Source organism: Diabrotica undecimpunctata, chromosome 2, assembly GCF_040954645.1.
Source record: "Diabrotica undecimpunctata isolate CICGRU chromosome 2, icDiaUnde3, whole genome shotgun sequence".
Taxonomy (NCBI): domain Eukaryota; kingdom Metazoa; phylum Arthropoda; class Insecta; order Coleoptera; family Chrysomelidae; genus Diabrotica; species Diabrotica undecimpunctata.
Genome location: NC_092804.1, coordinates 144,030,505 through 144,481,950, shown reverse-complemented (window position 1 = coordinate 144,481,950; position 451,446 = coordinate 144,030,505). Strand labels below are relative to the sequence as shown.

Here is a 451,446-nt window from a genome sequence, read left to right as displayed (position 1 = left end):
TTCCACTTCCACTTATATTTGTTTTATCATCAATCATTTATATTTTCTATACCTGTACAATATTTTAGGACTTATAGAATTGATTGTTATAATTCACTTGTATAATATATACCTAATATCCATTTAGATGTTGTCAAACAAGTATATGAATAATAGATAGGTATCCCAATTTTTTATATTTTAAATCCATTTTCATACTTACTATAACTTCTAGTGAATTAGAATTTCAATTGTGCATTTTGTAGGCCGGTCATCACTCCTGGGCAGGAGTATAAGCTGTCCATTAATATAACTCTTCTGATCCGTTTTTTTTTTCTTTATTATCTTGTCCTCTGTTATATTAATATATCTTCGATTTTTTTGGTCTAAGAATTTCTCTAAGGATCTTCCTATCTATCATTCTTAGCTTCTCTTCGTCTCTATTAGTCAGACACATTGTCTCTACTGCGTAGGTTAGGACAGTTCTGATTGCTGTAGTTCTGTTATGTATTTTCATTTAGGTGTTTCTGTTGATAGGTCTGTCTTTTAGTATTTTTTGTTATTTCCAATATGCTCTATTACCTGCTTTTACTCATTCAGTTAAGACTTACAGGGGATGAAGTAAAAATTCAAATTCATAATGAATTGCTGAAGAAAATCAAAAGGCTATTAAAAATGAGCGATGCTATGCCGGCGTTCAAACTACAAACAATATTTTATTTTTTAGCTACTGTGAGTAACTTGCCTCAAACTAGACTATATGAAAATAGCCCGCATGGTTTAGTGATCACCATAGAAAAAATAGAATAGAGTTCTATTGATTGTCTTGACTCGATGAAAATTAATGTATTCAAACTAACTGATTTTAATTCATGAATTTTGTCAATTGGCAACAAGGCGTTTAGGCAAGTGTATTATGGCGATGTAAAAGCACTTTTCAATTTAATAGATGAGGCTGCTAACTTTTATTTTGTTATGCACACACATTGAAAGGGCCTATCTTTTGAAGTTATACTTCTATATGCACGGTCGGCGTTGGAAATTTGCATGAGAGTGAATCTGTGAAACCATTACATATATAAGATAATGAGTAAGAGAGAGACAGAAGATATATTTTCTCTCTCTTCCTCTCTCGAGAATAAAAATGTTCCTTTTGTATATTTAATATATATATATATATATATATATATATATATATATATATATATATATATATATATATATATATATATAATATTATATATAATATAATATGTATTAATATTATTATTCATGTGATATGTTTTGTATTATTTAAAATTAAACGTTTATAATTATTTTAGGCTTTTGTATTTCAAAATAATCACTGTTTTACCGAGAACTGTCAATTTTGCAATCCGTAAGTGTCATGTCTAATTGGCAAATCCTTTACGTGTTTGGTTCATACGCTAGTGTTGTGAGTTCGAATCCCGATTATGAATTTTATCCTGCGACATAATCCGAGTTGTTGGTTTTTTATTGTTATCTTCGTAAAGTAAGTTATGTATATTGGCAGTTTTAAATACTTATGAATATTACATTTTAATTTATATTGTATTATTATATTAAATTATGTTGTAATTTTTATATTAATAATAAAATGAATACATTAATAACAAATGAATTTTACTGCAGAGTATGTGTAAATTTTTTTTTGCATTCAACTTCTTTTATACATATATAAAAATAAAAATATATATTTTCATTAAAATATCGATACAATCCTTCATTTACTATACTCCTATTACAGGTCAAATGTTTATATACAGCAAACGATGCACCATATACCTATATAACTAATTCTTTTTCTCTTTCTGCTCTCTTACCTATAGCATTACATATGTAATGATTGTGCAGATTGACTCCTATATAAATTTTTAACGGCGAACGCGTGTATAGAAGTATAACTTCTACCGGCAGTCCCATTGGACTGCCACACCCGTTTTTTTTTAAGTTCTCCACCTCCCTTGTATGGTTGGATTTTGGAACGTATTCTTCAGTCTCTAGTGGTGATGTTATCTTCCTCTCGTTGCTTATTGTCTAGCAGCGGCAGCTTCTTTGATTTCCAGTTTTCTTTGTGACCTCAAATATTTTGGTTTTATCCTATTTTAAGGTTAGTTGGTAGTATCTACACTTTTGGGAGAGTACAGTACAGAGTGACCCCAAAAACATTTAGTACCTATCCACTTGTACAAGCTAATACTGGGTTCCTCAATTCTGGAATGAATATCAATAATAAATGTACAATAAGCCAAATTACGACCAGTTTTATAACAATCGGTTTGCTTTGATTTTCAATTTTTGGTATTTAATTATTTGTTTATTTGAAGTTTTCTTGATTAATTTGGTGTAATCTTCTTAAAGGGTATCATTTTCATCTTTCAGCAAATTTTTATGGTAGACGATTCTGGTCCAGTCATATATACATAATGTACAGCTTTATAATCTAATAAGAGAATTATTGTGATTACTGGTTGAATTTATTTTGTTCTTTTGTTACTCTTTTTGGACTTAACTGATATTTCCACTTCCTCCTGTTCTTCTAGTCAACATAACCAACAACATAAATTTAGTGTAATTTTTTACATTTCATATAATATAGTTCAGCGTGGTACCTAGTCACTGAAAAATTTGATGTCTTCTTTTGTTTTTGTACTATTTGGGCGGTAAGTGTCATCCCCATGGTTGCTCAATCGTTTTAAGTTTGATACTAAGTTTTTGCAAAAAAAAATATGTATTATTTTCCTTTTCTAAGAAGTCAACATAGATGCCCAATGAGAATAAAGTGTAACCATAATCTTTTTCGCCATAATCAATCCCACTAACAATTTTTTTACTGGTTTAATGATAAAGCACATTTGTCTGTTACTTATTGTTTATATCTGTCAATATTGTTACTTATTGTTTCATGTTATTATAATTGTTAATATAATTTTTTCTGTTAAATTAATAAACTAATTTCTTAAAAAGCAACTTTATATATTATTTATTATTAAATACTGTAATATACATTAAATATAAAGTTAACAAAAAAGATGGATTGCATTTATTTTTTACTTCTGAATCTTCCAGAAACTTTTAACAGTGTTACCAATACCGACTGAGTGGTGATTATAATACAAAAGTCCTCCTAAAGTGGAAATTGAAAGTAAGTACAACAAAGCAAGAGTAACTTTTGGTAGAACAGGTCCAACGACGATTGGTCTTACATAATCCACCACACAAGCTTCCAATCCCCTAAAAAATGAAAACATTATGATATATAAAATAAGTTCAGTTCTAAGACCTAAATTAAAACAAAAACATTTATTGTTCTGAAGCTATTTTCTTGTGGCATTTTAAATTAATTTATATTTAAATGGGAATAAGCCACAATTAAAGGTTAAAATACTTTTATTGACGTTCTCAAAATACAAACATTAGTAAAAAAAAAACATAAAAACATTTATGATCAGTAACTCCAATTTGAGCATTGGATTACCGAAAATCATTTGTAACTAATCTATCCTGGTATTATTCCACATTGAATGGAGGTGTTGTTAATTATTATGTAACACAATCTTATGGGAGAGTGCTAAAGTTCAGCATAATTTGTGTGGAAATCATCATATTGCATTATCAGATGTCTCTAATAAACAGTGTCTCAGTGATAGCAAAGTTTTGCATACTTTGTGTTTAATTTGTATTAAATTCTGTATATTCTTGCTCAAATACGCTAGATGTATTAGAGATGGTGATAATTTAAATGAATGCAAGTAAAAATCAAGATGTTTTACATTTTTATTATTAACCAATTTATACATATACCATCTACAGAGGTAGAGATTCTTTATAAACCTATTCCTATAATGAGTGGTTATATTGGTTAAATAAGGACTTACAGTTCTACATATCCAAACTTGAAAGATATGAGTATATTCCTGTTAAGAGGTGAAAATTGTACATTTAAAAAAGTCAATTGCCAACTGTATGATTTTAAGAGATTTGCTGGTTCTATAGTTTTAAGAGTTATTAAAGCTGAGAATGTAACAGATCATTGTGCTAAATGTTAAAGACTCAGATTGTAATTGAAAAATGAGAGTGAAGGCTACTAAAGAAGATATTTGTGCCAGTGTGAATGGATTTAATAACAAAAACAAAGTTCTAACCTTAGAAATGATTTAAAAGAACATGAAGAAATGCCCTGATTATGAATAAATCTCTTGATCACCATCTTGATACATGTTTTAATAGAATTTGCAGAGGCACAATAATATAATAAAGTCCATCAACCTACAGATATAAAGAAAAACAGTAAGATGTAATTTTGAAGATCGCTTAAAAATATTATAATGGATTAAGTTCTTATGGTCAAAAAGTATGAAAATAGAAAAAGTTGACAAATATGTAAGGACATTAAGTGGACTAGACTCTTAATTTAATTTTCTGACTACCTAATTAAATTGTTCAAGTTATCAAAAAAATCATTAAAATACAAGTTCTTTTTTTATAGTCAGACACTGCTAAGTTTTAGATTTACAATAAGATATGTTAGTTATAAGTATAAGTTAAAACAGTTTCTTAGTTGAATGTAAAATTACTAATGTCAACAAGTTAAGCTGACTAAAGTTTATTGACAAGTTTTAAGTTATATAGCTTGGTTTGTTGTAAGCTATTTGTTTTTTCGCCAATGGCACCAAATATTTAATCTATTAATTTGAATGCATTCACAATTTTGTCACATTTAAAATTACACATAAAATTCAGTAATAGTTAAAAAAAGAAACTCTCTTAGGAAATCTATTATTTTAAATTCTAAAAAAATAGGCAGTGATATGTTCAACTTAATGCAACTTTATTTGACAGCCATTATGATATATAATGAGGCTTGATAGACAACAAAAAATGCTGCCTAAGTGCTCCTTGTTGTAGACGCAAAATAATTATAATGATTCTACATGATTGTCTGTAGATATATAATACAAGATATACTGATTAATACAATACATTCATATTCCCATTGGCCAATTATGTCAAGTGGTCGATAAACCTGGCAAATTAGAAAGAAATGTAGGGACTGTTTTGCATCAGTTTTCTCTGTCACGCTGGGGGAACGGGCTGCTATTTATGGAACCTCTGAGGGAACCTTAAATGAGTTTGTACTTAATATATTCTTTTATTGGCCACAAGTATAAAGCACTCCTCAACTGACTGACTATCTAAGAAGGAACATAATATATGGAAATAACTGGATGAACTAAAAAGGAATTTTTGCAATTAATTAAAGTACTCATCATTTTTTCTTTTAGAGGAACATTAGAACTTAATTCAAAGTTGTTCAGAAGTATTTGAGAAAAAAGTTCTTATCAAACATCTAGATCTACTACCAGATTTTAGTAAAAATGAAAACTTTCAGTTATAAAAAGTACTTGACTAAACTACAAAGAGTAAGATTAAACTTTGAAGACAAATTTACCTAACATCAAGAAACAATTTCTTCAAAATAACGTCAATATAAATCAAAATTAATAACCCTGTAATATATAATACAGTAGGTATGTTTTAAAACATTCCAAGGTAACCTCATAAATAAAAAAATAATTACCAGTGGAAATGAGCTACAGTGGCAATGGCAAAAATGTCATTTAAAGCAGTATTGGGGGTTATAAAGACTAGTGGGGTAATACCCAAAAGGGTAATTGTTACAGCTTTTTCTATTGGCCACAACTTGCTATGATCAGCAGACATATTCCTTTTCACATAACTAGCCAAATTAATTCTCGGTAAAATGTTCACATTTTTATTGGCTCCACTAATAAGTTGTGTGAATGACTTCCTTGAGTTTAAGGTGACGGCACTTTTGAAAATATTTGGAGATGCTAAAAGGAATAAAATTATGTAATAAAAACTGGTTTTATTTGTACTTCATGAATAACATACCTTGAATTCTAGTCGAATTTCTCAAAATTATTGCCAAAGCCATGGTAGATTATTCTGATGTGATTTTGTTACGTTTAAAATTTAAAAATAATGAGTGTAATTTAAAATGTATTAATGATAAAATGTTTTTATAAGGTTTTAAAAATCCATCACAAAACTCTGTTCCTACGTTGACCTTCCCTGTTCTTATTTTAGAATACACTGACATTTGACATACAGTATATAAGTAAAAAGTATACATATATTGTACTGATAAAAAGAGACACTAATCTTAAAAACAAAATCTATGCAGTGTAACTGTGAGTTAACGAATAAACATAGCTACGACCAGTGGCAGCTAGTGATATTGAGTTTGAAGGGGGCGCAACGACTAATGAAAAAGCTTTTTTTACGCAAATTTGATGCGATTGTATTCAATAGCACAGAACAAATAACAATATAATATGGACTTGATGATAGTAACTTGAGTTGCTATCATCAAGTTATCGTAGACACTTCGTCTCAGGACCAGCAACTTCATGTGGAATCGTACGTTGCCATGTTATCATATCCACTGGTAACTTTAACATCCTAAAATATGACTAAATAAAATTGTAACATATAACTTTTCTTTTAACGGGTTTGTACCCAGATGTTTAGTGGCTCAAAACATGTACAAATAGACATGATTAAATATGGATTCCGAAAACGTTTTGTCTTCATAACATAGCCCGTTTGGGGTTTTTTTAAATTATATACCTTTTATAAAGGATTTTAACAATTTTTTTTTAATTAGATGAAGTATATACTTCATCCGTTTTACTCCTTCAATTTACTTACCGTTGCACGTCATCCGCGCATCGAGCAAAATCGTTTCTTTGCTCGATCCATCCGCGTCATACCCCGTGAGGTCACATGATACCAACACGAAATATTTAGGCGGTAGGTGTGTTCTTTTTTTTTAGAATCACTTTGCCGAGTACACTAGCATTGCAGCCACTAGACATATTTTATTATATACGCGTAGAAATAATATTTAAAGATTTCTATTAATGTCAACTTAAATAAATACACAATATGTTTCATTTAATTTGTATAAATGCAGCGTTTTTATGAAGAAAATATGTTTGGAACACACTGTAACTGTAATCGAACGAAGATGATATTTTGGCATAAATTGGTAACACTTATTTGACAGTTGCGGCATAGTATGGTGTTTACACTTTTTGTACTTTATTATTTTTAAGTTTAAAGTGAATACCTTTTGTTTTATATTTTTACCTATTTAATAAAATCTGTTCTTTTTAGAACAAAATTAGTGTGTTCTATTTCAAAAATATCACATAAGAATTTAAATAGTCGTTGTAATGAGATGGTAGCTCTTTTGCAATAATTATGTGACCTATTTAATTTAAAATGGATTCAGGATTTTTTTATACTTTGACAACTATGTCAATTTCGATCTCTGTCAATGATAATGACGTACAACGGTAAGTAAATTAGATGGACTGTACATAACTTTACAATGTTAAGGTGGTTGGAGTGCTAAATGGTGAGAGCAATGACAGTAACCAGCATATCTGTCACCAGGATGCAGGATATGTCATGACTTGCGTTTGCATTTTTGACATTTGAAAATACGAATACGATTTGACAGACCTAATTTGTAATTGCAAGTGTTTTCATTTTTCAATATATTAAATTAAAATAAATTATGGCTACTCTTGAAGATGTTTCTATTTGGGAAGATGGAGAGGAAGCATTAGGTGAAGAAGTTTTAAGAATGTCAACTGATGAAATAGTTAGTCGTACACGTTTACTAGACAATGAAATCAAAATAATGAAGAGTGAAGTTATGAGAATCAACCATGAATTACAAGCTCAGAATGAGAAAATAAAGGAGAATACTGAGAAAATTAAAGTGAATAAAACCTTACCATACTTGGTGTCTAATGTAATAGAACTCTTAGATGTGGATCCCCAAGAGGAAGAGGAAGATGGTGCTGTTGTTGATTTGGACTCACAAAGAAAAGGAAAATGTGCCGTTGTTAAAACTTCCACAAGGCAAACTTACTTTTTACCAGTGATAGGTAAATTAAATCTTTATTTAGTAAATATAAAAAGTACATTTCATTATTTAAAAATTATTTTCTTGTGGCATTTGCTAATTTTGACTTAACTTTATTAGACATTTGGTAAAAGATTTTTCGTAATTTTTAATTTATTAAATTAATTGGACAATAATTAGTTGAGGCAATTAATTAAATTAATATTTTAATAACTAAACAAATAGTTCCCAAAACTGATTAAAACTTGTCTTGACAATTTTGTCTTCGTCTCACATGGAGACCAAAACATTTAATAAAGTAGTTTTAGTTTGACAATTCTAGACAATTATTTCCTTTCTATAGTAATTACATAAATTTAAATTAACCAAAAATAAAAACTGATAATTACATAAACAAATATGTTACAGGTCTGGTTGATGAGGAGAAGTTAAAGCCAGGTGATTTGGTAGGAGTAAATAAAGATTCATACCTTATTTTGGAAACATTACCTGCTGAATATGATGCCAGAGTTAAAGCTATGGAAGTAGATGAAAGACCAACTGAACAGTATTCAGACATTGGAGGTCTAGATAAACAAATTCAAGAATTAATTGAAGCTGTTGTTTTACCTATGACTCACAAAGATAAATTTGTTAATTTGGGTATACATCCACCAAAAGGTTAGATATATTATTTTTAATCTTAAAATAATCTCTTGAATTAGACTAGGTTTGAAAAACAAAGAATACCTACTTGAATGAAAACAAATTTTTGCTATTAGCTCAAGACTTTCATGATAAGTTATAAGTAATTATGCATTTGTACTTTTTTTCAGATACTCCTAAGTACCTAGTTTACCTCTTTATTCTATCTTGTTGCATGCTAGCATATTTCTTTTGGTTTTATATATCTTTATTTTTTTCAGGTGTTTTGCTGTATGGTCCTCCTGGTACAGGAAAGACTCTATTGGCCAGAGCCTGTGCTGCACAAACCAAATCTACATTTTTGAAATTGGCTGGTCCTCAACTTGTTCAAATGTTCATTGGAGATGGTGCCAAACTTGTCAGAGATGCTTTTGCTCTTGCCAAAGAGAAGGCACCAGCTATAATATTCATTGATGAATTAGATGCTATAGGTACAAAGAGATTTGATTCTGAGAAAGCTGGAGACAGAGAAGTCCAACGTACTATGTTAGAACTTCTTAATCAATTGGATGGATTCAGTTCAACAGCTGATATCAAGGTAAAAATTTTTTGGTATTTTTTTATCAATTATTTATATTTATAAAAAGTCCTTACAATAATAATATGAATTTGAGTATATTGATTCTTTGTAAAGAAAATGAAGCTAACTTAACAACATACACAATGTAGAGTTGTGAGTATGACCAGTTTATACCACTATTATGGAAAAAAGAAAATATACCTACACATACACAGAGAATAAAAGCAAAAATCTACAAATTATTTTGCCACAAAATCTAGCTCATTATGCATTACTGCTTAAAAACCTGGATAAGAACAATCACATCAGTTAGGGAATATGATATCAATAATTTAACACAAAATTTAAACAAAAGTCACTGATTGAGTTGATAATTGCCATTATGCAGGTGAAGTATAATAATAATAAAATAAAAACAAATATATAGAAGAAAAATCTATAAAACTTAATTATTTCAAAATCTAATCAAAAAACTAATTAAAAATTTAGAAAAGGGAATTGTTAAAAACAATTTTAAAGCAAAACACATATATTTATAATATGGGCACAAAACATTCAAAACTAGAGGGAAATAAACATTTTTTTGTCCATTATGTATTATAAAAATTGATTATTTTTTCCACAATGATAAAAAGCTATTTAAAATTTTATATTTAATTTTTAAAAATGTTTAATTTGTAATTAATATTTATATTTCTTTTCATTGTTTTGTTGAGGATAGGTAGAGATATCATTTTTAAACAAACAAAACATGTAGTAATTTTATTATATACACACAATCATAATTATACAATTTTGCTTTACAGGTTATAGCTGCTACTAATCGTGTAGATATATTGGATCCTGCCCTACTCCGTTCTGGTAGATTAGATCGTAAAATAGAATTCCCTCATCCCAATGAAGAAGCAAGAGCTAGAATCATGCAAATTCATTCAAGAAAAATGACAGTCAATCCTGATGTCAACTTTGAGGAATTAGCAAGATCAACAGATGACTTCAATGGAGCTCAATGTAAAGCAGTTTGCGTTGAGGCAGGTATGATAGCCCTAAGAAGGAGTGCTACAGCTGTAACTCATGAAGATTATATGGATGCAATTATGGAAGTTCAAGCTAAGAAGAAGGCAAATCTTAATTATTATGCTTAATTTTTTTTAGTTTTTTTATAAAGATAATACATATTTATAAGTATTTTGTGTTTGATTGTTTCAAATTTAAAAATTTTTATTCTCTTCCATTTATTTTAATAAATATATGAAGCAAAATATCCTGTGCAAAATGTCAAACACAAATATTGTAAATTCGCCCCTACGAATAACAACAAAAGAAGTGGAAGATGTATGTAGATCATTAAAAAATAATAAAGCATTGGGTACAGGTGTCAGGTCCCTGTAGAGTTAATAAAATACAGTACACCAAACTATATATAAGTTTGGCCAAACTTTTCCATAATTGCATTAATAGAATGTCCCAGAGGAATAGAAGACATCCTTAATATCCATTATACAAAAAAAAAGAAGATGTGACACTCCACGAGTGACCAAGAAGGGGAGCATAGCTTTTATTTTAATTTATTTTATTTTATTTTCAACAGGCTGCCACCCAATAATATTAACAATGTATACAATAAAACAAAAAATATAAATATGATCTTAATCACATAATTTAGTTTTACATATCAAAATGATGACTACTTATTCCACAGCCACTCAAATAAACACATGCCTGAGATCTGAAATGAATTTGGCCTTCGGTGCCAAAAATCTAGATCTGGGTGAATATTTGACCATCTTAGTGCTCGAGATAAAAAATTATTATATGCATAGTTGGTTCTGTGAAGAGGAATATAAAAAGTTTGGTTTAATCATGTACTACAGGGAGGTAAATGCAGACCAACCTGCTCAAGTAGCTGAGGACATGAGACTGTAGAATTAGTTATGCCATAAAGCATCTTTAATTAATCATTGGTCATACAATGAGAGAATACTAAGTTGGGTTTCAATTTGATTATAATTTACTTGATTTAATTCAAAAGGTATACCCTGTTTATATGCTACATATTTCAAGAACTTGTGTTGAACTGTCTCAATTTTGTTTCTTGCTATTTCCTCTACCAGACTCTTATACTCTTCTAGTGTGATAATAGAGGAAATAAGTATAGGTAGCCACTATTGTGACGGTTCAGTTTATATTCCTAACATAAACTGCTAAGGCTCCCTGGGCCGAAATCTTTTTGTTAGGCTCGGACACGTCCAAAAGATCCCCCTTTGATTTCTGTCAATATGTTGACAGGAATTAATGGCGATTGTAATTTACAATGTGTAACACTTTTTTCGTAACATCAGGATATTTTAAATATTTTTAACGAGATATTATCGGTGAATTATGCAGTGGATAGATATGAATTGTGGAATTTGAGAATCATCTCTTAAAAGCCCAGTAAGACACTACGTTTTTACTCAGCATTGCCGGAACTCCATCAGTTATAATGCTTAAAAGTTTATTAAGAGGCACATCAAAAGTTTCCTTATGAAATTTAATGCATTTTTAATATCGACACGGTGGGTTGAATTTTGAAGTTGCGCTAAATCTAATAATTGTCTCTTTTACCAACAAAGTCAGGTGAAACAAAACATATGGAAACTGTTAATTGCGAAATATCTGTTATATCTATCGATTCGTCAAGGACTAAGTTAAATGCTATAGATACAGATCTTCAAATCCTTTTTTAAATCATCTTCAAGAGATATATTAATTGCACTTATGCGTCGTTCGGTTGTGTTTTTCGAGATAGGGATTTGTAAAATAGCTTTATGCAATACTGCAACATTTGGATCAAAATCTTAAGTACACCTTCCAAGTTGTTTTTAATAAACGCCCCTCTCCAAAGGAGCATTTTGCATGAGCAATATTCCAGGCAAAAACAAAACTGGCTTCTGCCACATTATTAGTTTGATTGCTAAAGGTCTCAAAATGTTTATGCGGTTTATTCAAATTTGATATTAATTTATCTGATCTTAAATTGAAATTTGGTGAATACTAATTAGAAAACTGAGAATGATTGGTTGCATAATAACGAAAATTGCTAGCTTTATAATTTTTGACCTAGAATTACAAATAACATGTTTTTCCGTTATTGTCAATAAAAATTAAATTCTTCTCCCACTCATTAAAACTTTTCTTACTACTATTTTTTTTTCTCTGTCGTCATATTTTTAAAAGAACTAGAAGTAAACAATGAAATTTAGAAAATACAATTTATTATATTCTCTTTTATCAAATAAAAAATAACAGATTCTTTAGTCTTTAATTGATCAAATATTTCATCTAATAACATTTAATTGATAAAAAATAATTAAATTTATTAAAAATTTAAATTCTTTTTATAAAAATATTCATTTATATTTTAATTTATTTTTCTTTCTAAGGGAGTCTTTATTTTATAAGTATTTTCATCTGTATTAGAACTTCAAATAAGACTAAAGTTTTGTTTTATTAAAACAATGACAACACATGTTACATACAGCAAAACAAATTATAGTTAACTTACCAAAAACTCAATTATATCCGCAGCAAGAGTGAATCAAATCAGTCTGGGTCGGTCGATTACTGACTTTTATGTTGCGCCACTGTTTACGTTCGTTCGCGAAGTTTTCAACGCATGATATTCTTGGGCGTAAATGGAATTTGTTACAACGTTGCATTTAGTCTTTCATATTTGTTGTCAGTAATTTAAAATACATTTTGAAACACACGGAATGGTAATATCGAATGGTATTTTTGCCAGGGAGATCCTTTCGAAAAGGTTCCGGCGCCGTTTTCATATTTAACTCTGCTTCAAGTACTTAGTGTCGATGCACACATTACATGTCTCCTGAGAAGGGTTGCCAACCGAGAGTTTTTCATCTGGGTTTCTTTTCTTACATTATTCTGTTTAAGAAATTATAAAAACGTAAATCGTAACACCCTATATCTACGAAAAATTTGGAAAAAAACATTTTTTAATAAAATGACCAATTTTTTGGTAGGTATATATAATGGGCTGTTCAATAAGTTTTGCAGTTGGATAAAAAAGATACTGTTTTATGGTTTGAAATACGAATGACATTCGAATGTATGAATTTCATCCCTGAAGTGAGAATCTGGAAAGGCTGCAAAATATGCTTCCCCAGCTGTTATGGCCTCTTCGCCTTCAATGCAACAGTAGAAAGGTGGGTTGCTGAATTTAAACGTGGTCGTACAAGCTTTGAAGAAAATCCAAGTCAATAACGTCTAAAAACAGCCCAACACAAGCAATCGTAGAAAAAATACAGGTTATCGTATTGGAAAATCGTCGAGTGACAAAGAGATTTAGTAGAAACTCTAAGCATCTCATTGGACGGTATAAGCAATATTTTGATTGCAGTATTGAGTTTCAGAAGACAATGGGTACCGCATTCATTAACAATAGAACAAAAACACATTCGAATGCAACTTTCTCAGCAACATTTAGAAATTTTTCGAAAGGTTAAAGTGGATTTTGTGCATCGATTCATCATTATAGATGAGACTTAGGTCTATCATCATGATTTTGAATCAAAACAAGATGTTAGAGGCTGGTGTGAACCTGATACTTCGGCTCCGAAACGAGTTCATGTCCAGAAATCGGCTAAGAAGGTGTAAGCATCAGTTTTTGTGATGAGAAAGGCATCTTGTTTGTGATTTATTTGTAAACTGGCAAAACAATAAATTCTGAACATTATTGTAACCTTTTAGATCAGCTGAAGGAAAAAATTCGTGAAAAAGACCCGGTTTGCAAAAAAAATCCTTTTTCATCAGGATAATGCACCGTATCATATGAGCATTTTGAAAATGGCTAAAATCCATGAATTACAGTTCGAATTGTTAAAACATCCACCGTAGTCACCAGTTTTAGCTTTTAGCGACTTTCATCTGTTTCAATACCCAAAAAATTCATACGTGAAAAGCTTTTTTATCAAATGTTTAGGTCATAACAAATGTGGAAGTATATTATGCAGCCCTTCCAGGTTCTCACTTCAGGGATGGAATTCATACATTGGAACCTCGTTGGAACAAGTGTATTGATGTTCAAGGAGACTATTCTAAATAATAAACTGTACATTATAATAGCCTATTATACATACCAGAAAATTGGCCATATTATTAAGAAATGTTTTTTGGAAGCATAGCTTTCTTATCGCGGGCTACAGATGGAATGCATTGATGCATTCATAAAAAAGAAACGCAATAAAACGAGAGATTGTGCTACCCCACATTATGTGGAGTAGTAAACGCAATTCCATGCGTAAATAATTATTAAAATGATCATTTTAATTAAGAAAATAAAATCGAATCGAATGTAATCGATTGGAATAAATTGGAATGGAATCGACCCCTACTTCACTCCCGGAGTACCAAATCCCGTTTTTTTCTTTAAAATTTCTCGAAAAGATAGGGTATTACAATTTACTTTTTCATAATTTCTTAAACAGAATAATTTAAGAAATCAAACCCAGGTGAAAATCTCTCGGTGGCAGACCATTTTGGTTGGCGACCCTTCCCATGACCCGTGACCAACCCAGAAGGACCGACGGCTTAACGTGCCCTCCGAAACAAAGTGAACGGCTTGAATAATTTTTTGAAATGAAAATGTCGTTGTTGGTGGCGAGATTCGAACTCGTGCGCTCTGGACTATCAAGCCGGTATGTTGCCACAGCTAAGGTCGTCCACATTTAACCGGAATGATAATTTTTTAAAACATAGTAACACAAAATGAAAAGGAACTCGGGTACATTTATCGAGAGCCACAAATAATACTTCAAAAACCGCATGCAGCTCACAAGCCATAGTTGTTTACGTTAGGGTTTTTGCTGATTATCATCGTTTTCGTTTTTTCGATATTAAGACTCAATTATTTTGAAATTTCTGCTAGTTTCTCCTATTCGGTTTCTGATAAAATTAGATATAATAAATAAAAAAAAAATCTTTAAATATTTTCTAGTTTAACAATACTTTATTTCACATACAATAAAATAACAATCAAAAGTTAAGTATTTACACATGTAAACAAAACAGTCTGAATTTTAAAGTAATAATTAATAAAATATGATGGCTATAACAAAAAATTAATTATCTTAGAGACAGAGACACCAAATAAATCATGTATAAGCCAAAAATATTATTATCATTGGTTACACGGGCTATACCATTTATGTATACATTGCCTATACCATTTATGTATACTTGAAAAAAATTTTAGGCGAACAGAGAGGAAGAAAAATTGTAATGGGGGCTTCTTCCATACAGGAAATAAAATACTTGTGCCTACTGACGAATATACACTTACAGTTTGCATATATGCATATAAAAATCAATTGCAGATCAAGATATTCTTACTTATAATGAAACGTCAAAAGCCTTATCGATATAAATATAAATCTAAGACACATTCTTACAAAATTGAAGTACTAAAAATCGGTATTATAGGCTACATTTGGAATTAAAACCAATCAAGGAAACCAAATTGACGGTATCTATGACATCTAAAATAACTTATCTTGATGTGATAGGTTTTTAATGGATTTTAAAGTAATGTACGAATGAAATCACAACAGTCACCGCCTTGAGATCATTTCCTAAAACAGAATAATTTTCTCCCATTTATAATATAAATTACACATATTCGGAGTGCTTTCTTGTGTACTTATTTGCACATACTTTGTTCACCATGTTTGTACGTGTTTGTTTAATATTAACTGATTTAGTTTCCTTCTTTTACTTTTACTGTATTTTTCCTGTTATGTGGATTTTATTTGATTGTTCAAATTTATACTTTTAATATGTTCTTAAAGTATTCAATATATTTCTTTTATTTATTTCATGTTTATTATTTGTATATAAATTAACTCATAAACATTATTCTAAATATTTATTTGTAAAGATTTTACTGATAATAATATTCAACATTTTTAGAAAATGATCTATAAGCAATATATACACGATATTTGAATTACTTATTCATTCTAATATTTACAAAATAAATATAAAAATATCACGACCTACATGGCTTCTTTAGGTTGGATCTTTAAACAGCCACCTGAGGCCTTCTAAAATACACAATTGCTGCTAACATGACAGTCAAGGTTGTTATTAAATATAAATCCCAATTGGATCCAACCGTTGCGTTGAAATCTAGCAAATGATGCAATGGGCCCTGTAACAAAAACTGTAAAAACAAAAGGCAAAGATAAATATAAATATTGAAACCACAAAATATAAATATTGATGGTTAATTTGGTTGCATTGATAGTTGATATTAAGATAAACATAGTATCTCTTCTAATTGCTTTCTAACGCTCTAATTGCTGCTTAGGATTGAGTTGGGTCCATTTAATATACTTCTAAGGTCCAGCACCCACGACGCAACTGTTTTAAAACAACGGTTAAAAACTAGTTTCATCTGCTATCAGTTTACAACCTAAATAAAACATGTCTCGGAGCGACTTATTTTGACTCATTTGGGTTATAATTTAATGTTAAATGTATTATAATATTTAAACATTTTAAAATAGTCATTCAGTTTTTCTGAAACAAAAAAAAAACAATGTTTTGTTCACAATATATTTCTCGGCTATCATTAGAACTGTGAACGAATGACATGGTCAGATTTTTCTTCAAATTTTTAATGTGAAAAAGTTATTCGTTATTCTGAAGGATCAATAGATTATTTTTTTGTAATAGCCTCTTCATTTTTACTTCACTTTTACTTTTATGCTGCCGAGATCACAAAACCGTTGGAAGCCCAATCGATGTCAGACCGTAGTTTTAAAACAGATACGACATGGGCGCTGGACCTTAGTATAGTGATCAGAGATTGTTCAACCCTTTCACCGACACGTCGGTCCCAACCATTGAAGAGTTTTCGTCGTCGATGGACCAGAAGTGCGGTGATGGGCAAAGTACGGCCTCGGGCCAACTCCGGTAATCGGAGTATGTTTATAAAGCAAAACACTGCTCAAAAGGTTTCTCACTGGCTAGATATTATATTGTGGCATATAAAATGGTTAAAAATAACAAACCCTACTCGAAAGGAGAATTTGTAAAAGATTGTACAGTGAGTATGAGTAAAATTGTATATCTTGAAAAAATTAAAGAGTGAGCCTGTCAGTTTGTCGCGAAAAACCGTAAAAACGTGAATTGATGCCATTTCATCAAACTTGTCGACTCAATTTAATCAGCGTGTAGAAAACTTTGAATATTTCATTAATCTTCATTAGAGGCGTTGACGACGAATTTAATATTACTGAAGAGCAAGCTTGTTTGCAATTAATAAGCGGAAAAACGACGGGGCAAATAATTTATAACGAATTTTCCAAAGGTCTTCAAAACTTAAATGCGCCTATTTCAAAATTATGCAATATAACTACAGATGGAGCCACAAATATGGTTAGAAAAAATGCGGGATTTTCAGGTATTTTTCGAAACCAGAATCCTAATCACGATGTATTTTTACATTGTATAATTCACCAGGACGTTCTTTGTAAAAGTGCAATAGATATTACCCATATACTTAATGTGGTTTTAAAACTAATTAATACGATTCGATCTCGGGGCTTGGTACATCGACAATTCCAAGAATTTCTGATTTAAGTCGACGCAGATTATTCTGACCTTCTTTATCACACGAAAGCAAGATGGTTAAATTGTGGATATGCATTTGAACGGGTTTGGAATTTAAAAGAGGAAATACAAGATTTCTTAAAGAATAAAATAGACAAATGGTATGATTTCCAAATCATCGAAGACAAAGATTGGCGCACCGATTTTGGATTTTTTACCTATTTGCTCGAACACCATAACAAATTAAATAAAAAATTGCAAGGAAAGAACCAATTTATAGATGAGACTTGGGGTTGTCTGAAATCATTTAAAACTTTTTCTGTGTTATAACTGCATGGCAAATAACGATTTAAGTCACTTTCCGCGTTTAAAATCCATATCACCAGTGAATGAGAACAAACTAAAAGAATTCAGTCAGGCATTAAAAAAACTTCACACGGAATTTGAAACTAGGTTTCAAGATTTTAAGAACATTCAATAATTGCTAGATGTTTTCTCGATGCCGTTTAATGTAGATCCGGAAAATGAAACTGCAGAATAGCAGTTGGAAATTATTGGAATGAAGTGCAGTATCCATTTAAACAATTATTGTTCTTGAATTCCACAAAACTAGATTTTTATAGAGCACTGCCGAAAGCTGAATTCCCAAAGATAATTGCTCACGCCCAGATTTTTATGAAGATGTTTGAGTCGTCTTATGTGTGAGAACATACTTTTTCGGCCATGAAATTATGGAAAAACTTAATCAGAAACCAATTGACTGATGAACACCTTTTAGCACTGCTGAAAGTTGCTTCGTCACAGCTGGAACTTGCTTTCGAAAATAATATGGAAAATCAAAAACAATTCTAGATGTCTCACACGCATACCATGGCAGGGCCTTGGAATAAAATTTAAATGAATTATTATTTAAGGTAAAAGGTAATTACATTTGTGTATAATGCACTGCAATACACAGCATGAAACACAAGTGTGTAATGCTGTAATGTTTTTATATTATGATTAAAAGCTTTAACACAAAATGCATTTGTTCTATAATTCTGGCCCTCCTCTAGAATGTCTTAAACTTTGTGCCCCCCCCCCCCCATTAAAAATGTGTGACCACCACTGGATAAACTGTCTTAGCCGGCGCTGTTTAAATCACTACTGGTCTTGTAGTACAAGATCTCACTGCAGGATCACTACAGTCATAACGTAGTTCATCAAACTCACATTTTTACATACATTTAAAATTAGGAGAATACATTGATAATATCCACAAGGAAACAAAGTTCCTGTATTTGGCTGTATACCATATATTAAAAAATTTTGAATAAAATCCTTTATAAAAAGGTATATAAAAAACCCAGTTGGGCTATGTTGCATTGACAAAACGTTTTCGGAATAAATATTCCATCATCAGTGTCCTAAAATAGTATTTAACCACTTAATTAAAAAGAACATGAAAAGATTTAAGTTTTTTCATGTTCTTTTTAATTAAGTGGTTAAATACTATTTTAGGACACTGATGATGGAATATTTATTCCGAAAACGTTTTGTCAATGCAACATAGCCCAACTGGGTTTTTTATGTACCTTTTTATAAAGGATTTTATTCAAAAACATTGATAATAGGTTGCCAGTCAAAAAGTGGCCGCAAATATTTTTAATTCAATTAATTAAAATACGCTGCTCATGACGTGTATGCATGTTTTTTTATATCAAATTAAAGCTAATTTTTTTCTTAATATGATGATATAAAGATTAATAGAGAAAGTAAAATAGAGTTAGCGCGAAATACCACTGAGACAAGTGATAATAGGTATATTATTATATATCTATCGACGCATACTTTAAAAACTCATACAACTGACAATCAAAACCAGTAGCGCTAGCTGTATTTTATTTTATGTTTAATACCTCACGTTTTTAACAGCTGGCAACCCTAATTTTCGATCATTTTTTCTTAGACAAACTTATACCGTCATATTAAGAAAAAAATTAGCTTTAATTTGATATAAAAAAATGCATACACGTCATGAGTAGCTATTTTATTTAAAAAATAAATGAACGAAATAAACTGTTTGGCAAAAATTAATTACTATTCATTGAATTAAAAATACCACCCACTTTTTGTCTCGAAACCTATTATCAATGTATTCTCCTAATTTTAAATCCATTTTAAATGTATGTACAAATGTGAGTTTGATTAACTACGTTTTTTTATATGGCTTCGGCAGTTTGCCATACAGCCAGTTACATGATCTTTTAATCTCATTAGGCGCAGTAAAAAGTTTTTGAATTATTTGCAATCGAATAGACTAAAATAGATAAATTTAAAGTTGGGGAAATCAGTACACCAATTAATAAAAAGAAGAGAAAAAATATATATACATACACATATACAGTCCATCTAATTTACTTACCGTTGCACGTCATTATCATTGACAGAGATCGAAGTTGACATAGTTGCCAAAGTATAAAAAAATTCTGAATCCATTTTAAATCAAATAGGTCACATAATTATTGCAAAAGTGGATTATACAACAAAACAAATTAATATTTAATGTAAATAAATAGAAACAAAACAAGAGTTAAAAAATAATGTTGTTAAAAACAATTTGAGCCGCTTGTATGCGTCGTATAAAGATGTAAAATGGAATACTTAAACAAAAACAACACTTTTTCATTACTTATTAACATTAGTCAACACCGCAACTGTCAAATAAGTGTTACCAATTTATGCCAAAATATCACCTTCGTTCGATTACAGTTACAGTGTGTTCCGAACAAATGTTCTTCATAAAAACGCTTTATAATGTATTTATACAAATTAAATGAAACATATTATTGTCTATTTCTTTAAGTTAACATTAATAGAAATCTTTAAATATTATTTCTATGCGTATACAATAAAATATGTCTAGTCGCTGTAATGCCAGTGTACTTGGTAAAATGATTCTAAAAAAGAACACACCTATCGCCTAAATATTTCGTGTTGGTATCATGTGACCTCACGAGCTATGACGCGGATGACGTGCAACGGTAGTGAAATTTCCATGTGAGCTTGTGATCCAGTATAATGCAGTTGAAGGTGATTTTCTTCCAACATAAATTAAAGTTGGAAAAATATCCTTTTAAGATCATCCAATATGCAGATGATTTCAGCATATACTGTGAAACAAAGAAGAGAGATGAAGCTTTTGGATTTTTAATGAATACTTACAACGTTGTAGAAATATGGTTGGTTGGATTAACTACGTTATGAACGTAGTGATCCTGCAGTGGGATCTTAGGCTACTAAGACATGACTTGACGTGACCGACGATTTAAATTATATCAAAAACATAAACGGAAACAATATTGCATAAATGGGTTTAGAATAAACAAAATTGAATTAAACCTATAAAAAATAAGAACTCGAACATCAATATTTATTTTTATTAACTGATTTTTCACTTAATAGTAGTTTGTGTATAACACATACTTATTATCTGTTGCAGATAGTCGTGCTGACAATTATGTAGCTAATTAAATAAATGAAGCACCAATTACAGAGTTTACCATAACATTCCACTTCTGCTTAAATTTTTGAAATGCTTTTATAACGAAGATATTATGAATTTGTTGTTACAATCAACCAACAGACATTGTCTAGAGCAACATAAATTGACTAGAGCATCTAGACCACATATAAAGTAGAATAGAACAAGTGTTTGGAAAAATGTGGATCTAAAAAACCCCAAAAATATTTTGCGTCTATGTACATTGCAGGAAAAAATAAACTTAAAAATCTGTGAGAAAAGCTTTCTCGTATAATCTCTTATACCGTCACCCACATTTTCCGTTACAGCGGGATAGAAAAATAATATGATTGTGATGTTATATCTTATATTACATAAATTATTACACTTACCTCTTCAATACTTTCGAAACTAAACAGCACGTTAAGCTTAATTAGAGCTAGTGCAACTGGAACTTTGGCATCAGGACTGAGCTCTGCAGCTCTATCGTAATAACGTTTGGCCAAATGCATATCCCGTACCATTCCTAAACCTTGTTCATGCATATACCCCAAATTGAAAGTTGCCTGGGCGTTGTGTTGTTGATCCGAAGCTAAACGGTAATGTATAGCTGCTGTTTCATAATCTATTGATGTTCCCAGGCCGTAGTAGTAGTAATCTCCAAGTTTAACCTAAAAATCAGTATTAACGTTTGTAAAAGTTAAAAAGTGCTTTAGATAAAATTAGCTATCTTTAATTGAATTTCAGAACAATTAAAGAGGGTTGAAAATGGAAAAAGACATATTTTATTTATTACGATTTTTAACGACTTATGGAAGAAATCTATGGCAAATGGCATGTATAGTGAAGTGAAGGAAATGATGTATTTTCGCCTAGAGTTATCAGACTTCCCTGGCAGGTGGAACGATCAGAAAGTATGTATTCATCTTGTGGCGAATTTGTAAAGTCTTAGTTACTGCTAAGTGTTATTTGCTAATCAGACTTGCGCCCACCGTTGTGTCACTGCCACGATTTTCTTAAAGATATCGATAAAATAGGTCATTTTAAAATACGAGTGACAAAACTTCATCACAATTGGAGTTTTCTATACCTAGTTATAAAGTTTTAAATATATATTTTTTGGTTTTTATTACACTACATAAATATATTTAACAATTACTCACTTGCGCAGCAGAATATCCCTGTGATGCAGCTCTGCTCCAATATAAGAGTGCTCTAACTAGAGCTTCTGGTGTTGACAACATAGGAATTTCATTTCTATCTAACAAAAATGCTGCATTACTTTGAGCTACTTCGTAGCCCAATTCAGCGAGTAAGGCGTATTGAACAAATGCCTCATTATAACGTCCATTTCTGTAATCTGAGTGAGCCTGAAAATACAGCGAAATAAACAATCTAAATAAAAAGTACAAAATACATTGTTCTTGAACTTTAAAAGGGGTTAATGGCTTTTATGAAAAGGTGCTTTATAATAATAGGCACTAACATTGGAAGAAACATTAAACTACATTTTAGTTGAACATTAATTTTTCACATTACTACTTAACTACACTAACCTAAATAATAGCTTTCGAAATGTGGCTCTACCGTAGAATGCGCATAACGTAGATAGCACACTGCACCAATAGTCTCATTATAACTATCAATCAAAGTATATTAAGATGATTTGGACGGGATGATAGTTTAAGGTAATGTAGCTGGTAAAAGATCTAAAGGTAGAAGGCAGAAGCAAAATAGAATACTTAAGAAAGAGATGAATAGTATAATGGGAGAGAATCGCATAATGTAAACATATCCTTTCGAGCGACAAAGGACAGGAAGAAATAAAGGTCTTTATTGTTCTTTAATCATACCTTCAAAACCGTCAAAACTTGAAAGTGCAAGTGAAGCTGCCCAATTTCCCAACCCAGAGCTAGATCTACAGCGATGATGTAAGAGTCTAATATATACAAAACAGAATATTTAATAAATCTTTTTGAATTTTAGCATACAGGACGATCTTAACAAACTGCTCTCAAAGTGGTCGGAAGACAAAAAGATAGCAGCAGCGACTTTCCTAGACGTGGAAGCAAACTTAAAAGAGTGTCTCCTTCTAGTCCATGACAGAGGTGGTTTAAAAGATAAACGGATCTTCATAAATGAATTTAAAAAGAAGGTTTCAACGAATAGAACCAGTGTGTCATCTTTAGGCGAAGTCGCCATCGAAGCGATGGAAGTATGGCTTTGCCCTACGGATGCCATAGACACAGAAAAAAGGCCAAATTGTCTTAATAAAAGAGCCATAGAAGTAGAAAAAAGGCCAAATTGTCTTAACAAAAGAGATGACGCCACACGGTTACCTTCTATATGGAGACCTCTCATAAAGAAAATATCGTCCCCTCCATCCTCGAATCAAAATTCCACTGTCGGAAACGTTCGCGCCAACTTCCGCGCCAATCCTTACCCTAACCCCTACCTAGGCCACGTCACCATCGACGGTATAAATGTACCGTCCCCTGTGTAATAAATAATGCTTCACTTTTCGTCTTGTATGCTAGATTTATTTCAAACACACTAGATACTCATAATTTAGTTTATTAGTTATCTAAGTACAATACTAGATAGTACTCAGTTGACTTTGACTAACTTAGACCGTTCTCTTGATTCTTCATTCTTAACAACATTGATAATAATACTAATCCCGTGATTTCCAGCTATTTACCTCCCGTGCGCTTGTTGATATATTATTGTTTTTACTTGTTTAGTTTGTACACATTATTTAAGAAGCTTTTGATTACATTGCAAATTTCACTAGGTCAGAGCGCGTTCCAGTTACACCGATATTTTCAAAACAAATAATATATTTTGGCAAATGTGTGTCACGTTATTAAAAAGATTACTTGAATCTGATGCTTAATTAAATCCCGTTACATCCCTATCCCTCAGAAGAAAAATTTTCTGAGTGCTGTTCGTTTTCAATCAATTACAGGAGCTGGTTTTACTCTTCCCCTCCGAAAGAAGAAAATTTTTCGTGTCATCATCAACTGATTACTGTACATATATACATTAATTACATTCAGTATTTACATATACATATTTATAGAATTATATACAAATTTTTGGTACATATTTCCTTATATCTAAAAAAATTTAGTAACCTAACCTAACCTAACCTCAGCATATTATAAGGTTACCCAAATTGTTCCCTTATAATATGCTATCTGGTATCCTTCATTATGCCTTACTGGTATATTAATTTAATATTTTACGTACGTTTTTTCTTACCTTACGTTAAATCATTTAGATTATATTACCTTATATTACCACCTATTATGTGGTTGATTACATATTATATCTTACCCCCTATTATGTGCACATAATATTTACAATAACCTTTACATATTTTAAATAATAAATAAAAATTTATAATAATAAAATCTTATATTAATTCTTGCATTAATTCTTGGTACCAAGTAATAGTTCTGTTTTCACTTTTCATATATACACTATTAATAACTTTGACATCTCACAATAAAGTTTTGTCGTTTTATTCATTTATTCATTTATCCCTATTTCTTTTGTTTAACTACTACTATACAGTCTAACATTTTTCTTTTTGTTATACACATTTTAAATAAAAATATTGTACGAACTTAAAACTATATTTACACATTATATTCATTTAGATATATTTTTGTATATTATTTGCATTCAAAAGTACATGTATATATTACGAGTATATTCATTGACTCTAATTGTAGCAAAGTATTGTTTCCTTAATTATTCTAGCTATAAACTTTGTGCCTTGGTCTGCTATTATTTTTCTGGGTACTCCATACCTCAAGATAAATTTTTCTACCAATGATTTGGCTACTGTTTTGGCTTATTTTATTTTTTATTACATATTCTTCTACGTAGTTGCTTAATTCGCATTGTACGTCAATATATCTGTTTCCATTTTCATCCATGTACATTTTCATGGGTTCCTTGTTTATGATTTAGTGCTTATGCCTTTGGCAGTCGTCGCATCTCTTCACATTTCACATATTTCTCAACATTTCTTCGTAATTCGTTCCACAAATAGTATTAACTTATATTTCTGTATTTAACATATCCTATTTATTCTTCCATATCCTTCCTGTAACATGTGGAAGTCATTAATTATAACTATTCTTGATCTGCTTATCTTGTACTATATTATGTATTGATTGTATTATGTTTATCTTGTACTATACAAGCTTTTATACTTTCCTTAAAAAAATTATTATTTTCTCTTCGTATTTCATTAAAAATTGGTTGATTCTTTTTTCATCTTGTTTTATTCTCATTTTCTTTATAATCTTCTGCACTCACATTTGTGAGCCAAAATCTCACCAAGTCTCTCCGAAGGTCTTGATATTTCCTCTTGCATCGTAAATAAAATTTTAAATATACGGATCTTAATAATAAAATATTTAACCTGGTCAGTTATATTTTAATTATTTCAAGTTTATGGACATGCTTACTACGTACATTCAAACTATATCAAATATCATACTACGATCCTGGCAGGATCGCCATGTAATAAATAATGCTTCACTTTTCGTCTTGTATGCTAGATTTATTTAAAACACACTAGATACTCATAATTTAGTTTATTAGTTATCTAAGTACAATACTAGATAGTACTCAGTTGACTTTGACTAACTTAGACCGTTCTCTTGATTCTTCATTCTTAACAACATTGATAATAATACTAATCCCGTGATTTCCAGCTATTTACCTCCCGTGCGCTTGTTGATATATTATTGTTTTTACTTGTTTAGTTTGTACACATTATTTAATAAGCTTTTGATTACATTGCAAATTTCACTAGGTCAGAGCGCGTTCCAGTTACACCGATATTTTCAAAACAAATAATATATTTTGGCAAATGTGTGTCACGTTATTAAAAAGATTACTTGAATCTGATGCTTAATTAAATCCCGTTACACCTGTTCCCAGTTGCAGTAGTGAAGTTAACAGTGATCAGCGCAGTAGTGTCTGGTGACTCGAGAGACTGAGACCTCGGAAGCCCTGAAGAGGATATCAGAGAGGATGTCGAAAGCTATTGAGGTTAATAGCTATTGAAGACTATTGAGTTTAATATTAATTACTCTAATAGGTTAATGCGAGTGAATAATAAAAGTAGAAGGCAACCGTATATACGTATTTCTGACTATTGGTCGTCTTCAGTACGGTGCAGCCAAATTAGAAACGGAGCAGGTAACAAATTGGTCGCAATGCGACCAATTTGTGGCATCAGAGTTAGAAGACCCTGATGGTTTCCAGGGCAACAACCTACAAGGAAAAATCATCGATTAAACTCGCAACTTAGAAAATAAAATAGATGTAGGTGGAAGGCAACCGAAAGTACGTATTTCTGACGTCGTCATCAGTACGGTGCAGTCAAGTTAGAAGAGGAACAAATTAACTTGGGAAAGGATCTACAGGAGAAATGCGACCAATTGTGGCAGTACTGTCAGAAGTCCCTGCAGTCCAGCCTATATTTACTAATAAGATCTACGGTAAATATTGAAAAAATAAGTCAATTTATATTGATTAATCATTATATTATTACTATAGTTATCGAGACTAAACCACAACTTTATTTGAAAATACGTCATAGTTGACGTTTCGATTGCTACATCGAAAATCATTCTCAAAATTCAAAATCAATTATTTTGATTTCTGTTACTAAACCACCTTCTGAATTGAAATCAAAACGTCAAAAATCAAATATTTGCGTTCAAATCAAAAAACAGTTTAATTCAGATAATGTCTTTATTAAGAATTATAATTGTTAATAATTATACATTTATTGCATAATTATTAACAATTATATATTTTAAAGTACAGATCTTTAAAAAATTCTTTCGAGCTGCATTCCTGAGACAACTTTATTGATGGATAGATTGATTAAATGAAATAACTATTATATTATAATGTAATTTACTTACTATATTATATTATATAATAATTTAAAAAACTAGAGAAAGCTATTTTCAAGATGATGATAATGAAATTGTAAGGAATAAAATTTAAAAAAAGTATGAATATGCAAGATACATAACATATTATTCAAAAGTTAAAATAGCAAATTATTTCATACTAACCTGCATTAAGGTCTCTCCCCATCTGCCTCTTTCTGCGACATTTTTAAACAACTCGACAGCAGTTGCGCATGATCTTAACATGCCTGTTCCTTGTGCGTGCATCTGTCCTAGATTGTAATAAGCTAGAACATGGCCCGATTGTGAAGCCAACGAAAAATATTTGTTTGCTGCTTTAAAATCTTGTTTCACGCCCAATCCACCTAAAATTAAAAGTAATTATTAAAAGAAATCGACACATTTGTACTTTTAAATTCTTTCATATTTATGTATATTGTTCAAATGATATTTTAAAAGGAAGAAATACATGCAAAGTAATATCGGAATTCCTTAATAATCATGAAAACTTATATAAAAAGCGGACGCCTTTTAAGGTGAATAAATAGTTTCCGGATCTCTTTCACTACTTCATAATCATAAGATTTATTTTCCTTTGTGCTTGTACAATTTAACTAAAAACCCAATTGTTTTGAATTGGTTTCTGTTATGAAGTTTTTTATTTTAAATTTAAACCTAACCTAACCTTATCAAAACTATAAACACAAACTGTTCCTGGATCTTTCAATGTAAGTTTCCATGATTATTAAGAAGTTTCGGCAACACATAGAATATATTTTTCATTTTAAAAGTAGAATTTAAATAATATAAATAAATATTATGAAAGAAATAAAAATAGACCCAGTAATTCATCAGAATCATTTGTAGTACGAAACACATTTGCTGAAACGGTATGATACAGAAATCATTAAGTTATAAATTGTTTTTATATCATATGATTAAAACTGGAGAACTAAGTTACTTTTGTAAAATTAAACTTACCAAAATACATATTCCCCAGCTGCAACTGTCCATCTACCCAACCTTGTTCAGCAGCTTGCAAAAAATATTGATGTGCCTTTGTATAATCCCTTTCAACGCCTTTTCCATACAAATACATTAAGCCCAATCCACTCAATCCAACTGGATTATTCAAATCCGAAGCTTTTTTAAAGTATTTGAAAGCAGTATCGTTATTAGCAGGAATTTCGTCACTACCATCTAAATATATCTAAAAAAAAAATTGAAACATGATCAGTTATAAGAAGTCATTAAGAACATTCATTAACAATTGCAATTTTTAGCTCTGACAAAAACTATATTTATACTAAAATCTTAATAATGGTGATGCATTTTTGAACAAATTTTTAAAGGCTTTGCGCTCTAAACATTGATACGAGTGATGCTTCCAATTCCATACATAGGTATATTATTCATTTTCGATGATGTACGGAGTAACAACGTAGCATTGACGACCAGAATTCACTAGAATATCATAACCTTTTAAGCGGGTTTTAAAGTGCATAAGTGCTGTTCTCGAATTTAAAAAAAAATGGAAAAAGAGCAATATCGGTTGGCGATTCGTGTATTTTGGTGAGTATGGTGACCCTTCTCATTCGATGGCGATCTTCAAAATTGGTTTAATGAGTTTCAACGTGGTCGCACCTCGGTTTTTGATGAGCAACGCCTAGGTACCCCCAAAACGGCTAACACGAAAGGTAATGTAACAAAAATCCACGATCTCGTATTGACAGATCGCCGATCGAAGGTGCGCGAGATAGCTGAGAAGTAGACATTTCAAAAAACCGCGTGGTTCATATCCTGCATGAAATTTTGTCGGTGCGATTTGTGCCGCGTTTGCTCAGTCCGGACAACAAGTGCAATCTTGACACCACTTGAGAGCAGTATTCGAAGGAGTTTTTGGGTCTTTTTGTGACCCCCAAAGAAACATGGATGCACTGGTACACACCAGAGATCAAGAAATAGTTGAAACAGTGTACTTCATCCGCGGAACGCGCTCTTAAAGGTGATGGTCATCGTTTTTTGGGATTCATAAAGTGTGATCTACATCGACTATCTGGAGAAGGGCAAAACGGTCACAGGGTTCTACATATGTCCAATTTCTGGACTTATTCAACGCCGAATTGTAGAAAACTGGCTTCATTTTATAAAGAAAATAGGACTCTTTCACAATGATATCGCATCCGCTCATAGCTCTGCTGTTGCAACGTCCAAATTGGTCAAATTGGGCTACAAACTATTGCCCCGTCCACCAAATTTTCCAGATTTGACCTTATGCGACTTATTTTTCTTTCCAAACTTGAAAAAGTCACTTGACAGGGGTCGAATGAGGAGGTCATCGCTACCTCCGACTTTGTAGATCTCGAGTATGAGTTAAAGTCGTTCGAGCATCCAGTGGCGGATCTAGACAATTGCCTGGGGGGACTTTCAATGAAATATCAACCGAAAGTACACAAAAGACATAAATAATAGGTTTTCTTCAATTTTGGACCTTGTTGGGGGGAAGGGATGGTCCCAATTTTCATTGACGTTTGTACCAAGGTAGGTGTATGTTTTTACTCGTTCTATTGATTGACGATTCATGCTCATTCTTCCAATTTATTGTTTCTTCTTAGAGATCATCATACATTTTGTTTTCTTAATGTTTAGTGAAAGTCCATATCTCTGACTTATTTCTGTGATCCTATTCATTAACTCCCGAAGGGCTTCATAACTGTAAGCGAATACCACCGTAACATTCGCGTATCTGATGTTATTTTCTCCTTTTCTCTTTACCAATTTTCGCATTCAAGTCACCCATAAGTTATATCTTATTTTTAATTCGTTTAGGTGAATTTATCAACAACTCATAGAATTGCTCTACTTGTTCTTTTGGTTTATCGCTATTTGGGGTATAAACTTGTAAAATATTTAATTTGACCGGAGTAGTATTCAGTTGGATTATTGTTAATCTTTCAGAAATAGGTATAACATTTGTAACATATTGACGGAATTGAGGAGATACAATTACTCCAACCCCATACATATGTTGACCGTCGTCATTTCCTGAGTGGTATATCATATTGTTGTCAATAATACAACCACCACTATTTGACCACCTCGGTTACAACCATTGATTACTATGTTCGGTTACATCGCTTACCACCAACAATTCTAATATGAATTTTGATATTCATCCACTATCACCCTATTATTATGTACTATGTAGACTCCTACCATCGTTACTTACTTTTCCTAAATATGCCATAGCCAAAGCATTGCCAGCATTAGCGGCTTGAGTAAAGTAGTGAAGGGCCTTTTGATAATCCAGCTCTACACCTCTACCTCCCTGGTAATGAAGCTGTCCCAAACCAACCTGAAATTAAAAAGTGTTATTTAAAAAATGCGTTGAGGTTTAATTAAATTATACATCAATTATTAATCTTCTTTTACCATTGTTTTTTTAATAAATAAATCAAAAACTCAACCATAACAAAATTATTACACGAAAATTGCAGAGTAAACTGTAAACAACAAGGTACCTTTCGGTAAATTGTATTGTCTTAGAAGGTTCGGCAGCCACAATGATAAAACCGAGATATTCGTAATTATTGAAACATATTTTGCATTTTCTTCAAAATCATATTTTTTACTTGTGCCACTTGTACCATTAAGAGTACGATATAAACAAATATAAATTTTATATATTTATAAAATAAAATAAATAAATAAAAACATAAATAATTTATTAAATTAATAAATTTCTGGGTAGTTCAACTAATGTACCTGTTACTGTTCATAGTGATATATTATTAAAAATGGTGGAAGAGTAACATTTTATAAGATAATTAGAAATGGGAAATAATATTCTTATTTCCCACTATTTCAGATTATTATGATTATGCGGATAATTACGACAATGACGGAGATACTACTGGCAATAAAAATAATGTTCACAACTAATTTAGTTTTTTGAACATGTTAAATTAAAAGATCATAATATATTTTCGTTTTAACCCTTTACCGCATGAATTTTTGTTTTTTATCAAAAATTAATTCTGAGATAAGAATTTTAATTATATTTTCAAGTAAAAATATTGAGAAAAATATAGCTACGAGGAAAACTTTATTGACAAAAAATTTTTTGTTGCCAAATATGGAACATCATGCAACAATATAATATTAAAGTCAAACTAGTTTCAAGCTACAGTATACACTATGCAGTATTAAAACTGCAAGTAACAGTTTCTTTCTATATTAAGACACAACGGTATTGTGTATTTTATCCACACTATATATGTTTTCCCTGTACAGCCTGGAAATTTGCATCTTGACCTTGTGCTCTCATCCCAATAGGGAAAATGATCGAATCCATCTTTACGGATGTCTTCTTGGGATATTTCTTTAGTGGGTCCCTTTTTTGTTTATACTCGTACATTTTCTGAAGGCATTCTGAATATCAATGAAATGAAAAATATTCGTAAATAATATTTCTTCAACCTGATTTTTATACGATAAAATCTAACATGGAATCAAGGAGATTTACACCTCCCATGTAGTTGTTGAAGATAAGAACACTGTTAGGACAAGGTATCATTTTATTTGAACTTTCTTGTTTGAAAAATCTTCTTTTTTCTCCCTTTGGTTCACTTCCAGCATATGTGGACATTATAGTAACGATTTTATTATCAAACAGGGCACTACACTAACATCCACATTGTCTATATTGGCTTTTTTCTCTGCCATATGACCTCTACCGCGCTTCTTCATTTCTTTCTCAGATGGCATCAAAACCCCAGGATCACGATTTAGTCTTACTGTTCCCAAACGTAAAATGCCCTCTTTGGTCAAATATATCATAAGAGGTATGCTGGTGAACCAATTGTCAAAAAAAACCTGTCAATGTTGATGTTTTGGTATCGATACTGCTAATTTGACAACCACGTTGTCCAACCAGCAAACAAATCAAAGTTATAGCTGAATTCCGAAATACCACTCAGCATAAAGTTTTTGAAGCCCCATTTATGTGGATTTTTTGGGTTATACTGCTTTAGCTGGCTTCGCGCTTTTGTTGGTATAATCTGTTCGTCTACAGCTAGAAATTTTTCTTTCGGAATCATGAGCAGCCGTTCTTTGATTTGGCTCAGAACAGGCTTGATTTTGAATAATCTGTCCAGGCCATTTTCAATCATGTTATCATTGTTATTGAAATGCAAGAAACGCTTTATTTCTTCGAATATGTTAAACCTAATGACCTCGCTAACTGCTCGGTGATCAATATTGGCATTCCAATATTGTCTTGTTGATGGAAGTTGAATAACGACATGTAAATAGTAATTCCTAAAAATTGTTCTATTCCGTATTTTTTTTTATATTAGCTGGTTTATCTGGACGTTGTTGCACTGCGTATAAATTTGATTGTTCTGTGATATGCTCTATAAGACTATTAGGAAAGAGAAACTTAAAAAATTGGACCAGAGTTTCTAATTGTAAAATCGAGGAAGGTAAATTTTCAGAACCAGTAAATTTTGTATCATTTTTTGATCTTCTCAGATTATCTTTCATCCAATTATGAGATTCCTTTCTTTTATATGGCAGTCTTTCAGACAAAGAGGTCTCATCATCTGAGGAATCTGAGGATGCGGCAGGAATGACATTTTCCTTAACATTGCTTGGTAAATCTTCACGCTCCTTATTGTCACTATCTTGACACAATATCATCTCATTTGTGCCATCTTTATCGGAGACATCTGATTCTTCACTATTACTATCTGGTATACGAACTGCACTCATTGTACCGTTCGCGTCATAAAAAACTGATACAACTCTTATAACCGAAAATCGTGTTTTTTAAGTTGTGTAAGTTGATATTGTCACATGTGTCATTCTAATTTCTATGGCAACGTTGCCAGTTCAACCAAAATATTATATCAAACCAGCTAAAAGCAGTGCTGTGCGACAGACAGCAAGTTTTTAGTATACTAAAAACTAAAACAATATCGAGCATTCTAGATCAGTCAGTCACATTTATTTAAACATGCATCCTAAAAAGTTCTGTTATTAATTTTGTAATTTTATATCATCTCAATTAAGTAGCCATTTGAGTTGTGGGATAGTAGAATAAGTAAAACAACCTGGAAAAATAAAAAATTTAATTTGAAATTAATACGAAATAAACTTTTACAGTGAACAAGTGTGGTTGTTCTCAACCCTCTCTCTGGTTATTAAATTTATTAGATACGGTTTTTTGTTAAAAATAATATCTATCTAAAAACTTTATATATTTTTGACGTTATTTTTGTCTTTAGATTTAGTGCAATTCCGTTATCTGTGATGGCAACAACGAATTGATTCACAAACCATTGTGTCCAGTCTGAACACAGGTTTACATCGGAAAAAAAAGTGTACCAGTTTTATATGACGGGAAGTGTACCATAAAAGAGTTATGGATGCATATCCACAAAAACAATTAATGAGGCCATAACTTTAGAGAGTACCTACCATATATAGCACAAACCCTTTTCGGGGTGTTCGAGAGACTTTCAACATTCATAATTTTTAGTACTCACCTGAGAAGATATCTAATAACACAATACAGTGAATTTCAATTATTTCTCGCCGTAGAAAAACATTTTTACCATGCAAAATGACCTTAAACTTCGAACACTGTTTCACGTGGTTCAGAATTTCAACAAGAATGAACTTGAAACTGCGCCCGGCTGCCTATCTCGCCGTCAGAACTATGCCGCATAGCTCGCGTACACTATTAGTGCATACCAGATATGGGCTGCCATACAGTTACGACAAAAATTGAGTTAAAACTTAAAACAATTTTGTTTGGTTTGTGCCATTTATGGCTAATAATGCGGTAAAGGGTTAATATTTACTTGATTGAGCGTACTTATTAATATACTGTAACGAAATAGCCCATCTCCGATACGTCATAATTCTTAGAAAGATGAATCTAGAAAACGTAAGAATCGGCATGTCAATACCGCCCGTCTTCGATGGTTCTTTCGGCGAGACAATTAGAGGTGGGACAACGCCAGAATATTCTCGAACCTAGTAACTTTGTTATATATATGTAACGATGATTGAAGTTAGTCAGTTGTTAAGATACTACCGAACTGTAAAGTTATAAATAAATATATGTATATAAATTCGAACCGCTCGTTTTATTTAATCACGCTACAATACACTGAGAAATACTAAATAAATTACAAAGTAATTATATCCAAATAAAAATAAATGTAATATAAATATACCTGTGCCTGAACATCTCCTTTCTCTGCCAAAAGCTGGTAATATTCAATAAGATCGTTGTCAAGAATTCCAGAAGCAAAACCATTTTCTAATTCATCGAAAAGTCTTATTCGTTGTATAGCAGAACCACCACCAAACGATACGCCTTGACTAACTAAAAAATATTATATTTTAATTTTAGTTGGGGTGAATCAAAATTAAATCAAGTCAGAAAACAAACTGTGTAACCTCCATTTTCTTATGAGATCGCAGATACCAAGGATGTTTCAACCGTTCACCCTCGCGACCTATTATCGCGGTTTACAGCGATGTCGATGCCAGAACAAAATAGTTTGTTTTACATCGCGATGGATCTGTTGATCGCGCGGCAAATTACAAGTTTATTGGTGATTTTCAAACCACATGACATTCGCTGGAGATACCGATGGTATGTATTTATTCATTTCTTGTTGTAATCAGGTTGCAACAAGTTTTGGTTGTTTTGTTAGTGTTTAGTAATTTTATAAATAAAAATGAAGGATGAGCTGATATATTTGGTGTTTAATGTTCCCGCTTTATGGAATAAATGCCATAAATAATATAATAGGCATGTTCTAACAAGGGTGTGGTAGAAAATAGAGTGACAGGTATCTATTATTAGGTATACAGTATACAAACTATTTCATTTAAATATTAAACATTTTTCATTTTTTTTTACAAAAATGGTACCTATGTACCTAATAACTTAAAATTTACGCAATTATTTATTAGTGAGTTAGTGAAAACAACTAATTGTAATAAATGAACATAATGATTCTAAGCGTACTCGACAATAATTTTAATTTTTTTAATCTTACTATTGACCATTCAAAGGATTGACAGCAAAAACAAAGGATTGACATTTATTAGTTGAAGGATTTTAAGTATGTTCTAGATTGATATGAGGTACATGTTTCTGGGATTAGCGGAAGTTCTAAAACATTCAGAATATGTTATTTTTTCTCGATGATGGTGTTGTGTAGTATGCAGATTGCTTTAATGATAATGTCCGCAGTTTTTTCGCCTGTTTCAATAACACAACTCAGAATTCTCCATTTTGCAAATAATATTCCAAATGTAAATTCTACAGTTTTTCGAGCTTGAGATAATCGCTTATTAAAATTTTCTTGTGATGGGTTTAACGTTTTTCCTGGATAGGGCTTCAATAAGTTCTCTTTTAGGGGATAAGCTTCATCAGCAATAAAAACCTGGGGTAGGTTATAGTTAAAATTAGATAGTTTTTTCTCTTTTGGAATTCCTAATTTATTATTTTCTAACAATTTAGAAAATTTTGAAGCCTGGAATGTTCCTCTGTCACTTTGCTTTCCATAGTCACCAACGTCAATAGAAATAAATCTATAATGGTCATCAACTAGCCCTTGTAAAATTATAGAGAAGTAATGTTTGTAGTTAAAAAACGTAGAAACTGAGTGAGAAAGACACTTTATTCGAAAATGCTTTCCATTCAATGCCCCAATGCAGTTTGGAAAATCCAAAAGTCTATTATATTCTTCAGATATCTTTAAAAAATCGACCGTCACAAAAGTTACAATTGTTGTTAAATTTGTTTTTGTTGATGATTTTTCTAAAACTGTAGAGGTTCGAGAACATTTTTTAGGATTCTGCGAAGTTAGCAACACTACTGGTCAAGGTTTAACTGATTTCATATTAAATTTTTTAAAGGAATCTGATATTAATATTGCCGATATGCGAGGCCAGGGTTATGACAATGGTGCCAATATGAAAGGCAAACACAATGGCCTACAAAAAAAATCTTAGATATTAATCCCAGAGCCTTTTTTGTCCCTTGTGCGGCACACAGCCTTAATTTAGTCGTGAATGATGAAGCAAAAAGCTCGCTTGAAGTTTTCAATTTTTTCAGTATTATTCAGGAACTATGTCTTTTTTTTCGGCATCAACATATCGATGAAATATTCTTTTAAAAGAAGTGCCTAGGTTAACGCTAAAACAGCTCTCTGATATTCAGTGGGAGAGTCGAATTGATGCCGTAAAGACTCTTGGAAAAAGTTTATGATGCACTGTTCGCCCTTTATAATGATAGTATTAAGTTAATGAAAAATAAAAACTATACTTACCTTTGTCTGCTACCTGGCGATAAAAATCCAGTGCTTTCTCACAACTCGCAGGTACTGTAATACCTGACCAATATCTGTATGCCAGAGCCATTTGAGCATAGTGATTACCACCTATAGCACCAAAAGTGTAATGAATTAAAGCTTTTGGCTGACTTACATTCACTGCTAAACCAGTAGCATAGAGAAACCCTGCAAACAAAAATATAATAAAAATAAATATATTGGCATATCCATAAATACTCTCATTTTAAAGGTTTTTAAGGGAATATCAAATTATAAGAAACATTTTATATACTCAAAACTTATACCTAAGCCTGCATGTCCATCTGCTTTACCCATTGCTGCCAATTCAGAAAACATTTCTTTAGCCACATATATATCCTGTTCCATAGGAACCCCAAAAAGTTTGGCCCAAGCTAACATCCCTTTAGCCTCAGGATTTCCTTTATTAGATGCTTCCATGAACATTTGAAAAATCTCGTCTTTGTCTGGTTTGGTTTTATAAAGCAACTCTTGAGCAGTTTGATATAGTTTTTTAGCTTCAAGTTCTTCATCTGTTAAAATCTCTTCTTCTGAAGCACTTGCAGGAATTGGTGGTACTTCAATTGGTTCATCAAAAGCTGTATTTTCTTGTAGGCTATTGACAATATCCAGGTGTTGAACCATTTTTTGTATAACCTTAGCTTGATCTAACATGAACAAGTCAACTGCTTCGGATATTTCACTATCAATGTTATCACCTTAAAAAAATATTGTAAATTAGTACTATGTCCATAATTTAAAAAGGAAAGGATTATATCAAATATTAAAAAATTATTTGCTATCGTTAATAAGAATTAACTACAATTTCAGTTTAAAACATATTTATTCTCACGTTTCAATTTTCATTTAAGTAATCATTCTCAAAATAAATTTTGAATATGTCACAAGAAAATAGCTTTACAAAATATCAAAAATTTATATATCAAAGGAAAAAATACAACTTGTCAAACAAACATATTTACATATATGGGTAATTTGTCAGTCTAATTTTTTTCATTTAAGAAGTTACTATGTACATCTTAGTATTTTTACTAAAGTAAGAAAACAAAAATTAATTAACAACAAAAACAAATCTTATTTGCAAACATCAAATGTTTACTAAATATTATGTTGATGTTAATTTTTATAGAATATGTTAGATCCTTTGTATCTACTGATTGCTAGATATACTATAATCTTCCTTTATGAATTAAAATAATACAATAAATATTTTATTATTTTCAATACTTTTAATTTTTTACTATTTGTATAAAATAGATATAATTTATCTAACCAAAGAATGAATTTCACAGACTAGAAATGTTTTTCAAACATCCCATACATTATTTTTAACTAACCTAGCTAGAGACATGATAATACCATATTATCTATTTCAACTTTTGAGACTTTTGAAACTTTGACAAATAAAAGCGCACAATTGATGCAGTGATTTAGTAATATTTAAATAGCTCAAAATGGTGAATATTTTGGAACTTTAAGTGGAAGTTTAAGTAACTTAATAAGATATCCTTGTCAATCCTAGAATACCAACATTTCTTCAAAATTCATCATCAAAAATCAGCTCTGATGTGTTCATTGTTATACATAGGCCTCCTCTAGATATTTCCATCTATTTCTGTTCTGTGTCTCTGCTATCCAATTGGTCTTCTGAGGTTGTCAGTCCATTCCGTTGTGAGATCTTCTCTGGCTTCGCTTGTCTGCCTGTGGTCTCCATTCAATCAATTTTATTGTCCACCTGTCTCCTTTGATTCTTGCAACTTGTCCTGCCCATCTCAATTTTTGCCTTGTAATATGGTCGATAATATCTTCCACTTCTTCGTTTCTTAGTCTATTTCTCCAGATTATTCCAAGCACTGATCTCGCATTTTATGTTGTGTCCATCTTAATTTTCCACTGATGTTTTTGTGAGAGTTAATGTTACTGCTCCATATCTGAGGTCTGGTAGAACACGAACACACTGATTGAAAGCTTTCGTTTGTAAATGGATTGGGACATTCTCTCATTTTTATGAATGCAGGCCAATCTAAACTTCATCTTCTTCAACATATGTAAACACTAATTAAAGTTATATTTAACATACTGACTCATTTGGGTGTACTATTTTCTTTTTATTTCAAATATAATTAAAATAAAATAGTTTTTACTAGAGATGTGTAGTTCACCATCGAAATAGTTCAAATGAACGATTCTTTAAACTGAACTAATTGAACTAGTTCATTAATTTTCATAGAACTAGTTCACTGCGAACGATTTGCATTATAAATTGTGTCTCAACTTTTAAAGAAGAAAATAATGAATGAATGAGATCATATATTTATTATTTTGTGAATGGGATGGACTGACCGACTGACTAGTTTAAAAAAGAAGTGCCGATTAGTCTCAGATAACAGATCATAATTCTTATGAACGTGACAATAACATAAACAGTTTTATCTTAATATCATAATGGTTCGGATCTTATGCCATGCCCATGCACTGGCTTGAACGTTGACATGCTGTACTGTTTCTCGTATTGTAATTTTGAAATAACAATTTTAAGTTGTGGTTAAAATGATTGATGCATCTACATAAAATATAATTTTATGTAAAAGTGAGAATGAAAATGTGTTATTTAATGTTCCTAAAAAATTCACTGATTTTTTTTGTAAGGTTCTTTTAGAAATAACCTAATATAGATACCTATGAATATACGTAAATATAAAAATAAATCATACGTGAACCATATTTATATTTAAAACGGTTAATAAAAAACAAATCTTAATAATTTTTTGCAAATAAAAAAAATGTTATTTGCAAAACATTTGAGAAATAAATTTAAAACATTTAAACCTAAACATACGATCGAAAGAAATGGTTCCGAACGCGAACTACTTGTACGGTAGTGAAAGAGTGAAAGACTGACTGAAAACCGAAGAAAACGCGCGGCCGGCGCCGAGCTTGTGTGATGATAAGACGAGACATCTGGCAACCAATTATGTTAGGGTTGGATTTCGATTTCGGTCCTACAAATAGTTCTTTCGCGAACTAGTTCATTTTTGTGAAATAGTTCGCTTGAACTAGTTCGTCTAAAAGAACTAATAAGCACACCTCTAGTTTTTACTAGGTTTGAAATGGAGAACTGTCTATAATAACCAAAAGGCACATTTAAAATAATTGCCCCAGTTTCAACTTCGGATTTCATTATATAGTTCATACTATAAATAATGAAAAAAAAACCAGATCTTACTATAAAAGTAAAAATTTGTTTATTTTTGCAATTGATTAGTATATCTTTGATGATTGATATTATATTATATATAATAATTGTAATACAATAAAACTGATTTTACTGTAATACAATAAAACTGACAAATTTAGATTGAAAAACTGTAATAGAATAAAACTGACAACAAATTAAGCTTAGCACTTATTTCACCAAACACTGTCAAAATAGAAATACTACCTTCCTGTTTTGAGTAAATTAATAAAAACAGTATAACTCACAAACAATGTTAGATACACTTTTTTTGACCACTGATTCCTGATTGGCAGGTAAAAATATATCTACAAACATATCTTCATTAACGTCCTGTTATACATTTTTTTACTTCTAGTGAAAGTTTTTGTTGACTTCAAGTTTATTATTGATTTTTTTATATGTAGAATTACAAATTAGACATTCTCATTATATAAAAAGTTTCCTTATTAGACCAAAAAATTTCGATCCACAACTTTGCTTGCAAAATAACAATTCAAACAGAAAAATTGTTATAATATAGCTCCTTTTAATACTGTTTAGCCATCTGACTTGATTAATTATTTCCATATGTCTGTACCATATGAGTTGCTAGGTTATTATTCTGTAGCTAATCTATTCTCTATTAGTCGCATCTGTAATCAAATGTTTTGATAATCTGCCTACTCTTTAAGCAATTTCATTTCTACTGTTTTTATTTTCATATCAGAAAAAATAGATATGTAAACCACAATGGAAACATGAACCTATGTAACAAAAGATAAGAAAATATATGTATTAATAAAACCAAAAATGAGAAGACATTTACATTTCTCATTTCTTTTTTCAAAAATAATAGAAATTCACTGGAGATATCTTCAGGAAAAATTAATCCAGATGGAGATGGATTAATATAATTGTACATTGGACCCTACAGCTAATACTCATTCAAACTGGACTATGAAACAAGGCCCTATGATAATGGAAAACAGATTAAACAAGAGAAGCCCTACATTAAAAGATTGCTGTTTAAGCTTAAGTAATTAGATAAAAAGACCTACTTTCATAATATTCTACTTAAGTACTTTTACTGGTACTTAAGTTGTTTTTGAACAGACATTGAAAGTTAGATATGTTTCTAAAATTCACATATTTCATGTACCATCTTTTTTTATTTTTCTCAGATTTTTGTTTCCAAACCAAATATACCTTTTTGTCTTTCCCGTTCATTAGTAAGATCAGGAGCTGGTTCTATTCGTATTGCAGTTGCTCCGTCACGCTCTTCAATGGAGGCGATAAATTCCCGTTTCTTTGGAATCCCATTTTCGTTTTTACTGTCTTTACTCTTTTTTTCGGATACCTCCGAAGGGCCCTGTAATGTTTCATCGGAAAACTCACAACAAATTAGCATTAAAAATAGCAACAACAGAAATTTATACTGCACTTTATTCATTGTAATTTTCTTAAGTTCGAAGAATAAATTTATACCGATATTCTTTAACTTTTTATTCAAAAGTAATCACTTAAAACACTCCAACTCATCTCATCAAAACATTTTGATCAAGTTTTCACTGACAGTGACGTTGACATATTTACCCATTTTGACAAGACATTTATTTTACTTCTAAACTTCATTAGATATTACATTAATTGTTATCCTTTTCTTTTTCATTACTATCGGGTATACGTGTCTGAGTTAAAATAATTTATTATTCATCAAACTGTACAAAAGAACAAAATAAATATGAATTGTGGAGGTTTGTGATAGGTAGATTTAGAACGATTTTAAATTTAACCACATTGACGTATAAATTTAATTGAAGATGGAATTATATGATAATTATTCATTGATATAATAAATACAGATAACGACATTGTTTTGTTGACCATAGGAATTAAGATTTATTGCAATCCCACCTCTAGAGTATATTTATTATACTTAATGCTCTAAAACTAATTTTTTGGTTATTTTTAGCCTTAATAGCAATACAAATAAATAAGTAAATAAGTAATATGCTTTATTGTCACTGAAAATTGTACAAATTTTATGGGCAAAGCTTATAACAATAAGACAAGAAAGAAGAAAAAAAAATCAGAATAAGAATCGTTTGTACTTTTAAATAAAAAAAAAACAATAAAATTTTTCCAAACATAAAAAATACTACCTAATTAAGAACCTACAAACTTCGGAAAATGTATCTACAAAAAATAAATTAGCAAAGCAGATTAATGAATTAAGGGCGCAAGTATTTCACCTCCTTGTGCTAAACAGTAATCAAATCTGTCACACAGATTTCTCATCATATTTTAGAGTAGGGCTGGTGTAATGCTTGAACAGAAATGTAGGGCAAAAGTATTTTTGCCCTAAATCGACTAGGATTGTGACCCTTTCAAACTGATACCTATGAGATACTTTCAAACTGAGAAAATCCCAAAAAAAGAAATCGTTAGGCGCTAAGTCACAGGATCTAGCGGGCCATTTAATTGTACCACGTGTACTTATCAGTCGATCAGGAAACGTTTGATTGAGGAAGCCAATAGTTGCTCTAGAGTTGTGAGCCGAACACCCATCCTGTTGGAAATAAACCTCCTGAAAATTAACGGGAACTGTACACAAAATTCCATCCGCCTAAAGTTATCTTTCGGAAACAGTTATTGTGTTGATTGTATCTTAAAACAGTGATACTCATTCCTTTTTAAAACTCACTGGACAGTTCGAGCATTCACGTTAACTTCCCTAGCAATTTGTACACTATTGTAGGGTTCACTAGCTTCCACAAAAGCACAAATATCAATATCCCTGTTTTGACGCTCCTCATCGACAGGTCTAACACGTGGTTCATCACCGTCATGATACTTTTTACAACTGTTTAAACATCCCGAAGTTTGAAAATGTTTAATGGTATTCTTAACTGTTATGGTAACTTAACTTGGTGAGAGTTTATTTTCGAAGACAACAATAAATAAATCAATTACTTCGCGTATCGAATGACCCTGAAAGTACCATGTTACAAGTTGCACTTTTTTTGGACGGTATACGACGTAATAGTCATTTTATTAATTATTTGTTTATTCTTTCAGAACTTCGTTTGAAATTTTTAATGTCAATGTGACAATTACGACAATTCGTACCCATGATACAAGATATGCTCACTTGCCGTTCTAATTTTAATCGACTTTGCGCATGACGTCATAGCGAGACAAAGCCAGGGGACTTGTATGTATCTTATTTTAACGATGCATCATATGGCAACGTTGTTCCATTACTGTAATAGACAACTTCGAAACTTAAACGGTAAGTATACATATATCGATGCCGTATCTAGCACTAAGAAGTCATAACTGGTTACTTTCTGTGAAATCGTGGTTTGAAAATTAATAAATAATTTGTAAAATTAATTAAAGAAATATATGAATCTACGATTTGATTGTGTGTATTACAAACAAAATAAATATTGCTACAATACATAAATTAAATATAAAAGGCCGGTAAAATGTTAAGAATTTGAACCATAAAGGAAAAGCGGGTCATACTTGAGACTTTATGAATATCATTTAGACATTTATTTTACAATCTTTGTGATTTTTTTGAATCTCTTGCGGATATTGTAATTGTCTTTATTATTTTTATTTAGAATTCGTATTTTAAAATACACTTTACATCTAAAACAAGTAATTTTATATCTTCGCTAACATGTACATATTTTGCAGCTTCTATTAAGTTTTTTAAATAATTTTTTGTTAGTTTTAATGGGTCGCCAATATGTTCCAGTTCACTACATTTAGTTACAAATTCCAGTGTTGGTTTGAGTAAACCACCCTCAGTAACGTGGTTTACCCAAGTAAACGATTTATCGTTAGCGTCCGGAATATATCCAAGTATTTCTTTTTTTTTTGTAACTTAAATGCAATTAAACCGACTAAATTTTCCAATCCATCCCATTCCAGGTCTTTTATATTCGAATTAATAAAATCTTGATGACTGTCAATTAAATCTTCAGGGTTAATTTCTGTATCAACACTAGGAAGGTTTAGCGAGGAAAAGATCTCTTCAGTGACAATTTCATAATTAATTAAACTATTAGTAGTAATATTCCATTGTTTGTCAGGCAATCTCAATAGTTTTTTTTTTAAACAATAGTCAGCTTCTGTAAAATGTTTTGATCATATTCTCGCGGTTTCTACATTAAATTTGTCTCGCTGACAACACTTAAAGTCTCATACTTTACGCATTTGTTTGTCTCTAGGAAACACAAAAAACGACACTTCGAAAAAGTTTTACTTTTTTTTATTATAATTGTTTAAACAATCCACCACTGCCCAATACATTATGGCAACCAAATAATTAGTCTTCTTTATAAAGTAGCTACAGGTAGTCGAGAGGAAGTTGCGTACGATAAATAAATTAGGTGACATTAACACAGTAAACTGAATGTTTTCACCAAAAAATTTATATAACAATATAATATACAAAGTCTTTACTACATCAATGAATAAATAAAAATATCATTCACTACGTTTTGAAGCACACAGGATAGCAACAGATAAAGCATTTAACTTGGCATCATTAAAGTTGTCTCGGGCTTACGTCACAGGTGTGCGAGAGAGATGCAAGAACATGCGCGATGACTTATCTTGTTAGTTAAGTATCATGATTCGTACCTAATGTGAAATGAATAACATGTCACAGCGATTGTCATTGTGTTGTATGGTCAATAATATGTCACAGAATAATAAACAATCAGAATGCCACTCTGCTTAAAAAAATAAGTACGCGCATCCCGTTAGCGCAGACCATCGGACGGAATCAGCCATATTTTAGTCGGAACCAGTGCTGTTCAGTGACATTTTATCTGGTGTGCATAGACAAATTAACCCGGTTTAATTTATTTATGGCAACTACAGACATAACATGCATTATTTTATTCATACTTTTAGTTAAAGAATAGATTAAATTATTTCAAATGTACTAAATTATTAATCTCTAAAAATTTAAAGTAATTAGCGATAAACTTATAGAAAAATCGGTAAGATAGTTTGGAAACAAATTCAGATTTCTGCTTTAATCTGAACCTTCTAAAATTGCAAGGTATAACAGACGTTAATAAAGATGTTAATAGAGACATGGGGAATCTAAAATTTGCATTCCACGACATGTCTATCAACTAAGCAGAAATCCTTAACGAATTTGTTTCTTGTACTCATACAGAGTAGATCCGAATAAAATGAAAAAGACAGCAAAGATTTGATTTCACGTACAAAGCGTCTATGTATCTGTTGATACGTATTTCGACTTAAGTCTCATCAGAACAGTTATTCATAGGCATTCTCAACGTGAAAAAACTGTTCTGATGAGACTTATTAAGTCGAAATACGTATCAACAGATACATAGACGATTTGTACGTGAAATCAAATCTTTGCTGTCTTTTTCATTTTATTCGGATCTACTCTGTATGAGTACAAGAAACAAATTCGTTAAGGATTTCTGCTTAGTTGATAGACATGTCGTGGAATGCAAATTTTAGATTCCCCATGTCTCTATTAACATCTTTATCAACGTCTGTTATACCTTGCAATTTTAGAAGGTTCAGATTAAAGCAGAAATCTGAATTTGTTTCGAAACTATCTTACCGATTTTTCTATCAGATGTCGCTATTGCGTCCATAACGAAGCCATTTTATTGTTGCTTCTTAAAAGACAGAAAAGATTTATTTTTCACGTTGAGAACGCCTATGAATAACTGTTCTGATGAGACTTATTAAGTCGAAATACGTATCAACAGATACATAGACGCTTTGTACGTGAAATCAAATCTTTGCTGTCTTTTTCATTTTATAGAAATATTTTTACTGTATCAGTTTACTGCGGAACTATAGTGGCAAATACCTTCTTTTCATGTAGCGATCATATTTTTTCAAATTTCACTTTTTTAGTTCCTACATGTGTACTTGATAATGTTAACTATAACTCAACAACAAAAATGGTTTTGTAACCATTTACTTTGGACGAATTAGATAGAATTAACAAGCTGAAAAATACCAGATCTTGGGGATTTGGTATATCAACATTCCAGGGTTTATAACAATTTTTTTTATAATACATATTTAATATAATGGCAATATATTTTCTGCATTCATTTTTTTTCTTGTGGTTAATATTTATATTTGGTTTTACATTTTAGGTTTTACTTTAAGCAAATTAATCAATCAAGTCATTTGAAAACACATTTGAGAGTTCATACTGGAGAAAAACTTTACCCAGGAGAAAAGCAGTTTACTGTAGTAACTGATTAAAAAGAGTTTTGAGGGTGTTTGTGAAAGTCCTTGCGGTTAATTAAACAGACGGCATCCGAAAAAAATTCTGAAGAGAACATGATCACGTCTATTACATGCTCACATGAGCGAACCTTTGGCAAATTCTATTTTGTAATGAGAGAGAGAGAGTCGACAAAGCAACATTGCAATGAATGCTTGGCTACCATGAGCTAGTTATCAATACGGGAACTTTTCTGAAGGTTCTTTGTGAAGTTAAATGCCAAAAAAGGAAAGTTAAGCGCCACTAATCAGCAATAGGAGACTGTGCGTAGATGCAGGTGTGTTTGTCCTTACACTTCGTCCTACAGTCGGAATATTAAAAATTTTACTCAACTCGTATCTATCGCATCACTGACAAGTTCTCTAGTTTTTTCTGAACATAAATTCAAGACGGCTAAATTTCGTAAATCAGCTGTCATAGGCAAGTTATCGGCACCCAAAATACGTTGTTGTAATTGTTTAAATAGACTTGTTAAAACGTTCTTCGCGAAATTTTCATTTGTCCCAGATTTCTGGGTGGCCCTTCAAAAAGTATAGAAAAGTGAACCTATTTCTCTAAGGACAAAACTTGTTCCCCAAGGGGAAAACGAGCGACCTATGACTGGTGCGCGGAACAAAGGCATCAGGACGAGGTGTAAGGACAAACACACTTGCATCTTCGCACGGAGACTTAACAAAGGAGTATTCATTATATTTGTTAGCCGATGCATTGCTTCCCAATTTGATCTTTTATTTTTAATTTAATTTTTTTGCGGGCAATACATAAAAACGTACAAGTTTAATTATTATTTAATTGAAAATACACAGAAAGATAAGTCTAATACACATTTAAGAGCAGTAGCGCACCTAGAATTTTCCTGGGTGGGGAGGGGGGATTTGGTTTGGCACCGAAATTTTTTTATGATGCTACCTCCATTTGGAGTCCTTCTTAAAATTTGTGAGTGACGGTGTCGGAATAGGGCGCTGGAGGGGGTTTTAACCCCCAAAACCCCCCGGGTGCGCTACTGCTTAAGGGGTTACATAGGTCTTCAAGGAACAAAAAACAGCTTTTTTCAAATAAATGTATTTTAAAAACCAAAAATCTATTTATTTAAAATTTAAACACAGATAAGTTTAGCATTAGAATAAGTTGCAAAAATATTTTCAGCTAACAATATTAAAATTGTCGATTTTTTTCTGCAGTTTTCCTCATTTCCCCTTTTTTTTGCGGTGGGCAGAATATTTCGGTGCAGGTTCAACAAACATTCGAAAATTTTCTTCTAGTTTATACCCTTGATTCGTGATTGAATGAAGGAATAAAATTGGATTCGTTCTCGAGAAATCGTGCCTACCGCACAGAAAAACGCATTTAAAGTTTTTTTTACCGCGATTTAATGAATTAAAGTTATTTTTTAGCGACTTAAATCCAGTTGTTGATTCCAGGTCCATAGTTCGTTCGCTTCATTCGCAATACCTAGAGCACCCTTTTGGTATTGTCGACGGATTATTCTGTCCTCTCTAGTCTCTAGTAGTAGCGTAGCATCCGCAGTTCTTTGCTCGGCGATGAGTACGCGGTTTCTATCTTCGATCTGCGCGTACTCGTGGTACGTGGACCAAGTTTCACTCCCATACCGTACAACCATGGTACAATAAATACATATACCATGCCGTACAATATTATCAGTAAGGTGGAAGCTCCTTGATTAAACATACAAACAGCAGTGAATATAGCAATTTCGACTATTTTTGAGCCAGTTGGTAGTATTTTTCAAAAAAGTAAACTTTTGCGTCTTCATCATTTAAACCTTCGTTATACTAGATTATTAAATTTTCAGGTTTTCTAGTATTAAAAGTTACTCTTACTAGATAGGAACTTACAGGTTAAAGTTAAATTAATAGGTACCTAAATTAATTTTATAGATTATCTTTTGTTTCAATAAATGTAGCGTATAATTTGTAAAAAAAGTTTGGGAAAAGAAGCAAAAAATCAAAGTGAAACAAAATTTTATTTAAAGTACAAAAATTCCAAAGTTGTTTCTAAATTCGTTGCTTAGCCAGTGTTGTGCACTATTTTGTATCGGAACGGAATAAACACAATAATCGCAAGGATTGAATAAAATCCGGCGACCTTGCTTTCCAAGCAACTGCACAGCCTCTTCCAATCGAGTGGTCTTCGTATTTATTATTAAGAAAGTCTCTTATATTCCTGCTAAAGTGGGCCGGACATCCGTCATGTGGAAACCATAAGTTTTGCCGAATATTTAAAGGCACATCATCTAACGAATCAGCTAAAACATTTTGCAGGAAATGTAAGTAATCAGCACCATGTAAATGAGCAGGCAATTACGCAAGCCCAAGTAGATAATGCTAAACCTATGCTGATGCTTAAATTCTTGAACGATGTGGGGATTGTCATAAACGTACGGATAATTTTGTGCATTATGTACATTAAAAATTCCATTTTTTGTGAATGTAGATTTGTCGCAAAACAAAATGTATCTGAAAAATCTTCATGATGATTTTTCTGATTTTGTGACCATCTAGATTGTAGGGAATTCTTCACGAGCGGGAAAAATCTCCTTGTAGCAGTGTTGCTGATTGAAATTGTGAGGTACATGGCAGATAGTCTTCGAACGATAATTTCTGGATTTTCCTCAACTTTCATTAAAATAACATTTTCATGTGCTGCTGATACATTATCATATCGCCCTGTTTCATTATTTTTTGGGACCACTGAAACTAAGTATTTCTCTTAATCGTTGATGAAGTGCTGTAGATGTTGAGTGAGTGAAATCACGATTGGAAAATTTTTCAGGGTATCTACGTTGTGCTGCTCGAGCGTTAAGCCTCATTTCGCCATAAACTAAAACATCGCGTATTCTGCATTAGTAAAAACCATTTTTGTTGAATTTAAATTGTTATATTTGAATGCCACAAAGTAAAAAACTAAAAGGTAAACTTCGCGAACTGACCACAATTTGACAATGAAAAACGTAAGTTATACTTCTGTTGACAGGTCCACGGCCAACTACAAACCATGGTCTGTGCTGCCAACTAGTAAAAAAAAAAATTAATCTAACTTTCATGACGAAAAAACGAAAAATTTTTAAATCGATTTTTGTAGAAAAAAATGTAAATATCATATCAACTTAGAGTAAGAGTAACTTTTAGTACTAGAAAAGTACTTTCTAGTACCTACCTGAAAATTTAATAATCTATAGTCGGTTCACAATTTGTTGATAGCTCACTACAAGTTTAACCTTAATTAGAAAACTGAAATACAGAGAGGATAGGTAATACGATATAATAGTAAAAACCAACCTAAAACTGACGGTTTAAGACGTTTTCGACTAACCCACCTTACATCTGAAGGAATACAATACCTTATAATCCTATTACGGGGGTATTTTGAATGGTTAGAGATGAACGACCAGTGTCGTAGAGTATATGATTGAAACATTTATTTGAACTAAATAAATATATTTTTTAAATTGTACTTATGTAAATTGTATTTTTTAATAAAACTTATTTATTTTATTCAAAAATAAAAAGTTTCTTGCCATTTGTAAAAGATACATTTATTTAATTAAGGAAAAAGACGCCAAATGTCGCCTAGCAAAATTTCCAATGTGTTTTAAATGTATCCATTATTTTCGAATCCGAAAAAAACTAATAAATATTTTTGAAAAATTTAAACGCAGAATGAAAGATTACATTATTACCCAGGGCAGAAAGTCCCTGAAAACTTCTACAATGTTTATTTTAATATGTTATGTAACAGGGGTGAAAATAAAAGAGAAAATATAGTATAATTTTTAATTGAAAATATTGCAAAAGAAACTTTTTATTTATTCTAAAAAATATTTCATTCTGTCTTTAAATTTTTCAAAAATGCTTTTTAGTTTTCTCAGGATTTGAAAAAAAAATGGATACATTTAAAACACATTGAACATTTTGACAGGCGACATTTTGCTCCTTTTCCCTTTAATACCTTACGATTACAACTACTATTACTTACCTTATATAATTACGATTAGAAAACTATTCAAATTCAAAATAAATAGGATCAACTTCGGAATCCGAGTCGTCTTGAGGGTTAATAATTAGGTTAATAATCTCTACGGTCGCATCAATTATGTTATCAAGATCCCACATTTTTTGTTCTTCTTCTATTACATGTCTTACTGCATTTTTCCAGTTTTGTTTTGTAATATGTTATAAAGACTCGTATAACAATTCACGTACAGCTTGTATTTTATATGACGTATTTTTTCTAGCCACATAACTTTTCATTTGTGCCCAAATGAGTTTAATTGGATTTATTTCGCAGTGGTAGGGTGGAAGTCTAAAGACTGTGATGTTTCGCCTTTCCGCCATTTTGTCAACTACGTATTTCTTGAACTTAGATTTGTGTTGCCGGGCAATTTTTAAAATTTCTGCTTTTACCATTCTATCTTCGTAAGGCAGTTACTTATTCCGCAGCCAGTCAAGAATATCCTGTTTCTTCCACGCATTCGTTAGAAGTCTTTCTACTAGTCGTGAATGATAAGGTGCATTATCTAATATTGTGCATTGAATTTGGTGGTATGTGCTCAAAATACTCTTCGAAAACATCAGCTGTCATCTCCTCGTGATAGTCTTTTGTGCTTTTGGAATGAAATTCCAACAAACCATGATAACAAATCCTTTTTCACTGACAATGTGAGAAATTATTAATCTACTGCCTTTACCAGAAGGTGGGGAGATACCAGTAGACCAACCTTCCATAAAGGCTTGCCTGGAGCTTAATATATTTTTATCTGACCAAATTTTTTTTAGAGTATGACCTTGGTTTACCCACGTTTCATCCTGGTAGAAGATGGGCCTTTCTTCAGCCCGGAATTTTCGTATGAATCTTAGATAATTTCTTCTCCAACATCATCTTCTCCTCCCGGTCAATCAAAAGTGATTTTCGGTCTGATTTCTCCCACCGGAAATTTAATTCTTTTAAAACTTGCCACAATTTAGTTCGTCCGATATGAGGCAAATCCGGGTCGTCTCTAACTTCTTGTAAAATTTTGTTTAGGTTTGGTATTTCTTTTTTGAAAAAAAATCCATGAATTTTCCTTCGAATACCATTTTTGGCAAATTCATCAATTTCAATAGGCTTTTTCCCTCTCTTTAAGTGTTCGTTTGTGTTTGGGTTAGCTATACCGTGTTTTTTTATTTCTGATAGGAACCTATATAAAGTTGCTTCTCCTACGCCAGTCATATTGGCACAACTTTCGACTATGTTGCGAACAGTGTTTGTGGGATTCTGAGAAACCAGAGCATCGTGAACATTCAGGACAATAGTCTTCTCTCTTGGTGAATAGACAGACTTACTGACTGTACGCAACAGTACCGGTGTAAAACGTGATGATGAAGCCATCACAAACAATCCAACAAAACGAGCACGAGCGAAAGGTACGTATATGTTCGTAGGTATATGGAATAAAAAATCACTCACGTACTGCATATAATTCGCAAAAGAAATATTCGAGACGCTAATTACTGCCGTAGACGCGGAAACACCGACGAGCTGTAAATTACATGCGATCAAAAACGTACTAAACAAAAAAATTTTTTTCGTTCGTAATAACTTCACCCTTTCAAGTTAAGTTTCGAATATAATTATATTATTAAAAATCTGGGGAATTCCATCTTAATTATCTTGCAACGAATAGTACCTTCGGGTATGAATTCCAGGTTTTCTAGTAAGGTGATTAAACGCGAAGATTAGTATTGAAATATCCAAAGAGATAAGGTATTCTTATTTACAAAATTGTTAATGGTTAAATTCTTATTTTTATTAATATACCTAATATAATAACCAACATTAGTCGTGAAAGTTTTAATTGTTTTTTTGCTAAATATATTAGTATTAAAATATTATCAATATTATATATAACAGTATTAAAACATTATATTATTATTTAATGAATAAACACCTTAGGAACGCCTATGATTTACGACCGTTTTATGAGTTTGAGGCATATTTCGTGCTCTCAACAATTTGTGAACGAAGAATAGTGTCACGAATTCTTAAAAGGTAAATACAAAAAAGTTAGGCGTTAAAATAACCGTTGACCTACCCAAAACGGATGCCTATGATCGGTATTAGAAATTCGCAATTGATGAAATCGATTCAACTCTAGAGGATAAGTAATCTTACCTACATATTCTATGCGTTTTTTTTTAATTTATTATTATTGTGTTTAATCAATAGTTTTCATTACGTTATAAAATATTTTCTATAATTAGGAAATTTAAAAATGTTGTTCGATGCATTAAAACTTCTAACATTTACGCTGCGCTTTTATTTTTGTTATCTAAAATTTAATTTTCTTATCAATGTAATTATTGAAGCCACGTATTGCTCGTTTAGACGCACCTTCATACAAATATAATTTACTGACATATTTTAGGGTACCTAATATAATCTCATTGAATAATTAGTAAAATACATAATTTTCTATAATTTTAGAGATACGTTTCGAACTGTATATAAATATTGTGCCGATTTTAGAAGTATATAATTTATTTAAATTGCCCGCTTTTTCAGAGCTTCTTTTAATCTCAATAAAGCTACGTTTCCTTTGATAGAAAATATTAACTGACTGGGTATAATAAAAAGGTATCAACCAATGCACAAGCGGCGCGGCGTTCAGGTTAATTAAAAGGTGTACTCGTACTCTGCTATCTTAGAAGTAGAGATGGCATGATGGCAATTAACTTGTAACAATCGATTAATATTTTCTTTGAATCATTACATGAATTAATCCGATAAAAAATCGATTTATTGTTAAATTCATTGATGGACTACCTGAAAATGTCGTTAATAAGTATTCAAAACAAGATATAAATAATAGAAAGGCTTTTTAAACTAAGGAAAAACTACTACATAAATGATGAAATAACTAAATGTAAAGTGAAAATTTGGCAGTTACGTTCAAAAAGTTAAGGGAGCCTGTTCGTAAAATATAAAACCACAGGAAAGAGTTTATATATTTTTTAAGAGCAATATATTGATGGAAGTCATCATCTTTCTCGGCCGTAACTCATTTATTATTGTCACTAAGAGGTTGCTTGCGCTGTTCTTTCTTTTCACGGACTAAGAACCTTAATTAAAAATCATAAAAGGTGAGATAGGATTATCATTTCCTTTGTACGATCACATATTTTAAGCTATTTCCCACAGAACAAAATTTCCTGTGTTTCTTTTCGTGTGTGCAAAATTACAAAATTTTCGCGTTGCGGTAAACAAAATATTTCTTGTTTTTTATGCCATTTCAGAAATAAGGTTCTGAACATAATTAATGTAAAAAAATGGCAAAAATATAAATTTCAAATCACTTATTTTCTATGTACAAATTTTATATAATTCATATATTCATTTTTAATATTTTTACGATTAATCGAAAACTTAAAAACGAATCATTACAATCGTTTCTTTAGTTGCCAACTCTATTATAAGTAGGAGTTGCTTTTAGAATCGATGACTGTACCGACGTCCGACAGTTGAATGGTACCAAAACAAAACAAATCGTGCCGTACCTATTTCTCCTACTCTCTAGTAGTTTCGTTTCATTAATCGTGTAATCTGTGAAAGCGCGATGCTGTTTGTTGTGATAAGAGTGACAAAACGATAGCGAAATTGATAAGAAACTGATACTGATGTTTACTTATTACCGGAATTTTGTGTAAACAAATCAAATCCCAACAGACGCTTCTGATAAAATAATTACAGGTAATCTGAATTTGCAGCAAGCATTGGTAGGGTATCTCTGGGCGTGTACATATTTAAAAATATTGTAATGACAACTATTATTCTACTGTTCTCATTTTAATCTTCTTTACTTAATATTTTATCATATTATGCCTTTTATGGTAAATTAAAAAAAAAACAATTTTTTATTTTGAAATTTTTAGTAATTATTTAAATCATTCAATGATTGTTTCATGAGTCACTGCTTCTAATTATTATTACACACAGTCACCTTTATGTTTACAAAAATTTAATCTCAATTGAGTGAAAAAGTTACTGTATTAACAGCCCTGTTCTATTTTAAGAAAAGGGACAAATATCTATAAATAGTTCTAAAATCAACTAAAGGGGAGCCAGTAAGTTTGGTATTTACCTTTTTAAAAGAAAAGGAATTGGAAACGCCCAAAATTTAATTACTTAACCCTATTGAAATCAAAATTATTAATTTTTTTATTCTCTGAAATAACATGTTACATACTTCATGAGAATTTCGATAGTGTTTAACACATTGTTTCAATCCATTTAATTTTGACACAATAGAACTTTTTTAACTATGAATCAACCTACTTCTTATAATCTCCATGTTATTAAAAAAATCACCACAGAAATCAAACAAAGGTCTTGGAAGAATACTTCCTAAACTCCAATTTGGATTTAGAAAATATAATATACCTGTTGTACCCATAATTTAAAAAATGGGTACATATCTAACTAACAACCAAATGCCTGTATTGGTTTGGACCATACAATCTATCAAAAATATCTGATTCATGTCTTCTGAGTTAACATAATCATCTTAATCAATTAGGGTATTAATGTACAATAAGCTGATTGACAGCAGTATGACCAGTTTAGAACAGATCGCTTCCAGGAAAAAAATTAGATTTCAAAAAGAAAAAATGTAAATAAAAATATAGACAAGAATTAAAATTTGAAAAACATGTAATCCGATTTATCTGTACTCTTCTGTGACTGTGACATTGCACATATTCTAGTACAAGTCCGTAAAATTGCGTTTTTTCCTACAACTGTTAAAGGGCCTAAAATTAAATTTGTTAAAATTCACCCAGATGCACCAAAGGCCGGATTCATTTCTGGTCTCGGGCATGTGTTTATTTGAGTGGCTGTGGAATAGGTAATCATCCTTTTGATGTGTAAAACTAAATAACTTGATTAAGTTTGTGATATTTATACTTATATTTTGTTGCTTTATTGTATACATTGTAAACATTGATAATCTTATTGGGCAGCAGCCCATTGAAAATAAATACTTAAATAAATAAAATGTGATCACCTAATGAACAAAGTTTGAAAGTATTTATTTTACAGAGCCCAGACATGAAAACATTAACTACTTGGAAATAACAATTACAAGTGCTTTTATAACAGTAATAGTAATGGTATATAACAGCACTACAGGCCATAGAGGCCCTTGGTTAGTAGTAATGATAACAGCAATAAATGTTTAAATGTTTGGAAATGTGTATATATTGTATGTTAAGGCAACTTTGCTTTTGAATTTTACACCAAAATATTGGGCTATGTAACACAAGAGGTAGCAATTTTCAGTTTTTTGACCAAAGTGTGGCTACTAAAGGGTTAAAAGAATTTAATAAACTGATAATAATGCTTGGAACATTTAAATTAGAAGTATTAAGTAATTGTACCAGTTCTTGGAATGAAGTATTATCATAATCCCATTCAAGACAAGTTTACCCAAGATTGAAAATGCATAAAATAAATTTTAATTTTGCTGTTAATATAATAAAAACCATTCATGGTTTAAAATATATTATCCATATATATGGATGTATGGATATATTATCCATCTTTGTTTTCCAAATATTTATTTTACCTATGATATTAACATGACATATGAAGAATATCCTTGCAAGAGTATTATCATTACAATTTTTACATTGCTATTTTTAAATGACAACACTGTTTTTCATGACTTCTTGAAAACCACTGATATCTTGTTATGCACTAGTGCTTTTCTTTGCTTCAACAATTTTGTGGCTATAGTAGAAAAGATTCTCTGAACTTCACTTAGCTTATCCTTTATAATTTTGTGGTTTTTAATTTAACCATAAATTTAAGTAATATTAAAAGCCAAATAAACTCTTATCATTGGGATGGTGGTTTTTAGTTTAAATAACATTTCAATTTAAATTAAGTCTGTAAGTAGGCCTAAAGAAAGTCTCCAACTAAGCATAGGCGATGCTGGAGAGTGTAGTGCAGGGGTATCAAACTCAAAAGCTAACTTGGGCCAAATAAACAATACTTAACTTTGGGTGGGCCACAATAAAAATCAATGTTCATTTAAACAAATATATTTTTGAAGTTATACTACTATAGGCGCGCACGACGTTGGAAGTTTGCACGGGAGTGAATCAGTGAAATCATTACATATGTAAGATATGAGTAAGAGAGAGACAGAAGATATATTTTCTCTCTTTATCACTCGAGAATAAAAATGTTCCTTTTGTATATTATATTTAATATTATATATATTACATATATAATATCATGTATATAATATAATATATATTAATATTATTATTTATATGATATGTCTTGTATTATTTATTAAATGTTCATAATTATTTTATTATTAGATTTCAAAATAATAATTACAATAAATCACTGTATGACCGAGAACTGTCAATTTTGAAATATTTTAGTGTCATGTCTAATTGGCAAATTTCTTACGTGTTTGGTTCATATGCTGGTATATGTGAGTTCGAATCCCAATATGAATTTCCTTTTTTATTTTTGAAATATTTAAAAACCTCACGTTATTCTTATTAAATATATGTAAAATACAAAAAAATGCTAACTTTTAAAATAAAATGAAAATTTACAACAAAATCCGAGTTGTTGGTTTTTTATTTTTATCTTCCACAAACATTTTTTCAATTTATACTTCTATACGCGCGTTCCACATTGGAAATTTGTACGGGAGTGAATCGTCAAAATCATTATATATGTAAGATATAGGTAAGAGAGAGACAGACGATATATTTTCTCTCTCGAGAATAAAAATATTCCTTTTGTAAATATATTTAATATTTATTAATATTATTATTTTTTTATTAATATTATTATCATTGTAAATTAAACATATGCGTAAGTAAGTTATGTATATTCTCATTTGTAAATACTTATGAATATTGCATTTTAATTTAATTTGTATTGTATTATTATATTGAATTATGTTGCAATGTATTGTATTGTATTTTTATATTATTAACAAAATAAACAATGAATTTTACTGCAGAGTATGTGTAAAAATTTTTTTTTGCATTCAACTCCTTTTATACATATATGAAAATAAAAATATATATTTTCATTAAAATATTGATTCAATCCTTCATTTACTATACTCCTATTACAGGTCAAATGTTTATATACAGCAAACGATGCACCATATACCTATATACCTAATTCTGTTTCTCTTTCTGCTCTCTCTTACCTATAGCATTACATATGTAATGATTGTGCAGATTGACTCCCATATAAATTTGTAATGCCGAACGCGTGTATAGAAGTATAACTTCTACCGGCAGTCCCACTGGACTGCCACACCCATTTTTTTTAATAGTACATTGTAATAAACATATGTAAAGCTAAATTATTGTTTACATTCTGATACTTGACATCTTTTCTCTGCTATAACTTTGCTTTTTTTGCTTTGTTTGATGATGGACTTGGTCTCATACTTTGCTGATTTAGATGATTCCATCTGTAAAATCGATCAACTTTACCAATCAATTACAAGTTTACCTTCCTCATGTCCTCTTACCACAAAAGTCTTATCTACCTAATGCAACAAACACAATGTATTTTTGTTATAATATCTGCTAATTATAGCATAATTATTGCCTCTTGAGAAGTAAACAATATTTCTCAAGAGGCTATAAACAAGGTTCAATAGTCATTTATTCAATGTTGCAAATTATGCCTATTAAACCTTCCCTATTGGGAATTAGCTCATTGAAAATTATTTAAAAATTATATCAGTAAAGTTGACATATCCATTAAGGCTGAATTCATATCAAGACTATAATTTATTTCTAATTTATTACGAAAAGAAAAAATATTGCTGCAGCTGTTTCCGAGAAACAATGGGTATGCTAACTTTATGGTAAAGTTAGCATAGCTTATTGTAAATATGATGCTATGGCGTAGCCATACCAATATATCTCGGCAAGGTAAAGGGCTACAGGGCATATCTTGGCGACATATTTTATTGCTAATTATTGCTGTTGATTGGTACATTGACTAATCGTCAAAAACTACCCTCAGAAAAATCGAGATATCAGCCAAAAAAGATGACACTAGAAAAGGGAACCGTAAGGAATGAATTGCTAATTTATTGCTGAAGTTTTACGCCAAGAACAAATTATTGCTGCAACTGTCTTAGCGAAACAATGTTTATGCTAATTTTTTGGTAAAAATATGTAGCTGTAGCTATTGTAGCAATGACAAGGGATACAGTTCCCATCTTTTGGTGTTAATTGGTACATTGATCAACTCTCAAAAACTACCACGTGCGCTAGGGCAAAAGTCATGAGAATCGTGACCATCCACAAGAAACCACGGGCCATATTTGTTAAGATTTTGTTTAAATACTTAACTCTTTCCAACAAATTTCAAAAATTAACTTTTTCGTCCGGGACAAAGTTATTTCAGTCATTCTGAACAAAAAAGGTCCTTAGTAACTTTTCCCCAAGTTGATCGTTGTCAAGTTATAATAAGCAGTTAAAATTTTGAAAAAAGCGAAATTGGTCATTTTCAAAGCTCTGAAACTCGGTAAAAAAACATTATTTTTGAAGTTAAAATGTACTTAAAGTAAAGTTTAAATATGCATGTACAAGATTCTGATATGTTTTTCAAAATTATTTTATTCTAAAACCCTTGTTTTAATTGTTAACATTGCGTGCTCGACGCGTACCACTACCACCACCATTATATTGTGTCTCTTGCACTAACACCGAATATACATGTATTATATATACCTGGTAAATTTCTAGCAGGCGGCGCTTGAACTTATCAATTAGATTCTTTTATTTGTTATATCTTTTTATTATTTTTAAACTTTTACTAACAAAAAATCTTTCAAAAATCTGTATTTAATACCACTTCTTAATATATAAGTGAAAATGTTACATTTTAAAGCAAATTTAATGAATAAGCAATGATTTACTTTTAATGTCTGAAGTTTATTTATTGGTAATTATATAAACATATTGATAAAAAATATTCATTAGTCTGTCATCTTTACCTTAAACATAGAATATTTATATTCACATCAGTCTAAATTACATACTCAAAAAGGTACATAATCGACTGTTTTTTTTTGCAATTACATGCTTTTTGTTTTTCAATTTATATGGCAATTACAAGCTCTTACCAAATTGTGATTATGATATATGATTTTGTCTAGGGTTATCAAGTAAGTAATAATTCACAGTGTAGATACTGATGGTGTAGGTATTATTTGTGTTGTGCAGTTTTGAAATTTCTTCAAATCACACAGTTGTCAAGGAATATTTTCTTAACATTCATAACCAGAATCCAAGAATTTTACTTTGTTACTTTGCAGCTGAAAGTCTTTCACCAACAATTTGTAAAATATTATCAGGAAATTAGCAATTAATTCCTAGCAGTTGACTTTTCTGGTAACGATATCTCGATTTTTCGATCAGTAGCCATTAATTAACAATAAAATATGCCGCCAAGATGGGCCTTGTAACGCTTTTCATTGCCGAGATATAGCTTGGTTATGCTAGCTTTACCGTAAAATTAGCATACCCACTATTTCTCGGAAACGGCTACAGTAATAAATTTTTGAAGTGAATATGCTAATTTTACCATCATCTAAAAATTCTCTCATTTACGATGACGTAATTATATTAGTGTGTATCACCCTGTATAATAATTTTTTGTGTAAATTTAAAAAAATTAAAATTAGAAATCGACTTACTTTAGTGACATATTGTATAATATTTTAAAAAGAAATTTTTGGGAATGTTCTCTGTATGTAGGGAGAAGTTTGACTTTCGACTTTGTCCAATAGTCACAAATCATGGGAATTTTCTAAGAAGTACAACGGTAGTTGTAAATAAGTTTTTTCAATATAAATCATAAATTCCTAAGATTACCTGCAATCATGGTATTTACTACTTGCTTATTACCTGTAAAACCCAAATGTACAAGGACAATCCTATTATGTAGACAGCAAAACCTTCTATGGCACACAAAGTATATTCATAGAGTTTATTTAATTTTGAAGGTGCATTTGTGATAAAAGTTATGGAACCATTTTATAAAAAATCATTGACAAAAATATGTACAAATTTTTATTCGTCCGCCATATTTTTGCAAAATTACTGAAGTCTTATTAACATTAACGAGGGAACTTAGAGAATAATGCTTTAAATAAAGTTTAAAAAAAAAATAAAGTAAAAACTGAAACTGAAAAAAAATGTTAGTGATTTATGTTTTATTTTGAACAAATATTATAATTATAATAAACAAATAAAAGAATTTATAAAAAAAGAAGGTTGCTATACACGGCAACCGAGTCCTTACTATCTATCTTCTTTTTCTTCTTCTTCAGTCTTAAGTAATCCAACTTTGGACATAGGCCTCCCCCAAATCAATTAAGTGTTTTCAATCAAATCAATCCCAAATCAATCCTTCTTAATGTCATCAGTCCATCTCATTTGTGATCTTCCTCTGCTTCTCTTTCCTAACCATGGTCTCCATTGTTGTATTTCATGGTTCAATTGTATTTCTACTTTTAAAAGATCTACTTTTTCCGAAGCTTGAAATAGTTGCGTCATCATGGTCTGTAGTTCTTCGAAACTTGTAGCGAATATTACAATGTCATCAGCGTATCTCAAATGACACAGTTTTCTTCCATTAACATTTATTCCTTTATCTGCTCAGTTAATGTCTTTGAACACATCTTCCAGTCCAAGTGTGAATAGCTTTGGTGAGATAACATCTCCCCGACGAACTCCTCTGTTGATTGGTATAGCTTTGGTTTTTGCATCTATTTGTATTTTCATTGTAGCTTTCTTGCAAATGTTATGTATGAGCATTGTGTATCGGCAGTCTATCCTGCAGTTGTTCGTAGCTCTCTCTATTACCCAAAGTTCTATGGTATCGAATACCTTTTCATAATCAACGAAGCCAATGTATAAGTTTAAGTGATATTCATTGGCTTTCTCTATTAGCGTTCTGCTGCTCTACCGGTGGATAGCTATCGAGCTTCGACCTTAACCTGTTAGTTATTACTCTCATAAACAGTTTGTAAATTTGGGACAGCAGGGAGATTGGCCTATATTTCTTCAGATCTCCCCTGACTCCTTTTTTGAAGAAAAGTATTGTAAAACTTTTATTCCAATCATCTGGGACTACTCCTCTGTGAAGACATTCGTTGAAAAAATTTTTCAATTCTTCGAGAATAATTTCACTCCCCTCCTTCAACATTCCATGTGGGCCCGGAGCCTTATTGTTCTTTTAGTTGTGCCATAGCTTGTTTCATTTCGCAGGATTCTATGTTAGGGAGTATTTCTGAGTTGATATTCGTTATCCTTCTCTTAAAATCTTCCTTTGCAGTGTTATTTGAGTTCTTGTTTGAGGAATGTAAATCACGGTAAAATGTTTGAGTAACTCTTAGGATTTCGTTCTTTTCTCTTATTTTTTTTCCATCTTTATCCTTCAATGAGATTATTATAGGCTTTCCTAAGTTTGATCTTAAGCATTTCAGGCCTCGGTTCTTTTCTATTATTTTTCTAGCTTGTTTTCATTGTAAATCCTTAAATCTTCCATTACTACCTTCTTTATTTGTTTATTCAATTCTTTGAAACCATCGGTGTTTCGCTTTCGTTCGCGTATAAATGTGCGTCTCTTTTCCATCAACCGTTTTGTTCTATCACTTATTCTGTCTTCTTTATTTTTCGTTTTCTTTACAACAGTCAGTCCTGTTTTCAAGAGCTTTCATTGCATTTCTTTATTAATTGTGTTCATGTCGGAATATTCTTGTTGATAATGTTCTACAAATTCTTTTCTTAAGACTTCTCTGCACTCATCTCCCTTCTGTCGCATTTTAGTTTGATCTACCTGATTACAATAATTATGTGGCCTGATTCTACTGGTTTTCGTCTGTTTAATAAGAATCCTTGCTCTTAAAAGGCGATGATCGCTGCCAGTTGTGAATCGATTGAGAGCAGTTATGTCTTCAAAAATGTCTTTGTTCCCACACAAGAAGTAATCGATCTCGTTTTTCGTCTTTTTATCGGGAGATATCCACGTCCATTTTCGGTTTGCTAGTTTCTTGAAGTGTGTGTTCATCTTTCATGGTTTATTATAATAAAAATAAATTACTAAAAATATGAATAAGAATAAAAACTATAAATTATTTTATGTGAAATTGCATATTGCACGTTATGCATAAGCCAATGTTACATGTAGAGCACATAGTTCTCATGATAGATTTGCAGGTTTTATTGGCACATTTCCTTTTTTATTATCTGGAGTAGATATCAGAAAATGTCTTACATTATCATATCTAATACCACCATTAATTTTACTATCAGTGTTAGATGATAAGCTTCATGATGGTCGACCTAAACTTCTAGATGTATCTCGAAACTTAGGAGAACCTACTTTTACAATATCACGTCTAAATTGTAGCTGGGTACAGTTGTGGCCAGACTGTTTGTAAATAATCCACACATTTTGTAGAGCTACATCAATAATCCAAAAAAACACACCATTACCATTTTTTACCCCTTATACTTATTCTATAACTGGCTATATTTTCGTCCATGAGATCTGCCCCTTCCATTGCTAAATTGTATATACCGACAACATGTGGTCTAAGAATTAAAATATTTTTCTTTTTTGGAAAACCTTTTACTTTTAAACACTTATTCAATTTTCTTTGTCAAGAGCAGAGTCATGTTCAGCGCAATCCAATTTTTTCATCTGGGTTTTATTTTTCAGAGGACAGTTTCTTGGGAAATGATTTTCCCTTATTGTTACAGTTTTCGTAACCTTTATCTTTTAAAAATTTTAGTAAAGATAAACTAGTGAATAAATTATCAAAATACGTTCAGTAACGAAGGTGTTTCTTATGTGGGGGTAAGTCAGTTAGCATCGATACAAGTGATGCGGCAGCCTTACCAAATATTTTTTGATATTCTTCATTGGAGTTCAGAATTATTATTCCCTTGGTCCATATTGAAATTGAGCAAATAACCAGATTTTGTATTTATACTCCAGACTTTGTACCCAAAGCGGATGGGTTTTCCCCCTTATAAATTGTTTACAAGAGTGTTTACCGAAATATTTTATCATCGACTCATCGTAATTTAGCTTACTTTCTGGAATAAAGTGATCTAAATTTTTTTTTGCAGCTTTTCTATTATAGGTCGCCTCTTCGACATCGTATCTGGTTTTTTCCAGCTTACTATTATCAGCGCAGTGAAGAAAACGAAAAATCTATCTTCTCACATCAATTCTGAAACACATTTATTTATCATGTCAGATTTCATATCCCAATAGTATTTTTTGCCAGGTAATTCGTTATGTTATCTTCATATGTTATATATTCGTTATATCCAGTTATGATCAAAATTATTAAAAACACATTTTATTTCGTTGATCGTAATTTGGGGATCTGCTCATGTTTTAAAAATGTGCATATATCGTAGATTCTGTAACCAGTAGTTCATTAAACCAGCAAAATCAAAATTATTTTTAAAAAAGTTCAAAGGGCGTGCAGTTACTGTATACTTCATACTACAATGGTTCCATTTAGCAATCATAGTCTTTTAAGGGTTAAGAATATTATGAATTTTTAATCGTGTCAAGTTGTCATATGAAGTTTCCATTATTTTTTTCACATCATGTACATGTTATCCAAGAATATCTATTATTGCACGCATCTGTTTGTTTATGTCCAACAAATGCAGTAATTAAAATGTTTACGAAGTTATTTTACAGGTATATGTGTAGCGCTATACGTCATTAAATCTCTGAAAAAATGTTACGAAACACGGAAAGCGAAGTTGTTAGATTTTATTGCATCAGAGACAGAAAAGGAAATACTCGAAGAATAAAACAACTGCAGTGGCTCCGAACACTCGTAGATGCAACTGATGACTGGCTTGGTGGAACAGAAGAAAGAATTTGAGAGGCGGTTCTCGTTTTTACATTAGAATATATGAAAAAACCATTTAACTTGACAATACCGATAGAAAACGATGTTTTCTTGGGTTTGATATGACGGAAGACCATTTAAATCAATGAACTTGATGTTAAACACCTCCCAAAGATATTCGTGTCTTCTTCATCAAGTAAAAGCAGGAAGTAGATTAATTGGAGGCAACAAAATGTAGAGTTTGATACAGTATGACAGGCATGAAAACTGAAACAAAAAACACAAAAACAGTATTTGAGACGTGTGTGAACAACGTTTGTAAGAAACTAGTCTCTACATGTTTTCAATGTGAAAGTGAGCAGCAGATTGAAGTTGGTTAATTTATTTAAAATTATAAACAATAGTGGGCGTATACGAGTGTTACATGAGTCAACACCACTGATCAACTGATTTTCTTATTTGGTCCAACTTTTCAAAAGAAGTTGTTATATTACATGCACTTGATTTTTTTATGGATCAAAATGTTCCACGCTTCTGTTGAAATATTGGGTGTTTTATTATTTTATTTCATAATATATTCTCGTCTTATAATCTTTTTACGTGAATAAGTTCCATTGAGTTATATAATTTGACTAAAGAACGAAAAAAGACAAAGAATTTCGGCACTGAAAATATTAGAGGTGGGACAATAAGCAATGGATTAGTGAAAAATGTCAGGATTGAGGAGAATAGAAATGAAGAAAAAGATGTGATTAAATTTAAAAAGATTTTTAGGAGAGATTTTAAAAGATTGTCCTTCTCAATTCTCCAAATAATACTGAAAATAAAAATATTTATCTTTAGAGTTGCTGAAATACGTAGAAACAAAAAAATATAGTTTAAAGGGGAAATTCCCAATGGTTAGGTGTATACCATAGTTTAAAAAACGTACAATGAAGTAAAAACTTCTTTTTGTATAATTATATAAAATTTGTATCCAAATTTTTTAAAAATTACCGAAAATGGATTTATAAATTTTCAGATCGTTTTCGATCCTATCGGATCATCATTTCTGAAAAACGTCTATAAACTAGTTGGAACTATTCACATAATGAGGTCAGATGACCCTTAAATTATATAATTTGAGTAACGAACATTATAATTATTAAGAAACTAGGTCGATGATAAAGTATTACATTTTTTTAAGGGAACGTACAGTTTCCAAGCTCGAAAAAGGGGACCTTAAGCCCTGAGAGGTAACAATCAAATAAAAAATGTATCTATACGTATAATAGTTGACATCAGAGCTGAATTTTGCTGAGAATGTAAATTTTGGGACCCTAAAAAAGTTTGTCACTTCGATCTCCGGCTTTCCCCCAAAACCGGGGGACGGAAAAACGGAAAATATTCGATTTACCAAGAATCTGTACGCCATAGAAAAAAATATTAAAAAAGAAGAAATGTAGCATTAACCGTTCTCTCAGAAACAAATGTCTAATCAAACGCTGTCAGTCAGTTAAATAACGGTAAAATATCAATTCGATGGTAAAAATTTGATATCTTTATATTAGAGTGTCCTATCGGCAAAAATTAAAATGGCTTTTAAAGGGGGAGAGTATACATTTTTTGCATTTTGCCGCAAATTAAGTCAGTTTCTATAAAGCTGTTAATAAATAAACGTTGCGCGATTTTTGCCATTTTTTTTTTCGCGATTCTAGTGAGATCAATACAATTTATTACTCCCATTGACCGGGTACTATGGAATTTAAATTTTTAGAGCCTAATCTTTAAAACCTATAGAATGAATTTCGATATTGAGTTTTGGCAATAAATATGAGGCATTCGAAATATGACTAAAAAACGCTGAAATTAAACTTTCACATTACAAACGATCTAAAATATTTAAAATTCATTATTTTTGATTGCACAACTACGTTTTTCAAAGTACGTTTTTTAGACAAATTTCAAATGCCTCATATTAGTTACGAAAATTCAAAATCGAAATTTTATGTTATAAGGTTTCAAGATTAGGCTTTAACAATGGAAATTCCACAGTGACCGGTCAATGGAAGTGATAAATTTTATTGATCTCACAAAAATCGTAAAAAATGGCAAAAATTGCGCAACGTTTATGTATTTACTAGCTTTATAGAAACTGACTTCATTTGGGGAACAATGCAAACATTGTATATGACAGTTGCACTCTCTACCTTTAAAACCCATTTTAATTTTTGCCGATATAAACCTAATCAAAAGATATCGAATTTTTACTGTCGAATTTATACAAATTTTGTTTAAAAAATTGATTTCGCATGCGTAATTGACATCGTCGGTCGCTTCAAGCGTTGTTTCTGAGAGAACGGTTCATTCTACACAAACAGTTCTAATTAACATTTTTGTTAAAAATTATCTCAGCTACATTATTTTTTGTTTGAAACATTTTTTTCTAGATTCTTAATAAATAGATCTTTTCCGTCCCTCCCCCCTACTAAGGTTTTTTTTAGGGGAAAGCCAGGAGGTAAGGGTAGCAAACTTTTTTGCATCTTTTTGGGGTTCCAAAAATGACATTCTCAGGAAAATTCAGCTTGTACGTATGATTTTTAGAGGTCAAATCTCTGATGACTAGACTAATACTAGAAGGCGGCAAAAAGTTTGTATGTCCGTCTATTATTTTATTAGTATTATTTCTCAAAGAAAATCAATATATTATGTATTACATTATCCAAATATATTCATACATTCAGAAAGCGTATTTATTTACAGATATTTAATTGGTTGATATTAAGAAAACGTGTCACTAACCAATCGAACTGTACGAATATTCGGGTCAAAATTGTCGTTTCGTGAGCCGAAGATGTCTTAATTCAACCTAGATGTTTAATGTCAAAATCGTCTGTGATGTGAAGTCGTCCAGGAAGATTTGTGCGATTTTGTTAATATTTAGTTTGAGTTCGAAATCTTGTTTTGCATGCATAATGAGGACATCTTCATAGATTGCTTTGTTCCAATTCTAAAAATCTCTAGATGCCCGGTCAGGTTTCCGAGTTTTAGGTGTTGAACTGCTGTTATCCTAAAGGCACTTTCTAGAACGATCCTTCTTATTCCCTGCGTGCAAGTACTTGGAGGGGATACGAGAAACGAACGTGCTCGTGAAGCGCGAAACCTTACATTTTTATTAGCACATTTCATAATTAAGCACAGTTCATTGAAGAAAATGGAATTTCGCAAATGTTGTGTTATAAATTGTACAAATACAACAATAAATATTCGAAAAATTTAAGTTCTATTCATTTCCAAATTATAAGCAAAAATTAATGCAAAGAGAAAAATGGATTTCTAATATAAATTACAATAATTATTGTATTAAATAAGCAAATTAAAGTCATTTTATTTGCAGTTTACTAAAAACTTCGCTGATCTATGACACTAGATGTCGCTCTTCCGAACTGTTTACCTTTTAATAACCTCTATCTTTAATGTTCAAATGATGAAATCTAAACGAAAAAAAATATATTTACCCATTTTTACAATTAAAAATCCATTAAAATTTTTTCTAAGTTAAATATTGATATAAATTACTTACAATAATTATTGTATTAAATATACAAGTTTAGGTCATTTTATTGGCAGTTTACGTACGAGTAATGTACTAAAAGTGCTAATAATTTCTCTGATCTATGACACTAGGTGTCGCTCTTCCGAACTTACACATCGCGAATACCCGTGAATCGTGCCAATTCAGGTTCCTTATGCAACTCTATAATAGTATGTACGACTATATTATAAATAACTTGACATGTTATGATATTGAATAAACTTACAAAACATTAAGTTATACTATGATTTTTATACATCTTTTAATAACAAAAAGCAAACGTTTAGACCATTAAGATTATGAGATAAAACAATAAAAACATTTCAGAAGGGTGGTGCCAGTCATGGAAACACTCATGAACATGAAAACATTAATTATAAGATCAGACCTTAGTCTGAAGCTTAGAATCCGAATGATCAGATGTTACGTTTTCTTTGTTTTTACTCTATGGCCGTGAAAGTTGGACAATGTGCTCTGAAACAGAAAAAAATACATGCTTTTTAGATGTATATATACAGATTGATAATTCCATGTATACAAAAATTAACAACCATGAGGTACTTCGATGCATGAGTAACAAAAAGAACTGCTAAGCATGGTCAAAGAGAGGAAAATACAATACTTTACTCCGAATTATTTTACATGGTAAAATACAGGGCACAAGATCATTAGGAAGACGCCAGAAGTCATGGCTGAGGATTGGTTTGACCGCTCATCCTCAGAAATCTTTCGTGCAGCAGTTGCCAAAGCTAGAATTGCCATTTTCATTACCAACCTGAGAAAGGAGACATGCATATGTGAATAATTATTTTTTCATTTTGCTTACTATATTTCTACTATAGTCTCAGCGAATAAATTGGCTCATCTAAGTCATATCTCTTTTTGTAAGAATCTAAGAAACGTCAAACTTTCTAGGTAAATTTTTTTGGACGTAACACCCCTCGCGTAACTGTCTATATATTTAAAATATGCAGATTAGTAGATCGTTCACCTCCGGGTGAACAGGACATTCATTCTTAAAATAAAAGGTGGCACAGACAGTTTATTATTGCTACTAAAATCAGCAGTGCAAAATGTTTGTGAGGAAATATCAGAAACGACCTATATTTCCAAACAGAAGTGTTAATGACTGCTTTATTATTTTTAACTACTAGACTTTGTGAAACACCGCTAATTACAGTGTGTTTTTATAAGAGTTCAATCTTTTAACATTTAGCGTTTGATTAGTGTGGAAAGTTAGTTGCTGAGTTATTACTGAAAGCGAAATAATCCATTTCAAAATATTAGTCTTATGACCAGACGGTCAGCTGATTAGCCTCTTGTTTATCTAAAACTGTGTGTTAAAATATTAGAAATGGATATTATGGAGTTAAATAGAAAATTATATAATTTTAAACTAGTTACTATTTCAGTCCTATAATAATTCAGGGTGATTATTTGGACGTTCTAATTAAGCGTTTTAGAGAAGAAACTTGATATAACTAGTGTCTGAAAATTTAGGATATGGGGTTTTTGGATATAACCCCAATTATTCTAAAATATTTATAGTCTCCTACCACTTTTGGTTATATCGAAAGTTAACTGAAACTTTCTTATTTTAAAAACCTGCCTGAGTATGCTAGCAGCGACATCTATACAAAGCAACAAGAAGTCGGAAGACTTCTCTTCGATAGCGAATTAGGTGAACCGCAAATTCAAGCTCCTTACTGAAGGCTATTGAACGATGCTAGGAATAACCTTTTATTCCGACATGCATCTACAGTTCACCCTTCAAAACACTATTTTTTTCACTCTTTACGTAAGATATAAAATTACAGTTATTGTTGCTATATCGGCCAAATACTAGACTGTATTCATTTCAGTTTGAACTTCCACACAAGTGTTCCTGATGAGAGTTGAATAACTCGAAACACGTGTAGAGGAATTCGAATTAAAATGAAATGATATCTTTTACTTTCATTTTAACGTCTTTTCTCTACGTAAAGAGAGAAAAAGATATTGTTTTGAATGGTGAACTGTAGATGCATGTCGGAGTAAAAGTTTATTCCTAGCATTGTTCAATAGCCTACGGTAAGAAGCTTTGAATTTGCGGTTCACCTAATAATATAATAATATTGTCTTTATTCCTCTTGATTTAAGAATTTTGTCGAATTTGTCAGTGATACCTTGGATGTAAGGAAGAAAAGCTTTCGTATGATGAGGATCTGAGTCTTTGGGTTGAGATTGAGTGGGAGATTGATGTCTGTGGATGCTCCTATTGATGCGATTTTCGCGGTAATTGTTTTGGATGAGGGCTTGTTTTAAACTAAAGAGCTCAGTGGAATGCAAGTAACCATTGGTATGGGTGGGTTTTCGATAAACGAGAGTGATAAAAACCTTGGTATTGGTTTTTCTTTATGATAACGTCGAGAAACGGTAGGGATGAATCAGTTTCCACTTCCGTCGTGAACTGGATACTAGAATGTATACCATTCAGATGGGTTTGAAAAGACACGAAAGCATCCCTGCCATGGGGCCAAATGACGAATGTATCGTCAACATATCGTAGCCAACATGTGAATTTAAGCATTGATGTGAATAGTGCTGGGGTCTCGAAGTCTTCCATAAAGATATTGGCCATTACAGGAGATAGTGGGGAGCCCATTGGGGAACCATTTATTTTTGCCTGTAGAATTGATTTTGGAAGATGAAATAAGTTTTGGACATACAATGTTTAATGATAGATAAGTGGTCTTGCTGGATAAGTATTTAGTTTTCAGGATGTTTAGAGTTTCGTCTATAGGAATGTTTGTAAAGAGTTAAACGATATCGAAACATTAGAATGTCTGACGGTGAGATAGTGTATTCGAAATACATCGAAGTTCGATGAATTGAAAAAAATTTTTGACGAAGGATGAAGCATTTTCGGCGAGAGGTTGTAGAGTTTTGGCCAATGGTTGTGTATGACAGTTGTATGCACTGACAATGGGACGTAAAGGAACATCAGGTTTGTAAATTTTGGGTAGGATATATATTCGAGGTGTTCTGGAAGACTTTTCAAGAGGAATTAGAGATTGTTTTATGTCAACAGGAAGAGAGGTTTTATTGATAATGGCTTTTGTTGTTTTCTCCAGATAGGTTGTTGGATTATTAGGAATTGGTCTGTAGTCTGGAGTATTAATGAGATTTGAGAAGTTCTTTCAGGGCTTTTTTCTCGGATTGGCTAATGTTCGGAGTAGGAGGCTTTGAGTTTCTAAGAACTATAGCGATGTCTTTTCTAGTTATTTCAGCATCTTCGGAAGGTAAACTGGAGATGACTTCTTCAGTTTGACAGATGACTGTCTCAATTGGAATGTGACTTGGAGTAACAGAGTAATTGAAACCTTTTGCTAGAGCTTGAGTGGCATGGTCGAAATTGGAGTATCAGAAAAGTTGTGAACCATTGCAGTGGGTCTCAACGTTGTGGTTTTTGGAATTTGTTCGGCAATTAGATGCGCTAATTTGCGCTTCTGAGTTTCAGTCTTAGATTCGAAAGTGTTTAGTGCTGTCTGTGTGTTGATACGGTCGAAACTGTCCCATAATATAGGATGTACATTGAAAGAATGAATAGATGACGAGAGATTAAAAATACTGATATTTGTGACATCTTGTTTTCGTCTAGTGGAATGAATCGCTTCACGAAGAAGCGCAAAACTGGTCTGGGAGATAGAAGAATAATAACTATGGGGTTTGAGTTTTAGAAATTTGGGAATGACTTTATGCTCTTGACAAGCTTTAAGGAATGTTATAAAAATAATACTACCGCAGAGATAAACCGCAGAATTTGCACGGCCAACAGATGCTATTTTGGGCTCAATCTCCTCCTTAAATCCGCAATTATATCGAGAAATACAAAAATAAAACTCTACAAAACAATAATACGCCCAGTCCTAACATGGTTGAGAGACCTGGACTCTAACAAAAAATAATGAAAATATGTTAGGATGTTTCGAAAGAAAAGTACTAAGGCGAATTTATGTATATAAATTACTGGTATATAGAATATACCACGAACCTGATATCGTAAAACATATTAAGATAGGTCGTCTGAGGTGGATAGGGCATGTAATGCGGATGGAACAAAATCAACCAACTAGAAAAACGCTCCTTGATAGACCCATTGGTCAGAGAAGAAGAGGAAGACCTAGAACAAGGTTCCTTGATAACATCGATGAATACATGAGAAATATGGGAATACGTGCTTGGCAGAGAAAGGCGAAGCAGCAGTTTGCTATATGCTGGTAAAATTCCTCCCCGTAGAGGCTAATAAAATGTTCCGAAAGGTTTCCGCGGTTAGTACAATTGAACCTAGAGCTAATATTAATACTATTACAGGAATTAATTTTAAACGGTCTTCCGGGTTGTACCGCGTCGAATATCATTGCGCCGAGCTTTCGACATCTTCTTCGATGTCTTCTTCAAGGCTTCCGAGGTCTCAGTCTCCTGAGCCCCCAGACACTACTACACTGATCACTAACCAATGCATTACTGGTGCTAGGAAAAGGGGACGGTTCATTTATACCGTCGATGGTGACGTAGTTTGGGTGGAGGTTGGCGTGGGGGTTTGCGCGGGGATTGACGCGTGGGGATTAATTCCTGTAATAGCTATCTTATTATTCGAAGATAGCAACTGTAAAGCAAGAAGATACACTTATAAAATAAAATGTTGCAGAATAACATAGAAAATTAAGTTTGTTTGAAAATCAAACGGATCTAATTTTAAAAAATAAGAATTGACATCGTAGTGAAGCAGTACTATCTTTTCAGTTATCTGTTGCAATTTAAAATAAGGACAATTAAATTGTTGGTATTTATAGTACTTGAAAATTACGGTTTACATATATATCGTAACAAATTTCATTGTTTTTCGTCATTCAAACCATTGTTTGTAAAATTTTACATCATTATCATAAACTTGTATAAATGGAGGACATACTTATTTCGAATACGGTGTACGGTGTAGCTGTCGCCACCCCTTATTTGCAATGGGGTCAGGAAACCGCAGAAAATCGACCCCATATTTTTTGTTTAAGTTTTTATTTGTAGGTATTCTTTTGTCTTAGATTACTGTTCATATCTATTTCTCGTAGTACTGCGATTGGCTTACATTATTGATCGCGGAATAATGAATTAAAATATTTTACACTAATACATATATGGGAGCAATCGCATCTGTAGGGAAGTTTTTATTAGATGAGGAATTTTATTAATAAAAAATATAGAAAAAATAAAACGACAGAGAACAATCAAATTAAATGTTGGATTGATGAATTGTTTGTAAACGTAGAACAAATTTAAATAGGTAAAGTAAAAAGAAAAAGACTTAAATTGGTTTTATTATAATCTGGACGACCGATTTACAATAACGGTACAAGACGATAATTTGGAAGTAAGTACTCTATTTGCTAAGTCTGGTGCTGGTGGAGGGACCAAATTACAGCATGTGTAATATGTAAAGACAGTGAAATAAATTTCAAAAAACATCTCGTATTCAAACAGTTTTTATATTGATGGAGACAATATACTGGTATGCTTTACAGAAACTAAGAAGCAACTTGACCAATTCTTATCATCTTACATTAATTCACTCCATATACATATTGAATATACAATAGAAATAGAAGAAAAATCAATAAATATTTAGAAGGCTACCATAAACAACACACATTAACAGGCTACCATACATTAACAGAAGTTCTCTTTGTCAAAAATAACTTCGCAATATAATTGAATATCATTAAGCAAATAACAGTGAACAATGGGTACACCGAACAAACAATAACAAAATTTTAAACCAAAAACTGCATAAGAAAACCGTAGAAAAACCAGACAAACAATCCAGTACATCTTGCCCTATTAAATATACAGGCAAGATATAGACAAAATATGAATAACTTAAGCAAATTTATTAAAAATAAAAGCCAAAAAAAGCGCTTACACAATGGTGTATGCAAACTTACATGTGGTGACTGCCCAAAAACTTACATCGGTCAAACTGGTAGAACCTTTAACAAACCTATAGCAGAACACTAAAAGCCTTTCAGTAATAGATAACCAGATTCTAAGAAAGCACTTCACCTTATAGATCATAATCATTCGTTTAATAACCAATTTCAAGTTATCCATATTCAAAATAAAGGCTTTAAGCTATCTTTATGGGAACCTATGGAAATTAATAAATTAAAAAATACAGATATAGTTCTGAATGATCAACTTGATCAAAGAATCGATTGCGATTTACAAAATACCTCTATAGCGACTGTCTGGGCAAGTACAGTTGTAATAATAATCACTCTCCGGGATAAACAAATTGAATAACTTACAAATTATTTGATCGATCCGTTTGAAATTTAGCACACTTTAATAACTCATTAACAGTCACATGTTTGAGAAGTTATATTATATATGTCATTATGCAAAAAAAGAAAGTTATTAACATTTATAAAATACGTAAAAATAAGGGTTTTTTGAAATTATCTCGGCCAATTCTTAATCTATTTTAATTTTGAAACTCTCAATATTAAAGAACATTTTATGATCTACAACTTTTATTTTTCTCTAAAATGTATAAGAAACGTTTACTCCTTTTACCCTATGGTGGCCGATATGTAATTAAGATATGATCAGTGGGCCTCAAACAGTGGGGCGTTAATATTTAATTCCGATCGCTTATAAAGTAAAAATATTTAATTTCCTGTATTTTATATTCAGTAATAATATTGGATTTTACTGTATCAAAGACAAATAAAATGAATATAATATGTATATACAGAGCGTGTTAAAAGAAGTGGGACAGAATATTTCGAATACTCGAAATTATTTGTCGACATCAAATGTTCATCAAGGTCTCTATAAGTCTCTATTTTGCTTAGAGTGAAAATTATACGAATGGTTTTGCATGCAGTTAAATTGGAAAATACTTGCCAAGTTGCTGGTATGTCCAAGTTTGAATAAAATACATCCAAGACTTTACTTTCTGCAGACACTGTATTAAATATGACCTTGAAACAAATTGGCACTAAATCACTTCCGAGTTTTCAGCAAATCAAAATGTTTAAACACGTGTAGTCCAGTAATTAATACCAAAGGATATTGAGAGTATGCAGTCCAGTAATTAGACCGAAGGTACTTTATCGTTCAACTAAAACACACCACAAAGTCCAAATTGAATTCCCGAAACACTTTCTTGTTACTTCTTTTTAGCAAACGATTTGTCCTATTCACTGTCTGATATTTCACTATTAGAGTCGTCACTATCTGAATTGTCTATCCGAATAACGCTAACTCGCTCGGTTTGAAAAGACTGAACGATTATGTCTTCCGTATGTCTAATACAATTTTTCCATTGTTCTGCCTTTATTTGTTCTAGCGATTCTTTCCATAAACTAAGAACGCTAGCGTCATCTGTTGTTTTGGATGCATGTTTATCATAAAAATTTTTGGCTATACCCCAAACTAACTCAATTGCATTATAGTGGCAATAGTAGAGCTGAAATCGAATAATTTTATGGCCATATTTAATAGCCATTTGGTCAGTAACAAATTTCTTTTGAATTTTGTGCTTTCAATGTAAATATATAAATAAAAATATGTCACTGTGATAAATTTTCTTTTCTGTCAACCACAACTTTATTTCTTCTTTTGTCCAGCTGCTTGAAGGAAATCTCTCTTCTACTCTTGGGTGGTAGGATGCATTATCCAACACTATTATGGATGGTCGCTCCAATTTTTTTAAAAAATTTTTTTCAAACCATTCTTCAAAAATATTTGCATTCATATTTCCATGGTAATCACCTGTATACTTTGTGGACGAAAAAATTAAACTAGCGTCAGGAATAAAACCCTTATTTCCAGCATGAATTATAATGTATCGTTTAGAAGAATAACATTTCGTGGTGCCATCTTGCCAGGATGATTTTGACATATTTCCTTTAGCGAAAATCCAAGTTTCATCTAAAATACAACTTGCCTCGGACTATCAGACGTTTTATTGTTCATGTATTTTCTTAAAAAATGCCACCGTTTTGAAACAACATTAGAGAGTTCACACAATATTTGTTTAGTATTTGACTTTTTATATCAAAAACCTAAATGTTTCAGCACACTCCACAAACTTGTTAAATATCACACAGTTCCTTGTCTTTTATTTTTGTAACACAGCACTAAATGTTACATGTTCTTTGGCTTTATATATATATATATATATATATATATATATATATATATATATATATATATATATATATATATATTTTTAATTGCAAGTTTAATTGAATTGTACTAATATACTGCAAGCATCGCATGTGCGTTTCTGAACTGCCATAACAGATATCAATGGACCCATATTATTTTTTTCTAAATTGAAATAATTTTCAACTTTTAGAACTAAACGCCGTTCTTCTGGAGATAACACTCTACGTTTCAACTGTATTTTATTTTCTTCCAAATTACTCATTTTGCTTTAAAGTACCGCTTCACTACACTACTATAAAAAATAGGTACTTATATACAACTACTACACCCTAAAAAGGATGAGGGTTGTACAACAGACGAAAAAATCGAACACAAATTATTTAACAGCCAATGCTAAACAAGCATAAACACTGCATTGATTTTGTTTTAAATAAGATTTTTGCTGATTATGTATTTCGTTAAATTATTAAATTGACACCAATACAACCCACGACCATCAATTAATTTTTAACGATAAACAGAAGAGAAATGTGATGACGTTTGTATTTGATCTACTTTGTCGATGACAGTGTCATTAACAGAAAAATATTTTTAAACGGCATGAATAATTTTTCAATGATTGTATGGATTTAAGATGTACATTATTAAACAAATTTTTAAAGTGTGTATAAAGGAGATTACAGAAGAAACAATTAAGGTGGTATGGGCATGTTCAACGGATGCCAGCATCAAGACTCCCCAAAAAAGTAATAGAATGGCAACCGATAGGTCGACGGAAAGGAGGAAGACCCAGATTAGAATGGCAACACGGCGTAAACAAGTCCATGAGCGAAAGAAATTTAACAACAAACGACTGCGGAGATAGGAAGAGATGGTGTTTAGGTATCGGACAACGTCGAAAGACGTTCTAAACCGATGTATATATATAAAGGAGATTACAATTATTATGACACATGGTATTTACTCCTTATTTTTCAAATAATATGTTCTTGTAAAGGCGTAACTTTGATTATTGGGTAAACCTACATTATACGATACCTCAGAAGAAATTTAAAAAAATTACCATGTAATAAATTCACCGTTTAAATAAATATTCCGTACTCGTAAGATTGCAATAAAATATTAAAACCAATAAACGATAACTTGTCGAGCAGTGCTGATTGAAACAATAAAGCAGTAAAATGTTATTCATAAAGGTAGTGTAAAATATATCGCCGCTTATCTGGTCCGCTAGTAATAAAATTACCAGCATTTAATTGCAAAGCGGTCTTTTTAGGTAAAAAATATTTATAGCCAAAAACTATTTTTTTTTAATTTTTATGGTTTAATAAAAAACAAAGCAAAATTAGCGGAACGTCTTTACATAATTTAGGCAAGGCAAAAAGATCGGGTTAGTTCGGAAAAATATTTCCATGAGATTTTTTTGCATAATCATGCAATTCATGAGATACACCAAAATAAGGTTCAAGAGGTCGCCCAGGCGAAAAGTTGTTCAAATTTTTTTTTAACAATTTTTTTTAAATAAATTGTAACAATAAATTTTTTCGATCCACAAAAATTTTTTTTTGAACAAAATGGGTCTTTGTTAATTATTTTATTAATTATTTAAACCACAAGAAAAAATATTTTTGAAATCTCTCACTTATACAAGCCGCAGCCCGAGCGACCGTCCTGTCATAAGCTCTTCATTAACGATTAAATTACAATGTTTTAGAAATAAATAAGCCCAAAATACTTATCGGGTAATGATAGAACAAGGTTTGAACTTGAATTTAGGTCCTTGGTAAGTTCAAAAATAATATTTTTTGAGTTGTGTTTTTGAGCCTTGAAAATCGTAATTTTGCGTTTTTTTCAGTTTTAAATTATTTATAACTCAAAAACGATCAAGTTTACAGAAAAGTTGCAACAGACCTATTTTGTTGAGAATACTCCAAGAAATTAAAAAACAAAATGCCAGGTATAAGACAAAGAACCGACTCACAAGAGCGTTATGAATGTGGTAAAAATTCATGGTCATAGTCATTTATAGTCTTCGAATTACTTTCTCACCCGCCTTATTCTCCTGATTTGGTCCCCTCCGATTATTATGTGTTCCTAAATCTGAAGAGATGGTTTGTAAAATAAAATTCAGCTCGAATAACGAAATCGTATAATTTGGACGGCATGAAGAAGTTGGAAAATCGCTGGAATCGTTATCCTGAGGTAAATAATGAATAAAATAAAAGAATCTTCTGGAAAATATCTTTTTTATTTAAAAGGAGGTTACTTATTAGACCACCTACGTCGAAGACTAATATTTATAGATTTTAATTGTTTTTGCAAGGATCTTAAATCTTATAGTCCGAATGTCCTATATACACTGACGTTTCCGGTTAAAGGTCAAATTTTGATTGAACAATACTACTTTGAAAAGGTCTAATAAAAACCACGCCACGGACCTTTTATAATAGTGGCTCCTTTGAAATGTTATCAGTGATCATAATTGAACAAATTTTATTTTATCTTTACAAGTTTTATTAAATATAAATCCATAAGTAAGTCAGTGATCCAAATGTGTCGATGACTCCGGAGAACTATTATGTTAGTTATCGAGAAATATTTCAGGAAATTGACTTTTTACGATTATTCTTTTCAAAATTTACCGAATATTTCACAAACATGCATGATAAAAAGAACAAATTATAAGCTGTTTACAATTTTAATAATTTGATAACGAATGCGGTAATAAATATGATAGTCTAGAAAACAACCTCAAGAAAAATGTGTTGAATATAACATACCTATTTACAACTTGTATATCGATTTCAAACAGGCGTTTGATGGAGTAGATCGACAAAAGATGTTAAAGCAACTATCTATGTTAGGGATACCCAATAAGTTGGTTAAACTTATACGAATGACTCTGGAGGGTTCCAAAGCTATGGTGAGAATAGATGGAGATATGACGCAGGCCTTTGATATTGAAAATGGAGTTAGACAAGGGGATGCCTTATCAACAACACTTTTTAATCTAACTTTAGAAGCTGTTGTTAGAAAACTGGATATAAACGGCTGTATTAATACAAGATCTATGCAAATATGCGCATATGCGGATGATGTTGCCATAATAAGCCGCAACAAAAGTGTATTAAGCGAAAAAGTTATAGAACTGAAACGAGAAGCTGCTACGTTTGGTCTATATATAAATGAAAACAAAACAAAATATATGGAGTGCACAAAATCGAATGAACATGAGAATCTGAAGGTAGACAACCATACCTACAAATATGCCTCCACTTTTCCCTACCTAGGCTCAATAATAAATGACAACAACATCAGTCAAGAAATACAAGCACGGATTCTTAGCGGTAATAAGTGCTTTTATGCATACAAAGACTTAATGAAAAGTAAGTTACTGAATCGTGAGTCTAAGCTGAGAATCTACAAAACAGTAATTAGACCAGTGGTCACATATGGATGTGAAACGTGGACCCTCTCAACCACTGATGAAAATCAACTGAGAATATTTGAGCGCAAAATCCTAAGGAAGATATTTGGACCAACCCAATGCAGCGATAGTTCGTGGAGAATTAAAATGAACCACGAGCTGGATGAACTAATGCAGAGCGCAGATATTGTCAGATTTGTAAAGTCACAAAGGCTAAACTGGCTTGGTCACCTAGAAAGAATGCCAGATAATCGAGCTGTAAAAGTAGTCCAGAGATGGAAGCCCCAAGGAAACAGAACAAGAGGAAGGCCCCGTAAAAGATGGATAGACGACGTAGAGAGGGATCTTAAAACCATGAACATCAGGCAGTGGCGAAGGAAAGTATCCGACAGGGCAGAATGGAAGAACATTGTTAAGCAGGCCAAGACTCACAAAGGGTTGTAGCGTCATTGGAAGAAGAAGAAGAAGACTTATACAATAAAAACAGTGAAACCAAAGTACTACTTTACATAGGTACGGTCAATGATTAAGAAAATCATTAAACACAATAGAAAACAAGAATAATAAATTCTGTAACAAGGTTAGAAGGAAAAATTCGATTATAAGTAGAAGATTCCGAACGCGAGCATTCTAACTGAGTAACAAACGGTGATTTTTTCACGATCAGAAATGGCGAATGAAAAACAATAACATTGAAGAATATGGACACGATGGAACATAGTCAATTTATAGAAATACTAGAGAGTATTGGTATCTAAATGATAAACAGTAAAATGGTCAGGTAAAGCAGATAATCTGCAAATTATGGACTGAAATTTGAGGTTTTAAAAAATCACCACCATCATTTTTTCGTGTATTTCTACATTATAGAGTTATCATAAAAATTCACTGGATGAAATATATTAACGTTTAATAAGTAGGGTAGACCGGGGCTAGTTGTGTAACTTCAGATAAAATCTGTACCATATGTGAATAAGTCGATAAATCAAAAATATAAACTTTTCAGTAACATTTTAAAAGTTTTGAAGAATAAAAAATTTAAGTTTAATTTCGTTTTCATAGAAATTGGTGGTTAATCAGGCAACGAATGACGTACATAATTGTGAGCTGTGTATATCACTTACGCTTAAAAAAATCTAACTTACCCACTTATTCACGCCAAATTTCTGCGTTCTTATTGAGTTACCGACTTATTGTACTTACTGTACATAAATTCCAGGACAAAAAATTAAACAGTTTTTTATACTTTATTTCTTTATAACACGCAACATCAACTTTAATTGGAAAAGGAAACTAAAAAACTATCTGAGTTCTTCGTTTAGACGTCTGAAAAGACGTCTAAACTATGTTTATATTTTACTATCCCAATATTACTACTATATTGGAACCACTGCACTGGCTGCCACAGGAACTTTTCTCCATTGGTGATAACTTTTTTAACGATTAATGCTCCTTTTCCTAGACCGCTGAAATCCAAGAATTCTTCATGTTTCATTACTCTTCAAAAACTTGTGATTTATAACTTTTAGATTTGGTAGTTTTGTGAAAGCGAAAGTGAACATGAAAGCGACTTTCTGATTCTTACTTGGCCTCCGCAAGTATCTGCGTAGAATTACCTCTTCCATATCATGATGTTCCGATAAAAGGCGGTAAATATAAGAAGCTATCTGATTGTCACCTCTTCCAGCAGTTGATTCGTCCCACATGAAACATGTAACTTCATTTGTTGCTAAATCGTGAACGGTAAGGTTAAACGTTCACATTTGTCGCTTATAAAAGACAGTGTTCGCTGTTAAAAAGGGGGTTGGAAGGCACTGGTAAAGATCAAAAGTGTATGCTCTTTTTTTATCGTTTGAAGACGCAACCTCCTTATCCACCTGTTTTGCCTTGTAAGCATCGTCTGCGAGCTGATGGTGTTTATCCTTCTCTTGTCTCAAATTATCTTTCTCCTCTCCTTCCTCAAGAACTTTTAATTTTGTTTCGAAAATATCACATTTAGAACAAGTATCCTGTCTAGGTTTTTTAAATGCAAATACCTAATAGTCGTTAAAATACCGGCTCGCCTGTTAACTGCATAAACTTAAAACTAAAAATGACGGACTAGTCTTGAATATCTAGTTACTCCCTATTCAAATGTAAAACCCCCTACTACTTTGTTATGTTGATAAACAGGTAATTGAAGATACCAAGAAAAATAAAGCAAAATACAATGTGCCCAAGTGGGTATTTCTACATACCTAGTTATTCACTGACTGAATATTATGTACACGGATTGTCAAGTCAATATACATTATTTCAAACAAATATTTAAAACTCTTTAATATTTGACAAGTCGATATACCGGTTCTAATACCAAATAAATCGTCAAATCCAAATATTCACGAGCTCCTATCAAGTAAACTCTTGCAAATTTAAATTATTCATTTATTCACCTGACGAAATTGAAAGAAAACTATTTCAAGATTAAGATATCTTGTTTTTACGAAAATTTGACTTATCCACTTATTCACGGATGGTACAGAAATAATTTTTAACATTTTTTTTCGTAATTTTTGGGGCTATTAAATTACTTTAGGTACTATTTTTAACTGGGAATCATTATTTGGGCACTTTAGCAAGTTTTAAGCAATACCTTATAGTATGTAAATAGTTTGACAAATGTGTACATATTGTCACAATTTGCCCCAATATGGGATAAGTTGTGACGAGCTTGGGGCAGGTTGTGACAGCAAACGTTTTTAAATATAATAAACTTTAGTTGGAGAATAATAACAAAGTTTCCATAATAAATTCATTTTATCTTTTTGTCTTGTTATTATTTTGTCTTTAAAAAGACAAAACTTAATCGCTATCGTCAATTTGTGCTGATATTACTTCTAGTTCTGACTAGCATTTTATACAATCTCAGTCTTCTCCTAACCTAGACTCTTTATACGGCCCCATACAAACTAATCAAAAATAATCTTTTTCTTCTTTTGAACTGTCTTCTTTTTTACTTGTTCCAGCCTCTTTCTTTTTAGCCTTTTTTCTTAGGCAATAGTTTTCAGTAGTAGTCAAATATATTTTTTTTTCATCCTCTTTGCACTTTGATGTTCCCTTCCTCCTTAACTCTGAACGCTAGTCAAAATTGCAGATGTTAAGCTCTTGCGTTTTATATTTTTTCGAGGACCAGCTTTTGGCAGAGGTCTTATATCGATAGGGCTGACAGGAAGAACTTCAACATGGGATGATCTCGGTAGGTTGGTCTGCGATGATCCTGGTTGATATGGTCCTGGTTGGTTGGTATGGGGAGGTCCTGATTAGTTGGCATAATACTACGGTTCAGATTCATCTAGATGCTGAGACTCTTTAAATTGCTCAGCACTGGCTTCCTGACTACCAACTCCAATGTCAATAGACCTATTCAAAGGTCGGTCGAAGAACACAGAGAATCTTTTTCATTAAAAATGTTTCTATTGAATTCCCATATTCCTGTAGAACGAAATCCTGTCTGTATATTTATTGGTGTTACTGCTTTAGGTAATGGTGTATTCACCATACTTGGGATGTCATAAATTGAGACTGTGTTGCCAGGATGAGATTTTATCCATCCACACATGGATAAAAACTTCTTAAATGGACCAAAAACGGAAACGTCTAGTGGTTGAAGTATATTTGTTGTGTGAAGAGGGAACAACAATAACGTAATAAAATATCTTACAAGAAACTTAGTTGGAAAAAATTATGAAGTTTGTTTCGATAACTATTTTAATTCTGTTGCATTATAACGCGACTTGATAAAAGACAAAATCGACGCATGTGGAACAGCTCGAAAAGATAGAAAAGATTTTCCAAATGAACTTAAAACAGATAAAAAAAATGAAAAGGGGTGACTCAAACTGGAGAATGATGGATAAAAAACCCATTCATTTTCTAAGAAATTTTCACAAACCTGAAGAAAATGTCGCTGTGAAGAGGAAAGAAAAGGATGAGACATCAGTAGAAATTAATTGCAAACAATTTTGGTACAAGATTACAACAAATATATGGGCTTCGTAGATAAGTCTTATATGTTAGTATCTTGCTACGAATTGGATAGAAAATCCAAAAAGTGGTGGCATAGATTATTTTTCCATTTTCTTGACCTAACATTACTAAACTCATATATAATTTTGAAACAATCAACAACTGGTACGAGAATTTAAAATTGCTGTGGCCGCCGGTTTGATTGGAGCAGACCCAAAATGCCAAAAAATTTGGAAGAAGAACCATGGACAAACCAATCACCCGTAACAGGTTCAAAAAACAAGTTCCTCTAGAAATAAGAACTGACTAAGCAGTCCATATGCCTCAGCATGGAATCAAAGTACGTTGTACTTACTGCAGTACCAAGGCAACTCCTCATCGTACAAGATGGCACTGTAGGTACTACATGTAAAGTAGGTTTATGTCTATCTGAAAAAAAAATTGTTTCATTCCATTTCACGCTAAATATTTTTTTCGTTTGTGGCCTAGTAGTTCCACATGGTACCACCTTTTCTTCTAATAATTATAAAAATATAATGTAAAAAACCTTTGATTTGTCTATCTTTTGCCCTAATATGTCCTAAAAACAAATTATTCACCATTTAATATAAACAAAAAAAGTCCGTCCATAAAGGGTTAATGTCGTAACATAGCTGCGGCTCTTGGTTTATTAATGTGTATTTGAATTAAACTTCTGTATTTTAATTATATGAATGATATGAAGCCGCCAAAACATATTTATAACCAAAGAATAGATGGAGTGAGAAGGAGAGGCAGACCCAGAGCACGATTTAAGGATCAGGTAGAGAAAGACTGAGAAAGTCTAGACTAGAGAAAGAAGAGATTGAGAATGTTGGGAGTACGAAACTGGAAAGCCAAGGCGAAGAATAGGAGAGAATGGACACTTATCCTTGAGCAGGCCAAGACCCTCCATGGGTTGTGGAGCCAATGATGATGATGATGATGATTTTAATTAAACTGAATAAAACTGTATCCTCTTTTGTGATTAGCACATCCAGAAAAAGAAGTGAATTAATTATCTTTTTCCATGGTGAATTTGATTGAATATTCTTTAGTGTTGATGTCCATCAGAAATTTATTCAATGCTTCTGGTTAGTGAGACCAAATAGAGAACACATCATCTACATATCTCCACCATACTGTGGGTTGTTTGTTTTGTTCGTGCACAATGTTTGTTTTGTTCGAATTCCTGCATGAAAATATCTGCTAATAATGGAGAAGATATTCTCATAGGCTTATAGGCTTCCCACCTTCTATTTATCATAGATATGTATTCAAGAGTGCGGTGTAATATACATCTAAAATGCATAAGACTCGATGCATTCTGTTTAAAAGTTTGTATTCCAACACTATTCGTGATAAACATGGATAACTAGTCTGCCTTTTGTTTTAATATTGTTTCTATCATACCACTATCTGATGAGCTGCTAGTAAAGCGAAACATGCCATAGCGTTGCCAAAACACAAACATAAATCCTGCGATAAAAATGGCGGGAAAGTTGTGTCTTTCAAATAAAAAATTCTTCACTAGTTCGCAAAGAAGCGAACAGTAAAAAATACAGAAGGGGCACTTGTTTTACTATTAGTGTTTATAGTGCATTTCAAGTGCGCATTTGTACCGTTAGCATTAGAGTTATTTCAAATACCGTTTATATGTTGATGCGTCTGAGTAATTTTAAATATTTATAAGCTTAAAATCGGTACTTTTGTAAACCTATTTTACAGTATTTAACAATCATTTAATATTTAATTTGAAAAAGTAAGAATTTCTCTTCAATTTGGTGTTTTTAGAATTTATGTAGATCTATTAGTTTACAGATAATAACGTAGATAAAAGCTTTTTGGGATAAACAATTTCAATTTTGTAATAACTGTTAGTGAAACTTCTTGAAATTTTTATAGCTAAATTAATGTGATATTGTCCCTATTTACACGCGAAATTAAAGTTTCTTTTTTAGAAAAGTTATTAATAGTTTTCAAGAAATCGAATTTACAAGCTATAACATATTTTTATCACTAAATTTATCAAAAGCAATTGCTAGATATCTGTATTAAAGAGTTTTACGAAAAAGGCTTTTTATTTTAATTCAAGGTTAGTTCGAATTAGTATAGTGTTTCAGACTCCGTAAATCACAGCTTCTGATAAAAGCTGAAACCTTAAAGTTTTTGTTTCCCTGTACCAAAACCAACAACGTTTACTTTTCTATCATCTTATTCTGAATATTATTTTAAATTGTAGGTTAGGTCAATAAGGTTTTAAACGCTTAAATTTTAAAACAGGAAGTTCTGTTTTTGTTTTACATTGTATTTACAAATCAGTCAGTTATTTTCGAAACACTATTCAATACTCGATTGGTGTTACAAAATGCATTTGTATTTAGATTAGAATGAAATGAGTACACAAATAAAATTTTTTTTGTGAACGTTATCAACAGAAATAATTACAGTAATGTTTATAGCGTAGTTGCGGATAACAGAATGAATGTTTATTTAAAAATTTCATGTACAAAACGCATTTGGTAGAAATTAATAGTAACAATATAATAGTTTGGTCCAGTATAATAAAAGCAACTAAAAGTAATGAACTAATGGGATTTCAAGCAATAAAGCCAAATACCAAAATGAATTCTTAAAAATATGCAGATAAATGCAGTGATTTTAAGTAATTAGCAACTGTTCCAAACAGCCCAGTCTGGTTATGCAAAAATCATCGATTTCACGGCAAAATTTTTCGCAGATATCTGAAACTTTTGAGACATAGGGGGGTTATTAGATGACGAATAGATGAAAAAATACTCGTATTTTTACCTTGCGTTTTATTTAAACAATAATTTATGGTCACAATTTGATTTGTTGCATGTAAGTTTTTTTCGCTCATATTTTACATAAACAACATATCAAGAATATCTTTATTTTCCCGTTTTTTAAATTAAAATTGATAAATAATTTACGGAGATATTTGCAAAAAAGCAGTTGTTTTGCACTAATTTACAAATTTTAATAATTTTTTTATTAACAAAATAAAATTTTATTACCGTCTTTTAAATTTGTGCGAAATTTCCCACCCTCCCCCCCATCGGTCAAATAGTTTAAAAGTTATTTAATTTATTTATCTCTGAGGCAAAATATTTAAACTATTGAACTTGCCCTAAAAATGATGCTAGACACACTTAACAAATTTCATAGTATTCTTTAAGACTTAACTATCTCAGAAATTAAATGCATATTGCTTTTTCATCGAAATTATTTACAAAATAAACGTTTGAAAACGGGGTATGTTTTTACTTATAAACAATTGTAATAACTTCTATATTTTTCAAGCAACAGACTTGTTCGTACAACCATTGGATAGCTGGTAAAAAAACTCACATTAAAAAAAAACCTATGACCAATAGGAACGAAGTTAGGGACTATTTTAAAAAAAAATCATATCTCCATTGTTTATAAACATTAAGAAGTAAAATTTGCACAAATTTCGAATGAAAATCTAAGCTTTATCATCATGATCATTATCAGTGGTGCTACAGCTCTAGTTGAGCCTTGACCTTCCCCAGTCTATTTCGCCAGTCGTTTCTGTTCATCGCCAACCGTTGCCAATTTGCGGCGCCGATTTTCCTTGCGTCCTCGTCCACACCGTCCCTCCATCTCAGTCGTGGTCTGCCTCTACTCCTATTTCCCACTGGGACCGATAATAGACTTCGTCTGGGTGGGTAATTTTCATTTGCTCTTGACACATGTCCAGCCCATCTAAGCCTACCTATTTTTATGAAGGATATTACATCTCTATCATTTACTATTTTTTTATACTTCTCGTACAATTCGAAATTATATCGCCTTCTCCAAATACCATTCTCACAGAATGCGCCCATTATTCTTCTTAGTATCTTCCTTTCGAAGACGAGCAGAAGATTTGCGTCTGTTTTGGAGATGGTCCATGTTTCTGACCCATATGTCAGCACTGGTAGGATGAGTGTTCTATATATTATTAGTTTGGTTTTCTGGCTTAAATTTCTGTTTTTTAGCTGCTTGCTTAGTCCAAAATAACATTTGTTTGCTAGCAGTACCCTCCGTTTTACTTCTTCAGATGTGTCATTATCGTTTGTTATGAGAGAACCCAAATATGTAAACTTATTTACTACCTCAAAGCTTTATATTGACACTTATAGCTATAAAATTCATCCAATTTTTCGAAACTTACAGCCCTTCGAAACGAAAGTACTTTCGAAAGATCGACATAGGAAAGTGGAGGGGATAATTCAAATTGAAACACGAAGGAAAAATTTACATTATCTCGGCTTCCATTGCAGCTAGAAGCCTCTTTTTTTTTAATCTGGGGTAGCTCGTCGAAATATCAATAACTACATAGTTTTCACTGGCCGGGAAATATGGGAAACCACGGAAAAATTGAGTCCATTTGAAATTCACCGTAAAACTTACTTTTTTTTTTAATTTGGCTGGAATAGTCTGTCGCAGTATTATTAATGATGACATAATTTTCACCCCCCGGAATTCTCAGAAAATCAACATATATTTTTTTTTTCATTTTATATCAGTGATGTAATAATACTTATATATTTTATAAATTAAATTTCAGGTAATTTTTTACACATTATATTATATTTCTTATATTAATTATAATTATTTATATATGTTTATATATGTGTTATATATGTTTATATATGTGTATAGGTATATGTAGGTACAGTACGAGGACGGTAAACACATTTATTTATGTTTTTAGATCTAAATATCTCCAAAGATCACATAGTATACCATCCTCGTGTCCCTACATTTTATATGTATTCATGTGAATAGGAGAAAGGTCATCTATATAATAGAAAACTGGTAATATATCTTAGTATGCGTAAAAAAGGCGGGATGAGTAGCAGCTGCCACGTTCCAAAATTTCGTCAAAATAGTCCCTAACTTCGTTCCTATTGGTCATAGAAGGTTTTTTTTTAATGTGAGTTTTTTTTACCAGGTATCCAATGGTTGTACGAACAAGTCTGTAGCTTGAAAAATATAGAAGTTTTTACAATTGTTTATAAGTAAAAACATACCCCTTTTTCCAACGTTTATTTTGTAAATAATTTCGATGACAACGCAATATGCATTTAATTTCAGAGATAGTTTAAGTCTTAAAGAATACTATGAAATTTGTTAAATGTGTCTAGCATCAATAATAGAGCAAGTTCAATAGTTTAAATATTTAGCTTCAGGGATAAATAAATTAAATAACTTTTAAAGTATTTGACCGATCGGGGGGAAATTTTGCACAAATTTAAAAGACGATAATTCCTCGATGTTCAAATGTATTAATAACATTTTATTTTGTTATAACATCGAATATTTGTAGATGTAATAAAATATTATGTAAATAGTAATTATGAATTTAATACTAAATAGTAATTATAGCTATTATTCCAAGAAGAATGCTATTCACTAGTCCTAGGCCCCACTCAGTAGCCTGTAGAACGTTCTAACCAAATAACTGTTTAAGAATTGTAGTTATTATATCATCTTGTCTATCTATGCGAATTCATGAAAATTTACAAATTTATTTTTTGTTGCAGGTTTTATGAAGATGAAATTAAAAATACTTTTGGCGATATGTCTAGTCATAAATTACGTAAAAGCACAACAAGTTAATGTACCAGAAAACCCGTATACTCAATATGACGCAAATGGAGTATCATCGACGACGAGTAGATACGGAGATTTGAATCCTTATAGTCAAGATCCTGATAATCCGTACAATCAAAATAATCCCCAAGATTCTCTTGATCCGTATGGAAACAGAGATCCGTATGGAGATGTTGGAAATAGGGGACAAGGCGGTACTTTCAATAGAGGACGAAACGATTTTAACAACAGAGGAAATGATTACGCACCCTATGGTCCTAATCAGTATGGAAATACTGCCGGTGGGAATTATAACGATTTCTTCGAAAGTGATCGACGACCTTTTAATGCTCATACAACTATAATCAGAGAAGCGTAAGTTTCAAATTTTATTTCATTTAAATACCTACGTTATTTATTCTTAAACTGAGATCATGGGTTTTGATTTTTGAGTTTATGGATTTCATTTTCAAAATTGTTTGGAAAATTTATCTTTATAGATAAAAATCTCGTGTCACAATGTTTGTTCACGCTAATATCCGAAACCACTGAACTGATTCCAATGAAATTTTGTGAAAATGTATTGTTTGATCCAACTTAAGTGATAGGATATTTTTTATCTCGATGAATGAACTTTTTTTTTTAATTCTAAATTAAACATGTTTTATTAAACTCCACGTCTACAGTTGTACGTAATTTAATTTATATATAAAAACGGGACCGATTTGGTTAATTTTGATTTTGAAATATTTTTAGAAGTCCAAGCAAGGTTTAAAAAGTGAGAAAATATGATGAAGTTGTAAGGAAAATGGTAAAAACTATAATTTTAATTTCCCATACAAATAGCTACATTATACTTCTTTGGATTGATTTAACTAAAACCGTGGCCTATCTTTACTTTGCACGCGAATGACTTTGTTGGCTATCTTTTTGTTGTTTTAAATCCGTTAACTTTTAATATTTTATTATTGAAGCGAATAATTAAAATAAGATTAAATAAAATAAAGTAAAATAAAATTACGTAAAATTAAAATAAAATAAAATACAATAAAATAAAACAAAATTAAGAAACTTAAATTAAATTAAAACAAAATAGAATAAATAAGTAAAATAAAGTAAGTTTATTAGCAATATTCACCAACATTTATTTTGGCAATCGCCGTAGTTATTGCAAAACTTTTGATACCAAAATAAAGAGTAATAATCTAGATAATATTTATGCATAATATTTTTAGTTGCATTTTCCAAATAGATTATCGTGTTTAAAACTTTAAATCTCCACTGCTTGTACCTGTGGACACACCGTTACTTGTACCTCTAGACGTGTTCAAAGGTACACGAGCGTTTTCGGTGTGAGTAATTTGTGTAAGAAATTTGTGGCGAAGAAATGGAATATAAGTAAATACACGTTACACAATTATATGAAAAAGCAACATAATTTGGTTACTAGTATTAATGGTAACATAGTTTCGCCACCAAACTACTGTTTTCATAAAGTATTTAGTGTTGCAGAAGAGAACTGTTTGATTATCTTGAAAAAGCTGCCTATCTTCATTTGGGACTTACTAAAATCCGAACTAGAAAATTGGAATTTAATTATGCCATAGTCTTGGGTAAAAGAATACCAGACTCTTGGCAAGACAAACAAATTGCAGTCCCAGAATGGCTAGTTCACTATAGAACTAGATGCCCGGCATTATCTCTAAGGAAACCGGAGGCAACAGGTTTAGCCAGAAGCTCTAATTTTAATAAAAACGATGTTGAGCAATTCTTTAATAACTACACTGATGTTATAAAGACGTATCAATTTGGCCCTGAACGTATATATATATATATAACTTGGATGAAACTTTAAATTTTACAGTACACAAACCATCTAAAATATTAGCGGCTAAGACCATTAAAAAACTTATGAGTTTAACCTTCGCAGAAACAGGAATTAATGTTACAATGATGGCTTGCATAAATGCAGCAGGTCAAACTATCTCACCATTATTTGTATTTCCTTGTGTTCACTATTAAGACCACTTGACAAATGGAGGTCCACCTGGATGAATTGGGGTAGCAAATCCTTCAGGATAGTCGACAGCAAAGATTTTTCTGCAATTTTTGGAACACATAATATATTATACTAAACCTACCCAGGATAAGCCGATACTGATTATCATGGATAATCATGATACGCATATTTCAATAGACATAATTGATAAAGCCAAAAATTCCGGTGTAGTTTTATTAATAATTCATTTATTAATAATTCATTTGCGTACATTAAATATATATATAAAACAAAACTTTTTTACCACAAAACTGCAGAAGACTGGATGATTGGAAACCAATAGGTATTTATGATGTTGCAGGAATTGCAGGAAAAGCATATCTTCAAGCATTCACACCAAAAAATATTGTAAAAAGTTTAGAGGATACAGATTTATGGCCATTTAACACCAATATTTTTACAGAAGGATAATATTTGCAATCGTATATCACAAATCGATCGGAGACAACAATGGCTGATTAATCTACTTCATCTAGCGCTCCTGGTGACCCAACTTCCAATTCTTTGACTTTAATCCCAGCTGAACATTTATCTACCCCGTCTACTTCCGTTTCTATTCCTGTTCCGTCCACTTCTTTTCAAGCTGATGATCCAACTTCAGAGTATTTAGCTGCACTACAGAGTGAATATACATCACCTGTAACCGATCTGCCTCTCAATGTATCCAAAAGCGCCAGCTAGAAAAGTTTTACAAGGCAGAGGAATACGTAAGAAAGGAAAAACTAGAATTTTAACCAGTTCACCAGAAAAACTTGCTGTTATGTCGGAACTGCTAAACAGAAGTAAAAAATCAACGCCAAGATAAAAAGGACCTAAGGAAAAAGTAAAAAAGAAGCTGATTAATCTTCCTCCTATATCCTGTGACACGTCTGATGAAATGGATTCTGATAATATGGTTAAAGAGCATGATTTTCCTGCGTTTCAATCAGAAATAAATCTTCACATAGTAGTCTTTTTCTTCAAGTGCCATCTCCGCGGCGGAGGTCGGCAATCATCATAGCTATTCGGACTTTTGAGACGGCTGCTCTGAAAAGTTCATTTGATGTACATCCGTACCAATCTCTCAGGTTGCGCAGCCATGACATCCTACGCCTCCCTATGCTACTACATAGTAGTAGGAGACTTTATTTTGGTTAAAAGTTTGCTTTAAAAAGTTAGTTAAACATTACGTAGCTAAGTGCTGAAAACGATTGATAATAGTACTAGTTATATTGTAAAATTTTATGAGAAAACGCAACAAAACTTTAATTTCATAGAAGGAAAAGAAGAACCATATGCAGTCGATTTTCAAGATATAGTGCTTAAATTACCACTGCCTCAAAGCGTGGGAGAATCAAAAAGGTGTAGGTATCTCTCATATTAAATTCAACATATATTTTGACAATTATAATATTCTTTCATTATTTGTAAACCATGTAAATATTGTTTCAGAACCTATTTTGTTGTTGCATCTAAAATGGTCAGACCAGGACAACTCTACAGGGTCTCCGCGACTGTACTCAAAGAAACACAACCTATAACAGTCAGAGCTTCTATACAAAGAAACGGAGTTGAGATGTCTTCAGATCACAAAAAGGTTAAAGAGGGTATTCCCGAAACCCTATTAATGAGGGTAAGAATATTTTTATATCCATCACGTTTAAAATCATATTATCTATTAACCCATTAACGCCGGCCGTACTTATTTGAGGACGCCTATAAAAATAAACATTCTATTGTATTTTAAAATGTTTTGGGCTATTAGTCACATTTTCCCTTATCGAGATAAATAGCTTGTCAGTATCTGGCTTCAGTTCGATTTAAAAACAACCAGATGGGATTATACAGTGCTTCGTATTACACGAGTTTCAAAAGAGGTGTAGTTGCAGAATAAAAAACATTTTTTCATCAAGAAAAAAATTATATTTTATAAGTTTTATACTGGAAATTAAAAGTTCACGGACTATTCTAAATGTAAGTATTCACCATAACAAATTTATTTTATATTTGGTAGTATTTAACAGCCACTATATTTTACCATCCCTAAACGAGGACGTTAAGCACAAATATGCCTAATTCGTGGATTTGCTTCTTTTCAGATCACTATGGATCCTACAATATGTTGTGGCTCTAAAACCTTCCAAAAATTGGAACAAGCGTTGGAAGAAGCTAATAATGAGGAAAATGAACAACTGGAGAGTATTGATTTGTGTGTTCTGCCATCAAATTTTGAATGAACTGACAGATAATGAAGAACATGATGATGATATTGTAGAAGATCCGAATTACATTCCAAATGAAATTCCTGGAACTATAGAAACCTCTTAAGTCTCATGATAAACCAGAAGATGTAAGAACTTCTGATGAAGTTTCGGGTGGACAATCAAAGGAATATGCTAATTTTTTAAAACCAAGTGGGTAAAAACCGATTTTAGATTTACTACTACAACAGTAAATATATCATTTGAAGAGGAGAAGAAAAACATTGAAGAAGATTTAAGGAATTTATCACCAATTCAAATTTTTGAAAAATTACTTACTGAAGAAATTATTAAATACATTTGTGATCAGTCAATTTTATACGCACGGCAAAAAAATAATCACTCTTTTACAATATCTCCAAACGAAATGAAAACTTTTTTGCAATATTATATCTATCTGGGTATAACAGATTACCACGACAGAGGTTATACTGGTCATTAGATAAGGACATAGGAGTTTCCTGTGTTTACAACGCTATGATCAGAGACAGGTACTTAGAAATAAAAAAGTTTGTTCGTCTAGCAGATAATGGCAAAATAGGCGATTCTAAAGATCGTATGTACAAAATTAGACCCTTAGCAGATACAATTATAGAAAAATTCTGCCAGTGGGGATGTTTCCATAAAGATATATCCACAGACGAATCCATGGTGAAATATTTCGGCCATAACCCAGCAAAACAATTTATTAGAGGGAAGCCAGTCAGATTTGGATATAAGAATTTGATGATAACTGGTTCCACTTGATATTGTTATGGTTTTGACGTTTATTGTGGAAAAAAACCAAATGATACTGAAGATACTAAAGGAATACCATTTGGAGCTAAAGTAGTAATTAATCTTTTGAAATACCTGCCCGAACTATTTAGAAATGAAATTGTTTTCGATAATTATTTCACGACATATCAACTAATGACATACCTGAAACAAAAAATAAAGGCCACAGAAACTGTAAGAGAAAATCGTGTGCCAAAAAAGGCCAGTACTGGAGTCTAATGTGATGGATCATTTAGAATTCCTTCGTCATATAGTACGTAGTTATTTGAGAGATGGTGTCACTTCAAGGACACAAAGAAAACGAAAAGCTGGTTCCAGTATTGAAGTCACCGAAGGTTTTCAGTTTCCGGGAAAACTGGAAAAACAGTTAAAGTGTTGTGTGTGTCATATGAAGGCAACGTGGGCATGCAAAAAGTGTGAAAAATGAAAAAAATGTGTATTGAAAAAGGATGTTTTGAAAAATACCATACAAATACCTAACGTCCCCATTTGAGGACGCCCTTGTATTTCAAAATGTTTTTGAAAAAAATATATTTTTTTTGAATATATGTAATAAATGTAACCCAAACATCACAATTTTTTACCGTTTACCATTTTTTCCACGCTAGTTTCTTTTTAGGCGTTAATGGGTTAATAACACAACAAAGCATTCTAATTAAATATGGTATTATCATCATATTAAAAGAGCTAAATATGGCGCCTATGGGTTAACAATCTGACAGTTTGTTCTTATTAGGTAGTTGCTGTTTTTATTATCCTCATTTATGTTGTAATATAAACAGTAAATAATTGTTAAAATTTTAAAGTTGTTTTTATTAAATTTTTGCTTGTTGTATATGGGTATGGTTGATTCCATTTAGTTTCTGGTACATTACTGCAATAATTGTTTTTATTTCGAATCCATTTTTAATTTCCTTCCATTTTATTTATGTCTCCACGTTGTATTTTTTTACGACCTCTAGTTTTGGTCACAATTACTTGCGTCGACATGGTTTTTTCATACAGTACCTTATAGTGGTCCGCTGTTGTCCAAGCTTCTTCATCATATTACTTCTTGTGGAGCATAGAACTCTTTCGCGTTTCTGTCACGGTAATTCATGGTACTTGTAGATACTGATAAATCTAATATTTATGTCCTGTCTGTATGGTACATTGTGCTAATATTTCAAGATTTCTCTTTCTATCTCTATCTGTATCTCGTTCTTCATTTGTTTATTGGTCCTTCTCCTTTCCTAACATGTTGAACTTTAATACGTCTTTTCCATAACCTCTTGACTTTAATGTATTTTTTCGTCTTACCTCATACAAAGCACTAATTGTGTCTGGCACTTAGTCGTGACAAGTTTGTACCAAATCCTGTCCTTACATTAAACTCAACCAAGAAGTCCTGCGCTCTAGATTAAAGCCAGCAACTTTCTTATGGAGGCTTCAAGGATTTTTTCTGGTTGGCTGGCCAGATTTACAAAGGGTGCCGGTTCCAATTTAAGTATATAGTATTCCCCTAATTGTTGCCCCTGTAACCTTTTATCTGGGTTCATGAGTTCCCCTGTGCTCTCCTGTGTAGAAGTGATTGTCGCAAGCTTTAGTTCGTTAATGTCTACAGCCTTCGTAGATTTCTTTCCATTTTAATTTTATATCGAACTCCTTTTCACCTCTAACACTAAAATGTAAACTAAAATGGGACTGCCCTCTTGATAATCCTGAGCTTGTAGCCCAGGATTATCAAGCGGGCAGCCTTACCTTCAGATGATCACTGTTTCTGGAAAGAACACAAGCCCACATTTGCATTTAGGCAGTTCTTCAGCCGCTTCAACAACTTTACGCGCCGTTTTTTCTTCAAGAAACTTCTTTTTGATATTAAAAGCACACATTAACTCCATCACACTTTCCATCATACACTGACGGTGGGAAAGAGCGACTTTGTTAAAAGCGTTTAAATAAAAAAGGTTGTTACCAGTACGGATCGATTTATCTAGTCCATCTTCACCATCTTTTGGGAGAAAATTGCAGTTGTACTCTTTTTAGAATTATCTTGTCGAAAATACTTCTGATATGCACAGTCTGCTTGGCAGTGTGCCTCGCATCAGGTCTCCCGATGTTCGTATGTTACGGGACTGGTAACTATTCCTTAGTGTACTGGATATCCTTTTTGGTGGAAATAATTTAGTTAGCTTTTGAGTTGTTGTAGAGTCCCCTGATTTTTATGGAAGAAATAAAGGTCGCTATCTACAGAGCCTCCAATCTAGGTATAAAACGTAATATGAAAGATGGTGCGCCCTGGTGCCTTCAGAAGACAGTTAATTTTAGATACGTACCTTCCATTTAGGCATTAGCACGGTATAATACGCCCTTACCCCGCGTATTGCAATTTTCTTGGTCCCTTGTTAGCAGTCTGTCTAGCTCAGGCCCCATGATAATTTTAATATGAAAAAGCATGATAAAGAATTTAGGGTTTACTGCGTAATATTAATATTTGGTTTTCTGAGCGTGCAGATCCATTTTCATTTACTTCTTGTAAATATTTTGTTTATCATAGCAAGCTTATCTCATATAATTCGTCCATTTTAAAATTAATTTAAAAATTCGAATTTTTCTCGATTGGCAAACTACATTACTATTTATAAGATGTTCTTTTTTTTTGCGCATTTGGGAAAACAGGACAAATAAACGTTTTATTAAAAGGAAGGTCTAAAAGACGAGAAAATATCTTTCAGGTCTTCAAAAGATTAATCATACGATTGATATCCTTTAATTAAAATTTTATGTAATTATACTTTAAGACATACATACAAATTTTTTTTTAGGTTCCAAGTACAAGTGCTCCTGGAGAATACAAATTGAGAGTGGAAGGTTTATATGATGATGTGTTAGGAGGTGCTCAGTTTGTTAACGAAACAGTATTAACATTTTCTCAAAGATCCATGACCATATTTATACAATTAGATAAACCAGTTTACATGCAGGGCGAAACAGGTAATGTTTTTGTTAACTTTGATTTTTGTTCACAGTAATTTTTTCGTGGTACTTTAAGATTGTAAGAATTTTATATTACTTGTGCCCTGTATTATTTGTTAACAATATCTTTATTTTAGTTCATTTTCGAACTATACCCATCAATACGGAATTAAAAGCATTCGATGACGCTGTAGATGTTTATATGTTGGATCCAAATGGATACATCATGAAGAGGTGGCTGTCCAGGCAGTCGAACTTAGGAACAGTTAGTTTGGATTACCAACTTTCCGACCAACCCGTATTTGGCGAATGGAAAATTAGGGTCATCGCTCAAGGACAAGTTGAAGAATCTATTTTTTTGGTAGAGGAGTATTATCAAACGAGATTTGAGGTATATTTATTAATTTTTTTGTTAATTTTATTTTTTATTTTTGTTTATTATTACAGGTCAATATTACAATGCCAGGATTCTTTTTGAATACAGAACCCTTCATTTATGGAATTATCATGGCAAATTACACTAGTGGTGCTCCAGTGCGGGGAAATTTAACCCTAAAAGCCACCGTTAGACACATTAAACCAATAGATCCGAATCAAAACTTACGAAAGCATAGAGTCAGGCCGAGCGACCGTTACAATAATCAAAACCAGTATCAATATGATCGTAATAGACCATACGATATCAACAATCAGCCATATGAGCCTATTTATGATAATTTTGATGAGCAAGGTAATAACTACAATAGACCTATTATGGAAAAATATTTTGTGTTTGATGAGGAAATGCCGTTCTGGATAAAACCTCCTGTCAACTATTACGAGCCTATTCCTACTATGAAGTTTGTAAGTATTTACATTTTCTTATTATTTTTAATCAAAAGTTTGATATTTATGTTTGTGTGGTCATTGGTAAACACAGATATCCACAATGGCTCACATATTATGATTATTTGTTACGATTTTTCTTAATACCGTATTGAAATGTACCTGTCAAATACTTATCTACGCTAGGAGTGCTCACCATTATAACAACATAAAGAATTAAAAAAAATATATTTATAATCCCTTTCCGGTTACATCACCGAACGTTTTCGGACTAAAAAGCCTATCATCAGTGTTTTGTTACTTGGTGCACATGAGTAAAACTGGGTAAAAACCCTTTAGATGGTACAAAATTTAATATGTCTTACATTTTATTTAAAATTATTTTGTGATATTTGAATATTTCTAAGATAACCTACATAGCAACGTAAGACTCCAAATAGAGGTTGCTGCTGACCCTCAGACTAGACCAGATCGTATTAAAAAATTCAGTAAGGACGTTTAACGTGATTTTCTTCAAAGAATAATGTCATCGATTTCATTTGATTTTTTACTATGTTATCGTCTCTATCCTGTGGTGACTTCCATGTATACACTCGAAGTGGTACTTTATAAAAGCTGTTTGTTACTACTACTTCTGTTTCTTGGACAAATTCAACTAGTATTTTACCTCTCTCATTACGCTGTTCGATCTGTTTTCTCTAATGAGATCCTCACATCTTCCTCTTCCAATCTTGTATATCTCCTATTATAATTATTATTACTTCATGTTTCTTGATGTTCGTCCATAATTGCTCTGCTTGTGCGTAGAATTCCTCGATTTCTTTATCTTCGCTTTTTTATGTTGAATATATTTGTCATCATTACTCTCTCTAGTGAAATGTAATGAGCTGGTTTCTCTTTGCCTTCTCCATCACAGAAACATAACCATTCAAATTCAAGCAACCAACTTGCTATGCGATCCTAAATGTCCTCGAATGGGGATAAGTGGAAATTCTAACCACAAGTGCACCATCACAGATAGATCGAGAAGTACCTACGGCTTCGTACGGTGACCCGTAAGTAAGAAGAAAATGTAGGATACGCGAAAGTGGAGGATTTTTTTGAATTCAATACCATAGACATCGAGCCCAAGGTAGAGTCCAGACACCAATAAATGGGATGAAACCATCTACTTGCGAGGAACTGCAATTATGGCTGAAAGGAGGATACGAGCTTATCTTTACATTTCAATGGGTAAAATAAAACATTCATAAATAGCGAAAACAAATCATTAGTAGTACCAAGCCTCAGAGACTTATATAATCTTGGAGCATCTTCTTGTAGTTCCTTCCCCTATCGGAGGTTGGCTATCATCACAGCTATCCGTACCTTATTGACGGCTGCTCTAAAAAGATCTACTGAGCTGCAACTATACCACTCTCTTAGGTTTCTCAGCCAGGAAATTCTTCGTCTTCCTATGGATCTTTTACCCTTGATTTTACCTTGCATTATGAGCCTTAATATCTCATATTTCGCACCTCTGGTAATGTGGCCTAAATATTCCAGCTTTCTTGTTTTGATGTGCTTTATGACCTCGCAATCCTTTTGTAACCTTCTTAACACTTCTGCGTTTGTAACTCGTTGAGTCCATGGTATTTTCAAAATCCTTCTATAGCACGACATCTCAAATGATTCCAACTTCTTTATATTATCCACTTTTAGTGTCCAGCTTTCCATTCCATACAACAAAGTCAAAGAGAACACGTAGCATCTTAAGGCTCTTATCCTCAGATCCAGAGGAAGGTCTCGATTGACAAACATTGTTTTCATTTTTATAAATGCTTGTCTTGCAATTTCAATGCGTGTCCTTATTTCTCTACCTTGGTCATATGGATATTTGTAGTTATTCACTCTTTCTACTTGTTTTCCCTCGATATCTAGCCTTCCTACTGTATGTTGCTTAGAAATAATCATGAACTTGGTTTTCGTAACGTTCATTTGTAGTCCATATTTGATACTGACTTGATGTAATTTATTTACTAAGCGTTGCAATGCTTCTAGACTGTCTATGGAGCATGAGGTGTGCCATAGAACCGGTAAGGTCTCTACAGGTACCAAGTGATGAATGGAACTAATGTATAGGAAATAAGTCAATACTCACAATCTTAAGTAGTTTTTATTGTTGTTAAATTTGGGCTACCGGTTTCAAGGCTTACAATATATGCCCCATCCTTGAAACCGTTAGCCCAATTTAACAACAATTTAAACTACTTAAGATTGTGAGTATTAACTCATTTCCTATAAATTATGGACTCAGATTGGCAATCTTTTCATCATTTGAATAATAGAAGTCGACTGACGTTGACTCGAAACTATAGTCGAAATAAATACAAGTTATATTATTATTGTGGTTTGGAAGAGAGTTTTTGATAAAAACAATATAAAAATCGTATGTCCTGCATAATTATACCTTGTGGCATTTAATAAATGATCGGTATTGAATATTTTGTTTTGTTAACAAAAATATATATCATTTTAATCACAATCACATACCAGCACAAATAGTATCTCGGGTAAGGTTAGAAGAAGAAAGAGGTAACAAATATGAAGTGCATGAGAGGTCATTTAAAAATATTGGTTATGCTTCTAGTTAATATGATAGTTCGCTAAAAGTTGTTCAGCAAGAATTTGACAGATATATAGATAAGTTTTAATGGAATACATAATTTCACCTTTTTTGACTTTATTCATGTTGATATTTTTTCAAATATTATTAATTTTTAAAGAAATCATGACGAAGAACTTTAATTTAACTGACTAAAACGAAGTCTTTTACACATTTAAGATAAATAAATTAATCGTTTTTTAGTTCGAAGGAGTTTATGAATTCAAATATCCAATTCAAGAATTGTTACATTATGTCCCAACGCTGGAAGGTGTAGAAGTAGTGATCACTGCTACAGTTGGTGATAGATTTTTGGATGAAGTAATAGAAGGTTTCTCAACTGCTAGGATTTTCAACTCCAGTATTAAACTACAGTTTTTGGGTGGATCTCCACAAGTTTTCAAACCAGGGATGCCCATAACTACCTATGTAAGTATTATTTATATTTATTGATAAACATCTCTTCATTTAGTATATTATTTTGGCATATTACTGGGGCCACTCAGTTTATCTTTGAGGTCTACAGTTAGTTTTTTTCATACGTTTATTTCCGTTCCGTTCAGTTTTAACGACAAGACTACCAAAGAGAATTGAAATACTATTATAAAAATAATACATTAATCAACCATGGGAGATTATCGTCTATGCTTCGGCTAGCTCAGTATCTCAAGTGTGAATTCGTCTTGTCTTAAAGTAGGAATTAAACCATGAATCCTTAGCTGATAGCAAATAAAACAATTACTTAACTAATCATATTTATTAAAAATAAGAAATAATCAACCCTGCCAATGCTTTACAATAAATAAATTTGGCGATATTTATGACATCGATGGGTGATTGTGTGGCCTCCTAATTAGATGGTTAGGCCCTCCTGAAAGCTGCAGATAGGTCCTTCAGATCATGTTATTTCATATTATTCCATCCAATATTCAGAAATTTCCCATAAAATCTCCAATACAGTCTTCTATACAGCCAATAAGTTCTCCAATAATACCAATAAAGTGATAATACAGCCTTCTTCTTCTTCAAGTGCCATCTTCGTTCCGAAGGTTGGCGATCATCAGGGCTATACGTATTTTCGAAACTGCTGACCGAAACAATTCGTTGCTGGTACAGCTATACCATTCCCGTAGATTCTTTAGCCAGGAGTTTCGTCTTCTTCCTATGGACCTTTTTCCTGCTATTTTCCCTTGCATAATTATTCGAAGCAGTTCATATCTTTCGCTTCTTGTAATGTGTCCCAAGAATTGCAGTTTTCGTTTTTTGATCGTAAATATGACTTCCTTTTCTTTATTCATTCTTAACAAGACCTCGACATTTGTGACTCTCTCGGTCCATGATATTCTCAGGATTCTGCGATACATCCACAGTTCAAATGCCTCTAATTTTTTGGTATCAATCTTTTTCAACGTCCATGACTCCATTCCGTAGAACAGCACAGAAAGTACGTAACATCTCATCAGGCAAAGTTTCATTTCAAGGCTCAAATTTCTTCCGCAGAACACTCTTCATTTTAGTGAATATGGATCTGGCTTTTTCTATTCTTATTTTGATTTCTGCTGAGCTATCGTTGTCTTCATTTATAAAAGGACATTTTGTGTTGATTTCGATATTACCATAAATTTAGTTTTCTTTATGTTCAAAGATAGTCATATTCTTCGCTGCAGTCTGCTATCTTATTCACCAATGTCTGTAGCTCTTCAAGTGTTTCTGCGATCAGAACGGTGTCCTCGGCAAATCTCAGATTGTTTAATCTAACACCATTTATTTTAATACCTACGGATTGCTCAGAGTGTTCTATTCATTACGTCTTCGGAATAGAGATTAAACAGGGTTGGTGACAGTATACACCCTTGTCTCACACCTCGCTTTATTTCAATTTCTTCAGTAGTATTATTCTCTACTCTCACTACTGCTTTCTGATTGTAGTACATATTTGCTATTAGTCGGATGTCACGTTTATCTAAATTCTTTTCTGTCAGGAGTCTGATTAGGTGATCATGCCGCACTTTATCAAAGGCCTTGTTGTAATCTATGAAACACATGAATACATCTTGATTTATGTCAAGACATCTTTGAGACATAACGTTCAGTGCAAACAACGCCTCTCTTGTTCCAAGTCCATTTCGGAATCCAAACTGGGTATTATTGATGTCCATTTCTAGTTTTCTGTGTACTCTAGAGTGTATTATCTTATCTTAGTTAAATTTTGTTACGATTCCTACTGCACAAAATTGAAAAACGTGGCTTCGAAAGAAGTAAGGTTATGAATATTGAAAATGCTGTCAGAATTATAGAATATAGATTACAATGAAAGTACTCACCCCAAGAGAATTCTGCAGACCATAAAATGAACCTTATAATAATTCCTACCTTTTTTTATAAATTTTGATTATTCACAAAAAATAATCCCACCACGTTTAGAAAAGTTGATTGACAGAAAGTAGGGAAACTAAAATGAAGTTTGCACACATGACATAGGACGTATGCCTATGATGAAATTAGCTTTTCTGTCAACATAGAACAGAATATTTAGTCTACCGGACAGAGAGAGAGAAGGCAAATATTTATTCTACCGGAAAGAAAGAGAAATAGCCAATATTTATTCTGCCGGACAGAAATAGAGACAGGGCGAATATTTATTCTACGGGACAGAAAGAGAAAGAAAAGAAAGATAGTGGGAGCCAACTACTTTTTTAATAAAAAATAGTAAAAAAGAATCTAAAGATAAAGGAATTAATATATTAATAAAGAAATTAAAATAAAATAATTATTTAAATATAAATTAATAAAGATGTGACGTTTATAACGTTACACAGTACATTCATCTTGTTTTTTCTCTTTGTATCGGTGTTTCGACAAATGCCAATTATTTATTCTTTCGTTTCAGATTTTTTTTAAATATTATCGAAATATTGTATTCTTATCGTTTTATTTCGTATCGTATCAATATCTAATGCTATGGTTGGCTCTCATTCTTTATTGTTTATCCTTTCTTTAGTACTTCTGTCCTAATGTATAAGGATCTTTGTCTCACATTTCTCCACAAGATGTATCTAATGTCTGTCGATCATTTTAATTATTGTTGTTTTTACTTCTCAATGCGTATCAAGACTTCTTAAATTTTTTATCAAATTTTAAATTGTCCGTTACACTTTTCTTTGTGTCTGAAGTTTTCGTACTTTATTTATGAAAAATTTTATATTAAATGCTAGTATATACGTAAAGCTATAAAAATATCGTATGTATATTTTAATGCATTTCTATTATTTTAGATTACTGCTTCATATCATGACGGTTCACCTCTATCAAAACAAATTCTTGAAAATAGCGTAGTGGAGATTAGCACATCTGTAGATTCCAGAGGAGGAGGAAGACGAGATGTTCCTATTGATACTCTTTACCAATCTGATGATCATCCTGGTGTCTGGGAATATAAATTAGACCTTAAAAGAGATTTAGGAGTTAGTGGACCAAAAGCGTATGAAGAACTAAGTCAATTAAGTAAGAACATATTTAGTTTTTAACATACCTATAAAATATAAAAACAAATATGAAATAATTAGTACAATGCATATCTTATTATAGGAAAATTTGATGTTTTCTATTTTATGTAATATTTGTGGTGAAAGAGGTTCTGAAACGGACACCAGCCTTTTCACCAATGTGTCTTTGGCTATCTACCTACAAGATCGAAGCCGAGTGAGTTGCCTGTCAATTTGGTCACCACTAACAATACAAAACAAACCGATAAATATTTTTGTACCATTTTGCATGTTTCATTGCTGGTTTGAATAACAATATGAACAGTATGCGCTTTTGAATCCTAATTCAGCAGTTACTTTTATAAATGTATATAATACTCGTATATGTCGGATTTTTGCTCTTGTATAAATATATTATTTGATTTATGAATACTTGGCCATTAGATTTTATTGTTTATACACTCGCGATCATAAATTCCGAGTCACCTTAAAAATCACCGTTATTTCATTTTTAACGAGCTTTATCGTAAATAATAATAACACAAATACAAACTAATGCATGTTTCTGAGAATTGTTGTCGGCTTAGAGATTTCCTTTGTAACAAAGAATTCCAATAATGCCGATTTCGCGGAAAACTATACACTTCCCAAAATGAACGGTACCTGTAACTGCCGCTTGTGTTAAATGTCTCATTTGTGCTTAGACTTTCTGTTCAAACGCAACAAACAAACGTTTATTATTGCCACCATTAGTGTTTATAGAGCTATTATTAGCGTTTTTTTGCCAAAAATGCCTGTTGTTGAAACGGCACGAATTGTTGCACTTGTGGAAGACGGTCACACTCAACGGCAGGTTGCAAGAACTGTTGGCGTAAGCCTTTCTATGGTTCAACGAGTGCTTCAACGCTTTCAGGAGACGGGTTTGCTAACCAGACGACCTGGCTCTAGACGAAGAAGAACGACCACGGCACGAGATGACCGTTTCCTTGTGTTTCAGGCTTTACGAAACCGGACCTCAACTGCGGTTATGCATCGAAATCGTCTACAGGAAGTACGAAATTGCAATGTTAGCGTTGCAACAGTCAGAAGACTTCGTTCTTCTGGACTATCTTCTCGGGTAATGGCTACAGGACCGCCACTTCGCCGTGCGCATCTAGTTGCACGACTAGCTGTTGCTCGACAATACGCGCATTGGAGAATTAATGATTATAGCAAAGTGTTATTCTCAAATGAATCCCGTTTCTTCCTAACTGGATCCGATGGACGTGTAAGAGTTTGGAGGAGAACCAGTGAACGATTTTCACAAGCTTGCATTGCTCCAAGAATGCCTTTTATTGGAGGCTCGCTCATGGCTTGGAGAGGTGTATCTTCCTACTTTCGCACAGAATTATCCTTCTTCGAAAATGGGTCCTTAACTGCACGAAGGTACATTACGGAGATTCTGGAAGAACATGTTAAGCCCACCATGGCAGGTCTTGGAGAAGACGCCGTTTTTATGCAGGACAAAGGGCGTCCGCACGTTGCCAGGGTCAGTATGCAATACTTGGACGAGGTTGGAATTACGAGGTTACCCTGGCCAGCTAGGTCTCCGGACCTGAATCCCATCGAAAATATCTCGGACGATTTGAAAAAACGTATTCAAACCCATACACCTCCTCCTAACAACGCACAGGAGCTTAAGGATCTTGAGTGGAGCCTTGTGACTGGCTCCCTATCTTCGAGAGTTGGAAATCTTTTGATTCCAAGCCTTACTTCAAAGGACTTGTGAATGGATGTATCTCCATAGGTTTGGTTCTTCAGTGACCGTTGAAGGATAAGGATTGTTAATATGAGCAAATATTGCTCCAGAGAAATAAAAGCACTTTAAGTTTATCGACTTATAATTAACTATTTTTAGAGTAATGAGGTTCAAAACGACCGTAGCTGACAATACAATATCAAATAATTCTTTCTTTATCACACGTAAAATAGAAAACCGTATTTATGAGAAAAATAAAAAATGCCCGATTTCGGCGTAGAGAAATATTTTATATATGAATTGAGAGTGTTGCCTCAAGGGCGTGTGAGTGAGAACTAACTAATAAAATAAAATTTGGTGCGTAAAAGTGTAGATTACCCCTCTTGTATTTAGGTGTGAAAACTATTTAAGAGGCTGTGGCGCCGTTAAGTCGGCTAGCAAACTTGATATTAGTGAATATTTTACTTATTCTACACTAAGAAAAGTGTAAAGAACTATATTTTTATTTTGTGTTTTAAAATGATATGTTCATTTCTGGAACATAGACTGCCCGCGTTGAAGTATTTACTTCAAAACGAAAGAAAGAGTGATTTGAGAAAGTAAGCAAACTTAAATGTAATTTAAGAAATAACTATTCCTAAACTAGAGTAATACATATAAATGTGACAAAATTTAAAATTTTAATTTTCTACTTTGTCCACAGGAAGAGGACAGAGTTTTGTAATGGGTCTGTTAAAATATCCATCTCTAGTCTTTATTTTAACACTACGGACCTTATCGTCCTTACCAGTAAACAATTCAACAATTCTTGCCAATGGCCAGTGTAGGGGTGGAACTTTATCTTCCTTTAATAGAACTAAGTCGTTAACTTCAAGATTCTTCTGTGGTGTTAACCACTTGGGGCGATTCTGAAGTTGATTAAGGTAATCAATTTTCCAGCGTTTGGCAAATGATTGCTGAATCTTCATGTAGTTTTGCCAAATTGTTAATTTATTGTCAGGTATTTCCGTCACTGTCTCTTCAGGAAATGACGTAATTGGTTTTCCTATTAGGAAATGTCCTGGAGACAATGTGTTAAAGTCATTTGGATTATTTGACATAGCACAAAGAGGGCGTGAGTTTAGTACTGCTTCTATTTGTGCGAGAACTGTGCTAAAGGCTTCAAAAGTTAAAGTGGTATTGCCTAAAAGCCTTAAAATGTGATATTTGGCACTTTTTATGGCTGCCTCCCAAATTCCACCATGATGCGGAGAATGGGCTACAATAAATTTCCATTGGATTTCAGAAGAGGAGAGAAATTTGAATATGGACTCAGAGGTTTCCTTTTGTTTAAGAAATAGTGCAACTTCCCTCAACTGATTTCTAGCTCCTAGAAAATTAGTGGCGTTATCTGAGTAGATAATTTGTGGACAGCCTCTCCTACTGATGAATCTTTTTAAAGCAAGTAAGAAACTTTCGGTGGAGAGACCTGTGACTAATTCGATGTGCACTGCACGAGTAACCATACATACGAACAACGCTATGTAGGATTTTATTTTTGGAGCCTTTCTTAAATTGGAGCCTTTTATAAGAAATGGACCACCAAAGTCTAGACCAACATTGGTAAATGGAGGGGAGAAACATGAACGTTCCCGTGGTAAATCAGCCATTAACTGTGTGGCTGTCTTTGCTTTAAATTTAAAACAATCGTGACATTTATTAATTATCCTTTTAGTTTCTTTGAGACCATTTAGACACCAATATCTTAAACGAAAATTGGAAAGAGTATTTTGAGGGCCTGCATGACATAATCTTATATGTTCTCTATGCAGCATTAATTTTACTATGTGATTATGAGAGGGTAGAAGTAATGGGTACTTCTGTTCATATGGGACGTCTGAGTACCTTAGACGACCATCTACACGAATCATTTGCTGATTATCTATGAATGGGTTGAGTTTTAAAATTGTTCTATTTGAAATTATCTCCTTATTTTTAAGGCAAGAAAATTCTCGAAAAAAGTGTGCCTTTTGCAAAAGTTTTATTATTAAATTTTCAGCATTTTTTAATTCTGAAACAGAGAAGGGTCCAACATATTTTTCATTTGGAAACTTGAAATTGTGAATGTACCTGAGAATAAGTGTGATACTGCGTTGTAGTTTTGAGAAGTTTGAAAATTTGAGAGATAAATTTTCAATGAAACTTATTGAACTTTCTTGTGCTAGATGAACTATTTTCTTTTCCTCGGGTATTTTACTTACATTTGGTTTTGAATCATAAGAAGTTAAATCTAAGTCATAATTAAGTAGAAATGAGGGACCTTGAAACCAAAATTTTGAGTTTAGAAGTTCAGGAGCAGACATGCCTCTTGACGCAATATCTGCGGGGTTTTGTTTTGACTTTATATATCGCCACTTAAATTGTGGGTTTCCTTGTATTTCAGAAACTCTATTTGCAACAAACTGTGACCATCTCGAGCTATGTGAGCCTAACCAAGCAAGTACGATTTCTGAGTCCGTCCAGCAGTTTATTGAGTCTATTTGAGTTAATTTATTATTTAGAATTTCAACTATTCTTTTAGTGAGTTTGCTGCATAAAACAGCACCCATAAGTTCTAACTTAGGTAAAGTTAATGTTTTTATTGGAGCTACCCTACTTTTAGAGGTGATGAGTGTGGAAGAGACATTCCTTGAGCTATAAGTAACTCTAATATATATGCAGCTGGCGTATGCCTTTTCACTAGCGTCGGAAAATGCGTGTATTTGTATAGTACATATATAATTTTCAATAAAAAAAGGTCTGTGAATTTTTAAATGTTTTAGTGCTGAAATATGTTTGAGAAAATTTAACCATTCATTTAAGAGTGTAGAGTCTAAACTTTCATTCCACTGAATTTTTGAAAGCCAAATTTTTTGCATTATTATTTTTGCAGTTACTATTACAGGATTAATTAATCCCTTGGGGTCGAAAAAACTTGCAATTATCGAGAGCACTTGTCTCTTAGTGTAGGAATCTTTTATTTCGATTTCTGGTACTGAAATAGAGAAACTATCTAATTTAGAGTCCCAACAAAGACCTAATATTTTATTGGAATGATTTTCTGGAGATATGACATACGTGGAGTCAGTTGAAAATTGTGAAATATTTTCTAAAAATTGTGGTGAATTTGAACACCATTTGTGAAGAGATATGCCTGCCTTTTGTAGCAGTGCAGTGATTTGCTCATGCGCAAGTGTGAGTGTTTCAATACTATTTGTACCATATAATATGTCATCAATATAGCAAAAATTAATGAGCATATCATGAGCGAGAGGATATTCTTCCTTATGCATGTTTGCGAGTTCAATTAAACATCGTGTGCTAAGGAAGGTAGCTGGTTTCGTTCCATAGGTAACCGTTTCCAATTGTATACATTTTAACGGCTCCGAGGGAGAGTTGCGCCACAAAATATTTAATAAGAAAGTTTGGTTGGGGTTTATTCTGATTTGTCTAAACATCTTTTTTATATCAGATGTGAATACATAGTTGAAGAGTCTAAAGTTGACTAAAGTGTCAAATAGTTCTGGTTGTGTGGTATAACCCTTTAACATAATATCATTAAGGCTAAAACCAGAAGTGGTTTTCATGGATGCGTCAAAAACTACGCGCAAACGAGTTGTGAGAGAAGTGTCTTTTTCTACACTGTGGTGAGGCAAGAAATATTTGTTTTCTGAGTGTACATTCTGCAGAGACAACGGAACATATTTTGCATGTCCTAATTCAACATACTCATCTATAAAAGATTTATATTGTTTGTAAAGAGAATCATTTTTTGAGAATTTGTTTTCCAAATTTAGAAATCGCCTTCGCGCCATTTGGAAAGAGTCGCCCAATTTATTATTTTCATTAGGCGTGCATAGGGGTAAATCTACTTGGAACTGTCCATTCGGTAGGATTTGTGTTGTGGCTTTAAATATTTTCTCAGCCTTTTCATCATCAGGACTTAAATGCTTTATTTCGGGAACTTCTTCAATGTCCCAAAACCTTTGGAGAAGATTATTTATATTTTCTTCTTCAGTGTGAGATTGAACAAATAAAGAAATATGATTCGAGTGAGAATAGTTACAGTTTGAGTGAGAGTGCATCTTTTTCTTAGATGAAACTTGTGGAGATAAGTTACCGAACATGACATATCCTAAATGAGTGTTTTGAAGCACTGGAAGACCTGCTCCAATATGAATTAAACCATCCTTTAATAGATCACAGTAAATTTCTGCACCTAATAAGAGATCGATTCTCCCTGGGGAGGAGTAAGAGGGATCACTGAGCTTTATGCCATCTGGTATTTTTATTTTGCTACGATCTAGAGGTACCTGAGGTATTTTACACGTAATATTATCCAAAACTGCACATGATACTTCAAATTTCATATCATTGTTTTTATATGGGAAAAATTCAATGTTTACCATTTCATTTGAGATGGAACAATTTTGAGAGATTGTGGAAATTTGTAATCTTTTATTAGTGGTAGAGTAATTTAGTTTATTTACTAAATCTTTTGTTGCAAAGCTCGATTGAGATCCATTATCGAGAAGACATCTTGCGTGTACAGGTTGTCCACTTTTAGAGTAAATTGTTACCAGCGCTGTGGCTAGCAAAACTTCGTTTTTTGGATTGAAAGTGGAGAGAGAAGAGATGCAAGATGAATTTTGACTTTGTGTGTCTGAGAGTAGACAATATTCATTTGTCTGAGTGCTTAAGTGAGTAGAAGTGTTTGGTGATTCATTATATGAATGTGGAGAATTAATTCTTTGAGTAACTTGGGCATTATTACTCCTTTGAGGAACATGAAAATGACTTTGAGAGATATGTGGTGCACTATGGCGAGTTTGTGAATCACCCTGTATACTTGCGGACGATTGAGAGGTTTGTGGTGCATTAAAGCGTGATTGTTGCCTATTGGCGTGACTGTGATTACCATCATGTGAATTTGAAGCACTTTGATTGCTTCGAGTGGGAGAGAATAAATTATTTTCATGAGTGTGAGAAAAATTATTTTCTTCATGCAGAAGTGTATTGTGCTTTTTATTGCAAATTTTACATTTTTTAGAGATGCATTTATCAGTAAAATGCTTAGTGCCAAAACAGTTTCTGCAAAGCTGTGCTTGCTTTACAAAATTAAACCTTTCTCGAGAATTTGTGTCTTTAAATAAGTTACACTGATATATTTTATGACCAGTTTGTTTACAAAATATGCAATTTTCATAGCTAGATTTATTATTATTTATAGTGGAAATATGAGCAGTTTTTTGAGTGACTTTATTATTAAACTTTGACTGAGTTTCAGTGTAATTAAGTTTCTCTAAAACATCACATCTTTTTTCTAGAAATTCAAAAAATTGTTTGAGTGTTGGAACATTCTTAGAACCTACTTCATATTCAAAAGCCTTGTGAGAAGCAAAATCTATTTTTTCTAAAAATATTTCTATTAAAAGGAGGTCCCAATGTTCAATTGGAACTTCGAGATTACTAAGAGCTTGAAGCGTTTGCTTTGTGTGTACAAGAAAATCTCTTAGTACCTGAGGAGTGCATTTAACTAGAGATTGAGACTTTAACAGCTTTTTTATAAGAGTACTAATCACTCGTGATTTGTCATCATATCTTTCTTTTAGGGTTTTTATAGCGATAGCAAAATTTGCATCTAATACTTCGATACTGCTAATTAAGTTTAAAGGTTCTCCTTTGAGGAAGGATTTTAAATATATAAACCTTTGTACATTATTTAAACTTGAATTGTTTGTGATCAGAGTTTCAAATAGTTGAAAAAATTCATTGAATTCTGAGAAATTGCCGGTAAAGGTTTTCATGCTAATTTCAGGCAGTCTCGCACTGGAAACAGCATTATTATTTGAGCTAGGTACTTTATTTTGTGTTAAATTTAATTCTATTATTTTTCTTTGCAAACCTTTGAGTGTGTTGAAGTATTTTTCTTCAACATTTGCTCGATCAGCTGATTGTTGGTCGCTGTCATCAGTCTGTTCGATTTCTAATTGAATTTGTTCGTATTGTGTGAAAAAATTAAAAAGTTTTTCTTTCCTATTTTCAAAATCAAGTATTTCGTTTTCTGTGTCTTTATTGGCTATAAACCATTCTGAGATACGTGTAATTGATGCTTTAAGTGATTTGCGCTTTTTCTTTAAAGCTTCCATTTTTTATTTAAAGTGAATTTATTTGCAAATATATGCTGAGCGAGAAATAAGAGTGAATTATTTTGTTTAGTGTAAATGTCTTTTTTAACTAAGACGCGATTTTAATTTTAATAGAGTATTTTTACTAGAGTGATAAACAAATATTATTCGTGAGAGCGGGCTGTGAGACAATCTGTATAATAAACAATTGTCAGCTATCTTTAGCGATATTGAGAAGAAAGATCTGTTGTCAAATCAAAGCCATTAGTTAATATAAATATTAATAAACAAATAAAAGTCGAGACAAATATCTACCAAATATAAATGTGTGCATGCAGTGACTATAGAAATATATAGAAAGAGTTTTAACCTCACCAAATGTTTTTCAAGTATCCAATTTAATTACCGCTGTCGCTTACCAGCACATAACGCACTTTTCACAAAACACACGTGTCTAATCTTGAACGAAGGTCAACTTGTGCAATCTTTCTTCTAGGGACGAGAAACCATTATTCTTTCTTCCTGTTGCTCTCCGGCGTGTGTAATCCTTTTCTTTCTTCAGTCCTGTTTCATCAAATAATCTGTGCTCGATAGGACCACGAATGAGTGGGAGCCTTGTAACTGGCTCCCTATATGAGAGGGGTTGAAATCTTTTGATTCCAAGCCTTACTTCAAAGGACTTGTGAATGGATGTATCTCCATAGGTTTGGTTCTTCAGTGACCGTTGAAGGATAAGGATTGTTAATATGAGCAAATATTGCTCCAGAGAAATAAAAGCACTTTAAGTTTATCGACTTATAATTAACTATTTTTAGAGTAATGAGGTTCAAAACGACCGTAGCTGACAATACAATATCAAATAATTCTTTCTTTATCACACGTAAAATAGAAAACCGTATTTATGAGAAAAATAAAAAATGCCCGATTTCGGCGTAGAGAAATATTTTATATATGAATTGAGAGTGTTGCCTCAAGGGCGTGTGAGTGAGAACTAACTAATAAAATAAAATTTGGTGCGTAAAAGTGTAGATTACCCCTCTTGTATTTAGGTGTGAAAACTATTTAAGAGGCTGTGGCGCCGTTAAGTCGGCTAGCAAACTTGATATTAGTGAATATTTTACTTATTCTACACTAAGAAAAGTGTAAAGAACTATATTTTTATTTTGTGTTTTAAAATGATATGTTCATTTCTGGAACAGATCTGTTAGTGAGAGAGTGGAATAACATACCATAACATGTAATCCGGAGAAAAATTGAGAGTATGTCCCGTCGTCTGCAAGAGGCTATTAGAGCAAGAGGAGGCAATACACGATATTAATAATTGAAATTACACTGATGTTTTACCACGTTCTGTACCATATTCAGTTATACTGTCGATGGTGACGTTTGGATCGAGGTTGGCGTGGGGGTTGGAGCGGGGTTTGGCGCGCACATTTTTGACGGCGGGATTTTGATTGGAGGGTAGTGCGGACGATATTTTCGTTATTAGAGGTCTCCATATCGAAGGTAACCGGATACCGTCATCTCTTTTATTGAGACAATTTGGCCTTTCCAATTTCTATGGCTTCGTGGATAATTTTTGTTTTATAGAAGCGGATTGGGTTTATGTTCTGGAGTTTTCAAAATCAATTTTGTGACCTGTATGAAGATGGTGTTGATCATTTGGAATGTTGTCTTTACTGATCGGACAAGAGATGAAAGTTTTTGCACAAGGAATTTCACAAACTCCGTGTTGTTTATTTGGAATACTGTCTTTGTTTGATCTGACAAGAGGAAGAGGTTTTGGTTGGGGGGTAAATATTGTCTTTATTCCTCTTGATTTAAGAATTTTGTCGATTTTGTCAGTGATACCTTTGATGTAACGAAGAAAAGCTTTCGTATGATGAAGGTCTGAGTCTTTGGGTTGAGATTGAGTAGGAGATTGAAAGACTAATCAATCTCAAACACAATAATACGAACAAGGATCGCTTTAAATGGTAAGAGAAGACCGGGAAGAAGACGCATTTCCTGGCTTCAAAATTTACGAAAGTGGTATAACACGACTACCACTGAACTGTTCCGCGCTGCAATAAATAAAGTAAAGATAGCCGTGATGATCGCCAACATCCGGAACGAATAGACACTTTAAGAAGAAGAAGAAGAATCGCTTTAAAAAATTGACTTTTGAGTACTTACATCGATTTGCTTCAATATTGCCCTTCATGCTCTTAAGGCTTTGTTAACTACAATATCTTTAAAAAAATGATAACACTTACTTTTCTTATGATCTTTATGGAGCCCATTGGATAAACATTGCTACAATATAAATATTAATACTGATTCCATCTTATTCAAAAACGATATAGCTATTCCAGTTATAAAAAGAATTCAGTACGAGTATATTCAAGACCCATTTTAAAAATCTTTTATTTTTTAAAGGTGCAGTCAAAATGCAAGCCGTATTTAAAGATGGCTACAGTGGGCAGCGGGCTACTGCAGAGTTGCTTATGTTAGCGCATTATAGTCACACTGATCAGCATATAAAAGTTATTACCAGCACTGTTGATCCTAGAGTAAGTACATTTATATATTACGTACATATATATTTAATTTATTTCTATATATAATATCTATATGTATTTAAAAAACTAATGTTATAAGTCATACTGACTACTATTCATTTTTGTAGTAGCACGAAGTTTCATGTATTACACTCACGGAGCACTTGCATTTTTAAAATAAAAAATTAAAATTGTTCTGAAGCTATTTTCTTGTGGCATTTTAAAGTAATTACTATTTAAATGGGAATAAGCCACAATTAAAGGTTAAAGTACGTTTATTGACGTTTCAATTTCCACTTCGGAAATCGTTCTCAAAATACAATAAAAAGTATTTTGAGAACGATTTCCGAAGTGGAAATTGAAACGTCAATAAACGTACTTTAACCTTTAATTGTGGCTTATTCCCATTTAAATAGTAATTACTTTAAAAAAATAAAATTTTAATTTTCTTTAAACTTTTATTATTATAATAACGTAAACACAAACGAAACAAACTGTTTTAAGTAATTTATAATAAAAATTTAACTTTTGAACAAAGAAAACAGTTTCAGTAGGTAACAATTTAAAAATTAAAAAAAAACGTAAGTAAATATTGTAACAAAATGACGCTCAATTAATAAAAACTTAAAGCATGTGCCCGGACAAACTGATTTTAATAATGAATGTTTCCTCCACGTGCTCGAACACGACTTCGTATCCTTCGCCCAAGCATATCCCAAATATATTCGATTGGGTTTGCGTCTGGACTCAATGCTGGCCCAATCCATTACAGGAATGTTGTGTTCATTTAAAAACCGTTGAGTGATTCTCGCACTGTTAGGCTTGGTATTATCATGCATCAGAAAAAGTCATTTCCAACAAAACCAGCATAAGGCACAACAAAATCTTGGAGAAGATATGGATAATGACATATCGACATGTAACATTAGAAAACGCATGATATAAATAAATCAAATTTTACATGATCACTTAAGTACTAAAAAAATATGTTATGTATTTGTATGAAATGGAAAATCAAGATATACCGGCAAAACGAATTAGATTAGAAAAATGACTATGGATGGATCCCGGACTACAATAACAACATAAGAAACATGTTGGTTCTTCTGGGCCTTTTTACTTGTGCTGCGATCAGAAATCTCCCCAGAATAACGCTGGTAAAATTGAAATGTTATATTTACAAAACTTATTCTTTTTTTATTTGCAACATCGAAGTTTCTTAAATATATTGATTAGTATTTGTTATTTATTGTTCTAGGTTGGAGAATACATGATTTTCCACATCAGAAGTAACTTTTTCGTTGAAAAATTCAGTTACCTTATTATTTCCAAGGGAATCGTATTAGTAACCGGAGATCAAGATATGGATGATTATGTCAGCACAATGGCCATAGCCTTAAGTGCTGAAATGGCTCCAGTCGCAACCATTGTTGTATGGCATATTGGTCATAGTGGAGATTTAACAGTAGATAGTTTAACTTTCCCTGTCAATGGACTTAGCAGAAATAAGGTAAGTGTTTATTAGCCAATGCTTGATATTATTGTACTATGCTGTCTTACTTAGTCAGAAGTTATTATTTCTTAATTTTTCATTGCTTTTGATTATAATGTTTATCATCAATCATCATCATCATTCTGGCTTTACAACCCTGCATGGGTCCTAGCCTCCTCAAGAATTTCTCTCCAGTCGTCCCTCTCTATCGCCTTCCTCCGTCAAGCACGTATTCTCCTATAGTTCGAAGTTGTATCATTTTCTCCATACTCCATTGTCATTCACTGCTCCATAGATTCGCCTTAGTACTTTTCTTTCGAAACATCCTAACATGTTTTCATTATTTTTTGTTAGAGACCAGGTCTCTGAACCATATGTTAGGACTGGGCGGATTATTGTTTTGTAGAGTTTTATTTTTGTATTTTTCGATGTAATTGTGGATTTAAGGAGGAGATTGAGCCCATAATAGCATTTGTTGGCAGTGCAAATTCTGCGGTTTATCTCTGCTGCCTGTAGTAGTATTATTTTCAGTGTTAAGGAGCGCTCCCAGGTATACAAATTCGTTAACTGCTTCGATGATGTCGTTTTCTATAACAAGTGGTCGTAGGATTTGCGGTTGCATGCTTATTTTCATATACTTTGTTTTGTTGGTGTTTATTATTAAACCCATTTCTGTAGCTGATTCTTTTTAATACTACATACGCCACTCGTACAGCGTTTTCCGTTCTCCAAACAATATTGATATCATCAGCATAGGCAAGGATTTGCACTGATTTATTATATATTGAACCAATGATTGTGGTTTGTGACATACGTGTTACTTTTTCCAAAGCCAGATTAGCTTCTATTGGATTAATAAACCTAGTCAGAATTAATGCTTCTAAAGTTGAAAAAACTTGCAAACTATAGATATTAATATGTTACAATCTAATTACTTTGTCTATATGATTTTTAATGAATTTGTCCTTTGTTCCGTAAATTTCTAACCATTAAAACTAATTTGGTAGATAGCTAATTAACTTTATCCGACAATATTTGAACTTTAAATAACATATTATTTTTCAGTTTAAAGTATTCATCAACAATAAGAAGGCTAGAACTGGACACAAGGTAGAAGTAGCAATTTATGGCGAACCCGGATCTTATGTCGGGCTGTCAGGTATAGATCGAGCTTTCTACACTATGCAAGCAGGAAATGAATTAACTTACGCCAAAGTTATATCGAAAATGTCTACTTTTGATGAACAGACAAATGGTACACACAAACATATTTGGTCTTCTCATGAAGGTGAGTATAAAAACAAGATAAATATATTGTCCACTACTTTTTTATTCTGTAATTATAAATTAATGATAATTCAAATAAAATTAATAGTTTTTAGCATCTACCAGAATAGATCTCCAATTAATACCAATTCGAAGTTATAAAAATGATTAATATTCTTTTTAAATATTGTCATATTTACATTGATACCTTGTGTTCCCGGTTTATAGGTCGCATCTGAAATTATCTCTTCTTCACTTTTCGTCTGCGACTACAGTAGAAGATGGTGTCGCAACATTCGTTGCTGCTGCTTATAAACCGGGAAAAGTGTATCATTACAAAGCATCTGCCTTATTTATATAGATTTCTAATATTTATATAAGTCTTACAATGATTTTTCATAATCATGGTAACCTGCAGGGAAAAAGCTCATTGAGAATAAATGCACGTAACTTAATTTTCATCGTACGTCATATTAGGATTTGGATTTAAAAAAAACCGTGGGTGCAAATTTAAAACAAATTTATTGACAACAGTTTGAAAGAAATTCAACACATTTAAAGATGATCCTAAATATTACCTGTATGATTATATAGTCAATTTTCTAACTTGTGCTGTCATTGTGAACGATTATGGCGAACAAACCCCAATACCATAATAAATGATGTGACGACTTAAAACCAAAGCAATTGTATTTCACATGGGTAGAAAGTTAAGCCTTCAATCCCATACCTTGAATTAGTTTTTCCTTGAATACATGCCCCAAAAGTTACCTATTTGTTCACAACTTCCCGCCAAAACGTTTCAGCGCCCTCTATGTGTGTGGCACGAGCGAAATCAGTAGCTCTTCACGAACTCTAGTTGTAATAGCATGCTTCCACGAACTCTATTTCGAGCTAGTGCTTTGATTTTAAACCAGGATTTTCCCATTTCTTTCCATTCGTCCAGTATTGTACTTTTCCAAGTTTTCTTAGGTCTGCTTACATTCCCTCGGCCTAGAGGATTCCAATCCTGCGCTACCTGGCAATGTCATCTGGGGGGTCTACGGAGTGTGTGGCCCAATCATTTTAATTTTCTTTGTCTTATTTGCTTTATGATATTTTCTTGGTGGTTTGGTTCCATAAATTTTCATTAGAGATTCCTTAGGCCCAAATATACGAAGGATTTTTCGTAGCGCTCTATTGATTTTTTTATATCTCCTTTATTCAGCAATTTGTCAATAATTACTAAAATTACAATGAAAATAAGCGTATTTGGTGGCAAAGATATGAGTTGTACAGGTTACTTCATTAACGACTCTGTTTTATAGTGCGTAGCTATTGCTAACTACATGAGGTTACCTCTTTACAATATGTATGATACGGACAGGGAAAAGTTTACATTATATCTAATTACTTAAACTTAATAACGTCTATTTATACAACTGTGTAACCCAGTTTTTGGCAAAAACGAGGTTACACAGCCCCTTCAGTCTCCGTACACTGCCGACATAGCGTCCTGTGACTTTTTCGTATTTCCAAAAATTGAAAAACAACGTCTTAATGGCATATATACGATTTTATGCGAAGAAACATATGAAGAGATAGAATACTTACAGAAAAAACACGATGACAGATTTCTCCGTAAGAAAATAAAGGGATTAACTAGAAATAGAAATAATATACAGTGTAGCACATTTTTTTATCCATTTCAAATAGGCCTACCAATAATAATTACAGTAAAAATCATATATACTAAAATTACATAACAAACACTAGACGATCTCTCCGGACTAGTAACACCAGTTCGGAGTTTTACGTCGCCATGAAGTGAATCTGTTTAAAACTTGAACATCCTTTAAAATTATCAGCTACAATGTAATATTATAGAACCAAGTTAATAATATATAAATAGTTTTCACACATGTATTTAGTGGCTTTAAACATGTATACCTAGTAGCAGCACTGGAGATGGAATATACACTCCGAAAACGTTCTGTGATGTAGCCCGAAAGGGTGCTTTTAAATAAATATACCTTTTATAAATGATTTTTTAATTAAAATTTTTTCATACATATTTCCTCGAATAATGGTATGAGCTGGATATCAATTCAGCTCGTGTCATCAATCAAAGAATTGTTACGAACAAGTCTAATACTTTTGGGAAAATATAAAGGATGTAAATATATCATAGTTTTGGAGAAGGGTTTATCAAAAACCATAAATAGTATGACACATGTGAGTTATCAAGAGTATAGCAGATTTTATAGCTCATATTAAAAATGAATATAGATCCTATTTAGAATATTAGTAAGACCATACATGAAGAAGAGTCAATGTCTAGACTAGCTTTCGGTGAATTTAACGCCAAATTAAGACACTATAGGTGTGGTGACACCCATGAATGGATGACATTGATGAACTATTTAGAAGAAAACCTTTTTTGACAATGCATTTATCTTTATAGACCCTAGCTCTCACTGTACTCATACATGAACTGATTCAATTCATTCGTGAATTACAAGTCTGAACCGCATACCCACTTGGATTATACAATGCTGGGTTTGAAAAAATTCTGGCTGGAGTACGGAGCGAATAATAAACCTACTCTACTAAGTCTTCCATTCTGGTGAACCATCAAGCCGACTAATTTTTAATAATCCGATTTTGTTTTTGTATTTTTTCAGTAAACACTGTTTTTCCTTTCTAGGTTTTCCCGATGAAATCGTTCACTTCCCAAGTAGTACATTTGGTATCGATGCTAATAGAACTTTCGAATATGCTGGATTGGTAGTTTTTAGTGATTTTGCATTACCTAGGAGACGTAGCCTTTGTAATATTACTAACGGATACGGAGAATGTCTTAATGGCCAGTGTTATAGATTACAGAAAAGATGCGACTTTTACAGAGATTGTGAAGATGGTACGGATGAGTCTGGATGTAAGTATAACTAAAATTTAAAAAAAACTTTTTTACAATACAAATTTAAACCCATTTTTCTTTTTTAGGTAATTATGATAATGGAACAGAATTACAGTTGTTTAGGAAATTTAGGTTCAATCGAATTCAGCGTCAGTACGAAAATGTATGGGTTTGGAAAGATGTAAATATCGGTCCACATGGACGATATATTTTTAATATACCAGTACCACCAAGGCCAGTCCATTGGATGATATCAGCTTTTTCTATGAGCCCGTCGCTAGGTTTTGGAATGATTTCCAAAGCTATTGAAGTAAGTGCCTAACGTATTAATATATATTTTAACAAAGTATATGGTATATACAAAACCAAAACATTATTAACAAATTTATTTCATAATTTTTATTCCCAAAGCAAATGTTAACAATTAAATTGATTTCGAATAATATCAATGTATTTATATTAATTTTACTCATATTTTTTATGATTTATGTTTTTTATGAAGTATAATAATTACTGACCAGAATAAACGTTTAAAACTATTTTCTTCGCATTGTAAGAAAGATGACAATGTTTATCTTTGTCGACTTTCTGATTCTTGGAACTTTTTCGAAAAAAATTTTATCAATATTCTCTAACTCGCATAGTTTATAAAAAAAATACATTAACTTCAAAACCGAACTAAAGTTTACAGAACAAATAATATAAATTTCATTCTGCCCACTTTTTGAGATAATACTATAAGTATTGTATAAACTTTTAGCTTCCCCCTTCCCTTTTTAATTGTTTATAGTTTAACAGTATCCGTTTTTGACCATTATTATGGTACCATAAAGGATTTTAATTTTAATTTAATTTTGTTTTATGTAATAAAATAAATATTTTGGATTCTAAAGCGTCTCTTGACCGCGAACCACAATTATAAAAGGCACACATAACCGCGGAGAGGAATGTAAGGGAACGGAAATTATGAAAAGAATATTAACTAAGTGTCCGCGCACTACTGCGGATCTGAACTAGCCGGAATTGACAGTAACGTTACAGATTCACTTGGATTGCAGAGTTAATTTTTCTGTTGTACCGTTTAAATAGCTTTCGTAACTTCGTGGAATGCCCTCGAATATGGAATGCCTCGTGAAATGCTTTTAGTTAAGTAAGCTAGGCGTGAGAGATGTGGTTACTCATATCAGAGAACAACCGAACACAGAGAAGCGACAGTCCTTTGAAGTTACGTGGCCAAGCCGCCAATGACAGCTAACAACCAGAAAATTAATAGTCAGTGGGCATATCACACAATATAAATTCTTAAGAGCGTAGGCGCAAAATTTCGGGCCAATGTTTTTTAAATGCATTCATTTTTTTCGAATCCTGAAAAAACTAATAAGTATTTTTGAAAAATTTAAACGCAGAATGAAAGACTACATTATTGCTGAGGGCCGAAAGTTCCTGACAACTTCTATAATGTTTATTTTAATAAGTTACAGGGGTGAAAAAAAAAGAGAAAATTTAGTGTGATTTTTAATTTCAAATATCTCATTCAAAAAAACTTTTTGTTTATTCTAAGGGACTTTTGGCCCTCGGTAATAATGTAATCTTTCATTTTGTGTTTAAATTTTTCAAAAATATTTGTTAGTTTTCTCAGGATTCAAAAAAAATTATTGTATTTAAAAAGCATTGGCCCGAAATTTTGCGCCTACGCTCTTAAGCGAAACAAAGAAATTACTAAAAATCTTAAAATTGCAACAGAACAAGACTTCAAAATTGCAAAAACATGGTTGCAAATCAACAAACTTACATTAAATTATGAAAAAACTAAATAGGTACTCATCTACTTTTTGCTATATACAAAAGTTGTCTGCCAATTTTTAATTCGTTAAATATAAATAACAAAGATCATTGAAGGTACTGCCTCATGCGCCAATGTTTTGCTTCTATTTCCTTTTACAATAACATTATCTTCAAAATGCAGTTCACAAATCCTATAATTATTATAAAGTGAATCCATTTTGAATAACAAATCTTCTCGTCTGCAAGCTTCTATCCACACTTTGGCACTACAAATTTTTAACAGAACAAATTTTAAACAAAGAACTTTTTCTGTATTTATAAATAATACTTTATTACTTACAACTATAAGAGTATAAGTATATTCGAAGTATATTGTAAGTAATGAAATATTTAACTTTTGTCAATATCTAATCTTAATAAATTTACAGTTTTCTCCTGACTAAGTCACAAAAATGTCACTAAATATTGAGATATGCAACAAATAAAGTTTTAATATTTTTTATTTGTAATTCCCATTTAAAACTCCTAAATATTTTATGTACTTCGATCCATATATTTGATCTTTTTTATTTATATTCAACGAATTAAAAATTGGCAGAAAACTTTTGTATATAGCAAAAAGTAGATGAGTACCTATTTAGTTTTTTCATAATTTAATGTAAGTTTGTTTATTTGCAACCATGTTTTTCAATTTTGAAGTCTTGTTCTGTTGTAATTTTAAGATTTTCCCAATTATCGGTCTAATTATGTTTGCAACAATTTTTAGTTTGAGCATTTTAGTAATTTCTTTGTTTCGTTTAAGAGCGTAGGCGCAAAATTTCGGGCCAATGCGAAATTTTGCGCCTACTTTACATTTTTTGGAATCCTGAGAAAACTAACAAATATTTTTGAAAAATTTAAACACAGAATGAAAGATTACATTATTACCGAGGGCCGAAAGTCCCTTAGAATAAACAAAAAGTTTTATTGAATGAGATATTTGAAATTAAAAATCATACTAAATTTTCTCTTTTTTTTTTCACCCCTGTAACTTATTAAAATAAACATTATAGAAGTTTTCGGAGACTTTTGGCCCTGAGTAATAATGTGGTCTTTCATTCTGCGTTTAAATTTTTCAAAAATACTTATTAGTTTTTTCAGGATTCGAAAAAAATGAATACATTTAAAAAACATTTGCCCGAAATTTTGCGCCTACGCTCTTAAATCAAATATTCTCGTGTATAAAACCCTCTATATATTTTTATTTCCTAAAAATACTATATCCGTATTGTTGTCTTCGAGCGCGCTGACACCAGGCCACCATATGTTGATTTTTTTACCTGAGCCTTCGGAGACTTGCGTTTTTCAATAAAAGAAATAGCACTGACACCAAATTTAATGTTTTCATTTTGAACTATTCCTTGGCAGACCAAAGTTTATTTTTTATAGCTCGGACAGACACGTTGGCGTCGGCTTACTGTTCGAAAGTCAAACCAATACTATTATGTAATAACTAATAATAATTACAAAGCAATAGTAATTACCTGTTATTATTCTTAGGAAATCTAAATAAACTTATTCCTTTTCCTGTCACAGATGAACATCCGCGAATCGCACAAATATATCCAGACATTTTAAATATAAATTAAACTTTTAACTATAACTATAAACTTATATATTTAACTATAACTATAAACTATAACTATAACCTTTTAACTATAAATACATTATATAAATGGTCAAATGCACTTGTTGTGTCGACTATTTACCATAGACGCCTACGGACTATCGAAAACAACCAGAATTAAAGAATAAGAACGTGTTTTTGACAGTTAAACAACCAGAATCGGGCATGCGTATACAAAAATGGTACACGCTTTTGGACCGTTATGTCGCTTCTATGTGTGTCCGGTTATTCTATGCTCATATAGGAATGAAATTTCCTGGGGAATCACACGCTAATGTTCAAAGATTCGAAATTTCCGATCCATTTCGTTCCACTATAATCTGCGGCCTGTTTCATTTGACAATTCGGCTTCCACATCGGAAGTTTTCAAAATATACATTTTTTTTAATATTATTTATTTATTTTAGTACGTGGGAGTGTTACCATTCTTCATAAATGTCGAAATGCCAAATACATGCATGCAAGGAGAACAGATCGGTATTCGTGTAACTGTATTTAACTACATGACAGAATTCATGGAAGCTACAGTGGTGTTGAATGGATCGCCCGATTATAAATTTGTACATGTAGAAGAAAATGGTATAGTTAGAGCTTACAATCCAAGAACATCCTTTGGAGAACATCAATTTTTCATATTTATCAAGGTAAGTACTCTATGCATCTATTATACAGTAAATATATAAACGAAATGTTATTAAAAATGATCTTGTCTCTTAGATTTCATATTTCAATAATAATAAAAATAAAATTGGGAACAGGCAAATTGGAAATAACAAAATGAAAGAATAAAAAATTGTGTGTTTTGAAATAATGTTTGGAATAAAAATATAGACTTAAAACGAATAAATAAAAACGAATAAACAAGAAATAAACAAAAGACGACTGGAGAAGATGTTAGTAAGATATAAAATGAAGAGTTAAGATGATGTCCAACTAAGATCTTGTCTAAAATTTCAGATTTGAATATTTATTTTATCAAACTTTGCAACGTAAAGAAGATCTTTTTAAAGAAGGATTAGATCGACAAGCATTTAAAATTAAAATACAATACATACATTCAAAGATATTAAATTATTTAAAAATAACACATTATAAAATTTTTGACATACCATTTACATTTTTATTACTTAGGAAACCTAATCCACAGCATTTTAAAATATTACAGTTTTTCTCAAGAAAAGTGTAAATATTTCAAAAACTAATAACGTTAGGCCTATAAAACCTTATATAAACTCTTAATATTTTTAAAAATGCTTTAATATACAGACTGTTCCATTAAAAAAACACAACTGTGGTTAATTCGGTTGTTCTGACTGACCCTGTATAATCGAAAATAATTTGACATTATAGACGTCTTTGATATACATCAGTTTTGTTTGAAACATTTTTTTATATACTCCATAATTTAGCCGTAATCAAAGAAAGCCAGAGGTTTGGCTCACCCTTTATATGAAAACTTGTAGCTTCACAGAAAGTATAACTCTCCTGAAAGAAATCTCCTGGTTCGCTGTATAAAATACAATCCGAAACTTTTAATATCTCTGAATTTTTATGGCTGTGAACTGACAGATGACATGTGAGAAAGTTTCCTTTGTAATTAAAGAAGTTGCAATAGCTGGGCACTTATATGCGAGATATATAATATAAAATGCTGCAGGTAAAACCAATGGTAATAGCTACTATCTGATTCCTTCAGATACTTATATACCAAGAACGGGATAATTGGACTATAACAAAGTGATAACCTAGGTTTCAGTGCATTCGAGGACCCACCTTCGTTGAACTGTCATTTATTTGCCAAAGATTCCCAGTGAGATGTCTTTCCCAACGTCTAAGTCCACAAAACTGCTGTTACAATCTAGACTAACAAAAATTTATAGCTTCACAAAAAGTCACAACTTTCCTGAAAGAAATCTCCTTGACCTGGTTCTGTATAACCGCCAATCCGTAACCTTTAACGTCTCTGATTTTTTCAGTGCAGTGAAAAATATAATATATTCAGTGTAGGAAGGAATACATACTCGAAAAAAGTATGCTCAAAAAACTGTTTAAATGTTACCTAAGCGAACTATTGTATGTAAAAACTTTAAAGAATATAATAGCAGCAATAGTTGCCAACAATCTTCCCGAAGGCAGATTTTTAAGAAGATGATATATTAAGTGTAAGGAAAAGGAGCTATATGTCTTCATAACTTCTGCATAAGCTGCCTTACTGTATTGGTTCCGCAGTCGAGATCTTCTGGATCATATATTTTTGTCTCGTATACATTTGACCATGTTAAGACTATAATCTTCCAGAGTTCACCAGCTCTCTATGGCATCCCTTAGAGAACGCTTCTCCCCCTGTCCCAGGGGCTCTATGATGTTATAACTCGAAATTGAGGAGCGTAGTAGTCGTAGCCCAAATCATACCGTATGATCAATAAGTTGTGGTCTCTCTGGTGATTTAGTGATTGAGAATGGTGATGTGCATGTCTGTATGTGTATTTTGTGTTTTAAGTATATGTGTTCTATACACCAATAGAACATTCCCTATTGGCCAGTGGGACGCATCGTGTTGGGGATAAGAACTTTCCTACCCAGTCTGTCCTGCTTGGTGTACTGGCGAGCATGGACTCACACTCTCAGACCGGCGAGGAGGGCAAATCCTTATAAAGAAACTAATAAACAGTACGGGTATGACTCTTCAACAACCTGCCGAACCTCGGCAAGCGAGAGGTGAAAAGTGTCACGCCGTGACTGAGCACTGTTGGTGAATGAATCATGGTGCTAATATTGAACCGGAAGAGGTCCTTAAACTTCCAATAAGGAAGCTATATATGGAAGGTATTCATAGGCATTTCAAGCACAAGATTTCTTAGTAAAATTTAATGGAAGTACATGGTGCATAACAATTATTGTTTTACGATAGTGTCAGAAACTTGTATGTAGTGTCTTGCATGAAAATTGAGGAAAAACAGAAAAAGAAAATGTATATATTTAAATAATGATATTTATGTATAAATAGTGTTTGCTTTTGTTAATATTTATTGTTTTTAGGAACAAGATGCTGCTGTTGTCTACATACCAATCGTGCCTACAAGACTTGGCGATATTGATGTCACAATTCACGCTTCTGCCCTTATTGGCAAAGACCAAATAACTAGAAGAATTCATGTAGAAGTACGTCTGAGTATAATTCATAAAAAATATGATAATGTCATACATATATTCAATTTTACTTTTTTTCTATTTTTGTAATAAACATAAATCAATTGACAAGTAACTGTACATATTTTTAATACTAATTATTTTTTCAGTCTGATGGTTTACCTCAATACAGACATCAATCTATGTTACTTGACCTTAGTAACAGAGCCTATGCTTTCCAATACATGCACGTGAATATTACAGAAACTCCTGTGATTCCGTATGAATACGATCGTTACTATGTATATGGATCTAACAAAGCTAGATTATCTGTTGTGGGTGATGTAGTCGGAGCTGTATTTCCAACTATGCCGATAAATGCTACTTCCTTATTGCATTTACCAATGGTAAGTAATAAATGCTAATTTTTTTTGTTAACAATTTAACACACTTGCATTTGTTGTTTTGGGAGTATTTCTACTCTATACTTTTAAGAAGTTCATAGAATCTAATAACTCATGTGTAAACTCATCTTTCGCTAATAATTTGTGTAAATTTTAACAGTTATTTGATATTCCTCAAGGCAAAATCAAAGACTCTCCCATCATTTTTGAATTCTTTCTTTAACTTTTGACAAAAAATCTTTTTTCTTTTTTTTTCATATGAAGCGCCGTTTTTGTGCAAAAAAAACATCTAAACGCGTATTTTTCATTTTTTTAATACATTCTTAATAATTATCTAATACAATATCATTAAACCAGAACGATAACAGAAAGTACCACTAATATAATTATAAAAGGTGCAAAGCTACAAAAAAGGTCTGTACAAAAAAGATACAAAATGATCTCTCTGAAACGTGACACAAGATTCAAATCTAACCTCATTGGTTGTCGTATTCGTGCAAATATTCCTAGTGTATTTCTTGTTTACTTATATGTAAAAGTGGTTTCAGTTAAATTGACTGAAACTTTGCAGAGAGGTAGCTTTGGTCATGCTGATCAAAAGTTTTCAGTACCCCAAGACTCATATTAATTGTTTCAGCTATACAGAGTTATACAGTTTCAAAGTGTCGGTTTTTAGTCCATTTTTCAAAATCATCAATTTGGTACGTTTCCATTTAATATACGACATCTATGTCCATTTAATATACGACATCTGAAAATATGAATCTTAATAAACACGAATATGGTATCGGAATGACATTTCTTAATATTTGTCTCAAAAAAAGTTCCACTTCTACCACTGTCCCCTACATCGTTTTGGCTTTTCTCTGTTTAAATGATTTACTTGTCCATCATAATTGTCATAAGTTTAAATGCTTTAAAGAGGGAAAACCAAGACTATATATTTTGAGACTGACTAGCTCGTTAATTATGTTGGAAAATGCCAAGATACTTTTTGTTTGGAAACAGCTCATCTACAGAGCATTTTTTGCTTGGAGGATTGGTCATACTTCTAGTCACATAAGTGAAATTATCATCTGGGACATGAACGTCACATTCATTCTCTTAAATATCTACTCTAATTTAACAGCAAAAGAAAAGTAAGTTAAATAGACGAATAGAAACAAAAAAGGAAAACAAGCTTCTCCGTTAGATTTTTTAATTAACTAAATTTCTTATCATTTATCCACAATTATTTTGATATTATTACACATTCAGAAACATGTCCAACCTTACAATTTACTGTAAATACTGAATTTACTGAAATATTTAGTAAATCTACGAAATATACCTACTGGGGAAAATTGCTTTTCTATCATGTAAATTTTATAACATAATATTCGCTATTTTTCAGGATTGTGGCGAACAAAATATATTCTCTTTTGCTGTGAACATGTACACAATTTTATATATGAGATACACACAAATTAGAAATAGGAGTATATCTCGAGATGCTTTTCACTACATGAATATCGGTTATCAAAGGCAGTTGTCTTTCATGAAACCCGATGGATCCTTCAGTACTTTTAGAAGCGATTGGTAAGTCAATATTTTAGTTTGTATTAAACCAAACATGATATTTAATTCTTTAGTGTTACTGACAAAGTGATCTTTATATTACAATAGTCCTTATATTACAATGGAGTAAAACCTAGTCATAGCTGAAGCTCAAGATATGTCTGAATTAGCCGATCGTTTTCGGCGTATCCTCCAATTTATAAGTGGCTAGTTCTCGGTATAATAATAAATCATTAAGGTCACTAACATAAAAAATAAAAGTGTATATATACACTGCGCTGCAAAATTAAGGCATATTTTTACATTTAGTAGAAAAGTAAGGGGCTCTTATGTTTGGGAGCATTCATTTAGAATCCTAAAGGGATTTCAAAATGATTTTTTTATATACTATTATTAAACTTAGCATTATATTGAAAAACAGAAATAATGAAGAGACGCAAATATTTTTAAAAAAATTAATTAACAAAAAAACAAACTATCGTTTCTAATAACGGTTATTAACCACATCTAGCATTAATAATGTCCTAACACCTCATTGGCATACTTGAAATTAATCTTCTAATTTGGCTCCACATTTCTACTAACCTTATTGTCAATTAATTTAATGGTTATAGAGCTCTTACTTTGCCTCCCCATATTATTCCACAAATGCTCGATGGGATCTGATGCTTGATGGCCAATCTATTGTGATCATTTCTACCTCCGAAGATTATTTTACAATACTCTTGCGATGGGTGGACGAACATTGCCATGCACTAATTGAAAATCGCCTACAAAAAAGTGCGTACGGTATAGCATAAGATTCTAGGGTATCAGTAATATACATGAGTTGTCTAACCTACACTACCGTTTTTTAGAGAATTTTAAAGATAATAAATACAACGTATTTTTTAGGAACCAATCCTATTCTTCTGTTTGGCTTACCTCTTATGTTGCCAGAGTATTCCAAGAGGCGAGTTTTTACGAATGGGAAAATTATATATACATTGATCCAGCCGTCATCGCCAAATCTGTAGAATGGGTATTAAAACACCAGAACGAAGATGGAGCCTTTTGGGAAGAAGATTGGTTACCGGATAGAAAGTATAATTCTACCCTCAATTTTGATAATGATCCAATTCGATACAGAAACATCACTCTTACTGCGCATGTTCTTATTATGTTGGAGTCAGTAAAGGATTTGACAAGTAAGTTTATGTTATTTTATTTTTAATTGTTTAAGTATCTCCCTAGATTTAATTCTCTACATACAGTGCGTTAAGTATTAAATTATAAATAAATCGGGGAGGGGACGCGGCGGGGCGTATTGGGGCGCCTAAGGGCTTTGCGTTAGCGTCAGAACCGGAGCTTCGACTCTGCTGCTTAACACTTCGTCGTCCCGCTTTCTGTTGCCGTTTAAGGTCAATTCAAACTCGCATGCTTTTGTCTCTGTCGCACAATCTGATTTTTCTTTATTCACACTATTGCGAAGGGTATTTTCCACTTGCAACTACTTCTGGATTTGTCTTCGGTGAATACCGTATTTTCTTGCAGTAGCTCTTTGATTTCCCTTGCCACCTGCACCATTTCTATATGAATCTAACACTTGCAATTTAAAATGAGGAGCGAGTATCATACGTGATCCAATGCCTTTACCTTCGCTTCTACAGTTGGTAGTTGGCCGAACTAAACACTCACGCCATCGAGAGGAATTTGAGGTGAATTTAACAGAGTGTTTACACAGTCTAACGCGCATTTCGTAGCTAGATTCATTTACACGGAGGCTTCGACATCCGTTTATGAAACAAGTTTCCTAACATAGTTGCCAAGTATAAATACATTTTGCCTACTTTAAATTTATTACATATTCAAGTACTAACATTAAATTCTCAGATTATAAAAAACTTTGTTATTATTACTTTAATATAGATAAATAATGTAAAATTGGTGAAATAAACAAGTAATCTGCAATGTTATTTGTTGGAATGTGCGGTCACACCAGACATTCTGTCGCCAAGCCTGCTAGGCCAGACAATGCGTCTCTGTTTCCCTTTCTTTTCATTCATTAACAGAATAGATAGTAGAGGATGTTTTTCAGCCACTTTATTCATTTATTCAACCACTCTTTCACGAAAATCATTTTCTGGTCTCCAGTGGTCTTCACATGATCCACTTTTTTTGTTTTTTTCCTAAGATCACGTAATGTAGTACCAAAGAATATAGTCGCATATAGAAGGACAATTCAAATGGGCGGTTTGGTCACGGTTGTGGCTGCATAAACTCAAACCGTGGCCGTCGGCTTAAAACTATCATTAAAGATGTAGTTAGGGGGAAGTCGGAAAGGAGTACGAACGGAGCAATTTATTTAACTTTTGCATCTACATGTAATCAAATTTCGATGCCATTGATTTACAAACTGTCTTTTTTTTAATATATTAAATTGTTAAATTTTTAATTTTAAAACTTATATACTTAGATTATTTACAATATTCAAAGTATTTATTTTTTTTATTACATGTAATAAAATTTTATTACTTTGAATTAAAAATAGGTTTGTTCCAACACTACGAAAAACCGTCACATAACTTTTTATTATACTGTTTTCGTGCCCAAAACATTTTTAAAAAATTTCAAAATTTTTCAACCAAAAATTTAATTTTCTCAGAACTTTTCATCAAACTTTTTAGACAATTTTGACTTCTGTCCTTTAATTCGCAAGATTGTCATTCCACCAGGGTACTTTCCCGTTGAAATTCCTCACAGCGCTTAAAGACAGCTATCTTTAAGCTCTGACATGACCATGAAAATGTACGACGGCCATGTCTACATTCAATGTATGTCTTATCGTCCCTTTAATCCTACCTAAACAATATTCCAGATCTGCTTGATATGCTTCCCAATTTGTTTTACGAGGATTACGATAAGTTTCCTTGATATGCTCATTGCCTGTCTCGATGGTCTGAACAAGACACGTCATCTAAAGCATGCCATTTTTTAATAGTTTGGTATTTGTACTGCCCCAGGTCAGATGTTAAGCATTCATATCATAGCCAATGATTAATTGCAGTTCATTTTTCATGCAATCTCTCACTAACTGTTCCAACTCCCTTGATGGTTGTTCGGGATCATCATATGTGAGGTATGCTGATCTGGGAACTATCTCCTTCATTACTCCTTCTTCTATAACCCTTATCTTTACTGTCGTTCAGTCTGTGGAACAGAGATCATAACCAGTTTTCTGTGTAAGGTCTTGATTTTGCCTCTTTAGGCGGGACCTGATAGTTTCTTCATTAAGTTTTTTCTCGGGAACGCGGTGAGGACCATGGAGCTCTTGGGCATATTATTTGGAACAATTATATTTTAGTTTACTCCCTCCCACAGGCCCTCAATAGTCTTCACCACTTCAGTCGTCCATTTTTTTGTATACTCGTTAACACAGTTCACCCACAGGGTCCCTTCGCTAAGCGATGTTTTATGGAACTGCAAAAGTTCATTTTGACCTCAGATAGGAGCCCCATCAAGTGCTTGCTCCAGTTTGTTAATGATCAAATTTGCTTGAGCCCGATCTAGTTGAGTATCAGGATGATGTCTGTGTGCTACCACTATTCTGAATACTTTTGTCAGGGTGCTTTATGACCTAGTCTGCTCGTTAGAGCCTCTTGGTTTCTTAGCAACTCTGTTAAGAGAGTGATGGTATTCTTCCGCAGTCTCTTTTTATCATCGGGTGTTGCTGATTTGGATTTCTTGGGATTTGCTATGGTCTATGTCCCAGCAGCCATTTTTGCCTTTTTCGTATCTTTCTTTGTTGAGCTCTAGTGAGGCGTTATTTGAGACTTACTTATTTATTTTTTTAATTTAAAAATCCGAAATTATACTTCACAATTTCGAATTTTCAAAATGTAAAAAATAATTATTTGGTGTATGTGCTAAAAAGCAATTCTAGCGTACTAACAAGATCAGGAATTGTTTTTTTATCCTTACAATTTTTTGAGCTTTCTCTCCCGGTGATTGACTTTTAATTAATTTTATTTATAGTTTATAAGAAGAGAATTTTAATTATATTATTTGTAGATTTGTACCAATTTCAGTTAAAAATTTGAATCATAATATTTTTTCTAAAAAGATTCATTTATTAAAAGTTATAATAATATTATTTTCTTAAAAAAATGTTATAAAACGCAAAAATTTAATGCTATTCTAGGACCACGCGGCATCTACATATAAAAATATCTAAAGTTCTTATCACTCTTTCTTATTTTAGAAGCAGTGATAGCGCTGACATGACCGCTCCCTAGTGGTACAAATAAGGATCTAAAATCATGATCAACTTCTATTGTTTTGTGTTCAACCTTTGTCGACGCTTAAAAATAACAGTGAAACATCCTTCTATATGCGTCTATATTCTTTGGTAGTACTCCCAACTACATATTCTTTTACCAGTTTGCATGTTTTCTCCACCTGCGAAGTTTTGAGGTTAAACCCTTTGTCCCGATGGAGCGAACATGCGTTGTATGGTATACGAAGGGACGAGGAAGGCACAGCCGGAGGGTGCCGGATTATTGGACGTGTCACTTTACTGAAATATTGTTTTTTTTTATTAAACAATTACTTGAATAAATAAAAAATGTATACGTCTTTTTTTATTCATGTAGAAAACTTTCAATATAATAAATATTGTGCAGCAAGCCAAGTCCAACAGATATTTAGTAGAAAAAAAGTTTAAATAAAGAATTAATACACTAGATCAATGGTGTCCAACATAATTGTGTGGATGGTCAGGTTTAGTATTTTTGTAAACTGAGCGGGCCTAAAGAAATACCATTTATTTTAATAATAATATCCGTAATGGAAATACAATTGAATTTTCCATAATGGATGATTTATTAAAATAGAAAGCGTCAGTTTTACAAATTATTTTACTTAGCGTAGTTAAAACCTAATGAGATAACTGGCATCTTTTTTAAAACATCTGTTCTCTCAGAAGATTTCAGATCTCTTCCAAGTCCTCTTCTCTGATATCTGTTTATACCTTCTGTTTAGCGTTTTAATTATTTTACCGTTTAATATTTGTTTTCTGAGGAAAGCACTACATAAACATTTCGACATTCAAATAGGAGACCGGTATCAAATTCAATCGATTGGTGCAAGAAGATGTTACAGTTCAGTCTTTTGTGAATGAGATTCGTTCTTTCGCGACTTTTAGCATTTCGGTCCAAAAACGGTTTATTTTATTTAACGAACCATTTGTGGTTTTTTTATAAAATACATATATTTTAAACTCTTTGATCATAATTAACACTTTCTTCCTAAAATTGCTTTGATTTTAAAATAAATCAAATAATCAACAAAAAATAAATAAACAATCTCTCAATTTATTATTATTTTTTTTTTCAGGTGGCCTTAGTTCTAAAGTAGCTATAGCAGCAAAGAAAGCAATAATGTGGTTAGAAAGAAACATGGAACTGATAAACGAAAGAGGTTCAGCTTTCGAAGTTGCAATAGTCGCTTATGCTCTTATGAAAAGTAAAGCTGCTAGTGCTGAAATAGCTTTTATCGAACTTTCTAGTCGACGACGTTCTGAAGGTGGTCTATTATATTGGGGTCGAAAAACAGTTCCCCAGCCTCCGCATAAAGTTGAAAATCAAAAGCCATTCTCGCTTCCTAGATTGCCTTACGAATACGATTCAGAGAATATTGAAGCAACTGCATATGGTCTTATGGTATATGTAGCCAGACATGAACAAGAAGTCTTGGTAGATAACATTGTTCGATGGTTGAACACTCAAAGGTATGGTTATATCTAATATAAATATATTTTCATAACATATTTTTATTTTTTGATTAAAAAGTTTTCTGAAAAATACTAATCAAGGATTTAAAAAAAACGGTAAAATATGTTCAAATGATAGGTTTAATAACTTATTACTTAGTAATTAATTAACTACAAACACAATTTAAATTAAACTTGAAGGTCCACATTTTTCAATGATACACAATTTGGTGTATCATTGAAATGATGGTGTTATTGTCCATCTTTTGAAATATTCGTCGTCGCAACTATAGTTCATTTTTTACTTCTAAACTATTACAGTAAACGTCGATACTTAATATTGCGCAAAAATCTTCAATTTGACGAGCCTGGTGTACATTTGGGGGGCTATCATATTCGTTCTAATAATGTAACGTGAAGTATTTTATTATTATATATTATATTAGTTGGGATTCTGCGCAAGTGTTCTTCAGTGTAGTTTACAACATTTTATTTCGACCGCTCTTTGGAAGATCTATATATGGATAATCGACTTTCCACTCAGCCGTGGTTTTATAAATGATCTAAATTGCGACATTTTGACGTCTAAAGAAATTTACAAATTCACAGTTTGGCAACCGTCTAACATTGTAAATTGTACCTACACAATTTTTTGAATATTCAGTTGGTACACCTTATATTAAAGTTTGACAATCACCAAAAGGTTGTCTCTAATGGCGACTAGATGCGAAGTTAGGGATGTTTCAAAAATTCATAAACTTTGGAAATACGCATGCCCGAAAAGAAATGAATCCTAACAACATTAACTATTTTAATTTCATAATGAATTAATATAAAGTATTAAAAACGACTTCTTCTTCTGCTTTATAAGTAATTCTGCTTTTTCATTAGCGGATTAATACCTTTATGGAAGGTTGTCACTCCATCTTTTGCGCGGTCGTCCGATACTTCTGCCGATTGATGACTTATCACTTGCTATTTTGACGACACGGGTCTCTTCCATTCTGCTTATGTGGTTATTCCATTCTTTTTTTCTATTTTGTGTCCATTCCTTTATACACTGTACATTATATTTTCTTCTAATGTCTTCACTTCTCTTTCGATCTATCAACATATTTCCTGTAATTCTTCTCAGTACTCTCATCTCTGCCATTTCCAGTAGCCTTTGCGTTGTGGCGGTGTTGGGTCTTGTTTCTGAGGTATATGGCATTATTAGTCTTACACTTATTAGTCTTACACTAACTTTATAAATTCTCGACTTCATCTCAGTGTTAATGTGTCTGTTTCGCCATATAGTGTCATTAAGGCATCCTGCCAGTCTATTTGCTTTTTGTATTTGATCTCTCACTTCTTTGTCCAGGTCTACCTAGCTAGACAGTGTAATTCCCAGGTATTTTATTTCCATTACTTGTTCAATACTGATGCCATCAACTTTTGGTTCTTTGCTGACTACTATTGTTATAATTTTCTGAGACGAGCTTGTCATATTAAATTATTTTGCTCTTATGTTAAATCTGTGGACCAGTCTTTGCAGACTATCTTTATCTTGGGCTATCAATCTTGCGTCATCTGCGTAACACAGTATTTTTATTTCTTTGTTTCCCATTCTGTATCCTCTTCGTTTGTTAACGCTTTTGATGATTTCATCTACGATCACATTGAAGAGCATGGGGCTCAATGATGGGGCCCTTGTTTTATTCCGCTGCCTATTTCTATAGGTTCTGTAAGTTGTCCATCTATTCTGACTTCCATTTTGTTGTTTTGGTAGATGATTTCGATAGTTTTTATAATATTTAGGGGAACTTCTCTATTAGACAGAAGATGAATTACAAGGATATTAGGTTAATCAGACACAGAAATGCTGGTCTATTATACTGTAGTGATTTCTCAGTAATTTGCTTTATAACGAATATTGCATCTGTACACGATCTTCCACTTAAAAAATCCTGCTGCTCATCTGCTAAACGTATCCTCTGATTTATTAGCATTTGTAAAATTTTATTTGTTAAGCGTAGTATTTAACAAGTTTTTACCTCTGTAGTTTTCTGGCTGTTTTTATCTCCTTTTTTGAATAGTAGAATTACTTCGCTCGTTCTCCATTCTTCCGGTATTTTATTGTGTTTTATAATGTTATTAATTAATGTTGTTAATTGTTCTGTCATTGCTGCTTCTGTCATTAAAAACGACTGTTAGAAGAAAAACAATAAATAGTCCAACTATTTTAGTAACGCAAAAACTTGTTGGACTCTCTCTCTCTCTCTCTCTCTTGCTATGAGAATGCACTGCAGACAAATAAATGTTTACAGTACTTTCGGATTTTATGGTTTTTCGGTTTCGTTCTTAGAATGGCGTCACTAAATGAATGAGTCCGATTCATGAAACTTTGTAAAACCAATATTTAGGATTAATTATCAGACAATGAATTTTTACCGAAATTTTTTTTACATACGTTATGTTTTTTTTTATCAGACTATGGAAGACTATCAGAATGTGGTAGAATATTTAACATAAGTATCTTCTAAAAGATGTGTGGACATTAGATTGTCTAGCAGGCTAACGTCCCTTTTGTAGCGGTGTCAAAACACAATCCGGCAACGGATGTACTAATTGTAATATAACATTAGGGCGGGCGTGGGGAACAGAAACTAAGTAGATTTTTGCTAAATAAATCACCCATTCTATACTCTTTTTTTTTCTTAATTCCTTTTAAAAATCCCAAATATATTACTACTTCCATCTTTTAATTTATTAACGGACGTTGTACTGTCTATATCAAGCATTCAAATTGCTTGTATTGTCTGCCAAAAAATGCCAACATATTAAAAACGGAGACAATTCCACAATGACGATAATATCATAACCATCATCATCTTTGACTCTGGAATAAGAGATTAAATGAGGTGTGATAAGGTTTGATTAGATTAGGTTAGGTTAATATAAGTAAAAGTATATACATTTTCTTTGAATTATACATTTCGTCAATTAATTTTGCAGTTTAAGACCAGGCGTAATTTCTTCAGAAAGATATTTGCCATATCGCTTGAAATGTATATAATTTTTGGTAATTTGAAATGAACATCATGTATTTTTACATAGTTTATAATACTAATTTTATATGTAATTATATTTTATAAGAATGATATTTTCTTTTAAGGTTAACCGATGGAGGGTGGGCTTCTACCTCAGATACTGCGAATGCCATGAAGGCTCTTATAGAATATACCTCAGCTCAACGTATTCGTGATATATCGAGTCTTTCTGTAACTGTAGAGGCCACTGCACTTCCTGGACAAACACAGACGTTATATGTTAATGATAAAAACTGGGCAAATCTGCAGTATCTTGATATTCCCAACGCATGGGGTACCGTCAAAGTACAAGCTAAAGGAACGGGTTATGCTATATTGCAAATGTCTGTGCAATACAATGTTGATATAGCAAGATTCCAAACTAAACCACCCGTACCAGCATTTGATCTTTGGACTAAGCAGTATTTCTATGGAAGAAATCAGTCTCACATAACATTTGTGAGTTGTCAAAGGTATGTATATTCTCATTTTAATAATATTACTAATAAAAAACGGATACGTCATCAAATATTGTTTTGTTGTATTTAATTGTAATTTAATTATAATCTTCCTCTTCATTCTTGATATTAGCTAAATTCTCTGTTTTATCTTCATGCACCTGGCCCCTCCAAGATTAGGTGATCACACCACCGCTCAGCTTAATTTGCAATACCAAGTTGTTTTCCAGCTATTCAAGGAAGTATCTTAATTTCTGTTGTTTCCAGTAGTATTTTGGTTTTTGACGTTTCTGATATATATTTTACGGTAATGCAAAAAGTTTTGATAGCTTTTAGTTGCTTTTTAGATTCTTGGTTTCATATTAGTACTAATGCTTTTGTTTCGCGATACTATGTCGTTTAAGATATTCTTCCATTGATGATGCTCTTACTGTTCATCCTCTTGCTTACACCTCAACATTACCAAAACCTGCTAATTCTTTACCTAAATATTTGAATTTTCTATAAGGGTAGAGAAAGATGTGTGAAACTACCATTGAGTATCCATCCAAAAGCTTTTTATTACTCACAAGTTTCATAGTCTAAAAAACAAGGTATAGTGAAACAAAACAGATAAAATAATCTTTTGTTTGTAGGTGGAATCATCTAAACGAATCGGAAAGATCTGGCATGGCAGTTCTCGATGTGACCATCCCAACTGGATACATTATACAGCAGCAAGATTTAGACGCTTACATTTTATCTTCAAGAGTGAGAAATTTACAACGAGCAAGATTTTTCGAAAGAAAAGTATTGTTTTACTTTGATTATGTGAGTTACATGAAAACCTTGAAGTTTGTATGAGATTATATCAAATTTTATTTTTACAGCTTGACTACCATGAAACCTGTATCAATTTTACTGTTGAAAGATGGTATCCTGTGGCCAATATGTCAAGATATTTACCTATAAGGGTATACGATTATTATGCTCCAGGTATGTTAAACATTCGTTTTTCATAATTTAATTAACATTATAAATTTTTTTCTCGCGTACTTTTACAATTCTTATTTTCGTTTTATATTTATATTGTTTTCATTTTTTCATTTTCATTTTATATTGTATTCATATTTCATATAGTTTTGTATTTTGAGAACAATTTCCGAAGTGGAAATTGAAACGTCAAAATAAACTTAAAAAGTTAAAGTTAAATTGTGGCTTATTCTCAATAAAAATTGTAAATTGCAGAATATTATGCTCAAGCTGGACCAGCAGAATAACGAATAAATTAGTCCTAAAAATGAAAAAAAAAAATCCAATATAAATAGGAAAAACGCCTTAGGTCGTCCGCACATGAAGATACTAAAAAGAAACTAAACTAGTTGGTAACTAGAATTACCAACTGTTTACTAACTGTGACTCGCACACTACGCTACTGAAAATTAATAGAAACGAGTCACTTCTTGCCTGTACGAGTAGCTTTGTTATAGGGTATTTAAATATTAACCTTTATATTATATTATTGAGTGTTATTATCGCGTTAAAAATGTCTAGTGACTCAAGTGATGAAGATATTATTCAATAGAAGACGTAAAATGCAGAAAAAAAGTAGGTATTGGGTTCATCCCTACATTGCAAACAATATAAATTACAGAGCCTTTGTTGCTGCAAAAGAATTACGCGTGTAAACGTTAAAAATATCACAACAAACTAGAAACTAGTCCCCAAGCGACCTGCACGTCCAGTCTGCTGTCGACTGATCACTGATGCATTAGAGACTGGTTACGTTACTAACTAGTAGCGCTGTATGCGGATACTCATTAAAATACATGGACAGTAACCAATAATAAGCAACTGATTGGTAACCAAAGTTACCAACTTGTTTCTTTTTAGTAGCTTCATGTGCGGACGGCCTTACTTGTTACTTAAAAAGAAGCATTAATGATATGACCACCTGCAATTAACAGAAGGAAATTATATATATATATATATATATATATATATATATATATATATATATATATATATATATATATATATATATACAGTATACTCCCTCTATAACGAACACGGTTATTACGATGTTTCGTTTATAACGAGATACATTAGATGTCCCGTTAAATTTCTATTGAATTATAACCGTCTATAGCGAGGCAAATTTGGTTATAACGAGAGAAAATAAGATCCAAAAACGTGTTTTTTACGTTTTTAGTCCGGTCGTGGCTATAAATAAATACCTTTTCAAACAGCCCCTCAATAAACTTAACTGCAGCCCGCAATAAACTTCTTTACAATGAATAAATACAACTGTTTCACATCTTTAGAAAATATATGATAGAATGATACTGGACCATTTAAAGCAGTTAAAAATAACAGAGTTCTTAAAATTGCAGAAGCAATAGTTTATGTTATCCTTGAAAATACGATTTATACATTATGTAGTTGGAAAAAAATATAAGTACAGCTTTTTTGTTTTAACGTATATCATTGATAATAAAAGTAAACAACTCTTTTATGTTTTAATATATTTCATTGACAATAAAAGTAAATAACTTTTTTTCAAACACGCCATTCAAACAATATTTATTAGCATCTTATATTGCTCCGAATGGCTTCACTATAGGAAGTTAATGGTTTAGAAAACTACAGATTCATATGTATGCACAGTATTATGATTGTTTGATATAACGAGATCGGCTTATAACGAGGTAATTAGTCTGTAATTTCAGTTCTCGTTATAGAGGGAGTCTACTGTATATATATATATATATATATATATATATATATATATATATATATTTACACATAGTATTTACAAAAACAGTTTTAATAAAAACTATCTATAACATAAATTAATCATGGGCTAAAATCTGATTATAATCTGAAAATACATTAAATTACATGTAACATAAAACACATCAATTTGTTTATCACGAAAAAAATCGATATTTTTAAAAATTTAGTTGTTATTTCAAATGTCTAGCTATCAACAATTTGCTTGTGGTCTGGGAGAAAGTAATGTGTTTAATGTTTTTATGGCATTTAGTCCAGAGACAGTTACAAAATATTAATAATAAATTTTATTTTATAAATTTGTCTCTTTTGTCGTTTATAGCATATAGCAGTGTTGTATGTGTATTACTTGGTATATTTCTTTTTTTTTTTGTGTTTTGTTCTACTTTTGGAATTTTTGTTTGCTCAAAATTGATCGTGTGATATTGTTTTTCATGTTTGGTAAGGGCTGTCGTATTCCTTTTCATATTTATGTGAGGTTTATCTAGAATATAGGTGTTGACTTGTTTGACCAATATAAACTCCTTGACAGTCTCTACATGGAATTTCATATACTGTGTGGTTTTTTTTTGATGATAAGGGAGATTTACTTTAAAGTTTGCCAAAATATTTATTTGTGTAGGTACCTTTACATGCTATTTGTATATTATGTTTAGCAAATAAATATTTAAATTGTTCAGAAAGACCTTTTATGTATGGTAAGGTTAAATAGGTACATGGATTGGGTTTATTATTTGCAGCATTGGTAGTTTTATTCTAATATCCATGAATTCTAGATTTAAAGATTTTGTGTATAAGATGGTTAGGATAATTGTTTTTTAACAGTGCTTGTTTTGGTTTTTTCATTGCCTGTTCTCTGTATTCTATATTTGACAATTGTATCGCTCTATCAGCAAGACCGATTACTACCGATTTTTTTGTGAAATGGGATGATGCGAATTAAAATTGGTATATCTTACAGACCAAGTGTTTTTAGTGTACCATTCAGTGCGAATTATTTTATTCTTTTTCTGTAGTGTAAGGTCAAGAAGCCTGATTTTACAATTGTTTTCCACTTCAGACGTAAATTGTAGTTTTTGATTATTACTATTAAATTTTTCTGGTACATATTTTAGTTGATCAGATGGTACAGGCAATATGCAGTCATCTACATATCTGTAATAAAATGGCAATATAAATTTTAGTGAAGTAATCACAGACTCTTCGAGAAAATAAAGAATAGACCAAGAAGGACGGAAATACTATAATCTATCAATTTATGTCAGAGATGAACTTGTAATAATCGCCGGCCTCAAAAGAGATGGCGAACTTGTCGCTGGATTGTATGTTAATTCTGTCACACCGATATAGGAGAAAGAAGTAAAAAATATATTCTATCTATAACTGCTTCACATATATTTGGTCCATAAACTTTTGTAGATATTATATTTTAAAACTTTATATTTTTTGTTTCGTGAAAATTTTGTAAAAATCAAATGCCAATTGGGTTTGCCTTAATTTGAAAAGAAAATAACATTGTATTACTATATGTATATTTATGCATTTATTTTTCAGAACGATTCAACGAAACTATCTTCGATGCCTTATCATCCTACGTCCTGGATATATGCCAAGTCTGCGGTAGCAGTCAATGTCCATATTGTGACATTTACAACACAGCAACGTTTGTATATGTATCACAAATTCTTGTAGCATTTGCTATGTTATTGACAATAAGGAATCTCATTTAAATCCAAAATTTATTTGTAAAGTTGTAAATAGTTTTGTTTGAACTTTGTGTAGTATAAAAGTATAGTGCCTATGTAAAAAGATCTGAAGATATTGTGAGTTGAGGTAGGTTATATACACCTAAATACGCTCTCTGTAGGAGTATAGTCATTCAAAAATAAAATATTAACATGGATAGAATGGTTTACACATATAATGTCTGAAAATTTTTTTAATTCCTGTATTATAATTTGGAAACAAAGTAGTTGCAATGCTGTTCATATACAGCTTTTGATCTAACATTAGCCACTAAAATAGAATAGAAAATAAAATATTTGTCAATTATTTATAATGTTTCTAATTAATTCTAACTGTTAATATTTCATTACGTATTGTAATACATCTTATTTTTTAATGACTATAAAATTTATAAAATAAGATCAAATAATTCAAAAGTTTTCAGGGCTTCTAAATATTTTATTTCGGAATCTATTTTAAACTCAAGCGTTTGGAACAAAAATAATTAATATTTTTTAAATTGATGTTATTCCTTTTTTTAATTGTTTATAGTAATATTTCGTTATGTATAAACGTACTAGTAGGTACTACACCAATACACATAATAACATTTCTGTTGACTGCATTTAATTTACAAGAATGTTCAACACGATCACAGTTTTATATTGACATAATATGTCATAATGACATATGAAATAAGTAAAAAATTGATGTTTTTTATGGTTCGAGGATATTAATTATCAACACGTTAAGCAAACTTCAAACAATATAAATAAAAACGAGACTGATAATACTATTATAAATTAATATTTTAACTTTTTACTGTCTATATATATACCTGCTTATTTAAATATCACCCTCATCCCAGAGCGGATATAATACTAGTTGTGGCCCACATAAACCCCGCGATTCTCTGTTCAAACCACCTGTAAATGGTAGTGATTGGATATTATTTGCGACTGCTGTTATTTTCTTAATATAAATATTAGTGGAATATAAATGTTATAATAATTTTTAAGATACTTGTATTGTTTCATTCTGAACCGCTTACCATTCATACACGCTGCAATAAAATTTATATAAATGTTTACATAATTGATAGAAACATATTTTTTCTTTGTGTCAACAAATGTGTTTGCCGAACTTCGTCAAACCTTTGGCTAAGATCCACAAATGTTATTATGTTTGTATTTAAAAAGTTCATTTAATAAAAATATGCAATGTTTTTGTTCCAGAATGTTTTGCTATATTCAGTTGGAAATTCCGCCCACATGTAAAAGCATCAAAAAATCAAAATGAAATTCAAAACTTAGATTTACTTAATATGATATACAGACTGTAATTTACTTAAAAACTTTTTTACATAAAATAGAGGACATAACTACGAAGAAATATTTTTGAGGCAGCCCTTGAAATCTTTGTTGTAGACATAATATTGTTGAACTTAAACTGAAAATTTTAATACTTTATTTTATAATTAAGTGTGTGAATGTTCATAGGTTAATAAGTTCAGTGAAAATCTTGTGGACGATTTTTTAAGCATTTGGAACCCTCTTATGGTCCATGAGATTCATGCAGCTCTACAAAACCTCTACTATGCGTAAGAATCGTCTTTAATATAGATTTTTTAAGAACGCATTTCGCATCATATCATACCTAAGATATAAGATATAGTTTGTTTTTAAAGTTTGATAAAAACTTTCAATTTACAATTTTTCATTATTAAGGTACTTTTACTTAACTTTGTGTTCATAATTCTACGCAAAACTTTCAATTATCGTATTAGTACAAATAAATTTGCAGCATCTACACCGCCCGCTGTATGTTTAGACATATAGTTTACTAGATACTCGCTAATAGACTAACTTGATCAACTCATTTAGTAAGTGATATATTGTTATTATTTTAAGGAATTAATATTGTTGTCGAGCTCTTCTCTTGAATTATAATTGCAACTCATCGAATTCGATTGAAAGAAAAAATCGTTTTAATTGAATTTTCTTAACCTCGAGAGAGAACCAAAAATTTGGCATGATTTTTTAATTGGCGTAAAGTATGATATGACATATGCCATTATTTGGCTCTTTTTATATCACATTTAGTGTTGGAGCGTGGAACTAACATTGTGTTTATCCACAGTACCATAGGTTGAGTTATATCCAATAGTAATACAGTAGAGAACAACAGTTCAGTAGGAACCTGTGTTGCACGTTCAAGAATTGCTTGTAAATCCTCGATAACCACCTAGTTGACGTTGATGTCACGGGAGAAATTAATTATCTGATAATCTCGGTTCAAAAACCTAACTATTCAAATGCGTTTCTTAGCCTAGTATGAATTAAAGATATTATTTAAAGGTTAAATAAATGTCGCCATTTACGACATAGTAGAATTAAATTAACTGCTTGAGGTGATAAAAAATTAATCTCAGGAGAAATATGAATTACAGCAAACTTCATTTCGATTTGCTTGACTCCTCTGACCGGCGAAACGATCGAACACTCAACATTGATTCAGTGGCGTATCTGCGAGAGATGTTAGTTAATGTTAACTGCTATTCAGATACACTTGCATCTATTTATTTAGCCAATTCAATCAAACTATTTATTTAGCCAATGCCGATAAGGGTCGTTTTAAAATTTCCGCGACAACGCTTCACCATACTTGGGAGTTTATTGTACGTATAGTCCATTAATTGGAATTTTTTCCGATAAAATATCACCATAATCATTTCTAAGCTCCATGTAACATGTAAACTAGCAATAAAAATCACAACAGGAACAAGCTATGGAAACAAATTAGGAGGGGGTGTTTTTGACATTGTTTGTACCACCAAGATATTTACCGTTTGGAATATCTTTGACAAATTTTTCGAATTTAATTCTAAAGTTTCCGCCCACGAATTTTTATGAGAAAGTCCAGAAAGTTTTGTATTAGAAATCGATACTAGTTTTAACAGCTGAGCTAAAGATTATGATATTGACCATGCGGAGACACGGTTGAAAACAAGTAAAATACATATATTAAATAATAGAAATGAGGACATTGCGACAGGAAAGTTAAAAAATATAAATGAATGTACCAAAAGAAGAAAAAATAGAATACCGGCCTTATTTTAAGAATTGGGTGTGATGAATATTTTTAGAGAATAGAAAAGTCATATATGTAAAGAAAAAAATATATGGATTGTTAGCAGATGGTCACTAAGATATTAATTACTTATTAGTTGTAAATTTAACAATATTCCTTAACTGATCAGATCAATGTTCACAAGTTAGTTTATTATTTACACAGATGCTGTTTTAGTCTCAAAAAATACCGTCCATTAGCCATTACCACTAACGTAGTTAGTGCTTTAGGAGTAGTAAAAAATTTAATATATCGTAAATTAAATTATAATACGAACTTGTTGTGGATTGGATGTCGATAACGACCAGTGAAAAGGGAACAATGTTGTAGACTTATTTTTTTTTATACAATTATGAAATGAACTAGAATATCTATAAGATTTGATTTTGAGATTAGTTTTTATTCTTTTGTATTTTCAAATATTTGTATAACTATATAACCCAAATCTATCTTTTTGTTCACTTTTGGTCAGAGTATAATAAAGGTTTATGTTTTCATTATTTTTGTTGGTACAGTTCTTATTCATTATCTCGTAATTTTCAAATTGATATTCAATTTTTTATGAAAGTTTAGAAACTTTCGTACTGATAATCCCAGTTTTTATATCCCATATATAAATAGTGGTTTAAAAAAATGACATATTTGTGTTTAATGTTTATGCGCGTCATTTTTTTTTTCACTTTTATCAGTATACCATAATTAAGAATATTGTGTATTTGAATATCTGGAAACTTTGTACTTTTAAAAAAACTTATTTAATAATTTAGTAAGCAAGCCAATAATTTCATCACTTGACTCAAATAATGTTTTAGAAACACTTTTTTTATCAATCATCTTCTTTGGCTTTTTAACTTTTTTTACCGGTTTTATTTTAATCCCCTGGCAAAGCGTTTTTGTGAATTTTGAATAGTTTCTTTCTTCAAAAAGCCGTGTCCCTACTTTTCCTGGATCTGCCTTTGGGTATGGTCGAAATATATTTCGGGAAAGTTCCTGGGATGAAATGAACTGATTATTTTCTTTCTTGTACTGGGTTCGGGTTCACGTTGACTATACTCGTTGACAGAATACTTCATTACTATTCTACAAAAGTAGCATGATAAAATTTACATTGATACTTGCTCTAAGATTTGTTTAGTATTAATTTTCTCTTAGTAAGGGCTTCTTTCGCCTAAAGTTCATTCGCATTTATAAAATCCTGGTAGTATCAATTATATTTATTTTATGTCTTTTATGCCATCTATGAGAAAAAATTGGCAGTTATAACCTAACATAATATTTTCTTTACATTTCTGTGCATTTAAATTACGTTAACTGCGTAATTAAATATTAAGTTAATAAATAGTATTTTTTGCTTGGACAGTTGTTATTCAGCCAGTCTCGTTCAACAGCAGCTTTATTAAATAATTTAAATATGTTAATGAGTGAAACATGGTTAATATAATAATAATATAATTTCGTACTTAGCTGATGTACATAATATGTTAATAAATACTATATTATAATTTAGTTATTCAAATATATCATCTGAAATACGTAGTGTACGGTAATTGTTAGTATAGTTCCATGTACGTATATAATATGTATGTATGAAAATTAGCTCTATAGGCGATGATTACTTGTGAATTTCGACAAAAAACTTCGATAACTATAGACTGTTCTAAGTTGCCCACCACAAAATTGTATCTCTGGATTCCAAACTTTTTTCCAAGGGGACCAAGTTATTAAATATTATTACCTTTGAATATTCCCATTGCTTATCGAATCATCTGCCTCCATTCTTTCTTGATTATTGCTTTCTTTTCTTGTTTGTGATGTCACCTCTTTAAATTTTCCTTAGTTTCAGTTTTCCACCTTTTTCTTTGTCGGTCTCTCCTTTGTTTTTCTCTTATAAAATTAGTGAAGTATTACAGTAACCTTTCGTTTGCAAATCTTATGTATATGTCCCAACCATGCTAATATTTTATTACGCTTTTTATGGTAAGCTATTGAGAGAGCTCCTTTAGGTCTCTAAGAATATAAGCATGTATTTTCAGCCATTTTTTTCTTTTTCGCTGCTGTTGGGGTTTCATTTTCAGGTTTTTGAACATATTTATTGGATCCATCGAACTTTTATATTGTCATTTTGTACTTTTTACTATAAGATAATTTTCTTGCGTAAAATCTGTCCACTCAGAAAGTTTTTTCATTAAGGTTTTTATTATTTGAGGCTTTTGTACTTCCTTTGATAGACAAACCTTGTTCTATTGATAATCACTCCCCTTTTGATATTGATGTATCTAATTAAATGGTTGTTATAGTTAACATAAACGACATAATATATCAAATTTATGCATTAAAATCAATTTTATTTTAATTAAAGTAACTGAAATAACTTATTCAAAAGTGATATGATATTCTACTTCATTTCAGATAGATTTACATTTTATATTCTCTTATATAAACATGTAATACTCCTTTTTATTTCCGGTTGGTTTCACAAGACATCCATGTGTATTTTTTTGTTTTTTTTATATTCCTTTAGTTTATATAAGTATACCTACAAGTTTAAGCTTCATTCTTGTTAAGCATTTACTTGCCCCTTACGTTTTTTTTAAGTTACTTGAGAAAATTAGATTTTGCAAAAAATATTTTAGATACATTATTGTTAAATTAACGATGACATAAACGAAGTAATTATTGACTAATACTATGATTTATATCAATTAATGTTGAATGAAGCTTGACAAACACAAAATAGTTGTTTTTATACTTGCACTAAAGTAATTAGTTTAGAACAAAGATAGAAGACTTGAATATTATTTTGATTTAGAACCTTATCCTGACGCTTAAATATAATCAATATTAGTTTATAAATCTGATTGGACTAGCAGTTGGTATAACTGTTATTGAATTTGAATCTTAGGTTGTAATTTTTTTTGGCAGTTATTTTATTTTGTGAACAACTAGCTGTTGGCAGTGAGAAGAAACGACCCCCTAGAAGATATATTTAATAATACTACTTATTGCTCTTATAATAATTTATATTATATTAGAGATTATATAAATTCAGAAAATATTTGTACATGGTGTTGATTTTTTTAATAAATTCTTGAAATTTGTTTTTTTTTTAATATCTTTATGGTTACGATAAGATAATGATTTGTGGCCTTTCATTGGCGAATCTAAGGAAGTTTTCAAATGATCAAAAACAGGGGCCTACAAACTGCATGGCTTAAAAGTTTACTGTTGAGGATAACACAGACCATACCTATTAGATAGTGAGTGTATTTCTGATGCTTTAATAATAACATTAAGGATGCCACAAAGATTTCACGCCTGTTTTTGCTATTTGTCAATGATATAATTGAATCACTAGATATTCCCAAGTATGTAATCTTCGTAGTCGATTCTGATTTTTAAAGTAACTTCAGGTGGGAGTAATGCTTTTGAACTTCAAAATTAAAATATCCTGGGCAAATGAAAAAAAGGTAATAACAAGGCCACGATGAACACTAGCGGGAGTTCGTTAAATATAAATTTTAAGATTTTTCTCAGATTAAGGTTGATCTGCACCCTCAAAAGACAAGCTACACATTCAAAAAATTTGAGAAGATATATGTGATCATGATATTTTGACAAATTTTGAGCAAACTGCATGTTTTCGTTTTCGAAAACACTAAAAAAAAACTACTTTTTTCCAAGTATAAAGCGGGAAAACTAAACATACAATTTTGTTAATTTTCTTACAGCATAAAGAGGAGAAATAAATAAATAACAAATCAATGTATGACAAAAAAATAATGGGATTTTTGTTTTAAATTCGGCAAAATATGTTTATACGAGACGAAAACCTCGAATTCCTTGGGAAAAATATTCCCATGAGATTTTTTGCATAATCACTTTCATCAAATACCGCAGAATAATGTTCAAGGGGTCGTTTATACAAAAAGTGGTCCTAATTAAACAGATTTCTATAAATCCATTTTTAGGTTATGATAAGGGCCTCAAACAACTAAAAACAATGTTTTTAAATTAACTAAGCCCAAACTAAAGTATCAGAAACTGATAGAACAAGGTTTGGTGAATTCAAAAAAAATAATCAAAAATTTTTGAGCCTATAATCATCATTTTTCGTTTTTTTTTCAGTTTTAAATTGTTTATAAGTTGAAAACGATCAACTTTAGAGAAAAATTACAATTAACCTTTTTTATTCAGATTGATCCAAAAAATAATAGAATATTAAAAACGATTGTTCACAAAAAAAATTAAAACATTAAAGCTATTTCAGTAACGCAAAAACTAGTTCGTTTTTGCCTCGCTACAAGCGGCTTACCACGATCGGCGATATTGCTCGCACCCACGCACCGTGGGAAATATCTCTTCCGTGGTATCACAGGTACGTCTGTGCTGGTGCGTCGTATCTATCGAGAGTCGGTAACATCAAATGTGCGGTACATGCCCGTGCGACGCGATCCGAGTTTTAACAGACGACAAATGCAAGTCAGAAGTTGTTCATTCGCTGACGGGAGCAGTTGTTTGTAGTATTGTCAAAACTAACTGTGGGCATATAATTTCGGCATCCACGATGAAGTCACAGAAACAGGACACGTGTATGTCTGGCCTAAAAATGTCGTATCCCGAGGAGATAGCTTCATGCTTATTAAACCATCTTGAGGCGCACTTATCTGACCCAACCGAATATCTGATTTTGTATAGCGATGCTTGTGGAGGCCAGAATCGGAATATAAAGCTGGCTTTAATGTTAAGCAATTACATTCAAAAGTGTAAATCGTCACTCAAGTTATAGAACAAAGATTTTTTGTATCCGGACATAGTTTTAATACATGCGATCAAGATTTTGGGTTGATTGAAAAGGAGAGAAAAAACTATGATCGAATTTTTGATCTCGATGATTGGGTTTCCATAATTCAATGACCAAAAAAAGAAATCCAAAATTCCAGGTCAAAAGAATGAACTCACTAGAGTTTTTTTGGAGAAAGTCCCTTGAGAATAAGATAGCAAATAGAAAAGTTACTATAATTGGCGAAAACTTTGAATGACTTAAAATTCAACAGATAAGGTATCTTAAAAACGAACCAAAAAAAATGTATGTAAAATATACAGCACAGGACATGGGTTTGTTTCATGAGGTTGATTTAAGCAAGAAAATCAAAGGCCGCCGATCATCATCTACTGTAATGTTCAACCTATATGTTCTGTATCCAAATGGGAGAGCAGTAACAAAAGAAAAGAAAAAGGATTTAATGGTCTTACTTAAGTTTATTCCGCCTGAGTTCCACAGCTTTTATTCTGGATTGAAAGATAGTGCCGATGCATTAGATGAGGGCTTAGAAGAAGCAAATATATATGAAAATTAAAAATACGCACTAGAATAAGTTTTGAGCTAATAAGTTGGAGATTTGTTTTCTGTTTATCTTAATTTTTGTTCTGGACAATTTACTTGTTTTAGTTTTCTTTATGGCAGATGTGCCTAAACATAGCTTAACACACAAATTTCTCTAGGAATATATTTTCTTGTAAATGTTATTTTAAACATTAGCTTTTCCTTAAAAAAAAAGTGTTACATTTTTTTATCACAAAAACTCCACTTTGTGGGTTAGTCACCTTTGCCTCTGAGCCACTCATGTCAGTGTTACCGTACCATATTTCCAAGAAGTTGGGATTGAATTTGTTCAAATAGATTTGGTTAGTACATATGCTATTGGAGCCGCTAAACTATCTGCACAATTATGATATAATACTGGTGAAATATTTTCTGATCCAGGAGATACAGTAGTCTTTAAAAAACCTAATACCTCTTTAACCTGTTAACCGGGGATTTCCCTTTCTAATTACGCAACATGTAACGAGCGCGTACTCTTGCACTAGGACGTGTCAATACGTCACGCCCAAAGAACATCATTTAAAAATTACTTTTTTTTTATATGTACTTAAAATAGATTAAAAACTATGAAATATATATACTTTATCGTTTATTTATATTTATGAAATACAATGGAAAAAACAAAATGTCAAATAAATACAAAAATATGCCAGATACCAGCAATAAATTTTATTATATTTACAGGCAAGTATAATTAATATAATTATTACTCGTATATGATTTAGATACACAGTAAAAATATAAAAAAACTAAAAATTCAAAACTCAATTTCCGTGTGATATATTTTAAAACAATTGTTGATACATAATGCTACACTACAATCTGGACAGCAGTAAGTAAATTCTTTTCTAGCATCTTTTTTGTAACAAACTCGGCATTTCCTGGATTCAGTTTTTCCTGTATCGTTTTTCATTTGCTCTGGAAAATGTCTTTCCACTAAGCGCGATGGTTTAGGTGTAGAGCTGCTTGTTGATGACTTTGGGTGGGTGTTCACAATATTGTTATCAACTGATATCTCTACACACTCTATCAAAAAGTGTAATCGATCTAAATGACCTTTATCCTTTTTGTTTCTCATAGAAAAAGTTTTTTTATAAAACTTTTATCCTATTACGAGCAGCCGTGTAGGCCACCATAATTCCATCTCCCAAATCTACGCCGCCCATTTTCTTATTATAATCCAGGACAATGTTAGGTTTTAAAACCATAAGTTTGCCTTTGAATCTTACGATATGTTAATTTTTTTCCAATTTTTTTGATTTTATTTCACTGGGAATTCCGACTCCGTTTATTCTCATTGTTCCAACAATGTCTGTATTTTGACACAAGAGTTCAGCCAAATGAATTGAAGTATAGACATTATCTAAGTAAATTATATACCCTTTATTCAGTAAATCATGTGTTAACTCACAAATAATTTTTGATGATTGTTTTTCATGTGAGTAGTTCGAACCATAGTTTTTGTCCTTTCCTGTATATAAAATAATATTTTGTACGTATCGAGATTGGCTTTCACTCAAAATGAATAACTTCATGTCAAATCTAGCTAGTTTCGTTGCTATATATTGTTTTCAGGATAAATTCCCTTCCCAGAATAAAAGAGATTCGTTTACACATATGTCTCGTTCACAAACATAAAATGTTTTAAACTTTTCAGACAAGTCATTGATGATTGGATCATATAAGTTTAAAACTGAAGCTGTATAACCTTGACAATATCAATAATACCAAAGAATATTAAGCGTCTATATTCTTTGATAATACCAAAGAATATAGACGCTTCTACAGTAGACTCCCTCTATAACGAGAACTGAAATGGCAGACTAATTACCTCGTTATAAGCGGATCTCGTTATATCCAACAACAATAATATTGTGCATACGTATGAATATGTAGTTTTCTAAAACATTAACTTTCTATAGTGAAGCCATTCGGAGCAATATAAGATGCTAATAAATATTGTTTGAATGGCGTTTTTAAAACAAAATTGTTTACTTTTATTGTCAATGAAATGCATTAAAACAAAAAAGAGTTGTTTACTCTTACTGTCAATGATATACGTTAAAACAAAAATCTGTATTCTGTAAATATGTATAAAGCGTATAAAGTTATTTTGTCATTTTTGACTGCTTTAAATTGTCCAGTATTCTATCTATTATATTTTCTAAAGATGTGAAACAGTTTTATGCTTCTTCATTTGCGTTTTGTCCTTGGATAAAGTTTCTGACAACCTTTAAAACACTTTCCACATCTTGTCTATTAGGACCCATATTATTAGGTGTGAATGGTCAACCCAATACACTTGTGAATCATAAATTTTACATTTCCGACTAAGAATCATAAATTGTAAGAAGTTTATTGCGGGCGGCCCGCAGTTAAAAAGGGTATTTATTTATAGCTACGGCCGGGCCAAAACGTAAAAAACACGTTTTTCAATCTTATTTTCTCTCGTTATAAGCAAATTTACCTCGCTATAAAGGGTTATAGTTCAATAGGAATTTCACGTGACATCTAATATACCTCGTTATAAGCGAAACCTCGTAATAACCGTGTTCGTTATTAAGGGAGTATACTGTATATTCTTTTCTATATTCTAAGCGGCTATATTCTTTGATAATACGTTGTGTTAAAGATTAGTTTGAAAAAATAAATTGTAAAATGGAACATTGGGATTATCTCCAATAAGAGGAGTTTGAACTGGCCATTTTAAATCGTTAAAATTAAAATCTCTACAAATGATTAAATTTTTGCTTCACTGCTACATTTTTCAGTAAATTCACATATTGATTTGATATAGTAAAAGAAATCTTTGGATTATAGATGACAAGAAGGTGCATAACAACTTCATTAAGAAAGGTAATTTTAAACATAAGAGATTCGATACCTTCCAGATTATGGCCTACAGTACTTATCTTTTTTTAAAGAAGCCATTATAAAAGCAAACATATACTCTGCCGCTGGTCCATCTAACCGATATTTATGATAAATGGATTTTGTTATAGCAAAAATGTGAGTATCGAAAAAAGAAGAAGTAAATGACAAAAAGTCAGCAAACTTAACATGCCAAGAAGCGATATGATTCAAAGAAACTAAATGTGTCCCTAATATATATGTCCATGAATCAAATGTGATTCAAGGATGCCTAGATAATATTAAAATAGACTCCAGGTATACGAGGGTGGATTAATATAAAACTAGCCTTTGATAGAAAAAACAAGTTTTTTGGAATTAAATCGATTTATTTCTCAACTAGTCCCCTTTTAGCTCGATACACTTAGTAAGACGATGTACCAATTTTTTTATCCCATCCGAATAGTACTTTTGCTCGAGCTCTTCAAAATAGGCCGATGTTTCATCGACGACTTCATCTTTTGTTGCGAAACGGCGTCCTCCGAGCCCTTTTTTTAGGTTTGGAAACAGGAAAAAATCGCTGGCGGCAATATCTGGGGAATACAGTAGGTGTTCAACCAATTCATAGACCAATTTGTGTAATTTTGCTATGGCGACGGCCGATTGGTAAGCCGGTGCATTGTCTTGGTGAAAGAGCACTGTTTTGCGTTACAAACTGGGGCGTATTCGGCGCAATTCGGCATCGTATCGATCCAATAATGCTTTGTTGTACTCACCATTGATTGTTTTTCCTTTTTACAAGTAGTCGATGTGTGGATGATGCCCTTCGCATCCTAGAAAACAGTCGCCATCACTTTGCCGGCCGAATGTTCACTCTGCCTTCTTCTGCGACCCTTCGCCGCGTTTGCGCCACTCTTTCGACTGTTCTTTGGTTTCCGGTGTGTAATAATGCACCCAGGTTTCATCAACGGTGATAAATCGGCGAAAAATATTCTTCGGATCGCGCCGTATCATTGCCAAATGCGTCTCCGAAGTGATCACAAGTTTTTGCATTTGATCGATTGTTGGAATGATGTTGTCTACGCGTTCGTAGGAAATGTTTAGGACCTCTATTAACTCGCGGAGCTTAATTCGACGATCTGCCTTAATCATGTCATGGACTTTGTTGATCATTTCCGGCAAGGTGACTTCATTTGGCCTCCCGGGACGCTCATCATCAAAAACACTCGTACGACCACGAACAAATTCAGCTTTCCAAAATTTTACTGTTGCTAACGAAGGTGCAACCTCACCATAAACTTCGTCCAGGTCGGCTTTGATTTGCACATTCGTTTTATTCTTTTTGTGGAGGAACTTAATCACCAAACGATACTCAACTTTTTCCATTTCTCCGAAAACACAAAATTTGCTTGGTTTTGACGGCTGTAAAAACCAAATTTTTTAAAGCTTTTAAAACTTAAAATTTTGACAGACGTCATGTCATGAATGGCAAATGTCAACACCGAAACCAATTCGGATCAAGTAGCGCCATGTATCAAAGGCTAGTTTAATATCAATCTATTCTCGTATGTTACCATTGGGACAGCGAAGTTGTTAATATACTTTATTGTTAGTATATTTTTCTAGTTCCTCTCGCACTTTATTCAAATATAAAAATAGGACAAAATTAAAATTTGACCTGAGGTACTCCTCAAATGAATAGAAGGCACCTGCAAGAAGATATATTCTAACTACTCTCTTAAATTGATTCAAATCAAGAATATTGACAGGTAGTGGATACAGTTATAAAATTTTATTTCAAGGTACCTGGTTCCGCTGCTAGACATTTCAAGTCAATTGAAATCTGGCATAAGAGCATCACAATTTCTAGTTTGATAAGTTGTAACGATGAGTCCAAGCCATCACCGTTAAACCAGCGTGCGCGCGAACCAACCCATGAAGTAGGAATGTATCGACAGTAGAAAGGGCAAAACTAATTACCAAGCTCCGCTATATAAACCGCAACATTTCCTCATAGAGACAGAATCGACAGGTTTTGACTGAAGATTCTTTTCTTCCCTACTCCGGCTTGTGGACGTGTTGAGTTCACAAGTTGTTCCGTCCCATACCGCCGTTACTCGAAGAGCGTGTTGAGCTCTTCACTACCCGTACTCTGAAGCAGTCGTGTTGAGACTGTCGAGGAGTGTCCTATTAACCCGAATCACTTAAGGGACGTGTTGAGTTCCTTTCCTTTCTTTGTACCTATCGTCCGCTGTTATTAAATCGATACAACGTTCCCGTAAAATTTCAAATACACACTCGCTTGCCGATAAGACTAATTTCATATGACAAGGTCAAACTTAATTTGAATAAATAGGCCAGGTACTGAGAAGACTAAACCAAATTGTAAATATGTACATAAGATTTTTGTCAATTTAATTTAAGGAAGACAATAAAGTTTTATTTTTATTTTGAACTCTGTCTCTGACTGTCTAAAAGCTACCCGGATAGTGACTCCCACGAGAGGACATCACAAAGTATGTTATTCTAGATCTATATTTTGATAAACATGAGACAAGCACTGTGTGAGAACTTTCAGGTTTTTAAGAGACTGCCTACAACCCTCTCGATAATCCTGTCCAGTGATTATACTAATACATTTTCTCTGCTAAGATGGCATAAGTTAGTTGCAAGTGAAAGGTTTACATATTTATGATAATATTGCTATAATGTCAATTATATCTTACTCTTACATTTAAAATTCAAAATCATGGTAAGATGACATAATATATCAATTAAAAATAAAAACAGAAACATCAAAGCCCAATCTATTGTATAATTGCCTTCGAGTGTTCGATAACATTTCGGGTGTTATGCTTTGAAAGACCTGAATGGTTCTTTCACGTAATTCGTTTAAATTGCCGGCACGTTCATGTTCATGTCGGTAAATTTGTTGCTTCACATAATCCCATACGAAAAAGTCCAAAGGTGTAAGATCAGGAGAGCGAGATGGTCCGTCTTGCTGCAACCAAATTTCATCCATATTAATAGGTAATGCTCGAATTATATTATTTCTCAGGAGATCTAGGTATTTACGACGACACAAAGTACCTCCAATGAAAAAAGGGCCAATTACGTTGTCACCTAAAATACCAGCCCAGACGTTGACTTTTTGACGGTACTTATTGTATTTTGTAAGGAACACTTATGTGCCTATTTTCTGTAGAGTGCCCTACGGTAACAGATGGATTGTGATGGCCAGTTAAAGAAAAAGACGACTCATCTGTAAACAAGATTTTTTTCATGAAATCTTCGTCACGATTAGTGCGTTCCATCCAAAAAACACCTACAGTCGTTCATAATCAGCAAGGAAAATTTCCTGAGTTTTTGGGATTTGTAGCAATGGTACTTGTTTTTTTTTAATATTTTGTACAGTTCTAGCACTAATACTATTTTCTCTTGAGATTAGGGTGCTGTTACAAGGAAAATTGATTTCAGCTAGACTAGCAGTATATAATTATTTTGATAACTACTGTCTACGACGGGAATAGATTTTGTTTCGATTCAGGGTAGTGGCTATACCGCTCTGAGGAGACCTAAAGAGGTCGAAATACGTATAAGCGGCTTGCCGCTGCTCTGTATCGAAACAAAAATCTAGTACCGTCATTATGTTTTATTTCTTTACTCCGTTTGGAGTACCAGAAATTGAATTCACTACGAATTATGACCATGATGAACGGCATGTGGAATGCAATTTTAGATTCCCTTGCCGAGTAATTTATCAAGCTGTTTGCTTTGCAAGTTTTAGAAAGCACAGTGGTAAAAATTTGAATTCGATTTCGCAAGGTAGAAATCGAATGATTTCTCTTCTTTTCATAAATTTGTTAAAAAATGAAGACAAACTATTTTTGTTATTATTTATGCACATCAAAATCGCCGAGAGGACAAAGTAATCAAAGAATAATTAAATGGTAATTGGACAATTTATTTGGAAAATATTGAAATTCAACAAATCTGGATGCTGCTTAACAATAAATTGTGAATAGCACTACCGGTCGTGGTATACAAAAGGATTAAAAAATTGAAAAAAATAATTAAATAAAAATTTTGCATACAAAACATTGCTTTTGCATACAGTTTAGCAGCTCTTCCCTTTCTGGAACACTAATCCTAGCTGTTGTACACATCTTTTTAGCATATTCCAAACATGCTCAATGGGATTCAAGTCAGGGGATTGAGCAGGCCAGGGCAATACCTGAATATTGTTCTGCTCTAAAAATGTTCTCACGGTTTTCTCCGAATTGTGCAGAATATGGACTAACAATAGGTTCAAGAATATGATCTTGATATTTATTTGCTGTTAAAAATCTTCTAATGCTAATAAAAATGCTTCAATATGAACGAGATCAGTTTGAAAATCCAGCTCTAACCATCAAAATTCCTCCTTGATGTCTGTCAACTTCTTGAATGGTTTACAAGCAAGGTGCATTGTCAGATGCTCGCCACGATCTTTGTGAAACATGTCATAAACCAAACCAGGATTCATGAGTGAAAAGAATGTTTGCCCATTCTTGTTCTTGCCAAATTTGATGTTCTTCAGCCCATTCTAATCTTCTTATGCAATTCCCACAGGATAATACTGAAACTCTAATGGGACATCTACTGTGAAGATTACCCTAATGCAACCTATTCCTGACAGTTTGAGCAGAAACATTAATGCCATAAATGTTTTGAAGCTTACTTCTTAGCTAGGCAGCAGTAACATTGGGGTTCCTTAATGCCTGAAGGAAAACAAACTTGTCATTTACTGGTTGTGTTGCTCTTGTTGGACCAGTGTGCCCTTTTCTGACATCACCAGGTTCTTGAAAACGCTGCCATAACTGTCCTACAGTACTTTTGGTGGAATGCACACTTCTGCCATGTCACAGATATTCATACCACTCTGTATTATACCAATAGGTTGTAGCTGTGTTTCACGATCAAGATGATTTCTGTGCATATTAATTTAGTTAAAACCACAATAACAACAAATTCTAACCACACTGCAGCAAAAATTGTACTGAATATACTTTTAAGTTGAATAGATAAACTTAAAAAAATTACCTTTTTTTAAGATCAGCAAACACAAACCTATATAGTAAATTGAGATAAGATATGTCCAACTAATAATAAACAAATTTAATTTTAACAGGAAAATATTGCTTCTTGAAAGTAAACAACTTTCATTTCTTGTGCACCTAGACCATTTTGATGTGTGTATATGAGAATAATCCACAAGCTGTCACCAAAGAAATATAAGATTTACACCTTGTAATTTTAAATTTGAAAAATTTGTGTAATTATTTTAATAACAGCTGCCAATCTGGTGGTTGAAGCATCAAAAGGAATATGTTGTAGAGAACTGTGGGTAATTAACATAATAATAACAAAAATAGCATGCACACTGAACATACTTTCAGAACAAAAGCAATAAGAATAAACTAACTTAGTTAAATGAACAAACTAACATACGAAAATAATAAACAAAAGAATACACTAGCTTATACTTAAATTTGACTAAACTAAAAATTGTTCTGATACACATATTAAAAATTCCACGAATTGGTCTTTATTTTTCATCCGTTCCCTCCACATAAATTCTTGGAGGTACGATAGAAATGAATCTATGGAAGTTCTACACCGTCTACTGAGCTTCTTCTTGGCACGCATCCAAACGTTTTCAATGGTTTGGGTATGAGTACTTTTATCATGTGGATTTACGAAGTTATTCTCACGAACAGTTCGGTGCTCATACACCCCTCCACCCAGGAGATCAATGTTTCTATACGCTTCCCATCCATCAGTAACAATTACTGTTCCTGGTAGAATAGTTCTAAAAAGAATATTACTTTATTATATGACTAAATATTTGTAATATTAACATACCTTGATATAATGGGCAACAGGGTCTCTTTGTTCCGTGCTTGCACTGGTGTAAGCAACACTTTTCCAGTATTTCTTTCTACTCCCCCAAAAACCCATTGCACTTTCCTGTACTGGAATTCGTTAAGTTCCACTGTGAGTGATTCTCCGTTCTCATTGAATCCCCCTAGTTCTACGGGATGTTGCTCAAAATATTTGGTGCAAACTCTACGGCACAAATTTAACCAATCGCTAACAGTATTAGACGTGGTAGGCAGCAATGCTTCTCTGCAGATTAGTTTCTGTGGGAAGTCATTTGCAAATCCATAAATTATTATTATGATTTGGGAAATGGCCAGATGGCTTCCTGCAAAGACCGATCCATGGCGTATAGATGTGGACTTCGAACACCCTTTACATTTCCACATATATTGGTCTATGCAGCCAGTACGTTTAACAAATGTCTTACTTAGATTGCACATGTTACAGAATACACTATTTTTAATTAAATTACGCATTGCGCACCACACTATACAATCATATACATTCATAACTAAAGGTGCAAACAAACTAAGGTTCCAAAATTCTTCCCGCATTTGGTCACAAGTTAATTTGCTTTCGGGAACAACAATAAAGGTAGTCATTGCAATTATTTTGTTATCAAACAATACAAACAAGCGTCTATATAAACTATATTCCATGCAAATCGCAGCAAACAGTAAACACTTTGCTTCTTTGACTGTGGACTATGTTTTTGTGTTAACCACGTGTTGTTGTTGTGTTGACTACTACAGTATGTACCACCCACAGATAAGTGTGGAATACGACAGGTGGGGAGAGTGAGTTGCATGGGCCCAGCCGTTCATAATGGCTGCGGCGCTACTAGACACGTTAAGCATGACGTTAAGTGTGGGTATGGCATGGCACAAGCAGACACAAGAACGGTTGAGTCTGTGTTATCTGTGTTTAGTGTCCTTGGGTATGACATGACGGTTGAGGTTGAGTCATGATGGTTGAGTCACTTGAGTGGTTGAGTTTCACGGTTCGTAGACTTGTTGCCTCTTCCGACTGGGGTGGGGATGCTTGAGCTATGTCACCACAGTACACAAGAATACAAAACCAATTTATTATCACAGTTTGTTCGTGGTAATAATCTTTCAGTTTATTATTTGCTTTATTATTTATCGTTTCTTAAATATCTCAGTTTACTTTATATTTCTGTATTTGAAATTTTGGTGTTGTTTTCTATAAAAACTTATTTTGAATTATCGAAGAAACGTTATTTATTGTAGTTGTACATCGTACCTATTGTCTTCGTATCGTTTTATAAGGTAGGTTAAAACTTTAAAATTTCATTGTGTATTAACGTAATAATAATGTTGATGAAATTTTAGAATGCCAGGCACAGGTTGTAGTGTGAAGGAAAGATATTAAAAAAATGGAAAAAATAGTTATGTAATTCGGTAATTCATTCAATATAAAGTAGACTTTACATTACATGATTTTATCATATGACAATATCATATGAGATTTGTTATGATTCCTCGTTTCTATGATGTTTTAAAAAATCGTGTTTACACTGCATGATAAGTTATGACTTATGATATGAGTGACAATGAGTGAGGTTTTCTTGATTTTTCTTTTTGTTTATGGTCATAGAGATATTAGACACAGTATAGGTATCAACTATTAGATTTTTAAACCATTATAATGGAAAATAAATCGTTGATTGCAATGACTTCCCAACTTTTAATAACACGCCGGCAACAACTGCATACAGATTACAGCAGTAAGAAGAAAAATATCAGACGCCTTTGGGCTTGCAGGTGGCTCTTACGAAGAAATCGTGGACAGGGTATATCAAATTTAGTGTTGATATTATACCAAATTAAAAATAATTAATAAAGAAACTAACTTTTAATACTAAAAGTATGACTAAGAAGACTATAAAACACTAAACTAAGAATAAAATAAACTAAATAAATAATAAAAGAAAAATACGATACAATAGCACACATTAGATAATAGGTTCAATATCAATGCAACAAACAAAAAATAAATAAATAATAAAGAATGTTGTCTCTTGGTAAGGGAATGTCGCTGAATTGACATAAGAATAAGGCGGGATATTTAAATATGTTGGTGTTACCCGTATTATTACCGAAAATCATATGATTTTATCATGCGGAATAGGTACCGTCCTATTCTCCTGTGACAAGCTATGACGAGCCGCATGACAGTGCTTATGACAAAATCATATGACAAATCACACAGTGTAAACATGTAAATTTTACTTTATGATCAAATCATATGACAAATCACATGATAAATCATGTAGTGTAAAGTGTGTATTAATCCAGTATTGATGGAAATTTAGTATATTCGACAAATTTTCAGTGTAAAATGGAGATTGAAGTCCTAGATTTACGTAAATCCTGCATTAACATTGGATAAACGTTAACAACCGGTGATTAATATTTTAAGTACCAAACTGCCTATATATCAACAGTTTTCCATAATTAGGTAATATAATCCACTAGACATCTTTATTTCATAACTATCTTTACTATTTTCCACACATCAAAGACATAAAAACGACGATTAACAATTAATGTTACGATTCACATTACTGTACTCTCGTGACGTAATTTCGGGCTTAATGTTCATTGGTTAGTCGGAAGAGGCAACCGTAGTAAGTCTACGAACCGTGGTTGAGTTTACCGAAAGTACACACTGATATCACAGTTTAACCACAAATTCTTTTTTATACTATGCTGATATGCACACTGATTATAGCCGTAAATGTCAAACATGGAACAAAAAATTTCGGACAGTATTTGCATGTTTTCAAAGGAGTAGTGATGCGCAATGATAACACCTCTAGCCACTCCTACTCAATTCCTATCCTCACCTCCAAGAAGTGTGACTTAATCACACGGGTGGACCCTGAAAACCTGAGCAACCCTACCGGAGATTGGGTAACCAACCCCAGTGGAAAGTAGGGTCAGGGCCGACGAGGAAGGGAGAAATGGTCCTCCGAAAAGGGTGTTAGGCATAACGCTAACAACCCTATCCTAGAAAACACATGTTACGAATGTTCAAGGAATGAAAACCGGACTGATCCAACGACGACGACTGCGCGAGAAAAAGGTACATGATTTAAGAATCGCGACATGGAACATCCGATCCCTATACAGATCGGGAGCCCTCCAAAATCTGCTCCGTGAACTGAATAGATATAACAGCTCTGCAAGATATGAGATGGACCGGGAGTGGCACCATTGACAAAAGACACCACATTATATTCTATAGTTGCGACGCTAAAGACCACGCACTAGGTACTGGCTTTATTGTAAATAAAAAGGTTAAGCACCTCGTACGAGACTTTCGTGCTATGAACCCTAGAATGTGCATCCTGAGACGAAGGGGAACATTCTTTAATTACAGCATCTTAAATGTGCATGCCCCTACAGAGGAAAAGGAAGACGATGTCAAAGAAAAATTCTATGAAGAACTAGAAGCTGCATACCATTCATGCCCAAAGAATGACATTAAAATTATTTATGGTGATCTCAACGCAAAAATAGGAAAAGAACTACAATACCTACCAACTATAGGTAAGCACAGCCTTCATGAGGTATCAAATGACAATGGCATCAGACTAATAAATCTAGCAACTTCCCTTAACATGGTCATTGACAGCACATGCTTCCAGCGAAAAATATTCATAAGGGAACGTGGAGATCTCCAGATGGGGTTACAGTAAACATGATCGATCATGTTATTATTGACTCAAGACATAACTCAGACGGAATAAACGTATGCAGCAGAAGAGGGGCAAATGCAGACTCGGATCACTATCTAGTGGAAAGTAGAATAAGAGCCAGAATCTCAAACATTAAAAAAGAAAAGGGATCCAAAATTGAAAAATATGAAATAAAAAACTTAGCAGACAACAGCAAAAAGGCAAAATACAAAGAATATATAAAAGTAAGGCTAGAAAACAGACAAAAGCACGAGGATATAAACAGAGAATGGGAAGCGTGTAAAAACATCATACAAGACGCGGCCAAAGAGATCCTGGGTCTACAAAAAAAGCCCAAATCAACTGAAGGACAGTGGTTCGATGAAGACTGTCGCAACATAACAGAGAGGAAAAATAATGCATATCAACGACTACAACAACGACATAGAACACGAAAGGCAGAGGAGGAATATATAATGCTAAGGAGGGAAGAGAAGAAAATACATTGCAGAAAGAAAAGAGAACACATAGAAAAAGAACTACAAGAAATGGAAGAACTAAATAAACCATCAGAAACCAGAAAATTCTACCAAAAAATTAACAAAAGTAGAAAAGAATTTAAACCAAGAACAATGATGTGTAGAGGCAAAGAAGGAGATATAGTAACTCAACAGAGTGAAATACTACAAAGATGGACAGAATTCTTCAAAAAAAAGTTTGAAAAAAACGAAGATCCACTATATGATGGAATTATACTGGATCAAACGGATACCAGAGAAACAACCCCACCTTCAGTGGCTGAAATGCAAGAAGCAGTTACCAGACTGAAAAACAAGTCACCTGGATTAGACAATATTAGTGCAGAATTAATAAAGGAAGGTGGAGACTGCAAGAAGCAGTTACCAGACTGAAAAACAACAAGTCACCTGGATTAGACAATATTAGCGCAGAATTAATAAAGGAAGGTGGAGACTCCTTATTGAATGCGATACACGAACTAATAGTGAACATATGGAATAATAACTGTCACAAGACTGGAATACCGGAGTAATTATTCCACTACATAAAAAGGGAGATCAGCTTCAATGTAAAAACTACCGGGCAATAACGCTACTGACTGTGGCATATAAAATACTGTCAAATATTGTGTATGATCGATTGAGACCATATGCGGAACAAATAGTTGGGGGATATCAATGTGGTTTCCGCAGGCAGAAGTCCACAATAGATCATATCTTCATCTTGAGGCAAATCTTGGAAAAGACTAGTGAATTAAATATAGACACACATCATCTTTTCATTGACTTTGAGAGTGCCTATGATAGCATCCATCGAGAATTTCTGATTCATGCACTGAAAGAGTTTAACATCCCAACTCAACTCATTGATATCATAAAAGAAACACTTAAAGTACAAAGCAAAATTCGAATTCAAAACGAACTAACAGATACAATTCATGTGAGAACGGGCCTACGACAGGGAGATGCCCTATCCTGTATTCTATTCAACATCACATTAGAGAAAATAATTAGGGAGTCAAAAGTCAACACCAGAGGAACAATAATAACAAAAAGTGTACAAATATTGGCATTTGCAGAAATGTTGATATCATATCAGAAGCGAAAGAGAGATGATAGAAGCATTTAATGCGATAGAAAGAGCGGCACAAAACAGTGGCCTAAACATTAATGAAATAAAAACCAAATACATGAAGGCCAGTAAATCGACAGGCCAAAGAAACCTACAGAATCTGACAATAGGAGACTATAACATCGAAAGCGTGAAAAATTTTACATACCTAGGTTCACTAGTTACCGCAGATAACAATGTCAGTGAAGAAGTTAAGAGAAGAATACATATCGCTAATAAAACATATAATGGACTAATTAAACATCTAAGATCTAACAACATCACAAGAAAAACCAAATGCAAAATATACAAGACCCTGATAAAACCGGTCCTTGTATATGGATCAGAGACATGGACACTATCGAAAAGCGATGAAAACCTATTAGGCACATTTGAACGAAAAATCCTTAGACACATATATAAGGGGGTAAAGGAAAATGACATATGGCGCAGAAGATATAACTTTGAACTGTACACAGCATACAATGAACCCGAGATCATAACATCCATAAAGATCGGACGTCTGCGCTGGATGGGCCATGTTGAACGAATGTTGGAGACTGAAACACCAAAACATATTATGAGGCAAACACCAGTAGGAAGAAGGTCAAAGGGAAGACCCAAACTTAGATACATGGAACAAGTGGAACAAGATCTGAAAACACTTAAGATTACCAGCTGGAAAAACAAACCAAGGAACAGAACAGAATGGCGGAAAATCCTAGAACAAGCTAGGACCCAGAAAGGGTTGTCGAGGTACTGATGATGATGATGATGATGATGATTTGCATGTTTTAAATAAGATTGGTTTTTCTAATATATTATTTATCTATGTATTGGTTCATGCGTTGTTGAGTTATGCGCTTACCAACACATTTTGCGATTCATTTTTATATTATAGATTGTTATATGTTAGTATATATATGTTAATTACATCTACGTCTATGCATATCCCCCGTAAATAAGACAACCAAAACACCAAGGAAAGATTAAAAATTTAAGTATAATTTCTAAAATATGCTTTTCTGTTATGACAAGTGACAAAAACTGTCAGCAAATAGGGTTTTGATATACGTTATACGTCTGTTGTCTGTTCTATGCTTCTATGTTCTATATCTATATATCTATTCTTTAATGATAAACAATCATTAATGTAGCGTGTAACATTATTTAAATTATAAATAAGATTGGGTCATGTAGTTAGTTAAAAACTGGGCTATATATTGGTAAGTGGTTACTATTTATTTATTTATTCAAAATTATAGTTTTTCATTTATTTGTTTACCTCCTAAATATATTGAAATAATTAATTGTAGTTTTATTAATTATTGTTTAATATTTTTAGATAATAGTAACAATGCGATTAAAAAAGGCTGTGGTTGTCTTTGGCTCTCTAATATTGACAGCAGTGTTATTAATGATAATATCTGCAAATTATTTGTCTATGTTTCCCAATAAAAAATCAACAATTGTTGAAGATTTTGCCGAGGTAGGTAAACATCTAAACATATACATATTTCTCTGTAAATATACCTATATTGTGGGAAACACAAATTAGTAACACTTTCATTCAAAATTTTATTCAATATTAATATTCATGTAAATTAATGATTATATTGTTAACTCAAATAGATATTAATATTAAGTAACATATGGATCACATTGGTTTATAGTTTATTTAAAAATGAGGAATGAGATACTAAGAGATATCCTTTTTTAATTAAAATACTACAAATTAGGATAATTAAGTTACTCTCATCCAAGTCTCTCTTTTGTTTTTGTTAATACATTTTTAGTTTCTGTTTTTTTGTTAACAGATTTTAAACTTTTTAATTAGATGTTAAAATACTTATGTATTCTTTGGTGCTGTTGAATTTCTAATGTCGCACATTTGATTTCTGCATCTGTTGAATATTTTACTGTCTATAAAGCCACTTATCTATAAAATATGTCAAAATATAATGTAAATTATATTGTAAGATTAAAAAACTCTATTTACAAAACAAATGATTTCTCTGGTTTAAAAATTTAGTGGAAAACCCACAAATTTGTTGATAAGCATTGATAAAAGATTTTAGTGACATTTTAACTGCTTGAATTTATGCTTACTATGATTTTAATTTACAATAATACAAGTTTTTTTAATTAATAATATATACTAGACTAGATTATCAGTAGAATATATATATATATATATATATATATATATATATATATATATATATATATATATATATATATATATATATGAGCAATAAATAAAAAATACAGAAAACGACATTGTTTTGTTGACCATAGGAAATAAGATTTATTGCAATCCCATCTCTAGAGTATATTTATTATAATGCTCTAAAACTAATTTTGTGGTTATTTTTTAGCCTTAATAACAATACAAATAAATAAGTAAGTAAATAAGTAATATGCTTCATTGTCACTGAAAATTGTACAAATTTTATGGACAAATCTTATAACAATAAGACAAGAAAGAAGAAAAAAATCAGAATGAGAATCATTTATACTTTTAAATAAAAAAAAAACAATAAAATTCTTCCAAACTTAAACATAAAAAATACTACCTAATTAAGAACCTACAAACTTTGTAAAATGTCATCATTCAATCTTCGCTTATCCACTGCTGGACATAGGTCTCCCTCATAATTTTCCATCTATTTCGATCTTGTGCCTCTTGCATCCAATTCCTATGACAACATTTTAGATTGTCTTGTAAAATGTACCTAACATAAAATAAAAATTCGGAAAGCAGATTAATGAATTAAGAATAATACTGAGGTGCTTATTTTTCCGAGAATAATACCCTGTTTCTGACAGATCCCTGGTCCCTGTTTTGACCCTCCTTATCAACAGGTCTAAGGTGTGGTTCATTACCTTCATGACACTTTTTACAACTGTTTGACAACTGAATGACCTTGAAAGTACCATGTTACAAGTTGCACTTTTTCTTGGATGGTATACAACATAATAGGCATTTTATTAATTATTTGTTTATTCTTTCGGAACTTCTTTTGAAATTTTTAATGTCAATGTGGCAATTCGTATCTACTGTGAAATGAATATAGAGGTGGAAACATGTAACATTTCACAGCGATTGCCATTGTGTTGCATGGTGAATAAAAGAATGTCGTGATCTGTATATGTTTTCCTGTAGTGTTTTCAACTACATTTCAGTTAAGTTGTTTTAATATTGTTATTTTATGCCCAAAAATGCTTACATGTTTGTTTTGCTAATAGAACAATATCCTGTTCCTTATGTTATAGATGATGTTATATCTTGTATCTTTACATTGCATAATAATTAAAAGTTTTTCAGGTATATAAACATTAATTTTGTCAGATTTAAAACTATAAATCCGTATATTTGTTTAATGTAGTCATCTAGATATGAAAAGGTTATTGCTTCTAACACTTTTATTGCAGTTTGGAATAAAAACAAATCAATGGTGTTTATTGTATATATAAAAAATTCTTTGATTTGTATAATCATATACATAGTCTCTGGAATTAAGAAGGGATTGGCCAGATGTGATTTTTTATATAAAGTGTTACACAATTGGACATATTGCCCAAGTAGTTTGAGAAGAAAATAAATTTTAATCTTTCATCATATAACAGTAGCATATTTAACACATTCACTGCCAGTGTAAAATTTGAATGGACCCTCGGGTGCTGTTAGCATATATTTTTAGTATTTTAGCTTCTTTTGTATAATAGTTTTTTAATTGAATAGTATCTAGTTGATAATTGAGGTATAACTATCAAATTATGTTCCAATTCCCCTATAGTAATTGGTGTCCACTCCGTTATTCTAGATTCCTCTTTTCCAGCAGAACTTGAGAAAATTTCTTCAGCGTACCTATTTGTTTCATCAACAAGTGGAAAAAATGTGTCATCTGCCAAAAGATTAAAATAATCTATCGGATTATTGCCTAAAGGTTGAACTAATAATCCACAATTTATCAGTATCTTCATGGTTAGTATGCTGTGATTCACAATCTGAATCCGTCAAATCTATTAAATCTTCTTAAGGCTTCTTCAATTCGAATTCTGTTCTTCTTTTTTTAACGCCAGATGGACCAGGGTTATTGCCAGAACCCATAATTAAATACTTTTAATTACTTACAAAACAAAATCCTAACTTTCGAACCGATATGAAATTTGAGACACAATAAACCTTCTCCCAGTACCGATGAAGTCTGATAGCTATAAAGCAAGTGCCGACTACTTAAAAACATCGTTATCTGCAAACATGTACACCACGCACGTATGGTGTGGTCGGCACAGGGCGTATATAGCCGAGCACGCCACAGTGGCGTGACCGGCAGTGAATGAGTTAAAAGACAATGCTGTGGTTCTGAAAAGAACTATTTTAATACATATACAACATCCATAGCGATAATATTTTAAGATCAATATCATTCCTGAATTCACAATCCAATTCAGAATCTTACTCATTTGATTGTAATCAATGGCTAAGTGAGATATGTGACTGGCATCAATTATTTTTGCTTCTCCTAGTATTCATTTATAATATTTTCTGCATGCCTTACATATTTCTTCGACTTTTATGGTGTAACCTTAAATTTTACCACAATTATTATCTAAGAACTATAGTACTCTTGAATTACATGTTGTAATGCTTCTTTATAAATACTTAATACAATACTCTCCTTTACACCTGCAGAAGTTATGTTAGCATCATAATCATAATGTCTTTTAGAAACAGACCAAACATTCTCGATTGGTTTAAGCTGGCAATGATATGGATACAATCTCAACACTAGTTACCATGTTGAAGTGTCAGTACATCTAATCTGTAACCTTAAACAAATATAACCTCATTATTTATTAAATATGTCTTAATACGTACTTGAAAACTTTATCTGGTAAATGTTTCTTTACAATCTCCATTAATTCAAGTTTCATCATGGTTTTTGAAAAATCTATATTCCTCTCTTTTAACAATTCTATTAAGGGGCTACATAGGTATTGTAATTTCAAAAACCGATTTATTTTTTTTTTTCCTGTTATGTGCTCTCTACTCTTCTTTATAGTTTGGAAACGTGGACACTATAACAAGTGAATATAAATAAGTTGGATACCTTTGAATTTTGATGTTACAGAAGAATGCTATAAATCTTGTGGATTCAAAGAGTGTCAAATATGTGAAAGTAACTAAAAGGATTGAAAATGACACATAAATAATATTAACTATCAAAAGATGAAAATTTGAGTACTTAGGACATCTGAAAATTCGAGGAAAGTGAAAACAATATGATAATGTGAAATGTGGGAAAACGAAGAATCGCCTGGCTAAAAAACCTGAAGGAATGGTTTGAAAAGAATGGTGCAGTAGTATTTAGAGCGGTGGTGAACAAGGTGCGCATAGCCATGATGATTTCCAACCTTTGATATATGATGGAACTTGAAGAAGAAGAAACATGTTTTTTGCAAATGTTTCAATGAATTTCAATTGAACTTTCTCTAGTTACATGAGTGCTCAAGGTGTTGTTGGAGCAGGTATATGATGCCTAACAACTTTTTAGCAGGCTCCATATATGCTCAATAAGATTTAAATCAGGCCTTTGAGCAGGTCAGTCTGGAGAGATTCGAACGTAGTTATGAGGATCGAATCGGTTTGTAATGCCCCTTTGTCCGCTTCTTGTCGACCGACGATGATAAATATAATAAAACGTTGAAGTTGTGGAGAAAAAATGCTGGTTTTATTGACAGCTACTACAAATTACACTATATGATGATGTTAAGGTAACTATCTATAATAGACTGCGCTTACATGAGCTCAAATCCCCAATTTATAATCTCACAAATAATTCACACCTCAGCACAGAGGTTATTGCTTCTATCATACTAACAAATTTTGAACTATTAGCTTATATTACAATTTAATCTAGGCCGTAATTGCAACACTTAGGAAGTTCAATTAGAAAATATATTATTCGGCAATTTATTTAATTGTAGGTAAATGAACTAATTATTAAAACATTATACGATATGTTTTCACAATGTTTCAATTATACACGGTGAAACTATAAAATATTAAGAAGTTAAGAATAATGTGAGATTACAAATTAAGGGATTAATTTGTGATTGAACACAGTCTATTTTTGGAATACCAACCTCTTCAAGGTACTCCGTTACTATCCTTGCCGTGTGTGGTCTTGCAATATCCTGTATTAGCAGGAATTCATTGCTAATAAAGCATAGGGCATCATATGAGGTAAGATTTCCGTTATGTACCTTACTGCTATTAGCGCACCTCTGTCGACACCACGAGATCTGTATGCGCATCAAAAGAAATCACTGCCCAAAACATTACTGAACCACCACCAAAAGCAACCCGTGATGCCTGTGTGCAACCAGTGAAACGTTCTCCAGCCTGTCTTTACACCTTACTTTGTCTGTCTTTACCTTAAATGGACATTCTACACTCATCCGTAAACAATACCTGTCAAACCTTGTTCCCTTAATCTTCGCCGAACAGTAGAAATGCTGATTGCTGCTTCTTGAGCTTGCTGTAAATGGCCTTGGAGTATTCTAGCGGTTTGGGTCCGATTCCGTACAGCAAGAATGACGACACGATCTTTCATAGCGTTTTTTGTTCTTTTTGGGCCCGTACCAGGTCGTCGTAGGTGAGATCCTGTCACAATAAATCGTTGCTGGGTCCTTTGTACTTGAACTTGTCTTTAACGTTATCCACTTTTAAGTAACGTAACGATTTCGACCGATTCTTGAAAATTCTCCATGGTTCTTAAAGTGAGATTATTTCACACTAAGTCGGCTACTGTAAAACTGAGATGCGTTTAAAACTTATAAGAACTATTTACAAAATCATACATTTCTCAAAACGATCGCTTCCTCGAAAATTGATCAAGTTGTAAACAACCTTTTCTCAAACCACTCTTCTTGTGTTTTATAGGTTTTAGTTCTAAGAATATCCTCAATCCAGTTATAGGGTTGGCTTGCTTTCATAACAACCCATTTAACTTTAATAACCTAAAGGGCCCTATTCACATGCGGATCTGTCTGGCGGATATGTCCGAAGGACAGATCCGTTGTTAGCTATATACAAGCAGATCTGTCTTCAGACAAATTCGTTGGTGCTACACATTCACGGTCATTCACGGACAAATCTCTCAGTTTTACTGGTTCCCGCGTTGTGTGTTATCTGTTTTCTACTGTGCTATGAATAAAATAATTGGAGAATATATAGTTTTATTTGATGATAGGCATATATGATAGATGATCTGCATATGGGCTAATTTCTTGGCATTTTCCAACTAATTCTTCATATGCGTTTTTTCGCAATTGCCCGTTACAATATTCTTTACCTTTAAACATTCCACAAGCATGGTTTCAACGTATACAATAAAATAAAACTTTCCCAAAATACTTTATTATCCTCGAATGCCATTTTAATCTAAAATAAATACACATTTACTACCGTGGTTGGAATACAATAGATCCGCATGTGAATAGGGCCCTTAGACACATTAAAAATAAAATATTAATTTAATTTACAAAAAAAAATAAATGCTTAATTTTGTAGCAAAAAAAAATAATTTCGAAAATATTTTAAATTTTTGGGGTGTCCCGTATTCTATGACGTGGAGTGTATATCACTTAGTTAAATACGACATAAGTAGAAATACTTTCACTAACAAGTTAAGTAATAAAAAATGCTTACAAATAGGTGATTCATTTCCGTATAATTTTATTATATTAATGATATCGTTGCCATTCTATCTCAAGGATGTTTACCTAATCCCGACAATAAATTGTGATTATCTAGGCACTCAAAAAAACAAGTACTAAATTGGTAGTATAATTAATATGATTCAATTTAAAATAGAGTATTCTCAGCCTATTGCTAAGAAATGAAAACACGTCCTACCATTCGCATTGAAAACGGATTTCCGTGACATACTTCTGAATAATCATCCGATCTCGATGAAATTTTCACAACCGATAGGAAATACCCAAAAAATTTAATAAATTAAAATATATATATTTAGGGATTCTACAGTATTCACTGCCTTCCCTCGCTCAACCGTTTCCATCTCTCTCTGTTGTTCCATTCTCCATCGTTTAGTCCTCTCTTACTCATGGCGTCGTCTACTTCGTTCCTCCAGGATTTTCGGGGTCGTCCTCTTTTCCTCCTTCCTATGGGGCTCCATTCGGTTATTCTTTTTATCCATCTGCTGTCGCTAGCTCTTCTTACATGTCCATACCACTTTAGTCTTTTTTGTTCTATATATGTTAGTATGTCTGTTTCTATTGATGTTCTTTGCTTTATTTCGTCATTACTTCTCCTATCCATTCTTGTTACTCTGCAGCATCTTCGCAGGCATTCCATCTCTGTTGCTATTATCTTACTGCTGTTTTTCTTGTTTATGATCCAATTTTCGGCCCCATATGTCATAATACTTCTCACTAATGTTTTATAAATCTGCGTTTTTGTCTTCATATTTAGGTGTCTATCCCACCATACTGAGTTAAGTTGTCGGATTGCTGTTCTTGTTTGTCCTAATCTTTGTGTAATTTCTTCCTCTGTTGTTGCCTTTTTCGTGATTATGAACCCCAGGTATTTGAATTTATCCTTTCCTCTGATTGTTACGTTGTCATCAATCTGTAGATCTTCTATGTCTACTTCACTTGTAGATAGGTACTCTGTTTTCGCGAGGTTAATATCTAGGCCAGCCTTGGTATATTCTTCTTGTAGTTTCTTCATCATGTAGCTGAGGTCGTCTTGGTCTTGTGCAATCACTACTTGATCGTCTGCAAAACTTAACGTATATAGGTATTCGTTCCGTACCGGTACTCCCATGCCTTCGCATTTTATTTTCCATGTAGTCAAGGCTTTCTCTAAGTATATTTTGAATAGGGTTGGAGATGTGGAACAACCCTGCAGGAGCCCTTTTGTTGTGGTAAAGTCTCCTATGATTCTTGTTTCCATTTTAATGGACACTTTATTTTCTTTATACAGAGCTTTTGTAGCTTCTATGAGTTCCGTCTGTATTTCTAATTTGTACATTGCCTCCCATAGTTCTGACCTTGGTACAGAGTCATACGCCTTTCTCAGATCCACAAATGCCAAGTGTATATCTCTATTTTTTGCTTTTTTCTTTTCCAACAGTTGTTCCAGTGTGTATATGTGGTCTATGCATGATCTTCCTGCCGTGAAGCCTGCCTGATCCTCCCCGATTTTGCCTTTTATCGCTTGCTCTATTTTTTCTCGCAGTATCTTCCCATATAATCTTCCTATTGATGATATTACGCTTATTCCTCTGTAGTTTTCGCATCGTTTTCTATCTCCTTTCTTAAATATAGATGTCATATATGCCGCCGTCCATTCCTTTGGGAGCTGTTCTCCATAAATTAAAATACAATATATAAAATTGTAGTTGGTGACAAGAAGGCACTGGAGAGAAGCGTGTGACAAGCTGGATGAGGATATCATTGGTGAAGGATATAGGATCGCAATGAAAAATGCGTACCCCCCTCTATAAAATGCTACTAGACAAAAAGCTTGAGGTAACCGATAGGTTTTTTCCGTCCGTCAGATGTCATGGAGTGTGGAGTGACGAGGGAGCTGAGCCGGTCGTACCGTTTACTATGGATGAATTAGTCGAGTAGATGCACTCAATACTCGTATGTCCCCCGGACTAGATACCAAACTGGATACCGTCCGAACCGTTAAAATCTATATTTTTTTTATAGGAAGCGTAGAGCCTGGGTGGCTTTTGGAGCACATGTATGCATTGCTTGAAGCACAGACATTTCCTGAGGCTTGAAGGACATTAAGGTTGGTACTGCTTCCCAAAACTGGGGAGAATTATCGCCCGATATGTCTCCTCCCATGCATCGGGAAGCTGTACTACGAGAGGATGCTGCGAGGATTGACAACACGATTGAGAGATCAGGAGGTCTATCCCCGAGACAGTTCGGATTATGCAAGGGGAAGAGCACAATTGACGCAATTTTGAGTGTAATCGATGCATTGCATAACATTGGGGACGAACAGCGCTGGGCGGCCCTGCTGCTCTTCGATGTTAGAAATGCATTCAATACTCTGCAGTGGAAGGAGGTGATGCGGGCATTGGAGAAGAGAGAGTGTTCTAACTATCTGATGAACGTGATGACGGAATATCTTTCCGAGAGAAAGATCATGGTTGAGAAAGGCACGCTCGTTGACGTAACGTCTGGAGTCCTATAGAGATCGGTCTCGAGTCCGACGCTATGGAACCTGGCATATGACGGGATCATGAACTGCGAATATGGAGAAGGTATAACCCCCTTCGCGTTTGCGGATGATCTCGCTGTGGTTGTTCTATGATAAGGTTGTTAAATAAATAAACGTTGCGCAATTTTTGTCATTTTTTACGATTCTCATGAGATCAATAAAATGTATCATTTCCATAATAAAATGAAATTATTATTTTGAGTTTTGGCAATAAATATGTGGAATTTGAAATATACCTAAAAAACTTTCACATTACAAACGATCTCACGTCACAGGAAATGCTTGCACGAAGACAGTTGTTTGTGCAAAACTTAATGTGGGCGCTGGTTTAATATTTAATTTAAAATACCGAAAAATGCAATATGTGCTTGTGAATAAATTAATAATTGATTGAAAAGAATAAAGAAACTCGCCCGAAAGGTCGGTCGGCGTCTACACTCAACCGGGAACGTTTACAGTCCGCTGTTTCGTTTCGGTCTCTCGACGTTGAATTTGCTATTCGTTGTTTATAGGGCTAAAAAACCTTTAGCCGGTGGTTCCGTCCAAGGCACTTTGAAGTAATGGGTGTGCCACCATAAATTCAAGCTTTGTATTGTGTATGAAAACGCTCTTTTGAAAAGCCATATTTTAGATACACTTTTAAGAAATTGGATATTTTAAAGCGTTTTGTGACTTTAACAGGCAATTAAAGACAAGGGTATTTCCTTGAACTTGAAAACACGAGAATTTGTAGAGGAGAATTTAAAAATAGTTAAAACATATAACTAAATCAGATATTATGTTAAAAATAATTAATAGGGATAAGAAGGAATATGTAAAATGAAATATTTAAATAAAAACTAAATACTTTCCCAAACAGCGGTATTGAGTGGAATTTGTAGCTGAAGTTGTGTAGTTTTGAAAAACGTCCTTGTGCAATCGAAAACTCAAAATCAAAACTTCATGCTATAGGTTTTGAAGATTGGGCTCTAACAATGGAAATTCCCTAGTGACAGGTCAATGGAAGTGATTACATTTTATTGATCTCAAGAGAATCGTAAAAAATGGATATTATCGTGCAACGTTTATTTATTTAACACATTTATATAAGTCTTTTTATTCAAATTCATGCCTCTTATTTGGCTACTTGAAGGCAATTATTTTATCAATATATTATTTTATTATAAATAACAGAGCCCGGCGTAGAGATCTGCGTACGGTTCTGTGACTACCACTTGGACCTGTTTGTATCGCCAAGCACAAGGCGTGAAATCCGGCAATAGTGCATTCCTATATTAGCCGTACTGCACTCTCGGTGTGACATTTACTATAGAAACTGAATTCATTTGCGGCAAAATGTAAAAAGTTGCATACAAAAGATGCACTCTTCACGTTTAAAACGCATTGTGATTTTTGTCGATAGGACACTCTGATCAAAAGATATAGAATTTTTACTGTTTAGTTGATACAAATTTTATTTAAAATTGATTTCGCGTAATTGACATTCAAAATCGCCGGTTGTTTCAAGCGTTTTTTCTAAGGGAACGGTTCATTCTACGTAAAAAGTGCTAATTAATATTTTTGTTTAAAATTATTTCAGCTACATTTTCTATTTGAACAATTTTTTTCTACGGCGTACAGAATTGGTCTTATTTTGTGTTGGTGGCTGGTTGCTTTTGGTATTGAGGAAGTTAATAAGTGACGCAATAAAATTTGATAAAGAAGTAATAGCCGAAGAAGGTAACAAATATATATTACTGATTATAAAAATGGTTTTGTCAGATCATAAAAAATGAAAAAATAAAAGAGTACCTTCTATAATTTTTTATGTAGAGGGAAGGTATATTGTCTAGTTTTGGAAATTTAATTTTATTCTTTGGTTTTTGTCCTGTACACAGAAAACGTTTATTACAACATCCTTCAATCTTCGTAATGGTATCATATTCTTTAACTTGAACTATCATGCTTTATTATCAATGAATGCTAAAGTTTACTTATTTTTTATCGTTATCTGTAAAGAAAATAACTAAGATTATATTTCCACGGAACTGCAGGTAGCAGAAATAGTCAAAATTAAACAACACAATTGGACAACTCTGGGAAAACTGAAGACAACCACAGTAATAAAATTATACTCCTGAATTTAAAATACACTAGTCTTTTTATTATTAACAACTGTATAAATTAAATTGTGTCAAATTTATTTAAACAACACCACTTTAAAATCTCGCTAAACCATTGGATAATGGTTAATAGTTATTTTACCAACAAGTGTATTAATAAGGGCGATTAACAATTGAGATATTTTAACGCGTGAGCAAAGCGGGCGCGTTAATGTTCGAGATTGTTAATCGCCATTTTAATTCAAGAGTTGACCGTCGACCGTACTTTTCAGAAATAAAGATATCTTAGTTTAAATATTTATTTACTTAACGATAAACAATTTTTTCAGCTTTCATTGACTTTATTCAAAATTTCCTTAGTGGTAGTTTTATTATAGTAAACATTAATATTCGAAATGGTGCAATTACTGAAATTAAAGGAAGATATTGATAAATGATTATCTGCTGTATAGCATTTTGACAAATTTATATTTAAGTCTTCTTGGACCTCTGTAAATTCTGTGATAGAAGAAGAAATTCTGGTGGAGTTAAATTAAACTCTTCGTCAATATCCATCCTTTGATTTTTCAAATACACAGAATTTTAAACAATAAAGTAAATAATGACATACAATGACACTAATGACAGATAGTACTAACAGCGGCTACTTCATTTTAAATTAATTTTTTAGTGGGAATATAAATAGGTATATGTTTGGTTGCTTACACCACAGGTCACTGCCAATCACAGAGCGTTTAATTAATTTATGCAAGCAATGTACGAGTATGTGGTGTTGCCTATAATAAAATCGTTCATTAATAGAAAATCATTCATTAATAGGGGTCATTAATCAATGATTTTGAGGGCGTTAAAATTGATCATAAATGGACGGTCGACGGAAAATTAATATTTACTAAAATTTCGTAATATATTCTTGGGTATATTATCCATCGGGTATATTATCTTCGGATTATCCAGGATAATCCGAAGCCCGAATCAGTTCCAACTTCCCAAGATTTGTCCATCTTTAAGTTCTATGGTCACCCCAGACCAAGTTGCAGCTTGTGTGGGACACATTTGTGTGTTGTTTGCGTGTTTTGATACAATTCCAATCCCAAAAACTTTCTTAAAGGAAATACTTCAGCCAGTTATACCAGGTACTTTTTATAAAATTATTCACAGTAAAAATATACAATTTTTCATTAATAAAAAATTTTTTTTCAAAATTAAAAAATTATAAATAAATAAAATTATAAGTTTTATCGATTAGCTAATTGTCATATTAGTTTCTTTTAAATGCAATTAATTTTAAAATTTAATTAATATTTCAAAACGGTTTGATATTTGATTTCGACATAATAATATGTCAGTCAGTATTATCTTTTTCGGACATTTGGTACAACACCATACATTTTAATTGTTTTGTTTAAAGGTAAGCTCCGTTGAAGAATCTAGATATTTTCATTTTAATAAGAATTTAAATTCCTATAAGTGTCCCCAACGTCTGGAGCTTGTTACGATCCAGCTCTCCAACCAAAACAAGAGTGGCCGTTCACAAACGTTTCGCTTTGTTTGCTTACCCTATCTGCAACCCAGTAATTGCTCAGTTCCCACTTTCAACCCCATATAAGTGATATAGTGAAGTCGTTTTACCCTGTCGTATTTCGGATTAACGTCCGAAAAATAATTTATGACTCTAGTTACAGCCACTCTGTTATGCTTTCCCTTTTCTACCTGCTTTGTGGTACCGAACCTCCTACTGGTCGGCTGTAGTACTTGAGGATAAATCAGCGCTACCAAAACAATTTTTTTATAAATCGTGAAAAAACGCAAATTGAATGCTTTGTGATGATAATTTATTGAGAAAACTTTTATATATCTCCGAGTGAGCGTCGAATTGTGTTGAAAGTGGAAAATTATTTTACTTTAGAAAAAATCAACATGGGACCAATTACATCAGTACCTGGCAAGGTATTAAAATCTCAATCAGAAATATTATTTATGACATGTATAAAGCAAAAGAACATGTTACAAGAAAGACACTTATTCAAAAAATAAAGGACAGAGAACTTTGTGATATGGGTTTGACCAGTTTATCAAAAGTATTAAAAGCTATGGGTTTTAGATACAAAAAAACCAATAATCGTAAAGTGTTGTGCGAGCTGTCCAATGTTGTTGGAAAAAGGTGGAAATTTATAAGAAACTATTTAAAAAACAAGAATTCCGAATTTGCCAGACAATTTGTGTTTCTTGACGAAACATGGATTTTTGCGAAAGGAAATAATACCAAATCATCCTGGCAAGATGATTCTACCAAATGCTATTCGAGTACTAGTGCAAGTAACGGCAAAAGATATATTATATTGCATGCAGGAAATACGGAAGGTTTTATACCCAATGCTAGTCTTATATTTTCTTCGACAAAAAAACTGATGATTACCACGGAAATATGGACGCCGATATTTTTGAACATTGGTTTGAGGAAAAATTATTAAAAAAACTGGAAAATCCGTCATTAATAGTCTTAGACAATGCTTCGTATCACACCAGAGAGGAGGAAAAGTTTCCCACAAGCAGCTGGAAAAAAGAAGACTTAAGAAAGTGGCTGTCGGAGAAAAATATAGAACACGAACATCTAGTTTTAAAAGCTGAATTATTAAATAAGTACAAAGAACACATTACTGAGAAAAAAATTGTCGTTGACCAAATGGCACTAAAATATGGTCATGAGGTTCTAAGACTACCACCATATCACTGCCAGTACAATAAAATTGAATTGGTGTGGGGCATCACTAAAAACTACTATGATAAACATGCATATAAGACCACCGACGAAGCCAGCGTTTTACAACTCTGGCAAGATGCACTAAACCAAGTCAATGAGGAACAATGGCGGAAATGTATTGATCATACTGAAAAAAAAATTTTAGAGTCATATGAAATAGAACAAGTTATTGATGAAATAATACCTTTAATTATTCGTAATGATGAAGATTCAGATGAATAGGATAGCAAGTCAGATAGTGATGATACCTGTCCATAGATTAAGACGTAGATAGAAAAAATAACACAAAAGGGTACCAACCACCAAAAAAAAAAAACAAAAAAAATAAAACAAAAACCGCATGCAGGAGAGAGCCGGAGGCACGCCGCTCTTGAATGCAAGCACCAAAAAAATTAGATTAGCAAGTAAGGTAGATTAAGGACATGACTGGGTATTAGACGACGGATGAAAGGATTCGATGCTTGCTCGCTCTCGACTGCACTTGGTGCAGAAAAGGGAAAGCAAGTATCGGCACACACAACCATCATTAGATCGCCGAACAATTGCTTTGACCGGTAGTGATAAAGCCAAATCGGCTAACCTACCACTTAAATGTAAATACACGGAAATCTCCCATTGCCTGACGGGGGATACCGCGAAATAGTCGAGACCTGGCTCCAAAGACCAGGGAACGGAGGAAAGCCGGGGCTGGTTGTACCGCAGGAGGACAACCTACCTCGGTAGGTTTGGGAAGGTGTGTGTGGGAAGTAGGAATAAGTCTTTGTTTTATATAGATATATATTTTTATATATATATATATATTTATAAAATATATAAAAATAAAAATATAATACAAAATTTTGAACACCCAGTAATAACATTGGCAAGTTTTTTTATGCTTAAATAAAAATAGAGTTTAGTACACGCTGAAAAAAAAATTTTGTTTTTTCAGCATAAATATTAACCACAATATTAATTTTTGAAGTTGCATGTGTAATATGAAAAATTTTTCAAAAACTTTAAATATCTCAAAAACGGCTATTTTTTCGAGAATGGTATCCCAATAAAAATCGATCCAGAATTTTACGTATATTCTAAAAAAATAACAAAAAGCACAGTTTCTATTTAAAATAAGAAACTTAATGGCGACTTCCGGTACAACCGGAAGTGCTAGAAGAATGCAAATATTTAAAAAATGAAGAATGCTTTGCATAACCCATTATTCCAAGTTTGCAGAAACCAGTGACGACCAGAACTTTGAAAACTTTTAACCAACATGTTGCGTGAATGACCCTGTATATTTCATACTCAATGTTTATCAATTTACATTATGATATTCAATTATTATAAAACATAATACAAAGTTATTTTATTAAAAAGATTCCTAATGTCGTATTATCAAATTAAGAAAACCGTATTAATTTGAGAACCGCTGACTACCTGAGGCAAATCTGAACAGACACTTTTATTAGTTATGCGACAGGCTAAAACGATCCTACTTTAGGCAAGTGCAATATAGTGGTAGGCAAATTATATATCATTACAATATTTGAAAATTATTGTATTTTTATATATTTAGTTCAGTTGTACCCTACTATTCAATATAGTAAATTGTAATATGTTAAAAGTATCTCTTGAGAATATATTATGAATAGTGGTTAACAGATTATAAAAAGTATTGTACCTTTCTTTCTTCTTTACTTCGACTTGGTGCAGACAGGTATTCTATTTAAATAAATGCTTTCATCATTCTAAAAGTCACAATAAATTGATTAACATTTCTACTAACTACAGTTAATTTTTAGTGTGTAATGAATGCTAGATTTTCTTGTTTTATCAAATAAAAAAAAATAAAATTACCACTTTTTCTGTTTCTTTAGCTATGTTACAATTATTTAAGTTATTTGAAATTATCTTCGGTGTCTAAAAACCGTTTCCACTAATTACATGTAATTTCCACTAATTTTTACCTCTTGTTCAAGCTCTTGCTCTTTACTAAATTCAGCATAATTTTTTGTACAATCATTACTTAATCACTATTTTCTTTTTAAAACAATATTATTATTTTTTGATTATATTTCCAAATATATCTTTATTCCAAACAAACAACAATCAATAATATCAATATCCAATAATAAAACCATTGGTACTACTCAAATAATGACACTTGATGTCAAAGAAACTTACCAAGAGAATATCCAAGATATTCACAAATTTATTGACACAGAAATTGATGAATAAATTCATGAATTTCTTCGTGAATTTATTGTTGGTGTAAAGCCCGCATTAGCGAAGACAATTTTAACGGGCGTGCATGATTTGGACGCTAAATTTAAAATTCGACACTGAAAAATAAAATTACCTGTTTCTGCATACATGATTTGGACGCTGGGTGTAATTGAAATGTAAATGGAAAGTCAGGTAATAAAATTCTAGAGATTAAGCTTGATAAGGTTTATTTGTCACTTTGAAATAAATACGACATACATTTTACGAAATGGAATCGATCGATACAGTTAGTTTGATACTCATGTATCCTATTTCTAACGAACATAATTTTTTTTCTACTCTTTGGATCTCTAAGTCTATTACTTTCACTATTACAGACACTATTAATTTTAATGTAAGTTTCAGTTTGAAATTTTTTTAAAACATTAATAAAATGGAAAATATTGCTATATATAATATTTGGATGAGCATGGTAAAAATTATCATTAAAACGCGAGTGGAACGATTCACAAGCATTAGTTGTTAATTGTAAACTCTCACTCATCGCAGCCCACATCTCCGACGGAAATGTTGCGTGGTCGCCAATGTAGTTGTCCAATAAGTAGTCGGAAAACTTTCCAATTTTTGAATCCTTTGGTTGAATAGCCATAAAATCATATATGAAAGATTCTTCGACTTTTGAGGGAGGTAAAAATGGCAGCCCAAAAATATATTTCAGCCATTTAGATATTTCACTGTCTGCCAATTTATATTCCCGAATTAAGCCACAACCACCGATATTACGATACCAAGCTTGCATAAGATGAAAACGGCACCCTTTAATGTGCACATTTGGAAAACGCGCAGCATTGTGGATAGCAATTTCAAAATCGGAGAAAATAATTTTTGGATTGAATTTTAGACCAATTACTTCACGTTTGCGTTTCAAAACATTAAATAGTTTTATATAGGTTTGTTCCGATTTGTCGGGAAGTAAACAATAACACAATGGTATATAATGTCCATTGATAAATACATGTATGGTAAAAAATTGCTTGAAATATTAAGCACAGTAACTAAATGTACCGTCCATATAAATCGTTTCACTACCGCACAGAAAACGCATGTTAGTGTTACCCGAGAAGATGATAATGTTAGAACTTAGTTCAACCGCAAATATAAAATTCTCGTCTTTAAGTGTTTTGATATTCATAATATTTACCGCAGCAATAGTTTCTTCTTTACTTTTGGGAAGTTTCGGTTGGGCCATTTGCCGTTCACTGTATATTTGATTTCGTATTAAATTAACGTCTTTAACAGACATGTGGCTCAAGCAATCTACATTTTCTGTCAACGCACTATGTATGATTTTGGACGGCCTTTCGGTCAAATTATCCTTAGCCTTCCTTTTGGCACTGCTACGCACAATCTGTCTATTAAGCGTCTTGATATCACACTCGTGATTATGTTCTAGATTACTTCGGATCACTAACTTTTCTGGCCCTTTCGTGAATATCTTCGCTTTACACGACCGTTTTACGCACCTCCAATACGTTTCTCCCGATTTTAGTACTTTATCTTGAGAAAAAGTAAAACTGTTCACTTTGAGCAAAATTTTACCACGATTACTTACTAACGTTGAAATTTCCATGTTCACTTTTCACTATTCTCTGACAAACTAATAACTATAATATAGTAACTAAGTAAATTTCAATGACCATCATTAAATCCTAATTATATCTAATATCTGGTACCTGCGATAATCCTTCCGGCAGCGTCCAAAACAAGGGTACTTTTAAGACCCTCAGGTACTTCAGCGTCGAAAACATGCCCGCCCATTTTAACTTGTTTAGTGAAACAATTACGTTTATGGACATAACAATGAATAAATGTCTCTCGCTTGAGCAATGTTCCAAAACCATAAGTATTGTTATATTCTCCTTTATTTTCTTTTTTCTTATTGATTATTCGTTTCGGTTTTGTGGAATATAATTTATTATACTCATTGAGTATTTAGTAAAAAGGTAATGATGAATCAAATTGATAATATATCCAAACGATTATTAACTGTAATTTAAGAAATGTAAGTTTTCATCTCTTATACGTTTTAGAAATTGAACTGGGCTATACATGTTTTGGTTGATATGGATACTCTATTCACTGAACTCAGTCCCAACTGTTAAATTTAGTATAGTTGGTTCGCTCAGCTTTGGAATATTTTGACAGATTCATTGTTGGAAACATACAACACCAAAATTACTATTTTACCTCTCACTATTAATAGCTCAATCGAATCGAATTTTTTCGCTTTCGATTCGATTGAACTTTTTAGGCGCGCTGCTAACAAAGTCGCAGTGGCCATGATGATTTCCAATCTCCGTTAGGAGTGGCACGAGAAGAAGATTAATAGCTCAAATAAACATACTGTTGCAGCTTTTTTTCATTGAAAAAAGTAGAATAATGATGAATACTGGGAGAGGATATTTATTAATTTTCATTACAAATACTAATTTCCATTTATAATTTTTACTCTACAATAATTTTTTGTTTTACTCATAGATTAAAATAAAATAGATGAAAACATTAAAGCTGGATATTGCTACTGTGAAGCCTTTCCTTTGCCTCAGGAATTAGTTCGTGGATTTCGTTTAAACTACCTTCCAGTCGCTCGGCTGGACATTTTTGGTTGGTGTGGACTGTTTGTTCAGCATAATTGCATTTGTAACATAGATGGCTGTCTGTAATAGCCCATTGGATAAGTGATTTATTGCATACTCCATGACCTACTCTGTTTCGGTTCAGATTACACCATTCTCTTCACGGATGAGAGAAGCTGTTGGGTTTGACTGTGGTATTTTCTATCAGCTGTATGTTGTTAGCTTCTTCATTCCATTCGCATATCCAGTGAACATCGACTGTGAAATTATTGTTTTTAAGATTGTTAGCTGTTCTTGTTGGCGGGGTTAGAGTTTTCTGTCGCAATTGGCTCTGATTCAGCTTTAACTGATAGTCGGTATTTATTGGCAGTGATGAATTCCTTTGACATTTCTTGTATTGAGCTTTAAGAGTAGCTAACCGTCGTGTTTTGGGTGGTGCTTAAAACCTGAAGCCACTAAGTTGGCTTGCTCTATGTGGTCTTCGTAATATATTTGATGTGATTTAATTGGGCATGTGGAACGTTAGTATGGGGACTGTTTAGCCAGACTGGAGCGCAATATTTGAATTAGAATGTAATTATCTATCTATTTCTGAGGTTATTTTGAATGAATAAATTTCCATTCTCGAGACAGGGTGGCATTTAATACCAGAGTAGAAGCACATAAACTATTCAGTAAGTGGACTACTGCCTATTTTTTAATTTTAACAATACTGTTTTAGAACAAATGGTTACACTTTGAATCTAAAATGAAACAATTGGAAGAAGACCTGCATAAACACCATGACGCAGTTGACGAAATGAAAGAAATGATGAAAAATTTGATGCCGACCAATACAACTGTTTATCCATTAAAACAAATAGTGCCTTTTAATAGATCTCGAAAAGAAATTGTAGAATCTGAATTTATATTTGACAAAACTTGTTCTTTTAAAATTGATATGGTACCCCAAATGGATATACAGATGTTAGATGTATATAATATTCTTAATTTTGACAATGTGGATGGAGGAGTATGGAAACAAGGATGGCGGATTGATGTAGATGAAAAAGAATGGAACAAACATAATAAATTAAAGGTAAGTTTTTATTATTGACATTATTATATATATATATATATATATATATATACATCGTCTTCTCTTCTGCCGTTATGTAAGTCCTATTCGGCATGCTTTTCCAGAAAAGCCTTGTTTCGTCACTTGCTGGGGGATGTATCCTTTGGTTTCTATCAATTCTGAAAATGTGAATGCTGGTCCTTTTCCTTTTCTGATTCAGCATATCACCGTAAATCATTCGTGCCTTCTCACATATGATGCTTCGTGTTAAGTTTCCTCCTTGAAGCTGCTTCTCTGTTACCCACGCCATCAGTAGTTTCTCCATTTTTTAATGGAGAGAGGGCCGGAACCTCTCCATTTGCATGGAGAAATTCTTTTAAGGCCCTTAGCTGGCGTTATACCCTGTACCAACTCCTTCTGTTTAAGCACAGTACATATAATTGATGTGCTGCGCCCGTACATCCTCACCAGTTCAGTTACCCGCACACCTGATTTCACGTTTTAACTTTATTGGCGTTATCTTCTTCAAAAAGCAAAAAAAAACGAACCCAACCTATTAAATATGCTTCGAAAACGAGAGAAATAAGCACATAGACGGAGATCTAGTCTGAGGGGGGAGGGGGGTGGGGAACTGTTGGATGCTGCACAAGACCACAACATGCGGGGCGCATATTGAAGTCGTGTGAAGCGGTGTAGTATGCTTTTCCTCGTATCTTAAATCTTGCTCTAATCTCAAAACAAAATATCGCTCGCTTAGCGGCTCGTATCTCAAAACACTCGTATATCAAGGTACCACTGTAATGTCGAAAAATTTGAAAGAATTTTTCAGCATAACGAAAATGTTTCTCGAACTCAGGAAATTATATGCCAAGCTCCCAAATTCAATCCATCTTATTTGAAGTTATTAGTAATTTTGATTAAATTTAATATATAATATAATATTTTTATAGGAAGCTAAAACTGTATTATAATTATGCAAATCCGTTAATGATATTGTGCTCCGACTGTGCGCATTTGTAGATCGTCAGCGATCGTCAATTAAACAGTCAATACAAAATTAAATTCCAAAGGACGTTGACACAAAATATCTTTAAAATTAGTTTATATTACATTCAACAATGTAAACGTTTTTACCGATTTGTTCGCCGCGCGTATTGAAATTTTTATATTTGCGAAAACAATTAGACATAATTAGCCCCTTTATTTTTCCAAACATGTTACTATTGGTAAAATGGTTGGTTGGTTATCTGTAATGTACTTTTTTACATTTACATAAACGTGCAATGAACTATAAAAATATTTGTTAACGGTCCCATACAGTGTTTAACAATAACATGTTAAATGTAATACCTATACAGTGAGGTTCTAAAGTATTGAATACTTTAGAATCGTTCGACTGTATTTCGGTTTAATAATACAAAAATTCATATCAAATAGCGAATAAACTAGTGAAAACACTAGAAGGAACACCGGAGGAAAGATATATAAGACTTAAAGAGTATCTGTACGCTATTGCTATGGAAGCATTAGCGGAAGAGGAGGTAACAAACATAAGGGATCTAAAATCGTATTGGTGGACATGTGAGAAAATATAATCAGAGGGAAAAGATAAAGTTATGGAAAATGGCTTAATACAAGCACACCAAAGGATAGAAAAATAGGCCAGATACAATTATGAAACAAAAAAGTAGTAAAAAGGCTACAAACTAATTCTGGGAAAAAAAATGTAGTGAAATTGATAGACTCGTCGGAAACTCAAAGCCAAGAGTTGCTTAGAAAACAATTAAAATCTGACAAAAACGAGGTTTTGACGATTGACCCGATTTAAATGTTACGTCAAGCGCCCAGGGAGCAACTACGATCTGAAACCGATTGCACTCACATCTATTTTGTTAGCGTCGCCAGTGTAAATACAATTCCTACACAGTGTAAATATTGCTTCGTTGGAAAAGCATATCTTGTTAACGAAGTTCTCGGCAGTTACAATTTTATGCATCATTACCTCACTAAACTGTAATCTACGGTCGTAATCATCTTCATTTCATTTTTGCATTAACAGGATTTTGTAGGGTTTAAATAAATTCTTACTACAAGCAAGTCTAAAGAATGACCTATATCATTTATTTGTGCAGCACTGCGTGAGGATGGTTGTTGAAACTCATACATCCTCACTGTTGCTCTTTGATGAAACTTTGCATTAAATCTTAAGTTTTATTGTAATTTATAACATTTTTTGTTCTACCTGTTCGAATGCGGTCTTTTGTTCGTCCAGTTTCTTCAAAACGATTTTCAATTTTTTGTACCGTCGCCTTATGGGTAGGAGAATGGGTTGGGAAAGTCTTGTTGAACAAGTTGGCTACTTCACTACAAGATCTCTTTAGATCGCCCTAGTCCCTCGTCATTAAAACAGTAATTATCTCTTTTTATTTAAAATTTTCAATAAAAATGTCTAGCCATTGTTAGTTTTACGAATTAATGTCTTCTTCTTCTTTTTATATAGACATGACTCTGTCTCTTTTTCAATGTGCCTCCAGTAAGTTGTCATTCCATCGTTTTAGTGGTCTTCCTACTAATCGTCTGCATATTGGGGAACCGTCTCTTGCCGTCTTTACTACTCTATTTGTTGTCATTCGGCTTATATGATCGTTCCATTCTACTCTTCTATTTCTTACCCAGTTTTTGATGTTCTCCACCTTGCATCTGTCGTATATCTGTACTTCTAGCTCTATCCCATAGTGCCTTACCATCAATGTTTCTAAGTGTTTTCATCTCTGCTATTTCTAACATCCTTTTTGCCCTCTCTGGGTCAGGTCTTGTTTCTGCCGCGTATGTCAGACTGTTTTGTAAATTCCACCTTTCATTGCTTTCCCGATATTTCTATTTCTCCATATTGTTTCATTTAGGCAGCCTGTGGCTCTGTTTGCTCTATTCACTTGATCTTCCACTTCGGTTTCGAGCTTTCCGTAGCTAGATAATTTGATGCCTAGATATTTAAACTCGCATCACTTGTTCTATTATCTGGCTTTCCAGCTCCAATTTACATCTTAGTAAATTTGCTGTTGTAACTATGCATTTTGTCTTTTTTGGGGAAATTAACATGTTAAATTTTCTGGCGGTTATATTAAATTCGTGCAGCATACGTTGTAAATCATCTTCACTTTGAGAGAGTAGTATATTGTCGTCTGCATAGCAGATTATTTTAAGTTGTTTTTCTCCCATTTGGTATCCTTTTTTAGTTCTTACTTTTGTTATTATTTCATCCATAATCAGGTTGAACAATAGAGGCTTTGGGAATCTCCCTGTCTTATCCCATTCCCAGCTTCAATAGGTTCTAACTAAAGTATTCGTTTCATTTCTGATTCGTTTATAGTGGTTATATGCCTGTTGTGTTTGTTGTGTTGTGTATTGTAAATAGGCTTTCTTCTTTTCTTCACATTTTGTCTTCACTTCCTCTTCCTCAACTTTTTTGAGTTTTTCCCAGCTTTCGTCGATGTTATCGTTTTCTAATATTTCATTCTCAGCGATCTTCTCCGATATTATTTTTCTGTATGAGTATTCCGTGGATTCCGTATTTAGTCCTTCGAGTTTGATTTTTGTTTGTGTTGGCGCCGCTCTCTTGGGTGTGAGGTATTTCAGGATGAATCTTATTTTACGTAATACTAGGCTATGGTCGCTACCTACATCTGCTGAGTTGAGGCATCTTACGTCGATTATTTTTGATGGATGTATATCTCTGTTGGTTATAATATAATCTATCATAGATCTTTGTCCACGGGTGTTATTAAATGTATATTTGTGTTGGTCTTTGCGGTCAAAAAATGTGTTGTTTATTCTTAGTTCGTTATTCGTGCAGAAGTTGATAATCAGTTCTCCATTTTCGTTTTTAACATTCTCATGTTTTTGTTTGATGCCGGGTATTACTTGATTGCCTATTCGAACGTTAAAATCCCCCAATATTATCATCTTTCCTCTGACTTGATCTACTACTCGTAATTGGTCGTAAAACGCTTCCCTTGTTATTTGAGGCTTGTTATTTTTTGGGCCGTATACTCCGATGATGTTCAGGTCTTCCTTCTCCATTCTTATCTTTGCTGTTACTATTCTTTCTGATATGTATTGACACTCTTTGATGTGATTTTGGTACCTTTGGTGTATTAGTAAGGCTACACCTTCTTTGGCCCTGTTTTCTTTTCTACTCCACTTGTAGATTAGTATGTATTCACCTAATTTTGATTGACCTTTTCCTTCCTTTTTTGTTTCCTGTAGAGCACAAATGTCTATTTCTTTCTCTTTCAGCACTTAAGTTATTTCTTGGTCCCTTGAGTTGAGTGATCTGATATTCCAAGTAGTAATTCTTATCTGGAGTTTGGATGTTTTTCGCTTGTCCTTATTTCTTGTCGTAGTTGTCTTCATAGTATCAATCCAGTTCCGAGGCTGTACATTGTTTCTTTGAGCAGTATTTGTTTTTACGATTGGTATGTTGCTAACCTTGCCAATCACCCTCCACATTTTATCCGGGCTTGGGACCGGCTGTGGTAACCGCAGAGCTACTCAATCCACCCCGCAATCACACCAGGCAGTGTTACGAATTAATGTCAAAATTACATAATTCCATATTTACTGAATTACTTCAAAACTATTTGGCACTGAGAAGTTTTATTTGTTTAGCACCTTCGTAAATAGATAAAATACCAAGTGTTACATATGGTTGAACTCGTATTGAAGTGAGGATTCCAATAATAATACAATATTGAGAGTGTATAAGAGTGTTGTATTTAAAAAATCAAAGTGACCAAAGTAAAATGTATCGCACAGTATGGTGTATACTATCTTTAGAAAAATTCTCACCTAATTTCCTCAACGTATATAGTTTTCTAATAGTAATAACAGGAAAAATAAAACATTTTAGGTGTTCGTTGTTCCACATTCCCACAACGATCCAGGTTGGATCAAAACGTTAGAGGAGTACTATGTAACTCAAACAAAACATATCTTGGATAATATGTTAACTAAGTTGCCTGAGGATCCTAGAAGAAAATTTATTTGGGCTGAAATATCTTATTTTTCGATGTGGTGGGACGAGTTAAATGAAGATAGCCGAGAGATTGTAAAAAGGTAAAACATTTAAATCTTTATTATATTTATTTTTGGCTAGAAAATGTTCAATATTCGTTATTAATATAATATTTAAATAAATCATACGTTAATTAATAATACAGAGTATTACATTATATTTATGTTTATTAAAAAATATTTTAAATTTAAAGATAACAACGGTAATAACTATAAGTAAAAAACCAATACTAAACGCTCAACTTACAATCAACCAACAGAATATCGAAAGAGTCGAGCAATATACATATCTAGGCACCAATTTAAATAGCCAATGGGACCATTCAACAGAAATTAAACAACGAATAATAAAAGCAAAAGCAGCATTCGTTAGAATGAGAACCATTTTCAACAGTCGAGACATATCATTAAAAACAAAATGCCGTCTATTGAACTGCTACATATTCACATCTATGAATCGGCTCGAAGCTTTCGAAATGTGGTGTTATAGGCGCATCTTACGTATATCCTGGGTTGACAGAGTTACTAATGTGGAGGTCCCGCGTAGAATGGGGAAAGAATGTGAAATTCTCATGACCAAAACTAAAAAGTTGGAATATCTAGGACATGTAATGAGAAATCAAGAACGTTACGGCCTTCTCCAGCTGATTCTCCAAGGGAAGGTAAATGGTAAGAGAGGACCGGGAAGAAGACGCATTTCCTGGCTTCAAAATTTACGAAAGTGGTATAACACGACTACCACTGAACTATTCCGCGCTGCAATAAACAAAGTAAAGATAGCCGTGATGATCGCCAACATCCGGAACGGATAGGCACTTTAAGAAGAAGAATAATTATAACGGTATATAATAATAATAACGGTAGCAACTAAATGCAATAAAAAAAAAATAACAAAACATTGAAAACTCTCATTCCACGTCACAAATGGTTTAGCCCTATGACACGCATAACTGCTGTTTTGAAATACCGCCACGAACAAATACTAATCTCCAAAATTAACGCACCACTTCAAATGGACCATGATTTTGAAACTATATTTCTTCCGAACCCTTAATTGGATTTCGATGATTTTTTTTCACATTGTAGGTATATTTTTAATTAATTACTATATTATTGTTTTTTGAGAAATGTCAACGTTTTACCTATATACGGGGTGTAAAAATAAAGTTGGGTTTTTCATCTAATTTTGCAACACCCTGTGGAATGTATTAGAAACAAACGCTACATCTTATTAATATTTCGAGATAGCTTTACCATTTCTCAACAATTTCGTAATAAAATCATCTGAATATCTCTATTATCAAAAAAGAAAATTACGTTTAAAGTATTACGTGATTATCAACTCCCAAAATTAACGCACCACCTTAACTGTACCATAATTTTTAAACTATTTTTCTTTTGAATCCTTAGTTGAATTTTTATGATTTTTTTTCGCATTGCAGATCTATTTCTAAGTAATTACTGTATTAATATTTTCTGGGAAATGTCAACGTTTTACCACTATACGGGGTGTAAAAATAAAATTGTTTTTTCATCTTATTTTGCAACACCCTGTGGAATTTATTACAAGCAAACGTTACATCTTATTAATATTTCGCGATAGGTTCATTTTTGTCAACATTTTCGTAAAAAAAATCATCGATATCTTTATTATCAAAAAAGAAAATTATGTTCAAAGCATAACGTGTTTTTATTGAATTTTAAAACTCAATAATGCTAGCAGTTAGTTGGCTATTTGACAGGATAGTTTTAGACTGTCAATATTGTTTACAATTGAACAAATTGTTTTAATGTATTGCGTATGTTAGTTAGTTGATATGGACCGTATTTAAAGAAATCTGAACCGAGATGAATATGTGCAGGCAATTACTTTAGCTGATATAGGGTTAAGCTATCGTGAAATAGGCTTGAGCTTAAGAGTATCTCATATTACAATATCACGAGTCATTTAACGTTTTTGATAAAGAAACTACTATACGAGACAGCGTGGAAAAGAAAAAGGAAGACTCACAATACCACGCCAAGATCAGTTTATCAGGCTTTGTGCTATAAGAGAACGTTTTGTCACAATGAGACATTTACAAATACAAGTGACAGATGTTCATAATATTCAAATTAGTAGAAACTATACAAATGCGTCTCGCTGAACAAGATCTGCATGTAAGGATACCAGCTTTAAACGTAAATCATCGTAGAAGTAGATTATAATTTGCCTGAGAGCACCTTGACTGGAATGTTGATGACTGGAAGCACGTGTTGTTCACTGATAAATCGAAGTATTGCTTATATAGCTAAGATAGACATGTGAGAGTTATTCGACGGCCAAGAGAACGCTACGCACAGTGCAACATACGACCTATATATTCTATGGAGGATCTACAATGGTTTGGGAAGGAATATCTTTTACAGCGCGAACAGTCCTTGTTGCTTTACGAAGAGGTTCTTGAAGAAGAGGAACAAGTGAAAGGTATATTACAGACATTTTGTCTAACCATGTAGTTCCATTTGCTCCTTACATAGTAAATAATTTTCTTTTAATGCGTGATAATGCTCGACCCGATTTTGTTGCACGTGTGGTCCGTGATTATTTGGACGTGGCTAGAATACAATCCATGAACTGACCATCCTGCAGCCCTGATCTAAATCCCATAGAGAATTTGTGGGATATTATTGATCGTCAACTCAGGAGCCGACAACCACCATCTGTCTTTCTTGACGACATAGAAGTTATGGTGAGAGAAGTTTGGGATGCAATCGATCAAGACCAAATACGCCGCTTCATTTTAAGTATGCCTTGTCGCTCTGAAGAAGTACTTAGATGTAGAGATGAAACTAATCGCTATTAAGTGTTTTTGGGAAAAGGAATTGTTAAAGATTATTTAGGTTATGTTTTCTTAAGATTTAGTTGTATTAAATGTCAACAAAGTTTATGTAAACTTTGCGACTTACAAACTTTGCGAGTTGGTGTTTTGGATAACTCGATTTGAGTAGTCACACCTTCGGTTATATTTGCAACTGCAGCAACAATGGGTTCTTCGGCATCGCTATTTGAATCACTAGAGTCTTCTCCGCAAATAGGTGGTACATATTGCCATATTCCTGCCTGAATCATATCCATAGCAATCTAAGTCTTCACATCCAAGAGACTTGTCAGTTTCTTCATTTTCATCGTCAGTAGGGTCTATACTCTCTATAGTTTCACTGAAACCCTGTACGTCTCTCTTTTGAACTGTGCTAAAATAATGAAATTTGTTTGAAAATTCCTTACAATAGAAAATAAATAAAGAAAAACTTACTCTAAATCTTTTAGGTTTTTATTTTCAGAATCGGAATTCGCATTAGCTAATTTAAAATCCATTACAAATAAAATAAGAGTGGACCTAAAAGTCACAAAAGTTACCAAAACATTTTTCTGTAAAGATAAAAACTAACCTCACTTTTTTATTTTTTGTTATTTAAAGTTTCAATTACTCCTTATTTTAGAAATATAGATTAATTAAATTGTTCGGAAACCTTATCAACACACAATGTGAGCTATTACTCAGTACATGGTTCAAGTACACACAAGTTTATAGTTTCCCGTTATTTTAATAGTTTATACATCTATCTGTTATAACAATTACATGGTTCTTATTAGTTTGAGCATAAGAATTCTAAAACAATATAAATACTTTTCGCACAAAAATAAATGGCAAATGTTTCGATGGAGATTTTCGAAGAATGTATTATTGGAGCATTTTTCTTAATCGAAATTTGAATGCAAAATGTTACTTAAAACTACTCGAAGATCACATATTTTCACCCCTTTAATTGATACTTCCAAAGAAAAATGGCATGATTCAAAATGGTCGACTGAATGTCCTAATGATTTGGGACTATCTAAATAGTTTTTTTTTTAGAGAAAAACGATAACTAGCCTAAATCACACAGTACATTGGCTAGCTAATGATTTCCCATCCAGGAATCATTTAAATAACATGATATATATGAATAAACATTATTCCAAACTATGCAAGTGAAAAAAGTTCAATTTCCAACGATACCGACCACTAAAATTATGTAATTAGCAAAGCTTTAAATAAATATGAAAGCATTTCTTCTTTTCTGGATGCCCTCTGTTCTATACCGGACGTTCTACAGATAATTTAATTAGTAGATCTTTATTGCCTATTATAAAACAGATCTGTTATATATAAGCACTTCGTCAAAATCCTTTGGATTTTTTATTTTGCTATGATATACCCAGGACTCTTGTGTCAAGGCAACATGAATTCCAGCCCCCACCACCTCTACCGCAACAGTTCTGCGGAACTGTCTTATCGTACTGAAGGTTTGCATCCAGGACGCTAATTGAGAACTATTTGGAGCAGTGACAGAGTCACTTATTTTTGAGTGTTCATTTGGACCACATCTTTTTGAGTCGTTCTAGTTGCAGCACAAATCTCACCTTATGAGTTAATCGTAGTTTGGCTGACTGGTTATTTGCCGATTGAGCGTGGTGTAGGTGTGTTTGTGTATTTTTTGTTTGGGTATTTGTGTGCACGTGTGAGTACGTGTCACACCCGTCCTATAGTTCTGTATACCCTTAGGACGTTCCCTTTTAGTGATGGAAATGTGGCGTGTCGGGCACGAAGAACTTTCCTTTCCCGGCCGTATGCGTGGAATACTGGAGAGCTCAGACCCCAGTCTTAGGCCGGCGCGAAATCTACAGCGTTAGTATGTTCTTCTCTCGAGAATGAGGAAAAATAAATTGTCAACATTTTGTATATATTTATCACGATATTAACGAAATGCTGTTAGCACAAACTTGGCAGAACTCAGTATCCCATATATTCACAGATGACTGTGATATTAACTAGCAAAATAAGGGAGACCCGCGAACGTTTTCGAAGATGTACGTGTACGAAACTCTTTCTTAACACTTCACCCTCCTAAATCGGTTCAACAAGATATGGACAGAAATTTGAAGTAACAAGTTATAAATGACCAGGCAAGAAAAATAATTTATTTGAATACTTTAAAAATTGAAGAAATTTCTAGCCACCAAAGACAAATAGGATGAAACGTTGCAGATGAAAATGGAGATTTCATATGTGATACTCTTATAAATCAAACTTATAAGATAAAAACAGTATATAGGAGCCTTTCATGAACACCACCACAAGCAACACAGCATAACAGAAGCGGACAGAATTCGGAACCACGAATCAAAACAGAGAAGGTGGGAAATGCCATTAAATTTAAAAACAAAACAGGAAAATCCGTCGGTCCAGATAAAATAGAACTAATGGAATATCAGCCTTGCTGATATTTCACTTGTTGTGTCACCCGTAATAGCAGAACATAAACCCAAACTGTGGCTTAGGTACGGTGACAACACCTTTATTATCTGGACACATGGAAAAGAAAAACTTAAGACATTTCTCCAACACATCAACAATATCCACTCCAAAATACCGTTTACCATGGAACGGTAGAATAACCAACAACTTCCATGCTTAGATGTGTTTATTATGAAGACGGAAGCATAGGATATACAGTATACCGAAAACCAACCCATACTGGAACTACTTACACGTTGATTCACACCATGGTCCTGCTCAATTAAATTTGGTAATCAAAACCTTAATCACAAGATCTCAAAAACTGACAGATGAAGACCATAAGAACTGGGAACTGCACAAAGATAAAACAGCTTTGATAAAAAATGGCTTCTTCACTTCTACGATTAAAAAGGCATAAAAAAAGGAGAGAAAAGAGAAGACGTCATCTCTAGCGCAACATGTCATAAACATAGAATATAAAATAAATTTGAATGAAACAGCGATGCTAGCTAACATTGAAAATAAAATCAAACGTGTAATCAGGGAAGCAATAGAAATTCAAAAATATCCAAAAAATTCAAATACAATAGATGATGCCCAAAGACTCCCATCTGCTTGGAAACCAACAAAAAAAACGTAGAAATAAATTGGTGAATAAGATCTCGCCGAATCGTATGCGCATAGGACCAATCACAAAAAGCGCAGCAAGATTTAGATATTATTATTATTTGTTAGTCTTTGTGGTTATTCCTAAGTATAAATACCGAGGGGATGTTAGAAATTTTGGAAAAGTTACATAGTGTGGTAGCGCCGTAAATTTATAATAGATAAGTCAGGACTAGGAAGCAATAGAAATTCAAAAATATCCAAAAAATTCAAATACAATAGATGATGCCCAAAGACTCCCATCTGCTTGGAAACCAACAAAAAAAACGTAGAAATAAATTGGTGAATAAGATCTCGCCGAATCGTATGCGCATAGGACCAATCACAAAAAGCGCAGCAAGGTTTAGATATTATTATTATTTGTTAGTCTTTGTGGTTATTCCTAAGTATAAATACCGAGGGGATGTTAGAAATTTTGGAAAAGTTACATAGTGTGGTAGCGCCGTAAATTTATAATAGATAAGTCAGGATTATATCTGGCAACTATGTCTAAAATCGGGTTTGAAAGTAGTCTACTAGTCTATCCATCTTTGCCTAGTTTTACCTAGCCCTTTTCTAATGCTTCAGAATATTACCTTTAATATTTTTATCTTTTTCAGCTTGCTGATGAAAAATCAATTAGAAATAGTAACCGGTGGTTGGGTAATGAATGACGAAGCCAACTCACATTGGCAGTCGATTGTGACGCAACTCATGGATGGTCATCAGTGGTTAAGACAGAATTTGAATTATACTCCTGTCAGTCATTGGGCTATCGACCCATTTGGATTGAGTTTAACCCAGCCTTATTTACTTAAAGAGATGGGACTTAAAAACATGTTGATACAAAGAGTGCATTATTCCATCAAAAAAGAGTTTGCAAGTAAAAAACATTTGGAGTTTAGGTGGCGACAACTATGGGGTATGTAATTTTAAATTGGTTTCTATTATACAGTTCTTAAATAGCTTGTTAATGTAGATACAAATGGAAAATAAGACAGTATCCGAATATATATTAGAGATTGACGAATTGTAACTTCTGTCTCTCTCCAATGGCGCTACATCCCAAATCGAGCCTTGGCCTCCTCCAAACTGTGGTCTTTTCAACCTTGCGGGTCTCGCGTCGATTTTCTCCAGATTCTCACTTCTAGCAAATTTTGCACGTAGACAGTCACTTCATCCTCCCACCTTTTCCGTGGTCTTCTTTTTGGTCTTGTACCCTGCATTTTACTATCTAGGGCTTTTTTCGGCCATCTTTCGGACTCCATTCTCACTAGATGACCAGCCCATCGAAGTCTCTGAATTTTAACGAATTCTGAGATCGGTGCCTCTTTGAACAGTTAGTAGAGTTCATGGTTGTACGTAGATCTCCATATTCCGTTTCCGTTAATAGGTCCAAATATCTTCCTTAGGACTTTTCTTTCGAAGACTCCCAGCTTTCCCATAACATACAATTGGTATGATAATAGTTTTGTAGATCTTGATTTTAGATCTCTAGTGTGTGTTTTTGGAGCAGAACACATGGGCAAGTGAACAGTAAGCTTTATTACTATTCTTCTTTGAATTGCTGGTTCTTCTGTTCCATCCCTTCTTAATGCATCTCCCAGATATGTGAAACTTTCTACAGTTTCAATATCGTCCTCTAATTCAACTGTGCGTCTGTTTCCCCTAGTTCTTGCCTGTGTTTACTTTTTTGTCTTTTGAATAATTATTTCTAGTCCGGTCTCTTTTGCCTCTGTTTTCAATTGAGAATATATTTCTGCCGCCTCTTCTGTTCTGCGATACATAATGCTGATGTCATCGGCAATCTATATCGATGTATTTGTTAGGAGATTATCTCTCCCTACATTCAGCTCTTATCACATATTCGAGAGTCAAGTTGAATAGTGTCGGTGTCAGCCCGTCTCCTGGCTTTAATCGTTTGACTATTGAAAAGTTCTCAGTGAGCTCATTTTGTACTCTGACAGTTGCTGCCACAATTCCATTGTTGCTTTTACTAGTCGGATGTATTTTTGGGGGATGTTAAAGCTATGCAGTATTTTATATAACTTGTGTCTATCAATTGAGTCTAAGCATGTTTAAAATCTATGCATATGTTGTGGACATCAATGTCGTATTTCCACGATTTGTTTAGAATTAGTTTTACTGTGAATAACTGATCAGTTGTAGTTCTTCCTTATCGGAAACCGGTTTGATATTCCCCGACAATATTTTCTGTTAATTGTTGGATTCGTATGTTTAGTAGTATGTAAGTAAAAACTGTGTACGCTGTACATAAGAGCCTTTTTTATATATTGAGTATGTAATCCCGGTTTTCCAGTCGCTAGGGATCGTTTCTAGTCTTGAATGTAAACAGGACTGGTATAAACTACTGTAACTTAGTCCTCGAGATCCTGATTTTATATTTCTATAATTGCTGGTACCATTCTTTGTTCCTGCTTGCGTGGTTTCAATCTAGATCGTGTTCATCTAGTTCTACGTCTTTTACTATTTCGAATAAATTTTCATATTTTTTTTTGTAAATCAACCCAGTATGAGTATAACCTTTTTTAAACCTCTAAATATATCACCATAATTACAGTTCTTCAACTGCCTTACGAGTACCTGTTCTTATTCTAATACTAGGAATCCTAAGAAATCACTTAGCTTCTATTTGTATCACCTCTTGTAAATCTGAATAAAAATTAGTTGTATAAATAACTTTGCAGAATGATTTATCAGGTGGTCGTAAAATTTATATAAAAACTTATTTCTGATGATCTGATATGATCTAGCCAAGATCACTCTGGTGAAGATGACCAAAATATAGAGATATTCCAAAATTTCAAAAAACCCAAACATGAGATTGGTCAACTCCTTAATATTTGCAGTACTGACATATGGATGCGAATCTTGAACACTAAAGAAATCAGAAAGAGAAAGATAGATGACACTGAAATGTTCTGCTGGAAAATAATGTTGCCTATTACAAGGACAGACCATCAAACACATAATTCCATTCCAAGAAAAGTAAAGATCAGTAAGAGATTCTCTAGCAAAATCCAACTGTAACAATTAAAATATTTTGGGCATGTCCTGAGGTCAGATATATACAAAAAAGGAGAGACATCATCATTCAAGGAAAGGTAGAAGGTCGAATGTAAGGTAATAGAAATGACCAGAGACAGATGTTATGGAGACAGCCCATACAAGATATCAGGATGACCACTACATTCCTTCCTCTTCCTCTTCTTTTTATGTAGACATTACTCTGTCTGTTTTTCAATGTGCCTCCAGTAAGTTGTCATTCCATCGTTTTCGTGGTCTTCCTACTGATCGTCTTTCTATTGGGGAATCGTCTCTTGCTGTCTTTACTACTCTATTTGTTGTCATTCGGTTTATATGATCGTTCTATTCTACTCTTCTATTTCTTACCCAGTTCTTGATGTTCTCCACCTTGCATCTACGTCGTATATCTGTACATCTAGCTCTGTCCCATAGTGTCTTACCATCAATTTTTTCAAGTGTTTTCATCTCTGCTGTTTCTAACATCCTTTTTGTCCTGTCTGTGTCAGGTCGTGTTTCTGCCGCGTATGTCATTATTGGTCTGATGACTGTTTTGTCTTTCTGCCTTTCATTTCTTTCCCGATATTTTTATTTTTCCATATTGTTTCATTCAGGCAGCCTGCGGCTCTATTTGCTCTATTCACTTGATCTTCCACTTGAGTTTCGAGCTTTCCGTAGCTAGATAATGTGATAAATAGATATTTAAACTCCATCACGTGTTCTACTATTTAACCCTCCAGCTCCAACTTACATCTTAGTAGATTTACTGTTATATATGATGTTAAATTTTCTTGCGGTTATATTAAATTAGTGCAGCATATGTTGCAAATAATCTTCATTTTGAGAAATTAGCATTGCGTCGTTTGTATAGCAGATTATTTTAAGTAGTCTTTCTCCCATTTGGTATCCTTTTTTAGTTCTTACTTTTTTTATTATTTCATCCATAATCAGGTTGAACAATAGAGGACTCAGAGATTCTCCCTGTTTTATTCCATTGTCAGCTTCAATAAGGTCGGTTAGTTCTTCTTTTACTTTTACCTTTATTGTGTTGCTTTGGTGAATATTTTCGATCGTTTTGATTATCCCTAGAGGCATCTCTCTTGCGTACAATAAGTGAATAACGGATACATTCCTTCCAGGGGGTCAGAACTGAAGAGGAAGAGATATATATGAAAATAAAAAAATGATTATTTTGAATTTATTAAATATTTTCAGTCGTATCAGACCATCATCATCATCATCAATTTAGATAGCAGGGGAACAATATTTAATAGATCAGTCTCATAGATCAATTTCAATAGAACAGATGAATCCGCTCTATCCATTTTTGAAAGAAAGGTGCTACGCAAGATATTCGGAGCGGTCTGTGAGAACGGAATATGGAGGCGTAGATATAACTTTGAACTGCAGAATATCTACAAGCATACGTTTGGTGGTAAAGATATTACCACTATAATTAAGCGAAACCGCCTGCAGTGGGCAGGACATGTAGCCCGGATCCCTGAGTCAAACATGATAAAAAAGATTCTAACAGCGCAACCCGTGGGAATGAGAAGACGGGGTAGACCAAAGCTGAGGTGGATCGACGGGGTAACACAAGATGCCGAGAAGATCGGAGTCGGCAACTGGAAAATGCAAGCGGGGGACAGAATAGAATGGCGTAGAAAGCTTGAGAAGGTTGAGGCCCTCTAAGGGCTGTAGCACCAAGATGATGATGATGATCAGACCATCATCAGTGAGATATAAAAAACAAGTAATTCTACTTAAATTAATAACAAACGGGTAAAATTTTGACTGTTAAATAAACATTTGTGATAATCACTTACTTAATAAAAGCATGCTTGTAGTCACATAATGTATAGGTCAGGTATAAAAACCTTAACTTCACATTTTAACACGTTGTCAACATATGTGTCATGATACTTGAATTCGAGTTGTTTTTCCTTTTAGATAGCACCGGCAGTACAGAAATTTTAACACATATGATGCCTTTTTATTCTTATGACATACCACACACATGTGGACCGGACCCGAAAATTTGTTGCCAGTTTGACTTTAAACGACTGCCAAATCATGGCCTCTATTGTCCTTGGAAAGTAGCACCTCAAGTCATTACGGAGAGGAATATTGCAGAAAGGTAAGTTATAAACTTTAAACTTAAAACTTGCTTGATTTAATGTATAAAAAAATAAAAGGACCACATAAAAATAAAGCTAAGAAAAATTTTTATTATTTATTTAATATTTTTATAGATTTTAATAAAATTGAAAAAGTTTACATGTTGTATAACGGTCACGGACTCTACCAATTGTTTACTGTATCCTTTAATATCATTTATATTAAATAAGTAAATTTAAACTATAAACAAATTGTAAGAACACAGTACAGATATTTCTGAACTAATATATTTATGATTAATGTATGTACAATTATAGAAATGCAAATTACTGAAATATAAGAATCGCAATATCCTATAAAATTTATCTTGTCAAAGGTAAAAGTAAGTGCAAAACTTACATACATTGTAAATTACCTCAGAAACAAAACAATTGGTTTGATAAAAAATATTTTTTAGAAATTGTGAATCTAGTTCTACAAAATGTTGTCTAATACATATTTCACAATAATGTTCCCTTTTTATGGCCTTAATTAAATGTTTGTTGATCTAGATTATGATCTACAGGAAACAAGACTCCATTTTCTATGGTAATGTTATGAAATACTGATGTTGCTACTACATAGTCACATTCTACACAGCTACATTCATAGTCACTTCCAAATTTAATCTCATTCCATTTTTAAAAATTGGGAGTCATCGTTTCCATACCTATTGCCTTTCCACAACATTTCTAGTTTGTATGGGAGATTCATTATAAAGATTATCTGCTTCCATTCTAGTATCTTGTCTAGCCGTGTCATCAAATATGATTTCAAACTGTAACCACACTGACCAACTATAAAAAATAGTACAAACCTAACAAGATCTCTAGCTTCAACTCATTGTATGCCACTATTATTAAATGTTGTTTGATCATGTACAGGACCCAGCCATTTTTTAACAATATTTATGCATAAATTCTTTTTCTGAACGATATATTTCTGCATTTGCACCACCATAAGAATCAATTTGTATTAAAGTACAAATAACTGCAGCTATGCAGTTGGAAATCATAGAATGGCATAAAACTCTTCTTCAACTTGGACCATTTCATCATTTGTTTGATACATTTTCAATTCTTGAAGCTGTTGCCCTCGATATACCCATATAGTCAGCTACTGATTTTGCATTTTTCCATAAGCAAAAAATATTAATGTTAAAAGCTTCTCCCTAAAAATAGGTGCTGATTAGTATTTTCTCTATATACATTAGAATATTCATCTTGGTTAGTTTGACTTTTTAATGATTTTTTATCCACCAATGTTAAAGTAATGAAAATTTTTATTATATCTTAATGATATTATTTACTCTTTGTCGCGAAGTTTTAATAAAGGTTCGATCTGTTTAAATAAAGAATTAACTGTATCTTTTGGTAAAGGAATCTTTTAAAGAATTATAAATTATCATAATATTCATCATTCAGGAATAAAGAAGTTCATATTAGATTAGATTAGAAGTATCATATTAATTTGAAAAAATATTAACATTTTAAACAAAAGAAGATACTCAGAATTTTGAGAATATAATGTATAGCTACATTACAGATTGACAGATTTCTACCATTATTTAAGTTAAAGTTGGGTCGTAGTAGGTATTATGAAATTGAAATGTATACTTAAAGTGGACTTTTAATTTATTTAATGTTCTCTTTAAATTGATTATGATATCGGGTGTTATTAAACAGACGATGATTTTATATTGTTATTAATTGGGTGGGATGATATTTATGACTTTTGACATTTATGATGCATTTTGACGTTCGAGAATCGTTAGGAATCGAATTTTAGTATCAATCTTTTATTTTTCTGTTTGTTTTATTGACAGATATACTTTTAATTCGAGAGTAGTGAATCGATGTGCAGACCTGTTATTCTATGACGCTACTCATGACGACGCCATCTTGTGGCGCAGTATTTAACTATAGAGAAAAAAGTAAAATACGACCAGTATAGAAGCTTCGCTTCAAAAAACTCACCAAGAAGCGGTATACACAATGCAAGTGGAAAATATTTAGTGCAATAAATTGCATTAGCACAAAGTAGTGTCTATTTTCTGTTTAAATTTCATGGCGCTGCATAGCTGAAGTACTCTAGAGAAATGCGAAATTTGTCTTCGGTTCTAGCTCTACCTGATGCGTTCTCGACAAAGATCGACTTTTAGAGGGAAAAGAGAGGCGTTCATGCTTTCTAGCTCATATTATGCCACCGTCTATAAAATGAATTACAGAAAATTTTTTCTGAAAGATGGAGTTATTTTTGTATATACACATTTTGTGAATGTTTCTAATTTTGTTATGCGGCCTTTATTTTGGAAAATTTCCTATATTTCCGGAGACGAAGGGTAACTACTGAAATGCAGGCACCAAAACCGCGAGGATCGAAAAAGGTCGAGCAAATGACCGCGTTAGCTCGACGCGTTTTGCGCAAACTTTAAAAAGCATTTAAGGGTCTGTTGAAGCAAGGCCTTGAATCAAAATAGTTTCGATAGTATGCGATAAAACCTATCCGAAAGTCATAAATATAAATGTAGTATGTAGACAATTTTACTATATGAATGTTTAATTAGTTATATATTAAAATGATTTATAATTAAGATGAAATGTGATCTCAATTATTTTGTTTGTACAATTTCTTCCATTTTTAGAGCAGAGCTTCTATTGGATCAGTATAGAAAGAAATCGAAACTGTTTAAGACTAATGTAGTTCTGGCTTCTTTAGGAGACGACTTCAGATATGATCATCCAACGGAATGGGACGTGCAGTTCGAAAATTATCAAAAATTATTTGAGTACATGAACGGAAATGCTAAATTAAATGTACAGGTAAGTGTATACACAATAAGCGAAAATAAAACGGAGCATATACAATAAATGTATTCGGGCTCGACTCCGCTTCAGGCAGTTGGCCAACAAAAGGTTTTCAAATAATTATATTATAAAAATCAAATACTCAAGTGGACTGCTGGATTCTAAACTATTTCGACGCAAATAGGTTGCCTCTCCCACCACGTGTCACACATCTCATTTCAGTGGAGAGCACATAGCGATATCGGTAGCGATAGTCAGTCATCATTTAAAATCAATGAGATGTGGATGAACTTAAACGCGAATTTTTTTGCGTATTATCTATTAGCTTCAAGCTGAAGGTAACAACGTTAAGATAGGGTACAAAAAACTAACTGTGGATGGCATAAAATGGGATTGGGCCGGAAATGGTACTTTCAAACGAGATAATTCAAGAAATATGGACACAAAAACGGCATATAGTAGTGGAAAAAGTAAAAGACGACCCAGTATACCGACTGATCTTAGCGATGAACAGGAAAATGAGTTTGAAAATAAATAGCAAAACAAAAAATAAGAATATGTACCTAAATATTGCGACATGGAATGTACGAAGAGGGAGCAATTAATTAACCTAATAGAAGAACTTAAAAAATATAAAATACACATCATAGCAATACAAGTGGAGGCGATAATAGGAATTTTGGAGTGGGTTTTGATGAGGCAATGAGATGGCAATGATAAATGAGAGATGCAATAATGAAAAGGCATAAACGGAAAAAGAAAGTACAACGTAAATTTAATTTTGAAAAACTGCGAAAATTGGAGGTAGTGCAGAATTATCAAAAATATATACAAGAAACCTACGCCAAACAAGATAGTGCTACTGTGAATAACATACAACAAAAGTTCTTGAAAATGACAAACACTATAAAGGAAGCAACGTTGCAGAACATACCAAAAACAAAAAGATTTAGAAAAAACCACTGGTTCGATGACGAATGTAGAACAGAGTTAAAAAAAGATTTGATTTGAGATTAAAAAGTTTGCGATCGCAAAAACAAGCATATAAAGGTGGAAAGAATATTTCGAAGAGATACCAAATGAGGGAGTGACTACTGAAGAAAATTATAATGTTCCTAAACCTCTAAACCTCGAATCTATTAAACAAAGATACTCTTGTATTTCTGAGTTGATTGGGCGTAATGTTGGCACGATGCTGGAAAATTTTCGCCCTTAACACCATTAAATTTTCTTCATTTTCAAAATTGTGCCGATAAATATTTGATTTAAGAAACCCCAAAAAAAAAGAAATCATTTGGGGACAAATCGGCTGATCTTGGAGGCCACTTGATTGTACTTTGTTGCAATTATGCGGCTGGGAAATGTTCTTTGGAGAAATTCGGTAACTGCTCTGGTATTATGACTGTGACATCCGTCATGCTGGTACCAAATATGTAACATTGTGTTGTATTGTAACAGTTCGAGGGATTTAGTGCCGTTGGAGTTGATCTCAATAAAAAGGGGCCTTTTACATAGTCACCCGAAATCCCCTACCAAACATTTTTTCCCCAAAACCAAAGTTTTGTGGGTATTGTGTAAGCATAGGAATACTTAGATGCTTATTTTCCCGATACCAATATCGAACAATGGATGGATTATGTTTCCTGTGAAGAGAAAATTTCGTTTCGTCAAAATGTTGTTCAAAGATTATTACATTTGTGACAGTTTTGAATACTCCCACATTTCCGAAATGTTTGAATTATTTGGTCAACTGTGGGACTTAAAGGAACCGTTCTATTCTCAAAAGCAACAACGAATAAAATCTACTATAGTATTTTTCATATAAAAATGCGTGCACGTCATTCAAGATTTACGTCGTCAGAACCCCACAGCGTTGCCAAAACATCAGAATAGTTAGTAAGTGAGGAATTTTAAAATGTCAACTATTTGTCAAACTATTATATTAACAGTAAATACACTTAGTTTTAAGATTACTGCAACACACTAAAATACATAAAACATTTTAATACAAAATTATACATTTTAAATTTTAAACTTACCACTTTTAGAGCATTAATAGTAAAAATGTCCCGCCATTATTTCTTGTTTAAAATAATCTATCTTATGTGAAAGCTTATCAACTTTCTACAGACTATTTAGTTGTTTGGCATAGCACAATCACAATACACAACAATAATTAGTTTTTAAAGCTATTAATCTAAATTTAATATGTATTTATAAACACAATATATTAATATAATAATATATTATGATCAAATTGTATAAGAAATCAAAACATAAACAAAATTCTTACTCTAAAAAAACGGCAACCCTTTAAAACAATTTTGCCACACGCTGAACTGTCAAAAAATTTGAAGTATTCCTGTATCAGTTGCGTAAAATTGTCTAATATATTTAAATAAAAATTATTATTTTGTGGAATATTAGACTTAAAGAGTTATTTCATAAAATTTATATTATTAATAATAACAAATGTTTTTGGTTATTTAATCAATATAATTCTAAAATTCCCAATATAATGATGATTACATTTTTCTGATTATTATACCATGTTGACGCCTATGAAAGATCGAGCAGTTCCGTATGGGTTTCGTATTATTAGCTGTGTTAGGAAAATTTGAACTCTAAGTTTGACGTTCTGGAAATTTTAAATATAAGTGACGTCACTTTATATAAATTGTGACGTGCACGCATTTTTATATGAAAAATACTATATTTCTTAATTTAAGTGACCTCCAAAATACCAAGTTAAAAATGTCTATCTCTTCTTTAACTGTATACATCTTAATGTATTTACGAAATTGTTTTATTTTCATACATTACAGACTTACCTAACAACCTACTCAGTGAACTGCGTAGTCTGGACTGAGAGTGAGACGCGACGCAATGTTGTCAACTCCATTGAAAGCTATTATAGTACGAGTTGGGAGATTATTACAGTACAATAAAAAAATATAGTACAAGAAGAATTTCCTCGTCTGATATATTAGAATCTTCGGACTTTTTTTTGTACATGTCCATTGTCGATTGTGTACATCCAGATACATTTGCTTTGACGGCTCAAATATTATGCATGTACTATTTTTTTTCTTTTAGACATTGAGATGAAAGTATTGATAAGCTAACGTTAATAATATTGGTAATTAATCTATTTATTTGTTTTGTTTTAATTAAATTAACGTTCGTAATGATGCTTGAGACCTGTGAGATTTTTTCATTTGTTTATGTTTTGCACTAGTTTCGTGAAGTTGCAATGCCTTTAGTGACCTAGAAAAAACTTTTCAGTACGCCTTTGTTTTGGAATTTTTATCACTACAAACCCATTTAAAAGTTGATTCCTATTATTTGCCATATTTTTATATTCTCTTGATACAAATATTCTTTTTTGGAGGGAGAGATGGACTCTGGCCTGTTCAGAATCGCTTTCATGCATTATTAGTTACGCGAATTCTACAAGTAAAAAAATACTTGCTGTTAAGTATACATATTAATAAAACAAAAGTTGTAATTATCGTACAAATGCTAATTATCGTGCGTTTGGCATCATTGACGCGACGTTCGAAGTTAAACAGCCGAGCTCAGCTTGACAAATGAAAATTTCGGTTCCTTTCGGCTGGCCTCACAAAAGGATTTAAACGATATTTTTCTACATGTCGAACTTATCGTTTCTATAATTTATGGTGTTATGGTCTAAGCACAATATTAGAACCAATAAAAACACGAATTTAATGAAGATATAATTTGTAAAATAAACCAGCAAAGAGCAAAATGGATAGAACATAAATATATGGATGATAGAAGGATCAACTATAGTATTTTCAATATTAGAAAGGGCACCGGGTGGCAAAAACATGGAAATTGCCGAGAAACATAATTGGGAATATTAAATAAGAAAAAAAAAACACTTATTATCATATATCTAGAGCTCATAATTCGAATGATCAGATCTAACGTTTTCTCTATTTTGCTGTATGGCTGTGAAAGTTGGTCAATGGACTCTACTTGGGCGCATAAGTAAACAAAAAGAATTACTCAACATAATTAAAGAGAGAGAAAATACTTAGGTCATGTGTTGAGAGGTGAAAGATATGAATTACTCCAAATCATATTGGAAGGTAAAGTTCAGGGCAAAAGATCAGTAGGAAGACGCCAGAACTCGTGGCTGAAAGACCTGAGGAGATGGTTTGACCGCTCATCCACAGAAATCTTTCGTGCAGCAGTTTCCAAAGCTACAATTGCCATTTGGATCGCCAACCTTCGAAAGGAGACGACGCAATAAGAAAAAGAGAACTTTAAAAGCAACGTAATTCTTGTTCTAATGTTCTAGCTAATGTTCATTCTAATGTTTAGCCACTCATGTAAAGACAATTTTGCTGTAATAAACCAATAAACCAAATGTAGTAATGGCAAATTCAGTTAATTTCTGAAAGTTTGTATTTTATTTTGAAAACAGTTAAATTAAAATCTAGCGGTGAAGAATTTTTAACAACTAGTTTATAGCCCAACCCTAGGATAACTGTGATAACGGTCATAATAGTGGCGTCCCAAAAAAATAGTTTGTAGAGTTGTCAACCAGTCAACGTATTGCAACGATGAGCTGTAAATTTTTGGCATACTACTGCAAAAATTTGTTTTCATAACTTCAATACCCCACTACTTTTAACTACATACAACTTTATCACCTCCAGGAAATAAAAACTATCACATTCTAATTCATAAATTTTATTTATTTATTAATAACGTTATTTTCTTAAATATATTACAGGCTCAGTTCGGAACGTTGACAGACTATTTTAATGAACTCCGAAAACAAAAATATAAAGATTTTCCTACTTTTTCTGGCGATTTCTTCACCTATGCGGATCGTGATGATCATTATTGGAGCGGCTATTATACCTCTAGACCGTTCTATAAGAGAATGGACAGAACGGTACTATCCTATGTAAAGTAAGTAAAAAAAAACTATTAGGTCAGTTTCATAACTTGATGGATTATGGAGATAACGATATTAAGTTGTATAACCACTGTTTTGAGTCAATTGTTTGAGTTTAATCTCCAAAAAATAATTATTTTAATTAAATAGATTATACAATCGTACTGATATGAGGATACTTGACACTCAATGACATTTGAGGGATTGACAAAAATGTTTACGGTGTTGTGTAATTATTGTTGTGTATTGTGCTCAAAAAATGCCAAAACAACTCGACAGTCGTTGCAAAGGGCTAGTTTCTTCGTTAATAGATTACTTTGAACAAGAACGAAATAATGATGGTGGTACTGGAGTAGTTATTAAAGAACCCAGTGCAATATTAGTGCGCAATGCTTCATAACATAGCATGTTATTACATAAAACGCCAAATTTAAGCTCAACTAAAGCTGAAATACAAGAATGGTTAACTAAAAAGAAAATAAACATGTTTAAATGTGATCTGAAAATAGTGTAACAGTAAGTGTTTTACATATGTAAAATGCAATAATCATGTAAAATTTTGTACATATAAATGAAAATAATTATTTTTTAGAAATAAACCACCTTGTGTGTATACGAGACACCATTTAGCTGAGCAATGGACACAAAGTGCTATGTCTTTCTCTATATAATTGCATATTTAACCCTATTGAACTAATTTGGGCATTTCCAAACAATATTTCTTCTTCTTCTTATCGCACCGTCTCCTTTCGAAGCTTGGCGATCCAAATGGCAATTGTAGCTTTGGAAAATGCTTCACGAAAGATTTCTGTGATGAGTGGTCAAACCATCTCCCCAGGTCTTTCAGACACGAGTTCTGGCGTCTTCCAACTGATCTTTTGCCCTGCACTTTACCTTCCCTGCTTGGATTATTAATCTTGATTCCACCTTGAACCTCGTCTAATGCTTTTCTGAATATAGATTCCGAATACAAATTAAATACTAGCGGTGATAAGACGCAACCTTGTCGCACTTCTCGTCGGATTTGTATTTCGGATGTTGTGTGCTCTATTGCAATTGCTGCTGTTTGGTGCCAATATAGTTCTGAGATAATTCGCAAGTCTTGTTGGTCAATTCCAGATGTTCTCAGAATTTCGATCATCTTTTGATGGTTAATACAGTCAAATGCGTTTCGATAATCAATAAAACATGCATATACATCTACATTCATGTCTCTGCATCGTTGTGTTAACACATTTAAGTCAAAAAGAGCTTCTTGTGTTCCCCATTCATTTCGAAATCCGAATTGAGTGTCACTCATCTGAAACTCACACTTCTTATAAATTCGTGTTTAAATGATTCTGAGAAAAGTTTTAAGGACATGAGACATCATGCTTAATATTCGATAGTGTCATATATCTTATTGAATAGTGCTGTTATTAAGTCGAGGCTTTTACTTTCGTTGTCTGCAATTAATTTGAGTATTTCGTCATTGATATTATCTGGACCGGTTACTTTTCCGTTCTTCTGAGCTTTTACTGCATAAATAACTTCTTCTTTTGATATTTTTGGACTTTTTTCATTTATTCGATCATCCGTGGATGGTGGAGAACAAGGTCTATCATGGTCAAAAAGTGTCTGAATGTATTCTTTCCATCTCTCCAGTTTGTCTTCTGTACCTATAATTATCTCGTTATTATTATTTCTTAATATTGTTTCTTGTCTCTTTCTATGTCTACCTGTTATTTCTTTCACTTTTTTATGGGCTTTAATAGTGTCGTATCTTTCCTGAAGTTGTTCAATTTCTAGGCATTTGGTTGTCATTCAGTTTTCTTTAGCCTCTCTGCATTTTTCCTTGTATTCTATTGGGTTTGTTTTGTGTTTTCGTCTTACGTCCATGAGGTACATGATCTCTTGCATTATCCGTTCTTGTTTTCTGTTGTTTTTCGTGAACCCGATGTCATCTTCTTGTATCTTTGCTATTTTCGTTTTTAGAGCAGTCCATGTTACTTCAATGTCTGCCTGTACAAAGTTCTTTAGCGTTTATATTTCTTTCTCAACCTTGATACTTATTTCATTTTTCTTTTCAGGGTTCTTCAGTTGTGAGAGGTCTGTTTTTCTTGGCACTTTTTCTCTTTTGACTTTAAGAAACCTTTTTAGTCTAAAATCCATTATAACTGGATTGTGATCGCTATGAACAATATTACAATAGGCATATTGGCAGAGATAGTAATACAGAAAAAGCTTGTTTGAATATGAGGTCTGAAACACTCCTCAAATACAGAAGAATTTAGCAACAAAAACATTGTGAAGAAAATAATATAATGGTACGAAATAAAAAGAATATTCGATAGACTGATATTGATTGAAGTTATAACGATAACTAAATGCGGTTGTTTGTTTTTTTAATATACCATCCTTTTTCATTATAGATACGTCTTGCTCAGTCTTTCTTTTTTACCTTTTTTTATTTTGAGACAAACCACGAAGTCTTCAAGCCCCAACTCTTTGGGTACCGTGGATATCAGTAAATATAGGTATGGCCAATTTGAAACTAGTGTATTGAAATTTACTGATAATGATCATCTTTATTAGTGTTATTTATTCTTTAATTTCCGCTGTCACTTATCTACATATTTTTTATATTATTATTATAATTGTAAAATTTTTTATATTAAATGTATATTTGTATATTATGTGTGGGTTTTCTTTCCCTTGTGGATATACTTGGATAATTCCATAATTGAAGAATTAGTTTTCACATTTCTATTATAGTTGAAATAACTTGAGAAATGGTAGGTTATATCTCGAGCTTAACTATTAACTTTTGGCGCACTTCCTTTGGTGTTCTCTTTAGTTTCTTTTGAAGGCCTTTTTCGGGATGCAATTCGGTTAATAAAGATGACTATTTTTGGTAGTACTAAATAGTACTAACAACTTAGAGTAGGTGTAGAATCTGTTCAAATTTATTTAAAATTCCAACAGGCGTATCAATTTCAAATAATATATTCTTCTAATTTATTTGTTTGAATAAGGCATCGAATTCTAGTGAAAGCAGTATCATACATATTTATGATAAAATCTTTGTACAGTTTTCCCAAACAGTACACTAAAGCTAAGGAGCTTGAAATATATTATGAGATGAATATAAAGTAAAATGTAAATTGAGATGATAAAGGGTAGTAAGGAAAAATCAAATGACACGAACACAAATAAAGAAACAACAAACAAATTTAGTGTAACAATGACACATTTTTATTATTTTTTAAATGTTTTTAATCGTTTCAGGGCAGCTCAAATTATTCATACATTAGCATACTTAAGCGGTAAACCAGGAGCATCTTGGATTGTTGATACAAAGCTCGGTTTAGAAAATATGATAACTTCCGCTCGAAATGCCCTTTCTTTATTTCAACATCATGATGGAATTACAGGAACTGCTAAGAATCATGTTGTTATTGATTATGCAAAGAAGTAAGTTCTTGTTAAATCATATTTTATGTGGTATCAAACTAGCAGAAGGAACAATAAATATAAAGTTACTAATGTAAAGCATTAAAATATCCACAAGGAAAAAGTTAATTTCCTGTAATCGGCTTTAAAAAATCCTTAATAAAAGATATTTGTATAAATATACCTTTTATAAGAGATTTTTCAATACAAATTTTTATCAAAATATTATTTTTGTAAAATTATACAGTACGTTAGGTTTTAAATTAGTTGTACACCCTATAAATGGCAACCTTACGCGCCATCGTCTGTCTACGAACCTCCGTTGACCCGTCGCCAATAATTTGTCATTATACCGCGGTTGTTTAAAGCAATACCAGCATAGATTTTTAATTTATTTTTGTAAACAAAATGTCTGTTTATACGCCTACAGAAAAGGTTCAAATAATAAAATGGTTTTATGGTAGTAATTCTGGACAACAGTGTGTAGATATATTTTCTGTGTGTTTGAGGTGAGACCAATTCCTTGTTAAAATTTTGACAATTGCCGCAAAAATTGCAGAAAATGTCACGCTCAAGAAGTGTCACCAGAAAAATTTGAGGAGAGGGAATACCGGGATACACAAATTTGTGCAACAGTCGAGGTGCATTCAAAACGTTCAAGTAGAAGCGTGGCTAGAGAGTTTGATGTTCGAAACTGATGTACTGTAACGAAAGTATAGAAAAAGTACGGTTACAAGAATTTTAAATATTCTACTAAACTATAACTAAACTAAACTATAAAACTCTAATAACGAAGGCTAATGATGAACCAAATTTTATTAAAAACATTTTATTCACTGATCAATCTTCTGTTTCGTTAGTAGGGAGACACAATCCTTCCATTACGAGCTATTAGGCACGAGAAAACCAGCACAGAAGTGTTGTTTACCGAACTCAACGTTCTCAAAAAGTTAACGTCTGGACTGGCATTTTAGGAGACCACATAATAGGTCCATTTTTTATTGAAGGCAACTTGAATAGTAGAGTATACCTCGATTTATTACAGACTCATGTTCTTCTCGCTATTCTCAATCTTCCTGCTGTAAATCTGGATAATGTTTGATTTCATTAAGACGGCTGTTCATTCACAATGCTCGAATAATTAAGGAGTACTTAAGCAATCTCCTCTCTTTCCGAGAGGAAATGCAACATGCCCTCAAAAATATGAAAAATAATAGAGCTCCGGGGGAAGATGGTGTAGTCATTGAGACAATTAAACTAGGAGGTCCACTTTTGATGTCCCTAATCCAAATACTTTTTAATCTATGTCTGCATAGTGAAAACATTCCAAGAATTCGGTTACAATCCTCCTCTACAAAAAAGGGGATAAATCAGATCTCGAAAACTATAGGCCAATTAGTTTGCTTAACCACCTATACAAGCTCTTTACTCGAATACTGACAAACAGATTAGAAACAAAACTCGATTTCTATCAATCAGAAGAACAGGTAGAATTTCGAGCGGGACACGGAACAAACGACCATTTGCAATGCCTTAAAACTCTAGTTGAAAAGTCTATCGAATATAACAGACCCCCTTGCTCTTATCTTTGTCGACTTCCACACAAAGCATTTGACACGGTCGAAACAGTTGCTATCTTAAAAGCACTATCAGAATGCAGAATAGATCACAGGTATGCAAACATTATTGGAAATCTATACGAAAATTCGACAACAACCGTTAACCCCCATTGCATGACTGAGAAGATAAAAATTGGCAGAGGGGTGCGGCAGGGAGATACCTTGTCGCCAAAACTATTTATAGCAGTTATGGAGTACGCATTTAAACGGCTAGAGTGGGAATCAAAGGGTATTAGCATCGATGGAAAGATATTCAATCATCTCAGATATGCCGATGATATTGTTCTCATAACAGAGAACTTAGAAGAAGCCAGAGTTATGCTACAACTACAGCAAGTAACCCAGCAAGTCGGTTTAAAAATAAACTATGGAAAAACAAAAATGATGACCAATCTCGTCCCCAATGAGCTAATAGAAATCGAAAAGTCGCCCATAGAACTTGTGGAAAAATATGTGTATTTGGGTCACGAAATAAGGTTAACGCGAGATAACCAAACATGCGAGCTACTCAGAAGAATAAGTCTGGGTTGGGCTGCATTCGGAAAAATGAGAGACGTATTTAAAACAAATATACCGATCCATTTAAAAAGAAAAGCTTTTAACCAGTTCGTTCTACCAGTTCTCACATACGGAGCAGAAACCTTAACTCTCACAAAAACATCAGCCGAAAAATTGAGAAGGACACAACGAAAGATGGAAAGATCAATGCTTGGAATAAGCTTAAGAAATAGAATAAGAAACGAGGAAGTTCGTAGACGAACCGGAGTGGAAGACATTATCGAACATATTACAAGGCAAAAATGGAGATGGGCAGGACATGTTGCAAGAATGAAAGACGACAGTTGGACAAAAAAATTGCTTGAGTGGAGACCACGGGCTGACAAGCGAAGCCGAGGAAGACCCCCAACGCGATGGACCGACGACCTCAAAAGAATCGTGACCAATTGGATAGCAGAGGCGCAGAACAGAAGCAGATGGAAAAGTCTAGAGGAGGCCAATGTTCAACAATGGACAACTCAGGGCTGATTGATGACTTAAACAATACTTTCACGAATCGAGTTATTAGTGGAACAGGCGATATTAAGTGGCCTGCGCGATCTCCATATCGTACATCCATGGACTTCTTTAGGGACATTTAAAAAGCATCGTCTACGATCATCCCGAGGCTATAGCCCAAAATTGTGATGAATTAAAAAACCGAATAAGAGAAGTCTCCAATTCTGTTACAGCAGAAATTCTTTCATCTCGCCACAGAAGTTTTAATGACAGGTTGGGATACTGTTCAGCCGTAGAAGGTCAAATATTTGTTCATAATTTGGTCAAATAAAATTTTTCCACATTATTAGAAACCGATACAAATTCACCGCCTTATAAAGTTAAGTGTATTTTTATCGAGTTTATGTTATAAGAAATGAACCGAGCATACGTAATAAAAACAAAATTCGACGGACGGAGGTGTGTATCCCATGCATTGTTATGTGTTCTACATGGTTTTCTCGTTTTCTGTCTAGGTGTCGTTCGGGATCGGAGAATTACAATTAAGTAGATCGGAGAGGTAATGTTGCCGATTTTAGCGCTGTATGTTGTGTGCAATTAAACGAATTATTTACTATAAATTGGCTATAAATTTGCTTTTTTCAAAATAATAGTAGGCTCTGACCGTCTTGGCCCTCAACCACGAAAACCATTCGACGACGATGGCTTTCTTCGATTTTTTTTAAAGTATAATATAAACATTAATAATAAGTATAATATACATTATTTCATTTAACGTTCTTTGCAAGTCATCAATTAAAAATATTACGTCATCGATATTTTGCTTCTATTAAAATATAATATATAGTGTTCTAATATTATATAATGTTTTTACACCACCACAGTACAACCACCTGCTTATAAATTCTCAAACAAAAGTTTAAAAATATTTTAATTATTTTGCAACTAATCAAAATTATTTTTATCTAAGGTCTGCTTAGAGCCTATCGCTACGGACCAGTAACCGTCGTTAACAGTTTACGTTGAAATAAAGTGAATCGACTTAAAATTTTAACATCCTACAAAATTATCATCAACCATGCAATATAATACCATGCCATATTTAGTGGCTTTAAACATGTGCACCGAGTAGCAGCACTGAAGATTGAATATTTATTGCGAAAACCTTCTGTGATTTAGTCCGAAAGGGCTCTTTTAGATAAATATACCTTTTATAAAGGATTTTGTAATAAAAAATTTTGTGATATATATTATACAGAGTCGCCTACAGAAAATCAACTTTTTCCTTCCTGATTTCTTATACCAATTAGGATTCGTTTAATCGAAATAGAAAGACTCAACTTTACAATTAATAAACAAGAATTTTTATAGAATTTAGAAATAAGTGAAAATTTATTGTTTTTTAGAATGAAATCGGCAATACGATCATGCCAAAATGTAATTCAATTATGTACTCACATTCTGTTAAATGGGTATGATGCTGAAGTACCGAAGAAAGAGTTTCCTCGTTATAACATTGACGATTTTACTCATTCCCAGGAAGAACATCACCAAATTATTATTGGCTTTCCAGAATTGCGACAGAAAAAGATGGTTATATACAATACCTTAACTTTTACTAGGCGTGAAGTCGTAACTTTTCATATATCTACACCTTTTATCGAAGTAAGTATGTTTGAGTAACATTCGAGTTTTATTCAGTATATTATATTAAAACGGTTTTCATAGCGTAATATGGCTTTCCGTTCCTAATCGCCAGCCCTTTCTATTTTGGCAGTCTTCTTCCGTAAGACTTCGCCTTGGCGATGCTCTTGTTGCGGGTCTTCTTCGTTTCTGTGTCTCTGTGTCTAATATTTTTTGGGAATTCCGCTTTTTTCCATTCTTCTGACGTGTACGTACCATACAAGTTGCTGTTTTTATATGCCTTCTAATATATTCCTTTTTACTCCCATTTGTCTTCTAATATCGTCATTTCTTATATGTTCTTGCGGCTCTCCTCCTAAAGTCATCATCCTATCACTTATCTTCCTTTTATTATACGTTTTTTTATATTTTGTTCCTTTCAATTTACTATTTTTACTGGGAATAAGCCACAATTTTACTTTAAAATGAGTTTATTTTTGACGTTTGAAAATAGCTTCAGAGCAATATTTCTTGTTCGTATCACGTTAAATAAAGAATTAAATATAAAATAAGGTAATAAAATTACTTAATAACAAAAACACTCAGTAACACTCACAAAAAAGGATTGAATAAGATTCACGTGACTCAAAGGGCTATGGAGTGCCACTGAGATACCGAATCCCAAACGAAGAAATACGTAGTAGAACAAAAACAACAGACGCCATCGAAAAAATCGCGTCGTTAAAACGGAATTTGGCAGCACACGTCGCCACATTATAAGACAAACGATGGACAAAACGTATTCTGGAGTGTATACCAAGACAAGCAGCACTACGGAGCAGAGGACGCCCACCAACCAGATGGACTGACGACCTAAAGAGTATTAGCAGTAACCAGATGCAAGCCGCACAATACAGACAGATGGAAAGAGCTGAGGGAGACGGCTGAGAAAGAAGCATTTAGTTTTCGTGAATTTACAGTATCAGATAAATTTTAAATTTCGTGTAGCTAATTGAGAAACCTTTTTTTAATGTTCAAAATGCCTAGAGTGCGCAGATTTTGCCGGCTGTTCCAGCTAAGAGACTTTGAGAGGGATCAGGTTGCGTGAAGCTGGTCTATCGATAAGAGAACTTTCTAAGAGGACCAACAGATCCTTGCACAGTATACTGCAGTGTGAACGAGCGTACAGCGATATCAGCAACCTGTGTAACATCCAAGATGTTATAAAATGATCTAGACTACTCTAGTATGAAAGTTGCATATCGGAATCCCAACTTAAGCTACAACTTAAAAAAAACAAGACATTGTCTTAAATAACAATAAGAAGAAGAATATATAAAAAGGGTTTATGCTAGTTTGTTGATACTAGTACTTTCTACAGGGTGTTTCAAAAAAAGGTAACCCCGTCTCTAGGGTACGTTTGCTTAGTAAAAAATTTTTGTAACGCCATCCGTTTTCAAGATACAGGGCGTTGAAGAAAAAAAAATTTTACGCATTTTTTACGATTTTGCCGAAACTACTGGCAACATTGTAATGAAATTTTATACGAATATGTTTTGGAAGCAGATACATCCCATGAATTTGTTTTTATATCTGATTCTCATAGAGGGCGCTAGTTACACGGATCGTACTAAGTATTAGTCAATATAACTTTTTTAAGAGTATAATTATTAATCAAAATTTCAAGTAAACTTAAACATCATTCAATTTTACACGAAAAAGGTACTCTTGGTAAAACTCGATACTGTGTACCGTTTTCGGAATATTTTGATTTGAAAATTGTGAAGTAATAATTAATGCTGGTAGTAATGATAAAGTTCTAATAGGTATACCTCTATTTTCTCCAAGTGTGCCATGGAAATCTGACGTTTATTGATTGTTATGACGATAAATCAACAATAATTAGAGTTTTGAAACCTTGTTATTTGTAAAATCAAATCAAAATGTACTCAAATGTTGAATACACTGACATGTTATTAACCTTAGGCGAATGTTTTGGATGTTCTAGTGCAGCTGTGACACGTTATGCAGAAAAGTTTCCTAGAAGAAACTTACCAAGTAAAAAAACATTTAGAGCCGTTGAACGATGTTGTCGAGAAACTGGGAATGTGAGACGAAATAAAATAAATTCTGGTAGACCAAGAACAACAAGAACAATTAATAAAGAAAATAATATTTTAAATTTACTTGATCAAGGCCTTGATTCTATTTCATTTCGATGTCGAAATTTAAAAGCGACTACGCCATGACAGTCGCAATCGCTAACGATTCTCATTCATTTCGATTGTAGTTAAAACTGGGGATATTTACTTTATCATTTTGACACTGCTGAAAATTTGGGTTGGCCCTGTTGTTTATTGGCTGCACTACGCTTGTTGAATGTTTGTTTTGTTTACGTTACGTGAACGTCTTTTTTTTGTTGTTTGAGTTGTTAAATCATAAATAGTGGCCATTCTCAATTATATTTTGAATTGAAAGAAAAGATGGCAAGAAAAAAAAAGGCGATGTGGGAGATCCTTAAGTTATAACCACTAAGATTTGACTTAGTGGTTATATTCTAATATATTTTTAAATTTACTGCAGCTTAGTAATACTAACCCTAAACATTTTGGGTATCCTAGAGGCATAAACACTTTCTTCCAAATATGGTTCTAATACCTCTAATTAAATAATTTGCAGCTTGTTTATTTAGCCGGAATTGCTGTCTAAATTGAGCATCACTTAGTGAAAAAGAATTTTGAGTATCCCGTAACATTCTTCTTATCCTCCGTTATGAGCGTCGGATATCTATCCTCTCTAATTCCTCCAAAACTAGCAAATGTCCGTAAAACACAGCCATATTAATACTTTTTGCCTCGGTTTTCCTTGCAAGGATCAAAACACCCCTACCTAAAATGAACCTAAGTTCACTTCTCCCAGTCCAGTCAGTCATGTCAGATTAATTTCGACTCGAAATGAAATTTCAACCACTTTCTTGAAGTTGAAATTATTTTCGATAAGTCGAAAATTAGTGACGTCGTTTGGTTAGTTCAGCTGAAATCCACAAGGTTCGCAAAGTCGCATTTCGACGTCGCCATATTAATTTCGACATGTTTTGAGTCGAAATCTCAATTAGAATCAGGGCCCAAGATCCAACAGTTAGCGTAAGGAATATAGCAAGACAAACAAATACTTCTTCTTCAAGTACTTGGTGGATACTGAAAGAACAGCAATTACATCCTTATCATTACAGACAAGTCCAAGAGCTCTTGCCAGATGATCTACCGGAGTCAAAAGGGTATCACATTACCAATAGGTACTCATTTAAAGTTAATGTTTGGGCAGCAACTTTAGGTAACAAATTAATAGGTTATCATATTCTACCTGGAAATTTAAATGATGATATGTAACTTGATTTTTTAAACAATTCCTTATTCGAGATATTAGAAGATTTAACGCTAAACGAGCGAAGATCTTTATTTTTTATGCACGATGGAGCTCCACCACACTTTGATAGAAGGTGTCGTAATTGGTTGAGTAATCATTTCCCGAATCGATGGATTGGTAGAGGTGCAGAAGCTCCGATTCATTGGCCTCCTCGGTCATGCGATTTTAACCCTTTGGACTATGCAGTTTGGTCGCATATTAAGAAAAAAGTCTATGCTACAGAGGTAAATTCACGCCAAGAATTGGAAGAAAGATTTCAACGTCAATTTAATGACATCATGGCTGATCCCCTACCGTTTAGAAGGTTAATGGAATCTTTAGAAAAAAGAATAGACTTGTGTATTCGCGAAAACGGACGGCATTTTGAACACTTACTGTTATTGAATTTAATTTTATGTTCTTAGTCATTAATTTAATTTTCTTCTTGTGAGTTTTGTTTAATTACTAACTATTTTATACCAGCATCAATTATTACTTCATAATTTTCAAATCAAAATATTCCGAAAACGGTACACAGTATCGAGTTTTACCAAGAGTACCTTTTTCGTGTAAAATTGAATGATGTTTAAGTTTACTTGAAATTTTGATTAATAATTATACTCTTAAAAAAGTTATATTGACTAATACTTAGTACGATCCGTGTAACTAGCGCCCTCTATGAGAATCAGATATAAAAACAAATTCATGGGATGTATCAGCTTCCAAAACATATTCGTATAAAATTTCATTACAATGTTGCCAGTAGTTTCGGCAAAATCGTAAAAAATGCGTAAAATTTTTTTTTCTTCAACGCCCTGTATCTTGAAAACGGATGGCGTTACAAAAATTTTTTACGAAGCAAACCCCAATTATTTTTCAGTTTTTTACCTACCCTAGAGACGGGGTTACCTTTGTTTGAAACACCCTGTATATGGTGATTGTTTTTTTAAATAGCATACGAATTCTCCATTATAAGGTCAACTTTTTTGTAGCTACTTGATTTTGAAGGAAAGAAGGTGACGTGCCAAGTTTCTCCTATATTTGAATATGGACCATCAATGTCACAAACTAAGTATCAATTGTCATTCATTGCTGAGGTACCAGCCTTAAGTCTTATTGGATATACTGTAAATGCTGTATTACAAGAAGACGTTCCAAGGTATGTATGTTATTATTTATGAAGTTTTTCAAATCCTTTCTGTGCTATTCAAATTTACACGTGTATCTTTCGGGTTTTAATCACCCAAATATGATCTATAATACAAAACAAGTATGTTTTTTTTTGAAAAATATTTTATTTATATAAAAAAAACTAAAAATCAATATATTTCAGTATAAGAACCTTTACAAAATCACTCTGTTACACAATTTTGATAAACCGGTTTTACCTGCTTGTTACACAGATGTTTATTATATATTAAACAAGAAAAAAATTGTATTGTTGTCATTGCTTGATAAACAAAATTTGCATCCTGTACATTTTGAAGTTTTGGAGGTTAATTTCATGTTTGTTTTTTTAACTGTCGTACTCTTATCTTCCAGTTAGATATGTTTATGAGTCCACATATAATTTTGTCATTTTTAATTCTTTTCAAAACAGTATTATTGATGTTTGTACGTTTGTTATGATTAAAATATGGATTCACAGCAGTTGAAATGCATGTTATATAAAATATCATTGGCAAGTATAAAAGGTAATTTAAATTACTCAAGGTAACTAAAATTGACTTGATGGATTATGCAAAAAACGGGAGGTGATGGCGTGGTTCAAATACATACTCGATTCGCAGATCCTAGACCGAGCTGTCTACTAAATTTAGTTATTATTTTTTTGTCACGTTGGTGAAATTTTTACCGACTGGAAGTGGCTAGAAATTACTGTATAACCGAGCACACGTGTTTATAGCCTATATTAATTGTAACTTAAAGTAAAAAAATATTCACATGAAGTTGTTTATTAACAAAATAAAACTGCATAAATTTTATAGTCGGTTATAGCTTAGTATTTGCAAATTGAAGTTTTTAAGAAAAATTAATTAATATCCACTACCATTATTCATTTTTATTATTCTTTTTTTTTGCAATTAAAGAAGTCTGCAATAGTAAGTTTATTGCAGCTATAATAGTGTGAAGTAGGAATTTTTATGTTATATGTTTGCGACAATCTGTCAAAATATTTCCAAGATAATGAACCGTATATAATAGATAATGACTGTGTAAAACCGGGTGTGTAAAATAATAAGTCGACCCACCTAACATTAATATGATGGACAGTATCTGAATGGACTGAGTGACAATAAATAGATCATAACAATGCTGTTAAAAAGCATTGAAGCAAGAAATCTTTCCTTTTCATAGCGTAGTTATGTAGGATGAGTGTATTTTCTCCTTAGATGGAGTGAGAGTCCGTATGGGTTACATCTGGAAGAAAGAACACCACACCAGAAGAATTTCTTCCCCGCTTAAGGGAACATACAGATCCCCTCTCGAAAAAATGGACCTGCTCCAACGAGTCGTAATCGGACATCTGTATATTCCCCTAAAAATTAAATCCTTTAACATTGACCTAATGTCATAATAATTATAAAATTTATTATTTTAATTATGTAATTAAGGGACATTTGACCTCGTTATGTGGCCAGTTTCTACTACCATGTAGACGTTTTTCACTGAGGATGGTTCGATAGGTCTGAAAAATCTGATAGGTCTGATATTTTTAAAATTTTTGATAAATTTATACCATTTTACGCACAAGTTTTTACTTCACAGTAAGTTTTTTAAAACTATGGTATACTCGTATATCCTCTAACAATCGAATTATTTATACTTTTTAGACAATAAATCAAACATATTTTAAGTTGTAATTGTATTTTGTTATTTTCAACTCTTTATAATAGATTGATATACGTCCCATTCACCATGAATATGAGCTAGTAAGAGAATTATTCAACAATGGTCCAGTCACAAGAAGACTAGATAGAACCTGACCCCAAGACCAACTTCAAAACTAAACCAAAATAGAATAAGTATTGGATGTCTCTCCTTCACTCCTAAAGCCTATAACAGATTTACGTAATACTCTGTAATGATGTAGATTGCAAATAAACATAAATAATTATAAAAAAAAATATATTAATATGAATTATTTAATCTTTTACAGTGAAACAGTTCTTTCAAAAGTTACAATATTAAACCACTATGGTGATGTAAAAGCTCCCAATGGTTTCCTCCCAGAAATATCATCCAGATCTAGAGAATTTACTTTACAAAATAAAAGAGTAACTGCCTCTTTCAGTGAGTTAGGTTTACTAAAAGCATTAAAACTGGGAAAGAAAACAGTACCTGTACATTTAGATTTTGCAAAGTAAGTATCGATTCTATATCTGAAATAATATGCAAGTATACAAAAATAAGAATCTCCAAGAGACAAAAATTGGCGCCGGGGCAAGAAACTCTTATAATATTTCTCCATATTTACCACATATTTGTTCCTTCCTACATATTAAAATGTGTAGCTTTATTTTAGCTATTTTTAAATGTACGAGTATTAACTAACTTGTAATCTTCCATCGAATATTTTATAGGGTTTTGACAAAGTTTTTATATAATAAATTTTAGAATGTTATAGAGACAGTATATATTATGAAAGTGGAAATCGGATTGCAAAATAATTAGGGTGAAATGGGTTTGGGGTAACTGTGGCACTCATGAATGTTTTTTTAAATTAACAAGATATTATAAAGTTTACAGTTGTTTGTTTAATCTCTCTGCTAGTACCTAGTGACACATTCTTGAGATATTCAACTACCAAAACAAAAATTCAGCAACTAAAAGCCTGATGGTCTAGTTTTTATTTAGGTAAATTGCGTCGTAGTTGAGTTAAATTTCAAAAACCCGGTTTAGTACAGAGCATTGCTAATTTTCAATACTTACTTCTGAAAGTAAACTTGAGGCGCCATCTAGCACTCGGTAACCGGAGTGTGAGAAGAATAGTTTGGTAATTGAGAAGAGGTCCACAATTACCCTGATATGACACGTGATCGGTGCAAATGTGGACGGCGATACCGAGGCAACTGTGGTTCCAAGAATTTCTAGGTTAGTTTGTTTACATCTTATTCATTGGGTGCAAAAATGCTAAGAAAATATATTAAAGAGACTAGCAAGCGTGATATCGGAAGTAGGTATTCACAAGAAGCATTAGAATTGGCAATAAGAGATGTGAAATCGGGAAAATCTTCACTAAAGAAGGATGCAATGTAGCATGGCGTACCGAAATCGACACTTGGATTAAAAGTGAATGGGTGAAAAGGTAGACCAGCGGCAGGACATGCACAAGGCAATAACAAAATTAGGTAACTACTAGATTTTACTTTAAAAAAATGAAATGCTACTTAAACATGTGTGTGGAGGTGATAAAACTGCCCCTTCTAAAGAAGATGAAGATATTTTGGCTTCTCGGATAATAACTATGAGTAAGTGGGGGTTTGGACTTTCTCGTAAAGAACTACTCAACACTGTACAGTTATATGTTCAGCAAAATAATCTGCAAACACCATTTAAAGAGAGGAAACCTGGTGAAGATTAATTTCTGAATTTTTCAAAACGTAACCGATTTTCTATTAAGAAACCTTGGATAATTGAAGCATCACGTGTAAGACAACAAAGTGACCCATTTGTTGTTTACGATTTCTTTGATCAACTGGAAACTATTCTGAATAATTTCGAACTCCACCAATACCCTGCTAGGATATGGAATGCAGATGAAACGGCTTTTAATTATGACAGCTTTGGATGTGTTGTGTAAAATTGCAGCCTTTGAATGTGCCCGTCTTTCAAGGGGCTCAAGTCCTCATTGGATGCTTTTTTAACATCTTGTCAGCGCAAAAATTTAGGAAAACAACTAACAAAATGCGAATTTTCCAACCTTTTGGAAAAAGCTTGGCGCAGTATTCGAGAACCCGTTCAGGTGAATGGCTTTAGAAAAACAGGTATTTTTCATCTAAATCGAGATTCCATTTGCAAAGAAAAGTTTAATCCCGAAAAGTTAAAACGATATTATGAAGAGAAAAACATTCCTGACACTATCACTGACGAGCAAAGTTCTACACGTAAGCAAATTCCGATTCCATGTACAACCTCTTGCAGCTCTACTAAAGAAAGCCGGAATTGCATTGCATCAACTTCCGATGCATCCGGGAAGAACGTTCTACTAGCAACAGTGAAACCTTCTCCGAAGCTAGAACAAAGGAAGAGGAAAAAATAGATGTTGCTGAGGTGATCACAACTAAAACCTATTCAAAACACCTATATATATATATATATATATATATATATATATATATATATATATATATATATATATATATATAGAGCTCTATATATATATATATATATATATATATATATATATATATATATCTATATATATCTATATATATATATATATATATATATATATATATATATATATATATATATATATATAAGGTTCTTGAACTCCTAAGTGGAGCATAGAGCTTCAGTGAAAACGCGCCATCGGGTTCTATTTTGCGCTAAGGCCTTCACCTCATTCCAAGACTTTCCTTGGCCTCTTATCTCGTCCATGATGGATCTTCTCCAAGTTTGTACTGGGCGACCTCTTTTTCTTTTCCCTTGGGGATTCCACTCTAGGGCAGTCTTTGCGATACTGCAACTATTTTTTCGGAGTGTGTGACCGATCCAACCCCACTTTCTGGACTTAATTTCATTTTGTACCCTCTTTTGTTCGGTCAGGTGTAGCAGATCGTCGTTTCTGATGGTGTTAGGCCAGAATATACGAACAATTCTTCGTAGACATTTGTTAACAAAGACCTGCAGTTTGTCTGTGAGGGTGTTTGTCACTTTCCAGGTTTCACATCCGTAGAGTAGAACAGACATGACATTTGATCGGAATATTCGGATCTTTGTCCTTGTAGTATACTCGCCAGATCTCCAAACAGGGTTGAGCGTGCTGAAAGCTTGTTGAGCTTTTCGTATCCTCATACGAATATCGTCTTCTGTACCTCCGTTTTCTGTTATGACACTTCCAAGATGCGTAAAGTTTTCCACATTTTCAATCTGCATATTGTCGATAGTAAATAGCGTGTTGTTCCTTGCATTTATTCTCATGGACTTGGTTTTACTAATATTGATTTTCAAACCTATTTTATTGGCTTCAGTGGAAAGTGTTTCCAATTGGTAAACCCGATCTTAGAACCTTTGACCTAATAGACAGATATCGTCCGCGTATTCTAGATCGCTTAGGCGTGTGGTTAACGTCCATTGTATCCCTCTTGTGTCGGAGTCTAGTTTGGAGAGAACATAGTCTATAGCTATGTTAAAAAGAAACGGAGAAAGCACGCATCCCTGTCTAACTCCAGTAAGTACGTTGAATTCGTCACTGTTGATCCCATTGTGTATCACGCTGCATTTCGCATCAGTATATAGTGACTTTATAATAGAAATTATTTTTTGCGGGATGTTTCTTAGCTCTAAAATTTTCCATAGAGCAGCGTGAGACAAGCTATCAAAGGCACGTTCAAAATCAACAAAAACCATGTATAGGGGTGTGTTCCATTCAACCGATTGTTCCATTATTACCCTCACAGTATTAATGTGGTCTATGCAGGAGGATTCTGGCCTAAAGCCTGCTTGATTAGCTCGAAACTCAACCTTGTTTGTTATTCTTTTCAGTATGATGGTCGCTAAAATTTTATTTATGACAGTAAGCAAGGTTATTCCTCTCCAATTTTTGCACAGTGTGAGGTTGCCTTTTTTTGGAAGCTTTTGAAAGCGGGCTTTTCCAGCCCGCTGGAATGTGGTTTGTTTCCCACACCTCTCGGATTATGGGGAGCAAAAGTTCAGCAGTTACCTACAGTAACTGCTGAACACCAGCAAAAAACACAGCAAAACACCTACAGTTATCAAAACTTAAGACAAAACCTTCGAAGCATACATTCAAGAAACAATCAAAGTTAAGTAGTGACGATGAAAATTCCGAAAAAGTTGTTTATGCAGAGAGTAATGACTCATCTGAAGCTCCAAATGACAATATGGAACCTCAAGTTCAAGAATCCACTGACGATAATATAATACCAGGAAAATACATTATACATAATACTAATTCGATTGGACTAATATTGCAAATTATTGCAGTGAAAAAAGTCGTGATAATCAAAAGTTTGAAACGATGCATAGGAAATATCTTCAAATTTCGTGAGAAAAACGAGCTTCTCTTGTTCGCTTATGATAAGATATTAGGAATACTCTTCTTCTTAGAGTGCCGCCTCCCTACGGAGGTTAGCAATCATAACGGCTGTTTTTATTTTTCAACTTGCTGCTCTAAACAAATCAATCGATCTGCATTGATACCAATCACGTAAATTCTTCAACCATGAGTTCTGCCTTCGGCCAACAGATCTTCTTTGAATCTTTTCCTGTATTATGAGTCTCAAAATTTCATATTTTGGTCCCCTCATCACGTGGCCTAGGTATTCCAGTTTTCTGGTTTGTATTGTGGTGATTAGTTCTGTTTCTTTACCAACCCTCTCCAGTACTTCTTTATTTGTAATTCTATCAGTCCATGATATTTTTAATACTCTGTGATATAACCAGAATTCGAAAGCCTCGATTCTTTTTAAATTGCATTTTTTTAATGTCCAAGTCTCAGCTCCATATAATAATATTGAAAATATATAACAGCGAATAGTACGTAGTCTGATCTCCAAATTTAGATTTTTGCACGTTAGGAGTGGCTTCATTAGTATAAATGCTGATCTGGCAATCTCTATTCGTATGTTTATTTCTGCAGTATGATCATTGGTTTCATTGATCAAAGTTCCCAAGTACTGATATCTTTCTATTTGTTCTATCACGTTACCATTGATTGTCAATAGGTGATGTATATTTTGTGGTGTTTTTGTAATTAGCATGTACTTCGTTTTTTAGCGTTTATAGTCCTATCTCAGTACTATTCATACTTAAGCTTTAGATAAGAAGTTGTAGATCTTCTATACTCGTTGCTATGATCACAGTGTCGTGTGCATATCGTAAGTTGTTAATTAATTTAAGGTAACTCCCGCTTTGATATTATTGAGCGTGTTTTGCAAAATTTCGTCAGAATATAAGTTAAACAAAAGTGGCGATAAAACACATCCCTGTCTAACTCCTCTACAAATCTCCATTTCTTCTGAGTGTTGCCCATCAATTTGAACTATGGCACTTTGGTTCCAATATTATGTTTGCACTATCTTTATGATTTTACTGTCAATGCGCTTGTTCATAAGTATTGATATTAGTTTTTCATGTCTTACTTTATCGAAAGCTTTTTCGTAGTCAACAAAGCACAAGTGTAGATCAACGTTTGCATCCAGACATCGCTGAATCAATATGTTGATGGCAAAAAGTCCTTCTCGAGTACCCATTCCATTTCGGAACCCGAACTGCGTCTCGCTAATATCCTCCTCTAGCCTTTCGTATATTCTCTTATGTATTACTTTCAGCAGTACTTTTAAAGTATGACTTATGAGGCTCAGTGTTCGATAATCAGAGCACTCTTAGGAATACTGGAAGACTCAAAATCAGAAGATGAAAACATCGTTACGTTTTGTGAGGATTTAAGGAGATCTGTTTCATGATATTTAATAAAAACTTTCGTTTCTGCATTTTTAAAGTGGCTTTTATTTTAAACTACAGTTACACTTTTCAACATAATAAACTACAAAGTGAAGTTTACCAAGCAGAGCACAGTCTCCCGTCAGGGTCCTAAATTACCGGGTAACTGTGGACCCTTACATGTGAAAGAAGAATGTTAATACACTTCTCTCTCTTAATTCATTTTTCAATTTCTATTGAAGAGAACATACTTAGCTAAGAAGAAGAACATATTACTAATACATATCTACAAACAAAAAAAAAGTGATTTGAAACTAACTTCATAAATAGCTGCAAAATAAAACTTTTTATATTCCGTCCAGAAATACTCCACTTCACCCTACTTTTACCATTTAGCAATGCAACGATTGATAAAACTAATTTATTCTGCAGAAATACGTGATCAAAATGTCCTATAAAAATATGGATGCTTGCGTTGAGCGGATATCTTTTATACAGTATGGTGGAAATGAAAGGAATAAATTCATTATTTCGTAAACCGGAGACTTTAAGGAAAAATCCTGAAACCCGTCGATTTTTATTTTTAATAAGCTATTCGTAAGAATACATTTTTGAAGGGGGGTATTGTAATACATCATTTGAAAGGTCTTTTAAATACCTATTCAGCTATATCAATATGTCTAAGTAATTAAAGTTTGTAATTGTTTAAAAAAATAATTAAATTTTTATTATTACAATAAAATATTTATTAAGTATTATTCAATAAATACAACGAAACCTAAATTAAGTGCTCAAATTGTTTACCTTCAGCTAAAATACAATGAGAAAGGCGTGCCGCGAACTCTTCTCTAAGATTCTGTAAAACTTCCGGAGTTATTTGAACAACCTCGTTACGTATTCTTTCTTTCAGTTCATTAATATTTTGTGGTCTATTTTGATACACCTTACTTTTTAAATATCCCCATAAAAAGAAATCAAGAGGAGTCAAATCAGGTGACCTAGGCGGCCATTCTATTGTTCCTCTTCGACCTATCCACCGATTTGGAAAGACGTTGTTTAAGTAGTTGCGTACCAAGACAGCATAGTGTGGAGGCGCACCATCTTGCTGTAGCCATAAATCATTTCTGTTTGGAAACAACCGGTTCAATTCTGGAAGCAAGAAATTTTGAAGAAATTCTAAATATCGAGGACCTGTTAAGTTTTCTTCGAAAAAGTATGGTCCAATACACCTATTATCTATTATTCCCACCCAAACATTAATTTTCTCTGGGTATTGAGTACGTTACTCTTGCATCCAGTGTGGATTTTCCGTAGCCCAGTACCGATAAGTTTGACGATTGACATGACCGTTTAGTAGAAATGTAGCTTCATCAGAGAAAATAATCTTTTTTAAAAACATCGGATCTCTGTTATTTCGTTCTATTATGTCACAAAATTCAATTCGTCTATCAAAATCATCTTCCATAAGTTCTTGTACTAAACTTACTTTGTAGGGATGCCACTTTTCCTTCTTTAGCTGTTTAAGAACTGTTGAATGGTCCATGTCATTATCTAATGCTACTTGCAGTGAACTGTTATGAGGATTATCTTGAAAAGCTAACAGAACGTCTACTTGTTGGTTTTCAGATATTGGTTTTCTACTACCTTTAGGAAGGTCTTTAACATGACCCGTTTCTCTAAATTTTTTCTCAATTTTGCTTACGGGGGTATTTATTATTAAATAACGCACATACTTCTTTCTGCGTACGTGTTTTATCTCCATAACCAATCATTATGAGAATTTCAATTCTTTGCGTTTCAGTTAGCTTCATGTTCAAAGATACAAAGACTTTTTGAATACGTTTACTACAATAATACTATTAATCACTTGACAGAAAGATAATTAAGTTTGAATGTCCAACTATCAATGTTCATATTGATTAGGTAACTAGTTTTTTTAAAAAGGTAAAAAGTAGATAAAAAAGACATTTCATTACCAGTGATGGCCTTTATAAAATTTATTTTTGGGTGTCAATAATACATCATATCAATACTTAATAAATATTTATTGTAATAATAAATATTTAATAATTTTTTTAAACAATTACAAACATCAAATACTCAGACATATTGATATGGCTGAATAGGTACTTAAAAGACCTTTCAAATGATGTATTACAATACCCCCCTTTCTGTTAAAAAATTTTAGCAATGACGTCATTACGCTCACATAGATGACGTCAAAAATAAAAATGTATTCTTACGAATAGCTTATTTAAAAATAAAAATCGACGGGTTTCAGGATTTTTCCTTAAAGTCTCCGGTTTAGGAAATAACGAATTTATTCCTTTCATTTCCACCATACTGTATATAATTCTCTCTTAAACGCCTAGAAAAATTACATATTTCTTTATTTAGTACCATGTTGTTTAAATCAGTATATAATTGAACATTTTTTAATATATTCTCGAATTCATCTTTCTTACAATCATGTTTATTGTAGGTATGGTGTTGGTGTTAGACTTAATTCTGAAAGAAGTGGAGCATACTTGTTTTTACCGGACGGCGATGCTGTTCCTTTGGAAATAGAAAATGTGGTTGTAAATATAATCGAAGGTCCTTTATTTTCATCTGTTTTGGTTCAGTTGCCTTATATTCAACATTCTGCTGTTATATATAATACACAAGGTATTCAACAATTTCCAATGATACCCCTAAAGTTGTATCCCTACTTTAAATATTTTTATATGAAATATAAATAATTAATAATCATTATATTAAATATTAACTTTCAGGAGTATACAAATAATTGAATTTGAAGATATTTTAAAGAAAATATCTTCAAAAAAGTTTAAAAGGAAAAAAATAAAATTATATTAAACTAAGGATAGTACTTTAATAGGCTCATTTTGATCATACGAAATTAATGCGTCACAGTTATCTTATTATGTTATAATGTTAATTAGCAATCAATAATTGAAAATTTATTATGATAAGGCTTTAACGAAGTCTTTGAAATTAATCACATTTGAGTCAAACTAAAATTTAAACTGATTTATTTAATACTATCCCCCATGCCGTAAACTGTAATACCTGACAAAAAAAAACCTATACTAAAATGTATTTTTGCAAAAGTTTTCGATTTGACAATAGAAGTGTTAAAAAAAATTATTTTCCAAACTGTTAAAAGCCATTCTTTTTCTTTATCTATCTCCACATTACTGGAAAGTTAGCACAAGCCATGTACCTCTGGCTTGTGCTATTCTTAGTAATGTTCTTAGTTCTCCCTTTTCTTTCAGTCTCTCTACATTATGAGAAGAAGATCAAATTTCTCTATCGGTTTCCATAATTTTTAACAAGTTTTCACTTGTTCTGTGTTCTGTACAAGGAATCGTTAGCAGTTTTAATGGTATTCTAATTTAGCCTTATGTTGTTTGTTTGGGTTTATATGATGTTTAGCCTTATGGTCAAGATTGTTATCCACAATATTTGGTTCGAAATCTAATTCTTTGCAAAAATTACCAACAAGAACGCTAGCTACCTCAGTAAGTTTCTGAAAACCATTGTTTTTTTTTAATTATTATTTCAATAGCTTGATATTTTTCTTCAGATTTAGTTTTGTCGTTTTTGTCTAAATGTGACGCAGTTCTGACAAGTTGATTTATCTGAAATTTCTTTTCGCAACCTGTAATAGATTTTTTGATATAAATAACTACAGTTAGAACCGATTTCTTTATAATCGTAAACTAATGGCATCAATAGAAGAAATTCCATTCAACTAACTACACTAAATTTTAAAACGTACCTCTACACTATGTTATCCTCATCGGGACGATCAAAAGAAACGTTGACAGTTGAAGTATATGCATTATATGATATGGCTTTAACGATTATTCACAACAAAGTATGCGAGCAAGAGTGGGGTTGCGCAGGGGGGTGATGACTGGGATAGGGGGCGCAACGTGCGTGCGATGGATATTAAGATCATCGGTCATCGGTGCAACATCGCGATGCAACGCACATTTTCAAACGAAAGAGCGACAATATCGCGGCAAAGTTTAACAGTTCTACTTAGACTGTGATTGCTTGAACTGAATCTCCGGATTCCGCTTACAAAAAAAAACAATGAAATAAAAACTTACTTGCGCGGGTCGCACCTTAGTGGCTGGTTGCCGACCCAGGTTTAAACCGATATTTTTCCAATATAGGTGTAATATTTGAAGTGAAGATAAAGTTTTTAATAACTCTTCTAATTTTTGACATCTGGCCAGAAAGTAAAAATTGACTACAGTATCGGTATCCTAGAGAATTATCAGTATAGGTAGTTAAACTACGAGATGCGGCAATTTAATTCTTAAATAATCTACAAAAAGAACAGTATAATTACTTTGTTATTCGTTGTGATATAGGTTAACATACTATTGTGATTAGGTACTCAATTTATTCGACATTAAATAGCAAAGATAAGACAAGAATTTTAAATGTTCATGTATTTTATATTTTTAGGTGCTGACGGTTTGGGAATAGAACTTCATAACTTAGTAGATATCACGAAAACGAATAATTTCGAAATAGTGATGCGGCTATCAACAAATCTTAATAATACAGACGAGTTTTTCACCGATGATAATGGTTTACAGGTAACCGTTTCTCTGTTATTAAAATTTGGTTTATTTCTTTATAATAAATTAAAGGAATAAGTTAAAGACATATATTTGTGCACTACATAGAGTAAGAGAGACCAAATTAAGGTTTTAAATAATTACATAATGTAAATTTTTATTATAAATAATAAACCAATTTGATGTATGTAATTATTAGTTTTGTAAAGCAAAGTAATCTGTTTTCTTTTTCAAAACAAACGCTTTTTTATGTAGATATATTATCAAAATACATAAGTTTAAATACTTAAAATAAATTGATGAAATTTCCTTTTAGAGATCACATAGAAACACTAAAAATTATTGTAATGAATCAAGCAAGTTTAAAATAGTGCTACATTGTATATCAACCATACGTTCTTACTAATATATTTCTTGTAGATTTTAAAACGAAGACGATTTAAGAAACTTCCACTGCAAGCTAATTATTATCCAATACCAACAATGGCCTACATTGAAGATGAATATACTAGACTCACAGTCACTACTAGCACCCCCTTAGGTTGTAGCTCTTTATCACCTGGTCAGATTGAAGTTATGTTAGACCGTAGATTAAATCAAGACGACAATCTAGGATTAGGCCAAGGAGTAATGGATAATGCTCCTACTAGGCATATTTTTAGACTACTTCTAGAACAGAAAAATAGTAACTGCCAAGTAAGTTCAGTAAAATAGTATAATTATTAGTTTGTGCTTTTGTAAAGTAGTTACGAAGATTATATTAACGTATAATTGTTTTTTACTGGTTCGGTAAGAAGTTCATAATGCCATCTTAATCCCGTACGTAAATTTGCCTTTCAACATCATTGGTGGGGTTTCTGCTTATTATGAGTCAAAGCTTTCATTAAAACTATTCCACATTTCCTCCTTCTCCGGATATCTGAAGGATGGACTCTTCTCCATCCGTAATTCCAATATATATTATATCATTCTTTAGGTTGTCCAGGTAACTTGGTCCTTTCGGCAAAAAACTTATCAATAATGTACTTTTGATAGCAATAACTATGGAAGAACTAAGAATAATGAAAAAACATCATCAGAAAAAGGACTGAAAATTAATTTAAAAAAATAATGACTAATACAGAAGACATATCAGTAATTACCATAGGCGGAACAAACATGGAACACGTTCAAGAATACATTTACTTAGGAGGGGTGGGCGGTAGTTGGAAGACTTTCATTTACTATAAAAAAATACCTTTAAAATTAAGAATAGTGTCCTCAAGGTGAGCGTTTGTCAATCTTGATTCATATTTGTTCTTAAAAAAATTCAATTTTGGAAACGAAGTTTCACAAATAAATGTGAAGCTAAACATAGTAGCAAGGTAAATAGTCAATTTCTTACAGTTTTCATATTTCTCTGGAATATGTTTACTCTGAAATTCTTGAATAGATATAGTCTTATGCATTTGAACGAAATGTCTTCCTGCAAGTCTATAATCTCCATTTGGAGCAAGGAATAATCTCCTGCTGGACCAAATGCAAAAGGTGCTCTTAAGAATGCCGACAACTTTTCTACCTCTGCAAAGTTTTCAAATCTTTCTGCGAATTCCTTTTTAAGACCTTCCATGAAATCTAAAAATATTGGAACGTATATTTCTGATTCAGAATTATTCTTGTGTTCAAGAGTTGCTGTAAAGTTAATTAGTTATTGACTTGCAATGTCTTTTTCAAAAATATTGAGTTTGCGACGGAACGAAACACAGTTTGTATCAGATCATCTATTAATTTCTTATTACCTTGTAGTTCGGTATTGATCATATTTAAGTATTGCAAAATGTCTTTCAGGAAAGCCACAACCCACATACTTCTTTCGTCTGCCAGGAACTCCAAATGCCTTATTGCTTCTTGGGTATTCAATTTTTCTAAGAAGTTATTTTTTGTTTTATTTGCCAAAAACGGTCAATCACTTGACCTTTACTTAGCCAACGAACATGGTTGTATTAAAGTAAGTCAGAATGCATTGAATTACACTCAGAAAAACTTTGAACTGCCTGTACTGAAGAGCAGAATAACACCTCATAAAATTAATCAACTTGATCAAGTTGTTCATTACCTCTTTCAGAGTGTCACTAAATTTCCAACATAGGGCTGCCTGTGAATTGCGCAATAATAAGAGTGTAGCCCAACATTCTTTTTTTATTCGCTTTACAAGCCCCTTTTTGCCGACCATAGCTGAGGCCGGCAGCTATGATCGGCTAGTTGATTTTGCCATGAACTCATCAAAAGTCTGAAATAAATCTTCTCCACCAGTCTGGCCATTAAACGGCAAGACTGCAAGCAATTCTTCCCTAAATATTTTATTTTCAATATAAAATGTTACGAAAATAGACATTTTGTTCGTCGTCAACAATATCACATGATTCATCAAGTGCTGTGACGTTTTACAAAAGTTCGAGTAAAGCCCTTTTATTGTCTCCAGCTAATATTTCGGTTCTTCTTGCATTTTACTGACAATGGAATACCTTGCATACATTAGCATAATTTATTTAACTATCTTGGAGTCAGAAGATGGCTTCTGGTGTTTATTGAGCGTCCGACACACACGCAAAACTGCGTCTGCAGATTTTTTTACTCGCGCATACTTCGAAGTAGTATGGACGTGCTTTTTTATAGGAAGCTATATATGTCTTAAGATTTTCTTGGCGAGCTCCGCTTCCCAGAGAAAACTTTTGCTAAAACTGTTGATGGGTCGTTTCACAATGTCTCTTTAAATTAGTACTTTTAATATGAGCGACAGTTTTATTGCATACTAGGCAAACTGAAACAGCGCAGATCTGTCAGGAAGCGTAAAACAATACTGTTTAGTGCTTTCATTCAAGAACTTCCCATTTTCACTCTCAACTTAACGCTTTTTACGATCACAAGGACCGACAACCACTAAAACACTCACTTGCTCTCAGCTCTACTACCTAACTACGACTGGCTGGCTAATGTCGGCGAGGTGGCAGTGTTGCCAACTCTACGTGTGGATGCCCAATCGAAGCGGAGGCGGTATTGCCAACTCTACGGTGGCAATCAAATGTAGGATAAGACTTTTAAAAATTATATTTAAAATTTATGTGATTGTAATATTAAAATATTTTTGACGGTTGAGTTTTCGACCTTTTGTGGTCCGGAGTTGTACCGCGGTCCGCCAGTTGCCGACCGTTGCGCTAGTGTGTAATAATTTTGATTCTGTTCTTTTTTAGATTTAATTTAATTAGATTTACAAATGGTTTTGCAATAATAGAAAAATAATTTACATAATAAGCCATGATTGTTTCCTATTCATTGAATTTTTGGAAAAACGCCATAGACCAAAATTAGAACTTATATTGTAATAGTAATTTTTACTAAATGGCTTTTAATTTACAGTATGTTGTTACACTTTCATAATATCAAAAGTATACATTAATTTTACCCTGACAGTGAGGATGTTAATGTTTCCATATGTTTTATTTCACCGAAGAAAGCATTACCTATATATTGACTATTATTTTTTTAAATATGTTTAGACAACTGCAAAAACGCATCCAGCAGGTTTTCCAACTTTGACAGCATACATGGCATCGCAATCTTTGTTAAACCCAATGATTAGGCTTCTCCAAGCGAATGATGACGATACAGTATCAAAAAGTTATTACGTTCCTATGGAAGACTTCGGTGTAGATTATGCTATGCCTTTACTTAAGTCTAATGTAACAACACCCAGAGGCAGCTCAGATATTGGAATAGTGTTACATAGACAATTCTTGGATCTTTGTTTTGGTGACAGAGAGTTATTAGAACAATTTCCGTTGAGTGATGGACGGGTATGCATATTGTTAAGTAATAATGTTAGATTTTTATTACATTTAGATTGTTTTTTACTTTATTTTTTTTACTTTTTACAAAATACAATTAAAATCTTTATAATTAATACATAATTTTTAACCACACAATTATTTGCAGGTTTCTATTGATGGACTCGTTCCCGCAAGCAGACTAAAGAATATATCGCAAGCATCTCTATCATTCCTACAGCTAAATCGTGATGTAAAAGTAGAAAATCCAATTAATATATGTCCGATGGAAATGAAAGCGTTTGTTGTGTGAAATGAATAATTGTGTGTTTGATTAGTCAATTTTTTTATTGTTGCAATATAGTATTGAGATTAATAGAAAACTGAAATTTTCTACGCGTCGTAAAGCATATATATTTTTTGATTATGGTTGTTTGTGTTTTTTCAGAAATTTTATTTTTACAAATACCTGAATTAGCGACACTAATTTTAACAGTTAAATGTAGTGATACTTTTTTTATTCACAAAACAATATGTTATGTATTAAGAGATTTTCAAATGTCCGTGTTTTTTGTTAAAATTTGACTACATTTATGCGCACCTTTACTACAATTTTTTTTATTTGTAGCGTCATTAATGTTTTTAAACTATTTTGTCCCATTTGTCGATTTTATTCGATTTGTACTTACATCCAGTGGTGAGAGTTGTACATAAAAAATGTAATTAAATACATGTTGTAGATGTACATACAGGGTTGAAAAAACAAGAAGTGCAGCTACAGCAGATATACTTTACAACGCAGGAATTCTTGAATATTCTATGATACATACCATAGTTAATAGACAGAGAGCTGGTAGACGTTTTTTAGAAATTATCTGTAAATTTTTATTTTTATTATAAAAAAACCTAATTTTAAGCAAGTTGAAATTTAGACAGAATAATATTTAGAAATAAAAAAAGCAAGTCCGAGAGAGTTCGCTATGAGTAGGCTGAAGTGTGAGAGAGATCATGTCGACCGGCTTAATTGAAGCGTAGTGCGGAACGATCGGCTTTCGTAAGACAACACAACTTAAAGTAAGCGTGTAACTTGATAAAAAAAATACTGAGGCACGTATTTGGATATAAGTGTTATTCTGATCATTGATTGATGCATTAATATAAACAATATATAGTAAAATAATTATTTTTGTTGGAAAAATCTTACGGAAGAGCTGTACGGTGTTATCTATCCATCAAAAACTTTCACCCATGTATAGTGACACTATATTTAACTAAAAAAGGTTATTACACATCATGTTCAATAGTTCCTCATTGTTGTCCACACTTTTTGTAAGTCACGTGGTTTTGAGAAACAGCGTATATCCTCAGCTATCTGCCTACTCATAGTAATATCCCTTACTATTTGAGATCACCTTATGGATTAGAGGTCGCTCACTCACTGGATGGAGAGTTTAAGTGCAGAAAGTAAGTGGCAAGATATTCTCTTAATCCATGAAAGTAGCTCAAGATAGAAACCGATGACATTAGATAGTTGCTCGTACGGTAGAAAGTCACAACCCCCCAGAAATGAGGAAACGACTAAAGAGAGAGAATTTAACATTAAAAAACTCTTACTACCGTATAAAGCCATGTACTAATGTGACCTGTCTTTTTAAAAATTTGTTTTTTTTTTATTTACAAATATTATTTTATACAAATCTTAATTCAAACCGTTTGACCAAAATTTATGTCCGATAAAATTATCAGGTTTACTAATTTTATATTTTGTTGAATGCTTAATTAAAATATATTAAAATTTAAATTCTATTATAACTTTTCTGCAATCTGTCCGTCTATAGGCGGAATCTGGTCGACAAGAACCTGCTGTTGTATGGGCTCCTTCGTAAATGGCGTACCGTGACGCGGTGGCTGATGTAAAATAAGCTCTCTATTTCTTTCTCTCTACCCTCTTAGATTTAAAAGGATAACATTCAATCCGATGTTGGGTAATATGTGATTTATGTTAAACGTGAATTTATGTAAAAATCAAATCGTATCTTGTTTTTACCGACCATTCCAAACTTTTGTGAGTTTAAGCACTATCGTATCTAATATGATCATGCCATGACCATTTGCTATGATCATATATTGGTAGTATAACTTATTAACTGTATTTATGAATGGGAAATTTATTACTAGAAACTAAATAATCAACTCTTTAATGTATTTGGTTTTTTGGTTAACATTTTTCTCACATTTTTTTTACTACCCATCTATGGAAATAACAATTTGCATATTGTGCTCTAGTTACATTTCATTTAGAGTTTTATCCGAATTTATCCCAAGTTCTTCTATATAAATTTTTATAAATGTTTTTGGAATCTGATAAAAATATTCAGAAAACATATGAATACCTATATTACTTCTCACCACTGGATAATAAATTATAAAAAATTTTATTAATTGTGATTTATAAATGTATTATATAATAACAAAGTAATTTACTTTTGAAAACCAGTTAACAACAACAAAACAGAGATTATATTCTTTTGTGTGTTATGACAGAAGCTGAAAATTTGTATATCTATATTTACAATTGAAGGAAATCTTTTCGCTGATTTAAAAAATTATTTATTAATATATAGTATGTAGATTATTAGTACAATCATTAAGTAGATACGTGCATTATAAAAACGTATAACATAATATAAAAAATATAAGTATTGTAATTTAAAACTAAGGATAACAAAATGTTAGTCGAAAACGTCATCTGAAAATGGAAAAGGATTTATTACATCCTTCGCAGATGTCTTTGATGGGGAGTTTCTTCGATAGTTAACATCTTTTTAGACTTTAAAATATTGTGATGGAGGATGGTTTTTTTTTCTTTTTATTTAAATGAAAACTTGTTAGATAAATGGCATGGCATCTATGGTAATCTTAATTCCCGTTCCATAACGGGGAATACATTATTTTGTCTTTCAAACTTTGTGATATCCGTAAAACTACTTTCCAGTGTACATTCGGTTTGTTTTAAGAAATTTTTTCCTCGAAAGATTACGACATTTTTTGTGTTTTGTATAAGCCCTTAACACATTTAATGATACACTGATTAAGTGGAGAAACTACCACAATTGTGTTAGTTGGAATAAACACCACTTAAACGTTTTCATTCTTGCAGATGAAATGAGAATGGCCATAGGCACTATTATTAATTATTAACAAAGCTTCCACGCCTTGCACATACAGTGTAGGTAAAACTTTATGGTCGGTATGGTAAAATTTAACAGGATATCTAACGCAGATATAAAATCATATTTTCAGCGAACAGACAAAGATAACAATCATATTTCCCCTTGGTCTCCCCTCCATATTTCTTATTGCTGCCCATTGCCCAATAGTAAGACGATTAGTTCCGATTAGTTTCGATTAGTTCCGATCTGAGATCTCTGGTTCCGATCCTAAGAAACTAGAGGTGAGTCGTTGACATTTTTATCGGAACCGTTTTTCGTAAACTGTAACTAGTTGATTGTTTATCAGTAGTTTCAAATAAACCAGTACACAAAAAACATATTGGCTATTATATTGAAAGAAACTAACGAAGGATATATTTATTATAACTTAAAAAATAAATTAAACAATACAAATAGTACTTACATTTACATGACACATTATTAAATCGCGAATCGTCTAAATTGACATTTAAAAACATACGTTTTTCCACTTTTCTTGTTGTTTCTTCTTTTGTTTAAAATTAAACCAGATTTTGAACATGTGTTCACAATGAATAGATTTTGTTACAATACTACAATATTTTATGAATATAGTGGTTAAGTTAGGATATACATGGCGATGGTTTTTCCACCACTGTAATGGACAGTTCCAATCACCATTCGAATTTTTTTGTGGGTAATATCATCAGACAAATACATGTCGACTTCTTTTATATCTCTAGATACAGGTGTATGTTTAGATGAGTCATGTCTAATAAATTCATCAAAAATACACCATGGACTTAAGTCATCTTTATCAGTTTCTTTTTCTTGTACTGGTTGATTTTCACTAGTACAATCTTCTTTTTCTTTTTTTATAGAAGTAACCAGCTTCTTAACTCTTGAACACGTGAACACATGTTCAAAATTTGGTTTTAATTTAAAATAAAAGAAGAACACGGTTAACAAGAAGTAAAGTAGAAAAACTTAAGTTTTTAAATGTCAATTTAGACGATTCGCGATTTAATAATAACGTGTAATGTAAATGTAAGTACGATTTACTATTTGTATTGTTTAGTTTATTTTTCAAGTTATAATAAATATATCCTTGATTAGTTTCTTTCACTTCAATAAATATACACATAAACCATAATAGCCATTATGTTTGTTTATGTAGGTACTCTCTTATTTGAAACTACTGTTAAACAATCATAGTTATTGTTTACGAAAATCGGTTTAGTTGCGTTAAGGTCGATTCTCACTATACGTTCCATTTACTTTCCATATCCGTGGCTTTCCATTTACATAAAATATAATTAAACACAAATCATATAGTATATGCCCACTTTCCGTTCCGTTTACCTACCATTCCCGAAGCCTCGCGTTCAAGATTACCGGCCACGTATTTTTCTGCGACAAGCTGCGATGTGTCGGGTACGGTATGGATAGTGCGAATATTATTACATCGCGGTTCAGTCTAAGTTGTTAAGATAAATATGAATGACGAAAAATTGATAGAACTTATCAGGCAAAATAATGCCTTATATGATTTTGAAAATAAAAAATATAGCGATAATTCATTTAAAGACAATATTTGGTCAGCTATTGCCAAGAACTCGATGCCACAGGTAAGTAAATTTTAAAATTATTTGTTTGTTTATGTGTATAATGCAAAATCTTAGTAACTGTGATACTGGATGACTCAGAAAAAGTAATTTTTGTCTACACAACTGAATGTGGAAGTTGTTTCCACTCTAATTTAAAGTTCATTGAGAAAAACCAGACTTATTGTAAGTAAACGCGACGTCTACTGAGAATTGTGGTTAAAATAATGGGAGGTATATGGAACGGGTATGGAAAGTAAATGGAACGTATAGTGAGAATCGACCTTTAAGAGCGTAGGCGCAAAATTGCAGGCCAATGCTTTTTAAATGTATTCATTTTTTTCGAATCCTGAGAAAACTAACAAATATTTTTGAAAAATTTAAACGCAGAATGAAAGGTGACATTATTGCCGAGGGCCGAAATAAACAAAAAGTTTTTTTGAATGAGATACTTAAAATTCAAAATCACACTAAATTTTCTCTTTTTTCGCCCCTGTAACTTATTAAAATAAACATTATAGAAGTTTTCAGAGACTTTCGGCCCTCGGTAATAATGTATTCTTTCATTCTGCGTTTAAAATTTTCAAAAATATTTATTAGTTTTCTCAGGATTCGAAAAAAAAGAATGCCCACCTCTACTCATTCGTTACCTGTGTTCTACTTTGATTCGGTGCTTTGACTACGCGACATGAGACGTTGCCAAATAATTTCGTATGAAGGTTTTTTATTGTGGTTTGATATTTCAATTTATTATTTTTATTGCGAATAAGGCACAACGTGACTTTAAAATAAGCTTATTTTGATGTTTAGATTTCCAATTCGGACATCGTACTTAAAATACGAAACATTAATAAATTTTATTTACATAAAACGATTTCCTAAGTGGAAATCAAAATGTTAAATTTAACTTATTGAAAAGAAAAATTGTGGCAAATTTAAAATAAAAAACAGTAAGCTGCCATTTAAATCAATTCGCCCAAATTTGATTATCTTAGAATGTTGTTAAAATGCTAAAAAGACAACAGGTCAAATAAAACCAATAAGTTTGGCAATGTTGAACTTCTCCTCTTTTCTTAGTTCCACTAATGCTATTTCGACGATATAATGGACTGACCTAATATACCTCTCTCTTTTTAAATAGGTGTTTCTCACTCCATCTCACGTAAGATACATACCGACCATAAAGTTTTACCTACACTATATTGCTAGAAATCAGGAAGATAATGTTTATTGTAAATTTTTTTAAGATGCCGATTTTTAAGACGGTAAATAATCAGTCTTTCAGAATTTACATCCAGGAGATTGAGCTTTTCAGAGTGTAGATACATTTTTGAATCTTTTCTTCCAAAGACGCCTATCTTGTCACATTTAATAATTTACCTATGTTTTTATTCACCATTCTCAGTCATTATATATTCAGAAACAAGGTTGCAGATTTCTTATCAGCAAATGTAGCTATTCCTACAATTGTACCGTCTTTTAGGTAGTATATGTTCCAAAACTTACGTCTTCTCTTCTTTTATCTGACTAAATGAATTATTTTCTAGAATTTAAGGAATGGATCTTTATTAAAATATACGATTAGAAGATGACGTGCTATTTACTCCTTGTTTAGGATTTTGTAATCCTCTTCAGGGTTTGTGGTTGATGTATGTATTTTGTTACATACAAAAGCACGTTCTAGAGTGTTGTGGGTTTGTTGGAGTGTAGCATATGTGATGTGCTTGAAATGACTTTTTTAATCGGGGAGAGAAAAGTTGACTGTTTTGCAAATGCTAAAGCGCTGCTTTTCCAGTTTGAGATCAAAAACATGTATTACAAAAACTCTTGTTAATAAGTGATTTTTTTTTATTAATGCAGGTTGTTAAATATATAATTGCGGCTATTTCCTCCGGGCGGACAGGTATCGTTTTGCAACGTGATTGGGAAACCACAAAAATCTCGCAATGTCCGGGGTTCGGAAATTGGATTAGGTTGTGAGGGTGCGGCATGCCAACGAAGTGGCTTCTAGGCGATCTGCGTACTCGTCTGGAAGTTCGTCGATGCAGGTTTGTAGTATAATTGACAATGGATGAAGTTTTATGATTTTGGGTTTGCGGACTCGTACGTTTTGAAGTTTTTAGGATGTCTTGGGTTCTGGAATGTTACCCATTGATGGTTTTGAAGGTGAGGTTCCTGTTCCGAGAGTTTAACCCCTTGATGACTGTGGCGATGTTTGAGATGTTATGGATTTCGCCGGAGGGAAAGCGCCAACTTTTGGAGTTTACCCTACTCATACGACGTTCGGTGCTCAGAAGATTTCTTTTCTGATAGGCTTTTAAGAGGCAGTAGACGTTCGATTTGTACTCTATAACGGGTCGAATGTAGGTTTTGGTAAGTGACGATGAGAGTTTTTGATTGCGTTTTACGAATCCTTCCCCCAAGTAGACCTAGGAGTTATGCTCTATTTCTTACCCTGTCTAAAGTTACCTTAAGGTCAGCATTCCAGCTGATAATCCTGGTGAATAGGACTTCCAGATAAGTTGATGTTAGGCTGACTGGGAGCATCACATCAATTTCAGAAAGTGCTGGTTTTTAAACGCAGCGTATGACTTTTTCCGATATCGTTGGGTATCACGAAGACGATATTTGCGTTTTCGCATTCGCATTTAATTGAACTTTCCACTTATTACACCATTTTTCGATAACGTTTAATAGCGATTTTGCTCTCTGGAAAGCTCTCTCAGTATTGTATCGTTTTGTTCGTATGGCCGTATCGTCTGCATAAAGGTTAAGTGCCAGGGATGTTTTTGGTGGTAAGGTCAGTGTTATATATGAAGTGCAACAGTGGAGCTAGTATGGAATCTTGTGGGACTCAAGCTTATGGAGTGAAGGGTGTCGAGATATGATCATGTATTTTCACTCCTACAGTTCTGTCACTCAGATAAGTTTTTACAATTTTTATAAGTTGTAACGGTAGCCTTAATCAGCTTTTTGATCAGTCCATCGTGACAGACTTGATCGAAAGCTTTTTGGACATTATGGAACGTGGCTATGGCGATGTTGTTGTCATTTATGCATTTATGGATTGTGAGACTTGTGTTGTGAGATTTATCTTTTATATAAAATAGTTGTCTCCTCTTCTGTACCATCTTTTTATTGAAAATATTCGTATGAACTTCATTCGTTTTTTGCTGTAACACATTTTCTTCAATAAATATTCACGTCTTCTTATTCATATCCCCATGGCTTAATGCTTGTATGTATTCATTGTCTGTTTTATCACGCACTGTAACAGTAATCTTAGCAGTTTTTGCGAAACGAAAAACTTGGACTTAAATATATTATACATTCTTGTACAACTTTGCAGTTCGTGTGAAATATCTTTGGTTTTTTTTTAAGATATTTTAGCCCTGTCATGAAATATTTCTAATAAAGGACACTGCGATATATAAGGCCTTATCAGAAGTGTGTAATATTTATCGCAGGTATAATGTTTTATCTTTTGCTGTTTAGCACGTTTTCCTCCAACCAACCATTACAGTTTCGAGCTGTTCGAAAATAGATTTTCATCTACTTTTACGTCTAACTTATTTCATCTAAAACATAAAAAATTATTAAAAAAAAATTCTAAAAATAAGAATACATCAGTTTCTTTCATAACACCTCAGAAATAATTACAGTTTATTTGGTTACTTTTTTGAGAAATTCTTAATTAAGTTACTAGTTTTGTCGACCATGACGATATATATTTAAACTATATTGATCAGCATTATTTTAGGCAGTTCTCGGAACTTACATATAAAGTTATATAATAAAGTATTAAGATTTATTTTGAACATTTTGGTAAGGCAAACGCCAATCATAGACAAATTACGACGCAATTTGGCCAATGAAGCAGCCGTTGGCGCAAGTCTATCTAAACAGTAGATAACTCAAACAATTAGCATTGACTAACACATCGTAGATGCTCTACTGAAGGCCAATCTTCCAATCGTTTTAACGATAAGTCAAGGTTAGACATGGAAAAACAGGTCTTTGTGAAAATCCAGATCAACGGACTTCGATCAGTTAAAAGTCCGGGTCAGTAATGCTGGGTTCAGGCCTTTATTCATGAAACTTATTTAGGTAAAAGGAATAATCAAATAATAAAAGAATAATAAAATGTTTAAGTATATAAATTGTTCGAACACAGAAATAGTTACTTAAAGATATTCACAAGGAAACTAAGTTCCTGTAGCTGGCTGTATACCATGTATCACAAGAAATTTATTTAAAAATTCCTTTATAAAAGGTATATATTAAAACACCCTATCGGGCTACATCACAGAACGTTTTCGGAATTGATATTCCATCATCAGTGCTATCTGGATGTACATGTTTTGAGCTACGAAATACTTGGGTAAAAACCCAATATCCACTAAATACCGAAGTATTCCTTTTATAAATGAATTTTTAAATAATTTTTTTTAAAGGTGTTGTTCTTCTAAGAAAATTGTCGACGCGGTCCTCAGATCACAGTAGACGTGAAGCAAATAGAGGAGTGTGGTGTTAGCAAATCAGAATGTTCAGTAATAAAACAAACAATGAAAATATATGGCATTAGAAATCAGCTAGTCTAATGCTTTTAAAAGTTTCGAAAACGAAGACTTCCCTGAGGCGTTTCAAAACTTTAAAATACAAAGATTAAAAAACTGCCCGTTACAGAAATTTTTTGTGTAGTATAAGGTTACCCGGGTTCAAGGGACCAGTTGTAAATTCAATAATTACAGGTTTAATTAATTTATGTTAAACCCCGCTTCTAAAATATGTGCTCACTGAGTTTGCAGTGTAGCAAGCATATAAAACTTCCAGAAGAATAATATCTTAAGTTCCAAAAATGGAGTTTTTGACTATTTTTTGTCGTATTTGCAAGTAAAATACTGTCGTAACTCAAGGGAACATCTATAAACTACGTCGTTATAAATTTGGACTTTTTAATAGCCTCCCACCCTTTTATCGTAAAGAATCGTTTACAGTCGAGGCCCTTCCTCGTGTCGACGTCACAATTGCACTCAGTGATTTTTTAAAAAATTCAATGTTATTACTGCATTTTTTTAATTAGCTATAAAACTTACGAATATATTATAACAAGAATAATTAATTAAGATTAATAATTCACTTAAAAATAATTTAGTTTAATAAAAAAATAGTGAAAGTGAAGAACAATATTTAATGATATAGCATACATATAAATTAATAATTTTAAGTTTTTTTCTTTTCCCAACCATCCCCCGATGTCCTTAATAAAATTATTTTGTTGTTCATCTTTATTTTCTACTGGAAAAATTATTTCAGAATCTATATTTTCTACGTCGTTCCATTATAAATATTCAGATTCATCAGAATCTTTCAAAAGGCATAAAGCTGTCCTATTAAAACTATACGTTTTTATATGATTATCTGATACTTTGAATAATGCTGCCCTCTGGTAGAAGCTAGTAAAAAATTATGTTTATAGAGACAATAACGACAAATTGGAATACACCAGAAACGATGTCGGGTGTGTACTCATGCCCCCCTCCCTAAGGGTACGTTCATAACGGAGACCATCGCGTCGTATCCTTGCCTAGATCATAGCACTGCCAGTGAACGCTCGCATTTGAAATAAAATGCATTTATTTTACCTGGCGATCGATACGATGATCGGAGCGAGGTCGGTGGTCGGCGCCTCGTTGTGTCGATCGTAGAGTGCTAGGGTCGTGGGTCGAAAAAATATTAAGCTCGAATACTATGGTCCGATACCTGGCTCGAGGCTGGGCGCTGCGCTTTGACAGTGAACGCTGGCATTTTTAAAATAATGCATTTATTTTACCTGGCAATGATAATATGATACCATCCTACGGTCCGAGCGAGGGTCGGCGCCTGGTTATGAGCCCACACTAAGGTCTTATACCATCGTAACAAGCAAAGTCCCCTTCCCTTTTCTCTACGACGTAGTTTATGAATGTTCCCCAATTTACATTACATTCAATGATAATGGACATTACGACGTATAAAATTCTTCAAACTTGGTAAAATATTGTCGCATGTTACATGTGACAGTATTGTTGGTTTTGAAGTGTCGATACCATTCTGGGGGTGCGATGTGCCTACGAGTATGTGTTTTCAATGGGATGTTGCCTCTTGTTATTGTCAGTTTATTCGATATTGACGTTTACATTTACATTTACGCTTACATTTATTTTGTAATAACTGATTGTCAGAAATAGCAAAATGGGTATATGTTTCGTTGAATCAAGAATTGAAATTGTTTTGTACTTAAAAATATCAGCCGTCTCTACAGAGCTGCATAAGATTATACTGCCTACAGAGTGAAAAATCCTATGGCTTCTAGAAATAAGTGCTAACTTAGCGGTGTTCCTCAAATATGCAAAATGTAATTGAATTTTTTCATATAGCACTTTAAATTATGAAAGACCGCGAACTGTTTTAGATAATATACTTTGATCTTTAACTTAATCACATTAATTAATTATCCCTGTTATTAGCACCTATTATTAATGTAATGCAATATTATACTACAAATGTCTTTTTTATTCACTATACATATTTGTATATTATTTCTGAATGACAATTCTTGCTGTTATAACTTGTGATGTAAAATAGAATATGAAATTTTTAAATTTGTGTTTTAATTCTTATTACCTCTATTTTAAGCCGAGATATTCATACAGTATAATATCCATATTTGGCATCATTTGTAACTTTATAAATGTTTTGTCAAATTTATTTGAGTTAAATTTCATCTATGAACTATCTACCTTGATGGATATACAATGTTTGAAGTTTTATAAAAATAGACAATACTAAAAAAATATCAAACGCAAAGGAAGCGTAGGAAGACGTAAATTTTCGTGGCTACACAATAAACAAAATTGTAAATGCTAGGATGATTTCCAATCCCCGATAGAAGCAGAACTTGAAGAAGAATGAGCATGTATGCTTGGTTGTATAGTAACTTCCAGTCGGTTAAAATTTAACCAACGTAGCAACAAAATGATTACTAAATGTATTAGACAGTAGCGACTAGGATCAGTGAATCGAGCTTACTAAATTTAATGACTAATTACCATGATTGGTAGTATACACTGAGCAAATGCTTTTTTCTTTAGGTGGATTGGCATCTTCGATTTGAATATAACATCATTTCTACCAAAAGATGTCCAAGATAGTTTCATTCTTCTGTTGATTTCTGGAAGTAAGGAGCCAGATTTATGTATTAATTGTCCCAGTTATACATACATCTTGGACATCCACTAGCTCGTTGTACATGGTTTTTGTTTCTGTCAAGTTCATTTTTAGGCCAACTTCATTGCTAGCTGCATTTAGGTTGCTTATAAGTTCTTGTAGTTTTGCAGAACTATTAGCAATCAGATCGATGTCGTCTGCAAATCTTAGATGGCTGAGGTATTCTCCATCAATGGATATTCCTTTGTTCTGCCAGTTCATTTTGTTTAATATATTTTCTAGAGTGGCAGTCAAGAACTTTGGTGATATTGCGTCTCCTTGTCGGACGCCTCTGGTAGTGGGAAATTCCACTTTTGAAGCCAGTTTGTTCTCTCGGCTGTGCAGCATCTAATGCGTTTGTTAATCTGTTGTTGATAATCTTTGTGAATATTTTGTATACCATTGGTAGTAGACTTATAGGTCTGTAGTTTTTGATATCCTCTTTGCTAACTTTCTTATGAATGAGAATTATGTTTGCTGTAGTCCAGTGGTCTGGTATGCATCTCGATCTTAGGCAGTTCCTTAATATGCCTGCTAAGATTTTCCAGGTTTTATTGCCAGCGTATTTAAGCAGTTCCACTGTTATACTATTTATTCCAGCTGCTTTACCGCTTTTCATTTTTGCAATTGTCGATTCTACTTCTTCCGGAAGGACTTGTGGTACATCTTCTTGGTTACTAATTTCTTCTTCAAGCGTGTCAGGGGCTTTGTATACTTTGCTGTAGAATTTAGTTAAGAGTTATATTATTTCATTTCTGTCTGTAATTCTGGGGTTTTCGTTTGTTAGAGCAACGATTTGCCTCTTCCCAATGATTAATGCTTTTTTTGTTTCGATTGCATTTTCTACCAGTCTTTCATTGTATTTTCATATGTCTTCCTTAATAATTTTCCTTGTTGTCTTACAAAGTACTGTGTATTGTATTCTCTGTATGTTGCTACTTACTTTCATTTTCCTTCTTTGTTTTAGTTTTATCAGACAGTTTACTATGTTCATTTTGTTGTTGCGGGCCTCCGATTTCTTTGGCACTATCAAGGATGATTTCCATTAATTGAGAGCTGTCGATTTGGTCATGTATTCTTTCATTAATTGTCTTTTGGTAGTAATCTGAGTTTTCTTTTAGATTGTTAATATTTATACCGGTTTCTCTTAGTTTTGAGATTAATTTTATTCTTTCTAGTTTCAGATCTAAAACAATTTTTGCTCTGATTAGTCTATGGTCGCTGCCTGTTTGGGTTCTGGTATATGCTGTCAATAAGTTCAGTATAAGTAGTCTATCATACTAGTTTAGTGAGAATATTATATGAACATGCATACCTACGGGATGTTATATGCATATGATTCTTCGATATGATTTTCACAGTTAACAAGTGGTCACCGGTGCTAAATCCTTTTCTGAATCCTGTCTGTTCTCGTGTGTGATGTAATTTTTTTTCAACCTCTTAGTAAGAATTTTTGTTATAAGTAATGTTAATTGACAATAATTTTTTATGTGGCTTTAGTCGCCCTTTTGTACAGTAAATGTTACTGCTTCGATCAGTCTTCGAGGATCTTTTCTCGTAATATTTTAATTAGTTTCTTAATTAGACTCTTTAATATTTCTGCAGTGATTCCATGTTTTCATGGAGATTTTTTTTATTTGCTTTTCTTATTTCTCGCTGGCGGAGTTTACATTCTTAATTTTAGAGTTCAATAACCTATTTAGTTCTTCGGGTGGTTACTTGTTTCATAGACTCCTCCATAAAAATCTTTGACAGTGTTAATTAGAGTAAAGGCATTCCATTTGTCAAACACATGAACATCGATAGAAATATATACCAACAATTAACATGATTATGTCACAAAAATTATATCACATTCTCCATCGCATAACTACAAAAAAATCAAACAGAAAATAATAAAACTACATGTAAGTGTTCATTATTTATTTAAAAGAATATTTGCAATGAGATCAACAACTTCTGGATGTGTTATGGCTTCAAGAAACTCATTTGTATCGTCATTCCCATTACTCGTATAGGCATCAGAGCGTTCAACACCATGAAATCGATTGGCTTGTTGATAAAGAAATTCCAAAAATTCATCTTTTGGCAAAACGGAGATAGTGTGCACTACATCTTGAACGTTGATTGTAGTGGTTGGTTCTGTGTTACTATTAGTTGCTTGACATTCTGTACAAGGTTTTTTATTTGATAACTTGTCTTTATAAATTTTTTTACACTTATGTATTGTCTCCATAAACGAACTCTTGTTGTATCCTAAAATAACCTGAAAACCAATCATTATTAATAAAGAACGTACTCAATATTAAATACAAACACACGCACATATAGGGTATATATATATATATATATATATATATATATATATATATATATATATATATAGTTTAATGAGCAATGAGTGTTTTTTAATAATATATATATATATATATATATATATATATATATATATATATATATATATATATATATATATATATATATATATATATATGTTTGTTTTGAGGTTTCCGCGGGAGCTATATGTGCTGTCACTATTTTTCCGGGTTTGACTCCGCGTTGTAAACGTTTTACATATATATATATATATATATATATATATATATATATATATATATATATATATATATATATATATATATATATATATTATAGGGTTTTTATCGCGGTTCTCAAAGAATTAGTTTGTAAGCACTTTTTGAAATTATCTTTATTATATCTATTATGAAACACACATATATATATCTAATATAGACAATGTAAATTTAAAAAAAAAACTATCTTTAAATTGAAATGTTTCTACTCCACAATGTTTTAATTATCAGCTTCTACCATTTTAGAATATTTTTCTTCTTAATAGTATTTAAAAATCAGTAAAATATTGTTCTTTCCTCTTTTCTATTTATTCTTCTTTCTAATAATCTTTTTTTTCTTCCTATCACCAATCACCATATATTAACTCCAATCCAACATACATTAACTCCAATAAATATATCTCCAATCACAATATACATAACATAATTTTTAATCTTCAATAATATTCTCTTTATTCTGTTTCTTAATCTTCATCTAATATACTGAATCACTGATAACTGTGTATCTTGACTGAACTATTCTGACTTACTGAACTTACTATCTTACTATATTGAAAATCTCACCAACTGACTGACTTTATACTGACTTTCTGTGCTTACTATCTTAAAATTACTGAACAACTGACTTCACTATATTGAAAATATGACCGACTGACTTTATACTGACTGACTGACTTTATACTGACTTTCTGTCCTTACTATCTTAAAATTACTGAACAACTGACTTCACTATATTGAAAATATGACCGACTGACTATTTTGAATCCAAATCACATCATATTTATATCATTTTTTCTATTCACGAATGTTCTTGAAAAAATATTTGTTCGAATCTTTTCTATTTCATAGACATAACCATGTTCACGAAGATTCTACCGTGAACAAAGGTTAAATTCTGACTATTGACATCCCGTTTTAACATTTCTAGATAGTTCCTTCCCATTCTATATAGAAGATTACTATTCTAACTAAAATTCTATCGAGAATTTTATGGAAATTTAGGCTTTTCAGATCAGAATACAAATTTATATATAAATTACATCTTAAATTAATAAATAACACTATTTTTTAATCCATAATTCTATATAAAAGTTCCTATTACCCCATTCACTCAAGTGTATACTTGGTTGCCTACAAAGATGGCTCACTCAAATATATTTACAATATTATAATTATTAAAATAACCAAATACATTGCAACTTAAAACACTTTTAACTTATTATTATGTTAATTTCTTAAGAATGCCCTCATATAAATGCTTTTTATAACTAATATTATCTAGTATATAACTTATAAATTATTTTTTTTAAACACTATCTTTGTTTCTCCTATATTTAGTATCATCTCAATATATATATATATATATATATATATATATATATATATATATATATATATATATATATATATATATATATATACATATATATATATATATATATATATATATATATATATATATATATATATATATATATATATATATATATGACACACATGCTCACAATACTTCTTGTGAGTTTCGCTGTGTCATCTCTATTTACCAACATTCCTATCCAAGATTTTCTCTTTGTTCTGGAGAATCATCTGGCCAATAACAACAAGTCTTTATTTCTGAGTAATGTCATTTTTCTTTTAGAGCCAATTTTGCACAAATAACTGAAATCAAAAGGACTCTTTCCTCGGTTATTCCTGATATATTCATGGACGCGTTAAAGTCCTCAGATCTGACATAAACCCCTTTAAACCGAAAGTATGGCCCCATTAAATTAATTGTATATTGATCACCTCGCCTCAGTCAAAATAAAATACCATTTCTTCTTTTCTACAACATCCAAATAAAATATTCACGATGCAGCTAGAAAATAATTGGGTCCTGCAGCTAGAAAATAATTAGAAAGAAATGGTGGTAAGGTGTAAGGCAGGGTTGTATTTTCTCCCCACTTGTGTTTAACATTTATGTAGAAAAGATATTGGCTGACGATAGGGCCATCATAGCGGCCAATATAGAGAAGCTGTAAAATTTAATGACTATCAAAGATGTAGTGGGAGAAAATACGGACTTAATATGAACATATCAAAAACCAAATATATGGTAATCACCAGACAAGCCCATATGAAATATCAGTTGAATATAAATAATAGAGCAATTGAAAGGGTTCTGCTTTTTATGGTGCCCTATCCAATTAGTGGATGTTGGCGACAATTCTGGCATACTCCTCTAGGTCTTGTCTGGCTCTAAAGAGTGCATGGGCATCGAGGATTGTCCAATCACATATGTTTTTAAGCCATGAGTATTTCTTCCTTCCGATGCCCCGTTTTCCTTCTATCTTCCCTTCCATAGTAAGCTTTAAGAACTGGTACTTGGAATTTCGAAATATATGACCCAGATAAGCAGTTTTTCTTCTTTTTATTATTGGCAGCAATTCTCGTTCTCCGCCCATTCGATTTAATACTTCGACATGTGTTGTGTGATCTGTCCAGGGAATTTTAAGTAGTCTTCTTAATACCCACATTTCAAAGGCCTCCAATCGGTTCATCACATTGGCCTTTATGGTCCAGGTTTCTACATCATATAACAGTATTGAAAGGGTTAAAGGATTTAAATTTCTTGGAGCTACATAAACAAAGTGGGAGGGTGACCTGGAAGGAAAGATATCAGTAGCAATGGCTAGAAACACCTTCGTTAAATTTGATAAATACCTCTTTTGCCGTGAAGTTCCTTTAACCCTTAGAATCCGGGTATTGAAATGCTACAAACGCCCCATCCTGATGCCAGGATGGGGCACCCAAGTGAAACCCAAGTGTACCCAAGTGAAACCTGGTGACTTAAAGTTAGATCACTGAATCGTGTGGAGAATTTCGAAATGTGATGGCTCAAAAGGCTGCTTAGAACTCCATGGGTATACCATGTAACAGATACTGAGGTTCTAAGAAGAGCTAATGTCCAAAGAGAATTGTTAGATCTCGTTAAGCAGCTAAAGGTTTCATCTTTTTCTTCTTCTTGTGCCCTGCTCGATTATCGTGCGTTGGCTATCAAATTGGCTATACTAATTTTGTTGCCGGCAGCTTAGAAATGGGATGCAGAGGATCTGTTAAACCATTCTCTCAGGTTTTTAAGCCACGACGTTCGTCTTCGACCTGACCCTCTTCTTCCATCTATCTTGCCTTGAAATATTAAATGAAGTAGAGGTTTCATACTTGGACCCTATTCTACGAAATAACAAATATAATCTCTTAAATATCATCTTGATGAGTTAATTTGAAGGTCGAAGAGACCCTGGGCGAAAGTCAGCCACATTGATGGTTCAGAGACATAAATAAAAAACTGGTGCGGCATACCTGATATCAGTACGATAATAAGAAGAGCAGAAGAGTAGCTCAGAGATGTGAGTGTCAAATAAAAGAATGGAAAACAGAACAAATACAATGGAAATGATTTGGAGAAAAAGCTGCAGATTAACACTAACGGACAAAGTGCGTAATGAACGAATTAGAGAACTAATGAATCTGAAGGAGACACTAAATGACGAAGTAGAAATATGAAAATTACTCTGACATACAGTTCGAACATATGCAAAGTATGGACGAGACAAGAATACCGCTCAGAACTTGGAAATGAAAATAAAATAGAAGAAGGAAGAGAAGACGTCCTAGATGACAGTGGAACGGAAAAGAATAATAGCAATGGAAAAAAGAGACCTCGCTGAAGAAGATACATACGACAAGAAGAAATGGTATGTGGTAAACGGCAAACAGGATATGTTGTGTAAAACCACGGATAAGTAAGTAAGTGAGGAAGGGACAAGCAAGGAATCTCTGTTGTAGAGTATCCACACACAGATTTTTTAATATTCATGTTAAATTTAATTATTAAAATAGAAGCTTGAAAATAACTTAGTTCAATGTCAAAGGCGTGAACTAATAAAACATATTGATAAACAATACGTGGAAATTCAATAGAAAAAGGCAGGCACGCAGCCTTATATAATTATCGTAAATTATGTAATTAAGCGAATTATTATAGACTAGCTGACCCGGCGAACTTTGTACCGCCTTGGAATTAAATAATATGCCAAAATTCAATAACTAAAAATTAACAAAAAACCAAAGGAAAATACTCCAAAATATTATGTAAGAAAAAAGTTGAATCAATTTAATGTTTTCTAATAAACAATATTTTGACGAATTGGTTCAAGGTTTAAATGTCAGTTGGTAGTTCAGATGTCTTTCCTAGATGGCGCTGGGAGTTATTGTCCCGGCCAAACGGTGTGACTTGTCGCCCTATCCTTTTATTAGATTAGATAGGAATTATTAGTTATGTGTTGACATAGATAGAGTGTAGACTTCAAGCTTTTGTATACGAAGTTCGACTAAACCTGGGTTAAAATATAATTGTTAAGTTATCAAATAAAGAACTCAAAAGTACGTTCTATATTTTTTTAAAAGTGCAACATGGAGAATGGATTGGATTAGCCGTAGTGGCAGCCCAACACCACACTGTACATTCGACAACCAGCAGGAACGGCTACACGCTGTATAGCGTACGACATCAAAAATAGAGTAACCGTAACCAACAGTCCACACATGATCTAAACCTAAAGTTTCTTCTTCTTAGAGTGCCGTCTCCCTACGGAAGTTGGCAATCATAATGGCTTTTTTATTTTTGAACTTGCTACCGAAAGTTTAGCAATATATAGGGTCGCTCGACCAGTGAATGAACAAATAAGATAAGTTTTCAGTTAGAGGACCTGCAAATCGGTTTTATATTTGTTGCAGTAGCCAATAATTGTGTAAAGATAAAGTATAAACATTTCTCTGTTAGTAGGAACATTAAAAATTATGATAGATTTACTGATTTTAACGAGTTTGCCGATTTTATATAAAAGTGTCAATAATTCCAGTAAATGAACGGACTCATCCAATTAATGAAAACTGCAATACCAGTAAATGAACATAGGTTTATTTCTTAAAAAGTTTTAATAATATAATTGTTTATGATTACTTAAGTAAATTTATTTGATATGTACTGCCTTCAGAAGATATCGGCTCCAATTTTTTTTAAATAAACTTTTTTTATACCAAATTTGGTCTAAGCTTTTGGGCCATCTCCAAATATTTTTTTAAATTTTTTTCATAACACTGATCTCATATTTTTGGGCCTCCTGATCTATATTTTTTATCAAACCTGGATACTTCTTATTTTGGTAATTCACGAGTACAAAGTCCCTAACTTCAAAAACTATAAATATAGATAAATATATTATTAGAATGTATATGTTACTAGAATATGCATATTATTTTTGATCTTACCCTCACTGCTTCCAACATCGTCGGGTTTAGTTGTTTCCGCCTCGTTTTGTTTCATTTCAACTAAAATCAGAAAAGTTATATTTTTGATCTAAATTTTTATAATCATTACCTTTACTTTCTCGAACTTCATCCATCAACTCTTTCAAATTTTTTTTCTTGTCTGATGTCTCTTTTTTTATCGCTAGTTTGATCTTCTTGGTTTCTTTTCCGGATAAATTTTTATTTTTAGCTATTTTTTTCTTTAGATCCATCTCCAGTTTTCTTTTTTTTACATTATTCTCATTTTCCTTTTTTTATTTACTTGTTCAACATGGTATTCCACCCACTTATTAGATGTAATTGCATAAGGCATTCGCACACGTTGGTTTCTCTTTTTTGGTACACTCTCTTGCTGTGGCCAATGAAGATGATTACTCCATACTTCACTCTAAGTATTTTTTTTTCTTTGATATAAGGCAGTATTGGGTATCTTGACCTTTGGTTCATTGCAATGGACAGTTTTGGCTGGAATAGCAATACACGCAGATTGAAAGTATTTTTCTTCCACAATATTATAAACATTGTCAATATTCGTTTCAACTCTTTTTAAACAGTATGATTTAATTTCCGAATCGATATATTCATCATGCATAATACGAGGTATAAGTGCAGTTTCAGCAGTTTCCTTTAATGCTGTATCATTAGTTGGGGGCTCGTACAGAACTCCGTCAATTTCAACTGGCAATTCATTTAAAAATGATTCGGTAAATACATCGCTTGTATATTCTGCATCCATTGGTATATTATTTGAAAAACGACTCGTTAAACAATTCTTCGTCTGGTCCATTATCTAATTCAGTCGAAGCGGGCAACTGAGCGCCACTGTAGTCAAAAGTCTTTGGCTCATGTATGTTTTGTTCACAGAATTTTCGAAAAGAATCTATGTCCTTGGAAAAATTTGTAATATTATTGATATGAATATAGTGTTCCAATACTTTTAAGGAACATTTATAACCTTCTACTGACAATTCGGTACTTTCTTCAATTCAGATTCGAGTCTTTTCTGAAAGATTTCATTTCGTCTGGTCGAAATACACTTTTGGTGTACTATTCTTTTGTTTATGAAGACGGCATACTGATGTCCATTTAACTTTTATAGGTCTAAATATATACTGACATCACAAGGCTGTAGTATGTGGGTCGAGTTGGGGTAAAGACAATAAAGGATGATTCTGTGTTTGATACAGAATTCATAAAGGTCAAAATTATAGTGGGACTTATGTCCATCTAGGAATAGGATTACTGGAAATATGCTATTTTCTACTAGCCAGGGATAAAATACATTTGCAATATACTCAAAAAATGTTGCATTGGTCATCCAACCAGAATCGGACCTTCCAATGGCCCATCCTTTTGGCACCGAAAGAGCCAGTTCTTTAGGAATTCTCTTGTAGGGAAAAACAATCATTGGTGAGATTGCCCTACCGTTAGCTGCATAATTACACAGTACTGTGATTGATTCTTTATCGTTCTCGCCTGCGATTTCATAGAGATTTTTTAAATTTTTGAGGGGTCCTAGAACCAAACCCGACGCCATACATGTTCTCGTGCCGGTTTCATCCGCATTAAAAATGCGAGATGGATCAGACATCATGTCTAATACTTTTGTGTCCGTTAAGTATTTGATAAGTTCTGAAAACCATTGCCTAATCCCATCCTCAGTGACCGAAGCACGAGATTTGGAGATAACTTCTGTATTTCGTTTTGAAATTTCTGGGTGCCTCTGAAGAAACAGCTTTAACCACTTATCTCGTGGTCGATCATCAGTAAAATTATTTTCTCTAGGGGATTCTTTAAGAACCTTTTGCACGGAATCCTTAACCTCATGGGGATGCATAGGAAATCCCAATTTGGCTTTGGCTACAATCCAATTCACTAATCTGTTTTTCTCGTAAGAACTCAACACTGTAGAGGGTCCCATTCTTCGGATATAAGGCACTTTTCCCATTAATTTATTATGTAAAGTGGATTTCGGTATGCCATATTTAGAAGAAGCTTTATTTAAGGAAATTGTTTCGGGTTAAATTTCGTTAAACATCGTTCATTTACTGATTTGCTAGCAAATACTTTAAATTAATATAGTTTAGGTTAGTTCACTTCTATTTAGGGTATGTTTAAAGTCGATTTTTGCTTAAAAAAATAATTTGTATAAGATGCGATGAATAAACAGTGTTCACTTACTGGATTTTTAAAAAATATCAAACCAGTAATTGAACATGCGGAAATTATACACTATTTAAAATATTTAAAACATAGTCTGGTTTTTAAATTAAATAATTATGTGTATAGTACGCCGTAAAGTGCCCACCGTTCTAATATTTCCGTAAATTATAAAGTTATAAGCTTAGAAAACAACACGTGCTTACCGTACTTACTATACAAGCATGATACAAAATGGTCAATTGTTGAGACCTTCACACTTCAACGGTTTTTATTAAACTACTTTACTAATTCGTATCTCCGCTAGTCAATGAACTGTATTAAGAAGATACGTATGTTAAAAAGAGACGAAAGAGATTCTACGTCGCGAATTCTTATTTTTATAGAAATTTAACAGGCTGTTCATTTATTAATTTATTAGACGTTGTTCAATCATTGGTCGATTGACCCTAACTTGGCTAACGTAAAACATATTTAACTTATAGATTTCAATCCGAACTCTACGGAAGATTTAAAAAAAGGGGTATAAAAATTATACCTTAATTTATTTCGGAACGTATTAAATCTGGTAACTTACTTCATCCATATTAGGATTTAAAATTCTATTATTTTCATCTCTATTTGTTGTTTCTGTTATTTGTTTTACAAAATACTGAACAATTGACTCCTTTACTCTTTCTTTATCATCTTCGGCCTGGAATTAGAAATGAAATATGAGTTTAAATTACATTAAATTACTTTTGTAAGACTCGAAAGTACAAAAGTTATATTCTTTGCTCGGAAATATAAAGTAGGAAAAGATCATGCAGTCTTTCATATAATCAGAAGTTTATATTGTTATCTAAAGCACCAGTGGATAATAGAATAGTATTATGGTATTGTCGTGCAAGCAACTCTGGCTGAGATACTCATCCGGGTGGCAACTTTGTAGTTTTATTAATTAATAACATTGCAAACGGATATAGGCTCCTAAGCTATAAAGTAAATTGCAAAGGCATATATTTTACAAAAGAAAAACAAATTATGTATTAGATTTTGTCGGCCGACAGGTCATTGGTATTAAAGTTAGTGACATCTCATGCCAGACTGAACCTACGGCGAATGGTTAAGAAGAGGTGGAATTATTTTACCGGGGTATCGAAGAGGCACTGAAAATAGCGAACACTAAAGAAATCACGATAGTTCTAGGTGGTTTCAATGCAAAAATTGCAAAAGGGCATAGTGGAAGGTGTGTAGGAAACTATTGTCTGGAAAATCCAACGGGAGAGGGGACCATCTATTACAATTTTGTCAAGAGCAGAACTTGATTAATACAAACACATTTTTCAAGCTACCAAACAGACGAATGTATACATGGCGATTGCCGCAGATACATCGGAGAAACTAGTTAGGAACCAGATAGACTACATTATGATACATGAAAAAGACCATAGTGCTGTTAAAGTCGTGAAAACATCTCGGAGCAGATGCGGCCTCAGATCACAACTCACTTATTGCCAGGATTAAACTCACACTTAAAAACATTAAAAAACATAAAATAATTCCTACAATAGACACAAGCAAGCTTAAAGGACCCAAACCTAAAAGATTGCTTCAAACGAACTGCATATGAACTGTAGCAAACTGAAGATAGACAGCAATGATATTGACAAGCACTGGGATCAACTAAAATATTGTCTATTGGAATCGTGTAAAAAATACTAAAGACTTCCACAAGGAGAAAATAGGAATGGATGAATGACAAAATACTCAATATGATGGTGCAACAGAGACAATGTAAGAATAAAGATAACAATAAATACAGGGAGATTAACCAATAAATATTAATTTCTGCATAGAAAATTTTGACCATATTTTATATGAAGCCATCAATATGTTTGTTTCTATCAAACGGTTTAAATCATTAAAATTTCCAGTTTCCGGTTTTCGCGAGAATTAATTCAGCTTGTTATACAGAAAAAAAAATAGCTCACAGGAATTTTAAAGCATCAGGCAACTCATATGAGGAATTTTCGGTGTTAAGGGAAAGATGTAAATCATTACAAGCAGTAAAGAACTTTTTGGAAGTATGTTAGTGCTCCACGTGGGTCTAGTGCTTATCCTAATGTAATGTCTAATAAAGGTGGGGATGTAATAGCTCTGAATGGTGATGAAATACTCAATCTATTTGCCAGTTATTTTTCAGGTACATATAATGATAGTGAGTATAATTTACCTAATTTTGAACTGGACTATAGTGTGGATTTCCAGATTCTGAAGTTTAGTCTGACTGATGTTTTCGAGGGGATTATGAGTTTAAAAACTATATATTCTTCAGGGCCTGATGGTATACCTGAAGCACTAATTAAGAACTGTATTTTTTCCCTTTGTAAACCTTCAACAAATTTTCAATTTATCATTGTCATCATCTGTATTTCCACAATATTGGAAAAATAGTTAGAATAGAATAGAATAGAAAAAAGCTTTATTCTCAGGATTCACAAGTTACACACAAATATAAATTGTCAATAGAGAGAATGGTGTCAATTACAATTTATAATGGTTGCTGTAACAACCTACACTTAAAATAAAAGTAATATTAAAATATAATGATAATAACAGTGACATTTAGATTCAGATAAGAGCCCTCAGTCTCCCTGCAGGTCAGCTTGAAGGTATTCTTCCACTTTGTACGGTTCAAAGTGTATGAGCAACTGTTGAACAGACTTTCTATATTTATTTATATATAAATAAATAAAGTAAATAAATCAGGAAGATGATAAACCAGGCAAAAGAAAAACACTTTGAAGAGAAATGCAAATAGATCGAGGACCTTCAAAAGAGATACAATCTATTTAATCTACACACAAAATTTAAAGATAAAGAAATGGCAGGATTAAGGAAACAAAATCTTACTGGAGCACTTCTGGATAGACAAGGGATTACAAAAGAAAAAATATTACACGCATTAAAAACAATGAAGAGTGGGAAAAGCCTGAGACCTGACATGCTTCCTATCGAAATAATAAAAATTATAGATGAGAAGCACATTGATGTTTTCGTGACACTCTTGAACCAAATGTATAGTTGAGGCGTACTACCCAAGGACCGGTTAAGAGCGATCTTTATTTGTCTCCCCAAAAAGAAAAAGGCGTATGAATGTGGTGATTATAGCGATACTGTATTGATAAGAATTGTACTGATATGTAAGTAGTTTCATTAATTTGTCTTATACTATTTTATTAAAAATGACTCATTTATTTAACATCAGAGTGAAGCTGGTCCACAATATCTTAATATCCAATTTAAATTCAAAACACACATACATACTTCTATTTTATTTTATATATTTGTTGTCATTATTGACTGACTATTCATTAAGTCCTCTGTACTACTCAAATAATTGTTTGTTTGTTTTGTCACATACACATTCGTTTGTATACACTATGTATTTTAGCTTTAGTTTCTTGAGGGCCTGAAGATGCTGTAAAAGTTTGTAAACAGCGAAACCAGTAGCCCATTATTTTTTCAACTTTAATAAAACATACTTATATGAATTGCGAGTAGAAGACTTATTTCCCTAATATTCAAAAATGGATAAAGTTTCAAAGTTGAACATACAAATAACTGAAAACTAAAATAACAAGATCACAAGATCAATTCTAATTAAAATATGTAGAAGGGTTGATAGGTATAAAAATGAATAGGTTGTGTAGGCATTTACACTAAATTTTATAATATAGTTTACCTTAGGTAACCAAACATTGATAGAAATACTGGTCTCCAAGTTTTCAACATAATGCCACCACTTATGTGGTACAAATAGCACATCTCCTGGATTTAATATTATTTTTCTACATTTATTACTTAAACCTAAAAACAATCAAAGTATTAAAATATAAATAAAATATATTCATACATATATAAATTACCTATAAAATCATTAATATTAGGACTAAAAAAATTCAACTTTGAATATATACTTGATTCCTCATAAGGTATTCTAGTTGGTTTCAGATTTTCTTCTGGGGGAAACAGTAACCAGCTTTTTCTGAAAAATAGTGTTTGATTAAACAAAATATCTACTGTTTGGTTGTTTATCAAAATTGCGAAATTGTAAATTTGTTCAAGTATCAACATTGAAAATTTAAATGGTACCAAAATTCCAAAACTAAGTAGTCACATTTTCCAAAATGAAGTAAGTTTCCCAAATATACTAGTGCACAATTAGAAAAAAACATGGATGTTGTAGATCTGAGCTTTCAATACAAATAATTCTTGTAACAATTTAAAGTTAAGTTCTATGAATCCCACATAAACCTTTTTTTATATTATTGACTAAGTTCATTTTAGTTCTTTCAAAAGTTTTTTCCTCTGCCTTAGAATGATCTATTAAGTCTTAAGATCAATTAATAAATTACACAAATTTGGAAAAATTTGACACCATTAATGTAGCCCAAACTTTACATGTATGTAGATATAAGTATTTTATACATACGACCCATAAATTTGATATACTAGATTAAATCCATAGCAATCCATATGACATGAAGTGTGAGCACCTTTTGAACCTATCCATATTGTACAGTCTTCTGGTTTAATATCTGGAAAACCAAGTGGACCCCATTTAAGTTCCTAAAATGATGAGATCTCTATAAGATTTTGTAATACATGCATTTTGCAAGTGTGAAATAAAGGCATGTTACAGCACTTTTTTCACTCATATTTTAGCTTTATTAAGATGTTAAAAAAGTGATCCTTTATCCACTAACATGAGTTTAAAAAGTTTACTTTTTTAAACTATTGTAGAAATATAAATTTTCTGCCAGAGCAAAAAAATATGTTACAAATATTATATATAAAAAATGGTAAAACGTTCATCTAGTCTAGTCAACATTTGGGTCGACACAATTGTTAAGAGAAGTACATACATACTTGCCTAATATTTTGATTATCCTTAAACCAGATATTTAACTGTTTATAATCAAAATACAGCCATTCTGTTGTGTTATTTTGAGCATGATTTAGAAAGTATTCAAAATCGCCTTTTAACAATTTTGTTTTTCGTTCCCATTGAGGCTCCTTTGCTGAAGTATTAAAACCTCTGCGAAATTCTAATTTTTCATTATGAAGTGCTGATTTCCAATCACTTAAGGTCCATTGTAGTATTTTCCATTTTAAAACATTCTTTATTATGATAGGTTCTTGTTTATTTAATATAATATTCCTTAAATCGAACGAACAATTTCCTTCCATAGCCTAATTTAGATTTTTTGAATCAAATCAAATCAAAATATAACCTATAAATACAAATGTAAATACAAACAAATTTTTTGACATTTTGTGACAAATGTTTCCTGTGTTGCCAAAACTCACATTAATCGTGAGATTACACGAATTCGGTAAATGTCTCACGATTCCACGAATTATAATAAATATGTGAATTTACACGATTTTTACTCACTTTAGAGGAATAAGTAGTTTTATACATAATTTTGTAAAGAAATTACTTAGAGAAGAAAAACCCTGTTAACAAACCCGTTACAACTAAACGAAAAAGGAGCTAAAAGTATTCATTTTATTTCTACCATCCACAATTCGCTGCTACTGGATCATTACTGGATTAAATTGAATGAATCAGAATTCGGGGAAGTCCCGCTCTTGCACCAGTTACAATATTACCTCGCGCGCGTTACATTACGCTTGCTTGTCCTTGTTGTTTTGTTTTGTTTGGCGCCGTCAGTTTTGTAAGGTTACTTTTAGAAGCCGTGTTGAATTGTAATATAATAGATATTATATAATTGTGATATAATAGAATTATACATTTTATTATTAATACTGGTGCATAAGCGACTTACAAAATGGCAGATAGTGACGAAAGCGTTGTTGGATCTCCTCCTATGAGGAGATCCAACAACTTTTTATAGTAAAAAAAAAAGAAAATTGTTTACCAACAAAAATACAAACTGGACTGGGAAAAAAGTGGACTTCGGTCACGCCCAGTAAAAAGGTATGTTTTTTTGTTAGATTTTTGGAAAGTTTTTTTTGTAAAATTTTTCCGATATATTTGTTATTTTGGTTGCAAAAATATACACGTATTTTTATCTCGTTTTTTTTCATTCTTACCCTCTAATAAGAATCTTTTATTGAATTAGGAAAATCTCACGATTTTTTAAATAGAATTCTGACGATTTTGTTTGGCAAGTGTGGCAAGCGAGTGTTTTGGCAACTCTGAAACTCTGAATTTCATTCATTATTTTTATTTTTCATTTGTTTAAATAAGGTTAGGTTAGGTTAATCCTAAATAGTTTCTAGTCTGTTATGTATTAAGAAGATTTAAAATGAACAGAAATTTTCTTTTTTTAAAATCTTTATCTTTACATTTTAATTCCAATTTTCATTCATCATGCTGTTATCAAGCCGCTCCTCGACAAGCAGGAAACTTCATGAAAAAAGTTATGGGAGCTATAAAAAAAAAGTACTGTTTTTGGTACCATACATCCGTTTTTAAGAGGAATTAATATATATATTTTTTTAGAAAACCATATTTTAAGGAAGCAGCCCCAAATATTACAGATGCATTTTCCAAACCTTCAACAGGACATATTTCAACAAATCCCAGACGAGTAACAGTTTTAAACAAATTATTTATGAGAAACATTACTGACTTAATGTCTACTGAAGTATATTCTTCCCAATTACTTGGTTTAGGAGTAGAAATAAATAAAGTAAAAATTAATACAGATTATAAAATTTTGAAAGTTTACTGGACTTCAGCAATTATTCACCAAGAAAAAGCTGAGGAGATATTATTAAAAAATGCAGGGTTATTAAGACATGCATTATCTCAGTTGCGTTTAATGGGCAATGTTCCCATAATTCAGTTTGTAAAAGGTATTTATTTTATTTCCAAACATTAAATTATTCAGTATCATTTTTTGTAATAAATATCTTCGTAGTATGGATACTGTTAATTTTATTATGCATAGTCAGTCCCAGTGCTAGGGTATAAGGTGTTCACCTGCAAAACTAGCATAGGCACCCTCACATTTTTTTATTTAATTGTATTTATTTAACCTTTTGGAAATTGTTTTATGTTAATTAAATTCAACACTAGATGATGTTCTTTTAACTGCAGAGTAAACAGACTATTCTGTGTTACTAAACATAGAATACTAAATTGACAGATAAACTAAATTTTATGTAAAATGTTTATTTTACTACAAATCATTCATTTGTGCTCCTAACTTCTGACACAAAACCTACCTTTAAACAACTTCAAAGAAATTTGAAAGAAAAAAATAAACAAAGCATTTCAACTAAGTGCAAATTTGTTTGTTTTTTGAAACATAATATATTTACCAATAAATTCCATTACTACACTGTAGAATTCTAAATGTTGTATATTTTACATGTGTGGGATGCAAAAATAACAAACACAAATTAACTTGTTATGACTGGAACTGAAATTTAAATTTTTTTATCTATTTTACTACTTTGTATCATTTTGGCTTTACAACCCTGTGTATCGTCTCTATCCATTGCCTTCCTCTGCTAAACGCATATTCCCATATTTCTCATATTTTCATTGATGTTATCAATCCATCTGCATTACATGCCCTATCCACCTCAGACATCCTATCTTAATATGTTTTGCGATATCTGGTTCCCAGTATATTCTATAAAATTAGAAGTTATATCATCTTCTCCACACTCCATTGTCATTCTCCACTCCATAGATTCGCCTTAGCACTTTTCTTTGGAAACATCCTAACATGCTTTCCTTACATTTTGTTAGAGTCCAGGTCTTCATATGTTAGGACTGGGCGTATTATTGTTTTCTAAAGTTTTACTTTTGTATTTCTCAATATAATTGAGGATTTAAGAAGGAGATTAAGCCCAAAATAGCATCTGTTGGCTGTGCAAATTCTGCAGTTTATCTCTGCTGTAGTATTTTTTTTTTAGTGTTAACGAGTGCTCCCAGGTATGCAAATTCATTCATTCATAAAAAGTCAGTGAAATAAAAGAAGGCTTAATATTTGACTGTATATATAGGCTGTCATAAACGATAAGGATACAGTGTTCTTTCTCCATTGTTTTTATTGTAACAAATAAAAGATCTAAAAAGTTGTTTTTATCTTTTTCTGGTGGTTTTTTATGGACAGCAGCTTATTATAATCATTATGTAATATGAAATTACAATATAGTTTTAACAACAAACCGTCTTATAGTAAAATTTTTTCACATTCACTATGTATATTCACGTTGCAGACAAGCATTATGACAAAATTCATGAATTAAACAAAAGACTGGCCATTGCTGATTATGGAGAAGATGGCCCAAGTAATACAGATCCAGTAGCTCATCTTATTTCTGAATTTCAACTATCAATGCCAATTGAAGATGAATTAAAGGTAAGTTTTTAATACAAAAGTTGTATCTAAAATTGTAAGTTCTAAAAGACATTAAAAATTATGTTTTATAATCTGGCTTCAAATAAACAATATTTAAATTCAAATTCATTTTTGTAGTTTATAATGTGAGACAACTACTAATATACATACATATGTTTCATCAACTATCACAAAGCATTGGAAAGTGCATGACATTACCACAGAATTGTTTTCCGTTCTGTGACATTACAAAGTGATGTGAGTCTTATCTCTAAGATAAGATAAAGATTAAAGGAACTAAGGCAGAGGAAATGAAATATAAAAAAGAGGCTAAAGGGAACTGTGGATTCTTTATATATTATTTTTATTTTGAAGATATTTGGGGGCCTTTTAAGACATTGATGGAAGCCTATCAATAATTAAAGTGAGATTCAATAATTTTATAAGTGTGATATATGAAATCTTATACGAGTATAGATTGATATTAAACTAGCCTTTGATAGATGATGCTACTTGATACCGAATTGGTTTCGGTGTTGACATTTGCGATTCATGACATGACGTCTGTCAAAATTTTAAGTTTTAAAAACAATTAGTTTGGTTTTTACAGCCGTCAAAAGCAAGCAAATTTTGTGTTTTCGGAGAAATGGAAAAAGTCGAGTATCTTTCGGTGATTAAGTTCCTCCACAAAAAGGGTAAAACGAATGTGCCAATCAAAGCCAACCTGGACGAAGTTTACAACAGTAAAATTTTGGAAAGCTGAATTTGTTCGTGGTCGTACGAGTGTTTTTGATGATGAGCTTCCCGGGATGCCAAATGAAGTCGCCACGCCGGAAATTATCAACAAAGTCCATGACATGATTATGGCAGATCGCCGAATTAAGCTTCGCGAGTTAATAGAGGTTCTAAACATTTCCTACGAACGCGTACACAACATCATTCACCATCATTTGGATATGAAAAAGCTATCCGCGCGATGGGTGCCGCGTTTGCTGACAATCGATCAAATGCAAAAACGTGTGACCACTTCGGAGACGCTTTTGGCGATGATACGGCGCGATCCGAAGGATTTTTTTCGCCTATTTATCACCGTTGATGAAACCTGGGTGCATTATTACACACCGGAAACCAAAGAACAGTCGAAACAGTGGCGCAAACGCGGCGAAGGGCAAAGAGTGCACATTCGGCCGGCAAAGTGACGGCGATTGTTTTCTGGGATGCGAAGGGCATCATCCACATCGACTACTTGGAAAAAAGAAAAACAATCAATGGTGAGTACTACGCAGCATTATTGGATCTATTCGATGCCGAGTTGCGTCTAAAACGCCCCGGTCTGGAATGCAAAAAAGTGCTCTTTCACCAAGACAATGCACCGGCTCACCGATCGGCCGTCGCCATAGCAAAAGTACATGAATTGGGTTATGAATTGGTTGAACACCCACCGTATTCCCCAGATCTTGCCACCAGCGATTTTTTCCTGTTTCCAAACAAAAAAAAATGGCTCGGAGGACGCCGTTTCGAAACAAATGATGAAGTCGTCGCTGAAACTTCGGCCTATTTTGAAGAGCTTGAGCAAAAGTACTATTCGTATGGGATAAAAAAATTGGAACATCGTCTTACTAAGTGTATCAAGCTAAAAGGGGACTATGTTGAGAAATACATAGATTTAATTCCAAAAACCTTGTTTTTTCTATCAAAGGCTAGTTTTATATCAATCCACCCTCGTAAATATGAATGGAGATAAATAAATAAAGTAGCAAGTCAATGCAGAATAGAGATGACAAGAATAATGATCATGATGAAAATAGTTAGAAATTATCATCTATATCTTAAATTCATAAAACACATTCTGACAAGATCTATCTAATTCCAGTAGTTTTCCATGGAGCTAAAACTATACAAACTGATATTACAACAAAAAATTGTTAGTCTTGAAACTTTCAACTTGAAATGTTTTCATATGTGGAGAATATTTACTGGAAATATCACATCCCTGATATAGAAGTTTTTAGGAGAATTTATAACAGGGATCTATTTAAATCAGTTTAGAAAAGAAAGATATTGTACTTCCGTCATAGAACAATGAAATTTATGAGTCTGATTTAACTAGCCATGGTAGTGAGCACTCCACTAATACACACTTTACACTACATGATTTATCATGTGATTTGTCATATGATTTGGTCATAAAGTGAAATTTACATGTTTACACTGTGTGATTTGTCATAAGCACTGTCATGCGGCTAGTCATAGCTTGTCACAGGAGAATACCTATTCCGCATGATAAAATCATATGATTTTCGGTAATAATAAGGGCAACACCAACATATTTAAATATCGCGCCTTATTCTTATGTCAATTCAGCAACATTCCCTTACCGACAACATTCTTTATTTATTTATTTTTTGTTTGTTGCATTGATATTGAAATTGTGTCGTATTTTTCTTTTATTATTTATTTATTTTATTTTATTCTTAGTTTAGTGTTTTATAGTCTTCTTAGTCATAATTTTAGTTTAGTTTCTTTATTAATTATTTTTAATTTGGTATAATATCAACACTAAATTTGATACACCCTGTCCACGATTTCTTCGTAAGAGCCACCTGCGAGCCCAAAGGCGTCTGATCTTTTTCTTCTTACTGCTGTACGCTGTACGCAGTTGTTGCCGGCGTATTATTATTAAAAGTCGGGAAGCCAATGCAATCAAAGATTTATTTTCCATTATAATGATTTCAAAATCTAATAGTTGATATCTGTGTCTAATATCTCTATGACCATAAACAAAAAGAAAAATCAATAAAACCTCACTCATTGTCACTCATATCAAAAGTCGTAACTTATCATGCAATGTAAACACGGTTTTTTAAAACATCATAGAAACGAGGAATCATAACAAATCTCATAGGATATTGTCATATGATAAAATCATGTAGTGTGAAGTTTACTTAAGGATAGTTAAAGAAAAACAAGTTTCAGATATTCATATTTGCTTATAATTTTCATTTTACCATTTTTAAAAACATATGAGGTGTTAGAATTCTCAATAAATATATTTTAGGAACAACTTGTAAAATTAGAAGAACAAAATCCATATGAAGTAAAAGAACTACAATTACCTGCTATGACCCACTGTGTTTTTAATTTAGATCATGAGGATATTATGAATAGGGTAAGTACAACAACTTAAAATTGTTTTAAGTTCATTAGACTGGATGTAGTTAAAACCTACAAATTTTTTAGGTGAAGAAAAATAATAGAAAGACAAGAAATGCTGATTCCTCCAGCAGATCAGTGGATGAAAATTGGGCTAGTTTCAAATTAAATCAATATTTAAATACAGATCCAGTAGTATTAGGAAATGCGAAGTTGCAAAGGGAAGCTTTTAATAAATTTCTACAACAGCGAAATGTATGTTGAAATATATAATTATTTATTTTTTTTTACTAATTTTGTTATGCTTCGTCAAAATTTGTAATACGAATTAATTAAAAGGAGCAGTTGTAAAAATAATAAATTAATTAATATAGTTCACACTTAAATTAAAACATGTCTCAATGTACTAACCTTTTTATTTTTAGATAATGCAGAAAAAGTTAAAAGAATCAAGGTATGCTGATACAGATACAGATTTTATTCAAGAAGATATCAAATTTGATAATAGATATTTGGAACCAAAAGATATTGATGATGATTATATCATAGAAGATATGGAAGATAAGGGAACTAGATGATTTATATAATTGAAAACTAATAATAAAATACTTATTAAATTTTACAATAGTTTTATAACCAATACAAGTTCCCTTTATTATATGGAAAACATTGCAAAACGTTTCTTGAGATTATGCCATAAGTTCACAATTAGATTTAGGCCTGGTGAATTACCAGGCCAATCTAATCACTTCTACTTTATTTTCCCACATGAAAGTCTGGATCAGTGGATTGTGACAAGGGGTCAAGTCATGTTGAAATGCCGTCAAATGTTTCCATGAATGGAACAATCTTTTTGCATAATATTTCAATGTATTTGGCACAATTCGTAAAGCCTTTGATAGGAACTAAGCATCCAGTGAGCATCCAATAATCATTTGTTGTGAAAAAACCCCAAAACATCTATTTAGAAGGGTCTTTTACAGTCTGTTAAATATGATCTTGTCGCACAGCTTCACCTTCCTTCGTCTAACAAAATTTGATTTATATCACTGCACAAACAAATCCATGATCCATCACTGAAAATTACATTTTTCCAGTCGTCCACAGTCCATGGACGGTATTTTTTGGCCAATGCTAAGTGTTTTTTTTTTCATCATTTCCTGTGCTAGAAATTGTTTTTTCTTGCCTTCTGGACAACTTCCAGAAGCGTTTTCTGGTCAGATGAGGTATTCACTTTAACACAATAATCAAATAAATCCTTTCAAAGGTCTGTGCTTGTCTTTCTGGAAAGAATGGAAGAAGGCGAAATGCCAAACAAAATAACCAAACAAGTGACAATAGGAAAAAAAAATAGAAAGACCAAAGCTGATCTACTTAGAATATAGAATATATAGAAAATGGTATAAAAACCTTAAAAATAAAAAAATGGAGAAAAAAAGGTGGATTCAAGATTAACGGAATCAGCATAGACAACATCAGGTAGGCTGATGATACCGTCCTAATATCAAGCAACGCACAAGAGCTACAAAATATAATAAATGCGGTAAAATTCTAGTATTTTCAAAGACACCAATATATGTACATTTGTATGCCAAGAGATAAACAATAGAACAGGTAACTTCCATAAAATATTTGGGAGCAAATATTAACATCCAGTGTAAACCAAAAAACGAAATCCTATCAAGGATCAAACAAGCGAGGAAGACACTCATGAAAATGAAAAAAAAATTTTACAGGATCAGACCTTACTCTGGAGCTCAGAATTCAAATGATCAGATGTTTTTTCTGTCTTGCTGAGGTACTTCGGTGAATGAGGAAACAAAAATAATTACTAAGAATAATCAAAGAGACGAAAATACAATACTTGGGTCATATGTTGAGAGATGAAAGATGTGAATTACTCCAAATCATATTGGAAGGTAAAGTTCAGGCAAAAGATCAGTAGGAAGACGCCAGAACTCGTGGCTGAAAGAGCTGAGGAGATGGTTTCACCGCTCATCTGCAGAAATCTTTTCTGTAGCAGTTTCCAAAAGTGCAATTGCCAATAACCAATTTTATAAGGGAGATATTCATTATCTCCGAGGGTGCACGCATAAGTAACTTCTCTTTAAGGAACTTTAACCATTTGCAGAAAAATGGTATGTGCAAACAAACAGTGTCTGGTGAGAAGATCCGTTGTAAATTTTTTTGCTTATTTACAAAAGGCATCTTGAGGTTTCAGGCAATAATTTTATAAAATTTTTTGCTTGTTTCATTGCTGGCGTATTAAGTCAGTGAGATTGTAATTGATTGTGTTTCGTCACGATTTTTTTTGACGTAGCTTTCGGATAGTCTACAAAAGGTTTGCGAACCTAGGATAGGTGTTCAAGCCTGAGAAAAGTTGAATTTGCTTCTTGTTTTCTCAACATCAGTTTCCCTTCAATCCGGTATGATCACTTTATGTACTCTTTATGATCTGACATCCACATCAAGGTTATTTTCAAGGATGTACTTGTTGTTTTCTACCAGTTTCTTAATAGATTTTTTGAAGTCCTAAATCAGTTTTGGCTGATAAGTAAAATAGCATACTTATCATACTTCATAGCCTTTAAATCGGTTCAAATGTCTGAAAGAATATAAAGCAACCCTACGGATATCTCTACTGAGGCATTCCTGATGTCTATGGCATGTAGTTTCACCTAAAAACAGTTGTAGTGCACCCAAGGGATTATGTTGTCGTTTCTTCTATCTTGGATTACTTGTACGGTGTATCAAAATCGAACTTAAGTGCCATAGTTGGCTTTAAATGGACCTTTTTCAAAAAAAAAAATACTCAATCTTGTTTGAATCCTTGGTTTTATTCCGTGTATTGGGTGTCATCTTGTTTCCATAATTTTTTTCAAGTAATTGGGATACAGTTATTAAAGAGATATTTAGTGTTTAGTATTGATTTTATTAGTAGAGTATTTGATTTACAACAAGCCTAAAAAGAAATATTTAACAACAAATAGTTTGTTATCTATCAATTTATAATACAATTCTTAAATCGAGTTAATTTATTACAAAAGTACGTTAATAACAAAATCTGGAACTTTTTACATCACATAGGCCTTTTTTTAAAAGGTAAAGACCGATCGGAATGATAAAATTAAAAGTGTTTTTCGAATATAGTTTTGTAAATGGCACGTTTGAAATTAGAAGATACGTTCAAGTTTATTTGCTAATTCAGAACTTTCATTAGGCGTTTACTTTGACGTTAAGTATCGGCTATGTTTATTTTACTATGCATTAACATAGTATAACTTATATAAATTATAGAATTTTAATTTTCATCAGAATTTTGATCAAGTGTTTTTATTCGATGATGAATTATTATGATCAGATATTAATCCATAACGTATTAACAAACGTTGTGAATCTATAAGAAAAATTAGGGTTTTCACTTTAAATAAATGTTAATATTAAGAAACATAAAGGAAATCAAATATTAATCTCTTTTGCAGAATATTTTTGAATATATTGTTATTAAAATTTGGGTATTATGTGATTAATATGATTTTTATTTATTATCAATAATTCTCTATCAATTTGTATGTCGCATATTATAAACTACCTACTCTAGCTGTCAGAGAGGAAAATGCCACTGAACTTCTAAAAATCATACGAACACGCGGAATTTTGCTGAGAATATCAATCTTGGGACCCCAAACAAGATACAAAAATTTTACCACTTTAACCCCCCGGCTTCTCCCTAAAACGCCTTCTCATAGAGGGGGAAAACCGAAAAATCGATTTACCAAGAATCTGTATGCCGTAGAAAAAAATGTTTCAAATAAAAAATGTAGCTGAGATATTTTTAAACAAAAATGTTTATTACCACTTTTTGTTTAGAATAAACCTTCTTCCAGAAACAATGCTTGAAGCAACCACCAATTTTAAATGTCAGTTACGCGCGCGAAATCAATTTTAAATAAAATTTGTATCAACTTAACGGTAAAATTCGATATCTTTTCATCAGGGTGTCCTATCGACAAAAATCAAAATGTGTTTTAAAGGTTAAGATCCGAAGGTAGACAACCATACCTACAAATATGCCTCCACTTTTCCCTACCTAGGCTCAATAATAAATGACAACAACAACATCAGTCAAGAAATACAAGCACGGATTCTTAGCGGTAATAAGTGCTTTTATGCATACAAAGACTTAATGAAGAGTAAGTTACTGAATCGTGGGTCTAAGCTGAAAATCTACAAAACAGTAATTAGACTAGTGGTCACATATGGATGTGAAACGTGGACCCTCTTAACCACTGATGAAAATCAACTGAGAATATTTGAGCGCAAAATACTGAGGAAGATATTTGGACCAACCCAATGCAGCGATGGTTCGTGAAGAATTAAAATGAACCACGAGCTGGATGAACTAATGCAGATCGCAGATATTGTCAGATTTGTAAAGTCACAAAGACTAAACTGGCTTGGTCACCTAGAAAGAATGCCAGATAATCGAGCTGTAAAAGTAGTCCAGAGATGGAAGCACCAAGGAAACAAAACAAGAGGAAGGCCCCGTAAAAGATGGATAGACGACGTAGAGAGGGATCTTAAAACCATGAACATCAGGCAGTGGCGAAGGAAAGTATCCGACAGGCCAGAATGAAAGAACATTGTTAAGCAGGCCAAGACTCACAAAGGGTTGTAGCGCCATTAGAAGAAGAAGAAGAAGAAGAAGAGTCATGAAACTGGGAGCTGACAATTACGATTCCACATTATGGCGGTTATTTATTGATTCTTCTAAGAGAAGTCTGAAGAGTGTTTTGTTGCATAATGGTAATACTTATGCCTCGGTACCTGTTGTTCACTCCGTGCATCTCAAACAAACCTATGAGAATCTTGAGCTGTTGCTAAATAAAATAAAGCATATAGAATATTGTTGGCAACTCTGTGGAGACCTCAAAATAATATCCATGCTTTTGAGTCAGTAGTATGGATTCACAAAGTATCCCACGTTTTTTTGTGCGAGTGGGATTAAGAAAGAATGGCCATTCAGAGAAAGACTTACACCGGGACAATAAAATGTGCAGTGTGATGCATTAGTTTACCCACGGTTAGTTCTTTTGCCTCCCCTTTACAGAAAGTTTGGATTGATGAAACAGTTTGTCAAAGCTTTAAATAAACAAAGTAACTGCTTTAAATACCTGCGGAAAGGAATTTTTGTAGTCTCTCAAATTTGAACCTTAAAATCGGACAGACTGTTCCAGAATTGAATGACCCAAGATGAATCTGAAGCATGGAGTTCTTTCGTAGAGGTCTAGACGGTTGAATTGGAAATAACAAATCGCCTAACTACAAACAAATTCATCGTAGCCAACATGGTCGAAAATTATAAAAAAAATGGGATGCAATATGAGCGTTAAAGTTCATTTTCTGGATCCCCACGTTGACTATTTTACCGATAAACTTAGGGCTGTCAGCGAGGAACAGGGGAAAGGTTCCATCAAGACATAAAGGAGATGCCGAGACGTTTCCAAAGAAGATGAGATATTAGAATGATGGCTGATTACTTGTAGACTTTGAAGAGGGACTCGCTCATAGAAAAAAAAACTACAAAATGCAGTTGCCACGGAAAAGGAGATTCATTTTATTAAAAACACCAACGATTGTCTAACGTAGATTATACTGCATTATTTTTTTTGAACAACTCAATTTTGCAGTGTAATTCTTTATTAAATATAGTTTCAATAAATATTTTTTCAGTATTTTTGGAAGTTTCTATGAAACATTTTACACACTTTCTCTGAAAACCATTGCGCGCTGGAAAAAACTATGTATTTATTCGAGATCAGTACACCCCAATTACTATAGGACATCTATTTAACTTAAAACACTGTTTCACGAAAAAAAAAAAAAAATTGTCAGTATATTAACAGGCCGAGAAAATTTTTGCAGATTGAGATAAAATTGTGTAGATTAGATGGATATATTGTTTTCGATGATAGCATGTTTTTTTACATTCTGCCTGTGTTTTAATAGTCTAAATATTATAAATTTAATTTATTCAATTACCAAATAAATACAATAACAATACACAGATACTACTATTATTACAACAATAATTTTTTACTAATATATTCAATAGAAGAGGGTTTGTTCAAAGTATTTGGAATATGCCATTTCGACAGTTTTAATATTCGATTCTGTGGGTTCCTTAAATATTGGCCTTTGTGGGATTTAAAAAATAACAAATATTTATAATCAGTTTTATATAAACACAACACTTGCACGTTAGATACATATAATGTATAATAAGTTTTTAAATATATTTACACGTTATAAACTATGCGTTGCATATATTTAGGGCTTCGATTTTAACATTTACAATATAATACACAAAAGACCCGCATACAATTTTAAATTTTTAAATACTATAACCCTTTTTTAAAAAGTATTATTAAATATAATAAAAAACCACAAAAATATGATTTTAGTACCATGTGGAAAGGAAAAAGATGTCGAAAGAAAAAAATCTTTCAGAAAAAAAGCTAAGCATAAGTGCTAGTTATTCATTTCATTCTAAAGAAAGTCCTAATTAAGTTAAAAACTCATGAAGTAACACCAGTTATGAGTAACTTTAACGCCAAAATCCATACAGATAGTTATGGTGAAGTTCATAGAGTTTAGAAGACGAAATGAGACAGGAGAACGGCTATTCACATTTGCTACGGAAGAAGAGTTAGTTGTCACCAATACATTCTTTAAATTACCACACACAAGGTTGTAGACATGGCGATCACCCGGTGACACGCCAGCGACAAAATTTTTTATAAGAAATCAGATTGAATATATTTAATAAACAGAAGATTCCAACATGCAATAACATCAGTAAAAACCAACCACGGCGCAGTTATTAATTCGGACCACAACCCACTTTTCGGTAAGTTTCATATAAAAAACCACTTTCTAGAGAGATCTGTATATATACAGCTCAACAGGCTCTAGAAGACCATGGCTTGGAATTTTTCCACTGTTTTCCTTCATTTTCTCCTGTCCATCGCCGCAGTTCTCCAATTTATTATCTTGATTATTTGTAAGTCTTCCTTACATGCTTCTAACCACTTTTTTCGTGGTCGTCCTATTCTCTTCTTTCTTTCCCATCTCATCAGCGAGTCCTTTGCTGACCTTCCGCCTGCCATTCTCTCAAGATGGCCTTACGATCTAAGTTTCTTTATCCTGACGATCTGGTTAATTTCTGGTTTCCCGTGCAGCTCTCCGATCTCTGCATTTGTTGGTCTCCTCCAAACGTCTTCATTATTTTTAAATCCTCCGAATATCTTTCTTAAAATATTCCGTTCCCAGATATTCAGCATATTTTTTTGATTTTTGTTTATAACCCATGTTTCGCTTCCGTAGAGAGCCGTGGGTTGGATCACTGTTCGGTATAGTCTCAATTTTCTCTCTCTGAAGATGCTCTTAGTCGTTTGTGTAGAGCTCCGAACATCTTTTCTTTCGAAATCTGCTTCTCAATTTCTTGGCTGTCTTCCCCTTTAGTTGTTAGGGCTACTCCTAGATATTCTATCTCCGTCACCTTTTTAAAGCAATACTTTTACTCCTGTTGTTTGTGGTAGTCTTCACTTGTGTGTCTTCATATGTTTTTTGCTCATTAATAATCAGTATATACTGTTTAGCCTTCGCTTCAAAGAGTTTGAAAATCCTCAGCAGTTCCCCTTTAGTTCTTGCCATTAGCACTACATCGTTCGCAAAGGCCAGGACCTGGTTTCTGTTGTCATACCTTTCGTTCGTATTCAACTCTCTCTCATTATTGCCTCCAGCAAGAAATTGAAGAGTATTGTGAACACCGGAGCTTCCTGCTTTAGTGCCCTTCTTACTTCGAATTTTCCTGTTAGGCTTAATTATATCCTTACTTTATTGTTGGTCTTCATTAAGGTCATTTTTACTAGTCTGATCATTTTTTCCGTGATTCCAAGTACTCTTAGGGCATGGTGCAGACGCCTTCTTATCAAATAATCTTAAGCTTGTTTGAAATCTATAAAGAGGAGGTTTAGCTTAAACTGTTGCTCGTAAGTACTGCTCTGAATCATTTTGAACACGAATATTTATTCTATGGTGGAACTGCCTTTTTGAATCCTCCCTGGTATTCACCAACCTGTTTGTTTAAGTGCATTAGATGAGTGATACCCATGTAGTTTTCGCATACTGCTTTATCTCCCATCTTATGAATGGGACATACTATTGCCTCTTCCCATACTTCCGACATTTGCTCTCACTCCCAGATTTTCGTCAGCAGGCTACATATCCGCATTATAGGTGCTTCTCCCCCATGCATGATTAGTTCTGCAGGAATACCATTGCTACTTGGTACCTTGTTTTTCATGCTATATATGATTTCCCTTATTTCTTCCACTGCGAGAGTCACCATTGTTTCCGCCATGTCGTTGACTTCCCCTACCATTTCCACTTGCTCCTCACCATTTCCATCCGGTTTTTTACTAAGCAGCTCTCTGAAATGATCCTGCCATCTATCTAGCTTCCCCTGCTTATCTCCTATTAGGTGCCCTTCTTTACTCTTGTAGTAATTCTGTTTTATTGCGCCTTGGTCACTGCTCCTTTTCGTCTCCCGGTAGAAGTTTTTCACATTTTTATTAATAGAATGTACTTCAATCTCTTGGAGCCTTTTTATCCATGTGCTCCCTTTTCTTCCTGCTACACACTTTTCTCGCGTGTCTTCTCTCTGCTTCATATTCATTTCTATTTTCGTTACTTGGTTTGTCCATATATTTTAGTCATGCCTGGTTTCGTTTGTTAAGTCTTTTCTTGCAATCGGCATCAAACCATTCTTTATCTGTCCTCTTCTTAAATTAACCTAATCGCTTTTGAGCTGCTTCCTTAATAGTTTCTCTTATTATTCTCCACTCCAATTTCGATGTCTCCTTGGTTTTCGCTTTGAAGTAGTTTTTCTGTCAGGTTTGCCTGGAAATTGTCAGCGGTGTCGCATGCTTGCTTTCTACTAGGATGTGGTCGATTTGGTTGCGTGTTCTACCGTCTGGAGCGATCCATGTTTCTTTGTGGATTTTCTTGTGATCGAAGTAAGTATATCTGTACATAAACATATAAAAGAAAGAACAGTTTCTATAGATATGGTGTTAAAAAAATTAAAAGACAGAAATATATTTGAAATTTCCAGGGTAAGTCTCTGAAGAGTTTTCAAACAGATTGGGTTTAGGTTCAAAATGAAAGACAATAGGAAATCCTTGTGTGAAAGAGCCTTGTGTGTCGTTTAAAAAAGAATCGAGTTTTTATGAAACTATAATAATTTTAAAAAGAAAACTTCGTTTGTTTATTTAGACGAAACGTGGATGTTTGTTAAATGTGGAATAAAACGGATTTGGCAAGACGAGAGTTTAAAATTCATTAAACCCATCGATACTGGGGGAAAGAGACATATTATATTGCATACGGGTGGAAAACATGGTTTTATTGATGGAGCGGATCTTGTGTTTTCGTCAAAATCAAAATCAGCTGATTATCACGTTAACATGATTACGGAGATGTTTGTGAGATGGTTGAAAGAAAAACTGCTTCCAAGTTTACATGAACCATCGGTTATAGTTTTGGATAATGCCCCGTACCATTCGGAAATTTTAAATAAGAAACCAATACATTCCTGGACAGTATATAACTTAAAAGAATGGTTAATCAATGAAAATATTTCATTTCCTAAGGAATTACTACAGTTAGACAAAAGGAATGAAAAACCAAAAATATTTATAGTAGACGAGATTATACATAGCTTTGGACATAATGTGTTAAGACTACCCCCTCATCATTGTGAATTCAATCCCATTGAACATATTTCAGAAATATAAATGTGCGGAAATGTGAAACGTTAATAGAAGAATGTTGGATGCATGAAAATCGCATGGAAGCAATTATCCCAGTCATCATTTGCAATCCAAATGAAGATAACGACGACAGTGTTTATGGGTATGGATCTAAATCTTGATTACATTGTAAGGTGATATGTTTTCATAGTTTTTTTAATTTTGTTCTATTTTTGCACTAATAATTGTATATTTTTCTAAGTGAATGTAAAATAGATTATCAGTTAAGACAGTATTTTTGCTTGTTTCCGACAGTGCTTTAAATATTGGAAGAATTGAATTGGCTATTAACTTCCTTAGCACAGCAGACTGTTTAAGTCAAAGCTTTCATTCCTAATTCAAAATAGTAGCAAACTTGTAAAATATATTTTACTTGAGAATTTACGTCTTTCTCTCTTTCTCGTTTATTTCTATTTACTCGTAAATATTGATAGGTAGGGTAGGTATTTATCCTGATTTTTTTTTCTGTTGTGACTGAACATTAAAAATTCTCTCATTGATTTATTTTGGTTTATTTTAAACCTAGTTGTAACTTTTGCAATAGGTTTTGTTAGAATTTTTTTTATACAAAAAATTAAACGTTAAAAAACCAAAGAGTATCTAACATTACTTTCCAGAAAAACTTAACTGTATGCGAGACTTTTGATATAACGATAAATTTACGAAAGAAATTAATTTTTGTACATGTCACATAATACTTTTTCCATTGGCGTATTTCCTATGGTTTTTTGAAAAAATAACGCTTCGATTCTTAACGCTGGTACTATTCTAAGCAATGGCAACATGAGCAGTAGTCTTCCGAATCTGGCTACTTGACCTGGAAGTTGCGTTCGACAATGTTGCCACAACATGACTTGAGCTTGGTCTTGTAAATTTTCTATCTGGCTTGGATCCTTCAGACCTCTTGTTTCTAAAAAAAATATTTTTAATGAATACAAATATCAAAGACATAAATTTAAAAATTTATATAGCCATAACTCATAATGTTAATTCTAAATAAAAAACTCGATGTAAAAATCTCGATTTTTAATCCAAGACCCATAGTTCTTATGCATTTTCTAGAATATTTATAATTTTTTACCAACAATATGACTGGAACTGAATCACAATTTTTAAATAGTTTTAAATAGTTAAATATTCTAGGTTTTTATTTTTTTCTGCAATTTTAACAATTTATTGTTTCCATGGTTTTATTTAAACGATTGTGAGCACATTTAGTAATCTTCAAAATCGTTCAAAAATCATTTGACTCTGTTTTTACTTCATCAACCAACACATAATAATGCCATGAATTCACTGTCCATGTTACTGCTAAATACAATTATAAGATTATAGAGAAAGAATAAACCATTATAAATATTTACCTAGTATACAGGTCATTTCTAGATAGTCCATGATTAGATCTAGAATGATTTGACTATGTTGCTTTTTATTTCAAAATAGGGTTCGAAAGTAGGTTAATGTGTCAATCTATTATATATTCTTGTCAGATATTTCAATATGATTATCCCAGATCATCTAATAAAATAAAACAATGAATTAAGAAGGTCTAAAAGAACATGGAGCAGTTCTAAAGGGTTTACCAAGTTAGCTCAAGTAATAAAACTTCAAAAAGGTACCCCTAGAGGCTATGCTAGCAGCATTACATCATTCCAAACGTGTTTATAGAAACCAAAGAGAAAATCATGAACTATCTTTTAAATACTCACTTTATTTTACAATATTTAAGATAAATCTAAGGCTGCGTTTAATGCATACAGATCATATAGATACAGATCACCAAGAACATCTAAAAGTTTAGCGGACAAAACCTTAATAACAAATAGAATTAAATGAGCTATCAATAGCTATAAGCCCTAAAAATCTTCTGATGAGGATCATTTCTTTTCAGTCCTGCTACAACAGGTTGTACAACATCAATCAAAAATATCCTATCCTGAGTGTTACTCAAGCTATATACAAAAATAATAGCGACAAATAAAGGCATGTCTTATTATAAAGAGAAGCAAACGGCTTCTAGAGAAACCAAAATAATAAAAACCAATTAACCTAACCTCCTTTCTTTTAAAGAATATGTAGAAATACTAAACACGTACCTAAGAAGTGAATACGTATCATGTCTACTGTTTCATGAAGAACAATTTGCCCATTAATTGTCGACGATAGATTGCTTGCATTGTCTTGTTGCAGATATTGAACAATACATTTACCATAAAAAGGGGGAAATGGATTTAATTCATGCTAACTACTAGGAATATCTCAGCAATGAACAGTAGAGTAGTAACAGGTTGTCTTCAAGGAGGAATTTTAACACCTCTACTATGGTTAAGCTGACTATCTTCTTACAAAGTTCAAAAGAGAAGGATTTCGGACTCTGGGTTATGCAGATGATCTAGTTATAGCGGTTAAAGGAAAGCAAAGTGATAGGAAGAAATTAACAATTCAACTGCCTATCATGAACAATACATACTATCATTTTCGGAAGAGGTTTCTCGGAGTTATCCTTGATAGGAAATTTACATGGAATATCATCACTACTAATTATTATTACTACCGCAACAAGAGCTCTAACCGTAACCCTTGTGGTTACATGAGGTTTGCAGCCTAAAATGATCTATTGTTTATATGTAACGGTTATGAGACCCATAAAATTACTTTTGCTACGTTGATTCGGTGGAATAAAACACTTTGCTGCAAACAAGGCTAAAAACACGGCTAAAAAACAAGACAGCAAAAGGCAATAAAAGGCAATAAAAGACTCGTTTATGCAGGAATCACGTGTTCAATGAGATCATGATTCGCTGCAATTTTAAAGATGATGCTAGATCTCTAAAGAAATAATATATGTTAGGAGCATCGCTCTAGAAAATCTATTTACGCTCACACGGATTTAGTATCTAAAAAAGGGGACATGACTGGACATCTGAAGTAATTACTATTTTAATGGGAATAAGCCACAAACTTTGTTATTGATGAAGTAAGATCCATTAAGTATGGGGTTTTTGGGATCGCCCAAGTGTCCCCTTTTTTCAGTTAACGTAAGATACTTTTCCAAAGCAACACCCGGCATCTTTTTAATTTTCTGTATTTTATTCCTAGTTTCTTATTTTCAGTACTTATTATTCTATATAGTTTCTACTTTTTATATTTCTGATTGTTTGGTACTTACAGTTCGTAAAATATAAAAATTTCTATTCTAAAGTTTATAGTTATATCTAACAAAACATTTAGATAAAATACTCTTGTGACAGTTTTGATACTATTTTAAAAATATATTTTATTACCTGCTCGAAATAGGACAATTGCTTTTAAACATGCAAATTCTGCGGGGTCAACGTGAACTGCTTTAAATCTTAAAAGCGTATCTCCTAAAATTTTGACATCTGTAGCAGAATGTCCGTTTTTCGTGTGTTCATTTACGTTAAATAAAGGACTAGCTGATATATCAAGTGGCATGCACCACTGAATAGCGTTTAAAAGGAACAATTCACTCCACGTTTCCTCCAAAAGGATCACCTAAAACGAAAAAAATATTTTTAATGTTACCCTCTTCAAACATAACCAAAACAAATATAAAATACAAAGAACTAAGAAGGAAATAAAATGACCTATCACAGAATAAGGAATTTTTTTTTGTTTAGATAAATAAGTACAACAAATGGACGACCAATTAAGAAAACATAAAGTAAACTGTTCAAGGAATGAATTATATACAAATCAATTGTGAAATAAAATAAAAAAGATACACTACACTACAAAACTCTTACTTGATCTCTAAACGGTAAACTAGCAAAACTAGGTAAGTTTTTGGCCCACTTTACTGCCATAAATAGTAGCCTGGCGGATGTTTCATAAATTGTTTCATGTGTAGAAGGGTAAAGTCCTGATGCTAATGACGCTGGTTGAGGTTCTGGTCGTAAAGGACCACTACTTGATGAGACTCCGCATCCAGATGTTGGTGTTTCATCCTCTTCATTTGTTACGTCTATACTTTCCTCTGTACAAAAAAAATATATTTAAAGTAAGTTATTAATATAATAACTACAATGATAATAATAAATAAATACTTTTTAGTTATAAGTAGAGACCGGAATACATGCAACAAAAAAAAGGGTACAAATCGCGTATATTATATGCACAAAATTGGCCCAAATATGGAAAGATTTAGCATGCAAACGTTAATTATCGTCTTGTTCATAAATTTTGCTTTTAAAAACTAATTCATATAATAATAATCTAAAAAGCTTTCCTCCTAGTATTTAAAAAGTCGTATTTTGACGTTCGATGAAAGACGTTCTTTGTAAAATTGAACTTGTAATGGCAATTTTATAAAAACTTCTTTAACTTATTATTTTATTATATTTATATATTTATATATTATTTTTATCAAATCATTAACATATGGAAAATTTCATTTTATTTTTTCCGTGACAAGGTTAAGTTAAGTTCATGAGTTAGACATGTTAAATGAATTAAATTGATAACGAATATCTTTAATTTTTGTGATGACTTTACCATATAGCTGGCATTGTCGCTTAACATTAATAAAACTTTATCACATGGAATACTTTCCGGTAGAAAAAAAAACGGGACAATTCATCTTGAACAAAACGTGTTATGGTCAAATTGTTGGTTTTCTTTAATTGCTTTGACGCAATAAGGTAACATTTATTTTTTACATCTACGTGTAAAACCCCCTTTTACCCCCCTTTAACTATCATTAAATTTGCCATGTAGCGCCGTCGTGAATCAATACTTTCGTAAACTATAAAATCAATTAAGTTATCGGCAACAATTTTTCGAATTTTTCTCATCGTAACAAATCTCCATATATACTTTTCTCAATGTACTTTAATCGTGAATGTTAAATTTACAATATTTCTCCAAAAATGAGGTAAAAGTGACACTGTTCACTTTTGAAATTCCCGAAAATAACAAGTCATCGCAATGGTCCTGGTTAAAAAGTTAATTCTCGGTTTTTGAGTCCCTAAGTACTGCGCCATCGTCAATTGATCTTTTGAATTGGACCCTTTAAGAGTTTTTCACACTTTTTAAAGTGATAAGGTGTCTTTGCATGCTGATCGATTAAAAATTTTTTTATCAGAGGAAATCTGAAACAAAAATCCAAAGCTTAGTCACACGTTTTTTTCCCGAAACATGCGTTGACAATGGCTTGCACTAAAAATGATCGTAAAATGGAAACAGTTACAATTTGAGAGCACCTTTTATTAGATCACACAACTAGAATCTTTTTATTACAATAGCAGGTACGCCCCAAAATGATTTAAAGAAACACAGATTCATTACTCGGGGAATTTGAATGAAGAATTTCGAGAAAAGGTCGACACATTCAGAATATATTGGCATTATACAGTTTTTTTTTATAAAAATTATGCAAATATATGCAATTTCTTGTATGCCAGATATTAAAAAAAATGCATTTTGCTTATATTTTGGTCTCTAGTTGAGGAGGTAACATGCAAACAGCCTTAGGTCACACAAAAATCAAAGTTGAGTTAGATATGCCAATGCATTGTTCTGTTGTAGCCAAAGTGGTTTATTCTATCTGATTTTGAGCCAAAAAAATGATTTCCGATGGTAACAGCATGTTAAAAAGTTCCTTTACACGCAAAACAACTTATTTCCACTGTACTGGTCCATGCAAATCAACTTATTTCCAACCAACCAATAGAAGCGCAGTAACTGCCACTCAGCTCACCCAGTAAGTCTTGCAAATTTGAGGTTATGTAAGGGTTTTTAAGGGAAAAACCCATAATTTTAATTAAACAGAAATGCCATGATATCTACAGTGGTATAGGCAAGGTAAAAGCACTAGGAAAAGATTGGCCACTACTTGATACTAAGAAGCTAAGTGAATACTATAAGGACTAGCGAAATTCAACAGCTTCGAAAAAAGGGAAAAGGAAAGTCTTACAAAACGATTGTATTGGCTTGAAAAACTACAGGTATGAAGGAGAGGAGTCTTTTGTATCTTTGAGAAAGAAAGGGAAAAATAATGTTAGACAAGTGAGACTGGAAGAACTACTACTTCATCACGTGTTATTCAAAGAAAAGACCAAAGATGTTGACAAACTTTTAAAAAAATGTTTGGAGAGGACTGGTCTACTTCTGATCCACGCCTTGGTTGGGACAAGAGTTTGATTTTTGATGAACCCACTACAGCAGCTGCTGGTGAGGAGTAGAAAGAAATGTGTGACTGCCTCGACGATGAACGCTATGACTTGCATATTTAAAAAACTGTTGGTTGCACTAACTAACTATTATGACAATGTTTATCACTTAAGTAAGGCCTATATTATTATTTTATAAAAATAAAATAAAACTATTGTTCCTTTACTTTATTGCTTTATTACTTTATTTACATGTAAATCAGCTTATGTGCACAACATTTTACATGCAAAACGACTTATTTCCACTGAGTTCGTGCAAAAGGTCTTATTGCCAAAACAAAATCAATTTTTTAAACTATTTTTTAGCCCTAACTGAAATGAGTATGTTAATCTTATATTTGGAACCATTACTATTGCATAACATTGATTGAAACTCATTATCCTTTTTCAGAGCAAAGCTATAAGTTTTTCGCCCTCCCTGAAAATTGACTTATTTGTGACTTAAGCTTGTTTGCATTTTACCTTCTCAGTTATAAGTACTTAGCTTGTCCAATAAGTCCTTAGAAAACTCAATGTAGTAGTATTGAATATGCTTCGAAAATTTTTCGTTGGCAAGTTTTTTTGGCAGACAGCTGTCAAAGTGTCAGTTATATTCATCACATAGTTTTAAAACAGCGAGTTCCAAAGTACGAAAAGAAGTAAAAGCCGATTTTAATGTAGGCCACTGTACATGTAGTGTGACGTTTGCAATTAATTGTATACAATTATATAAATAAGTTTATTTTCATTTTTTTTTGGTTTGTGAATGAGATTGTTGAAATCCACGATATGGTTTTGTGATCTCACAAATCAAGGTGCGCGAGATAATTTAGGCCACAGAGGTTTCACCTTTTTTTTTTTGGAATGGGGGAAGGTTTTTGGAATGTTGCATTAATAATAAATGCGTGTAAAAAATGTCGAGGTGGGTGCCAAGTTTGTTTTTCGCTAGAAGCCCTGATGAGTATCTGCATCGATATAGAACTGTGAACGAAACTCAAAATTGAGTTTTTGAAAACGAACGGGCTCCAAAAAAGATGAAGAAGATCAAATCAGCCGACAAAGGTGACTACGGTATTTTGGGATGTACGCAAATTATTTTAAATTGATTTCTTGTGAAAAAAAAAGAAAATAAATTGATTAGTGTTTATTATGTATTATTAGAACAGTTTAGTGACGAAATTGAGAAACATATCTTCACTTACAAAGAAAATAATTTTCACTCAATAAGACAAGATTTGATAACTAAAATTAAATAAATGAATCTTCCTTATGTACTTGATTTGGCCATAGTACTTTTTTATTTTAAAACTTGAAAACGTGGCTTGGCATTGGCAAACAACGATTTAACGTTTAAAGGCAAACCTGGTCATGAACCAAACAGATGTCTGTTTTGCCCACCATCTAAATTCTTTGTTTTGGATGGTTTAAAAAAGTTTTATACATAAGTTTAAGTTTAAAGAAACGTTTAGGAATGTGTATTGAGCTTAGCGGTGGCTATATTGAAAAAATAAAAAAAAATATTGAAGAACCCAAGAAAGTTTTAGTACATTGGGGGGCTTCCCGCTGCTCCGATACATTGCTTCTTTTTTTGTAAAAGTGGATGGACTGGAACGAATGGCGGAACAGAATAGGAAAGGTTGAATTTCAACTACGGCGCTAGTACTACTGATATTGATAATAATGTACTTTCGACATTTTCATTTTAATCAGCTTAAATATATACATCATACGGTATTGAGATAAATTTTCTTCTTCTTCTTCTTCCTTCTTGTATGTAGGCTTTAAAGCCTGTTTCTTCTTCAATATTAGCCTTCTAAATTGTTTAAATTATCGCACTATCGTTTTCTTGGTCTGCCAATACTTCTTCGTCCATTTGGTGACTTATCTCGTGCTATTCTACTAATGTGCTCGTTCCACTCCTTTATTCGTTTCGTCACCCATCCATTTATGTCTTCTATATTGCATGCTCTTCGTATGTTTTCGCTTCTTTCCCTATCCAACAGACTTTTCCCTGATATTCATCAAAGTATTTTCATCTCTATTATTTCTAGTACTCGTCTCGTTTTAGATGTATCAGGTTTTGTCTCCGCCGTGTATGTTAATATAGGTCTAGTTGCTGCTTTATAGATAAATTTTAATGGTTCTAAGGATGAATTTTAAATAGTATTTAATTTTTTAACTTACCATCGTTATCACTGCTATTATTCATATCTTTTGGGGTTAGCTCTCTATTTGGTAAGGTAGTATGCGCTACAGAGGGCAGGAAGCTGTTTGTATATCTCGCAGGACTGAACGCCATGGTCAAAGATACTGGAGGTCTGAAATAATTTTTTATTTTATTGTAATGTTCATTAGCATAAAGTGCCATTTATAGTTTTACGATAAAATACAGAGATATACATTTAACTTGGGCAAATATATTATAGTATATGACCAGTATTTTGCAGCCACTTCATAAAACGTGATCTGTGCGTGTTAAACAAATTCCTTGCTAAAATGTTCAATTAATGATTAAATTTTTAATAAAATAGCCTAAAGCAATTAATAACAAGTAATATTTGATAAAATTAACCTTGTCACTCATATCTTATAGTCTTTAGACTCAGTATCCCTTAAACGAAACAGGTGTGCGAGAATAATTTGTTTATTGCCAAGTTTCCCTTCATGGTTGAAACGTATAAAACTCAAATTTAAATTATTTTATTATTATCTAAACATTTATTTACATATTTTAAAATCAAACCAGGAAAACATGGCATAGAACTCGCTCGCCCCAGTATAAAACGGAATTGAATCAAACTTCCGCCCAATTCTTCTAAATAATCATAACGATAATAAATAGTATTTAGTATTAACTGAAAAACTTATCAGCAACAGAAATCACCGAATATTTACTTTGGAAGGCAACACGGAAATGCAATTGACCTCAATTAACCAACCCTCCTTTTCAAATAGGTAATGAAAGATGGGCTAGGAACCCAAAGAAAAGCCGAAGCGTTTGCCTATCACCTAGTGAATTTATCTTGTGATTGTGGAAGACTTGCGAAAGATTATGACGTTATTAAAAAAGAACTTGAAATCGTAAGTAGACTTTCTTATCAACTGGAAAAAAGAACTCAAGAACAAGAATATTTAATATTATTGTTAAAACTACAAAATACTCATTCAATTTCGCAACATGTACCGCCATCTACCAGTAAAATATCAGATTCTATTAAAACATCAACAACAAATAAAAATTCTAGAAAAAGTAAATATATAAAATAAACGAGCAAAAAATTGTGTCGGCTAATGAACCTGAACAAAAACCTACTGAACAAAATATTGGTTTAAATACAAAACCGGTAGGAGATTCCGAAAGGAATTCCCTGTCACAAAATAAAATAAATAAATACAGCAAACCGATTGTCGGTAGCAAAATTTCTTCTAATTTTAATACACTCCCTCGACGGGGGCATCTGCACGTTTCACGTGTCGTATGAATTCAAATGATTTAAAGGATTTTTTAAAAGAAACGGCGCCTGAAATATGTTTTGATTGTGAGGAATGGAATAGAACTGATAAGCAATCATCTTATAAAGTGTCTTATAAAGTGCTTCCCTTTAGAAAGTCTAGACAATGTATACAACCCATCTATATGGCCCAGTGGATCTGTCGTAAGAAGATTCAAATTCATTAAAAATTTTCGGGAAAGAACGCAGTCAGCAAACAATTCATGACTTTGACTACAGCCACAGATGTGCCTGCAGCAGAGACACGGGAAGAAAACTCCTTTGTAATCAAACATATCGGGAATTTACAAAACTGTAGTGGAAATAGAAAAAAGAATGGCCAAAAATAGATCCGTCCATCTGGATTTTGTTGATCTTAAGAAGGCATATGACTCAATACCTAGAACCAAGCTATGGGAAGCAATGGAAGACATCGAAGTTCCACGAAGATTAATAAACGCGGTAAAATCACTCTACAAGAATAACGAAGTAGCTATCAAAACGGGCAATAGAATATGCAGTCCATTTAAGACGACAAAGGGACTACTACAGGGTTGCTCCACATCCCCCACCCTGTTCAAAATATTCCTGGAAAAAACCCTGAAACCATGGAAAAGAAAGTGCGAAGGAATGGGTATACCAGTAAGGAACGAATATCTATATACGCTAAGTTTTGCCGACGACCAAATAGTGATCGCACAAGACGAGGATGACCTCAGTTTTATGATGAGAAAACTGGAGCAGGAATATACAAAGAATGGGATGGAAATAAACCTAAAGAAAACTGAATACCTAACAACGGAGAATACAGAAATAAAACAGCTGGAAATAGACGAAGGTAAACAAATCAAAGGAACAGGCAAGTATAAGTATTTAGGCTTCATAATATCAAATAAAGGAACAACGGAGGAAGATATAAAAAATAGACTAGGACAAACAAGAGACTGCATACGAAAATTGAACCCGGTACTATGGAATTAGAACATCAACATGAAAACAAAGAAAAAAATATATAATACCATGACAAGAAGTATCCTCACTTATGGGTGTGAAAATTGGACAATAAATAAGAAAACCAAAAACAAAATAAGAGCAACAGAGATGGAATTTCTAAGGAGAAGCTGCAGAGTAACAAGAAGAGATAGAATAAATAACATGGAGATTAAGAGGAGAATGGGAATGAACTCCGACATAATAGACTACATCGAACAGAAGAGGTTAACCTGGTACGGACATGTCAGAAGAGCAGACCAAAATCGGTGGATAAATAGAATAACAGAGTGGAGCCCGATAGGAAGAAGAAAGAGAGGCAGACCCCGAAGATCTTTCAGAGATGAAGTGGACGAAGCAATGAGTAGAAGAAACCTACAGAAAGGGGACTGGCTAAACAGGAAAAATTGGAGAAAACGGTTGAGTGAAGGAATACAGTGAAAACTGTGGAAATCCTTATATATATATATATATATATATATATATATATATATATATATATATATAAATATATATATATATATATATATATATATATATATATATATATATATATATATATATATATATATATATATATAGTGGAAATGCAGCAGTCCGCACAAATGGAAACAATCTAGATCGAGACGTAGGAAGTTTAGAAGTTCCTGAAAAACTAATTCATATTTTGAATAGCGAAAGCCTGGTGAGTATGTTCCATGTTAATGTTCAATGTTTAGCAAATAAAGTACAAATGATAGATTTATTTTTGTTGGCAGAGTGAAGCAAATCTCCGATACATAAACATCGATGGGTATTTACTTGCTAGCAGTTTCTGTAGGAAAAATAACAAGAACGGCGGTACTGTAATATACGTTAAAAATACTTTAAAATTCGAAGCTATTAATTGTGATAAATTTAATATCGAACAAATATCTGAATTTTGTGGAATTGTTTTACCAGATATTAACACGGTTGTATTGGCAGTGTATAGATCGAGTAAATGTAACGATTCTAAGTCTTTTTTTACAAATTTCGAAAATTTATTTCCATTGTGAGGCCAAATTTAAAAGTAATAATTTTGGGAGATTTTAATATTAATTTTATTGCGAAAACGGCAAATACTAGTGAGCTGACTTCTATAATATCATCATTTGGAATAAAACAAACAATCCATGACTATACTAGGATTACTGATACATCTGCCACTTGTATAGACAATATTATGATAAATGTTAAAGAAGATCAGTTTCGGGCAAATGTTCTTGAACCTTGTTTCTCTGATCATCGCGGCCAGTATATCAGTATAAGCTTAACATCAATTCAGCAAAAGTCAAGTGTTTGCACTAGAGCTTTTACGCAGAAGGGTATCTTAAAAATGCGGAATTTTTTTATCCTTTTTACATCTTTTTTAAATTATTAAAAATAGAAATGTACAATACAACCTAAAGGAAAAGAAATTTACAGATTAGCTAAATCGTCAAATATTTCAACTTGCTAAATCCTCAAAGTTATACCAGGCATTGTTATCACAGATCATCTGCCACTCTTTACGCTGATGTGATATAACTGGATCAAAGCGTTATGGAGGCTGGGGATTTACGCTAGTAGCAGAAGAATACACTCTCTATGAGGAATAAGATCATTACAGCAACTACCATTGCTAATAGTAATAAGGTATCTTCCTCTTTTATAGCAACCGAAATACCAAATATTTGTATTGAAAACTCTTCCGAAGTTTTTTTAAAATATACTCATCATTGACAACCAATTCAATTTATTAATTGTAATATAATTAATTTTAAAGTTATTCATTGAAAATCTCAAATTTAATTGTAAATAAAGTAGATTATCAGCAAGAGAAATCATAAGATTTCTTACCTGGCGAAACTGAATTCAAATCTTTACCACTGTGCTTTCTACAACTTGCAAGTGGAGTATATTTATATTACTCGCAATGATGTATAATATTCCCCCTGAAAAATATTTTGTCGCCGCTACTGCGGCTTCGTTCGTACATATTCCTCGGAAATAATAGCTATCATTATTATAATATAATAATAGCTATAAAATGTATGCATATATGAGAAAAAACTTGTCCCTTCGTGATTTTTGATGTGCGCATGAGCGGCAGAGTTAGTCTGGCAGGGGTTCTTATTTTGATTTGCCTTAATGTTAAAAAATTCATCTAGTTTTCTTATTAATTTCCTTACCCGAATACTCCTACAGCAACGGCAGCCTCTCTTAAAGCCCTTTCTTGTTCAGCACTCATATCTCTTAGAGTTTCTGGTCTGATCGTCGCTGTGTTCCTTGGTTGCCTTTCATTTTGGACAGCTGAAAATAAAAAAGTATATAATAAGATAAGGATTAACCACAAAGTGCACGTACCTATGAATGTTTTTGTCTTATAAGATGAATAAAAATTAAAACGTGGTTATTAAAAATATTTTTTGTAAATAAGAGTCTTTGTTTTTCATTATTTATTAATACAAGGGAAAATGTAGACTATTTACCAGTACCTAGGAATGAAAAGTAACAGCCAAATTATATAGTATATAATTATTACAAATACGTCAATCTGATAGAGACTTTCTACAATAACTGAGCAAAAAAACAACAGTACGTTGTGGAATAAACTGTAGATGATTAACAGCTGTCTCCTCATTAGTACTAGAAATTATATCAACACAAACTAAAAAGTACTACTAAGAACACAAGAGCAACTAGGAACGTAACTGTAGATAGAAAACAACTGGAATAATTTAAAGATATTTGCTACCAGAGGATAGTCGAGAAGATAGTCGACAGTACAGCAGAAACTAATAATAAAATAATATCGTATGGTATTTTTGCCGAGGAGATCCTTTCGGACAGGTTTCACCAACAATTGCATCTTTAACCCTATTTCAGGTAACTATTGTCGATGTACACTAGCCTAGTGGGATCAACGGCTTTACACGGGGATGGCTCGTTATGATTTTTCGAACTGAAAATGCCGTTATTTATTGGTGCTGAGAATCTAACTCGTGCGTACTGGCTTAGAAGGCCAGTAAACTAAGAAGCATATACTAAGAAGAATATAGGTATAATGAAATTGAGTTTCACTGCAGCCTTAGTTATATTGCCAGACCTTCCTCCACAATATATATATATATATATATATATATATATATATATATATATATATATATATATATATATATATATATATATATATATCTGTGTAAGGAAGATCGCTCAAGAAAGTGCCTTTAGATGTTAGCTTTTGATTTTCCTAATTGGTTGTTTGACCAAGTTGTTCTTCTGCTGTTTTTATCGTATAATAAATGCTGTCAACATCTGACCTTAATATTTGTTCTTGTATGAACACCACTTAGTCTGTTCTGGTATAGAACAGGACTGAACTTGCTTACGCCCCACCGCAACCTTGAAACACAGGATTCTGTGATCCTATATTGAGGCTTCTGTTACAAGAAGAAAATATCTAATAGGAGCTCACTTCGTCTGTTTATATCTGTATTGCCCATACATTATTGTGGTAATTTATGTTACAACCAATAATAATCTGTATGTGCTTTTTGTTGCACCAGCTTATGAAGTTTTAACTTCTGGTGGAGGCATATATGTGTCACCGCAGAGGCTACTGTAATATATCTTTTAGCTCCTTCGGTGGAAATTTTTATTTCTGTTGTTGCAAGATCTCTATTGAAGAACTTTGGATAATAAGTGGATTTAATTCAGTTTACAATGAACAGACATGATTTTGGTGAATCAAGCAATTGTGAATAGTTTTTTGGTAGTACTTTGACAAGTCCTTTGTAAGCCCATGGGACTTAAATCAGTTCAAGCCATTTTTTAGTTAGACAAATTCGGCAAGTTTTTGCCTCTATGGTGAGTTAAATAATAAAAATTGTTCCCAGTTTATTCAGGTATGGATATACCGTTCTTTTTACTTCTAGAAAAAATACTTACGATTTATTTCCGCATAAAAATAGAGTAACCTCTGGTTAGAATGTAAGAAGTGTTTTCAATACACTTTTATTATATCCTTGATTGGGAATAAATAATATTTTAAATATTTTATTTTTAAGCGGCTTTAATTTAGATGCCAAAGTGACAAAATAAAACATTTTTAATAATTAAAGTTTGGTTTATTCTCAATCATAGATAATCCAAATCATTAATGAAAGACTAACATACCGCAATCCCCCAAAGTCGTCAGACTTTGTAGTGGTTGAGTGCTCTTCATGCTCGATCATAGTCGTTAATTCTGTGAGGTGAGCATGAGCTAGTGGAAGTTAAGAACGGCTCAATTTCGGATCTCAGATACACTCAGATTTTATTAACCGTCTCTTGATATGTGGAGCTCTGTCGGGAGTGATAACAAACAAACAATTAAACAATGTAGATAATTTTGGATCCCGTTACTGGCAATAGTTCCGAAAATGAAGAGAAACCACTTACAAAACAAAGATGAAGCTCAGCAAGGTCAGAAGAAGGTCCAGTGAGCAAAATGACCGCCGGAATGAGGAAAAGGTTGAAGAACCTATTGAAGCAAGCACTATCACCCAAAAGATACAGAATAATAGGCGACAAAATCTATAGGGTAGCCACAAACAAAGATCTTTCAGGTTGCCAGATGGGAAGATCTCACTTTTTCTGCAATCTACAAAAAATTTATTCGAAATATAATTGTTTTTGTTAATAGTCTATACATTAAAAACTAATCAATTAAATATTCTTTATTATTAATCGAAAAAAAATATTACTTATGTATTAACAAAATACCTTGTGTTATTAAGAGAATTATTCTGATTTGTGTACAGCTATTTATGAATGATTTGTGAACAGATTGGAAAGATAATATGTCATTAGGAAATAGGTACCTATCTATGTTTTTAATTTATAAGATTTATGCTGAATGTTTACAATGTCTGAGTTGATATTGAATGAATGATTTCCAAAACGTAAAATGTTTATCTTGGTATTTTTGTATTTTAGCGATACTTCTCATTTATCTTTTTTTTTTATTTTATTTTTATGTACATATTTATCTTATTTTTATCTTATTTTAGGAAATTTCCTAAGATCGATTAATAAAAATTACTAAACCAAACTTTTTGGACATTTCTTTAGTTTTGTTTTGATATTTTGCATTAAAAAGAATATGAGTGTTCATATAATTATACTTTTACTAGAAATTTATCAGTCTCTGTTACACCTGTCCTAACACTATAATTTTAGGTTTTAGTGATTTCCTGTCAATTATTCGTTGATTAATTAATCAAAATCCTGTTAATATCTCATTTAACTTCCTACAAGTGCACTAGTATCGTCTTGTTTTTGTGTCTGATACATCTAATTTAATTTAAATGTTTTGCTTTCTTTGCTTTATGCTTTTCTTTCTAAAATATAAAACAAAGAGTTTGTTCGATGTTTACATGAACCAACTTTGGTAATTTACTGGAACTCCAACCAAACGTATGTAAAAATATTTCTCCATTTTTTCTTTACATTGGCATGCACTTGGATCGCCGTCTAACTTGGAAAAAACATATTTTTAACAAACGAAAACAGCTTGGACTTAAATTGAGAAATATGTATTGGATCATTGGACGCAATTCAAAACTATCTTTGGATAACAAAATTTTGACTCTACAAGTCCATTCTCAAGCCCATATGGACTTATGGGATTCAGCTATGGGGCACTGCTAGCGTCTCCAATACAAACATCTTACAGAGATTCCAAAACAAGGTGCTGCGTACCATAGTCAATGCGCCATACTATGTATCCAACGAGGTGATTTAACACGACATCCCCCTAGAATCCGTGAAAGAAGCCATACAACATTTTAGTACTAAATACTATGAACGAGTGCTAGTGCATCCTAATGCGTTTGCTCGACAACTAAATGTGCGGAACGTCTTTGAAGTGCGTAGACTAAAACGGCAATTGCCGTCCGACTTGTCCAACTGAACATAATAAGTGTATTCAAACTAATAAAATTTTAATTTTAGAATTGTAAAGAGGTTACTCACTGGAGTAACTCTCTACATGTCCTGCATTTTTTATCATACCAAATGCTTAATGCCGAATGGCAGATTGTTGTACTCAATGGAGTTATTAAAAAAAATTTCTTTACAGTTTTTTTAATAATTCATTATTTAAGTTATTAAAAATACTAAAATTAACAAAAATAGAACCTTTTGACTGATCATCCGTTATTTCATTTCAAAAGAAAAACATTAAAATCACAACTTGAGGTTAACCAAACTAAAATGTGTGCTTGTGAAATAGAATAAATAATAATAAGGTCAATTATTTGGTAGCTAGTTGATTAAATATATACATTGTTTTTGATTATATTGCATAAAAAATAATGTTGGCTTGCTCATTTCTTGGTAGACAAAAGATAAAAAAACATATATCATTATTCACTTTTTTGTTCTATACAACAGTAAGTACGTGTACCTTGTGATTAAATATATTTTTCATAGTTGTTAAAAGACTCTACTTTAATCAAATTACTAATATGGTTTTTGAAAATACACTCATTTACAATCATATTTTATAGTTTAGCTAATAATTGATCTTTTAAAATAATAATAAATATTTAAATAGTTCCAGTCATATGTCAAATGAAAGCCTCAAATTATGGCGAATCCTCCAATTTTGTTAGTGAGCGATTGTGGTGTCAATAAACGAATAAACTAAAAAATACATTATGTATACATTTGCCGTCATTGACTATTTACTTGCCAATTCTGTAATAAGGGACTACTTTTAAAAACAACCTAGCTAAGATTAGCCAAGATTTTTATAATAGAAACAGCTAAAATGTTGCTTTTGAAGTTGATCATCTTTCAATTTTCGTCAAACTAGACGAACAAGCTAAATTTTGCCGAATGTCGATTTTGGGACCCCAAAAAATATGCAAAAAAGTTTGCCACTCCTACCCCTGGCTTCCCCCTAAAGACTTCCCTCGTAGGGGGGATCCGAAAAAATCGATTTACCAAAAATCTGTACTTCGTATAAAAATATTTCAAATGTTTATTATCTCTTTTTCTGAAGAATGAACTTTTCTTTATCTTTAAAAGCCATCTAAATTTTTGTCGATATAGCCCAGTCTGGTTATACGAAAATCATCGATTTCACTGCAAAATTTTTCGCAGATATCTGAAGCTTTTAAGACATAGATGGGGGTTACTAGATGACGAATAGATAAAAAGATACTCCTATTTTTACCTTGCGTTTTTTTAAACAATAATTTATGGTCAGAATTTGATTTTTTATCTATAATTTTTTTCCCTTATAATTTAAATAAACAATATTTATACCATTTTTTTATATCAAGAACATCTTTATTTTCCCGTTTTTTCAATTAAAATTGATAAACAATTTACGGAGATATCTGAGATATTTGCAAAAAAGCAATTTTTTTGCACTGATTTATAAATTTAATTAATTTTTTTATTAACAAAATAAAATGTTATTAATACATTTCAACAGTGAGGAATTACCGTCCTTTAAATTTGTGCGAAATTTCCCCCCGATCGGTCAAATAGTTTAAAAGTTATTCAATTTGTTTATCCCTGGTACTAATTATTTAAATCATTGAACTTGCCCTATGAATGATGCTAGACACATTTAACAAATTTCATAGGATTCTTTAAGACTTATACTATCTCAGAAGTTAAGTAAATATTGAGTTTTCATTGAAATTATTTACAAAATAAAGGTTTGAAAAAGGGGTATGTTTTTTACTTATAAACAATTGTAATAACTTCTATATTTTTCAAGCTACAGACTTGTACGTACAACCATAATATAGCTGGTGAAAAAACTCACATTTAACAAAAAAATAAACCTTCTATGAACAATAGGAACGAAGTTAGCGACAATTTTTTTGTTAATTATATCTCCATTGTTTATAAACATTAAGAAGTAAAATTTGCACAAATTTTGAATGAAAATCTAAACTTTATATTGAATTTTATAACTTTAAAATTCATCCATTTTTTCGAAACTTAAAATCTTTCGAAACGAAGTTACTTTCGAAAGATCGACATAGCAAAGTGGAGGGGAAAGTATTTTAGCTCCTCGCTGCAAAATTTAATATTATGGTTACGGATTTATCATTCAAAAGCTTCAACAGTTCTGTAGGAATTTCATCAGGTCCATTTGCTTTTCCATCTTTGTCTTTAAGTTTACCTATTTGGCATTTCTTTATGCTTCCTGTTATCTCTTTTACTTTTTTGTGCATATTAGTTTTGTGCATAGGTTTCCATTTCTTCACATTGTTCTTTAATCCACTCCTCTTTGACTTCTTTTATTCTCTTTTTTATGTGTTTATTTATTTCTTTGTATTTGTCTGGGTAATTCTTCATCTTTCTTCTTTGTTCCATCAAGTCTAGTATATCTTGTGTCATCCACCCCTTATTCTTTGTTGTTCTTTTTGGAATGAACAGTGAATGAACCAAATTTTAACTTTTAAACCAATGTATGTAAATAAAATAAAAAAAGAAAAGTTCAATAAACATTGCAAAATTTAATAAGGCAAGTGATGAAAAAATCGACTTATTTTATCAAAGCAGTAAGGCAGATTAGATTAATATTGTATATCATATTTGTAAGAAAACTAGAATAAAAATCAATATTGTTAATTATAAAAATACAAACAATTATAATTAATATAAGGAATATAATAATATAATGTGTAAAAAATTACCTGAAATTTAATTTAATATAAGTATTATTACATCATTGATATAAAATGAAAAAACATATGTTGATTTTCCGGAATTTTCCGAGATTTATGGGGGGTGAAAATTATGTCATCATTATTAATACTGCGACAGACTATTCGAGCAAATTAAAAAAAAAGTAAGTATTTAGGGTGAATTTCAAATGGACTCAATTTTTCCGAGTTTTCCCATATTTTCCGGCCACTGAAAACTATGTAGTTATTCATATTTCGACGAGCTACCCCAGAATAAAAAAAGAGGCTTATAGCTGCAAAGGAAGCCGATATAATGTAAATTTTTCCTACGTGTTGCAATTTGAAGATCCGATGCCGAAAAAAAAAACGGAGCTGAAACAGATATCCTCTCCACTTTCCTATGTCGATCTTTCGAAAGTACCGTCGTTTCGAAAAATTAGATAAATTTTATAGCTATAAGTTTCAATATAAAGTTTAGATTTTCATTCAAAATTTGTGCAAATTTTACTTCTTAATGTTTATAAACAATGGAGATATGATTTTTTTAAAAATAGTCACTAACTTCGTTCCTATTGGTCATAGAGGTTTTTTTATTTTTTAATGTGAGCTTTTTTACCAGCTATCCAATGGTTGTACGTACAAGTCTGTAGCTTGAAAAATATAGAAGTTATTACAATTGTTTATAAGTAAAAAACATACCCCTTTTTCAAACGTTTATTTTGTAAATAATTTCGATGAAAACTCAATATGCATTTAACTTCTGAGATAGTCTAAGTCTTAAAGAATCCTATGAAATTTGCTGAATGTGTCTAGCATCATGCATAGGGCAAGCTCAATAGTTTAAATAATTAGCCTCGGGGATAAACAAATTAAATAGCTTATAAAATATTTGACTGATCGGGGGGAAATTTCGCACAAATCTAAAAGATGGTAATTATTTGATGTTTAAATGTATTAATATCATTTTATTTTGTTATTAAAAAAATTAATAAAATTTATGACATTATTTTAATTAAAAATGACATAAATATTGTTTATTTAAAATATAAGGGAAAAAATTTATAGACAAAAAATCAAATTGTGACAATAAATTATTGCTTAAAAAAAAACGCAAAACTAGGAGTATCTTTTCATCTATTCATCATCTAGTATCCCCCACCTATGTCTTAAAAGCTTCAGATATCTGCGAAACATTTTTCCACCTTTTTTTTAACCAGACTGGGCTAATAGGACACTCGGATCAAAAGATATTGAATTCTCACCGTCGAGTTGATACAAATTTTAAATAAAATTTATTTCACGCGCGTAACTGATGTTCATAATCACCTATCGCTTCAAACGTTGTTTCTGGCAATGGAAGTGATAAATTTTATATATCTCATCGTAAATCGTAAAAAATGGCAAAAATCGCTCAACGTTTATTTATGTAACAGATTTATAGAAATTGACTTTATTTGTGCGGCAAAACCAAAAAAATGTATACGAAAGCTACACTCTTCTGCTATGGAATTTCCATTTTTAGAGACGAACCTTTATAAAACTTCGATTGTTAGTTTTGGCAACAAATATAAAGCATTTCAAATGTGCCTAAAAACGCTGAATTTCACGTCACGGGAAATACTTCTACGAAGATTAAGATTAAGATGCAAATGTGAGCGTACCTTATACAAACGTTCACTTCAAAACCATCTACTTGCAGACCCAAACAAATTCTGGACTTTCTTTAAGTCAAAATATAAGAATAGTGGAATTCCCATAGAAATGACAATAAACAACTCCAAGTTTAATACACTTTTTGATATTGCGAGTGCCTTTGCTAAATATTTTTGCATCAGTGTATGATACATCTGACTGCACACATTGTCATTCTCAAAGTACTGAGTGGGGTTCTTTTACCTTTAAATATATCACAGAATTAGATGTTGTAAATAGTATTAAAAAACTTAAACCCTAAAAATCCTAAGGCCCTGATGAAATACCACCCTACATCTATAAGGGAATGGCCGAACCCTTGGCTAAGCCTCTGGCGTTTTTGTTTAATATGTCAAATGAACAGGAATATTTTCCAGATATTTTAAAAGTGGCAACAATTTCTCCAATACATAAAAAAGAAAAAAAAAATGACATTCACATTAACAGGCTTATCAGCCTGTTAATGTGAATGTAATAGTATTGCTAAGATTTTTGAAAGTATTCTTTATGATGATATATATGAGCATGTTAAGAGTAAAATCAGCAAATTCCAGCACGGTTTTGTAAGAGACAAATCAACAGTAACTAATCTCTGTGTTCTCTCTGAACATATTGCTAAGGCTATTGAGGCAGGGGAACAGTTGGACGTTCTGTATACTGATTGCGAAAAAGCATTTGATAAGGTAAACAACTGTAATCGTTTAAATAAACTGGTACAGTTTGGTTTTTTTAAGAAAAGCTTTTAATTTATTAAAATCTTATTTGTCAGATAGAAGAATACAGTAAAAGTAGGTAATTGCTTTTCTCACCAATATGTGTCTTCCTCAGGAGTCCCACAGGGGAGCAAACTAGGACCATTTCTCTTTATTTTATTTATTAACGACTTGCCAGACTGTATTAAATCTTGTAACAGCTTATTCAATGGTTTAACGATTTAAAATTGACTTAATGTTAAAAAGTGTGCAGTAGTTTCATATACGCGAAAACTCAATAGTGTTATTGAAGATTATTATATTAATGATGATCGAGTTGAGAGAGTGAGTGTTATGAAGGATCTTGGAGTTAAATTCCAAATCAACATGAAGTTCAATATACATTTTTATGAAATAACTAACAGAGTTTTAGGTTTTGTCAGTAAAAATCAGTGCAAAAATTTCAGAATAAGCACAATTATAAAACTCTATAATGCCCTGGCGAGACCACATATGGAATATGCTTCAATCATCTGGTCTCCTACTCCATTTTCAAACTCAGAAATGATTGAAAAAGTGCAAAAACGATTTTTAAGATTTCTGTACGTAAGGAAAAATAAGAAATATCAATATGTGGTCTCATACAGGGTAATGCTAGACTCATTTCAGTTGCAGTCACTTGCCACTGGAAGAAACAGTCAGGCCATTATGTTCATATACTTGATTGTTAACAGTATTAAGTACACAAACTGTGGTTTAATTGAGTTTATTTACTTTAGAGTACCCAAGAGTAGGTTAAGGATAACTAACCTAGATCTATTCTGTACAAATTACTATAGAAACATATCACCAATAAACAATATGTTAAAAATTTATTATGAAGTATTTAATAGACTGACTCATGTGGATATATTTAATGTAAAAGGCTGTTAACTTACGACATTGCTTGCTCATCAGCACTAGGTTTAAGGGGTTTATTGTATTTTTTTCTTATTGTATTATTAATATTCGTTTCTTTCATTCATTTATTGTATTTTTTCTTTTTTTTTTGTCTTAGACACTTTACATGTGATTACTATTAGTCTATAGTGTTTGTAAGGTGTCTAAATAAATAAATAAGTAAATAAATAAATAAGACGGTATTGAGTGAAATTTGTAGCTGTAGTTTCCAAAAACGTACTTGTACAATCGGAAAGAAGCAGTTTAAAAGTTTCAGATCGTTTGTAATGATGTCTCATATTTGTTGCCAAAATTCAACATCGAAATTTCATGTTCTAGGTTTTGAATATTGGGCTCTAACAATACGTAAGTGATAACTTTTATTGATCTGACGAGAAGCGTAAAAAATGGCAAAAATCGTGCAACGTTTATTTATTAAATAGCTTCATAGAGACTGACTTCATTAGCGGCAAAACACAAAAAGTGCATACGAAAGCTGCATTCGTCACCTCTAAAATTTGTTTTGATTTTTTTCGATAGGATACTCTGATCAAAAGATATCGAATTTTTACCGTCGAGTTGATATAAATTTTATTTAAAAAATTGCGTTGTTTCTGGGAAAAACAATTTTGTTCAAAATGATCTCAGCTACATTTCTTCTTTGAAATAATTTTGTTTACGGCGTAGAGATTCTTTGTAAATCGAGTTTTTTAAGTTCCCTCCCCCCTAACGAGGATAGTTTTAGCGGTTTTTGAGTTGACGACTGGAGTAATTGGTGTACAATATCATTTGAAATAATTTGAGAATATACATAAATTAATAATTGAGGGCTAGCATTTGACACACAACTTGACCTTGACTGACAATTATGTTTATTTTACCTGTAAGTATAGAAAATATATTATACAGAGGCTTGTAGAAGTAATAAAAATCACAAAATTAGTTGTGATATAAATAGATCTGGATACATCTTACATCTTCAAGGATGCTTCTGTGACTAATGTTCTTCTCACTGACGCAGTTCTAATCTGATTTTTACTTCGGATATTATGTGTATGAACTGGATGGATTGGACTAAGTTGAATTTTGAAATGAGTCATCAAAATGCTAATGACGAAAAAATCTTAACATTTAGGTAATAATAAAAAAAACAGAAAGCAATGGCCTACTGCATAGGTGCCTATATACAAACAAATGTTTCGATGTACCATTGACATCATTGTAATGTACAGTTAGTTTGGCAAATTCTATTGTCATAAAATTACTTCATTTCATTTTGTCTATTTACAATAAATTAATACTATGTGCTTCCATTACTGACGTCAAAATATAATTAACGAATAAATCAAATACTTCAGTTTACTTTTTCAGAATTGTTAAATGAAAACACCGTTGATGGAGGCATCGGTGATTTCGTCATTATAGCTGTAGAATTTATTTGAGTTTTGTTTGTGGTTTTAGTTCTGGTGATAGTACTAGTCATGAATGAATCACAAATATTTGCAATTTGTTCTTTTCTAAGCATTGTTACTAAGGTACAAAATTACATCCATGGTCGAAAATTCGTCCAAAAATAATCTGCGTTCTGTTATTCAATTTTCGGCAGCTGAAATATGTATAAATTCACTTAATTGACTAAAATTATATTAATCGGCAGAGTAAAAAAATTCAACAAAGAAGAGAATTTACTAATGATTTGGTCCATCCTCGACATGCACATGTTGCTGATTCAGGTGAAAATGAAATTACTTTAAACACAAATTGTAATACGAAAGTTAAAAAACTTCGTCGAATATTGAGTGTTAGAGCACTAGTTTTCACCAGCGGATTTCCACAACTAATTAGTGATGAACAGTAGCAAATGCGTTAAGCCTTTTCATTATAACATGACAACGCTTGTCCCATGTGGTTGGTCTAGTTTAAGATCTGTTCAGATGCAATAGGTAGTTTCAGAGCCTCTATCATCTCTGGTGCTGTCCCTCCTAATCGACGACTATATTTTTGCGTTTCTTAGCCAATAATGGAAGGTGGCTGATTGGCTAGATTAATGCATCGTTTTTGTAGCAGTATATTGAATTTTTCTCTTTCAGCCCTCCCAAGTCCTCCCTATTTGTCGCTTTTTGATTGACTTCTCTCCCACTCAATCCAATTCTCTCATCTTCTGCTATTGTGATACTTGCACAGATATTATCGGGTCTTCCTTTTCTTCTTTTTACAGCAGGTTGGTACTCGAGTATAGCCTGCCTGGCTATATTAATTTGATCTTTTCTTAGTGAATATCCTATCCATTTAGTTCGAGAACTCCAAGTCCTCCAACTGGTTGTGTAGATTCCATATAATGTTCTTGTATCGGTTACTTTTTCCAGGATACAGTCTACAGTGATTAGAAAACGACTATATCAACGTGATAATCACGTTGATATAGTCAGTCGGTAGTCTTAGTAGTTGAAATGGTCAAAGGGTTTTTCGAACACAATAAGCATTACTTTTATGCCATTTTGCAATTCGCTTGCTTCTTCCAAAATACTCCTTAGTGCATAGATGTGATCGACAGTGCATAATTTTGGACGAAAGCCTACTTGGTGACTAGTTTTAATGTACTCAAAAAGTACATACAGGTAAAAAAACTAAATACATCAACCAGAACCGGAGATAGAGAGACTTACAGTATTTTGAAAATTTTTTTCATTTGTTGGACGCTTGAATTTTTAGTTTCTCCTTCCACATGGTCCGACATCTTCATTTTAGTCTTATTTTTTAACACTCACTCACAGACAATGTTCAGTTTAATCTTTTTTAAAACCTGTGTTATGATACTTTAAGAATTTTTTTTTCAAAATGGGACAAATCACGATTCTTAATTATTATTATAATTAGCTGCAAATTTAAGAAAAATCTCTAGTTTTACTCCACCAATAATTATGATCATTTCCACGGATTAATGGTTTCCGCTATTTTTTTTTTATTATTTCAGATTTTTATTTTATATTTACACTGTTGTTCAAGGTTGCAAAGGTTTACCCAAACTTATCTGGGTTTCTTTGGGCTTATATCGGGTGGAAGAAAGGAAATGTTTTTCCTATGTTAAGTTTGAGGCACCCTGTAGGGAGGAAAAGGTACAAGGAACGCTATACATCAAAATCATCATCAAAATTCATGTTTTGTGAACATTTTGTTTTTTGAATTTCGATGATGTTGTGGAAAACAAAGAAAATAGATGGTTTTATTCTTTAACATGTGTTTTAACTGAAACAATACTGAATTAACAATAAAATATAACAACAGTTAACAAAACTTTAAGAACAGAAAGAAACAGAAGTTTAAAAATCCGTTAATCCGTTCAGGAGAAAATCAACTATGAAAATGAACATAATTTTTGGTGGTGCAAAACTTTTGCAGTTAAGTGTATTAACAGAAAACTCGTCAAATACTTAACTATTGCGATGTACTGAACACGGTTAATTTTGCTTATTTCCCTGGAGTATTTATCTAAATCTCTTAAGTTAATTACAATAATTGGCAATCCATTTTCATATCAGATATACTTGGAGATTGAGATGACATAAATTTAAAAAATTACTAAACTAAAATATAAAACTTTTTGTCATATGAGTGTAGTTCCGCTTAGTGTAGTAAACAGGTATACTTACTGGTAACTGACTTAATAGCTGCAAGGATAAAACCAAAAGAGAATAATCACAAGAGAATTACAATAATCAAAATAGTTCTAGCATATATAATCTTCATTATCAAGAAAGAATTATAACTACAAGCCAAACATTCAAGCACGAATACATTTTAAAAGCGAAAAATTGATTGTATGACATTTTTTATAATTGTTTAGTGACACAAATTATCTAATTGTTAAAATTTCCTAGTATATTGAGACTTTTAACATAACCAAAGCAGATTTTCTAAACATAGTTTATTTATTTTTGTTAAAATTCATCCCCTATCGGAAGTGGGATATCTTAAAAAGCTACGGTACATTTGCTAGATGCTGCTGTGAAAAGCTGTAATGAGCTGCAGTTAAATTTCTCTAATATTTCTCGACCAGTAATAGAATGATCCTAAGCAGCTCATATTTCTTCTTCTCTAGTTATGTGACCTAGATATTCTAGTTTAATTATTTGAAGCTTCTATACTGGCGTTGTATTACTTTTTCTTTATAGTAAAATGCTGAGACGAGCGTTACAGTGTAGCGCCACGAAACGAAATAGTGGTTCGTGGTTCACTCGTTCACTGACACAGTCAACAGTTGGAACAGCCCATTTATAGTCCAGTTAAATATTTCAAATAAAGAATGTAGCTGAGATAATTTTAAACAAAAATATTTATAAACATCTTTTCTGTAAAATGAACCGTTCTCTTAAAAACAACGCTTGAAGCGATCATCGATTTTTTATATCAGTTACTTGCGCGAAATCAATGTTCAATAAAATTTGTATTAGCTCAATGGTAAAAATGCGATATCTTTTGATCCAAATATCCTATCGGCAAAAATCAAGATCCGTTTTAAAGGCAAAGAGTGTAGATTTCGTACGCAGTTCTCGTATTTGTTTCGTATTTGTTTCGAATTTTTACCGTCGAGCTGATACAAAATGCAAAATTGACGGTCGCTTAAAGCGTTGTTTCTAAGAGAACGGGTCATTCTATATAAAAAATGCTTATAAACATTTTTGTTTAAAATTATCTCAGCTACATTTTTTATTTAAAACATTTTTTTCAACGGTGTACAGATTCTTGGTAAATTGATGTTTTTCTCGTTTTTACCCCCCTGCGAGTGGAGTTTTAGGGGGAAGCCCGGGAGTAAAAGTGGTAAACTTTTTTGTATCTTTTTTGGGGTCCCAAAATTAATAGGCTTAGCCAAATTCAGCTTGTTTGTATGATTTTTAGAGGTTTAGTGGCATTTTCGTCTCTGACGACTGGAGTATTATGCGACAAGGGGAGTCCGTTATACAACATGTAAATTTTTTCAAGTGTAATAAAATCTATAAATATTAAAATTACTTTATTCAATTTTAAAAATATTATTTAAATTTTAAAAATACAGAAAACATACTATGTATAGTCTACAGTACCACCTAGTGTACCAGTTTTTTTTTTAACTGTGGGGTTCAAAATTAAAATTTACTTATGATTAACCTACTGGCTGTATTGGCTGCAACAGGACAATTTTCCAGTATTATTAGGTTTCTAAAAGGAGGTAAATAAGACTATATAAGGCTATATAAAAAAGAAGTTCTAAGAAGAAATTCTGCATGTGAGAGTTTCTAAAGAAAAAGTGGAACAACCTTACGGTGATAAAATATAAAATGTCTGCTTAAAAGCAAAAAAATCTGATAATTTCTATGTACAAAAACCCAACTGCTTTTTATTTTTCCGTACCTTTCCAAATATTCGTTCGGTTTTAGAACTACCAAATAGTTAAATTTTCGCGAGCAAATAGCTAATTTGAACTTGGATTAGTAATTACAAAAATTAAGCAAAGAACAAGGTAATATCAAATTTGGCTCTTAACGCTTAATTTAATTAAAATTGCACTTTTATGAGTAATTGAATATTCAAAATGGTTCCCAAGAGACCAACCCTGTGCAATGCGTGATCACATTCTAAGCCATCATCCCGGGAGTTTTGGTAGAGCGTTTGGTGAGAATTACCGGCTTTGAATCCCATTAATCAGCGTCTTTTAAATCCCAGCAATGGGTGTTTGCTACAGCCGACGCCTGCCTATTTGCTCTTCCATGCAAATTTAGCCGCCGGTGTCGGTAGCGGAAGTATCGCGACGCCACAATTCTCTGTCTCACAAGAGTTGTCCTTCCTAATCGTAATTGCCACCGTTTTTCATACGACACGCTCCTAGATTTCTTCTTTGATTGACAGCACTCATTTTAACGTCATTAACTGTTTTCTTGTCAGTTACAATGTATACCGTATCAAAAGCTTTTGATGATGCAGTATAAATAATATATATATATATATATATATATATATATATATATATATATATATATATAATATATATATATATATATATATATATATATATATATATATATATATATATATATATATATATTGCAGTGATTTTTAAAAAGTAGTTTTTATTCAGAATAATAAAAACAGAGGATCATCTTAACAGAATAAGAGATATTTAGAAGAAACTCATCCTTTTCTGATTCAGGTATAGGTTCAACCAAGTATATTACAAAAAATGACTTCTATTATGATCTTGATTTCAATGGCAAAAAAACCACATGGATATTTATAAAACAATAAAGTTATCAACAGAAGAAGTTGATGGAAATCACCTACATCAAACATGATGAGCGGAAAACTTTTCCCAACAACAGCTTGATCCAAATGCAACTCAAACACCAGAATTGTTCTTACAAAAACACCAAATATAACAGCATATGAAAAAACCTAGTTCCCAGAACAAGACGTTACAGAGGCACTCAACATATTCTTATTAAACAATTATAAATACTAACGCAGGAAATCACTTCACAAGCTATAATTCCTGCTGAATGGAGCAAAGCTATGTTAACCCATGAAGGACTGGAGTTGCCATATGGCAACACTGGTATTGACGTACGAATCTTATTATTTTGAGGTTATGTTAGTTTGTTTTGTTTCCAAGAACGTGCCGGTCTGCAGAAAATAAGTGATTTGAAGATATACACCTAACAAAAACTTAATTCGTTGGTGTTTGTGAGATTTTATAGTCACCGTTGTTGATAGTTGTAAAAATGGATATAAGATTTGTGTAAGTAGCTCAATTTGTCAATTACTTCTGAATAACTATTACATCTAAGTGGCTAAAGTAACAATTATGCTCTAATAGAAAGGTCATTTTCCCTCTGTGAATATTTGACAACCCTTGAAAAAAAGCGATCTTTTACAATATTTTGTTTTTATTCATCGCGTTGCCTCATGGCAACGCTAGTATCTACAGGCATCTTGTTTTTTCAGGCGGGGTTTCTCTCTACAAGAAGCTTTGAACATGGTTTACGAAGATGACGTCAACGTTAGAAATATTTATGTTGAGCCCCCAAATATTGGAGACCTCACTGATGAAGATTCTGGCGAGGAGGATGGGGGAGGATTCATCGACAATCTGTCTAGAAAACAGCTGGAAGCAAATGTTGAGGTGCAAATGTATGGCGAAGAAGCAGACAAGGAGGATGACGACATCGAAGAAGATGCAGTTCAAGCGATGGATATTTCCCAGGAAAGTAGCGGAAGTTTCATCCCACAAACTACCTCTCAAGTGAAGAAAATTGAATACGAGTCCCTAAATTGGATAACGGGTGATTTGGTCGACAATGCCGCTTTTCCCAGAATATAGCTACGAACCATTCAATACGTTGACACCTGTCGAGATGTTCGAATTATTTTTCGACGAGGATATAATTAGTTACATTCTCAACCAATGCACGAGTTATGCACTACAGAAGAACTTTCCCGACCCCAAAATTTCCGCAGGAGAAATGAGGTGTTTCTTTGCCATTTTGATTCTATCGGGGTATAATTGGCTCCCGGGAAAAATTTTTTACTGGGATACGAAATGCGATATGGGTAATGCAATGGTCATGAACGCTATGCGAAGAGATCGGTTCCTTACAATTTGGCGTTTTTTCCACCTTGCAAATAATGAAGCCATCGATGAAAGGGACAAATATTACAAGATCAGACCCTTAGCTGACTATTTACAGAAAAAATATAAAGAATATTACGTCCCTGAAGGCGAATTAAATTACGACGAATATATAGTGAAATACTTTGGACGCCACTCATGTAAACAGTTCATAAAAGGAAAGCCGATTCGTTTCGGATACAAAGTTTGGTGCCTCAACACTAAAAGTGGGTATCTTGTAAGCTTCAACATGTACCAAGGAACCGATCCCAAAGCAAATAATCATTATTATAAAGTTTTTGGAGCATGTGCGGCTCCATTCGTCACAATGCTCGATGAATTGCCCAATGATAAATCAAGATTACCCTACAAATTTTTCTGCGACAATTTATTTACGAGCCTCCACCTTTTGAAACATATAAAGGATCGTGGCTATAGCCTTACCGGAACAATACGGGAAAATCGCATTCCCAAAAACTGCCCTATAGAATCGAAAGCTAATATGCAGAAACGCAAAAGGGGTCATGTAGAGTCGATTCTCGAGAGAGAAACTGGTATTATAGTTGTAAGATGGTTGGATAACAGCGTCGTAAGTGTAGCGTCAACATGTTATGGGGTGGAACCACAATCGCTCGTGAAAAGATATTCACAAGCTGAAAAGAAAATCATCCAGGTTCAAAGTCCATGCCTGATTGGTAAATATAATAATGCAATGGGGGGCACCGACCTAATGGACGAAAATATAAACCGCTTTAGAATAGGAATGAGGGCAAAAAAATGGTACTGGAGCTTGATTACCTGGATGCTAGATGCGACTATACAAAATGCGTGGGTGCTACATAAAAAATCCGGCAACAAGTTGACACAGTTAGAGTTTAGGCGTGAAATTGTGCAAGCCTATCTGACCAAATACGGAGTGCCTGCAAAACAAGGTGGCCGACCGTCTAGTTCACTCTCAAGTCGTTCCTTTCATAGAGTATCTGATGATATTAGATACGATGGAGTTGGGCATTTACTGGAACCAGTACCAAATAAAAAGAAAATTAGGTGTGCAGGTGAAGAATGCAGGTCGATCATGAGAACAAGATGCGCCAAATGTGAAGTAGGTTTGTGCACAAAGTGTAATGTTAAATTTCATACACAGCTATAGAAAGTTTTTTGCCGATTATCTCTCAATTTCATAGAATATTTTTTACTTTTATTTAATTCGGTTAATGTAGCCATAGGAACCTAGCGTTGCCATTTGGCAACAGGCAATATTTTTAGGTTTTAATATATTTAATAATTATTTTTGTCTTTTTCTAAGTAAGTTTTGTCCATTCATAAGAGTTATTTGTATTATTTATGTAAAATAAAGATTTTCGAAAACTTCGTCCTTCATGGCTTTTTAGAAACAAAGTTACAGAGAATCGTAAAGGTAGTTAGGAATAATTTACTAAACACTACTCTGAAACTAACAACAAGAAAAATAAGAAAATAATAAATTATAACAAGAATATGGATTCAGAACATATCAATCTTGCACAGATGCAATATTCGTTGTCAGACAAAAAAAAAGAATAAATCCTGGAATACAAGCCAGTATTTATATGCCTAATAGGTCTAACCCAGTTTTAATGTCCACTATAGGAAGGTGTAGCCTACACATCAGTAGTGATAATAGATTATGACACTAAACATGACATTCGCTAGCATCTATTTTGAACACAATAATATACACAAAGTAACCTGGACCTCTCCCGAGTGAAGACAAACGGGTCGAATTGATCACATCTTAATAGATTCAAGACATGGAACAGACGTAATAAACTGTAGAAGTTATAGAGGCACAAACATAGACTCAGATCATTACCTAGTGATCTCCACATGGAGGGCTAGAATTTCAAACCTCATCTAAGAAAATAAAATGCATAGAAAGAATGTGCAAAAGCTGAGAGATGCAACAATTGCAGAACGGTACTCGGAAAACATCACCAATAGTCTAAGGAATTAAAATGAAAATGAAGGCCAGAAAGATATTACTTCTACTGGATCAAAAAAAAAAAGAAAGCTATTGAAGTAGCATCAAAAGATGAAATAGGAACAGAAAATTGTGCCTGTAAAAACCATTGGTTTGACGATGAATGCAAAAATGCAACTAAAAAAAATGAAGCCTATAAAAAAGATGACAACCCGACGAACTAGAACAACTGTAAAGAATTAACAGACAAGGGGAAGAGAAGAGAATAAAGAAAAAAAGAGAAACCACTTAAATAACAAACTTAAATATATAGAAAACCTTAACAGAGATAATGCATAAGTCAGAATGGTGACCTATTAACAAGGAAAGATGTATTGAATAGATGGGTGGAATACTTTAACCAAATACTTAATAAAATGTGCAGGAAAAAGAAGAAAACCTGGAAGACAAAAGAGATGAGGTAAGCGGAACAGACGAGAGGGAAGAGGAACCGCCAACTATTTTTGAAGTTAAATACGCAGTTAAAAAAACTAACCAGAAACATATCACCCGGAGTAGATAATCTGCCAGCTGAACTATATAAGGTAGCTTATGACTAAAGAAGGTATAAATCCCTCCCCAGTGATTGTAATATTGGAATATATACAAAAAAGGAGATATCTTTGAATGCTCTAACCACAGAAAAATTACGCTTCTAAATGTAATATTGTTGGTAGAATGGAAAACTCTGTACGAGAGCTGTATGTAGCACTAAAATAATCGGCTACAAAAATGGGTTTAATAATAAACACCAACAAAATGAAATGAAAATAAATACGTAACCATAAATCCTACGGCTACTTGTTATAGAAAACGACTAAATACGGACCAGACGTAGCACTTCAATACTCTTAGACGTGTGGTCAATGATAGACTTCTACTGCACAATACAGAACGCCAGTTAATACAGTTCTTTCGTGCAATTTCTGTTCTGGTTGAAATTTCCTCATCTCATCACTTTCAATCCTGCAGTTAATCCAGCTTCCCAGATATCTAAAGTGTTCCATCCTTTCCAGGATTTTGTTATCTAATTTTACTATTGAGTCTTCGAAATTAATTTTTCCGAAAACCATCCATTTTGTTTTCTGTGCGTTGATTGTTAAGCCCTTTTCAGTGCATTCGTTGTTTACAGCGTACAGTCTTCTAGGCTCTCTGCTATTACGGCGGTGTATCTGCGTATCTGATGTTATTAATGATTTCACCACCGATTTTTAACACCTTCGCGACGATTATTTGACGCTATCTCAAAAACTGGTTCAGTGTAGGCATTAAACAACATCGGTGACATAAGACATCCCTGCCTGACACCACGCTTAATAGAATCTTTAGCTGAAAGCTCTTGATCCACCTTAATACTCTCCGGTCTGATTGTAGCAAAAATTTTTAAGCAGTCTAATGCCATACGTGTCCAGACCAACTGAGTCCAAGCATTGAAATAGTAGTGTATGTGGTACTCAATAAAAGGCTTTTTCGAAAACTGTAAAACATACGTTAATGTTTTTTCTCAATTTAACTCAAGCTCTTTTGTAAGAGTATTCGAATACAAAAAAGAGCCTCACAAGAAACAAAACTGCTCATTACTAGTTATCCCCTTACAAAGCTTTTATATGCGACAGTGCAATATTTTGAGCGTGTCACTCATTAAACTGATAAGTCGTTAGTCGCTACACTGTCTGGCATTTCTTTTCTTGGGAATAGGTATAAATATTGATTCTAGCCAGTTGTCTGGTAATTGACCGTTGCTGTATATCTTGTTAAAGAAGGAAGTGAGAATCGCAATACTCTCATCATCTAATATTTGTAAAAATTCTGCAGGCATTTTGTCAGGGCCAGAAGCCTACCTGCGTTTCGCTTGGTCAATGGCCTTCTGAAAAAGAAGACCTTAAAAGAAGCGTATCTCCTGTTTCTGAATCTAAAGTTTTATTAATGGAATGCCATGACACATGATATGACAGTTTTTGAGTGTCTTATTAATATAATTTTGTTTTATGAACTTGTTCATAAGGGATCCTGCCTCTGTAAATGCACTGATTTCGAAATTGTCTTAACGAAATATTAAGCTTTCTATTGTTTCACCCAGTAACGTGAAGTTTTCGGGAAAGAGGTTAAATAATTTGCTTCACCGCCATCGTCAGTACGCCGAGTGGTAGGGGTGCAGCAACAACGGCGACAAAACGCCAGCGGAATTGTAAGTTTGCGTATGGCTGTCTCTTTGTGATTGGCTTCGTTTATTTGAGAATTATAGGATAAAGCGTAAAATGTACGCTTGCGGCTCTAATGTGATTTGGTTTGCGGCTGCATGAAATTTTGTTACCTATGTCGCTTTGTCTTTCTGATTTGCCTAGACCGATTGTTGTCCGCCTGTCTCTAAATTTTGTCGAGCGGAGATCGTGTTGGAGTAATTTTGATAAATTGAGAAATATAATTTGGAAATGTGCTTTATATCACCAAGAATAGTGTATATCACTTGCGTCACAAGAGTTTATTAATAAAAAGTAACATTGCATCTCGGGTTTGGTGTTAGACTAAGTATTTCAATAAATTTACTTATCAGTCTTCTCTTTATCTACTCATCAGTCTTGTATTATTAATATCTGTATATATCTACAGTTCTTTCATATTTCTACATCTGATGCATTTTCCAATTATACATTTCTTTTAACTGTATTACTTCAGCATATATGTCTGATTTTGTTCTACAGATTTTTTTACTTTTTGTCAATAATTCGACAGTTCTCTATTCTTCATCCAGAACAACGAAGTAGTAAAACAAAAGAATTACTTCCTACATCAATAAATAAAATAATTGAGAAAAGCTTAACCCTAGAAAGGAGGACACTCGTAAATTTGACGATGCTCCTCTGTTTTCGTCGCAGTTCCGGTGCAATCGTGTAACCTATACTTATCTTCATCATCATCATCACCAACCTGTATATGTCCACTGCTGGATATAGGTCTCCATCAGCTCTTTCCATCAAATCAATTAATAAACTATAGTAACCCCGCGTAACAGTATACAATCCGGCGCAACAGACCTGAAAGAGTGTTTCGCAAAAAACAAAAGACAAAATAGTGCCCGCGACAATCAAAATCGAAACAATAAACATAGGAAATTGTTGCAAAGTGCGCCGCGATCTAAAAGTGCTAACAGTGAAAAGACACTACGTTCATTAGCACCGACTAAAAATCAGTGAAAAGACACTGCATTAGTTAGGCATATAGATAGTTAGAATAGAATAGGAACTAGTTTATATTAGAGAGTAGATTTAGATTAGGACATTCAGGATTTTTATTATTTTTATATGTTTACTAATTTGAAGGATAATGTAAAAATTTTATTTTTCAATACAGATATCGGGGGTCTTCTTTCACCGCAAGTTTTTGGAGTGCGGTGATGGGATGGGTTCCCTTGACACGGTTTCGTTAAATATTGGATAGATATAGGTCGTATGCCGCAAGGTAGGCAGACCAGGGCCACGATTGGTTTGTACACTCCTCGGAGTGGACAAACGAATCGGAGGCGCGAATAGCTCTCTTTCATGTCTCTGTCTTGTGCAGCTTGCATCCAGTTATTGCTAACACGCTTCAGGACGTTAGTACATCTAGTTGGTGGGTGTCTTCTGCTCTGTATTGCTTCTTGTCTTGGTTAGGTTAGGTTAGCTTAGCTTAGGTTAGGTTAGGTTACGTTAGGTTAGGTTAGTCTATACCACAGAACAAACAATTTTTTTATGTTCTGTGCACATAATACATTCCTCAGTAGCTGTTTCTTTAGTCTTGATTTAACAGGTTGGGGGTGTGCTTCATTATTACTACATTTACGTATAAGACTTTTTGAGGAACGTCGTAAATTTTACGGTAGTCTAGTTTCTATGTTAGTTTTTTTCTCTTAAGTTTATTTGGACGCCGGTGACGTTTTTGGTAAGTCATTATCTAATTATTTTTTATACTTGTAGTAAATATTATTTTATTTCATTGTAGCACTATGTCATCAAGAAAACCTTCAAAAGTAAAGGAAATTAACGATAAAATACAGCGTATATGCGTATAATGAATGGTGAAGATAGTGAGCAGGAACCTTTTAAAGATAGTGGAAGTGACTAGATAAGAAGATACTTTGGAGTTTCAATCGGACGATTTAGATAAACAAGATTACTCTAAAAATATTGGTAATTAGGTGATAAAAAGAGGAAGTACCTGAAACATTGAGTGAGAACTCCACTGTTTCTCAGTTTATTGCAAATCCGGAAAAGGTTCTAAAAGGTAAAAACGGACAAAAGTTGTCAAAAAATATCTGCTACATCGATTATGATTTGTGACTCCGCCTCAAGTATACTTCTGCTAGCTTATGTCATATATAAGTTGAAAATTTTATGGGATATTTGAGAAAATAGTCCCAAGGACAGCCCATGCTGCAAACAGCCATGTTGCTCACTGGGAACACGATATAATCGAACCTTACATGGTTGGACTGACATGGTTTGTCACTTGTTTCTTACCACATGCTAGACGATTCGATGGAAAAAAGATGTTAATAAGTGACGCATCGCATTTTAATCCACATCTTCAGAGACAATGTGAAGAAAATGATATATTATTTGCATGCTTGCCATCTAACTCTACCAATATTTATCAGTCATTGAATGTCGCGTTCTTCAGGTCCTTAAAAAAACTGGAGGAAAACTTAACCATCATGGAAAATACAAAATTCCAAAACCACTGGCATTCTGAAAAATTAATTTCCTAAGTTGTTAAAGCAAACACATGAAAGCATGAATAAAGTACCACCTAAAATCCAGACGGAGGGAAAAGTGTTATAAAAAGAAATTTACTTTCTGGTTTTGAAGCACGTGATATTGCACCATTCAACCCCAATCGAGTATTGGAAAAGCTACCACAAGACTTTATAAATGAAGTCGAGCTTAGATGCTCTCTTACTAAATTTTGAAAGACTTGAGTTGATAGCAACAATGATGTTGATATTAACAAGGATTAAAAGGAGGAGGTTGAATAGTTTTGTCCTACATTAGAAAGGCAAATTCCTGCTGGTGAAATTTTTGTCTGGTTTTTGAAAAAAGACAGAATTTCGCTATGTCTGTAAGCTAAAAGAAGTTTTAGAAAGAGAAGAAATCGAAGTTCAAGGCCTTAAATCAGTAGGATCGAGGAAGATTTTCAAAATAATTGAAAATGACATATCTGATAGGATACTTTCGCGAAGAAATTAATATTAAAGAATGTAAAATCCATTTTTCTTTTTCTTTAAAACGTTCTGAATTACATTTTTAGTTCTTAAAAATCTGTTTTTTATATAAATAAAGAATAGTACAATAAAAATAGTGTGATCATTCTCACCCCGCAAGATCAATCTTAACTCTTTGTTAAAATTCGAAAAACTATTTGACCTAATTGGTCAGACTTGAGATTGATCATATTCTATTTAAAGGCACCACTGTTTCATGCTATATAATCATCATGATCAATCTCACCTCATTCACGGCACAGATTAACAGACCAGATGTGTTCTGTTAATCTGTGTTCACGGGTCTATTGATCACTCTTTTTTTTTATAATATAAGTGCATTTTCTTAACAATTATAACAAAACTAGTGTTAAAGCATTAGTTTTTAGATATTAATATTTTACGTGAAGTGTTTAAAGGTTGAACAACTAAGAAATGTTTAAAATATAAAAAAATAAAAGTTAAAATTGATGAATCTTACTCTATTTCAGGGTAATCGTTTCTGTGATTAATTATTGTCCCAAGATAGTTGTAGTTTAGTAGTTTTCTACTTGTTTTAAAGACTTTCATTATTATTTTGGGCTTTTGATAAACTCATAAATTTTAGTTTTCTTGTTCATTAGCCTCTATACTCAACTATCTTGTTTATTAGCCTCTAAAGCTCATAGAGGTTGTCCGCCATTATGACAGTATCGTCCGCATAGCTAATATTGGTAACTGGTGTTCCGTTGACATTTATTCCAGCTGTTTCTCCCTCGAGAGTTTTTCATAATTTATTCAGAGTATGCGTTGAACAGTAGTTGAGATAATACACATTCCTGTCGTACCCCTCTTTTAATTTCGAACTCTTTTGAAGTGTATTTCTTAATGCATATATGTATTGTTACGACAAAATATGAGTCATATTAAAAACCTGTAAACATGTTGTTTATTCTCACTTCTGTTCTAGTATTTTCTCTGAGCCGCTATAAAAACCAGTCTAAGTTCCCGTTCATTCGAGGCAATTCAGGTCAACATCCATAGGCTTCGAGAAATTCCATGCTAACGGCTGTTTTGGTATATATAGCGGGACTTTCATTGTGCGGAACAGTCTGAAGATAATATCGCGTCGAATTTTTAAAATGTAGCGCACGTATTGTAATAAATGTAAATAAATTATATAATTATTAGTGTGAAATAAATTAGTTATATTGTACAAATAAAGACTTTAAATAAACAAAGTGTAAGAATATTTTTATAATAAATAAAGTTAATAAATTAGACTAATAAACTCATTTCAGTATATGTCCGCTGCGTATTTTAACATTCTTAGGATTATATTATTCGTAAGTTCATTTCATAGAAAATATTAATAATTATAAACTGTTTCAAGCAAATCTGCAACCAAATATCAAAATTTAGTTATTCGCGATTCTCAGTTCGAATATTCTAATGACATCAATAACTGCGCTGTTCATTATATCGTATAGTCCCCGCAAATATTCGTTATATCGTATCGTATATCTCTGAAGAACAGAGATAGCATGTCTATCATTAATTCAGATAAACTCAACGTCAACTTTGACTTTTCAAGCTTTAGTAAACAAAATTGTTATTAAAAATGGTTTTCACGGATGAACAAAAGCAATCTATGCTCCAAATATATTTTAGAAATGGCCAAAGAATTAACGGAGAATGGGTTTACTCCAATCGAGACGCTTTCTCGATTCTCGAGTCTATTTTAGAACTATTCGTCGCGTTGTTGATGTTTATAGAAAATCGGGAAGCGTAAATTACAAGCCAGGGACAGGCAGGCCTAAACTGCGAACTGAAGAAAACATCGAACTGGTTAAAACTTTTATTGTAGGTCAACTATATACATCAATTCGGCATTTACATCAACAGGTAGATTTTTCATACGGAACTTGCCAGCGTATTCTTAAGCAAGGATTATATTTTCATCCGTATCGTTTACAAGCCTTCCATGAAATCACCCTAAACGATTATCCCCAAAGGATAGCCTTCTGTAGTTGCTTTCTGAACAATATCAATAATAATGATGATGTATTAAGCAAAACCTTTTTTACTAACGAATGATGGTTTCATCTTTCTGGGTACACAAATTCTCAGAATGTGTGGATGTAATAACCCGCATTATTTTATTGAAACTTCTTTGTATCCACAGAAACTTGGAGTTTGGGATCCTACAAGCAAGCGACGTATTGTAGGACCCATATTTTTCACAGGTAGTCTAAATGCTGAAAGATACCGTCAAGAAAGTTTAACTCCATTTATAAATAAATAATTGATGGATGATAAATTAATAAAATGATATTTTCAGTAAAACGTGGCTTGAATTCATATAGCGCTGCAAAATTTGAATTTTATTACGGACTTTTTCAACAATAGGGTCATACGTTTAAATATGCCTATTATATTCCCCCCTCGATCCTGTGATTTGACTCTCTGCGATTTCGTTCCGTGGCCACATTTAACAAATTCGATTTTTAGATCTCCTGTAGCAGATTTGGAAGATCTTAGACAAATAATAGAGAATTATATTTAAGAATTAAATAATACTCCGTGGATCCTAAACATTGTTATAGACTCAATGAGAAGAAGAGGTACGTTATGTACAGATGTTGGTGGTGGACATATAACAGCATCTTCTTTGATTTTATTTATTATTGTTACTTATAATTTTGTTATTTTTTTATTTTTGATTAAAGTTCTATGTTAAAGATTTTTGGCTGATTTTTTTATGTTTTACAGTGTCAATCAAAATTAATTTATAAACCAATGATAAAAATTCACATTAAATCAAGACGTACGTTATTTTTTGCTCGTATAGTATAATGATGAATTTGCTTTGATTAAAATAATTGTAGATGGCTCCTTACTTTGCCTATAAGATACGTTAAAAATAAGATTAAAGATTTTAGCAACATAATTGTTCAAATCTGTTGTTTAGCAATCTCATCCAGCATTCTTAGTCGATAAGTAACATTATGTTTTCATTATAGTTTCGAGTCAAATTTCAGAACCTCATTATAGTGTTGGTTGCTTGCGACATTATAGTGCGATATTAAACCGTAGGTACATTACACTTGCTATTCACCGCTGAAGGCCGAAAGTGACAATGGTAAAATTTATATACTTGAGTTCGAGTAGTTGTTAAAATTTTATCTCTGTTGGGCGCCAATTTGCGTGGCAAATAACCCCTTTTGTAGGGTTGTTTGGCTTAAAGCGACACGTGCGTTAATCCGCAACCAGGCAAAACGTATGTAAAATAATTGTGAAGTTGGTTTGAATAATGGTCTGGGTGGAGATCATCCACATATTTTTAAACTCTGCGTGAAAAGATAAAAGGAAAACGATTGGAATGATTATTTTCCTTCGCTTGAGTAAAAGAGGGCGCTTTAGCTCTAAAATATTTATCAGTATTATTATGTAATAAACCGTGATGAATAAATTTAAATAAAAGTCCACATTTATAAAAAGATACAATAAAATTGTGAAAAGAAGTTAAATAATATACATAAAATTACGTATTCTTTGAGAAATACGCATCGGATATATACAAAGAACACCAGGATGATTTTTAAATGTCTTATAGTACGAATAGGCTAGAAAGATAACTACTGTTTGTTTGACCTTTAAATCAGTTAAAATCCGGTTCTATATTGGACCTAATTTTTGAAGAAACCATAAATTTTGTAGACAAAGTATAATTAATAACATTATCATTCATCTGTCTGGTATATTGCACTGCAAGATAGCAGATGCATGGAGAAACAGCATAATAACACCAATGTTCAAGAAAGGAGATAAAGAAGATCTCAACAATTATAGAGGTATAAATCTGAGCACTGCACGTAAGCTTACCACAAAAGTCCTAACCAACAAAATCTATAAACTAACAACTTTATCAGATGATGATGAACAACAAGGATTCAGATCCGGAAGATCCTGTGTAGATGCCGTATTTGTACTAAGACAAATCACAGAAAAGGCCATCGAGTACAATAAACCAGCGTATCTATGTTTTATAGACCTGACAAAGGCTTTCGATTGCATCCAAGTCGAAGACGTCTTACACCTACTGTATAAAAGAAACATACCAATCAATAAAACACCATCGAAAATATCTACTTCCATAACCGAATACAGGCAAAGATAAATGGAAAACTAACACAGTGTATATCAGTACAAAGCGGAGTCAGACAGGGTGACTCGTTAAGCCCACTTCTTTTTCATATAATAATGGACGAAATAATACAAGCAGTACGTAAAGGTCATGGTTACAGAATGGGGAAAAAATAACGTGCAGACGACGTCGGATTCATCGCCGAGACAGAAGACGAGCTCCAAAGATTAACAACAGCCTTCAACAGTCTTCAATACAACAGCCAAGAAATACAATATGATAATATCAGCAGAAAAAAACAAATGTATGACAACACCTAAATACCCACTACGATGTAGAATCGAAATTGATGGAAAAATAATAAAGCGGAAAGCAAGGTTTAGATATCTGGGAATAGATATAACTAGTTACGGAGATGTTGAAGAAGAAGTACGACAACAAAACTTAAAAGCAAGTAAAGCGGCGGGATCTCTTAAAGGCACAATCTGGAAGAACAAACACCCAAGACAAGACACAAAAACAAGAATCTATAAAGCAGCAATTAGACCTATATTAACATACAAGGCGGAGACAAGACCTGACACATCTAAAACGAGACGACTACTAGAAACAACAGAAAAAATACTCCGACGAATATCAGGGAAAAGTCTGTTGGATAGAGAGAGAAGCGAAAACATAACAAGAGCATGCAATATAGAAGACATAAAGGGATGGGTGAAAATACGGAAACAGGAGTGGAACGAACACATTAGTAGAATGACAGAGGATAGGATAGTACGAATAGCACGAGATGTCACCAAATGGACGAAGAAGTATTGGCAGACCAAGAAAAAGATGGCGCGACAATTTAAACAATTTAGGAGTCTAATATTGAAGAAAAAACAGACTTTAAAGCCTACATACAAGAAGGAAGAAGAAGAAGATCATTCATCTAGTAAAAGAAGTTGTATTAAACAGTTATATGAAGTGACATTGCAAAGTGTTGGAATTTGTAAGACAAACAGAGAAAGAATCTTATAGAGAACTATAGGAAGACTAGTAGGAGGAATGGAACGTCACGCTACTTCTATAGATCTGTGGAATGCATTTGACTACGTTCCATTACAGAAATTATGCATTAAGTAGCGAGTCTAGATCGCAGATCTATAGAATCCCCTTCGAATATGATTAGGTAATTCTTTCGAAATATCAGCATGACGTATATGATAATCAAAATTATAGAAGAATTCAAACAATGAGGTTTCGAAATAAAAAAAACGGAGTATGTGACCATACGAGGCACAGGACAAGACATAAAACAGTAAGCGGTGTGATACAAAGCGTAAAACTGTACGAATAAACATGTAATAATGTAATAAAGCAAGATGGGAAAGATAATAAAGACAAAAAAAGATGAAAAGAAGAAATATAATCAAAGTACTATATCCACTCTTACGGACTAGAAACCTAATAAAGAAAGTAAAAAAAAATATTTGTCAGTCTATGATTCAGTCACTATTGACACAGAATAATAAACAATGTTAAACAATTGTTATTTATATATATATTTAGGGATTCTACAGTATTCACTGCCTTCCCTCGCTCAACCGTTTCCATCTCTCTCTGTTGTTCCATTCTCCATCGTTCAGTCCTCTCTTACTCATGGCGTCGTCTACTTCGTTCCTCCAGGATTTTCGGGGTCGTCCTCTTTTCCTCCTTCCTATGGGGCTCCATTCGGTTATTTTCTTTATCCATCTGCTGTCGCTAGTTCTTCTTACATGTCCATACCACTTTAGTCTTTTTTGTTCTATATATGTTAGTATGTCTGTTTCTATTGATGTTCTTTGCTTTATTTCGTCATTACTTCTCCTATCCATTCTTGTTACTCTGCAGCATCTTCGCAGGCATTCCATCTCTGTTGCTACTATCTTACTGCTGGTTTTCTTGTTTATGATCCAATTTTCAGCCCCATATGTCATAATACTTCGCACTAATGTTTTATAAATCTGCGTTTTTGTCTCCATCGTTTAGTCCTCTCTTACTCATGGCGTCGTCTACTTCGTTCCTCCAGGATTTTCGGGGTCGTCCTCTTTTCCTCCTTCCTATGGGACTCCATTCGGTTATTCTCTTTATCCATCTGCTGTCGCTAGTTCTTCTTACATGTCCATACCACTTTAGTCTTTTTTGTTCTATATATGTTAGTATGTCTGTTTCTATTGATGTTCTTTGCTTTATTTCGTCATTACTTCTCCTATCCATTCTTGTTACTCTGCAGCATCTTCGCAGGCATTCCATCTCTGTTGCTACTATCTTACTGCTGGTTTTCTTGTTTATGATCCAATTTTCAGCCCCATATGTCATAATACTTCGCACTAATGTTTTATAAATCTGCGTTTTTGTCTTCATATTTAGGTGTATATCCCACCATACTGAGTTAAGTTGTCGGATTGCTGTTCTTGTTTGTCCTAATCTTTGTGTAATTTCTTCCTCTGTTGTTGCCTTTTTCGTGATTATAAACCCCAGGTATTTGAATTTATCCTTTCCTTTGATTGTTGCGTTGTCATCAATCTGTAGATCTTCTATGTCTTCTTCACTTGTAGATAGGTACTCTGTTTTCGCGAGGTTAATATCTAGGCCAGCCTTGGTATATTCTTCTTGTAGTTTCTTTATCATGTCAACAATTGTTATTTATTATATGGTATTGACATGTGGGTCATATAGAAAAATATGATATAAAAACTTCTGTCAACAGAAATGATGCTTTGGAGAAGTTAAAACAAGATTCTTGTTTTAACTTTACTCAAAATCACAGGAGAAAAAATAACAAGTCAAAACACCGTAATGGATAATAATAAAGAAATAATTTGTCATTAGAAGTTTGGAATTAGATATCAGAACAAAGAACCAAACGAGGAAGGTCAAGAAAAAATAGAATTCATATGGAAATGGGAAGTAGGGATTCCACGAAGGGGACGAAAGACAAAAAACGATGGTGCAGTGGAAGCGAGGACCGACAATATTGAAGTTGGAAAAACTCGGTATATAAACGCCAATTTAAATTTAAATTATAAGAAATGTTCTTTATTTCAAAGAGAGGCATACTATTAAGAATAAATCGTTTCAGTAGAAGGAATTAAAATTGATCCAGAGAAGATATTTCAGTTATTAAAGATTGGCCTAAACCAGAATAAAAAAAGAAATTAGAAGTTTTCTTGGACTCTGTTCATATTACCGATAATGTATTAAAGATTTTAGCCGTATTACTAAGCCCCTTTATCGACTAACCTGAAACAACATTGAATTAAACTAGACACCGGATTGTCAAAATGCCTTCATAGATTAAAAAAAAAACGACTTATAACAGCACCTATCCTAGCCTATCCACGAGAAGATGGCAAATTTCTGTTAGATTGTGATGTATCTCAGCATGGTATTGCCGCCGTATTATCACAAGACCACGAAGGCGAAGAAAAAGTTATTGTATATTTTAGTAAAATAATGGGAAAAGCTGAAAATAATTATTGCGTTACAAGAAAAGAGCTTTTATAAAAGCCCTACAACATTTTCATACTTTTCTTTATAACAGAAATTTTATAATTAGAACTGACAAAGCGGCTCGCTGGATAGAGAGACTCCAACGGTATAACTTTAACGAAGTACATCGAGAACAACCGACCCTCAAAAATAGGCGACCCTGTTTGGAACAACAATGCCAGTACTGTAAAATACTTGAAGATAAAGGGAACATACCCGAAGAAGTAAGTCTCCAGGTAACCACAGTTATACAGGAAGAAGATAATGATCAGACTTCCATGGAAAACCATGGTTCCATGGTTAAAAGAACACATGTCAGAGTTCGAGACAGATTTTACTGGATCAATTGCCGCCGAGATGTAGAAGATTGGTGTAAGAAATGTGATTTATGTAATTATAGAAAAGACCCTAGAACAAGAAATGGTAAGTCGTGGTAAAATATCTTTCCGGAGAGTCTTTTGAACGACTTGTAGTAGATATTCTCGGTTCACTTCCGATGACAGGAAACAACTACTTAATGGTTGCATACGATTATGTTTTAAAATGGCCTGAAATTACACTCCTTCCTAATCAAGAAGCGACTATAGTAGCAGAAGCATAACACACGTCGTATCAAGACATGTTCCTTTAAAGTTACATTCTGATCGTGGACGAAAGTTTGAATCAGAATTATGGTAAGAATTAATGAAAATCTTGGGTATTAAGAAAACTCACACTACGCCTCTCCATCCCCAATCAGACGGAATGGTCGAAAGACATAATAAAACTGTTTGTCAATACCTTTAAATTTTTATCGCTGATCAAAAAGATTGGGATACTTTAATTCCTCTATTCCTGTTAGCCTATAGAATTTTTTATAGAAACCATAACTTTTTAGCAATCCATTACATCTCCGTTAGCATCAATCATCACGTTTACTACGCCCCCATTACTCCGCAAAAAAAGGAGTACCCCTTTTTTGAAGGGACGACAGCCTAAACAAGTTAAACACTCTGGATCGAAAAGTACTAAGGCAAATCTATGGAGCAGTGAATGACAATGGAGTGTGGAGAAGACGATACAACTTCGAACTTTATAGAATATACCAGGAACCTGATATCGTAAAACATATTTAGATAGGACGTCTGATGTGGTTTGGACATGTAATGCGGATAGAATAAAATGACCCAGCTAGAAAAACGCTTCTTGATAGATCCATTGGTCAGAGAAGAAGAGGAAAACCCAGAACAAGGTTCCTTGATAACATCGATGAACACATGAGAAATATGGGAATACGGGCTTGGCGGAGAAAGGCGATGGATAGGGACGACTGGGGAGAAATTCTTGAGGAGGCTAGTAAGACCCACGCAGGGTTGTAAAACCAGAATGATGATGATGAAACAACATGATCCAGATTATGGAGCCCTGAGGTAGATTTCTATTCCATTTTTTAGATAATAACCCATATATTTGTTTATATGCAATCTTCTTCTTCATGTACCATGTCCTTTCAGAACTTTGCTTACCATCATAGCTATCTTAATTTTATTCACTGCCACCCTAAATAGCATGCTTGTATCAACACCATACCAATCTCGCAAGTTCTTCAACCATGAGCTTCTTCTTCGTCCTCGACTACGTTTACCTGCTATTTTTCCTTGCATGATATTTTGTAGCAACCTATATTTGGGACCTCTCATCTCCAGTTTTCTCTGCTTGGTGCTTTTTATGACCTCAGTAATCTTGCTGAGACCTTCTAGTATTGTGGAGTTTCGAATCTTCTCCACCCAGGAAACTTTTAAAATTCTTCTATAGCACCACATTTCGAAAGCCTCAAGGCGATTCAGATCGATTTTATTCACAGTCCAGGACTCGACACCATAAAGTAAGACCGAGAACACGTAGCAGCGAAGTAGGCGGATCCTCAATGCCAATTTTAGGTCTCTGTTACATAATACCTTGGACATCCTTCTAAAAGCCACTCTAGCCTGCTCTATTCTAGATCTAATTTCGCCGTGACTTTCTGCGTTACAATTTAGTTGTTGTCCAAGATAAACGATTTTATCAACTTGCTCAAGTTTGGTATTATTTATATATATATAGACGGTTTATATGCTGTTGTTTACTTATTACGAGTATTTTGGTTTTCCGTATGTTCAGATCCAGACCTGCCTCCCTACAACTCTCAACGACACTATCAAGTAGTGTTTGCAGATCTTCTTGACTAAAAGCTAGGAGTACTGTATCTTTAGCATATCGCAAATTATTGATGACTTCACCGTTCACAAGTATTCCTTCTTGTTTTTCAGAAAGTGCTGAAAATTCTTTCGGATTAAACGTTGAAAAGCAGGGGTGACAAGAGGCATCCCTGCCGTACTCCTGTTTTAATATTAAGAGCCTGTGATTCCACGCCATCTACTAAAACTGATGTTGTTTGATTCCAATATAAATTTGCAATTATTCGAACATCTCTGCCGTCCAAGCCAATGTCTTTCAGAGCTTCGATCAATATAGAGTGCTTAACACGATCAAATGCCTTTTGGAAGTCAATAAAACAACAGTCTATGTCTACAGATATATCTCGACATCTTTGAGCAAGTACGTTTATTCCAAACAGTGCCTCTCTCATTCCAAACCCGCTACGGAAAAAAACCGTGTGTCATCCAGGTATTCTTCGCATTTATTGTAGATACGACCATGTATTTATATGCAATGAAAACACTTTTATTTCTGATTACTCCGGTTTAAATATTTATTTACTATAGAGGTTATTGGACAACATGTAGGTTTATTATGGGACAACCTGTAGGTTTCCAAAAATTGGAAAATCACGTTTATAAATGTATACCCAGTTTTCAAAATGCAATAAATGAAATAAAAAAGAAGTATAAGAACGACCATTGTAATATTAGCTATTTTCTAATTCTTATAACCGACGTAAGTTTGGCTGGTATGTTTTGATTTATTTCCTATAATACGAATGATGACAATGTGAAAAGATCCAGCGGATCTTCTGTAATTTATCACTAAAAGGCCATACAGTAAATGTAAATTACTCAACCAATGTATACTGTGTCTGTAAAACTTGATTTTTTTCAACTAGAGCACTTTCGTTAATAATTTTAATCTATCAGTCTTTAATAATTTAATAAATGATTGATACAGGCTTTTCAATTCAATGTTTGTATGTAATTGTGTATTGACAAATTCAAGAATATTACTTTTCTCAAACGAGTTTTAGTATAGATGAAAAATCGGTTGCCTGTAAAGTCGGTTTTACGGGCGAAGATTTTACATGACAACGTCTTTTTCTCGGTAGAATATTTATTGATATGAATATTATTAAATTGCACAATAGGAACAAGGAATTGAATGAAAATAAGAATTGCACAAATTTTAACTATAGAAATATATTTTGTTTACTAAAACATTGTACATGTAAACTTAAACTTAACTAATTTCTATTTGAGTGATTTTGTTGAGGATAGGACGATAATAGGAGAAATATGAAACGAAAGGAAGTGTTTCTGCTGTAATGTGTCTTGAACGCCAAGAACGCTCGAGAAAGACAGAGACACAAGCACGGAAGCACGCACCGATTCAACGCGCCTAATTCTCTAGTGCTGCGCGCGCAGCGGACCGATCATGTTTGAGTGGGAGAGAGACGCAAGGCATTCGCCGGTCCGGCGGGCCTCTCTCTCGTTCGGTGACTCACTGTAACGCGGGCGTTACGCTTTTTCATGAATGACTCCGAGCCACAACCTAATTTAAGACGTTGTCACGTCAAAAACTTAAGTATAGATGATTTATTAGGAAATTTAAATTACATCTCAATAATCTTTGTTCTTTCTGTGATATCGTTTTTGTATCAAGATACGGACGATTTGGAATCCGTTTCTCATATGCTCTAGTTTTAACAATAGTATTGCCATTTATAGCACCTATAACACTTTCAAAATTCACTTTATATCCATATGTATTATGCTTTGTAAATTAGAACTTAAAAATTCTTTCGACAAAGTCAAAGGGATGCAGCATTGGCATTTTATCTGCGACCAGTATGTAAAAGATCAAATGAGAGAAACCATATTACATATTCATTTTAATATGTTCATTTAGTTTCGATTTAACAAACAAAAAAAGATAATAATACTATTAACAAGTCCTGGATTATTGAGATCCATTCAAATCAAACTGGACCAGCCTTAGAAATTAGCTCATTTTTCAAAAAATCTTAAAAACAAATTAAATTTTGCAAAAACTACTCAAACGATCTGGTCCATTTTTTGCACACAATTCAAACACGATAAGACCCTCAAGTTCAGGTACGTTTAAACAAATTTTAAAAAATATAATAAAAAACTTGTTAACAATATTCAAAAACAGCGATTTTGTTGTTCATTTTGCAACAACTTTTTTTTTTATCATCTGAGTTTAATTTAGCATATCTCATTTTATGTATCTTTTTTTTCTCAAAAGAACCAACTTTTTAAGTTCTGAGCAAAATAATGAGTTTGACGTGTTGATTGTTTATTTAAAAATATTTCCACTAAAAAATTGATGAATCCCTAGAGGAGAGTCTTTTTGTAATATCTCATACTGCACATTTTATCCATCAAACCCGTATATATACAGTTGTGTCGAGTAAAAAACTAAGGTGATTGGCATAATATGTAATTTGTATGCTTAAAGCTTCTCCCTGTTTCTCCTATGTCAACGATGTAAACAACCTTAACAGGTTAATTATTTTATATTATTGTTTAATATATGTAAATATTCTTTTAGCTCTTCGACTGTACATTAATAGGAATAAATATTTGATAATACTTACCATCTTTATTCATCCCCATAGCAAGACACTTCTTTAGACGACACGCTTGACACTGGTTCCTATGAGCTTTATCAACTACACATCTACCTGTTCCAGCCTGGCATCTGCAAAACATAGAAAATATAATACTTTTAAAGTACACAATTTATTTTTTCATACCACCAATAACAAGAATTATGTATGAGAAAAGATACAACACCTTTTCCTTGGTTTTCAGATCTTTTAAAAAGTTTTCAGGCCATCATACTGAAAAACTTTCTCGACAATCAATAAAGTTATACTGAAATCCAAAGACATGTTTCCTTTTTTTCCAAATAGCTTTTATGAGTGTATAAAAATCCGTTGCATAAGTTCTTCTCTCCCACTTTAAATTAGGTAATTAATAATTTTATCTGGTGTTGTTGATATACTCAATAAAACAGATATATTATAACTGATTATTTATATGTTTTCGTCACAAATGTTGATTACCTTATATAATACCCTTAAATTTGTTAGGGCTAATAAAACTTGACGTTACATAGTGCAATTTCGATTAAAGCGAAACTGTTCATCCCTAACTGTGATACACAAAAGCTGCAGGATGACGCTTCTGCTTCGATATTAGTGAGCTTAAATATATCAAGATGGCAAGTGTCGCATTGGCGCTACGCCACCTGATGCCCCTATTAAATGGCAAAAGCTCCCGTTTTGCCGTTTTGCCAAACCACCCTATCAACCACCCGTAAAACGGTCCGTTAATGTTAGTAAACGTGGGTGGTTGGGTGATGGTTATGCGTAAATTTAAATATAAACGGGGTGAGCTTTCGATTTTTAATTCATTGCTTAAAATAGATGGCGATATTGGAGTGATTTTTAAGTTAATAGCAGCTCTTTGACATGTTTATTTTTGATCAAACGATATATTTATTTACCAAATAACCAGAAACTTTAATAAAACAATCAAGATTTTCAAAGTCAAACAGAGTCGTTTTTGATCTATGTATCCAGAATTACCAAGAATTGCTAAAATTTAAGTTAAATGAGCATTGTTTTGTTTATTTCTCAAAGCTGTTTAATATATATCATTTCTAGAAGAAGCTCTTAACAAAAATATTCTGATTATCAAATTATATTCAAAGTCTGCGTTATCTCTTCAAAAAATCAAAAAATATATGTACAAAAATAGTTTTGTTAAAATCATAGAAAATTAAAGAAATAATTAAAGCATATTTTTTTAAGAAAGCTGTTTTAAAAACGTCAAGAATAAGTTGTTTATACAGAAGTGATTTAATTGTGACACTTATACTCCAGTCGTAAGAGACGAAAATGCCACTGAATCTCTACAAATTATACGAACAAGCTGAATTTTGCTTAGAGTGTCAATTTTGAGATCTTAAAAAAGACACAATAAAGTTTACTACTCCTACCCCGGGCTGTCCCCTAAAACCCCATCTCGTAGGGGGGAAAACGGAAAAAATTGATTTACCAAGAATTTGTACACCGTAGGAAAAATGTTTCAAATAAAAAATGTAGCTGAGATAAGTTTGAACAAAAATATTTATTATTACTTTTTGTATAGAATTAACCGTTTTCTCAGAAAGAACGCTTGAAGCAACTGGCGATTTGAATGTCAATTCAAATCGCCAGTGCGTACACTCGAAATAATTTAGCTTAAAGATTGGAGAATCGTAAAAAAAGGCAAAAATCGCGCAACCTTTATTTATTTAACACTTTTATAGACACTGACTCTAATTGCGGCAATATGCACAAGTAAGCTGCACTCCTTGCCTTTAAAACGCTTTTTGATTTTTGTCGATAAAGTACTCATATTAAAAGATCTAATGTTTACCATCGAATTAATACAAATTTAATCAAAAACTGATTTCGCCGCTTAGCCTTGTCACTTCAGGCGATATTTTTGAAAAAACGGTTTATTTTACGCAAAAAATTTGTCGAACATTTTGAGTTAAAATTATCTCAGCTACATTTTTTATTTGAAATATTTTTTTCTACGATGCACAGATTCTTGGTAAATTGATTTTTTCTGTTTTTTCCCTATGAGGATATGCCGGGTGGTTTTAGGGGGAAGCCGGGCGTAGGAATAGTAAGTAGTCCCAAAATTAACATTCTCATAAGAAATCAGTTTGTTCGCATGATTTTTACAGGTTTAGTGGCATTTTCGTTTCTGGCGACGGAGTAAAAATAAATAAATTTATTTATAACAAAACTAAAGCACCTCTGGCATTTGGTAATGCGTTTTTTAGATGGCTCTATTCGATTTAGATTAAATCGAATTTATTAAGTCCGATTATAAAAAAAATGAAGAAATTGCTTTATTGGAAGCCTAGAAAATACATTTTTTTTACGGATACCGATTTTGATATTTGAAATTCAATTTTCTTTAACCTAATTTTGTTTGGTATTTTTCACGCGCAATACCGATGGTTTTTATTATGTAATAAATATCATGAAAATATGAAAATTTTTACGAGAGCTCTCTAATTGGCTTTATAAAATAAAGCACATTTTGTAAGTTAAAAAATTGTGTATCTAATTGTTAGTTAATTTTGTAACATATCCCATAACATATATATATATATATATATATATATATATATATATATATATATATATATATATATATATATATATATATATATATATATGCCATTGTCATGTCATGTTAGCTCATCAGCTTCTTCCTAATGTTCGATGAGAACTCTCCTTAGACAGATATTTCGCTGGAGAATTCAGGCGTTTATGATTTTTTTTCATATTAACAACTATATTCTTGTGAAACAGTATTAGTTTATTAAAAATCTTACACCTCTTAAAAACTAAACGTAACGTCTATGTTTTACTAGTATGAATTTAAAATTTTTCCCATCATGGCAAAAACAAGATTAGAACAAAATGTGCAACATTAATCTTTCTTAAATGTAACGCAAATAAAATGAACTAAATTTTATATAAATAAATTCATAATTCAAAACAGTTTACTCATCAGCTATAATTATTTAATTAAATGATCAAAATCATATCCACCAACATCCATACAATTCTAAACTCGCTCTTAACTCGAAATTACGACGAACATTTTGAAGCGTTTCAGGCTTACTAGACTACATTCATTCACTATCCGTCGTCTTAGTTCTTAGTTCAAAGAAGGAAGTCCAGGCGAGTTAAATCAGGGTATCTTGCTGGTCATTCATTAAAACTTCTTCGTCCAATGTATTTCCTAGGAAACCGTTCATTAAGATATCGCCATAAATTTATGCTATAATGCAAAGGTGCGCTGTCTTGTTGAAAAAACAAATCATCTTCGGAATACCTGTTATAATTTTATCGTGTCCTCTAATAATTCTAGATATGCTTCTTCGTTCGTCGTTAATTTTTTTTTTGCAAAAAGGATGCCCGAAAAATACGTTTAATTTTAATGGCTATTGGAAATGGGTTTCGTGGAAAACTCCAGGATTTTCATTAATCCAATAACAGCAATTGTGTCCTTTCATAGTACTCTTTAGATAAAAAAGGACATTCATCTGAAAAACAATTATTAAATAGAAAGTTTGGATTACTATTTATTATGTGAGTAATAATCTTACAAAACTGTAGTCGTCTGTCTAGATAATTTTCATTTCTTTCCAGTATCAAGTGTATTTTGAATGAAGACATGGAATTTGTAATTCTTCAGTATTCCATGGACAGTAGTGCGCGAAAAACCACATTATTGAGTCATTTTTTTAGTACTAGAAGTAGGTTTCAAATTTACATCATCTAAAATTGTTACGTCTGCCGCTTCAGTCCTAACACGTAAGACACAAGTCTTTATTTTAATGTTATAATATTTTAATAAACAAGAATAAATTAATAGCCCGATTAAAGAACAGTATGACTCCAAAAAAAAAAACATCAAGGATGAAAATTTGGGAATAGGTAGATGTAAGTGTCTATTATTAAATAAAAAAAAGTTGACATTCCTAAAGTACCTCCTTTTTCAATAATTTTGAAAACATTTTTCAAAAAGGATTGAGTTTTCAAATATTGGGCTGTGTTTCGAAAAATAATGAAAAAAAGAATTGTTTTTAAGAAAACTATTATTGGCATGACTTTATCTTAAAAATTTGTAAAAACATCATTTTAATAACTTTAGTAGTTTCTGAGATATAGCCCTTGTTGTAACTGCTTGTTTAGGTTACCTATTGGATGCGGGCGCACATACAAAATACACGTTTTTTAATTAACTAATTTTTTACTCAATAAATGGGAACAATTACCAAACATAAAAATTTTCAAAAAAGGCCAAAATGTACAAAAAAACCTCAATTTTAATATGACTGAATTTGCATAGTAAATTAGAAATTATTTAATTTCTAATATACACACATCAAAATAATCTAGGGGACAAAAACAAAATGCGATATTACAGACGGATTTCAAATACAGTAGACTCCCTCTATAACGAGAACTGAAATGACAGACTAATTACCTCGTTATAAGCCGATCTCGTTATATCAGACAATCATAATACTGTGCATACATATGAATCTGTAGTTTTCTAAACCATTAACTTCCTATAGTGAAGCCATTCGGAGCAATATAAGATGCTAATAAATATTGTTTGAATGGCGTTTTTGAAAAAAAAGTTATTTACTTTTATTGTCGATGAAATATATTAAAACATAAAAGAGTTGTTTACTTTTATTATCAATGATATACGTTAAAACAAAAAAGCTGTACTTATATTTTTTTCCAACTACATAATGTATAAATCGTATTTTCAAGGATAGCATAAACTATTGCTTCTGCAATTTTAAGAACTCTGTTATTTTTAACTGCTTTAAATGGTCCAGTATCATTCTATCATATATTTTCTAAAGCTGTGAAACAGTTGTGTTTATTCATTGTAAAGAAGTTTATTGCGGGCTGCAGTTAAGTTTATTGAGAGGCTGTTTGAAAAGGTATTTATTTATAGCCACGACCAGACTAAAAACGTAAAAAACACGTTTTTGGATCTTATTTTCTCTCGTTATAACCAAATTTGCCTCGCTATAGACAGTTATAGTTCAATAGAAATTTCACGGGACATCTAATGTATCTCGTTATAAGCGAAACCTCGTAATAACCGTGTTCGTTATAGAGGGAGTATACTGTAATTTATTTCAAATATTTTTAATAAAAAGTTATTAACGTGTCCCTAATATAAATTAAACATTTTTCTTAGAATTATCGCAATGGCTCTTAACAAAATTAAAAGAGAACTCCATAAGTAAAAATATGGTAACAAAAAAAACTAATTTTTTCCCCTTTAACTTCCAACAAAGTAGTCTTTAGGTTAAGTTAGTATAGTGTATGACCTCCACGGTTGTTGATTACTGTCCTATAGCAAGCAAACAAGTAAAGCAAACCTATGATCAGATGGTCAATGTCTTGCTGCGGTATTCTGTTCCACTCCATTGAAATGGCCTCATAGAGTTGCTCTCTTGTATTGAACGCAATATTTTGTTGTAAAATGCGTTTGTCCAATATGTCTCATACATGCTCAATTGGGTTTAAATTTGGCGATTGTGCAGGCCATGGTTAAACCTCAATGTCATTATCTTCGATGAATGTTCGCACGACCCATTGTCGTGCATTAATTGAAATTGGGGATCAGCTAGTTGTGCAAGGGGTACGACAATAGGTTGTAGAATAATATCGCGGTAGTCTGTTGCATTTAAAAACCGTTCCAGATAAACGAGATTCGTTCTTTCACCAAGAGTGATGCCACCCTATACCATTATACTGCCACCTTGCTGTGTATGAACCTTCTGCACATTGGCCAATCGTTCAGCATTGCCAGATCGTCTCCAAATTCTTGCCCGTCGTGTATCTGGTAAAAATCCAAATCGGGACTCATCTGTGAACAAAATAGAGGCCCACTCACGTCTAACCCAATTTACGTGTTCTTGTGCCCATTGAAGTCGATGAGCGCGATTTCCTCTGTATAACACAGGCACTCTCACAGGTCTTCGAGCATTTGACCCTACTTCATGCAGTCTATTTTTAATGGTTTGGCCACCTACAAATACCTGATGGGTTTTTTGCAGCCTCATTTGTAATTGTGATGCAGTTACAGTGCGATCTCGCAAAGCTTGCAATCTAATAAAACTGTCTTCAATCTGGTTGGTTATCCTTCTAGGGCCTGTATGACGTTCAGCAACATCACCAGTTTCTTGACACCTTAACCACAAACGATTACTGACACTTCTGTTCGTGTGGAGGACCTCAGTAACGTCCCTTTGACTTCTGCCAGCTTGAAGCATCCCGATAGCACGCCACTGCGTTTCGCGAGTTAAATGAAGTCTTTCCATTATTGGCAATTGCAAAACTAAATAAAAATTCATATAGACATCGAAAATTAGGTACCAGTAAAGAAATATTACTTTCTATCTTATAGACAAAAAACTCATATTGAAGATTTGTTAAATTTTTTATATTTATTCTTATCAGGATATCAGGTCCAAGTTCCTACAATAATCGATAAAACAACAAAAAAGATTAAAAACATAAATTTATTTTTGTATATGTAGCTAACATTGATTTGATTAATAGAGGTGTCCCCTAGATTATTTTGATGTACGTATATAAATATTCTAATATATAAATTTATAATTAAAGCATTGAAAATATAACCTTACTTTTCTCTGCCTTTTATTTGAGGCTGTTTTAGGACATTTCCCACTGTACTATTTTGTGTTGTTTTCGGTAATTAGTGAGTTTGTTTCGTTTAATTCCATCATAGATATTACGCCTAGGAAGCGTGAAAATACTCTCCCAAATTCCCAAAAAGTATAATAATTAAAATGTAAAATTCTACAAGAAAATAGCTTCAGAAATATATTAAAATTCTTTTTAAATAAGATAAAATCCCTTGTGTTTCTGATGATTTATTGATTCTGACTTTATATTAAAGTCAGAAAATAAAATAAATATTTAAAAATAGTACAGACATTGAAAAATTTTCTTTTCTTCTTCAAGTTGAAAAAAAAGTATTTAAATTGTTTTTGCAATGAATAATTCTAGTGGTTGATTAAAGCAACTACCCTTTAACTTTGACTAACTTGCTATGAAATTTTGTTGGTCTGAAATATTAACTTTTCTCTTTTTCTCAAACTGATGATTGAGTGAGTTTGCAGTCTGTGTGCGTGCAAAACCGGCGGCAGAAGCAACGTGAAAAACTCACTCTGAGGGCTTACGAAGTCATTCAACGGAGATCCCGGCCTCAATCAATTAAGGGAACTTGCTCTAATCCGTGCACTGAATGTGCGCGCCCTTTGTGCCTTAATCTGGTTACAGAAATCGAGTTCGCTAGTGTCCAATCGATTTATGATGATATGGATACAAAATCACCAACCAGAACAAACAGGCTGTAGCGTTTTAACTGCACGATAGAAGGATTTAAGGTGGAAAGTGGGAGGCGGGTGGAAAATCAAACGCTTCGACATCGATTTCATATTTCATATATGAACGGAAAAATGGTAAAAATCAGGTTAAAGGGCCCATTCAACTGTAACAATATTAAAATACACCATTAACGCTCTTTGTTGAATTTCGCCATTGCATGATAGATCTAAGCAGCATGAATAAATGTAAAAAAATAGGTATATTAATATGAATTTTCTTACTCTTAGACTATGGGTATTTTCCCAACTAAAACAGTGTAGGATTTGTATGAAAGGATTTGTAGGAGTGTAGAAACAGTGTACCACTACAATTTAGAAACAATAGAATTTATAATTTTCTTTTATTTTTATACTAACAGGTAATTGCATATATCTCTAACTTAATGTAAAATACATTATCAGTTTGCTATTAACTTTCTCAGCACAGTGGACCGTTTAAGTCAAAGCTTTCATGCCTAATCCAAAATAGTCTCCATTTAGATGAAATGCTAGTTTGAAAATGGGTGTTGCGGCCTCTAGCCCTTAGGACTTTTTGGAGCCGGTTTTGCAATCCATGATACCCTGGATCTCAGATTGGGGGACATTGTGCCACTCCTCTACCGCAGCTGTCTTCAGCTTTTCAAAGGATGCAGGGGCTTGTACTCTTGCTCTTATCTATCTTTTAAGGTTGTCCCAGATATGCTCAATTGGGTTAAGATCGGGACTGTGTGCTGGCCATGGTAGAACTTGAATCCCGACCTCATTAAGGTACTCACGGGTAGATCTTGCTGTATGGCAACGTGCATTGTCAGGCATTAGTCTGAAGTTATCACCAATGAATGGTGCAAAAGGCATGACATGGTCTTGGAGAACTTCTTGCACGTATACTTGGGCATTGACACTGCCTCTACCGAACACAACAAGATCAGTACGCGCTTCGTAAGAAATACCTCCAGAAATCATTATTGACCCTCCCCGGTAAGCCACTGTTTCGGTTATAGCGCATGCAGCAAACCTTTTATTTTGACGCCTATAGACACGTTGGCGTCCATCTGAACCTTTTAGGGCTAATCTGCTCTTATCTGAGAACAGTATATTCTTCCATTCCGCCATAGTCCAGTTAGCATATTCTCTCGCAAAATGAAATCTAGCCCTACGGTGTTGTGGGAGCAGTTATGGTGCGCGAGCTGGACGAAAAGCCCTTAAGTTTATGTCTGACAGTCTTCTTCTAATTCTTCTTCTTCTTCTTCTAATTCTTCTAATAGTCTATTCACCTTTAAGAAAAAAACACAGTTTAATTCGTACACCCGGTATACAATGAAAATTTACCTGTTTAGCAACCATATTATTATAAGGATATTGTCAAGGAATAAGGCTATAACATATTAAAAAAATCACTTAAATCGGACAACAGGTTTAGGAGATATAAGACATCAAAAATTACCCATTTTTAAGATGGCCGGTTAATTTTGGCCCAGAGTGTAGTCAGAGGAAATATTTAGCCTTGAAGATTCGAATCCTTACAATGGCTAAATGACTAAAACATCGAGCCCATAAATAAATAAATGATAACTGAGTTAACTTCTACGTCAAACAGCGTCTAACTAAAGGTTGACATCAGAAAAATTAATTTGCGAAACCGTTGATTTTATACCTCCATTTTAGAATCACGTATTTTGAACTAAAAGCTATCTGAAATGTAGTGTAAAAAATCATCAGGTTTAAAACGAAAATGCCAATATGGATATCAAGCCCAAAAAATTATCCAACATCTTACCGAGGTTTGCGAAACACTTGTCGAAACTGATAATAAGGAATGACATGATTCAGTATACTTGAGAAAGACAAATACAAGCTATACCAGGACTATAGTCTCCTTACAGACCAACCAGTATCAAATAATATACTGTGATAACAGACCAGTGACGCTTATTAATGTGGTAATACCCAACAACAATAAACTGCATATTAAATACTACGGGAAAATTGCTACGTGTTGAAATCTTGAAATACAAATAAGGAGACAATGGACAAAGGAGACAAATCCAAGATGAGTGAATTTCTCTCTAGAAAGAAAGCCATATGGTTTAAATCTTAAAAATTGTGTTTATCTGGGATTAAACCACAAATGATTGTAATAAAAATTACATTTTTATATAAAAATTTGACGTTTCGATTTTCACTCCGGAAATTGTTTTCAAAAAATAAGATGTTTTTAAGAATTGTGGTAAAAAGGGTATATAACTGTCAAAGTTGTTGAAGAGGTTGTTTTTTCAAAATTGAAAGTTAACTTACTTGACCCCGATGTTGTAGGCAACAGCCATTCTTTGCCTTTTTTCTGATAATTCTGTGTGTTTCTACATTATTTGTAAGTGCTTTATGCGTTTGTATGTGTGCGAGTGTTCGGGTATTGTATTTGTGTATTGTGTGTTGCATATGTATTGTGTATTATTATAGACCAGGCCAAGCGCCTTGATAGTCCAAGCCATTTTTAAAAATTTTATACTAATAAATAATTTAAGTAAATATTCAAAAACATAAATAAAAGTTCAAAACGCGTACTTTTCCAAAAATGTTTTCAAAAATTCCAGATTACAAATTGTATTTGTAGGAAGAGTGATACAAATTGGTCTGGAGTCGGTCGATTACTGAATTTTACATCGCGTCACTGTTTATATTTATTCGTGCAGTTTTTAATGTTTCATATCATTCTTAACTTGGAGATAAATGGCAGTTGTTACACCGTTGTACTTAGTCTTTAATATTTTTTGTCAGTAATTAAAAACAGATTTTAAAATATAACAACACAAGCATGAAAATGAACTCTGGTACATTTATCGAGAGCTACAAGTAATCCTTCAAACAGTCACACGTGGCTCGGGAGCCACAGTTTGGCCACCACTGTTATATAGACAATGGGTCTCATGTTTCTTAATTCGCTATTGTTGTAATTCGACTTTTTCTTTTAGTATTGACACCCATAGCCTGCTACATTCTGCTGATGGGTTTGCGACACATTTTTCTTAATTTAATAGGTTGTGGTTTGCTTCTTTGATTTTTCTCTTTTTTATGTCTTTTTCTTTCATGATTATTGATGCATCTTTTCATTGTACTCTGTGTTCATTGTCCCAGGCATGTTTACATATCTGTGATTTGTCTAAGTCCCTGTCTTTCATGCTCGTTTATCCATGCACTTAGTGGTCTTGCGGTTTCTTCCACATAGAAATTGCTGCATTCACATGGTATTATATAGATGCAGTTCTTTGATCCCTCTTGTGTAGTGTTAGGTTTTGTTTTTGACAGGATAGATCTGAGTGTGGACAAATTCGAATGTAATTATAATTTCGAATTGTTTCTAATTCCCTGTGTCCCTTTCTTCTTGATCGACGATGATAAATAAAATGTTGAAGTGGTGGAGTAAAATATAGTTTCATAGACAGCTACTGAATTATTACACTATAGTTGTTGTTGAGATAAAAATTTATAATAGACTGCGTCCCAAACAAGTCCCGAAGCTATATTTATAATCTCACTAAAATGCTACGATTCATCAAAAAAGTGTATTGCGCTCTGCATGGTACAAAAACCTTTGACTTTTGAAAGCTGGAAAATATAATTTGAACCGAGGAAATGTTTGCAAGCATTTCCTCAATAGCTTTTAGGCAATCTATAGTTTGCAGGAAGTTGAACAAACTGTAATTAAGCTACTAATTGATATGTTTCACAATTATACAAGGTGAAACTATAAAAATTCAGGAAATTAAGATTAATGTGAGATTACAAGTTAATGGACTAATTTGTGATTGAACAGAATGTATTGGTTATTTTAAATGTTATTGTGACGTTATACTTGTTTTCTATCCTTTTTAATTTTTCTGATTAGCCCTTTACATATGTTATTTTTGTCATCCGTAAGTCCATTTTTGTGAGTGTTTTGGATTGCTTGTGGTGTTTTGTTGTTTTTTTCTTCCTGAAATGCCTTTTCTCATTAGAGCAGATATTTTGGGCTCTACCATATAATGATTAGATAATTCATTTTTTGATGTTTACGTTTAGATTTGAGTGGTTTTTTCTGTAAACTTTAATTGCATATCCGGTATCCTCTTTTTTGATTAGCACATGCAGAAAAGAAAATGAATTGTTGTTTTCTTTTTCCATGGTGAATTTGATTGATTCTTCTCTATTGTTGCTGTCCATCATTAATTCGTTTAATGCTTCTGGTCCATGAGGCCAACTGGGGAACACATCATCTACATATCTCCACCATACTGTGGGTTGTTTGTCTTGTTTGTGTACAATGTTTTATTCGAAATCCTCCGTGAATATATCTGCTAATAATGGAAATAAGGATGAGCCCATGGCTAATTCGAAATTTTGCATAGAGAAATCATCATTTATTAAGATTAAAATAAGTATTATCTGTACAAAGTGTTAGTAGCTCCATGAGAGCCGATACATTCAGTTGGTTTTTGTTAACAATGTATCATCCCTCTCTAATTTAACTTTTATTATTTTTTCACAATGTTTCTCCAATGGGACATTGGTGAAAATGCTTGTGATATCAAAACTGACTAGCATATTGTTGTATATATAATCAATTTCTGCTAGTTTTTGCAAGAATTGTTATGAGTTTTTAATGTATGGTGTTGTATTGTGTAATTAGCATAGCTAATTACAAAAAGACCACAAAATATACATCACCTATTGACAATCAATGGTAACGTGATAGATTAAAGTAGGAAAATATCAGTACTTAGAAACTTTGATCAATGAAATAAATGATCATACTGCAGAAATAAACAGGCGAATAGAGATTGCCAGATCAGCATTTATACGAATGAAGCCACCCCTAACGTGCAAAAATCTAAATTTGGAGATCAGACTACGTACCATCCGCTGTTTATATTGTCATATTGTTATAAGGAGCTGAGACTTGGACATTAAAAAAATGCAATTTAAAAATAATCGAGGCTTTAGAACTCTGGTTATACCGCAGAGTATTAAAAATATCATGGACTGATAGAATTACAAATAAAGAAGTACTGGAGAGGGTTGGTAAAGAAACAGAACTAATCACCACTATATAAACCAGAAAGCTGGAATACCTAGGCCACGTGATGAGGGGACCAAAATATGAAATTTTGAGACTCATCATACAGGGAAAGATTCAAGGAAGAAGATCTGTTGGCCGAAGGCAGGTGATTTGTATCAATGTAGATCGATTGATTTGTTTAGAGCAGCAAGTTCAAAAATAAAAATAACTATTATGATTGCCAACCTCCGTAGGGAGACGGCACTCTAAGAAGAAGTTGTATTGTATGCTAAAGGTTGTATTATGTCTACGAGAAACTTTGCCAGTCTGCTGCAAGGAGAACCCATGCTGCTGTAAATTATTCTGAGTTTCCCTTGGGAATTTTTGGAACTCCATATAGGTGTGGTATTCTACTGTAGTGTGTTGTTAATGTTCTTCTTTGGTAGTCTGTCAGGTGTTCTTTAAATTTGTGCAGTGTTTTATATATTTTGTTTTTGGTAGTTTCGTGTAATGAATATTTGTGATCAATTCTTAAATTTTTCCTGATATTGGCTTTTGTCCATTAAAATTTTTGTTTGATTTAAATCTTAATAAAAACAAATACTGTACATAAATTACTATTTGAAAACATAATTTACCAGAACATTTTGTTAAATCATATTTTATTAGCTTGGTTTAAATATAAAAAATTAACTTTTACATATTCATTAAAATATTCAGAATAAAAAATCTTTAATGTTTGGAATATTAGATATCTTTAATCTAATAAGATCTGTATAAGTTGAAATAAGAAGAATAATATAAGAACGGAATAGAGAAAATGTCTCGGATCTCGGGTTGTGTCTATTGGTATAAGGTCTATACGGTAAAGCCATGTGCTTGAAAGAGCGAGTTTCGTATGCTGGATACCAGGATAAAACTTGATAGAGTGGCTCTCTCGGGAATTTTGTTGGGATCATCTGGCGAACTGGGAATTGAATATCGGAGAGCTACGCCAGGATGGGCCTCAACTATTTTCTATAGTTTTACTGTTTATGATTAGTATTAAAATAATATAAACAACAAATTTAACACTTTCTGAACTGCAGGATGTGTATGTAATAATTATAGTGTTTTTTGTTAATTTTCTCTTTGTATAATTTTATTGTTACAGGTCATAGTTAATTAATTAAATTTAAAAAATTTAAAAAATTAAAGTCACACGCTGGCGTAATGTTACTTCTTGTCAATTGCTAGTATTGGTTTAACAATTATTTATTATAATAATTTCCTTCATGTGACGTCAACTGGTTTTTGATTAAAACATTTTTCTTCTTTATATTGGTAACGTTGTCAATCATCATAATAAGTCGTGTTTTTGATACGTCTGTTCTAAATATACGTCTCCTTCCTCGACGTCTTCCTTTATTTATCCTTATTTATTTAGAACCAGTATTAACGTATGATTATTTTATGCAAGTATTAACGTTAGTCTTTTATGATAATATATCTCGGCATTCTTCTTAATATCTCGGCAGTCGGGACTCAGTATTCTACTGTAAAATCGAAGTTTAAAGGTTTTCAATTGTTCTGATTTGTAATATCTTTCTTTAATATCCAAGTTTCCATTCTATAAAATAAATGGAGAAGACGTAGCATCTTATCAGTCTCATCTTTAAGCACATTTTGATGTATCTGCGGCAGTGTACCTTTTTAATTTTGAATGCATATTATTTTTATTAATTTTTGATGTTAAGTGTTTATACTTTTAAACTTTGTTGTGTGTCAACTTGCTGTGTATTTGTGATCACTATAAACTATGTCTTTTTATGTTAGAAGTAAGCTCATTTCATCGCTGATTTCTACTACTCTATCAACCATTTGTCCTAAATCTTCCAGGCATTCGGCTATTAGGACAGTGTCAACTCGTTTATTGTTAATAGATTTCTTGATTATTTCTTCTGATTACATGTTAAACTGGATACAGGATAGTACACAACCCTACCGGACACCGCTTTTAATATCCCTTTATTCTGAAAGTTATTTTTATATCTCCCTTTATAGGCGGATATGTTTGACTTTAACAAAGGCATGGTATTAATCTAAAAAATGTAAATTGGCTCATTCATAACACTACGTTTATTTTGACGTTTTGGTATCCACTTTGGAAATCGTTCTCAAAATACAAAACATTAATAAATTAAACAAATGTTATTTTTATTGCTTAGTAAAAAAAATCTTCTAATAATTTAATTTTATCTGACTCATTTATATTGACAACTCAAGCATATATTATACATTTTAAGGTATATGACTTTAAAGTGATATTGTCATAATTATTGAGTTGCGTTCCTGGGACGACTTTATTGGAAGCTAATTTATTTGATTACATGAAATTAAAAGACTTCTTTAAAAAGACAACCAGACGCAATAATGACAGTAAAATCTCCTGTTAGTGATCCCATGTTCTATTAATTTTTCGTTGTAAAATTTTAAGGATATTTCGGGAATGTAACTCATTAAACTAATGGTTAGATGGCCTGGAAATCCTTCTGAATGTGTTTTTTTGTGCGATAGGCACACGATGGAAGTATATATCAGCCAATCTTTCGAAAACACTTTTATAGTTGGTCAGGCCTTGCTGCCTCGTTGTCTTTTGTTAGCTTTAATGCTTTCGGAACCGCTATCATTGTTATGTCTGAACCTTTATCCGGATTATCTATACTAGTTCTAGTTTTTGAACAGTTTTTGGATACATTTACCTTCGGAAATATCATAAATTTGTTATTAACTGCATATCTTGAAGACAATATGCGATCAATTAAGATTTTTTTTTTTTTTATTTACAAAGAAAATAGTCGCTTCAACCACTTGGGTCATTAGCGACATTAGTTTTTACATTAGATTAAATTATATAAAGATGTATCTTTAAGAAAATTAATTAAGTCTTTGATGTTTAAATGTTCACCTAATACTGTTTTTAAATTGTTGGAAATATTGTTATTTTGTCTGTTGACTGTATATTTTCCACATTCTGTTAGGAGGTGTTTAACAGTAATGTTGATTTGACAGTATTCACACACTGGAATGTCTTCCTTATTCATTAGGTACTTATGTGTAATGTTGGTATGACCTAATCGAAGTCGAGAGATTTTGACTTGATCAGCTCTTTTTAAGTTCACTAGGCGCCACGGACTCACTGTCGATTTAATTTCTTTTAGTTTAGATTCCGATAAATTCCACTCATTTTGCCACGCACTGATCACTTTTTCTTTGACGAACTGTTTTATATCACTGGAAATAGTCTTTGACACTATTGTAGCATGATCGTTTTTGTAAGCTTCCCTTGCTTGGAGGTCTGCTTTTTCATTACCTTGTATTCCCATGTGAGATGGAACCCATATAAATTTGACTTCGGAACCAGTTTCTTGTAAGGCTGCAAGTTCTTTCTTGATAAGTAAGGCTATAGGGTTCTTAGTGAATAGTTGATCAATTGTTGTTAACGAGTTTAGAGAATCTGAGATAATGACGGAGGAAGACTGTTTTGTACTTTTGATATGAATGAGGGCTTATAATATTGCATATAACTCTGCTGAGTATATAGAGGTGGCCGACCTTAATTTAAATTGGAAGGATGCATGTGGAGTGACAAATGCTGCTCCTACGTCGTTTGCAGATTTGGAGGCATCTGTATAAATGCAAAAACTTTCCCGGCAAGTCTCGAGTTCTTTTAAAAATGACTGTCTGATTACATTTGGTGATTTAATCATGATCTCGGGAATCATGATTAACCAGGGAGGGGGGGTTTTTAGATTTGAAGGATAGAGGTCAGGAATTTGCAGTTGCAGATCTTTTAAATTTCTTCGGACTCTTTCATAGAAAGGTGGATCGAACTTACTTTTTTTATAAGCTTCTAGATACCGGTCCGTAAATGTATTTCGAAACACTGGGTGGAATTTGTTACTGGCAACTGAAGATGCATACGAAAGGCTTAGATACTTCCTTCGTAGGGTAAGAGGTGGTTCTCCTGTAAGGCATTGGAGATTCTTAACGGGTGTGGTTCTAAATGCACCTGTGGCGATCCGAAGTGCTGTGTTTTGAATGATTTCAAGTTGATTGGTAACGTGTTTTTTAGCCGAGTCATATACAATAGCCGCATAATCTATTTTTGATCTAACAAGTGACTTATAAATATTTAATAATGTGGTTTCGTCGGTTCCCCATTTTTTATTTGATAATGTTTTCATTACGTTTAATCCACTTTGGCAAGATTTTTTTATTTCTGAAATATGATGTTTCCATGTTAGTTTTTGGTCGAATACCATTCCGAGAAAATTAATTTTGTCTGAGAATGCCAGCGGCTTGCCACACAGCTTTAGTGTAGTTCTTTGCATCCGGTGCCTTCTTGAGAAAATCATGCATCTTGTTTTTAGTGTGGAGAATTGTACACCTACTGATGTAGACCATATCTCTAGTTTGTAAATGGATTCTTGTAAGTGTTTTTGAAACATTTTTATATTCTTGCCCTTTGCAAATAGAACCAGATCATCGGCATATAGTCTTCCCTTAACTAGCGGGGAGCAATGATCCAGTATATCGTGATCAATTAAGATTGAATACATGATTTTTGCAATTTACTATATACTGACCATTAGCCTCTCTCTTTTAATTCTCCAGAGCCATATTAATAAATACAGCGCTTGTTTATATCAATTTCTATGTTTCTAATTTGTCAAAGCCGCATCTTAATACATAAAATATTCACTTATTTTTTCGCTTATTTGTTCATTATTTATCATATTCTTAAGTTTCTTAAAACCTTTCAGACGTTTCTTTAATATTTTACAGTAGTCGGTAACCATACTGACCACCAGAGAGCAACATATACGGTCTAGAAGGAGAAGTTGGGCTGTAAGACTTTTTGATTGCCGCACTATGTGGAGCCTAGCCTGTCTCATACCTCCACAACTCGTCCAGGAGTCATGGAATCTACACAGAAGAAGCTATTTGAGACTACCCCTACCAGTACTGAAGGTCACTCTAATCACAGATTCGGGCCCCACGGGCAGAGTTCATGAGCCCTGTCTTGTCAGGGCGTTAGCCCCCGTTCGGTGACTTTCACGCCTGTGTATCTAGGTCCATACTAAGTTAGCCCTATTGGTCAGCGCAACATCAGCAAGTGCTCTCTTGCACTCAAGAACCAGCGTAGAGCTGACTTCGGGGACTTCCAAAGCCCTTAGCACTTCTTGACTGTCATAGCAGATAGAGATGGTCCTCCTGAGCAAGCCCCTATCTATTGAATACTACTATACTATGTTCGTTCCCAAGATAAGCTTTTACGTCATCCTCAGATGCCCGATCAGTGGGTGTGTGGCGTGTCGCTTCATCTTGTCATTGGTTAGAAATTAACTTCTAACTAAAGGTAAGATGCAACGACACGACACACCCATCGATCACGTGTCGAAACTGGCGTCTAAGCTTATCTTGAGAACGAACGTAGTAGATGGGCAGGACGTTATAAAGCTCTGTAAGAAATCTCTGTTAAAATGCAAATCAGATGAAATAAATGAAGCTCTTTCACTTAAGAAGATTGAGAACTAAAATTTTATGTTATGGGTTTTTCACTGCAAAATTCTACAAACCATCAAGTTAGCCTCTAAAGCTACCATCTTTCAAATGCCTTAAAATGCTTGAATATTTGTTTGTGAGAATTGGAAAAGTATCCATGAATTTGAAAATTTAAAAAAGGAAACAAATAACATAGCAGAAAAGTGGTCTATCAACCCTGAGTGTTCTAAAACTTGTCAGAGAAAGGTGAAACGTCATTTTTGACGAACTTTGCGAAGATGAGCGTTTTCAAGATCCGGAAAGTTTGTTCAATGTGAACATTTTTTATCGAATATTTGACATCATTATTTATCAACTGAAATGACATTTCCTTCCAATGAACGAAATTGTTTCTAGTTTCACTGTTTTGCAACATGCCACTTTACAAAATTTAAATTATGCTGATTTATTAAACAAAGTAGGTATTAGAGTTTGTTAAAACGTATAAAAAAGGTAGATCTAAATCATCTACCAAGGAAATTGTCAGGTTAATATAAACTTTCTCTTGCATTCGTGAAAATTGGTCAGATAACTTTATCTACAAATATTAAGTTGATGCACATAACGATCCTTAAACCGGCCCTGTACGGACGCATTTGTTGCTAAAATGGCTATCGGTATGAATCGATTTACAGGATGAACATGGAACATGGCCTTTATTGTTTTGGTATTTGTTTGGTCAGATAAATCCGCAATGACAAAAAAGTTTCCCTCATACCTGCGGAAAAATGATTTATTCGGGGGTGTAGTAAATGCGGCGTCGGCTATTGGAATAAAATAAAATGAGGAGGTATTTTGTTCACGTTATTTTGCTTTGTGTTTATTATAAACTCAAAAAGCTTAAACGGTTTTCTGTAGATTATTATTTAACTGTATATCGAACGTTTTACCAAACATTCATTAAAATAAAAATCTGTTTGCAAAAAGCTATTGATGAAAAGTTAGTTTTTTTAAAAAATAGAACATAAAATGACAGGGAATATTTTATTATTCCTTTTTAAAAATATCTTTATTTGTCACTTTTTAAAGTATATATGTAATATTAATTAAAATATCCAGGGAATAAAACCAGAAAGTAAGAATAATTCAATCAGAAATAAAATAATAATAAAACAAAACATAAAAACACAACACTGTTTTTTAATTTCCACAGAATATCCTCAACTTATGTTTCCTTGTCTAAAACCTTAAAATTTAAACTTAAGTTTAAAATTTTTCTTCTGAGGAATTTTTTGTACAGCAAAGTATGTTATGTTGGCGATATTCTGAGGAAATTGTATTTTTATGTTTTATTTTATTATTAAACGTGAATTTTTATCAAGTAACCGCCAATTACATGAATAGTTTAAATAGAGGAATATAAAGAATACACTGAAGACTATGTAATGGGAAACATTAGCATTTACAAAAATTACAAAACAACAATAGGCGACACAAAAATTCTTGAAAAGATGGAAGAAAGATACCTATACAAAAACAAATAAAATAAAAATTTCAATAAATTAATCAACAAACGAAAGAGGAAATAAAAGAAGCCAAAGAAACATACATATCCATTATATCGATACCCCCATCGAACAAGGTTGTAACTTAAGTTAGATCTATTTTCAGATTTCAACACAGGCGAATTCAGTAAAAAATTGCGCACACGTCAATATAAACGGCGTAATTTAATTCTCAATAGTTTCGCTAATACTCCGTTGAAAAAGTTGTAGTTTAACTTACGTGTACCACTTTAGTGTGAAAACGCAGTAACATTGTTACTCCCTATGTCAAATATTTAGTTTCTATAGATTTGACGATTAATAAGGTTTTTAGAGCAGTTACAGCTTTGTTCCACGTATGTTTAATTTATAAAGTAATGAAACATACGGCATACGATGTATCCCGTAAGTCAATCTTGTTGTATGAATAGTTTACCGGGGAATCCCATATGCTATATGAGTTGCTGCTTTGTTTGTATTCGACTATATTATAGTTACAGTATATCACATTTACGTAAATATAACTATATATATATATATATATATATATATATATATATATATATATATATATATACTGTTATGATTGTTTATTTTGAGTTCAAACTTAGTTTATTGAGCCAATAAAAAAATTATAACTTATCTGTTATCAAAAGTAAAATAATCCTTATATTACCTGTGTTCGATGGATTCAAAAGATTTTCTAGTTGTCTTTTATCGGGGTAGAGAAGAAAGGATAATAATACAAATATATTATATTACAAAGATTTACGTTTCTTTATTTTATATGAACGAATAAAACAATTATTAAATTCTGTCGTTATCTTATCAATCAGCATACAAGAAAATAAATCAAATTATCATGATAATAAGATTATAAAGCTACATACATTTATATTACGTGAAAAACCAATTTTACTTAAAATTTTCTTTACTTGAAAAAAGAAACCACAAAACTTTAAACTTTTGATTAGCCTAACAAAACCTCAGTTCTTAAATTTGAATGCTAATGACCATGATGTCGAAACGATCCTTCACATATATAAAATTCAATTGTACAAACACTTACTGCTTATTTTCTTCTTGAGTTGTATGTTGGAACATACCCAGAAAAGTCCAGTCTCCTCAAAGATGTGATCTCCCCTCTTTGGCACCTCGGCTCCTTCTTTACGTCTCTGCAAACCTCCTTCAGACTACACAAAAAACACCTGATTCACTTTTCCAAACTCCGCTACTTATTTATGACACCAGGACCTCCTTTTGTCAACTTGATGCCGTAAGAATACTTTCACATATACTTTATAAAATGCCCACGGTAGATACAAGGACCTCTTTTAATCTACTTGTTATCTCCTTCTTCAAACTATTCACTTCTTTTCGTTACGCCGGTATCCAAACTCACGAACCACACCCTATCTTGAGACACACGACTGTTTCCTTTCGATGACCAAAATATGACTAACTTCTCCTGTCTCATGATCGACTCCCAAATTCCCATTTAAAAACGACCGTCCAATCAAAAAGCTCAAATTGTGTTTACCATGATTTTGGAAAAGCCTAATTTCGGTTTCAGAGAAAACTAAATAGCTTACTTTAAAATTGGTTTTTTTCAATACATCATTTATACATATTTCAAAAGATTAGAATATGGTCATTTAATACTCGACTATACAAACAATGAAAAGATTAACTTGCAGGTAAAATGTCTTCTAATTCTCAAAATACAAACATTAGTAAATACAAACTAATGTTTGTATTTTGAGAACGATTTCCGAAGTGGAAATTGAAACGTCAATAAACGTATTTTAACCTTTAATTGTGGCTTATTCCCATTTAAATAGTAATTAATTATAGATATGGAGCAAAATTTATTTTCTGGCGATATGGAAAACTTGGACATTGTTGTCTAAGGTGGAGTCTAGTGGTCATAGAGAGCCTTTCTCTGCTGTTGTGTCCGAATATGTACCTTCCAGTTCTGAAGGTAAGAGTCAGTTTTTAGAATACTCATTGCTATTTACTCTTTTCTTTTTAATTGACGACCACAATTTCCATTTGTTACAAATTGTTAATTTCTGTTTTTATTGTTATTCTCTGGTCTTCAGGTAGATATACAAATAGTTTTGTTGTAGAAAGTAGCTATTCGGATGGACCAAAAGAAAGGAATCTACAAGAAATAGATGAGGTTGAACCAAAAACAAACCTAAATATACAAATCAAATATAGTGCTACTAATATAGAACAAAATTCGCATAAAAAAAAACGAGATATACCGGGAAAATGTACTTCTAATCGTAAGAGAACACGTAATACCAACAATTGGAAACGCAACTTGAGAATAAAAGGAAAAAATATTTAGGATTGGCATTCTCGAATCAACGAGGTCAACAAATCCGAGAAAGGCAAATGAAACCAGCCAAATGAGAACCCAGATTTTTTGACAATTTTGGGCTCTTGAAAATCATAATCATCAAGTACAGTTTGTAAATAACTTTGTTGAAAGACTACCTAAAAAACAAGCAATACTTGCAACACTTGCAACTTCAAGGCGCCGCTGATCATATAAATATTCATTTACGATACATTCATACATACAAAACAGTGATAAAATTCAGGTATTTAAGAAAATGTTTTTCGATTTAAAAGTGGGTTAACACTATTTATAAAAAAATACTATGGAAGAAACTGATTGTGTTTTACTAGCCGATCAACGAGGCCGTCACGAAAATCGCCCAAACAAAGTACCTTTAAACAAAGTGTGGGGACACACATTGCTCAGATACCAGTTGTAGAGTCACATTACGTGAGGGATCGTAGCCGTAAACAATATTTTGACGAATCTTTAACATTTCCTAAATTATATTAACTTTATAAAGAGTGAGTACGTGATAATGAATATGCACAAGAGATACAAGCCACCGAGGAACAATATCGAGAAGTATTCTAGAATGAATTTAACATAAATTTCTTTAAACCCAAGAAAGATCTATGTGATATTTATAAAAGATCTTCGATCGAACAAAGGGAAACTAAAACTGTGGTGCGAGAATTCAAAACGCAAATTAAGTCGCTGGCTCAATGTAGTAACTCAGTAGTTGCGGCATGTTTTGATTTCCAGAAGATCTTATCTACTCCAATGTAAGAAGTTTCTGCATCATACTATAAGCGAAAACTCGCAGTCTACAATTTTACAGTCTTTGATTTGGGAGACAATGAAGGATACTGCTATGATGAACGTAAAAAAGGAATTTACAGACTTTTTTTTCTTTTCTGATAGTTGCGGTGGACAAAACAAAAATAGGATAGTTTTTGCCATGTACTCTTATGCAGTGAAAAAGTATAACATTAATATTACACATGTGTTCTTTGAAATTCATTCACAAAACGAGGGCGATTCAATGCATGCCCTGATAGAAAAACGAAAAAAGCATCAAGTCGTACCTATATGTTCCAGACCAATGGATAACAATAATACGATGTTCTAAATTTTAAACTATTTAAGGACACCCATATTAATCTTAAAAAAGTAAAATGGTCTGAAATTAAATATTTGCAGATACGGAATGAAAATGCGAAAATAATTTACGTTAACTAAGACGTTCTTTCCGAAAAAAATTACTGGACTGCGTTAATTTAGAAAAAATGCCTGTAACTCAACGTTCTTCAGCTAGGAAGTCAACAAAAGATAAAAATGAGCTTATCACTATGACAGATATCCCTCCCGTTTATTCTAATTCTCTCGCCATATCGAAAGGCAAATATAAAGATTTAAACAGCCTTTGCATGTCAAATGTCATACTCGAAATATATCACTTTTACTATAAACAATTACAATTTTGTGACCCTAAAAATATTCAACAATCAGATTCCGAATAAAAATTTGAGATAATTATTTTATTTTGTTCATAGTGATTATTTTGTTCGTAGTGGTAGAATATAGTTGTTTTTGTAAAATTTATAATTTCCAATTAAAACTGTGAAAACTACGAGTTGATATTTTATTTAAATATACCATAAAAACTAATTTTCTCTTATTTACGTTGCCAATAACTTAAAACATACAACCTTTTAACGGTAAAACGGAAAAAATAATTAACACGGAGAGTGTAAAATGGTTGTTATGCGAGTTACAACCTTTTTCTACGTCATGTTTAATCTCAAGGTTGTATGTCAATCAAACTCAAGATTTTCAATAGTTAATAAAATTACAAAAACATAAATCAGTTACAACCTTGTTCTATGGGGGTGTCGATATGTCAAAAAAAAAGGTGGTACACTAAATGGTACAGTAGACTAGCACGAAGCTTTATACGATTTTATGTTTTCTATATTTTTAAAATTTAAACAATATTCTTAAAATTGAATAATTTATTATTTATTTATAAAGTAATAGTATATTACTTTATGAGGCGGAGAAGCATGACTTTTCTTGACGCGCCCGATATTACGCGCCGAACGAAGTGAGGCGCGTAATAGAGGGCAAGTCAAGAAAAGTCGCTTCTTTGCCGAATAAAGTATACTATTTTTTCTTCAAACGTAGCAATTTTCAACCATAAATAGTACAATTCATACGCTATTTTTACTCGAAATTAACTGTGACAACTATCAAAGTCGTCTAGATGTTAGAAATTAAAATATTTAAGTCGTCGGTGGGATTTGCGTCTCCCTGGTTACAGTTTTTTGACAGTTGTTTGCAATTATTAAAGACGGCTTATTGTTGTTGCAACCGCAAGCGCAAATTTAGTGCGAAAATGGAAAACCTAAACGAAATTGAGTCCGCGGCTAATGATGCAGTACCACGTTTGGGGCCCTCTAAGTCCGATAAGTACGATAATGCTCAAAAAATTTTAAACCCTCATGATTCGCCAACATCGGGAATGATTGCTGAAAGTTGTTCTCGACCATCAGTATCATCAACAATTACCAATGCGTATCAAGAGTCGGGAACATTTTTGCACGGTTTCAATTTTGAAAATGCCTCATTAACGAATTGTACTTTTAATATTACTATAAATAAAAATAATGTTTAATTGTTGTTAATGACATTTGTATTGTTGCTTTGTGACATGTTTCATATTGTTGCCATGACAACATTTTTCCCTCCGCCGTGAAGAAATGGGAAAAAAAACTGCTGCCGGCAGAGACATCAAACTTTGACAGGATCAAGTTAGATAAGTAATGTCATCATTATTTGACGTTTGAAGAAAAACGTTGTTTACTTCTGACGGACCCGTCAAAGTCAGACTAAATTAATTTAAATAATAAAATATAAATAGACATAATTTAATTGTAAATTTAATTACTATATAAACTAAATAAGATGTTTCAAAACAAAATTTGAGTACAGTTTGACTTAGAGAACTCAGTTGCTTAATTTTATTTTAACATAAATGTATGCCTGTAATTAGTGGTTGTATATATAACTCATAAAAGTAGATTTTTAACATTTTTTAACATTGGTATGTAAAAAAAATAAGAACATAATAATAAAAGTACCAAAAAAATAGAGACTTAGGGAGCTTACGCTCCGTTTTAAAATTTCATGTAAGTTTTAAAATTACAATTTGTTAGGGGAATAATGTTAAAAAGTTTAAATACGTAGTTAGTCCCAATTGACCCAATCAACCATTTCTGAAAGATGTTTCGAGATGAAATTTATAAAACTCTACCAGATGTAAAAAAGAATTATCATTTTCCCAAGATAGATATACAAAAGCAGGCACCATATCGCAGCCCAACGAGGTAACTTTAATTGAATTTTAAAAAGGGATTTATTTCTGTGATTCTTTAGTAATACTTTATGATTACTAGCAAGGAAAATTTCCATTTGGATGACGGCAAGGAGATGGGGTGCACTCAAGCTTTTATAAATTCACATTTGATAATGTGAACTTTTATTCAAGGAAGGAAATGCAAAATATATTCCCCTTAAAATGTATTTATAAACAATATATCCTTTAAAAAATGAAAACTCTTCTTTCAGTTCCACTTATCAGTATTAATTCCTAGAAATTTATGCAGTATTTTTATTTTATGTAGGGTATTCATTATTTTAATATATTAAAGCATCATTTTTTGGTTGAAACGTTTCACGTTGAAATATTTGATTTGGAATTTGATAAATAAGAACCTACTTTTGATGAGCTACAACTCTGCTTCTACTGGGCCTACAGATTTCATAAGTCGCCATTTTTTTGTCTTTTTATAAGACAGAATTTTTACAGCTATGAATTTTTTTCTATGAATACATACTTTTTAAGTTATTTGTGAAAAACCATCTGAAAACGTGGTTTTTATTTTGAAAAATGAACATTTTCACTCTCAAATAAGTCAAAAATTATTGACTTAGTGAAAAACTCTATACAATCAAACTTGCTTAGAATTAGTTAATTTATCCATTTCAGATTTATTTTGAACGTATGTTTTTTTACCCCCGAGAAGGGGTGGCTTTTACCCCCAAGTCAAAGCAACCCTGGCTAAGTCCAAAAGTGAAGTAGATTATAAGAGGTAAAATTATATTCCAAAAAATTATTTGTAAATACATACTATTTTATAAATAACTAAAAATTTTTAAAAATAAACATTTAAACCATAATTTTAATAGCTGTACTTTTATTTTATTAATAACCTTCTCAATATTTTTTTTATTGTGAAGTTATAGTTCTAGTAATTTTTTATGAGCACGTGCATTTGGTTATATTTATAATAATATCCAGCCACTTCCAGTCGGTCAAAATTTAACCAACATACCAAAAAACAAAAAAAAATTACATTTACTAAAAAAAAATGGTACCAATGTACCGAGTATATAAGATAATAAGGAAGCTCACCTATAAATCAATTTCCTTCTTACAGACCTCTTGAAGAACCCAGAGCAACCATTACAAGCCAAAATACCATAATGCTTGCCGGAGCTGGTGTCTCCACAAACAACACATATCAGTCCTGGTGTTCCTTTCTTTGTAGGTATATTCCACGGAGGTGGTGGCGTTCGGGAAGCTTGAATTAGTGTTTGTGAACTTGGCAAGCAAAGTGCTAAAGGATGGTCCCCTTCAGATGAATAGCAGTCTGCACTATTAGGTGATGTTCGTAAATCTGAAATATAAAGAAAAATAGATAATTGGATAGTCAACTATCAAACTTAAATATTTTATAGGAAATTTCATTTCATCATATTTTTAATATCTTCTATTTTTTAACACGTATACTATCATATTTCTCATTTCTATGGAGTTTTATTTCTCTGATCCATGGACTAGTAGTCTTTATCGGACTCCAGCGCGGCTCCTATAAAAGTACATGCAATATTGCTAATTTCAAAAGTAAAATCTACAAAAGTTGTGTTTTTAGGCGTTTTAGTTACAGTAGGTAAATTTAATGGAATTTAAAAAAGCATTTTTTCTGTTTATTTCATATATGTTGGAATTTTTCTAATTATCAGAAGTCAGGCATGTAAATTAGTTTTTATATTTAATCAGATTTTGAGGTAAAATGGTCCCTTCATGTTGAGGCAAAATGACTCCGAATACCATTTTACCCTTGCTTAGCCTACCAAATAGAGTTTTGAGTCATACAGCAAAATTTTGTATAATAATCAAATGTAGGTATATAATCTTTACAGAAATAATGGTTGCTGCTCTGAAGTACTTATAAAAAGAGTCGAAAATCATAATGTATTGGTAAGTGAACTAAATGTAGACTACTTTATTCGTAAGGGAGATGTCAGAACATTATCGGTACTTTCTTTTAATCAACAGATTATTCGAAAAGCCTTGCTAGATTCACTACAACATTGCCCAAAGAATTGTAGACTTATTTAAACGAGTATGTTTTAGAGATGGAAGACCGACTATTCGAAACGACGAAGAAAAACATTTGTGAAATAGTCTACGAGCTTGCGGAGAGGAACAGTATTAAACACAGGTTTTCTGAAAACAAAAATTCAGTTGGAACGGCTTGGTTTAAAGATTTTTTAAAGACACGTTCAGAGATTTCTTTTAGAAAAAACCTCCTGAGGCTACCTAAGCCACCACAGCGAGAGGCTTTAAATTTTTTTCTTTTAAGATGAAATACAACATAAAAATAACCTCAATAGTATGAGAATATATAACATGGATGAGTCTGGTATCCAGACGATCCCTAGCAAGTTACCCAAAATTTTAGCATATAAAAGGCAGAAACAGGTTGGTTTCTTAATAAGCGCTGAAAGGAGATACAATGTCAACAATGTTCTCTGTGTAAATGCTGCGGGTCAATTCATTCCTTTAGAAATAATATTCCCTCCGCAAACGAAGGAATCAATCAAGACATTCCATACGGAACACTTTCTCTTTACAACTAATCTGGATACTAAAAATCTGACACCTTCATTCTATGTTTAAATCATTTTCAACAACATACACAGTGCTCAGTTGAAGATAGGGCCCTAATGGCGTATTGTAATGAGTAAGTTATTTTATGTCTTAAAACAAACCCTGGAAAAGTCGTAACACTGTACAATATAGCTAGTTTGTTTGGAAAATCAGATTGAAGAGCTGCCACACTTAACAACGGACTCAGTGGATTCGAGACAACGTGCATCTGTCCTTTTAATCCGAACATATTTCCAGATTAGAAATTTAAACCATCATCGTCTACAACTGATCGACCTAGTGAAAAATGAAACCGTTGATCCTATTCATGAACCAAGAACTACTTCTCCACAAAGAGATACTTCTTCGCTTCCAAGTTATTTACCCATAAAAAAAAAACAAAGAGATACTTCTTAGCTTCCAAGTTTTTTACTTATAAGGAAAAGAAAAATTCTTAAAGTGACGGAAGTAAATTGACTTCTTTGGATGGTATATATTAATTTTTTTACGTGTGTTATTTAATAGATATTTTCTTTGTGTAGTCTCAAAATTTAATCATGATTAAAGATGAATAGGATTAACTAAACATGATTTTTTGTTCTAATTATGTACCCTTTTGAATTTTTTCTAACGCACGTCTATTTAATTTATTATACAGTTAACCCGTTCCAAGTTACAGTAAGTTACGATCTTTTTTATTTTTTTTTTGTACACTTACATGTGCTTTGTTTATACTGTAAAAGATTTAAACCTGCCTATATATTGATAATATTTTCATTTTTTTTTACATTTATCTACCGGTCGTTCATTTAGTCTTTCTTTTTGTATTCTGATCATTCCATTTCTGTTTTTTTTACGATACAAATATTTAAACAACGGCACCCATTTTTTTGCGAACAATTTAGTCCAGTCGTCAGAGATTTGACCTCTAAAAATCATATGAACGAGCTAAATTTTGCTCAGAATATCAATTTTTCAAGTCTTTCCAGGTTTTCCCCTAAAACGTTCCCGTGTAAACGTTTTTGTGTAGAATGTTCCCTTCTCTCAGAAACAACGCTTGAAGCGGCAGGCGATTTTGAATTTGTTACGCGCACGCAATCAGTTTTAAATAAAATTTGTATACACTCGACGGTAAAAAATTTGATATCTTTTGATCAGAGTATCCTATCTACAACAATCTAAATGCGTAAGTGAAGAGGGCAGCTTTCGAATGCAATGTTTGTATTTTGCCACAAAAAAGTCAGTTTCTATAAATCTGTTCAATACATAAATAAACGTTGCGTGATTTTTGCTATTTTTTACGATTCTCATGAGATCAATAAAACTTATCACTTTTATTAAACAGTCGTAGTGGAATTTCCATTATTAGACCCTGATATTCAAAACCTATAACATGAAACTTCTATTTTCAGTTTTGGCAACAAATATGAGGCATTTGAATTATGCCTAAAAAACACTGAATTTAAACTTTCACATTACAAATTTCACAAGTCATGGGAAATGCCTCCATGAAGCCGCATTGTGTGGAATTTGTAACTGATGTTGTGTAGTTTCAAAAAACTTACTTGTGTAATTGAAAAGAAGCAATTTTAAACGTTTTAGATCGTCGTTTATTCTATAAGTTTTGAAGATTAGGCTCTTCTTCTTCTTCTTCTTGATGTGCCTATCCGTTACGAATATTGGCGATCATCATGGCAATCTTTATCTTATCTACAGCAGCGCGGAAAAGCTGCACAGATGTTGTATTGAACCAGATTCTAAGGTTCTTTAACCAAGATGTTCTTCTTCTTCCTGGACCTCGTTTTCCAAATATTTTTCCTTGCAGGATGGCTTGAAGGAGAGCATATCTGGATTCATTTCGCATAATATGCCCGAAGAACTGTAACTTTCGGGATTTGATGGTGGTCAGCCCTCTCGGTTCTTATTCATTCTTCTGAGGACCTCCTCATTTGTGACTCGGTCAGTCCACGGGATCTTAAGCATTCTCCGATATAGCCACATCTCAAATGCTTCCAGTTTTCTGCACATATCTCTGTTCAAGGTCCACGATTCAACACCATAAAAAAGAACAGAGAAGACGTAGCATCGCAGCATTCTTACTTTTGTATCAAGAGAGAGGTTGTGACTCTTGAAGAAGTCCCCAATCCGATTGAAGGTGGATCTAGCTTTTCCGATGCGTGCTCTAATCACCTGGTTGTTGGTCCATTCTTTATTTATTATGGTGCCGAGGTAGTTGTAGTGCGTCACTCTTTCTACAGGGGATTGGTTGACGTAGAGTTGACCTTCTGTTATTCTTTTCTTGCCAATTATCATAAGGTTTGTCTTCTTAACGTTTATATTGAGTCCATATTGTTGACTGTAATACGTGATTTTGTTCATAAGAACTTGTAGGTCTTCTAAGACTTGTACGTCTTTGCTATAAGTCCGAAAATACTATGGTGTCATCTGCATATCTGATGTTGTTTAGCCGGTAACCATTTAGTAGAATACCTTTTTCAGTTTCGTGCAAAGCTTCGATAAATATTCTTTCAGAGTACAGATTGAAGATTAGAGGAGACAAAATACAGCCTTGCCTGACTCCACATTTGATTTTCACATAGTCTGTGTGTTCACCTTCAACTCTGAGACTTGCTGTCTGATTCCAGTAGAGACTTCTAATTATTTTCAGATCTTGGTTGTTAATTCCTGTTTCTTTTAGTATTTGCATCATCTTGGCGTGCTGTACTCGATCAAACACTTTCTCGTAATCAACCAGACATGCGTATACGTTGCAGTTGACGTCTTTGCATCTCTGGAATAAGACTTGTACTGAGAACAAAGCCTCTCCAGTACCAACAGCATTTGTGATCCCGAACTGGTTGGGGGAAATTTGACTTTCTCACAGCTTGTAGATTCTCTTATGAATTATTGATCAAATCTTTGGTTCATCCCCCTTCGAGGCCGATTTCACAACCTCACGACAAAAAAGTGACCTACCACTTACCAACTCATCCGCCCGAAGCCGTTGGTCAGTAAGTGGGGGATTGCTTATACCGGCAATCGCTCGGTGAATGACTCGTCACACTGAATGACTCGCCACACTGAAGAGTATGAGGTAAAAGGAAATTCGGCTCTAAGAATGGAAATTCCATAGTGCCCGGCCAATGAAAACAATAAATCTTATCTAATTTCATAAAAAATGGCAAAAATCGCGCAATGTTTATTTATTTAGCATCTTTATAAAAACTGACTTCATTTACAGCAAAATACAAAAATTAAATACGAAAGCTGCACTCTTTACCTTTAAAACACATTTTGATTTTTGTCGATAAGACATTCTGATGAAAAGATAGAAACAAAGAAGTCATGCTGGAACAACTACGGCGGAAATCATAATGCTTGAATGGATAAGTGGAGTGACAAAAAAAGGACCAATTAATGCCAAAATAACAGAGTATATGTTAAGATGGTTCAAGCATATTCAATGTCGAAAAACCCAATACGAAGAATTGCTGATTTGCAAGGTAAGTTCCTGCAAGGAGTAGGAGAAGAAGACCAAAGAAGATCTGGGAAAGACAGACGTTTAGACAGGATATGGTAAATTTGATTGATATTTCCATTAGCCAAGAGAGTGAGAATGATTTACAGTCAATTTATGCCTGAATTATTTTTAAAAAGATTTTAAAACTCAATAATCTCTAATCATTACCTAGATTTGTACTTTTTTTTTGTTGAAAAGTTATGAAAGAAGACTTCAACTAATAATTTGGTATTCTTCCATATTTATGAATACTATTAAATGGTCTTTTACGTTATTGGCTAAATTTAAAACTCGTTTGACTTCGTCTTTCCTGGTATCCAAACCATCATGATTTATGCTATAGTTGTCACTTCTTTGAATTTTAGAGAAAAGTTTTAATGCAAAAAACATTTATAAATGACCAAAATTAAAATTTAGCAATCTTAAAACGACAAACAAATTTATAACAGTAATAAAGATGACGTAAAGAGACTTCTTGGAACAGTAATTTATAAGTAAAGGTAATTTGATTAGATAATTATAATAATAAATAATTTAAAAAAACAGAACTACTATTATGTTATGTACGTACAAAAATGCAGATTGTATTACATACAGAAAAACAACTAGGTAGCCCTTTTCTAAACATTTTTGTTTAAAAGTAGAAATAAATGTAAAATTCCCTATGAGACTCTTGGCATATGTGATAAAAATCATATTTTCCGATCATTCACCAACATGGACCACTCGAATCGTAAGTGTACACATTTAATAGAATCAGTTCCGCTACAAGTGACATTAGAGTATTAATCAAGTGTGTGCTTGATTATCATGTAAATAGGGTCGAATAGGTCCCATATGTCATTTTTCTGTAACCCTCCTGTTTTCAAACGAGTCCAGGAATTGTGTCGGGCTTTCAAATCGAAATTAGTGATATGACAGGATTTGGTGGCTGATTCTGAATGGATCCCAATGGATCTGATGGATGTGTCACAATAAAATTACTGATGGATTTAGGATTTAGGTAGCTACTTCGTCGGACGAATTTATGTAAAAAGAGTTTTGTTTTTTATTTTAATGACAATATAGTTAAAATGGGAAAATTAAAAATGTTTCAATAATTTTTAATTTATATTACAAATAAATATATTCTTGAACAAAAATTTAGCACTCCTTTTACTATTACTTGTAATTTGTACAGTTTTAGATCACAGCAAAATTTATTGTATGTCTAAGTAGCGTATGATCTTAGTCTTATCTGACATTATTGAAAACATGTTTATTATTTTTTTTATTATTAGTGTTGAGTTCGTATTAGTAGTTGTTAAACAATAATTGGTCAGTACGGGCTTACTGCAGATATGTCTTAAAGCAGAGTAAAAAAGAAGCCTGAAAAAATATATATCTTCCATAAATTCATCTACTCCTACTACAGATGTTTGGAAAATGGTCAACAGGATGTATGGAAATAAATCTTTCAATGCTATTCATTATGTAGAACAAGATACTAAAACTTACTCATCAAAGGAGGAGATAGCTGCAGTTCTAGCAAATACATATAAAAAACAGTCGAGTGACGAAAACGTACCAATAAATTTATTAAATCATAAAAAGAACTTTGATGGATCTAACATTGATTATGACGATCACACCAGTTCACCTTTAAATGTGGAATTTAAAATGGACGAGCTCCATGAATCTCTTTAGCTTTACCTGTTGAAGGCAAGCAGTATCTACTAGACCTCTACAATTTTATTTGGACAAAAAATGTTTTTATCTAAAAATAAATCTATCATAATAAACGTATTTAAAAATGGTAAAAGTAAATCGAGACCAGAATCTTACAGACCCATCTCTTTAAGTATTCCATGTGTAAAATAAACTTCTTAGCTCAATCAAAGTGGCTTTAGAAAATCTAGGTCTACTACTGATAACATAGTAGACATAGAGTCTGTAGTACATGAATCATTTGGCTGTGGGCATGACTATTTAGCTGTTTCCTTCGATATAACTCATGCCTATGACACAATTTGGAGGCAACATATTTTAAATACCTTGTCAAGCTGGCCAATTCAAGCAAACATCTTGCATTTTATCCGAAACTTTCTCCTGAAGCGACATTTTCAAGTTCGAATAGACAGCACTTATTCTGATATTAAAACCCAATCAAACGGTATTTCTCAAGGGTCCACTCTTAGTGTTACTTTAATTCTTATTGCAATCAATAATATTTTACTATTATAATATTTTAATTATATTATATATTTTAATTATATTATATATATTATAATTATAATTATTATAATAATTTTTATTGCAATCAATAATATTCACTTTCACCTCTAGTCAAAGCCTATTTATTTGTGGGCGACCTGGTCATCTACTCAAGAGGGAAAAATTTATCGTCAATATCACATCATATTTAAGGAGCCATTAGCAAACTAGAAAACTGGTCTAATACTACTGGTCTGCGGTTCTCTTTCATAAAACAAAAGCTATGCTTTTCAGCAAACGCTTTAGAGCTAGTTTAATCCCCCCAAACCTAGTGTTAAATAACAATTCTATTGAATATGTAAAATCTATTTATTTTCTTGGCATGAAATTAGATAATCGTTTAACTTGGAAAGAACATGTGCACTTTCTTCGACAATCTACACAAAATGGACTGTTAAGAAGTATAGCTTACTGGGGCGCGGACTCTCAAACATTAATGACTTTATACAGATCCCTAATTCGCTCAAAACTTAATTATGGGGCAGTTGCGTACAACTCGGCAAAAACTTCAATACTAAAAATTCTCGATCCAGTTCATAATTCCGCAATTAGGATAGCATTGGAGGCACATTACACAAGCCCTATTAAGAGCATGTACTGTGAATCTGGGGAGCCTTCACTTCAGCTTAAAAGGGAATATTTAAGTATTTCATATATGCTACCATATGCGACAAATATCCAACCATTCCTGTTTTCAGAAACACTTTTGCTGACAGATTTTTCTCGACGTTTCAGCCAAGAAGAAGATTAGATCCACCATTCTAACATCGTATCAGCACAATTCTAAATAACCTAGACATCACTGTACCCCTAAATACATACTTAAAAATTCTGATAATCCTCCACCATGGACAATATCTCTCACACAGTGCGATGGCAAAATCGGAAAATGGAGTGGGTGCTGCATTTGTAACAACCAGCGAAGAACGGTCATTTCAATTCCCTAAGCAATTCACTATATTCTCTGCTGAACTATTTGCCATTCTTCAGGCAACAAAATTCGTCAATAAAAATAACATTTTTATTAGCCTAATAATTAGTGATTCATTGAGTTCATTATCCTCATTAAACAAACTTTTTACTAAACACTGTTCAGTTTTTTTGGACCCCTTCACATTGTGGAATAAAAGGAAATGAAAGAGCCGACAACGTTGTGAAACAAGCAATTGAGAAACCAATTTCATTGTCAATGTCTACTTGTCTACTTGTCACCACTTTGATGTCAAACCATATTTTAAAAGGAAAATAATGACCAAATGGCAGGAAACATGGGATGTCTCAAATTCTAACCTTAGATCCATAAAACAAACTGGCCTACCATGGAGGCTACTTATGAAAAGAAGAGATCAAGTTATCATCTCCAGACTACGATTAGGAAACATCAAGATCACACATGATTTCCTACTACAGAAGCAACCCAAACCTTTGTGTTACGCGTGTGATAGTGATCTAACAGTACATCACTTATTAGAGAGTGTCCGTTGTACGAATGTTATCTGTAAAATCGACCATTGCTAATAACACTAGTGGTTGAAGCAGTTTCAAATAAAAAAAAAAGAATTGGTCACTTTAATTTTATTCATCATTGGTGTGATTCTCAACTATTTAACATCATAAAATACATTATCTTATATAGGTGCAATTAAACATATTAGATTAGGGACATAGGGAGGTTTCGTGACCTATTGAACTCTATGAAATTTTCTAACTGTGTATTTTGATCCGCTATTGAGTCCGAATCTTCAATATGATAATCCAAATTTTTGAGAAGGAATTTGTTATTAATAATCTAATAAACTAATGAAAATATTCCCCTTTTTCAAATCATTTTTAGTTTCTTCAAAAAAAAATCGAAACAAGCTTTCAAAAATTAAAATCGGTCCATTAGAAGCAGAGATATTGCAAATGTATTATTAAAAAATAACAAATTATCGACTATATCAGACTTTTTGCTTATAACTTTACTTTTGCTCAACGTAAAAAGATTTAAATTGAATTCATTTTAAAGCTATGATTATAAGCTTTAAAATGAATTTTGAAAAATTAAATTTTATCAATGTTTAACGGAGTTATATAAGTTTAAAGTATACAATTAAGACGTAAAAAACAATTGAATATAACGATTTTTCAGTGGTATGAGATCAAAAAAATTAGTATCATAGTAATCAGGAGTCTAGTAGAATGGAAAATGAACATTTTACTTCAAGCGCTGTTTAAAAGTGTTTTACACATTTTTATTCAAAATTATCCCAGCTACATTTTTTATTTGAAACATATCGTCGGCTTAATATATAAGCTTAAGGCTATACAAGCTTAATATATAAGGCTTAATATATTAATATTATAACGCATACACTAGAAAAGTCCATAAATCCAAGATTAAATTGTTTGCCTTGCAATATCTTAAGTAGAAAACGGCGTATCTCCTTTCCCGCCAAATTGAGTCAGCAAACTTCGTAAATCCATCAGTTTGTTACGAAGTGTCCATGTGTGCACGTGTATAGTGAATTATTTAATAATTAGAACCGAGTTGAAACTCTAAAGCCCATTTATATAAAGTTTATAGAAACGACTACTGCAAAACACACAATCATACACCTGTATCAATTGCCACATTCCATAAGGAATTCGAAAGCAACGGCTGTCACTTTATCAACCGAAAAAGGATCTATGCGACAAATGTGTCGCTTATCAAACAGGCAATTCAACAGAAAGATGAATACAATGAACACATAACACTAAAAATGAAGCAAGAAATGAAAAGAGTGCAGATAAGGAGTCTCAACATTAAGTTTTAACAATGGATCTTCAATCAGTTTTGCTCTCTCCAAACTCCAATGTTTCTGCGCTTTATTACAAGACCAAACTTATCGTCCATAATTTCACACTATGTGACATTAAGCGCAAACAAGGCTACTGTTACCTTTGGAATGAGAGCGAGGGCGGATTGACAAGCAACGAATTTATAAGTACAATAATTCATTTTTTGGAGGGACATGTGAAAGAACATCAATTAGAAAATCAAAGTAACATTAACATTATACTATGGAGTGACGGCTGCGGTTGTCAAAACCGAAACATTACTTTGTCAAATGGTCTATTTAATTTTGCACTGGAAAAGGGTGTAACTGTGATACAGAAATATTTACATAAGGGCCATACTCAAATGGAAGTGGACAGCGTTCATTCCGTTATCGAAAGAAAGATTCGAAACAAGAAACTCAATATTCCCGCAGATTACGTATTTATCTGCAAAGCAGCATGTCAAAAAGCTCCTTACAGAGTTGAATACCTTATGCACGACTTCTTCAAAAAATATGATGAATTGAAATATTTTAAATCCATTAGACCAGGAAAAATCTCTGGACAATTGGTAATCGACCTAAAAGCATTAAAATATTCCAACGATGGAGTGTTTTTTAAACTTCGACATTCAGAGAAAGATTGGCAAACTCTTCCAATAAGACTGAACATAAGCAGCATTCAAGCAACTAATACAGATAATATACCGGCATTACACAAACAAAGACTAAAAATTAAAGCAGAAAAATATGCACACCTCCAACAACTTAAGACGAGCATGGAAAGCGATTATCACGATTTCTATAATAATTTACCTCATCATTAGTTAATTCTTTTTAGTTTTTAAGTTTTCTTAATGTTCTACTTTTTCATCCTTTTTAGTTTTTAAGTTCATAAATCTTATACTTTCATGAATAAACATGTTTTTATGTTGATTTTTTATTGCATAATGTTTCATTTTAAATGGTAAGAAAAATGAGTATCTCCAATTTTTAAGCTAAAATACAAAAAAGCAAACTGCGTATCTCCATTTTTTTTTAAATTCTTGTGATTTAAGTTAAAATATTAGAAAAGTATCTAATACTTTCCACCTTTATGATATTTTCTAATCAACAAAAACAATAACTATGGTCAACGTAAATACATTTAAAGGTAAAGTCGTTTTTAAATCGTTTTTTGTGTCTCCTGTAAAATATGTATGAAAGGAATTACGCACTATGCCGACGATATTTTCCTGCAGCTTGCAGATTTTTGATAAATCGATTTTTTTCGATTTTTCCCTCTACGAGTGGTAGCTATAGGGGGAAGCCGGGGAGTAGGAGTGGTAAACTTTTTTGCATATTTTTTTGGGCTCCCAAAATTGACAGTCTAAGCAAAATTCAGTTTGTTCGAATGATTTTTAGAGATTCAGTGCCATTTTCGCCTCTGACGACTGGAGCATTAGTCATTTATTATAAGACAATTCGCAGCCTATTCTCCGTTCATAAATTGTTGAGAGCACGAAATGTGCCTCAAACTCATAAAACGGTCGTAAACCATAGGCGTTCCTGAGGTGTTTATTCATTAAATAATAATATAATATTTTTTAATACTGTTATATATATAATATTAATAATATTTTAATACTAATATATTTAGCAAAAAAACAATTAAAAATTTCACGGCTAATGTTATGTAATTATATTATATTAATAAAAATAAGAATTTAACCATTAACAATTTTGTAAATAAGAATACCTCATCTCTTTGGATATTTCAATACTAATCTTCGCGTTTAATCACTTTACTAGAAAACCTGGAATTCATATCCGAAGGTACTATTCGTTGCAAGATAATTAGGATGGAATTCCCCAGATTTTTAATAATATAATGGGTATGCTTTGGCCACGTACCTCGTTTGTTCAGTTTATATTCGAAACTTAACTTAAAAGGGTGAAGTTATTACGAACGAAAACAATTTTTTTGTTTAGTACGTTTTTGATCGCATGTAATTTACGGCTCGTCGGTGTGTCCGCGTCTACGGCAGTAATTAGCGTCTCGAATATTTCTTTTGCGAATTATATGCAGTGCGTGAGTGATTTTTTATTCCATATACCTACGAACATATACGTACCTTTCGCTCGTGCTCGTTTTGTTGGATTGTTTGTGATGGCTTCATCATCAACATCATCAAGTTTTACACCGGTACTGTTGCGTACAGTCAGTAAGTCTGTCAATTCACCAAGAGAGAAGACTATTGTCCTGAATGTTCACGATGCTCTGGTTTCTCAGAATCCCACTGAAACACTGTTCGCAACATAGTCGAAAGTTGTGCCAACATGACTGGCGTAGGAGAGTCAACTATATATAGGTTCCTATCAGAAAGAAAAAAACACGGTATAGCTAACCCAAACACAAACGAACACTTAAAGAGAGGGAAAAAGCCTATTGAAATTGATGAATTTGCCAAAAATGGTATTCGAAGGAAAATTCATGGATTTTTTTTCAAAAAAGAAATACCAAACCTAAACAAAATTTTACAAGAAGTTAGAGACGACCCGGATTTGCCTCATATCGGACGAACTAAATTGTGGCAAGTTTTAAAAGAATTAAATTTCCGGTGGGAGAAATCAGACCGAAAATCACTTTTGATTGACCGGGAGGAGATAATATGTTGGAGAAGAAATGATCTAAGATCCATACGAAAATTCCGGGCTGAAGGAAGGCCCATCTTCTAGCAGGATGAAACGTGGGTAAACTCAGGTCATACTCTAAAAAAAATTTGGTCAGATAAAAATATATTAAGCTCCAGGCAAGACTTTATGGAAGGTTGGTCTACTGGTATCTCCCCACCTTCTGGTAAAGGCAGTAGATTAATAATTACTCACATTGGCAGTGAAAAAGGATTTGTTAAGCATGGTTTGTTGGAATTTCAGTCCAAAAGCACAAAAGACTATCACGAGGAGATGACAGCTGATGTTTTCGAAGAGTATTTTGAGCAGATGATTGAACACATACCACCAAATTCAATTATAGTATTAGATAATGCACCTTATCATTCACGACTAGTAGAAAGACTTCCAACGACTGCGTGGAAGAAACAGGATATTCTTGACTGGCTGCGGAATAAGTATCTGCCGTACGAAGATGGAATGGTAAAAGCAGAACTTCTAAAAATTGCCCGGCAACACAAATCTAACTTCAAGAAATACGTAGTTGACAAAATGGCGGAAAGGCGAAACATTACAGTCCTTAGACTTCCACCCTACCACTGCGAAATAAATCCAATTGAACTCATTTGGGCACAAATGAAAAGTTATGTGGCTAGAAAAAATACGTTATATAAAATACAAGCTGTACGTGAATTGTTATACTTTACAACAGTTTAACAGACAGAGTCTTTACAACATATTACAGAACAAAACTGGAAAGATGCAGTAAGGCATGTAATAGAAGAAGAACAAAAAATGTGGGATCTTGATAACATAATTGATGCGACCGTAGAGACACAACCGCTAATTATTAACCCTCAAGATGACTCGGATTCCGAAGTTGATCCTATTTATTTTGAATTTGAATAGTTTTCTAATCGTAATTATATAAGATAAGTAATAATAGTTGTAATCGTAAGGTATTAAAGGGGAAAGGTGCAAAATGTCGCCTGTCAAAATGTTCAATGTGTTTTAAATGTATCCATTTTTTTTTCAAATCCTGAGAAAACTAAACAGCATTTTTAAAAAATTTAAAGGCAGAATGAAATATTTTTTAGAATAAATAAAAAGTTTCTTTTGCATGCAATATTTTCAATTAAAAATTATACTATATTTTCTCTTTTATTTTCACCCCTGTTACATAACATATTAAAATAAACATTGTAGAAGTTTTCAGGGACTTTCTGCCCTCAGTAATAATGTAATCTTTCATTCTGCGTTTAAATTTTTCAAAAATATTATTAGTTTTCTCCGGATTCGAAAATAATGGATACATTTAAAACACATTGGAAATTTTGTTAGGTGACATTTGGCGCCTTTTCCCTTAATTAAATAAATGTATCTTTTACAAATGGCAAGAAACTTTTTATTTTTGAATAAAATAAATAAGTTTTATTAAAAAATACAATTTACATAAGTACAATTTAAAAAATATATTTATTTAGTTCAAATAAATGTTTCAATCATATACTCTACGACACTGGTCGGTCATATCTAACCATTCAAAATACCCTCGTAATAGGATTATAAGGTATTGTATTCTTTCAGATACAAGGTGGGTTAGTCGAAAACATCTTAAACCGTCCATTTTAAGGTTGGTTTTTACTATTATATCGTATTAACTATCCTCTCTGTATTTCAGTTTTCTAATTAGGGTTAAACTTGTAGTGAGCTATCAACAAATTGTGAACCGACTGTAGATATGTAGTCTGTGCATTGTATATGTGGTTTAAACCTTCTTTGGCAATGTCTCATTTTAGGTCCAATTCCGTTGAATTTTTCGTGTAGTATCTACTTGATCATTTGTTAACAGTGTTTAGCAGTATGATTATTGTACTTGATTTAAGCAAGATGTAATAACAGGTACATAATTCATCACGAAGTATATATTAGCCATAAAATTATTTACTTATTTAATATTCATGGTTTAAAAATTTAGTTATTATTTTCCTCAACGAGGTTGGAGAGGTATAATATTTTTTAATTAGTTTAATATAAAAATAAGGGAGTTATTCCCGAAGCACTTCGAATAATCCTCGTAATAGCAAAGGTAATGATTGAACTAGTCAAACTGTTGTTAGTTTCGTTAACCTAATCCCAGTTTACTTCCCTCTCTGAGTTTAAGCTTAGACAAAATTTGCATGTACCTTCTGAGGGTGCGATCGATAATACACTGTTAGTTTTTGCAACATCCTCCCTCAATTGACGAGCCCTTTTAGAAACTGAGTGCGCGTGAAATCTCAGTTATATGACGTAATAGATTTTTAATTTGCCTGACCAAATGGTATAATATCGGTGTTCTATAACAGCAGACACCCTTCTGAGCCTTCCAACTCACAAAGGGACACTCATCTCGGTATACGCGTCCCTAACCTAACTTTCTATCTTAATGCCACCGTTTCATCCCCACATAATACAAATTAATACACCAGCATTAAATAGAGGCACACTTAATCCTAGACCTATCCCGTTCACTCTTTGTGAGTTTGGTGCTGGGATGTTTCGGTCTACTGTACAGGACAGGTCTCGAATGTATAATAAAAAATTTGGTTACAATTCAATCACATAAGAAATACCATTTTATAAATGATATTTTATAGAGTATCTAACTTTATATATTTTACTTATTAACGATTAACCTATGCACGTATAAAAACGAAAACATTCCCATATTTGTTTTGCTCTGAAAGTTTGTGGTATTTACAATAATTATACCCACTTATTCCCATACATAAACATATTTTTTTTTAAACTGTAAAATATTAATTTTGTTAATGAAATATTCAATATGGTGCGAACAAAAGGAATATAGGTTATTCCACGAATATACGACTGTTTGGGATTATTGTGACAACGAATATTTTACTGTGCAAGTAGAAGTATGAAAGTAAATTGATCTAATTATTATTCCAATAAAAAGGGTCTACTGTTAGTATGACATCTGAACTAAAATTATTTCAGTTAATAGATGTTCAGATAGACGCAAAATTTATTGTGAAATTTAATCCGAAAATAACAAAAAAATTTTACGCAAACGCTCATTTTTACTCAAATGTGCATCAGACATTTGGGTTGGATTTCGGTGAAATGTATACACCAAAGAGGCGTGCCGGGTTTCTTTGATATTAAACTATTTTATTACTTTATTAGGTACTACAACTGTAATAAAAATAAATGTACTATTTTTAATATAAATGAAAAGAAATTGGCAGAACGATGGTTCAGAATCCAGAAAAAGAATCTATATAATATTTCAGTTTGTTAGTTTTAAATATTTGTTTGCTTTGAGTGGATGTACTCTTAAAAGTTCCGAAAGTAACGGGTATAACATACCGGCTATTGATAGTTAAAGTACCGAATCGTTACAGATATTAAAAAGTAACGAAAATTTACATACAGTTTCATATATCGCCGATTGATTTTAGTTTTAAAAACCGTCCGTATAGAGGTTTCCGGTGAAGAGAGGTGTCCGTTAAAAAAGAGTTTAGTGTAGTGTATTTGTTTATTGAAGCCAAAAATGCCGAGACGTGTTTTAGATGTAGACAACTTTATATTTAATGTAGGGGGCCCTTTGCAACCTGTTCAGTCCGTACATAAACGTGTGTGTGATGCACTCTGTATTAGTGAAACAAAACTAAAGTCGGTTTTGCAAAAAGCAAAAAAAAAGTGGACAAAGTGAACAAAATGTCGCACAATATAAATCTCGCCAACAACCAAAGACTATAGATCTTCCCGAAGGTTGCAAATTTGAAATCCGTGATACAATATATAAAATGCGCGAAAAGAAAGAACATGTTTCTTTAGATTCAGTGCTACAAAAATTAAAAGACAGAAATATATTTGAAATTTCCAGGACAAGTCTCTGGAGAGTTTTAAGGCAGATTGGCTTTAAGTTCAAAAAGGAAGACAATAGAAAGGCTTTGTGTAAAAGAGCTAGTGTCGTTCACAAAAGAATAGAATTTTTAAGAAATTATAACAAATTTAAAAAAGAATGTTCTTCCTTCGTTTATTTAGACGAAACATGAATTTTTGCTAAAGGCGGTATCAAACGAATTTGGCAGGACGAGAGCATAAAATCCATAAAACACATCGATAACGAGGGAAAGAGATATATTATAGTGCATGCAGGTGGAAAACATGGTTTTATTGAGGGAGCAGATCTTGTGTTTTCATCAAAATAAAAATCAGCCAATTATCATGACAATATGAATACGGAGATGTTTGTGAAATGGTTGAAAGAAAAACTGTTGCCAAGTTTACATGAACCATCCGTTATAGTACTGGATAATGCTGCGTACCATTCGGAAATTTTAAATAAACAGCCAACAAACACCTGGACCGTAGATAAAATAAAAGAATGGTTAACGAATAAAAATATTACATTTCCTTGATACTGTTTTAAGCCTCAATTACTAACGTTAGCTAAAAGTCATGCACAACCAAAAATATATATAGTAGACCGAATTATACATAGCTTTGGACATCGTATGTTAAGACTACCGCCCTATCATTGCCAATTCAATCCAATTGAATATATTTGGGAGATATGCAAAACATATTATGATAACCATATTGGATACAAGGGTTACAGTGACGAGGCAGTCTTGGAAACATGGCAACAAGCATTGGATATTGCCACTCCTGAAATTTGGGGAAAAAGTGTAAAAAAATGTGAAGACTTAATTGAAGAATGGTGGATCCGTGAAGGTCGCATCGAAGCAGTTAATCCAAATAATTAATAAACCAAAGTTATAATTTACCATCCAAATGAGGATAGCGACGACAGTGATTATGGCTGTGAATCTGATGCTTGATGATAGTTTTAGGAGATTGGAAGAGTAAGAGAATAAGTAAGTTTTTTTGTTTTTTTTTAATACTAATTGAATATTCGACTAAATAAAGTACACTATTTAATCACTTAAGTATTGTTACACTTCGTTTAAATTATTTAATTCAAAAACTAACTTGTTTACAATACTAAACTCAATGATAGTAATTATATAATTCAAAATCTGAATTACAACTGTTCTATAAACTATCAACTCTATATTTATATCATGACTTCATATTTAAATCTAAGGTTTATATCTGCCATAACAGTATTTTAAAAATGGGGAGAATTTACTATTGTACAATTCAGCACATTGGACCATTGAAGTCGATACCTTAAACCGAATTTAAACCAGTCGTATATTCGTGGAATGGAGTATACACTCATTATTTCGAAAACCGGAGACTTTAGAGAAAAATCCTGAAATTTATTGATTTTTATTTCTAAATGGGCTTCATTTCAGATTATCATTTTATTTTTAACTATGTAGCAATATGTCATATTATTTAACTATACGTCATCGATATCGTTTTTAAATAGAAATCTGGGTATTTGTATTTTGCTCAAAATAATAACAATTACCTAAAATACAATAGAAAAATGAGCAGCGAAGTCCTCTCGAACGTTCACTCTAATTTCTGGAGTTAGTTATTTGTGTCACTATAATTCGTATTAATTTTCACTCATAGTTTGTTCTATATTTTGATAAACTTTCCTTTTTAAGTATCCTCATAAAAAATCAAGGGGAACTTAATAAACCCAGCGATTTAAGAAGACGTCTAGGTAGTTTATTACCAAGGCAACGTACTTCTGAGGCGCACTATATTGCTATCGCTGTCGCTAAAAAACCGGTTCAATTTGAGAAGCAAAAAGTGTCGCAGCAATTTTAAATATGAAGGACCTATTAAGGTATCTTCGAAAAAGTGATTGCTTTATAATTTTATTGTCTACTACGCCTGCCAAAACATTCACTTTTTCTCTATACTGGGCACGGTATTCCTGAATCTAGTGTGGATTTTAACAAGAACATTTTTTTTAAATATTTATGATTTCTGTTATATTTTTTTCCATTATAATTTTACAAAATTCAACTCGTCCATCAAAGTCATCTTCCATTGATTCCTGCATTAAACTCATATTGGAGAGATGACACTTTTCCTTTTTAAACTTTTGAATGACTGTTAACTGGACAATATACTTTATCCTTTAGTTGATCCGTTTTTCTGAATTTCTTCTGATGCGGATTGTGAAATTGGTTTTTGGTTGGAATATTTCCATAAAAAAAGTTCGAGAAGAATCCTCTGCTCGTCTTTCTTATTACATTTTATCTAATGTTCAACAATTTAAGCTTATGCTTTCATCTTTATTGTAATAAATAATTTATTGCTTAAATATTTAATATAATAATTAAAGTGTGCAGAGAAACTTGAAACATAAAACTGGTACTACAGTTAAATAGACATTTAAAAGACCTTTTAATGATAGATTAAAACACCCATATTTCTATTAAAAAATATATCGATCCTTAATTAAGTTCACATAGATGACATCAAAAATAAAAAATATTCTGGAAAAATTACCGGTTAGAAATAAAAATTGCTAGTTTTTAGAATTTTTCTCAACAGGTTTACGAAATATTGAAATTATTCCTTGCATTTGCGTCATACTATATAAATACAAATACAGGGTTCCAGAACTTCTAGAATAGTCCATCTCAATCATCGCTATTATGAACGTTGTTATATGGGGTACGTCTAATTTAGCTTGTTTGTTACACTGCTCCCCTCTTAGGGAATGTCAGAATATACAAGACTCTTCAGCTCTTCATAAACCTCTCAGGAAGACATAACAGTCTACTGTCTTTGAAGGACACGATCTCTTCGGATTAATTTCACAGACAGTAACTCGTGAGCCGGTTTCTTGGAAGACCATTTCAAGCATGCTTCTGACAGTCTTCCAATCCAGATTTTCTATCCTTGGTAAGACCAAATTTTTGATGCCATAATTGCACACAATTTTCTTTAAATTAGATAGAGCACGCCATATATCCTCGTAGTTTGCATCTGTATAAGACTTCCTGGTTACCATATACAGTAAAGATTGAGGGCCATCTTCTAATCGCAGTACTCTTTTCCAACTTTGGGCTGCTAACGTTTCAACTCGTCAAAGCGACCGAACTTTATATTGAATACGGACGAGATTCCTTAAGTCATCTCGAGGTCTTGAGCAACATAGTGGACTAGAGAGACGTTTTCCGGAACACAAAAAAGATCCTGTTGAACTTCTGTGGTCACACCAAATCTAGCACTCTTTCATTCTGCGTAATTGTGCAAGACGTTTTATGTGAACAACTATTGGTTTACCTTTTAGCAACTTCTTAATTCCTCTTAAAAGTCCGAATAACTATGATGATTGCCAACCTCCGCCGCGGAGATGGCACTTGAAGAAGAAGAAAAATTCGGTATATTACGTCATTTATTCTCTTTTTAATTTTATACGGATCTTTCCATTGTCTTTGTAGTTTAGGAGACAAGCCTCAACGACTTTGTGGATTATAAAGCCAGACAAGATCACCTACTTCATAGCAAGCATTCTTGCACCGAGAATTATACATATAACATATTGATCTTTCATTATGTCACTGGCTAACTAGATGTGTTCTGGATTCGTGAACTTGCACGGGCAAGTTTATGAATGTTGTTCATTCTTAACTTCAGGCTGTTGACATATTCTTCGCTTGCAACATGTTCTACGGAAGGTCTGCAGCCAAACTCCAGGTCGCAGGTTAAATGAACTTCACGACCCAACATCAGGCAGGTTAAAGTCTGGCCTGTGGCTTCATTCACGGCCGAGCGATAGGCTATTAGGAATAAATGAATGTGCTGGTCCCAATCTCTTTGATGTTCGGATACAACTTTAGACAGGTGTTTACCCATCATTCCATTCATCCTCTCAACCATTCCATCTGATTGAAAATGCAATCGTTTCATTCTGGTCATACTGACACCAATCAATTTACGCTTTGGAAGAGAATTGACTCGAAGAGAAGTTTCGCCCTTGGTCGAAGTGGATCTCCAAGGGAACACCAAATCCGCTGAAGAATTCTTTAACAATTACCTCTGCAACGGTAGCAGCTTCTTGATTTGGTATCGCATAGGTCTTAGTCTATTTCCACAAGGAATCTACGTTCCTGTATTTGGCTGTATACCATATATTAAAAAAATTTATTAAAATCCTTTGTAAAAGGTATATATGTATTTATATATTTATATTTAAAAAAAAAAAAAAAATATATATATATATACCTTTTACAAAGGATTTTAATAAATTTTTTTTAGTCTATTTCGTAAAATAATCCATGGCTACCAGGATATATTTATTTCCATCATCCGTTTCTGGAAATGCAATGGACCTGCAATCTCTAAGTTTATGATTTAAGCCACAAATATATGTAATTTTCCCTTTTCTATTATCTATTTTTAACTATACTTACTTTGATATTAATTAAAAAGTTATTTACTACTATCTGGCCCTTTTTCTCCGTAACAAGGATCAAGATAATATCTTGTCAGGACCAAAAATATTCTCTTAAAGTTCAGTAGATTTCAGATAAGTAACAATAAATAATCTTCCATGTTCAGACTGTGGCATTTTAAAGTAGCATGGTCCAAATCAGGAAGATGTCTTACTAAATATGTGACCGTGAAAACATACGCTCTTATTTTAAATATTAGTATTTGTCTTTCCAAGTCCATCTCTGTTCGATTTAGTCCGAGTCCTTGCATGGTGCATGTGGGTGCAAAATATTTTGGTGCACTTTACATATGTCGTCATTTGGCGTAGTAAAGGGACCTGCTATTCTAATGGTAATATTTTTTGTTGTGGGGATTTAAAACGAATCTAGCGGATAATGGGTTTTTGATACTTGATTGAATATAGCTACATCAAGGAAGTGTTTAATTATTTTAATGGTAAACATTGTAGCAATTCCAATATACTATTCGCCCTTAACTAGAGCAAAAATTTAAAGGAAATACGAATTATCCATAACAAAACTAATTTAATAACAATGTTATGGTCATTAAATTGATTGAAGTGACTAAGTATAAAGTAAAAACTAAAAGTAAATACAATAATGAATAGGTTGAAATATTATATATCGCCAGTGAAAAATAAAGGTTGAGCTTCTCAGTAACAAGAAGAAAAAATGCAAAGGAGAAGCTAAGATTTTTTAAAACTAGAAAACTATGCAAATAAAGCAATAATACAATTCAAAAACTGAAGAGCTCCAGATCCAGAAATAATTAATCCTGAATTACTAACATGTGGGACCGAAAAATTATATCGAAACCTCAATGTGTTATTTGAATCTGTTTTAAATGGAACACCACCAAAAGAATGAACGTTGGGGGAAATACACTTCTCCAAGAAATTAACGCGCCACTTTGAAATATTAAAATATTTTATTAGCGTTAATAAAAATTTCCATTGTAATGTTATATTTTGCAAGCCCCTTGTATATGCTATTCGTACACTCTATATTTATTGACTGTGTTTTATCGCTACAGTTTTTTTTGCAACAAAACAAAAAGAAGCAAAAAATGTACTAACTCTATAAATATACTAATTTCCAAGTGTTCATGAATTTTATTCGGCTACTGTTGAATTGTTGATTATTGTTAATTGTGTTTATTATGGAGCGTGAATCACGTAATTTAACCCGAGATGAATGTGCCCAAGCAGTGATACTGTCGGAAGAAGGTTGGAGTTACCGAAGAATTGGTCGTCGGTTTAATGTGTCCCACACATCCGTCTCACGGGTGTTAGAAGGATTGCTCGAAACAGGGGATCATACTCGCAGACCAGGGCAAGGACGAAACCAGGTAACTACCCCTATTCAAGATCGATTTTTAAAAATTTCTGCTCTTTGACAACGTTTTGTAACACATCGAAGTCTACAAATTCAGCTTCGAGACGTGCATGCTATACAAATTAGTACTGAAACTGTTTGCCAGCGACTTGGGGAATACAGCTTAACACCTAGGATTGCCGCCCGAGGTCCTCTATTAACTGCAGAGGATCGAAGGGGGAGACTACATTTTGCCAGAGAACACGGTAATTGGTTAGAGGCTGACTGGAAACGAGTGCTATTTACTGATGAATCCCGATTTTGTTTGTACAATAAAGACAGACGGTTCGTGTGTTGCGACGACCCAACGAACGATATGTTCAGTGTAATTTCTCACACACCACATTTTTTGGTGGAGGATCCGTTATGGTGTGGGGTGGTATTTCTTTGACCGCACGTACGGAGCTAGTGGTCATACAAAATGGAACTATTACAGCTGAAAGGTACATATTGGAGATCCTGGAGCAACATGTAGTACCATTCGCTCCTTACATCGGTAAAAATTTCTTACTAATGCAAGATAATGCCAGGCCTCACGCTGCACAGATCGTCAGAAATTATCTAGAAGAGGTAGAAATTAACACTATCGAATGGCCAGCACATAGTCCGGATTTAAATCCGATTGAAAATCTCTGGGATATCCTTGGTAGGCGATTAAGAGCGACACCGATCCAACCAAACAACTTACAGGAAGTGGGAGGGAGGCTGATCCAGATTTGGAGAGAACTAGACCAAAATGAAATACGGCAATTAATTTTAAGTATGGGCCAACGATGTGAGGCTGTTTGCTATACGTAGGGGTGGGCTATAGAGGTAGAAACACTCGGTATTAAGACTTTTTTCATATTTTAGTTTACTTTTCTTATCATTATTTTTTTAGAATTTTTTTTCTTCCTGTACTTCAACATTTTCTGATGATTAGACAAATAATTACTATTGTTCTGAAGCTATTTTCTTGTGGCATTTTAAATTAATTACTATTTAAATGGGAATAAGCCACAATTAAAGGTTAAAATACAACAAAAAACAAAATTTGTTTAATTTACTAATGTTTGTATTTTGAGAACGATTTCCGAAGTGGAAATTGAAACGTCAATAAACGTATTTTAACCTTTAATTGTGGCTTATTCCCATTTAAATAGTAATTAAATAATTACTAATAAAATTTTGAATAAATCTGGTGGTTTTATTTTTTATTCTTTGCTTGTTTACAAATAAAACTGATTTATTGAAGTGGTGCGTTAATTTCTTGGAGAAGTGTATCTTTAATATAGAAAAATGCAAGTAATATAGAGTGAAAAAATTATAGAGTAATAACAGTAATGGGTACAATCAGTAGTATATATGGAAGAATTTTGAGAGACCTGTTTGAAGAGGAATATAACATTTTAAAAGAAGAACAATGTGGTTTTAATAAAAATAAAAGAGTAAATGGAGACCCCATTCATTATTTACTACTATTCATTGATCTACAAAAAACATACGATAGCATGTCTACAAAAAAATGTGAGAGGTACTGCAATAGTAAATAGAAACCAAACTTTAATTAAAAATATTCAAAATCTTTATGATAAATCAGAATCTTGTATAAAAATTAAAAACACAATATCAAAAAGTTTTACGATAAGCAAAGGATCAAAACAACGCACGTCCACCACACTTTTTATCACACTTTTTATGTTTTATCACAACAGAGTTAAGAAACTAGAAAAGAAGGCATAGTGGAATGGAAACAAGTTGGAATGACAACATTTCATAAATAGTGTCTAAAATATGCCTAAAAAAGCTGTTTTCGATTGCACAAGTACGTTTTTCGAAACTACACAATTTCAGCTACAAATTTCACTGAATGCCGTCTTCATGGAAGCATTTCGCATGACGTGAAATAGTTTGTAATGTTAAATTTTGAATTAAGCGCTTTAAGGCATATTTCAAACGCCTCATATTTACTGCCAAAACTCAAAATTTGATGTAATATGTTTTGAAGATTAGGATCTAACAATGAAAATTCCACAGCAACCCGTCAATGGAAGTGATAAATTTTATTGATCTCATGAGAATCGTAAAAAATGGCAAAAATCACACAACGTTTATATACAGGGTGGTCCTTAAGTAATTGTACAAAAAGAAACCGTAGATTCTACACTTGAAAATATTACGATTTAAGGCAACCTGCCTTAATAAAATGTTGGTATTAAGAAAGATACAGGGTGTTAATTTGGAAATTTAAAATTTTATTTTTCGCTATAACTTTCACGTTTGTCAATATTTATGGATTAAAATTTATAATTGGATACTTTTAAGTAGGAGAAATTATAATTTTGTACATACTTTGATGTGGCTGATAGAGGGCGCCACATATGCCACATATGTGGCATAAATTTGCGCTTAACTTTTTTGCTCTTTAAGTTAGCGCTATTTGTGTTGAAAAAAATAAAGATACATTATTTTTACAAAGCAAAGGTACACTTGTTAATAACTTTAAATTGTGATATTTATGTAGTAAAGCACTGAATACCTATGGATAAGCATAATTAATAGTTTGTTATTAAAACAACTCAAACATGATAATGTAACATCACAAAATGCTTTGTTATGGCTGCTAAATGTCTTATTGGAGAAAAGCTTCTATCTTCTTCTTTAGGTGCCGTGTCAGTATTCAGACGTTGGCCGTCATCATGTTTAGAATTTCCTTTCTCTACTGCTTGTATAAGTTTCTATACTGGCGTTGTATTACTTTTTATCTATTGTAAAATGCTGAGGCGAGCGTCACGAGTAGTTACTAGGATCAAATTTTATTTTTAAACAGCTTATTTATTTTATATAATCATTAAATTTACTATCAAATGAATAATTAAATATCAAATTTATATTTTATTATTAACGTAATATTTAATCTCACTTTGACGCGTCTGTATTTTGTTGATACGTTAGCAGGTGGCGATACTAGCAAACATAATTTATTGAATTGTTTTAATATAATATAATTTGTTTGAAATATAAATAATAAATAAATATTAAAAGTAATTTATTAAACTTTTAAAATATTATTCAACCAATCAGAGAAGTAGGTTTCGATGCCAAAAACAAGTACTTACAGAAGAAGAAGCCAAGGAGTCCATGGCAGAAAAATTCAAGTTCCGGGAGGAAGAAAACCAACATTAGGCGGGGCAACAGCGGGACGTCAAGAAGAAAGTAGGCTAAGGTAAATTGTAATATATTAAGTGTGAAATGTAAATATTATTAGGGCAATAAATGTTTTTATTTTTATTTTTATTTTATTATTGAGCAATGACACAAAAGATATCGCGAGTAAAAAAGAGATGCGTGATGTTTTCACCAATATTTTTAATAATAACGCACTGGATCATGATTGCTGTAATAGACAATAGAAAGAGAACCAGATAGAGTATGTCCAACCATCTGGAAGATCTTGAGTTTTCTGACGACATATACGTATTAACTGGAAAAAATAGGAATGTGTAGAAAAAAATCAATGAGCTTGTAATATGAAAGAATAATAGGGTTAAAAGTTACCATAGAAAAAACCAAAATTCTTAGAAAGTTATTGGAATCGAAAACAGAATCGAAATAAATAAAAAAGAGGTAGATGTATAGAAGAGTTATAGTAGAAAATTTCCTTTTATCATTTAACTTATTGAAAAAGACATGGCGAACAAGTGAATTTTATGACTATGACAACAAGTGTATTATATAATAATATATATTATTAAATATATATTATTTTCGTACCTTGATCAAGTTGAATAATTCTCTCTCAGTATTTGCCTTTCGTAAGACTTTCTCGTTTCTCACCCTATCTGTCCATGGTATGCGGAACATTCTTCGCAAGGTCCGCTTATCAAATGCCTCCGACTCGTTAATGGAGGATATTTATAACGTCCATGTCTCCATGTTGTATAACAATATGGACCATACATATCATTTTACCATCCTGTAGGGTAAGTGTGTATAAGAGCACGCATGTGTACAGATACTGCATTAGATCAGATGTTTTATGGAATTACAAAAAAAAAATTGCAAATAGCAGCGTATAAATTTGCTGAATCTAATAATCACAGCCAGAAAAATGTACGATGGCCCGAATTATGGGTTTTAATAAAAATGAAGTAACAAGATTTTACGATACTCTCCAAGTTCAATATATAACATGGATGAATCGGGTTTATCAACCGTGCCTAATAAGTTACCCAAGACATTAGCGAGCAAGGGAAAAAAACTTGTAGGGAAGGTAGCTAGTGCAGATCGTGGACAACTTGTAACGGCTGTATGTTGCATGAACTCCACAGGTAACTACATTACTCCAGCACTCATATTTCCCAGAAAAAGAATGAAGGTAGCTGTTTTTAAATGCACCATGTGAAACTCTGAAATCAATTTCTGAATCTGGATATATCAACACGGATCTTTTTTGTAAGTGGTCAATCCATTTTAATAAGTTTGCCAAACCCAGTGCTGAAAACAAAGTTCTTTTAATTCTTGACAATCACAGCTCTTATCGTGACCTGCAAGCTATAAAATATTGCCGAGAGAATCACATTGATCTTTTATCTCGACCGCCTCATTCAAGCCATAAACTACAGCCACTGGATATTGGTTTTTTTGGTCCTTTAAAAAAAACCTACAGTAGGGAATGTGACAAGTGGATGGTAAGTAATCCAGATAAAGTAATTACACAATTTCAAGTTTGCTGGATTATTTAGTACTGCTTATGGTTCTGTAGCAAATATTCAGAAGGCCGAAAAATCTTTTAAAGCATCGGGAATATATCCGTTTAACCCTGATCAGTTTCATGACATGGATTTTGCCCCCTTCGATGTTACCGACGTACCTTGGGACAATCCAGTAAGCGCGATAGTAGATAATACTTCAAATGGAGTCCGTGTAGAAGAAGAAAATAATGGACTTCAGCTTCCAATACCATCTGAAGTAATACCTCCTTCAAAACAGCCTGACAATGAAGATGATCTAATCTCTTTTCACGTTACACCGCCTTTCGATGTGGCTAATCTTGATATCGAATGCGAAAATGGTGTATTAATACCATCACAAGCTAGCACTAATAACTTATGGAGCTAGACGGAAAAGATCTCCACATAATTTAAAACCTATATTGAAACCAAGAAGCAACCTTAAAATATATCAACCACCCTACTAAAAGTATCCGTATACAAAGAGGTGTCCAAGGCTGTGTCATGTCTCCATTGCTCATTAACTTGTACTCTGAATGCATATTCAAACAAGCACTAGACGGCGCCAAATTGATATAAAAATAAACGGTAAATATACTAACAATATCAAGTATGCAGACGATACTGTTCTGATATCAGAAAAATGGAAGACTTGCAAAATATACTAGACAGAGCTAATAATGCAAGCAAAATAATGAGACTGACAAAAAATCCGTAAAGTAAAGTAATGGCGATTAGCAAAACCGATGAAAATTGTCGCATTGACCTAAAAACACTCATTTAGAACAAGTTTGCAAATTCAGATACTAAGGAGTAGTACTAAATTGATAAGTGGGATCCAAATATAGGAATAAAAATACAAATAGAACAGGCTAGGAACATGTACATACAATAAATGAAAACAAGTTATCTATAACCGAAAACTAAGCTGAGACATCTGAATTAGAATTAATACATGTTACGTTTGGTCAGTACTTCTTTATAGAGTTGTAGCCTGGACATTAAAATTAAATACCATGAGGTGGCTACAAACCTTTGAAATATGGTTTTATCGATGAATGATCAGAATATCATGGGCACAACACATTACAAATACAACAGTCTCAAACACCATAAATAGCGAGTTAAAACTTATAACAACGATTAAGAAAAAAAAAATCTCATAGAGAAATGACAAATATAACCTGATACGATTAATAGTTGAAGGGAAGATAGAGGAACGAAGAGGGGTAGGCAGAAGAGCCATGTTATGGCTTCACAATATCAAAACTTGGACGGGTATTAACGTTCAACAATTACTATGCATGGTGTAAAATAGAGATTTTGATGTAGTGATCGCAAACCTTCAGTAACGGAGTGCACCAAAAGAAGAAGATGACAAAATATTTAAGAATCACTCAAAAAGAAAATTAATTTTTACCAGTTAATAAAAAATCAAGGCAACATCATATAAAGTCATGATAATTAAACAATGGTGAAAAATCAATGCAAGTAAATAAAAAAAATTGCTATAAATATTTTAAGTCGTCGAAGATAACGAAATAACAGATAAATAAATAAATAAGAAAATTAATGAAGAAAAGAAATAATCTTAGATTTGTCGCATCTAATAAAATCACAATATAAGGAAGACCTCAGATTCAAATTTCAAAATTTTGACGAAAATAGATAACCAATGATCACGAGAAAAAAACTGGGAGAAAAACTCAAAAAGTAAAATTATGGAAATGAATTTTAAGAGAAAGATACATTTTCTCCTTAGTTCTCAGAAACTTATTAGTTATAAGTTTGACGTCGGAATCTATTTCTCATGTCTTTTTAAGTCTTAGTAACATTTTGTCTGATCCAGTGGCGTATCTAGACATTTGCTTTGGGAAGGGAACTTTCAACTTCTTGGGGAGAAAACTTCCAATAAAACACCAACCAAAAAAGATAAACCCAAACTACAAAAAATACATAAATATTAGGTTTTCTTTAATTTTGGACCTTCTTGGGGTGATTTCCCCATTCCCCTCGTGTATCCGCCACTGGTCTGGTCTCTAATCACTTTCACTATCACTAATCACTATATTTGATTAAGTATTTTTCATCCGACATAGTTTTACTCACTTTCAGGAAAGCTTTTATTATTTTTTATTATTCTAGTCAATTTCATATAACAATAGCACATTGTCAATTTGAGCAATTCTGTTTTAATTGTTTTTGTTGGCAGCATTCATCGAATTTTAGTAATATTATTCAGGTTCTGCTTATATATGGCTTAGATAGTTAATTATACATACAAATACAATTAAACTAAAATAAATATATTTTACTATAATTTAAATAATATAACATATCTTAAACAAACAGTTTTGGTAATTTTCTCAGAATGTAGTCGACCTCATATGATTCGCTAAGACCAATTATATTTTTTGTTTTGTTGTCCAGTTTCTATTCAGTTCAGAAACATCTGAGGAATTCATCGAATCATGTCAAGTCGACTATATTCTGTGGAAATGAAAACAGTGTTTTGTCTTATGTTGTGATATAGCAATAAAGTTTGGTAGCAAATATGATTAAAACTTCTTATTAACATTAACAACATTTATACAGATTTATACATTAATAATAAAATTATTAGAATATTATCTATATATTTTTGTTAATTCACCGATATATTTAGAAGGATAAATTTTTTATTTTGAAAATACTAAAATAATTTTTAATATATTGAGTACTATAACTTAATTCATGTTAAAAATAGTTAAGGTACTTACCATTTGGATGACAAGGATGCTGCTCCGGTGAGCAAGGCTGATGCAAAGAATTTAAAATCGGAAGAGGCTGGGGTTGTGAAACTGAACAGTCCATGTTGACTTCCGACGGATCACTATAACTATAGTTGACACTCAATTTTTAACTAGTTATTTGGCGTAGACTAATTTTTCTAGATTATAATACGTATTACTACGGATTATTTTGTTTAAGTATTGAATTTTTGTTATACGAAATATGTATTCATTGCAATAAAAATTATATAAATAACTTTTTAAAGAACAATTACATGCTCCGTGATAATGAGAAAATAAGTTTGGAAATAGAATTATTATGATTGGTAGCTGCGATGTTGATCAAAAGGTACGATATCAAGAAATGAGCGATTACACGTTTATCAGGGTGGTGTATCATCTATGTGGGGCGGGATCAGACCTCGCCACCCCGTGTTTAACTTCTGCTATACGCGACTGCGCCCTACTTTGACATCACGCTACCCCAGTCGCGTTGCTTCAACCCCTTTTTTGGTCCGATGATGTCGATGTACTAGACTGTGATATTTTTCTCCTCCTGCTCTCTCCTCTCTCGTTCGACTGAAGGATTAAGGATGGGTTAAAGGACTCACGATGTGCTTTTTATTTGATGTCTTTATACAGGGTAGCCAAAAATGTAAATATTACACATCAAGCCAATATAAAAATAAAAGTAGTGCAAAGATAGCTTTAGTTTTGAATAAAAAGCAAGAAAAAAGTTATAAATGTATATACTACTCTCCAAAGTTAACGCACCGCCTAAAATGGACCATGATTTTGAAACTATATTTGTTCTCAACCCTTAATTGGATTTCACAGTATAGGTATATTTCTAATTAATTACTATATTAATGTTTTTTAAGAAATGTCAACGTTTTACCTATATACCTACGGGGTGTTAAAATAAAGTTATGTTTTTTCATCTAATATTGCAACACCTGTGGAATGCATTAAAAACAAACGCTACATGTTATTATTATTTCGAGATCACTTCTTTATTTTTCCACATATTCGTAAAAAACATCACAATATCTCTATTATTAAAAAAGGAAAGTATGTTCAAAGCATTAGATTTTCTACTCTCCAAAATTAACGCACCACATCAACTCTACCATAACTTTTAATAAGCTATTTTTCTTTTGAATCCTTAATTGGATTTCGATCATTTTTTTTTGCATTTTAGACCTATTTCTAAGTAATTACTGCATTAATGTTTTCTGGGAATTGTCAACGTTTCACCCATATACGGGGTGTAAAAATAAATTTGATTTTTCATCTTATTTTGCAACACCCTGTGGAATTTATTAAAGCAAACGCTACATCATATTAATATTTCGAAAAAGCTTCATTTTTTTAATATTTTCGTAAAAAAATCATCGATATTTTTAGTATCAAAAAAGAAAAGTATGTTCAATGCATAACGTAATTTTATAGAATTGTAATACTCATTAATGGAAGTAGTTAGTTGGCTATGAAAAATCAAACAATTTGACAGGACAGTTTTAAACTGTAAATATTGTTTACATTTCAAAGATTGTTTTGCTATTTTGTGTATATTACTTAGTTAACATGGACCGTATTTCAAGAAATCTGAGCCGAGATGAATGAGTTCAGGCAATTACTTTAGCTGATGTAGGGTTAAGTTATCGTGAAATAGGCTTAATGTTAAGAGTATCTCATACTACACTATGACGAATCATTCAACGTTTTCGAGTAACAAACGACCATAGGATACGGCGTCGTGGAAAAGGAAGAGGAAGATTCACAACACCACGACAAGATCAGTTTATCAGGCTCCGTGCTATAAGAGAACGTTTTCTCACAATGAGACATTTACAAATACAAGTGGCAAATGTTCATAATATTCAAATTAGTAGAAACACTATACAAAGGCGTCTCGCTGAACAAGATCTGCATATAAGGATATGTAAATCATCGTAGAAGTAGATTACAATTTGCCAGAGAGCACCTTGACTGGAATGTTGATGACTGGGAGCACGTGTTGTTTACTGATGAATCGAGGTATTGCTTATATAACTCAGATAGACGTGTGAGAGTTATTCGACGGCCAAGAGAACGCTAGGCACAGTGCAATATACTACCTATTACTTTATTCAATGGAGGATCTGTAATGGTTTGGGGAGGAATATCTCATACAGCGCGAACGGACCTTGTTGTTTACGAAGAGGTTCCGTAACAAGTGAAAGGTATATTACAGACATTTTGTCTAACCATGTAGTTCCATTTGCTCCTTACATAGGAACGTGAATATTTGGGCCAGGTTGGAATACAAATTAGGAACTGGCCACCCTGCAACCCTGATCTCAATCCCATAGAGAATTTGTGATATATTATTGATCGCTAACTCAGGAGCTGACAACCACCACCTGTGAAGAAGTAATTAGATGTAGACGTGGAAATACTCGTTATTAAGTGTTTTTGGGAAAGGAGAATTGTTAAAGATTATTTAGGTTTGCTTTTCTTATGATTTATTTGTATTAATTGTCAATAAAGTTTATGTTAGTAATATTTTCTTTACTTTAAATGTTAATAAAAACTTGTTACATTTAAAGTTCTGTATAATCTTTAATAATAGTAATAATAATAATCTCATATCGAGATAATTTTTTATGAAAATCTTGAGAAAGGATGAATCTATCTCAAAATATTAATAAGATGAAATCAAAATACGATGAAAAACACAACTTTATTTTTACACCATGTATACAGGTAAAACGTTGATATTTAAAAAAAAATACATTGATTTACTAGAAATAGACCTACAATATGAAAAAAAAATCATCAAAATCCAATCATTCGTTTAAAAGAAAAATAGCTTCAAACTTATGGTACATTTAAGGTGGTGCGTTAATTTTGGGCAGTAGTGCATATACCTACAGATGTTGTGCTATACTATGATTTTGTGAAAATGCTAAAACAGGTCGATTTTTATTCCAAAAGGGACATTTTTCAACGATATAGATATCGATTATTGGTCAACCCCCTCCATTCTAGTGCAACAAAATTTTAATTTAAAATAGGAAATATATCATCTGACACTTCATTAGACACTTATTTTGCTGGAAAATTCAAGTATTCATGATTGTTTTTCCATATTAGCTCTATTTTTGTGAAAATGCATCAGTTTATTGAAAGTGTTACACCTTATAAAAACTAATCGTAACGCCTATGCTTTGTTAGTGTCGATTTCAAATTTTTTCTGTCATGTAAAAAACTACATTAATACGAAATTTTTACGAGCAATAATAGACATCTTTATTAAATGTAACGTAAATAAGATTAACTACATTTTAAATTACTAAATTCATAATTTAAAACAGTTCCAAATGAAATCCATTAACGTCCATACAATTATAAAGTCGCTGTTCAAAATTATGAATTACATTTTGAAGCATTACTATACTACATATACAGGGGTTACTATAGTACATTCATTCACAATTCGTCTTAGTTGTTCCAATGAAGCAGGAATGGTATTATAAATCTTGCTGTTTAAATAATTCGGGAGCTAAATCGGGGATCTTGCTGGCCGTTCAATAAAACTTCTTCAGTCAATCCATTGCCTAGGAAACCGTTCATCAAGGTATCGCCTTACGTTTATTCTATAATGCGGAACTACGCCGTCTTGTTGGAAAAACAAATCACCTTCTGAATACCTGTTAGCAATGGCTGTTGGGTACCTATATGTTTCGTGGAAAACTCTAGAATTTTCATCAGCCTAATAACGGCAATTGTGTCGATTTACAGTCCATTTAGAAAAAAAAAGGACATTCATCCGAAAAACAAATATTAAATAGAAAGTTTGGATTACTATTTATTTTCTCAGTCATAATCTCACAAAACTGAAGCCGCTGTTTGGATCACCTTCATTTATTTCTTATACCAAGTGTATTTTGTCGGGATAAAATTTTTGCTTCAGTACTCTGCGGACAGTAGTGAGCGAAAAACCAAATTCTTGAGCTATTCTTTTAGTAGGAACTTTAGTAGATTCCAAAAAACATGACGTAAATAACATGGTCCTGTTTCATGAAATTTTTTAACTAGTTTTATTACGTATGGGTGATGAAGTAGCTTATCTTGAAGAAGTTGATTAAATAATTTCGCTGTTCTTGCACATCTATTTTAAAAAAAATATGATAATAATTTCAAGACATTCTACGATAGATACTAAACCAGGAATTTTCATCGTTATAAGGAGAGATCGTTATATAGAGAGAGACAAAAATCGTTACTGTAATAATAATAATACTGTACTAGCTCACCTATTGTAATTTAAATAATTGATCAAAACAATTATAAATGAATTAACACTGTATATACTGTACACAACATAGATTTATTAAAGAATTATATAAGCAATACAATATAAAAAAAATTACTGTGCAATTAAAAAATGTATACTGTACAATAACAAAATAATATGGTACTGTACAGTATTTTCATCAAGGTATAAAAAAAGATAACATCCTATATTTAGCTTACATTAACAAAAAAGTCTGCCACCTTGGTCCGTTTCCTTTTCCCTGTCAACAGAATTGCTCTGACTTTGTCCCGAAGACGCATAGAATCTTCCACAGCACTCATATCGTCTTCCTGGTGGATGAAAAACCGATGAAGTATTTTTGCCGCACCCAATGCTGGCTGGTTCTGGCACTGCTTCCACTTCCGGGTCACTGTTTTCTTCTTCTACTACAAGAACTGCTTGTAGGATGCCCTTGTCAGAAAGTCCGGATGTTGTAGCGACATTTTCATTAACTTCTTCGAAATCTGTTAGCTCTTCCGATCCGTAGGTGATAGGAAGTTCAAAGTTTTTGGCCCAAACAGCTAACGGCAGGTTAGCTGTTCACGATCTTGATCCTCAGTCAATCTGATCTTCCAGCCATCCTGCGTGCTTAAAGGAATGTTTTATCGTATTGCTAGTCACCTCGTCACAGGATTTACTAATCATTAGGATGGCGTCAAGAACGTTTAGTTTGAGATTGCCATTGTTCCCAACCAATTCCATCAAAAGTCTTCTTCAAAAACACAATAACACATTTGCCTGAAAAGTCATCGCTATAAAGAAAAAACGATATCGGTATAGAGAAAGAATTAATACATTGTTCTTATGACGAATCAACCAACGTTTACTATTTTCATCGTTAGAGGGAAATTATCGTTATATAGGAAATCGTTATAAAGAAAGACTATTGCATATTAAATAAGTATAAAAATACTTATTTAATATGGCTGTTAAACGCTACCGACAACAGTTTAAATAACTAAACTTTTTGCACTACAACGTGATTTTTGACGTAACGGAAAAAAATCGCATGAACATTAGCAAAACAGTCGATACGTTTAGTTTTTAGAAGAACTGTTTTGATAATAATAATAATTTTGATAAACCTATCACGTGAAGCAGTAGTTGAGATAAATGTTGCCATTAGAATAAGATATGTCCCAATGGTTTAACTGGGAAAATTGTTTTTGAAAAGATTTAGGCAATAATAGAAATAAAAAATCTGATAGTAAATCATCAATTTGGGTTTAGAAACAAGCATTGCACAATGGATAAAGTACAAAGAATTACTCATACAAAAGAGAAATATTTAGAATATAAAAAGTCTACTTTACTATCTAATGCGTAGCCAAGCTTTTAATAAAGTTTATCATGGCACTTCAAACTACAAGTTAAGAACACGTTGACGTAAACAGTACTGAGAAATTTATTTCGGATAGATGCTTCAAAATAAAAGAAGAAGTTTACACAAATTTCAGACGTATTACACTTGAAGCACCACAAGGGAGCTTATTAGGTCCAGTTCTGTACATACGATGTACATATATAATAATTCCAGAATTAAAACGAAACATGACTGCTACCTTCGCAGGTAATTCAGTGGTACATTTTAGCGGTATGAGAAGAACCGACTGAAAAATTGCAGATTTCACTAAATAAAATTCATTCGTTGACTCGAAAATGGCGAATCAAATTAAACGAAACAAATCACTCCTATTACCTGCACACATAAAAGATTTGAAAATATACCAGGTTAGACTAAATGATATTAAGTCTCATCCTAACGTAAAAACATTATTAACAAAAAACGTTAACATAATCGATACAGTAGAACAAAATTGCGATAGAAACACCGCGTTAAAAAGTAAAAAGGATAACATTTGGACAGAAATTCTAAATCATTCATTCATAATAAATTATTAGTTGCTAACTCTAATGTTGCGCCAACGGTTGTACCTAATACCTATAGATTTCATCCAGAGATATCAGAGTAAAGTGCCAAGGATGTAAAAATACATATTTTAGATGCTCTTCATCAGGACTTGGAACTTGGTCATGTAGACTTTTGATAAAATAATTAAGAAGACTGCTCCCAATCACAAAGAGTGACTCCATAGTAACTAATGTGAATTGTGTGCCAATACAGCTTCTTGACATCACTGGAATAAAAAGAAGGTTCAAAAGAACAAAACTCTTCGAGTTGGTTTAGATTTATGAAACTAGAGCATAATGCGAAGCAATGTTATTAAACAATATTTATTATAGATAATAAGAGGACACCATTAGGTGGCCTCTTCGTTTTAGGAAATCGTCGATAAATTAAGTTGATGAATTACTCATTGGTCAGTTGACCAGATTGCAATAATTAGAAATATCGACATGTTTTTCTAAAAAAAAAGAGAAATATTATGAAGAATAACAAAATAAAAATAATAAAAGTAAATTTAATCTTTATTGCATTAAATGTTTTTATTTTAATTATATCCCGTAAGGCACAAACTTCGCACAGCTAATTTCATCAATAACTACTAACAAAATAAATCTACATCTTTATAGTAAATATGTAATTATTAGTGGAACACATGAATAATATTATAATATTCATAGATAGGTATATTTTATTCTTGGATAGATTAAATTGTGTAAAATTGTTTTTTTCCCTCTCTCGACTAGATTCTATTTAATACAAACGGCCTTGGTATACATTCCAAAGCTTTAGACATCAAATAAAGATAATCTTCACCCTTGATTAAATAAAGTTTCCTTCTTCATGACTGCATCAGCATAGCAACCCCGACAAAAGTCAGTCACAGTCTATCCTCCACTTTGATTCATGAACAGTGGCGGCTGGCAGATCAGCACGTTCATTGGTGCAATTGCGCTAATCCCATTGGTCTGTGTTGGTCTTTCAGCGTATTGGCGCCCCACTCCTCACATTGCCCTGGATGACCTCTGCCCTCGGGGTTATTTGTCACCACCAGTGCATGTCAGAGCTATCGGGGATGAGAGCTCTATCGGAACGTTTGATGACGGTGTATCGATTTGTCTCCGGCAAGGGCGGAAGGGGCGGAGGAGGATGTGGATGCTCGGGACATGGGGGTTGCAGGGGTGCCAAATTTTTTAGTTGAAATTCTTATTGTATTGCTAACTAATAAGTTATTATGTTATTTATTATCTTTAAGCAGCGCAATACCATTATAAAATAAAAATATTCCGTATTTCAAACTATATCAACTGAATATTTTTGATTCTAAAAAAAAAATACCTAGAACCTGACGACGTTATGTACAGCCGCGGTCATTAAATATTTTACACCCTTACATATCTAGTAGATGATTTTTTGAATTTTTACCTCGTTTAAACCACAGACCACTTTGTTGTTTAAACGCATATTTTACGTCAAAGTGACGTTACCAGTGGCGGATCCGGACAGAATAGGTTGATTAAAATTAAAAAACCAAAATCAAATAAATCTTTTTTACAAAATGTAACAAAATGGAAAATTATAGAAATAAGTTTTTGTTGTTCAAATTCATTCTAGGCATAATTCTAGGTCTAGGTTTAATTGCTTTTTTTTTTATTTTTCAGTACGCGCGAAATTTTTGACAAGCACTTTGACATTTAGCAAATCCGTACAACACTGCGATTTTACAATATTACAATGTAAAAATTAAGGTGTAAATTATTCAGTGACCGCATACATATATGCACTATATACGGTATGTCCCACTAAGTTGGAACCATACGGAACACATTATTTTTATATTAATTTTGGGAAAATACTTAATCACAACTACAGTCAAATGGTGGATGTTAAATGATATTACAAGATACCTAAATTAAGGAAAAATTTCTATGCAGGGCAAAAATAGTACAAAAAATGATCTCGAACATGGCAGGAAGTCCTTGTACCTACAATTCGATCAAATATCATAGTATTTTAGAGATACTTCAATTGAAATACCCGAAAAACCCCCAGGAAACAAGTTTCAGAATAAAGAGACCTACCTGTTGGTGAAATTCAAGAAAAAGTAAAGGTAAAGAGGAAAGTTAGCAAAAAATGAAGCGAAATTAGCAGTAACTAAAGCAGATGCGTATTAAAATCTATACGAAAATATAGTTTGATAGTTTATTAATCGAAAAATTTGACAAAACAGTAGTTGAACTAACGGAGAGAGTATAGCAGTAAATACCAAACAGGAAAAAACTGAATCACTCAAAAAATAAAAACAGGCAATGGATAATCAGCATATTAGTGCTTCTTACAAAAATAAAAGAGATGTTCAACAATGCACTATAGTTCATTTCAGATGTCCGTGCAGTAAAGGAATGTGCAATTTCCGTTTGAAAACCAGTACATATTTAATAGGTTCCATAGTAATAAGGGTTTTAAAGAGTCTCCTAGACAATAGTTAATGAGCTTATAATGGTTTTATTTACCAGTGTAAAACATACATAAAAAAAAATATATATATATATAATGGTTTTATTTACCAGTGTAAAACATACATGGGCCTGCGTAGCGCAAGCGGTAGGATGCTTGCCTCGCATGCCGGTGGTCCGGAGTTCGAATCCTACCGCCGGCAAGAACAACTAGACATTTTTAAAAATGTCTATAGGCCCCAGGTTGACTCAGCCTGAATAAAATGAGTACCTTGGGTAAAACCAGGGGTAATAATAGGCGGTTGAAGCGTAGCACTGGCCATGTTACCTTCCTTGTATACCGTAGGCCCTAGATATAGCAGACTACCCTGCTATACTCCCAAAGCCGCGAAGCGGTATAAAACGGGAGACTATTATTATTAAAACATACATGAATGCTTGCAATATAGCTGCAAGTACATTCCTTTACTACACGGACATCTGAAATGAACTTAAACTACAGGAGCATAAAATTACTTGACATTTCATGAAAATATGGAAGACGTAGAAGAATGGTAATTGATAGACAGTACGGTATGCGAAGAAACTCAAATACACGAAATTAAGTTTGAATTCTCCGTATTTCTTGGTTTCATGCCTAACTTTGTCTTTTCAGCCAAGCTTTGACATAGATTCCTATCTTTGAATGATTTTGCCGTTTGTTTTTGTTTAATAGGCAATACCTAATTCACTAGTGTATTGGCATGGGGGTCGGCGACATGGTGCAAGGGGGTGCATCTGCACCCAGAAAATACCTACCTATACATGTATAGTTCTCGGTGTACACTGGTTCACTCCCGAAGTCAAAAAATCCTTTCGATTATGTACTAGTTCGCTTCCGTGGTTAAGCGGATTAAGTATTTATCTATTAAGTTCTAGCAAAAATTAATATGGGCAAAATTAGTACTGTGACTTTTGTATTTTATTTAGAAATTGTATAAAATATTGGTTGTTATAGTATTTTTCATATAAAAATGCATGCACGTCATTCAAGATTTACGACGTCAGAACCCCACAGCGTTGCCAAAACATCAGAATAGTTAGTAAGTGAGGAATTTTTAAAATGTCAACTATTTGTCAAACTACTATATATACTATATATATTAATAATACGTCCCGCCATTATTTCTTGTTCAATCTTATATCTATCTTATATGAAAACCTATCAGCTTTCTACAGACTATTTAGTTGTTTTGGCATAGCACAATCACAATACACAACAATAATTAGTTTTTAACGCTATTAATCTAAATTTAATATGTATTTATAAATACAATTTATTAATATATAATATATTATGATCAAATTGTGTAAGAAATCAAAACATAAACAAAATTCTTACTCTAAAAAAGCAGCAACACTTTAAACAATTTTACCACACGCTAAACTGTCAAAAAATTTGAAGTATTTTCGTACCAGTTGCGTACAATTGTCTAATATATTTAATTAAAATTATTATTTTGTGGAATATTAGACTTAAAGAGTTATTTAATAAAATTTATATTATTAATAAAAACGAATGTTTTTGGTTATTTATTTAATACAATTCTAAAATTCCCAATATAATGATGATTACATTTTTCTGATTATTATACCATGTTGACGCCTATGAAAGATCGAGCAGTTCCGTATGGGTTTCGTATTATTAGCTGTGTTAGGAAAATTTGAACTCTATCATTGACGTTCTGGAAATTTTAAATAAGTGACGTCACTTTATATAAATTGTGACGTGCACTCATTTTTATATGAAAAATACTATACATATTTATATAAGAGACAGCAGAATGTAGAATTAGATTCACTTCATTTTTGTCCCTATTTTGAAAAATGTTAGTCACTGATTTAGAAATTTTGATTCGGTTAAGGAATTTTGTTAGCTATTTTGATATTATTTCTGTTTTTAAAAATTACCGAAATAATTTGTGCTAATTCGAAAATATATGAGACAAAGCAATAAAAGTGTAAAACCATCCGGGATAAAGTCTTCTACCTTTACAAAATTAAACACAAAAATCTACTAATTTTATTTTGCTTTAATTGCGCTATTTTGAAGCAAATTTTTGACGCTCTTGAAGTACTTTTCGGTAAACTTTTCTGGTTTTCCAGAAATTCGTATTTTTATATGTGTCATTTTAAACAACTTTTAAAACTTCTAAAAGTTAGAAGTGGCAAAACGTCAGTATTTAAATTATTCGAAAAATAAAAAAAAGATTTGACTGACGCGATGGCGCTAAAATATTTACAGAAATTGATTCCACATCTCAAACAATAATTGCGAAAGGAATTCGCTTTCTTCTTGAGGTTTATGGAGCTCCAAAAAAAAATTATTTGCATTGATAAATACCAATACTTAACTTTGTCAAAAATACGGGAAACAAGAAACAAGTACAACTATCATGTCTTCCTCCAACATCGGCATCTGCTATTCAACACTTGTATCGAGTATACAATCAAGTTCAAACATGGCTAGGCAATCAACTGAATCCAGAAGATTGTGGTTGGAAATTTATAGATAATACTCTGGAACCGACTAAAACTTTACTCCCACCTGCTACAGAAAAACTCCTCAACACTATTTTTTGCAATTGCAAAAAAGGTTGTAGTGCCAAACGTGGCTGTGAAAAAATCAAGTTGCTGTGTTCTCCAGCGTGTACCAACTGCCAAGGTCAGTCTTGCTCAAATGTCCAGTTGAGTACAATAAAGGAAGATTCCTGTGGAATACTATATACTACTAAAGGTATTTTAAAACTATCTTTTCTAAGAAATATTTGACCGGAGCGAATTTTCTTGTGACCCTTTTCTGTAGGGTATTAAAATCTGATCGCAAGGAGCGAACTACTATATGCCCATAATTCTTTATTTTATATTGGTTAATAGTATGTGTAGTGCAGATGCACCCACCTGAAAATAATCTTGGCGGCGTTAATGAGTGTATGTGGCTATACCTACTTTTGACAATAATATTGTAGGTACCTACATTACGTGTTTAGAATATTTAAATCTATTTTCATCATGAGAGTATGCTGTTAAGACATCATGTTGCTTTTTGATGTTGAATATTTGTATATTAATGTATGTGTCATCTATTTTTTAATCAGGTTTGAGTATAAAAATTCAAACGCATATTTTTTGCTTCTTATTATTATTTTTTTAATAATAACATCAACCCCTTGGATTCTTAGCTATATTATAACGGCATATAATATTCTATTGAATCTAAACTAATAAAATGAAACAGATGTCATGGAATGATAGTATCTAAGATGTTCTATATTTGTCTATGTAGTTAGACGAATTTATTCATTACTCTGGCAACACTGCGAATTGCTCTTTGAAATCGGCGGATTTATTTTTCGCTGGTTGGGAAATGTGAGACATAGAAGGGCTTTGATGGACTTTTTGTTAGTTTTTCTGGCTTGGAGAAATTTATGAGGAATCTAATTGGATATCATTAACGTCAGAATCGAGTTTCTCAGATAGACGATAGCGATAGAGATTCGTTTAAAAATGAATCCTTTTATCCAGAACGTTCGTAGGATTCTAGACGTTTTTAAATTAGACTATTTTAAGCACATTTTTATTCCACTTTATATTATTCGGAAATATGTAGGAATTGAAGGTACTAGATATATAAAGTTTACATACAATTAAATGATTTAGGAAGTGGTTGAAACGTCAAAATAAATATATTTTTAACTGAAATTGTAGGTAATTCAAATTAAAGATAGTAAATACTTAATTATACTGTAATAATTAATTAATGGAAGTGTAGAGTAGAGTGTAGAGTAACATTGGAAGAGAGTGAGGGAGTACTATGCCCAGCAGTGGAAGCGATTTGTGGAATGATGAATTAATTAATCAATTATAAATAATGAATTAATTAAAAAAGACTAACATGACTTTGCCAAAGTCAATCGTACTAGTAAAATACCAGCTTTCCATATATTGACCGAATGATCTCCCTTATCGTATCGGTTGTCGTATTAACTAGTATGGTACTATAAAGCACTTTAGTATCCAATTGCATAAAATATAGTCAAGTGTACTGACATATATATTAATCCACTGACTCTAAAAGCTGTTATGAAGAAACTGCCGCATCATAATACGAGATCCCACTGCAAGAACACTACGTTCATAACGTAGTTTATCAAACACACATTTTTACATACATTTAAGAATGGGAGAATATATTGATAACAGGTTACTAGTCAAAAAGTGGCCGGAAATAGTTTAAAAACTAGCGGACCAACTCGACATCGAGTTTTGATGTAAGTTTTGCTGATATTTAAGAGGGGCGGAGTCTAACGATCCATCGTTTCCGTCGCCTGGTGTAAATGTTCCAAAAATCCTAAAAATAAACTGTATCGACGCCAATTTTTTTAAATTGAAAATCGATACAGTAGTTTTTTAGGATTTTCAGGAAGATTTACATTAGGAAACGGAAACAATATGATTGTTAGACTCCGCCCCTCTTAAATAAAAAAAGGAAGTAAAACCGGAAGTAACTTGTTTTTGCATATTTTAGATTGTAAAATGCCACGTTTAAGAAAAAGAAGTCGGTTTGAGAACTCTAACTAACTAACTAACTAAATTTATATTTAAATTTAAAAAATACAGAAAACAGTATGATGCTCCGCGCTAGTCTACACTACCGCCTACTGTTCCACTTTTTTGAGAATACGCCACAATTTTACTTTATAATAAGTTTATTTTTTATTTATTTATTTAAAATAAACCTAATTTAAAGTAAAATTGTGGCTTATTCCCAACAAAATTAATAATATATTTCTAACTAATAAATTAAAAACAAAGTAATGCTTACCTCATTATTTAATTCTTCAAGTATTAAACTCAAAACGTAGTCTAAATCTCTAAATATCAATCACAACACCTCACACACGCTGCACTTGTTGGAAACAGAATACTTTCTAACTAAACATAAAAATAAAAAAATACCAACTCATCAGATAGTGTAAAACAGACCCCATAAATTAAAATCGGAGACAGGAGGATCCCGAATTTTGAGTGGTCATTATCGTTATTCCTTAAGTGGAAACACTTGTTGGTGCATTCCAGCATTCGAGAATTGACGCGTGGTTGCATTGTGTATAATATTGAATGAGAAATGCATTTTAATATATTTATATATATTATACAATTCTGAATTCAATCAGTAAGTATAAGAAAAAAGTAGACGCGGGCATATTTTAAAAATACATTAAAGACTTTAAATTTTGAAGAATGAAACCTGTAAAATTCCTATACTTTACTATAGGAAAAATTCATTTTATGGCCGCCATTTTTAAACCGGTTCGAATTTTTTAAATTTTAAACCTTAGGGGAATCTACTCAACAATCTGTTTAATTATTCGAAAAAATTATTCTCCTATCTATCACCGTTTAGGAGGAGTATTGCGCACAAGAAAAGGGCTTAGCCTTTTAGTATATAAGATTCAATTAATGGTAATTAATTTTTGAACAAAAATTTTATTTCGTTCATTTATTTTTTAAATAAAATACGCTGTTCATGGTGAATATGCTTTTTTTATGTCAAATTAAAGATATTTTTTAATATAATGATATAAAAGTAACAGAGAGCTAGCCGCAACGCCACTGGTTTTACATGTCTAGTGTCACTTGTGTGAGTTTTTGAAGCATGCGTCGATAGATAGTGTTAATAATATACATATTATCGCTTGTCAACCCAGTGTTGTTGTGCGCTAACTCTATTTTACTTTAACTGTGATAACTCGCGTTTTTAACAGCTGGCAACCCTAATTTGCGACCATTTTTTTAGGCAACCTTATATCATCATTAAAAAAATAGCTTTAAGTTGATATAAAAAACATGCATATACGTAATGCTGATTAACGTATTTTATTTGAAAAATAAATGAAAGAAATAAAAATTTTATTTAAAAATTAATTACCGTTAATTGAATTAAAACTATTTGCGGCCACTTTTGACTAGCAACTTGTTATCAATGATTTCTCCTATTCTTAAATGTATCTAAAAATGAGAGTTTGAATAACTACATTATGAACATAGTGACCTTGCAGTGGGATCTTAGACTATCAGTACTTGGAAATGAGGATCACCTTTCCTTTGTTGAAAAATTACTTCCTTCATGTTCCAACAAAAAATCGAATTGAATAATATTTTGATTTTTTGGCAGAGCTTGATTCACAAAGTTTAAATATCCATCACAATCAGAACTGACATTTCTTTAAAAAAACTAATCTTGGATTATGATTACCCAAAAATCCTGCCCACATATTCCGATATTTTGGGATTTTGGGTGTCACTTTGACGTGCCGTGTTGGTTTTCAATCAAAAATATCACTAATTTTGACAATTTAGGCTTCGGTAAAACAAATGTGGATTTTGACTGACCCGTTTCCAAAGCCTGTACAATATTTTTTGTAGTATTTTGAGTATTTTGTCAAAATCATCTTTGTTACGTGGACTTCTAGAAAAAGTGTATTTTCCATCAAGAAACATCCTATCGACCAAAGACCCAAGAAAGCCTATCGACATTAATACTCTTGATATTATTATAAATTCTGTATGAGCAACTTCAGGAAATTGTTGAGAGCCTTCCATCAGATGATCAAATAATTGTGTTAGGCGATTTTAACGCCCGTATTGGACGGGATATTATTTCAGAGACTAAATACAGGTTCAACGAATACTTCTTGGAATTAATAACACCGAGACACACGCTCCCATCTCTTACAGTTCCATATTCTCATCTAAGTAGCAGACCTATTTGGATGTTAAGCTGCTACTTTAGTCCTTTTATTTTCTGGTTAATAATTAATGTAAGCAAATTATTAATACCATAAAAGAAATCACCTCAGACATGCTAAGAAACGCTTACAAATAATGTAGAAATAGAGTTCAGAGATGTTTTGGTGAAGTTGGTAGAGTTTATGTCGAATAGCTGTTTTTTTATTTACTGTTAGTTTTCCTAGATCATTCTTTAATATTATTTTTCTACAACTACTACTCAAAAAGAGCTTTTTTACATAGTTTTCAGGTGGATAGGTACATTTATCCATCGACTGTGTATCATTGCAGTGTTGATACTCGAACTGTAAGTTTGTAATTTGTAAAACCGCTGCAGTAGACCGTGTCCGTTTAGAAAAGTTTTGTGACCTGTAAGTAATTGTTTTATAATAAAACTTTATTTTTCAGATATAATGGACTATGGAAAAGAGCAAAAAAGATTGTTAGCACTTCGACGGGTGATGAGTAAGATAATGAAGAGGAATCGGGAGAAGAAGATCATGTAGAAGAAAACTTGGAGGGAAGCGATACGGAACAGGAAAATGAGGAATTATAGGATGAGACAGATTTTGCCATTGGTCCATATTTTTTGGACAAAGATGGGCTAAGAATATTGCCCCTAAGAACGTCAGAACTCGAAGTGAAAATATTGTTCTGCAGCTTCCGAATTCAAAACAATGTGTCAGACAGAAAACCGATATTTTAGATATCTGGAACAATCTATTTGATACTGATATGTTGCAAATAATTGTTGATGGGACCAATACAAAAATAGAAGCAGAAAACACCAAAAGTTCACAATATGATGTGGTACGTTATAGTAGAAGATGGCCTACGGTTGTTTTGTACAGCGTTTTAAATATTACAGCAGTAAATTCCTTTGGTATTTACATGTAATTGTAACATTCCGATGAGAAGTTTTGACAAATTTAGCATTTAGCCCTATTACAACCACCAGGAGAATCGAAGCCCTCGATGTCTATATACCCGAGACAATGAGGATTCGACTAAAGAAGATCTGTCATTTGGATGAAGATGTCGTGCCAGTTTGGGAACTCCGGGAGCAATTGGGAGGTGTGGTGACTGTGGATGGAAAAAGAATTGAAAAACGAAATATTTTTGTTCGATTTGTAAAAAGTATCTTTGTTTGGAACATGTAAATCCAAAAAGAGAATAAACCAAACTATTACAAAAATTGAGGACTATTTTTTGTGCTACGTAAATAAACATTTTAAATAAAGAAAATATGTCAATAATAATAAATAATGTTAAAAATAACTACAAACAATGGATTATTTTATTGAAATAAATTTTTTTTATGACCGGTATGGTAGACCGTGTGCGACTACTGATACACGAAATTATACTACGTCTACTGAAAGGTTCTAACAACCTTACAGTTTTTCTCACAATAATTGAAATATAACATTAGTGTGCCGCAAAGTAACATTTCTGTGCCAAAAGATTTTTTCTGCACAATTCCTTGTAACCTTTTAAACAAAAATTATATGTATCATTTTTGTCCCCTTAAGACTAAGTACACGTTGCTGGGCACCAACCAACATTGTTTATTTAGTTATCTGATTCGTGAATACTTAGTTTGTACACAAAAGTCCAATATAAAACAATATTTTGTAAAACGTTTATTTTTTTATTAATTTTTTAAATAAGTTTGAACAAAAATGGATAACGATAGTTCTGAAATTGGAAATACTCGACCAGAACTGAGAGAACAAGTCAATATGTTATATATGTAGTTGTAGAAAAAGTATATTGTGTAACATCTGCAGAAAGGTAATTTATCAGTCGTTTGAATTGCGGTACGAGCGTAAGCGAGGGTTTCAAACTCGAGAAGTACGTTTCTGTACTTTTTGCAAATATACTATTTTGTTGATGATTATGATTAAATTAAACCTTTAATTTTATTTAAAATTTACGACGTTTAGAACAAGCAAATCCTTTAATACAGAATGAGATTTTTTGCTAAAAACAATAAAAAAAAAGTTTCTCCTCTTGGGCACACACCCACTCATGATATATATATATATATATATATATATATATATATATATATATATATATATATATATATATATAATGTACATATAAATAATGCATTAATGTAATCCTCCTCGAACTTATACATGCACAAATAAAGAAAACAGACAAAAGAGCTACATGTAGTCCTGAATGATGAGTGAGTTAGTTAACCAGCGAAAATCGTAGAATTGAATGTGATAGTAATGGGTGAGAATCTCTTTATGTCAGATCCAATTTACGCCCTGATTTTATTCGAGTCCGTAATTCAATCAAGGACTCAGCAGGCACTCTCGCAACCAACTCACTTCTCTCTGATGCTCTCGCCGTAAATCCACTCTAACTTCTGTTTTGTCCTATCTGTGCTTTTGCACGGATTATTTTATTTGTATTTATACTAACCTTTTATATGACACAAGTAATGCACCTTTAATTTAAAGTAATACTGATTTTCAAATATATTATGTATCAATGTTAAATATGTATACTGGTAGCTATCTATCAACGTTTTGTACTTCATTTTTTATTTGAGTTTAATGTACATAAATAGTCTTATTGAACCATTTTAATTTTTCACATGATATTCATACTTTCAGTTTTAGAAAATTTATTACTTGATTAAAGATAACTTTTGATTGTGATTTCTTCACGTTGTCATATTTTTTTTATTATTAATTATTAATAAATATCAATATCCTACAATTTGATTGTCTCCCTCGATAGCCTCCGAAAATTTGTTGGCTGCGATATAATGCCTTATAATCATGCAGGATATGAATGACTATTTAACGTCCTCTGCTGCAGAGTCTGCAGCAGAAGTCTCCATGAAACAGTGTATATTGTTTGTTTCACCCTATATATCATGGGAGCCGGAAAAGATTCTTAACGGTTTTACTTTTCTGAGATTGATAATTTAACCCTTTGGAGTCTGTTTCTAGTTAGCAGCTGCTCTTTCGAGGAGAACTGTTAATTGTCTTACGTTAATTCATTTGATCGTAATTCGTTTGATCTCGAGTTCCGCCTATAGAGTTTAAAATAAAATGCTAATTCTCAAGGCGGCGCATTATGCATGAAATAAATAAGGATTTTTCCACTCAAAAAGAAAGTAATGATCGGTCGATCAGGGATTGGGATTTGGGAGAAGTACTTTTGGCTGGTGGGAGAATGAATGTTGACGAGAAAAAAAGTGGTTATGATTTTTACTTCCATGTGGACGATCGTAGAGGTACTACATATGTGGTGTCCAGCTCAGGCTTTGGCTGTTTGTTTTGCGGTAGTTGAGTACGTGGCCTATAAAAGAAATTGGAAAGTCCATATGGCTACTATATAACTACAAAAGCTAGTGCCCACTGAAGCCGTATATAAGTTCAACTTAATTTTAAAACTCTTCAGCATGTTTGCAGATATGATCGCAGAATGTTTTCTATCTGGTGAGTCAAAGAAATAAACCTCTTTTCATTTGTAACTTTTGAGTATGTAAATTTTTTACATGCGTTAAAATGACATCATTGTTTCAATTTGTTGCTGCTAAACTTAAAAACGGGCGTATTCTCTGAGAGAAAAACTATGGTGTTAAATTTTCTTGACTACCTAGTTCATCAACAACCTTTAACAAGGTTTAATAACGTAGTGACTATATGCTCCGGTATGAAGTGTGGGGAAAGATCCATTTACAGTTTTTTAAGTGTTTAAGTTTAAGGAAAACAAACAATGGAAATTGATGACTTTTCATAGAAACGTCCTTCGACGAGATCGGTTATTTCTATGAATATTAAAGAAAAAACCTATATTGAACGATGTAGAAGATATTGTTTGTTGGCAAAGGCAATATTTGAGAACGATAAAAAGATTTAGATTAGAAGAAAGATGCATTTTCGATTTAGACGAAACCTGGCTAAACAAAAATGATATGGTTTCAAAAGTTTGGGTAGATAAAATATCACGTATCATAAGTATGGGTAGATAAAAATATTACAAGTTCTCGACAAGCCTTTCTAGAAGGATATTCTACTGGTTTAAATGTTCCCGCAGGAAAGCGTCGAAGATTAATAATCACGTACATTGGTAGCAAACATAGTTTTGTGGAGAATGGTTTATTTGAGTTCGTTTCAATATCCCCTAAAAATTAGCACAAAGAAATAAACTCCGATGTTTTTGAGGATTACTTTTCTCAGGTACTGAATTTTCTACCAAATATACTGAATTTTTTACCAAATAATGTTGTAATTGTTTTCGAGAACGCCAGCTATCATCTAAAATTAGTGGAAAGTTACTGCCTGTCTAATGGAAAAAAGTAGATACAATTTACTTGCTCCAACGCAAAATAATACCGTATGATCAGACTATGCTTAAAATGGATTTATTTATTTTTATTTAGCGTATGGCATTTCGAAACATCTACAATATTACAATAAACAGTAAAATAAACATTAAAATTAACTCGATATAAAAATTTGAGTACTGATGCGGTTAAGTGTGCACCAGGTCTTAAGTGGTAGGTCAAATCCAGGAGGTGTCTCTGTGATGCAAGGTATGGCTGTATTTCGTTTAGCTGTCGACCATTCATGGATCCATTTGGTGATCATGTTGAACCCTGTGTCGACTTTTGGTTGCATCGTCTATATAGTTATGAATCGGCAACGCCGCGTTGATAAGGATCTTGTTATATTCTTTGGTAAGCAGATTCAGTCGGCGAAGATGTGGTGATGGAATGTCGCTCAGCACTGGTAGCCAATGTGTTGGTGTAGATTTGATTACTCCAGCGATCATTCTCATGGAGTTATTTAGTTGGACATTTATCTTTTTAACGTGAGTACTGTTGATCCAAATTGGCGTGCAGTATTCAGCTACGGAATAAACAAGAGCTAACCCTTAAGACCTGAGTGTGGATGCCGATGCCCCCCATATTGTGCCGCAGAGTTTCTGAATGATGTTATTTCTGGTTTTTAGCTTCTCGGCAACTGTATTTAAATGTTCTCTAAAGCTTAACGTTCTGTCCAAGGCGACGCCTAGATATTTAGGGTGTTTATTGTGGTTGAGTCTTGTGTTAACAAAGTGAACGTTAATGGTTCTGGATGCCAGATTGTTGTTTAGGTAGAAGCAGGTTACTTCGGTCTTGGAGGCTTGGGGCGAAGTCTCCATTTTTGAAAGTAATTTCCCATAAACTCTAGGTCTTCCGTAAAAATCTCTAGCTTCTTCTAGTGACTTTGTTTGAGTTAATAAAGCTCAGTCATCAGCATAGCCAAACTTTGTTGATGTTGTTGTCGGCATGTCTGCAATATAAAGGCTAAAAAGCAGTGGTGCGAGTACCGAGCCTTGTGGCAGACCATTTTTTAGTTTTCTGTGGGTGCTTACTTCAGATCCTATGCTTACTTGAAATACTCTATCGGTGAGCATATTTTCTATTAATCTAGCGATGAATTTGCAAGGAATAGTGCATAAGAGTTTATAAATCATTCCTTCTCGCCAGACGGTGTAGAAAGCTGCTGACAGATCTATGAACGCAGCAGAACTCTTTAGTTTTCTTTGAAAGCCGGCATCTATGTAAGTACAGAGATATAACACCTGGTCTGTGCAACCTCGATTTTGTCTAAAACCTGCTTGCTTAATCGGTATAACTTTGAGGATTGTTGGGCTTATTCTGTTAAAAATTAGTCTTTCGAGTAGTTTATACATTATACACAGTGGAGCAATTGGTCGATAGCTTTTTGGGTGGTAGCTGGTTTACCCGGTTTTAGTATTGCTATGACTTTTGAGTGTTGGAATTCCCGTGGGACTCTGCCGGTCTGAATTATGTTTGTGAAGAAATGTGATAGCCAGGTTTATGTGTATTTCCCGCAATTGAGTATGAATTCGGGGTGGATGTCGTCGAAACCTGGAGCTTACCTTACCCTTACCAGAGCCTTACCCGGGGAAACGTGTTTAAGGGCGACATCCATTTCTTCAATTGTGAAAGGGCGAAAGTGTTCGGTCTCGATTGATTACAATTTCAAGGTTTTTAAATGTTTCTTTATGTCTCGTGTGTGAGCTTTATCTCTGGTAGCTCTTGATGTCGAAACAATATGAGATGCCACTAAGTTTGGGTTCATACCTGCTTTCCGTTGTTGAAAGCTTCTACCATCTCCAAGTTTCCTTATTAGGGCTCAGGCTTTCCGACTTGATTTTTGAAAGTTTAGGTTTTCTACTGTCTCAGTCCATTTTTGATGTCGTGTTGCATTCAGACTATGAATAAGTTCGTCTGCGATCTCTTGGCCTCCAGCAAGAAAGTTCTGGTATAATATATCACTATTATACCAGCTTAAAATGGAATCATTACGAATTGCAAGGCAACATAAATCGTACTATAAAAATATGTCATTGACAAAATGGCAAAAACAAAAGAAATAACGGTGTTACGTTTGCCACCTTATCATTGTTAACTAAATCCAATAGAGTTAATATGGGCTCAAGTAAAAGGTGAAGTGGCCAGACAAAATACAACTTTTCAGTTGTATATATATTTGAAAGATATCAAACAACTTTTTTTTAATTAAATAAAAAACGTGACGAAAGATAACTAGACCAATACCGTAAACCACGTAAAAAAGAGAAATAAAGATTGTGGACTGTTAATACAATAATGTAATATTGTTGTAATAACATTGAAGAACTTTGTCAATTTATAATCGTTCTCATCGGGCCGAACAACACGGAATCTGACACAGAAGAAGAGGAGAGATGGAAATCTATAATTTATAAGTAAATCAGTAAGTGTTTAATTTATTCACATTGCTTAAATGTTAGATATCAGTACGATGTATCCGCTTTAACCCTCAACGTCTTAGTGGTTTATTCTGCCGTTAACTGCGTCCTGGGGTCTACCGAACCCCATTATTTTTGTGAGTTTTTTGTGAAATGAATAAAGACGTTATTCATTATAATTTGTAATCATTTAAGCTGGAATAAAACCATGTAAGCCCATTTTCTATTTATTTTTCATTAATAATGACAAATGCTAAAAAAATGTAACATAACTAATTTTTCAAGGTTACAAACTCTCTAATTAAAATATATTATTATCAAAAAAACTGCGAACTATTTACAAGTAACATTTTTCTAAATGCAATTCTTGCAAACATATGCCCTGCAGTCGCCGCACACGGGTCGGGAACAGTTGCTGCACGACATTTTTGTTTTTTGTCATTCTTTCGATCACAGATACCACATCGCCTTTTGTTTAATTATATAAGCAAATGATTTCGAGTTTACCAGATTCTATGTCCTCACAGAGGAAGTAAGTATACTTAGAGGAGTTCGGCAAGGGTGCATACTTTCACCACTCTTATTCGACGAATATAGTGAAGTGATATTACAACAAGCTTTATTGGATATTGTGGAAGGTATTTTGGTCAACCGAAATAGCATTAATAATATTAGATATGCGGACGATACGGTCATATTTGCAAGTGACATGGAAGATCGACAGTACATAATACAACATGTATACAATGCATGTGAAAGGTACGGACTGCAAATGAATCTCAAGAAAACGAAATCAATGATATTCTCAAAAAAAAAACCACAAAATGTAGATAACCTGATCATCAATAATACAACGATCGAAAGAGTAACAACATATAAATATTTAGGAACGTGGCTAACCCAAGATGGAGATCAAATAAAAGAAATCAGATCTAGAATAGAAATGGCAAAAAACACGGTTATAAAATTGAAAAACTTACTTTGCAACCGTAACCTTAATCTAGAGATCCGCACAAAAATGCTACGTTGTTATGTTTTTTCTACTTTACTATACTGCATGGAAGCGTGGACAATAAAACAGTCTGAAATCAAATTATTAAACTTATTTGAGATGTGGTGCTACAGGAGAATCCACAGAATATTGTGGACTGAAAAAGTTACTAATATAGAGGTGTTACAAAGAATGAAAAAAGAATGTGAAGTTATAAAAACTGTTAAAATTAGAAAGACTCAATATCTGGGTCATACAATGAGGGGCGAGAAGTACGTATTACTTAGGTTAATTTATGCAAGGGAAGATACAACGGAAGAGAAACCCAGGACGACGCAAAATATCCTGGCTAAGAAATTTGAGAGAGTGGTTCGTTAGCAGCTCAATAGAATTATTCAGAAGCGCGGCCAATAAAATTAACATAGCGATGATGATTTCCAACCTCCGACAGGAGAAGGAACCTGAAGAAGATGTCCTCACATTTGGTATGGTGTATTGATGATATTAACAAAACTGCCTTCCCTTTTTTTGAACGTAGGAAATTATAGTGTAGTCATTTGTAAAACCATAAATGGAAGATCCTTCAGCTCTGCTCCGACATCCGACAGTGGCGAAGCTTGATGAAAAATTTTGGGTAGACAATTTTAAAGGAGTAATCCTTATTTCAGGAGTGAGGAAAATAAAACAGAATATTTTTTAAATATTTTATTTTTATAAACAAGTAAACACAACAAAAACATGGACACATTTTTAAAACAAAAAATAAACTTAACTATAATGTTTATTCGCTATGTTAAACAATAAATATTAATTTTTTATATATATTAAGTAAATTTTTCAATTTTTATTATTAGCAAAATAGTCAATAACTTGTTCTTTCATTTCTGGAGTAATTGAGTGCACCATATTCTTTTCAATGCTTAAAGTGGATAATGAAGAAAGTCTTTCAGTAGTCATTGAATTCCGCAAATATGTTTTAATTCTTTTTAAAGTGCTCATAGATCTTTCAGATGAGGCCGTTGTTACAGGAATGGTCAAAAATAATTTTAGTAACCTATAGCATTCAGAAAATACTTCTGTTAACTCGTTGTCAAAAATATATGAAAAAAGTTGGTAAGGTTCTAAATGTTTTTGTTCATCTGAATAAATTACAATCAACTCGTTTTTCAGGATATACTTCAGAAAAGTTTCAGGATATACTTCATCTAGAACAAGAGATTTTTTGGAAATTGTTTATTATAATTTACGAAACTGTTTTTGTTTAGTAAGTTGACGAAAGAGAGAATAATTGGGTGTCTTCGAACCTTTGTTGTAATTGCATACACATTGTATCCAGTATTTCAAAACCTATTCTTTAAAAATTTTTTTACTGTGATAACATCAAGAAATGTTTGAAGTATATTGGTGCACTCATTTACGCATATTTCAATTGTATGGTCATTTCTCAGATTTTTAATATTTTGTGTCATTTTATGTATTTCTTCGACACATAAGCCTATATTGTCAGAAATTTTTGACTGTAAAATCAAATAGAGGTGGTCTGTGAAAATAAAATTTTTGTAAAAAAGACGTAACATAAGCACAAATTTGGGATTTAATAAAATATTTTTAATACCAATTGCTAAGTTAATACTCTGGGTCAAATTTGTCTGATTCTATAATTATTTCTGTGACATCCAGTAATTTTTGATAATATTTGTCAATTGTAAAAACCGATTTTGAATGAAAATTCCATCTAGTTTCAACACTTCAACAGCACGTGGCAAATTAAACCCCATTTTACGGAGTTCTGCCAATCTTAACGGAGATCTACTAAAAAATGTATGAAAGGAGGATAAGTTACAAATAAAAAGTTTTACATCTTTAATTAAAAAAAAAAATTCAGAAACTGTCCCTTCGGGACATAAATATCGCGATCGTCGGTATTATGTCGGACCGACTTGGAAGGAAGTGCATAGGTATTTCCTTTTTGTTTCGGTTCAGCGTGCCAACATAGTTCAGTCCTCGTTTTTTTTAATGCATCCATGACTTCTATGGATGAAAACCAATTGTCTGCTGTGACATTTCGGTGTAAATTAGCAATTGGATGACACAATCTCAACACCGCTTGTGTTGGTTTCATAATACATCTCTCCTCATTTGTTAGAGAAAAACCCTCACCATCCTTACTACAGTAAATATAACCATTATAGAAATAGTGGGTACTTGCGTCTGTTAGGCCATAATTTTCAGTCCAGGTATTTCACAAAACTAAATGCATGCTCATCAGCAGAACACAACAACCTCCGATGCAACTGACATTAAACAACCGAAAAATAGAACAAGTGGAGACATACACATACCTTGGAACCACAGTCAACACAAAATGGGACCAGTCAACAGAAATAAGATCACGAATTGAAAAAGCGCGAAACGCGTTCAACAATATGAAAAAGTGGTTCACAAGCAAAATCTCAATGGAACTAAAATTAAGACTGGTCAAGTGTTATGTCTTCCCGGTCTTGTTTTATGGAGCAGAGGCATGGATCACAACGGAAGCCACCCTGAAGAAACTAGAATCCTTTGAGCTGCGGATATATCGCCGTATTCTTCGGATATCCTGGACAGACCACATCACTAACGTGGAAGTAATGCAGAGAATAGGCAAAAGCAAAGAAATAATCTTCACCGTAAAGAAACGGAAGCTTAAGTACTTCGGACATGTCATGAGGCATACTAAGTACCGGCTGCTACAGTTAATAGTCCAAGGAAGAATCGACAGTAGGAGAGGACCGGGAAGAAGACGACACTCATGGATGCATAACCTGCGACAATGGTTCGGACTAACATCGACCGAACTGTTCAGAGGTGCCGTAAACAAAGTCAAAATAGCCTTGTTAATAGCCAACGTCCGAAACGGATAGGGCAAAGGAAGAAGAAGAAGTAGGTATGTACATGCGGAACCTACATCTACCGCGAAATTCTATTAGCATTTCGTCTATAGGTACAACACAATTCTCCCATAGAATAACAGTCTTGGCAATTTTTTACAAAACTCTCAAATAACCAAGACACTGCTGCAGTTCGATCATTAGTTTTACGTTCTTCTCGATCATCTGCATTATCAAACCTAAAACAAAAGCAATAAAATATTTACATTAACTATTCAGTCAACAAACCTTAAGCATGCAAGCAACACATAATACTCTTTTCAAAGATATGAGGATCTGTACAAGATAGCGAGAAACGCTCTAAATTCTTCCGTTTTTAGTTTTTTCAGTTCTGTTCTATCAGAATTGCTAAATATATCTTGAAATAACAATATCTTTTCATTTGTCCGTAGAATTATTTCGTTTTCCATATGCTCTGTGAAAAGAAGGCTCCATATTTTTAAGAAACCAGAGACATAAACACATTTTGCAGGCCCTTTCAACCTCGGAAGAACTTTTACCAGATTATGTTTTTTTGTTCTAATATTCAAATCTGTATTGGCCGGAACAGCAGACCTCTTGCATCGATTTTTACCCAAATAAAACCATTTGTTGTTTCTGGTCCCTCTTCTTCTTCACCTATAGCCTTAGTTTCTTGTGTTTCAGTATTGTCCCCCTGATCTTCCATCTCAGAATCAGTTATCGTCACTATTTGGAGAAAAATATTTGTCGTTGTAGTCCTCATTATCAATAAACTCGCTTTCTAATTCATCATACCACCCCCTTACACTTTCATTAAAATTAGTCTCTCCGAAATACACTCTTTTGGAAGAACCTGCCATTTCAGAAATAAAACACTATTAGCGTCGTGGTACCGCACAGACCCCAAATGAACTTTACCGCTAAGTATTCAGAGCAATACTGATAACTGAATCACAGTTGACTTGCGTATCGGAGTGGCTTACGAGTGCACCAACTTAAAGGTAGATGGCGCGGCCAGGCATAAATGCTAAAGTTGCAAGTTTTACATGGATTTAAAAAGTACTGGGGGTTTGCCAGACCCCACAACGATAGTTAAGAGTTAACTTTAATTTTATTTAACATATAAATCGGTCCTTTTTTGATTCTCTAATACTGACCCATGATTTTCATACCTGTTAGGTATATAATCCATGGGTTTGTATTGTTACTTCAATGTGAACAGGGTGAACTCTTTGAGAAATATCTAAATCTACATTTCAACAGGATTGGGTATTATTTTATGTGATTTCAGTTTAACCACTTTACTTGCTGTTTGCAGATTAGTGAATTTTTATAATGTTATCGAAAATATCCCAGGTATGTTCCTACCGAGGCATAGAAATAAGCGATTCAATTGCCTCCTTAAATTTTTTTTCGATGAGTTTATATAATACATACCGTAATTATAACAAATCTGTAGTGGTGTTTAAAGTTAATTTAAAGTGAATTAAATTTTGTCGGAATAAACTTAACATATTAGTTTTTGCAGTATATTCATTTATTCCGAACATTAAACTACTGTCGAGTTAATTGTTTTGTTAACGACGGAAACAGAATCTATATTACGCAATTTTAAACAAGTTACATAACAACCGTTGGAACAAAATGGTGAGTGAAGGGACGTGAAGGACGAGAACGAAAGGACTATCGGAAAATTAAATCATTGGGCATGGACGACTGCAACAGATATGTGGGTAACCGACGTCAGCAACTTCGGCAGCGTCCCTAGCAATCAGAGTAATGTCGAAACCATGTCGCGTCGCCTGCCACACTGTTTTAATCCCCCGCCGTGAACCATAGACACAAACACAAATAACAGGTAAGAAATATCTTCTGCCCTACGATTGAAATTTATGTCAAGAACAGACGTGTTAAAACAATCGGAAAATAATGAATTTATGAAAGTACATGGCGTAGTCAGTAGGATTGACTCTTGGAATCAACTATCATTGGCGTACACAAAAATTTCCTCTTATAAAGTAATGAACTAAAAAAAATTAAAAATAATTAATAAAAGCGTGTCTTATGGGTGGCATATAGATAAAAATACACTGGCTGAGAAGAAAGATCTTATTGTAGGAATTTTGGCTACCACAGAAAAACGTAAGAAGGTGATGAAAAACATATTAGTTGTATTTCCAGTGAGTAATATCTCAGTAAAACAAATTCCAGTTTAAAACATCAAAATAGGGTCTGGAAATCTTTGAAGTCTAACAGGTAAAAACATAATGTTGGTGGATACGTTTAAAACGAAAATAGGTTAGGTTAGATTAGTTTAGGTCATAGCCATATAATACAAATAGACTAATTGTTGCAATACAGGCCCGTTCCCCCAGTGTGACAGAGAAAACTGAGGCAAAGCATTCCCTCAATCTCTTTCTAATGAGCCGGGTTTATCGACCACGTGATCTAAATGACCAATGGGAAGGCCACGTGGTCGATAAAACCAGTCCATTAGAAAGAGATGCAGGGACTGTCTTGCGGCAGTTTTCTCTGTCGTACTGGAGGAACGAGCATATATTACAACAGTCAGTCTATTTGTATTATATGTCTATGGCTTAGGTCAGGACAAATGTTTTGCATCCAAGATACAAAGTGAAAAGGACAAAGTCGAAAGAACCAGCTGAAGGACTCAAATTATGCTATGTAGGGAAAAGCAACACAATCGTGCCATAACGTGTCACGTAATGTCAAATTTTCACTAGATAGAATTAGGTTAGATTAGTTTAGGTCATAGCCATATAATACAAATAGACTAATTGTTGCAATACAGGCCCGTTCCCCCAGTGTGACAGAGAAAACTGAGGCAAAGCATTCCCTCAATCTCTTTCTAATGAGCCGGGTTTATCGACCACGTGATCTAAATGACCAATGGGAAGGCCACGTGGTCGATAAAACCAGTCCATTAGAAAGAGATGCAGGGACTGTCTTGCGGCAGTTTTCTCTGTCGTACTGGAGGAACGAGCATATATTACAACAGTCAGTCTATTTGTATTATATGTCTATGGCTTAGGTCAGGACAAATGTTTTGCATCCAAGATACAAAGTGAAAAGGACAAAGTCGAAAGAACCAGCTGAAGGACTCAAATTATGCTATGTAGGGAAAAGCAACACAATCGTGCCATAACGTGTCACGTAATGTCAAATTTTCACTTGATAGAGATTTGCTGAAGATAGCATGTAAGTGTGTGTGTGTGTGTGTGTGTGTGTGTGTGTGTGTGTGTGTGTGTGTCTGCGCGTGCGTGCATGTGTGTGTACAAAAGTTAATATTAGACAAACTCACTAAGACAAAATCACTACATGTACCTACCTATTTTTTTAACGAAAATTCATTTAATAGTAGATAATTTTGAATCTTTATATGTTTTGAACAAATTTAAATCAAAGAACATTGATAGATGAAAATTTTAAAGGTAATTTTTATTATTTATATTCAATGAATAAGTTAGCTAAACAATAATTGTTGTCATGGAATTCCCATTAAAACCTAATTATCTCTTAATGCGGATTTTCATTCGTAGAGTAGAATGGGCGAGTTTTTCATGAACAATAAGACTGTTCCTAAAATGTTTATAAGGTTTTAAGAGATATCACTTCAATGGAAATGCATCATTAACCTAAAAGTAACATCGATCGGTCAGAATTCCATTCTGAAGGTGGTTCGAAAGTGAGCAATTTTGAAAAACTCCACCATATGATTCGACTCCTTTACTCCATTTATTAATGTATATAAAACAATAATTGTGATCAGCAACCGCCATCAATACAATCTGTTGGAAAATTTATGGTTAAAGTACTCACTTCTACAATGAGGCGGAACAATAATTGAAATATGTATGCCATCAATAGCCTCGCAGCAGTTAGGGTAATTTCAGTTTGTTTCAAAACCAGCAGCACAATGTCTTCTTTTGATGAAGGAAACTAAAACAAATGTTACATTATTAGTCTTGTTACAGGTTTCTTAAGCCGAAGAAAATAGTAACGGTGAAGAGAGTGCACAGTCTTCACATTCAGATGTATCACAGCTAACTGACTCAAGTTTACAATATTTACAGGACACTCCATCAACGTCACATTCCGTGGTAACTTATCAAATCCAATTCACACAGCCGTTAAAGAAAGCAAAGTATTTTAAAAGAAAAAATATAGAACAGCTACGTGAGATCGTTGCAGAACTCCGTAATGTCCAAGAATGTTCACGTAACGATGCTCCATAAGTGGAACGTACCGACAATGACAATGTTAGTTTTGGTACATATGTAGGTGTGTCCATGGGCGTCCGCAGGATCAAAAAATATAGACTTAAATTGAGAGTCTTCACTGAGAGGGGAGAGGTGGAAGGGGTTTCCCTCAGAAAAGTTTTGAAAATAACGTTTTTGAAGCCAAAATTATAACTCAACGCCTTCATACAAAAATGGAGCAAACTAAATATAATTTAAATATTTAAAAACTTTTTTAATGCTTTTTACAAAAACGTGATGCAAATATAACAAGTATATTTCTGTTCCTAAACAATATTATTTAAACAACAATTTACGCGGATCAATTGTAAATTCTTGTAAATCTCTACAAACTCCTCCTTTTTTGTTAATATTTGTTTCCGATGAATGCTCATTAGAGCTAACCCATTAGTCTTCGAGCAACCTCTCAACTGTACATGTAGTGCAAGGTAATGTTGCGAGAATTTCCAGCATTTTTTTTTGTTTACGGATAAAAAGTAGTGGACGCTTGAACCAGTTCAAAAATTTCAAGGGTGTTGAAGTTGTCTAACTCATAATTAAGGCGTTTTATATTCCAATGTTCTACCCATACTTCTAGCTCTGCATCTATTCCATCTATTTCATAGTGGATTAAGGATTGTCTCTGTTCTAATTTAAGGCAATTTAAATCAATTTTTGAAAAATGCTTGGGATGCAGAAGGCTGGCGTATTTTCTTCGGAAAACCGTGTCTCTAGAAAAGATATAATAGAATCCAGATAAGGAAGAATCATGGCTCGCCTCCAGTATTCACTAGACGTATCCGCTGGTTGATTGCTTCTATGCTGTTGCTTGTTTACAGTTCTAGGGGTAGATAATTCAAAACCGCATTCTTCGGCTATCTTATTGGCTCCATGCAATAAAGTGTTTGTTACGTTCTCTGCGTTCTGTCTGTGTTTTTTAAAAATATCCATGATTTGACGAATATGTTCCGCTACCTTTAAAATATTAGTTTGCGCAGATTGTAGGCGGTTGACTATAGGCTCTAGGTATTCAGAATATTTTCCAATTAAAATGACAGCGACGATAAATCCTGACTTACATGCCGCATAATGCAACTGATAAGATGTTGGGCAAGTTTTCTTCAACGGATAGGGTTTGCAAGGCCTGTACAATTTCAGTGAATTTTTTCTAAAAACCCTAATTATCTGGTATTTCTCGAACCACCGGGTGTTTCGCAGAGGCTAGGAATATTTATTGATCTTATTACTGATTCAAGGAAGAAATTGGTTATATATTTAATAGTGGCAATAGTATTCCGCACTTCATTTAAATGATTCAAATCGTTCACAACTAAATTTAATCTGTGTGACGCACAGTGGAAAAAAAATATTTGCTGTATTTTTTCCTTAAAATTGCTTGAACTCCGCCTTTCTTTCCCGATATAGTGGAGCAACTATCAAACCCCAGGCCAACACATTTGAGTGGATCAACTTCATGATTTGTCAGGAAATCATCAATTGTCTTTTCAATGCTTGGTGCATTCAGAGCATCGAGCTGAACAAACCCTATAAATTCTTCACGAATTTCTTCTGCTTCTTCATTAAAATATCTCAAACCAATTGACAACTGTTGTTTGCCTGAAATGTCAGCGGTTTCGTCAGCTAATATTGCGTAGTAGTTTGCTTTTTGGACTTTTTCAAAAATTTCTCTTCTAATTACGTTGCCGCAGATGTCAATTATTTCATTTTGTATCCTCACTGACTTGTATAAGGCATTCTTAGCGCCATGTTCAAAGTGCTCCTGCAAAATTTTGTCTCCAGCATCACTTCGAAAATTACACATGTCTTGGAAAACACATGAGTGCCTGAGAAGACGATACATGAGATAACTGAACATAAGACTTTTCTGTTAGTTTCTATTGTTTTGCTCGCAAACTCGTTGATCTGAATGTCAACTGGTTTCGCTGTTAAAAAAGCTTCCGCAGCCTCGCTAGCCATCTTATAGTATTGATTTTTTGCATAATCTTTGCAACATGTGTGGACATCTTTGTATGTATTAAAGGCCCTTATAATAAATGACCCAAATGTTCCTTTGATTGTTCCTTTCGGTAGAGGAAAGACCACACAGAATTTACAAAAGGCTCCTTTTAAACGCTTTGAATATACTAGCCACGGGCTATATAAGTCCAACGATTTATGGTTAAATTTTCTTTTTAAATGTGCAGCATCTCTCACAAAATTATAATCTGTAGGCGACATCCAAGTTTCTTTCAGCAATTTGTCATCAGTATGTAAGGACGATAACTCGGTATCTGATACTTCTTTGTCTTTCTTATTTTCTAGCGGCGGCCCTGTTGGAACATCTGAACTAGTTGGTGGAACATCCAGTTTGCTTATTTCATAATCGCATTCATCTCTGCAATTAGGAGTTGTAGAGCTTGGATTGTTTTTTCTTTTCTGGCCTTGCGAACCTAAAAACATAGAAAAATGCTGGTACCCCAATATCTACATGTTTCCTTACAAACTTCCCATCGTTGAATTTAGGCTATTGTTCACAACGAAAAATTTTGAAAAATTTCGAAAAAAAAAAGGAAGAAAATCGAAACGGAATTTTTATGATTGAATATGTTGATAAGCATGGTATAGGTACCTACCTACATGAAAAAATTTCTGAGTTCTATTAAATTTAAGTTTGCATTATTAAGAACAGTATCTTAACTTCTGGGGTTGGGGGCAAAATATTATTTTTTTGCAGCCCAAAATATTAATTTTTGCAACCCAAAATTTTATTTTTTTCCAAAACTTCCAAAAATTACAATATTTATTTTTGTTTTAATTTTAGTCCATGACATTTTTGTGACTCAAAATAGGTATAGCCATTGCTTCAAGAAAAAAGTTTTACGGTCATGCCAAGAAAAAAATGTTCATTTTCTTTAGATTTTCTCAATAACCTGTAAGTTTTTTTTTAACATTTATTGGACATTCTTTATCATTAGAGATCTAAAAATAAATTGACGCCATACAAAATCCAATATGACGCTCTTGGGAAATAAAAAACTTGATGATACTTCCATCTAACCGAAATGCCAGTATTTTTTGCATGAAGCAATGTGACTGCAATACAAAAAAGTTATAGGCAAAGATTAAAAAAATATATATTGCTTTATTTTTTGTATTATTTTCTAAGCCTAACTTTTGGAAAAAAATATAATATTTTTACATTTAATAAAATGCCTATTAGCCTATTCGATTGAAAATTTAATTTCCTTCAAAAAACCTTAATATAACAATATCAAAAACAAAACACACATCTTTTTTTATATTTAAGTATACGAACATATTCAGTAACAAAAATTCCTTTTAAAAATGATAGTCAAGACTAGTTAATAGCGTAATTAATCTAGTATTTAAATTTACTAGTTATAGCTTACCAAGTGGAAAAAATTTCCGAATATCCATATATCCATAAAACAAATACACCAAAGACAGAAAACACTCGTACAAATATCAAAATTCGGGAGATCACTCTTGCAACTAATTACTTCTACATCCACTATCTACTAAAGTTAAAGAATGACTGAAAAACTGAAAGTAATAATGAATCCTAGAGCAAAGCTTGTGCTCAAAGTTCAAAGAATCTAAAATTCGTTGAATTGCATATTTTTACTTAGTAGTTGTTGTTGCTTGGGGGAGTTGGCAGGGGAAGTTGCTGTTGCTTGCAGATTTAAAAAATATTCACAAGGAATCTAAGTTCCTGTAGTTGGCTGTATACCATATATAACAAAAAATGTTATTAAAAATCCTTTATAAAAGGTATATAATAATATAATTTCGGATCTCTGGAGACCTCAGCCTTCTGTAGTCTTTCCTCTTCTCACAATTTTAAAAACATCACAATTTTCTCTTTTTTACTTAAATTTAACAGAGCCACCCACAACCTTTTTATTTTTCTCAGTTTTTGTCAAGATATACCAATAGTCTATTAAGCTCGTGAACTTATAACTTATTCTTTTATATTTCTCATGTACCTAGTGTTGCTTTATAACAGATAGGGCCTTTTCTTCTTAAGCTATAAGTTGAGTACTGTATGATCATCATATTACAAAACCACGTCCCAACCATCAATTTTTGTTCATCTCATATATTTGTCAACACACAAAACAACTAACCAACTTCTTCCGTTAACACCTAATCAGTTATTTATGTTCATGAACTTGTAACTTAAAAAGTTTTACATTTACCAGGTACCAAATGTTGTTTTTTAACATACAGGGCCTTCTATGCTCAAGTTATAAGTTAAATATTACATGAACATTATATTACATAAGCTTTTATTTTATTCACTCAAGACCACCTTCAAATATAAAATATATTAATTCCTATTTCACCCTTCAGCAATAAATTTTCAAGAATCCAACTTCCCACATATGTCCAGTTTCCATTTTCCAGGTACCAAATGTTGAAAAAACATAAGGGGCCTTATATTAGAATCTCTAATTTACACCACTTTTAGACATATGTATAGTTGGTTGCCTAGCAATACCCATATAATTTTCTCACCACATACATTAATTAATAAAACAATTTTCACCATGTTCTTAAAAATAAATTCAGGGCAAATTAACAATTTAAAACAACAACATTGATGGTTGCTACTGTTATATTATTTTAATTTTAACTTTTTCAATTTTTAAATAGCGTTGGCTTCTGTCTTAATTAGACTAACACATAAAGTTACACTGACTGCTTTGTTCGGACTTCCGTCCTAACTTGTCAAGATTGTCATTTCAATCAGTTGCTTTCATCAATTCCTCGTAGACACATCGTCTCAGGACCACCAACAATATTGTATTAACCTTGGTCAAAATTTAAATTTCACGTTCTTTTTAATTAAGTGGTTATATACTTTTTAGGTGCACTGATGATGGAATATGTATTCCGAAAACGTTTTGTGATATAGCCCGATTGGGTTTTTAAATTATATACCTTTTATAAAGGATTTTTAATAAAAATTTTTGAAATATTAGGTAAACAATGTAATAGCGGATTTTAAATTTTCAACAGAGTTTTGTTAAGTTTATGTAGTTTTTTCTTCCCAGCTAGAATGTAGAAACAGAGTGGTTGCATTCAAAATCAAGATTAAGTTACAACTTTGTATTTTTCTATATTGCTTATTCACCAATTTTGCACTCGCCTCGTCCTCTCTACGGGGGCAGCGGCCTTCCTGCTCCTATCTGTGGACGCCCATGGGTGTGTCACTGATTAAATTACCATTGCAGTCCATAATGGCGCAAAACGAAATACAAGGTATTCTAACTAAATATTGTCTACAGGCGTGTACACAAGCCCCTACTTCACCCTGGTTTCTGCGTTCACCTTCGCCGCAGCCCATATACACACGTCCGCCATCAACTGATGAACATCCTTATGAACATAACGGTACATCATACAATTCATCCAAGTATGAAGATCGTCCAGTCCAATCCTCAAAAAGATGTCCATATTACCAATAAAACTCAGCGTCTTTCTCAAGATATATTAAGTCAATTCTGGAGCTATAGTTAGATACTATGTTTAGATGAACACTTTCAATGTTTTTGTTCCTTTAACATTTTGTAGTACTAATAAATAATATTACAGTAAAATGTACTTAAGTTCAAAACTCACCTTAAGGAACTCGCTGAGAACCTTGCATACTTCTGGAATCATTTGTGAAATTGCTGGTGTAGATACTCTGAACAAATGCTGCAGAGTGCCGAAGCTGTTGCCAGTAGCTAGGAAATTTGCGTAAGATTCTCGTAAGATTGCGTCACATTTCTTAATTTTTGGAGCTACCATATCTAACAATGTCTCAAAAATTTCAGGCGTCGTAGATATAATCTGTACTCTTCTATATGTTTTCCACCAAGTTCTCTCAACAGAATCGTAGAAGCTCCATGACTATCCCTTTTGTGTAACCGGAACTCGGAACTTGTTTTCCGATTTTTCTGTCTGACGGGTGAAAATTTTCGGGAAAATCAGAAGAAAAACGCCCCAGAACCAAAAAAAGTCGCAGAGGGAAATCGTGTATGACTCGGCCTAATGAAGCGATACAGAAAGTTTAGAGAGACTATCATAAACTTTTTTGCCGATGGGCATTCTAACTATGATACCTACCTACTGGTAATCGATTTAGTTCGATCTGAGGATAGGTTACCATGAATCTCAATTTTATTGCGAGAAAAAGATGAAGCCTATCGAAAAATGCTAACACGACGAACTAGAACCACAGTCGAGAAGATTGTGTTGTTATTTTAGTGCATTGGTAAAACTTGCAATTGCCTTTGATAGTAGTCTTGGATCGGTGTTCGAGGTCAGACTTGGTCTAATCAAGCAATACTCAAAGCTTGGAGACAGTATCTATCTATGTATCTCTATTCTATAAGCCGGAAACACAAACAACAGTGGATAGAAATTCATCATTGCAAGGAATAATGTATTGAGAACAATACCGCTAGAAGTAAAATATTGCAGATTTTATTCGACCCATGGAATATATTAATTTGCAAATAAAAAAATAACCACCTAATAAATAGGTTGATATTGCTTTATTTAATAGATGTAAAAAAGGTGAAATAACAGTATTAAATTAATGTATTGTACAAATAAACTCTGTAAGTTGTTACGAGTGTTTATTAAAATGCAATTTGTTTATACCTTTTTACAATTTATTGAAAATATTTTTATAATGAACGTGTTCCAATTCGATTTAAAATACAATAAAATAGTATGTATAAATTAAGCAAATGTTAGTTAGAGAGAAAAATAAATTGCGGATTATTATTTAATTTATTTTATTTTAATCTCACACATAATAACATACACTGCTGGATTAAAAACATGGACAAATTTTAATTCATAAACATTAATTAAACTCTAAAGTTAATATTAAGTAATTTACCATTGGTTTTTAACAGGTCTTAAGTGGTTGTTCGAAACACGTTGTTATCTACATAGACGGCTCCAAATCAGAAAAATATACAATTAGAGTAGTTAGTGAAAAACCTGAATCAATAGCATAAGTTGCTAAGATACTTACAATTTGTTTCAATTTATTCAAGACAGATCAACAACAGATGCCCTTTTCATAAAGGAAATTCTTTCAAAAGGACTTTCAATAAGTAAAGGAAAAATAAATAATAAAATATAAAATAAAGTGAACAAATGTAATACTGTTGCAGTTTCGCAACTGTGTCTAAACATTTGTAATGTATTAACAGACTTTTTGACAGTTTTGATCCTCCCCGTATATTTAAACAAGATTGCGCGTACAAGCGGTTTTAAGGGCTAAACATGGCAAGACGAGCCATCTGCGAGATAGCACAGACTTTTATTTGAGATAAGAGATGAGTTACATACGCCAAAAAAGACAGTCGAGTTTTATCTCCCAACCGACATAGATGTGTGTTTGGGTTAAAAGCAGCGCTTCCTAGGAGACTTCGCTGCGATCTTGTAAGAAAGACAGTTCCTGGCGTAGAAATAGGCTAGTTTTATTTCCTGAATTTCACCGAAGCAGAGGGTTCGCAATCCATTCGTGGCTGAAGCCGTTTCCTGTGGTAAAGTACAACTTATACAGTGTAGGTAAAAGTTTATGGTCGGTATGGACCTTATGTGAGATGGAGTGAGAAACACCTATTTAAAAAGAGAGAGGTATATTAGGTCAGCCCATTATATCGTCGAAATAGCATTAGTGGAACTAAGAAAAGAGGAGAAGTTCAACGTTGCCAAACTTATTGGTTTTATTTGACCTGTTGTCTTTTTAGCATTTTAACAACGTTCTAGTTCTAAGATAATCAAATTTGGGCGAATTGATTTAAATGGCAGCTTACTGTTTTTTATTTTAAATTTGCCACAATTTTTCTTTACAATAAGTTTAATTTAACATTTTGATTTCCACTTCGGAAATCGTTTTATGTAAATAAAATTTATTAATGTTTCGTATTTTAAGTACGATTTCCGAATTAAAAATCTAAACATCAAAATAAGCTTATTTTAAAGTCACATTGTGCCTTATTTCCAATAAAACTGCATAATAAAATGCATATAACTCCACAATAAATAAACCTTCATACGAAATTATTTGGCAACGTCTCATGTCGCGTAGTCAAAGCACCGAATCAAAGTAGGAACACAGGTAACGAACGAGTAGAGGTGGGCATTCTTTTTTTTTTCGAATCCTGAGAAAACTAATAAATATTTTTGAAAAATTTAAACGCAGAATAAAAGAATACATTATTACCGAGGGCCGAAAGTCTCTGAAAACTTCTATAATGTTTATTTTAAAAAGTTACAGGGGCGAAAAAAGAGAAAATTTAGTGTGATTTTGAATTTTAAGTATCTCATTCAAAAAAACTTTTTGTTTATTTCGGCCCTCGGCAATAATGTCACCTTTCATTCTGCGTTTAAATTTTTCAAAAATATTTGTTAGTTTTCTCAGGATTCGAAAAAAATGAATACATTTAAAAAGCATTGGCCTGAAATTTTGCGCCTACGCTCTTAACGCGACTAAACCGATTTTCGTAAACAATAACTATGATTGTTTAACAGTAGTTTCAAGTAACAGAGTACCTACATAAACAAACATAATGGCTATTATCGTTTATGTGTATATTTATTGAAGTGAAAGAAACTAATGAAGGATATATTTATTATAACTTGAAAAATAAACTAAACAATACAAATAGTAAATCGTACTTACATTTACATTACACGTTATTATTAAATCGCGAATCGTCTAAATTGACATTTAAAAACGTAAGTTTTTCTACTTTATTTCTTGTTAACCGTGTTCTTCTTTTATTTAAAATTAAACCAGATTTTGAACATGTGTTCACATTTACAATACTTTTTGCTAAACCCGATATTAGTAATTGTACTACGTCGGATACTATGGATGTAAGGTTACCGTTTGCTAAAATTTTATTGCAAGATTCTTGAAGGCAGCGTACCATAACAATCACTGAACTACCCTTCAAGTATTTTTTGCCACTCATTGTACTTGTTATTTCTTTAAAAAGCCGTAAAATTTGGGAAAATTGAGAACAAATAATCCAGTCTTCATTATTTAGATTTGGTCCAAGTCTAAGTCTGTATTAACTAATACAAAAGTGGAACGGATTGCCTCTTCTAACTCGGTCATTCTTTTTAACATGTAATAGGTGAAGTTCTACCTAGTTTCCACGTCTTGGATTGGCCGTTTGGGAACTTTGTTATGTTGTAATTGATACTATAAAAGCCTTTCTAAAGATAAGGTACTTTTTTTGAAATGTGTTTTTTTTAGAAACTGAAATTTTAAATTAGTGAAATAATTTCACTAATTTCAAAAGCGATCTTTTCTGAATTATGGTTTCCAGAAAAATGGCAGCAGCCTAATAAAATCGTTTTAAATTCTAAATTTTCGGTTAAATATTGTCCTGTTAATGCGATGTAACTCTCAGTTACTCCATATGTCCAAAGGTCAGTAGTAATACAGATATTTTCTACTTCTTTAACAACTTGTGATCTAATAATTTGCTTAGTTTTGGTATAACATTCCTGACGTAATGAACAAGTTTTTCTTGTTGGTGGTTTATATCCAGGAATCCACCCTGCAAGCTTTTTAAAAGCTCGTTCTTCAACTATGGAAAACGGATGAAACGAGTCTTTGCATAGGTTTATTAAATCCATATCTATTTGTTTCTTTTGTTCTAAACTAATATTTTTATTAATGGAAGTATCCATCACCTTTTGACGCTTGGGTGGCGGTGACAGTATGTCAGTACTTGTAGTAGAAGTAGTCGAAATGGACAGAAATACGTCAGGAGAAGTTTCAATCATTGCAATATTCAGAAAGTGGACTATAAAAGCTGCATCTTCTACAAATGCGCATTTTTTGAAAATAAAATTATTATTCTTATACTAGGTCAATCATTTTGACTAAGAAAAATAATTCATAATTGAATATTTACAATAAATAAATCCTTTGACGAACTATCAATAAAGATTTGAAATCGAAAATGCAGATCAATCATAAATCGAAACTCATTCATTAATCAGAATACCTAGTTATAAAAAACAAAAGAAAGAGTTAAGAAGCTGGTTACTTCTATAAAAAAAGAAAAAGAAGATTGTACTAGTGAAAATCAACCAGTACAAGAAAAAGAAAATGATAAAGATGACTTAAGTCCATGGTGTATTTTTGATGAATTTATAAGACATGACTCATCTAAACATACACCTGTATCTAGAGATATAAAAGAAGTCGACATGTATTTGTCTGATGATATTAACCACAAAAAATTTCGAACGGTGATTGGAACTGTCCATTACAGTGGTGGAAAAACCATCGCCATGTAACCGCTATATTCATAAAATATTGTAGTATTGTAACAAAATCTGTTCATTGTGAACACATGTTCAAAATCTGGTTTAATTTTAAATAAAAGAAGAAACAACAAGAAAAGTGGAAAAACGTATGTTTTTAAATGTCAATTTAGACGATTCGCGATTTAATAATGTGTCATGTAAATGTAAGTACTATTTGTATTGTTTAATTTATTTTTTAAGTTATAATAAATATATCCTTCGTTAGTTTCTTTCAATATAATAGCCAATATGTTTTTTGTGTACTCGCTTATTTGAAACTACTGATAAACAATCAACTAGTTACAGTTTACGAAAAACGGTTCCGATAAAAATGTCAACGACCCACCTCTAGTTTCTTAGGATCGGAACCAGAGATATGTAAAATATCTCTGATCGGAACTAATCGGAACTAATCGAAACTAATCGGAACTAATCGTCTTACTACTGGGCAATGGGCAGCAATAAGAAATATGGAGGGGAGACCAAGGGGAAATATGATTGTTATCTTTGTCTGTTCGCTGAAAATATGATTTTATATCTGCGTTAGATATCCTGTTAAATTTTACCATACCGACCATAAACTTTTACCTACACTGTATATACCATTACATTGATGCTGATACACACTTATGTTTACTGTGTAGAATCGTTACAATAATATTCAATTATTTGGCAAGTTGAAATTGTTTGTGCTAAACTATATTTCACATTATATCGCGTGTTGAATATTTTAACCGTTTGAGAACATTTTACATTTGTTGCGAATTCATTTTATTGTGCTGTACTTTATTTTACATTGTGTCACTCGTTGAGAATATTTTACGTTTGCTTACAGATTTTTTACTGTATCGGTAATTATTATTGACTTGTTTGTATTAATAATTTTATTAATTTATTATTAATTGACGACTTATTTTGTTGTATTAATATCACTATTGTTGCGTATAATTTACGTGCTGATTTTACTAAATTGTATTAATTTTACTATTAATTGAATGTGTAGTGTATTTTCCTTTTGAACCGCATTTATTAATACTTATATATAATATATTTTATTGAACTGTTTTTGGATTACATTTTGTGTGTCTTTATTAACAAGGCTGATTCATTTTACCACCGATTAATTATATCATTACATGTATCGATGTTTTTTTATCACTTCTGAGATTTTAGTCTTTTGAGTGATTGTCGCCTGTACACTTTTCTGCTGTAAATTTATTCTAATAAATATTCATTCTAATATATTTGTCACGTCGCAATTAATTTGTAGCTCTTTATATTTTTATTAAATTTAAACGTATGTATATTTGTCTTTGGCTTTTATTTGATTTCAAATAGAGTTTATATAGTCTACTCGTCTATTCTTTTTCTATAGGAATATAAATACCCAATGCGAAAGGGAGAAACCAGCGAGTTCTAGATTGAACGTAATATCTTCTCTTCTCTTTCTGATGACCTCAATTGTTATATAGAGGTCATCGTATATGCAGAACGCAACAAATACTACTTAACAACCACTAGAATAACCTACGCAGTAACTAGATGCGCAAAAACAAATAGGGTTTCCAGCCCTTAAAATGAATCGGGAGTTGTTATAAGCGTCGCGTAAGCTAAGACGTAAACGCTGTGGAACATAAAACAATAAAACGAACCGAAAACGCATTAAGTACTACTTACAAATAAATAAAACTAAAATTAATGCTAATGAACATGCGCATGCACAACTAACAAAATGGTTATAATAAAATTAGCGCAGGTATCTAGCGATGTGTTCCCAAGTCCATCAGAGAAAGAAATTAATGGCGAAGAAGGTAATCAAGAAGAACAAGGGGTAAAAAATGAAAACCCTACAAAGGGAAACATATTAGATTGCCTCCCTGTATATTACACTATTATTTAAATTTAAATCTAAAACTAATAAAGTTAACCTATACTATCTCAAAACTACGTAAGAGGAATAATTAAATTTCTATAGTAACTATAAATATATAAAAATTAAAACTACGTAAGAGGAATAGTTCAATTTCTATAGCAACAATACATAAGCAAAAATTAAAACTAAAATATGATAACGTACTAACCATGTACTAGCCTTTAGGCAGAATATTCACGGTACAGACACCAATATCTACTCTTTTACTCCCGACAGAGTATTTATCGTATATAATACCATAAGAGAAAATTTTGTCGGCAATATTTTCGACTGGTATGAAAGTTTGTTGCCTAACAATTTTCGCGAATTAAATTTTGACAGTTAAATCACGAGACGAAAGTCGAGTGATTTTGCAAAATTTCATAAGCGAAAATTGCCAAAAGGCAACAAACTTTAATAAAACCGAAACCTATTTTTTTATTTTTTTACCTGACGCATCCAAATCTTGATTTTTCGTCTGGATTCATTATATTTATCCAGAATTGATTACGCCTCAATGACGTTTGTCAAACTGACAACAATAGAATTACCAGACACCTTCGTGACGGATCTGTCATAATTTTGTCGCTGAGAAATCACGGACATGAAGGAGTCTTGTCAGAGGAAACGTAGCGTTTCTATGACGTTTTATCAGTTAAAAATAGTCTAGTGAAATAGTCACCAATAAATACTGGCTGCATGATGTACAGCACTGAATTTTCGGATGGTAAAAAGTAAGAAGAACAACGAATGCATGTGACTAAGTCATCGAGTTAGAATCTATGGAGAAGCTATGAGCATATTAACGTGTATGTTAAAAACGGCGTAGTGGCTAACGGTGATACCAATATGGCGGTGGGATCATGGCCGGACTCAATAATAATAAAACTACTATAAAAATATGACTAGTTATTCAGAAGATTTAATCATAATCTACAAAGTGCAATACATTTTTAATAAACTATGATTTATTTATCCCGTGTAAACACTAAAAACACGATATATTATACATAAAGATAAATTAATACAGTCAAATACTATTAATTTATTCTCTGAAGTACGGGCCATTACTTTGTTTACATATTTGTATACTAACCTGTAGAACTTTTTCCTGAAGATTTTTTATTAAGATTGCTTCTGCCACTGCAACTACGTTGAGAACAAGAAACCATTATTATGCACTATCACAATATATTATTACAGCTTCTATAAAAGTATTATACAACTAACAATATTCTAAAAACAACAAACATAAACAAACATATACGATCTGTCAAAAGTGTTAAAACAATATGGCCGAAGTGAGGTTGTTTTTAGTCACGTGATGCCCTCTCCATAGATTCTAACTGGATGGACTAAGTGGAGTAATAATAAAGGTTATATGTGAGAATAGTCATAGGTATATTAAAGGAGTGGCACCAACTAATGAGAGAGCATAGGATAAGAATATTAAGGCATGGTCAATATGAAACGATGATTATCCAATATGAATAATTGTCATTATTAAAAAAACGAAAAAATCAGAAACTGAATAGAAATAAATGTACTACCACTAAAAACCACCATATTAAATAAACTACTAAAGAAGCCTTTGAAATAAAACAATTCAAGTGGTATGGTCACCTGAAAAGAATGACGGATGAGGGCCACGAAAAATATGAAAGTGGTCTCCGGCCACTAGAAAAAAAAAAGGAAACCAAAACGCTGCTGGAGAAATTATATAATACATGCTGGATACCAAAAGATGGAAACTTGGATGCGAGAGACGGGAATACAAGCTGTAAAAAAACTCGCATATATGTTGTGTAACCTTAATATCACGACTCCCCTCAATATAACGGGTTTCTCGATTTAACAAATTTTTCGAAATCCCCTAGAACTGTCCGTAAGAATGAATGCAAACTATATCTTTACATTACGAATATCTTAGTCAAAAACCTTTTTATAACGAATTTTTAACCATTGGAAAATAAAAATAAAAAGTTATTATTTACCTCCGTTTAACGCATTTTGTAAACTAATAATAAAACGTAATTACAACATTTTATTTAAGATAAAAATAAAAAATGTATAAAAATGAAAAACTCGGCACGTGCCAAACAAAGTCAAATGGGAGTTACAAACTTGGAAATAATGTCGTTCAACACAGTATACGTCAAATACAAACCTGACCACCTGCTGAGAGAGAAAAATGCTTGGATCTTGTACACAATAGCGTAAAACGTCCATTGTCTGCGACAATCACAATAAAGTTCATTTAATTTATATACAGATTCCTGATATAACAAATGTTAAAAAATATTAACAGGTACAAGCTAAATGAATACTTATCTTTGACTAATTTCTTAAGATAAGTTAGGATTTGTTTTTTTATAAAAAATAAGATATTCACAAAAAAATTAAGGAAACATGCAAAAAAATATATTATTATTTGGCAACATTTTCTTCTAAAATAAAACAATTAAATTTACTTAGTAGTAATATTTAGTACTGCTCCTCTATCTAATGCAAAAGAGGTATTTACAAAAATAATAAACAAATTGTATCACTGATGTTTTTAACTTATGATATGCTATTGAAAAAACCATAAATAATTAAACAGTTTTCATAATTGTATATCAAAAACTTATGTCTTCGATCTGAGTACATATATTTGTAAACAGAAAAGCTGCGTTCTACATTAACAGATGTGATTGGAGCATATTTTAAACTATTTAGTGATCGAGTACCAATATTAAAAATTTCCACAAAGTCATCTGAAAGATTTTCAGCCACATTTGCTAAAAAGAAATATCTTTCATTTCTTGTTCAATCACAGAAGTCAAGCAGTGTCGGTTGAGGTTAGTACATAAAACACCGCATGTTGTGCTATGTGAAACCTTGCTTTTCCGAAACGGCTGGAGCGATTTTGATGAAATTTTACATGTATATTCTGTAGCTCTGAGAATAAGTTGTTATTTTTATCTTTTCATACTCTAAGTGGTAAGGGTGGTTCACCTCAAACATTTGTTTTATTTTTAAATTTTTTTTTTGTTTTTATGATGTGACATTAAAAAATACATAGGTACAACCCTTAATTTTCACCCCTCTATTACTAACCCTTTTTTAATAGCCATATTAGTGTCACAGAGTTAGTTGCGATATGTCTCTGAAATGGCTGAACCGATTTTTATGAAATTTTATATGTGTTTTCTGTAGATATGAAAATAGGTTGTTATCTATTTTTCATACACCAAACATATTTTTTTTACTTTTTGGAAGTTTTTTATTTTTATATTTTTATGATGTGACATCAAAAATACATACAAACCTTAATTTTTACCTCTCCATTAATAACCCCTATTTCTTAATAGCTATATTAGTGTCACATAATTAATTGCCTTACTCCTCCGAAGTGCCTGGAGAGATTTTTCTGAAATTTTATATATTTTATATATTCGGTAGGTCTGAGAATAGGTCGTTATCTATTTTTCATACACCTGAGGTGTAAGAGTGGTTCACAGAGTTAGTTGCCATAGTCCTCCGAAATGGCATGACTGATTTTTATTAAAATTTTCCATGTAAAGTCCTACCAGAGATCTAAGAGAGTCATTTATTACCATTAAATGTCTACCGCAAGGCAGCGAGGAATCGCCTCTGGAAAGGATCGTACTTTTATTTTCGATTTGCATTACTTATTCGATTGTTAGGTGTGTTTAAAAACCAGTCCTTATCATTGTCTACTAAAGTTATAATAGTTGCAAAAATATTTACATATACTACATTCACATATTTACAAAATACATAAATTACGAATACATAGAAAATTTACCATTTATAAATACAATTCAAAAAGTACTTACATTTAAAAAAAATATATTATTAAAAGAAACAATTATAGATCTAGATAACGACAGTAAAAGTGAAACTGACTTGTCCATGTAATTTTTTTTAAATGTAAAGTACTTTTTGAATTGTATTTATAACAGCGGCGGCTCGTGGCCTAAAAAAGCAGTGAAGATGAGGAAAGCTTGCCGGAGCCAAAAGGAGTTTTGGTACCTACTTCGCGCCCAAATTTTTTCTTGTTCAGTTCTGCTTGCCTGGGGTATTTTAGTTCTGAACCTCGACATTTCATTGAGGGTTTTTTGGCGATTAAAACACCACGCCTGCTAAGACGGGTTGGTGAGTTTCGATTCAGCCGCCCACTCTAAGTCAGATGCTGATTGCAGCCGACCACTCTGGATCCAGATGTTTAAAATACTGGTTGGTCGACAATGTAAAAGAACATCCCTTTTATCTTCATTTTTCCAATGCCTAAATGGAGTCTCTAATATATTACACACCAAGTCATTAATTTAGCCACCATTTAATATAGTCTTCTGCAGGTCATCATGCAGGGTAGCGTCGATGGCAAAAAGGGAATAGGTAGAAAGAGGAAATCATGGCTGCGAAATATTTGAGACTGGACAAACATGACTATAGACGATTTATTCCACGTTGCAAAAGACAGAGAAATTTTTAGAAATGTGGTCGCCAACCTCCGTAATGGAGACGGCATAGGAAGAAGAAGAAGAAGACGTCATTAATTCATGTCTCTCTAAAATTATTTTTGTCCAAACGAAATCCACGAGAACACTTTATATCCGAAATCCGAAACAAACCACAGAGAAATGTATTAATAAAGTGCACTAAACAAATAAAATTAATATTGTGACTAAACTAAACTAATAAATACTATACTATACACTATACTATATAAAAATATCTATATAATGGACTAAATTTCAAAATATTGTCGCTTAGAGAAATTTTGGAAAAATAGGAATACCAAATACGCATCCAACAGTGGGTGAAGACGAATAATATATTTTTAAGCGGAACTGCACGCACCAGTTTTCTCAGCTATCACTAAGGATAGGCTGACTTCACGTTGCCATGGCAACCGTGAACGCTAATGCAGATGGATTTTGCATTTCAAAAATTATATTCACCTTAATTTTTAGATTAATTAAAAGAGAAAAAATAATTATTGATTTCAGAATTTAGATATAATAATGTTGTTTTCATTTTTTATTTATTTGTCTCAATTTAATTATATTTTTTTGGCGAACCTCACCTTCACCTACTTCACCTGGCCGGCCGCCGCTGATTTATAAATGGTAAATTTTCTATGTATATATAATTTATGTAAATATTTTTAAATTCAGTTGATAACGGTATAAAACAAGCTTTTGGACACGCCTTAATTTTGAAAATAATTTTCTAAAATATTTTTCACTCCGTTCTTTTTGTACTCTATTTAGAAATGATAAAGTTTTGTAAATATGTGAATGTAGTGTATGTTAATATTTTCGCAACTATTATAACTTTAGTAGACAATGATAAAGACTGGCTTTTAAACACATCTAACAATCGAATAAGTAATGCAAATAGAAAATAAAAGTACGATCCTCTTCAGGGGCGATCCCCCGCTGCCTTGCGGTAGACACTTATCGATAATAAATATTAATGACTCTCTTAGATCTCTGGTAGGACTATATATTAGGTAGGTCTAATAATTGGTCGTAATATATTTTTTATATCCCTAAGTGATAAGGATGGTCCCTTCTATTACCAACCCGTATTTTTTAATGGCGAAATTAGTGTAATCAGTGTCACAGAGTTAGTTAGTACACTCCTTCGAAACGGCTTGACCGATTTTTGAATATACTACTCTGAATTTTCTTTCAAGTAAGTTGTTTTCATTCAAATCTGTTGACACAGTTATAAATTAGAATGACGTAGTCAATAATTATCCTGCGAGTTTTTCAATTCATTGAAATTGCATGGATTCCCACCTAACAATTTACAATTAAAAGTACGATCAATTGTTATTATGCTGCGTAACATTAATCAACCTCGACTTTTCAATGAAATGAAACTGACTGTGAAAAAGCTTATGAACAATAATGTCATTGCGACAACGATCATCAAGGGAAAATACAAAGAAGAGGATGTCTTGATTTCGCGTATACTGATGATTTCTACGAACGTACCATTTGATTTTAATCGTTTACAATTTCCCGTGCTTTTGGCTTCTGCAATGACAATAAACAAATCACAAAGCCAACCGTTGGAAGTTTGTGGAATTAACTGAAAACAGAGTTTCCATGCTTTGCGCATGGACAATTATTCCCGTGTCGGAAAACGGTCATCGTTTTATATTTATTTAACGCAAAAAAAATAATTTTGTTGAAGTCAACAAACATAATGTTTGTTGACTTCACAAAGTTCTGCCCCAAGTGAAAAGCAGACTCTATTTTGCAACACAATTTAAATAATATATTTAAAAAATGAGAAACGATTTCTATGAAAAATATCAAATCACTGAATAAAATAATGTTTCGCAGTTCCATCCCTAAAGAATAATTTTGTGAAATTTTGGAAATTATCGACTTAAATTTTGACCAATAGTGTGGCAAATTTTTAAAGCAAGGTTTCCTAAATCTTATCGATATAATTTAATTAGTATATAAAACATTTATCTGACGACATTATTTCTTATTTATTATATACTTGCATATCAAATAATATTTAATTATCTTTGACAGTGATCACTAGACTTCGGCAAATATGCATATTGCATATTTTGCATATTGTGCATCTTTTATGCAAATATTTCATATTTTGGCATATTTGTATAAAAGTTTGCATAAAGTGCATAAAAGTTCAGATTTTTATACTGTATTTGAAAATTTTTAAACATACCAATTTATTTCAATTCTTGTATAAAATTTTGTAGTCATTTTAATCAAGAAATGATCTAAGTACGTAATCTCTACAGGTACAAAACATTTACAATTTCAAAGAAGATCAATTTAAGTAGCCCTCAACATTCTTAGAAAGTCTCGGTCACTGAGGCATTCAGTTATTGGATAATCGCTAAGGGTTCGCTCATTTGCATTTTATGATCTAATCCTCAAATCTATCTACAATTTATTGTATCTTAACAGCAGGTAAACGGCTAATAGTTTTGTTCCTAATTTAGGGATTTTCCAAAATCTCCCAGTTTATTGAATTAGGTACCTAAACATTTCTAATTTGATGCTCAGATTTGTAAATCATTTTTGTTTTGATATTCAAAGCGTAAACACTCGTTGTGCGTAACAAAAAGGAAGATTGTGATTTTATAATGCCTAAAACAACCAGTGCTTCAACTTGGATTAAACCTTATAAAGAGCTGTCTATGGATATGGGAAAAATCTACTGTTCAGTCTGTGGCAAAATTGTAAGTATCTAATATTTTCTATTAAATATCTAATATTTCATACATACAGGGTGTTTCCAAATGACACTTACAACGTTTGACTGTAGATACTTCTCGAAAAATTGAACAAAACGATATAGTTAATGAGGGGTCAAACTTATTTACTTTTCGAGATACAGGGTGTTAAAATTTAAAAAAATTAAATTCTTTTAGTTAATAACAACAATAACTTTAAAACCAATAAACGTATTTACTTGAAATTTAGTACTCGTAGGTTGTTTTTAAATGAAAAATAGCTTCCTTTAGTGAGAAAAAATTGTCCATGGTACGATACAATGGTGTGTATTTAGAAAAATTTTTTACCTTTACTTTTTTTTATGAAGTCAGCTATTCTAAAACACAATTATTTTTATTGTAATTGAATTAACAAAAAAAAAAAACTTTTGTTGAATTTTAAAATAAGTTATATGATGTACTAATGGTTAGTAACAAAAACTAATTTGTGGATTAATACTGCATTTAAAACACTTAGCGAGTGTTTTTTTTCCAAACCAGTTATTTGATTAAGCAAAAACACCTTGTATATTTTTATATTTTAAAGGTTGGGTTAAAATAAAGGTTTTTATTTTTATTTATAGATAGCATGTGAGAAGAAATTTCAGATAGACCAACATGTGAAAACTGCTTCACACATTGCAAAAAAAGGAAAAATAGGAGGAAAACATCAAACTTCAATGGCTAAATGTTTCCAATCTACTTCAAAAAAATTAGATGAGCAAGAAACTTTTAATGAAGACTTGTGTCGCGCATTAGTGTCTGCAAACATACCGCTTTCAAAATTAGCAAATGTAAATTTTAGTTCATTTCTAAAAAAATATTGCAAACTTAATGTTCCAAGTGATCGGTCTCTAAGAAGAAATAATGTGAACGGGCTATACTCGTCGGTGTTAATTAATATTAAGGAAGAAATTGCAGATAATTATTTTTACATATCTGTAGACGAAACCACTGATTCCTCAGGAAAGTATATTGCTCATTTATTGATTGGTGTTCTTAAAGAAGATACCCTACCAAAATCTCATCTTATTTCATGCCAGCAACTTGAGAAAACAAATGCTTTAACAATTTCGCGTTTTATACAAGAAACATTAGCAACTTTTTTTCTTCCGACAACTATTCCTTCTAATAAATTACTGCTTATTTTATCGGATGCTGCTCCTTATATGGTGAAAGCAGGACAAAATTTAAAAATATTTTTCCCAGATTTAATACATGTTACTTGTGTAGCACATGGATTAAACAGAGGTGCAGAGGAAATACGAAAAAAGTTTCCTCTTGTAAATACCATGATATCCAGTGTCAAAAAAGTATTTCTTAAATCTCCTATAAGAATCCAACTTTATAAAGAAATGCTACCTAACATTCCTCTTCCACCACAACCTATTTTAACGCGATGGGGAACATGGTTAGAAGCAGCTAATTTTTATGCAGATCATTTTGTTAAAATAAAGAATATAATTGATACGTTAACAGATGAAAGTTCCCAATCTCTTTTGGATTCTAAACAAACTTTTCAGAGTAACTTGCTTCAACAAGAACTTTCATTTATAAAATCAAATTTTAGTTTTGTTCAAAAAACAATTACTCAGTTAGAATCACCAAAACTGTCATTGTTCGAAAGTACAGCATTAATAAAAGAATTTGCGTCATGTTGTCGGAACGTTAGAGGTAATATTGGAAAAGATATTTTAAAAAAATTTGAAGCTACTATGGAAAAAAATAATGGTTACCATATTCTTTCTGAAGTAGTCAGTGTTCTAGCTGGAAATATTTCGGAAACAATTAATTTAGAACCAAATGTTTTGGTTAGTTTGAAAAATGCTCCCGTTACATCAGTTGATGTTGAACGAAGTTTTTCCATATATAAATATATGTACTCAGACAGAAGCCACAAGTTTTTGTTAGAAAATTTTGAACACCACTTGGTCATTTATTGTTACCATAATTCTAAATAAGTTTATTCATACTTAAAAATGATGTAGTTACTTAAAATAAATGTAAATCTTAATGAATAGTAGGAAATATTTAGTTATGTACACTTTTTTTTTTAATAAAATTGTTACTATTTTACGATTTTTTTATTTATTTGTATGCATATTTTGTAAAATATTTGCATATTTTCGGGTAAAAACGTGCATATTTATGCGCATATTTTCTACATTTTTATTTGCATATTTGCCGAAGTCTAGTGATCACTTAAAACTGAACTTTTAGTACTTAGGTACCTAATTTATGAAAAAAGCCTTGCCTCTTTGCGTTAAATTTTTGAAGTTGTCCAATTGGTGCAAGATGAATAATTGTTATATTTCCGCTAATAGCAGCTCCAGAGAAAGATCATTCTCTTGGTTAAATACCTAGAAACGTATTTGTTGAATTTACAAAGACAAGACAGATTGGTACTATAGCATTAATATTGAAATTATAAAAACTATTTTATTTTTACATTTTTTAATTTTTACATAGTTCATTTCTTTCCTAACAACTTTTTTCAGTCAGATTTTATTACATCACATCCTTAGTTTCTTACGCTACGACCCATGTTAGAAAGAAATATTGTAATATTGAAGAAAGATAGAATATTATGAAACAAACTTCACACACTTGTAGACAGAATGATAAAAAACACAACGGTTTTTCTGTTTTCTTTTCTAAAAGTAATATACTTCAAAGATGTCGTTATGCACTCAGTTTGAAATAAATCGTGCACGACAAAGTAGTACACAAAAATGTAAAACATAAAAGATATTAGGGTTGGACATGGACACGATTTATACAGTTACATATTCACTCGTTTAATTTTCAAAGCGAATTTGCGTCTGCTTAGTTGTCAGTGAGTTATGGAGCAATTAATATAATTGATTTAAAAATGTGTTTATCTGTTGACCATAATTGCGATTACATTGTGTAATAACCAAAATTCATACTTGACGAAGCGTATATTCTGTCTAACGATTCCTTTTGTTATTCAATTGGATGTATAACCATTATGTTGTTAACCACATAGAAGTGAGATACATTTTTCAATAAAATATCTTTGTTGTAATATGGACAGAATAAACAGAAAGGAAAAAGCTGTTCTTTCTTTTCTTTTTTGCCTTCTTCTTTCCGTTCCTCTCCTATTGGAGATTGGATATCATCCAGCGTATTTGAACTTTGTTTATAGCTATTCTAAACAGGTAGTTTGTAAACTTTCGATTTCTTATTGTGTAATTTCGAAACGTGATTTCTGGACAAGTTTTGTACGTATGACTTTTATTATATTATTAAATCATATAAATTATATTTAATTTATACAAAGTGCACACCAGAGACTGGTTTTACCAGTCTGCTGGTTCTTGCTGGCCATTCAACTCAATGGCTTTTAATACAATTCTGATAGCAAAACGAAAAAGTTAAAGAAAAGATATAAAGCGATGTTACTGTCTTCTACCTTAACCATGACCTTTCAAAGTGCATTCCAGCAACTACATCTCTCTCATACGTAACCGCTGCACAATCTACCCCGAAACCATCTTTTCCAAAAAAAGAACAGGCGATAGTTCTCCACGCAGAAGAAAATCTTAAACTTCTAGACTACGTTAAAGCCATTGGTGATATAATCAGACCAAAAAATATTTCATTTTCATCCAGAATCTCGAACAATAGGATCTGCATATATCTAGCTAACTCAGATCTCGTTGATCAACTTGATCAAATTTCACCCAACTGTTCAAATTTCACCCAACTGTTCAAATCGGACTCCTTATTCTAAGTATTCGAGAACTTATCTCCCCAACAAAATAAACATTAATTTCGAATATATCTCTTTACATTTTCCATGAACTGGCCGAAAATGCAGTAAAGAGTCGTGGTTTTCAAATAGCCTTCCCTGTGTCCTTCCGTAAAGCAAGCATTCTAGGTGATGAATACTCCCGCTTCCGTCGTCCAGTATATGTTTTTTCTCCCTCTGATAATTTTGAGCTTCACACCTCCTTGTTAATTTCTTTTGAAGGCAATGGTAATAGAATTTTTCTGTCTACGGACAAGATGGAATGTTTCTTGTGCAAAAAGTCAGGACATGTTGCTTCTAATTCTCCCAATACGTCATCTGACAACTTATTATCTCAAAATTCTACTCTTTCTCATGACCTAGCACCCCCTACCGAATCAACGCCACAGCAACAGAATACACAATTTCCCTCTCATTCTGAGCTGTGTCCCTCCCAAACAAATTTGCCTTATCTTTCTTGCTTCCCAAAAAATTGCGAAAATAATACAAATCTGAAAAGTCAGATATACTATGTTTAACTTCTTAACTTTCACAGAAGAGGCCACGCTCATCTTTATCATCTATAAGCAATCAGAACCTTCAACCTGTGGAAAATCTCGCAACAGAGCAAACCATGTTTCCTCCTAAACAAACAGTTCCTAGTTAATCTAGCCCCTCAAATACAAAAAAAGAAACGAAAACGTAGCTCTTCTGTTGACCCCAGTCTATCCACTGACTCCAAGCAAGCAAGACAAGAAGCCTATAAACAAAACCCAGAAGCTTTTGCAGTCCCTCCTGATAATATAATTGCCTTTATCGAGAACGCTTACTAAAAAAACTAAAATACACTTTGCAACTGATGATTCTGAAAGGACAGACAGTCTTAATAATTCCCAGGATACTTGTGATAAAAAATGCTCGTCTGATAGTTCCCAAACCTCGCAAAAATCCAAACACTACATATTAATTTCAGCCTTCACACTGATACAATGGAACTGTGATGGATTTTATCCTTGTCGTTCACGCCTTAAACAGCTTATTGCTGAGTTTTCTTCTGCCTTCCTATGCCTACAAGAAACAAATTTCACTGGTAAATATTCCGGACAACTTAAAAATTTTACTGGTTACCACTATATTCCGCTAAACACAAACCTCGAAGCTATAGCCGTTACAGCTTGGTGTCCTTACAAAATTACAATTTGTTGCATATACATCCCTCCAAATTACTGTTTATTAGTTTCCGATCTTGAAGATTTCCTGCACATTCTCAGCTTCCTACACCTTTTATTTTAGCAGGTGACTTTAATGCACATAATACTATGTAAATATAAACTTAATAAATTCAGGAAGTGGTACATACTTTCACATCCAAACAGGTTGTTTCTCTTCCATAAATTTATCTTTTTGTAATCCCAGAATATTTTCTTTACTTTCATGGTACACATTAAACACCACTATGATAGTAATCATTTACCTATTCACATCTCTGACAAGTCAAAAATACCTTCAAGAATTATAATTTACAAAAGGTCACATTTGGTTTCAACCCAAGTTAACTCTACAACGCTTCTTCAGTTCTAGAATACTTGTGGTGTAGCCTTAATATGAGTAATAAGTAAATGAGCTTACAATCAAAGGTCATCTTCAGATAATTATCTCTCTAACTGGACTCTCCCCAAATAATTTCAGCTTGTTACATTAAAATACATAATCATAAAATTTATATAAAATTCCTATACCAGTATAGAACGGATTCCTTTTAAGCACTTCTAAATATTTTTGGACAAGTTTTGTAAATTTTTTGAGATAAATTGTATCAAAAACTTGTCTAAATTTTATTTTGTTTTGTTCGTCTTTTAACTAGGAATAATATCTACAAACATACGGTTTCGAAAATGGCAAAATATTTTGAAAACGTTTCATATTCAACGGCAATTTATATGCATTTAAACACGATTTATAAGTGAATACTGTGAAAAGATAAGCCGTTCCATTTTGTTAAGAGCTCACAGAGGATAAACGTGGTCCAGGAAGGGTCATTCAACACGGAATCGCACTATCCTTGATTACTGTTTGTAACTTTCCTCGGAGTAATCCAGTGCACAGTCTCATTTGTATGTGCATTTTGATAGCTCGACATAACTCATTTTCCCACAATACCTACGCCCTTCTTTGTAAGTCACGTAACGGTTGAGATGCATGATTAAAATCTTAATATCAGAATAAATCATCATATGTAAATATTATTTTCAAAACTCTTATGAGTTATCTGTATATTGCTGTCTAGTTTGAAATAAATAAGTTAAAAATATAAAGAGGAAACAAAAGTTCATTCTTCATATATACACAAATGTTAATTAAAATTAAAAAATAATACACATGTCATTATAATCTCTGATTAGTTATCAATGAAGGCATCGTAAATTCTGTGTAATATGAATTCTTTTTTTATATTAAACACCTACTGTGTTTATACCATTGGAATCTGGTCAACGCTGACCAATTATCAATTTTTATCTGTCTAAATTTACTAAAGGATGCATTCTAAGAGCTTACCCTATGGCGTCCTCTTATTTTATCTAACAGCTATGCACTAATACCTAACATGCAAATTCACAACAAAGCACTATGCTCTGCTTTTACACTAATTACACTTTACACTAACTCAAATAGTTTTGTTCGTTTGAGTCTTCTTTCTAACCCAGTATTATCGAGGAGCTGGATGGCCTCGATGTTTACGTGTTTATGGAGCCGTTGTTCGTGACTACCTGCCATCTTCTTGATAATTTTATTTACATCTTCCATCTCAAGGTCCTTGTGGAGGTCGACATTTCTGATGTACCAAGGAGCATCAACGATGTTCCTTAGTACTTTATTCTTGAATCTCTGGATGATCTGGATATTACTTTTATTAGCACAGCCCAAGAGTTGGCAACCATTCATCCATACCGGTCTCAGTATTTGCTTGTATATCAGTTGTTTATTATGTGTGGACAAACCTGAATTTTTTCCCATTAGCCAATACATTTTCTTGTAACGGATACCTAGTTCCTCTCTTTTCTTTTTGATATGGGCTTTCCAGCGAAGCTTTGCATCAAGTGTCATACCCAAGCATTTTGCAGTAGATGCGTGCGGTATTTGGGCATCATTTATTCTAATTGGAATGTTTTGGATTTTTTGTTTGTAAAATTAACGTGAATGAGAGTCTAGAGTTTTTATCAGCTGATTGTGACGTAGCCGCACTGCATGTGGTTGCCAATACATCACACTCCTCCCTCCTGGATGAATTTACTCATCGCAGTCCTCCAAATACCTTGAAGGTTTTCTTATTCGAGCATTTGGCTTTTTAACTGCAGTGGCCTGCTATACAAATTCTGGTTCTGGGTCTACAAATTCGTTTGGATGCGGAAAAGACGGTTGTACCAGTAATTTTGTTTTCATCGAGGTTGACGGTGTAACTTCGTCTGTTACTTCTTGATCACTCACGCGGGTTCCGATTTGGTCAGAAATACGACGTAAAATTTTACCAATAGGGGCTTGAACTTTGTAGCTTAACGGTCCACTGGTTTCAATTATTTTGGAAGGAAGCCACTTTCGACCTGGAGCAAATGATCTTGCAAATACAGTCTCGTTTTCTTGATTGTCAGGATATTTGATCTCTTGCTTAGATAACATCTCTTTTCCAAAGTCAGGCTGTAAACGATCAAATAACGAGCCTAATTTTCGCCCCATTAATATTTCTGATGGATATCTCCCTGTTGCACAATGGGGTGTAATGTACTGAGTCAGGAGATATCTGTGCAATGCTAATTGTATGTTGGTTTGTTCATTACTATCTGTCATTTTTTAAGTGTATTTTTTACATTTTGTACCATGCGTTCCGCTTGCCCATTACTACTTGGTTGGTACGGTGCAACCAATGATTGTCTAATAAGGTATTTCTTAAAAAAATCTTGGAGCTTAGCTGACGTAAAACCAGTTTCGTTTCTGATACAACATCTGGAATGCCATGAGTGGCAAATAAACCACGTAATACATCTACGGTCACAATACTAGAGGTGATGATTTTAACCTCCAACCACTTCGACTACGAGTCTATGATAATCAAAAACATTTTGCATTTTAATGGACCAGCAAAATTGAGGTATATTTCTGTCCATAGAGCTCTGCATGTCTTTACTAGGTGTTCGATTTGCTTGTCGAAATTTGGCCACTAAACATATGAACGTGCCAATGACTTCATTTTTACGATTACTGGGTGTGCTGAGTATAGCAAATTCAGTATTGTGAAACTCCAAGTGGAACTATTACTCTTGTACCCCATAAAACTTGATAATTCCTAAATGCACGATATTATGGCCAGTGCTTAATAATGTCTTTTCCACTGTAAAATTTCAGGTTGAAAGTGTAGCCTGTAGGCCTGTAGGCCTTAACTGTAGGCCTTAAGGTGAATTTAAAAAAAACCAAAACAATGGTAATTTCAAAAAAACACACACCAGTTATAAGCATACTAGTCAACAACAATCTAGTTAAACAAGTAAAAAAGTTTAAGTATCTAGGCTGTTGGATACATGAAACCTTAGACCAAGAACAAGAGGTTAAATGTAGAATAGAACAGGCAAGAAACACCTTCTTAAAGATGCGACAGTTACTCACTACCCGTAATCTTGATTTGTCCCTACGATACCGCCTGATAAAGTGTTATGTATATAGTGTACTATTACACGGCGTGGAAGCTTGGACGTTAACAGTCAGCTCGTTACGACGTTTAGAGAGCTTTGAGATGTGGGTATTTCGTCGTATGCTGAAAATTCCATGGGCCGACCGCGTTAGAAATGAAGAAGTTTTAAGGCGTATGAATAGAGAACGTGAACTCACAGAAATTGTCAAGAAGCGTAAAACGTCTTATCTTGGATACATATTTAGACACGACAGGTATAACTTCCTTCAGATTATTATAGAAGGGAAAATAGAAGGCAGACGCGGCCGGGTATATGACAAATGACCTGGCTGCGCAACATCAAAGATTGGACAGGATTAGACTTTCAAAGTTTAATAAGGAAAGCCCAAAATAGGGAAGACTTTGCAGAGGTCATCGCCAACCTTCGCTAAGAAGACGGCACGGCACGGTTTTATGCCGAACTCATGCTTCTTATTTTTGATATATTGCCTGACCACCAGCCGCCCATGAAATGGTACCAATCTAGTGGTGGCAACGGTCCAACAAACGATTCATTAGAGGTTAAATTTTGAAAAGTCGATCACCTCTTGGGCACTCAATATTGTTAGAAAAATGCCACGTTCGTAATATTAGTTCGAAACGATTTCTTGACCTATACTTTGTGATATTATTGGCATACAGAAGGTCCTTGGACCAATAATCTGAAAGTCGAGGTTTTTGTTCAAGCTCATCCAAATAATCATACCCAAACAAATTTCAAATTCTTGTTTCGTTAGGTTTCCACCTTTTTAATCTTGAATACTGATAAATATTTTTGTTTAAAATGATCTGTACAGCATATCTGTTCGTTTCAATTACAATAAACCTAAATAAATAATATCATCTGTTACAAAAAATTTAAAGAAATCATAGGGCCCTTTTGCGCTAATAATGATGCGGCGTCAGTTGAAATACCAGGATTTAGTGCATTGAAATCAAATACCTTTAGAGTTTGTCCCGTTACAGCAGTCCATGTAAGCTGAAATTCAGCAGCAGTAACTGGAAGTTCGGTGTCGTTGTCTTGAAACAGCTATTTTGAAACACTACACTATCTATAATTTCATCTACGTGGCTTGTAGATTGTTCTGCACTGAATTGTCACCTTCGAAGGCATCACCTACTCCCTCACCACTCATATCAATTATCTCATATATTCCTTGCAAATACTGTTATTCGAAAGTATTACATTTTTTTGCCATACTAACAGATGAAAAGGTCAATACGTTACAGATTCGAGAAACACTTTGACCGTAACGATAGCTTTATACAAAATAAATGACAAGCTGTTACTAAGGCCAATGATGTTAGCCTTAGCGCTCCGTGTAGGGTTAATTAAGAGGGTTAACTAAGAGTTAATTTTAAATTATCATTATTATAGTGCATTTTGTGAATAATTGAATAAAAAATGACATGGAGCCTGACATAAAAAAAAAACATTTTTTTAAAGTGGCGGTTAATGTGTTAACATAATGATCATTTCACTTTTCGTATTTTTATAATAATTATACACGTTTAATATTATTTGGCCCTGCTCTTTGATAGCACTAAGTACGTTTTTTCCGTCCATTTTCAGCAAAATTCTTTGAAATGAAAATTATTTAAGAAACACACACAACTTGGTCTTAATTGCACTGCTACTGAATATTGATATTATTTAATTCTAAAGCGTGGCTTCCGAAGTAAAACCTGTAAAACCTTTTACCTGCTAATTTCAATTTCTGCGGTGGTGCAGTAATATGCAAATTAGGGCCATCTGAAACGGATACCTACTTGTATCATCATCATCATCATCATGTGCAGCTTTATCAACCGTTTCCAATTACGGTGCAGCCTCCCTTATTTCAGTGTTATTCTATGTTCTTATTATTATTCGACGATGTCTTAGTTATTCGTTGTTCTTATAATTTGCGCTCATTTGCGCCCATATTTTTCTATCTTGTGCTATTCGAGACCACGTTGTTCCTGTTAATTTTCTAATATCATAATCCCATCTGAGATTCGGGCGCCCCTTTGGTCTCTTAGCGTTCCTGGGGTACCACATAGTTGTTCTAGTGGTCCATCTGTTGTCTGTTCTTCTTGCTATATATCCTGCCCATTGCCATTTCAGGGATTTTATTCTTTGGATTACATCAGTCACCTGGGTTTGCCTCCGTATCCATTCAATTCTTTTACGATCCCTCTTTGTTATCCCTAGCATACATCTTTCCATTGCTCTTTAAATTACTTGGAGTTTCGACGTTATTTCTCTCTTTAATATCCAAGTTTCACATCCATATGTCAAGACGGGTAATATGCATTGATCAAATACTCTCTTCTTGAGGTATAGTGGCATTTTGGACTTGAAGACTATGGAATTTCGTCCGAATGCTGACCATTGTTTTATTCGTCTGTTGATTTCCGGAAGTAGTGATCCCGATTTATGTATGAGCTGTCCCAGGTATATGTATTCGTCTACTACTTCTAGCGAGGTTTCATTAATTTTTATTTCCACGTTGGCGATCAGATCATTGCACATTATTTTAGTCTTTGCTAGGTTCATATTTATTTCTACCTCATTGCTGGCTGTATTAAGATCATTAATTTGTAGTTGTAATTCTTCAGGACTTCTAGCAATTAGAATGATGTCATCAGCGAATCTAAGATGGTTTAGGTATTCTCCATATATACATAGACCTTGGTTGTTCCAGTCTAATTTCCGGAAGATATTTTCTAAGGTTGCAGTGAAGAGCTTAGGGGATATGGTGTCTTCTTGTCGGACTCCTTTCTGAATGGGAAATTCTGGGGTATTTTCTACTTGTATATATACTAATTTATCGCTGAACTGTTGTTACTTCGTCGATAATGAGCTTGACTTTTAAAAAGTCATTGGTAAAAATTTCGCGAATTGATTTGTCTTCTTTATTTGTATTTTAGCATATAAGTAGGATGAAAACTTATCTCCCCTTTCTTTCCCCTTCTTCCTGTCGTACAATTGCCTTACTAACATAAGAATAAGACCGATCTTAATGTTCATAATAATTGTATTGTCTCTTTTTCTGTCCTAATCGTTTCAAATTTCCTGTTTTTCTTATACCATTTTTAGCTTTTCCCATGCCTTATATTTTTTCTCTATTCTTTTTTACTCTTTTCTGTTTCTCTTTTTCTTTATTTCCATATTCAGCATTTATTTTTTCGCATTTTTTGTTGCCTTTACCATTCTTCTTTTTTTCCAAATACCTTTTTTGCTTTACCCTTTTTTCGTTTTTAGTACTTTTTATTTTATCTCTATTCTTTTCTGTTTGGATTTTATAATACTTTTGTTATATTTGGAGTAATTGTAAAATGTTTCCTACTCTTACTTTCAAAAAATTGTAACATTCTTATTATTTAATCATCATGTGACAACTAAAAAAATAGACCAGCGAAATTCTAAAAGAAAATCTGATGTACTTATATAAGTATATGATATCTTTTAAAAGTATTTAATTTTGTTGAAGAATGGAATTCGCATTTAAATTCAAAGAAGGGCTCTGTAATGACTCTATTTTTATACATTAAATCAAACTAAATAGAAAGCAAATATGCAGGGGTAAGAGATTCTCGGCTCAGCTTGTTGCTGCTTTGATTTGATGCAAAGTGCCCCTAATTTGTATTCTGCGAGTGTCGCTCTAGCACCAGTCAATAATTGAAGGGATATACGGGTGCGAAGTGGAGCAAAGGGATAGGTTTATTGTGTAGGAGCTTTTTACAGTATTAAATACATTCACGACATTAATGGGCCTCACTTAATCAAGACTCGAGTTCTCAGAAGGCAAATTACAAATTAAAATGCAAACGCTATAAATAAGACCAGGAGAATGGCGCAAAAACTAAATTTTATTATAGTTGTTAAAAAAAAGTGGTACAGTAGGCAGTACTGTAGACTGGCGCGAAGCTTCATACTATGTTTTCTGTATTTTTATGTTTATAGATTTCAATAAAATTGATAAAGTTTACATGTTGTAAATGTAATGTAAACGTTGTCCTTTCGTTGCGCAAATAGACTCTTTCAACTGTTTACTGACACGGCTATTTATAAAATATTTAAATGTTATAAACTGTTTTACTAAAAACTCTTTTTGTCACACTTTAATACAATAGTTAAACTGATAATTATTGTAAAAATCCGACAATGTATTTTTATGAATTTATTTTAAAACGAGAAGTAACTAGACCAAAAATTTAATCAGATTATTCAATATTGTTATTAATTGGAATTGGGTGACATTTATGATGACTTTTAAATTTTGATCGTTTGAGAATCGTTACGAATCGAATTCTAGTATCAATCTTTTATTTTTCTATTTGTTTTACTATATCTTTGGTAGATTTGTATTTTTAGGTATTTTCATGCAGTTTTTATTTAAACCTGCTTAGAATAAATATATGATGACTAGAAACGAATTGATGGAGAGTAGTGAATCAATGTAAATACCGCTATTTCGTGAAGCTACCTGTGACGCCGTCTCGTGGCACTTCTTCTATGACGCTAGCCTCAGCATTTTATTAAGGTAATTCAGGGTGATATGGTGAATCGAGTAAAATGGTGACAATGCTCTATTACTTTTCCCTGTACACATATGCCTCTGTATATCCAAATGCTGACAGTTTATTATCATTTTTGCAGCCAGCACATTGTGAAAACCAGTCCCGTTTTAAAAATTGTAAGTAATTTGTGTAAAACTTTTTTATACAATGCATGGATTTGTAGACGTTGTTTCAGGTAGCTTAGGCCGCGAAGTATTTTTAGATATATTCTACTTTTTTAGACTGTTGGACCACATAGAAATCGTTGCTTCTAACACTATGAGCTTCTTGCCGTACTATTGACCATTTCACCCATGGAAAATGGAAGAAATGGTGAACTTGAGCAAGGGCGATATGGCGAAGGCCTTTTCCAACGCGTATAAATATTTCTAGCGCCGCTGTTTCAAATTCGGCCAAATCTAATTTTTTTTATTG

At 32.6% G+C, this 451,446-nt stretch overlaps 9 protein-coding genes across 12 annotated transcripts; 4 read left to right on the top strand and 5 right to left on the bottom strand.

The window, feature by feature from the left end:
• Window positions 1-2,955: 2,955 nt before the first annotated feature.
• Window positions 2,956-6,121, bottom strand: SdhD (succinate dehydrogenase, subunit D). Its single transcript, XM_072523631.1, has 3 exons — window positions 5,917-6,121; window positions 5,582-5,855; window positions 2,956-3,234 (listed from the first exon to the last, which is right to left on the bottom strand). Exons 1-3 carry the CDS (start codon window positions 5,957-5,959, stop codon window positions 3,051-3,053), a joined length of 501 nt encoding a protein of 166 aa, XP_072379732.1. The 5' UTR covers window positions 5,960-6,121; the 3' UTR covers window positions 2,956-3,050.
• A 1,408-nt stretch (window positions 6,122-7,529) lies between these two features.
• Window positions 7,530-10,355, top strand: Rpt5 (26S proteasome regulatory subunit Rpt5). The gene is made up of 4 exons (XM_072523630.1): window positions 7,530-7,985; window positions 8,372-8,623; window positions 8,869-9,185; window positions 9,974-10,355. The coding sequence occupies exons 1-4, from the start codon at window positions 7,610-7,612 to the stop codon at window positions 10,310-10,312; spliced, it is 1,284 nt and encodes a 427-aa protein (XP_072379731.1). The 5' UTR covers window positions 7,530-7,609; the 3' UTR covers window positions 10,313-10,355.
• A 4,903-nt stretch (window positions 10,356-15,258) lies between these two features.
• Hrd3 (HMG-coA reductase degradation 3) lies at window positions 15,259-41,432 on the bottom strand. Of its 2 annotated transcripts, none has more exons than XM_072523628.1 (10): window positions 41,055-41,432; window positions 36,898-37,329; window positions 36,590-36,778; window positions 34,478-34,629; window positions 30,463-30,588; window positions 28,215-28,443; window positions 27,399-27,598; window positions 22,449-22,655; window positions 21,678-21,956; window positions 15,259-16,389 (listed from the first exon to the last, which is right to left on the bottom strand). In XM_072523628.1, exons 1-10 carry the CDS (start codon window positions 41,296-41,298, stop codon window positions 16,249-16,251), a joined length of 2,199 nt encoding a protein of 732 aa, XP_072379729.1. In that variant the 5' UTR covers window positions 41,299-41,432; the 3' UTR covers window positions 15,259-16,248. The 2 variants fall into 2 exon arrangements, with proteins under 2 accessions (XP_072379729.1, XP_072379730.1); XM_072523629.1 differs by having other exon boundaries at window positions 15,259-16,377; window positions 41,055-41,431.
• Window positions 41,433-53,678: 12,246 nt separating this feature from the next.
• Mcr (macroglobulin complement-related) lies at window positions 53,679-148,571 on the top strand. Its single transcript, XM_072523627.1, has 23 exons — window positions 53,679-53,907; window positions 88,917-89,340; window positions 92,456-92,636; window positions 96,846-97,014; window positions 97,134-97,387; window positions 97,444-97,839; window positions 100,670-100,894; window positions 103,741-103,969; window positions 114,253-114,386; window positions 115,633-115,884; window positions 116,932-117,154; window positions 119,819-120,049; window positions 120,118-120,341; window positions 123,890-124,126; window positions 126,522-126,644; window positions 126,782-127,018; window positions 128,409-128,593; window positions 129,467-129,759; window positions 133,946-134,339; window positions 137,476-137,862; window positions 138,483-138,657; window positions 138,717-138,822; window positions 142,174-148,571. Exons 2-23 carry the CDS (start codon window positions 88,922-88,924, stop codon window positions 142,347-142,349), a joined length of 5,250 nt encoding a protein of 1,749 aa, XP_072379728.1. The 5' UTR covers window positions 53,679-53,907; window positions 88,917-88,921; the 3' UTR covers window positions 142,350-148,571.
• A 9,078-nt stretch (window positions 148,572-157,649) lies between these two features.
• Window positions 157,650-160,461, bottom strand: LOC140434976 (uncharacterized). The gene is made up of 2 exons (XM_072523626.1): window positions 159,611-160,461; window positions 157,650-159,557 (listed from the first exon to the last, which is right to left on the bottom strand). The coding sequence occupies exons 1-2, from the start codon at window positions 160,285-160,287 to the stop codon at window positions 159,242-159,244; spliced, it is 993 nt and encodes a 330-aa protein (XP_072379727.1). The 5' UTR covers window positions 160,288-160,461; the 3' UTR covers window positions 157,650-159,241.
• A 5,582-nt stretch (window positions 160,462-166,043) lies between these two features.
• alpha-Man-IIa (alpha-mannosidase 2) lies at window positions 166,044-247,025 on the top strand. Its single transcript, XM_072523625.1, has 17 exons — window positions 166,044-166,186; window positions 166,306-166,449; window positions 185,668-186,024; window positions 190,913-191,118; window positions 197,666-197,967; window positions 202,041-202,227; window positions 204,892-205,069; window positions 209,820-210,001; window positions 213,255-213,440; window positions 217,441-217,699; window positions 222,055-222,221; window positions 224,223-224,426; window positions 232,176-232,360; window positions 234,179-234,312; window positions 234,715-234,990; window positions 237,831-238,127; window positions 238,267-247,025. The coding sequence occupies exons 2-17, from the start codon at window positions 166,318-166,320 to the stop codon at window positions 238,408-238,410; spliced, it is 3,396 nt and encodes a 1,131-aa protein (XP_072379726.1). The 5' UTR covers window positions 166,044-166,186; window positions 166,306-166,317; the 3' UTR covers window positions 238,411-247,025.
• Window positions 247,026-252,054: 5,029 nt separating this feature from the next.
• HSPBAP1 (HSPB1 associated protein 1) lies at window positions 252,055-265,822 on the bottom strand. 3 transcript variants are annotated; one of them, XM_072521475.1, is made up of 6 exons: window positions 265,161-265,822; window positions 264,724-264,860; window positions 264,158-264,276; window positions 263,974-264,098; window positions 260,824-260,940; window positions 252,055-252,406 (listed from the first exon to the last, which is right to left on the bottom strand). In XM_072521475.1, exons 1-6 carry the CDS (start codon window positions 265,479-265,481, stop codon window positions 252,059-252,061), a joined length of 1,167 nt encoding a protein of 388 aa, XP_072377576.1. In that variant the 5' UTR covers window positions 265,482-265,822; the 3' UTR covers window positions 252,055-252,058. The 3 variants fall into 3 exon arrangements, with proteins under 3 accessions (XP_072377576.1, XP_072377578.1, XP_072377577.1); XM_072521477.1 differs by having other exon boundaries at window positions 265,165-265,303; XM_072521476.1 differs by lacking the exon at window positions 260,824-260,940.
• A 663-nt stretch (window positions 265,823-266,485) lies between these two features.
• LOC140433485 (uncharacterized) lies at window positions 266,486-272,396 on the top strand. Its single transcript, XM_072521474.1, has 6 exons — window positions 266,486-266,703; window positions 266,764-267,119; window positions 268,497-268,639; window positions 271,677-271,787; window positions 271,859-272,026; window positions 272,197-272,396. Exons 1-6 carry the CDS (start codon window positions 266,567-266,569, stop codon window positions 272,347-272,349), a joined length of 1,068 nt encoding a protein of 355 aa, XP_072377575.1. The 5' UTR covers window positions 266,486-266,566; the 3' UTR covers window positions 272,350-272,396.
• A 9,777-nt stretch (window positions 272,397-282,173) lies between these two features.
• Window positions 282,174-388,313, bottom strand: LOC140433484 (photoreceptor-specific nuclear receptor-like). The gene is made up of 9 exons (XM_072521473.1): window positions 387,975-388,313; window positions 357,978-358,242; window positions 331,643-331,746; window positions 305,608-305,619; window positions 294,490-294,610; window positions 290,001-290,134; window positions 285,414-285,643; window positions 284,931-285,162; window positions 282,174-282,556 (listed from the first exon to the last, which is right to left on the bottom strand). Exons 1-9 carry the CDS (start codon window positions 388,066-388,068, stop codon window positions 282,318-282,320), a joined length of 1,431 nt encoding a protein of 476 aa, XP_072377574.1. The 5' UTR covers window positions 388,069-388,313; the 3' UTR covers window positions 282,174-282,317.
• Between the last annotated feature and the right edge of the window lie 63,133 nt (window positions 388,314-451,446).

Bases quoted from the DNA above. Each gene is read 5' to 3' on its own strand.
- Rpt5 (XM_072523630.1), top strand. From the start codon at position 7,610: ATGGCTACTCTTGAAGATGTTTCTATTTGGGAAGATGGAGAGGAAGCA. The intron at 7,986-8,371 runs GTAAATTAAATC...AATATGTTACAG, and splicing joins TTACTTTTTACCAGTGATAG to GTCTGGTTGATGAGGAGAAG. The intron at 8,624-8,868 runs GTTAGATATATT...TATTTTTTTCAG, and splicing joins GGGTATACATCCACCAAAAG to GTGTTTTGCTGTATGGTCCT.
- LOC140433485 (XM_072521474.1), top strand. From the start codon at position 266,567: ATGAACAGAAATTTTCTTTTTTTAAAATCTTTATCTTTACATTTTAAT. The intron at 266,704-266,763 runs GTACTGTTTTTG...ATATTTTTTTAG, and splicing joins ATGGGAGCTATAAAAAAAAA to AAAACCATATTTTAAGGAAG. The intron at 267,120-268,496 runs GTATTTATTTTA...TTCACGTTGCAG, and splicing joins CATAATTCAGTTTGTAAAAG to ACAAGCATTATGACAAAATT.
- Mcr (XM_072523627.1), top strand. From the start codon at position 88,922: ATGAAGATGAAATTAAAAATACTTTTGGCGATATGTCTAGTCATAAAT. The intron at 100,895-103,740 runs GTAAGTATTATT...CTATTATTTTAG, and splicing joins GGATGCCCATAACTACCTAT to ATTACTGCTTCATATCATGA. The intron at 134,340-137,475 runs GTATGGTTATAT...TTTTCTTTTAAG, and splicing joins CGATGGTTGAACACTCAAAG to GTTAACCGATGGAGGGTGGG.
- LOC140433484 (XM_072521473.1), bottom strand. From the start codon at position 388,068: ATGGACTGTTCAGTTTCACAACCCCAGCCTCTTCCGATTTTAAATTCT. The intron at 290,135-294,489 runs GTAAGGAAATTA...AAATTATTTCAG, and splicing joins GTTGCTGTAGGAGTATTCGG to ACCTCCAGTATCTTTGACCA. The intron at 285,644-290,000 runs GTAAGTTAAAAA...TTTTTTGTACAG, and splicing joins TAATAGCAGTGATAACGATG to AGGAAAGTATAGACGTAACA.
- alpha-Man-IIa (XM_072523625.1), top strand. From the start codon at position 166,318: ATGCGATTAAAAAAGGCTGTGGTTGTCTTTGGCTCTCTAATATTGACA. The intron at 186,025-190,912 runs GTAAGTTTTTAT...AAAACATTTTAG, and splicing joins ACAAACATAATAAATTAAAG to GTGTTCGTTGTTCCACATTC. The intron at 217,700-222,054 runs GTAAGTATGTTT...ACTTTTTTGTAG, and splicing joins TATCTACACCTTTTATCGAA to CTACTTGATTTTGAAGGAAA.
- SdhD (XM_072523631.1), bottom strand. From the start codon at position 5,959: ATGGCTTTGGCAATAATTTTGAGAAATTCGACTAGAATTCAAG. The intron at 5,856-5,916 runs GTATGTTATTCA...TATTCCTTTTAG, and splicing joins AAATTCGACTAGAATTCAAG to CATCTCCAAATATTTTCAAA. The intron at 3,235-5,581 runs GTAATTATTTTT...TTCATTTTTTAG, and splicing joins ACTGTAGCTCATTTCCACTG to GGGATTGGAAGCTTGTGTGG.
- LOC140434976 (XM_072523626.1), bottom strand. From the start codon at position 160,287: ATGGAATATAGTTTATATAGACGCTTGTTTGTATTGTTTGATAACAAA. The intron at 159,558-159,610 runs GTATGTTAATAT...TATTCTTTTTAG, and splicing joins CTGTTGCCCATTATATCAAG to AACTATTCTACCAGGAACAG.
- Hrd3 (XM_072523628.1), bottom strand. From the start codon at position 41,298: ATGAATAAAGTGCAGTATAAATTTCTGTTGTTGCTATTTTTAATGCTA. The intron at 30,589-34,477 runs GTATATTTATAT...TTTTAATTTCAG, and splicing joins AAGGAGATGTTCAGGCACAG to GTTGGTTTGGGACAGCTTCA. The intron at 21,957-22,448 runs GTGAGTAATTGT...ACTGATTTTTAG, and splicing joins AGGGATATTCTGCTGCGCAA to GTTAAACTTGGAGATTACTA.
- HSPBAP1 (XM_072521475.1), bottom strand. From the start codon at position 265,481: ATGGAAGGAAATTGTTCGTTCGATTTAAGGAATATTATATTAAATAAA. The intron at 264,861-265,160 runs GTATGTATGTAC...TCATCATTTTAG, and splicing joins ATAATCAAAATATTAGGCAA to GAACTTAAATGGGGTCCACT. The intron at 264,277-264,723 runs GTATGTATAAAA...ACTATTTTTCAG, and splicing joins GTATATCAAATTTATGGGTC to AAAAAGCTGGTTACTGTTTC.